We start from the raw sequence: 551,433 nt of genomic DNA on the forward strand, positions 1-551,433 counted from the left end.
CGACGCCGACGCCGGACGACCCCGCGGGTGGACGTCGGGCTTCGCAGAGGGAGCAGCCGCTGGGGTCTCTAGAGCGCGCCCCTGCCCCGACGCCGGGCGACCCCGCGGTAGACGTCGGGCGTCGCGGAGGGAGCAGCCGCTGAGGGAGCAATCGCCTTCGGGGTCTCTAGAGCGCGCCCCTGCCCTGACGCCGGACGACCCCGCAGTGGACGTCGGACGTTGCCGACGGAGCAGCCGCAGTGGCCCCTCAGGCCGGGCCCGCGCCCCCGCGCCTCAGGGCCGCCGGGGGAGGGACAGCGGCAGGTGACGGCCGCCGGGGCTATAAATAGGGGCGCGCGTCAGCCGCGGGCGGATCGGGCGGCGCGCTGGGCCGGAGGGCGCGCGGGGCCAGGCGGGCGGCGACGGTGGGGCAGCAGCATGGGCTCGCGGAGGGCCCCCAGCCGGGCCTGGGGCGCGGGCGGACGGGCCTGGGCCCGGGGCGACCGCGAGGACGACGGGCCCGTGTGGACTCCCAGCCCCACCAGCCGCAGTTACCTGCTGGGTGTGCGGCCGGAGACCAGGTGAGCGGCGCCCTGCGGGTCGGCGGGCGGTGCGGGAGGGGTAAGATGGGGGGCACTGAGGCCTCGGCAAGGCCCTGGGTGGGTCCCCGGCCCCTGGAGGCCTGAGCCTGGGAGCGGGGGGGCCGGGCCTCAGTGGCCTTCAGGTCCCCTCAGGCTCCTCACGGCCCCTCACAGCCCGTGGGCCTCAGGCCTCACGCTCCTCGAGGCTCCAGAGGAGAAAGGGCTTTTTGGGGGCGATTTCACAGGGGCCCCGAAGGCGATCTTACCACCCCCTGCCTGACTCCCGCCCGTGGCCCCCCGCGCCCCACACTGGCTGCTCGGGCCTCGGATTCCACAGTGAGAGATAAGGAAGCCCGAGCGCCTGAAATTCCTGGGGCTGGAGGGAGGGGAGCGGGGGCTCTTAGCTGGGGCGGGGGTCACCGGAAGGAAAGAAACCAAAGCCCGTGAGGTTCTTCCTATGGGCCCAGGGTTCTAGTCTCCCCGGGATCTTTGTGGGGGGGGGGGGGGGGCGCTAGTGAGGTGAGGGGGTGAGCTGGGATGCTGGTTGGCCCTGTCTGAAGATTGCCCTGCCCAGTTTTGGGGAGCGGGGTGCTAAGGGAGGGGCCGAACTGATGTGCCCTTGACTCCTTTCCGGGGAGTCTCAGAGGTGTGGGTGCTTTGTTTTAGGACCTGTGTGATCCCAGGTGTAGAGACACAGGCAGTGGGAGAAGCAGGCAGGCACTCGGAGGCACGCAGACACACAGGGACACGTGCATTGCCATGGAGATGACCCTTCCTGACCCCTCTGGGCAGCTCAGTGTCCCTCCCACTCCGGAGCATGTTTTCCAGAGGGAATTGTGGAGGTTGGCCCCAGAGCCTGGCTTCGTGGTCGTGCAGAAAACGGCCACTCGGGAGAAAGCTGCCTGGACACCTCTCTTTGTTCTCGGTTCCTGAAACAGCACCAAAATAGGCACCAAGGGCATTTAGGAAATAGTCCCAGGCACTTCCTCGTGAATTGGCTGAGTTCTGTTGACCTTGGAGTTGGAAAAGTTCAAATGTAACCGGAACCTGTTTCTGCATAAAACTCGTCGAATGGTATCACATGTCTGGGGCAGGGCTGAGGGCTTGTGTTAGTGACTGAGTCAGACTGGACACGGCCCCCGGCTGCCAGGAAAAAATGCCCCTTGCTCCTAACTCCCGGCTCTACGGAAAAACTGGCATTCCAGCCTGTGGGGAAGCCGACTGCCTTGTGGGAACCTCACACTTGTCTCACACTTGTCACAGTGACTTATCTGAGCTTTGCCTCCCATGTCTGGCCTGTGTCAATACCCGTGGAACAAGTAGGAGAGAGAAGCAGGGTCTTTCTTGGAGACAGCAGCACTGGAGGGAGGGGGAAAAGGGTGGTTTCAAAACCAGGCAGAATGGGGGGGCGGGGGCAGGGGTCTGGGTTGTTAGGGAAAAGGCTGGAGAGTGGACATCATGCTCACTATCCAGCTGCCCGGCCGAGCAGGAGTCTCCCAGTACACACCTCCCCTCCCCGCAACCCCTGGCCCTGGAGAGGTTTCTAGTCCATAGTCAGCCCAAGGGTATTTCTAATGTCCCCTGGGGTCAGAGATCCAACATATAAATAGTCCCGCCAAACTGTAGGCCCAGCCTCCTAGGGAGTCCAGCCTCTAGAACTTCAGCCCTATCGGCAGGTTAGGCTAGGGTAGGTTAAGAAACTTACAGTGGGATGGATGCAATTACAGCTACCTCATTTCTGAGGGACACTCAGAAGTCCCAGAAGTCCTCACCCCCTCATTTCTTGGAGGCCCTGGTCCAACCAAGTGAGCTCAGAGGAGCAGCAGAACCTATGATGTTTGCTACAGATGACTTTGTAACACCTGTTTTGCTTCGGTCAGGCAGGTTGTCTAGGGCTTTCAGGTCAGGACTTTCCAAGGGTCCTTTATGGCCCCAAATATCTGAAAGCCAGAAGGATGGGAGGCCTCCAGCTTCCATGGCCAGTCCTGGTTCTCTCCAGGCCCAATTCTATTTTTATGAAGAGACATTTCCTTCCTGAGCCCTGAGTTTCCATTCTTTAAAGTTAAAGTGACATTAAGAACTCTTTTAGGCCTTTCTGCCCCAATGCTTGACATCTCTGATTCGGACCCCTCAGAGCCAGTAAACGCGGAGTTCCCTGCCTGTGAGATCCCTGAGCATCAGCAGGGCATAGTCACATCTTCCACCTTCTGAAGACAGGGTGCCTCCATCGCCCGGGATTCCTCCTGATCTGGCTGACATCTATGGGTGGGCCCTAGAGAAAGCAGGACAGTGGGGTGAGGGAGCAGAAACTCCCAACCAGCCCTGGAGAGAGAACCGGGGAGGGTCACTCCCAGCTGAGTGCCTTGCCCACTTGCAGGTGGAAGCTGTGGAACCTGTCATTTTTCTCTGTAATTTAGATGATTCTCTCCCTCTACTTCTCAGGGAAGAAATCCAGACCCAACAAAGGAGAAATCTCTCGATTCTGAGGAGAAAGGCAAAGGAAGTTCATGGTCAGGAAATGATGGAGTTGGCCAGTGCCTTGGAACCATGGGAGATTCCTCCCACGCTGTCTCGAGAGGATTTTTAAAGCTCTGAGTAAAGACAGCTGCATTCTTGCTTTCTTCTTCCCATCTTTTCTGGAGTAGCAGTTCCTTCTGGGAGGCAGGACCTTTCCTGTTTGAAAGATGCACTTCCCTTCTTTCCTCCCCTCCTCTCCCCTTTTTCTGTTTCTTTATTCCATTCAACAGTTGTTGAATACCCACCGTATGCCTAGCACTGTGCTAGGGGCTGTAGAAACCACAAAAAGATCTGGGTTGAAGGCTGGATGGGCAGGATTTAGTTGAGCAGAAGGAAAGAAGAAGGGCTTTCCAAGCGTGGAGGACAAAAGTGAGGGCTAGGAGTCCAGTAATGGATGTGTCATGCCAGTTAGGAACAGGCCTGGTTACAGTAGAACCTGACTAAGTGTTGGAAATCAGAGAACCATGGTTGTAGTGGGGGTGTGAGCAGATCAGGGAGGGCCTTAAGTGCCCAGCCAAGGAGTAGAGACTCAATATAATATATGGTGGGGGGACTGTAGCTTTTTTTTTTTTTTCAGAGGAGGGGTGTGGTATGAGGGGTGAAGGAGAAGGGGGTTGAGGTGGTCATCAGATATAGAGCCATGAGGGTCTAGGTCAGAACACAATAGCTGGAGTAGAGAGAAAGGGAGAAAGAAGGGCCAAGAAGTGTTGATTGACTGAACCTGGTGGTTGAAGGGGAGAGAGGAGTCCAGAATGGCCTGGGTTAGAGCTCCTGAGTTTGGGTGAGTGCTGGTGGTATCCACAAACTCACTGGAGTGGAAGCCAGGTTTTTTGGATAGAGAGGATGAGTTTGGTATTTTGGTTAAAGAGATAGGCTGTCAGTAGAGCTTTCTTGTGGTGAAAGATGTACACCTCGAGTGCCATTGAGCAGACTGGGCTGCTGACAATGAAGGGAGAGCTATTCCCATGGTAGGGACGGCTGTAAGGAGTGAGTGTGGATGGGGTGGCCCCTGAGGTCTCCCCAAGAGCTGTGGGAGATGGTGGTCCTAGACTTCACTGGAGATATTTGTGTTAGGAAGGAGGAGGGAGAGGTAAAAGTTGGCTCATATCGAGTGGGCTGGATCTCCACTATGGGGCAGCCCTAGGTGGGTCCTCCTCACCAGCCAGTGGCCTACACAGCCCCTAGCTAGTGCCCACTCTCAGCTGCCCCGTGGCAGAGGGATGATCAAGGCTCTAGGCATAACGGCCCTTGTGCTGGTCTGACTGAACTGGGTGCCTCCTGGTTCCTGCTGAATTAACTGCTTTGTTTTTTTTTTCCTCATCACTGTCCCAGCTGATTTGCCTTGTGTGGCCTCTTTAACCGAACTTTAACACATTAATGGGTGTTCTCCAAGCCACCTGAATCCTTCCCAGCCTATTAGGGGATTTCTAGGAATGGGGGCTCTTTCCCCTCAAAAGGCTGAGGGTTGAAGCAGGAGCTGCCCCAAGCATGCTGTGCTGCGGGCGGAGAACCATGCCAGGCAGCTCTAAGCCTTTTCTTGGGGGCAGTGACTGAAGTGCCTGGGACACAACTTTCTCAAAGCGCAGCCCTAATGGGCTTCCTTTCTGCCTAACCGTTTCCCCGGACTCTGCTGCATTTAATGAGCTCTTGGTTTCAGATAGACTGGTGTCTGGTGGTGAGGCCACTTGCTAACCGGAACAGGCCAGCTAAGACAGCTGGTCCCTTTTAATAGAAAGGCCTCTGGGCCCTAGATGATGGCTGGTTAATACTTTGCAGACTGTCGATTTCGCCTCCTCCCCTCCTTGCTTTTGTGGCCTAATGATTCCATTTGCTGTTTTTGCTTAGCTTATCAAGCAGCCGGTTGTCTCTCCCCAGCTCTGGAAGGTAAATGCACTTTGCATTACATTTCTCTGACTGCCTTTTTTTCTTGGGTATGGACACTGAGGGGCCCTTGGGTGACTGCTTGTGCACTACTAACCAGGCTGCATGGAATGAGGGGAGGGGTGGAGGGTGGGTGGTGGAGGATGTGAGAGATACTCGCGTGAGCATGGGTTTCACAGGGGCCACACATGATGCTTGCATGGACCATTTGAAAGGGGCGCAGGGACCCAGAAGTAGGCATGGGTTCTGGGATGCCTGCACTAGATTTCTGTGCACTTGGGAGAGGCATCATGGAACCAGAACGGGGAGCCACTAGTCATGTGACCCACTTCTTCATCCTAGGTTTTCATGGTTTTTGTAACCACATATCTAGGTTTGACACTCTCCAAGGAGGTGTAGTTTTCCTCTAACCATGGCTATTGCCTTACATTTTTTTTTCTTCAGTCACTTAAGTCCTCCTGCCACCTCTCATTCTGAATTTCCCTTTCCGTTAGCTCCTCTATACCCCTGCAGACTCTGAACTCTGTGAGGTCAGGGGACACCATGTTAGTGTATTCCTGCATTAGCTTGTTCTCTGAATTGGCTGCAGAGCCAGGGCAGGGCCTGAGCAGGCCATAGATGGGGTTTGCCCACTGAATGACTGCCTTCTGAGCTGGGAACAGCTCTTTACCCCTGACTATTATAATCAGAGTTGGGAGCATTTCCTGCCTATTCCCACCACTTGGACCTTATCCCAGACTGGTAGATTTGGGGAGTTTGCTATAATTTCTTTAAACAGAGAAGGATTTCTAAGTAGCTAACTGGTCTCAATAGCTAATAATGTCTACAGAGGTGATTGGTACCTACCATGTAGGTTTCCTTTGATGGGGAGGACAGTGAGGAACCTGGTTCTGGATGGAAGAAAGGGTATTACAACTAGTTCAAAGTGGAGCATGGTCACTGCTGAAAGAGACCATCATGGAGTTCATTTAAAGCATGGTAAAATAACCACACCTAAGGTCAAAGTTAGGTTCCTTTGAACATTATGTAAACCACTGATTCTGGTTCTCTAGAACAGCAGTCGCCAACCGGTGGTCCACGGACCACTAGTTGTTCGTGAGGTCTGAAAGATTGGTGACTGCTGCTCTAGAGAACACATGATTAGGCTGTGATAACCGTATGAAGTCACAGAGTTGGAAGGACTTATAGGTATCAGGGTGGGAAAAGACCACTTCCAGGTGTGTGGACTTCCTGGCTTTCCAGGGGACTGGAAGCACACTGACTCCATCCCATGTCAGAGTGGTTACGAAGATGGGGACAGAAAGCATGTGACCTTCAGTGGAACATGACAGTGTCTGCAGTTATTGTCCCCTGACATGGATCCAGACCCACTCCCCTGGAGGGCCTCATCCAGGCATGCCCTTCAGCAGTTCCTAAGATTTTCCAATTTAAACATATTTTTTATAATACAGCTTAGGACATAGTGTGGAAAGTGTGGGGAGATGTGTTTTTTCCCCTTCACAAAAAGTAACAACACAAAATGACTACGTGTTGTTGAGTATCTAGCATGAGTGCTTGTCTCTGCACATTTTCTTGAAGCTTGATTTCCATGTTTTCTTTCTTACCCAATAGTTGAAATTATTTTCTTAGACTTGCTCAAGGAGCTTCATCCTAAGAGCCTAAGCTGAATATTACATCCAGGCTCATGTTCATGAGTAAGGTAGGATTCAAACTAAGTAGGGAGGACATAATTAGGAATGTTTGAGTTAGTTGCAAAATCATAGAAATATGATTGCTTTTGGCATGGCAGTTTCCTCTAGAAACTGTTGGTTGGGATTTAGTATTCCCCAGTCAGAAATTGCTGTTAGTACAAGAACAGCAAGAAATGTTTTCAGATGTTACATTTCCGGAGTGTCAGGGAGTTGATAGTCTAGGTCCTGATGGACCCTCTGTTTCTGAGTGGATTAAAGGGAAAGGAAAAGACACTTACTGGACAGAGGAGTTGTAAGTAAGAAGGTTGCAGGGAGTGTCTAACTGTGACCTCACTCAAGTGTTCCGTTATTGAGAGGTCAGGATCCCCTTTCTAGGTGGTCTTTGTGGGGGAGGACTCCTGTCCTCCCCAAAGGTCTGGGCATCTGGATTCCTGTAGAGATGCCATGGCTGCATCCATCAGTCTAGAAGTCTTACTTGATTTTTAGATACTCCTTTTGGGATGCATCCTTTCTCCTCAAACTCAAATCCAGAATGATCTCCACGGAAATGACAAATTGAATGTGAAAGGTATAGGGTTGTAGTTCTTGTTTGCTTGTTCCCACAGACTCTCACTCTGCCTGCTCCTGGTGGAGAGATCATGGGGAGACACGCACTGCCTGTGGGTGACCACCCCCTCCTCTGAGGCACAGAGAAAGGCAGCTTTGAATGATTTGTCTTTTTCATCACAGTGCTTACTGCTTCTCTTCACTTTACCCCTCACAGTCCTCCCTGCTGCTCATAATAGGGTGTGTGAATTTGGAGGGGGAGAAAGGCTGGGCACAGCTTGTGCACCATACAACCTGGCTATGTGGTTACGCTTCACGCCTAGGGACGCATTGAGTCTCTGCTGGCCCATGGAAAGGTCTGGCATGGGGGTTTGCTTCCTGTGCCCAGGAAGGAGAGGACTGTAAATGCTGAACAGTGTTGGTGAGTCTGTGCTGGACTCAGTGAGCCCACACATGCCTCTGAATGCTGGGAGTTGGACTGTCACAGGGAACTAAAAGTCCTGTTTGTAGTTTGGCAGTCCTGCTGGTTGGTCTTGGAGCTGCCAGCCATGTGTTCACTTGAGCATGTGGTCTCCAGGGATGGAGCAGGGGGCCATGGCTGGCTTCCCACGACAGGTCCATAGCTCTGTTTAGGGTCAGAATTCATTTAAGTCTCTCTTTCAATACCCCTAGGAACTTGGGTCTACACCAGTGGTCGGCAAACTGCGGCTCGCGAGCCACATGCAGCTCTTTTGGCCCCTTGAATGTGGCTCTTCCACAAAATATCACTGCCTGGGCGAGTCTATTTTGAAGAAGTGGCGTTAGAAGAAGTTTTTAAAAAAATTTGGCTCTCAAAAGAAATTTCAATCGTCGTACTGTTGATATTTGGCTCTGTTGACTAATGAGTTCGCCGACCACTGGTCTAGACCCCTGGCATTGGCTGGCTTATTCTTTGTCTGCTATGGGTCTGTGCTTGCAAATGCAGGCTTTTTTTTTTTTTCTTCCCTGAACCCAAGCTTTAGAATAGGCTCCTGAGCTCCTAGGACCTATGTATCCTTGAGAATTGGCCAGCTTTTCCCTCTCTGGCATGAGTGGAGGATCTGCTATGCTGAGGTCTCCCTCTCTGAGGCTGCGTCTATACATGCACGAGCTTCTATGGAGGCGAAAGGTGGAGGGTGAAGCAAGGCCCCTAATAAGGATGGGGTGGGACTCCAGGCGGGTGTCTGGCATGCTCAGGAGTCTGGCCTGTGGTCAGAAGGCTTCCTATTATAATGGGTCTGGGTCAGGATTCCCTTTAGCCCTTGGTACCATGGCTGTCCCCACCTGACTAAGAGGCCTAGGCTTCCTTGAAGAAAGACTTAGTTAAGTGCCGGCCATGGCCCCAGGATGACATATGGAAATGGTAAGATTTAAGCTGCCTTGGACAACACCAGGCTGTGGTGTATTGTGGGGAGGCTGCTCTGAATAGTTCTTTGCCTTTCCTAGGAGCACCTTCTGCTCCATCATTGCTCAGCTAACAGAGGAGACCCAGCCAGTATTCGAGACCACACTCAAGTCCCAAGCTGTGTCCAAGGACAGCGACGTCAGGTTCACCTGCATCATCACAGGTAATGAGGCCGTCCACAGGCAGAGTCCAAGGGGGCTGTGGGATGGACGTGGAGGGGGATTGGCCATATGCACACAATTATGTACGTTGACATTTGTTTTCTTAGTTTTCTCTCCAGTTTAATCACCCTATGTGGGCTGGGGTCCCTTTCACCTCCCATTCTGGAACCATATATACACTCTGCCCTTCTTCAAAACCCGTCTTTAGTAAAGGTTCCTCACCTTCAAGCATATACATACACGACTGATGAATCTTAGTTCTAAGGGAAGAGGCAATTCAGTTGAAAGAAGTTTTTGAAACCATCTCTCCCCCACATCCCTTTTTTACAGTTGAGTAGTTTGAAGCTTGCGAGTCCCAAGCCTAGAGACTAATGTACAATGATTCTGACTGTAGACCTTGGAGGCAGACTGTCTGGCTTGGAATGCTGGCTTTCCCCCTTTTCAGTTATGTGATACTGAGTAGGTTACATAACCTCTTAGTGCCTCATCTGCAAAGTGGGGAATGATAATAATATGAACTTCATAGTGTTATTATGAAACGAAATGCATCAATACCTGCAAAGCATTTGGAATAGTATCAGGCATACAGTAAGTACCATATAAGTGTTAGAATAGAAGGCCATTATTATTTGCATTTCACTGAGCTCCCTGGTAGAATCTGAAGCATCAGGTTGGTAAAATAGGAAGCAAAGTGATGTTCCCTAGAAGGGGAGGGTAGAGGAGTGAGAGTACTGGAAAGCTGGACCAGGCATTGCCCCTCCCTCAAACTTCTCAGCAGTCTCCCACTGTACCAACCTGATCCACTTCAGGTCCTGCAGGACTCACCAATAGATGCCTACCCCTCCCAGCTGTGCAGTCAGCAATTCAAGGGTTCTAGGTCAAGGTTCCCTCCACAAGCACATATTTTATTATTATTTAATTTTTAAATTTTTATTGTTGAAAGTATTACATATGTCCCTTTTTTTCGCCCATTGACCCCTTATAGCCTGTCCCCACTTCCTGCCCCAGGCCTGTATCCCCCTATTGTCTGTGTTCGTGGGTTATGCCCATATGCATACAAGTTCTTTGGCTGACCTTTTCCCACCAACCTTTGTCTTCCCTCTGAGATTCTATAGTCTGTTTTGGAATGGCAGTTTCCTCTAGAAACTGTTGGTTGGGATTTAGTATTCCCCAAAGTCAGAAATGGCTGTTAGTACAAGAACAGCAAGAAACGTTTTCAGATGTTATATTTCCTTCTATGTCTCTGGATCTATTTTGTTCAGCAGTTTATTTTGTTCATTAGGTTGCACATATGAGTGCGATCATGTGATACTTGTCTTTTTCTGACTGGCTTATTTCACTTACATAATACTCCCTAGGTTCCTCCATACTTTCTCAAAGGGTAAGAGAGCCTTCCTTTTTATAGGACAAGCACATGTTTTATATCAAGGGCATTGGTGGTTTCCAGCTGTGATATGTCCTGATTCTGGGGGACTTGTCTGCTCCAGCCAGTTCAACCACTTCTCTGGGATTGGGTTCCCCTGGGCAGTTCTCACCCTTACCCAGAACCCTCTGAGCTCCAGTTTGAGAACACTGTCTATTCCAGGGGACACAGAGATGTGCCTGCTTCCCTTACCTTTGTACAGCCTAACATATTTTGTAACGTTTATCTGTTTCATTCGTCATTGAATTCTTACAAAACCCAGTGAAGTAAGTGCTATTATTTTACACAGAAGGAAACTAGAATAGTTTAGGTGATTTGCTAGAGCCTACAAAGCTGGTAAGGAGGAGATACAGCTTTTGCTGCAGCTTCTGATGCTGTTGGCTTATGCCTGCTTCTCCTACCTTACTGTGGCACTAACTGTGGCACTAACTGTTAAATGTGGCTCTCTCACAACTCAGGCTTTTGCATATGATATTTTCCCTATACAAAAAATCCTTAATCCTTCTTTTTGAAGAAAATTAAATTTTATTTTACCAAAACAAAACTTAACACATGCACATTGTTTAATACTTCAAATTATACTAACAGGCATATTATCAAAATATAGTAGTAGTTCACCCCTCCCACCAAACTTACCTTCTTAGAAGCAACTGTTTTCAGCTTTTAGCTTCTTCTTCTGGTGTGCATACATTTCCATAAGACTAAGTAATATGTGAACACTGCTAACTTCTGAGTCTTCAAGTTTGTTTATTTTTTAAATAAATCTTTATTGTTCAGATTATTACAATTGTTCCTCTTTTTCCCCCCATGGCTCCCCTCCACCCGGTTCCCACCCCACCCTCTGCCCTTACCCCCCTACACTGTCCTCATCCATAGGGGTACGATTTTTGTCCAGTCTCTTCCCACACCCCCACAACCCCTTCCTCCCGAAAATTGTCAGTCTACTCCCTTTCTATGCACCTGATTCTATTATATTCACCAGTTTATTCTGTTCATCAGATTTTTTTATTCACTTGATTTTTAGCTTCACTTGTTGATAGATATGTATTTGTTCATAATTTTTATCTTTACCTTTTTTTTTCTTCTTCCTCTTCTTACAGAATACCCTTCAGCATTTCATATAATATTGGTTTGGCGGTGATGAACTCCTTTAGCTTTTTCTTATCTGTGAAGCTCTTTATCTGACCTTCAATTCTGAATGATAGCTTTACTGGGTAGAGTAATCTTGGTTGTAGGTTCTTGCTATTCATCACTTTGAATATTTCTTGCCACTCCCTTCTGGCCTGCATAGTTTCTGTTGAGAAATTAGCTGACATTCGTATGGGTACTCCCTTGTAGGTAACTAACTGTTTTTCTCTTGCTGCTTTTAACATTCTCTCTTTGTCTTTTGCTCTTGGCATTTTAATTATGATGTGTCTTGGTGTGGTCCTCTTTGGATTCCTTTTGTTTGGGGTTCTCTGTGCTTCCTGGACTTGTAAGTCTATTTCTTTCACCAGATAGGGAAAGTTTTCTGTCATTATTTCTTCAAATAGGTTTTCTATATCTTGCTCTCTCTCTTCTTCTGGCACTCCCATAATTCGGATGTTGGTATTCTTGAAGTTGTCCCAGAGGCTTCTTACACTATCTTCATATTTTTGGATTCTTTTTTCTTTTCCAGTTGGGTGTTTTTTGCTTCTTTGTATTTCAAATCTTTGACTTGATTCTTGTGATCCTCTAGTCTGCTGTTAGATCTCTGTATATTATTCTTTATTACAGTCAGTATATGCTTAATTTCTACTTGGTCCTTTTTAATATCCTTGAGGGTCTCACTAAATTTATTGGCAGTTTCTAGAAAATTCTTGAAAAACCTTATAACAGTGGTTTTGAACTCTATATTCAGTAGTTTACTTTCCTCCATTTCTGTCATTTGTGACCTGTTTCTTTGTCTCCGCATTTTGGCTGCTTCCCTGTGTTGATGGAGTGGCTTTGTGTGCTAGGTGTCCTATAGGGCCCAATGGCTCAGCCTCCCCAGTTACCTGAGGTGGACACTCTTGGTGCACCCCTTTGTGGGCTGGGTGTGCAGTCTTGTTGTAGTTAAGCCTTGATTGTTGTTGGCATCACTGGGAGGAATTGACCTCCAGGCCAATTGGCTGTGAGGATCAGTTGTGTCTACGATAGGAGAACATCTGTGCTGGAGACACCCTTATGGGGTAGTAGTACTTGCTTCAGTGGGGCTTTGGTGCTCACTGAGTCTGCCTCCTGAGTGTGTCCCTTATGAATCTGAGGAGTTGTAATCTGGATGGTCCCACTCTGACCACTGGGTACAATGGCTCTTGCATCTCCAAGGAGGTGCAAATTTAGCTCTGCCTGAGGCCACCCAGCAGTAGCTATGGAGAGATCTGCAGATTTCTCTTCTTTGTTTGGGGTTTGGAGGTGCCCAGACGAGGCCCAGCTGTGAAGCAATGCAAGCTGCTGTGGGGCCTTGGGCCTTCTTTGGATGTTCTGGGGCTCTCTGACCCAGCTGCAGTTTGTTAGGTAATTTTAGATCGCAAAGGGCCAGGCCATTCATATGCAAAAGCCTCTGCGCACAGCTGGAGTGGGGTTGTAAATTGGGTGGAGTGGGGGTCTCAGGGAATCAACAGGGCGGAGCAAACAGCAATGGCTGACCTTCAGCCCTGCCCTAAGAGGCCCCCGGGTCTTAGTGTTCCGCGGTAATTGCTGCAAGCACCTCTGAGAAAAAGCCGCCCTCATGTTCCAACCCGATGCCAGACAGTCCAGTTTCTCCCTGTATGAGTCTGGGTCCCCAGAGTCTCTCCCGGAACTGGAGTTCAGAGCAGTCGGGAGCTTGTGTCTCCCTCCCGATTGAAAAAGACAACAGCGTTCTCAGTTGCCAGCCCTTTCCGCGCATGTGCCTCCTCCGTACCTCTGCACTTTACTTCCACACCTCCTCTGAGTCTCAGTGTGCTTTTCTCTTCCCTTCTAGTTGTAGAATTTCCATTCAGCCAGTCTTCCTGTGGTTCTGGATGATGTCCGTCTTGTCTTTTAGTTGTAGTTTTGAAGTGGTTGTGTGAGGCAGCAAGTTCCAGTGTTTATTTATGCCGCCATCTTCATTTCCTCCCTGAGTCTTCAAGTTTAGATGCTATCTCATCTTCCTTTTATGGTAGATGGGGAATTAGCTCTCTTTACCATAATTTTCTCTGCTCCCCCTTATTTTCTCAATATAGTTATATCATAATTTTTGTTTAAATCAATATTTACTGTTTACCTTATTATGCCTATGCAATATTATTCATAATTGACATTGTAGTATGCTATGATTGTATTTCTTATTTTTCCTAAAGTTAGTACTTTCTTTAGTTTTTCACTTAATTAGTTTTTGGTACCTATTACTAATTTTTTTTTTTTACACTTTCTAATAGCCTTTAAAAATTGATTTTAGAGAGTGTAGAAGGGAGGGGGAGAGAGAGAGAGAGACAGACAGACATTGATGTGGATCGGTTGCCTCCCGCATGTGCCCCAACTGGGGATTGAACCCATAACCTAGGTATGTGTCCTGACTGGAAATTGAACCGGCAACTGTCCAGTGCGTGGGACAATGCTCCAACCAACTGAGCAACCCAGCGAGGCCCTAATAGCCTCCTTAATACAATTTTCTGCTAAGTCATTGCCCTCAGTACTCTGTCAGTTACTTCCTTGGAGACATCTCTCTTGCAGATCTCTATTCTTCTGTCTGAACTGGTGGCCTCTTAGGTCTGATCCACTGGTGGCCTATTAGGCCTGGTCCACAGCTCTTCTCCTGGGTCTTCCCTTTGCCTTTCTCCTGGGTTGACTCAGTTTCCTGGGTCTCACATCTTCCCTTTTTTTTTTGTTTATTGTATGGCTTTATTGAACAACATCCTTCAGTAGTTTCAGCAGGTCCTAAAGATGGTACAATAGCAGGAGGCATTGTGATGACCAGATCTCAACCTGTCTTTCCTGTGATTCATTCTGCACCAATATCATTTAGTTGCTTTCTGTGTCCAGTGCATGATTGACATCCTAGGATCTCACTTCACTGTCATCCTGTAGATTCCCTTTATTTCTCTCCTGTAATGGATTTCCTTTGTTTTGTATTCCAGGTTTTTCTTTCTTGATTTACATTTTTGTTTTGGTAGCTTCCTAGGAGGAGTATATGAGAAGTAGATGTCAGACAACTTATGTCTGAAAATGTCTTTTTAGTTACTTTACTCTCGATAGAGAGTTTGGCTGGGTATAGAAGTTGAAATTGAAAATAATTTCCCTTTAGAAATTTGACGAGATTGTTCCATTGCCTTCTTGCTCCTAAGTGTTGCTCTTTGGAGCAGGAGGAGAGTTTGCTTCCTAATTCTTTGCATGAGACCATTTCCCCACACACACACGTACCCCCCTATGGAAGCTTGTAAGAATGTTCTGCTATTTCATAATGATGTATCTTGATATGGGTCTCTTTTCATCCTGGGGCATGCTTGGGCACTTTCAACCTGGAAACTGAATGCCTTCAGTTCTGAGAAACTTGAGATTATTTTGATGTTGATTCTTCCTCCTGTCATGTGGACATCTGCTCCCAAGGACTCATTCTCTTCTTTTCTGGTCCTTTTTTCCCCTTTCTATCTGGTTATCTTTCTGCTCTACTTTCTGGGACATTTCCTCAGTTGTTAACTTTCAACTCTTCTAAAAACTTTTAATTTCTAAAATATCTTTGTAAATCCTTTTGTTGTTGTTTTGTTTTGTTAATCTTCACAGGAGGATATTTTTTCCATTGCTTTTTTAGAGAAAGTCGAAGGGAGGGAGGAAAGGAGAGAGAGAGAGAGAGAGAAACATCAGTATGAGAGAGACATATTGACTGGTTGTTTCCTGCATGGGCCCCAACTGGTGGCGGAGAGTGAACCCACAACTCAGGTACGTGCCCTTGACCGGGAATCGAACCCAAGACCCTTCAGTGCGCAGGCCATCATTCTAACCACTAACCATTTCAGCTGTCCAGGGCTTAAATCCTTTTCTATAGCATCCTGTTCTTTTCATGAATGTAATATCTTCTCTTTATTCTCTGAGACTACTAATGATACTTTTCTAAGAGTTTCCTTCTCCATGTATAGCTTGTGTTTCTTCCGGTTGGCTTTTTAAAAATTTATTTGGGTCCATAATCATCTACTTACAGGCTTTCCTTAGATATCTAGGAGATGACTGGGTGGTAATGATTAAGAGTGGGAGACTAAAAAGCTGATTGGAAGTTTTTAGCAAGTAGGAGGGGCCTGAAAACTTGGGTCTTCTCTGTAGGGTGATTTGGGGGCCACTGTTGGGAATTGCCACTGTGTCTTTAGTTCTTTCCTCTTGGACCAGCAAGATTCCTCAGTGTGTAGTCTCCAGTATCTTGTATAGAGGGTAAAGGTTTTATGGGAAACACACAGATGAAAGGGTTGAGTGGGCTTTCTGTATAAAGCATTTATTTTATATGTATGGTTATTACATTTTTTCCGTTTTCCACACAATAGTCATGCCCTCCGTGGCTTATCCTCAGGGCTAAGTTTTATCTTTCTAGTTATAAATCTCACCTTTGGCCGTGGTGGGGAAGGAGCTGTCACCCAGTGGTACAGAGTGGATAAAGGGACCCAGAGATCTGATTGTTTTTCAAATAACTTTTTACCTTTCCAGCTCCTCCTATAGCCCCAGTCTTAAAGGGACCTGTGGCCAGTTCTTATGCCCTTTGGGGGTTTTCTAGTGTAGGAAGTGTGGTTGTCAGTTTTCCTCATGCTGGGGTAGGGTCAGGCGGTCTTGGGTCTGCTAAGCAGTTTATCCTCATCCATCTGCTTTCCAACTTTCAGTGTTGTACCTATTGCTCTCCTTGACTGTTCTCCCTTACTTGTGGTTTTATATCTTTAAGAAAAAATCTCTTCAGTGTAGTCTTAGCGGTTTGGGGGAGAGAGTGAAAATAGATGGTCTGCTTATTTGGCCTTTTTACCTAAAAGCCTACTACTTCTTTGCCTGGCAAACTCCTTCTCATCTTTTAAGGCCCAGCTCAAATGGCTCATCTCCAGGGGGTCATCTTTAGTATTTGCATTTAGAGCTCTTGCTCTCTCCTCAGTGGCACAGTTTGTTTATACGTCTCTCTCTCCAACGAGACCGTGTGATCTGTGAGGTTAGAGCACACACCTGACACATTGTGCCTCTTGGGAGCAGGCACAAAAAAGGTGCTCAGTATATTTTTGCCCAGTGACCATGCTGTGAACAATATCCCTATCTTTTCCACTTTCCATGTTGCCTATACATTTATTTCAGCTGCAGCTTCGGTGCCTTGGCAACAGCACCTGCTGTGGAGGCCTCTGGCCACTTGAGAGGTGCCGGCCTCAGGGATGGCTTTCCCTTCTCCTTTGGTCCTTCTGTCCTTTGTAGCCATGGACTCTGAGAGCAACGTAGAGATCCCAACATGAGTCTGACTTACAGAATCTTAGGATGTTTTATTGGACACTTCCAATGTCATCAAGGGAGTAAGCTTTTCCCTGCTTCAAGCCCAACCCAAAGGGGCAAACTTGTCTCCCTTCAGTTGCCATGATACCCATGTCTCCTGAGACCGGCTAGGGTTTTCTGTGCAGGAGCCCCTACCGTGCTGAGATCTACACTATCAATAAGGTTGTAAGATTTCCAGGGTTCTGTATCTCTAACCTCCATACCCTTGTCCATTGTTGTATCTAACTCCCTCTTCCCCCTCTCACCTCCACACATACAAACTATCTCAGGTTACCTGGGTTTTATGCAGCAGATTAGGAAAGAATTCTCTATGATCACCATAGTAAAACTGTAAATAAGCCATTTCCAATTAGCAATGAGAAAAGAGAAAATATAGACTGTAGGAGAGGGGGAAGGGTAGTGCAGAAAGATCAGAGAACAAAAGAAACAGGGTTAGAAATGAGCTATCCAAGAGGGGAGATAGACGTGGGTAAAGGGGGGATACATGGTGATGGAAGGAAACTTGACTTGGGGTAGTGAATACACACTACAATATAGATGGTATGTTATAGAATTGTATATCTGAATCCTATATAATTTTATTAATCTCTGTCACCTCAATAAATTCAGTGAAAAATATTGGCTCTCCACATATTGGAAAGGTGGGTGGTGGTGGATGGGTGGATGGCTGAGATTGGTCTGTGTGTGAGACTGGCATGGTAATCCTGGCTCGTTTCCATGGAGACAGTAATCACAGTTGCCTCTCTTCCTCCACCCTGCTGGTAGCACTTTTTGTACTAGGCTGTGATGAGTCAGCCCCTGCCAGGAGCAGGTGATGCTTTCCTGGTGGGTCAGAACCTAGTCCAGGTGAGGGAGAGGCGGCTGTGCTGGTCCCATGTGGGCTGAGCTGTGAGGGATGCCCTTTGGAGGCTCAGAGAGGAAATGTTTAACCTGAGATTCTTCTCTGTCAGAGTTGACACGTAGGAGGATAGTGGACCTTGACTGGTCCTTCTGCCTCCTCTCTCCCCCAGGAGCCCCTCAAGCCAGAATGCTACTATCTTCCTTGAAGCTGTCTAGTCCATTGCTGTCTAGCATAGTGGCCTCCTTCCCCACTCTCCTCAATACTGTTGTAGATTCAGTGTTGGACTGTGTGTGAATGTGTGTGCGCATATGTTAGGGCAGGAGGAAGAGGAAATACTAGCGGCAGGCCAGATGGGTCAAGGGACTGAGCCTTTAGACAGAACCAAGTTCCTGAAGAAACCTTATTAGAGACATAAGTCTAAATAATGACTACTGGTGAAGAATGACTACTTAGAGCTGGATAAATTTGGGTAGGAGCCTTCATTTCATGGGCCTTGATTTTCTCTTCCTCAAATTGGGAATTAATAACATTCTTCACAGGATTTTTTTGAGGATTAGATGAGATAATACATGAAAAATGTTCAGATCAGTGCTTGACTCAAAGTAAGTCATCAGTAAATATTAGCAATTGTTTTCACAGGGTTGTCCTGAGGGCCAAATGAAACTCTGTACTTGAAAGCTCTTTGAAAACTTGAGATATACATTCATTATGACTCTTTTTAAAAAAATATTTTTATTGATTTTTTACAGAGAGGAAGGGAGAGGGATAAAGAGTTAGAAACATCGATCAGCTGCCTCCTGCACACCTCCCACTGGGGATGTGCCCGAAACCAAGGTACATGCCCTTGACCGGAATCAAACCTGGGACCTTTCATTCTGAAGGCCGATGCTCTATCCACTGAGCCAAACCGGATTTGGCCATTATGACTCTTGAATCTGAGCTTCTCCAAACTGGGAATGGTTGGGAGGAGTCTGCAAGTTCCAAGCTGGGTTCCAGACTCAGGTCTGCTGGCTGTGAAGCAGAGGTCACAGAGTGTGACAGGGAAAGGGAAGGCCACCGGCCCCAGTGCCACTCTGGGCACATACTTCGGCATGCACGTGTGTGCAGCAGGGAACGAAGGATCTCCTGCTTTTGTCTGTTTTAGAATACAGTTCATATTATACAGGGGACAAGACATGTTTTCTCCCCAATTAAAGTGGTTTCCAAAACTCATTGTTGCCATGGAGCCCTCAGCTGTCAGGTTGGTCCCACTTTGTGAAGAGGCACAGTGGGTGTCATGGGGGCTTTGGCCCCAGATGGAGGCTGTGGAGTTCAATCAGTGCCCACCTTCTTTCCCATCCCTGCCCCCTCCCTCCCGCCTGGCTGGACTCAGATGCCCTGACGCCGAGGCCCTACTGGTCAGGTCATGGGGCAGGGAGGCTCTGAGCCGGGCCCTTGTAGGGATGAGATCATCCCACAGGATGGTGAGGGCACCCATGCTGGTCCTGGCCATATGCATAGTGATGTAACCAGGGGCTTTAGCTCACAGTGGAAACATGGGGTTCACTTTACAGCCAGGGCTGCCCAGAGTTTGTTCCTGGCCGACCTGGCTGCAGCCTTGCCTCTCTTGTTCCCAGCTTCTGTGCACAGTTCCCAGGGTGCCCTGTGCTTCCACCACTCTGCTCCCCCCATCCCCCCCCCCCACTCTACTGCTGTGTTCCTTTGTCAGGCATGCCCTTCCTGTCACCTCTGATTTGTTTGTTCACTCATTCTCTTACTTACTCATATACTCAGTTATCCAGCAGGTTTTATGAAGTGACTGCTGTGTACCAGGCTCTGTCTTAGTTGGAGGGGATATACTAGTAGCAGTAAGGAAGATATGATTCCTGCCCACTTGGGGCAAAGTCAAGGAGGGGAGGCAGACAAGGAAATAGCCAATTACAGTGCTGTGAAGGGGAAGTGAAGAGGAGGTGGGATCCAGTGTGGGCGGCCCACATTTTCTGGTCTGCCCTTCAAAGCTAGTTCAAAAGCCACTCCTACCATAAAGCTGTTCCTGATTCCCCAGCCAGGAGTGCTTGCTCCCTTCTCTGCACCCTGAACACTTAGTGCATTGCTTCATTCATTCATCTATAAATATTTAATGAGCGATTCCATACCTGGCACTATTCTAGAAACTGGTGACACAACAGTGAATAACATAAGTCATGCGGCTGATATTTCCATGGGCACCCTGGAGAGGATGGACGTAAACTAACAAAGTCATAGTGTATAATATGTCAGGTAGCCATGCATTCTGTGAAGAAAGATTAAGCAGGGTAAGAGGATTAAGAAGGGCAGGGAGAGGCTTCTCTGAGGACAGACAAGGACTTGCTGTGAGGTGTTCACATGGTGTGTGAGAGGGAGCCTGCAGGATTGTGGGCTGGAGTGCATTGGGCAAGGCCAAATGGTAGGAGGTGAGGTCAGTGTGCTAATGGGCCCCAGATCAGGAGGCCTTAATTAAATAGGAGCTATTGGGGTGTTTTGAGCAGAGGAGCGTCATGGCCTGACTTTATTTATTTAATATATTTTTACTGACTTCAGAGAGAGAACAGGAGAGAGAGAGAGAGAGAGAGAGAGATAGAGAGAGAGAGAGAGAGAGAGAGAGAGAGAGAGAGAGAGAAGAAACATCAGTGATGAAAGAGAATTATTAATTGGCTGCCTCCTGCACTCTCCCTTCTGGGGATTGAACCTATAACCCCGGAATGTGCCCTTGACCGGAATCGAACCTGGGACCTTTCAGTGCACAGGCTGATGCTCTGTCCACTGAGCCAAACCATCTAGGGCCTGACTTTATTTAAAAAGGCTCCCTCTGGTTGCTGTGCTGAGAATGGATTGAAGAGACACAGAGTGGGAGTAGTGAGACCAGAGAGGAGGTTATTGCAGAAATTGAGGTGTGAGATGATATTGATTGACCAGATCGATGGTGAGAATGGCAAGAAGTGATCAATTCTGGTTATTCTGAAGGGAGGGCCCTTACGTTTGTCTGATGGAGTGGACATGAGAAAGGGGAGGAATAAAGGATTACCTCTAGGCTTTGGCCTGAGCCAAAGTAGAAGGGTAAAGTTGCCATTTACTGAGCTGTGTGGGAACTGGCTTGGGAGAGAGAATAGGAGCTTGGATATCAGGTGAGAAACAAGAACCAGGAGTTCAGGGGAGAGGTCTGGGCTACACATATAAATATGGGAGTCATGAGCATATAGATGGTTAAAGGCCACAGGATGGGATTAGATCCCCTAAATTACATGCAGAAAGAATGGAAAATGGTTCTGAGGCCTGAGCCCTAGAACATCTCACATTTATAGGCCTAGGTGGTGAGGATGAAAGAGATTAGGAAAATTGGCCAGTGAAGCAGGAGGAGCCCTCAGAAGGACCAAGTAAGGAGAAGGTTTCAGGAAGGGTGGGGGTGCGGGGTCAATGCTGATAGATTGGGTAGATAAGGCATAAGAATTAGCAGTGGATTTGGCACTGTTGGAGTCACAGGTGACCTGGACAAGAGCAATTCTGGTGCACTGGTGGGTACAAAAGCCAGATTGGAGGAGAGAACGGAAGATCATGTACAGACAAGTCTTAAGTTTTTTTGTTTTTTGTTTTTTCTGTAAAGGAGAGAACAGAGAAATGGGGGCAGGAGAAGAGGTTTGGGGTCAAATGAAGTTCTTTTTAAGAAGGGAGACAGTGCAGCAGGCTGTGTGCTGATGGCAATAATATAATAGAGAGGAAAAGTTTGGTGATACAGGAGAGAACAGAACAATTGTTGGAGAGATGTCCCTGATGAGACAAGAGGAGGTGGGATCCAGTGTGGGCAATTTACCCATAGACAGTAGGGAAGGGAGAGCAGGTGTGTAAGGACCTGTCTTGTCTTGTTTTGCTGTGCAATAGGTTCCCTGAGAGCAGATACCTCTCCGTCAAGCTTCTCTATCTTCATAACCCTCACTTGGCAGTCAGCACATAATATATATATTTGAGGGGGATGTACGTTAGGAGTCTGAGTTTTCTAATAAGTATTGCAAATCAATTGTAGTTAGCTGAATTCACTGGTAAGGCTAGCCAGGTTTTTTTATGAAATTGACTGGAGGGTGGCCATGCCCAAGCAAGGAATGGAGCCAATATTTGGAAGGATGTTGGGACTCTCTCTCTGGCTCCGAGCTCTTATTCTATCCTGCACATTGAATTCATTTTTCCATCTCGCTGCAGACCAGTTTTGTCTTCTCCTCAGTCCATGTGGCAGAGCATGGTTGTACCCCTTTGAAGTTGTATTTCCAGACAACAAGGGAAGACTGTCTCTTGGTCCTAACTCCCAAATCCTAGGTCAGTGATTTGGGTTAGATTAGCGGATTGGGTGTCTATCACTGGACCAGTCAGCTATGTGACTCTAATAGTTAGAATCTCTCCTTGTGGGTAGAGCTGGAAGTCCCCAGAGAGGAGGGGCTGGGAAGACACTTTAGCCAGCCTCACAGCAGTAGGGTAGGTAGGTGTGGATGGTTTGGTGGGTGGATAGGTGAACGGATGGATGTTTTAGCCATGGCATCAAATAATTGCTCAGGAACCTGGAATGCAAGAAGGAGGCTCTTGGCAATGGTGTTGGTGGTGAGGTGTTGGGGGAGATTTCTGAGGATAGAGCCGTCATTACAGTTGAGGATGTGAACAGGCCACTGAAGAAAGGAAGCTTATTACTACCAGCCAAGGCTTTCTAGAAACTTCTTCCTTCTCTTCTTACCAGGAAGCTAGGAAGTTTCTCCTCTGTATTTGCCTTCCAGATGCTGAAGAGGAGCAGTTTTCATCTTTGACAGGGCCTAGATTCTAAAAATAAGCTGAACCATATGATAGCCCTGTTCTGCCAGCAAGCCTGGGGCAAGTGTGCCAGTCCAGCCTCTTCAGGTGGTTTGGGGGAGCCATGACATCCTGTTCTCTCATCTCACTCTTTTGAAATTGGTCTTCCTGCAGCCCAATCTCCTGTTTCCTTCTTAGGATACCCCGAGCCAGAGGTGACCTGGTACAAGGATGACACAGAGCTGGACCGCTACTGTGGCTTGCCGAAATATGAGATCACGCATCAGGGCAAACGCCACACACTGCAGCTCTACAGGTAAGGGGGCAGGGCTTGCTCTGTCTCTGCTGAGGGTTCTGTGGCCCAGGCCTGCCCTCAGCAATAGAGGCAGCTGGATGAAGATGTCCAGGCAGGCTGTCAGCCTGGAGGCTGGGGTTATGTTGTTGAGTTGAACCACCTGGTGAACTGTGTCTGCCTGCCAGTGTCTGGAATCTCCTAAGGCCAGGGTGGGAGTGTTTGTGACAGCCAAAGAGCGGAGTGCAACAAGAGGAGGTCCTGACCCATGGAAACATTTTCCATGAGGTCTGTGGCCAAAAAAAGCTCCTGTGTCATCCTTCCCCAGGGGCTGTGTGGGTCACCTGCTTCTGAAGGGAACTCTCCTGTGCCCCAAGTCTAATCCCCCCTGGAACAGCATGATCTTGATCAGCTTCCATCCTCTTGCTGGCCTTAGTTTCCTCAACTGTACTGAAGAGTGATGGGCGCGGCACTCACAGTAGGACTTTTAGGGACTGGGGTAGCTTGCTCAGCTCTGAGAGGCTCTGGCTGTGGGGAGTGGGGGCCTCTCACATCCCAGAGGGAAGAGTTGGCATCTAATGCTCCTGCCTCCAGGTGTCAAGAAGAAGATGCTGCCATCTACCAGGCCTCTGCCCGGAACACCAAGGGCATCGTGTCCTGTTCGGGGGTTCTGGAGGTGGGCACCATGACCGAGTACAAGATCCACCAGCGCTGGTTCGCCAAGCTGAAGTGCAAGGCCGAGGCAAAGATGCGTGAGATTGAGCAGAGCTGGAAGCGCGGGAAGGAGGTGGTGGGAGAGGCCGATACTCTGCGCAAACTCAGCCCCGACCGCTTCCAGCGAAAGCGGCGGCTGAGTGGGGCTGAGATGCCAGTCCCCTCAGCCCCCACCAGGGAGGCTGAGGACAGGACCTCAGCAGCTTGGCAGGAGGGGGAGACTGAGCCTGGTCAGCACCCAGGTTTGAGCCTGATCAACAGTTTTGCCCCCGGAGAGGTGACCACCAATGGAGATGCTGTCCCTGAGAATGGGGAGGACGGGGATCATGGCCTCTTGACATACATCTGTGAGGCCATGGAGCTGGGGCCTCAGAGAGCCCCCCAAAAGGAGTCTGGGGCCAAGAAGAAAAAGAAAGATGAGGAACCTAAGCCAGGCCTGCGGAAGCCAGAGTTAGAGAAGGCAGCTCGAGGTCACCGTTCTGAAAACTGCGTCCCTAGTTCAGACAAGCCTGACGCCCGTGGAACACAGGGGCCCATGGACGCGGAGCAAATCCAGACCTGGTCCAGCGGCAGGGCTGCCCGGGGGCCCGGGTCCTCAGGAGTAGAAAGCACCAGAAAGCCAGCCTCTGCCATGGGCTCTCCAGACCAGGCCCAGAATGCCCCAGCCCCTGTCCCAGGCCCAGACCAGGAAGTATATTTCTCCCTGAAGGACATGTACCTGGAGAGCACGCAGGCAGTCAGGCCTCAGGGGGAAGAAGGGTATCACACACTAAGTGGCAGGGAATCTAGAGAGATGCCCTCAGGGAAGGTGCCCAGTGAGGCAAAAAGTGAGAAGGGGCCTCCTGCCCCTGGCCAGCCGGTACCTTCAGCCCCTCAGCCAACGAGGCCTTTCAACAGGAAGAGATTTGCCCCTCCGAAGCCCAAAGGAGAGCCCACCACCAACAGCAAGCCTGATTCTTCCCTGAATCAAGTTCCAGAACCCGGAGCCCAGAGCTTAGGAAAGACTCCACCTCAGGCTTCTGCCCAGGTGCCTACACCTCCTGCCCGGCGGAGACACAGCACAAGGGACAGCCCCTTGCAGGGGCAAGCAGGACGCAGGACTCCAGGAGAGGTAAGTGTGGGTGCTGGGTGCCTGGGGGTCGCTCTGGGAAGCTGACTTCATGGAAACTCTTGCTACAACAGCTCGGCAGCCAGTGAGCAGTGGGATATTTATAGAAGGGGTGGGGTGGGGTAGGGATGGAGTGCCAGCCTGGAGCAGGGGCCCTTGCCCCAGCCAGTCTCCAGATGCCAGGCATGTGGGCAACTCAGCCTGACTGTGACCCTCTCTGACAGTGTGGGAGTTCACAGCCAAGAGGCCTGTGCCCCAGAGGGAGGCGGAGGAAGACGATAGTTTTTGTTGAGGAAAAAGTCAGTGGAGAGTTTTCTGTGGGCTTTTCCTTAGACACCAGTTTCCTGGGGGAGACAGGAGCAGGAGTGTGCTGTAGTATGCAGTGGGGGTCTCAACCTGGATGCTCATTAGAAGATTTAAAAAATACCAGATGTCCAGGAAATTCTGGCTTAATGTGGGTTTTTATCTGTGTACAAATTTGACTGTCCTTAACATTGTGTGATCTTGGGCAAGTTGTAACATCATCATAATAACAAGACCTACTTCATAGGGCTGTTGCAAGAATTAGAGTGCTTAGCACAGGGCTTAGTACATATTAAGAACTAAGTCAATGGCAGGAGGTATAAGATAGTACTCTGGAGGAAGACAGAGGTAGACTGTGTTACCTGGGAACAGGAGTGTCGTCGTTTTCTGGGGATCAGGTAGCCAACAGAGAAAAGGTGATGTTTTGTGTGGAGATGGGCAGATGAATGACAGCATTAAGGCACTTGATGGGGGTGGGACAACAGTAAGGGGTTTAATGGGGGTGGGGAAAGAGGGTGGGAGGGCTGGGATTGAGAGGATGGACAGAAGGGAGTTTGTCCTGTGTGATCACTGCTTCATGTTTCAGGGGGCAGAGGGCAGGCGGTATTTCACAGGAGTTTAGGGAGACAGTGTTTTATAGTGGGGCAGAAAGAAGGCAGTATTTCTTATGAGTGGCAGGAAAAAAAGTGTTTCAAGAGTAGTGGTAGTGTGGATAAGAGATATGGGATACACTGATACTGAGAAATTATTGGTTGTTTATCTGAAATACAAATTTAACCTGGTGTCTTGTGTTTCTTCTTGCTAAATCTGGCAACCTTAAGTGGAAACAGCATTTTGGCGGGAACTAAGATAAGACTTGCTTGGGATTGAGGGAGCAGAGCCGGGGCCCCAGGAAACAGGAGGAGCATCTGGAAGCAGTGCTTACAGGGGTCGGGCAGAGGACAGACGGCTTCTTGGAACTGGGAGCTAATCACGTGAGGGACAAGCTGCTACAGCACCTCAGGGAGGGCAAGGGGAAAGGGATGCTGCATGGAAAGCAGCGAGGGGCTGTCTTTCCCATGGAGAGAACTTTTATGGGGGAAGGAGGGAGAGATCAGTTTCAAGGGTGAACAGGGGAAATGGTTTTGTTTCAGTGAATGCTGAGGTTAGTCTGTGTGGACAGTTGTTCAGAGGGCGCTGGAGTACAGTGAACCTCAAACCAGTCTGTTTAGAATCTGTTTATGACCCTCATGCTTGGTCTCAGGAGATTTTAGCAGCTGGTTTGGTGAGTTCTAATGGCCCAGGTGGGGCCGCCTCATGTACTTGACAGCCCACAGCCTGGACAGCAGGGTTTTCCTGTAGGGATGGCCCTCCTGGGGCCCTAGGGATTTCATTTGGGAAGTGACCAGGCTGGCATCCAGGTCTGGGAGTGAATCTGGCTCCTCCACCCACAGGGATGGGGAGCACCATAGCCAGGATCCTGGCAGGGTCCTCCTTGCCTCTCAAGGTGAGAGGAGAGGGCTCAGGCCATGTGGGCACGGGAGAGGCTGGCTGCAGTGGTTCTGCTGTTCCTGCAAAAAGTGTGTGTGGCTTTTAGTTTTTTACACTTAAAAAAAAAGTGAAAGATGCATTTAACATCTGTGTATATTTTGAAGCTGTTGCTTTTTAGTGGCTGAATTTGACTGGCTTTTCATATTTTCACAGTACCAAATCTTTTTAAAAAACACATTATTTTTTGGATTATGAAAGAAACACATGGTCATAGTAGAAAATATGGGGCGAAGCCTTAAAAATTCACCTATAATTCTACCATACAGACACATCTTGATATATCTACCAGTCTTTTTGCATATGTAGTTTATTAGTTTTTAAATTTAATTTGTGCAGTTATTCTGGGCATGGCACTCTACTTCTCATTATTTCATGAGCATTTTCTCATGGTTCCTAAAAATTAGTTGAAAAAACTTCATATTTAATGGTTGTATACAATGCCACAGTATGCATATTTTAACCATTTCCTCCATAGTGTTTATGGAGGAAATGGTTAAAATAGTGATGAATTATTTTTAACAAGGTCAAAAGCCTATTCAATACTTTCCTGGAAAACTAAAGTCAGATTTGCATTTTGGATGGTCTCTTAGTAAAACTTGCTAAATAATATATTTTTAAACAGTTTTATTGAAGTATGATTTATATACCATAGCATTTACCTCTTCAAAGTATATAATTCAGTGTATACAATTTAGAGTTGTGCCGCCATTGCCACAATCCAGTTTTAGAACATTTCCATCATTATAAAAAGATCCCTCTTCCTTTTTGCTGTTAATCCTTGTTCCCACTCCCAGACCCAGGCACCAATTTCTCTGCTTTCTGTCTCTATACCATTGGCATTTTGATTGGGATTGCGTTAAATATAAGAATTAATTTAGAAAAAATCTATATCTTAATATTTATCTTTCTCATTTGGGAGCATGGTATTTATTTCAATTATTCAAACCTTCTTATATCTTTTAAAGCTCTGTTGTCTACTTCGTATGGGTCCAGCATGTCTCCTGCGAGGGTTAAGTACTTTAAGGGTCTCTGCTTCTGGAATATGCTGCCACCGCTCCCTCCTACTGCAGTCTGCCTTGACTTCCTTTCCTGAAAATAAGGGTTCTCTCTGGCAACGCAAGTTAGGCTTCCATCTTGGATGTGGATGAGGAGCAGATGCCAGACAGAGGCCTCTGGAGTTGTTAAGACTGTCCAGAGACCCTCCCTCCAGCCCAGCCGTGCTGTTCAGACAGCTCTCTCTCTGGGCAGAAGGAGCCTTGCCTGCAGGTATTTGGTGAATGGGAACTGGCCATTAGTGTTCTCAAAGGCTGCTTTTTAGTGCTCTAGTGATACCTTCTCTGGGACTGCCTCAGTTCTCTGGAGCTGAGGTATAGCAGCGTGGGGACATCTTACCTCAGAGGGACAGTATAGCCTTGAGACCTGAGTGTTTCTTCTTTAAAAAAATATTATTCTTAGTTACAGTTGACATTCAATATTATTTTGTCCTAGTTTCAGGTATACAGCATAATGGTTAGACAATTACATAATTTATGAAGTGATCCCCCCAATAATTCAAGTACTCACCTAGCACCATATCCACCTGGCACCATACCAGTGTCTCTTTTTTATTTTAATTTTTTAAAATACATTTTATTGATTTTTTTTTTACTGAGAGGAAGGGAGAGGGATAGAGAGTTAGAAATATCGATGAGAGAGAAACCTAGATCAGCTTCCTCCTGCACACCCCTTACTGGGGATGTGCCCGCAACCGAGGTACAAGACCTTGACCGGAATCGAACCCAGGACCCTTCAGTCCACAGGTTGACGTTCTATCCACTGAGCCAAACCGGTTAGGGCTATTTTAATTTTTAAAAAATTGTTGATTTTTAGAGAGAGCGATAGAAACACTGATTGATTTATTATTCCACTTATTTATGCATTCATTGGTTGATTCTTGTATGTGCCCAGATCAGGGATCGAACCCACAACCTTGGCATATCAGGACAATGCTCTAAACAACTGAGCTACCCAGCCAGAGCTAGAGTGTCTCCTTTTAAAAAAAATATATATTTTTTTATTGATTTCAGAGAGGAAGGGAGAGAGAGAAAGAGATAGAAGCATTAATGATGAGAGAGAATCATCAATTGGCTGCCTCCTGCACACCTCTACTGGGGATGGAGCCTGCAACTCAGGCCGTGACTTCCTGGTTCATAGGTCAATACTCCATCACTGAGCCCCACCAGCCAGGCGAGAGTGTCTCTTGAAAAACCCTATTAAGTCCTGAGGATAATGATCCCAAAATGTGGACACTCCCCTCCCATAATAAGGGCTCTTTAGTTTTTAGAGAATACGTGAATATAAATATTTTCTGAGAGCATTGAATGGAGTGGAGGTTGAGGAGAGACATGATTCTTGCCTTAAGGAATTATCCAATCAAGGGGTCTAGACTTATACCAGATCTAAGTGCAGAGGATATGGGCAAAATGCTTGGTTTAATTATTTGATAACTTGGATAAGCAAATGGCAACACACATATTGGGGAAGAAGACCAGAATTCAAAGTACTACTGAACTAGCAATGCATGCTGTTTTTATTTTTATTTTTTAAATTGATTTTTAAGAGATAGAAGAAGGGAGAGGGGGAGAGAGAGAGAGAGAGAGAAACATCAATGTGAGAGCAAAACATCTATCAGCTGCCACCTGCATGCCCCCTTCCTGGGATTTAACCCTTTGCACTTGCTTGCTTTTTTCTCGATTCCTTTATTCTACTTGGGATTTAATTTTTTAAATACCCCAGATTTTACAAAGTGCGGCAGTAGAATAAAAAACTGGAGTTTCTTTTCATACAAACTTATTTATTTGGATTTTTTTATATTTCAAATTATTGATACATTCAAAGAGTAATTTTAATTTTGACATCCGAGTGCAAAAGGTTAAACCTGTAACTCGGGCATGTACCCTGCCTGGGAATCGAAACAGCAACCTTTCGGTGCATGGTATGATGCCCAACCAACTGAGCCACACTGGCCAGAGCAGTGCTTAACTTTTTTTTTTTTTAATCTAGTATTTCCTGGCCTGGTCTTAATGTAATTAAAAATTCAGAAGTAAGCACCAGTAGTCCGCGGGCCACCGGTTGGCGACCGCTGCTCCAAAGGTTTCCTTAAACCAGTGGTTGCCAACCTTTCGGACCTCCAGTTGGCGACGGCTGCTCTAGATCAGGCTTGAGGACTAGGAAAGGGATCTCCTGGTAGTGGTAGTAGTGGCAGCAGAGGCCATAGGTGTCTAAGTTTTAAGAGAGGCAGTATTTCCCCTCCTTCAGAGGAGCTCTGGTCTCAAGAGGGTGGGATGAACCCCTGTTTTTATTTTTGTTTGTTTTTACTCCTGGGTCTCTTCCTTGGCCCAGGAATCAGGCTCACGTAAGAAAGTATGTGACAGAGAGGGATAAATGAAGACCCTGTTATATGACCAGAAGGACCCAGAAAGTACAGGGGAGATCCTGGAGAGGGGGAAGTTTGGGAAAGTGACTTCATAAGCTGTTTCTAAAGTCCTGGACTTATTCCCAAGCTGTTCATGCATCGATCTGGTTCTGAACAGCATATCAAAAGTGTTGAGACTGGAACTAAGAGACCATCATTCAAATCCCAGACTGGCCACTGGATGGCACACAGAGAGGCCAGCACAGCAGAGGCTTTGAAAACAGAATTTGCATTGCAACCACAACCTCAGAGGCCGAAAGGAACTTGCATCCTGAACACAACCAAGTACATTTGCCATGGGTACATGGGGTAGGAAGTCACTAATTTTGCGGGGGTGGAGGGGTAGAACAGGAGTAGAGGAGTGAACTCATAAGTCTTCAGAGAAGAAAAAACTTGAATGAGGTCTTCAAGGAAGTGAAGAAGTCCTCCAGGTGAGCAAGGAAAAGGGTGAGAATGTCTAATAGAGGAAAAACCAAAGCGGTTATAAAATAGCACCAACTTACTATAGTTGGTACAGTAAGTTAGTGTTGGGTGGAGGGACCCAGGAGGTGAACTTGGAGAGATAGACCTGCTGGGACCCTTGCTGATGGAAAGGCCTCGATCATAGAAAGGTTCATTTACTTATTTATTTTCATTTTAATTTAATTTCATTGGGTATGTGTCATGCATGTGGTATAAAACTCAAAAGGTATGAAAGGTATTAGAGAATATTAAATCTTCCTTCCTTCCCTATCCCCACCACCCAGTTCCTCTTCCTGAAGTCACTCTCCATTACTGGTATCTTGAGCATCCGTCCAGAGCTGTTTTCTGTGCATTTACATATATGTGTGTGTGTGTGTGTCTGTGTATTTTCCACATAAAGGTGGTATATGATACTTTCTAGCTCATACCTTGCTTTAAAAAAATCTTTTTTTAATTGATTTCAGAGAGGAAGGAAGCGGGGGGAGAGAGAGAAACATTAATAAGAGAGAATCATTGATTGGCTGCCTCCTGCACACCCCCTACTGGGGATCAAGCCCACAACCCTGGCTTGTACCCTGACCAGGAATTGAACCGTGACCTCCTGGTTCATAGGTCGATGCTCAATCACTGAGCCATGCTGGCTGGGCTGAACCTTGCTTCTTTTTTATTTGTATGTTTATTTTATTTATTTGGAATGGGGTTGTACCATAATTCATTGGATCAGTCCTATGTTGATGGAATTTAGGTAATTTCTAATCTTTGGCTATTGTAAACTGCGCTGCAATGAATATTGGCAGTGGAGACAGAGGGAACAGACATTGAGAAACTGAGGAAGTGTCTTCAGTTGCACTTATGTACTGATCAGCTGGGGTGAGAGAAGTGAAGATAGCTTTAGCCAAAAGTTCTCTTTTCACGAGCCTTGTATGCAAAGTCAGAATTTTCTTTGTAAATTATAGATTTCATGTCCATATTAATATTTCCTAATCCTAGAATATCAGAAATTAAAAGAAGTTTCTAATACATTACTAATTTCTGTTTGTTGGCTCCAAGGTATTTTTGTCTGTTAATACCTTACTGATTATAAGAGAAGTTGGAGGAGTGTTTTTATTAAAATTCTTTGCTCAGTCAGACTTAATATTTGATGGCTCCTGATATTTACCAAACTCTTCTATTTTTCTCTACTCATATCATTCATTCAAAATTCTATATTCAGTAAAGTAACGGTAAATTTCCCAATTAATTTATATTTTCATTATATATTTAAAAAATAATTATATGATCTGTTTGCTTTGGTTTTTTTGTGTGTGTTTTTTCTGATACTTAGAAGTATTTGTATATAGTAATTTATAATTAAAATTTTGTTGTTGTTAATCCTCACCCAAGGATATTTTTTACATTAATTTTTTGTTAGTAGAAGGGATGGAGGGAGAAGGGTGGAGAGAGAGAGAGAGAGATAGAAAGAAATATCACTGTGAGAGAGACACATTGACTGGATGCCTCCTGCACACGCCCTGACTGGGTCCCAGGATCAAACCTACAACCCAGATACATGCCCTTGATGGGGAATCAAACCTACAACCCTTTGGTTCTTGGGATGATGCTATAACCATTGAGAACACTGGCCAAGGCTGTAATTTAAATTTTATATATATATCATTAATTAATTTATATTTTCTGTCAGTGTCTTTTTAAATTTTTTATAGTGGGCAAGGATAGTTTCCACTTCCTTCCCACCATTTTCCCCTTTTATTTTCCATCTCCTATTATTCTAAATTTTTATTTCTAAGTGATTTTCTTTGTATTAGTTAAATATCTTCTATTTCTATATTACCTGGCTTTTCAGCTTTGAGTCATGTCTTTGGTTCCTGGCTTGTATGTGTCAGACATTTACTCCACTCGTCACCTTCTTCCTCCTTCCCGCTTTGTGCTCGTTAAATAGTTTCTGTATTGTCAGGGCATAAAACAGTGACATTACGATCTGCCACGCCAAGCTCCTATGATTTTAGTCTTGGTTCTACAGTTATATATTGAATGCTTTTCGTCCGTTCTTTGGCTGTGGTTTCTCTAGTCACCTTTAGTTGACTGAAGTTTGTTCTCTAGAAGTTTCCTCAAGCAGGGCACCTGGGAACAATAGTCCTTAACTCCTTGTATGTTCAAAAATAATTTTCTTAGCTTAGCAGTTTTCAGGAGGGTTCTTCAGTAGTGTACTTTTAAAATTTTTATTTTTATTGATTTCAGAAAGGAAGGAAGAGAGAATCAATGATGAGAGAGAATCACTGATTGGCCACCTCCCACAGGTCCCCCACAGGGGACCAAGCCCACAACCCGGGCATGTGCCCTGACCAGGGATTGAACCATGACCTCCTGGTTCATAGGCCGATGTTCAACCACTGGGCCACACCGGCTGGGCCAGTAGTGTACTTTTGATGGTGTTTTTTGAGATCTGCTGCCACTTCCCTTTCCCTGTTTCCTTGGACACCTCCCTTATAGGCCTTCTGCTTGATTTCCGCCCAGCCCTCCAGGATCCTATAGCTCTTGTAGGTGGAGTTTGGGGGCTTATTACCCTAGGATGAGTCCTTTATGTACAGTAACTGTTCTGCTGCCATATTCTGAGACGTGCTGAACAGTGTCACTATTCACCTGCTGAGCTGTTCCACTGATTATCTCCTCCATACAGCTTTGGTTCCAGCTCAGCCCCCCGGGGTTGAATCTGTCTGCTTTTGACAACCCTGGCCCATTTTTTTTTTTAAGAAAGAGTTTTATTTGCCTCCAGTTTCATAACAGTAGAGTTTGTTTGTTTTCTTGTTTACTTTGTTGGTTTTGATGACATCCAGGAGGAAAGAGGCAGATTACTATCTTAGACTACTATGTTTATGTTTAAATAAGTCCTTTAATTAGAATTTAAATGGCTGGCATTATAGTGTAACAGCAAAGAACATAGGCTTTGGAGCTAGACACACCTGGCTCCTAAACGAAACTCTGCCACTTACTATCTGATAACGGACAAATCAGACCATCAGTGTTTTCATATCGAAAAGATTATCACAAAACTATCTCACATTGTTGTGAAGAGTGAGGTGATATGTATCCTCTCTTCGCCCATAATAATTCAATCCAGGGCAATGAGGGACCGAAGGATTGCTCAGAAGCCCTGAGGGACAGCTCCCCTCCAAATGCCAGGGGCGGGTGGGATACACACGAGCAGGGTCTTTCAGGAAAGGCAGGATTTCTTCAGGGAGAGGGGAGAAGGGCCAGGCTGGACCTGGATGCTGGGATTCCCTGGTCTAGATTCTGGGATCAGGTTGGGGTGGGCAGCTTTGGCACTTTGTCACATAGCCTTTGTCTCCACTGTGGGCCCCAGAAACCAGGTGGCAGGATTCCCATCAAGGCAGTTTGGATAAGGTCAGAGGAGGCTGGGATGCCAGATTTGAGATCCTGAGGCCATGAGTTGAGTTCTTGCTTTTGTCCATGTATTCTCAGGTCCCGGAGTCCCAGGCGACCATGGCTCCTACTGTATCGGCCAGCAGCAGCACTGGTATAGCCTCTGCTGGTGGCAGCACCCCCAGAAGTCAGGGCGTCATTGAGCCCATGGATACAGAAACTCAGGAGAGTAGAACATATGCTGACTGGAGACATGGAGGCATGAAGAATACAGAGGCGGATGGGAAGATGCAGGTGGACGGGAGGACACGGGCAGACAGGAAGACACAGATGGACATTGTGGCACAAGAAAGTGAGAGGACAGAGTCAGACAGGGGTGCCCAGAAGGATGTGGTAGTACAGGGAAGGACAGGGACACAGGTGGAAAGGACACAGGAAGACAGAAAGACACAGGCAGGTGAGAAGACACAGGTAGACAGGACACAGGAAGTCAGGGGGACACAGTCAGAGGGGAGTGTACCCATAGCCCTTAAAGTTCAGTCAGAGAAGTCAGTGACCAACCTCAGCCCAAGGTCCAGAGCCCCTGAACTCTCACTTCCAGAGGGTCCCAGTTCTCAGATTAGTGCATGTTTTGAGCAGAGCCCAGAAAGGTCCTCTGTCCCAGAAAAACCTGGCTTCATGCTCAGATCTGGGGAGGCAGCAGAAACGGCCTCTGGTAACCAAGAGGAAACGGTGCTGGGTTCCCTGTCAGGGGGCCTCAGGCTCCCAGCACAGCTGCTTCCTGAGGGTAGCTTGGAGCAGACGGGAGGAGGGAGATGTTGGGGGCCGGAGTGGTCAGGCCCAGTCAAGGACAAGCCAGAGGATAGCGTGTTCCAGTGCCCCAAGGAGGAGCAGCCGGGGGGAGTACTGTCTGTGGATCTGGGAGGCTCTCCTCCCGCAGGCCTGAGCCCAAACGTGCCTACTCTGCCTTCTCCTGCTGACACTGGCCTGACCGACAGCTCACAGCAGGGGCTGCCCAGCACCCCCACTTCTCAGCACAGGAGTGCAGCTGCCTTCTTGCCCTCTGGGGACCAGGCCTTGCTGAGTTCCGCACCCTCAGCGCACCTGGGGCCTGGGACCCCCACCCACAATCACCCACCAGAAACCATAGCAGCCAGCAATGAGGGAGCCTGCGCCAAGATGTCCGATGTGGGAGGGAGGCCCACAGGCACCCAGAGCTGTGACCCTGGCCTCATAGATTCCCTGAAGAATTACTTGCTTCTCCTGCTAAAGCTATCCAGCACAGAGACGAGTGGAGGGGGCACAAAGTCCCAGGAAGGAGCTGCCCCCAGGGGGTTGGCACCCTCCCCCACGCTGGCCCCCACTCTGGAAGTGGCTGGTCTGAGTCCGCAGACGTCACGGCGCATCCTGGAGCGTGTGGAAAATGACCATCTGGTGCAGAGTGCACAGACGCTACTGCTCAGCCCCTGTACCTCCCGCCGCATCACTGGCCTCCTGGACCGTGAGGTGCAGGCTGGCCAGCAGGCCCTGGCTGCTGCCCGGAGCCCTGGCTCCAGCCCCCTCACTGTGCCTGCCATCGTGGTAGGCGAGGAGGAGGGCCTTGGGCTGACCTCCGAAGAATCCAGTAAGGGGGAGGGGGAGCTTCCCCTTGAGAGCCCTGGTCTCCTGGGAACCTCTCAGGAGAGCGGTGTCGGGGGTCTGCTGGGGGAGGCAGGTGGGCAGGCACCCTCCAATCAGGAACCCCTCTCAGCAGAGAGCAGAGCCCAGGAACCCTCCCGAGAGGAGTTCCCACAGGAGGCGCCAACAGGGCTCCCTGCAGCCACCCCGGAGGAACTGGCTCTGGGGGCCCGGAGGAAGAGGTTTCTCCCGAAGGCCAGAGCAGCAGGGGACGGGGAGGCAGCCAAGCCCGAAGAGAGGGAGAGCCCCACGGTTTCCCCCCGGGGACCCCGAAAGGGCCTTGCACCTGGGTCCCCAGGGACTCTAGGGCGGGAGAAGCGCTCTCCTACCCAGGGCCGAAAGGCAGGCCTGCTGGAGGTGCCACGGCCAGAGGAGGAGCAGGCGGCAGCAGACCTGGGCTCCAGCCCCAAGCCCAGTGGGCCGGATGCAGAGCTGACCCTCGAGGAAGACAAGCAGGAAACCCCGGGCAAGCCGAGGAAAGCCAAGGACCTGCTCAAAGGTGAGCAACGGTGGGGACTGGGGCGTGGCTCCACAGAGAGGGCTGCCCAGCCGAGGACATTGCTGCAGCTGCTGGGGTGGCACGTGCCTGCTAGGGATACACAGAGACCGCCTAAAGATGTTCTTACGTCAGAATCCCACAGGTTCTGCAATCAGGAAGGCCTGCTTCTCTCCTCCTGGCTTTGCCACTTGGAGATGGTAATAGTAGCAGCTTTGTAACATTGCAAGGGGTTAAGTAAAATAGAATAAATCAAGTACTTAGCACAGAGATTGTCATCCAGGGCATCCTTCCTCTGTCATCATCATCACCATAATCCCCTCTTTCCAGACTTGTCCCATGAGTATAGAGTGGTAGGGGCAGGGTTCAACTGCAGGTTCCTAGAGTTAGGAGCCTGGAATGCAAATGGAAGTTCCTCTTTTTTTTTTTTAATCCTCACCCGAGGATATTTTTCCTCATTGCTTTTTAGAGTGAGTGGAAGGGAGGGAAAGAGGGAGGAAAAGAGAGAGTGAGAGACGGAGAGGGAGGCAGACATCGATATGAGAGAGAGGCACATCCATTGGTTGCCTCCCATACGAACCCCAACTGGGGCTGCAGAACCTGCAGCTCAGGTATGTGCCCTTGACCGGCCAACGCTCTCTCTACCGAGCTACGCTGGCCAGGGCCAGAAGTTTCTCTTTTGACTGCTGTCTGTATCCTCAGCTGGAAGGCTCTCCCTGGCTTGTGCAAAGGTTTTTATAGTGGGTTCTTTCTAGCTAGGATGTATGTTTTTGGGGTCAGGGAAGATGCTTCAGAGATACAGGTGGGGTGCAGCTGGGGGTTGTGAAGGAGTGGGCTTGTGTGGAGACTTGAATCCTGTTTTCTCTCAGCCTGTTCCAGCAGGGACACCCAGGGAAGCAGGGGCAGGGCCAGAGAGGACACAAGATGGAGGGGAGGAGCTCAGTCCTCTCCCCTGGTCCCCTGCTCCCAGCCCCACAGGTAATTCGAAAGATTCGAGTGGAGCAGTTTCCTGATGCCTCGGGGAGCCTGAAGCTCTGGTGCCAGTTTTTCAACATTCTTAGTGACTCAGTCCTGACATGGGCCAAGGATCTGCACCCAGTGGGCGAAGTGGGCAGGAGGTAAGCTGTCTGGAGGCTAGCTCCCCTGACTGGCTCCCTAATTATAGCAATCATAAAATCATAATGTTGGGCATTGTCCTCATTTAGGTCTGTCACTCACTTAACCCTCACAGTAACTGTACGAGGGAGATTCTAGCATTCTCATAGTAGAGAGGAGGAAAATAGAGGCTCAGAGGTATTGAGTCACTTGCGCAAAGTCACACAACTAGTGAGTGTCAGGACCGCACACCAGACCTGTGTGATCTTAACCACAGTGCCTTGCTGCCTGTCCCAGGGCTCCCAGCAGCCTGAGAGCTGGGTCTGAGGAGCCCCAGGACCTCCTTCTGGCCCTGGCTGTGCCGTGGTGATGGCTCTCACGGGAAGGGTCTCCACTCTCTGCAGTGCAGGGGACGAGGGGCCAGCGGCCTTGGCCATCGTGCAGGCGTCCCCCGTGGACTGTGGCATGTACCGATGCACCATCCACAATGAGCATGGCTCGGCCTCTACTGACTTCTGCCTCAGCCCCGAGGGTGAGTGTGCCCCTGGGTCTCTGCCTGGCCTCGCTCCCGAGGGAGGGCAGCAGTCATCTGCAGAGATGGTGCTCTCGCTGGGCAGACCAGTCTGAGGACAGCTGCTTTCTCTTCTTTCGCTCCACACAGTGTTGTCAGGATTCATCTCCAGAGAAGAAGGTGAAGGTACGGAGCCCCTTGTGGGAGTGGGTGGCCTTCATCCCTGCCCTGTCATCTGTAGGGGGCCCTTCTCCAAGGACTTGGAGTCTGTTCCAAATGCTATGTTTGCCTTCACAGACAGCTACTCTTTGCCTCCTAGTTCAGGAGATGCTTGAGGAGGAGAATGGAAGAGGATGGCTATTTCAGAAGATGGTGGGGGCAGAGGGGGGTAAGGGGGCCCATTCCACAAGGAGTTAATTCACCTTTGCCTTTGTCAGAGTGCTTGACGAAGGGCAGGACAGGCCTCCAGGACACATCTTACCCTGCCCAGCACCCTTCCCAGGATTCCTCACAGTGGTCTGTGCATTAGATTCACATGGGGAGCCTGCTGAAAATGCAATTTCTTAGGTCCCGCTGCAGATCTCCTGAATCACCATTTCTGGGGAAAGACCTAGGAAAATTGCATTTCCAGTCGGTGCCCTGGTGACTGTGATATACCCCAACATTCGATAAGCATTTTAAAGGTCCAAACGTGAGAGGAAGAGTCTGTGTTGCTCCTGCAGGAGACATGCTAAGGATTAGACTGTGAAGGGAGCTGGTGATGGAAAGATTCCTAGAGCTTCATTAGCCAATTAAAGCATTAATTCCTTCATTCATTCAATCAGTGGTTTTTGTTGAGTTATGAAATCAAATATAATATCAAATCTAACCTCACACCTAAGAACTCAGTACAGGCATACCTTCCTTTATTGTGCTCCAAAGATGTTGCATTTTTTACAATTTGAAGGCAAGACCCTTTACCAGCAAAAATATTATTACTCCCTTTATTGCGATACTTGCTTTATCGTGGTGGTCTAGAGTCAAACTTGCAGTATCTCTGAGGTATGCCTGTAGTAATTCTTTAATATCATCAAATATCCAATCCTATTTTCCTGGTTGTCTCACAAGTTTTGGGTTATTTGATTTAGAAACCACTCATTGCGTTAAGCTGACATATCTCATAAGTCCCTCTGATATATAAGTTCTTTAACTCTCATTTGTTTTTCCTCCTTGCTGTTTATTTATTTATTTAAATATTTTTATTGATTCCAGAGAGGAAAGGAGAGAGAGAAACAGCAATGATAAGAGAGAATCATTGATTGGCTGCCTCCTGCACACCCCGCACGGGATTGAGCTCACAACCCGGGTGATATGCCCTGACCAGGAATCGAACTGTGACCCCCTGGTTCATAGGTTGAAGCTCAACCACTGAGCCATGCCAGCCAGGCCCTCCTTGTTATTTATTTGTTGAAGTCACGTGCTGTGTAGAATTCTTACATTCTAGATGTTGTTGGTTATACAATCATTGAACATGTTCCCCCATCCATGTGCTTCTCTTGGTCAGAGTCGCATATAATTGTTTTGGCAAGGCCACTTCACACGTGCAGTGTGTTTTCTTTTGCATCTTATCGGGACTCACGGAACATCTGATTGTTTTACTTCTAGTAACGTTAAGATTGATAACTGGGTCCATTCAGGTGTTTTCTGTGTGATCCATCCCCTTTAAAAGTTAAAAAACTGTATCTGATACATCCATGTTGTTATCTAGGGGTTTTAATAGTCACTCATTATTGTCTAAATCCATTACTTCATTAGAGTTTGCAACATGGAGTTGGTGCCCTAGCATCCTCCAAAGGTCACCAAGGAGGCTTGTTTTGTGCAGGGGGAGAGGGTTCAGTTATAATTGTGAACATAGGGATTTTTGATATATTTGATATGTTTAATATATTGTAGAGATTATTCATTTTTGTTGGTAAGATTGTCTAATTTTGGCGAGTGGAAGCCCCTTCAGAAGGCTGGTTCCTCTGTCCTTTTGACAGACCTCCAGTTGTTTTATTAAAAAAAGAAAAAATATATATATATTATTTATACACACACACACACACACACACACATATGTTAAGGGTGATTTTCTTTTCCTTTTTTAAAAATATATTTTTATTGATTTCAGAGAGGAAGGGAGAGGGAGAGAGTGATAGAAATATCAATGATGAGAGAGAATCATTGATTGGCTGCCTCCTCCATACCCCCCACTGGGGATTGAGCCCACAACGTGGGCATGTGCCTTTGACCGGGAATCGAACCATGGCCTCCTGGTTCATAGGTCGATGCTCAACCACTGAGCCACGCTGGCTAGGCTCCAGTCATTTTCAATAGCTTCTTTCTTTTCTGGTCTGATAAGATGATTCAGGTCCATCCAGTAGACGTTCTGCCCCAGGCCTGGAATCAACCATTTCTTCAGGGAGCCCTGGTTCCTTTTAGTGGGAAATGGTATTTAGTGGTTACAGTCTGAGCACGAGGGGGGTACCCTGCTACTGGATTGGTCCTGCACACTTTTTGTTTGAGTCTAAGATGTTGCTTGAAATGGAATCAATTATTCATTTGGTCAAAACACCTAATTCTAAAACAAAGTAATTCTGGTTTTCTGTATTGACTAGAGACCCGATGCACGAAATTCGTGTATGAGTAGGCCTTCCTTCCCCTGGCTGCTGGCACTGGCTTCCCTCTGGCACCTGGGACCCGGGCTTCCCTCATAGCCCCGGCTTCCTCCGGAAGGACATCCGGTCTAATTAGCATATCACCCTTTTATTATTATAGATTGCCACTTCCACAGAAAACCCCTGCCTTCCATACCACTAACCACGTTCTTACTATGTGATGGGCACTCTTTAGCACTTACACGACAGGCATGTATCAGATATAGTTTCTGCCCTCAGGAACTCACAGTCTGGTAGGGGACCCACAGTGTACACCAGAGAGCAATAACGGACAGAGTGAGCACACCGGGTGGCGGGTGGGAGACCATTCCAGCCTTTTCCTGCCCTATAGACCCCACATCTAGGAGGCAGGAGCTTGTAGTTTTCCACGTTTTCCCTGTTTCCCTTCAGTTGGAGAAGAGATTGAAATGACTCCCATGGTGTTTGCTAAGGGTCTGGCTGACTCTGGCTGCTGGGGAGACAAGCTCTTTGGGCGCCTGGTGAGCGAGGATCTACGAGGGGGTGGACATAGGTACAGCCTTCGGAAGGCCTCCCAGGCCAAGGTCATCTACGGGCTGGAGCCTATCTTCGAGTCAGGCCGCACGTGTGTCATCAAGGTGTCCAGCCCGCTGGTGTTTGGGCCCAGCAGTGAGACGTCCCTCCTGGGCAGAAACTATGATGTCACCATTCAGGTACTGTGTCCCATTCCCACTGCCATCCTGCAGTCTCTCCCCTCCTCCCTTTTCCCAGCCCGGGTCCTGTTGGGAAGCCCAGTACAGAGGCAGAAGCCATCTCAGCCTCAACCTGTGAGGGTCCTGGGATGATCTTTGAAAGCCTGAGGCGTAGCTCAGGTTACATCTTTGGGGCCTTAGTTTTCAAACTGGATTTTTGCAGCAGAAACCTTTCCCACTGCCCCCAGATACATCTTACACAGAAGCCTTATATGAGAGAGAAGAAGGGAGTGCCTGGGTGGGTGGTCTGTGTTGTGCCCATTCAGCGGCCTCCTTGCTGTCACAGCGTGGCCCTGGGGCACTGGCACTTACCACCAGGGCCCCCTGGCATCCTCTGGCAGATGGCCTTCCCACGTGGAGCTGGGCATGAGAAGACAGGGAGCTTCCTTGCTGATCAGGATGGGTTCTCTGTAATCCACAGGGGTGCAAGATCCAGAACATGAGTCGGGAGTACTGCAAAATCTTCGCAGCTGAAGCCCGGGCTGCACCTGGCTTTGGGGAGGTGCCTGAGTAAGTGCACAAGGAGGGGGCGGGTAGTGATCTCACAGCCTCTCAGGGGCATCCTGAGATGGCCACGTGCAGATGAGCCCACAGCCAACCCTGTGCTCAGCTTGATGGTCCTACAAAATCTAGAAACAAACACCCCAGGATTCACTGCCTGCTTTAGGAAAGCCTCTGCTCTTGTCTTCCGTCTCCTCTTAGCCCCCTCAATTCCCTTTCCCGTCATCCAGTTTCTGCTAAGTGCAGAATTTGAACCCAGCAGGTTCTGGGCCTCTCTGAAGGTGGTAGGCACACTGGTCAGGCTTCTTCTGTGGTAGCCGGCAGAGTCGAGTGCGTTTGTAGGAGTCAGCTCTAAAAAGTAATTGTTTTCACTTTGACACCTGAACCCCTACTCTTGAATATTGGGGTCTAGCTGACATTGAGCCACAGTCTGGTTGAATCTTCTCTAGAGGGGTTCCTTTTTGTTTGCCACATGCTGCTCTCAGTTCCTGCCTTAAGCACAGAGTCCTCCTGTGGCCATAGCGTGGCCCAGTTCTACTCCCTCTGACCTCAGAGGATAGACAGGACTCTGAAGTCAGTGCCTCCATTTCCTTTCCTGCACTCAGGGCGGAGCTCTCCTCCCTTGTTGCCCTCCAGGCTCAGAGCTGGGACTTCTTTCTTGGAAGGGTCCTCCTTTTAGATCCAGTTGAGATGGAAGTGGGAGCTTTCTGCCACCCTACTTCTGCTCACTGCAGGGTGAAATTGTGTTTAGGATCATTCCACTGTATCTGATCTACCGGCCTGCAAACAATATCCCATACGCTACGCTGGAGGAGGACCTGGGCAAGCCCCTGGAGCCTTACTGTTCCCGGGAATGGGGCTGTGCTGCTGCACCAGCATCAGGCAGCTCGGAGGCCGTACAGAAATGCCAGGCCTTCCAGCACTGGCTGTACCTGTGGACGAATGGCAGCTTCCTGGTCACAGATCTGGCAGGTATGAGGGTGTGAAGGTCCGTGTGCACCTGTGTGAGAGCAGGCCCAGCGTCAGAGGAGGGTGCTTGTGTACTAGTCTACAACCCACTTTCTCCCTTTCCTTTGCTGTTGGCAATAAGCTTGTGACGTAAATTGGACAGGCACCATTTTGTATGCAAGCCTCATACATACCAGGGCCTCCTGTAGCCTAGTCTGTAATCACGGTTGTATTTAAAGGCATGCACTCCAAGCTCCACTTAAAATTTTAAAGGAATTGGTTTAAAAAACATTACATAGGATCTAATTCAAAACCTATAACCATCTTTTCAAAATCTCCCTTCCTCCTTTCCCTGCAGCTTTGCTCTGGACCTTCACTCTCCATACTACCCAAACTCTCCCACCCCAGCAGCGGAGCTTAACTGTCCCCCGCTTCCCTTTCCTCCTCCTCCATCCTCGTTAGCTTTTTTTTTTTTTTTTATGTAACCAACATAATCTATCTGGCTTCTTCCAGTTTCTCTCATTACTCAGATTCTTCTCCAGCAAAGGAAGGCCAGCAAGCATGAATCCTCCCTCCTTCCCTGACCATCCTCTCCAGGCCTACTCTCTTTACCCGACTGGGCAGGAAACAGGAAAAGATAAAACTCTCTCTACAGTGGTTGGAGAGGAATGCTGGGAATATCACACATTATTACATATAGCCCCTGGTGTAAATAAGTGCGGAAACTAAAGGCCAGAGAGAAAACTGGCTCAAATGTGCTTTTCAGTGAGGGTAAACTGTATAATAAATATTGTTTTTATAACTCCATATATTTAGGGGCAGGGAGGCTAGTAACACATTTAGCCATTGTCATTCACTGTATTTGTAAACTCAGAATTGATCCTTCCTTCTTTCCTTCCATCCATCCATCCATTTAACTTTACCAAGTATTGGAAAGGTAAAAGGTGAATTAGGAATGGTCATTGTCCTTAAGAAGCTGTGATCAGTATAACAATTTCTATAATGAGTAACATGATATAGTAGAAAGACTTGAGAGTTAAAGAAATAGATTTAAGTCTAGACCTCATTGTTTTCTAGCTGGGTCTATGTTTTACAGAGAAGAGAACTGAAGCTCAGACAAGTTTGGTCTTTAATCTCTCTGAGCTGCAGTTTCCTTTCTCTCTTTCGGAATAATAATATTGTCCCTGCCTGGCTCTAAGACTTGTTCTAATTAACTGAGACCATATTTGTGAAAGCCTTCTGCAAACTAAAATTCTGTGCAGGTGTAAGGGAGCATCATTATTGTAATGCAAAATGGAATGTGGTAAATGCTGAAAGAGACATCACAGAATTAATATTTATTGCATAACTGCTGTGTTTCAGACACTAAATTGGAGTCCTACATGCTCTGATTTCCCCAATACCCCTGCGAGATGGGCAGTATTACCCCATCTACATGGAGATAGTGAGTGACTTACCAAGTTCAAACAGCTCAAATGACAGAGCTGAAATGTAAATCCAGGTCCGTCTTGACTCTCAAGCCCACATTTATGCTGACTACGGTACTCAGCCTTGTTAGTGAGAGGCAGGTTTCAAGAAGAATACTGTCAGACTGTTTGAAAATGCTCAGTTACTGAATGAATGAATGAATGAATGAGACTTTGCTTGAGTCATTTAACTCCGAGCCTAGCTCCTCACCTGTAAAAATGGGAATGTTATTACTACTACTAATACGGAAATACCCAGTGAGATAGGCCAGTGGTGATGACCTACTGACAGGATGCCTAAAGATATGCCCTGAAACCTGGCAAGTTTCCATCTTGGAGACATGGGGGCCTAGAACCAGCCCTGGCTGCCATCAACTCAGCTCCCAACTTTCTTTTCAGGGGTTGACTGGAAGATGACTGATTTGCAGATTGCCACCAAGCTGCGAGGGTGAGTACTTCTCAAGGGTCTAACATGTCAAAGTTCTCCTGGTTCTTCATCCCTGACGTGCTAGGCCTATGGCCACATGGTCCTAGTTGCACCCGTGGCCATGTAGTAACACCCCAGGGGTTGCTGGTCCCCCCACATGCTGTGCCCCTGCCCCAGATCGGGACCAACAGCTAGTGACACCTACACACAGGGGCACCTGCAATTCTGCCCTCTGACTGTACCTGCTCCTCTTCCTTCTCACTCGAGAAAGCTCCACGACACAGATTAGCAAGGGCCCCTGAGCAGAGTGATGCCCTGGAGACTGCTCTAATTTATATTAAAAAGGCAGATCGTCTTCACACCAGTTCGTGTCCCACATGATGAAATCCATGTGCCAGGGCATAATGAGATCTCAGTTTAGAATTGAGGTTTTAGATCCTGCCACCTGAGGTAGTACCAGGTAGACTCCCCAGTACTACCTGGTAGGGCATATGTACCTTGGCCACAATACCCTGGCCATGGCCATCCCAAAGCCAGCCCCTCAAGGACCCTCCGTCTGGGTGGGACTCGCACTCAGCTCTTACTGTTTGGCTACAGATACCAAGGCCTCAAGGAGAGCTGTTTCCCTGCCCTGCTGGACCAGTTTGCTTCCTCCCACCAGTGCAACACCTTCTGTGAGATGCTGGGGCTGAAACCCCTCAAGGGCCCCGAGGCTGCCCACTCCCAAGCCAAGGCCAAAGGCTCCAAGAGTCCATCTGCCGGCAGGAAGGGCCCCCAACTGAGTCCTCAGCCCCAGAAGAAAGGCCTCCCCAGTCCCCAGGGCTCCCGGAAGAGCACCCCAAGCTCCAAAGCCACTTCTCAGGCCTCAGGGGCAGTCGCCACTCAGTTATTGGGACAGCCTCCCATCCAAGAGGGGGGCTCCAAGGCCCAGGGCACGCGGTAGCCCCTACAGGAGGCTGGGGGCCTCCGCCCAGCAGCAGACCAACAAGGAAGCAGCTTGAACCGATGGAGACTTTCCCAATACAGACAAAGCGGAGAAGGTGCACTGAGCAGGCACCACGTGGGGGCCTCTCTGCGCAGCCTCTCCTCAGTCCGCTCCGCATCAGACGGCTTTGGTGCCTGGCACACAGCCCAGTGGCCTCTCCTGGTGCCATGTCACCAGGGCTCCCAGGCCCCGCCTCCATGTTTCCCAGGGGCTGAGGCCCTCCTTGAAGTTTACACTGGCCACTGCTGGAGGCTCCCCGAGTCCTCTGCATGAGTTCTGCACCCTGACCCCTTGCCCCAGCCAGACCCTGCCATGCAGGCCAGCACTTACCCTCTGCCCTTTGCTTGACCCTGACCTCTCCCTGACCTCTCCCTGACCTCAGGGCTCTGGGCTGCCTCTGCTGTGTGACTCTCAGGGTGTCTTCTCTTTCAGACTACTTTGCCTCATTCATCCCAGCTTACCCTGCAACTAACCTGTTCCTGTGCCCCATTTTGGGCCTGTTCAGTCCTTATGCGGTGGTCTTTGGTGGCACGTGTTCTTGCTTTCTTCCCCCTTCACTCAGGCACTCACTTGCCTGCTTCCCATGCTTTCTTGCATCCCAGCCACCATCCCTGGCTTTGAGCACAGTTGCAGCCCGCTGCCTGCCCTTCACTGACTCTGCTTGTCCTCTTGCCTGATGGCTTTTCTAGCCTGACCTACCCCCCTACCCCTAGGACCCAGGTAATGAGCAGACCCTCTGGCCTCTGGTATACCCCAGTCTACGCCTCCCCTACTTTTCCCAGGCCCTCTGCCTGTGAGGTGAGAACTGGAACAAGGGTTGTGTCAGCAGCTGTGGCCAGAGGGAAAGTGTGGACTTTGAGGAACTTGTGCTCCATATTGAAGGAGATGTGAATTTCACATCCCCTCCTGGCAGGGGATGGAGAGCTGGGACTCCTCTCCACGGGGAAATGGCATGGGAGTTTTAGGAAGGATACAAACCATCCACCTGCTGTGAGGGCTGTCTCTGAGCCTGGGACTTAGGACCCCTATCCCCAACCATTAGCTCTTAATCCTGAAGCTCCAGCTCCGGGACCTCATTTATGGACTCCCAAGGAATTGCTGTGCTCAGCCCAGCACCCTGTGTCCTTCCTGAGCGCCTGTCCTGGAAACCCCCGATGGGGCGGGTCTGGAGCTAGCCTGCTCCCCTTGGAATGCAATAAAGGCAGCAACTGTGTTTCCTGCTCTCCCTCATCTGGTGTGGTTGTAGGTGTATGGGCTCAGGGTCCCCTCTCCCCAGGCAGGTTCTCCCTGGGCCGACTGGAAAAATGAACCCATGTTTTAGCTCTTGGGTTGACATTTAGTCTCAGCCTTCTGTGGCCACAGCTAGACAGTCCATGCTTCTTATACAAGTGGGCTCATGGCTTGTGCCCCTTAGCAGGGTGTCTATGAACTTGGGGCCAGATTGGAATTGCTCATTCATCTGGGAGAGGAACACGAAGAAGGAACCCAAGAGGGTAAAGCAGAGTTGGGGGCTCTGCGGAAACACCGCTGTCTGGCTTCTTCCACTGCAGCCAAACCAGCTCGGGACAGCCAGTGTCTGCCTCCCAGCCACTCACGGACCACTTCCTGCCTCCCAAGCAGCAGGAAGGCTTCTCATCCCCAACCTGTTCCCTTCCCTCTATGGTCTGGGATTTTCCTTGCCTGATGTCTGCCCTCTCCATGCTGATATTTCGGACTTCTCTATCTCCTCTTGTGACTTGCCCCACTTGCCCTATTGTGCCCCAACTCTCCCACCTGCCTATCCAGATTGCCCTGGTGAACTAGAGCTGGAATATTTTCCATTCATTCATTCATTCATTCATTCAGCAGACATATAGTGAGCACCTCCCTACTTTAAGCCAGACTCTGAATTAACAGTTGTTGGGGATCAAAGATGCATGATGTAGTCTCAAAAGAGACCCTTTCCATTAGGTTTCTTGGGCTTTTAACAACAGAAATGGACTTGCACCCACTTAAAGAAAAAAGGGTTCATGAGGAGAGTGTTGGGGTAGCTCACAGAGGAATAGCTGGACAATTAGCCTTGAGAAGGGAGGGGGGCCAGGTAGCTCCAGAGCTTGCCTCCCAGGAGCTATTGCTGTTGTCAGGTGGACACCATCCAGCCATTGGTCCCAGTGGGTCTCCCTCTAACGTTCACATTCCCAGCATGGGGCTCCTGGAATGGGAGGAGTGCAGTTTCCAGAAGAATGGTGCAGAGTGGGAGGGTGGAAAAGGCTTGGTGGGCGACGACAAATGATACCCCAACGCGCACACACTGTTCTTCCCATCTGATTGCGACTCTTCCACATACAACCAAACGCAAATTTCTGCCTGCTTAGGGAGACCATTCAGGGTTACATCCCATGACTGAATCCACAGGTAATGACCAGCTACCATTCTCCAAAGTCCAGTGTCACCAGTAATACTCCACCCGCTTTTATCACAGTCCCATTTTGAAATCTTGCAACCTGTGGATTAGCTGGTAAAATTAACCATTTTCAACCAAAATAATATAACCCAGCAAGAAAGTAAGTATGGGTAAAGGCTACCATCCATTTCTCTACCAGGTCATGGGAACTAGTGTGTGTGACTAGGGATTTTTGCCTGTCGGAGTGACCCAGGTCTTCAGCTCTGAAATCCAGCTCCTTAGTGGTCCCGCCGGGTCGCAGGCATTAACCACTGGATATGGCAGTACTAGGAAGGCTCTAGGAATCCCCATGTCCGTCTGTGCCCCTTTTCCATACCAGCAAGCATACTTTCCCTTAATAGAGTTAATCATACTAGCTACTACCACAACCTGTTGTGTGTTGCTCAGAGGTATAGAAGCCCAAAGTGGCCAGATACCTCAGCTTCCAATTCACTAAAATCATTACTGTGACTTTTTGAGGAGATACTTCCTTGGGGACTAAAACCTGTACACCAGCCTGGTCCCAAACCTCACATCTGAAAAAAGTATTGAGATGTAGTGATAACAGACCCCTCTCCTCTCAACTTCCTACCTAGCCTGTAGAAGAAATAGCATCATGAATTGGTTGCCAGTTCAGAGCTTATGCTATAAGCTGCAGGCCTGACCCAACCTTGCAAGGTATTGTTTCTCAGCTGGGGCTATAGCTGCGTTTTCAATAAACCATTTCATTATACTATCAAGCCAATTGCTTCTGGACTATGGGGATCCTGACAAGATGAGTAACTGCCATAGGCATCAACCCATTACTGTACTGTAGTTGTGTTGCAAAGTGCATTCTCTGGTGATGTTTACAGCATTTCATAATTCCCTGGATATTGGTGGTGGAAGAGGTGTGATGGGTAAGGAAAGCAAATCTAAACCCAGAAGGGTCCATAACAGGCAAAAATAAAAATAAAAAAATTCCTGCCCTCTTAAAGCCACTGCGTGTAGATTGAGGGGAGCTCACCAATAGTGCAGGAGGAGGCATTGTGGGAGATGGAGTGAGCAATCCATATACATGGCTGTCCAGTGCCTTCAGAGACCTATTCTGGAGTGCCCACCCTATGATGGGGTGCTGCTGGCCATGCCTCACTCTGGCTGGGTGGACCCCAGTTCACAGGGGTAGCCTAGCCACCTGGATGCTGTAGCCAAGCATTTAGGCTCTCCCAGAGGCAAACCAGAGGGCCATGTCTCAAAGAGGTGATGGTTTTTGGCCAGAGCACCACTCGGTTCCAAACCCTGGGTTCTCTGCTGTATTTTTCTAGTCAGTACTTGCCACAAGCTTCATAGAGCATTCTGCTCTGTCTCAGACTCTTAAGTGGCTCCCCAGCATGCTTCAGACAGACAGACAGACATACACCTCATACATCATGGAATCTGCCACTGGGGGCAGAACCCTTTCTACTAAAGGCTTTCCCAGCTCTAGGCCCAACCCAAAGCTGGTAGCCTTTCTAGGTCAATCAGTAAGCGGGTTGGAGCAAGATGCCCCAGAGTGACTTTTTTTTTTTTTTTACTAGAATTGGGTCTCAGTGGTAAAATATTCAAAGTACAATAATTTGTTCCACATTATGGAAGAATATTCTGACCTTGGCCCCCAGGAACTTATCAGGGGGGTAGGCCTTTGCATTTTAATCCGGTTCATCTCCCACCTCTGATTCACAAAAGCCTTACAAGGCATTTAGGGAAACTGGAGATGCTGTCAGTGTGATGGGACTTAGCGGTGATGGGGTCAAGGTCCCTGTGAGCCAGGTGGTGGCACAGTGCTAGACAGCTAAGACATTCTGTATGTCGAAGCCAGGACAGCAGCAGAGTACTGCTTCCCTGCCAGATGAAGATGGCATGCTTCTGATGTTCTCTGTTCAGAATAGAGAAAAAAAATGAATTCACTAGATCAGAGGATTTATACCAAATGCCAGGAGCTGGATGGATTTGCTTTAGCAAGAAGACCACTCTGAAACAACACCTGCAATTGGAGTCATCGCTTTGGAAAGTTGACAGCGGTCCAAAGACCTGGTGTCTTGCACTGGCCAAGCTGAACTGTGGTAGGAATGGAATCACTGTGACTTCACTCTCAAGACTTTGGTAGTAACACTACTGTTTACACTTTCCCCAGGAATATGGTATTACTTTTGTTTTTTTGTTTGTTTTGTTTTTAAAATATATTTTATTGATTTTTCACAGAGAGGAAGGGAGAGGGATAGAGAGCTAGAAACATCGATGAGAGAGAGACATCGACCAGCTGCCTCGTGCACACCCCGCACCGGGGGATGTGCCCACAACCAATGTACATGCCCTTGACCGGAATCGAACCCGGGACCTTCCAGTCCATAGACCGACGCTCTATCCACTGAGCCAAACCGGTTTCGGCTGGTATTACTTTTGATTTACCATTTTGCTAGAGAGGGCAAATTCTAATGGCTTGCACTTGTCCTACTATAGTCACTCTTACCCCACAAACCAGAGGGCCATTGTGAGGTTTATACCTATAATACTGGTACATCCATTTCAACTATACACTCGGCCCCTGGTTGGCTTTGGGATTTCACGATAGCATAAAATTTGATCTATGAATGATCCATTGATTGGCAGACTACATGCTTTTCTATTGTTCCCAGAAACTGGCCTTAGCTTGGAGCCAGTGTCCTATAGAGGACACCCCTCCCCCCAGGTTGGGGTGTTTACCCTTTCCGTCTATAGTCCCCAGATAAAGGCCCAAACAGATCCCTTTGGGAAGGCTGCAAGAAAGGTTTACACTATATACCTAAGTGCTAAAATAACGTTTCTCTTCAAAGATACTTGACTTCCTCTCCATTGAAGGTCTGGAAATTAAATAGAAGATTTTGACTCTACCTTGGCATCTTGAGAAAGACCTGTTTGCCCACTCAGAAGTCCTCAGTCATGGCAATAACTAGGTATTATCTTAGGGGATGCCTGGTCTTTTTCATTCCTGGGACCCAGTGATTGATTAGCCACAGCTAGAGCTCTGGTTTTCATGCCTGTGTGCCTTATGATGACTCCCTACTTTGTTCCTCCTCCCTGTCTCTGCTGCTGAGACCAGGGAGCTCATTTTCACAGCAGCTCCCGGGCCTGGAGAGGAAAGCCAGCAGAGACTCGCCAGTTAATTTCTCATGGCAAGGAGCGAGACCGGCGGGTCCTGCCAGAGGATAGTGAGAGGGTGGATGGACTGGATGCATGCCAAGGACCCAATAAAGCATTCTTGTCTCCTGAAATCTGTGAGTTCCTGCCTTTCTTGGGTTTTCGGTCTTTTCATTTAATTTTGCATGCATGGTCAACATTTGGTTCAGATTTGTATTATTTAACAACCCCCACCACCCAAAAAACTCTGGTAAGCAATATAGATTACTGACTGACTGAGCTTCTACTTTGAATGTAGAATCTCTGGTGAGTGAACATATAAACAAATATAAAATAGAACCTGCACCAAAATTATGTTCTGCTATCTTGGTCAAATAGCCTTAAAGAAGTTCCCATAAAGTTTTCCTTTATTTTCTGACAATGTATCTAGTTCGTAGTTTCTTCTGGGTGTAACTCTTCTTTTCCTGCTCTAATTTTGCCTCACATCCCTGGGCTATTTTGAGTGTGGGTTCTGGTTACTAGCAGATCAACAGTATAGCGTGGGGCAGGTCTCCATTTTGCAACTCATGCCGTAGGTACCCCGGAGCTGATCAAACTCAGGGAGGCTGTCTCATTGACTAACTTACAAGAAAATGGAAATTGTACACCCAAAACCCACCACCTTGCTAATTTTTTAAAATATATCTTATTGATTTTTTACAGAGAGGAAGGGAGAGGGATAGAGAGTTAGAACATTCATGAGAGAGAAACATCGATCAGCTGCCTCTTGCACACCCCCTACTGGGGATGTGCCCGCAACCAAGGTACATGCCCTTGACCGGAATCGAACCTGGGAACCTTCAGTCCCCAGGCCGACGCTCTATCCACTGAGCCAAACCGGCTTCGGCACCTTGCTAATTTTTAATGAGAAATTTTAACCATCCAGGAAGCTGACACTAGTGTTTACCTAACAAGTAAATTCTTCCCTTCTTCTTCTGAGAGGGAAAGTTTAAGGCAAGCCACATTATTCGAAAGTTGTTTGTTGAGCTTAGAACAAATCAGACAAACCTCAGTTCAAATCCAGCTTTACTAGCCCTGTGAACTTGAACTTGTTGCTTAACCTCTCTGAACTGAGATGCCTCTTTTTTATTTTATTTATTTTTAAAATAATTCTTTATTGAAAGTATTCAATATGTCCTCCCCTTTCCCCCACTGACCCCCTCTAGCCCTTCCCACCCCCCACCCCAGTCCTTCATTGCCCCATTGTCTGTGGCCATGGGCCGTGGAGATGCCTCTTTAAAAAAAAAAAAAAATTATATATATATATATATATATTTTTAATTGATTTCAGAGAGAAGAAGGGAGTGAGGGAGATAGAAACATCAATGATGAGAGAGAATCATTGATCGGCTGCCTCCTGCATGTCCCCTACTGGGCATCAAGTTCGCAATCCAGGCATGTGCCCTGACCAGGAATCGAACCGTGACCTCCTGGTTCTTGGGTCGATGCTCAACCTCTGAGCCAGGCCCTCATTTTAAAAATATAATTTCACTAATACAGATCTATCCTATGTTCTGTATGTTCTCAGACAAGTTGGAGTTGGAATTAGTATTCCTGTGTACATAATAGTGAACAAAACAGACATATGCTCCTCCTTCATGGAGCTTACAGTCCAGGTGAAACAAACACACCAATACTTGTAAAATGGCAAATATAGTATTAAGTGCTACAAAGAGGAAAAATGGGAGAGAATACCAGCAGAGGGTTGGACGTACATTAGACTGGGGCTCTTAGAAGCTAATCTAAGGGAGTGACACTTGAGCTGAGATCTGAAGGACGTTGATCAGAGGATAGAGGAAACCATCTGTGCAATCGTACAGGACAGAATGGAAGCTTGGGTGGGTGGTGTGTGGTAAACAAGAGGACTGTGGTATTGCAGTGGGAGGTTCAGTCAGAGAGGGGCAGGGCCAGGCTCAGTTTGCATTGAGCCCTAAAAGCGGGGATGCATCAGTTAGGATCAGCTACAAGTGGAAATAATAGAGAAGCCCTCACATGACAGTGATCTTAAGCAAGAGAAAGTTGTTTCTTCTGTAGAAGTCTGTAGGCAACAGGAGAGCTGGGCGTGATCCATTTGGGGTGGGCATAGCGGCTGTAGAATGTCGTTGGAACCAAGGCTCCTCTCTGCTCTCTCCCGTCAACTCCAGCAAGAGAAATGATTGACCCCAAGTGCAACGTCATGAGTAGAAGAACTATAATGATATAGTTGTCAAACATCAGACAACTAAATTGTTGTTTGTATAGAGTCAACAGATAATGTCTATAGATAAATAAAAATAGTATCTATATTTATATTTATCAGCTGTCCGTCCGTCCATCCATCTACCCTATCATCTATTCATCCATCTGTCTGTCTGTCTGTCTATCTATCTATCTATCTATCTATCTATCTATCTATCTATCTATCTATCATCTACTTACTTACAGAGCTTACTACCAGAAGTGAAAAACAAGAACAGCTTGTTTGTAGTTGTCTGGGGTGGGGGTTAAGGAGATGGGACTGGTCTCCAGCTTTCTCAGCTCTGGTACTCCTGAGACTGCCCCGTGATGAGCTTCCATTGCCGGTCATTCATTTGGATTTTTCTTGAAACAGAAAGTTCTCCAGAGAGACCCACCTCCTCTGGCTTCAGAGATTGGATTGTATGCTATTCAACCAGGCAAATTGGAGCTTCATTGTTAAATTGCAAAGGCAAATACAAGATTGATGGAACTCAGCTAGACAGGAGTGTCTGTCAGCAGGAGGTGGTGGTTATATGGATGGAGCTTGCCTGGGTAGGGGGCACCTACTGACACCCAAAGGTCCTGGAACCTAGGAGGCACTGTCCTCTGACCTCAAAACTGATGTGGTTCAGAGATGGCTCTTTCCTGTTACTTCCAAAGGGCTTCAAGGGACAGCAGCTACCAGACACTCAGCCTCAGGGGACACACCACACACGAGGATGACCCTGGCACTTGCAGCGCATACCTGGATGGTAGAGTTATAACAGGACATGATTATATGGATTCCTGGGCTGAGGAAATGGCCGTCAACTCCTGTGGCCACTTTTTAAATTGGTTTCAGAGAGAAAGGGAGAGGGAGAGAGAAACATCGATGATGAGAGGAAATCATTGCATGGCTGCCTCCTGCATGCCCCCTTCGGGGGATTGAGCCCACAACCCCAGGCTTGTGCCCTTGACCAGAATTGAACCTGGGACCCTTCAGTCCCCAGGCCGATGCTCTATCCACTGAGCCAAAACAGCTGGGGCTGGCCACTGGTTTTTGATTATTTGAATAGCACATCCAGGCCCAATATGGGACATGTCCCTGTGGATTAAAACTGACATTTCTTTTTTCTTTTTTTTTTCTTTTTGTGTGTGTGAGAAAGCTCAACAACCAGAGGCTGTTTTGCATTTAAGGATTTAACACTGGCTATACAAAAGGGACAGCATTTCAGTTAGAAATACTTCACCTGTTACCAAGTTCTTGCTGCTAATATAGCAACATTTAGCATCTTACTATTTTGACATTTAAAAATCAGCAGGCATAGTGCTATTCTTTTATCCTTTGGTTCCCAGTGACAATGCAATAATAAGGCCTGCGGTTTTCAGTTCCTCTTGAATGACATTTATTAGCAGAGAGAAACCTGATGCTTTAGCTGAAATTTGGCAGCCCAAGAAGTACACCAACTGCTCCAAAGCGCCCCATGTGCTGAAAACAATGCTTTCAGTTGACCTTCTGACCAGTAATCCAGTGGATAGGCCAAGTTTCATCGAGAGAGTATTGACTCATAAGTTTCCAACAGTGACAGCTCTGTTTATTTTCTCATTAGCAGCACACGTTCCTGCCACACAACAAAGGTTACTGGTGATGGTAACGAAAGTAGCTCTTGCTAGATCTTCTTTACTAACAGATCCTTGCTTCCCCTTATAAATCACATTGCCAATCATATTGCCAAAACTAGATGCCACAGCCCAGCCCGGCAGGCCAAATCTCCCACAGTCTCCTGCATATCTCAGCTTGTCAGCTGTCAGCTTGGGTGCTGTCACCTTTGGGTGCCGTTTCACGAGCCTCTTTAAAACGTTCACAGCCAGCCAATAAGCCGCATAAGCCCAGAAAGGTACCCCCTCCAAGGCTTGTCCCAGTGCCTCGTTTATAATCGTCTTTGGAGTGGACTGCTCAAACACTGACTCTGAGCCAGTGTCCACTAAGGCACCTTTGGGCATCGCTCAGGTTCTGAGGCATCAGCACAGTAAGCGCACTCTGCTGCTATCTGTTTAGGGCCTGCAGTATTACTGTGTATGCCAAGCAGCAGGCGAAGTGCAAGCATGGGGTGGACACATCAGGTGACAGTTGCCTACAGTCTACCTCAGCCTGTTCAACTTCTCAATAGTTGCTCCATTTATGATGCTGGCTCCCCCTTATACACCTCCATGGAGGACAGGTGGGGGACATGGTGACCAGTACCTACCTCACTAATTGTTATGAGGGTTAATTGAGATACTGCAGAAAAAAGCTCTTTTTAAAAAATATATATCTTTTATTGATTTTTTTTTTTTTAACAGAGAGAAAGGGAGAGGGATAGAGAGTTAGAAACATCGATGAGAGAGAAACATCCATCAGCTGCCTCCTGTACACTCCCTACTGGGGATGTGCCTGCAACCAAGGTACATGCCCTTGACCGGGAATTGAACCTGGGACCCTTCAGTCCACAGGCCAACACTCTATCCACCGAGCCAAATCAGGTAGGGCGAAAGCTCTTCTCACAGCCTGGCACATACCAAGCTCTCAGGCATGAAGCCGTCAGCTGGTGCCATAGTTGTCACCATCTTCTGGAACCACAGGCTCCATCTCAGGGCCCACTCACACACTGCTCTTCTCCAAGCGGGGAGACCCGGGGCTTGTCCCTTCGCTCAGATGAGGCGGCTAACCAGCATCTCTGCTTCATCCCTGGAAATGGTCTCATCCTGTGGGAAATAGCACTGCCTCCCGGCCCACACGCTAGGCAGTGTTTAGCTCCCGTGTTGGGTCATGTTCTCCACAAACCGCCACTGTCATGGAGCTGAAGGGAATTGGATACAACCTTTGGAATAGTGACACTTGCTTCTACAGGCATAGCGAAATGAAAGGAGTGGTTCAATGGAAAGGAGTGGTTCCGAATGAGTCATGGTGTATGATTGCCAGGTCCACACAGGAGGGACACTTGGCACTAGTGAGAGATGAGGCCAGGCCTTTCCGTCTTTGGCACTGTTACCAGTGGAATTCCACCTGCGTGGAGGGAGCCAAGATATGCCTGGAAAGTTTCAATGTCTAGATGTGACACTCAGAGGTGTCCGTTTTTATTCTTCCTAACAATTGTGTTTAATTTGTGATGCCTCACTTGTCAGCACCTTCCTTATGGATACTTCTGGCCTGTGGGTAGATTTATTTTACCAGCTCCTCCCAGGGAGGCCTGAAGTCCTCTTCATGCAAACTTTTGTAAAAAATTTCTGGCTTTGCTGTAAGGCTCAGTGGGTGCCACACCAGACCACTTCTCTGACAGGGAGAGAAGATGGAGCAATCAAAGAATTATTTTTGCCTGTATAAATAACCAGCTTGTCAGCTGGGACTCAGTGTCAGGCTCTAAGCCAACAAAGCAATGGAAATCCAAATTAATAGCCCTACAGCCCTTCCCAGAGGCTGGAGGAAAATGGTGCACCTCAGATGGAGGATATGGCCTAAAAGTCATAAATGATATATTTGAACCCGAAGGGATGATGTGCATTAAGAACTACTTTGGTTTGTAGAACATCCTAACCTGGATCCGACTGAAAATGAAACATCTCAATCTCTCGTTATATAAAAAGCTAATGAAATAGAGAAGAAAGAAGGATAGAAAGTGAAATAACAAAGGGAATATTCTTCACAAAATAGTAACCAGTTAAATATTTTGAAACAGTGATCTCCTACCTGCTTGGGGAAAACTCCCCCTGCCTGGTGGCCTTGAACCCTCTTGGATGTGGGACCAGGTGTCCTTATGTCACCAGTCCTTTCTTTTCCCTCCCTCCCTCCCTCCCTCCCTCCCTCCCTCCCTCCCTCCCTCCCTCCCTCCTCTTCCTTCCTTCCTTCCTTCCTTCCTTCCTTCCTTCCTTCCTTCCTTCCTTCCTTTTGGAATGGAGAGGGAGGAGAGAGAGAAACATCAATGATAAGAGAGACTCATTGATTGACTGCCTCCTGCATGCCCCACACTGGGGATTAAGCCCACATCTGGTCATATGCCCTGACCAGGAATCAAACCATGACCTCCTGGTTCATAGATCAACGTTCAACCACTGAGTCACGCTAGCTGGGCACCAGCCCTTTCTTGTTGGCTGAGATAGAGATGAGCCCCAGACCCATTCTTTCATTTTGTATTAGATAAGGGCCATTTGTGCCCATCTGTTCTCCGTGAACAGAGTCAAGGGGTGGACCATATCAGGGGACACTTGGATAGTCATGCCAAGCAGCCATGGCAGGGGTGTTCGACCTTTTGGGTATTGGAGAGAATGACAAGGTCATATTCCTGCAACTTTTTGTCCAGTGCTTGGACACATGAATCAATGCAATGAAAGAGACCTCACCTGTGAAGAGCCAAGACATGAGTGTGGGCAAGATTGTGAAAAGAAAATAGATTGTTGAACACCCTTTCCGATGATGGTTGCCTCTTACAGCCCTGAATGTTTCACTCACCACTTACAAACATATCCTCTTTATTGTATCAAAGCCTGGCAAGGAGAAGGGTTTCTTTCCCATGCCTTGGCCAAGAGTTCCCTGGAAACAGGAAGTGGCCCCAAAGAACTAAACCCAGAAACAGGTAAGTGGTTGCCTCTAAAGAGTGGGCCAGGCATGGGAGAGGTGGAGCAGCCTCTTCATTATAAATCCAAGTGCTATTTTGTTTTGATTGGAAAGGAAATATACACTGAGTGGCCAGGTTATGATGATCTCTGAACGCATCATAATCTGGCCACTCAGTGTATATCCTATAGAATAAAAGGCTAATATACAAATTGTCCCCTCGACCAGGAGTTGGACCACCAGGCAGGCAGGCCAACTGCCCATGTCCCCTCCCCCTGGCCAGTCTGGCCAGACCCCACCCATGCACGAATTCATGCACCGGGTCTCTAACACACACACACACACACACACACACACACACACACACACACACACACAGAGTGGCCAGATTATTATACGTTCAGAGATCATAATAATCTGGCCACTCAGTGTATATGTATATTTATTCCTTGTCTTCCTCTGCCTGGATCAGACCCAGGCCTCACTCTACCATCTGGTGGGTGGGGTAGGCCTCAGAGCTAAACATCTCAGGAACGGCCTCCTCAGGAAACAGGCCACGGGGGATCAAGTAATGCACTGAGTGCTGAGGTCACACAGCTGGATGGGGCAGAGCCAGGACCCCTGCGGTCCTCCAGCTCTTGGTCTTTCCCTGGTGGCCTCAACTCAACCCACCCAGCCTCCTGACTGCCCAGCCTGTGGCTTTCAGCCGAATACCACCTGAAAAGAGATCTGGTGCCTGACCTCAGTGGCTCAGTGGTTGAGCGTCGACCTATGAACCAGGAGGTCACAGTTCAATTCCTGGTCAGGACACATGCCAGGGTTGCGGCCTCAATCCCCAGTAGGGGGCATGCAGAAGGCAGCTGATCAATGATTCTCTCATCATTGATGTTTCTATCTCTCCCTCTCCCTTTCTCTCTGAAATCAATAAAAATATGTTTAAAAAATAAAGAGCATCTGGCTTCTGGGGGCCAGGGTCACTCCTGGTCACTCCTCCTTGCATGGGGGCAGCAGAGGAGAAGCACAGGGTCTCCTGGCCTGGAGGAGGAGAATATGCCAAGACATCTCTGAGATGGGACTGTGGCAGTGATGACACCTGCCGGCCTGAGGGTGCCTGGCTGTCTGCCAAACACCCACCAGAATTAGCTTACTTACTCCTCATGAATATTTAAGAGGCAGGTACGATTACCCACCCCCACTGTGTTACAGATGAGGAAACGGGCTGACTTGGAGAGACAGGAATGAATCCAGAGCTTTAACCTTTTGCACTCGGATGTCGAGATTAAAATTACTCTTTGAAGGTATCAATAATTTGAAATATAAAAAAAATCCAAATAAGTAAGTTTGTATGAAAAGAAACTCCAGTTTTTTATTCTACTGCCGCGCTTTGTAAAATCTGGGGTATTTAAAAAATTAAATCCCAAGTAGAATAAAGGAATCGAGAAAAAAGCCAGCGAGTGCAAAGGGTTAAGCTCCACGCTCAGGGTTTTATCTCATGACACACAGCCTAGTAAGTCCTTGCTTTGGAGATTAGGGCACATTAAAAGGTCAAGGTGCCTGGCCGGTGTGGCTAAGTGGTTGAGCATCAACCTATGAACCAGGAAATCATAGTTTGATTCCAGGCCAGGGCACATTTTTGGGTTGTGGGCTGGATCCCCAGTGTGGGATGTGCAGGAGGCAGTGGATCAATTATTCCCTCTCATCATTGATGTTTCTATCTCTCTCTCCCTCCCTCTTCCTCTCTAAAACCAATTAAAAAAATACTTTTAAGAAAGAGATCAAGGTCGTAAGCTGCAATATCGGGAATGCTTTGAAACAAGCTTGGCTGCTTCTGGATGTGTTGTGCTTCCAGGCTCTCGTCTGTCTGGACACCAAGAGAGGAGGGGAGAGGGCAGAGAGAAGGGAGGGAAGGGGGAGAGGTTAGAAGCAGGGAGAGGTTAGAAGGGGACCGAGGCAGAGAAACAGGTTCAGTCCCCTCTGCCTCGACTGTGACTTACTTGATGAGGCCCCACCGTGAGGGCAGCTCCGCCCACCCTCGCGGAGGCTGCACACAGAGGCAGGTGTCCCTCTCCGGACACACCAGATGACGTCACGGTCACTGAGTTTACAATTGCTGACCTGTAATACATAGTCAGCCAGATATTTCCCCAGCAAAATGCGTTTATTTGGAAACAACAAAGAATTGCAATTCAGGGCAGGGGGCCTAATAGCAAACCATTGGAAGTTCCGACAAAGGAGAGGAAATTCTTTTGTAGAAGAGGAATTCCGGAAAGCTAAGATAAACAGAGACCTCTTCCTGCTGGGCTGCAGGGACCAAGCGCCTTAGAGCTCTCCCTTCTGGCCTCCCAACTTCATTTTAAATGGGGTTTCTGTGTATTACTTTTTACAGAATCAGGCAGCACATTGCCCCCCCACCCCGTCCCCCCCACCCCACACACACACAGAGTGGGGAGGACAGAGTGTGGCTTTCTGCCCAGGAAAGCAAGTTTGCAAAAAAGCTGGTATAGTCTGAGCCCCTTTTGTAAAATGAATAACATTTCATAGTATTCACTTAAGAAAAAAGTCTGGACCAAAATGCCACAAACTCTGTGGTGATTCATCTCTGGAAGTTTCACATTAGAGGAATTTTTAACTTCCTTTGTTTTGTATATTTCTATAACGTTTAAATGTTTAACAGTGCTCATGTTTTGGTAATCAGAATGACAGACAAAAATTTTTTTTTCCTTTTTCTTTAAATATATATATAAATTGATTTCAGAGAGGAAGGGAGAGAGAGAAGGAGATAGAAACATCAATGATGACAGGGAATCACTGATCAGCTGCTTTCTGCATGCCCCACACTGGGCATGTGCCCTGACTAGGAATCGAACTGTGAACTCCTGGTTCATAGGTTGACGCTCAACCTCTGAGCCATGCCAGCCAGGCAACAAAAAGTTTTTAAAAAGAGGGGTACCCTGCCCTCCTTCCATCAATCTCCAGTTTTTTCCGAACAACCAGCACGTGCAGGAATTGCACTCTGCTACTAGGTAGTGTTCATGTGTCATAAAAGGTTTTGTCCTGAGTGTGTGTGTTTAATTATTAAAGAGATGTAAATCCTGTCAGATAAGTTTAATGATTAGATTGAGGATTGAAACACTAAAGGGTTTGTCCCTTGACTTTGCACATGGTTGCTTAGGTATCAAAGAGAAAAATGGAACAAAAGGGCAAATTGTGTGATTTTGTTTTGTGCGTAGGATGTTTAGACCTGAAACACTTTTACCATCTGTGACAGCTGCACTGCGTCCTTTCTCTTCAAGCTCAGGAAAACAGATTGCTGTTACAATTACTGATTGAGTGAGAAAGGGAGACTGGATAAGAGGTAAAATGAAAGGTAAGGTGCAGGGTCTGAGACACTGAGTAGCACTGAGGGCAGGGGGACAAGGAGGCCACAGGAGGGGCCGTGGGAAGGATGAGAATAATCAGGGTGGGCTTCCTGGAAGAGGTGGGAGTGTTTGGGAGCAGAAGAGAGTGGAGAGGAGGGCATCTCAGAGGAGGAAGACAAATTAAGTAAGAGGGCCGAATTCAGTGGGTCAGGCCTAGTGTGGGGCCCACTTGCCCTGTTCCCCATTTCCCTGAAAGAGGTTGGGGTCCCTGCCTTTGCTGTGACCAAGCTGGGTGGGAAGCCCAACCTACGCCAAATCTGAACTCTGCCCAGGAATTCCCACTAAAATGAGAACGCAGGCCAAAGTGCAAGCAGGTTGCACCCAGCCTGTCCTCACAGAAATCCACGCCGCCGCCTGTGCCTGAGCGTGGCTTGTTCACCACAAATAGGTGAGTAGGAAGAGGATCCTGCCTCCCCCTGTGCGGCTGTGTGTGTGTGTCTGTGTGTGTGTGTGTGTGTGTGTGTGTGTGTGTGTGTGTGTGTCTGTGTGTGCACGGGTAGGTGGGCTTCCCTCTGGGTGCATGTCCACAGCTGTTCCTGCTCTTGTGTGCACACCTCTGGGTCTGAGCTTCACCGGGCTGCTGTTTGGATAGTGTAGCTTGCCACCCAAGGGAAAGGAAAAGAGAGGGAACAGAAGTGGGGAGACATGGGGTCTCATACTTACAGGTGAGTTTAAGTCTATGAACTGAGCTTCAGTTAAAAAAAAAAAAAAAGGAAAGGAAGAAAGAGGACTATATTGGCTCTTGTCATTGAGAAGTCCAGGGGTAGGGCTGATTTCAGGGACAGTTGGGTACAGGGACCAGAATGAAGTCTTCAGGGCATTGTGTCTCCACCTTTCAGAGGTGGAACAGTACAATACAATGAAAATATCACTTAATGGCAATGGTGGGTGTTGTTGTTGTTGTTTTTAATAATGTATTTTTATTGATTTCAGAGAGGAAGGGAGAAGGAGAGGGGGAGAGAGAGAGGGAAATATCAATGATGAGAGAGAATCATTGACTGGCTGCTTCCTGCACGTCCCACATTGGGGATCGAGCCCGCAACCTGGGCATGTGCCCTGACCGGGAATCGAACCGTGACCTTCTGGTTCATAGGTCGACGCTCAACCACTGAGCCACGCAGTGGCAATGGTTTTAACGTATTGTGGGGAGCGTTGAAAGCTAGGGCCTCTCTTCACAAAAATACCTGTATCAAGTACACATACGTGTTACACAGAATTCCTTCCTCCTCCTCCCTGTGCAGTGGGCAGGCTTTCCCTGTTTCTGCCTGGCCTCGTGGGTTTCTGAGAAGTGAGCACAGGAAGGGATGCCTTCCGCTGTCCCTGGAGAGTCACGGCCATGCCCCCAGCCATGGTGAGGGTTGGGTTCTGGGATGGTAGGAGCTACGCTAGGTGTCTGGTCCCCCCTGCTAGCCCTCTCCCTTCCCATCCACCTTCCTTCCGCAGGCCCCTCCCTGGCCGCCCCCTTTCAGCTTTGGGCCTCACTCTGTTTTTCAGCTGGAAGGTCTGGCACATGGAGGACAACACACCCAGACCCAAAGAGTCCATCTCTCTCGCATCCGTGGCCAACGGTCTGGACAACATGGGGGCTGAGCTCTCGGAAAGCCTGGTCTGTCCCCTCCCCAGCCCCATCTTGGTCCCCTGGTGGGAAGGGCCTTTGTTCACCATCTTCCTCTCCTTCCCCCACCCCACCCACCCCAGTGTGCTGGCCTCCTCAGCGCAGAGCAGCCCCTTATTTCACTTCTTAAACACGTGTGTGCCCACCATGTGCCCGCAGGGCGTGCCCTAGTCTGAAAGGTCAGGAAGGTCTCAACAAGGAGGAGCCATCGGGCTGCGAGTTAAAGGATGAGAAGGAGAAAGCACGTGGGGGTCGGGGTGGCGTGGGGGTCGGGGTCCCTGAGGAAGTCTCAGCCTTTGAGGAGCTGGCAGGCTTGTCCTTGCTCTGGAACGGCCAGGTCAGGCCCCACCACCCAGAACTCTGGAGCCTAAAATGACACCCTCTTCCCCCCCACAAATCCCCTCCCCTTCACCACACGGCACAACCCAGGATGCACCTTTCACATTGTAATTTGCAAGAGTAACCCCCCTACATGTCAGATCCCAACTCCACAGACTGTGAGGCTATTGGTGTCCTGGGGCTTACGCGACCAGGTGGCCCTGCCTGGGACTCCCCACCAGCCACAGCTCAGGCACAGCTGAGTGTTCCTCCCTAGCACAGAGCCCAGCACACAGTAGGTGCTCAATGCATGCTCTGCAGAATTTAAGTTGCCCTCCGATTACTTCCTGTGCAAAAGCCCAGCCCCCACCCCGGCCCACTCCCGAGGTGCCTGTGGGCACACTCGGTGGCAGCCAGGGCCTCTCCCATCCTGGGCCCCAGCTCTAGTTCTCACTTGGGGTGGCAGAGACACTGTGGTCCTCTCTGCTGGCTTTAGGAGGAAGGCCAGACCCCGGGCAGCGACTTGAGCCCTGCAGAGGGCAGGAACAGTTCGAGCAAAGCCAGCCAGGAGCCCTTCTCAGCAGGGTAAGTGGTCTCCAGGAGGGGACGCGGGCTGGGTAGGGGAGGAAGCCACCACGGGGAGCAGGGGTGGGAGCGTGCTCCCTGCCAGGTAGAAAGGCGACTCCCTGTATCTTTGTTGAAGGAAGGAGAAAACACGATTTAGCCCATGAATGTGCTCTGCTGGCCTCTGCCTCAGAGGCAAGCCAGGCCCGAGGCTCCCAACCTGCTGTGAAGCCGCCAGAGTGAAATCCCATTGGGAACCCCAAAATGTGGTTTCACTTGGACGGGACCCCCAAACCAGACTGGCCCCCCCCTCTTAATTATTCAGTCTCTGGGCAACTTGGGGGACCTCGAGGCTTAGTTTGAAAAGCCCTGGCCTTGGCCAGCCCCCTCTTCTCACAGGGGGCAGCTGAAGCCCAGAGAAGGAAAGGGATGGGCCCAGGTCACACAGGCAGCAAGTAGGAGCCTAGAACTGGGCCTCCCAAATACCTAGGCCCGCTGGGGTCCTCACTGGCCAGTCCTGAGTTGAGGAGAACAGGAGGCGGGGGTTCCATCTGTCTGTCTTAGAGCAAGATTGGGGAAGATGCACTTAGGAGGTGGGAGATGGGACAGAGAGAGGGGAGAGAGGGTCCTTAAAGCAGCAGCTGTGCAGCCTGTGAGACCCCCGAGGCTATTCAGATTGCAGCCTCCACTGCAGGGATAGGCCAGTGACCAAATGACCAGGCAAGACCTGGCATTGCCCTGGGCCTGGAGGGCAGTGGGCCACAGCTGCTGGCATACAGTGGGCTGTTCCCATATCTCCGAGGGGAGCCGCTGACTCAGCGAGCAGTGTCCCGGGTCCCAAGGCAGTAAATGCAGAGATGGGAGCCTCTCCCCCCTGCTCCATGGGGCGGGAGGGAGGCGGCCGGAATGATCTGTGCATGCGGTTTGGTAGCTGTTTGCTGGAGAGTTCTTCCTGCTGGCAGGTAGCTCCCCTCCAGGCCTGCAGGCAGGGTTATCCCTGGGGTGGTGCCGAGTGCCTGAGCCTTTCCTCCCTGCGCTCTGGGCTGGGGTTGCTCTTCAGCGCTGTGGGATGTCAAGGCCCGGGCCTGGCTCACCCCATGTCACCCTTTTATTGGAGCGGCTTCCACCTGGAGGTGTTGAGGATCCCCATGGGGACGGGAGTCTGGGGGCCACTTGTGGAGCCTCTGGTCTTCTCCCCAGGAGGAGCCTGCAGGCCGCCCTGAGAGTGAGGCGCTTCTGCAGGGAGCACACACAGCTGTTTCGATGGATCTGCACAGGCCTGCTCAGTACCGGTGAGCCTGGGACCGACCCCCCCACCACCCCAATCCCCCCCCCGACCCCCCATGTCAGCCACCTCCACCCCAGCCACCCATGTCTCAGGGCAGGGTCGTTCACTTACCCAGTAATTCAACAGAGCTTTGCTGAGCGCCAGCTGGGACCAGCGCCCATGCCGGAAGCAGGGTCGGCAGAATTAAGGCAGACCAGACCTTGTTCCCAAGGCACTCTGATCAGTAAGGGAGAGGGCAACAACCATGTCCACGTAGCGCAGCGTGCCATCTGGGAGCACCAAGGAAGGATGGGGGTGATCAGGGAGGACTTCCAGGAGGAGGTGGCACCTGAGTCTCACAGGTCGAGCAGGAGTTGGCCAGGTGGAGGGGAAGGACCATAAGGAGTGAGAGGCACTCCAGGCAGAGGAACCCCAGGAGCAAAAGTGAAAGGGGACAGGGTGTGGATAGGGAGCTGATCAACAGTCTAGTGTGGCTAGAGGGTAATGTTCTGGACAAGGAGCCAGAGGGTGAGGCTGGACAGATGAGAAAGGGCTGATATTGTGTCGATGTAAGAACATCCAAACCTGTAGAGAGTTTTTATGATACTTTATTGGAGCCAAACAGAGGATAGGCCTGCAAGCAAGATCTCAACAGACTGAGACAAACACTTCTGAGACTAATCGTTTGCAGTTTCTTTTATGCATTTGAGATTAAGGAGGGAACGCAAGGACGATTACCTAAACGTGGGAGAAAGCCAAGTGCAGACCCTCCAACTAATACCCTCCAACTAGTCTGGTAGCTGAGCGGGTGGGGTAGAGCTTACACTGACAGTGCTTCATCCATCCCACATCTTTTATCCAATGGAAAGGCTACGCGTATCTTCTCATTCTTCAAGAGCCCTGGCTTTTGAAACTCAGAAGCCAGGGAGAGATATTTCCCCTCTGCTATCTACTCTCTTTTCTTTCTTTAAAAAAATTTTTTTTATTGATTTCATAGAGAAAGGGAGAGGAAGAGAAAGATAGAAACATCAATGATGAGAGAGAATCATTGATCGGCTGCATCCTGCACTGGGGATCAAATCCGCAACCCAGGCATGTGTCCTGACTGGGAATCAAACTGTGACCTCCTATTTCACAGGTCGACGCTCAACCACTGAACCACACCGGCCAGGCTCATATTCCTTTCTGGAGGCACAGCACAGACTGATTTAACTCCTCAAGGGGGAGGAGGGCAAAGGGGGAAAAGGAGATTCCAGGAAGAAAATGTCACTGATTAATACTTCAGAGTGGGATCCTTCCTGGAACACCTGACTTATTTACCTCTGTCCTCTGTGGAACCCAGTTAGCTCTGGAGCAGGGGTCCTCAAACTACGGCCCACGGGCCACATGCGGCCCGCCGAGGACATTTATCCGGCCCGCTGGGTGTTTTTGCCGCCACTGCCTGTCCTGCTTAGCAGCCGACTTAGCAGTGTGCGTAGGAATTTGTTCATAGTTTTTTTTTTTAACTATAGTCCGGCCCTCCAACGGTCTGAGGGACAGTGAACTGGCCCCCTGTTTAAAAAGTTTGAGGACCCCTGCCTTATACACACTCTATCAGTTAACTCAGTAACAACCCTCAACACAGGAGGGATGATTGGTTCTCACTTCCAGGTGAGGAACTGAGGCTCAGAGGGGTTGGGTGAAATTCCTGCCTTCCAAGTTCCAGATTGGGTAGTTGGAGCCAGAGGGCGGGGCTTCAGGGACCCGAAGGGACCCATGTCATCACTGACCCCCTTCTCGTACTTTCCCCTCCCACTCCCAGCGTTTGCGGCCTTCCTGCTGATTGCTTGCCTCCTGAATTTCCAGAGGGCCCTGGCCCTGTTTGTCCTCACCTGTGTGGTCCTGGCCTTCTTGGCCCACGGCCTGTTGAAGAGGCTGCTGGGACCAAAACTGCGGAGGTGTGCCACGCCTCTGAGGCATTCCCGCCTGAGCCTCTGGTTGAAGAGGTGAGTGAGCTCACAGCCCCCAGGTGGGGCGGGGTGAGAAGGAGTGGGGCACAGAGGCTGAGGGCCTCTGACTCAGCTCCTGGGGCACAGCCAGGGCTGGGTGAGCAGGGCCTCGGCCCATCCCACCGGCCAGTTCCTGTGCCATGGGGAGCGTGCTCCACCCTGCTTGCCTTTTGGAAGCCCCAGGGCAAGCGTGGCTGGGTGGCTTCAAAGGTGGCAGCAATCTTTGTGGAGATTTGCCAGTTCCTGGCTGGTTCTCTGCCCCAGTTACAACAGCTGACTGACAGCAGAGAACAGGACTCAACAGTTTCCTAAAGTGAGAGATCCCAGCTCATCCCGGCAGGGAGGGCCCATATCATTGCCTCCTATCAGATCACCGGGGACACGTGTGAGACATGTAGCTGCGGGGTGACCACCCTGGAGTCTGAATCAGCAGGCTGGGCTGGGGTCCAGGTGTCATTACTTTCAGGTAGCCCTCAGGGGATTTTGTTGTTGTTGTTGTTGTTGTTAATCCTCACCCAAAGATATTTTTTCCATTGATTTTCAGAAACTAGAAGGGAGAAAAGGAGGGAAAGGGAGAGGGCAACGGAAAGGGAAAGGGAGAGAAAGAGAAAGAAATATCGATGTAAGAGAGACACACTGATTGGTTGCCTCCCGCACACACCCCGACTGGGACCGGGGATCAAACCTACAACCCATGTAGGTGCCCTTGACTATGAATTGAACCTGAGACCCTTCAGTCCACAGGCCGATGCTCTAACTCATGAGCAACACCGTCCAGGGCAACAGGGAATTTTTTAAAAATTTTATTTTATTGATTTTTCACAGAGGAGAAGAGAGGGATAGAGAGTTAGAAACATCAATGAGAGAGACACATTGATCAGCTGCCTCCTGCACACCCGCTACTGGGGATGTGCCCGCAACCAAGGTACATGCCCTTGACCAGAATGGAACCTGGGACCCTTCAGTCCGCAGGCCGACGCTCTAACCACTGAGCCAAACTGGTTAGGGCAACAGGGAATTTTTTTTAAAGTATATTTTTATTGATTTCAGAGAGGAAGGGAGAGGGAGAGAGAGAGAAACATCAATGATGAGAGAGAATCCTTGTCCACCTGCCTCCTGCACGCCCTCTACTGGGGTTTGGGCTCGCAAGCCGGGCATGTGCCCTGACCAGGACTCAAACCCTGACCTCCTGGTTCATAGGTCAGCACTCAACCACTGAGCCATGCCGCCGGGCCTAACAACACATACAGAGTATATAATGGTGGGATCTGATTTCACTGTATTTAGTATTTAGTCCTCTCCCAACCCTGAGAAATGGGGAGCCTTTAGCCTCCTTTTCCCAGTGAGGAAATTAGACTCAGAGAGGCTAGGTGGTTTTCCTGAAGTCACACAGCTCTCTCTCCTCCCACCAGCCCTGAGTGTGCTTTCTGTGGAGCCCAGGTGGTCTACTGTGTGGGGTTGGGGAAGATGCTGAGGGTGATGTCTTTCTGCCTTTCCCCTGCAGGGGTCTAGCCCTCGCTGCTTTCCTGGGCCTGGTCCTGTGGCTGGCTCTGGACACCGCCCGGCGGCCTGAGCAGCTGGTGTCCTTTGCAGGAATCTGCGTGTTCATCGGCATCCTCTTTGCCTGCTCAAAGCATCACCACGCAGTGAGTGCTTAGTTGTCAGGCGTGAGTGGGGCTCAGCCCTTTCTCTCCCTCTGCCTCCTTGGTGATGCAACCACCCTAATATCAGGACCCCTCCTGGTTTCACAGTGTGGCTAACACCTCACCTTCCTCCCCACCCCCCCCCCCACCCCCCCCCGGCTCCAGCCAAGCTTCCCAGAGATCCTGATGCACACCTGGGTTTGGGGGTCACCACTAAGGAATCATTAAATGCTGAGAGGCATCCAGCTCCCTGCTGCTGGAGTGAGGGCTTTGACAGAGGGGGATTAGGGTAGCAGGGGCCCTGCCTATGGAGGAGGAATGGGGGGAGGGTCCAGGCAGACGGAGGTTACACTGAGACCAGACCCCAAGGCCACAACTCTGCCCACCCAGCGATGACCTGGGACCAAGTGCCATGGCATGCCCAAGGCTTACCTGGGTCCTCGGTTAGACCTGCCCACTTCTGCCTGCTGCCCCAGTCTCACTGCCGCCAAGGGTGTGGCCTATTATGAACTCCAGGGAGGATGTGACCACTAGCAATAGGTCCAACCTCTGGCTAGGTCCAGCCCTGTCCTGCAGGCAGGCCAAAGCCCCTCAGAGCAGCCCCTGGCCTCTGCTCTCACCCCACCCTGTCCCCAGTGGATCGCCCCCGGGGAGCTGAGCTCATCAGGTCCTTTCTGTATCGGCGGCAGGTGTCTTGGCGGGCCGTGTCCTGGGGTCTTGGGCTACAGTTTGTACTTGGCCTCCTTGTCATCAGAACAGAACCTGGATTTATTGCGTTCCAGTGGCTGGGCGACCAGATCCAGGTGTGTACATGGAGCCCGGCTTCCCAGGGCATCTTGGGTGCCAGGGGATGGAGGAGACGCCATTCTGTTGGGGGACAGTGGGAGGTGAGGCCTCAGAGAGGGAGTGGGACCAGGGTGGTTGTGTGTAGTGGGCCCCAGACCAAGCAGGCAGCTGGGGGCTAGCCTGTGCAGCTGGTACTTCCCTCCGTCCCGGTGCCCCCAGACAGACTCAGAGGCTGGGTCTGATTCGGGAGAAAGGCATGCGGTCCTCGGCAGTCATCAGTGATGTGGAATTTATAATGGGAGTGCTTAAAAAATTGCAAATGATTTACTTTGTGTATGTGTGTGTTTAAAGACAATGTTTAGTTTATTGAAGTTACACTTTTTAAATTTCATTTTTTATTGTAGTAAATACACATAACATAACAGTTACCAATTTAACCATTTTTATTTTTTAAATATGTTTTTATTTATTTCAGAAATTAAGGAAGAGGGAAAGAGAGATAGAAACATCAATGATGAGAGAGAATCATTGATTGGCTGCCTCCTGCATGCCTCCTACTGAGGATTGAGCCCGCACCTAGGCATGTGCCTTGACCGGAATCGAACCTGGGACTCTTCAGTCTGCAGGCTGACGCTCTATCCACTGACCAAACCGGCTAGGGCCCATTTTAGCCATTTTTAAATGTCATTGAGTTTATTCACATTGTTGTGCAATCATCATGACTTACTTTGTACAATGTGAATTACGGAGGACAAAAGGTTAATCCTGTACTCAGCCCTGACACACACATTTCCACGTGCCCTGGAGGAGAAAGCCCTGCGTGTCCGGGCTCTGGCTCCGTGTGGGTGTGGAGGGGAGGAGACAGAGCTGCTACTCCAGTCGTGTCCCCCATTTTATAGATGGGGACGCCGAGGCCTGGATAGGAGGAGTGACTTGTCCCTGCAGCCGCAATGCAAGTTCTGGACCTAAATCCGGTCTTCTGTGGAAGTGTGACCAGATTCAAACACCAAAGCCCCGAGCCTGGGACAGGGACAGATGGGGGCTGTGCCCTTGGTCAGGAGGGAGGGGGGAGCAGGCAGGCACGTGAGGCAGCCCTTGACAGCTGTCTCACCTCTCACTGTCTGGCTCCCTTCATTGTTTTGTTGTTGTTTTTTTTTCATATATTTTATTGATTTTTTACAGAGGGGAAGAGAGAAGGGGGAGGGAGAGGGAGAGAGAGCTAGAAACATCAATGAGAGAGAAACATCCATCAGCTGCCTCCTGCACACCTCCCTACTGGGGATGTGCCAGCAACCAAGGTACATGCCCTTGACCGGAACCGAACCTGGGACCCTTCCGTCCGCAGGCCGACGCTCTATCCACTGAGCCACACGGGTCAGGGCTCCCTTTGTTGTTGTTTTTTTATTATCTAAGTAACTCTCATCTCAGAACATTTCTTTAAAATTTATTGAGAGGGTGTATCTTCTGGAGAGAGTGTCCATGAACGTGGCTTTAACGACGCACACTGCCACGTGGTGCCCAGCCCCTACAAGGCCAAGGCCTGGGGGCCTAGTCCTTGGACCAACCTGCCCTGTTTCCTTGTTCCCTCCCTCCTTCATGGGCTCACTCTGGATGTCATTTTGTCTTGTTTTCTCCTTTCAGATCTTCCTGAGCTACACCGAGGCCGGCTCCAGCTTCGTGTTTGGGGAGGCTCTGGTCAAGGATGTCTTTGCCTTTCAGGTCAGCTGACTGTTGGCCCACAAGGCCTTTAGCAGCCTCTTCCAGGCACCTCCAGCCAGTGGGGAGCCCGAGCCAGCTGTGTGGGCCAGGCCTGGGCGGGGCTTCTAGAAGTTACTGAAGTTAAGCCTTTGGGTCCTGGGAGGGGCCCTGGCAGTGGGATGGCTTGGCTGAGCGGTTTGCTTTTAGTTCTGTTAGCTGCATCCTTCATCTCTTCTCCCTTTCTGGAAGAATGTGCACACACCTGCAACTTGCATCTCCCCGCTAAGCATCCTTCAGACCAGGAATTCATAGCCCGTCAGGCTACGAGGATGCTCAGCGATCTTGGGCCTCCCTTTATATTACAGGGGGTCACACCGAGAGGAGCGGTGACCTGGCCACAGAGGCCCAGCAAGTTAGGGCAGAGCCAGGCTGAGAGCTGGGTCCTTGGACTTGCAGTCACGTGATGTTTCCTCCTCATGCGCTAAGTAGAAGTCAGTGACGTCATGCCTCCCTTCCAAAGAGCATGTCTAATCGCAGCAGTAATACATTGAAATCATATTAATGGTTGCTAAAGATTTTGAGATTGGATGTTCTGTCAAGAGAGAAAAAACAAGGGAGGGAGGGAGGCTTATCATTAACCAGCCTCAGCATTTCCCTGTCAAACACTAATTGTTTCCTGGCCACTGCAAGGCCCTGCGCTGGGGACAGACTGTCAGTGGATTAGCCAGGGCTTTCTGAGCAAGGATGGGTCAGGCGAGGGAGGACGTCAGACAAATGCTCCTTGGCCACAGAATTCCCTCTCTCACAATATTTACGAGTCACAAATTTCCTTCCTCCCTGCATTATGCACATGCACACATAAGCACATACATGCACACATGCATACATGCACACATGTGCGCATGCGCGCACGCACACACACACTTGCCAGGCTTGGGACTTATCCTCAGTGTAGGAGTGGCTTTGTTGCTGAGTCGAATAGAAGACTCAGAAGCTTTCTTTTGGTTCTTTCCATGAATCATGTGGACCTAGTCCAAGGCCCTGGGCCCATGTCAGCCCGGGGAAGTCTTCTCTGGGCTCGTTTAGATTTTCGGAATCCAAGCTGCTCCCAGCTGGGCCACAGTCCAGCTCATCACTCCTCCAGGAAGTTGAGCCCCCGCGGGAGGCTCCTTCAGCCCCCACCGCCCCTGGCCTGGAGTCCAGCACAGTTGAGGTGGCAGCCTGGCGGGATCATTTTGATTAGTCATTCCACCTTGGCTCTATCTCCCTTCTGGTAACTTTCCACCCACATGATGGCCTCCCCGCAGGCTCCTGCATCCTTCCTGGGCCTGGCTGAGCTGGAGCACACGATTGCTCATCTCTTCACTAACACTCCGGCCTCTGGAACGTGCGCCCGCTTGCTAAGCTCAGCCGTGCTGCTCACACGGTCTTTCTGAGGAAGCCCTAGGGAGAAGGAAATGCTCTCACCTCCCAGGGGTTTCGGGGTGTCTGCCTGATGCAGCTGCTGCAACCCCCAATAGTCAACAGTGCCACATTTTTTTTTTGGGGGGGGGGGAAATGTATATATATATAATAAGTAAGACAAGGACAAAAAACACCCCAAATAAAATAAGGACTGAAAGGTACCATTGCCTTGCCTGACTGCTGTGGCTCAGTGGTTGAGCGTCAACCTAGGAACCAAGAAGTCATGGTTCAATCCCCTGTTAGGGCAGGTACCCAGGTTGTGGGGTCTGTCCCCAGGAGGGGGCATGCAAGAGGCAGCTGGTTGATGATGTTTCTCTCTTGTTGATGTTTCTGTCTCTCTATGCCTCTTCCTTCCTCTCTCTCTAAAATAAATTTTTAAAAGCATATTTTTTTTAAAAAGTACCATTGGATTTAGTAATTACCATTTTCAGGGGAGGGACTGGGACATAAATGGAGACCAAAGGAGGGAGTTGGGACATCTGAGCCAGGAGAGCTCTGTGAGAGTGTGGCATCTGCGGGGCCTCCGAAGCGGACTCGCACAGGCAGGGCCAGGCGGAGGCGTGGGTGGTGAGGTCAGCAGGAAGTCAGGAGGCACGTCCGGTTTACCTGCTTTTCTGTACGTTGGTGGTGCGGCAGCCATCAGTCGGAGGCATCTTCTCGCTTTGGGTCATTGTGGTGCCTGGTTGCCGGGGGCTGCAGTGCTTGGGCCTCGGGGCTGGGGGTGTACGGTTTGCTCAGCTCCCTCCAGGGAGGGGAAGCAGCAGGGCCCTGTCCAGATGGGTTCAGTCCTGCCTGTGGAATCTGCTTCCTGGTGAGGACAGGACATCTGCTCAGAGGTGTGGTTCTCAGAGGGCGGTGTCCAGATCCACAGCACCGGCAGTGTCTGCAGAGGCCCGCCTCGGACGGGGGTGAAGGGGGGGGGGGTCCTCAGAAATTGCATTTCTAATGAATTCTCAGGTGGTGCTGCTGGTCCGGGGACCACACTTTGAGAACCACTTGCCGAGTAACAGCAACAGCCTCATACAACGTAGAATCAACTCACTGGCCCCATCTATAATAGTACAAGCATAATTTGCTAAGTAGACCCTGAGTTGTGGGTGAACATTGGTTCCAGCGGGCACAGCCTGCTCTGAGGATCCACAAAGCGGTGGTCAGGACTTACTGGGGCAGCTACTCCCTGGGCTCAGGGTACCCGGGGAGGGGATGGGTGCTGCCCTCCAACAGAGAAACGCGGCCCCAGGGCTGGCAGAGAGCAGAGCTCCTCAGGGTCACGCAGGGTCTTGGCAGGGGGTACGCTGTTTCCTGGCAGGGGTGTGACCTTGGGCAGGTACCCAGCATCTCACAGCCTCAGTGTCCCCACTTGTGGAGTGAAGTTTCCTGGCTGGGGGGTCCTATTGGCCTCAGGGACCTTGTTTAGGATGAAATGTCCCACCTTAGAGAGATCAAGTCCATCTCTCTTCTCTCCCATGCACCTTCCCTCCCTAGACAGGCACCATTTAACCCAAAGCGCAGCCTCCCTCCCACCATCGATCCCCATCTCTGGTTGCTCCCCCGAGAAAGTCATTCTGCAGCTGGGTCCAGCGCCCGGGGCACCCTCCTTCCTGGCTCCAGCCTTCCCCGCAGCCCTGCCAACCTGCAGAGCGGTCGCCTCGCATGATAAATAGGACAGGCTGTCTAGACAGTACGTGATCCTCTGTGCGTTTTACTCCAAGGGTACAGCAGAGTGATGTCAGCGCCCCTCGTGCTGGGGGTGTGTCCAGCACCAGGCAGTCACGAGGCGTCACGGGACAGGGAAGGGTTTATCCAGACCGTGCCCCTGCTCCCTGTCAGGCGACATCCCCCACGGCAGTGACGTGGGTGACAGATGCCAAGTGGAGCAGGTCCAGATAAACCCCGCGGCCTCCTTGGGAAGGAGAGCAAAGGAAAACCCCTCTCCTCTCGTCTCGTCTCCCTGGGAGCTGCCCGGGGCAGGCTGTGTTCTCACAGGGCCATTCTGTCATCCCCGTGCATTTTGAACTAGAGCCTAATTCCGATTGCTCAAGATTCTCTCTTCTGGAAAACAACAACAAGCCTTCCTCCACCCCTCTCTACTCCAGCCCCTCTTCCTTCCCACATAGCAAGCTTCTCCACAGAGCTGTCACCCTTGCTGTTTCTACTTCTTCTTCTTTTTCTTTCTTTTTTTTTAATCCTCACCCGAGGATATTTTTCCATTGATTTTCAGAGAGAATGGAAGAGAGAGGGAAAGGCAGAGAGAAATATTGATGTGAGAGAAACACATCCAATTGGGCCAGGAAGGAGCCAGCAACTGAGGTACGTGCCCTTGCTCAGAATCGAACCCGGGACCCTTTAGTCTGCAGGCCGACGCTCTACCCACTGGGCCACACCAGCCGGAGCTGTTTCTACTTCTTCCTGTCCCGCTCTTCCGTGGTTCCCTGATGCCTGGCCTCTGTCCCCGCCCCTGGTCTGACACTCTCTCACCTAGGCACCAGGGACCACGGAATCGCTGTGCCGAGGGCCCATCTCAGTCCTTATTTTCCTAGAGTTCTCTGGTGCGCCTGGCACAGCTGACCGACCGTGCCTTCTGGAAAAGCTGTCCTTACCTCCTGGACTTCCTCCAACGTCTCTATTTCTTCTGTCTCCTCCATGCACCACACCCTGCCCTGTCACCCTTTCATGACGATGACCCCAGGGCCTGGCCTTAGTCCCATCTCTTCTCACTCAGGGCAGTTTCCTCTGAATCACATCTGCCCCAGGGCCCCACCTGTATTTCTGTGCTCAGACCTCTCCTGTCCTTTTATCCCACTTGGATGTTCTGTAGGCATCTCAAACCCAGCACTCAAACCTGAACTGATGAGCTTTCCCCAGACCTCTCCTCTGCCCATGCTCCCTCCCCTGAGAATGTCCACCCGGTACAGGAAATTGGAGGAGCAGCCCTGGCCGGTTTGACTCAGTGGGCAGAGCGTCGACCTGTAGACGAAAGGGTCTGGGTTCCATTCCGGTCAAGGGCATGTACCTCCGTTGCAGACTCCTCCCCCGCCCAGGCCCTGATCGGGCATGCACAGGAGGCAACCAATCCATGTGTGTGTCTCTCACACTGATGTTTCTCTCTGTCTCTCCCCGTCCCTTTCCCTCTCTCTGAAAAATCAGTGGAAAAATATCCTCGGGTGAGGATTAACAAAAAAAGAAAGAAAGGAAATGGGAGGAGCAGATGAGAAATTGGACATAGGTAAAGAAGCAAACAGAACGCCCACCGTCCCAGCACACAGAAGCTGCTCCTCCAACGTTCGGGTGAACTGGTGTTAATGCCCTCCCGATGGTGGTGATATTCCAACTCTCCCACTTACCATCTACACTAATAAAAGAGAAAGATGCAAATTGACCGTACCTCCGTGATGCCCACCAGCCAATCAGGAGTATGCAAATTAACCCAACAAAGATGGTGGGTTAATTTGCATACGCAGGCGCCAAGTTGCCTGGGTCCCGGGGGTGGACACCAAGCCCGCAGCCTCCCAGGACCATCACCGCCCCAGGAGGCAAGGGCGGCGGTGTCAAGCCACGCCCGCAGGCTCCCGGGACCATCACCGGCCCCGGGAGGCGAGGGCGGCCGCGCAGCTTGACAGCAGAGAGCAGGGCCTGCTTGGCCGTAGCCGCGGCGACCTGCAAGCAGGCAAGCGGGCCCGCAGGCAGCACCCAGCAAGGCCTGCTTGTCTGTCACCAAGGCAACCTAGGACATTCCCTGAGGGCTCCCGGATTGGAAAGGGTGCAGGTCGAGCTGAGGGACACACCCCACCCATGCACGAATTTCGTGCACTGGGCCTCTAGTTTAGCATAAGAAGGCTCCCATGTTGTGACCAACTCTGCCCGACTTATTCTTTTAAACCTGTTTGGAACAGATCACACATTCCAACAGAACAAAAGGGGATAGAGTAAAAAGTGGGTCTCCCTCCCACCTCTCCCCCACCCCGACCCCCCCCCCGCCCCCAAGTCACCCAGTTCCCTCTCCAAGGCAGCTGCCATCCCAGGCACTCGCAGATCCTTCTAGTGATATTGCATGCCCACACAGGAGCACACACAATGCCACCCACCCTTTTCTACACATATAAGAGCACCCTGTTCCACACCTTCCCTTTTTTTTTGTATTTAACGACTGTTCTTGGAAATCATTCCAGAGAGAGCTGCCTCGTTCTTGCTTCCCAACCTTAGTGCTCCACTGTGTGGCCGCACAGCAGGTTGTTCAACGCACCCTCCCCCGAGACACATCTGCATTGTTGCCTGTCCTGGCGATGGGAAATCAGCCTGCGGAGAGGCAGCCCTGGGGTGGGGCCCTGGCCGGGAGACGGGGCAATGGCGGGAGAGAAATTTCGAAGGAAGAATTGGTGAGGCTCGGAATGAGAGAAGAGAAGGGATAAGCTGTGTAACAGGGAGCAAGGTGATAGGAGGAAACGCTGGCTGCAGGTCCACGAGGAGTCTCATTCTGAGCCAGATGCGGGGCCCCTAACTCAGGCCCAAAGCACAGGAAGGAGGTTGAGGCCAGAGTCCTGGGCCAGGGAGTGAGCTCACAGCCAAGGACAGACAGTGTGCAAAGAGAGAGAAAGAGCACTAGCCGGTGTGGCTCAGTGGATAGAGCGTTGCCCTGCAGACCGAAGGGTCCCGGGTGTGATTCTGGTCAAGGGCATGTACCTCAGTTGCAGGCTCTTCCCGGCCCAGTCCCTGGTCCGGGCTCGTGCAGAAGGCAACCAATCGATGTGTTTCTCTCACATCAGTATTTCTCTCTGCCTTTCCCTCTCTTCCACTCTCTCTGAAAACCAATGGAAAAAATATCCTCAGGTGAGTATTTAAAAAAAAAGAGCGAGAGAAAGACATCTTATCCCCATTTTACAGGCCTCGTCTGTGGTGAGGGGAGGAAGAGGGATGACTGGGTAGATGGTCAATATTTAGAGGGGACAGACGTGCCTCTGGAGAGGCCACATCTACGATCCCACGCACTGAATTCAGAGCTTCTTCCCTGACCCTGTCAGGCCTTGAGTGGCAAGGCCTTGGATGGAGAGGCTGCCTGGTATCTCTGAGGCCCTGCCTGGCCCCTGCCACCTGCCTGCCTCTCACCCAGGCCTCCGCTCTTCCTGCAGGTTCTGCCCATCATTGTCTTCTTCAGCTGTGTCATGTCCATTCTCTACCACATGGGCCTCATGCAGTGGCTGATCCTGAAGGTGAGTCCCAATGCCGTGGCCTGGGCCAGAGACACTTGCCCCTGGGGCTCACACTCTCCCAGAAGGCCTTGCTCCCATGGCTCAAACCCTTCCCCAACCCCTTACCCTTTCTCAAATCTGCTGCTAACCAAACATCTTTTCACAGAGTCTGTTGTCATGATACTGGGCAGAAATGGCACTACCATCCAGGGTAATCTTTGTGGGAGGGAAGTTTGTAGAACTGAGGGTGCATTGAGAAGAAATGTTAGAGGAAAAAATAATTCATACCAAAAAATCTTGCGAGACTGGAGCAGGGGGCCACATGGGCCAGATTTAGCGGGTGTAAATGCCAAATCCTGTGCTTATTATCATAAAATCTGCCACACAAAACCAGGATGCAGGAGACAGCATTGCGCCGGGCAAAAGATTTTGAGTTTTTAGCTGATTGAGCTCAGAATAAACCCATACCATCAGGTGACTGCCGGGAATGCAGAAACAGCCTGAGGTTAAGAGTTCACAGAGTGTGGCATGAGGGAGGCAATGACGCCTCAATCTGGAGAATGGGTTTAACCAAGGGGCTATGACAAACTGAACCATCAGAGGGAGAGTGCAGGGCCGAACATACGCTCCACAGACTCGGGGGAGGAGGTAGGGATGACGGGCCTCGGAAAGAGAAGGCCAGGGTGGAGGAGGTTATGGATAGGATAGCTGTCTCCAAACGTGTAGGGAAGGGGCAGCCTAGGAGGAACCTACAGTGAGGAGAAATTCTAAGAAAACAGATTTCAATCTTGATTGAAAGGAAGAACTTTCTAATATAGCGATTCCAAAGCCTTTTTCACGAAACCCTGGTTCCATAGCAGCTTAATAAATGCTACTTGGTAAAGGGATCCCACAGTCAAGTGGTTTTTTTGATGCTAACAAATTTAAACAAGTCTTGTGCGGGACTTCTCAGAGCCTTTACTGACCTAATATGTAGTAGTTATCTCCAAGGTGTGTGTGTGTGTGTGTGTGTGTGTGTGTGTGTACAGTAATTCTCAAATATATTTGACCAAGGAATCCTTTTTTCATGGATAGTAAGTCCCCGTCCATGGAGGTTGGAAGGGGGAGATGAATGGACCTTTTGGAGGAAATGTGGGTGAGGAGGCTCCTGCGCGGGTTGGGAGTTGGAAGGAAGCCTCGTGAGGTAATTCCTGCCTCTGTCTGCCTCTGGGACTTGCTGATGCCAGCCCTGCTTGCTTCTAGATTGCCTGGCTGATGCAGGTCACCATGGGCACCACCGCCACGGAGACCCTGAGTGTGGCTGGAAACATCTTTGTGAGCCAGGTGGGTCCTGCAGCCTCCTGCCCTCATGCCCGTCTGCACCCTCCCCATGGAGACCAGCTGCCCTGGGTCCCTGGAGCTCTGATTTAGTCCATACAAGAGCCATTGAGCCTTTTCCCAGGGTCACCAAAGGCGGCTGCCCCAGGGATGCACATCTGGGTGATGCTAGGCAGGCTGGGATCTGGCACCTCCTACTGCTCTGGGCCTAGACTGCCTTCGTCAGCTTAGAGACTCACAAATCCTAGAGATGGAGTCGAACTTTCTCCTTTTGTACACGAGGAAACCGAGGCTCAAGGGTAGGAGTGACTGGCTAAGATCCAACAAGATAAGCCAGGACTTAGAATCCCTTTTTTTTTTAGTTCCTGACCGGGGTTCTTTCTACTACATCATTTGGTCTTTCTTTTCCCCTTCCTCTTTCTGAAAATGTATTTTTCATAGTAAGTGTGACTCTGAAGGCACTGTTAGTCCTGAGTCCCTTTCAGAAGGCCTGACCCTCCCGAGGGTGAGTCTCTGCAGACCATTCCAGGATCCAGGCCCATGTGTCACCAAAAGACATACTTGCCTTTCTTTCTGGCAACCCGCAGTCTTCATTAAAGGCTCAGTCCTGGCTGGCATGGCTCAGTGGTTTAAGCATCAACCTATGAACCAGGAGGTCACATTTCAATTCCCAGTCAGGGCACATGCCCAGGTTGTGGGCTCAATCCCCAGTGTGGGATGTGCAAGAGGCAGCCGATCAATGATTCTCTCTCATCATTGATGTTTCTCTCTCTCTCTCTCTCTCTCTCTCTCTCTCTCTCTCTCTCTCTCTCTCTCCCCCTCCTTCCCTCCCTCCCTCTCTCCCTTTCTCTCTGAAATCAATAAAAATATATTTTAAAAAAACACACAAAAAATTCAGGCCCAAGTTACATCTGCTCCTGGCCCATTGCATGAAAAGAGGTCATTCTTTGAACCTCTCTTATCCTCTATTTGCTCTTCTGAAAAATGGGCATGATGTCTTCTTTCTCAGAAGGTTGTGAGTAATAACTGTGAGGTGCTTGGACGTGGTAGTTGCTTGACACAGGAGCATTATCAGGCCAAGTGGCAGGGCCGGGGTCCTTGTACAGAGCCAGGCTGACGCTGATGTTCAGAGCGGTTCCGTCAAGTACAGACCACAGTCTTCACCCCACCTGCTGTCTCTTCCCCTGGGACCCCAGCACTCACTGGGAGCTGCCCACTCCGGTGGGGAGGGAACTCCCCAGGTACCTGTGCTGGCCCGGCCAGTTCTGTTGGTCTGACATCTTTTCTGCTTGCAGACTGAGGCTCCTCTGCTGATCCGGCCCTACTTGGAGGACATGACGCTCTCTGAAATCCACGTTGTCATGACCGGAGGGTACGCCACCATTGCCGGCTCCCTGCTGGGTGCCTACATCTCCTTTGGGGTATGAACACACTCCTGATGGGAGTGTCATTGGCTGTAAACCTTCCGGAGAACATCTGTCCGTCCGTTTTAAAAGACTTTCCTTTGATCCGCTTAGGAATACTGGGATACAGAAATATTTCCACAAGTGGTCAGATATGCAAAATTCCATTATTATTTGCAATAGAAGAACAAAACAAAACAAGAAACTGACCTAAATGTCAAGCAGGGAGGGGATGAGTTGGGTAAATTTATCCCCTAGAGCAGTGGTTCCCAACCTTTCTAATGTCTTGACCCTTTAATACAGTTCCTCATGTTGTGGTGACCCCCAACCATAAAATTATTTTCATTGCTACCTCATAACTATAATTTTGCTACTGTTAGGAATCGTAATGTAAATATCTGTGTTTTCCGATGGTCTTAGGAACTGTATTAAAGGGTCGCGGCATGAGAAAGGTTGAGAACCACTGTCCTAGAGTGAGTGGGCCGTGGTCTGCCTCTCACTGTCCCTGATGCTGTGTGTGTATGGGTCGGGGGATGTCAGAATGACATCCACTGTCCTCTTCTGTGGTCCCAAATTCCACCTCTCATCTCTGTCCTTGGAGGTGGCCGAGGGGTAGGCTTGAGGACAAGCCAGGCTGGGCTGCCCCTCAGCACTTTCTCCCTCAGGACATGGGGCTGCACTAGTCAGCTCAGCTCCACACCCCACAGAGCTGCCTGGGCAGAGAGGCGGCTCTGTGACTTCAAGAAGTTCTCTTGTCTTTGTCTTCCGGCCTGGCACCCTCCCATCTAGAATTTTCGAGGTCACCTGCTTCACACTGAGGCTTAGGAAAGGCGCATCGGAGCTGGGGCACCCCCCCCACCACCACCACCCACTCCACCTCCAATTGATTTAGGAAGGTGTTTGATATTTAAAAACTGGAAACTCAAAACTGTTCCCGAAGTTTTTTTCACGGTGGTGTATGAGGGGAGGGAATGCCATAATATTTTCAGGACTTAGGGCCTTTGACTGTCTTAACCTGGTTCTAGGTCTCACAGCCAGTTTAAAAAAAAAAAATCCTCTTCTTTCTGCTGTATGAGTTGGCTGCTGTTACTTCAGACTAAAATCCTGGAAGAATTCTGTCCCTTTTCCACAACCTGCCTTACAACTCATCCTGCTCTCTTTCCCCTTCTCGGGCAGAAGTCCAGGGCAGCCCCAGGCAGTAGGGGCCTGGGTGCCCACTTCCCTGTAGCTCTACAGAATGTGCAGAGGCTGCCAGGACCCGCCAATGACCAGGGTCTTCATTCACAGCCTATATCTGGCAGCCCCCAGGCTGCCACCGCCCAGCTGGCCCAGGTGAAAAGCACCTACTAGAGAAGTCTGGTATCAGAGAAGCTCTCTTCTGCCCCCACCTGGCTCTTGGCCGCCACTGCAGCAGCCTCGGACCTTCTCCCACAGCCCTGCCTACTACCCACCCGAAAACCCTCTCCTTTCACTCCCTCCTCAAGGCCCTTCCTCACTGTATCCTTGCTCTGCCCTCAGCCTCTGAGTTACGGGAAGATCCCTCTTGTTCTCTCCTCCTTTCTCATTGTTGCTCAGCTTCTGGCTCCCTTTGCCCTGCACCCTCCTATCGCTAATATCTGGTCATTTCTAGACCCGCGTTGTCCAATCCAGTAGCCATGAAGCCACCCATGGCTGGCTGTGGAGCACTTGAAGTGGGGCTGGTCTGAAATGAGATCTGCTATGAGACTCAGAATGGAAAAAGTCCATATGTCTTTTTTTTTAAAATATATTTTATTGATTTTTTACAGAGAGGAAGAGAGAGGGATAGAGAGTTAGAAACATCAATGAGAGAGAAACATCGATCAGCTGCCTCCTGCACAACCCCTACTGGGGATGTGCCCGCAACCAAGGAACATGCCCTTGACCGGAATCGAACCTGGGACCCTTGAGTCAACAGGCCGACGCTCTATCCACTGAGCCAAACCGGTTTTGGCAAAAAGTCCATATGTCTTATTAATAAGTTTAATATTGATGACATGGGTGGAAAGATAACCTTTGGGATAGATTGGGTTAAATAAAATGCATTATTAAAATTAATTTTACCTTTTCTTCTTAATTGGCTACTAGAAACTTTAAAATCAAAGATGTGGTTCTCATTGTATTTGCCTTGGACAATGCTGATCTCGACCTTCTCTCTGGTCTGAGACCCCGGGGTCACGTGACTGAATTCTGTCACGGTGGCCTGCACGTGCATCTCCCTCTTCCCAAAAGCTCTAAAGCAGGTACCCGCTGTCTTCGCGAATCCTGGAAAGGGGTCCCTCTACCCACCCCCTCTGGTTCAGGAGCCACCGTGAGAGGAGATTAGATGTGCGCCCGGAGCTGTGGACACGGCCAGGCAGGGTGACACTGAGGAGCGGGCAGTGCCACTGATGCTCCTTAGTCACTTGTGCAAGAGGGGGGCCCCTGGCACAGGTCAGCGGGGTCCTGAGTGAGGCCAACTGAACATCCACTACTTAGTTTCCACATCTGTAGAATGGGTGGCATTACTGCCCACCGCACAGTAGCTGAAGAATTAAATGCAATGACGGACAGAAAGCGCTTTGCATGGTATTAAAGACGTGGTAGTTACTTCTCTGACATATTAGCATCAGAAATCCCTCCTCCTGAAACAGGCCCGTTTCATGCTCTGGAGTTGTCTGGATGTATTTTCTTTCTCAGTAAAGATTTTTCTTTAAAAAAAATAAATTTTTTTTTTATTGATTCCAGAGAGGAAGGGAGAGGGAGAGAGAGATAGAAACATCAATGATGAGAGAGAATCATTTATTGGCTGCCTCCCGCACACCCCCCTACTGAGGGTCAAGCCTGCAACCCGGACATGTGCCCTTGGCCGGAATCAAACCCGGGACCCTTCAGTCCCCCGGCTGATGCTCTAGCCACTGAGCCAGGGCCTCAGTAAAGATCTTTTTGAAAATTCAAGTGGAGAACTCATGCCCTGTATCCTTCTCTAACCTGGGCCTTGGGGGGCTGAAACAGAAGGCATTTCTGACCGGGTATCTGGGATGTCATGGCCCTGAGGAGCAGCTGGCCTGGGACGGGGGCGGGGGGGGGGGAGGAGTATGGGCTGACCCAGTGGCCCAGGGAGCCCGGCCTGTGCAGGACCCACCCCCTTTTCAAGATGAGCAGGACATGTCCAGCTGGGGCATTTGAGGCTGTGGCCATGACTGCCTCACAGCATTGTGGCTTAAATTTACCTCCCCTCCTTCTTGTCCTTTTTATTTAAAATGTAAGCACTGCAGCCCTAGCCGGTTTGGCTCAGCAGATAGAGCATCGCCTGCCGACTTAAGGGTCCCAGGTTCGATTCCGGTTAAGGGCACGTACCTCGGTTGCAGGTTCTGGTGTTAGGCAACCAACGGATGTGTCTCTTTCATGTCCATGTTTCCCTCTCTCTGTCTCTCCCCCTTCCTTCCACTCTCTAAAAAAAAAAAATAATAATAATAAAATGAAATACAATTTAAGAACTGCAGTTGACTTACTATAAAATTTAAAAAGAAGAAGTCTATTTTACTTTTCTGTTTATAAAAGCAATATATATCCTTGTGAACATTTCAAAAGACGCAAAAAAAAGCAGAAAGAAAATCACCCTTGACTTTCCAGGGACGGACGAAAACTGGTTGACATTGTGGTGTGTTTCGTTTCATGCACAGCTTCGGAGTTTACTTTCCCCCATCATTGTGGTTGTGCTCTCTATGCCATTTTGTGGTCATTTCCCCTGTGATTGTGAGGCTTCGGTAACCATTGTTTTCTCTGGCAGCTTGACAATGCTTGGCCACGCCCCACTGTTCTGCGTTTGGCTTGCCTCTAATTTCCCCATTTGGTAAATAACACAGCGGAAGAGAACAGGGAAGCAGAGGGGTTGGGGCCACCGTGAGGAGAGAGATCCCGGAAGGGACATTCCTGGGGCTCAGGTGGCTCTGCCATCTTGCTGGGAAGGGTTTCTAAGCATGGCTCCAGGAGACAGCAGGACCCAGGGCCAAAGGGTGGCTGTGGTGGGAGGTAGATTTCCTGAGAAGAGCTCTCCAACCCAGGAGTGGGTGTGATGGGCTGCCTTGAAGAGGTGAGTATTCAAGAAGTGATCTTGCTTTAGCCAGTTTGGCTCAGTGGGTAGAGCATTGGCCTGCAGACTGAAGGGTCCCAGGTTCAATTCTGGTCAAAAGCACATGCCCCGGTTTGGACCTCAATCCCCAGTAGGGGACATGCAGGAGGCAGCCGATCAATGATTCTATCTCATCATTGATGTTTTCTATGAATCTCTCCCTCTCCCTTCCTCTCTGAAATCAATAAAAATATATTAAGATCTTATATAGGAAGGACATTCCTACAGTCCGAGGTTGAATTAGGTCACCTCTTAGATCCATTTCAACTCTCAAGTTCTGTGAACTTTGTCTGAAACCATCACAAACCCCTCCACCAGTGGCCAACGAGCCCTTGTATTAATGGTCAAAGGGAGACAGCCCAGAAGAGAAGGATGAACTTCGAACTTGGAGCCAAAAGACATGGTGGGTTCTAATTCTTCTTCTTCCTCTATATTGGGCAAGTCAGACTTAATTCTTTGGGGACTCAGTTTCCTTCTCCGTAAAATGAGGTAACACTACAGTTTTCCCCTTGAACAGCATGAGTTTGAACTGTCTGGACCCACTTTTACAGGGATATTATTCAATAAGTACTGTATTTTCCCTTTTTTGTGATTTTCTTTTCTCTATTGTAAGGATACAACATGCAAAATATGTATTCATTGACTGGTATTGGTAAGGCTTCTGGTCAACAGCGAGTTATTAGTAGTAACCCACCCATCGTTTGGCAATAACTCACTTTAATTCTAAATTGTAAATACCGTGTTTTCTGGCGTATAAGACCCCCAACTTTTGAGAAGATTTTCCTGGGTTAAAAGGTCGTCTTATACGCCGGAACATACGGTAGTTTACTTTTGGAGGAGCCAAAGGTTATGTGCAGATTTTTGACCATGTTGGTGTTCGGTGTCCCTGACCGCTGCTTTCTCGAGGGCCAGCTGTCCTCATCCGCCTGACTGACAGACGCACTGGGGGAATAGGAGCTCTGTTCTACAGCCGGGGACCCGCTGCACACAAAGGGAATTACAATTGACAACGGTGGCAGCAGTTCTGACAATGATGACACCCCAGTGGGGCTGAGTGCCATGGCCCCTGCTGCCCTGGCTGCACCGCTCGGCCCCCACGCCCCCCCCCGCCGTAACCCCTTCTCACTCTCGCAGATCGACGCCGCCTCTTTGATTGCCGCCTCTGTGATGGCCGCCCCTTGCGCGCTGGCCCTCTCCAAGCTGGTCTACCCGGAGGTGGAGGAGTCCAAGTTCAGGAGCGAGGAAGGAGTGAAGCTGAGCTCCGGGTGAGCACAGCAGGACTCGTGCTGGTGGGGTGGGGGGGACAGGAGCAGAGGCAGGGCGCAGCAGGGGGTCCCCTGTTCTCTGCCCTTCCACCAAGCCCAGGCTCACCTCCGGCCTTAAACTGCCCTCTTTGTGGCTTCACTTAGAAAAACAGGAACTCCAGTTCTTGCATCTTAATCTCCATCTTGGACCAGCAGGAAACAATGGGCTGGTCAAGGCCTGGGAGAGTGGCCTGGGTCTTGTGTGGTGAGGAGGGTCTTGCCACCTTCTCCACAAACCTTGAGCTCTGACCACCAGTGTGTCTGTCATAGATCCACTTGTTGAACGCTGTCCCGGATCTCACTCACCTCCTAACATCTCTTCATCATGGTCTTAACAGCCCCCGAGTAACATCTATCCTTTAAAAATGTTGAAAAGCGTCCTAGCCAGTTTGGCACAGTGGATAGAACGTCGGCCTGCAGACTGAAGGGTCCTGGGTTCTATTCCAGTCAAGGGCACATGCCCGGGTTGTGGACTCGATCCCCAGTAGGGGGCCTGCAGGAAGCAGCCAATCAATGATTCTTAGCATTAATGTTTCTATCTCTCTCTTCCTTTCTGAAATCAATAAAAATGTATTTTAAAAAATAAAAATAAAAAAATAAAAATAGCCCTAGCTGGTTTTGCTCAGTGGATAGAGCATCAGCCTGCAAACTAAAGTCTCCCAGGTTCGATTCCAGTCAAGGGCACATGCCAGGGTTGCGGGTTCGATCCTCAGTAAGGGGTGTGCAGGAGGCAGCCGATCGGTGATTCTCTCTCATCATTGATGTTTATATCTCTCTCTCCCTCTCCCTTCTTCTCTGAAATCAATAAAAATATTTTTTAAAAAGAAATAAAAATCTTGAAAAGATATCACTTTTGACAAATGTGCTTGGGGCTACAGTACCCAGCCCCAACCTCACAACCCCCTGAAGGTCCAGAGCAGAGCTGCCCTCTAGAAATATGATTTAAAATTTTCTAGTCGCAGTCTTTAAAAAAGTAAAAAGAAGAAGGAAATTTTAATAAAATACTTTATTCACCCAATATATCCAAAATATTATCTTCTCAACCTTTTTTAAAAAATATATATTTTATTGATTTTTTACAGAGAGGAAGGGAGAGGGAGAGAGAGTTAGAAACATCGATGAGAGAGAAACATCCATCAGCTGCCTCCTGCACACCCCCCACTGGGGATGTGCCCGCAACCAAGGTACATGCCCTTGGCAGGAATCGAACCCAGGACCCTTGAGTCCACAGGCCGACGCTCTATCCACTGAGCCACACCAGCCAGGGCTCAACATTTTTATAAAATGACTTGTTCTTATATTGATTTTTTTGGTACTAAACCTCTGAAAACCTAGTGTGTGGTTTCTACTTACAACATACCTCCGTTCTGAGCAGTCTCCTTTCGAGTGATCTGAAGCCACATGTGGCTCGTGGCTCCTGCCGTGGGCAGCTCTGCCCTGGAAGTCTGGGTCTCGCCCCGGTGCTGGGACCAGCCCTTCTCTCTGGGTGTCAAAGGGAAAACGAGGACCTTCGGCTCTGAACTCCATTGTCCAGGGTTCTTCTCTGACCCCATGGGATGAGAGGCCCTGCTGTTTGTGGGGACAGGGCAGTAAGATGGCTCTTGATCCCAACAACAGAGATGCTCAGAACCTCTTAGAAGCCGCCAGCAACGGGGCCGCCATCTCCGTGAAGGTCGTTGCCAACATCGCAGCCAACCTGATCGCCTTCCTGGCCGTGCTGGCCTTCATCAACGCTGCCTTCTCCTGGCTGGGGGACATGGTGGACATCCAGGGGCTCAGCTTCCAGGTACAGCTCCGGCCGGCCCGCACGGCCTGTGGCGGGGGGAGGGGGAACAGTCCCGGGCAGTGGGTGGTGGTGGACAGCCAGCAGAGCCCAGGCCAGCCCGGGTCCCAGCAGCTCCCCTGGCCTTGTATCTCACTCAGCTCATCTGCTCCTACGTCCTGCGGCCCGTGGCTTTCTTGATGGGCGTGGCCTGGGAGGACTGCCCGGTGGTGGCCGAGCTCCTGGGGATCAAGCTGTTTCTGAACGAGTTCGTGGCCTATCAGGAGCTCTCCCAGTACAAGCAGCGCCGCCTCGCTGGGGCTGAGGAGTGGATCGGCGCCAAGAAGCAGTGGATCTCCGTGAGTGTCCGGTCCCCTCCCTGAGGCAGGAGCATGGCCCAGCGGCTCTTCCTGCTCCCTGGGCCCTGCGTTCCACCTCCCCCAGCCTACTGCCCCGGGCCCAAGATTACTCTGGGCTTCACGGCCATCCCCTTGGGACCTCCGGAGGCTGAGGTGCGGGAAGGAGCCTGTTGGAGATGTGGGAGATCTGGCTGTAGATGGGCTACCATCCCGTGTGGCCGTGGGCCAGCCGCTGCTCCTTGCCTCTCTAGAAAAACTGCTGTAACACCTGCTCTATCTACCCCGGAGGAATAGGTGTGAGCCTCCAGGGAGCCCCGGGGGCGAAGTAGGGAGACCTCACCACGACAGTCACTGTCAGTGCATTGCATTCAGTTCAGGGGTTGGCTCTTTCTGTTAAAATTTATTTGAAAAACTATAAAAGCTATAAAATGGGTAAAAGAATTCAGGCTCTATGTAAAAGAATTCAGGCTCTATGTGACATCATCAGGAATGAAAAAGTTACCAATCTCACCATCCTAAAATAAGAGCTGTTGTTGTATACATTTTCTTCTATTCTTTTAAAGAGAATTTGTATAGTTTTCATTTTAGTATTCAAACTCTATTGTAGCCAGCTTTTCTCACCTACTATTATGACATAAGCATCATTTTAAAAGTATATATATATATTTATATATTTGTATTGATTTCAGAGAAGAAGGGAGAGAGATAGAGAGAGAGATAGAAACATCAATGATGAGAGAGAATCATTGATTGGCTGCCTCCTGCACGCCCCCTACTGGGGATTGAGACTACAGCCTGGGCATGTGCCCTGACCGGGAATCGAACCATGACCTCCTGGTTCATAGGTTGACACTCAACCACTGAGCCACACCGACTGGGCTAAGCTTCATTTTTAAAAAAATATTTTTTTTATTCATTTCAGAGAGGAAAGGAGAGGGAGAGATAGAAACATCAATGATGAGAGAGAATCATTGATCGGCTGCCTCCTGCACACCCCCCACTAGTGATCTAGCCTGCAACCTGGGCACGTGCCCTTGACTGGGACTGAGCCAGGGACCCTTCAGTTCACAGGTTGACGCTCTATCCACTGAGCCAAACCAGCTAGGGCTAAGCTTCATTTTTGATGTCTCTATCCTCACACATTGCATGTATCAAAAATGATATTGATTTATCATCAATTCAGGTTAATTCCGTTATTCGGCGAGTATGCACGATGCAGAAGGGGATAGGTTTGTTTACAGAACTTTTCCCTGCTCTCGGATCATTTCCTCGGGAGCTTTCCCAGATGTGGGCTGACTCAGTCACAGGGCGAGTCCTCCTGTGGTTGCCGCCAGTAACTTTCCCCAAGGGCTGTAGCAACTGCAGTCACCCCCAGCTGTGCCTGTGAGCAGTGACTTCACCACACACTGAACAGCACTGAGCAGCCTCTTAAAAAAAGAAGTTCTGCTAGCAGCTAGTTGAATGGGCAAATAATAGCGCATTGTGTTCGTTTATGTTTCTTGGGTAACTAGGAACTTTTAACATGAAATAGTCTTTTTGTCTTTTAATTGTAAAGGAATGTACTCATTTTTTTTTTAAAAAAAAGTTTATATGGAGTAAAAAGCACAGATCCCTCCTCACTCCTCATCCTCAGCTCCTCTCTCAGTCTCTTCTCTAGAGATAGTGGATGGTACAGGACCATTTTTTAAAATCCTTACCCGAGGATATGTTTATTGATTTTTATAGAGTGAAAGGGAGGGAGAGAAACATCGATGTGAGAGAGAAACATCGATCTGTTAGCCTCCCTATACTCCCCCTGACCAGGGATCGAACCTGCAACCTAGGTATGTACCCTGATCGGGAATCGAACCCACAACCTTTTGGTGTATGGGACGATGCTCCAACCAACTAAGCCACCCAGCCAGAGCAGGGTCATTTTTTTAATGAACTTCATTACTTCAGCAAGTATTTGTTGAGACTTCTGAGGTGCCATGCATTCTGTGAGGTACCAGGCATAGAAAGGGAATTAGATCCTGGTGTCATGGAACTTACATCTAGTGAAGGACACAGGTAAAACAAAAGAAAGCAAAGGAATAAAAAATAAAATGACTACAATTCGTGGTTTTATGAAGGAGACACCAGGAGGAAATGGGGGAGGGGGGAGGTCTTTATTGGCTGGGCTGGTAGGAAAGGACTCTCTGCAGTATGGCATTTAGACCAAGACTTGGAGGGAGGAGAAGGGGCCAGGAGAAGCTGGGCAGAGCATTCCAGGCAAAGAGGTATGTGCAAAGGCCCTGAGGTTGAAAAGCACTTGTTTAGAGAACTGAGAGGAGAGAGTGCAGGTAGAGAAGGTGGTAATCATAAAAGACAGTGGCACAGGCCAAGGAGCTGTAGGATATTACTGAAGATTTGACATTTTACATTTTGAGATTACTTGGGCTGCTATATGGAGGGTGACTATAGGTGAGCAAGCAGGATTCAGGAGTCTTAATATTTATTTTTTTTAAGTCTGTTTTTTAAAATATATATATATATATGAATATATTTATTGATTTCAGAGAGGAAGGGAGAGGGAGAGGGAGTTAGAAACATCAATGATGAAAGAAAATCATTGATCAGCTGCCTCCTGCACACCCCCTACTGGGGATTGAGCCTGCAACCTGGGCATGTGCCCTTGATCAGAATTGAACCCGGGACCCTTCAGTCTGCAGGCCGACACTCTATTCACTGAGTCAATCAACTAGAGCTATATTTTTATATCAATTTTAATAAACTCTTTATTGCATAAAGACATTAAACGTTTTCTGTTACATTGTCTACATATATTTTTCTGGTCTTTTATTTTTCCCTTTATTTATATTCAGTTATTTTTCTTTTACCACACATTTTACACCAAATCTTTTCCTTTGGGATTTCTTCTAGTATTTCTAAACTTAGACAGTTATCTCCATTCCAGAAATCTGCTAAGTGTTACATTTCTGGAACATTATGGTGGTGTTAAAAGCATGAGCTTTGAAGGCAGAACTGAGTTCAAAATCTGACACAGCCGCATTCTTGCTGTGTGAACTTCCTCAGTTACCTAACCACGCTGAGCCTCAGCTTTCCCCTCTCCAAAATGAGAGTGACAACACTACATGGTAACTATAATAATTATCCTATATTTTGTATTATTTGCTGTTTAAAATACCAATATTTATCTGCTTCAATGATCTAGAATTGATTTTTTTTTAGTTCATTTAAAAATTTATTTTCAAATATGAATATATATATTTATTGATTTCAGAGAGGACACACAATATTATATTAGTTTTAGATGTACAGCATAGTGATTAGACATTTATATGCCTTACAAAGTGATCACCTGATAAGTCTAGTACCCCCTTGGCATCATATGTAGCTATTACAATATTATGGACTACATTCCTTATACTATATTTTACATCTTTGTGACTATTTTATTTATTTTTTATGATTCTTTTTTTAAATTTTTTTTATTTTTTATTGTTTGAAGTATTACAAATAGTAGTACATATGTCTCCTTTTTTTCCCCATTGACCTCCCCCTGGCCTCCCCTGCCCCCCAGTACATGCCCTCACCTGCGCCCCCCCTCCCCGAATTGATTTTTTTTTTTATATGATATGAAGTATGGGTCTAAGCCCCCCCACCCCCCTCCTCTCAAACTGTTGCATTTTGGCTCAAAACACCTCTTTCCAGAAAATGAGGTAACTGTGCAGAGCAAAAGAGAAGAAGAATTACTTTGCTTCAACTTGTACTGTGTGCCTGGTATTTCCCATACACGGTACGATCCTTGCAATAGCCCTTCCAGGCCGGTGCTGTCTTCCCCGCGTTCCAGGTGGAGAAACAAAAACGTAAAGAGGCTATTGACTTGCTCAACCTGATCGTACCTGGGGACAGGCCTGGAACCCAAGCTGGTTGGCTTCCATGTCCCTCACTCTCTACACTAGGCCGCAGTCCCTCCACCCTCAGAGCTCTCCGCGGAGAGTCCACAGGAGACAGGAGTGCAGGACTGTAGAGTGTTGGGAAGGGGCCAGTCACCCAGGTGCCCCCTGGGTGCAGAGCGTGGTAGGACTGAGCCAGCCTGAATCACACCCAGAAGGGCTGGGGATTAAGCTAAGCAGAGCGAAGGGCGCCTGAGGTGGTGCAGCTTGACCTGACTTAGAGGTGGATGTGCAAGGCCTGGCAGGGGGCAGCACCAGAGTATTCCCAAGGTCAAAGACACAGAGCAGCCCAGCAGGTGTGGCTCCGTGGTTGAGCATCCACCTATGAACTAGGAGGTCGAGGTTCCATTCCTGGTAGGGGCACATGCCAGGGTTATGGGCTTGATCCCCAGTGTAGGGTGTGCAGGAGGCAGCCGATCAATGATTCTCTCTCACCATTGATGTTTCTATCTCTCCGTCTCCCTTCCTCTTTGAAATCAATAAATTTAAAAAAACAAAACAAAAAAAAACAGCCCTAACCGGTTTGGCTCAGTGGATAGAGCGTCAGCCTGCAGACTGAAAGGTCCCAGGTTTGATTCCGGTCAAGGGCATGTACCTTGGTTACGGGCACATCCCCAGTGGGGGGTGTGCAGGAGGCAGCTGATCGATGTTTCTCTCTCATCGATGTTTCTAACTCTCTATCCCTCTTCCTTCCTCTCTGTAAAAATTCAATAAAATGTATTTTTTTAAAAAAAACACAAAACACACAGAGCAAGTGGGTGATGTGAAGGCCAGGGAGCCGGGTGGTGTAGGGTGCTCCCGTCCCGGCTGAGGGAGCCCCTCCTCACTCATCCTCTGTAATTCCAGGTCCGAGCAGAAATCCTCACGACATACGCCCTCTGTGGATTTGCCAACCTCAGCTCCATTGGCATCATGCTGGGAGGCCTGAGTGAGTCTTGCGGGGGCATCCTGGGCATCCTGGACTGTCGGGGACCTGGGCTCTAGTCCCGGCTATGAAACAGCTTCCTGGGGACCTGTAGGCCTCAGCTCCCCGCTTTGTCTACGCCGAGGCCTGAGCGAGATGGCCATGGAGGTTCCTCCCAGCCCGGGAATTCCATGATTTCTTGGCTTCTGGGAGCGGCCCGCCCAGGCCGAGCCTGGCTCTGGGGTCTGGGGAGGGACCGGAAGCACAGTGCTGATCTCTCCCGAGACCCTGGCTTGCCATTTCCCGCTCCCAGTGGACCAGCAGGCCCAGCTCTCGGCTCTCTGCAGAAACCACTTCCACTCTTGGCCGCAGTCCCCCTGCCTGGGCTTGTAACCTCCCCATTTCACAGAGGAGGACACCGATTCGTGGAGAAGTGAAGTGATGGCCTAAGTCACACAGCTAGCCAATGGCTAGGCCCGTATTTAATCCCAGGTCCGCCTGACTCCAGACCCAGGTTCTTTTCCTGCATCCGCCTCTGGTGATGTGGGTGGAGAGGTGTGGGGTGCTACCTCATGGCCCAAGTCAGGCCAAGGACTCCCAAACTCAGCCAGGGTCAGGAGGACAGTGGCCACCCCCTGCCCACCGAGAAGAGGAAGGAGAGTCAGCAGCTGCAGCCCGCGGTGCAGAGCGCACACAGAGAGGCCCACGGCGTCCTGGCCCTGAGCACTCCTGTCCCCTCGCAGCCTCCATGGCCCCCCAACGGAAGAGCGACTTCTCCCAGATTGTGCTGCGGGCGCTCTGCACAGGGGCCTGTGTGTCCCTGGTGAACGCCTGTGTGGCAGGTGAGCCCCTGCCTGGCAGAGCCCCGATTTCTCGCTGGGCTGGGCTCTGGGGCTCTGGACTCTTCGGAAGTCCCCGGGGGTGGGAAGTGAGGGGAGAGACCCTGCTCACCATCTGCCTTCCCTGCATAGGGATCCTCTACGTGCCCTGGGGGGCCGAGGTCAACTGTACGAGCCTCCTGAACACGACCCTCAGCAGCAGCAGCTTTGAGGTGTACCAGTGCTGCCGCGAGGCCTTCCAGAGGTGAGGGCCAGGGGATGCGCGGGCACCTGGGCAAGGGATAGAAAGGTCATGGCCGTGGTTGATGTGGCCAGGGCAGGAGGAAGTGGGGCTTGAGAACCAAACTTGGGGAGGAAAGATGGACCAGAGACGTGGAGCAACTTTCCCAGGGTTGCACAGCCTTTAGGGGCCAGCAGTCAGTCCTGGAGGTCAGACTGCAGCCTTTGCTTTCTTTCAGCACCAGCCCGGAGTTCAGCCCAGAGGCCCTGGACAACTGCTGTCGATTTTACAACCACACGATCTGTGCATAGCGGGGCAGCATGCCTCTGTGCCTTCCGGCGGCTGTTCTTCCCCAGAAGGCAGCGGACCCCACCTCTCCCTCTCCAGGCCTGTCCTCAGGGACCCCACTGGGAGGGAGCGGTGGCGTGAGTGGGCGGAGGCTGAGAGGGTGTGTAAGTGAATGATGCCCCTCACTCCTCATTTCCCGCCTCCCAAGTGTGAATTCCCAGGATCACATCAGCCTCCTCTGTTCTCCCCTCCACATCCAACAGCACCCTGGTCTTTTAGTCCCCTTCCCACCATGGGCCTCTCCCATGCTCCCTTTCCTTCTCTTATGGCCCCTCGTCCCTGGCTTCTAGGCCCCCTCCTTCCCTCTTCTCTGGCACTTGGGGCTTACTGTGGCTTACCCCTGCCCATGGCTTCTCCTGGAGGCCCCTTCCCCTACTTCCAGAGACTCCCCACTGCCTTCCTGCATTGCACTTCCCAAACTGGGGTCCCGTGGAACACTCCCACAAGGTGTCCAGAGCTTCCATGGTCCACTACATTTGGGAAACACTAGGTTAAATAAAGTTAGATAGGTTTGGGATGGGTTTATTTTTTCTTTCTTTCTTTAAAAAAAACCCAAACACTTTTATTTATTACTATTATTATTATTATTATTATTTTAATCCTCACCTGAGGATATTTTTTTCCATTGATTTCTAGAGAGAGTGGAAGGAAGAGAGGAGGTGGGGGCGGAGAGAGAGAGAAAGAGAGAGAGAGAGAGAGAGAGAGAGAGAGAGAGAGAAGAGAGAAACATTGATGTGAGAGAGAGACATCGATTGGTTGCCTCCTGCACACACCCCTACTGGGGCTGGGGAACCTGCAACTGAGGTACAGATACGTGCCCTTGACTGTGAATCGAACCCGGAACTCTTTCATTCATGAGGGGCCGATGCGCTAACCACTGAGAAAACTGATCAGGGCCTTTTTTTTTTTTTTTTTAACTCCAGACATGTCAGAGCTTGTTGTGGATGTGATAGAAGACATTTTCCAAATTTATTTAACTGTAAGAATCTTTTTGATGGAAAAAAACACTTCTTAGTGGAGGATTCCATGGAACACAATTTGGGAAATATTGATTAATGTGCAAATTACCTAAGTGTACTACTCACAAATGTTTACATAGCACCATGTGCCAGGTCCTGCTCTCAGGGCTTCATACATTCTAAGGCAATCTTTACAACAACCCTGGGAAGGCAGGGACTATTATTACCCCCAGGTGAGGCCCAGAGAGGTTAAGTAACTTGCCCCAAGTGGCACAGCTGGGAAAGGAAGAGGTAGGATTTGAACCCAGGCCACCCCATTCCACAAGCTATGACGTTTAATGCCTTTGCTGGGCTGCTAGGAATCAAGGAACTCTATTGTATACTTGCCCTCACCTTCTTTTTTTAAAATATATTTTTATTGATTTCAGAGAGGAAGGGAGAGGGAGAGAGAGATAGAAACATCAATGATGAGAGAGAATCACTGAGTAGCTGCCTCCTGCATGCCCCCTACTAGGGATCGAGCCCACAACCTAGGCATGTGCCCTTGGATGGAATCGAACCTGGGACCCTTCAGTCCACAGGCCGACGCTCTATCCACTGAGCCAAACCAGCTAGGGCTGCCCTCACCTTTTTACCCCGCCTTTTCTCTCCACTCTGCCCCTCTGACCAGGCTTCTGACGTGTTTCCCCTGCCCTGAGCTGTTATCTCTGGAGTCCCGTCATGCACCTGTCCCCTCCTTCTCCCCTTTGTCTCTGCTGCTCCATCCCAATTCTCAGTTCCCCCGTGGCTGTGGCCGCAGTGACCTCCGATGTACCTGTCCCAGTGATCGCTGAGCCCTGTTTCCTCACCTCTCTGTCAGGTTGGGCTCCCCAGTGGTGGCCAGTGCTGGCCTGGGGCAGAGGGCGTATGGAGCCTGGTCAGCACTCACCTGCTTCCTCAGTGTCAGTGTTTTCTGGACAACACTGGCTTGGCTCCTTGCAAGCCCCACAGGCTAGCTTGGGGCCCCTGACCTTACAGTCTAAGTGCTTCCGCTTAGCTCTGTATAGTGGAGTCTAGGCCTGCTTCTTTCTCATACCCCATGGCCAGATCCTTGCCTTGCTCTCTGCAGTCCCCCACTTTGCCCCTATCCTTCCCCAACTCCCCTCAGGCCGTCACAGGTCATCCTGCGGGTGTGGGTTGCACAGCTGTCTCCCAGCATTGGACCCTGGTCCCTCTCCCGCATGACTGTGGGGTCATGAGCTGCCCTCCTTCCCTGGACTCCCTGCTCACTCAGCACATGGCTGGTGTCATTCCCAGAAGACTGTAAGCCGCGGGAAGACCGGGCTCAGGACCCAGGACCCAGGACCTCTCACAGTACCCAGCCCAGTGCTGGGCCCAGGAAATGTGCTGGGTAAATGCTCGTGGAATTGAATCGCACCTTCTCTCAGAGCCATCAGCGTATGCACCACCGTAGGAGACGGAGTGTAATGTGGTGTTACAGGGGGTCGAATTGTGTCCCCCCCCCCAAAAAAAAATATGTCCAAGTCCTAACCTCGGTACCTGTGAACGTGAACTCATTTGGAAATAGTTTCTTCCAGGTGCAGTTAAGCTAAGTATTGCAGGATGAGATTATCCTGAGTGCGGGGTGAGCCCTAAATCCAACGATTTAGAAGAGAAGGGAGAGGGCGATTTGAGACAGGCACCGAGACGTGCACTGAAGGCCATGAAGACATGGGAGCCGAGACCGGAGTCATCAGCTCTGAGGCACAGCTCCACGTGGGACGCCAGGGGCCGCCAGAAGCTGGAGGAGATGTGGGAGGATTCAGATGGAGACGCCCTACACGTTTTGGACTTGCGGCCTCCAGAACTGTGAGAGAATACATCCTGATTGTTTTAAGCCACCACGTTCGTGGCCATTTGTTCTGGCGGCCCTGGGAAACTTAGACGGGTATTTTGAATGGGATCCTGAAATGGAAAAAATTGACCTCAGTGGAAAACTGATGGAATCCAAATAAAGTCTGGCATTTAGTTAATATCGTATTAATATTGGTTTGTTAGTGGTGAGAGTATACCAGAGTCATGTAGGATATGAACAGCAGGGGAAACTGGGTGTGGGCTATATAGAAACTGGATTATTTGCGCAGCCTATTGTAAATGTAAAAGTATTCTCAAATTTAAAAGTTAATTTTAGCCCTAACCAGTTTGGCTCAGTGGATAGAGCGTCGACCTGCAGACTCAAGGGTCCCAAGTTCGATTCCGGTCAAGGGCATGTACCTTGGTTGCGGGCACATCCCCAGTAGGGGGTGTGCAGGAGGCAGCTGATCGATATTTCTCTCTCATCGATGTTTCTAACTCTCTATCCCTCTCTCTTCCTCTCTGTAATAAAATCAATAAAATATATTTAAAAAAATAAAAGTTAATTTTAAAACTGCATGGGGAAGATCTGCATTGACACGGGTGGAGTGTAACTTGCCATTCAGCCAGTGGGTGGTTCTGACCCAGACTCCGTGTGTCTCAGCAGCCAACCTGCCAAGGCCTATGAGTTGCCCCGTGGGCTCCGTCTACTCCCTTCTCACCGCTTCTTCCCATGGCCTTGCCCTCACCTCTCCTGTCCCCTCACTTCATTTTTTTGTTTTTTTAATCCTCATCCAAGGATATTTCTCCATTGATTTTTAGAGAGAGTGGAAGGGAGAGGGAAAGACAGAGAGAAACATCGATGTGAGGGAATCACATCGATTGGTTGCCTCCTGCACGTGCCATGACCAGGACCCGGGCTGGGGAGGAGTCTGCAACCGAGGTACATGCCCTTGACCAGAATCGAACCCGGGACCCTTTGGTCAGCAGGCCGACGCTCTATCCACTGAGCAAACCATCCCCTCACTTTCATTCAAGTGGACGCCTTCAGCTGAATAGGAATTAGTCCTGACCTCTTTACAACCCCATGAAGAACATCATCTGCATGGAATTATTTTTTGACTCCGAATGAGTTTGGACAGGACCATCATTTTGACGGTGTCTGCCCTCCCAACTTTTCTGAGAATTTTTACCCCCACAGCATGGACGTCTCTGTCACCAGGCTCTTATGTTTGAATCACGAGACTCCACCCCCATGACCACCACTGATGGAACCAGGACTGACGCCTGACTCAGAGGAAGCCAAATCCAAAGTCTTGCCAATGGCCTTCCAGATTCTTGGGAAAGAATATGAACTAACAAACCCCGGAATCAGAGCTGAGAGCTGAGTCACCACAGGGGGGCTGGCCTGGAGCTGACCTCATCCCCCTCCGCCCGCAGCCAAGTTTGCTCGGGTTTTCCTTGGGTCCCGTGAGAGCTGACCTCTCTCCGGAAATCCCACCTCACCTGAGCTGCCGTGAGAAGGTCACTCTTACTTTGTAACCGAAAGGACACTGGCTAGGAGAGCCACTCTGTTAAACTCCCCATCCCGCTTGGGGTCAGGGGGTTGTGGTCACTCACCATTTGCTTGAATACCATCAAAACAAGACTCTCACTTTGCCACGCAACCCGTTTCGTATTGGACAGCTCCACTTCTTTTTTTTTTTTTTTTTTTTTTTTTTTTAAATTTCTTTATTGATTAAGGTGTCACATATTTGTCCTCATCCCCCCATTCCCATCCCACCCCTCTCCCCACGCATGCCCCAATCCCCTGTTGAACTCAACCATTGGATAGGCTTATATGCATGCATACAGGTCCTTTGGTTGAACTCTCCCCCTCCCCCCACCCTCCCCCTACCCTCTTCTATCCTCCCTCTGAGGCCCGATAGTCCGATCGATGCCTCCTTGCTTCTGGTTCTGTTGTTGTTCCTCAGTCTATGTTGTTCATCATTTCCTCTAGATGAACGAGATCATATGTCACTAGATATATACTAATAAGAACTGAATGTGAGACGAGCAATAATATTTATGCTGACAGGCAAATGAATCAATCTGTAGCGAGCTTCCCCCTGGACCAACAGTTCTTTTGAGACCCAATTTCGATGTCCAGTAGTTCCTTATGTGTACATGTCAGCACTGACCCCTCAGCTCTGGATGGTGGACAAATGGTGGTAACGGAGGTCCGACTCCCTCTGGTTTGGTCTCGGCCAAACCCAGGGGCACGGCGTCACCCGGACTAAGGGGCACGTGGCCTCACCCATACCCAAGGGGCGCGTGGTCTCACCCGGGCCTGGGACCTAGCCTCACCCGGATGGATCCAGGGGCGCACGGCCTCACCCGGACCCAGGATCTGGCTTCACCGTACCCAGGGACGCTTGGCCTCTCCCAGACCCAGGGGCACGTGGCCTCACCCGGGCTTAGTTGCACAAGGCCTCACCTGGATCCAGGGACACATGGTCTCTCCCGGACCCAGGGACGCTTGGCCTCTCCCCGACCCAGGGCCACTTGGGCTCACCCGGGCCTAGGTGCACGAGGCCTCACCCGGATCCAGGGACGCATGGTCTCACCCGGACCCAGGGACGCTTGGCCTCTCCCCGACCCAGGGCCACTTGGGCTCACCCGGGCCTAGGTGCACGAGGCCTCACCCGGATCCAGGGACACACGGTCTCACCCAGACCCAGGAACGTTTGGCCACTCCCAGACCCAGGGCCACTTGGGCTCACCCGGGCCTAGGTGCACGAGGCCTCACCCAGATCCAGGGACACATGGTCTCACCCGGACCCAGGGACGCTTAGCCTCTCCCAGACCCAGGGGCACGTGGCCTCACCCGGGCCTAGGTGCACGAGGCCTCATCCGGATCCAGGGACACATGGTCTCACCCGGACCCAGGGACGCTTGGCCTCTCCCAGACCCAGGGCCACTTGGGCTCACCCGGGCCTAGGTGCACGAGGCCTCACCCGGATCCAGGGACGCATGGTCTCACCCGGACCCAGGGACGCTTGGCCTCTCCCTGACCCAGGGCCACTTGGGCTCACCCGGGCCTAGGTGCACGAGGCCTCACCCGGATCCAGGGACACACGGTCTCACCCAGACCCAGGAATGTTTGGCCACTCCCAGACCCAGGGCCACTTGGGCTCACCCGGGCCTAGGTGCACGAGGCCTCACCCAGATCCAGGGACACATGGTCTCACCCGGACCCAGGGACGCTTAGCCTCTCCCAGACCCAGGGGCACGTGGCCTCACCCGGGCCTAGGTGCACGAGGCCTCATCCGGATCCAGGGACACATGGTCTCACCCGGACCCAGGGACGCTTGGCCTCTCCCAGACCCAGGGCCACTTGGCTCACCAGGGCCCAGGTGCACGAGGCCTCATCCGGATCCAGGGACACATGGTCTCACCCGGACCCAGGGACGCTTAGCCTCTCCCAGACCCAGGGGCACGTGGCCTCACCCGGGCCTAGGTGCACGAGGCCTCACCCAGATCCAGGGACACATGGTCTCACCCGCACCCAGGGACGCTTAGCCTCTCCCAGACCCAGGGGCACGTGGCCTCACCCGGGCCTAGGTGCACGAGGCCTCATCCGGATCCAGGGACACATGGTCTCACCCGGACCCAGGGACGCTTGGCCTCTCCCAGACCCAGGGCCACTTGGGCTCACCCGGGCCTAGGTGCACGAGGCCTCACCCGGATCCAGGGACGCATGGTCTCACCCGGACCCAGGGACGCTTGGCCTCTCCCCGACCCAGGGCCACTTGGGCTCACCCGGGCCTAGGTGCACGAGGCCTCACCCGGATCCAGGGACACACGGTCTCACCCAGACCCAGGAACGTTTGGCCACTCCCAGACCCAGGGCCACTTGGGCTCACCCGGGCCTAGGTGCACGAGGCCTCACCCAGATCCAGGGACACATGGTCTCACCCGGACCCAGGGGCGCTTGGCCTCCCCCAGACCCAGGGCCACTTGGGCTCACCCGGGCCTAGGTGCACGAGGCCTCATCCGGATCCAGGGACACATGGTCTCACCCGGACCCAGGGACGCTTGGCCTCTCCCAGACCCAGGGCCACTTGGCTCACCCGGGCCTAGGTGCACGAGGCCTCATCCGGATCCAGGGACGCATGGTCTCACCCAGACCCAGGGACGCTTGGCCTCTCCCAGACCCAGGGCCACTTGGGCTCACCCGGGCCTAGGTGCACGAGGCCTCACCCGGATCCAGGGACACATGGTCTCACCCGGACCCAGGGATGCTTGGCCTCTCCCAGACCCAGGGCCACTTGGGCTCACCCGGGCCTAGGTGCACAAGGCCTCACCCGGATCCAGGGACACACGGTCTCACCCGGACCCAGGGACGCTTGGCCTCTCCCAGACCCAGGGCCACTTGGGCTCACCCGGGCCTAGGTGCACGAGGCCTCATCCGGATCCAGGGACACATGGTCTCACCCGGACCCAGGGACGCTTGGCCTCTCCCAGACCCAGGGCCACTTGGGCTCACCCGGGCCTAGGTGCACAAGGCCTCACCCGGATCCAGGGACACATGGTCTCACCCGGACCCAGGGACGCTTGGCCTCTCCCAGACCCAGGGCCACTTGGGCTCACCCGGGCCTAGGTGCACGAGGCCTCATCCGGATCCAGGGACGCATGGTCTCGCCCGGACCCAGGGATGCTTGGCCTCTCCCAGACCCAGGGCCACTTGGGCTCACCCGGGCCTAGGTGCACAAGGCCTCACCCGGATCCAGGGACACACGGTCTCACCCGGACCCAGGGACGCTTGGCCTCTCCCAGACCCAGGGCCACTTGGGCTCACCCGGGCCTAGGTGCACGAGGCCTCACCCGGATCCAGGGACACATGGTCTCACCCGGACCCAGGGACGCTTGGCCTCTCCCAGACCCAGGGCCACTTGGGCTCACCCAGGCCTAGGTGCACAAGGCCTCACCCGGATCCAGGGACACATGGTCTCACCCGGACCCAGGGACGCTTGGCCTCTCCCAGACCCAGGGCCACTTGGCCTCATCCGGATCCAGGGACACATGGTCTCGCCCGGACCCAGGGACGCTTGGCCTCTCCCAGACCCAGGGCCACTTGGGCTCACCCGGGCCTAGGTGCACGCGGCCTCACCCGGATCCAGGGACACATGGTCTCGCCTGGACCCAGGGGTGTGTGGGCTCTCCCAGACCCAGGGGCGCTTGGCCTCACCCGGACCCGGAGTCCGGCCTCACCTGGACCCAGGGGCATGTGGCCTCACCTAGACCCAGGGACTTGAGGCCTCACTTATACCCAGAGGCATGTGACCACACCCGAGCCCAGAGGCGCGCAACCCCGCCCGCACCCGGGTCTCAGCGGGGCCCCGTCTTCCCGATCCCAATTCCTGCCGGTCAATCCCCCCTCAGCAATTCCCCTGGCCATCCTTCCAGAGCTCCAGTATGGCTGCTGCAGAACTTGTCGGGCGGTGGCTCGGCGAAGTTTCGGTGCACCCGGTGCATGGCGGTGGGCCAGTCTGGCGTCGCTGCGTCGGCCCTTGGGTCTGCATTGGTGGCCGGTCGCCGAGCATGCGCACCTGGCCGCTTCCGGGGCGTTGAGATTCTTGACGGACTCAGAGGTCAGCAAGCGCGGAGTCTCCCACCCCATGTCTCATAGGGGTTCGTCTGTCCGTGCTTGGCTGCCAGTGGAGCCGTCCCCTCAGCCGGAGACCGCCGGGGGAACTGCGCCGAGCACGTTCCAGGCCGCTGTTGTATCGCCTGAGCCATAGTTCTTTTGTGTCGCCTGAGCCGTAGTTCTTAAAGTGTGGTCTTTGGGTCACCGGCATCAGCATCATCCCACATACCCCTCTTTTATTCTAGTTGTAGAGCATCTACTCAGCCAGCCCTATGGTGGTCTTGGATGGTGTCTGCTCTGCTCTCTTGTCGTAGTCTCAAAGTTGTTGTGGTAGGCAACAATCAGGCTTCCGCCCTATGCCTCCATCTTTGTCCTCCTTTGTATAGTTAAGTCTTGATTGTTGTTGGTGTCACTGGGGGGGCTCTCTTTGTCTATAAAGGAAGAGTTGCTGTGCAGGAGACACGTTTATGGGCCGGGTCTTGGTGCAGCAAAGCTTTGGCGCTCACTGAATATTCCCGTTGAATGTGTCCCTTATGCACGTGGTTGAAATCTGGTGTCATCTCCCACAGACCACTAGATGCCCTTGTTTCTGGGTCTCCAATGGGGTGTAGCTCAGCTACTGCCTTAGGCACTCAGCAAGGATTACAGCAAAAACTGTAGTTTCTTCCTCCTGTCTGAGTGGCCCTGGAGCAGTCCGACTAGAACAGCAGATCATCTGGTCCGCTGCCAGAGGGCAGGCCACCCACATGCATAAGCCGTTGCTTGGGGCGCAGGTGTGCCTGCAAGACTTGCGGGGCAGGTCTTCAAAACGTGCGGGGCGGGTCCCAGGGTGGGGCGGGGTCTCAGGGCGCCCACAGGCCATGGTGCGGCGAGCCGAGATGGCTGTGAGTCTGGTCCTTCTGCCTTCCACGTATCTAAGTCCCCTCGTTCCGCACTCCAGCGCAGCAAACACTGATTGCTGGGCGCACCTCCGCAAGAGTCCCGCCTCTCCCCGCAGGCATCTGGGTCTCCCGGGGTTCGCCAGAAGCTGGGTTTCAGGGTGATGGAGAGCCAATCTCCCCTAGGTTTGGAACAAGAGCCCCTCTCCCCCGCCACCAGCCAGACCCACGCACCTCCACACCTCATCCCCTCCGATTTCGCTGGGTGCGAGGCAACAGAACAGCCCCTAACCTCCGCCGCCATCTTTTTCAAACTTCTCAATCCGTACCTCTTAATCCCTTCATTTCAGTCAACTCTACTGAAGTCTAGCGCCGCCGGGAGGTGCACGGAAAGGGCTCCCGGGCCTCCGTCCAGTGCGCGGTGCGCGCGTCCCGCGGAACCAGGCGCGCGAGGGCCGCGCGGCTGGGACGGGCGCTGGGCGGCTGCCGAGCTCCAGGCACCACCATCGCCGCGTTCCGGACGTCGCCGCCGCGGCGTCCCCCCAATTTATACTTCTTAATCCCTTGAATTCAGTCAACTCTACTGAAGTCTAGCGCCGCCGGGAGGTGCACGGAGAGGGCGCCCGGGCCTCCGTCCGGTGTGCGGGGCGCGCGGCCCGCGGCACCAGGCGCGCGGGGGGCTGCGCGGCGGGGGACGGGTGCTGGGAGGCCGCCGGGCTCCGGGCGCCGCCGCTGCGGCGGCGTCCCCAGCGTCCCGGGCCGGGCGGCCTGCGGGGGCGGCGGAGTTGCAAAAGTCGGACAGCTCCACTTCTTAGATGGTTCTTTTTGATTTTGCATCAAGAAGTGTTCCTTTTCATCCCAGTTTTGCCATTCTGGGCCCTTCAGAACAAGTCCCATCTTTGTGTGTCTATCTTTTTTTTTTTTTTTTTTTAAATATATTTTATTGATTTTTTTTTTTTTTTACAGAAAGGAAGGGAGAGGGACAGAGAGCTAGAAACATCGATGGGAGAGAAACATCGACCAGCTGCCTCCTGCACACCCCCTACCGGGGATGTGCCTGCAACCAAGGTACATGCCCTTGACCGGAATCGAACCTGGGACCCTTCAGTCCGCAGACCGACGCTCTATTCATTGAGCCAAACCGGTTTCGGCATTGTGTGTCTATCTTTATTGTTTTATTTTTTATTTATCAAAGTAATACTTGCTTAGAGTTTTTAAAAAGTCAAATCTTACAGAAACCACCCTAGCTGGTTTGGCTCAATGGATAGAACATCTGCCTGCAGACTGAAGGGTTCCGGGTTTGATTCCGGTCAAGGGCACATGCCTGGGTTGTGAGCTCGATCCCAAGTAGAGGGCGTGCAGGAGGCAGCCAATCAATGGTTCTCTCTCATCATTGATGTTTCTCTCTCTCTCTCTCCCTCTCCCTTCCTCTCTGAAATCAATAAAAATATATTTTAGCCCTAGCTGATTTGGTTCAGTGGATAGAGCTTCGGCCTGCGGACTGAAGGGTCCCAGGTTCGATTCCGGTCAAGGGCACATGCCTGGGTTGTGGGTTTGATCCCCAGTAGGGGGCATGCAGGAGGCAGCCAAGCAATGATTCTCTCTCATCGTTGATGTTTCTATCTCTCTCTTTCTCTCTGAAATCAATAAAAATATATATATATACTTTTTTAAGAAAAAACTCTTAGAGAAACCTTGCCAGGTGTTCTAATCCCCTTCCCACATGACAGCCCTTCCAAGGTTTGACGATGGTGACCATCAGCTTCTCTCTGAGCGGGGAACCCTCAGTTCTTGCCTCGTTTCTCACACATTCCACAGTAATTCCAAATTTTGCCCCAGATCTGATTCTCAGTTGTTCTGCACTCAGCCAGAACACAGGGAGGTGAATATGATCTCATGTGTGTAAACCGAGATGTTGTGATGAGACTAAAGGTTGAATATAGCCACGGGAGGGTATTTGAAAGAGGCAGACCAACGAGGAAGGAGGCGTGTTAAGAAGCTGCATGCCGGGGGCAGGCTGACGCTACCGGGCTCGAGAGGCTGTTTGCAGAGTGAGCTGAAGATGAATACCAGAGGACTTGGAGCTCAGCTAAAGGACAGTATTCCAGTTACTGAGCCATCAGCAAGCGGACCTTTGGAAAGTCATGATCTTCGAAAAGGTTTTTCTTGTGTGAAAAATGAACTTTTGCCCAGTCATCCTCTTGAATTATCAGAAAACAATGTCCAGCTCAGCCAAGATAAAATGAATTTTTCCACACTGAGAAACATCCGGGGTCTATTTGCTCCACTAAAATTGCAAATGGAATTCAAGGCAGTGCAACAGGCTCAGCGTCTTCCATTTCTTCCAAGCTCACACCTTTCACTGGATATTTTGAGGGGTGATGATGAGACTGTTGGGTTTGAAGATATTCTTTTTTTAAAAATATATTTTATTGATTTTTTACAGAGAGGAAGGGAGAGGGATAGAGAGTTAGAAACATCGATGAGAGAGAAACATCGACCAGCCGCCTCCTGCACACCCCGCACCGGGGATGTGCCCGCAACCAATGTACATGCCCTTAACCGGAATTGAACCTGGGACCTTTCAGTCCGCAGACCGACGCTCTATCCACTGAGCCACACCGGTCCCGGCTGAAGATATTCTTCATGACCCATCACAAAGTGAACTAATGGGAGAACCACACTTGATGGTGGAATATAAACGTGGTTTACTGTAACGCACTGAGCTGACCATGGAAATGGAGGGGCTACATCTTGTTTATAGTCGTCTTTTTGCTATAATTTTATGTATACAACATTAAAAGTACTGACACATGAGAAAAAAAAAAGAAGAAGCTGCATGCCTGCTTCAGGAGGCCTCAGAGCTGAGGGCTTGCATGTTAAGGGTGAACCATGAGGAAGAATTGTCACTGAGGGAGAGAATGAGAGAAAGTCCTGGCCCGGATCACAAAGGCGATCAGAGGTAGGATATGGCCTGAGACGGGTGGGTGGCACCTTACCTTTTGGGACCTGTGCTCGGACTCCTGCTTACCCACCATCCAGAGCACAAGTGCCTAACTTGCCTGAGAGGTGCTTCCCATTCTCAGAGGTGAAGGGGATTTCTGCTTTGGACCCAGGCCAGACAGAGATGTGGGACGGCGGAGTGGAGTAATCACGCCAACAGAGGCTGTGCCTGGGGGTGACGGGGCGGCCGGCACAGCCAGGCACTTGTTCTGCGCTTGCGGACAAAGGCATTCAGGAAGGAGACTCTGAGGGTAAGTCAGCTCCTGAGAGGAACTCTGGTTCTGATGTGGCAAAATATCCTAAGGAGGAAAGGAAAGCACAGGTGACAGAAGAAATCAACATGCTGTAAATGAGCATAGGAACCTGGTTTACAAGCTCAGAATTTTAAAATAACAGGCACTGCCCTAGCTGGTTTGGCTCAGTGGCTGCAAGTGTTGGCTTGTGGATTGAAGGGTCCCGGGTTCGATTCTGGTCAAGGGCACATGTCCGGATTGCGGGCTCGATCCCCAGTAGGGGACTTGCAGGAGGTAGCCAATCAATGATTCTCTCTCATCATTAATGTTTCTATCTCTCCCTCTCCCTTCCTCTCTGAAATCAATCAAAATATATTTTAAAAAAATAAAATAACGGGCATCAAAGTCTGGCCAAAGGACACATGATCCAGCATAGGGAAGATAACTGGTTGTCCTGCAAAAGTCATTCTCCCTTTTCCCCTTTTAGAAATAACTGATCGTATAGAATAGATGGGCCACTGGCCACCTAGCATAAAGACTACACTTCCCAGCCTGCCTTGCAGCTAGATGTGTCCATGTGACTAAGGTCTAGTCAATGGAGTGTGAGCAGAAATCAAGTAAACAGGCTCTGGATCTTGCCTTGAATGAAGGTGTCGGCAAACTTTTTCTTTTTTAAAACAAATATTTTTATTGATTATTTTACAGAGAGGAAGGGAGAGAGATAGAAACATCGATGAGAGAGAAACATCGATCAGCTGCCTCCTGCACACCCCCTACTGGGGATGTGCCCACAACCAAGGTACATGCCCTTGACCGAAATAGAACCTGGGACCTTTCAGTCCACAGGCTGACGCTCTATCCACTGAGCCAAACCAGTTTCAGCGGCAAACTTTTTCTTAAAGGGCCAGGAAGTAAATATTTTAGGTTTTTGTTAGCCATATTATGTTATCTCTGTTGCAACTACTCAACTTACACAATGCTTAAGCAAATGAGCGTGGCTATGCTCCAATAAAACCGAGTTTATGAAAACAGGTGTCCGGCCCACAGGCTGCAGTCAGGCAGAGGGGCTCACCCTCCATGTCCCAGGTCCATTTCACAGTTCTGCTCGGTGCCAGTTGGAATACAAACGAGAAGGGGAGCCCACTTGGACCATGAAGACAAAGGTAACGCCCTGGGGATGGGGCAGCCATGGGTTAGAAGGAGCAAGGCTGCCAGGATAGGGCAGACCTCGTGTGAGGGAGGGACAATGTCGATCTTGTTTATGACCCTACTTGGGATCTCTGGGGCACACCCAGAGAAAGCAAAACAGACAGTCTTGACCCCTTCCCTGTGGGGTTCCGGATGAACACATGGGAAATGAGGTGTTATTAACCAGGGGCCCATCACCTGGTTCCCTGGCATCCCTGCGACTCTCTGGGCCACTCCCAAAATGTGACAGAGTCCACATCTAAAATATACCCGCCCGCTGGCCACCAAGACCTGAGAGAGGAGAGTCCTGATACACATGTGAAGAGACAATCTGAAAAAATAATTATATTATTTTAAATCTTAGAACACACATACTTATGTGACTAGGGAGTTAAGTTTCTTCTATGTGAATAGGGGGTTAAGTTTTTCCTAAGTTTCTTTTTCAAGGCCTGGGCGAAGTGGTTAAGGAGGTGACTCAGCTGTGAATCCAGCAAGCAGATCTAGTAAGCAGGGTCAGACTGACCCACCAGGAGTCAAAACATCATCCCATCAACATCATCTCATCGCCTGATGGCTGAGGACAACAGCTGCTGTCTGCGGACCCCCAGGGCTGCATGTAGCACCCCGGCCCCTTCCCCTTCATAGTCCTGGCCCCCACACCTTGCTGCAAGACAGGATTTGATGCTTGTAAGCGCCCTGTCTTCCTGGTTGGCTGGCCTTCTCAATAAGATTCGTTATTGGACACAGCGACAGGCAGCCGGAGCCCAACGGTGTGTGTGTGGGGGTGGGGGGGGGGGGGGGGAGTGAGGTTTCCCGGTAACAACAGGAGAACACCAGAGAGAGCAAGAAAGAAGGGTCCTATCCTATCAGCTCCATGCCTCAAGCTCACAGGAGCAGGAAATAGAAAAGAGGCTGATCTGCTATGCATAACCTGTTATGGTGGCCCCGCCCACAATGTGCACTCAAACCAATCAGATCCTCCTGAGCAGGAAGGTGGCACTAGAAGGACACTTCCCACTCCTCAACCAGCAACTGCCATCCGCCAAGCCTTGCATGCATAATGCATAACCCATGGACACAGGCAATAGGGTGGTGAGGGCGAGGGGCGGGGAGGGGGAGGGACTGGCTAGAGGGGGTCAATGGGGGGGCGGGGGGGGGGAAGGGACATATGTAAAATCTAATACTTTAAACAATAAATAATTATTTTAAAAAATAAATAAAGCCCTAACTGGTTTGTCTCAGTGGATAGAGCATCGGCCTATGGACCAAGAGGTCATGGGTTCAATTCTGATCAAGGGCACATCCCTCGGTTGCAGGCTCCTCCCTGGTCCAGGCCCTGGTCAGGGTGCGTGCAGGAGGCATCCAATCGATGTGTTTCTCTCACATGGATGTTTCTCTCTGTCTCTCCCTCTCTCTTCCACTGTCTCTAAAATCAATGGAAAAATATCCTCGGGTGAGGATTCAAAAAATAACCTATTTAAAAAGAAAAATGTTTAAAATAAATAAATAAGATAAAAAGTTTAAATAAAAAAATAAAATAAAATAAAATAAAATAAAAGACGGGTGCACATCAAGAGGCCATTGTGTGTCCCCATCCTCTGGCCTGGGCGGGCTTGTGACCACTTTGACCCATTGAGTCTGGTGGGAATGATGCCGTGTGCCTTTTGAGGCTGAGTCACACAATGCCATGGACTCGGTTGCTAAAACAACAAGGCCAAGATCAAGGTGCTAGCTGACTCAGTGTCTGTGAGGGCACTCCTCCGTGTTTTCAGCGAGACACCTCACGTGGCAGGGAGAGAGTGAGCTCTAATCTCTCTTCTATTTTTTTTCTTTTTTTATGTTTTTATTGATTCCAGGGAGAAGAAGGGAGAGGGAGATAAAAACATCTCGGCTGCCTCCTGCACGCCCCCTACTAGGGATTGAGCTGGCAACCCAGGCATGTGCCCTGACCAGGAATAGAACCCGTGACCAGGAAAGGTCAAGCTGGTGCATGGGATGATGCTCAACCACTGAGCCACACCAGCTGGGCCTAGTCTCTCTTCTTATAAGGGTACTAATTCCATCGTGGGGGCTTCACCTCATGACCTCATCCAAACCCAACTACCTTCCAAAGGACCCACCTCCAAACATCCTCTCATTGGAGGTTAGGATTTCGACACGTGGATTTTAAGGAGACTCGTGCACTCAGTCCACCGCCCTGGGCTTAAAAGGCCAGACAGCTGTGGCCATGTTCACTGGCATGCCCACCCTTGGCACCCTGACCTGCAATGCACAAGATCTCACCACCCCGGGGCTGCCACGTTGTGAAGAAACCTAAGCCCCACGGACGTTCACAGGTAGGCGCTGGGTCCACCGTCCCGGCTGAGACCAGCCTCCAAGGCATCCGCCGAAATGCCAGGTGTGAGGGAAGCAGCTTGCAGATGGCTCCAGCCCCGGCCATGCCAGTCTCCCCGGCTGAGGCCTCCGACATCACGGGACAGAGACGCCATCCCACCGGTACCCCATCCCATCTGGTGGTTTGATGCAACTGGGTTTGGAATGGATTATTACACAGGATCCGATACCTGGAACAGTTCCAGAGTAGACACCAAAAACGTCGGGTCATGGAGCGCTTGGGAGAAGAGAGAGATGAGACTGAAGATTGTCTTGTATCAATAAAGTAGCAAAAGTAGTGATTCTTTTTTTAAAAAAAAATATTTTATTAATTTTTTACAGAGAGGAAGGGAGAGGGAGAGAGAGTTAGAAACATCGATGAGAAACATCGATCAGCTGCCTCCTGCACGCCCCCTACTGGGGATGTGCCCGCAACCAAGGTACAGACCCCTTGACCAGAATCGAACCTGGGACCTTTCAGTCCGAAGGCCGATGCTCTATCCACTGAGCCAAACTGGTTAGGGCAAAGTAGTGATTCTTTTTAATATATATATATATATATATATATATATATATATATATTGATATATATATATTTATACACACACATACACACACACATATAAATATATATATTCACATACATATATATATATATATTTGTATTGATTTCAGGAATGAAGGGAGAGGGAGAGAGAGAAACATCAATGATGAGAGAGAATCATTGATCAGCTGCCTCCTGCACAACCCACACTGGGGATCGAGCCTGAAACCTGGGCATGTGCCCTTGACCGGAATAGAACCTGGGACCCTTCAGTCCGCAGGCCCACAAAACGTAGTGATTCCCCCCAGCAGGGAAGCTATTGCAAAAAGCACACACCGCGTCGGGCTGCAATCTCTCTTCCTCCACCAGGTGGGGTGGATGCACTGGCCACCGTCTCTGCGCAGCTCCCCGCAGCCGGTGGGAGCGGGATCCTGGTGGCTCAGGACTGTGGATGACCTCCCCCAGCTGGATCCCGGCTCCACTTGGCTCCGAGGCTGCAGAGGGCAGAGCCCCAAGAGGTCAGAGGAGGCCACAGCCTTGAAGGAAGGTAGGACCTGAAAAGGAAATTCGGACAGGGTTCTGCATCCCCACTGGGTGCCCCATGATGGGGGCCCCTTGAGGGAGAAGGAGGGCCGGGTGGGTCTTGGAGAGCAGCAAGGAGGAAGGAGAGACCTCTACTCCAGAGGCAAAGGGGTGGAGAGGAATGAGGCAGGAAGCGTGGGAAGGTCCCAGGCCCTGCGCCCAGGCAGTGTCCAGGAGGGGATAAGGCTGTGGGTGGAGTGGCTGCCAGGTATACCCAGGCGGGGTGGGTCCCAGACACAGAGCTCTCACCCCTCCCCCACAACCCCCAGCAGGAAGGAAAGGTCAAGCGGAGTGAAAAGCCTACATGTTGTATGACTTCCAAAGAGCGTCCTTAGGGGAGGCTCCAGGCCCTTCTTCTGAACTAAAGCCCTTGTTTGCCTGAGACTCCCCTGGTTTATTTTAGTATTTTTTTTTTTTAAATATATTTTTATTGACTTCAGAAAGGAAGTGAGAAGGAGAGAGAGACAGAAACATCAATGATGAGAATCACCGATCGGCTGCCTCCTGCACACCCCTTACTGGGGATCGAACCCGCAACCCTGGCATGTGCCCTTGACCGGAATCGAACCCGGGACCCTTCAGTCTGCAGGCCGACGCTCTATCCACTGAGCCAAACCAGCTAGGGCTATTTTTATTTTTTCGATTACAATTGGCGTTCAATAGTATATTAGTTTCCGGCGTACAGCTCCGTGGTTAGACACTTATTAAGCTGCGAGGGATGCAGTTTGAAAGCCCCTGCTTCTTAAAGGAACCGTGACAGCCTGACCCGCTGTCCTACTCTGATCCTCCCCTTCCCTGCTGTTTAGCCACTTCTCACCCTCTCACCTACGGACTGCACAGGATCCAGCCAGACAGAGACAGGCTAATGAACAGAGAGGCCACAAAGAAAAAGTTTAAATCTTAGGAAAAGTTGCAGCCCTCGCCGGTGTGGCTCAGTGGATAGAGCATCAGCCTGCGGACTGAAGGGTCCCGGGTTCAGTTCCGGTCAAGGGCACGTGCCCGGGTTGCAGTCTCGATCCCCAGTAGGGGGCGTGCAGGAGGCAGCAGATCAATGATTCCCTCTCATCCTTGATGTTTCCATCTCTCTTTCCTTCTTCCTTCCTCTCTGAAATAAAAAATACATATTGTTTTAAAAGTTGCATAAGCCTAAGCCCTCGGGAGAGAGCTAGCACCAGCCGGTGTCGCAGGCAGCAGACCTGGGGGACTTGCTGCCACAGGCCCCACTCCAGGGGCCACTGCGGGAAGGAAACCTACTCCCGGGGGTGTTGCATCAGGCCCCGCTGGCCTTGTTTCTAACAACGCATTGCTGTTCCTGGAAATACTGGCCTCAGCCACACCTGTGCCACCCAGGAACTGCCTGGGTTTGTGAGTTGGGCTGAGGGTGGGTTGTCAGGCCGGGGCTGAGGGCCCAAGGCAGGTTTCTGTACAGCAAACATGTCAAGCTCACAGGCTAACTCGGGCCCAATAAATAAGGTTGAAGTGTACGTGGGCCGCAAGAAAACAAAAGCTTCCATTTTCATAGAAACGTAGGTTTATTTCGGTAGAGACATGCTGAATGCAAAGGGCTGAGATAAATGAGTCATCGTTAACATAAAGTCATAGAACATTTTGCCGAAACCGGTTTGGCTCAGTGGATAGAGCGTCGGCCTGCGGACTGAAGGGTCCCAGGTTCGATTCCGGTCAAGGGCATGTACCTTGGTTGCGGGCACATCCCCAGTGGGAAGTGTGCAGGAGGCAGCGGATCGATGTTTCTCTCTCATCGATGTTTCTGACTCTCTGTCCCTCTCCCTTCCTCTCTGTAAAAAATCAATAAAACATATTTTAAAAAATCATAGAACATTTTGATAAAATTAATTTTTTAACATTAACTTACCAGACACTGAATCACTGCACAAATTAATAAGCGTAACGCAAATAAACCTATTTTTCTTGTTGTCCAAAAGCGAAATATTTCCTGTTGCGCACACCAAACAAGTCAGTCCAAGACGAATGACATGGCCATCGGCCGCTAAAATATTCGCTGCTGGTGTTAGTGGAGAGAAATGGTGCGCCTGTGCATAAGGCGTGTAAGGGAAATGAATGCAACAGGATTATAATAATCAGTCATTAGTGAACATTATAGTTTGTTATTAATAATTATGTATAACAGGATATTGTAAAAATTAAGTTACAAAATTTGTATTAAAATGTTTCTTACAGCCCTAGCCGGTTTGGCTCAGTGGATAGAGCATCGGCCTGCAGACTGAAGGGTCCCAGGTTCAATTCTGGCCAAGGGCACATGCCTGGGTTGCTGGCTCGATCCCCAGTGTGGGGTGTGCAGGAGGCAGCCGATCCATGATTCTCTGTCATCATTGATGTTTCTATCTGTCTATTCCTTTCCTTTCCTCTCTGAAATCAATAAAAATAGTTTTTAAAACTAAAAAAAAAAAACACACATTTCTTACATACCGTTACATTGGCTGGGCCGCAAAAAATATTCCTTGTGGGCTGCATGCGGCCCGCGGGCTGCGAGTTTGACATGCTTGGTGTACAGACACAGTTTCCCTCTGGCCCCTATTGGGTGGTTTGGAGGTGGCAGCAGAGGCCTGTACAGGAATATCAGGGCCAAGGCACTCAGGGCAAATGGCATAGAATAGGGTGTTGTTTTTTTTTCTAATATGTATTTTATTGATTTCAGAGAGGGAGAATGAGATTGAGAGATAGAAACCTCAATGATGAGAATCATTGATCGGCTGCCTCCTGCCCACCCCACACTGGGGGAATCAAGCCTGCAACCTGGGCATGTGCCCCAAACAGGAATTGAACCGTGACCTTCTGAGTCATAGGTCGATGCTCAACCACTGAGCCACGCTGGCCGGGCCTAGAATAGGGGGTTTCTGAAGGACACACAGGTAAGCAGAACTGGGCCGGCTCTCCCAGGCCAACCCTCAAAGAGAGGGCTTTGTTGTATCTCGTCTCAGCCACTTCCTGTTCCATAGCATGGAGGAATAATAAAGCTGACTTCACAGGTGCTGTGAGGGTGGGGTGCATACACTCAGTCCGACGCCTCCTTTGGTGCGTCCGACCTGGTGGTTCTGGCCCAGGTTTGCTCATGAGGTTGCGGTCCAGCTGCCGGTCAAGGCTGCAGTCCTTTGAAGGCCTGGTGGGGGCTGGAGGATTCACTTGCAGGATGGCACACTCACAGGCTGGGGGCAGGAGGCCTCAGCGCCTCTGACATGGCCTATGTGAGTGTCTTCCCCACATGGCAGCTGCTTCCCCCAGAGTGAGGGATCCCGGGAGAGAGCCAGGTGGAAGCCATGGTGACTGTTATGATTAGCCTCGAAGTCACACACGGTCATTTCTGCAGTTTCCTCATAATTATACAGACCAGCCCTATTTTTTTTTCTTTTTAAAAAAAATATATTTTATTGATTTTTTACAGAGAGGAAGGGAGAGGGACAGAGAGCTAGAAACATCAATGAGAGAGAAACATCGATCAGCTGCCTCCTGCACACACCCCACTGGGGACGTGCCCGCAACCAAGGTACATGCCCCCGACCGGAATCGAACCCGGGACCCCTCAGTCCGCAGGCCGAAGCTCTATCCACCGAGCCAAACCGGTTTCGACCAGCCCTATTTTTAAAATATATATATATATTTGACTTCAGAGAGGAAGGGAGAGGGAGAGAGAGAGAGAAACATCAGTGATGAGAGAGAATCATTGATCGGCTGACTCCCGCAGGTCCCCTACTGGGGATCGGGCCCACAACCCGGGCATGTGCCTTTGACTGGAATCAAACCTGGGACCCTTCAGTCCACAGGCTGACACCCTATCCACTGAGCCAAACTGGCTAGGGCCAGGCCACCCTTATTGATGGAGAGACTACACCAGGGCATGAGTACCGGGAGGTGGGGATCATTGGGGCCATCTTCAAGGCTGGCACCAAAATGACTTCATTGAGCTGTGAACCAATCCTGCCACACCTGTCACCTGACTTACATAATAACTAGTAGCCCTGCGCACGAATCAGTGCACCAGTAGCTCTCTGCGGGGCCTGGCTGCTCCGCGCCCACTGCCCAGAGGCTCTCCGTGGCCAGGCGCAGAACATCCCGTCCCCCCCGCCCCCCGCGTGGGACTGAGTGGACTGGGTGCCGCCATCTTGTGGCTATGGGCACCACCATCTTTGTGGCGGAGTGATGGTTAATTTGCATATTGCCCTTTTATTAGATAGGACTAGAGGCCCGGTGCACAAAATTCGTGCATGGAGGGGGGTTGTCCCTCAGCCCAGCCTGTACCCTCTCCAATCTGGGACATCCCTCTCACAATCCAGGACTGCTGGCTCCCAACTGCTTGCCTGCCTGCCTTCCTGATTGCCCCTAACCGCTTCTGCCTGCCAGCCTGATCACCCCCTAACCACTCCGCTGCCAGCATGTTTGCCCCCAACTTCCCTCCTCTGCCGGCCTGGTTACCCCTAACTGCCCTCTCCTGCAGGGTTGATCACCTCCAACTGCCCTTCTTTGCAGGCCTGGTCCTTCTCAACTGCCCTCCCCTTGCAGGCCGGGTGCCTCCCAACTGCCCTCTCCTGCTGGCCATCTTGTGGTGGCCATCTTGTGTCCACATGGGGGTAGGATCTTTGACCACATGGGGGCAGCTATATTGTTTGTTGCAGTGATGATCAATCTGCATAGTACTCTTTTATTAGATAGGATAGAGGCCTGGTACAGGGGTGGGGGCCAGCTGGTTTGCCCTGAAGGGTGTCCCTGATCAGGGTGGGGTTCCCTTGGGGCGGGGGTGGCCTGAGCGAGGGGCCTGTGGTGGTTTGTAGGCGGGCCACGCCCCCTGGCAACGCAAGCGGAGGCCCTGGTATCTGGAATTTATTTTCCTTCTACAATTGAAACTTTGTAGCCTGGAGCAGAGCCAAGCCTGGGGCTCCCTCCAAGGCCCGCAATCATTTGTGTTGGGGTTATAATTGAAACTTTGTTGCCTTAAACGGGTGGGCCCAGCCAGGGTGTGCGGAAAGCTTTGCTTCCCCTGTTGCCGGCGGCAACCCTGGCCTGCTCTCTTAAGCTCGATTCTTCCGCCATTTGTTTGAATTTGTTTACCTTCTATAATTGAAACTTTGTAGCTTGAGTGGAGGCTTAGGTCTGCAACGGCTGGCAGAAAGCTTGGCTTCCTCTGTTACCTAGGAAACCTTGCTGTCTGTGGCTGTAGCCATCTTGGTTTGGGTTAATTTGCATACTCGCTCTGATTGGATGGTGGGCGTGGCTTGTGGGTGTGTCGGAGGTATGGTCAATTTGCATATTTGTCTATTATTAGATAGGATTGTGTTACCTATTGCTATTGTGTTGTTTGTAGTTCAAAGCATCCTTAACTCTTCCCCCAAGTTCCTTTTTAAAAAATATATATATATGTATATGTGTATGTGTGTGTATGTGTGTGTGTGTATGTATATATTGATTTCAGAGAGGAAGGGAGAGGGAGAATGAGATAGAAACATCAGTGATGAGAGAGAATCATTGATCAGCTGCCTCCTGCATGCCCCCTACCGGGGATCGAGCCCACAACCCAGGCATGTGCCCTTGACCAGGACCCTTGAGTCCACAGGTCAACACTCTGTCCACTGAGCCAAACCAGCTAGGGCCCAAGTTCCTTTTTGGCTTAAGGTAGGCAGGGTTGATTCTCTGACTGACAACTGGGACCCTTGGCTGATACGCAGAGTAGGCCTCGGCTGTCGGCCTTGTTCAGGGAAGAGGGGAGGGTGGGCTCTTGGGCTGTCACTCTGAGCCCCACGGGTCTGACCTGGCCTTCCAGGATCCGAGAGCAAGCCCCAGGAGAGGAGAGAGAGCCCGGCGTCAGCAGGCCTAAGGAGTCCTGGCGAGTTAAAAATAAAAACAGAGGAAGAGAAAGGCTTGCTGTAACGACAAGACTGGCTCTGTCTGTGTCTCCAGCGAGCTCTGTGGCCGACTCTCCGCGGAGGAACTGAATCCTTCTTCTTCTTCCTCTCCTGACTAGACTTCCTGCTGAGCTTTGGGATTGGACTCTTTCCAGCAGAAATTCCCAGGCTCCGACCCTTGGATGGCCAGCAACCAGGACAATCTCTGAAATTTCCACCGGGGCCCGGGACCACACTGAATTGACAGGAGGCTGTTCTCCTCCCGAAGGTAGGCCAGCCCGGCCAGGATGGCTCTGGGGCTGAGCATCCACTTATGAACCAGCAGGTCACAGTTGGACTCCCGGTCAGGGCACATGCCCGTGTTGTGGACTCGGTCCCCAGTGTGGGGTGTGCAAGAGGCAGACAACCAATGATTCTCTCTCGCCATCGATTTTCTCTCTCTCTATCCCTCTCCCTTCCTCTCTGAAATCAATAAAAATATTATTTTTTTAAAAAAAGGTAGGCCAGGAAGCCCAGACTCACTGAGCTCTGCTGCCTTCATGTGGGCACTGGCGGCCTCTCACATTTCAGAAGGACGAGGAGCCTTTGGAACTCACCCCTTCTGATCGTCTGGCTCAGCTGTAGCTGGGAGCACGGCAGCCGGGTGCCCACAGGAGCGGGCACAGCCCCAAGCCCAGCATGCTAATTATGTGCTAGGGAAGAGCCCTGCCCCCCCCACCCCCAGACTTCTGTATTCTGCTGGGCCCCAAGGGCACACGTGCAGAGGGGCTGGCTGCAGGGTGGGACGTGGTCGAGGGTCACCTTCGTCCAATCCCGGACTCCCCTTCAACCCGGAGAGGTGTAGGTAAGTGCAGTGGTCGGCACACTCATTCGTCCACAGAGCCAAACATCAACAGGACAACGATTGAAATTTCTTTTGAGGGCCAAATTTTTTTTTTTAATTTTTAAAAAAATATATTTCTATTTATTTTTTACAGAGAGGAGGGAGAGGGATAGAGAGCTAGAAACATTGATGAGAGAGAAACATCGACCAGCTGCCTCCCGCACACCCCCCACTGGGGATGTGCCCGCAACCAAGGTACATGCCCTTGACCGGAATCGAACCCGGGACCCTTCAGCTCGCAGGCCGACGCTCTATCCACTGAGCCAAACCGGTTAGGGCTCATCATTGATATTTCTATCTCTCTCTCCCTCTCCCTTCTCTCTGAAATCAATAAAAATATCTTTAAAAAAAAAAAACAAACAAAAAAACAACACCACTCATTAACTCTGGGCTGGTTCAGGTGCCCATCTCTCAATCCATGTCTGTGGCCAGGGAAGGGGCACAGGCCAAACAGGGAAGGGGTACAGTTCCGCCCAGATCATCTGAGCTGATGCGAGGGGTGTCTGTGGTGCCCCAGAGGGAGGGCGGGCGTGGTTATCAGAAGGATGAGCGGGTGCTGGGCATGACAAAGAGCCGTGGCGCATGTTTTAGGTCAGGACCCAAGGGCCTGGTGCTCACCCCCTTGGGTCCAAGATGAAGTCATTTCCTACCGACACTCTGGGCGCTCCTTGGACGTCACGGCACTCATCAGCCTGCAATTATACGCCTCTCCCGCCCCACATTCTGAGCTCCAGGGGCTAATTTGGTCATCAGCAGGGCCCAGCCCGGCGCCTACACAAACTCGACACTCAACAGAGTCTGACGTGAAGGGATGACTCGGGGGCCCTGGTTAGGACCTGGCCTCGCCTGCTACCCTGACGTCCCCAGCTGCACAGCCACTGAGGTCAGAATTTACCCGCCTCCCCCTCCTTCCTTGAACGTCTTCTTCCCCTGCAAGCAGGCTTGGGGACACTTACACAGGACACACTCCCCAGAGAAGACAATGAGAACAAGAACGGAAATCTTCCCAGGGGCGGCCTGCGGCCCAGAATGTTGGGCAGAGATGACGTGATGAATGAGGGGAGGTGAGGGGGGGTGGGGGTGGACGGGTGGGGGGAAACGGAGCAAGATTTTGGATTAAGGGCTTTAAGAGGAGTGATTCATGACCACTGCGGCCTGCATTTCAAAAGCCCTGCATGCTTTAGGTAAGCAGGGTGCCACTTTGCAGTTGGCACCACATTGGTCCTGGGGATGGAGCAGCCCTCCGTGGCGGCGCTGGGGTGTATCATGTTTCGCTTGCTGCTTCTCAAGCCCCAGTGGAGTTTGGCTCCTTGGTTTCCCGTATGTAACTCATTATCGCCAAAGCCTCTTTTTTCATGTGAAAGCTTCTTTTCATTTATTTCGGACGAAAGCTCTTTCTAACAATTTTCTTCGGGGCCTTCACAACAATGCTCCGAGATAGGTGAGCTGTCACCCCTATTTGACAAAGGGGACTGGCCCCAGGTCATAGAGTCAGGACCCAAACCCAGGCCTCCCTGACTCTGTATGTAACTCGTCATTGCCAACGCTTATTTGCACAGGTGAGATGAGTTGGGCTTTGCTGTGAGATAGGGCACCGTTTGCGACCTGGTTCTGCCTTCTGTGTGATGTCGGGCAAGTTGCTTAACCTCTCTGAGCCTCCACTTCCTCTCCAGTCAAGTGGGGATAATAGTGCCAACCTCACAGGGCTTTAGGAGTCAGAAGGGGATGTTTCTGTGTAGCGGGAGTTCCACGTTTCACCTAAACTTTGGAAGGAGTCGGAAGAGACGAGTGCGTTGTGGGGGGGAGGAGCGTGGGGAAGCCGCAGGGCTGTGTACTCTCTCGGTTCTGCCCAGCGGTGGGCGTGAGTCGGAGTCCGCAGGAGAAAGTCTATGTACAGAGGCTGGAAGGATTCCTTGCCCAGATATTAACCGTGTAAGACATAGGGTACAAACAGCGTGGCTTCAGGGCCTGGAGCGTGTGTGTGTGTGTGTGTGTGTGTGGTGTGTGTGTGTGTGTGTGTGTGGTGAAGGATGTGTAGGGCTAGCATGTCAAACTCAAAGGCTAACAGGGGCCCAATAAACAAGGTTTAAGTGTATGTGGGCCGCCAAAAAAAAAAAGCTTCCATTTTCATAGAAACGTGCGTTTATTTTCGATAGAAAAACATGCTGCATACAAAGGGCTGAAATAAATGAGTCATCATTAACATAAAATAATAGGACATTTTAATAAAAATTAATATTTTTTTCTTGAACATTAACTTACCAGACACTGAATAACTGCACAAATGAATAAGCGTAACGCCCATAAACCTATTTTTCTTGTTCTCTGAAAGCAAAGTGTTTCCTGTTGCTCACACGAAACGAGTCAGTCCAAGACTAATGACATGCCATTAGTCAGTCGGCTGCTAAAATATTCGCTGCTGGTATTAGTGGAGAGAAATGGTGCACCTGTGTGTAAGGTGTGTAAGGGAAATGAATGCAGCATGATTATAGTAATCAGTCATTAGGGAATGTTGTAGTTTGTTATTAATAACTAGGGGCCCAGTGCACGAATTTGTGCACCTTGAAAGGAACTGTGGGCCGAGAGGCTGTGGTAGGCACAGGGGCGGGTCTCGGCCCATCCTCCATGCCCCTGCCCAGCCCCCGGTTCCCAGTCTGCTGGCAGCCCTGCTCCTGCCACCGCCTCCACCGCTCCCACATGCTGACGGCACCAGCCCCACTCGCACCCGCTGACCGTGTGGAGTGATTGGGGCCGGCGCCAACAGTGGGTGCAAGCAGTGGGTGCAAGCAGCGGCTGCTGCCCCGATCGCCCCTCAGGAGTAGGAGGAGGTGGAGAAGCCCCCAGGGGAGATCAGGGCTGGCAGCTGCCCCTCGCACCTGCTGATGGCGCTGAGTGATTGGGACCCGGGCCAGGCACCAGCAGCGGGTACGAGCAGTGGGCCGGCGCTGGCAGTGGGTGTGAGCACCGGGCGGGACTGCGTTGCACAGGAGCAAAGAATTTTCATTAACCACCAGAGGCTCACCCCGATGACAGCAACCAGTGCCCAGCCTTGGTCTGGCGCCCCCGCTCACCTGCTCCACCATCCCACCACAACCAACGACCGCCACGTTCCTCACACACACCCTGGTGGTCAGCGCACATCATAGCGAGCAATTGTTCGGTTGTTCCAGTTGTTCTGCCGTTCTGTCTATTTGCATATTAGCCTTTTATTACATAGGATTATGTATAACAGGATATTGTCAAAATTAAGTTACAAAATTTTTATTAAAACGTTTCTTACATACTGTCATATTGGCTGGGCTGCAAAAATATTCGTTGTGGGCTGCATGCGGCCCATGGGCTGCGAGTTTGACATGCTTGCTGTAAAACATAGGGTACAAACAGCATGGCTTCAGGGCCTGGAGACAATGTAAGATGTCATGTGTGTGCATTTGTGTGTGTGTGTGTGTGGGTGTGTGATGAAGGATGTGTAGGGTGAACAACCAGCGTGGTTTGCCTGGGACTGAAGACTTTCAGGATTAAAACCAGGGGAGTCTGGCCCTAACTGGTTTGGCTCAGTGGATAGAGCATCGGCCTTCGGACTCAAGGGTCCCAGGTTCGATTCCGGTCAAGGGCATGGACCTTGGTTGCGGGCACATCCCCAGTAGGGAGTGTGCAGGAGGCAGCTGATCGATGTTTCTCTCTCATCGATGTTTCTAACTCTCTATCCCTCTCCCTTCCTCTCTGTAAAAAATCAATAAAATATGTTTTAAAACAAAACAAAAAAAACCCCAGGAGAGTCTGGGGCAAACAGAGACACGGTTGGCCACCCTGTAAGTGTGTCTTTTCCCACTTGGGCCTGGAGCCCAGAGGAACCCCTGTACCCTGAGGACGCCAGGGCCCCAGCTTTCACGGCCCCAGGAGTCAGTGCCAGGAGCCCAGCAACAGGGCCACGGCGGGTGACCTCACTTCCCCACCTCACACCCACCTTCAGACACTCCCACAAGTAACGGGGTGACGCTTTGCAGGAGGCTGAGGGCTTGTCTTGGCAGAGGGGGGGAAGAGTCAGCCGAGTGTGGGTTATGGCTGCCACGGAGATCCCAGGCGAGGCCTGGGGAGACTTGGCTTCCATACAAGGGCCCACCCAGCGCCTGGCACTTAGTGTCACTGGATTTTCTAACTGGTCCTGGGTAGTCCACAGCGCTACTTTTTTTTTTTTTTTTTTAACTTTGAATCTGAACACTTTAAAGAAATATTGCATCTTAATAACTTGGGAGTTGATTTAAAGCGTCTTGGACACAATGCTATGTTATCTGCTAAGAATTATACATTTTATCTCCGATATCCATTCAGAACCTCTAGATCAGTGGTTCCCAACATGGGGCACATGCCCCTTAGGGGGGCAATTTGATGTTTAAGGGGGTCAATTTGAGAATGAGTTATTAACAGTGAATTTTTTTGCATGTCTTATGGTTCTAGGGGCCTCATATACAGCCTATAAAAATATATTGTGACATAGTTATGCATTTCAGTTCTCTATTATGTTTTGAAACTTGATGTGCTACTTTTTCATATCACTTCATATTCTTTTTTTTTTTAAACAATTTCTTAGTGATTTCTTCCTCAGTCTTTCAACTGTCCTTTCGTTCTTTTATTTTTCATGGATGCCATGTTCTTTGGAAGCTTGTTTAGACCAAGACCAAGTTCATGGCCTTTTAGGCTTCCTCCACGTGAATAGGAGTCCACTTTTTGAATAATAAGAATTATATGTCATGGGGGGCGGGGCAGGGGTATCAGGATGTTAGAGATGCTTAGGTGGGGTGTGGCCAAAAAAAGGTTGGGAACCACTGCTCTAGACAATGCTGGACTAGCAGGGACGGGGCTGCCCTCCATCTTACCTCTGATCCCGTTAGTTATGCTCCGTCAAGTGCTCCTCGGTCGTGGGGACCTCCTTAGAAGTGGCCCTGCTACGCCGAAACCGGTTTGGCTCAGTGGATAGAGCGTCGGCCTGCGGACTGAAGGGTCCCAGGTTCGATTCCGGTCAAGGGCATGTGCATTGGTTGCGGGCACATCCCCGGTAGGGGGTGTGCAAGAGGCAGCTGGTCGATGTTTCTCTCTCATCGATGTTTCTAGCTCTCTGTCCCTCTCCTTTCCTCTCTGTAAAAAATCAATAAAATATATTAAAAAAAGAAAAAAAGAAGAAGTGGCCCTGCTTGGTCCCAGGTCTGGGTTGTGTTCTAGTGCCCTCCGATTACATTTCTAGGAAGCTCTTAGCTGGAAACAAACATGCTTCCTTGTATTAAAGAAGCTCCCTTCTATTTTTTTAAAAAAATATTTCTTGTTTGTTTTCTATTTCGTTTTCATTCTTTTTTAAAAATATATATTTTATTTTATTTTTTTTACAGAGAGGAAGGGAGAGGAACAGAGAGCTAGAAACATCGATGAGAGAGAAACATTGATCAGCTGCCTCCTGCACACGCCCCACTGGGGATGTGCCCGCAACCAAGGTCCATGCCCTTGACCGGAATCGAACCTGGGACCCTTCAGTCCGCAGGTTAACACTCTATCCACTGAGCCAAACCCACTAGGGCTCTTTTTTTTTTTTTTTTAAGATTTATTTATTTATTTTTTTATTGATTTCAGAGAGGAAGGGAGAGGGAGAGAGAGATAGAAACATCAGTGATGAGAGAGAATCATTGATTGCTGCCTCCTGCATGCCCCACACTGGGGATCAAGCCGGCATGTTGGGTATATGCCCTGACTGGGACTCGAACCCCGACCTCCTGGTTCATAGATCAACACTCAACCACTGAGCCATGCCGGCTGGGCGAAGCACCCTTCTATTTCTAAAAGAGTCTTTATAAGGGATGGGTGTTGGGTTTTATTAAAGCCCTGCACCAACCCTGGTTTGAAAACACCTCAGTGTCTTCATCTGCAAAATGGGGGCAGGGGTGGAGGAATGGAGGATCACAGTACCCCACTTCAGGGACTGTGATGGGGACCAAGTGAGCTCACACACATGAAGTTTGTGGCTGAGAGACCCCAACAGTCAGGCTGGCCGGTGTCATCGCTGCCACCCCCAGAGCCGTCTTGACACACTGCTGTCGTCCTCCAGACTAGGAGACCCCCGTGTTGCTCCCTGTTCTCCCTGCTCAAGGAGGGGTGACCGGCAGTGACCCTGGCCCCCCCAGACGCCGGGTGCTCTTTTCTGGTGGAGCCACAGGCTGAGCGGTCCGGAGGGCAGATGGGTTGCAATGAGGCCCAAGGGAAGGGCCAAGAGGTGGAGGGCCTGGGGTCCTGGCCCTGCCCCATCCAGCGGGGTGATCTCAGCGGGGAAGGGGAGGAGCCTGAGGTTACAGGAGTTAATACGGTGGTTTTGAGGAAGGGAGTCCACATGGGGTTGTCAATCCCAGGCTCTCAGGGGTCCTCAAACTTTTTAAACAGGGGGCCAGGTTCACTGTCCCTCAGACCGTGGGAGGTCCGGACTATAGTTTAAAAAAAACTATGGCTCTAGCCAGTTTGGCTCAGTGGATAGAGCGTCAGCCTGTGGACTGAGGGGTCCCGGGTTCGATTCCAGTCAAGGGCACATGCCTGGGTTGCGGGCTTGATCCCCAGTAGGGGGCGTGCAGGAGGCAGCCGATCGATGATCCTCTCTCATCATTGATGTTTCTGTCTCTCTCCCTCTCTCTTCCTCTCTGAAATCAATAAAAACGTTAAAAAAAAAAAACAAACTATGAACAAATTCCTGTGCACACTGCACATATCTTACTTTGAAGTAAAAAAACAAAACGGCAAAAACACCCGAATGTGGCCCACGGGCCGTAGTTTGAGACGCCTGCGTCTAGGTGAACCACAAGTACCAAGGTCTGGAGTCAAAGAGAAACGCAGGGCACACCTGAATTCTGGTCCCGGTCACAGGGGCTTGCTTACTCCGCCGCCGTTCTGGCCTCTAGGGGGCGCTGCTCTCTCCTTACAGTTCTGGCCTAAGGGGATCACCCAGTCCCTCGGTATCTGAGAAAGATGGGGACATTCAAACACACTTCACTAAAGGCTCGTGAGCACCAAGAGAAATAAATTTGATAAGGAGGTCCAGTCCTGGCCGGTGTGGCTCAGTGGATAGGGCATCAGCCTGCGGACTGAAGGGTCCCGGGTTCGATTCCGGTCAAGGGCACATGCCCAGCTTGCGGGCGAAATCCCTAACCCTCCCCCTTCCTCTCTGAAATCAATTAAAAAATATATATTTTAAAAAATGTTGATCCCTAGCCAGTTTGGCTCAGTGGATAGAGCGTCAGCCTGCGGACTGAAGGGTCCCAGGTTCAATTCCGATCAAGGGCACATGCCCAGGTTGCAGGAGAAATCCCCAGTAGGGGGCGTGCAGGAGGCAGCTGATCAATGATTCTCTCTCATTGATGTGTTTCTCTCTCTCCCTCTTCCTTTCTCTCTGAAAGCAATACAAATATATATATATATATATATATATATATTAAGTATATTTTATTGATTTTTTACAGAGAGGAAGGGAGAGGGATAGAAAGCTAGAAACATCGATGGGAGAGAAACATAGACCAGCTGCCTCCTGCACACCCCCTACCGGGGATGTGCCCGAAACCAATGTACATGCCCTTGACCGGAATCGAACCTGGGACCTTTCAGTCCGCAGGCCGACGCTCTATCCACTGAGCCAAACCGGTTTCGGCCAAATATATTTTTTTAAATGTTGAAAGACTAATAAGTTTGCAAGCAGCAGACTTATCCCTTTTCTAAAAATTAAAAACTGGAAAAAAAAGAAAAAGATAAGGAGGCCCATGAATATGGAGATGATCAACAGAGGCTTTGCAACTGGGGCTGGTTCGATCCCCCTCATCCAGGGGCAGAGGGGGTGGGGTGCCCAGGGAGTTTGTCTCAGCCCCCCAGCCAGGCTCTCTATGCTTTCATTTCCTCGAATCCCTCCTGGAGCAGGGGTGGGGAAGGGGGAGGTAGGGGGAGTACAGACCTTTAGACAAAGCAATTCAACTTTTAGGAGTCTACCCTATAAAAAAAGGTATATATTTTTTATAGGGTAGACTCCTAAAAGTTGAATTTTTACGAGTCCTGTTTGTGATATTGCAATAGTTGTATGTGTGTGTGTGTGTGCGTGCGTGCGTGTGTGTGTGTGTGTGTGTGTGTGTGTGTGTGATATGTTTAACATAGAAATAGGTCTGGAAGCATATGGTTTACCTCCACAGAAGGAAGGGAGTGGGGGAGGAAGAGAAACTTTCCTGTGCTTCTGCTCACTTTATATGTTTCTGCTTAGTTTTTTTTTTTTTTTTTTTTTTTACTATTTCCAGCACATATTCATGTGTAAATTATAGAATGTGTAATTTAAAAACAACACATCTGCCCTAGCCAGTTTGACTCAGTGGATAGAGCATCGGCCTGCGGACCAAAGGGCCCCAGGTTCGATTCTAATCAAGGGCATGTACCTCGGTTGCAGGCTCCTCCCTGGCCCAGGCCCTGGTTGGGGCTCGTTCAGGAGGCAACCCATTGATGTGTTTCTCTCACATTGGTGTTTCTCTCTGTCTTTCCCTCTCTTTTCCACTCTCTCTAAAAATCAATGGAGAAATATCCTCAGGTGAGGATTTAAAATAAATAAAGCCAAAACCGGTTTGGCTCAGTGGATAGAGCGTCGGCCTGTGGACTGAAGGGTCCCAGGTTCGATTCCGGTCGGGGGCATGTACCTTGGTTGCGGGCACATCCCAGGTAGGGGGTGTGCAGGAGGCAGTTGGTCGATGTTTCTCTCTCATGGATGTTTCTGGCTTTCTATCCCTCTCCCTTCCTCTCTGTAAAAAAATCAATAAAATATATTTAAAAAATAAAAATAAAAAATAAAATAAATAAATAAATAGACATCTTACAAAGTTTTGAATGAACAGGATGAAGTCTAATTCCAGGCATTGGCAGGGTAATGGATCCTCATGGCAGTTTCCCGTCCCCGGCGGTCTTTAGCCATCTGGGGGCGGGTCTGGGGGAAGCGATGTGGAATGGACCCAGGAGAAGGTGGTGAGCTAAGGGGCTGGGGCGCAGCAGTTATTCCAGGCATGTGACACCCATTCGCCCAGTTAATCCCTGTGAGGTAGACATCACTAATCCCAGATTTACAAGGAGAAAGCTGCTCAGAGAGAAGGCGACCGGAGGGCTGGGTTTCAGACCTCAGGAGGCAGGGGCTCTCCCCCTTTCGGCTGCTTCCAGCTACGTCCACGGGGAGGAGTAGGAAACGGAGGGCCAGGGGCGCCGTCTTTGAATGCTAACCCTTAGGTGGAGAAGGAAGTGAAGCCAGGAGGGAGAACAGTTGTTGAAAGGACTGGCTTAGCCCTAGCCGGTGTGGCTCAGTGGATAGAGCATCGGCCTACAGACTGAAGGTCCCCAGTTTCAACTCCGGTTGAGGGCACATGCCCGGGTTGTGGGCTCGATCCCCAGCAGGGGGCGTGCAGGAGGCAGCCGATCAATGATTCTCATCATTGATGTTTCTATCTCTTTCCCTCTCCCTTCCTCTCTGAAATCCATAAAAATATACAGGGGGGCGGGGGGTGGGCGGGTGGGTAGGACCGGCTTAGGCGGAAGAGGTGTAGAATCCGACAAGGTTTTGATTTTAGATGAACAAAGCTGTGTGGTACCATGCATTTTCATGTAGACTGTGGCAGTGGGGGGGGGGGGGGGGGGGGAGAGGGGCTGGGCACAGGCTGGCTTCTGTTCCTTTGTTTCGCTCCTTTAGCGCCACTGATCTCATGACTAAGTCCTAGGAGTAAGAACTGCAGCCAACATTCAACTGTGACTCTGAGCCATGGGGGGGTCAAGCCGATGAGTTTGGGGGGTCCCCACAACCAAGGGGAATGGACTGGAGGAGTGGAGGTACGTTCTGCGTGCCACAGAGCTTCGAGGTGCCCACATGGCTGGCATAAAGGGGGTTCCCCTCCTCCAGCAGGACTGGCACCATTGAGTTCCTGAGATACCTCCAAGTGATGGGATTCTGCTGGGGGGGGGGGGGGCGGGGGGGGCGGGGCTGAGAGTCCTGGTGAGCTGGTGGGTCGCATATGGGTTACTTTAATCAGTGTTTTCTCTCTCTCTCTCTCTCTCTCTCTCTCTCTCTCTCTCTCATATATATACACACACATATATATTTACTGATTTCAGAGAGGAAGGGAGAGGGAGAGAGATAGAAACATCAACGATGAGAGAGAATCATGGATCGGCTGCCTCCTGCACGCCCCCTACTGGGGATCAAGCCCACAATGTGGCATGTGCCCCCGACCGGGAATCAAATAGTGACCTCCTGGTTCATAGGTGGACGCTCGACCACTGAACCACGCCGGCCAAGGCCAATGTGAACTCTTTTGTGTCCCCTGTCGCTGAGGCCTGGGGACTGGTTTCACACGGTAGAGAAGTATTCAGGGACCTCAAAGTGCAGGTTACGGCCAGGCCAGGGAAGCGGAGGGGGTGGAGTGGAGTTGATGTCAAGGGGTTGAAGCTGAGACGGGGGGGCCTGTGACTTCTGGAGTGTCCCAGGCTGGGCTCCTGAGTGTGGAAAAGTGTGCGTGTGAGGGGTGGCTCTCTGTGACTCCAGAAGCTGGCAGGTGACGTCTATCTTTCCTGTCTGCTCCTGTGTCCTTCTCAGCCTAAGTCCAGGGCCCCAAATGGCCCATTTCAATGGGGAAGAGTAGGGAACTGGGTGCCAGGGGCGCAGTCTTTGATTGCTAACCCCTGGACTTCCAAATCAGGAAATGCTGCTATCCAGCAGTTCTCTGGGAACAGAGAGGGTAACTGACCAGCTTGGGATGGCACAGGGCGGCCCAGAAGGACAGTGAGGTGGGGGCGGGGAAAAGCATCCTCACCGCCCACAGGAGCACAGGGCTCAAGGATTTCCACGGGGAGCCAGGGCGCCTGCCAGGGGAGGGCGCAGAGGTTGCGGCAGCCTGGAGCCCCAGGGGAGGCAAGGTCAGTGGAAATCATCAAGGCCAGACTTGTCGGGAAGGCGGGGAGGGGAGGACAGAGGGCGCACGCTCCACCGAAGTGCACGCTGGTGGTTCAAAGCGTTTTCTTCATGAATTCCTCTTTATTTTTATTTTATTTTTTTAATCCTCAGCCAAGGATATTTTTTCATTGGTTTTTAGAGAGAGTGTGACACAGAGATATATGGATGTGTTGATTGGTTGCCTCCTGCAGGAGCCCTGACCAGGGCCCGGGGCTGGGGAGGAGCCTGCAATCAAGGTGCATGCCCTTGACCAGAATCGAACCCGGGACCCTTTGGCCCGGCAGGCGGAGGTTCTATCCACTGAGCCAAACCAGCTAGGGCAATTCCTCTTTATTTAAGAGTCCAGATTCTGCCGGGGAAAATTACCTTCTAAAACCTGCCCAGAACAAAGGTAGAAGACACTCTACAATGTAGGTGGCATAAGGGGTGATAAGTAAAAACCTCCTCCGGAATTTTTTCCAGACCTCTTCCTGGATCGGCTGCTCCTTTGATAAGGCCCAGAGGCATAACCATGACTATTGTTCAAAGTGCTTAATTAAACCTGATCGTGGAGTCACGGCGCTGGTGGTTTCCGGCTGCTAGTAATGAACTTGAACGGCACAGGCTGCCCTTGGGATCCTGGGCCTCCCCTGCTGAGCCACTGTCGGGGGAACCCCTGCTGTTGGGGAACCGCCGGGTGCACACCTCGCACCTCAGCTGGAAGACTGAGGCTCGAGGGGCCCTGGGCTGCGGATCTTCGGGGTCCCCGGAGCCTGAGCCACCACCAGAGACCCAGCCCCGGAGCTGCAGCAGGGACGCTAGCCCTGAGTTAGGAAAAGCGAGGACTGCAGGGGTGGGGGGGGGGGGGAGTGGGGAGGGGGGGGGGGGGGGCAGGGGCCAGCCCCTGCGGGGGTCTTTGTGGACCCGCAGTCACAGGGAGGGCAGGGGCAGGGGTGGGTCCGAGGTGGGCCGCTCTGGGGAGCCACGCCCTGGACACTCAGGGTTGCAGCCCTCCGGGCACAGGTTCAGGGACTCGCTCAAGGTCACACAGCAAGTTGCTCGAGGGGTGCATGAGGGTCCAGTCTGGGGTCCTCACAGGTCTCTCCCTGCTCAGCAGAGGCCTGGCTCTGCTCCCACTAGCAGGAAGCCCTTGGAGTCTCCAGCGCCTGGAGCGACCAGTCCTCTGGTTAAAATGCGAGGAGGAGGGAGTGGGATAGGGGTGGGGGTGGGGGGAGGAGGGGGGACTGGCCTGCCGCTAGCGTAGGTTCTAAGCAGCGGAGCCTCCCCGTGGCAGGGGCAGCCTGGCATGGTGCTCCGTGCGGCACCCTCATGGCCCTCTCATCGCCCCCCCTCCCCCTTTCCAAACGGGGATCCTTCCAGGGCCTCTCTGACTCAGAGGCAGTGGCCTGATTGAGGTCATGCAGCTGCGAGGGTGCAGAGCTGGGATCTGAACCCCTGCCGGTGTGTGTGTGCCAGACTCCAAACACCCGAGTTTTGCGCGAGGCAAGGTGTATGGATGGAGGAGGCGCCCAGAATCAGGGGAGCCCCGGGAGTCCCTGCGATCCACCTGCGAGCGCGGACGGGGCTCAGGCTGCTTTCAGATCCCGGCCAGGGGCGGCCGGGAGGGGCGGCTTGGCACAACTCTCAAAGCAACAGGATGGAGTCAGAGGGACGGACGACGTCTCCCGGTGGCCACCAGGGCTTCGGCGGCTCGAGGTCACCGCCCTCGGCGCCGCTGATGTCCTTGGGCGAGTCCCTTCCCTGCTCCCCGCGGCGCCCGCGCCCGCCCCCGCCCCCTGGGGCCGCGCATGCGCAGTGCGGCGCGCGGGAGGCGGCGGCGGCGGCGGCGACCCAGGTGCGGTGCCCAGACGCCGGCCCCGGAGGCTGCCGCTCGGCGCTGGGCGTGGCGCTGCCTCCCAACCCGCGGAGCCCGCGCCGGAGCCCGCAGCTCCCGGGGGTGGCGGGCATCGTCGTTTCTGCGGTTCTCGACGGCGCGGCCCGGGCCGCCTGGATCCGCGCTCCCTGCCTCTCAGCGGGCGGCCGCCCGACGGGCTCCCTCCCCTCAGCCCCGGCCCTCAGGGCGGGCGCGGCGCGGCGCGGCGGCCGGGCGGCCCGGCGGTCGGAGCAGCCGAGGTGTCGGGCGCCGCGGGACTCCCGGGCGGGGAGAGAACGCGAATCTCCTCCCCGGAATTTCCCGGAAGCGCGGCCGGCGAGGGGGCGATGTGAGGGCGGCCGGGCGCCCGGGGAGGGCATGTTCGGCGGGGCGTCCGCGGCGCCCCCGCCCCAGCGCCCTCTCCGCGCCGCCGCCGCCGCCGCCGCCCCGTGATAAATAAAAGCGGCGGCCGCGCTTCCTGACGTGAGACCCGCGCTCCCGCCGTCCGCCCGCCCGCTCGCCCGCCCGCCCGCGCGCCCAGGCGGCGATGACACGGCGCTGGCGGGGCCCGCGAGGCGCCGGGCGGGCCGTTTGCTGACCGTTTGCTGACCGGAGAGCGGCCGCCGCCAGCGTGTCCGCCGCGCCCCGCCAGCATGGGCTGCGCCCCGAGCATCCACATTTCCGAGACCCAGACCGTGTACCCGGGAGCCCGGGACGCCGAGGCCGCGCCGGGCCCCGCGGCGCCGCTGTCCCCGCCGGGCGGGCCGGGCGCCCTGCTCCGTCCGGAGCCCGAAGCCTTGGCCGCGACCAGCGGCGCCCTCCCCGCGGAGCCCCCCCAGCCTCGCGACTCGAAGGTAAGGGCGCCGGGCGGGCGGGCGGGCGGGCGGGAGCGAGCGCTCCCTCCGGGCCGGGCCGGGCGGGGCCGGCTCTGGGTGACGGACGGGCGCCCGCAGCCCGTCCTGCCGGGTCGGCGACCCGGTCCCGGGCCCCAAGGAAGGGTGTTGTGGGGTGAGGACGCGTCCGAGCCGTGGCGGAGGTTTTTGGGGAGACACCAGACGCCCCGACCCCGGGGTCCTCTGGGAACTTCTCGAAGGCGCTTGAGGCCGTTCCCTTCCCCCCCGAGCGGGTCGGGGAGCCCCCGGAGCCTGGTCGGAGCGAACTTGGTTCTCGGGGGAGGGAAGGGAAGGGAGGGGAAGGGGGCGCCGCGCCCTGCACCCGCCGTCCTGCTGGGCGCCCCGCGCGCTGCTGTTGGTCCTCTGCGTGGGGACCCCTTGCCCCTGGGACCCCAACCTCTTTGCTTCGCTGCGCGTGCATTGGAGGTTCCCGTCTCTCAGCATACATACATGTGTGTAAAGTGCACGGAATTACAAAATCCGACCAGGAACGCCGTTTTTGACACATCAGAGCAAAGTTCATTTTCTTAAGCGATCTGACTGGTGGGACACATTGGTGACTTTTTTTTTTTTTTCTTTTTTTTTTTTTTAATTGCATGTCTTCTCCAACGTGCATTGCCTTGGCTATGTTTTGTCGAAGTTTCTGGGCCTTCATCTTTGCTAAGTTTTTTTTTTTTTAAAGAATGATCTTATTTTAAAAAAGAAATAAAAAAAAATAAATAAAGTTCAGTAGGGCACGCAGCAGCAGTTTTTCCAGGGCTCCGACTTGAACTGTCACAGCTGGGATGTGTGCGTGGTTGATGTTTTACTAAACGAGGGAGGACCCATGGGCGCGCGTGGCCACAGGTGGTCGAGAGCATCCCTCTCCCCGCAGCTGCTCGAGTCATTTGCAAACTTAAACCTGCTTTTCTTTTTATAACTGAGAACTGCGAGACCTCCTGAGCGGGAGAGCTACAGTTCCGTTCGCGTTGTGTCTTTTTTTTTTTTTTATATATATATATATTTTATTGATTTTTTACAGAGAGGAAGGGAGAGGGATAGAGAATTAGAAACACCCATCAGCTGCCTCCTGCACACACCCCTCCCCCCACTGGGGATGTGCCCGCAACCAAGGTACATGCCCTTGACCGGAATCGAACCTGGGACCCTTCAGTCCGCAGGCCGATGCTCTATCCACTGAGTCAAACCGGTTAGGGCCGCTTTGTGTCTTAAGTTTGTATCAGTAGTCATGATACTTTTTTTTTTTTTTTCCTATAACATAGGTGGAAGTGATTTTCCCCACCCCCTCCCGTACATCACGTGAGAACTCACCTTTTTCTCATTATCAGAAGGTGCGCACTCTTTCGGCAGGTTCTTCAAAGACACACACCAGCAGTGGTTTTAATTTAGACTGTTGACCTAAGCTGCTCTGAATATCCGCATAATGTTTATACATTAAGCCTACCTAACTGGCTTTCTTCTTCTTCTTTTTATTTTTTATTTATTTATTTTTTTAAAATATATTTTATTGATTTTTTACAGAGAGGAAGGGAAAGGGAGAGGGAGAGAGAGTTAGAAACATCGATGAGAGAGAAACATCCATCAGCTGCCTCCTGCACACCCCCCTACTGGGGATGTGTCCGCAACCAAGGTACATGCCCTTTACCGGAATCGAACCTGGGACCCTTGAGTTCCCAGGCCGACGCTCTATCCACTGAGCCAAACCGGCTAAGGCTTCTTCTTCTTTTTAAAGCATTACACAAGTGAAGTTGAATCTGGAAACTTTTAACAGCTTTCAAGTGTTTTGGGCCCGAGTCTAATATTGGTTTATCTTGCATTAACTAATATTAAGCTTTTAGGTCATTACAGTAGCCTTTTTAGAAAGAGGCCTTTTTGTGGTGGTGTGGATGTCTTTAAATTCGCCTGGTGTCTTATAAGCATCTCCAGTGCAGCAACTTACTCATCTGTTATACAGTTTCCTGAGTTTCCAAGAATCTTAAATTTTCTGTCCTATTGTCAGACCATTGTCTTGATTTGGGTCCCACAAAAGTACCCATGACAGTGCTTAATCCAGCGGCATGCATATAGTAGGTGCTAAATAAATGGTGACCGAGTTTGTATGTGGTTTTTTTTTTTTTATTGGTAACTGAAGGATGAAACATTTTCAGTCACTGGAATTCGATTCCGTAAAACCTCCAACATAGGCTTTAAGACTATATTATATTATTATACCCAGAGGAGGGGTCAGATGATAAGTAACAACATCACAACCACAGAAATACTAGTCTCATGCTTGTGACTCACGAACTGTACGTGTTGATACCACATCTCAGATACAGGTATTTATAATTAGACATTTCCGGTAATAGGGCAGAGGTAAATATTGGCCTTTTTTTGTTCAGTATTGTTTCTGTAAGGGAATATATTAAATACACTCTGGAAATATAAAAATGCATGCTTAGAGAAGATAAGCTGCCAGCAATTTAGCAAAATCATTATTTTACAATTAATTTGAATTTTTTTTAATTCACATATCAAGATCCAATTTCTGTTCATTAAAATTTTTTCTTCTTAAAAATACAGTAAGTCAGCATATTGTTGAGTGATTTTCAGTAAGAAATTCATTGGGGGAAGTTTCTCTATTCCTGTAGCCGTTCATCAGCATGCTTGGGAGAGTGATAATTAATTGCATTTTCAGATGAATTATTAAGCAGTGTATCCCCTATATTCTAGTGTATCCCACATGTGTTCCCTGAAACAAGTTGTGTACTCTTAATAAGTATTAAATAAAAAAATGGTTCGTGGTCAAATAAGTTTGGGAAATACTGGCTCAGACTACGTTCTGCAGAATTCTTGCATGCAGGATTTGTCATAAAACTGAATTTTCAAAAACACACTGTGAATCCCCAAATCATTTAGAGCATGCAACATTCCCCAAACTTGTTTGGATTATGGTGCCCTTCTGTTGAGATGTATCTTAGGCCGTGTATTAGGACACGAGTATTCAAAGTACAAGGAATATGCTTAACAGTAAAGCTCAATAAACATCATATGCTCCTTAATGATTCCAAAGGTACTTTAGGATCTTGTAATACGCTAGGCTGGGTCATCTTTATGAACTTTATTTAAATATAACTAAAAATACTCTGTGACTGTTGATTCATTTCGGGAGTTACAGTCTATGTGGTTACAGATGATGAATGCTGTGTTCATTTTTGTTTTGTTTTTGATTGGGGTGAGCATTAACTGTAACAGTTCAATGTTTTCTTTGTCAGTCTTTGGATTTCCTGCTTCCCCTTTCCTTAGCTAGGACTTGAGTTGCCCTTAAAGGAGCTGAGTGTGGGGCAGGAGTGACCCTATGCTCACCCTCCCTCCCTTTTAGCAAACACCCAAAGCACTGCCCGTGATTGATACCCCTTCCCCCTCTGTCACTAGTCAGCTGTGTGGGTGGCAGTCATGTCTGTTTCGTTCACTGCTGTACCCCAAACCTCTGACAGGTCTTCACAACCATTTGCTGAAGTGTGCACCAGGCTGTAGAAGTGGAAAACCCACCCAGCCCATAAAAAAGGAGAAATAGAAACCAGCGTTAACCAGAGTGGAGGCTGTAGAACCTGGATTTGATTCTGAGGAAATCTCTGGTTATTTGTACCCAGGGAACACTCTGTTTTCACCTTGGTGAGCAGAGTGGATTTCCCTATAAAGATTTAAGGGTTAGTGTAGCTGGATGAACAGGACACAACAGGTGACAGATAATAGCATAGCCACACACTAACCCAGGGTCACTGCCTCCCGCATTTGGAATCCTCTCAGGTGGATTTCTGTTTGGGCCGTGTCGAGTCTTTACTTCTGCCATTCTCTTTTCCTCACCCTCTATTCTCTCTCTCTTTTTCCCCACCAGCTTGCCCATCTTCCTCCCTGCCAGCCCCACCTTCCTCCACCAAGCTGGCCAAACTAACCATCTTAGTCAACCAACGTTGAGTAGTTTCTCAGTGCTTCTTGGCTATGGAATAAAATGTATTTCCTGCTCTTAATATACCAAGTGGATTAATCAAATCTTTATATTTCCCTAAACTAAAGCAGATGTCTCTCTTTGTGTGACCTGACTGATTTCCCCCCCACTAGAGGTCATGGATCCTTGGTAGATTATATGGCAGTATAGAAAGTTTCCCTCTGAAAATATAATTGAGAAAAGAGACACCGTTCTGTTTCTGAAATAAGTGACTGTAATTTATCTCTGGAGCTCATGGGCTGTGAGTTCTCTCATTATTGTGCACTTACACCTTTCGGTATGCAGAATCTTATTTTTTTGCCAGGCCTAGTTACAGAGATTTGGCTTTTTATATTTTCTTCAATACCTATTCTATGTATACAAAAATCTGCATTTGTACTACATATTATTTTAGTGCTTGATATTACCACCATAATTTTAACTGGTTTTTAAGATAGATGTTACAAATGTCACAACTCTTTTTTTATTTTTTATATTTTATTGATTTTTTTTTTACAGAGAGGAAGGGAGAGGGATAGAGAGCTAGAAACATCGATGAGAGAGAAACATCAATCAGCTGCCTCCTGCATACTCCCCCACTGGGGATGTGCCCGCAACCAAGGTACATGCCCTTGACCAGAATCGAACCTGGGACCTTTCAGTCGGCAGGCCGATGCTCTATCCACTGAGCCAAACCGGTTAGGGCCGAATGTCACAACTCTTATCAGCTCAGATCTGCCCTGGGCTGGCCTTGCCCCTCTCCTTGCTGAAGGGGGGACCACAGGCCCCTTCAGCACAAGTGTTCCCTATAAAGTAGCTTGTGACACTGGTTTTCCGTTGGATGGCTTGCCCATTTGGCTTGGGTTCTTCAATAGAGAAGGTTCCTGATGAGGCCACAGGGTGAGGCAGACATCTCAGAATAACCTAACATGCCTTAAAGGACCAAATATTTTTTTTAAACTTAAAAAAAAAAAAATCAAAGAACAGAGAGAGAGAGGTTGCTTAGGACTTGAGTAATCCCCTGGTCTTTTCCAAGGTCAGTGACTTCAGCCTGGTTTCTCAATGCACTAAGACAGTGGAGGCATTGGACTCCGAGGTTCTTCGAGTGCAGACTCTTCATATTAATAATACCCACCATTTCTGGGATGCCTTCTCTGTTGGAGGCGCTGGGCTGGATGCCTTACAGATATTGCCTCATTTAATCCTCGCCGCCGTCCTGTGAGGTGGCTGCTACCACTTCCCTTTTGCAGACCGACAGCTGATGTTGGAAGCTCGCCCAAGGCCATAGCCTTCGGCTGAGATTCAAATCCATTGATCTCTCACCCCCCGGGGTTGCTGCTCTCTTTAACTACCTGTCTCCACTACATCTCCCATTCTCTGGCTGGCTGTGAGGCTACAGATGTCAAAGGTCACCTGGGTTTTAAGCAGGTGTCCTCAGTCTACGTTGTGGGGATTTTGTTAAGTCTTGACTTCCGGGGGAACTTGGTTCCAGCCCTACATTAGGTTCCCATGTTTGTGGAAGTCGAAGCTGTATTCAGCCGTGTGCCAGTAGAGAGAAAAAGATAGAAACATCGATCGTCTGCCTCCTGCATGCTCCCCACCAGGTATCCAGTCCGAAACCCGGAAATGTGCCCCAACCAGGAATTGAACTGGTGACCTCTTGGTGCATGGGTCGACACTCAGCCACGGAGCCACAGCAGCTGGGCTGTGTTGTATGTCTTTTTAACAAAAAGCCAATCTACCCTAAGCCAGTGATTAATCTGGGGTGGATAGTAAAGTTTGGCCTCTAAAATTTTGGCCATATTAGGGTTGAGCATTCTTCCTGGCTGCCCGCCGCCTTCTCTCTCTCTGTTCTGCTCTGGTGAGAAGTGTGGTTGAAGATGTTGTCAGAGAGCCGCTTGGACACGTTTTTCTTGGTTTCTTTTGACACGTTTTACAAACAGTTTCTCAGCTGCAGGCATCATTTGCAGCTTGCTCATCCCCACAGGCAGGAAGGATGTCATAAATCTCCCCCGACTTTGAGGGTGGCCCTGAAGAGCCCAGGGAGCGGGTGCTCGCCCGTGCTTGTGTTCTGTGCGGCTGGAGTAAGCCTTCTGTGCGTTAGCTCCCTGCTCCTTAGTGTCTCTGTGTCTCCCTTTCATGGCCGCTGAGGAGTGCAGCAGCCACTTCAGTTTTTCTCACTCTGCTCCTGGGACAGCCCAAAGGGCTGGGGCCACGTGGGTGTCCACTTTGTCTTCAAACGTTTGGAGTGGATGGCAGCTCCCCACAGAGATGTGTTTGTAAGGATACAGGTGAAGGAAGAGCCAGAGACAAAGGCCCAGGTCCACCAGGTGTTGGTTGTGGGATGTTTGCCCAGTTCTGACCCTCCGTTTTCTCGAGCATAAAATGGGACTAGAATACCTGGGTCTTGGCGAGGGTCCCTGAGAATAACCTGTGTGAAAGTGCATTGTAAACCCCGAGGCACTGTCACATGTAAGGATGGGTCCTTTCTTTCAGTTATCTTTCTCAAAGGCAAACTTGGCTCAGGTACATTTGCTTAATTTTAAAAAATTTTAAATTATTTATTGTTTAAAGTATATTTGCTTATTTTTTAAAAAGCAGATCTCTTCCTTTTTAAAATATATTTTTGTTGTGTGACTAAGTTGGCCGGTTCAATTCCCAGTCCAGGCACATGCCTAGATTGCAGGCTTGATATCTGGTAGGGGGTGTGCAGGAGGCAGCAGATCCATCTTGGGCTCTCACATCGATGTTTCTCTCTCTCTCTCTCTCTCTCTCTCTCTCCCTCCCTCTCTCGCCCTCCCGCCCTGCCTTCCCCACCCTCTGGAAATCAATAAAATGTGTTTTGTCTTTTCCCTAATATTTTATTGTGAAAAATTTCAAACATACAGCAAAGTTTAATTACCTAGCTACCACCTGAATTCTGCAGCTAACAATTTCCTATATTTGCTTTATCACATCTCTCCATTCCTTAGTCCACCCAGCAGTCTGTTTTATTTTTGGATGCATTTTAAAGTAAATTCACACATCAATATACTTAACCCCGAAACACTTTATTATGCATATCGCTTAGAGTTCAAATTTTGTTTCTCTTTTTTTTTGACAAAGGTATACATCTGTTTAATTCAAATTGGTCAAGATAATACAATATTACCATTATTCCAGAAAGTTCTCTGTGCGTCTCCCCCATTCCTACTCCCACCCAGTGGCAAACACTGTTCTGATTTTTTCCATTATAAATTTCATTTGCCTATTCTAGGCTTCACATAAGTAGAATATTCAAGTATGTATTTGGTGTAAGGCTTCTTTCACTCAGCGTAGTGTTTTTGAGATTCATCTATGTTGCATGAATCAGTAGGCTTTTTTTTTTTTTCTTGCTTAGTAGTCTTTTGTATGAGTAGGTCACATTTCACTTATCCATTCTCTTATTGATGGACACTAGGGCTATTTCTATTTCTGTGCACTATCCTATATAATAAAAAGCTAATATGCAAATTGGCCGAACAGCAGAACGACAGGTCGCTATGATGCGCACTGACCACCAGGGGGCAGACAGTGCAGGAGCTTCCTTCTGGTGGTCAGTGTGCCAGAAGCCCGGCTCACGGCTGGCGAGTGAGCAGCAGTGGCGGGAGCCTCTCCTGCCTCCGCAGCAGCACTAAGGGTGTCCGACTGCTGGCTGCTGGTTTAGGCCTGCTCCTTGTGGGTATCGGGCCTAAGCCATCAGTCAGACATCCCCTGAGGGCTCCCAGACAGTGAGAGGATGCAGGCCGGGCTGAGGGGACCCCCCACCCCCCCCCAAGTGCATGAATTTCATGCACTGGGCCTCTAGTTAAGAATAAAGCTGCTATGAATATTCTTATATGTATTATTTTGTGGACATATGCTTTCATTTCCCTTGGGTAAGTACCAAGAAGTGGAATTGCTGGGTATAGGATATCTACCTGTTTAGTGTTTTAAGAAATTGCTTGAACTTTTTCCAAGATGGTTGTACAATTTCATACTCCTGCCAACGATGTCTAATAAAAGTTCTGTTGCTCTACATTCTTGCCCCCATTTGGTGTTATCAGTCTTTTAATTTTAGCCATTCTGGTGGGTGTGTGATGGTATCTCATGGTTTTGATTTCCATTTCCTTAATGGCTAATAATTTTGAGTACTTTTTATGTGCTTATTGATCTTTTATATAACTTCCTTTTGAAATTTTAATTTTAACACTTTTTTTTATTAAAAGGAAATATAAGTATTGTCATGACCTCTGGGAACGGAAGGACTTATTAAAACAAGTTACACAAACTATTTACCAGAAATAAAAGGGTTCATAAATTCTTTAGAATAAAGAACTTCTCATCAAAAGAGAGTGAAAATGAAGGAAAGCCATAGGCAGGAAGAAGAAATTTGCAGCACATAATACCAATAAAATATGAGAATCCAGAATATCATAGAACTCCTAAAAGTCAATAGGAAAAAGACAGCCCATTTGAAAAATAGGCAAAGACTTGAACAGGCATGTCGTTAAAGAGGAAGCCAGATGGCTAATAAATGTATGCAAAGCTGTTCATCCTCACTGGGGAAATCCAAATGAAAACCACAGTGAGGTAACACTTCACACCCACCAAACTGGCAGACATTGAAAAGCCTGACAGTGTTTTGAGGAACTCTTCAGCCCTGTCGGTAGCCGTGTCAGTCAGTGCTACCACTTGGGGAAACCACTGTCATTGTCAAGTCGAGTTGAGCATATGACCTAGCAGTGTCACTCCTAGGAGCTCTTACACCAATGAACTGGAAACATGTCCAAGAATGTTCATAGCAGCATTCCTTTTATTTATTTATTTATTTATTTATTTTTAAAAATTTATTGATTTCAGAGAAGGGAGAGGGAGAGGGAGAGAAACATCAATGATGAGAGAGAATCTTTGATTGGCATGTACTACCAGACACTGAGCCTGCAGCCTAGGCAGGTGCTCTGACCGGAATTGAACCGTGACCTCCTGGTCCATAGGTTGGCACTCAACCACTGAGCCACACGGACTGGGCAACAGCATTGGTTTTAATAAGCAAACTTTTAAAATATACGTTTTTATTGATTTCAGAGAGAGGAAGGGAGGGGGAGAGAGAGAGACAGAAACATCAGTGATGAGAGAAAATCATCCATCAGCTGCCTCCCCTCTTCCCCCACCGGGGATCAAGCCCATAACCCGAGCATGTACCCCAATTGGGAACTGAACCTCAGCGCCCCAAGCCACATTGGCTGGGCAAGCAAACTTTTTGATTAAACCCAAATGTCCATCAACCACGTAAATAAGTTGTGATGTGCTTAAACAGTGGGCTGACTAGTTTACAGCTTTGCAAATGAATGGATTGTAGCCACAGGTATCAACACAGATCAATTTCAAAAACTTAATATGGAGAGAAGTTATATAAGAATTTATGAAGCATAATTCCTTTTATTTAAATTTTTAAAATCTTTTTTTATCTTTATTGTTTTTGTTTTGTTTTTCTTTTATTTAAATTTTAATAGCTAAACTATATTATGTGGGGTTATGTATATAATATACACATAGATATAAAGCTATAAAGAAAAAAATTACTACAAAATTCAGTTAGGTAAAGAAACTCTATGTCAGGGACTAACATGATGAGCAGGTCAATTTGAGTGCCTAGTCTAGAGGGTACAGGAGGGATACCAGGCCCTGCCTAGACTCCTCTCTGGGAGGTGTGGCAGGTCTCCGCCCTGGAAGTGATGGTAGTGCCACTGGCATGGATGGTGCTCAGAGAACAGCCAGGAGCTTAGTCTGGATTGGTCGGAAGGTATAGAGACAGGAAGGGAGGGAGGACTTGGACCTGGGCCACGAAGGCTGGGGGGACCTGGATAGGTAGACCAGTCACTGGTGTGAGGGTGGAGGGGTGGCTTGCTTTGCAGACTGGGCGGGGCTGACCAGGAATAGGATGGAGGGCCTGGAAGCCCGGTTGAGGCGTTTGAAGTCCATCCTGTAAACCTTAGAGAACTCCCCGAGGCGCTTTCACTCTCATCAGGGTGAACATATTGTATGAAGACTGAGTTTCAGGGGAAATGGCAGCGCTTGGAGTGAGGAAGAGCTCAAGGTGGACCTTACTGTAGGCCCAAGGTGTGGCCAGGCACAGCTGATGTCGTGGGGTGGCGTGGGCAGGGAGGGAATGAGGGAAGGAAAGCTGGCAGGCTAGAGGCAGACTGGGTTTGGGGAGTGAGGGATGAGGTCACTGGAGGGCGACTAGGAGGTTGGGTTTTACCAGCAGAGAAGGACTGATAGATAGCCTGCCACAATTTGTGCAGTGCTTTATGGTTTACCAAGCGCTATTTTTATACAGCATCTCATTTGATGTTCCCCAAACTCCTGTGACGTAGGAAGGAGGGATTTTATTTTCCCTCTTGAAGACCTAAAGAGGCAGAAATGTAAGGAGATCAAATGACTTACCCCAGTTTGTGGTGACGGCTTCCAGAAACAGGTTCACTGTAATAGCACAGGGCAGAAGCCAGAGGAGAGAGGTTAGGGAGCTCTTTAAAAAGCCTTTCTGGTCTCTTGGTTCTGGAATCATTTTATAAGAGTAAACTTTGATTTTCCCCTTATTAAGACAGTAATGTTCATTGTGGAAAACTTGAAAAATACAGAAAGGAACCAGGATTACTTCAGTTGCACAATTAAGTTGCATAGTCGGGAGAGAGCGTCCCATAAAATGGTGGTATGCTTCCTCCCTCCATGTAGATGATCCTATGTAATAAAAGCGTAGTATGCAAATTGTCCCCTAGACCGGGAGTTGTCTGGGAGTTCGACCAGGGGGCGGGGCTGGCCGGGGGAAGGGAGGGAGGCCCTGGGCGGGGGTGGCGGTGGCAGCAGGCGGCTGGGGGAAGGGAGGAAGTACCTGGCTGGCAGCCAGTAGCGGCTAGGGTCCCTACCAGTGCATGAATTCCGTGCACTGGGCCTCTAGTTTTAAATAACTGTAATTCAGAATGACTTTAAAAATTGTTTTGTTCTTTAGTTCTAGGAAACACTTAGCTGTTATTTCCTCAAATGTTCCCTTTCCATTTCCTCATTTTCTTTCTTTTGCAGCTCCCTCCAAATGATAGGGTTTTTTGTTTGTTTGTTTGTTTGTTTAATATATTTTTATTTATTTCAGAGAGGAAGGTAGAGGGAGAGATAGAAACATCAATGATGAGGAGAATCATTGATCAGCTGCCTCCTGCACCCCCCCGCACTGGGGATCAGGCCTGCAACCCAGGCATGTGCCCTTGAGCGGAATCAAACCCGGGACCCTTCAGTATTCAGGCCAACGCTCTATCCACTGAGCCAAACCGGCTAGGGCCAAATGATAGGGTTTTGACACATCTGGGTCTGCCCTCCATGTCTCTGCACTGTTCTCTTCCCATCTCTGCATCACAATGTGGGAGGATTTTTTAGTCCGCTCTTCCAGCTACTGACTCATTCCTCAAGGTCTGCACAGCCCTCGAGCCCATTGAGTTTTAAAATGGGCTCGAGGGCTGGGCAGTTTTTGTGTTCAAGATTTATGGTTCTCTTTATAACTTACACTAAAGGCCCGTTGCACAAAATTCATGCATGGGGGGATTGTCCCTCAGCCCAGCCTGCACCCTCTCCAATCTGGGACCCCTCGAGGGCAGTCGGACATCCTTCTCACAATCTAGGACTGCTGGCTCCCAACCACTCACCTGCCTGCCAGCCCGATTGCCCCTAACTGCCCTCCCCTGCAGGCCTGTTCACCCCTAACTGCCCTCCCCTGCAGGCCTGGTCGCCCCAACTGCCCTCCCCTGCAGGCCTAGTCCCCCCTCAACTGCTCTCCCCTGCAGGCCATCTTGTGGTGGCCATCTTTGACCACATGTGGGTGGCTATCTTGTGTGTTGGAGTGATGGTCAGTTTGCATATTACCTATTTATTATATAGGATTATTATATAGCATTTTTTTTTGGTTGTAGCATACTACTACCTTATCTATTTGAGGATATAAATTATACACACTTGGAAGTCCTATTCTGATTGCTGTTTATTGAAAACATTTTTTGTGAAATAAGAAATGCAGTTAGAAAAATGTACAGTCTTAAAGTGGGCAGCTTGATAAGATTTTACACATGTATGATGCGTGTAACTGCCACCCAGATCGAGATAAAACATGGCTAGCACTCCAAAAGTTTGCCTCATGACTGTTCACTATTTTCCAGTATTTTTAACATTTTTTTATTAAAAATCTCAAATATACAGCATTCCCGGAAGAATTTTACATTAGCATTTTACTGTACTTGCTTTATCATCCATCTATCTATCTAATCCTGTCTAGCCACCTCCTTTTTCTTTTATGCATATTAAAGTAATTATAATCATCAGTACACCTCCCCTTCAGTATTATAGCATGAATGTCATTAATTAAGGTTCATTATTTAGATTTTTTCTTTTGTAATTTACGGACAATAAAATGCACAAATATTTGTTGTACATTTGCTGAGTCTTGACAAATCCATACATTTGCCTGTGGAATCAAAACCTCTCTCAAGTTATAGAACATTGTCATCAGCCAGAAAGTTCCCTTGTGCCCCTTCCCAGGCAGTTTCTCCCCACCATCCCTGCAACTATCCTCCTAATTATTTTCAAAAATGCAAAACAAGCCTGGCTGGCATGGCTCTGTGGTTGAGCGTTGACCTATGAACCAGGAGGACACAGATCGATTCCTGGTCAGGGCACATGCCCAGGTTGTGGGCTCGATCCCCGGTGGGGGCGTGCAGGAGGCAGCCAATTGATGATTTTCTCTCATCATTGATGTTTCTCTCTCCTCCCTTCCTCTCTGAAAGCAATAAAAATATATATATATATTTTTTTAAAAAAAACAAGAGAATGACTTAATAAGCAATGATATATGAAATCAAATTGTATATTATCACCACATAAAATATGTGCATATGAAAAAAACATGAAGGTAATACACATCAAAAATGATAACAGTTGTACATTTGTGTTAATTTTTTTCCCATTGTAGATTAGCTTTGTTTGTTTGTTCTAGAACTTCATATAAGTAGACTTGTATACTATGTACAGTACTTTTGTTTAATTTTTTAAAAAATATATTTTATTGATTTTTTACAGAGAGGAAGGGAGAGGGATAGAGAATTAGAAACATCGATGAGAGAGAAACATCGATCAGCTGCCTTCTGCACACCCCCTACTGGGGATGTGCCCGCAACCAAGGTACATGCCCTTGACCGGAATCGAACCTGGGACCTTTCAGTCCACAGGCCGATGCTCTATCCACTGAGCCAAACCGGTTAGGCTACAGTACTCTTTTTATGTAACAATTCTTTCACTCAGCATTATGTGTTTTGAGATTTATCTGTTTGATATATCAGTAGTTCGTAGTATTCTATTAACTTTTGAAAGCTCATGGTAGATACTGTTAAAATGCCCCCCCCCCCGCCCCCCCGTTTTAGTGGCCTCGTAGTCTCCCTTCTCCGTCACAGAGAGCTCCTGTTTGGTAAGTTCTGTGATAGGGAGGGCACTCGTTCTTTATTGGATCAGTGAAGTATTCCTTCATTCATTCAGCACACATTCACTTAGTGCTCACTGAGGGCCAGGAGCTGCACGTGGCTTTTGTAAGTAACGTGGAGATGTAAGGTTAGCCTACTTGCCCTGGCCGGTGTGGCTCACTGGATAGAGCGTCGGCCTGTGGACTGAAGAGTCCTCGGTTCAATTCCAGTCAAGGGCACGTACCTGGGTTGCAGGTTCCCTGGCCCTGGTCAGGGCACGTGCAGGAGGCAGCCAATCGATGTGTTTCTCTCACATCGATGTTTCTCTCTGTCTCTCCCTCTTCCTTCCATTCTCTCTCAAAATCAGTGGGAAAAATATCCTCGGCTGAGGATTAACAACAAAAAGATGAGCCTTCTTTTTGGATGATGCTCTCATTGGAGAGAAGACTTGTCTCTAATTGCCCTGTCCCCCGATTGTCCAGGGCCTGTTCAGAAATCGGAACATACCGGTGACTGTGGTACAAAGAGGGCAGGGGAATTGGAGTCAGAAGGCTTGGGTTCGAAATCTGGCTTTGGTGCTTGTTTAACTGTGAGCTGGGCAAATCACTCGTCTGGGGGCCCCAGTTCCTTGGCTGTAAGATGAGCATGTACAGGAGTAGGTGCGGGAAGAGCCCAGAGAAGGGTCAGACTCCCTTGTTTTCCTGTGGTTATTAATCAGAATTGTTTTCTCACCGCCGGGGCCTTAGAGAAGGAAGCGCTGTTCAGTAATCCGTTCAGAGCGGCTAAATATACCGATAATGGAAAAATAAACAGGGTGTACTGCTTTGCTGGCCTGTAAACCAGAAGGCAGTTACCGAGCCAAAGCTGTGTTTGTCTTGAGAGGCCAAGACTATTTCTGCCGCGTCGGTCAGCCCCGGATCCCACAGTGACGGGTCACCGCGTGGTTTTGGTGTAGGCTCGGTTGTTCTAGGGCTGGCTCTGCCACAGGGAGAGTTCGGTTACCGTGCTGCTTCTGCCGGCTGGAGGCGGTCTGCTGGTCAGGGCTGCTGTGGCCTGAACTCGCGCTCCCAGGGTGCAGGCCCTGGCCCGCTGGAGCAGCATGCGGTCCCACACCAGGCTCCTTCCCACCAGGTTGCTTTGGGGAGTGAGCAGTGTCTAAACCAGGCGTCCCCAAACTACGGCCCGCGGGCCACATGCGGCCCGCCGAGGACACTTATCCGGCCCGCCGGGTGTTTTCGCCGTTTTGTTTTTTTACTTCAAAATAAGATATGTGCAGTGTGCATAGGAATTTGTTCATAGTTTTTTGTTTTTTTTAAACTATAGTCCGGCCCTCCAACGGTCTGAGGGACAGTGAGCTGGCCCCCTGTTTAAAAAGTTTGAGGACCCCTGGTCTAAATGATGGCGTGAGGGCTTTGCCCCTGTCCTCAGGGTTCTTAGCCTTTGCTAAGAACAGCCAGATTGCTAAAGTGATCTACCTCGTTATTATTTCTCCCTCGTGAGGACATTTTTTGGAATTCTAGCCCACCTAAGCTATTCTTTTGAAGAACATATGTTTAGACCTAATTAAAAAAAATAAAAAAATATATATATTTATTGATTTCAGGGAGAAAGGGAGAGGGAGAGAGAGAGAGAAAAACATCAATGATGAGAGAGAATCTGTGATTGGCTGCCTCCTGCACACCCCCCACTGGGGATCGAGCCCACAACCCGAGCAGTGCTCCAACCGAGAATTAAACCATGACCTCCTGGTCCATAGGTCGATACTCAACCACCGAGCCAGGCCAGGCCTCATATTTTAGTTCCTAGACAATCAGACCCCGTATACAGGAGGTCCAGATTTGCTGCTCTAGAAGCAGAGTTTCAAAGAGGGGGAGCAGAGTGATCAGATGTCAATCCAGCTGTGCCATTTCCTGCTCAAAATCCCGACTCCTTCCCTTGACCTTCAGCGCCCAGGCTGATGTGGCTCCTGGCCCTCCCCAGCTGTCGCCCATGCCTTACACACCGAACGCCTCCAGTGCCCGCACGTCAGGGCCTTGATGCCCTCTGGACTTTGGGCAATTTCCTCACAAGCGCTCTGCTGAGAATGTCTCCCCAGCGGAATCAGCAGAATTAGAAAAAGAACCCGGGTGAAGGCGGAGCTCTGAGAAGGAAGTAGGTAACTGCTGGAGGAAGTATTTTATGTGTGGAACGAATGCCCTCGGTTTTTTGTGTTTGTGGAATTCATTCCATTAAAAAACAGATTAAGATAGGATGCAGGGTTCAAACTGTCAAGGTCATGCCTGCTCCCAGGATAGAGAGGTCCCTGTGGCTGCTCTGGGACAGTGCTGACCCTCGGGGCTGTTCACTGTGGCCCTGAGGCCCCGGTTGAAGGACTTCCTTCCTCCCGCGGAGCATGGATACCCTCGGGACCAGAGGAGCCAGCTGTGGCTGGTACAGCTTTCTCCTCGCTGAGCGCCTGGAGGGAGTCTGACTGCGGAGAGAGGTCACCCAGTACCAACGGAAGGGCTTCTGGGTTTGGTGGTGCCCCGCTGAGTGCCGGGTTGTGTGGGACAAGCAGGCTTTCCTGTGATCCCCTGGACACCTCTGTTCATCTGGCTTGTTACACTGAAACCCACAAAAACATGGTCACTAACCTAGAAATCCAAGATCGCTGTAACAAACAAATGACCAGGTGTTGGATGCTTACCACACACCAGGCACTGTTCTAAGCTACTTCCATGTATTACTGACTCAGTGGTCGGCGAACCCCGGCTCTCGAGCCACATGCGGCTCTTTGGCCCCTTGAGTGTGGCTCTTCCACAAAATACCACGTGCGGGCGCGCACGTACAGTGCGATTGAAACTTCGTGGCCCATGCGCAGAAGTCGGTTTTCGGCTCTCCAAAGAAATTTCAGTCGTTGTCCTGTTGATATTTGGCTCTGTTGACTAATGAGTTTGCCGACCACTGTACTAACTGAACCCTTAAGAAAACCCAGTGGGCTTGGTATTACCTTAGTGGCTCACCTTCAGCAATGAGAAGACTGAGCCAGCGGGAGGTGAATTTGCCCAAGGTGTCCTAGCCAGCAGCCTGGTTTCTGAGTCCGCACTAGATTTTGCTATTTCTGTCGTTTTTCATTTTACTTTTTGAGATTCATGAGATGCCATGAATGGTTTTGTTTGTTTTGAGACAGTTCTCCTGATTATATTGGTCTGGATGCTTTTGACTGCAGGTGACAGCATCCTAATCTAGCTGAGGCCAGAAGGGAGAGCTGTGGGCCACTCCAGCCTGCCGTACGTAACCAGCCCCAGGGAAGGACCGGGGCACGCCAGCCTCTGGGACAGAGGAGACCAGCACTCTTTCTCCATCTTCCCCTCTCACTTGCTGTCATCTCCCATTTTCTTGGGCTGATTTTTTTTCTGCTCAGCAGGAAGCTGTGCCCAACAACAGCTCCCCTTTCCCACCTGCATCAGTGGGGAATCTCTTCCTTTCATTCCCGCGTGGAAGTCCTGGGAAGGACCAAGACGGCCTGGCTTAGGACACCTGCTCGCCCCCTCGGCCAGTGGTGGCGTCTGTGATGGGGGGAGTTGGATGGGGAGGAGCAGCTCTCAGAGGAAGGGAAGGTGCTGGTCACAGAACAACCCATGCTCCTGCCCTGGGGTTCAGCCCAAGCCCCTAGACCTGTGGTCGGCAAACTGCGGCTCGAGAGCCACATGTGGCTCTTTGGCCCCTTGAGTGTGGCTCTTCCACAAAATACCATGGCCTGGGCGAGTCTATGTTGAAGAAGTGGCGTTAGAAGAAGGTTAAGTTAAAAAAATTAGGCTCTCCAAAGAAATTTCAATCGTTGTCCTCTTGATATTTGGCTCTGTTGACTAATGAGTTTGCCGACCACTGCCCTAGATGCTTTTCATCTTAAGAATTTATACCACTTTTATGTGTAATGAGGGTTGTTCTTAATTCTGATTGTGAGACAGTTTGTGTTCTGCGTTATCAGAGAAACTTTCCACTTGTTCTGTTTGCTAAGAGAAGAACATTTCAACAAGTTTTGACATAGAAAGGGCTTCCCAGTTGACCCTCCCCTGTGTATTCTGCTTAAGGATATTTAATGACTCCGTATTGCGCATTACTTCTCTTTTCATCCGTTGCTTTCAGGGTTATTACTTGTTTTCAATTCTGTTTTTGCATTCCAGTGGTAAGATCATCGCAGCCTGTGTTTTGGGGTTTCTTTTCGTCAGCTGGCTGTATCTTGAGCTAGCCACCCAACCTTGTGGGCCTTCATCTCTTCACCTGGTAGGATAGGCCGACTGTCGTACCACACGCCAAGGTACATGGAAGTCGCAGCCGTGATAAACGTTTCTCAGTCCTGTCCCATTTGAAGGGGTGTTCCCGATTAGTGGAGGACTCCCCTCGAGGTGGCGATGCCCGGACGGAGGCTCCTTCCATCTGTGGCTGCCAAGGTCACCAAGCACGTCTGCACAGACAAGGAGGGGTAAGAGCGCGAAGGGTCGTGGGGCAGAGGTCCTTAGGGGCCAGCCCTGGACGTGGTCCGTGTCCGTTTGTTCCGTTGGTCACTTGGCCACCCCTAGTTTCACTGAAGCCTGGGAGATGGCATCTGGGTGTGTGTGTGCCCGGGAGAAGGGGAACTGGGCTTGGCCAGCCAGCCTGGTCTGCCCCACCTCTTTGGTGACTATTTTAACTCTTCCCCTTTTCCCCTCGCGCTTGCGCAGCATTTGTGGAGGTTGGTCCCTGACATTGTCTTAGTAACAGATACATAGCCCAGGCCTGAGCCAGGCGTGAAATTCCCCTGGTCCCAGTTCCTAGTCCTGTTGAATCTCGCCTGAAGCTCACAAGATCTCACTCTGGGCTTTGCATCTACATGAGTCAATAAACCCACCTTATGGCATAGTAATTTGAGGGACAAAAATTTTAAAATACATTTTTATTGATTTCAGAGGGGAAGGGAGAGGGAGAGAAACATCAATGATGAGAGAGAATCATTGATCTGCTGCCTCCTGCACGCCCCGCACTGGGGAGCAAGCCTGCAACCCAAACATGTGCCTTTGACCAGAATCGAACCTGGGACCCTTCAGTCCACAGGCCGACGCTCTACCCACTGCGCCAAACCGGCTAGGGCTTGAGGTCAAATTTTTAAAATTTGCAACCAAAAGCATCCTGATTGATACAGCTTCTGAAATGGAAGAGGAGCAGGGAGAGAGGAAGGGTAGAGTCTGGATCTCAGAGTCCTGCACATCTGTGATGCTTCTTCGGGTACTCGAACCCCCACGCAGGGTCTGAGTGGATGTGACCCTAGTTTGACTTCCAGTTTCCCAGAATTCCAGCTGGGATAACGCTCTTCTGCCCTTAGACAATGGTTTGTCTTTGGGTTGAGTGATAGTTTCATTGAAGAATAAATAACGGCATTTTATTTGTCTTCCACCAAGATGAACGGGACATAGTTCATATGCTTTCTTTTCTCACATGTTGTTTTAGCAGCTTCTCTAAAGTTTGCCTTTACATCGGGGAAGTGTTTGGAGTAAATAGACACACTGCAGAATGCATTTGGTTTATACTTGGGGGTTCTCTCTCTTTATGTAGGAATTCTGTATTTCTTGATTTGGAATGTTCCAAGCCCTTTGGTAACTTGAACAGTTTGTCAGATTTGTTGATTTTGTAGCACCTCCATCTGGAAAAAAATGCCGGCGCAGTTAGTGGCCCAGGGAGGTGTCAGAAGCCAGGTGATCTTTCCTGTGTTGTGACACTGAGATGCAGGTTAATTATGTCTCTCTGAGTATAGTCTGAGTCTATTTGCAGAATTCCATCCTCAGTCTGCTGAGACCTATAACGGCCTGTCTGGCTCCCTGTCGCTGCCTTTCTCCTGACACCTTGGCCCCACCAACCCCCCTCCTAAGTGTGTTACGCCCCCCCCCCCCCCATTCAGTTGGACTTGATTCTAGTTCCACGCTCTGGGACTCAGTCCTGTTTCTAATGATGGGGCCTTGTTGGTGTGCACACAGCCTCATCTTAAATTCTTACACCCTCTCCTGGCTACCTGCCAGCGCCTTGGTTTCCCCTTTTCCTGACTCCGGAAACCCTGCCCCCTGACACGGGTTTCCTCCCACTGCTGATGAGTCTGCCTGAATCCTTTCCTACCACCTCCGCCCCTCCCGACCCCACTCCTCCTGCCCTTGCTTGCCGAACCATCTGCCTTTTGCTAAATGTCCCTAAAGCAGGGCTGGAGCATGGTTTGCTGGGGACGCGGTGGGGAGCCCTCTCTCCAGTGTCTGATGGCCAGGCACGCGCTCCGCCTTAGAGAGCCCGTGGGGCTGCGCAGCCTTCTCCTCCCAGGCCAGCCTGTTTGTCCGCTGGGCTCCTGTTCCGTAATGGGCACCTGGGAGAGGCAGGCTCGGAGTGTGAGTCCTGCTGAGAGGAAAAGGAAGGAAGTGTTCTTCACCCAACTTCTGCCTCCTTTTCCTCATTCGTCCTGGGGGTGCGTGTGGTTGTGGGTAATGCTTTGTTGTTTAGGGCAGGGAGAAGGGTGGGAGAGTCGCAGAGTAATTTTCACTGTGTGACTAGGGAGGAAGTCTAAAAGCCAACCTGGAGACCATTCCAGCTCTCGTCTCTCTACCTTCTCATTTAACACTATTGATGTAAAAACCAGGCCTTTTTTTCTTTGCTTTTTTAAAATATAATTTGATTGATTTCAGGGAGGAAGGGACAGGGAGAGAGAGATAGAAACATCCATGATGAGAGAGAATCATTGATCAGCTGCCTCCTGCACACCCCCCACTGGGGATTGAGCCGCAACCAGGGCTTGTGCCCTTGATTGGAATCGAGCCTGAGACCCTTCAGTCTGCAGGCCAGTGCTCTATCTACTGAGCCAAACCGGCTAGGGCAGGCCTTTTTTCTTTTTTTCTAATTTTTTTTTTTAATATATATATATTTTATTGAATTTTTACAGAGAAGAAGGGAGAGAGACAGAGAGCTAGAAACATCGATGAGAGAGAAACACCGACCAGCTGCCCCCTGCACACCCCCCACTGGGGATGTACCCGCAACCAAGGCACACGCCCTTGACCGGAATCGAGCCTGGGACCCTTCAGTCTGCAGGCCGATGCTCTATCTACTGAGCCAAACCGGCTAGGGCAGGCCTTTTTTCTTTTGAAAGTGACTGTTAGAAAGTCATTTTTGGCTGCAGGTGATAGAGAATGTTTTATAATCAGGCCAACAAAAAACTATACCTGTACGTTTGTTTTCTATGACCTAGGAATAAGGATGTTACAGATCTCTTTTTGTAATGGAATTTGTTGTCCTAAGAGCTTACCCATTGTAAAATTTAGGCATTTTGAGTGACAGATGATAAAATTCATCTAAAGGGAGTATATTCGTGGGTTTCAGGGTGGAGAAGGATCCTTAGCCATTGTTTTTACATGGCCAGTTTTCATCAAAAGTTTAGATTTTCTCCAGACAGTGGTGGGTTATCTTGTCTGTTATTACAAAAACCAGCCAAACAAAAAACAGATGTCATATGCTGTTGGTAGGAATGTAAATTAGTAACGTTATTTTGGAAAACTGTTTGGCAGTATCTGCTAAAGTTGAACATATGCATATTTTGTCTCCCACCAATTCTGCTCCTTGGATAGATACCCAGTAGAGGTGTGTACATGTTTGCCACAGTCACATTCTGGAATGTTCATAGCAGCATTATTCATAAGAGTGAAAAACTACAATTCCAAAGTCCACTCAAAGGAGAATAAGTTGTGATAAAAGTATACAATGAAATGCTCTGGAAATAGCAGTGGAAATGAAAGAACTATTGTTATATGCCACAGCATGGGTGAATCTCACAAGTAAAGTGCTGAATGAAAGAAGCCAGACAAAAACGATCCCATACTCCTACATGATTTGATCTACGCCAAGTTCAGGCCGAGGTGTGGTGCTGGGAGCTATGATGGCCTGGCCTTTTGGAAAGAACACGAGGGCTTCTGAGTCTGGGAAGGCTGTTTCTTGACCCGGATGGTAGTCAGACGGGTGAGTTTACTTTGTGCAGTTCACCAAGCTACACACTTAGGATTTATATACTTTTTTTCTGTATGTGAACTTCCAATAAAAATGTGTGTTAGAAACCTCAGCATGTATCATGCTTGAGCCAGGATTTTCATGAATGTCCTCCTGGTCTCTGGACGTGGCATGTGCCTTTCCCTGGGTCTAAAATGTCTTTACTTCTCAGTTCCTACTCATGCTGTGGGTCTCCCCTGAGAAACTTGCCCCACACATGCAGGGTCCAGTTTCCTCTTATGTGCTCTGTCAGCACCATGTCCTGGAGCCCAGCACGGATTTTACATGTCTGCGTGTGCATTTGATGGCCTGTCCATACATCTGATACGTGTACGGTCCAGGAGAGGGGCTGGGTCTTCCTTTGCCAGCCATGTGTCTATACCTCCTGGTATTTGCCAAATGAATGGACCGGGTGGGCGGACTTCACAGGGAGCAGCCTTCTCTCTCCGCCCTTCTTCAGCTTCCAGTTCAGGGAAGCGTGAGCTTGCAGGGGTCCTGAGGTGGAAGCCTCCGTGAAGATGATGGAACATTTTGGAGAATATACATAGTGACTTGAATAGCCTTAAGTTTAATAGCCTTAAGGTGTGACCTTAGGAAAACTTCCCAGCTGGAAGAGCGAGGCAGTGTTAGTTAATCGGTCAGTGTCCCTTAACCTAGTACTGTGTTCTGTGCCCACTAGTTATGTTCTTGAGAACAAACAGTTTATATGGGACTTAATTTGTTCTGCCTTTTCTCATGACAATTCTAAGGTCAAGCCTATTTTAAGCCTGAGAAATATGCCCTGGAAGTTAGCTCCAGAGTCCCTACTTCCTTTTTCTTTCCTAAACCCCCTCTCCCCTCCCCACGAAACTCTTCTCGGAAATAGCTCTGAAAGAAATGTATATATATTCTAAATTCACTTTCTCTGCACTTCCGTCGTTCTTTTTCACCTAGATACGGGAAAATGGCATGTTCTCATTTGCCATTCTAACCTGACAGAATCAAGTGGAAAGTGGTCAGGAGCCATAGCTGGTTTGGCTCAGTGGATAGAGCATTGGCCTGTGAACTGAAGGGTCCTGGGTTTGATTCCCAGTCAGGGCACATGCCTGGGGTTGTGGACTCGATCCCCAGTAGGGGGCGTGCAGGAGGTAGCCAGTCAATTATTCTCTCTCATCATTGATGTTTCTATCTCTCTACCTCTCCCATCCTCTCTGAAACCAATAAAATATATATTTAAAAAAAGAGTGGTCAGGAGATGGGCTTTGGAGCCAGACAGTGTGGTTCGAGCCCTAGCCCTTGACCTTTGGCAAGTCACATAACCTCTGTGGGCCCAAGCTTTTTATTTGTAAAACTTAGAGGCCTGGTGCATGACATTTGTGCACTGGGGGTGGGTGGGGGGTGTCCCTCAGCCCAGCCTGTGCCCTCTCGCAGTCTGGGACCCCGTCAGGGGGATGTCCGCCTGCCGGCTTAGGATTGGGCCTAAGCTGGCAGTCAGACATCCCTCTCACAGTCCGGGCTCTTGCAGTCCAGGACCCCTCACTCCTTACCACCTGCCTGCAGCGGAGGCAGGAGCGGCTCCCGCCACCTCTGCTGAGCTTGCCAGCCGTGAGCCGGCTGAGCGGCGCACCCCCTGTGGGAGCACACTGACCACCAGGGGGCAGCTCCTGCGTTGAGCGTCTGCCCCCCTGGTGGCCAGTGCGCGTCATAGCGACCGGCTGTTCCACCATTCGGTCAATTTGCATATTAGCTTTTATTATATAGGATGGGTGTAGTTGTTAATTGGATTAAATTGTAAATCTAAACAACTTGTTCAGTGCCTAAAAATTATAAACACTCAATGACTATGGATATAGTAATTATCTATAACAGAAGGTTCAATTTTGTTATTAGAAAAATAATGGCTTTAATATATAGTATTTATTATACTCTAAAAAGTATTTAGGGCTTTCTTTTTAAGGATATATTTGGAAGTTAATTTTGGTGACTTAAACGATTATACAATACCCAGTTATACAATTTACCCATGGGAACAAGGAAGGAAATAGAGCATCATTATATTGGTTTGTATAACCCTTCACCTCCCCCCGTTAACTTGGAAACAGCAGAGTGGTGGAGAATTTTGGAGAATCTGAAACCATTTCCTGAAGAACAGCCCCATCCAGAGTTGCACAGAAATCTGGGATGTGAACTGGAGCTTTGAGCTCCTGTCATTTTGCCTTCCTTCAATTTCTGGTTGCTTAGCATTCACGGTGACGCTAAATGACACTGCATTTGTTGGTGGGAAAGGGGAAGCAGAGAATTGTTTCGTAAGAGATGGAAGATGGTATTGACACACAGAATTTACAGATTTAGACCTTAGCAACTTTGGTCCTGAAGGGCTAGATGGAGAAATGATAAGGTCAGAAGGGCTTCGAGATGTGGGGGAAAGAACAGTTTCTGTATCCTCCCTCTACCACTGTGTAACTTGAGCCAGTTGGTAATTTCTCTGAGCATCAACTTTCTCATTTGCAAAATAGGAATAAATACATTCTACCTTATAGATTTTTAAATAGGATTAGCTGAGATATCATATAATAACTTTTTCCTAAGAGACAGTGAGATATACATAAGAGTGAGTTTTTATTAGCTCTTCCTTCCTCTCCATCATTTTAACCTCTTGTCTGTTCTGACAGAAATAAATGAATTCTATTTAACAGATTCTCTAATTAGTTGGCTTATTACTTTGAAATGTTTTATTGTGGAGAATTTAAAATATGCACAGAAGTAGAGAGCACAGTGTTACATTTGTTGCAGAACAAATTACCCCCAAGTTCTGTGGGTCAGGAATTAGAGAACTTGGTAGTTCTGGTCCACAGTCTCTTGCAGCCAGGTGTTAGCTGGGGCCGCAGTCCCCCGAAGGCTTCCCTGGACCACAGGGTTTGCTTCCAAGGTGGTTCCCTCACCTGGCTGGTCAAGTGAGTGCTGGATGCCTTGGGGCGGGGCTCAGTTCCTTGCCATGTGCACTGTCTTCAAGTATCCTCATGACGTGGGTGCTGGCTTCCCCCAGAGCCATCCGGTAGGCCACGACAGAAGCTACAGGGTTGATCCAGTCTGGAACTTGTGTACGGTCAGTCCCACCATATCCTATTGGTCACATAGGTCAGTCCTGACTCAGTGAAGAAGAAGACCACACAGATCTTGTGGTGACCATCACATCTTTAATTCATTCAAAGTGGCAAATGGTAATATTCCAATTCTGTCACTCCTTTTTCATTTGGATATTATCTCCAGTGCAATGTTAAAAAGTAGAGATGATAGTATTAAATTAAAAAAATTTTTAATTGATTTTTGAGAGAGATGAAGGGGAAGAGAGTGAGAGAGAGAGAGCAATATCGATTTGTTGTTTCTGCATTCATTACTTGATTCTTGTATGTGTCCTGACTGGGGATGGAACCCACAACCTTGGCGTATTGAAATGACGCTCTAACCAACTGAGCTACCTGGCCAGCGTGAGAAGATAGTGTTTTGTTTTTATTATAAAACGAGGCCCGGTGCATGAAATTTGTGCACGGGTAGGGCCCCTAGGCCTGGCCAGCGATCAGTACCGATTGGGGCCTTCCTTCCAGATGCTGATCGGGGGCCTTCTTTCATTCTGCGCCGCTCGCTGGTGGTCAGTGCACGTCATAGCGAGTGATCGAACTCCCTGTCTCAGTCGAACTCCTGAAGGGACGCTTTGCATATTAGCCTTATGTATATTGATAGCATCGTATTTCTAACTCTGGCAGGAAAGTTGTAGTTTTTCCCCATCAAGATTTAGCAGACTTTTACATTCACTGAAACAGTGGTTGCCAACTGGTGGTCCATGAGGTCTGAAAGGTTGGCGACCGCTGCACTGAAAGAAACAGTGGAAGGAAATTACGTAGAGAAAGTGTGTTTTGTTTTTTTTGCTATTTTTTTTTTTTCATAGTATGAGTGAGATATACTCAATATTTGGTAGTAAATGTGATTATACTACTCCCAACTCTATAGTATATTTTTCTCATTTTCTCAGTAGTCGATGAAATTAGTTATTTTTGACTACTTGCCAAGGAAAAGAATATATTTTAGTGATAAATATATTGGAGGACTGTTACTATGTATGTAATTCTGATTTTGAAAGTAATTGCATAGGAAAATAAGATGAAAGGAGGTTTAAAAATGAGCCCCCAGAGACTTCACCGTCTTGTCACTGCCTTCTCAACACCTAATCTCAGGGTTCGCTGTGGTGGGGACAGAAGATACTGGAAGGCTCGAACGCCATCAATGAAACACTTCAGAGACACATGTCACTTCCACCCAGTCTAGTCAATGGCTTAACTGCAGGGGGTGGGAAGGGTAGTCATCCTGTGCCAAGAAAGAAAGGGCAGGTATAGGTGGGGAAACATTAAAAGTCCTTGCCGCTGCCCGGCCGGCATGGCTTAGTGATTGAGCATCAACCTATGAACCAGGAGGTCACGGTTCGATTCCCGGTCAGGGCCATGCCCGGGTTGCGGGCTCACTGTCCAGTGTGGGGCGTGCAGGAGGCAGCTGATCAATGATTCTCTCTCATCATTGATGTTTCTCTCTTCTCCCTCCTCCCCCCCCCTTCATTTCTGAAATCAATTAAAAAAAACACAAAAAAGAGCTCTTATGTCAGGGAAATTTGTGATGGGTGATATTAAGAGATCATTTTTAAATTTTATTAGTTATAATGGAATTGTGGTTGGGGAGAAAAGTCTGCACACACACACACACACACACACACACACTAGTATTTAGGGGTGAAAAATGTCAATTTGCTTTGGAACACTAGAGCAAAAAAAGGGATGAATGTAGCAAGTATGTTAGAATTATAATAATTATTGAATCTGGGTGATGGGCATATGGAGATTCTTTATACTTTTCTCTATTTTGTGTATGTTTGAAAATGTTCATAATAAAGATTTTGAAGGGCCTTGGGCCTTTGAAGTCCTTTTGGCGGCGATTCTCCTCTTAGCCCCCGTGTCCTGGCACTCTGAAAGTGCCGCGGTGATCCACACCACGGATGGAGCCACCCTTTCCGCTAGGAACGAGTCCAAGAAGGAGGCTCATTATTGCCCCTTATTTAAATGTCTATGGGCATTTGCAGATAACGCATATTCTCTCACAGGTACAAGGTTCTGAGTATATCAGTTAAATCAAGCTTATTAGCCTTCCAGATCCCGCGTCTGTGTTTGTTTGGAGGGGCCTAGTCTGCCAAAGCAGGAAAGAGGCATTTTCAAGTCTGCAACCACAGCGTTGGTTTGGGACGATTTCTCTTTGTGCCTCCCACAATTCTGGGCTTTAAAAGAAAAGGAAAACTCTTTTTATGTTTAAAATATATTTTATTGATTTTTTTTTTTACAGAGAGGAAGGGAGAGGGATAGAGAGTAAGAAACATCGATGAGAGAGAAACATCGATGAGCTGCCTCCTGCACACTCCCTACTGGGTACATGCCCTTGACCGGACTTGAACCTGGGACCCTTCGGTCTGCAGGCCGATGCTCTCTCCACTGAGCCAAACCGGTCAGGGTGGAAAACTCTTTTAAAATGTTGAAATAATTTCAGACTTACAGAAAAGTTGAAAAAAGTATAGTACAACGAATTCCTGCATACTATTTATACAAATTGCCCCAAATCGCAACATCTTACTGTGTGCTTTTATCATTTATTCTCCATCCATATTGTTGTTTTTGAGACCATTTGAAAGTCAGTTGCAGACATGATGCCCCTTTACCCTTAAATACTTCAGTGCGTATTTCCTAAAAACTGAAAATTTCTATAATCAACACAATGATCAAAGTCATGAAATCCATATTGCTACAGTACTGTTATCTAAGCCATAGACCTTATTCAAACATAACCAGTTATCCCACTAATTTCCTTTATAACAAAAGAAAAAATTATTTTCTAATCTAGGATCCAATCCAAGATCACCCACGTCGTCATGTACATTAGTCTTCGATGTGAGGAATCCCTGGGTGTTTGTCTTTTGGGATCTAGGCATTTTTGAAGAGTAGAGGCCTGTTATTTTTTGTAGAATTGTCCTTATTTTAGGTTTATCTGCTGTTTTCTCATGATAGGTCCCGGCTGTGCATTCTGGGCAGGAATGCCACAGAAGCGACGTCGTGTCCTTCTCGGTGCATCAGATCAGAGGCCCATTGTCTCTGCCATCACTGGTGCTGGGATCCCCTGGTTAGGCTGGTGTCTGCTGGTTCCCTCGCTGGTGTTCCCTTTGAAATCAGTGACCGTCTTAGGGGCAGTCACTGGTACTTTGAGACGTGTATCTATCCCTTTCCTCATTAAACTTTCACCAATTAGTTTTATCATCCATTGATGACTTGTGCCTGAAACAGTTATTACCATGATGGTTACCAAGTGGCGAGTTTTCAATGCTGGGTAGCATGTGTTTTTTGTTTAAATTTAAAAAAAATAATAAGAATGTATTTGAGCCAAATCGATGACCTATGTCAGGAAGCAAGATCTCAAATGCTCCCTTGGGTAGCATGTTTTGACAGTTTGTTGTTCAGCTACTCATACAGCAGCTCTGTGGAAAAGAACAGCTAGATCTCAGCGTTGGTCAGGACACATGGTGCTTTGCAATTGTCCTTCGAGAGAACTTGGTTCGGTCCAGTTCTCACCCCTGCTGCATGGTTTGGGTACCACGTTGCTCTGCCTCTCTGCTGCCCTTTTAGCTCTAGCACCAATCCACAGTCTCGGCAGCCGTGTCTGGATATTGGGAGTGGTTTTGTGTGATGTCTGTGACTCAGATGGTATCATATCAACTAGCATCAACCAGCTGAGGCTGCCTTTTCCAGAAAGGCCCATGGCAGGGTAGCATGTCATGGATTTATATGTAATGGGTCAGAGGAAGCTTTGTCCTATATAAGCATGTTGACATGCTAAAGGGAAAGAGAGAAGGAGTTAGTGATTAGGACATAGGGAGCTATTGTTGGGATCCTTGAAGAGGTGGGCCTAGGAGGTGGGATTACCTGATTACCTGGGGGCAAGAGGAAGGACGATTCTTTAGGAAGACTGAAGGAAGGAAGTGAGCATGGGAATGAACACTGTTGTTTTTGTAGATTAGGAGTAGGTACAAATTTTAAGGAGTTATTGCCTGTTTGTCTCCTTTTTCATTACGAAATAGTGAGCTCATAATCTTGAGAGTAAGGAGTTCAATCCCAGGAGGGAGTGGGTACAGATCTTGAGGACATCACTGAATAGGGAAGGGTATAGGGAGTGGTCAGCAAACTCATTAGTCAACAGAGCCAAATATCAACAGCACAACGATGGAAATTTCTTTGGAGAGCCAAATTTTTTAAACTTAAACTTCTACTAACACCACTTCTTTAAAATAGACTCGCCCAGGCCGTGGTGTTTTGTGGAAGAGCCACACTCAAGGGGCCAAAGAGCCGCAAGTGGCTCATGAGCCACAGTTTGCCGACCACGGGTCTAGGGAGTAAGAGCTGTCAGAGCTCATTGAAAGAGTCCCAGCCGGGGGTGGAGAGCAGGAGTGTTTGGTGACCTCAGTCTACAGGGCCCTGTGGTTTTCTCCAGCAGGACCCAGGGGCCCAGGTGTAGAAACAAGGAAGTGGACAGTTGCATTGATTTGCCACATATTGTATTGGAAAGACAAGGAAGGGGAAGTGGGAAGCAGAAGGTGGGACGAGAGGGTGGAACTTCGGAGAGGTGGTTCAAGTAGTGGATCACGTGGTCTGTGCAGGATGGGAGAGGTGGTGAGTTGGGCAAAAGTAGAAGAAGGAAAGGGTTGGAAGTGGGAGGATTGTAGGGGAAGGAATAAGAGTTCCTGAGAGCTGGCAGGATAGAGAGGTGGATGTTGGAGTTCAGTATTTCCAGTGTGAGGCAGTCCTGGCTCATGGGTTGGAGTGAAGTAGGGTGGAGGTGAAGGTCACGGCATTGTAATAGAACTCGTTGAAGGTGCTGATGGGTTATTTACATGGACGTTGACACCCCAGATTGGTGGCAGGACCTTGGTGGACGTTGGTGGAGAGGGGATGACTGTGATCCAAATGTTCAGGGAGGTGCTAGAGTATTCCGGGAAAGAGGGAGAGTTGAGCAGGAATGAAGCATGGTAGTAGAATGCCGTGGCCAACCCCAAAGGAAGGTGGCATTTTGTCTGCCAAGGGATCGGGATGGCTGGATCTCGAGGTGTGCTGGCTCTCCACAAGCCTCCATCGAGGCCTTGAAGCTCATGGAGAGAAGCATTTGCTCAGGTTTCCAAACAAAGGTTGGTCTTGGGTCTCTTTTTGTATTACCGTATTTTCCGGCGTATAAGACGACTTTTTAACCCAGGAAAATCTTCTATAGCCCAGTCGTCTTATACGCCGGAAAATGCGGTATTTCTTTCTGTAGTTAGTCCCCTTCTTTCCGTAGTTAGTCCCCTTCTTTCCCTGCTACCTCCTGCTTTCCTTCAGCACTCAGGTCTGAGCTCACTTCTTTCAAGACTCTTTCTTGAAGCCTCTGGTTTGTGCTCACCTGTAACTTAACAGGTAGCTCCCATGTCATCATTGTCTGCTCGTTGCTCTCCTCCAGACCTGACTTCCTTGGTCACGGGAGGGACTGCGTGTTTGCTTCCGCGACACTGTCTGACACGCATTGTGTCGAACTGTATGAAATTGCCACTTAGGAAACCACACAAGGCTCTTTCTTAGCATGGCCTCAGCCATGTTCCATGAGAGTTGTTTTTCTTTCTTTTTTAAAAAAATTATTTCTTTTATTGATTTCAGAGAGGAAGGGAGAGGGGAGAGAGAGAGAGAAACATCAATGATGAGAGAGAATCACTGATTGGCTGCCTCCTGCATGCCCCCTACTAGGGATTGAACCTGCAATCTGGGCATGTGCTCTTGGCTGGAATCGAACCCAGGACCCTTCAGTCTGCAGGCCGATGCTCTGTCCACTGAGCCAAACCAGCCAGGGCCGGAGTTGTTTCTTGAGAGCCAACTAATTTCTATGTGTGCCACAGTCCATCTGTTCACCCTGCTTAGCTTTTGTTTTTTGTTTTGTTAGCTTCCTTTTTGCTTTTCTCTACACATGATAGAAGAGGTAAAAAGAAAATCGTTTGTATTCCGTCTTTGTCAATCGCCCCAAATTTTCCAGCCTGTTTGTCCATGCATTTCATTCTCCCATTGGTTATTACTGGTCCCCACATGCCTGGCAAAAATCGGGACTCACTCTAGTTTCTCTGCTTCTCGTATGTCTCGTGTGGTGCTTGTCAGCTTGAATGTGTGCAGGGGCCTGCTGCTGGCAGTCCCTCCTTACCAATTGCCCCAGACACAGTTTTGCAGAAACCAATGACCTGATTGCACTACACATCAAAGAATGCGTGAGCAACATTAAATCCCGATTAAAAACAAAAACCCCTCAGGTTTATCTGATGTAATAGTAGAACATTTTCATTGATAAGGCAAGGGAAGTCATGCTGTGACTAAATTAAGTTGAGGTCTTTTTTAGTGGTTTCCAGTTCTCTGTTCTGGTTGGTCTTTCGAGGGGCCTTCCCTTGAGCCAGTACCCTGAGATGACTAACTCTTAGGAGGAGTACTTGCTTAAAGATCTTTCCTTCCTGCCTGGCCTGTGTTGCTCAGTGGTTGAGCATCAACTCATGAACCAAGAGGTCACTGGTTTGATTCCCAGTCAGGGCACATGCCCAGGTTGCAGGCTCCATCCCTGGTGGGGTTATGCAGGAGGCAGCTGATAGATGATGTTAGTCTTTTTGTTGTTTCTCTCTCACTAGCCCTGTCCCTTCCTCTCTCTCTAAACCAATAAAACATTTTTTTTTAAAAAAAATGTTTGCCGAAACCGGTTTGGCTCAGTGGATAGAGCCTCAGCCTGTGGACTGAAAGGTCCCGGGTTTGGTTCCGGTCAAGGGCATGTACCTAGGTTGCGGGCACATCCCCCCAGTGGGGGGTGTGCAGGAGGCAGCTGATCGATGTTTCTCTCTCATCGATGTTTCTTTCCCTCTCCCTTCCTCTCTGTAAAAAATCAATAAAATATATTAAAACAACAACAACAATAAACTTACCAAGTTTTTTTTAAAAAAAATGTTCCCTTCCTATGGGGGCTTACCCCAGTGTTCCTGTTCGAGGCTGTCCTTTCTGAGAGTCCTATCCTAGTCATGAGTTTCCTGTTTTTTTTTCCCCCTCAGGGTTAGTACTATAACATTAGCATAACTAGTGACTTTAAAATAAAGAAACCAAAACCCAATTAACCAATTAAGTTAAGTTTCTGACCCCCAGGCCTGCTGGGAACTCTCCATCCACCAGAAATGCTTCTTCACTCCCGCTCCCCCCCCCCCCTTTTTTTTTTTTAAAGAATCTGCTAATCCTTAACAGATTGATCTGAGTTTTATATTTAGATGAAAGTTATCCATTAACAGAGAAGTTTGAAACTGTTGACAGGGCTGGCAACATTGAAGGATAGAAGTTAACAGGCAACCTTCAGACCGAATCCCGTGGGGCCTGGGCATCTTACAGATGTGTTTTGGCAAATAGTTACTCAGGGACGTTGGACCACCCTTAGGAAGCCGGGATACCACGGGACTCGGGCCAGAACGGCGTGACCCACCTTTGCACTTCAGAGTTTGGCCCCAGTGAGTCGAAGCCTTTTACTCCACTTCACCCATCCCATCCGTTGCCAGTTACAAAAATGTCAGCCTGGGTATGCGCAGACTCGGGGGGACCGTAACTTCGCAGGGTTGAGTGCCAGGCTCCAGGTATTGAATCCGTGTCCTCTGAACCGGCGGTTGTCAGACTGCCACGCCTGGGTCATGACATCAGTTTGGCAGGTTATGCCCAGCACCGTCGTCCCAGTTACTGCTGTGTGCCAACCCTCCGTGCACTGAGCACCAGCCTTTTTATGATGCTCATGGATTCTGCACAGGAATTTGGGCAGGGCTAGAAGGGCGTGGCTTGTCTCTGTTCCTGGATGCCGGGCACTCGTGCATGCGGCAGGAAGTGACCTGAATGGCTGTGACTTAGAATTGTTTGGCGGCTCCTTCACTCACGTGTCTGGTCCTTGGGCCGGGGTGCCTTGAGGCTGATGGGCTGGGCTGGATTGTTGACCAGGGTGCCTCTCTCTGTTTGGGCATCTCACAGTGTGGTGCCTGGGTCCAAGGGAGAGGGTCCTAAAGGAAGTGTCTGGAGAGCAAGGTTCTCCATTGGTTGAAGCAGACAGGAGTCCTTCAGAACCTTTGCAGCTGCCTTAAAAGCTATAGGTGACTTTTATTTTATTATTTTATTTTTTTAATTACTTTATTGATTAAGGTATCACATATTTGTCATCAACCACCCCCCCTTCCCTATCCCGAACCCCCCCCCCCCCCACGCATGCCCCCACCCCCCTGTTGTCCGTGATCACTGGTTAGGCTCATATGCAAGCACACAAGTCCTTTGGTTGATCTATCTCCCTTGTCCCCACCCTCCCCTACCTTCCCTCTGAGGTCTGACAGTCTGATCGATGCTGTTCTTTTTTTTAAAAAAATATTTTATTGATTTTTCACAGAGAGGAAGGAAGAGGGATAGAGAGCTAGAAACATCGATGAGAGAGAGACATCGACCAGCTGCCTCCTGCACACCCCCCACCGGGGGATGTGCCCGCAACCAATATACATGCCCTTGACTGGAATCGAACCTGGGACCTTCTAGTCCGCAGACCGACGCTCCATCCACTGAGCCAAACCGGCTTCGGCTCGATGCTGTTCTTGTTCTTCAGTCTATGTTGTTCATCTTTTCCCCTAGATGAGTGAGCTCATGTGATACTAGGAACACACTTATAGGAACCGAAAATGAGACAAGCAATAATGGTTATGCTGAGAGGCAAATGAATCAGTCTGTAGTGAGTTTCTTTCTGGGCCAACAGTTCTTTTGAGTCCCGATTTCTATGTCCAACAGTTGTTTATGTGTTCATAACAGCAGTGATATTTCAGTTCTGGATGGTGGACAAATGGTGTATAGGTGACTTTTAAATGAGATTGGATATACTAGTAAAATAGCAGAGTACCTTGTATGTAGTGAGAATAAGTACTATGAAACGTGTGTTTCAGTTATGTGTGTCTGTATATTCTGGTTCATGATCTAACATTTTTCTTGCTGTGTATTACAGGTGTTTGTTGTTGTTGTTGTTGTTAAACTCTACCTAACTGTAGTAACCTCTGATTTGGTTTATGAACAACAAATTTTGTGGGTAAGGACTGTCGGCCCTTTCTCAGTTAATAGGTTACTGTGATGTGGTTCTTAGTCACTTTGAAAGATGAGATCCCAAGGAATTGATTGTCATTTGCCCGTAAGGACAAAAGAATGGTCTCCCCTTTTGCATCTGTTGTCATCACCTACCAGAACTTCAAGGCCCCATCGGAGAGTCTCTGCACTTTCAAATGAGCTGTGGTCTGGACTAGCAGCCAGACTTCCCGGAAAAAAAATTAAAAAAAAATTATTTATTATCCTCATCCCAGGATATTTTTCCATTGATTTTGAGAGAGTGGAAGGAAGAGGGAAAGAGAGAGAAACATCGATGTGAGAGAAACACATCAATAGGTTGCCTCCTGCACACGCCCTGACCAGGGCCCAGGCCAGGGAGGAGCCTGCAACCAAGGTACGTGCCCTTGACCAGAATCTAACCTGTGACCCTTTGGTCCACAGGCCAGCGCTCTATCCACTGAGCCAAACCTGCTAGGGCCTTCCCAAAAATTTTGATCTAATATTTATCAATCTGTTTTCTAAAAGAGTAGCAAGCAGCCCTAGTTAGTTTGACTCATTGGATAGAGCATTGGCCTGCGGACTGAAGGGTCCCGGGTTTGAGTCTGGTGAAGGGCACATGCCTGGGTTGTGGGCTCGATCCCCAGTAGGGGGCATGCTGGAGGCAGCCGATCAATGATTCTCTCTCATCATTGATGTTTCTATCTCCCTCTCCCTCTCCCTTCCTTTCTGAAACCAATAAAAATATACTTTAAAAAAATAAAAGTGTAGCAAGCAAATATGAAAGGAGCAGGGCATACTGCTCTTTGCAGATGAATATACTTAAGGATCAGGCTGAATAACCAATCCATATGGAGTGACAGCCCCCTGTCTGAGGAAGGTGGTGTCTTAGGAGAGGTGTCCCACCATCCGTGTTGAAAATGGAGTTAATTGCTGAGACTGGGCTCTGCTAAAGCAATCTGCGTTTGCTCCGTCCTCTGTAGTTGCTTCTACCCTTTCAAGGAAACGTGCAAAGATGACTGAGCAATGGTATTTATTCACTGTCACCTTATAAAATGACTACATTTTTACTCAAATAGCTTACAAAATTTGCATGATTTTAAAATGTGAAATGATATATGTTCACTCCAGGCAATTAGAAAGTACAGATAAGCAAACATAAAATAAAGATCATCTGTTATTTTACCACTTAGAGAAAATGGTTGATTTTATTGTTGTTGAATATTTCCTGTGGATATATATATACTTAAAAAACAAACAAACGATCGTCTCTTGCAGTTTGTTATTCTGAAATCTGCTTTTAAAACTTATTTCACATTCTATGTCAATTAATGTACTTCTATCATTGCAAACACATCATAGTATTACATTGCATACAGATTGTATTTAACTACTTGCTTGGGGACAACATTGGACTATTATAAACAACTAGAGGCCTGGTGCACGAAATTCATGCATTGGGGGGGGGTGTCCCTCAGCCCGGCCTGTACCCTCTCCAATCCTGGACCCCTCAGGGGATGTCTGACTGCCCCTCGAAATCCGGGACTGCTGGCTCCTAATCACTTGCCTGCCTGCCTGCTTGATTAACCCCTAATCTCTCTGCCTGCCTGCTTGATCGCCCCTAACTGCTCCCCTGCTGGCCTGATCACTCCTAACCGCCTCTGCCTTGTCCCACACCCAGGACCCAGGATTCCGTCTCCGGCTGGTTGCAGGCACCTGGGACCTGGGCTTCACTCCCTCTGACCAGCTGCAGGCACCCAGGACCTGGGCCGGCTTCACCCGGGCTGGCTGCAGCCGCAGGGGACCGTGGGTGGGTGGCTTTACCTGGGCCGCAGCTGCAGGTGCCCAGGACCGCGGGGCGTGCGGCTTGTCCCTCTCCCGGGCCGCAGGCACAGGCGCTGCTGCTGCACCTGGGACCGTGGGGCGGACAGCTTGTTCCTCTCCCGGGCAGCAGCATCAGCTGCTGGCGCCTGGGACCACGGGGCGGGCGACATGTACCTCCTGGGTCGCAGCCTGGCTGGTCCCCATTCCTCTCTCGCAAGCTCATTTGTGCCTGGCTGGTCCCCATTCCTCTCTCCCCAGTGTTGAGTATCTGAGGGCGTGATGACCATTTGCATATTATCTCTTTATTATATAGATGTTGTAGGGAACATCCATATAATTACATAATTAAATATTTTTCCCTTCACCATATTTATTCTTAAAGTTTTTCTAAGTCTTTTTAAAAATATGCAAAATATGCACCTGTATAAAATATCATTATTTTTCTTCAGGAGATGTATGTCTAACTTGAACTACTAAATCAAAGAGCTTGAATGTTTTAAAATCTTGATGTACATACTGCTAAATTGTTCTTTACAAATGTACCAGTTTATACCCCTACTGAAAGTATTATCTAATCCTAGTATTTGACGATTTGATAGGAAAAACAGTCATACCTTGCTTGCTTAATTTTGGGATTTATTTGGGTTAAAACTTCCTCTTGGCCATTTTTGCCTCTCAAGATCTGCCTGCCCTTCAAGGCACATCTCAAACGCCACCTCCTAGCGGGCCCCTCCTTTTCACCAGCCAGAAAGGTGAAGTTGCCCCTCCTGCCCTGTCTTGTCCTTTCCAATTAGTTGTTGCTAGTTTACTAGCTGCTGGTGTTTGTCATCCGTTGTGACCTGGTTTTTGTACCTGGTTACCTGACTGCAGCCCTTGAGACCTGCCAATGAACTGGGTTCTCTGTCACCTGCCCCTGCCCCCTCTCTGCAGCCTCATCTATGGAACTTTCCATCTCAACCCCACTTAGCCGTCTACTGTCTCTGAGCATCCTGGGTGGACATAATATTGGCACATAATATTTTCTCTTTCTAGAATGCTCCTTTCCCCCTTCTAACCTGACAGAGCCCTACATTTCCTTCAAGATTTACCTTTTTGTAGGCATCACTCTTCTGAAAACTTTGCTGATTTCCCTCATCCCCGCCCCCCCTTGCAGAGTTAATCAGTCACTTCTCAGTCACGCTCTGTACAAGCATTTGTTGTTAAACATTCACAAAGTGTTGTAATTATTTGTTAATATTTCTCTATCCTTCGATATTTAGTTTCCAGAGGATAGAATTCATATTTTTATTTCTATAACTTCAGCACTCATTATAGGTTTAGTGCATTTAAAAGTGCTCTACAAATACTTGTTGAAATTAATGAACAAATGACAATTTCACATCCAAACCTGCTGATTGAACAGCTACTTTATATCCTCCTTACAATAGGAAATCTATATGTTAAAAGATTATTTACACTAATAAAAGAGAAACATGCAAATTGACTATCACTCCGCTATGCCCACCAGCCAATCAGAGCAAGTATGCAAATTAACCCAACTAAGATGGCGGCCGCCACGGAGCTGGAGCGAGCAGGAGGCTTGGGTTGCCCCTGGCGATGGAGGAAGTCAAGCTTCCCACCTGCCCTGGCCTGCCCTGGCCTCCACTCAAGGCTACCAAGTTTCAATTATAGAAGATAAATAAATCCCAGACACCTGCTTCCAGCTGGCCCTGGCCTATGGTTGCTGGGGGGCGTGGCCGGCCTGCAAACCACCATATGCCCCTTGCCCAGGCTGCCCCATGCCCCAAGGGAACCCCCACCCTGATCTGGGACACCCTTCAGGGCAAACCAGCCAGCCCCTCCCCGTGCACCAGGCCTCTATCCTATCTAATAAAAGAGTAATTTGCAAATTGACCATCACTCCAACACACAAGATGGCTGCCCTCAGGTGGTCAAAGATGGCTGCCCCCATGTAGACACAAGATGGCCACCACAAGATGGCCATCAAGGGAGGGCAGTTGGGAGGGACCAGGCCTGCAAGGGAGGGCAGTTGGGGGCGATCAAGCCTATAGGGGAGGGCAGTTAGGGGTGACCAGGCCGGCAAAGGAGGGAAGTTGAGGGCGACCAGGCCTGCAGGGAAGGGCAGTTGCGGGTGGGGGGGGGGACCCAGGCCTGCAGGGGAGAGCAGTTAGGGGCAATGAGGTTGGCAGGGGAGGGCAGTTAGAGGTGACTGGGTCGGCAGGGGAGGGCAGTTGGGGGAAACCAGGCCTGCAGGGGAGGGCAGTTATGGGCAATCAGGCTGGCAGGGGAGCAGTTAGGCATCAATCAGGCTGGCAGGGGAGTGGTTAGGGGGTGATCAGGCTGGCAGACAGAAGTGGTTAGGGGCAATCAGGAAGGCAGGCAGGCGAGCAGTTGGGAGCCTGCAGTCCTAGATTGTGAGAGGGATGTCCGACCGCCCATTTAGGATCGGGCCTAAACGGGCGGTCCGACATCCCTCGAGGGGTCCCAGATTGGAGAGCGTGCAGGCTGGGCTGAGGGACACCCCCGCCTCCCGTGCACGAGTTTTGTGCACTGGGCCTCTAGTAAATTTTAAAAAACATAAGATATTGTTATGTTCCTTAAACCAGAATCTGAAAGCCCCATTTCATTTCATTCTCTTTTTATTTTTTATTTCTTTACTTTTTTCTTTTTCTTTTATTTTTTCCCCATCACCATGTACTCCCACCTATACCCTCCCCCCAGCAGTCACCACACTGTGGTCCATGTCCATGAGCTCTTTTTTTGCTCAATCCCTCAGCTCCCCCTCCCACCCTGCTGTCAGCCTGCTCTCTATGAGTCTGTCTCTGTTTTGCTTGTTAGTTCACTTTGTTCCTTAGATTCCATAAATTTTACCCTTTGCAACAGCATGGATGGACCTGGAGAACGTTATGCTAGTCAGAGAAAGACAAGTACTATATGATTTCACTTATACATTTCTTTTTAAAAACATTTTTTATTTTTCAATGACAGTTGACAACAATATTATGTTCGTTTTAGCTGTACAACATAGTGTGATTAGACATTTATATAACTTACAAGGTGATCATCCCAATGTCTGGTACCCATGTGGCACCATTCATAGTTATTACAATATTATTGACTATACTAGAGGCCCAGTGCACTAAATTCGTGCACTGATAGGGTCCCTAGCGGCTGGCGGTGGCCAGCTGGGTACTCCCTCCCTTCCCCTGGCCAGCCCCACCCCCTGGTTGAACTCCCGGAAGAGCTCCCGGTCGAGGGGACAATTTGCATAGTACGCTTTTATTATATAGGATTCCCTATGCTGTACTTTACCTCCCCTTGACTATTTTTTTATAATTGCCAATTTGTACTTCTTAATCCCTTCACCTTTTTTACCCAGCCCTACAATCCCCCCTTCCATCTGGCAACCATCAATTTGTTCTCTGTATCTATGAGTTTGTTTTTGTTTATTCATTTATTTTTGTTTTTTTTTTAAGATCCCACATGTAAGTAAAATCATATGGTATTTGTCTTTCTCTGTCTGACTTATTTCACTTAGCATAACACCTCTAGGTCCATCCATGTTGTCAAAAATGGCAAGATTTCATTCTTTTTTTTTTTTTCTTTTAAAATATATTTTATTGATTTTTTTACAGAGAGGAAGAGAGAGGGATAGAGAGTCAGAAACATCAATGATAGAGAAACATCCATCAGCTGCCTCCTGCACACCCCCCACTGGGGATGTGCACACAACCAAGGTACATGCCCTTGACCGGAATCGAACCTGGGACCTTTAGGTCCGCAGGCCGATGCTCTATCCACTGAGCCAAACCGGTTTCGGCAAGATTTCATTCTTTTTATGGCTGAGTCATATTCCATGGTTGTGTGTGTGTGTGTGTGTGTGTGTGTGTGTGTGTGTGTGTATATATATATATATATATATATATATATATATATATATATGTACTATATCTTCCTTATCCATTTGTCCATCGATGGACACTAGGGTTGCTTTCATACCTTGGTTATTGTAAATAATGTTTCAGTGAACACAGGGGTGCATATATCTTTTCAACTTAGTGTTTTGGATTTTTTAAAAATAAATACCTTGAAGTAGAATTGCTGGGTCGTATGGTAGTTCTGTTTTTAATTTTTTGAGGAACCTCCATACCGTTTTTCATATTGGCTGCACCAATTTACATTCCCACTGACAGTGCATGAGGGTTCCCTTTTCTCCACATCCTTGCCAATACTTGTTATTTGTCGATTTATTGATGATAGCCATTGGTATTTTGATAGGGATTGCATTGACTCTGTAGATTGCTTTAGGTAGTATGGCCATTTAAACAGCGTTAATTCTTCTACACATGTGCCTGGTATATGTTTCCATTTAGTTGTATCTTCTTCAGTGTCCAAATACAGGTCCTTAACCTTCTTGGTTAAGTTTATTCCTAGGTATTTTATTCTTTTTGATGCAATTGTTTTCTTAATTTCTCTTTCTGATAGTTCATTATTGGAGTATAAAAATGCAACCAATTTCTGCATATTAATTTTATATCCTGCTAGTTCATTTATTATAATAGTTTTTTGTGTGGAATCTTTAGGGTTCTTTCTATATAGTATATGCCATCTGCAAATAATGACAGTTTTGCTTCTTCCTTTCTAGTTTGGATGTCTTTTATTTCTTTTTGTTTCTGATTGCTGTGGCTAGGACTTCCAATAATATCTATAATAATAAAAGTGTAATATGCAAATCTACTGAATGGCCGGACAGCGGAACACCCGAACGACCTTCTGGACGAATCCAGGGCTGCAAGGCCGACCCAGGCAGCCGGGGTTGTGAAGGCCTCCTCTTGCACGAATTCATGCATTGGTCCCTAGTGTTCAACAAAAGTGGTGAAAGTGGACCTCATTGTCTTGTTCCTGATCTTGAGGAAAACACTGTTGAGTGTGATGTTAGCTGTGGGTTTGTCACAGGTCGCCTTTATTATGTTGAGGTGTAGTCCCTCTATTTCCTACTTTGCTGAGAGGTTTTTCTTTTTGTTTTGTTCTTACCATCAATGGATGCTGAATCTTGTCAAATGGCTTTTCTGTATCTGTTGAGAGCATACGATTTTTATCCTTCATTTTGTTTATGTGGTGTATCATGTTAATTGATTTGAGGATATTGAACTGACCTTGCATTCCAGGAATACATCCTACTTGGTTATGGTGTATGATCTTTTTAATGTATTGCTGAGTTTGGTTTACTAATATTTTGTGGAGGATTTTTGCATTTATGTTCATCAGGGCTATTGGCCTGTAATTTTCCTCTTGTTGTACCATTCCGTTTCTTATTTGGCACCCTAGGCTGAGGCCCAGAGTGGAAGTGATTTACCTCAGGCCACCTAATGCTGAGAGGCAGGCCTGGGGCTATACTTCTGCCTTTGTCTCTCACATGCCTTGTCTTCCAGTTTCTGTAACACCACCTTGCCAGGTAGTTTTGAGCGGGTGGCAGAGTAATTAGCGTCATCCATGTGATTGTCAAAGACTCTGCTCTGTTCTCTTCGCCTGTGTGCTTCTGCTCACAGGGACCATTGTCTGCCTCTTTGCTACCCAAGTCCTACCTGCCTTTCCAGACCCAGCCGGATTCCTGCCCTTCCTGCCTTCTTTGGTCAAAGCCACTGACCCCTCTTCTGTGTTCCCATTGCTGTGTAGCTCGTGAGGCGATATGTGCAGTGACAAGGATGGGCCTTGAGAGTCATACAGCCCTGGGTCCAAGTCACCCCCCCACACACACACACACACACTTACTAGCTGTGTGACTGACAAGTAGATTAACCTTACCGAGTTTCTGTTTTCAGCTATAATTAGGAAGAAGAGTAGCAGTTTCTACTTTGTATGGTTGATGTAAGAATTAAGTTAGATACTCCTGGGTACAGAGTAAATAGCCATGTGTTACACGCTGTTGTTGGCGATGGCTTGCTTACTGTGAATAAATCACCGGCGGCTGACTGCTGGCCTTCTCCAGGTCCAGTTCTTCTCGTGCCTGATGGCCTGTTGCTGAATCCGAGGCTACCCAGTTTTGCAAGGAGCATATCCTAACTTAGAGTTCACTCACCTTCAACATACTTGTCGGAATGTTTTTGTGGATAACACTTGCCTAAAGCCATTGAACCCTGGCACGTGCCACTCTGCCATCTGCAGTTTTGCTCATTTGTGTGGGGGATGTTTTGCTGAAAAAAAAAATTGTTGTCTCTGTGGTCTGCTGAGAGAAGGAACAGAATGTATTCTCTCGACTTCACTGCCACAACCAGCTTTGAGGCTCAGTGCTTGTATAGCTCTAAGTCTCTATTAATTAAGGAAGTGGATTAGAAAAGACAGTTTAATGAAACTCAGATTGCAGGCAATGGTGCACATTCCCTCGTTGGGCTCCGTCGTACGAGCTCAGCTCAGGTTGTAAAGGCAGCAGTCTGTACTCCTCCTGACCGCCCTCCTGATGAAGAACCTGTGGAGATTGTCTGTCCTCGGTGTAAGACTTGGATAATTTGGTTGTTTGGATTTTCTCTGTCTTGTAAATGAAAAGCCAGCAAAACACAGGGTATTTATTATACAAGGAACAAAGGTCGTGGGAACAGTAACTTTAAAAAAAGAAGCCTTAGTTACCTAGCTTTTAAAGACCCAGGTCTGCGTGTTGTATTTCTAAAAGCTGGTGGAATAAACCCTCATTTTCTCTGATTTACAAGGAAACTAAAATGTGGAAAATTTGATCTTTCAAGGGCATGACTTCTGGTTTATGGGATTGTTTATTTTAAAAATTAAACATTCTAGTGTCTCATGATACTCTAGGTAAAAGGAAGTTCTCATGAATATTGTGTAGCTATTAAAATTATAATTTAGATCTTTTTTTTTTTTCTTCTTCAAGAAAATACCCAGTTTTAAGTTAAAAAAAAGGCCTGGGAAAAGGCTGATTTATATGCATCAGAATATGTGCTCATGTGTTAAACTGGGATTACTTTAAGGTTAATGAGATTTCAGGTAACAGCATTTTACTTTTTCCTCTTGCACCCTTTCTGTACTGCCTGGTCTTTGGAATGATCATGTATTACTTTATATTCAAGGAGATTATAAAGTGGTTTTCTTTTTGGAGGAAAAAGAAGTAGAATTTAAGATGTGAACATGGTAAAGTCAGCCTTTCTCCATCCTGCCCTGGAAAATTATCCCGAGCACCTAGATCAGTGATGGCAACCTTTTGAGCTTGGTGTGTCAGACTTCGCCAAAAAACTGAGCATAACTCGGGTAGTGTGTCACTTTGAGGAAAAAACATTATTTCGCAAATGTTTCATCCTCAGGAGCAGCAAATGTTTCATCCTCGGCATGCGGCCGCGTATCATCAGAAATGGCTACGTGTGTCAGTGCTGACACGCGTGTCATAGGTTCGCCATCACTGACCTAGGAGAAGAAGAAACAGAAATGCAAACTTTATATTTGAAGAAATTAGATGTCTGAAACCCAAGCCAGGTTGAACTAGGAGTATGAGAGGAAGTGGATAGAAGTCACTTGCAGCTGCAGATCTCGGGGGAAAAAACAACAGAAAAAACAATAAGCAAATCACATTTTCCAAGGTGAGAGATACACCCTGGGGTTTTCTTTGAAATAGTGGCCATGAGTACATGAGCTGGGGGCAGAGCTGCACAGGGTCCAGCTGGACCCCAAGATGCAGAGGAGCTGGACTGAGGGAGGACTTGTGCAGTGACATTTGCAGGGAGCATCTGACCTGAGGTGGCAGGAGGGCGGGACACTCTCCAAAGCCTCATTTATTATCCAGTCCTTGCTTTCATGGAAGTAGTGAACGTATGTAACAGACAGTAGCACACACGGGATTCCAGTTTAAGTGACACCTCGCAGTTTCTAATACTAGCTCCCCAAATCTTCAACTCAATTATTTGAGGTTGAAAATTTACGGCACCAGCCCTGGCTGGATTGGCTCAGTGGATAGAGTGTCAGCCTGCGGACTGAAGGGCCCCAGGTTCGATTCCGGTCAAGGGCACAAGCCTAAGTTGTGGCCTCGATCCCCAGTGTGGGGTGTGCAGGAGGCAGCCAGTCAGTGATTGTCTCTCATCATTGATGTTTCTCTCTCTCTCTCCCTCTCCCTTCCTCTCTGAAATCAATAAAAATATGTTTGAAAAAGAAAATGTATGGCACCAAAAACAGGCCAGTCGGGCACTTTGTGGGTGCTGCTTTTAGTCACAGGTATTGCATTCCTTTCCTTCCTCCAGCTTCCCCGCTGTTTTTTCATTCTACATTCATTCAGACTGCAGCTCTTGACATCTGAGCGGTGGATGGAGATCCTTTCTTGGAGGTCCCTATAAGTAAAAGGGGGTGCAAACAGAAGATACCCCAGCCATTAAAGGACAGAGTCTGCACCTCAAGCGGCAGAGCCACCACCTGCCTGAAAGCCTATTGGGCTTGAAGCTGAATGGACCACCTCCCCTCCCACTAAGCAATCGCTGGTGCCAGAGAGCAGAGCTGTGAGCACAGCTTGGCTTTGGCAGGTGCTGGATCTAGAGGGAATGTGGACATGGGGTCCTTCTTAAAGGGTTCCCGCCTAGATGTTAGCCTACCAGGCAGAGGGGACCCCAGCACAAAGGCTGAGTGTCTATACCAGGGTAGAAAATGAGGGAAGACTGGAAAAAACCTGGAAGAGAGGCACTGCCCACCTGAAGGGAGTTGCAGTGGGAGGGACACAGCTGGAGAGTCTCCAGAGAAACGACAAAAATGCTTTAAAAATCCATCAGGCCCCAACAGTGAGAGATTGTCTAGTAGCACCTCCCTGGTCCTGTCCTCTGCCCCTGCCTCAGACTCAGCAGCCAGCAGGGGAGGGAGGGAGGGAGGGAGGAGGAGAGAAGCCGCCCCACCCCCTGCCCCAAAGGCGTGCTGCCCTGCCATTGGCCCTGCTGCTGGAGAGAGAGGACTTCTCTTCCAATGAAAGCTGAAGTGCTGATAAGGTATCTTTTTAAAGTAAATTCTTTTTGAAAGTTAATGCAGTTAATATATAAATCATTAGTGTACAACTTTATGATTTTTTCTCAATGTAACCAGCACACAGATTAAGAAATAGAACATTGCAGCCCGGCTGGCCTGGCTCAGTGGTTGGGCATCGACCTATGAACCAGGAGGTCATGGCTCGATTCCTGGTCACAGTACATGCCTGGGTTGTGTGCTTGATCCCCAGTGGGGAGCGTGCAGGAGGCTCTCTCATCATTGATGTTTCTAGCTCTCTCTCCCTCTCCCTTCCTCTCTGAAATAAATCTATCTATACTAATAATAGCCTATGTGGCGTCACGCCCTTATGTCATCACAAGATGGCCGTCACAAGATGGCCACGCGCACAGCGGAGGCAGGGCCCGGTGGCTGCTCCGCGCGGTGAGGCCTGGGGGTCCCGCGACTCTGCACTGCATGGAGGAGGCGGGTCCCGGTGGAGGAGGTGGGTCACAGCAGGGGAGGGCAGTTGTGGGCGATCAGGCCTTCAGGGGAGCAGTTAGGCATCAATCAGGCCAGCAGGGGAGCCATTTAGGGGGCGATCAGGCAGGCAGGCAGAAGCGGTTAGGGGTAGTCAGGCAGGCAGGCAGGTGAGCAGTTAGGAGCCAGCGGTCCCGGATTGTGAGAGGGGTGTCTGACTGCCGGTTTAGGCCTGTGGGATTGGGCCTAAATCAGCAGTTGGACATCCCCCAAGGGGTCCCAGATTGGAGAAGGTGCAGGCAGGGCTGAGGGACACCCCCCTCCCCCGTGCATGAATTTTGTGCACTGGGTCTCTAGTATATATATAAAACCTAAGTGACCGTGACGGCCGGACAACTGGCTGGTAGCTATGATGTGCACTGACCACCAGGGGGGCAGATGCTCAACACAGGAGCTGACCCCCTGGTGGTCAGTGTACACCCACAGCCAACCTCTCACGGCTGGCCAACCTCCCATGGTCCTTCCCCCTGGCCGGCTGGCCCCGATCGGGGACTGGGCAAGATGGGCTGATTGCCAACCAGGCCGAGTGACCCCACCCGTGCACAAATTCGTGCAACAGGCCTCTAGTAAAAATATATTTTAAAAAATAATAAATAGAACATTCCAGGACCCTATTTGGCCTTGAATTTTCTCTCAGTCACTCCATCCCTACAAAATATATTATAGATTAGTTTTGGCAGATTTGAACTTTATATAAATGAAGTGGATTCATCACTTTTAATTACTTAATTGAGGTTGCACTTGTGACTTAATGAGTGTACTGGGTCCAGTGGTATCCTCCCAAACTTAATATCCACTGGACCCTCAGATCGTTGACCATATTTGGAAATAGAGTGTTTGCAGATGTAAATAGTTAGATAACGTCACACAGGGTTAGAGCGCACCCTAAATCCAATGACTGTTGTCTACCTGTTCTCTTGCCCTTTTTTTTTAATCCTCACCCGAGTATGTGTTGTTTTTTTGAAACTGATTTTTAGAAAGGAAGGGAGAGGGAGCGAGAGAAACATTGATGTGAGATACATCAATCAGTTGTCTCCCATATGCACCCCAACTAGGGATTGAGCCCACAACCTAGGTACGTACGTAACAGATTCCCTGACTGGGACTCGAACCCCGTGGCCTTTTGGTGTGCAGGACGATGCTCCAGCCAACTGAGCCATCCGGCCAGGACAGTGTTGCTCTCTTGAGAAGGCTTGGTGTGCTGGAAATCTGGGTGCCTGCCCAAGTCTTCCAGCTCTCTGTTTACTGAGGGCTTTGGGGAAAATCAACATGTAGTAAGTGAAACCAGCCACTTGAATGGTCTGCTTTATTTCATTCTCTGAGGGTAATTATAACTTTGTGTTTTTGATTTATTCCTTATCACTGCCATATATGTTTGATACCTTCTCTATTTCTAAGTCCTCTTTTTGTTAGGAAAAATTTTGTACACTATTAAATCAGCATGAAAAATTTGAGTTTCATTTTGCTTGATAGGTAAAAATATTTGAAGTGTATATAGATGTACATTCAAAATTTATTGTTAATGTACAAAATATTTTTGCTTTTGTTGTGGTTTCACACTCTTTGTGGTTTGTTGTGTTTTTTTTTTTACAAAATCACAAGATGGTATCCTAACTTTTTTTATATGAAAATTGTGCCTTTGATTGAAGTAGAAGGTTTACTTCCTGTTTTGTGCATCATGCTTCATATCAGATTCAGTTATGTTGCTCAAAACCAGTGCTGTTTTTCACTTATTATAATTTAAATGGGAAATAATTTTTTCAAAGGAGGCACATTCTAAAATATCTAAACAAAACATGGTTGAAAATAGCAATTGATATGAGGAGCCATTATGCACAAAGTAACAACAGATGATAATCTGATCACACAGAATATTGTTTGAATACTAGTATTTGGTTAATTGAGGATATACTCAACTGTAACTAAATTAAAAATTGCATCATTTCTTTGGAGACCTTTGAGAATGAGATAGAATATCCATTCACTGGAAAGATTTCACAGTGAAATGAGAAAAAGAGCAGAATGATGTGTAATAAAAACCAGTCAGGAAACCTAGCCCATCTTCATTCTACTCTAACGATTTGGATTATCCCTTTTTCTTAGCTATTTCCTTTAGGAAGATATATTATCAAAACGTGAAGCAGTGTTGGGGATGTCAGTTACTCGGTAATGGGTTCATTCGGCCTTTACCAAACACTGGACTTTTTGGGGTGCCAGTTTTATGCAAGTGAATAGAACTCAGAAGCTCATTTTGGTCGGGCAAACAGAATATGATTCTACTGAGATGCAGAGAAACCAGGGCCCATGGGGGACACCTGGGCGTGACACCTCCTCCAGGTGGAGGTTGGGTAGAGCTTAGCCTCTCTTGAGTCTTGAAAGATGAGGAGGAGTTAGGAAGAACGCAGGAGTGTGCCACGCTGAGGGAGCCACGTGGCCACAGCACAGTGGTGAGAGACGGGGTGTCAGGAGTTCTGAGTGGTGGGGACAGTTGGAGCCTTGAATGCAATCTCAGAGAGTCCAGGCCTTATCTGGGGCAGTGTGGAGCCCCTGAATAGACTGTATTTATAGATCATCTATTTTGCTGCTTTTGAAAGTTAACATTCTGATATTTTTGTGCATCAGATTAATAATTTCATGCACCGGTAGACAGTTTATCTGTTGAATTCAGGTAGTAACGGCAGAAGGCAGACTAAATTAACTTTTGTCTTATTCAGACAGTGAGTACAGGGAATGCTTAAGTGTAATAGATGTGAAATGAGCAAAAAATATTTTTAAATATTTTGTGTTCAGTATTTTTGTACATCCTGTAGAAAAATCTGCCATTCACTACATATTTTGAGGCACTTGTTAAATTGGGGGTATGAATTCCATTTTAGGACTGTGTGGATGTATTCTCATGATTAATTATTACTGAAGTAAAGAGGAAATGATATCAGCAGATGTGCGGAGCTTTTATTCACACTGAATACACCATTCACTTAGACAAAAAGATCATTTCTCAATTCAAATCGGAATATTCTAATTTAAGTTGTGTCATAATCTCTATGGAAACAAAGCGTTCCACTGTGTAGTCGTTGCATAAGTAACTCTTTTCCCCCCATACACACAAGGAAGAGGCAGATGCTTCTTTTTCCATGTTTTTCTCAAAACTCTCTTACAATAGAGGAGACTCTAGCTGGTGACATTTGTTTTGTCAAATTTGAAATATCTGTTCAGATTTCCTGCTTAAAACTTTCTTATAAAATTGTTAAAACTTAGAGATCGTTGATGAGTGAGTTCCCTTTCTTTTCCTAGCTGAATCTTGATGCAGAGGATTATTATCCTTCTAAGTCCTTAGATATTGGCGTCATCTGCTTGTGCAAGGCTGTCTCCAGCTGGGTGGTCGATTTCTTCTTACTGATCTTCAATCATTCTTTATATACTAGAGGCCTGGTGCATGAAATTCGTGCACTCGGGGGGTTTCCTTAGCCTGGCCTGTGCCCTCTAGCAGTCCGGGAGCCCTTGGGGGATGTCCAGCTGCCGGCTTAGGGGGAGTGGGCCTAAGCTGTCAGTTGGATATCCTTAGCGCTGCCGTGGAGGTGAGAGAGGCTCCCGCCACCACCACTGCGCTTGCCAGCCGTGAGCCCTGCTCAGGGCTTCTGGCTGAGCGGTGCTCCCCCTGTGGGAGTGCACTGACCACCAGGGGGAGAATGTCTGCCTGCTGGCTTAGGCCTGATCCCCGGCAGTCAGACATCCGTCTCTCAGTCCAGGGCTCTTGCAGTCCAGGACCCCTCCCTCCTTACCACCCACCTGCAGCTCCCTGTGGGAGCGCACTGACACCAGGGGGCAGCTCCTGCATTGAGCGTCTGCCCCCTGGTGGTCAGTACACGTGATGCGACCCGTCATTCTGCCGTTGGGTCGATTTGCATATTAGCCTTTTATTATATAGGATTATCTGAGTCCTTTGTTGGTTATATGTTCTGCAAATACCTTCTCCCTTTCAGTGGCTTACCTTTTCATTTCCTGACTCTAGGGCCTTTGGCCAAGAGACGTTGAGGAACCTTAAATGCATGTTACTTACGAAGTGAAAGAAGCCAATCTGAAAAGGCTCATACTTGTATGATTCCAACTATATGTCATTCTGGAAAAGGCAAAACGATGGCGATTGTAGAAGGAACAGTGGTTGCCAAGGTGGGGGCTGGGGAGAGGTGAATCCCAAAGGAATTTTAGGGCAGTGAAAAAATACTCTGTGATATTTTAATGACAAATACATCTCATTCATTATACATCTGTCCAGGCCCACAGAATGTACATGCCAAGAGTGAGTCCTAATGTAAAATATGGATTTGAAGTGATTCTGATGTGTCAGTATAGGTTCATCTTTGGTAAAAAAAAAAGTCCCATTCTGGTGAGTGAGATTGATGATGGGGGGGAGCTATGCATGTGCGGGGACAGGAGGTGTAAGGGAAATCTCCGTGCCTCCCTCTCGATTTTATTATAAGCCTCAAACTGTTCCTTAAATACCGTATTTTCTGGCGTATAAGACAACTGGGCGTATAGAAGATTTTCCTGGGTTAAAAAGTCGTCTTATATGCTGGAAAATACGGTAGCTCATTTAGCCCGGCCAGTGTGGCTCAGCAGTTGAGCATTGACCCAGGATCCAAGAGGCCACCCCGTTCAATTCCCAGTCAGGTCACATGCCTGGGTTTTGAGCTCAATCCCCAGTAGGGGGCATTCAGGAGGCAGCTGACTGATGATGTTTCTCTCTCATCTCATCGATGTTCCTCTCTCTCTAACCCTCTCCCTTCCTCTCTCTCTAAAAATCAATAAAAACATACTTTTAAAAATAGCTCATTTAATCCAGACACCATTTTTTTGCCCAACACTGTGGCTAGGGGAAAAGGGTCTGGGTGATTTTACCCTGGCATGCGACTCAGTTTTGTTGTTCAGTTAGAGTAACATACAAAAGGCTCATCGTAAATATTTGCTGTTTAAATTGCCTGAAGAGAAAATCAGGAACAGGCGAGGCGAGAGGAAGAGAGACGAGGACAGTAGGCATGGATATGCAGCGCTTCCCCTGCTCGGGGAAGGACGGGGCAGGGTTAGAAGCTTTGCCTCCGAGTAGATCTTAGTGCCATCTTGTGGGTGGATCTGGGAACAGACCCACACCAGCTTCTATTAGGATGCCATGCAAAGCCCCAAACTTCTACGCAATAGTGATATCAAACTGCAAGTCACATGTCAGCACTCTCGTCTGATTGGGTTGTGTCCTTCCATCAGCAAGTCCTAATCACTCTGCCTCCAGGGACCCTGCCAGCCCAGCTGCGGCCCTCTGCCCCTGGGACTTCCCTGGAAGCCTCCTTACTGGTATCCTCGCCTCTGTTCTCTCCTCCCACTGTCCGTGCTCCACCGGAGCCAAAGGGATCTTTAAAACAGATAAAAGTTAGGTCATGCCACTTCCTTGTATAAAACTCTTTAGTGGCTTTTCATGAAAATGGAATGAAACTCAAGTTCCTTGTCCTGGTATCGAAAGCTCTGCATGTATGGCTCCTGCCGAGCCACCCCCTCACTCCTGCCCTCTTGCTCTTCCTGTCTCCCCTTCCCCCCCCCCCGTCCCCCCACCATAGGTCCACTGTTCCGTTCCCTCTGCCTGGAGCTCCTTCCTTTGTGGCTGGCTCCTCCTTGTCATTCAGACCTCTCCTCCTCCATTGCTGCTTCAGAGGGGCCTTCCTTGACTTGATTCTTGACTCTGTCACATCTCTCCTTGTTGTCTGTCTTGTTCTCTGTTGACTGCTCAGTGCCTAAAAAGCCATCCTACCTAATAATAGACAAATACGCAAATTGACTGCACCTTCGCTACGCCCAGACCACGCCCACCAGCCAAGCCACGCCCACCAGCCAATCAGGATGAGCATGCAAATTACCCCAACCAAGATGGCGGCTAATTTGCATATCAAGACAGCGTAGAAAGAAGCCAAGAGCTGCAGAAGGGAGCAAAGCTGTGGAGAAGCAAGCAAGCCAGGGGGAGGAGAAGGGAGGAGCGGAGGCGGGGCCGGGGGAGAAGGGAGAAAAGCAGGCGGGCTGGCGGAGAAGGCGGGGCGGGGGAGAAGAGAGGAGAGCAGGCGGGGCAGGGTAGAGTGCAGCAGGAAACCCTATTGCAGGATTTTTCCTGCAATGGGAACGCTAGTCTATAATAATAAAAGCATAATATGCTAATTAGACCGGATAGCCGGACAACCTTCCGGACATCCTTCCGAACAACCTTCTGGACGAAGCCGGGGCTGCGAAGGCTTACTCTTGCACGAATTTCGTGCATCGGGCCTCTAGTTTAACATAATGTGGCTGCGCAACAAAGATTTGTTGAAGGGATGAATGCTGCTTTCCGGGTTCTTGGGCTTATTTCAGCTAGACACAGGTTAGGGTCGGGTGGTTTTGGGTCTTTCTCAATGGAGCATGAAAAGACCACGGGAATTGCCCTGGCCTGTTTCGCTCAGAGGATAGAGCATCAGCCTGTGGACTGAAGGGTCCCAGGTTCGATTCCGGTCGGGGGCACGTGCTTGGGTTGTGGGCTCAATCCCCAGTAGGGGGCATGCAGGAGGCAGCTGATCAATGATTCTCATCATTGATGTTTCTATCTCTCTCTTTCTCTTCCTCTCTGAAATCAATAAAATAAAAATAAAAGACCACGGGAATTAAATTGTAGTGAATGGTGTTCTGTCCCCACCATTGCCCCTATTCAGCTGTTTAACCACACCGCTCTCAGCTGCAGTTTCTTCACCAGTGGAATGGAGTTAATGAGTTCACCTTACTCATAGGGTAAGGACTAAGCGGGATTTAAATGTGATTGGAAGCACACAACCTCTTTCTCCATTAAAACTGAGCCACACTGTCATTGTTACTCACAGCCAGGGTTCGACACTCGTTCTTTGCACTCCCGGTACCTAGCTCTGTGCTTGCTTATAACATAGCAGTGGGTGGTACACACACACACACACACACACACGTGGCTGGATTAATTTTGACTTTTCCCTGCTAAGAACTGGTGTCCCCTGATTCTTATCCAGGCTGTGTCCCTTTGATCAAATGACCACTCTTTGTTGAGAGAGAGAGAGAGAGAAAGAAACATGATTCTCTTGTGGTCAGATTCCTTCCTTCATGTTCCCTTATGAAGTATACTCTGAATATGAAAATATTCTGAGAACTGGAAGTTCTATAATATGTACACGTATATGTAAAAGCTGGTATGAATATGATTTCTAGATGGATTCAAAAAGAGTAACTGTTGTGTAAACACTCGTTCAATAATATCTTTTCAATGCTTGCCGGCGCCGGGCTGTTTTGGGTATTGGAAATAGAACAATGAATAAAGCAGGTAAATCCCTGTCTTCATAGAACTTCCATTCTAGTGGGAGAGACAGACAATAAAGAAGATAAATAATAAAATTCGTAGCGTGGTAAATGGTGACTGAGAGCTACAGAGAATAAAACAAAGCAGGCAAAGGAATAGGGAGGGTCAGGGTGTCGGAACTTTAGACAGGTTGGAATGATTTCTTTCCTCTCCCACCCCTACCATGATCAGGATTCGTAACCTAGTAACCTTGCCTTCTAGAGTCGCATCTAAATGATAGGTCAGTTAGGCAAAAGGGGAAAAAAAAAAAAAAGCAAAAAGCTGATGTGTTTCATCAAAACTTCTAATTTAGTTCATGTTTCTGATAGCCATATTCAAAGAAATTACTTCAAAAAATATTAAAAATACAAATGGACATCATCCTTATCTGATATTCCTAATTTTACAATCCTTTTTATAACTGAATCTTAAATACATGAATATTTAAAAATCCAAAAGACTAAACGCAACAACTTGTATAATTTACCTGCATCAGCCTATGAACATACTGTTTGTTTCTATGTTACCTAAAAATATCAGCTGCTTTTGAAGCTGAAAGATTAAATCCGAGCTACATTACTGAATGTAACTGGAAAATGATTTTCCCTTCTAAGTGTTAGTGTAAAAAGTAAATATTATTAAGAGCTGACTAGGCCAGTTTGACACTGATGTTCATACACAGAGAAAGGGCAAACAGGAGGATTCCAGGAGTTCTGATCCCCAATCCAGAGCCGCTGGGAGGTTGTCTATTCTTCGAGGGCCCACGGCTGACGTCCGCTCCCTGAGTAATGTCATCACATTTCCTGGTGGTGATTTTGGGGGGGCGGCCGGGGTAAGCAGTTGTTGGACTTGACTGGGCCGCTGCTCCACAGGGGACCTGAGAGCCGGATATACCCCCTAGACAGGACGTAAGGACAGAATGCAGCCTCATTGAGTAAATCAAGTGTTCAGTGGTAAATGAGAATCGCCAAAACAGTAACGTCTTAAAAAGATATTGCTGCCCTAACCGGTGTGGCTCGGTGGATAGAGCGTCGGCCTGCGGACTCAAGGGTCCCAGGTTCGATTCCGGTCAAGGGACATGTACCTTGGTTGCGGGCACATCCCCGGTGGGGGGTGTGCAGGAGGCAGCTGATCGATGTTTCTCTCTCATTGATGTTTCTAACTCTCTATCCCTCCCCCTTCCTCTCTGTAAAAAAATGAGTAAAATATATTTAAAAAAAAAAAAAAGATATTGCTACACTTACACTGAGGCAACATCCATCCTCCCTAAAGAATTAATCCGTAGCTTCTGTTGTTTCTTACCCTGGATGCAGGGGTGAGTCGCTGACGTCAGTCGAGACAGAGAGCTGTGCTGTGCTTGGCCTGTGCCAGCTGTCACTTCACCACTTTCCGTGTAGCATGTACAGTTGTTTCCCGGGGAGCGGGGGGGGAGCTGTGGCCCCGAGCCAGCCACGCTTTCGTCTGGGCCCTCAGCTTGTGACCAACACTGTATACGCACATACATGTATTTTTTTAAAATCATACTAGTCATTAGCATTTGACATTTTCATTAATTATTGCCTTTAGCTTTATTTTTTTTCTTCCTGTTTGCCTTAATTTTGTCCTGTTGACTTTCTCCAACGGAGACTCGAAAGCTTACTTCCTTAACTCTTGTTTCATGACAAGCCACACACAGTGAGGAAAAGAAAAGCCGGGACCCCCTCATTCACGCCCCCTCCTTGCGCTCCACCTTCCCTGGGTGCTAAGGAGACCCCTGGATTCCTCTGTGTAATAATTACTCACTCTCTGTCATTTTTCTCCGGAGCCTGTGTTTCCATCCCAGCTGTAGCTCTGATGGAGACGGAAGGTGTCAGCAGATCTTTTTCTTACAGGTCTCAGCATCGCAGGTGCAGTTTGGCCCCATGAGGTTTCATGCAGACCAACTCCAGGTAATTCTAAGCCACGCCGTTTCCTCATGTTGATTTTTTTTAAAAAAGGCGGGAGGGAGAGGGCCTCAAGTTATACATTGAAATTAATTGTCTTCTGTGTTAGATAACATTATCAGTACTAGAGTTATCTGAGAGCATACGTTTCTTAGAAATGCACATTGAACTATTCATAGATGAAGAAATGTCTGCAGCCTACTTTAAAACGTTCAGCAGTAAAATAAAGAATGTGTATAATTGGGCGCATGTGTACTGGGGGCGTGGGGAGGGGGAGTGAGTAAAGGTGGCAAATTTTAATTTTTTTTCTTATTTCAGAGAGGAAGGGGGGAGGAGAGAGAGAGAAGAACATCAGTGATGAGGGAGAATCATTCATTGGCTGCCTCCTGCATGCCCCCGACTGGGGATGAAGTTTGGAACCCAGGCATGTGCCCTGACTGGGAATCGAACTGTGACCTCCTGGTTCATAGGTCGATGCTCAACCACTGAGCCACACTGGCTGGGCAAAAGGCGGCAAAATTTTAACAACTGCTGAAACTAGAAGAAGTGTATACTAGCGTTCATTATCGTTCACAACTTTTCTGTAGGTTTGAAATTTTCTAATATAAAAACGTAAAAGCATGTCCTTCCCTGTGTTTCTGAATAGCTGTTATCAGAGAAAAATACCTGGAAATTATTTAATCCAAAATATTAGACAAAAATAACCAATTGAAATTTAGCCCCCAAGTTTGTTGGTGTTTCCCGCACACAAACCCATGTTCACTGTTCCATGTTTTTTGAAATGTGGGACAAGGCCAGCGGAGATATGCTCTCTCGGTTCTTTGCAGTTGGGGTGTTTGCACACATGGTCAGCCTAGAGGAACTAGTACGCCTTGGGGCACAGGGTTTCTCTCCGCTCTGCAGCCTCGTTCTCACAGGCTGCCCTGCCTCTCCCTGACCACCCTGGCTCCCAGGAGTCAGTCTGGGTGTAAAGGGGCTGCTGTTTGTGCTGCTGAACCACATCTATGGGGGGTGGGGGTGCCCTGGCTGGATAGGGGGAGCAGCAGATCCAGGCCTCACCTCACCCAGGCCAGGCCTGGGGACAGCCAGCGGCATCCCGGGCACAGATCCTGCCTCTTAGACCTGGTGCTATTCCTGTGTCACTCCACTGACAGGTTTTGAACTATAACATTTCCATCTGCTTTAAATTTTCTCTCTTATAATCAAAATAATTTTTTTCAACTTGGAGGAATTACATTGAGTCAGAACATTTAAATACATCATATAAATATTAAGTGTTCTAGGAGTTTGACTGAAATATTAGCATTTCCCATCTAAGGACTGCCTAGTTAACTTACTGTTAGCTAAAACAAATATTTGTGTGGTTTAATTGGTTTAATTTCAAAATGAAGTGTTTGGTCAATCCTTCGTTGCATTCTGCCAGAGGTTTACTAGCAAAAGAAGGAAGTATGTGTTCCATGCCCTGCGGCTTCCAGATAGAATAGCCCAGGTTTCCAGGAGCCGGGACCCGGCCCCTGAGTTACATGTTCACATCTGTGTGCTTGCCCTAAAACACATGGGAGTTTTCTGTGGCTTGTGAAGAAATGATATTCCAACCTCTTTTTTTTTTTTTTAAGTGTTTATGCTTTTTTGATTCAGGTACTGTTAGTGTTTATCAAAGAAGATAGCCAGTGTAAAGGATTCCGAAAGGCGTGTGAAAAAGCGGGGTTTAAGTGTACGGTGGCCCAGGAGGTCCAGGCCGTCCTGACCTGTTTCCTGGCTGCACATCACGACATCATCATCATCGACCACAGGAACCCCCAACAGCTGGATGCACCGGCGCTGTGCAGGTGAGCCCGAGACTCAGGCCTGCGTGCTGAGTGGCCCAGGCGCCTGTGACAGTAATGCCACCCAGAAACACATGGAGTTAATTCAGTGTCCTTTAAGTTGCTTTCATGCATGTAAATAAACAAGTCGTTAGATTACCATAGCATTACGTCTAGGACTGATCTTTATTGTCTGGTCTTTGCCTCTGGCTTTATCTTTGCTTTGTTAAAAACGGTAAGAAAGTATGAATCCTAACCATTAAGTGTTAGGATGAAACCCAATATGTAACTAACCACAACTGTCACCCGCATATCACCGCAACAAGTTATTATAACTTTGCATACGTTTGACAATTGTCCTCTAGTGTTAGGTGACAGTTGAATGTGCCTTGTTTAAAATACTTGCAGAATATCAGTAGCATGAGAGAATTCTGGGTAGCAAACAAATATAAGAAAAGTACTTTTTTAAAAAAATGTTTTTATTGATTTCAGAGAGGAAGGGAGAGGGATAGAGAGAGAGAAACATCAGTGATGAGAGAGAATCAAGGATCGGCTGCCTCCTGCACGCCCCCTACTGGGGATGGAGCCCACATCCTGGGCATGTGCCCTTGAGCGGAATCGAACCCAGGACCTTTCAGTCCGCAGGCTGACACTATCCACTGAGCAACACCGGCCAGGGCAGGAAAGTACTTTTTAAAGAAAATTATTTGCTGCTGATGGAAGTGAGGCAAAGGGAAACATCCATTTTTACTTAATAGAAAACTTTATTTGGAGGAAGATAAATCATAATTTTAATGTAACATTTTATAATATTAATTTTATGGACATTTAAATCTACACTTTTAGGAAGTAGAAAAGATTTAAACTAAATATAACAAGGCTTCACATTTTATTAAGAGGTTGTTTGCAGAATCATGGTGATTTTCATGCACTTATTTCCTTGGTGGTGGGACCCCAACTTTTGGGCAGTCAGACTGGGCGACTCTCACAGGTGTGACCCACCTCTGGTCTTGATCTGGCACCTGTGTCCCGTTTCTGTCTGGTTGACAACTGCCCATGTCCCCTCCCCCTGACCGTTTCTGTCTGGCTGACTGCAGTAAGCTGTCGTCACTGTAGCCAGGTTTGTCTGACGTGCCATCTGGCTGTCACCTGGCACCTCCATGAGGGATTGTGCGGAGGGAGGTCCCAGTCCTGTGCTCAGCTCCTGCCCTCACCAGCTCCTGGCCTTCTCAGGGATATGTTTCTCAACGGCAAAGTCGGAACACGTGGCTTCCCAGGTCATGTGTCTCCTCCATTAGAAGGCTGTCACCCAGGAAGGGCAGAGCCTGTCTGAGGCCCATGTGCTTGGTCGTCCTGGTGGGGCGCTGCGAGGCAGAGGCAGCACCTCAGGAGGCCACGAGCCCGATAGCAGAGGGGGGAGTGCGACACCCGGGGAAACGGCTTCTTTCCCCATCGTGTCCGGGCCCAGGCCTCGCCTCAGGTACGTCTGGGTGATGGAAACCACGCCCTGCTAGGTCCTCCTTGTGGTAAAAGGAAGGTGAGGTTATAGTGATGCTGCGCTTCTTTATTGTGGTACAACACACAGGACACAGAACATGCTCTACCTTCTAAGGGAGGAAATTGTACAATTGTTACACATTTTGGGAATATTCTAAAAAATTGGGTTAATTCATCCAGCACATTTTTCTTGCTATATAGATTAAAATTTTAAAATAAGGAATGTGAACTGGGTTCTTACTCTGTGGTTTCCTAAGTCAGTTTCATCATGATCCTGGCCCTTACCTGGCTTATTTCCAGCCTCTCCCTCCTGATCCGCTCGCTCGCTCGCTCTCTCCTCGCTGACTTACACAACGCCCGAGAGCTTAGCCCTGGCAGAGCCCTGCCCTTCCCGTCAGCCTCCGTTTGGGGTACTAATCACACGGCCCGTGGAAGGCCTTTCACCAGTGGCTGACTTGTCTAAATGCCTAGCATTCACCTGTGTCTCTTCGTTGGGGATGCTTATAACTTCTTACACTTTATCAGTTGTCTTGTGGAAGGCCAAATATTCCGTCTGCTGTACTTCCAAATCTACCAGTCGAGGAGCCCTATCTTCATGTCTCCTCAGTTCTGGGCTCTGCATTTGGTATTAGAGCCACATAGGTGAAGAAGATGTGGGTCTTGCCTCTGAGGAGCGGAGGCCATAGTTGGCAGGACAAGTGAGTGATGTCAGTACAGGCACATACACCGAGTGGCCAGATGATTATGATCTCTGAACGCATAATGATCTGCCCACTCAGTGTACATCCTATATAATAAAAGGCTAATATGCAAATTGTCCACTCGACCAGCAGGCAGGCCGGCCAACCGCCCATGTCCCCTCCCCCTGGCCAGGCTGGCCGGACCCCACCCATGCACGAATTCATGCACCCGGCCTATACACACACACACACACACACACACACACACTCATATTGAGTGGCCAGATTATTATGCGTTCAGAGATCATAGTAATCTGGCCACTCGGAGTATGTGCCCAAAGAGGATGCACATACCAAGTGCTGCAGAGCCCGTGTCAGGGCGGCTTCACATAGGACATTTGGGCTGAGTCCTGATGGACGAGCAGGAGATTGGAAGAGAGGTGCGGGGGTGGGGGGACATTCCAGGTAGAGGGAGCAGCATTCGTAGGGACAGGCAGGGTGTGTAGGCTCCTCGACTCCAGTGGGTTGGATGGCTGCTGGGCCAGGCAGGGATGGGACGGGGCTCAGGGTGGGGCTGCAGGCATGAGCCGGTCATGTGGGCTTTGTGGGCTGAGCCCAAGGCCTTGGACTTCACCCCTCGGCAGCTGAGACCCTGGCGTGTTCTGTGCAGGTGAGTGGCAAGAGCAGAATGGAAGGTCCCTCTGGCCGCCCTCTGGAGGGGCAGAGGCAGGTCAGCCAGTTGTGCGCTGTCACAGGCCACCTTTTGCGGTGCCTGTTACCGGCGCCTTCTCCCGGCTTCCTGTCCGAAAACCCAGGAGGCAGGACTGGCCCCGCAATTAAAGAACCAAAGTGAAGATGGCAGATAAGTCAGAAGCTGGGGAGCAGAAAGGGCCAAAGCAGCCAAGAAGGTGGGTCCAGAGTGAGGGGAGCCTTTGCTCCCCCTCGTCCTCTCCCCGCAACATCCATTGTTCCACCAGAGCTTCTAAGTGCTTTTAGTTTTTAAAGAATTGTTTTAAATTCATTTTAAAATTTCTTTTTTTTAATAGGTCTATTCGAGCGTCAAAAGTTTCGGAAAACACAGTTATTATTGGTGTAGTACGCAGGTAAGCTTTCTTTTTCTTTTTTTTACTTGGAAATTTGTGTGTTAACATCATGCTTGCTCTTAACAGAGGCCTGAATAACAGCTTGCAGGCTGTCCTACATGACCCTTCTAGTTTGGCCCTTTCTTTTTTATTTTTTCTTATTTTCTTCTGCTTTGCCAGTTAACATCATAGGAGAGTTTCTACTCTCATGCTTGGGTTTGTGATTTTGGACTGCCTTTCACTTTAGAAATAGGCACAGCACTAGAGAATTCCACGTTTCCCAGGGCTATCTTCCTAGGGCACCTAACTCCAAATATATATATGAAGATTTAGAATTATACATAAATGGAAGAAATCTTACATTTCATCCTTAAGTTGAAAGTAAGGAAAGGATAAAAATATGTGAGAAGGGCAGTATTCAAATAAATGTTACTTAGCTTACATATTTTTATAGATAGGAGAAATGTTGCTGTGCCCTTTAAACTATTTTTTTCTGAGCCTTGTTGGGGGGAGAAGGGCTTTTAAAATTATTTATTTATTGGCTTATAACATTGTATACATTTCAGGTGTGCAGCATCTAAAATTCGACATTTGTATATACCACCTCTTGCTCATCGCCAAACTCTAGTTTCCTTCCATCACCCTTTATCTGTTTTACCTTTCCTACGTGATCAAAAGAAAAATAAGCAGGCAGTAGAATAAAATAGGAAAGAATTTAGTTTAAATTAAAATGTTTACATATCAAATACTAGTAGATAATGTGGTTACTCCTGTATTCTGGCTGTTAGTATAACTTTCTATATTTCAGCTATTAATATATACAGCCAAAAAGCTACATATGAAACTAAAACAGAAAACTATTTTTAATTGTATATTTTGATTTGTATATTACTCTGATTTATCTAAAAGTACCCATTATAGGACAGTTACAGTGTTACGTGCATCAGTGCATAAAGAGGTGAGCTGTCATTGGTAAGAATCGTCTCTAACCATTTGCTCTGTCCTTTTGAAGGCGGGATGGAGAAGAGTCTGTGATGCCCCTCATTAGTGCTGGCTTTACGAGGGTATGTACCCCCTTCTTCATTATGCAAGTGTGGTTCAACGTGAGGGAGTATTTTATCTTAGTTCAGAGCGAGCAACTGGATTAGTTTGAAGAGAAAAATGTGTTGTCCTTGTGCTGTGTTCCATTTTGGTTTAAATTTATAACCTGGTAATTATTAATTCTACAATACCTAGCTTTCTTAATCTGTCAAAGGTATGCCTGTTGCCATGGCTGTGTGTCTCTGTGGTTTAGCATGTCGGCCCGTGCACAGAAAGATGGTGGATTCAATTCCTGGTCAAAGGCACATACCTGGGTTGTAGGCTCAACGTCAATCCCAGCCCCGGCCCTGATTGGGACACACGTGGGAGGCAACCAGTTGATGGGTCTCTCTCACATCGATGTTTCTCTTTCTCTCTGCCTTCCCTTCCTCCCCCTCCCCCCCTTTCATTCCCTCCCTTCCACTCTCTGTCTAAAAATCAATGGAAAAAATACCCTCAGGTGAGGATTAAAAAAACACACACAAAAAAACACACCTATGCCTGGTAAAGTCATCTTTAATGGCATACTCATTAAAAGTTATACCAGCCTGGCTGGTGTGGCTCAGTGGTTGAGCATCGACCTAGGAACCAGGAGGTCATGGTTCGATTCCCGGTCCAGGGCACATGCCCTGGTTGTGGGTTCGATCCCCGGTGTGGGGTGTGCAGGAGGCAGTCAATCAATGATTCTCTCTCCCTTCCTCTCTGAAATCAATAAAAAAAAAATAGTTATACCACAGGAGTGTTGATATAATGCCTTAAAGTCAGTTCAAGGATTCTGGAAATAAGGCAACCCAAACACATCTCCCTTCTCTCTACCCCCCAGATCCAGTCTACTGGTTTCTCCTGAGCCAAAAGGCTGGAGGCGTTGGTCCGTTGGTTGCCTTGGGAATCGGGTGGAGAGAACCAGATTTGTAGCCCAAATTTATATCAGTGAAGTAGAGGTAGTCAAGAAACCTCAAATGATGAATTGCGTTTCAAGGCTTGTGGGTGATAGTCCCCCCAGGTCCCTGCAGGAGCCGTAAGATCCTCCCCAGAGGCAGACTCTGTGCTCCGAGGATCTCACCAGCAATGGTTGGAGGGCAGCAGGCAGCACTCAGTCACAGCTCAGCGCCCACAAGAGGAAAGGCACTGCGAGGGAGCACTTGTGGGGAGGCGCAGACACACCCTCACGCTCCTCAGATACGAGGGTTATCAGATGTGACTTTAAAGCAATTACACTTACTATATGTAAAGAAATAAAAGCTTGGAAATACCTGCAGGGGGTAGGAAGCTATAAAAAGGGACATAGCAGGTTCTGAGCAGGCATGGAATTTGGAGAAACGAGCACATAATAAATGAAAATCTTAAAACTTAGTAAGTCAGAAAAAATTCAACATGTAGCACAGAGATAGGCTAATAGCATATGAGTGAGAGCCTGAGAAATGTGGAGCTAGAGACACAGGCTTAACCAGTACAGAAGGACAGGATGGAGAATGGGTAGAGGTCATGTTTGAAGAGCATTTTCCAGGGTGGACAAAAGACTAGTCCACAGACTCAAAAATTCCAACAAATCCAAAATAGAGTCAATAAAAAGGATGCATCATAGTGAAAAAGCAAGTAAAATAGAAGAGCTTAAAATCAACCAGAGAAAACAGATTAAAAAGAATGACAGACTAACAGCTAGCTTCTTAGCAGCGATAAATGAAAAATAGCACACAGTGAAATCATATTTTCAGTGTGATAAAATAATTGCCAACCGGGAATGTTATACCTGGCACAAATACCTTTCAGAAAAGAGGTTGAAGTATAGACTTTGAGAAACAGGAAACATTAGAGAGTTTGTAACTAGAAAATCCTCACAAGCACATTCTAAAGGCTGTACCTCGGGCAGAGGGAAGGTGAATACCAGGAGGAAGGCCAGAAATGCAAGAAGGGATGGCAAGCAAGAAAATGGTGAACGTGGGGTGAACATAGCACACATTCCCTGTGTGACACAGTAATGACAATGTCTAGAGATTACACCTAGGAGAGGTGCAAGCCGAGAAACACACCCCAGCCGGGCTGCTGGGCTGTTTCCCTCAGAGCCCAATCTGGGGAAAATAAGAGCAAGGACTCCAGCCACACAGCAGATGAACTAGAACAGGAACTTGAAGATGAGGGAGGATGCAGTGGTGAGGAGACGTGGTGAGTGATGGGCCTGCCATGGGTACATGCTCTGTTTCTTCTCTGCATATGTACCAACACAGATGTGCATATGTGTTATATGTAATTATAGGACACTAGAGGCCCAGTACACAAATTTGTGCACAGGTGGGGTCCCTCTGGGTGGCCTGCAGGGATCAGGCCAAAACCCACAGTCCAAGGCCGCCTGCAACTCCTGCCTGCAGCTCCTACCTGCCGCTCCCACTCATCCCAGCCCCACTGTGCCTGCCGCAGGCTTGCACCCAAACAGTCTCAATCAGGAGAGGCTCGCACTGCCGCAGCGCTCGCCAGCCCTGAGCCCTGTGTCTGGCGCCCTCCCAAGGGGAATGGCCTGTGGGATCGGGCTGAAACCGGCTCTCCGACATCCCCCGAGGGGTCCCAGATTGCGAGAGTGTGCAGGCCAGACTGAGGGACCCCACTGGCTGGGGAGAGACCGTGGGAGGCCTCCGTGGCGTGCCCAGCCCATCTAGCTCAGTCCCCGATCTGCCGTACCCCAGCAGCAAGCTAACCTACTGGTCAGAGCATCTGCCCCCCTGGTGGTCAGTGCATGTCATAGTGACTGGTCAATCTGTCTGCCTCCTGGTGGTCAGTGCACGTTATAGCGAGTGGTTGAGCAGCTTTACCATATCATTAGCATATTACGCTTTGATTGGTTGTTCAGTTGTTCTGCTGTTTGGTTGATTTGCATATTACCCTTTTATTATAAAGGACTAGAGGCCCGGTGCACAAAATTTGTGCACGGGTAGGGTCCTTAGGCCTGGCCAGTGATCAGGGCCAATCTGTGGGGTGACCGGCGGGGTGATGGGGGGAGGGGCCCACTGGCACCCGCCTTGGCTGGCCTGTGGGCTGAGGGCAGCTCCTGCATTGAGTGTCTGCCCCTTGGTGGTCAGTGTGCGTCATAGCGACCGGTTGTTCTGCCATTCGGTCAATTTGCATATTAGGCTTTTATTATATAGGATTATACATAAACAAAATATATCTGTGTATAAAATTAGACCTAAGTGAAAAAATACAGACTGACATAAATAATACTCTTCTAACAGAAGGGACATACCAGAAGAGAGGTTTTAATAACAGCTCAATATTTAAATCCTGGACTATCTTAGCCAAGCCTAGGTGTCTCCAGAGTTGTGGGAGGAGGTGGAGATGTAAGTATTCTCATGGCCTTTATCAGGCAGACATGGAATGTGGGTGGGCACGAGCGTGTTCTGACATTTCGTCTTTGTGGGAAAGGTGCAGACCACAGCATTGCTCTGGGGAGCTACTTTGTAATTGGTATCTTGTTTTCAAGTAATAGTAATGAAGTCTCTGTCTGCTTTTGAGATCAATGAAAAGTAAGGCAACCATTAACAGAACAGAAACGTTTAATAAACCTTCCAAGCTAACAAGAGGACATATGGCCCTAGCTGGTTTGGCTCAGTGGATAGAGTGTCCACCTGCAGACTGAAGGGTCCCAGGTTCAGTTCTGGTCAAGGAAACATGCCTGGGTTGTAGGCTCGATCCCCAGTGGGGGGTGTGCAGGAGACAGCTGATCATGACTCCTTCTCATCACTGATGTTTCTGTCTCTCCCTCCCCTTCCTCTCTGAAATCAATTAACCCTTTGCACTCGCTTGCTTTTTTCTCGATCCCTTTATTCTACTCGGGATTTAATTTTTTAAATACCCCAGATTTTACAAAGCGCGGCAGTAGAATAAAAAACTGGAGTTTCTTTTCATACAAACTTATTTATTTGGATTTTTTTTATATTTCAAATTATTGATACATTCAAAGAGTAATTTTAATCTCGACATCCGAGTGCAAAAGGTTAAAATATATATATATTTTTAAAAGAGTACACATGGAATTTACAGCAACTTGATTAAACTGGCAGACACAGGAAGGGAAAACCACGGTGTGAAATCAGTCATAAACACAAAGTGAGATGGGGGTAAAATCATGTGCATGTGAAGGGGCTGACTTATCATTAAAAGATAGGGAGGGCCCTGGCTGGTGTGGCTCAGTGGATAGAGCGTTGGCCTGCGGACTGAAGGGTCCCGGGTTCTATTCCAGTCAAGGGCACATGCCTGGGTTATGGGCTTGATCCCCAGTGTGGGGCGTGCAGGAGGCAGCCGATCAATGATTCTCTCTCATCATTGATGTTTCTCTCTCTCTCTCCCTCTCCCTTCCTCTCTGAAATCAATAAAAAATATATATTAAAAAGCCCTAACTGGTTTGGCTCAGTGGATAGAGCTTCGGCCTGTGGACTGAAGGGTCCCAGGTTCGATTCCGGTCAGGGGCATGTACCTTGGTTGCGGGCACATCCCCAGTGGGGGATGTGTAGGAGGCAGCTGATCAGTGATTCTCTCTCATCATTGATGTTTCTATCTCTCTCTCCCTCTCCCTTCCTCTCTGTAAAAAATCAATAAAAAAGATTAAAAATATATATATATATATTAAAAAAAGATAGGGAGGGAAATCAGGGACTGCTGGCCACGAACATGTAGGTCCTCATTCATGCCTGCAGGCCAACACAGCCCTTCTCACCGCGGAAATCAGAGCGAGGTGACAGGCCTACCAGCCCGTCTCCCGAGAGGGAAGAGAGTGCTGGGCCTGCTGCTCACTCATCAGTCAGCCCTGACCACAGAGCACCGAGGGTCCTGCCCGCCTGCACAGGTGCCGCTGCTCACCGCAGGGAGGAGAGATCCCGGGGCGCGTTGCTTGTGCCCCTGCCCACACCAAGTCAGGGCGTGGGAGGCTTGAGGTGCACTGGGGTCCCCAGCCGTCCCAGGCCTTGGCTGGCCTACCTCCCAGGAGGTGAGATCTTGTGCCATGGAGACAGGTGTGCTTACATACAAGGCAACAGATGGCCTCCTGTGCACATAGCCTGGGTTTTCACTGGGTAAGAAGATGCACGCTGTTCTACCCCAGAGGTGGGTGTCCAGGTGAGAGTGAGCACGTGTGAACCACAGCCTCCTGCTCCCTCTGCTCTGGAGGGTGATGGTTTGTTGGCTTAGCTGGGCCACGGTGGGAGGTCAGTGAAGGTTACCTGAGGGGTTACCTCGTGAAATCCAGGTGCAGAGAGAGGCATGCATTTTTTGGGCATATTATTGGTGTGTGTAACTTTAAGGAGGACAACATACTTCTCAAGTGAATATGCTCTGGAAGTTTATGTAGGACTTTGGTAAATTTCTTTCTACAGATTCTAGCCTCTGCGAGTGACATGTACACGACCCACATCCTCTAGTTTCAGTTACCAGATTGGGAAGCCTGGTGGAAAGAATTACTTGACGGGTAGACACAGTAACCGCAGGGCGCACAGTTTAGCCACAACCCCTTCTGTTGCAGAGGTACGTGGAGAACCCCAGCCTCCTGGCCTGTTACGCGGAGCTGCTCCAGCTGGAGTTCGGAGAGGTGCGGTCACAGCTGAAACTCAGGTACTCCTGCCTCTGCGAGGTCCCCGCTCCACACAGGCCAGTCGCCAGGGAGCACCTGGCGGGGATGGCTCCCTTTTGGGGGTAACTGACCTCCTGCAAGATGGCCTGGGGTGATGGAGTGGCTCCTGTCCACATACAGACGTTCGGAGTCTGCCTGGGTGTCTCAGTCAGTGGTCATGTTAGTAACTGGAGACTCAGATGTAAAGATGGGGCTGCAGCCCGGCCAGCACGGCTCCGTGGTGGAGCATCGACCTATGAACCAGGGGGTCACCGGTTCGATTCCCGGTCAGGACACATGCCTGGGTGTGGGCTCAATCCCCAGGGTGGGACGTGCAGGAGGCAGCCGATAGATGATTCTCTCTCATCACTGATGTTTCTCTCTCTCTCCCTCCCTCTCCCCTCCTCTCTGAAATCAATAAAAATATGTATTTTTTTAAAAATGGAAACACAGGGTAAAAAAAAGAGAAAGGACATGGTCAGGCAGTTCACAGGGGATGTATGTTAATGGCCAGTAAACACGAAAAGGTGTTCAGCTTCACTAGTACTAAAGCAAATGAAAGTTATATACCGTGTCTTATTTACCATCTCTGTAGAAATTTAAAGAGTGATAAAACCAGTAGGGCTTCTCACAGATCCATCTTCTCTAAACTTGTTGCAACCAGAGGTGGGAACTTCTGCCTCTTTTTTTTTTGTTGTTAATCCTCACCTGAGTATTTTTTTTTTTTTTTTAAAGAGAGTGGAAGGTAGGGAGAAGGAGGAGGAGGAGAGAGAGAAACATCAATGTAAGAGAGACACATCGATTGGTTGCCTCCTGCACACGCCCCACCCGGGGCCGGGGGTGAGCCTGCAGCTGAGACACGTGCCCGTGACTGGGAATCAAACCCGGGACCCTTCAGTCGCGGCCGGATGCTCTGACCACCTCACACACTGGCCAGGGCCGCCCTCCCTTCTTTTTTGAATTAGCATTCGTTACCTTTATAATCAATCAAAAGACACCTTTAAATAAGTTAATGTAACACCGCAAGATTGAATCGGATTCTGTAGTGTTTGCATTAACCCACCTTTCCCTCTCCACGAAGGGCTTGTAAGTCAGTGTTCACCGCACTGGAGAAAAGCCAGGACGCCATTAAGATCACAAGTGAGGACAACTACATACAGGTTTGTCCTCGGGAGGCTGTCCCGGGTCTCGGGGGGGCTTGTTCTCGTTTTTAGAACTGAAACCCTCCAGGAAGATTTTCTTTTTCTTTTTGAAGTTCAAGAGACCAGTTTTCCCATAGAGGATGATCAGAACAAAATCTGCAAGAGATGTAATTTAAAATAAGCGCCCTGTAGGTACGAAGAGGTCTCCTAGTTACTGTGTGTTTAAGGAGAGCCTTTTGTCCGGGAGGGTTGTTACTGGGGTTGGGGGGCGGGGGGTGGGGGGAGGAAGGACGCTGAAAAGGGAAATGGCTCTGACCATCAGGCCTGCGAGTTCTCACCTTCCTCACGGCCTTTGATGGTAGTTTACACTGACAGAAATTTCCGAGAAACTACTCAGAATAGCCGAGTAATTTCCGAACAACTTGTCCATTATTAGCAAAGTGGGTTTCTGTCAGTGACGGGAGACACTTGTAGATGACAGGGGAGGGAGCTGTGCCAGAGAATGTCCCTTTTGTCTGAGAACAGCCCCCCTCTGGTGTAGCTCTGAGCACCCCAGGCTCTGTAACCCAACTTGTGACTTTCTCGCTAAAGAGCTGATGATGCCGACATTCAGGAACGTTCAGGAATCGGCGCCCTCAGAGGCAGCACGGGCCAGCGGGCGAGGGCGCGGGCTTGGTGTCAGACCTCACCCCTTCCTAGCTGAGCGTCTGACTTACTCTGTCTGAATCCGCTCTTTCATCTGTACGAATGAGAGAAATATTAATACAGACAGCAGCCTCCCTCTTGTAAGGGTGCTGAGGACTAAATGAGTTAATGTGTGTGAAATGCTTGCTATAGGCCTTGGAAATAGGCCTTAACAGTATGATGATTTTGTCATCGTCCTCACATTATTATTACTAGTGGCCCGGTGCACGAATTTCGTGCACGGGGGTGTGGGGAGGGTGTCCGTCAGCCTGGCTTGCACTCTTTCTAATCTGGGACCCCTTGGGGGATGTCCGACTGCCGGTTTAGGCCTGATCCCACTGGCAGTTGGACATCCCTCTCACAATCTGGGACTGCTGGCTCCTAACCGCTCACCTGCCTGCCGGCCTTCTCACCCCCAACTGCCCCCCCTTGCCAGCCTGATCGCCCCCAACTGTCCCCCTCCCACCGGCCTGCTCGCCCCCCAACTGCCCTCCCCTCCTGACCTGATCGCCCCTAACTGCCTCTGCCTTGGCCTCGCCACCATGGCTTTGTCCAGAAGGACATCCAGAAGGTCTCCTGGTCTAATTAGCATATTACCCTTTTATTAGTATAGATTATTATTATTATTAGCACATGTACAGCTTTCCCCATACATGTCTTCTAAGCCCTTTGGAAATTCAAGCATAAAGCCTTGTATTTGCAAACCCTCCCCAGTTCACAGCCTGCTTCCCAAGTACATAGTTCATTCGCCCCACCGGAGCGGGGAGGTGTTTCCTTCCCATTAAACAGATGCGCAGTGGGCGACGTGGAGCCCAAGGGACTGTGGGAATGGAGCCTGCTGCTTCCCATCCCAGTCTGGTGCTCTATCCCAGTTCCTAACCCCAGCAGCCCTTTGCAGCAGCCCCTGGGCTGTCTCCACGGGGACCTGCCAACTGCCTGCAGCCTCAGGAGAACATGGGAGAGGCCCAGCAGTGACCCTCCAGGGCCCTTCGGGGGTTGTGTTCTCTCGGCTTCAGGCCCGCGCTGAGCTCAGGCTCCTGCGCCTCAGGGGAAAGTGTCCGCATTCATTGTACTCTTTTCAGAATTTCTTTTAATTCACTTGATGCTTTCTTTTTTTTGTCTCCCCCTCCCTCCATCCCCCCTCCCCAGTATGTAAATCCAGCATTTGAAACAACAATGGGCTATGAGTCGGGTGAATTAATAGGGAAGGAGTTAGCAAAAATACCTGTACATGAAAAAAAGGCTGACTTGTTCACTACTATAAACTCATGCATGAAGATGGGCAAGGTAAGTAAGAGGTTAGTACCTTTTTGACTTTCCTATCACTCGTCGGGGCGGAAGGAGACGGCGCGGCCACTGAGCATTGCGTGTGCCCGGTGCCCTGCCTGCTCTTCGCAGCAGGCGGGAGGGGTGGGGTTCTGCCTGTGGGTCCCGGTTTGCAGGTGAGGACACAGGCCATGGAAGTAGAGAGTACGATTCGCTGGCGATCAGAGTCACTCTGACTGACACTTACGGGCATGGTTTTCATCTTTATAACACGCTGATCTTTCTAATAATTGACCTAAGTGGTGACATGGGCACATGGTTCTGGGTAAAGGATTGCAAGGTGACACGCTCTCAGAACACACCTGAGCCCAGCAGTCCTCTGAGCCGCGTTCGTTCTCTCAGCATTTTCAAAATGCCTGCTGTGTGGTCCTGGCTGGTGTGGCTCAGTGACTAGAGCGTCAGCCTGTGGACTGAAGCGTCTCGGGTTGGATTCCCGGTCAGGGCACATGCCCAGGTTGCGGGCTCGATCCCCAGTAGGGGGTGTGCAGGAGGCAGCCAATCAATGATTCTCTCTTGTCATTGATGTTTCTATATCTCTCCCTCTCCTTTCCTCTCTGAAATCAATAAAAATATTTTTAAAAATAAAATGCCTGCTATATGCCAGGCACTCTGCTCCATTCTGATATAGAGAAACTAAACAAAACACAAAGTCCTGCCTCTGAGAACCCCTATTCCAGGGTGCAAAACAGATGGGTAAGAGGAAGCATGACTCAGTCGCGTGAGAAGTCGCGTCATCGTGGTGCTGAAGGCAGACGAGAAAGGCCGGCTCAGTCTGCAGGATTGTTTCTCTGAACAGGAGCTTCAGACACGTTACTGCGTTTCAGAGAGAGAGAAGGGGGAGGCTCCTGCTGCCCATGGTCCCGCTTCAGTTGTTTCTGTTGGACTCACTCGCTTTTGGAAGTTGGGTGGGGACTATTAATATGATTATTGAAAAAATGGAGAAACCCGTGACCTGCCTTTCTGCTCACCCGGAGGCCCGTGCTCTCCTGTCGCAGGAAATAGTCTGCCGTCGGGGCAGGAGGGCCGTGCCACGCTTAAACCCCGCGTGTGTGTCCCTTCGCTTTGCCACAGCTCTGAGCACGCAGGCTGCCTGCAGGGAGAACGGACACACCGGCCTGTGCAGACCCGGGGTCGGCCTCAGGGAAATGAAAGTGGGCGCTGCTCCATCTCACTGTACCTTCTGCTCCCGGTCAAGGAGGTGGTTCCTTAACCAGAGAGATGAAGTCTGAGGCGGGGGCGGGGACCCTCGGGGGCCAGGCACACCGCCTCGCCTCGGTGAGAGCCGCTCCGTCCCTGGGGGCACGGCCCCACCTTCAGTCAGTCCACCAACTCCTGAGTGGTCAGTCTTTAAAAAAAAAAAAAATTACTGATTTCAGAGAGGAAGGGAGAGATGGAAACATCAGTGATGAGAGAATCACTGATCAGCTGCCCCTGGCGCCCCCTATGGGGACGGAGCCGGTGACTGCCAGGTTCGTAGGTGGACGCTCACCGCTGAGCCGCCGGCCGGACACTGATCAGTCGGGTTGGGCCTGTCACTCCCTCGGGGTGTAGGTTCACATCGCCTGGCCGGGGGCCGGGACTCTGCCTCTCACCTCGGCCTCCCTTTCCCAGGCAGGAAACAGCCCCCCCCCCCACCCCCCGTGTTCTTCCTGCTTACCAGGCACAGACACTGCTGCCCTGGGGTAGGACGTGGGGATGGTGGTTGGATTCCCGCGGCGATGGGCACTGAGGAGGGGCTGTCCGTAGAGGAGAAGCCGAGCCGGTGCGGTGGGTGCTCGCGCTGAGGCCGGAGGGAGGTGCTGCCTTCGTTGGCGCCAGGCCGCCCGCAGAGAAGAGCGAGGGTCTGGGCGGGAGACCTGAGCCTGCACGGCTACCCTCCCCGGGGTCCCCTTCTGCCCGCTCAGCTCCGGACCGTCAGGGAGGCTGTGGCACCCTGGGAGTCGTCCTGCAGCGGGTTTAGGACTTTTATAGTTCGGAGCCCTTGGTGACTCCTAGAGAATTGAGAACCCTTTAGGCGGTGACAAACCTAGCCCCCCCCCCCCCCCCCCCCCCCGGCTTCTCTGCACCACCCGCCCTCCCGCTGCAGCCCGGCCCGCACACGCCTGCCCTCACTCCTGCCCTCACCCCGCAGTTCCCTCGGGAAAGAATCCCTGTTTTGTCTGATCTGAGAGCTCGACTAACACAATTGCAGCCCTGGCTTGAAGCTCTCACCGATCTGTTCCGCCTGAGCCCAGACCTGGCTGTTACCCCATCATCTCCCCCAGCTCCCCCCCAAATGCAGAGGGTCCAAAACCCTCCCACAACCCTGAGGGCGGTGGCAGCCCACCATGCCAGTGCCAGAGTGTTCCTTCTCTCTCTAGTCCTTATTCTTCCCCTGTCCAGTGCAGGGCCAGAGGCCCCTCTCCCCCTCCTCCTCCCCCTCCCCCTCGTGGCAGGTGGGGGTGCTCTCCGCTGGGGAGCCAGCAGGCAGCCACTGAAAACAGGGCCGCGTAGACTGGTGGCCGGGCTTGTGTCAGCAACCGGGAGGAGGTGGATGGGAGGTAGAGAAAGAATTTGCAGAGGATCCCAGTTGTGTTTGGGGTGGGCGGTTCCTGTGCTCGTTACTGTAGCCGTGGTGATGACCGGGGCCGCAGAGGAGGATGCTGGGGGATGTGCACAGGGTCTCACGATGCTGCATTGCACTTACAGGAGTGGCAAGGCGTCTACTGCTCCAAAAACGGAGATAACGTTCAACAGAATGTGAAGATCATACCTGTCGTTGGACAGGGAGGGTAAGTGGCATGAACACGTGCTCCAATCAGCACGCTGTGTTTGGCTGATGGCAAAGTGTGCTGTGAGTGCTTGGTAAGGTAAGGGCTGCCTGCAGGGATGGGAGAGAAAGACGTGGGACAGGTCAGGTGACACCCCAGGGCTGCAGCCGGACTCCAGCTGGCGACTCGGAGCCCCCGGATTCCAGGCCCCCACATTCCGGGCCCCCAGGTTCCAGGCCCCCAGGTTCCGGGCCCCCAGGTTCCGGGCCCCCAGGTTCCGGGCCCCCAGGTTCCGGGCCCCCACATTCCGGGCCCCCACGTTCCGGGCCCCCACATTCCGGGCCCCCACGTTCCGGGCCCCCACGTTCTGGGCCCCCAGGTTCTGAGCCCACAGGTTCCGGGCCCCCACGTTCCGGGCCCCCACGTTCCGGGCCCCCACATTCCGGGCCCCCACATTCCGGGCCCCCACGTTCCGGGCCCCCACGTTCCGGGCCCCCACGTTCCGGGCCCCCACGTTCCGGGCCCCCAGGTTCCGGGCCCCCACGTTCCGGGCCCCCAGGTTCTGGGCCCTCTTGCTTGTGCTGCACAGACACGGGCCCAACGCATCGGAGTCAGAACGTGAGATCAGCTTACTGAGCCGTGACAAGCACTGGCTGAAAGAGTTGTGTCTGATCTAATCGCCTGTGGTGTCCCTGCACAGACCGAGCAGATTACACCAGAATAATTCCAACACCACCCCTCATGGAAACTCATCAAACAGATGTGACCGCAGGTCGGAAGGCAGTGTCTGTCTGTCTGTCAGGAGCCTAAAAGGCTCCTCTGGTTGGTCTCCGAATCTAGCTTAAGTAAGAGGACCGATGGGAAAGATGAGCACGTTCTAGAACACCCAGCCACAAATGTGCCCCCGTTAGCAGAGGTGATGGCCAAGGCAGTGGCAAGGAAGATGCTTATATAAAGGCAGGATCACACCTCGTGTGTGACCCGCTCACGGGTGACGAGGAAGAAGGAAGGGGAGGCGGTGTGGCAGTGGCCCCTGGCCTCCCTCCGCGCCCGCCTCACACTTCATCTCCTCCGCCACGCCCTGACGTGGGTCCTGACCGTGGCCACTTTCCAGATGGGGAAACTGAGGCCCAGCGGTGAGACCTCCGCCCTGACCGCGCGGCTCATGTGCGTGGTCGCCAGGCTCCGCTGCGGCTGGCGATGCCTCGGGGAGACAGTTCTGATGCTTTGCCTTTGTCCTCTCCACGTTTTGGTGTGATAAGTGTATACGGACGCGATTATCCAGGGGGACAGAAAAATGGAAGGAACAGGCCGTAGGGAGAGCCGGCGGCTTCCGTGAGGAGCCCCGGGTGCTTTGCCCTCTGCTCCCAGGGAGCCGAGGCCCCGGGGCCTCTGGCCGTTTCCCCGAGTGACGGGGTCGGATGGCTCAGGGGACCCGGAAGCCCTTCAGCATGTGGGATCGTGAGCATGAAACACGCGAGGTGACCGCCGGCTCCCGCTGGGTTAGCATGCAGCTCATTTTAAAGAGGCGTTTTTAATTGTATGTTACGGCGACTTGGAAGGACTGTGTTGTTTTTATTTATTTTATTTTATTTTTTTATTTTTGTGGATTGTGTTGTTTTTACCGAAGAGTCCACTTCCTTGCTGCAGGCACCGAAGGGCGTTTGTGGAGACGCGGTCCGTGGGGGGACCACAGGGCGCTTTTCTCAGAGCAGGTTGTGTATGTGGACGAGAGACGCTCTTTTCATAACGAGAACTAGCGACGCCCGTGAGCATAGAGCGCGGAGAAATGACCCTTTTTTCTACTTGCAGGAAAATTAGACACTATGTGTCCATTATCCGAGTGAGCAACGGCAACAGTAAGGTGTGTGCGGGCCCTCGGGGCGGGCGGGGCGGCTGCCGGCGGGGCCCCTCCGCACGCAGGCCGCGGCACTCACGGCTTCTCCGCTTCACTTCCAGGCTGAGAAAATCACGGAATCGGTTCAGTCTGACACGCCCACAGGTAGGCGCCCCTGCTCTCCTCCCTCTGGCCGGCTTGCCCGCTGCCCGGCGGGTCTGTTTCCGGCCCAGGCCCAGGTCCGGAGCCCCTGAGGGCGTTCCGACAGGCGTCCTGCGGGGGGAGCACTGGCCACCTCACGTGCATTGAGTTCAGTGTGGAGGCCTCTTGGGTGACGTGTGGGTTGTTGGCTGCTCTGTGCTCTAGGACGCAGGTCTCCAGCGGGGACAGCTTTGTCTCCGACAGGAGGCGCCGGGCCCCTCAGACCCGCCTCCCGGTGTCCGCTCGCCCAGCCGGGTGATGCCGGGAAAGGCAGAGTCCGGTGCTGAGGGGCGCACAGGGAGTGATCAGAGATGACGGGGCGGGCGAGACGGGGCGGGGCCGTGGCGCCTCAGGAGAGGGGCGTCCAGGCAGGGACAGTGGGTTTGAAGAAGAGGCGGTGGAGCCCTGCCCGGCAGCTCCGTTGGTTTGAGCGTCGTCCTGATGCACCAAGGATGTGGGTTGCATCCCCATTGGGGGCTCATCCAAGAATCAGCCAGTGAGTCGTCAATAAGTGAACAACAAATGGGTGTTTCCTTTTCTTCTTCTCTCCCTCCCTCTCCCTCTCTCTCTCTCTCTCCTCTCTCCCTCTCTTTCAAAATCAATTTTAAAAAAAATTTTAAGAAGAGTGTGTGGAAGGAAAAGTATTCCAGGAATAAGACAGGCACAGAAGACGGAAAGTCTAGTGTGTTCTGGAAAGAGCACGGGTTCAAGGGAACCGGTATGGAGGGTCAGTGTGCGGAGAGGAACTGGGGTCACGCAGGATCCCCGGGTGCTACATAGGAAGGAGGGTTTCCCCTGCAGGCAGTGCAGCCTGAGCCTGCGGGAGCCGGGATAGCCTGCCGTCCGAGCTCTTAGGGCAGGAGTGTGACAGACGAGGTGCGAGGAGGGACCAGACAAATGCCAGCTTCGCCGTAGCAGCCAGTGTGGCAGGAGGAGGACGGAGGCCGGGTGGGAAGGTGGTGGGGACCAGAGCGAGGAGAGCGAGGAAGCGCAGTCGGGAGGCCTGGATGGTGAGGGGCGACGGGCTGGGAAGGTGAGGCGAAGGCATGGCTCCTTGGGTTTGTGTGTGCTCGTCGGCTCGTTCACCGTACAGAGTCTGTTGAGTGCCTGCCGGGCGCCGGGCCCTTGTGTCCGTGCCGCAGAGAGGGGCTGGGGTGTAAGTTTTGCTGCCCACAAAGCGTCCGCAGGTGGCTGGGATGTGGGCCTGGTGAGACTGAGCAGGGATGGTGGAGGGGTGGAGGTGGAGGGGCCCCAGGAGGAGCTGGAGGGAACGGCGGGGAAGCTGAGTCGGGGCTGGGTGGCACAGAGAAGGGGAGGGGAGTGCAGAGCCAGAGGGGGTGCAGGCTCAGGAGGGGGCAGAGGCAGCCTGAGGGGCTGGAGGAGTGGAAGCTGCCCGAGGCCCCGCGTGGCCATGACCCTCGCACTGCAGGTCAGGGAGCGCCTTTCCTTGGATGTCTATATAAACCTAGGCCCGTGGTCGGCACACTCATTAGTCCACAGAGCCAAGTATCAACAGCACAACGATCGAAATTTCTTTGGAGAGCCACATTTTTAAAATTTCTTCTAATGCCACTTCTTCAACATAGACTGGCCCAGGCTCTGGAGCGAAGCGCTCATTGGCGGCTTCCTGATGGGGAATGAGGCAAAGGCTCCACCCCTCCAGTGGGAGGTACAGGAAACCCACAGGTCCCAGCATGGTCCCCTTTAACTGCCCGTGTTGTTTCCACACGACACGGTCGCACCAAAGACACTCCGTGTGACGAGTGTCTGGTCCCGGCCCTGACGTGAACGCCTCATGGCGATGGTGGGAATGGTGCCTGGAACAGACAGAGGTCGGTCAGAGGACAGGAAGAGCCTTGTGGAGGGAGAGTCCCTTTGAAATGCCCAGTAGAAACTGAAGCCTGCTTCGTCGCCCCCACAGCCCGTCCTCGGTGCACATGCCTCCTGCTTGTAGCTGTGACCACCACATGCTGCTCCGTCGGCCGGTTCCTTTTCTTCTCGGCTCGCACCTCTCCCCCCCCCCCCCCCCCGGGGCTCCTGCCCTTCAGAATCCTTGCTGTAGCCCTGAGTTCCCGGCCTGTGACCCCTCTAGACTGCCCAGTGCCTGGCTTAGGGCCTGACCGCGGTGCCCAGGAGTGTGTGGAGTGGGCAGATGGAGAAGGATGAAGGAAGGACCCAGGTCACAGCCCAGCTTCAGAGGAGCTGCGGGAGGACACGGGCCTGTGGTTGGGAGGAGGAGCGATGGACGGAGGGCAGGGAGGGCAGTGCTCTGTCCGCGGCAGAGGCAGCAGATGTCACGGCTGCTCCTGGGAGGAGGGGAGCCGCCGGCCCAGCCTCGCGTGGTCCGGGCCGGTGAGGGGAAGGGCAGGCGGATGCACGCCTGGCCCATCCTGGCTGCCAGCAAGTTGCTGTGTCTTGGGGGCCTGGAGGGGTTGGAGGGAGGGAGCCGGGCCGGCAGAGGCTGTATCCAGTGGTGCTCACCTGTGCACAGGACGAGCAGGCGTTGGGACGGCAGACCTGTGTCTGTTATGTGCTGGGTGGTGCTGCCACCTGGGAAGGAGAAAGGAAGACTCCTGCGCTTACTCATTCCCCTGGGGACCAGGCAGACCGGAAGCTGGCGGTTACCGGCAGTGTTTGGGGGGGCGGGGGGGGGGGCGCGTTAGGGGAAGGTTTCCCAGAGGTCACACCTGGACTGCATCCTCAAAGGAGGCTGGCAGTTAACCAGGTGGGAAGGGGGCCTGGGAGAGGCCCGCTCCCCTGGAGGAACGCGGTCTGTGCCAAGATGCGGGGCGGGGGGGGGGAGACCAGCACCTCACAGGGGCCGTGATGGCCAACAGAGGGGTCCAAGGATCACGGCCCTGGGCGCCACACGGGAGCTTAAATCTTATCCTGAAAACCGCGATGAGCCGTTGGGAGGTTCTGGTTATTTAGGAGGATTGCTGGGCTGCCTTTACAGGGGGTGGAAGACCGTGAAGGCAGCTGTCGTCATAATCGAGAGGATCGGGCGCGGCTGCGGCCTAGGGCGGCAGGTTAAAGGGGTGTTTAGGAGATGGAACCCACAGACTTACCCGAGCAGCAGCGACCGTGGGGAGGAGGGAGGAGTCCTGGGTGCTGCTCAGTGGCGTGGCCGGGGACAGAGCGGGCTGGGAGAAGAGACTGCGTTCCTTGGCGGTGCCTGCGGGTGAAGTGCGTGGCGTGGCCAGGAGGAGGAGGCCCGGAGCTCAGGGCAGGACAGCGACAGGAGAGAGTTGCAGCGAAGGAAGGAGGGCTCCGAAGGAGACTGTGTCTTCCAGGAGAGACACAGGGACGGCTGGTTCGGGGAGAGGGACAGGAGCAGAGTGGGAGCCGGAAGGCAGGGAGGAGGACTGTGCAGGCAGAGTTTCCGGAAAGGGGTCGGGTGTGTGTGGGACCGCAGGCTGTCGGGTCAGCTGCACTTGTGTCCTTCAGCTGCAGCAGCGCAGAGGCCGGCAGGGAGCGGACAGCAGTGAAGCTGTGTCTGAGCGGGGAGCCAGGGGCCGGCCTGCAGGGCCTGCTCGAGGGAACCTCCCCACAGGCAACCCCCCCCCGCCCCCCCTCCTCCTCTGTGACCTGGGGGCCGGCTGAGGGCTGGAGGGGCTCAGCGCCACCCATGGGGAGCAGGTGCAGAGGGGCAGGAAGGCTGCCGGCCTGTCATCCATTGGTGCGGGGTCGGGGGAGGGGCCAGGCAGCCCCCCTGGAGCCCAGCAGAGTCGGTGCTGTTCGCAGAAAGGGGGGGGGGAGATGACAGAGCCCAACCCAGTGCCCCCTCGGGAGAGGCACGCCCCTCCCGGACGTCAGACCTGGTGTCACAGAAACCATTGCGTGCAGGGTGTTCCCCTCCGTCTGTAGCAGCGTGAGGAGTTCCCAGTTCACATCCACTTTCCATCGAGCGGGACCTTTGTTACGGACCCGGAGCCTGGGAAGCACGTCTGTGTCTGTGATGTCCATGGGGCTTCCTGACGCCCGGACCCCCCGCTCCCTCCCCCCGCGTCAGTCTCCCTGTGCACCGTGCGGGCCCAATTCCTAAATTGTGTTTCAATGGTAACTGGTCATTCCACCCCCTGATGAGGCGATTTATGGCTTGTTCCCACAGATAGCCAATCAGGTAAACACAAAGACAAGAGGAAAAGCTCCCTGGACGTCAGGAGTGTCGCCTCGCGAGCAAGCGAAGGTAGGTCCCCAGGACCCGGAGCCGGTGCCACCTGGTGCACCTCCCCTCCTCATCCCCCGGCCGCTGCCCCCCCTCACCCCCCCCAGCGACCTGTCACTCCCCTCCCCTCCTCATCCCCCGGCCGCTGCCCCCCCTCACCCCCCCAGCGACCTGTCACTCCCCTCCCCTCCCCTCCTCATCCCCTGGCCGCTGACCCCTCCCCCCAGCGACCTGTCACTCCCCTCCTCATCCCCCGGCCACTGCTCCCACCCCCACCCCAGCGACCTGTCTTGGGCTCCATGCTGAGCCTTTTGAGGGAGTCAGGGAATGAAGAAAAGGGACAGTTTACTGTCTGTTGTACCGTTGAGTTCCTAAAGCGTCACAGCAGGTCCTGGAAAGGGTCACTGCCTGTGGGGGGGGTGCCGGTTCTCCCCGGGCCGCGGGGGTTTCCTCCCACAGCAAAGCACGCTGGGGAAGTGTGCCCGAAGGCCCCTGTCCCAGTGGGTGTGGGTGAGGCGGAGAGGTCCTGCCGGGCCTTTGACCCTGAACTGGAATAATCGGGTTAGGAGGAATGACCTCACTTGTTTTCATTGACCTTTCTTAACCATGTGTATCACCATGCTTATTTCAGTGTCTAATGTTAGAAGTGTTTGGGTTTCTATTTAGAAGTTTGGTGATGTTTTTGTGACCAGAAATATGTTGCAGGATCCAAGTCTTGTTTATGTCAGTTAGCCGAGGGTAAAACTGTTTCCATTTTTGCTGAAATAGAGGTTTCGGGGACCCTTTCCCCCCTCCCTACGTGGGAGTCCATTCTGTGGGACTCTTTCCCTCTCCCCACGTGGGAGTCTGTACTTGTTCTTCAATAAATCTCCACCTTTGCTATACAAAAAAAAAAAAAGAAGTAAGAACCTATTGATGGTTTTAGGTGAGCACCTACTGTGCGTCACTGTGGGCAGGAGTTTGCCATAAGCTTCCCTTCTGGTGGGGAGGTGAGCTGTATTTTGGCAAGTGAGAGGCTTATTCTGCAAATGTTATTAAGTTCTAATTGGAATATAATTTTTAAAGATTATGTAGATACGTGGCCTGAATGACCTAGTAGTTTATTTATTATTTATTTTGTTAATCCTTACCCGGGGGTATTTCTTTCATTGATTTTTAGAGAGTGGAAGGGTGAGGGAGAGACAGGTTTATTACACAGTCCAGATATGGGGCCGCTACTGGATATATGTATCAAAAGTAGATTTTCTGTGGTTTGCCTTTTTACTCTTTTAATGAACAGAGGTTCGTAATTTTAATTTTAATCCAGTTCACTTTATCTGTGCATCTTCCATAGCTAGTGCTTTCCGTGTCCTGTTTAAGGACTCTTCCTCTGTTCCAAGGTCATGAAATGTTCTCCCGTGTTTCCTTCTAGAAGCCTTTGTTCACTTGAGGTCTGTGATCCATTGCAAGTTAATTTTTTATCAGGAGAGAGTAGAGACCAAGGATGAATTTTACTCCAACATGGAAACCCCGTTGGCCCAGCACTGCACTGGAGAACAACAATACACGTCTTGTAGCAGCGCCATCGAAATCAGGGCCCGTGACTCAGGTCAGGCCCTGGTTGTTCCGTCTGTGCTTGGAGCAGCGCCAGCGATTCCCGCAGCCTCCCGGGAAGTCCTGACGCCTGAGAGTGTGCGCTTCCTCGCGGCTCCTGGCCGTTACTGTGGGCTCTGTGCATTTCTGTCTGACAGACAGAATCAGCTTGTTCGTTTACACACACACCATCTCCTGAGTTTTATCTTGGAGTCTCTTGAATCTATAGATCAATTTGGGGGAAACGGAAATCTTAGTAATATTGAGTCTTGCAGACCATGAAATGCTGTGTCTCTCTATGTAGCTTGTCTGTATTTTCTCTCGGTAATATTTTGCATTTTCAGTGTATAGATTTTGAAATCTTCCATTAGATTTATTCCTAAACCAGAGGCCCAGTGCATGACATTCATGCACAGGTAGGGTCCCTAGTGACTGCCGGCGGGGCCTGCCTTCATTCTGAGCCGCCCCTGGTGGTCAGCACACGTGAGAGTGAGCGATCGAACTCCCAGTCCTCAGGACGAGGGGACACTTAGCATGTTAGGCTTTTGTATGTATAGAAGATACTGGAGTTCCTTGATGCTGTCACGTGGTGTGTTTTTACCTCAATTTCCGATTGACTGTTGCTAGCACACAGAATCACAGTGGACCCTGTACTGACCTCCTTCCGAGTAACCTTGACGCTTGCTCAGCGATGGTTGAGGCCTGCAGGTGCTGGGGACTTTGTGCACACACCGTCACAACCATCTGTGCATTTCTCTCCCCGGCTTCATTGCATTTACTCTGTGGTATGGCTTCTGTGAGCATATGTCACGATCACATTTTTAAATGAGAACAAGCCCTTTTATGACATCGCGATAAAATAGTGGTTCTTGGTTTTGGTGTAATGGCCACGTTGGGAAAGTCGGCACCTATGCTGGCCACCAAGTTTAGACTGAGCTTTGTTGGTCGCCAGCATTTAAAGCATTTGGGACCCTGGGGGTGGTTCGTCCCGCGATGCTGCTCCTGGGGCCTCCGCTTGGTCCCGGGAAGCCGCCTCAGGCCGGGGAACACTGTGACCCTCTAAGGCCTGACAGTGGGGCTTTCGGGGGGACACAGAACTCTGTGATACTCGTCTTCCTGCCTGCGTACTGCCCAGGCTCCCCCAGCTCAGCCTCCCCCAAAGGAGCCACATCTGGCAGGACCAACAGCAAAATAAACGGGGGCCTCGGAGCTGCCCAATTAGCCTGGATGAAGCAGGACAGTGGGAAACAGCAAAGGTTTCGGTTGACGGGGAGCTGTGTGTTGGCTCCGGCGCGTGTGGCACAGAGAGCCCGTGTGGCATTGTCTCCCAGGGCCTCTGGCTCCCGGTAGCAGCAAGCCGAGCAGGCATGAGGCCTCGTTATCATAAACACAGAACGAGGCTTGTGGCTTGGCGTGCGGATCGTTTCCTGTTTCTCTCTGACATCAGACGCTCAGTTGGGCCAAGTGCATCCTAGTGCCTGGAACTGAGGGAAGCAGAGCTGGCTCGTTAGGATGGGAAGGAAGCTCAGCGACCGGGTAGTTCTGCTCCTACCCCCTCACCATGCAGCTGGGCACACGGAGGCCTTGGGGAGGGAGGGGGAGGACATGGAGCCCTGGCTCAAGACCGGTGCCCGAGGCTGTGCTGGCCATAATCTCTGCCCGTGGGATCTCCCCGCAGTGGCCAGCCAGAGACGACACTCCTCCATGGCCCGGATCCACTCCATGACCATCGAGGCGCCCATCACCAAGGTGAGGAGTTGCTGGCCCGTCTCCACTGAGCAGGATGCGGTAACAGCGCCCTCCCGGCCATGGAGCCCTTCCTCCGGAGAGAGGACGGGCGGCGGGACAGCTGGCTGGTCTGGGTTGGCCCTGAGCACCAGGCAGCCTGATCTGGCTGCCCTCCCGTGTGTGAAGGCTGTGACCCTCGTGCCTTTTCTTGCCATGCTGTAGGTGATCAACATCATCAACGCCGCCCAGGAGAACAGTTCCGTGCCTGTGACGGAAGCCTTAGACCGCGTCCTGGAAATCCTGAGATCCACTGAGCTGTATTCACCGCAGTTTGGGGCGAAGGACGAGGATCCTCACGCCAACGACCTCATTGGGGGCCTGATATCTGTGAGTGCGCGGGCCGGGCTGTGGCTGGAGCCGCTGCTCCTGTTTGCCGCCCCCCCCCTCCCCCGTTGTCTGGTCGTGGGCTGCTGCACGGGGCTCGCTGCACGCCATGTCACAGCCTCGCCCCCCTGCCGCCTCCGCAGAGGAGGGCAGACAGTCTGCCGAGCCAGGGCTCCATTTTTGCTTAAAGGTCCTACGAGCAATTTACTTAAATAAAACCTAATTGTTTGAAAGGTTTTGAAAACGGGGCAGAAAAAAGGAAAAAAGCTCGATGCTGCATAGAAACAGAGAGAGGCCCCAGGGACGGGCCCAGTTTCCCTGACGTCCTGCACAGTCTGGTGGCTTCCCGGGGAGAACGGCCTCGTGCCGTGGGCTCATGAGGGTCCCACGTGCCCTTCCGGCCCGGCCCGGATAGCGGTCTCACACGGAAGAACAGCTGTGTGGACAGCAGATCAGTCCATCACTATCTGTCATCCTGGTGTTGGTCAGAAATAAAACTTCAGTTCCTGCTTTCTGAAGTCACTCGACATCTTAAACATTGGGCTTTAGGCAGGTCCTGGTACCCGCCCACAGCCCCATCTTTATGACAACAGGACTGCGGAGAGATGGCGAGGTTCCCTGTGATGGGAATGTGTGTTGAGACTAATGTCTAACAGGGTCTGGCCTGTTGACAGAGGCCCCCCTGCCTGTGGGGCGGGGGACAGTGACACAGGACGGGGTGGGAGAGAGGCCCGCAGGATAGGAGGGGGGCTGCTATAGGGTCTGGGAGCAGCTCTCCCCCAGCTCTGCGGGGCGGAGTCGGGTGCTTAGAGGGCCAGGAAGATTCTAGCTTTTTCCAGAGGACACGGACGCCTGGTGTCCATTCGGGTGAGGAGGATGGGGACGGGAAAATGGTGGGGAAGAGGGGGGTTGTCCCTAAGAAACCGAACCGTCGGGAGTGCCAGCAGGAACGCCGGGTCTTGGGGTCTCCCAAGCTGCCTAGTGCCAGGCGATGGGAGGGACGGCCCTGGGGGTGCGTGAGGGGGAATCTGCCCTGCTGCCCTCTGGGAACAGCTGTCTGGGGGCGTCAAGAAGTAAAGAACAGCTGTGACCTCTCTCTCGTTTCCTTGATTTTTACAGGATGGTTTTCGAAGACTATCTGGGAACGAGTATTCTCTCTCAACAAAAAGTGAGTTTTCCTTATTATCCACATTACAGTCAAGCTTAAATGATGAAAGTTAGTTTTCCCGATGGCTTTCCTCCTCTGTAAGGCGTTTCTCGGTTTGTCCTAAAAGCCCTGAAACGGCCCTGACCCCGCACTGCGCCCTCAGGAGTGGCCGCGCGTAGAGCCCGCTAACACCGCGCTCCCAACCGCCTCTCCCCAGACCTGCAAGTCCCGAGCGGCTTATTCCCCCCCGCGTCCCTTCACGACGTCCCGCCGCGGATAGCTCGGGCCATGGAGAACGAGGACGACTGGGACTTTAATATTTTTGAACTGGAGGCTGCCACTCAGAAAAGGTGAGCCCACTTGGCGCTCAGCGAACAGCTCGATGCCAAGGGCCGGAGCGGAGACAGCCCCGAGGGGTGGGTTTGCACAGAGCTGGTCCCTGGTCCTGGGGCGGCGGCTCAGGAAGGAGTAGCCGGGCAGCGGGCGCCCAATCACCAGGGCCAGGCCTCCGCGAGGGGTCCGTGGGAAGCCGGGGACGAGGGCCTGGTCACGACCCCTGAGGAGACAGCAGACTCTCGGAAGCATGAGATTGAGCAAGTGGCTGACTTCTCCAAACAGCAGGCGCTTTTCCTGTAAAATACGGGAATTGATTTCTCCTGTAGGTAGTGATATGTTGGGATCGCAGCAAAGAGCCCCACTCAGAGCCCAGAACCAAAAATGACAAATATGCCAACACTCGTTTGAGAAGAGCTGGCCCCAGGCCTCGGTGGCTGTGTTGGCGACAGGCATGGCGGCGGGGCGTGACGGCAGTCGGGGGAGGTGCTGCCGTTACCTCTGCACCTGCTGGGAAAGGCCTGTCCACCAAGCGGGCTGGCTTGGCACGCGGGAGGGGTGTCACGGAGCCGGTGCTGGCCAGGCCGCCCTTCAGGTGGAGGGCAGGGCAGTCAGGGGAGGGGCGCTCCCCTGGGATCACCAGGAGACAGCCGTCGGGTCGCACCCCAATCAGGGGGAACCGTCCCCACGGCAGCCCTGCCTGCCTTTGCTCGTGTTCACCGTGAGGCAGCCGCGGGGACAGTCTCCTTCCACGTCCCCAACGTGGCAAAGACCGTGGAAAAGAAAACCCACGGCAGACAGATCTTCGAGCTCCTGGTTGACGCTCTAGTGACCAGGCTTTCACGTGAATCGGGCTAAGGCAGGTCAGCTCGGGTCCTGCCAGCCGATCGCCTCTGGGCACGGCCTCAGCCGAGCCAAATTTCTTGACCTTTGAACCAAAGCCAGGTCACGGATTGGCTGCTTGCTTACCTTCTAAGGGGAACCTCCTCTTATATAGTCCACCTTCCGATTGTCGAGCCCATCAGAGGGCGATGACTGTCTGGCTCTTGTGGGGTCGTTGGGAACTGTTACATGTTCAGGCAGGATACCCAGCCAGTGGCACAGGCACAAAGGAGGAGGTCAGGTTCAAGGCGGCACCCGTGGGCTTGGCTGCAAACACGCTGGCTTTGAGGAGCCGAGTGCAGCAGGCGTCTGAGCCCCCGCCCAGCCGTGCCGGCTCCCGGGAGGCAGGGCCCGCTGCCTCGCCCTCCGACGTCTGACGCGGGTTTGCTGTTTGGGGTCTAGCATGTTGCTTTCCTGCTGTGACTTTCTCCTTACAGGCCTTTGATTTTTCTTGGTCTCAAAATCTTCGCTCGCTTCGGGGTCTGTGAATTCTTGAAGTGCTCGGAGACGACGCTGCGGCTGTGGCTGCAGACTATCGAGGCCCATTACCACTCCGCCAACCCCTACCACAACTCCACCCACGCCGCCGACGTGCTCCATGCCACTGCCTACTTCCTCTGCCAGGAAAGGGTCAAGGTGCGCGGTGTGCTGTCTGCCTGGGCTGGAGGGCTGGGTGTGCTGTCTGTTCCATGCAGTGTGGCTGCTCAGGAGTGACCCCCGGGAAGGCTGCGGCCACAGGGGCCCGCGCCGTGGCACTGGGCAGTCATGGTGTCCATTCTGGACGTGACCCAGCCGTTCCCAGACGTCTGAGGGCGGGGTTGGTCCCAGGGAGAAAGGCAGCAAGGACAGGAGGGGCTGTGACTCACGCCTCTCTGCTGAAGACACCTGCGTTTGGGCAAGTCCTTAACTTGTGTGAGTGACAGTCCAGTAACGTTCCCTAAAAAACATGCCCACATACAACTTTCACAGCGGCGACAGGGAAACGGGGTTTGCTCAACAAGACGCTTTTCTCAGAAACCTGGCTCCCCTTACCCTGAAGTGGGAGGGCCGGAGAGAACCTACGGAGCCCTCGCTCGGTGCCGGGCGGTTCCTAAAAGGTCTCTCGCTTTCAGCAAACGTTAGACTCCGTGGACGAGGCCGCCGCCCTCATCGCAGCCGCCGTCCACGACCTGGACCACCCGGGGAGGACCAACCCGTTCCTGTGCAACGCGGGCAGCGCGCTGGCCGTGCTGTACAACGACTGCGCCGTGCTGGAGAGCCACCACGCGGCCCTGGCCTTCCAGCTGACCACCAGGGACGACAAGAGCAACATCTTCAAGAACATGGAGAGGTGAGGACAACGAGGAAGGGTGTTGGTCCCTCTCTCTCTCTCTCTCTCTCTCTCTCTCTCTCTCTCTCCCTCCCCACACACCATACACTGCTCACCCGTTGGGAGTGCACGGTGGTCTTTATTCAGAGGAGCGAGCCCTGACCGCCATCACTTTTAGGACCTTTTCTTCCTCCTCTCAAAGTATCAAACTCGGCCTGGCCCGTCTGGCTCAGTGCACAGAGCGTCGGCCTGTGGACGAAGGGTCCTGGGTTTGAGTCCGGTCAAGGGCACGTGCCTCAGTTGTAGGCTCCTCCTCGGGCCGGGCCTGATCAGGGCTCGTGCAGGAGGCAACCAATCGATGTGTTTCTCTCACATTCACCCTAATTCACTCATTCCCTCTCCCTCATTCACCCTAAAGTCAATGAAAAAATACCGAGTGAGGATTAAAATAAATAAATGAAAATGTCAAACTCATTAGCAGTCACTCCTCACTCACCTAGCCCTCCAGCCCAGGGCCACCACGGACCAGTGCCGTCTCCACAGATTGGCCAGTTCCAGACAATTAGTGAACGGAAGCATCCTCGCTGCGTGGGCTGTGTGACTGGCCTCCTCCACTCAGCACAGCTCCTTTGCATCCTGACACTTGACCAGGAAGGGGAATGCTGATGTCTGGAGCCTTCAGGCATTCCGAGCGCCTGTCACCGGCTGGGACACTCCCTCTGCCCAGCAAGTGTCTCCCGGGCTCGGTCCACACGTTCCTTCCCTGGCCCCTCACACTCATCACTCAGTCCCAAGTCCCTTTTGCAGCGCTTACCACATTTTTCATTATTTGTCTAATGTCTGATTCGATTCTTTTTAAAAGTTTTTTATTGATTGACTAGATTGAAAATTCATGCACTCGGGGGCGGGGGGAGGGGCCTCAGCCCGGCCTGCACCCTCTCGCAGTCCAAGAACCTTTGCTCCTTACCGCCCGCCTGCTCGCTGCTCCTTAGCGCTGCCTCGGAGGCAGGCTGAGTGGTGCTCCCCGTGGGAACGCACTGACCACTAAGGGGCAGCTCGTGTGTTGAGCATCTGCCCCCTGGTGGTCAGTGCGCATCATAGCGACTGGTTGTTGGGCCTTTCAGTCAATTTGCATATTACCCTTTTATTATACAGGATAAGATAGGATTTTAGAGAAACGTCGATTTGTTGTTCCACTTACTGATGCCCTCATTGGTTGATTTTTTGTATGTGCCCTGACGGGGGATCGAACCTGCGCCTTGGCGTATGGGATGACGCTCTAACCAGCTGAGCTCCCAGCAGGGCCGAGCGGATTCCTAAGCCCCATAAGAGCATGGGGCCTTGTGTTCACCACTGGCCCCCTGGTGTCTAGTGACAGGGACTGGACAGCAGAGGGAAGAAGGAAAACGTATTCTGTCATGAGAAATACAGGGGTGGGCAAAAGTAAGTTTATTCTTGTATGTCTACTTGTTAATTATTGTATTATTTCCCATATGAACAACTGTACTTAAAGTACGTATGCATTTGGAGTTTGGAGAAAAGCTTTAATGCGGGATTTTATAAAAAAGAGACTCCTAATTGTACTCAATCCCTTTTGCCACGTCCTAGCGTTTCAGAGTGGATTTAAAGTAGGTTTTATTCAGAGTTACCTGTGTGTGGATGTGTACGGATCAGTCACCGTGGAAAAGTACACAAGGCCCTGATCACTGACCGTTTCCGGGGGAAGGAACAGAGGGACGGAGAAAAGGGCAGAATGCAGGTTTCATTTCACATTCTCTGCACCTTCTGAGGTTTTAATTATATGGTTTGCGTCCTCAGAATATAGAAATCTGAAAGTACTCAGAAGCCAGTGCTGGGAAGAGGCGTTGAGCACTCCCTGGACGTGCTCAGCCGTCAGGGCTGAGTTTCTGGGCACGGAAGCCGTTGGGTCCTTGTGTGGGGCAATTCTTCATAACCACAGGCTCCGGGTTCACAGACCAGGCTCTGCTCACCCCGCCACGTCCTTTCTTTATTCTGAGCACCGGGTGCCTGACAGGGATGATGACGGCATGGACGCTGCATCTGGAAGGTCTTGCCTTAAGCTTCTAACTTCTGTTGGGGTTTCCCTTGCTAATGATCAGGGTGCTCTCCTGTAACTTGCCCATTCTTCTAAAGTGCGCCTCCCAGGCACGTCAGGACTTTAGCCCCAGGGGACACATGTGCCGGGTCACAGACCGGTTTCAGGAGTCCCTGCCTGTCTGGTCTGGGTGTGCGATCTGCAGCGGCCTCTCGTTTGTCGTCCGAAACAGGAATGACTACCGGACGCTGCGCCAGGCCATCATCGACATGGTCTTGGCCACGGAGATGACAAAGCACTTTGAGCACGTCAACAAGTTTGTCAACAGCGTCATCAAGCCCTTGGCAGAGCTGGAGGAGAGCGAGGTGAGGGGACCGGCGGCCAGGGGACCTGTGCGGGGATCCTCCCCGCGTTGTTGGCTCCTCGAGTTCATTCTGTCAATCCTCACGATGGATCTAGGAGAGATTTTACAAAAAGCCCCGATTCTTTCCTAGATCCTCTTCCTCCGAGGCCCCCATATGCCCACCACCTCGCTCTATGCACTGAAGCCCTTGCTGCCACCGCCCAGCCTTTCCCAGCGCGGCCAGCCCCCGCCAGCACCACGGCCTGTGAGGCTAGGACCCCAGGGAGTCTGACCTCTGTGTGCCTTTAGAGGGGGACACTCATGTTTATGTTCCATAGGGAGTCACTCATGTTTATGGGGAGTCGGACCTCTGTGTACCTTCATGGGGTACACTGCATGTTTATGTACTATAGGGAGTCATTCATGTTATTGGGAGTCTGACCTCTGTGTGCCTTTTAGGGGGACACTCCATGTTTATGTTCTATAGGGAGTCACTCATGTTGATTGGTAGCCTGACCTCTGAGTACCTTTCGAGGGGGACACTCCATGTTTATGTTCTATAGGGAGTCATTCATGTTTATTGGGAGTCTGACCTCTTTGTACCTACGAGGGGGACAGTCCATTTTTATGTTCTATAGGGAGTCATTCATGCTGATTGGTAGCCTGACCTCTGAGTTCCTTTCACGGGGGACACTCCATGTTTAGGTTCTATAGGGAGTCTGACCTCTGTGTGCCTTTAGTGGGGGACACTCCATGTTTAGGTTCTATAGTCATTCATGTTAGTGGGAGTCTGACCTCTGTGTACCTTTCGTGGGGGACACTCCATGTTTAGGTTCTATAGGGAGTCACTCATGTTTATGGGGAGTCTGACCTCTGAGTACCTTTCGTGGGGGACACTCCATGTTTAGGTTCTATAGGGAGTCTGACCTCTGTGTGCCTTTCGAGGGGACACTCCATGTTTAGGTTTTATAGGGAGTCACTCATGTTATTGGGAGTCTGATCTCTGTGTACCATTCGAAGGGGACACTCCATGTTTAGGTTCTATAGGGAGTCACACATGTTTATGGGGAGTCTGACTTCTGAGTACCTTTCGCAGGGGACACTCCATGTTTATGTTCTATAGGGAGTCACTCATGTTTATGGGAGTCTGACCTCTGAGTACCTTTCGTGGGGGACACTCCATGTTTAGGTTCTATAGGGAGTCTGACCTCTGAGTACCTTTCAAGGGGACACTCCATGTTTAGGTTCTATATGGATTCATACATGTTAATGGGGAATCTGACCTCTGTGTACCTTTCGAGGGGACACTCCATGTTTAGGTTCTATAGGGAGTTATTCATGTTTGTGGGGAGTCTGACCTCTGTGTACCTTTCGTGGGGGACACTCCATGTTTAGGTTCTATAGGGAGTCACTCATGTTTATGGGGAGTCTGACCTCTGTGTACCATTCGAGGGGGACACTCCATTTTTAGGTTCTATAGGGAGTCACTCATGTTATTGGGAGTCTGACCTCTGTGTACCAATCGAGGAGGACACTCCATGTTTAGGTTCTATAGGGAGTCACTCATGTTTATGGGGAGTCTGACCTCTGAGTACCTTTTAGGGGGACACTCCATGTTTATGTTCTATAGAGAGTCATTCATGTTATTGGGAGTCTGACCTCTGTGTGCTATCGAGGGGGACACTCCATGTTTAGGTTCTATAGGGAGTCACTCATGTTTATGGGGAGTCTGACCTCTGTGTACCATTCGAGGGGGACACTCCATTTTTAGGTTCTATAGGGAGTCACTCATGTTATTGGGAGTCTGACCTCTGTGTACCAATCGAGGAGGACACTCCATGTTTAGGTTCTATAGGGAGTCACTCATGTTTATGGGGAGTCTGACCTCTGAGTACCTTTTAGGGGGACACTCCATGTTTATGTTCTATAGAGAGTCATTCATGTTATTGGGAGTCTGACCTCTGTGTGCTATCAAGGGGGACACTCCATGTTTAGGTTCTATAGGGAGTCTGACCTCTGTGTGCCTTTCGTGTGGGACACTCCATGTTTATGTTCTATAGAGAGTCATTTATGTTATTGGGAGTCTCACCTCTGTGTACCTTTCGAGGGGGACACTCCTTGTTTAGCTTCTATAAGGAGTCACTCATGTTTATGGGGAGTCTGACCTCTGAGTACCGTTCGAGGTGGACACTCCATGTTTAGGTTCTATAGGGAGTCATTCATGTTATTGGGAGTCTGACCTCTGACTACCTTTCGCGGTGGACACTCCATGTTTAAGTTCTATAGGGAGTCACTCATGTTTATGGGGAATCTGACCTCTGTGTACCTTTCGAGGGGACACTCCATGTTTAGGTTCCATAGGGAGTTATTCATGTTTATGGGGAGTCTGACCTCTGTGTACCTTTCGTGGGGGACACTCCATGTTTAGGTTCTATAGGGAGTCACTCATGTTTATGGGGAGTCTGACCTCTGTGTACCATTCGAGGGGGACACTCCATGTTTAGGTTCTATAGGGAGTCACTCATGTTATTGGGAGTCTGACCTCTGTGTACCAATCGAGGGGGACACTCCATGTTTAGGTTCTATAGGGAGTCACTCATGTTTATGGGGAGTCTGACCTCTGAGTACCTTTTAGGGGGACACTCCATGTTTATGTTCTATAGAGAGTCATTCATGTTATTGGGAGTCTGACCTCTGTGTGCTATCAAGGGGGACACTCCATGTTTAGGTTCTATAGGGAGTCTGACCTCTGTGTGCCTTTCGTGTGGGACACTCCATGTTTATGTTCTATAGAGAGTCATTTATGTTATTGGGAGTCTCACCTCTGTGTACCTTTCGAGGGGGACACTCCTTGTTTAGCTTCTATAAGGAGTCACTCATGTTTATGGGGAGTCTGACCTCTGAGTACCGTTCGAGGTGGACACTCCATGTTTAGGTTCTATAGGGAGTCACTCATGTTTATGGGGAATCTGACCTCTGTGTACCGTTCGAGGGGACACTCCATGTTTAGGTTCTATAGGGAGTCACTCTTGTTTATGGGGAGTCTGACCTCTGAGTACCTTTCTTGGGGACACTCCATGTTTAGGTTCTATAGGGAGTCACTCATGTTTATGGGGAGTCTGACCTCTGTGTACCATTCGAGGGGGACACTCCATGTTTAGGTTCTATAGGGAGTCTGACCTCTGTGTGCCTTTCGAGGGGACACTCCATGTTTAGGTTCTATAGAGAGTCACTCATGTTTATGGGGAGTCTGACCTCTGAGGACCTTTCGTAGGGGACACTCCATGTTTATGTTCTACAGAGAGTTACTCATGTTTAGGGGAGTCTGACCTCTGTGTACCATTCGAGGGGGACACTCCATGTTTAGGTTCTATAGGGAGTCACTCATGTTTATGGGGAGTCTGACCTCTGAGTACCTTTCGAAGGGGACACTCCATGTTTATGTTGTATAGAGAGTTACTCATGTTTATGGGGAGTCTGACCTCTGAGTACCTTTTAGGGGGACACTCCATGTTTATGTTCTATAGGGAGTTACTCATGTTTATGGGGAGTCTGACCTCTGAGTACCTTTTAGGGGGACACTCCATGTTTATGTTCTATAGAGAGTCATTCATGTTATTGGGAGTCTGACCTCTGTGTACCTTTCGAGGGGACACTCCATGTTTAGGTTCTATAGGGAGTACTCATGTTATTTGGAGTCTGACCTCTGTGTACCATTCGAGGGGACACTCCATGTTTAGGTTCTATAGGGAGTACTCATGTTATTTGGAGTCTGACCTCTGTGTACCATTCGAGGGGACACTCCATGTTTAGGTTCTATAGGGAGTCATTCATGTTATTGGGAGTCTGACCTCTGTGTACCTTTCGAGGGGACACTCCTTGTTTAGCTTCTATAAGGAGTCACTCATGTTTATGGGGAGTCTGACCTCTGTGTACCTTTCGAGGGGGACACTCCATGTTTAGGTTCTATAAGGAGTCACTCATGTTTATGGGGAGTCTGACCTCTGTGTGCCTTTCGAGGGGACACTCCATGTTTAGGTTCTATAGGGAGTCACTCATGTTTAGGGGAGTCTGACCTCTGTGTACCTTTCGCGGGAACACTCCATGTTTAGGTTCTATAGGGAGTCACTCATGTTTATGGGGAGTCTGACCTCTGAGTACCTTTCGAGGGGGACACTCCATGTTTAGGTTCTATAGGGAGTCTGACCTCTGTGTACCTTTCGAGGGGGACACTCCATGTTTAGGTTCTATAGGGAGTCACTCATGTTTATTGGGAGTCTGACCTCTGTGTACCTTTCGAGGGGGACACTCCATGTTTAGGTTCTATAGGGAGTCAATCATGTTATTGGGAGTCTGACCTCTGTGTACCTTTTGTGGGGGACACTCCATGTTTAGGTTCTATAGGGAGTCTGACCTCTGTGTGCCTTTCGAGGGGACACTCCATGTTTAGGTTCTATAGGGAGTCACTCATGTTTATGGGGAGTCTGACCTCTGAGTACCTTTCGTGGGGGACACTCCATGTTTAGGTTCTATAGGGAGTCTGACCTCTGTGTGCCTTTCGAGGGGACACTCCATGTTTAGGTTCTATAGGGAGTCTGACCTCTGTGTGCCTTTCGAGGGGACACTCCATGTTTAGGTTCTATAGGGAGTCACTCATGTTTATGGGGAGTCTGACCTCTGAGTACCTTTCGTGGGGGACACTCCATGTTTAGGTTCTATAGGGAGTCTGACCTCTGTGTGCCTTTCGAGGGGACACTCCATGTTTAGGTTCTATAGGGAGTCACTCATGTTTATGGGGAAGTCTGACCTCTGTGTACCATTCGAGGGGACACTCCATGTTTAGGTTCTATAGGGAGTCATTCATGTTATTGGGAGTCTGACCTCTGACTACCTTTCGCGGTGGACACTCCATGTTTAGGTTCTATAGGGAGTCACTCATGTTTATGGGGAGTGTGACCTCTGAGTACCTTTCGAGAGGGACACTCCATGTTTAGGTTCTATAGGGAGTCACTCATGTTTATGGGGAGTCTGACCTCTGTGTACCTTTCGTGGGGGACACTCCATGTTTAGGTTCTATAGGGAGTCACTCATGTTTATGGGGAGTCAGACCTCTGAGTACCTTTCGAGGGGACACTCCATGTTTAGGTTCTATAGGGAGTCACTCATGTTTATGGGGAGTCTGACCTCTGAGTACCTTTTAGGGGGACACTCCATGTTTATGTTCTATAGAGAGTCATTCATGTTATTGGGAGTCTGACCTCTGTGTGCCTTCGAGGGGGACACTCCATGTTTAGGTTCTATAGGGAGTCACTCATGTTATTGGGAGTCTGACCTCTGTGTACCATTCGAGGGGGACACTCCATGTTTAGGTTCTATAGGGAGTCACTCATGTTTATGGGGAGTCTGACTTCTGAGTACCTTTCGCAGGGGACACTCCATGTTTATGTTCTATAGAGAGTTACTCATGTTTCGGGGAGTCTGACCTCTGTGTACCATTCGAGGGGGACACTCCATGTTTAGGTTCTATAGGGCGTCACTCATGTTATTGGGAGTCTGACCTCTGTGTACCTTTTGTGGGGGACACTCCATGTTTAGGTTCTATAGAGAGTCACTCATGTTTATGGGGAGTGTGACCTCTGAGTACCTTTCGAGGGGACACTCCATGTTTAGGTTCTATAGGGAGACTGACCTCTGTGTGCCTTTTAGGGGACACTCCATGTTTAGGTTCTATAGGGAGTCACTCATGTTTATGGGGAGTCTGACCTCTGAGTACCGTTCGAGGTGGACACTCCATGTTTAGGTTCTATAGGGAGTCACTCATGTTTATGGGGAATCTGACCTCTGTGTACCGTTCGAGGGGACACTCCATGTTTAGGTTCTATAGGGAGTCACTCTTGTTTATGGGGAGTCTGACCTCTGAGTACCTTTCTTGGGGACACTCCATGTTTAGGTTCTATAGGGAGTCACTCATGTTTATGGGGAGTCTGACCTCTGTGTACCATTCGAGGGGGACACTCCATGTTTAGGTTCTATAGGGAGTCTGACCTCTGTGTGCCTTTCGAGGGGACACTCCATGTTTAGGTTCTATAGAGAGTCACTCATGTTTATGGGGAGTCTGACCTCTGAGGACCTTTCGTAGGGGACACTCCATGTTTAGGTTCTATAGAGAGTTACTCATGTTTATGGGGAGTCTGACCTCTGTGTACCATTCGAGGGGGACACTCCATGTTTAGGTTCTATAGGGAGTCACTCATGTTTATGGGGAGTCTGACTTCTGAGTACCTTTCGAAGGGGACACTCCATGTTTATGTTGTATAGAGAGTTACTCATGTTTATGGGGAGTCTGACCTCTGAGTACCTTTTAGGGGGACACTCCATGTTTATGTTCTATAGGGAGTTACTCATGTTTATGGGGAGTCTGACCTCTGAGTACCTTTTAGGGGGACACTCCATGTTTATGTTCTATAGAGAGTCATTCATGTTATTGGGAGTCTGACCTCTGAGTACCTTTTAGGGGGACACTCCATGTTTATGTTCTATAGAGAGTCATTCATGTTATTGGGAGTCTGACCTCTGTGTACCATTCGAGGGGGACACTCCATGTTTAGGTTCTATAGGGAGTCACTCATGTTTATGGGGAGTCTGACCTCTGTGTACCTTTCGAGGGGGACACTCCATGTTTAGGTTCTATAGGGAGTCACTCATGTTTATGGGGAGTCTGACCTCTGAGTACCTTTCGCAGGGGACACTCCATGTTTATGTTCTATAGAGAGTCATTCATGTTATTGGGAGTCTGACCTCTGTGTACCTTTCGAGGGGGACACTCCTTGTTTAGCTTCTATAAGGAGTCACTCATGTTTATGGGGAGTCTGACCTCTGTGTACCTTTCGAGGGGGACACTCCATGTTTAGGTTCTATAGGGCGTCACTCATGTTATTGGGAGTCTGACCTCTGTGTACCTTTCGTGGGGGACACTCCATGTTTAGGTTCTATAGAGAGTCACTCATGTTTATGGGGAGTGTGACCTCTGAGTACCTTTCGAGGGGACACTCCATGTTTAGGTTCTATAGGGAGTCACTCATGTTTATGGGGAGTCTGACCTCTGAGTACCTTTCGTGGGGGACACTCCATGTTTAGGTTCTATAGGGACTCTGACCTCTGTGTGCCTTTCGAGGGGACACTCCATGTTTAGGTTCTATAGGGAGTCACTCATGTTTAGGGGAGTCTGACCTCTGTGTACCTTTCGCGGTGGACACTCCATGTTTAGGTTCTATAGGGAGTCACTCATGTTTATGGGGAGTCTGACCTCTGAGTACCTTTTAGGGGGACACTCCATGTTTATGTTCTATAGAGAGTCATTCATGTTATTGGGAGTCTGACCTCTGTGTACCTTTCGAGGGGGACACTCTATGTTTAGGTTCTATAGGGCGTCACTCATGTTATTGGGAGTCTGACCTCTGTGTACCTTTTGTGGGGGACACTCCATGTTTAGGTTCTATAGAGAGTCACTCATGTTTATGGGGAGTCTGACCTCTGAGTACCTTTCGAGGGGACACTCCATGTTTAGGTTCTATAGGGAGTCACTCATGTTTATGGGGAGTCTGACCTCTGAGTACCTTTCGTGGGGGACACTCCATGTTTAGGTTCTATAGGGAGTCTGACCTCTGTGTGCCTTTCGAGGGGACACTCCATGTTTAGGTTCTATAGGGAGTCACTCATGTTTAGGGGAGTCTGACCTCTGTGTACCTTTCGCGGTGGACACTCCATGTTTAAGTTCTATAGGGAGTCACTCATGTTTATGGGGAGTCTGACCTCTGAGTACCTTTCGTGGGGGACACTCCATGTTTAGGTTCTATAGGGAGTCTGACCTCTGTGTGCCTTTCGAGGGGACACTCCATGTTTAGGTTCTATAGGGAGTCACTCATGTTTATGGGGAAGTCTGACCTCTGTGTACCATTCGAGGGGGACACTCCATGTTTAGGTTCTATAGGGAGTCATTCATGTTATTGGGAGTCTGACCTCCGAGTACCTTTCGCGGGGGACACTCCATGTTTTGGTTCTATAGGGAGTCACTCATGTTTATGGGGAGTCAGACCTCTGAGTACCTTTCGAGGGGACACTCCATGTTTAGGTTCTATAGAGAGTCATTTATGTTATTGGGAGTCTCACCTCTGTGTACCTTTCGAGGGGACACTCCATGTTTAGGTTCTATAGGGAGTCACTCATGTTTATGGGGAATCTGACCTCTGTGTACCGTTCGAGGGGACACTCCATGTTTAGGTTCTATAGGGAGTCACTCTTGTTTATGGGGAGTCTGACCTCTGAGTACCTTTCGTGAGGGACACTCCATGTTTAGGTTCTATAGGGAGTCTGACCTCTGAGTACCTTTCTTGGGGACACTCCATGTTTAGGGTCTATAGGGAGTCACTCATGTTTATGGGGAGTCTGACCTCTGTGTACCATTCGAGGGGACACTCCATGTTTAGGTTCTATGGGGAGTCACTCATGTTATTGGCAGTCTGACCTCTGTGTACCATTCGAGTGGGACACTCCATGTTTAGGTTCTATAGGGAGTCACTCATGTTTATGGGGAGTCTGACCTCTGAGTACCTTTTAGGGGGACACTCCATGTTTATGTTCTATAGAGAGTCATTCATGTTATTGGGAGTCTGACCTCTGTGTGCCTTCGAGGGGGACACTCCATGTTTAGGTTCTATAGGGAGTCACTCATGTTATGGGGAGTCTGACCTCTGTGTACCATTCGAGGGGGACACTCCATGTTTAGGTTCTATAGGGAGTCACTCATGTTTATGGGGAGTCTGACCTCTGAGTACCTTTCGCAGGGGACACTCCATGTTTATGTTCTATAGAGAGTTACTCATGTTTCGGGGAGTCTGACCTCTGTGTACCATTCGAGGGGGACACTCCATGTTTAGGTTCTATAGGGCGTCACTCATGTTATTGGGAGTCTGACCTCTGTGTACCTTTTGTGGGGGACACTCCATGTTTAGGTTCTATAGAGAGTCACTCATGTTTATGGGGAGTGTGACCTCTGAGTACCTTTCGAGGGGACACTCCATGTTTAGGTTCTATAGGGAGACTGACCTCTGTGTGCCTTTTAGGGGACACTCCATGTTTAGGTTCTATAGGGAGTCACTCATGTTTATGGGGAGTCTGACCTCTGAGTACCGTTCGAGGTGGACACTCCATGTTTAGGTTCTATAGGGAGTCACTCATGTTTATGGGGAGTCTGACCTCTGTGTACCTTTCGAGGGGGACACTCCATGTTTAGGTTCTATAGGGAGTCACTCATGTTTATGGGGAGTCTGACCTCTGAGTACCTTTCTTGGGGACACTCCATGTTTAGGTTCTATAGGGAGTCACTCATGTTTATGGGGAGTCTGACCTCTGTGTACCATTCGAGGGGGACACTCCATGTTTAGGTTCTATAGGGAGTCTGACCTCTGTGTGCCTTTCGAGGGGACACTCCATGTTTAGGTTCTATAGAGAGTCACTCATGTTTATGGGGAGTCTGACCTCTGAGGACCTTTCGTAGGGGACACTCCATGTTTATGTTCTATAGAGAGTTACTCATGTTTAGGGGAGTCTGACCTCTGTGTACCATTCGAGGGGGACACTCCATGTTTAGGTTCTATAGGGAGTCACTCATGTTTATGGGGAGTCTGACCTCTGAGTACCTTTCGAGGGGACACTCCATGTTTATGTTGTATAGAGAGTTACTCATGTTTATGGGGAGTCTGACCTCTGAGTACCTTTTAGGGGGACACTCCATGTTTATGTTCTATAGGGAGTCACTCATGTTTATGGGGAGTCTGACCTCTGAGTACCTTTTAGGGGGACACTCCATGTTTAGGTTCTATAGTGAGTCATTCATGTTATTGGGAGCCTGACCTCTGAGTACCTTTTAGGGGGACACTCCATGTTTATGTTCTATAGAGAGTCATTCATGTTATTGGGAGTCTGACCTCTGTGTACCTTTCGAGGGGGACACTCCATGTTTAGGTTCTATAGGGAGTCACTCATGTTTATGGGAAGTCTGACCTCTGTGTATCATTCGAGGGGGACACTCCATGTTTAGGTTCTATAGGGCGTCACTCATGTTTATGGGGAGTCTGACCTCTGTGTACCTTTCGTGGGGGACACTCCATGTTTATGTTCTATAGAGAGTCATTCATGTTATTGGGAGTCTGACCTCTGTGTACCTTTCGAGGGGGACACTCCTTGTTTAGCTTCTATAGGGAGTCACTCATGTTAATGGAGAGTCTGACCTCTGTGTACCTTTCGAGGGGGACACTCCATGTTTAGGTTCTATAGGGCGTCACTCATGTTATTGGGAGTCTGACCTCTGTGTACCTTTTGTGGGGGACAGTCCATGTTTAGGTTCTATAGAGAGTCACTCATGTTTATGGGGAGTGTGACCTCTGAGTACCTTTCGAGGGGACACTCCATGTTTAGGTTCTATAGGGAGTCACTCATGTTTATGGGGAGTCTGACCTCTGAGTACCTTTCGTGGGGGACACTCCATGTTTAGGTTCTATAGGGACTCTGACCTCTGTGTGCCTTTCGAGGGGACACTCCATGTTTAGGTTCTATAGGGAGTCACTCATGTTTATGGGGAGTCTGACCTCTGTGTACCTTTCGCGGGGGACACTCCATGTTTAGGTTCTATAGGGAGTCACTCATGTTTATGGGGAGTCTGACCTCTGAGTACCTTTTAGGGGGACACTCCATGTTTATGTTCTATAGAGAGTCATTCATGTTATTGGGAGTCTGACCGCTGTGTACCTTTCGAGGGGGACACTCTATGTTTAGGTTCTATAGGGCGTCACTCATGTTATGGGGAGTCTGACCTCTGTGTACCTTTTGTGGGGGACACTCCATGTTTAGGTTCTATAGAGAGTCACTCATGTTTATGGGGAGTGTGACCTCTGAGTACCTTTCGAGGGGACACTCCATGTTTAGGTTCTATAGGGAGTCACTCATGTTTATGGGGAGTCTGACCTCTGAGTACCTTTCGTGGGGGACACTCCATGTTTAGGTTCTATAGGGAGTCTGACCTCTGTGTGCCTTTCGTGTGGGACACTCCATGTTTATGTTCTATAGAGAGTCATTTATGTTATAGGGAGTCTCACCTCTGTGTACCTTTCGAGGGGGACACTCCTTGTTTAGCTTCTATAAGGAGTCACTCATGTTTATGGGGAGTCTGACCTCTGTGTACCGTTCGAGGGGGACACTCCATGTTTAGGTTCTATAGGGAGTCACTCATGTTTATGGGGAATCTGACCTCTGTGTACCGTTCGAGGGGACACTCCATGTTTAGGTTCTATAGGGAGTCACTCTTGTTTATGGGGAGTCTGACCTCTGAGTACCTTTCTTGGGGACACTCCATGTTTAGGTTCTATAGGGAGTCACTCATGTTTATGGGGAGTCTGACCTCTGTGTACCATTCGAGGGGGACACTCCATGTTTAGGTTCTATAGGGAGTCTGACCTCTGTGTGCCTTTCGAGGGGACATTCCATGTTTAGGTTCTATAGAGAGTCACTCATGTTTATGGGGAGTCTGACCTCTGAGGACCTTTCGTAGGGGACACTCCATGTTTATGTTCTACAGAGAGTTACTCATGTTTAGGGGAGTCTGACCTCTGTGTACCATTCGAGGGGGACACTCCATGTTTAGGTTCTATAGGGAGTCACTCATGTTTATGGGGAGTCTGACTTCTGAGTACCTTTCGAAGGGGACACTCCATGTTTATGTTGTATAGAGAGTTACTCATGTTTATGGGGAGTCTGACCTCTGAGTACCTTTTAGGGGGACACTCCATGTTTATGTTCTATAGGGAGTTACTCATGTTTATGGGGAGTCTGACCTCTGAGTACCTTTTAGGGGGACACTCCATGTTTATGTTCTATAGAGAGTCATTCATGTTATTGGGAGTCTGACCTCTGTGTACCTTTCGAGGGGACACTCCATGTTTAGGTTCTATAGGGAGTACTCATGTTATTTGGAGTCTGACCTCTGTGTACCATTCGAGGGGACACTCCATGTTTAGGTTCTATAGGGAGTACTCATGTTATTTGGAGTCTGACCTCTGTGTACCATTCGAGGGGACACTCCATGTTTAGGTTCTATAGGGAGTCATTCATGTTATTGGGAGTCTGACCTCTGTGTACCTTTCGAGGGGACACTCCTTGTTTAGGTTCTATAAGGAGTCACTCATGTTTATGGGGAGTCTGACCTCTGTGTACCTTTCGAGGGGGACACTCCTTGTTTAGCTTCTATAAGGAGTCACTCATGTTTATGGGGAGTCTGACCTCTGTGTACCTTTCGAGGGGACACTCCATGTTTAGGTTCTATAGGGAGTCACTCATGTTTAGGGGAGTCTGACCTCTGTGTACCTTTCGCGGTGGACACTCCATGTTTAAGTTCTATAGGGAGTCACTCAATTTTATGGGGAGTCTGACCTCTGAGTACCTTTCGTGGGGGACACTCCATGTTTAGGTTCTATAGGGAGTCTGACCTCTGTGTGCCTTTCGAGGGGACACTCCATGTTTAGGTTCTATAGGGAGTCACTCATGTTTATGGGGAGTCTGACCTCTGTGTACCTTTCGAGGGGGACACTCCATGTTTAGGTTCTATAGGGAGTCAATCATGTTATTGGGAGTCTGACCTCTGTGTACCTTTTGTGGGGGACACTCCATGTTTAGGTTCTATAGGGAGTCTGACCTCTGTGTGCCTTTCGAGGGGACACTCCATGTTTAGGTTCTATAGGGAGTCACTCATGTTTATTGGGAGTCTGACCTCTGTGTACCTTTCGTGGGGGACACTCCATGTTTAGGTTCTATAGGGAGTCTGACCTCTGTGTGCCTTTCGAGGGGACACTCCATGTTTAGGTTCTATAGGGAGTCTGACCTCTGTGTGCCTTTCGAGGGGACACTCCATGTTTAGGTTCTATAGGGAGTCACTCATGTTTATGGGGAGTCTGACCTCTGAGTACCTTTCGTGGGGGACACTCCATGTTTAGGTTCTATAGGGAGTCTGACCTCTGTGTGCCTTTCGAGGGGACACTCCATGTTTAGGTTCTATAGGGAGTCACTCATGTTTATGGGGAAGTCTGACCTCTGTGTACCATTCGAGGTGGACACTCCATGTTTAGGTTCTATAGGGAGTCATTCATGTTATTGGGAGTCTGACCTCTGACTACCTTTCGCGGTGGACACTCCATGTTTAGGTTCTATAGGGAGTCACTCATGTTTATGGGGAGTGTGACCTCTGAGTACCTTTCGAGAGGGACACTCCATGTTTAGGTTCTATAGGGAGTCACTCATGTTTATGGGGAGTCTGACCTCTGTGTACCTTTCGTGGGGGACACTCCATGTTTAGGTTCTATAGGGAGTCACTCATGTTTATGGGGAGTCAGACCTCTGAGTACCTTTCGAGGGGACACTCCATGTTTAGGTTCTATAGGGAGTCACTCATGTTTATGGGGAGTCTGACCTCTGAGTACCTTTTAGGGGGACACTCCATGTTTATGTTCTATAGAGAGTCATTCATGTTATTGGGAGTCTGACCTCTGTGTGCCTTCGAGGGGGACACTCCATGTTTAGGTTCTATAGGGAGTCACTCATGTTATTGGGAGTCTGACCTCTGTGTACCATTCGAGGGGGACACTCCATGTTTAGGTTCTATAGGGAGTCACTCATGTTTATGGGGAGTCTGACTTCTGAGTACCTTTCGCTGGGGACACTCCATGTTTATGTTCTATAGAGAGTTACTCATGTTTCGGGGAGTCTGACCTCTGTGTACCATTCGAGGGGGACACTCCATGTTTAGGTTCTATAGGGAGTCACTCATGTTATTGGGAGTCTGACCTCTGTGTACCTTTTGTGGGGGACACTCCATGTTTAGGTTCTATAGAGAGTCACTCATGTTTATGGGGAGTCTGACCTCTGTGTACCTTTCGAGGGGACACTCCATGTTTAGGTTCTATAGGGAGTCTGACCTCTGTGTGCCTTTCGTGGGGGACACTCCATGTTTAGGTTCTATAGGGAGTCACTCATGTTTATGGGGAGTCTGACCTCTGTGTACCGTTCGAGGGGACACTCCATGTTTAGGTTCTATAGGGAGTCACTCCTGTTTATGGGGAGTCTGACCTCTTTGTACCTTTCGAGGGGACACTCCATGTTTAGGTTCTATAAGGAGTCACTCATGTTTATGGGGAGTCTGACCTCTGATTAACTTTCGAGGGGACACTCCATTTTTAGGTTCTATAGGGAGTCACTCATGTTTACGGGGAGTCTGACCTCTGAGTACCTTTTGAGGGGGACACTCCATGTTTAGGTTCTATAGGGAGTCACTCATGTTTATGGGGAGTCTGACCTCTGTGTACCTTTCGAGGGGGACACTCCATGTTTGGGTTGTATAGTGTGTCACTCCTGTTTATGGGGAGTCTGACCTCTGAGTACCTTTCGAGGGGACACTCCATGTTTAGGTTCTATAGGGAGTCTGACCTCTGAGTACCTTTCGAGGGGACACTCCATGTTTAGGTTCTATAGGGAGTCACTCATGTTTATGGGGAGTCTGACCTCTGTGTACCTTTCGTGGGGGACACTCCATGTTTAGGTTCTATAGGGAGTCACTCATGTTTATGGGGAGTCAGACCTCTGTGTACCTTTCGAGGGGACACTCCATGTTTAGGTTCTATAGGGAGTTACTCATGTTTATGGGGAGTCTGACCTCTGAGTACCTTTTAGGGGGACACTCCATGTTTAGGTTCTATAGAGAGTCATTCATGTTATTGGGAGTCTGACCTCTGAGTACCTTTTAGGGGGACACTCCATGTTTATGTTCTATAGAGAGTCATTTATGTTATTGGGAGTCTCACCTCTGAGTACCTTTCGAGGGGACACTCCATGTTTAGGTTCTATAGGGAGTCACTCATGTTTATGGGGAGTCTGACCTCTGTGTACCGTTCGAGGGGACACTCCATGTTTAGGTTCTATAGGGAGTCACTCATGTTTACCGGGAGTCTGACCTCTGAGTACCTTTCGTGAGGGACACTCCATGTTTAGGTTCTATAGGGAGTCTGACCTCTGAGTACCTTTCTTGGGGACACTCCATGTTTAGGTTCTATAGGGAGTCACTCATGTTTATGGGGAGTCTGACCTCTGTGTACCTTTCGAGGGGACACTCCATGTTTAGGTTCTATGGGGAGTCACTCATGTTATTGGCAGTCTGACCTCTGTGTACCATTCGAGTGGACACTCCATGTTTAGGTTCTATAGGGAGTACTCATGTTATTTGGAGTCTGACCTCTGTGTACCATTCGAGGGGACACTCCATGTTTAGGTTCTATAGGGAGTCATTCATGTTATTGGGAGTCTGACCTCTGTGTACCTTTCGAGGGGGACACTCCTTGTTTAGGTTCTATAGGGAGTCACTCATGTTTATGGGGAGTCTGACCTCTGTGTACCTTTTGTGGGGGACACTCCATGTTTAGGTTCTATAGAGAGTCACTCATGTTTATGGGGAGTGTGACCTCTGAGTACCTTTCGAGGGGACACTCCATGTTTAGGTTCTATAGGGAGTCACTCATGTTTTTTTTTTTTTATTCTTTTATTATTTTTTACAGAGAGGAAGAGACAGGGATAGAGAGTTAGAAACATCGATGAGAGAGAAACTCGACCAGCTGCCTCTTGCATCCCCTACTGGGGATGTGCCCGCAACCAAGGTACATGCCCTTGTACCGGAATCGAACCTGGGACACTTGAGTCCGCATGCCGACGCTCTATCCACTGAGCCAAACCGGTTTCGGGAGTCACTCTTGTTTATTGGGAGTCTGACCTCTGTGTACCTTTCGAAGGGGACACTCCATGTTTAGGTTCTATAGGGAGTCACTCATGTTTATGGGAGTCTGACCTCTGAGTACCTTTCTGGGGGACACTCCATGTTTAGGTTCTATAGGGAGTCTGACCTCTGTGTGCCTTTCGAGGGGACACTCCATGTTTAGGTTCTATAGGGAGTCACTCATGTTTATGGGGAGTCTGACCTCTGTGTACCTTTCGAGGGGACACTCCATGTTTAAGTTCTATAGGGAGTCACTCATGTTTATGGGGAGTCTGACCTCTGAGTACCTTTCGTGGGGGACACTCCATGTTTAGGTTCTATAGGGAGTCTGACCTCTGTGTGCCTTTCGTGGGGGACACTCCATGTTTAGGTTCTATAGGGAGTCACTCATGTTTATGGGGAGTCAGACCTCTGAGTACCTTTCGAGGGGACACTCCATGTTTAGGTTCTATAGGGAGTCTGACCTCTGAGTACCTTTTAGTGGGACACTCCATGTTTATGTTCTATAGAGAGTCATTCATGTTATTGGGAGTCTGACCTCTGTGTACCTTTCGAGGGGGACACTCCATGTTTAGGTTCTATAGGGAGTCTGACCTCTGTGTGCCTTTCGTGTGGGACACTCCATGTTTATGTTCTATAGAGAGTCATTTATGTTATTGGGAGTCTCACCTCTGTGTACCTTTCGAGGGGGACACTCCTTGTTTAGCTTCTATAAGGAGTCACTCATGTTTATGGGGAGTCTGACCTCTGAGTACCTTTCGAGGGGACACTCCATGTTTAGGTTCTATAGGGAGTCACTCATGTTTATGGGGAATCTGACCTCTGTGTACCGTTCGTGGGGACACTCCATGTTTAGGTTCTATAGGGAGTCACTCTTGTTTATGGGGAGTCTGACCTCTGAGTACCTTTCGTGAGGGACACTCCATGTTTAGGTTCTATAGGGAGTCTGACCTCTGAGTACCTTTCTTGGGGACACTCCATGTTTAGGTTCTATAGGGAGTCACTCATGTTTATGGGGAGTCTGACCTCTGTGTACCATTCGAGGGGGACACTCCATGTTTAGGTTCTATAGGGAGTCACTCATGTTATTGGGAGTCTGACCTCTGAGGACCTTTCGAAGGGGACACTCCATGTTTATGTTCTATAGAGAGTTACTCATGTTTATGGGGAGTCTGACCTCTGTGTACCATTCGAGGGGGACACTCCATGTTTAGGTTCTATAGGGAGTCACTCATGTTTATGGGGAGTCTGACCTCTGAGGACCTTTCGCAGGGGACACTCCATGTTTATGTTGTATAGAGAGTTACTCATGTTTATGGGGAGTCTGACCTCTGAGTACCTTTTAGGGGGACACTCCATGTTTATGTTCTATAGAGAGTCATTCATGTTATTGGGAGTCTGACCTCTGAGTACCTTTTAGGGGGACACTCCATGTTTATGTTCTATAGAGAGTCATTCATGTTATTGGGAGTCTGACCTCTGTGTGCCTTCGAGAGGGACACTCCATGTTTAGGTTCTATAGGGAGTCACTCATGTTATTGGGAGTCTGACCTCTGTGTACCATTCGAGGGGGACACTCCATGTTTAGGTTCTATAGGGAGTCACTCATGTTTATGGGGAGCCTGACCTCTGAGTACCTTTCACAGGGGACACTCCATATTTAGGTTCTATATGGAGTCACTCATGTTTATGGGGAGTCTGACCTCTGAGTACCTTTCGAGGGGACACTCCATGTTTAGGTTCTATAGGGAGTCACTCATGTTTATGGGGAGTCTGACCTCTGAGTACCTTTCGTGGGGGACACTCCATGTTTAGGTTCTATAGGGAGTCTGACCTCTGTGTACCTTTCGAGGGGACACTCCATGTTTAGGTTCTATAGGGAGTCACTCATGTTTACGGGGAGTCTGACCTCTGTGTACCTTTCAAGGGGGACACTCCATGTTTAGGTTCTATATGGAGTCACTCATGTTTGTGGGGAGTCTGACGTCTGAGTACCTTTCGTGGGAGACACTCCATGTTTAGGTTCTATAGGGAGTCAATCATGTTATGCGGATTCTGACCTCTGAGTACCTTTCGAGGGGACACTCCATGTTTAGGTTCTATAGGGCGTCACTCATGTTATTGGGAGTCTGACCTCTGTGTACCTTTTGTGGGGGACACTCCATGTTTAGGTTCTATAGAGAGTCACTCATGTTTATGGGGAGTCTGACCTCTGAGTACCTTTCGAGGGGACACTCCATGTTTAGGTTCTATAGGGAGTCTGACCTCTGTGTGCCTTTCGTGGGGGACACTCCATGTTTAGGTTCTATAGGGAGTCACTCATGTTTATGGGGAGTCTGACCTCTGTGTACCTTTCGAGGGGACACTCCATGTTTAGGTTCTATAGGGAGTCACTCATGTTTATGGGGAGTCTGACCTCTGAGTACCTTTCGTGGGGACACTCCATGTTTAGGTTCTATAGGGAGTCACTCATGTTTATGGGGAGTCTGACCTCTGAGTACCTTTTAGGGGGACACTCCATGTTTATGTTCTATAGAGAGTCATTCATGTTATTGGGAGTCTGACCTCTGAGTACCTTTTAGGGGGACACTCCATGTTTATGTTCTATAGAGAGTCATTTATGTTATTGGGAGTCTCACCTCTGTGTACCTTTCGAGGGGGACACTCCTTGTTTAGCTTCTATAAGGAGTCACTCATGGTTATGGGGAGTCTGACCTCTGTGTACCTTTCGAGGGGGACACTCCATGTTTAGGTTCTATAGGGAGTCTGACCTCTGTGTGCCTTTCGAGGGGACACTCCATGTTTAGGTTCTATAGGGAGTCACTCATGTTTATGGGGAGTCTGACCTCTGTGTACCATTCGAGGGGGACACTCCATGTTTAGGTTCTATAGGGAGTCACTCATGTTTATGGGGAGTCTGACCTCTGTGTACCTTTCGTGGGGGACACTCCATGTTTAGGTTCTATAGGGAGTCTGACCTCTGAGTACCTTTCGAGGGGACACTCCATGTTTAGGTTCTATAGGGAGTTACTCATGTTTATGGTGAGTCTGACCTCTGAGTACCTTTCGAGGGGACACTCCATGTTTAGGTTCTATAGGGAGTCACTCATGTTTATGGGGAGTCTGACCTCTGATTAACTTTCGAGGGGACACTCCATGTTTAGGTTCTATGGGGAGTCACTCATGTTTATGGGGAGTCTGACCTCTGAGTACCATTTAGGGGGACACTCCATGTTTATGTTCTATAGAGAGTCATTCATGTTATTGGGAGTCTGACCTCTGTGTGCTATCAAGGGGGACACTCCATGTTTAGGTTCTATAGGGAGTCTGACCTCTGTGTACCTTTCGAGGGGACACTCCATGTTTAGGTTCTATAGGGAGTCACTCATGTTTAGGGGAGTCTGACCTCTGTGTACCTTTCGTGGGGGACACTCCATGTTTAGGTTCTATAGGGAGTCACTCATGTTTATGGGGAATCTGACCTCTGAGTACCTTTCGAGGGGACACTCCATGTTTAGGTTCTATAAGGAGTCACTCATGTTTATGGGGAGTCTGACCTCTGTGTACCTTTCGAGGGGACACTCCATGTTTACGTTCTATAGGGAGTCACTCATGTTTATGGGGAGTCTGACCTCTGTGTACCTTTCGTGAGGGACCATCCATGTTTAGGTTCTATAGGGAGTCTGACCTCTGTGTGCCTTTCGTGGGGACACTCCATGTTTAGGTTCTATAGGGAGTCACTCATGTTTATGGGCAGTCTGACCTCTGTGTACCTTTCGAGGGGGACACTCCATGTTTAGGTTCTATAGGGAGTCATTCATGTTATTGGGAGTCTGACCTCTGTGTACCTTTCGAGGGGGACACTCCTTGTTTAGCTTCTATAAGGAGTCACTCATGTTTATGGGGAGTCTGACCTCTGTGTACCTTTCGAGGGGGACACTCCATGTTTAGGTTCTATAGGGCGTCACTCATGTTATTGGGAGTCTGACCTCTGTGTACCTTTTGTGGGGGACAGTCCATGTTTAGGTTCTATAGAGAGTCACTCATGTTTATGGGGAGTCTGACCTCTGAGTACCTTTCGAGGGGACACTCCATGTTTAGGTTCTATAGGGAGTCACTCATGTTTATGGGGAGTCTGACCTCTGAGTACCTTTCGTGGGGGACACTCCATGTTTAGGTTCTATAGGGACTCTGACCTCTGTGTACCTTTCGAGGGGACACTCCATGTTTAGGTTCTATAGGGAGTCACTCATGTTTATTGGGAGTCTGACCTCTGTGTACCTTTCGAGGGGGACACTCCATGTTTAGGTTCTATAGGGAGTCACTCATGTTTATGGGGAGTCTGACCTCTGAGTACCTTTCAAGGGGACACTCCATGTTTAGGTTCTATAGGGAGTCTGACCTCTGTGTGCCTTTCGTGGGGACACTCCATGTTTAGGTTCTATAGGGAGTCACTCATGTTTATGGGGAGTCTGACCTCTGTGTACCTTTCGTGGGGGACACTCCATGTTTAGGTTCTATAGGGAGTCACTCATGTTTATGGGGAATCTGACCTCTGAGTAACTTTCGAGGGGACACTCCAAGTTTAGGTTCTATAGGGAGTCACTCATGTTTATGGGGAGTCTGACCTCTGAGTACCTTTCGCAGGGGACACTCCATGTTTATGTTCTATAGAGAGTTACTCATGTTTAGGGGAGTCTGACCTCTGTGTACCATTCGAGGGGGACACTCCATGTTTAGGTTCTATAGGGAGTCATTCATGTTATTGGGAGTCTGACCTCTGTGTACCTTTCGAGGGGACACTCCATGTTTAGGTTCTATGGGGAGTCACTCATGTTATTGGCAGTCTGACCTCTGTGTACCATTCGAGGGGGACACTCCATGTTTAGGTTCTATAGGGAGTCATTCATGTTATTGGGAGTCTGACCTCTGTGTACCTTTCGAGGGGGACACTCCTTGTTTAGCTTCTATAGGGAGTCACTCATGTTTATGGGGAGTCTGACCTCTGTGTACCTTTCGAGGGGGACACTCCATGTTTAGGTTCTATAGGGCGTCACTCATGTTATTGGGAGTCTGACCTCTGAGTACCTTTCGCAGGGGACACTCCATGTTTATGTTCTATAGAGAGTCATTCATGTTATTGGGAGTCTGACCTCTGTGTACCATTCGAGGGGGACACTCCATGTTTAGGTTCTATGGGGAGTCACTCATGTTATTGGCAGTCTGACCTCTGTGTACCATTCGAGGGGGACACTCCATGTTTAGGTTCTATAGGGAGTCTGACCTCTGTGTGCCTTTCGAGGGGACACTCCATGTTTAGGTTCTATGGGGAGTCATTCATGTTATTGGGAGTCTGACCTCTGTGTACCATTCGAGGGGGACACTCCATGTTTAGGTTCTATAGGGAGTCTGACCTCTGTGTGCCTTTCGAGGGGACACTCCATGTTTAGGTTCTATAGGGAGTCACTCATGTTATTGGGGAGTCTGACCTCTGTGTACCTTTCGCGGTGGACACTCCATGTTTAGGTTCTATAGGGAGTCTGACCTCTGAGTACCTTTCGTGGGGGACACTCCATGTTTAGGTTCTATAGGGAGTCTGACCTCTGTGTGCCTTTCGAGGGGACACTCCATGTTTAGGTTCTATAGGGAGTCACTCATGTTTATGGGGAGTCTGACCTCTGAGTACCTTTCGTGGGGGACACTCCATGTTTATGTTCTATAGAGAGTCATTCATGTTATTGGGAGTCTGACCTCTGTGTGCCTTTCGAGGGGGACACTCCATGTTTAGGTTCTATAGGGAGTCTGACCTCTGTGTGCCTTTCGTGTGGGACACTCCATGTTTATGTTCTATAGAGAGTCATTTATGTTATTGGGAGTCTCACCTCTGTGTACCTTTCGAGGGGGACACTCCTTGTTTAGCTTCTATAAGGAGTCACTCATGTTTATGGGGAGTCTGACCTCTGAGTACCTTTCGAGGGGACACTCCATGTTTAGGTTCTATAGGGAGTCACTCATGTTATTTGGAGTCTGACCTCTGAGGACCTTTCGTAGGGGACACTCCATGTTTATGTTCTACAGAGAGTTACTCATGTTTAGGGGAGTCTGACCTCTGTGTACCATTCGAGGGGGACACTCCATGTTTAGGTTCTATAGGGAGTCACTCATGTTTATGGGGAGTCTGACTTCTGAGTACCTTTCGCAGGGGACACTCCATGTTTATGTTGTATAGAGAGTTACTCATGTTTATGGGGAGTCTGACCTCTGAGTACCTTTCGTGGGGGACACTCCATGTTTAGGTTCTATAGGGAGTCTGACCTCTGTGTACCTTTCGAGGGGACACTCCATGTTTAGGTTCTATAGGGAGTCACTCATGTTTATGGGGAGTCTGACCTCTGAGTACCTTTCAAGGGGACACTCCATGTTTAGGTTCTATAGGGAGTCTGACCTCTGTGTGCCTTTCGTGGGGGACACTCCATGTTTAGGTTCTATAGGGAGTCACTCATGTTTATGGGGAGTCTGACCTCTGAGTACCTTTCTTTGGGGATACTCCATGTTTAGGTTCTATAGAGAGTTACTCATGTTTATGGGGAGTCTGACCTCTGAGTACCTTTCGTGGGGGACACTCCATGTTTAGGTTCTATAGGGAGTCTGACCTCTGTGTGCCTTTCGAGGGGACACTCCATGTTTAGGTTCTATAGGGAGTCACTCATGTTATTGGGGAGTCTGACCTCTGTGTACCATTCGAGGGGGACACTCCATGTTTAGGTTCTATAGGGAGTCTGACCTCTGTGTGCCTTTCGAGGGGACACTCCATGTTTAGGTTCTATGGGGAGTCACTCATGTTATTGGCAGTCTGACCTCTGTGTACCATTCGAGGGGGACACTCCATGTTTAGGTTCTATAGGGAGTCATTCATGTTATTGGGAGTCTGACCTCTGTGTACCTTTTGAGGGGGACACTCCTTGTTTAGCTTCTATAAGGAGTCACTCATGTTTATGGGGAGTCTGACCTCTGTGTACCTTTCGAGGGGGACACTCCATGTTTAGGTTCTATAGGGAGTCACTCATGTTTATGGGGAGTCTGACCTCTGAGTACCTTTCGTGGGGGACACTCCATGTTTAGGTTCTATAGGGAGTCTGACCTCTGTGTGCCTTTCGAGGGGACACTCCATGTTTAGGTTCTATAGGGAGTCACTCATGTTTATGGGGAGTCTGACCTCTGAGTACCTTTTAGGGGGACACTCCATGTTTATGTTCTATAGAGAGTCATTCATGTTATTGGGAGTCTGACCTCTGTGTGCTATCAAGGGGGACACTCCATGTTTAGGTTCTATAGGGAGTCTGACCTCTGTGTGCCTTTCGTGTGGGACACTCCATGTTTATGTTCTATAGAGAGTCATTTATGTTATTGGGAGTCTGACCTCTGTGTACCTTTCGAGGGGAACACTCCATGTTTAGGTTCTATAGGGCGTCACTCATGTTATTGGGAGTCTGACCTCTGTGTACCTTTTGTGGGGGACACTCCATGTTTAGGTTCTATAGAGAGTCACTCATGTTTATGGGGAGTGTGACCTCTGAGTACCTTTCGAGGGGACACTCCATGTTTAGGTTCTATAGGGAGTCACTCATGTTATTGGGAGTCTGACCTCTGTGTACCATTCGAGGGGACACTCCATGTTTAGGTTCTATAGGGAGTCACTCATGTTATTGGGAGTCTGACCTCTGTGTACCATTCGAGGGGGACACTCCATGTTTAGGTTCTATAGGGCGTCACTCATGTTATTGGGAGTCTGACCTCTGTGTACCTTTTGTGGGGGACACTCCATGTTTAGGTTCTATAGAGAGTCACTCATGTTTATGGGAAGTCTGACCTCTGAGTACCTTTCGAGGGGACACTCCATGTTTATGATCTATAGGGAGTCACTCATGTTAATGGAGAGTCTGTCCTCTGAGTACCTTTCGTGGGGGACACTCCTTGTTTATGATCTATAGGGAGTCACTCATGTTAATGGGGAGTCTGACCTCTGAGGACCTTTCGTGGGGGACACTCCATGTTTATGTTCTATAGAGAGTCATTCATATTATTGGGAGTCAGACCTCTGTGTACCTTAAACATGAATGACTATAGAAAATAAACATAGAGTGTCCCCCATGAAAGGTACTCAGAGGTCAGACTACCAATAATCATGAGTGACTCCCTATAGAACATAATCATGGAGTGTCCCCCTCGAAGGTACACAGAGGTCAGACTCTCAATAACATGAATGACTCCCTATAGAACATAAACATGGAGTGTCTCCCACGAAAGGTACATGGAGGTCAGACTCCCCATAAACATGAGTTACTCCCTGTAGAACCTGAACATGGAGTGTCCCCCACGAAAGGTACACAGAGGTCAGACTCCCCATAAACAGGAGTAACTCTCTATAGAACAAAAACATGGAGTGTCCCCCTCGAAAGGTACACAGAGGTCAGACTCCCAATAACATGAGTGACTCCCTATAGAACCTAAACATGGAGTGTCCCCCTCGAAAGGCACACAGAGGTCAGACTCCCAATAACATGAATGACTCTCTATAGAACATAAACATGGAGTGTCCTCTACGAAAGGTACACAGAGGTCAGACTCCCCATAAACATGAGTGACTCCCTATAGAATCTAAACATGGAGTGTCCCCTCGAAAGGTACACAGAGGTCAGACTCCCCATAAACATGAGTGACTCCCTATAGAACCTAAACATGGAGTGTCCCCTCGAAAGGTACACAGAGGTCAGACTCCCCATAAACAGGAGTGACTTCCTATAGAACGTAAACATGGAGTGTCCCCCTCGAAAGGTACACAGAGGTCAGACTCCCCATAAACATGTGTGACTCCCTATAGAACCTAAACATGGAGTGTCCCCCTCGAAAGGTACACAGAGGTCAGACTCTCAATAAACATGAGTGACTCCCTATAGAACATAAACATGGAGTGTCCCCTCGAAAGGTACACAGAGGTGAGACTCCCCATAAACAGGAGTGACTCACTATAGAACATTAACATGGAGTGTCCCCCTCGAAAGGTACACAGAGGTCAGACTCCCCATAAACAGGAGTGACTCCCTATAGAAACTAAACATGGAGTGTCCCCTCGAAAGGTACACAGAGGTGAGACTCCCGATAAACATGAGTGACTCACTATAGAACCTAAACATGGAGTGTCCCCTCGAAAGGTACACAGAGGTCAGACTCCCCATAAACATGAGTGACTCCCTATAGAACCTAAACATGGAGTGTCCCCTCGAAAGGTACACAGAGGTCAGACTCCCCATAAACATGAGTGACTCCCTATAGAACCTAAACATGGAGTGTCCCCCACGAAAGGCACACAGAGGTCAGACTCCCCTAAACATGAATGACTCCCTATAGAACCTAAACATGGAGTGTCCCCTCGAAAGGCACACAGAGGTCAGACTCCCTATAGAACCTAAACATGGAGTGTCCCCTCGAAAGGTAAACAGAGGTGAGAATCCCCATAAACATGAGTGACTCCCTATAGAACCTAAACATGGAGTGTCCCCTCGAAAGGTACACAGAGGTCAGACTCCCCATAAACAGGAGTGACTCCCTATAGAACCTAAACATGGAGTGTCCCCTCGAAAGGTACACAGAGGTCAGACTCCCCATAAACAGGAGTGACTCCCTATAGAACCTAAACATGGAGTGTCCCCTCGAATGGTACACAGAGGTCAGACTCCCCATAAACAGGAGTGACTCACTATAGAACCTAAACATGGAGTGTCCCCTCGAAAGGTACACAGAGGTCAGACTCCCCATAAACAGGAGTGACTCCCTATAGAACCTAAACATGGAGTGTCCCCTCGAAAGGTACACAGAGGTCAGACTCCCCATAAACAGGAGTGACTCCCTATAGAACATTAACATGGAGTGTCCCCCTCGAAAGGTACACAGAGGTGAGACTCCCCATAAACAGGAGTGACTCACTATAGAACATTAACATGGAGTGTCCCCTCGAAAGGTACACAGAGGTCAGACTCCCCATAAACATGAGTGACTCCCTATAGAACCTAATCATGGAGTGTCCCCTCGAAAGGTACACAGAGGTCAGAATCCCCATAAACATGAGTGACTCCCTATAGAACTTAAACATGGAGTGTCCCCTCGAAAGGTACACAGAGGTGAGACTCCCCATAAACATGAGTGACTCCCTATAGAACCTAAACATGGAGTGTCCCCTCGAAAGGTACACAGAGGTCAGACTCCCCATAAACAGGAGTGACTCCCTATAGAACCTAAACATGGAGTGTCCCCTCGAAAGGTACACAGAGGTCAGACTCCCCATAAACAGGAGTGACTCCCTATAGAACCTAAACATGGAGTGTCCCCCTCGAATGGTACACAGAGGTCAGACTCCCCATAAACAGGAGTGACTCCCTATAGAACCTAAACATGGAGTGTCCCCTCGAAAGGTACACAGAGGTCAGACTCCCCATAAACAGGAGTGACTCCCTATAGAACCTAAACATGGAGTGTCCCCTCGAAAGGTACACAGAGGTCAGACTCCCCATAAACAGGAGTGACTCCCTATAGAACATTAACATGGAGTGTCCCCCTCGAAAGGTACACAGAGGTCAGACTCCCCATAAACATGAGTGACTCCCTATAGAACCTAAACATGGAGTGTCCCCTCGAAAGGTACACAGAGGTCAGACTCCCCATAAACAGGAGTGACTCCCTATAGAACCTAAACATTGAGTGTCCCCCATGAAAGGTACACAGAGGTCAGGCTCCCCATAAACATGAGTGACTCCGTATAGAACCTAAACATGGAGTGTCCCCCTCGAAGCCGTCTGCGCTCCTGTCTCTCAGGCTTATTCCCCTTCTCACGTCCTGTTGAGGATTCGGCTCCCTTCCCTGGTCTCCCTGTCAGCCCGCCTTTGACTCTCCCCTTTCCAAGGATGCAGACGCCCCTCCCGGCCCCCAGGACAGAGGTGGTTGTGGCCCGTACCGGGTCCTGTTCTGCTCCCTGCCCGCCACAGAGAGAAACCTCACACAGTGCCTCGTGCTCGCAGTGGAGCCAGGCCAGGGAGGCAGGGCACGGCCCCGGGGCCACTGTGATCGCTCTGAATGTCAATGTTCTAGGAGAGTGATGCAGACCCTGACGCCATACACACGATGCTCAGGGCTCCAGAGAACCGGACTCTCATCAAGCGGATGATGATCAAGTGCGCTGATGTGTCCAACCCCTGCCGGCCCTTGGAGCAGTGCATCGAGTGGGCTGCACGCATCTCGGAGGAGTATTTTTCTCAGGTCAGACACTGCCCCTTACGTGCCTCCGTTTCCACTTCCCTGTGGTGGGAGCCGTACCTGTGGGGGTGGCAGGAGATTCGCTCTCACCAGTCACAGCCTCTCAGTTCTGAGAGCACAGGTTCCACCCCATTCGCTCCGCCACTGACCTGTCTCAGCACCGAGGAGCCCGTCCCGTGTGACAGCCCTTCCCGCTCTCGCTGACGGCGTGGGGTGCATCGCGGTAACTGTGCGGAGGACGGTCCTGGACAAGGTCACAGGTCGTCAGGACCGACCTTAACCGGTGCGAAGGGCCACGGCCACTTCTCACAGACGTCCTGCGGTCGGGTGGATCCAGCCTGGCCCTGCACGGGGGAAGTATTTTCGGGATGTAACGATGTAAAGCATAGATACATTCCATCAGTTCAGTGCAGGAGGGAGCAGAGAGGACCAATGGAACGAAAAAGTCCAAATACTGAGTCCTCAGTCCTACACCCTCTCCAGGTTAAACACCCTCTTTTTTAGGAATAACACGAAATTCCTTAATGTGACCACTGTTCCAACATGCAACAGCCAAAACCACATGGCCGTGCCAGTCCCCTGTATTTTTCTGTCCCTCTTGATTTTCTGTTCCTGCTGATCCTCAGGCACCTCTCTCTCCCTCCTGTCAGTGTACGGGGATCTCGCCTCACCCAGTAGCCACTGTCTCCTGCATCCGCCCAGTCAATCCCGAGCAGCACTGGCGGCAGGAGGCAGGGAGGGGCTTGTAGATGGAATCTGCCTCACTCTCCGCTCACCCACAGCAGCGCCCAGCCCTGCCAGCTCCGTGCCTGCTAAGCGCCCTGTCAAGTGCGCCATGTTTACCTGGCAGAGGTGCAGTTAGCACAGGCCGGTAGCGTAGGGGCGGGAGCTGTGTCACGAGGCCTGCGTGCATGCGCTCTGTGATGTCCTAACGACACGTGACTGCACATAAAGCGCTTCACCCCCGAGCTGATGTTCGCTCTGTTTTACTGCACGTATCTCAGCGTGTGCAGATCTTCCCAAATAAGATGACGTGGCCGGAGACGAGAACAGCCCCAGCCCCCAGCCCCCGTGCTGTGAGGGGCTGTCTCACTTACCCCTGCGTCCTGTGCTGGGGGCAGGGGGGCAGCTAGTGGGCGCAGGTGCCATCGGAATCTGAACTGAGGAGCTTCGGCAAGAGGCTTCCAGGGGCGAGGATGTGGGTGGGTGTCCTGAGGCCCTCCTGGCCCAGAGCAGGCCCCACTCGGGAACAACTGGCGGCAGGTGCTCCCAGTCGGCTTCTCAGCACTCGCTCTGGGCGTGGAGCCGGCACTGAGACTTGTAATTCTGTATTTTCTGCTCTGCAGACCGAGGAGGAAAAGAAGCTGGACTTACCTGTGATGATGCCAGCTTTTGACCGCAACACCTGCAGCATCCCCAAGTCCCAGATCTCCTTCATCGACTACTTCGTCACAGACATGTACGATGCCTGGGACGGTAAGAATCTAGAGGCCTTGTCCTAGATGTCGTACCTGCTGTGTTCTGTATGTGACTCCAGGCTATGCTTGGGGGCTTAGACCTTCCAGAAAGACTGAGCTGAACAAGCTATCGCCGGGCCCTGAGGGCCAGGGCATTGTGTGCACACCCCCGTTAACTGCCCCTCCAAGGGGGTGTTATACCCGCCCGTTTCAGAGACTTGAACTGGGGCCACACAGCGAGTAGCAGAGAAACTAGGATTCACAGCCACGAACCCGGACTCCACACCCCACGGTGTTCCTGGAGCCGTTTGCCCCCAGCCGGGGGTCCCTGACAGAGGCACACCCTTTCCCGCAAAGAGGACCCACTAAGACCCCCTGGGAACCTGCTCTGCCGCCACAGCACTGCTCTGAGAGGCAGGGCTGCAGGGCAGGCAGATGTGGGCTGCAGTGCCAGGGGCGGGAGCACCAGCGGGAGAGGTACTCACGGCCTGCTGTCTCCTGGCAACACCACAGGGTGGGGGGCTCTCGCTGCTTTGTCCTGACACCCCAGCCCCAGGTACGGATTAGGGTAACTAAGCAGAGGTGCTCCCTGTTTCACTGATCAGAGTGGTCAGCTGAGCAAGTCCTGAAGGAGCTGCTGGCCTGAGTGCAGGACTTGCCTTTAGTAACCTGGGCTCCTGGCGTTCTGCAGATGCCAGGCCTACCCCCTTCTTCCGAGTGCTCTCTCCGTAGAAAGCCCAAACCTCTAAGCTGAGGCTGTGAGAAGACCTCACATTCCCCTCTATTTCTTCAGACTTTGTAGACCTACAGGAGTTACTGCAGCATCTGGACAACAACTTTAAATACTGGAAGGGACTCGACGAAAGGAAGCTGCGGGGCCTCCGACCACCTCTGGAATCAAAATAGTATGTGAACCCTCTTCCTTGTATTTTTAAAATATACTTATTGATTTCAGAGAAGAAGGGGGATGGAGAGAGAGATGGAAACATCAATGATAAGAGAATATCATTGATCAGCTGCCTCCTGCACTGGAGATGGAGCCCACAACCCAGACATATGCCCTAACTGGGAATCGAACCCATGACCTCATGGTTCATAGGTCGATGCTCAACCACTGGGCCTCGCAGTCTTATACAGAATAAGAAAAGGAGGCAGTTGGGTAGTCAGTGAGAGCCACACTTTGTAGCCAACATTGACCTCAGACTCACTGTGGGTTTTTAGCTTGCTGGGCAGAGGGTTCCTTTACCGCTATCACGTTCACCCACCCCCTACCCCTTCGCCACCTCGATCCTCACCACTCTCATCAGCAAAGTGCGGATGCAGGTGGAGGAGGTCAGGTACTGACGGTGGGGATGAAAAGGGGTGTAGGTGGTAAAGTTGGTTCAGGTCAAGATGAAGGGGGTGAAAATGGTGAATCTCAAGGTGCTGAAAGACATTGTGAAGGTCAAGTTGAAAGCAGCAAAGGTAAAGGAGATGAAGGGGTCAAATGTCAAGATTGCAGTAGTGAGGGAGGTGAGTGATGAAGGTCAAGGTGAAAATGGAAAAGTTCGACTGAGGATGAAAGTGAGGGAGTAAAGGTGGAGAAATTCAGAATGAGGGTAAGATGGTGGACGTGGTGCAGGTCGAGGTGAAGGAAGGAGGTGGTACTGGTGAAGGCAGAGGCGGCAGCAGTGAAAGAGGTGGGGGAAGTGCTGCAGGTCAACTCAGAGGCAGCGAATCTCAAGGGGCAGGTGGCGAAGGCGAACTGCAATAGTGAAGGAGGTGGCTGAAGGTCGATGTGAAGATGTAGGTGGTAAAAATGGCAAGGAGAAGGGGGTAAGGTTAAGTTCAAAGTGAGGGCAAAGGTGGTGAAAGTCAAGTGCAACAAAGGTTGCCATGGAGAAGGAAGAGTGTTAAGGTGGTGTCAAGAGGAAGGGTGCCAAAACCGGTTTGGCTCAGTGGATAGAGCGTCGGCCTGTGGACTCAAGGGTCCCGGGTTCGATTCCGGTCAAGGCATGTACCTTGGTTGCGGGCACATCCCCAGTAGGGGGTGTGCAAGAGGCAGCTGATCGATGTTTCTCTCTCATCGATGTTTCTGGCTCTCTATCCCTCTCTCTTCCTCTCTATAAAAAATCAATAAAATATAAAAAAAAAAAAGAGGAAGGGTGCAGCAGTGAAGGAGTTGAGTGAAAGGGAAGGTGGAGGTGAAGGCAGTGAAGATCACGTAGCAGGTGGAAAAGATAAAAGGTGTGAATGTGAAGTTCAAAGTGAGGGTGAAGGTGGTGAAAATAGTAAAATTTGGTGGAAGGTGAAGGTATAGGTGGCAAAGGTAGGTTGCATCAGGGAAGGAGTTGGGTGAAGGTGGTGCTACTCAGGATGAAAGGTGAATGTGGTGAAGTTCAAAGTGAGGGTGAAGGTGTAGATGGTGACATGGTAAGGAAGGTGGTGATGGGGCAGGTGGTGAAAGAATGTGGTCAGGTTGATCTGCAAAGATGAAGGCGGTAAATGTGAAAGTGAAGGTGAAGGGGGTGAAAGGTGAAACTCGGGTTAACAGTGGTGTGGTAGGGGGTGAAGGTCAGGGGAATGGTGAAGTTCAAAGTGAGGGTGAGGATGGTGAAGGTTACGCAAGTGAGGAAGGTGAGGGAATGTTGTTTCTGTTGAGGTGGGTGAAGGTAAAAGATGTGTTGAAGGTGAGGAAGTCAAAGTGAGTGTGTAGGTGGTGAAAGTGGTAAAGTTGGGTAAGGTGATGGGTGAAAGTCCAGTGAAGGTGGTGAATGCTGCATCAGTGAAGGTAAAGCAGTTAATTTCAAATTGAGATGAAGGTAGTGAAGGAGGTGACAGGGGTGCAGGTCAAGGTGAATATAGCCCTGGTGAGGGTGAAGGTGTTGACATTGAAGGTGAAATTCAAAGCGAGAGTGAAGATGGTGAAGGGGCAGAGATGAAGGTGGGGACAGGTCAAGGTGGTGCACGTGATGTTCAAGGTTGAGGTGGGTGAAGATGGTCCAGGTGAAGGTGGTGAAGGAGGTGGTGAAGGTGGTGGGTAGTGAAGGAGGAGGGTGAAGTAGGTGAAGGTGAAGATATTGAAGGTCAAGGTGAAAGCTGTGAAGGAAGGAAGACCTCTCCCACTTACTGTGAAATCCTGATGTGGCAAACAGTTCCTCACGGGGGCAGCCCTGGGACACCTTACGGCACTCCAGCCTTCCCCACACCATGGAGGGCACAGCCACTCCCTGCGGAATGCACTGATGGTTACTTCAACCACCAAGTTTGAGGGGGATTACTAATATCAATTACTAAAGTGTTTGTTACAACTTCAATATTTTCTGAGTTTAAAAATACTTCAAAGCCAACTTTAAATGGTATGACCAAATTTACATGATTCTTATTCATTAAATATATTATACTTATTTTCATAACAAATTAATCCTCACATGCTTACTGATTGAGAGAGAGAGAGACATCTGTTGGTTGCCTTCCACCCCAACACGGAATCAGACCTGCAACCTTTTGGTGTTGGGATGATGCTCCACCGTGCCACACCCACCAGGGCCCTATAGAGGTATTTGTACGTGTGAAATTTTTATCCGATTGACGCTAATCAGGAAACCCTGCTTCTACAGGAGAAGGCTCCTTCTGTATGGAAACTGGACCTCTAAAACTGCTCTACTCGCCTGATGTACTTTGCTAGTGATTCTACAAATTAAAAGAAATTAAGACTGAACACTTTTTTCATAAAATTCTATTAATGACTTTTCCAGAAGTTTGCCTTATTTTGTAGAGTTTATACCAAATATTGTCATAGAAACATAGCAAACAGAATATTTACTAAATTGACTTTTTTAAACCAATCTGTTTTTATCTTCCATGGTAATTTTAAATTCTAGATATTTATAAAGGTTCTGTATCTTCACACTTTCAATAAATGTAGTACCAGAAAAAATGATGACATATCAAAGTACTTATTTCATTTTAAACTTACACTGCTTTTTTTCCAAGATAAAAATGAAATTAAACTATTTGTAAGAATTCATGTGTCACCTCTTCTTTGGTGTTTTATAAGACTGACAATATTTCATGTTTTTTGCCCTCTGAATGAAGACTCCTTTATTGACAGAAAAGATTAATAGTTTAGTGACTACTTCACCTTCACAAAAGGTCATGAATATGTTGAAAAATCCTCAGAACTACCTTTAATTCACCACATGGATACCAAGCACCCCGAAGCGATGACAGGGCCCACCCCACGGGGGTCTCTCTCATGGAAAGAAAGACCCCTTTTTCCTGTTGGTAATTGTAGGCTGAGGTGGGGAGGTCAGAGAGCAGTCCAGCACTGTCTGGAATCCGCAGCACGTATGTGAAGAGAGGAAAGAAGCAACAGAAACCTGAAGGTAAGCCAACGTAATTTACAGAACAACAGGGAGATTTCAAAAAGGACCAAATAGACATTCTAGATATGAAGAACATCATCACTGAAACAAACACACCTCTACAGACTTAACAGAAGACGAGATTTTACTAAACACAGAGCCAGTGAGTCAGAAGGCTAAGGTATTCAGCAGGGAGAGATTAAAAATAGAAAGACATGTTTCAAAAGGGGAGAATACATATGGACATGCACCACCCAAAGGGAACCTAAGAGGCCTTCAGGGTTTGACAGACATAACTGCTCAGATTTAAAGGGACCAATAAAATAAATCCACGTGACACACTGAGTTCAGAACAGAACCTGAAAGCTGTGAGAAAAGACCTTGTTCGTTGTACCAACAAGGAATTAGTGTTAGACTGCCTCAGACGTCTCATCTGCAGAAGACAAAGGAGTAACATGTTCAAAATCCTGAAGGAGACGGTCAGCCTAGAATTATATACCTAACTGAGCTAGCACTCAGAGAGAAGGTAAAATAAACGTAATTCCAGCCATGTACACACAGCTCCTCACACACACACCCTGTGGGGAGAAATGCCAAAGGTGTATAAAGTGAATCCAGGAAGAGCTTGGTTGTAGAAACCAGTGGTAAATGAAGAGATGGGTAAGCACAAGAGCAAAGCTAAAAGCACACTGAGTGGCCAGATTATGATGATCTCTGAACACACAATAATCTGGCCACTCAGTGTACTTCTCTTGAGTACCTCATTTATTTGATATCAAAGAAACTATAAATCGTGCACCTGATCAGTTCTCCCCTTTGCACCGGCTGATAGAAAGCTCAGGGCAAACAGGTGGTTGATCTCCAGCAAAAGTTTAGAATACTTTTGGTACCCATTTGAGATACAAATACACTGAGTGGACAGATTATTATGCGTTCAGAAATCATAATAATCTGACGACTCAGCGTATATTGAGTGGGGAAAATCACAGTGATGCATCATCGGGAGTAGGAGGAGCTAAAGGTTCAGCTTATCCTAAAGAGTTTTGTGTATTATAGATTAGACCTTCAATATGATTACTTACAAGGGAAATTGTCAAAGGAACAAAAATAGATGGAATTTAAGCCATTGGCGAGGAGGTGGAGAAAACCCTCATGCACCACAGACGGAACTGTAAATGGGTCCAGCCACCAAGGAAAACCATGTGGAGGCTCTTCAGAAATTACAAATATAATAACCTGCATACGAGCCTAACCAATGGTTAAGGTCAACAGGGGGTGGGGGCATCCGTGGGGAGGGGTGTGGGATGGGAATGGGGGGATGAGGACAAATATGTGACACCTTAATCAATAAAGAAAAAAAAAAGAAGTGAAGGGGTTAAGAAGTACAGATTGGTAGTTATAAAATAGTCACAAGGTATTGTGATAACTATGCATGATGGCAGTTCGGTACTGGAAATATCGAAGGGATTGTAAAGTATATAATTGTCTAACCACTATACTGTACATCTGAAACCAATATAAAATAATATTGAAAGTAAACTGCAATTGAAAAAAAATATATATATATATAAAATAACCGTATGTCCCAGCATTTCCACTTCTGGGTTATTTATATCAAGAAATTCAAAACACTAATTTGAAAAGACATGTACTCCTATGTTCACTGCAGCAGCATTTACAACATGGATGCAACCTAAGTGTGCACTGATGGATGGATGGGTAAGAATGATGCGGTGTGTATATGTATACATGAGAGAACACTACTCGGCCATAAGAAGGAACAAAGCTGCCATTTGCAACAACATGGGTGGACCCAGAGGGTATTACACTCGGTGAAAGAAATCACACAGAGAAAGAGGAATATCAGAATTTCACTTACATGTGGAATCTAAAAAATAAACTCACAGGTGCAGTTAGAGAACTAACTGATGGCTGCCAGATGGGCTGAGGGTGGGGGACTAACTGAAAGGGGGGGGATTAAAACACAAACTGGCAGGGAATACAATCAATAGCCTGGCCAGTTTGCTCAGTGGGTAGAGCATCACCCCATGGACTGAAGGGCCGTGGGGCTTGATGCCCAGTCGAGGGCACATACTTGGGTTGCCGGTTCCCCAGCCCCAGTAAGGGCACGTGGGGGAAGCAACCAATCGATGTTTCTCTCTCTCATTGTTTTCTTCTCCCCCCTTCTTCCTCCACTCTGTCTATAAATCAATGGGAAAAATACCCTCCAACAGGATTAAAAATAACAATACTGGAATAACTATGGGTGGTGTCAGGTGGGTACTAGACTTCCTAGGGGATGGGATCACATCGAAAGGTATAAAAATATTTAATCACTATGATGTACACCTGAAAGTAATACAATACTTAATGTCAACAGTAATTGAAATTTTTTTTTTAAATTTTGTCATGTAGGGTTAAGCTTTGGAGGACCACAAACCACTGTTATATATGATTTTCTCCCTTCCTCCAGACAGATGGTACCTGATTGCCTAGGGCCATGGTCGGCAAACTGCGGCTCGCAGGCCACATGCAGCTCTAGGGCCCCTTGAGTGTGGCTCTTCCACAAAATACCAAAGCCTGGGCGAGTCTATGTTGAAGAAGTGGCGTTAGAAGAAGTTTAAGTTTAAAAATTCGGCTCTCAAAAGAAATTTCAATCGTTGTGCTGTTGATATGTGGCTCTGTGGACTAATGAGTTTGCCGACCACTGGCCTAGGGCTACTGTTATGTTATAAATCAGCGAGCTGCATAGGGGACACCTTAGCCTAATGTGGGGTCTTGATTATGCCGGCAGACTCAGAGGAATATTGCTTCCAGAGTCTGAGCCAAAACAATATGGAGGAGGTTTTCTTTTTATACTTTCCTAGCTTCTTTGTCTCCCAAATATGGGATTTCCGGACCTTCGTAGGCTTTGTAAAAAAAGTCTCGTGCTGGGATGAGGGCAGTGCGCTTAGAAGCTATCTTGCAGGAAACTTGTGGCCTTGAGCACAATACGATTCAGATAACTAGGAGGCACCTGGCATGGGAGGAACCAAGGCCAGACTCTTATGTTAGCAGAGATTGGAGCAAGCGTACTTACCGAAGCCAGAGATAGCGGAATTAATGAACAGAACAAGGGACCATCTGTATTCAGTGGAAAACTTCTAAATAGCGATTTTAACAAGATGGGGTGCCTAAAGTTCACTACAAAATAGGGAATGACAGCTACTGGACACAGGATTGTATTCGGGAGTGGGGGCGAGGGGACAAAAATGCCCTAAAACTACATTGGTGATAAATGCACAACCCTATGAACATACTGAAAAAATAATGAGTTGTAAATTCTAAACGGGTGAACTGTATGTTGTGTGAAGTTGTTAAAAAGAAAAGAACAAAGACAAAAAACAATGAAATTGTGGCCTTAGGGTATGGCAACTAGTAGACAGTTTCCAAACGCGGCCCGTGACCCTGCCTCCTGGAATTCACCAGGGGCTGAACCGAGAACATGGCAACATGGTGAAGTGTCACATCCCAGAAGTGGCGACCAAAGGCAGGGGCTCATTTCCTAGGGCTGCATGACAAGTTACCACACACTGGGGACTGAACACGAACCTATTTCCTCATGACTCTGGGGCCAGGAACTGAAGTTAAAGTGTCAACAGGGTCATGCCTTGTAGCCTCTGAGGGAGAACCGTCCCATGCCTCTCCCCCAGCTCGCGGCCACTGCCAGCAATCCTCCCTCCCTCCCCTCGTGGGACCGTGATGACACGTCTCCTCCCACCGTGGCTGCATCTGTGTGTGTCTGACCTCTCTTCTCAGGGGGCCACGAGTCATTCAGGGCTCGCTCTGCTCTGAATCTGATGATTTCATTTCACAATCCCTAACTAGTTACACCTGAAAGACCCTGTTAACACACAGTTCACGTGCTGGGGTTCGGGGATCTGAACTGTGGGGGACACTATTCAACCCATTACAGATCATGGTATCTATCTCGCTCACACTCTATTGTTCCTATTTGCTTCCTCGGATGAAGCAAGCTGCCATAATGTGAGCTGTGCCCTGGAGACGCCCACGTGGCATGGAAGTGAGGTAGCCCCAGGCCACGGCCGCTGTGGACCCGAATCCTGTGATCAGCACCCACACGGGTGTGGTCACAGACGAGACCACAGCTCAGTAGGCACCTTGATTTCAGCCTTAGAAACCCGGAGGCAGACTCCTACCCACAGACACTGAGAGACAGTGGGCGTTGTTTTAGCCAGTAAATTTACGGTAATTTGTTACATAGTGACAAATAACTAATACATGTACCACACATCAGAGCTAAAAAGAGTGAAGTAGACCTACAGATGTCAACTGGCTAGACTAAACTAAGGAAAAAAGGGAAAAGACCCATATAAACAAAATCAGAAATGAGAGAGAAGTCACCACATCACAGTTATACAAAGGATCGTACTAGGATATTATGAAGGACTATATGCCACCAAATTCAGTAAGTTCCTAGAATTGCCCTGACTGGTTTGGCTCAATGGATAGAGCATCGGCCTGTGGACTGAAGGGTCCCAGGTTCGTTTCTGGTCAAGGGCATGTACCTTGGTTGCAGGCACATCCCCAGTAGGAGGTGTGCAGGAGGCAGCTGGTCAATGTTTCTCTCTCATCTATATTTCTATCTCTCTCCCTTCCTCTCTGTAAAAAAATCAATAAAATATATTTTTTTAAAAAGTTCCTAGAATTATATAACCTTCCTGGTCTAAATCATGAAGAATTGGAATATCTAAATAGACCGATCAGTAGTGAGGAAATTGAAACAACCATTAAAAACCTTCCAAAAAATAAAAGTCCAGGACCAGATGGCTTCACCGTGAATTCTACCAAACGTTCAAGGAAGATTTAAAACCTATCCTTCTCAAACTCTTCCAAAAAACTGAAGAAGAGACAATACTTACTAACACATTCCATGAGGCCAACAAAACCGTGATACCAAAACTTGACAAAGATATCACAAAGAAAGAAAGTACAGACCAATATCTCTGAAGAATACAAATGCAAAAATCCTAAACAAAGTACTAGCAAAATCAAATACAACAGTACATCAAAAAAATAAAAATAAAAAATACATCACAATCAAGGGGGGTTCATTCCAGGAGCACAAGGATGGTTCATCATATGCAAATCAATTAATGTAACACACCACAGTAACAAAAGAATAAAAATCTTATGATCTTATCAATAGATGCAGAAAAAACATCTAAGATACCACAGCCATTTACGATTAAAACACTCAATAAAATAGGAATAGAAGGAAAGTACCTCAACATAATAAAGGCCATATATGATAAACCCTCAGCTAATATCATACTCAATGGTGAAACACTGAAAGCTTTTCCTCTAAGATCAGGAACAAGATAAGGATGTCCACTCTTATCACTCTTATTCAACACTAGAGGCCCGGTGCACGAAATTCGTGCATGGGGGTGTGTGTCCCTCAGCCGAGCCTGCACCCTCTCCAATCTGGGACCCCTTGAGGGATGTCTAACTGCCCATTTAGGCCCGATCCCTAAACGGGCAGATGGACATCCCTCTCACAATCCAGAACTGCTGGCTCCCAACCGCTAGCTTACCTCTGCCTGATTGCCCCTAACCGCTTCTGTCTGCCAGCCTGATCACCCCTAACCACTCCCCTTCCAGCTTGATCGACACCTAACTGCTCCCCAGCCGGCCCAATTGCCCTTAACTGCCCTCCCCTGCAGGCCTGGGTTCCCCCCAACTGCCCTCCCTTGCTGGCCTGGTCACCCCTAACTGCCCACAACTGCCCTCCCCTGCAGGCCATCTTGGGCGGCCATATTGTGTCTTAGAGTGACAGTCAATTTGCACATTACTCTTTTGTTAGACAGGAGGATAGTGCTGGAAGTCCTAGCCAGAGCAATAAGGTAAGAAAAAGAAATAAAAGGCATCCAAATAGGGAAGGAAGAAGTAAAAGTATCATTTTTGGGGGATTATATGATTCTGTATATAGAAAACCCTAAAGACTCCACCAAAAAAACTATTAGAAACAAATACAGTAAAGTTGCAGGATACAAAATCAATGTGCAAAAATCCATTGCCTTCCTGTATACTAACAATGAAACCTCAGAAAAAGATATGAAAAAAACAACACAATTCCTTTTGCAATTGCAACCAAAAGAATAAAATACCTAGAAATATAAAAGAACATGAAAGACCTATATACTGAAAATTACAAATCATTATGAAAAGAGATTGAAAAAGATGCAACAATATGGAAAAATACCCCATGTTCATGGATTGGAAGACTCAACATAGTCAAAATGGCCATATTACCCAAAACTATACAGTAGAACCTTGTTCCCTGAACTTAACTCTTTCCGGAAGGCTGTTCGAGAAGTGATTTGCTTGAAAACTGAATCATTTTCTCCCATTAAATATAATGTAAATTGAATTAATCCCTTCCAAACCCCCAAATGATTCCCTGTTTTAACATTTCTTATATACAGTACACATCTAATGTACTGTCTATAAATAAACACTTCTTTTCTTAAATTTATTAAACCATCTGTACTAACCTTAAAGGAAATTTTCATCTATCACTGTCTCAGAAATGCTATCACCAGCTAACTGCTTTTTTATTTATCCAATCAACAACAAGTTTTTCTAACTATTTAGTTGCCTATGATTGTTGTTTTGTGAACATCTTCACACCCTTAGCAACATCAGCACTCTGCATGACCTCTTTATGTTTTAAAATTGTGCTAATCATCTATTTCTATTTTGCCAGCAACAACCAAGACATTTTTTTCTGTGAACAACTTGGTTGAGAACTGAATTGTTTGAGATAGGAGATATTCGAGAAATGAGGTTTGACTGTATACAGATTTAATGCAACCCCTGTCAAAATACCAGTCATTTTAAAAAGAAATAGAACAAGAAATCATCAGATTTGTATGGAACTACAAAAGACTCCAGATAGCCAAATCGATCCTGAGAAAAAAGAACAAAGCTGGAGGTATCACGCTACCTTGACTTCAAATTATACTACAGAGCCACGATAATCAAAACAGCATGGCATTGGCAGAGAAACAGACACACAGATCAATGGAACAGAACCGAGTGACCAGCTATAAAACCACCTGTTTATGGACAGATAATTTTAACAAGGAGCCAGAAACACACAATGGCATAAAGAAAGTATCTATAATAATAAAAGCGTAATAGGCAAACTGACTGAACAGCTGAACAGTGGAACGACTATCCGGACAACCTTCCGGACCACCTTCCGGATGAAGCCGGGGCTGCGAGCGCCTACTATTGCACGAATTTCGTGCATCAGGCCTCTAGTCTTCAATAAATGATGCTGGGAAAACTGGAAAGCCACATGCAAACATATGAAACTGTATTGCATTTTGTTCCCATGTGCAAAAATTAATTCAAAATGGATCAAAGACCTAAAATAATACCTGAAACAGTAAGTTACATAGAAGAAAATATAGGTATGAAACTTATGGACCATGATCGTAGAAAACACTTTATGAACTTGACTCCAAATGCAAGGGAAATAAAGACAAAAAAAAAAAAATGAATAGGACTACATCAAACTAAAAAGCTTCTGTACAGCAAAAGAAATTGACAACAAAACTAAGAGGCAGCCAACAAGATGAGAGATATTTGCAAACAGTAGCTCTGACAAACGTTTAATTTCCAAAATATATAAAGAACTCATAAAACTCAATACCGAACAAACAACCCAATCAAAAAGTGGGCAGAGGACTTGAAGATACACCTCTCCCAAGAAGACATACGAACAGCCAATAGATATATGAAAAGATGTTCCATCTCACTGGCAATCAGGGAAATGTAAATCAAAACTACAATAAGGTACCACTTCACACCCGCTAGAGTGGCCATGAGCAGCAAGACAAGCAACAAGTGTGGGAGAGGTTGTGGGGGAAGGGAGCCCTCACCCACTGCCGGTGGGAATGTGCACGGGTACAGCCACTATGGAAAGCAGTGTCTCACATAAAGTTTCTCTCTCTCCCTCCCCCTCTATCTTTCCCCCTTCCTCTCTAAATATCAATGGAAAAATATCCTTGGATGAGGATTTTTAAAAAATCCAACCTGGGCAGGGGGCTCAGTGGTTGAGAGTTGACCTATGAACCAGGAGGTCACAGTTCAATTCCCGGTCAGGGCACATGCCCGGGTTGCAGGCTCAATCCCCAGGTAGGGGGCATGCAGGAGGCAGCCTATCAATGATTCTCATCATTGATGTTTCTATCTCTCTCTCCCTCCTCCCTTCCTTTCTGAAATCAATAAAAATAGATTTTAAAAATCCAGTGTTCATATATACTAACAATGAAATATAAATATCCAAAAACAAAATAAAGAAAACATTCCCTTTACAATTGGAACAGAAAGGATAAAATACCTAGGAATAAACCTAACATAGGATGTGAAAGACCTGTACATGGAAATTATAACACATGAAGGAATTTGAAGAAGACACAAAGAAACAGAAAGATATTCTATGTTCATGGATGGGAAGAATCAACATAGTCAAAATGGCCATACTACTCAGAGCAATCCATAGAGTCAATGCAATCCCTATCAAAATACCAATGACATTTTTCAAAGAAATAGAACAAAAAAATACTCAACTTGTATGAAACCACAGAAGATCCCAAATAGCCAGAGCAATCATGAGGGGAAAAGAGCAAAACCAGAGGTATCCTACTCCATGGCTTCAAATTATACTACAAAGCTACAGTCATCAAAACAGTAAGGTATTGGCAGAACTACAGACACACAGACCAATGAAATGGAATTGAGAGCCCAGAAATATAACCACATATATATGGCAACTAATTTTTGACAAAAGAGCTAAAAACATACCAGGGAGAAATAAAGCCTCTTCAATAAACAGCTTTAAGAAAATTGGAAAGCCACGTGCAAAAGTATGAAACCAGACTGCCATCTGACACCGTACATAAAAATTAACTCAAAAAGGATTAAAGACTTGAATAGAAGACCTAAGACCAAAAAAAAAAAAAAATACATAGAAGAAAACATAAGTACTAGGTTTTTGTGAACTTGATTCCAAAGATAAGGGAAGTAAAAGCAAAAATGAATTGAATGGGACTACATCAAACAAAACAAACAAACTGCTGCCCAGCATAAGAAATCATCAACAAATCAAAAAGACAACCAACTGAACAGCAGATATTTTGAAAGCTATACCTCCAATAAGGGGATAATATCCAAATATATAAATAACTCATAAAACTCAACAACAACATCCAATTTAAAAAATGGACAGAGGACCTGAATAGACACTGTTCCCAAGAAGACATTCAAATGGCCAACAGATATGAAAAGATGGTTAACTTCAGTAGCTAGAAGGGAAAGGCAAATCAAAATCACAATAAAATGGTTATTATCAATAAGACAAGAAGTAACAAGTGTTGGAGAAGATTTGGAGACAAAGGAACCCTCTTGCACTGCTGGTGGGAATGGAAGTTCGTGCAACCATTCTGGAAAACAGCAGGGAGGTTCCTCAAACGTTTAACAACAGAGTTATATGACCCAGCAACCCCTCTTCTGGGTATCGACCCGAAAACCTGAAAAACGTCCATAAAGATGTCTGCATCCCCATGTTCACTGCAACATGGTCCATGGTAGCCGAAGTAAAAACAGAACAAGATCAGTTCAATAACAACAAAATAAACCGGCTGTCTAGAAGTCTTTTCTTTCTTTAATCTTCTCCAGAGGATTTGTTTTTATTGATTTTCAGAAAGCAAGGAAGGGAGAAAGAGAAACATCGATCGGTTGCCTCTCACACATGCCCTGACCTGGGATCAAACCAGCAACCTTTTGATACACAGGACGATGCTCCAACCAACCGTGTGACCGGGTGTAGGAAACAGGCCTCTGTGATCCATCTCCGCACAAACTAATGGGAACACTTGCTGACTTTCCCCGGCAAACAGAATGTAAGGAGGAGGGAAGAGGATCCAGCATCATGGTGGAAACCCCGAGGTGCCGGCCTCAACTAGACACGGGGAGGTGGAAGCAACTAGAAAAGGCCTCAGCCCATTTTTTTTAAATGGCCCGATGGGAGACAATAAGACCTAGGCAACGTATGAGGAAACAGGTGACCTCATAGTACTCAGCCAATGAGGAACCAGAGAAGAGACTGAATAAAATAGGCTGTGTTCTGTGAAAAGATCACTTTTTACCAACCTTTATTTATCTAAACTGAGAAAAAAGGAGAGAAGATGGAATAACTAAAATCAGAAATAAAAGTGAGGGCATTACCACTAAACAGGAATAAAAAGGATTCTATGCCAAAAATTGGATAACGTAGGTGAAGTGGACAAATTCCTAGAAACTAATTACCTAAGTTGACTAAAGAAGGAGCAAAAAATCCCACTAGACCTTTAACATGTAAAAATACTGCCTCAGTATCAAAAGCATCCCAATAAAGAAAATTCTAGGACCACAATGGATTCATTAGTAAATTCTACCAGACATTTAAAAAAAAACTATTAAGCCATATTAAGATATCACAAAAACAATTAGAAGTCAATATCCTCTATGAATATACTAGAGGCCTGGTGCATGAATTCGTGCACCAGTGGGGTCCCTCGGCCTGGCCTGCGGGATCGGGCTGAAACCGGCTCTCCGACATCCCCCGAGGGGTCCCGGATTGCAAGAGGGCACAGGCCAGGCCAAGGGACCCCACTGGTGCACAATCGGGGCCAGGGAGGGACGCAGGAAACTGGCTAGCCAGGGAGGGACCATGGGAGGGCTCCAGGGCGTGTCCTGCCCATCTCGCTCAGTCCCCATGGGCCGGACCCCAGCAGCAAGCTCACCTACCAGTTGGAGCGTCTTCCCCCTGGTGGTCAGTGCACATCATATCAAGCAGTTGAGTGGCCTTAGCATATCATTAGCATATTATGCTTTGATTGGTTGAACAGCCAACCGAATAACCAGACACTTAGCATTTTAGGGTGTTTTTTTTAAAAATTTCTTTATTGATTAAGGTGTCACATATTTGTCCTCATCCCCCCATTCCCATCCCACCCCCCTCCCCCCGCATGCCCCAACCCCCTGTTGAACTTAACCGTTGGTTAGGCTCATATGCATGCACACAAGTCCTTTGGTTGAACTCCCCCCCCCCCCCCACCCTCCCTTATCCTCCCTCTGAGGCCCGCTAGTCCGATCGATGCCTCCTTGTTTCTGGTTCTGTTCTTGTTCATCAGTCTATGTTGTTCATCATTTCCCCTAGATGAGCGAGATCATATGTCACTAGATATATACTTATAAGAACTGAATGTGAGACGAGCAATAATAGTTATGCTGACAGGCAAATGAATCAGTCTGTAGTGAGTTTCTTTCTGGACCAACAGTTCTTTTGAGAGCCAATTTCAATGTCCACCAGTTCCTTATGTGTACATGTCAGCACTGACCCCTCAGCTCTGGATGGTGGACAAATGGTGGTAACGGAGGTCCGACTCCCTCTGGTTTGGTCTCGGCCGGACCCAGGGGCACGGCTTCACCCGGACTAAGGGGCACGTGGCCTCACCCAGACCCAAGGGGCGCGTGGCCTCACCCGGGCCCGGGACCCAGCCTCACCCGGGCCCGGGACCCAGCCTCACCCGGATGGATCCAGGGGCACACGGCCTCACCCGGACCCAGGATCCGGCTTCACCCGTACCTAGGGGCGCAAGGCCTCACCCGGACCCAGGGGCACATGGCCTCACCCGGGCCCAGGGACCCAGCCACACCCGGGTCCAGGGGCGCGTGGCCTCACCCGGATCCAGGGGCTCGTGGCCTCACCCGGACCCAGGGGCGCGTGGCCTCTCCCAGACCCAGGGGCACGTGGCCTCACCCGGACCTAGGTGCGCGAGGCCTCACCCGGATCCAGGGACACATGGCCTCACCTGGACCCAGGGGCGCGTGGCCTCTCCCAGACCCAGGGGCGCGTGGCCTCACCCGGGCCTAAGTGCGCGAGGCCTCACCTGGATCCAGGGACACATGGCCTCACCCGGACCCGGGGGTGCGTGGCCTCTCCCAGACCCAGGGACACATGGCCTCACCTGGACCCAGGGGCGCGTGGCCTCTCCCAGACCCAGGGGCGCGTGGCCTCACCCAGACCTAGGTGCGCGAGGCCTCACCTGGATCCAGGGACACATGGCCTCACCCGGACCCGGGGGCGCGTGGCCTCTCCCAGACCCAGGGGCACGTGGCCTCACCAGGACCTAGGTGCACGAGGCCTCACCTGGATCCAGGGACACATGGCCTCACCCGGACCCGGGGGCGCGTGGCCTCTCCCAGACCCAGGGGCGTGTGGCCTCACCCGGACCTAGGCGCGCGTGGCCTCACCCGGATCCAGGGACACATGGCCTCACCCGGACCCGGGGGCGTGTGGCCTCTCCCAGACCCAGGGGCACGTGGCCTCACCAGGACCTAGGTGCACGAGGCCTCACCCGGATCCAGGACACATGGCCTCACCCGTTAGGGTTTTATTATATAGGATATGCAAAGATCCTCAACAAAACATATGCAAACCAAATCCATCAGCACATTAAAATGAATATACACCAAAAATACCGAGGAATAAATTTAAACAAGGGGGTAATAGACTTGTACTTGGGAAATTAAGAGCCACTGAAGACATTAAAGAATATACAAATAAATGGAAGCATATACCGTGCTCATGGATAGGAAAAATTAACATTGTTAAAATGTCCACACTACTCAAAGCAACCTATAGTCAGTGCAATCCTATCAAAATACCAAGGGTAATTTTCACAAAACTAGGACAAATAATCCATGTGTGTGTGTGTGTGTGTGTGTGTGTATGTATATATATATATATCTGCAAAAGACCCCAAATAGCCACAGCAATCTTGAGAAAGAAAAGAAAAACAGAGTTGGTGGTATCATACTACCTGATACCAAACTATACCACAAGGTTATAGTAATCAAAACGACATGGGACTAACATAACAATTGACACAGAGATCAATGGAATGAAGAGTCAGAAATAAACCCACAGTCAGAAATAAACCCACATCTACATGTTCAGTTAATTAATATAAGAAAAAAATGGCAAGTATATACAATATGGATAAGAACAGACTATTCAAGAAATAGTGTTGGAAAAAGTGGTCAGACACACGCAAAAAAAAAAAAAAAAGAAACTAGACCATTTGCTTACACCACATATAAAAATTCACTCAAAATTTATTAAAGACTTAAATGTAACACTGAAACCATAAAACTCTAGAGAAAACATAGGTAGTAAGCTCTTTGACATCCCTCTTAGTAATATTTTTTTCTAATAATCTCCACGGGGAACAAACAAAAATAAACAAATGGGACTACATCAATCTAAAAAATTTTGCAGAGCGCTAGCCAGTCTGGCTCAGTGGATAGAGTGTCAGCATGTGGACTGAAGGGTCCCAGGTTTGATTCCAGTCAAGGGCATATGCCTGGGTTGTGTGCTTGATCCCCAGTAGGGGGCTCCCGGACTGCAAGAGGGCGCAGGCTGGGCTGAAGGACCTCCCCCGCCCACCACCACGAGTGCACAAATCTCGTGCACCGGGCCTCTGGTTATTTATAACAGCCAAGAGACGGGGGCAACCCCAGATATGTAAATGGAATATTACTTGACTATAAAAAAGAATGAAATCTTACCATATTATCTCTCATTTGCGACAACATGGATGAACCAGAGAGATGATATGCTAAGTGAAATAAGCCATACAGTGAAAGACAAATACCATATGATTTCACTTACATGTGGTATCTAAAGAGCAAAATAAGTGAACCACCAGCTCCTCCCTCAGGTAGGGCTCAGGGCCAGGCAAAGGGGGGCACGGGAGAGCCCAGAGAAAGCACAGGGTCCACTGGCGGGAAGAAGTGAAGGAGGTTAAGGGGGATGCTGGCAAATGCCCAGCTCCATGCCAGCTCCCTCCTGAGCGGGGGAGGAGCCGCAGGACAGGGCGGTGGGGTTAGACAAGCCGCCCTAAGGAGTGAATTTGAGTCCTTGTTCTGTGACACTGGGTGGCAGTAGAGCCTGGGCTCAGGGAGGGAACACAATCATCATTGATGTTTCTCTCTCTCCCTCTCCCTTCCTCTCTGAAATAAATAAGTAAATATATATATATATATATACACACACACACACACACACACACACACACACACACACACATATATTAAAAAGCAATACACAGAATGGCAGAAAATATTTGCAAATCATAGCTGATAAAGAATTGATATCCAGAATATACACAAAACTCCTATAATTCAACAGCAAAAATACAAACAACCCAATTCAAACATGAGCAAAGAATTTGAACAGATATGTCCCTAAAGAAGATATACAAGGGCCAGTAAATGAACTAAAAGATTCTTAACATCATTAATTATCAAGGTAAAGCAAATCAAAGCCATGAGATACCACTTCACAACCATAAAGACAGTGATTATTTAAAAAACAAAATAACTGTTGACAATTATGTGGAAAAATTGGAACCCTTGTGCATTGCTGATAGAAATATAAAGTAGTACAGCTGCTATGGAAAATGGTATGGCATGTACTCAAAAAATTAAACACAGAACTAACAGATTACAACAACAACAACAACAAAACACCCATCATCAGCCGAAACCGTTTTGGCTCAGTGGATAGAGCATCAGCCTGCTGAATGAAAGGTCCCAGGTTCGATTCCGGTCAAGGGCATGTGCCTTGGTTGCGGGCACATCCCCAGTGGGGGGTGTGCAGGAGGCAGCTGATGGATGTTTCTCTCTCATCGATGTTTCTAACTCTCTATCTCTCTCCCTTCCTCTCTGTAAAAAATCAATAAAATATATTAAAACAAAACAAAACATCATCAGTTCTATGAATTTTGGTAAAACCTGTAAGAGCGAGTGAAATTCATTGTTAACAGTACTGTTCAATAACTGACAGATTTAGGTGTTTTCCTTTTTAAAAAATATATATTTTTATTGATTTCAGAGAGGAAGGGAGAGGGAGAGAGAGAAACATCAATGATGAGCGAAAACCACCGACTGGCTGCCTCCTGCACGACCCCCACCAGGGATCTGCCACAACCCGGGCATGTGCCCTTGACTAGAATTGAACCCAGGACCCTTCAGTCCACAGGCCGGAGCTCTATCCACTGAGCCAAACCAGCTAAGGCAGATTTAGGTGTTTTCTACAGAACAGCTACTGGGGAATCACATAATAAACTAGAGGCCCGGTGCTCAACATTCATGCACTGGGGGGAAGGGAGAGGGCATGGGGCCCTCAGCCTGGCCTGTGCCCTCTCGCACTGCAGGACCCCTTGGGGGATGTCCTACTGACAGCTCAGCCCTGCTCCCCAGGGAAAGCAGGCCTTACCCAGCAGTCAGACATCCCCCAGGGGGTCCCTAGCACTGCTGAGGCGGGAGAGGCTCCCGCTACCGCCGCTGCGCTGCTGCGATCGCCAGCCATCAGCCTGGCTTCTGGCTGAGCGGCGCTCCCCCTGTGGGAGCGCACTGACCACCAGGGGGCAGCTCCTGTGTTGAGCGTCTGCCCCCTGGTGGTCAGTGCGTATCATAGCGACCAGTCGTTCTGCCATTCGGTCGATTTGCATATTACCCTTTTATTACATAGGGTAGCATAGGTTTTAAATACCTTACACTTTTGCAAGGTTTTAAACCTCTCCAAATAAGCTCTTTCCTGCTCTACACATATTTTTTCAACCATCATCTGTAACATTAGTTCTGCCAATCCCCACTTAAGGTTATACTAAATTAGTGATTTCACAAAAATATTCTCACCTGTAGTGGTTCTATGCAGACTGTTCAGAGGCCAATTCTTCAATCTTCCAATTGAGCCCACAAAATGATCAAGTGCCAAGGAAAACTATTCAAAATGGTTTGCCCTGTTTTTAATTAACTATCGATATTGTTTTCAAGATTCTCAACTCTTCAAGCAACCATTCTCATCCAAAGACTAGTTGCCTTAAATAAGTTTATCTTCTCTGGGCATTTTTTTTTTCCCCCAGAGAAATTAACTCAACAATGGAAAACAGCTTTCCGTGTTTAGGGAATGAATGAGCTACTCAGACCTTAAAACATTCAAAGCCCACTTTTTTTTTTTTGTCATGTCGCTATGCCCCAATAATTTTTAAAAAATAAAAAAATCATTCAAAAGACTTTCTAAAAATTGTTTATTGACTCCCAGAGAGGGAGAGAGAGGAGGGAAAGAGGGAGGAAGAAAATTAACTCTAAATTGGTTACCTCCGGGGGGTACCCTGACCTGGCATCTAAAACCTGGGCATGTGCCCTGACCAGGAACCAAAGCTGGAAGCTTCCAGTACAAGCGACAATGAATGCTCCAACCGAGCCAGGGCTTGCAACCCTTTTTTGAAAATTAAGCTTTTTTTATTGAACTTTTTTTTTTCCTATTTACATTATTGATTTATTCATGGGAATGTAGTTATTTAAATCTCCAAACTTCTTCAGTTTAAAAATATATTTTTATTGATTTCAAAGAGGAAGGGGGAGAGAGATAGAAACAGCAATGATGAGAGAGAATCATGGATGGGCTGCCTCCTGCACGCGCCCCCCCCCCCCGCCCCCCCACTGGGGATCAAGCCCACAACCCGGGCATGTGCCTTTGAGCAGAATCGAACCCGGGACCCTTCAGTCCGCAGGCCGACGCTCTATCCACTGAGCCACACCAGCCAGGGCGGCATGTGCCTTTTTTTAACCCGAACAAAACAATCACTGTTAACGGAGCAAGATGAATATTTCTTACGAGGATAGCTGGTCCCCAATATTCTATTTCTGCCCCTATCAGCATTCCCTATGTCCCCTCTTCCCCCGCACTGACCCCTTTTAGTCCACTCCAGCTCCCCCCACACACTTTTTTAAAAAATATATATATTTTATTGATTTTTTTACAGAGAGGAAGGGAGAGGGATAGAGAGCCAGAAACATCGATGAGAGAGAAACATTGATCAGGTGCCTCCTGCACAACCCCCTACCGGGGATGTGCCTGCAACCAAGGTACATGCCCTTGACCGGAACCGAACCCGGGACCCTTCAGTCTGCAGGCCGACGCTCTATCCACTGAGCCACACCGGCTTCGGCGCCCCCAACACACTTTTTAAAAGCAACTTCCAGAGCCCGGGAGACAGGTGCAAACACTATTGATTGAGCTGTAGAGGTGTAAGTGCAAGTTAATGCAAAATGCTAAGACCCGAGCCCTGGCAGCGGCTGGATGCGCCCGCCCCGCAGGCAGCAGCGGAGCGACCCGGAGGCCCCGCGAAGCTTCCCGCCCGGACGCCGCTGCGGTGGACTCGCCCGCGTCCACGGGCCGCCGTCCTCCCGCGGGGGCCGTGGCTTCCAGGCGGCCTCAAACTACGGCCCGCGGGCCACCTGCGGGTGTTTTTGCCCTTTTTTTGTGTTTTTTTTTTACTTCAAAATAAGATATGTGCAGTGCGCACAGGAATGTGTTCATAGTTTTTTTTTAAACTATCGTCCGGCCCTCCCACGGTCTGGGGGACAGGGAACCGGCCCCCCGTTTACACAGTGTGAGGACCCCTGGTTTAAAGAGTATTTTTATTGATTTCAGAGACTTTTACTGATTTCAGAAACGCGACAACCACCCGCAGCTGGAGGCCGCCGCGGGCAGCCCAGCAGCCGGAGAGAACAGGAGCTTTCCTCGCCTTCCTCACTGGAGGGGGGTCCCCCCGCCCCAAAAGCCAACGGGGAAAAGCGGCCTCCGGTGCGGCAGGAAGCCCCTTCAGTGTCCGCCCATTTGTAAACTCACTTCGGCATCCCTTCACTCGGCCCTGACTCCTCGGAACGTTTTCCTCAGTCCCCTCGTTGTTTTTATTTTTTTTTATTTTTAATGTTTAATGTGTCCATTTTCTAGCTGACGGCGAGGCATTCCACTTTGAGGAGGAACAAATAACCGAAGACGGAAAAAAACACACAAACAACTGACCTGAGGCGCTGTCCCCTCTGCGGAGCGGAGTCCCCGGCGCCGGCGGAGGGCCCTCCGGCCCGTCTTAGGCCGAGAGCCCCGGGAAGGGGTCCCCGGGGCCCGAGTCCCCTGGGGGGGCCACCCGGGGGGGGGGCCGGCGGCGAGGGCGAAGCGGGCCCTCGGGCGGCGCCCGGCTTCTCCCACCGGCGCGGCGCGCACGCCCACACCTGCGCCGGCCCCGCCCACTCGCCGCACGTGCGCGAGGCCGGCCCTCGGGGGCGGGGCTGCGTCGGCCTCCGGCCCCACCGGAAGTTATAGTGAGCGCGACGGGGTCTCCAGGTGAGGCCCGAGGCCCGTGGGCTCCTCTACAGGCGCCGGAACGGCACCTGCTCGCGGCGCGGGGCCGGCGCGGTCCCTGCCCGCCCCTCCCCGGCCCTCAGGTGCTGGGGCGCCGGCCGGTGTGACCACACTGCCGCCTGGTGGGGAGCGTGGCGAACAGCCTCGCAGTTTCGGGGTCGATCTGGTTAACCTGGCTCTCCTTGGTCATCTGCACCAAAAGGCCACCCTTTCCTCACCACGGACACCAAAAACCTAAGGCGGAGTGGGTAGGTTTTTCTTAAAAAACAAACAAAAAAACCCTTTGGTGACCTTTCCAAACAATTTTAAAATCTCCATTGGTATTACAGATGGCCCCCCCCTTTTCCCCCATTCCCGCCTCCCTACCCCCCCCCACCCCCTAGGCCTTCACGGAGGATGTGTTGACAATACCAGACCCCACACCAAAAAATGGAAACAAGTTGGCTGTAAACAAGAGGCTCTTCCTTACAATACTAATAAAGGGAGTAAATGGAGTGAATGCTAACAGCCGTGAGCAAAAAATTGACGATTTTATTTACTTACCCTCAAAACCTCCTAAATTACCAAGGGAAACGGAACTTGGATAGATACGCCAACACAACTGCTCAGAGCCATCACTACAAGTGGGACAAGGCGGCAGTCTGCCTCAGTAGATGCCCCAAGAACACAGCACCCCGTCTGTAATACCACAGAAGGCTAGTCCATCGAACTGCGAGGAACATCAGAGCCAAACGGAAGGACAGTCCACAAAATCAGCCAGTACTTTTCAAAAATGTCAGTCATTAAAGACACAGAAAGGAGGCTAAAGGAATATGGAATTACTGAATCGATGTCCTATTTCCTGGTTTTGATCATTCTGTGGGGACATGCCCAGGTTGCAGTCTCCATCCCCGTAAGAGGCATGCAAGAGGCAGCCAGCTGATGTTTCTATCATCATTGATGTTTCTATCTTTTCCTCATTCTCTGAAATCAAAAGGGCACCTGTCGTCCTAGCCGGCCGGTTTGGCTCAGTGGGTAGAGTGTGGACTGAAGAGTCCCAAGTTTGATTCTGGTCAAGGGCACATGCCCAGGTTGCGGGCTTGGTCCCCAGTGGGGGGGGGGGGGGGGGGGTGCAGGAGGCAGCCGATCAGTCTCTCTCACCATTGATGTTTCTAGCTCTCCGTCTGTGAAATCAATAAAAAGGGGGCACCTGTCTATGCATATACACATTCTCCCGAACCCCTGAGAATCAGAAAAAACAAGTACACATACAGAGAATATAAAGCAATTGGGGCAAATTGTAAACAACCGCAAGATCTAGGCAGAACATTTTGAAGCTCCTTCGTACTGTTCTTGCAGTTTTCCCCCCCGCCCCAAGTTTGAAATTACAAGGTATTTTTAGAATGTCTGCTGCACCTGTCTCACAGAAGCAGGTGTACAGTGGATCCATGTGGGATCCATTGAGCTCCGCCACTTCTGTGCAGAGACCCACACACATGCCCAGCATCCACACCCCCAGATCAGCCTCAGCAGTAAAAAGACAAGTGTGCAGAACAGCTCCTTCCCCACTACTCAAGAGGGACGCCCAGCCCAGTGCTCTCCCCACTCCCCATGCACACAGTTGGACCCACAGCCTCAGCAGATCCACCTACCCAGAGGGCAGAGCCACCTACCCCCAGGACGCACCGCCTACCCCCAGTGGGCTCCCCCTTTCTTGATAAGGAACTCCTGCCCTTTGCTCCACCAGCACCCAAACCCACAAACACGGGCAAGGTTGTCTGTCCATGGTTTATTGATAATATTACAGCACAGCAAAAGATTCAAACGGCTCCACGCGGTGTTTTGAAATTCATCCCAACTGTAGGCTGAGTGACCTGCAGGTTGGACAGACTGCCAAAGTCCTGGAACAACAAAACGGGTTCAGTGAGATCTGTGGTCATGGCTCCAGGACCACCGCCGAGCCTCGCTTCTCAGCCTCTACCAGCTTGCAGCGGGACCTCGAAGAAACCCAACAAAGGGCCTTCTCCTCCCCACCCCAGAATGACCTCCAGGACCCTGCACTCCAACAGGAAGCTGCTAGGAAGCTGTCCCGGGCGCTGTCGGAGGCTTAGCAGCACCCCTGCCCTCTGTCCACTCGGATTGCCCAGCTGTGACAATGAAAAAATGTGTCCAGCCCGGCCGGCATGGCCCAGTGGTTGAGCGTTGACCTATGAACCAGGTCAGGGCACATGCCCAGGTTGTGGGCTCGATCCCCAGTGGTGGGCGATGCCATGTGGGGCGTGCAGGAGGCAGCCGATCAATGATGCTCTCATCATTGATGTTTCTATTGCCCTCATTCTCCCTTCAATGAAACTATATTAATAATAAAAAAAAAAAAAGTGTGTCCAGACATTACCAAATGCCCTGGGGTAGAAGTGGAGGTATCATTTCTCTAGGCATACACAGAGCCACTTCCTTTCCAGGACCAGCCTGGGGCAGGCTGCCTTACAAATGGCAGGCCCTAGGCCAGTGATGGGCAACCTTTTGAGCTTGGTGTGTCAAACTTTGCCAAAAAACTGAGCATAACTCGGGTAGTGTGTCACTCTGAGGAAAAAACTAACTCCAAGACTCTAGTCGCAAATGTTTCATCCTCAGGAGCAGCAAATGTTTCATCCTCGGCATGCGGCCGCGTGTCATCAGAAATGGCTACGCATGTCAGTGCTGACACGCGTGTCATAGGTTCGCCATCACTGCCCTAGGCAATCAACAGCTAAGTAAAAAGTCCTAAGATAAGCCACAGAAGAGACACTTGCCACCGGTACTGAAGACAGCTAAGCTCTCTAAGTGGTGCCCTGTAATTAGCATCTGGAAATGAGACCACAGCTCACTCAAGTGGTCAGCATACAGACAAAGAAGGAATAAAGTTGGGGGTGGGGAGTCCAATGGGGGGACAAAAGGCGATGTAACACTTTCGACAATAAAGATAAAAAAAAATTTTTTTTTTTAAAAAGGAAGAAATGAAGTCCCTGAGGGAAAGCCCACATAATGAATGTTTCTCTCTCATTGACGTTTCTAACTCTCTATCCCTCTCTGTGAAAAATCGATAAAATATATTTTAAAAAACACACAAAAAAACCCAGCTGGATGGAAAGAAAGAAAATGATGTATGGAAAACAGAGAACACCTGGAATTATTAGACAGTAGGATGCTACCGGAAACCCTACTTCAGGAGTTGAGCACATGCTTACTTACCAAGAGCTTCAGCATTTCCTTAGTGTCAGGATCAACTTCAATGATCTCCTGATCCAGGGCCGAGACCTAGAGGAGCAGGAGCCCCGTCAAATACCTACCAGTGAGTTCTCTTTCACCTCCCCTGCCCTTTCCCCAAAATTCTTAAAACAAAAACGAGGGGCACTTGCCAAGGAGACAGGATCCCACTAGGTGAGCACTCAGCGGAAGGATCACAGGCCCCAAAGATCACTTCTGGGGTTACCTTTGTGTGTGCCCTTCGTCATTCTTACTGGTATTCAGGAAACCTTAAGACTATGTTCACGTCTTGGGAATACTTGTGCTAAGGCAAGTCATCGAACCAGAAGCCCCGGCAAGGCAGGCAAACACGACGAAAGGGACTCTCAGGTGAAAACCAGGATGGACTTAAATGGCCCCAACAGCCCTGGTCCGTTTGGCTCAGTGGATAGAGCTTCAGCCTGCGGACGGAAGGGTCCAGGGTTCCATTCCTGGTCAAGGGCACATGCCCGGGGTTGTGGACTCGATCCCCAGGAGGGGGTGTGCAGGAGGCAGCAATCAATGATTCTCTCTCACCCTCTCTCTTCCTCTCTGAAATAAATTTTAAAATTTACCAGAAAAAAAAAAAAAGGCCCCAACAGGGCAGAACAGAGACTAACACCCAGGCAGGCAGGTAGCAGGCCCCTGCAGCTGGGTGAGGGTTTACGGATCAAGGACCTCCTCCTCAAGCTCAGCTAAGGTCCCTATAGAAGCCAGGCGGCACCTGCTTCTCGTGTCAGCAGGAGCCCGAGCCCGGGCCCGGAGCAAGACGCGGAGAGCTCACCTCGGGCACATAGTTGTCTCTCCTCTCCCTCTCCTCCTCCTGCAGCTTGATGGAGATGCCTCTCACGGGGCCCCTCTGGATCCGCTTCATCAGGTGCGTGACATAGCTGCAGCACAAGCGCCCAGAAACACACTTGAGAACGCCCGTGCGCCCCGATCCGGATACACGAGCAGCTTCCTCCGTGAGGAGAGAGGGGACCCCCGTCCTAGGAGCCAGGACTCCTCCGAAAGCGACACACACAGCGCCCGCCCGCCTGCCTGCCTGCCTGTCACGCCCTCTTATCAAATTCTGCAAATGCATCAAATCCTCCCCCTCCAACTCCCGGGACCCCTCCCCAGCCTTCATTTCCTCTCCTCCTCCCAAATGCACTGCAATTAATAGTCAGTCTCCCGGGGAGGCCTGCCCGCGGCCAGGTGTCACCGCCGGGTCTGACACCAACACGACCCAGTCCCGACCGGGACGCCCTGCAAACGCTCCCCCGCCGCGAGCGCCCTTCTCCGGGGTGTCGTGGGGGGGGGGGGAGGGAGCTCGCGCGGGCGGAAATCCCCAGGACACGGTCCCCCTCCCCCTGTCCCCGAGCCGGGGACGGCAGACCCGGGACAGACCCAGGCCCCGGCGGCTCCCCTCACCCCGCGATCTTGTTTCGGAGCTTCTTGCTGGGGATAATGGCGATCTCCTCGCACACGCGCTTGTTGGTGTGGAAGTCGTTGCCCAGGCGCGTGTAGTACTTCTCGATGATGACCCGGGCCGCCTTCTTCACGGTCTTGGTGCGAACGCGGCCCTGCGGGACGGGGGAGAGACGGGGTCACCGCGAGCCGGACCCCCTCCGGGAAGGAGCGCGGCGTCGCGCGCCGGCCGCCGGGGGCCGCGGGCTGGGGCCGCGCCCGGGAGGGAGGGCAGGGGCAGCGGGCGCAGCTGGGGCGCGGGGACCGACGCGGGAGCCAGCGGCCCGCGGAGGCCCCGGCCTGGCGGGGCTAGAAGCCGCAGAAAGACGTGGATGGAGGCCGATTGCGGGAGAGAACAGCTTCAGCCCTAGAGAACCTACCATGTTGGCGGGTCCCTGGTGAAAGAGGAAACAGGAAGCACCAGAGAGGCCTATAAGGCGCCGGCTAGACAGCCGCTTCCGCCCTCCCTGGACGCGGAGCCAGCGCGGGAGGCCGGGCGCCCCCTGGCGGCGCGGGGCGGGAGCGCAGGCGGCAGCCGCCGGCGGGCGCGTCTCCGGTTTCCCAGGCCAGGCCCGCCCCGCCCCGCCCCGCCCCGCCCTGGGCCCGCTTCTCCAGCCCCCAGGTTCTGGGACCAGGTCGCCTATTTGCTGTGCTCCAGGCCAGGGCGAGGGAGGCGGAGTCCTTGGGAAGCCATTCGGGGGCGTGGAAAGGTGAGGAGGGAAGGAGGGCACCCTGCCCAGAACCCCCAACCTGGTCCACGGGTCAGCGATTTGCCCGGCCAGCCTGGTGGGGGCCCGGTACACCTGGGACAGCTTCTCTCATTTTTCCCCAGCCTTTGCTCAAACGTCCTTAGGTGAGGGGCTTTCCCTCCAACTTACATGGCATCACGATCCTCTTAAAACTGCGCTCATGTTTTTTATATATAAAAACTTTTTTTAATATATATTTTATTGATTTTTTACAGAGAGAAGGGAGAGGGATAGAGAGTTAGAAACATCGAGAAACATCGACCAGCTGCCTGCTGCACACTCCCCACTGGGGATGTGCCCGCAACCAAGGTACATGCCCTTGACCAGAATCGAACCCGGGACCCTTCAGTCCGCAGGCCGACGCTCTATCCACTGAGCCACACCGGTTTTGGCTGCGCTCATGTTTCTTACTCCTTGTCACAGTGATGTCCGAGTCTTCTCCATCAGGGGGGTGAGCTCCTTGGCGGCAAGGGCCCTTTGGTGTAGCTACTCCCCGTGCCCGGAACGGTGCCCAGCATAAAGCAAGCTCTCAGATAGGTAAGCCAAGGGGCCCAGCTCACCTGCAATGCTCCCGACCACTGAGGCTCCTTCTCCAACGACCACCGTCTTCAGGCTGTTTCTGCCATACCCATCCTAAAACCAGGCCCTCTAACCGGCCAGCGCAGGCCGCCCTGGCGACCTCATGAGCCTAGGGCCCAAGAACAGGAATCTGCTGCAACGTGTTTATTTAAAAAAAACACAAAACGACACCACAGCTTACGTCACACATCTGTAGGAGAGTGGAGGGAGTACCCTGCCCCCTCCCTCCAACTCTGTTAAAGGGAAACCTAGCCACCTCCTCCCCGCCCACAACTGACTCAAGGTAAGGCTGGGCTGGCCAGGTTGGATGAGTTAAGGGGCACAGCACTGTGCCTCATTCCTCAACTCCTCTCTACCCATCACCTCAGTCAGTCCAGTCACTCTGAATGGAAGGCTGTAGGGCGGGAAGCCCCTCTCTGTGGAGGAGCATAAAGCCTGGCCGGCATGGCTCAGTGGCTGGCGCGTTGACCTATGAGCACGCCCCGGTTGCGGGCTTGATCCCCAGTGGAGGGTGTGCAGCAGGCATCGGATCAGTGACTCTCTCTCATCCTTGATGTTTCCATCTCCCTCTCCCGCCCCCTTCCTCTCGGAAATCGATATACATGTGGGCAGGGGAGAGGCAGACTCCCTCCGAGAGTTGCAGGAACTTATTTTACCAGCAAACTTCAAACCAAGCCGCCGCCATCCAGGCCTCAAGTGGAAGGTGAAGGCTCCCCTTGGCTGAGGGACTCCCCACCCCACGAGCGGGCTCTTGCACCTGCCACAGGAGGGATGCTTCTTCGGAGGGTACAGGGTTCCTGCGCCTCAAACTAAAAGGCCACCTTCCAAAGGACCAGCCCGGCAGAGGGGCCCGGCACAGTCTACCTGGCGAAACCAGCAGACCCTCTCCAATCCGGGGGCCTGCGAGGACAGGGGCTGGGGACGGCTCTCCGACAGGAAGACACAGGCTGACACAGGCTCAAGGCAAAGTGAGACGAAAAGCTGCCGAGCAGCTGTGCGCCCAGGTCCTCCAAGCTGGGCCTGTGGCTGAGAGAGGAGGGGCCCCTAGCTTGTCACACTTGGCCCAGCGGTACCCACCTGCCAGAGGGGCACCTCCACGGTGCACTTGACCACGGAAGTGACCAAGAGTACTTACAGGGGCAGGGGCAGGCCCCCCACATGGTCCCACCATCCACCTGGGCTGGAAACTCATCACCGAAAATCGGAGGAAAGTTTTTTTTGTGGGTTTTTTTTTTTCATTTCAGAGCAGAAGGGAGAGGGAAAGGGAGAGAGATATAGAAACATCAACGATGAGAGAGAATCAATGATTGGCCACTCTGCACACACACACACCCACACCCCCACTGGGGATCAAGCCCACAGCCCAGGCATGTGCCCTTGACCAGAATTGATCCCGGGAACCCTTCAGTCCGCAGGCTGACACTCTATCCACTGAGCCAAATCGGCCAGGGCAGAAATGTGAGTTTTTAACTCCGAAATCTTGTTACCCCACTGCCCCCAAGCCCCCACCCCTCAGCCGCCGAGACAAGAGACAAGAACAGGAGTCTGCTGCAACGTGTTTATTATGTGCCAAAAAGAAACAACACCACAGCTTACTCCACACATCTGTAGGAGAGTGCAGTCTTGCCTGCATATACTACAATGAGGTAGAGACTTCACACACAGCTTCACAAAACCCACAGAGTAGCTGGGATATGCGACAATGCAAGGTCAGCTCAGCGGGGAAGGGGGGTGGGGGGGAGGGGGGCGACACTGGTTCTTTGGCACACAGCTTCCCAAAGAGGGGCAAGTCGATTTTTTTTTTTTTTTAAAAGAAAGAAAAAGTCAAGTTTTCAAACCTCAGTAGCATGACCATCCACTACCACGGTTGCTCCATACATTTCTCAAATCAAAGACACAAGGAAGGACACTTGTCCCCTCTGAGAGAAAGGGCCCCTGTGAGCCTCCTTCTGCCCCCACCAGAAACAGCCCTTATTAGCTCAGTTACAAAAGAAAGAAGTCCTGTGACTCTGTGATTAAAAACTTCTATCAACCCTCCCCCCCACAAATAAGTGCAACTTAAGAAGGTGCAATAAACCGTTTAAACCTACATACAGCAGCTGCTCAAACACCTTTTACCGGGTCCAGTTTGCAATTCAAAAACATTTTTTTTTTCTTGGTTGCAATTTTTTTTTTCCCCTCTTCATTCGCAACTGTGAGAAACAGTGACCAGCAGTTCCCCAGACACAAATTTGCTATAATGTTAAGAGCTGCCAGAAAGAAAAAAAAAAACAACTCTTGTTCCAAATGACTAAAAAACTATTTTAAGGAGTGTAAAAACGAACCGGTAAAAACCCTTGAGCATAAAATATGAAATATGATTTTGGTTTAAATGAAGAGCAAAGTCTCCTTGTTGTTTACAGTAAAAAACACCAGCTGAACACTCAGTTTATGCCGTTCAGGTGGGGGTTAAATAAATGGAAAGGCACTGTATGGCAACTGCAAGAATGAAACCGAGACCTGCGCATCAGTATTGCAAGGAATGTAAAAAAAAAAAGCGCTTTTAATAAATAAACCTAGATGTAGGCACTGTGTCAATGCCTTCTGGACATGTAATTCTTTTTTTGCTTTTCATTGGCAAAATGAGGAACTAAAATCTGGGAAAACTACAGTCACTTGGAGGGTGAGCCAGAGGGTCCTCGCCCTGGCCCAGCCCCTGAAAACAAACTGGACAAAACTCATTGTGCGTTAATTAGTGCAGAAACAAAGACAGACTCAGCAAGTGCAAAGGTGACGACGATCTTCCCTTGTCCTCAGGAAGCCGGCTCCCTGGTCGCCAGGTGCCCAGGTGGGGCAGGCCACGGCCTGACCTGCCAGCCACGGGCGCTGCCGGCCCCCAGGCAAGGCCGGCTCCTCTAGCTGGAATCTCGGTTCTTCTTGTTCCGCATCAGGGGGCTGTGGTGGCGCAGGCCCTCCGTGCTGTGCCGCAGGTGCCAGCAGGTCCGGCAGAAGTACTTGAAGCACACCTGCGCGGAGAAGGGGAGACAGGGCGCTCGGTGTCAGCCGCAGGCTTCGCGTGCGAGGGAGTGGGGAGACCTGGGGCCTCCGTGGTGCTAGAAGAGAGGGTCTCGGGGGAACCTGGAACCCCTAACAGGCCTGATCGACCCGGGAAACCTGCTACGTTCCTGCAGCTGCCCTGACTTCATCCAACATTCAGGGCTCCCACTGTGTACAGCTTCCCTCACCCCTCACCGCTGCAGCAGCTCCCAAGCCCCGCCCTTCTCTCGCCTGCAGGCTGCTACTGTGCAGGGACAGCTGAAGACAGTGCTCCAGGTCCCAGTGTAAAGGACATGCCTTCTTCAGCCAAGTGAGGGCAGGTGACAGCACCTGGGGCTCTGTCCCACCTCCTGCTCTGAGCTGTGTAACCTCTGACAAACCACTGACCTCTGAGCAATTACCCGATAATGGAGGGGCCTCCCCCGCTCGCCAAAACCTGTGATGGAGGCTGACCAGAGAGGTGCTCGTCCTCAGATCCAAGGCACTGCACCCTCATCTGGGGGCCCAGTTTAACCACCGTCTACCAGGGGCTCCGGACCTGAGCGACCACTGCAAACACCAGAGTGGACGCACTGCCAGGCCCCAGGCTCCCGTCAACACGTCACAGAGCAGCTGCACGGCCCACCTGGCCACGTGGCAGAAACAGGGAGTCTCGGGTCCCCCCCCCCCAGACCTGCTGAGTCACAGTCTGCATTTAAACAAGGCCCTCAAACGACGTGCACACACATTCAAGTGTGAGAAGCATTTCTGCTGAAAAACACCGCCACCCAGAAACGGTCAACGAGAAGCTGCTGTGCTGCTGTCTGCCTGAGGCTGACAACTGGGGTACAAACCAGGGATGGACATCAAAGCAGTCCAGGGGGCCCTGAGTGGGGGAATAGCAGCCTCGGAGGCCTGAGAATCGGAACAACACTGCCTGGCTCACAGGTCCCGCTGACCAGGCCCACCCAGGTTCCCGTCACCCTCAGAGCCCACCGATGATCAGCAGCAGCCACGTGTCTGCCAACATCGCGTACAAGGAGAAGGCCCGGGCGTCACCCCTCAACTGGAGAGCTTTCCCAAGAGTTTTGGGTCAAACCATCCCAGTGTGCCCCTGGCCTGACCACCAGACCTCCGCTGTGCTCAGACAACCACAAGGTGCCCGAGAACCCCAACACTCGGTGTGACGAACCCGGCGTGGCCGTTTTTAATTAAGGGGGATTTCCTAGACACCTCCCGGGCACAGGGACTCACCTGATCTCGACAGAAGAAAGGGCCAGGCTGAGAATTGCAGAAATGACACAGAGTATCTTCTAGGTAGGGGTCGATCTGAACCTGCCCAAAGCGAGACGGGAGAAGGAAGTGGCTCTACCGCCAGGCGGCCAGTACCTGGGAGGGAGGTGGGGCTCTCCACGTGATGGGGCTCTCCGCGTGATGGGGCTCTCCGCGGGAATGCAGGGCACTTCGAGGGTTAAAGGGGCGGAGAGTGTGGAGGCCCCAGGGGACAGATGAGCTCACCACGCAGGGCCAGGCTGGCAGCCTCTGCAGTCTGGGTGACCACACACATTCCTGCCTGGTCCCCCAGCACACTGCGCCCCCAGTCTCCCACCCAGTAACAGGGAAGTGTTCAGAGGACACAGATCAGGAGAAAGTCAGGCAATGCCACCCAATAGCCCAGCCAGGGAAGGCGCCCCGCAGGCTGGGAAGGCTCAGCAGCCACAGCCCCATCTCCTGAGTCACCACGACCAGGCTTCCCCCAGACCTGAACCCCGTGAGTCCCTGGGGCACACCCGTCTCAGCTGCCCCGGTGGGAACCGCCTGGAGGAAGGGACAGGTCAGCCCCTCACCTTCTTGGTGAACTTGGTGGTTTTGATCTCCACAAAAGCAGCACTGATGGCTTTCAGGTAACTGCGTTGATTACTGAAGGTCACGCGACCAGAGCCTGTGGTAGGAACAGCAGAACAAACCCCTTCTAACGGGTGGGAACGCCCAGCCCTCAGGCTGTGGAGGCCAGAGAACCGTTTGGTCTGGCCCTGCCCAGGCACTGAGGGTGAGTTAACTGTCTGACCAAAGATAGCAGGCTAATGTTTAAGCTGATAATTTTTATGGCCCGAGAATGATGTTCTAGCCAAATTCTCCCAAATGTCACTTGCCAACACTCAGGAAACCCTGTTTCTAGACCAGTGATGTCCAATAGAAATGTACTGTGAGCGACTTATGTAATTTTAAGTTTTCTAGTAGCCACGTTTAAGTGGGGGGTAGGGAGGAAGTCGTGGGATTAACTCTAATATATTTTATTTAACCCAATACATACAAAACCTTGTCGTTCTGACGTGTGGCACTAGCCGCACTTCCAGCGGCCCAGCAGCCGCATTCAGTGGGTGGCTACCGACTCAGAGGGCTGGTTACAGGCCACAAAGGCCCCAGCCACACAGGAACACGGGCCTGGGGAGGGAAGAGCCCTCCGGTGCGGGCAGGGGCACAGGGGAGACTACAGGGCTCAGAGCGAAGCCAAGATTCAGCTAGAGCCCCTCTCTGAAGGTGGGCCCAGCAGCCACACCCTCGTCCGAGTTCCCTGAGACCTGGACGGGAGCCAGGAGAGCCTCGTCCTGCCAAGGGCCCCCTCCGCCGCCCCGCAGAAGGCCGCTCTCTCTGGGGTGCGGCACGACGGCACCAGTGCACACGGCTCCCCCCGACCAGGTGTGTGGGGGGTGGGTCAGCCACGATCCGATCACGAAGTTCAGGCTCTGCTCCACCTCCAACCGCCCCCGAGATTCCAGTGCAGCGTCTGGAAGTGACCTGCCTGCTCAGAGGGGCTGACCAGGACCCAGTGGCTGGGCCCAGACTGCCCGGGGCTGGGGTCACCCACCGTTCTCCCTCAGCCTGACTGGGCTCTGCCCCTGCACAGGACCCCTTAATAAAGGAAGCCAGGCAAGTTCAGGAAAGAACTGGCCTCTTAGTGAAACGGGACCTGTTGTCTGTCCCACACGGTTTGGCTCTGAGCTTCCCACCCAAGTTCCTGTCCCACTTTCACCTCCTAGGCCCCTGCCTCTGTGTGCTCCCCACTCACGGGAGGTGGGGGAGGGTGGGGGCAGACGGTGGCTCAGCTGGAAAAAGACGCTCTGCTGCCGGGATGCGTCCATCTGCAGCCCTGGGTCAGGCCTCCCGCTCGCTCCCACGGGAAGTATCACCATCTTGGGCGGCCCCCCGGGGGCCGCACGCTCCCCCACACGGAAGTGGGACACTCACCAATGGGATACTTGTACGTATCGGTGTCGATCCCGGCGTACACCACTCCTCCAAACAGGTCGTTCAGGATGGCGGCCAGGGCCTCGGCGTTGAGCATCCCGTGCAGGGCGCCCACGAACACCGTCCGGCGGAGGTCCAGTCTATGAGACGGGTTCCGCAAAAAGTTGCTGTCGGCCAAGACCCAGGGGATCACTTGTACCTGGAAGAGCACGCCAAGGTGTGTCACGCTGGCCGGGATCCAGGCCGGCTCCTGCGGGGAGAGGCACGCTGCCCCGGCACACAGGCCTCCCTCTCCCAGCCCAGCCAGCGCTGGCTGTCACTGAGTCCATGTGTCCAAATGCAGCCCCTCATCCTGGGGAGCAAGCGAAGCAGTAGCAAACCGTCACCTGTGTGGGTCCGACAGAGGGCCGTGGACTCTGAGGCGCAGAGAGCACGGCCAGAGTCCCAGGAGCCTAAGGGTTTGCAGGGAGACTTAAGGCAGGAGCTGGAGGCAGAGGCCGGGGCGCTTAAGGTACGCGGTGGCCACTGGCCCGGGTGCCAGCGCCGGGGGCGTGACCAAGGCAGGCAGGGGTCCCTCACGGAAGCTCACAGAGCAGACCAGCACCAGGGCAGGAGCGGACCACGTCTCTGCCTCGGACACGACCTGGCAGAGCAGGCAGAGATCCACAGTGAAGTGCAGACTCTAGTGTTCGGGAAGATGAGTGTGTAAAGACCTAACAGGCTGTCTCAAAGCAGGAAGAGATGAGGTGGAAACCAGCAAAAGGCAGAAGCGAAGGCGGTTCGGAGGACGGAGAGGCAGCCCTGCAGGGGCCAGGGGCCAGGGCACCGGGAGCACCGGCATGGGCCGCCAAGCCCGAAGACCCGCCAACAGAGCCTGGGCCCGGGCGTGTGGGACGACCAGGAGGAACCTGGCCAGGGTCCAGGCCTGGAAGGCCCTGGAAGAGAGGGCCTGGCAGAAGTTACCCAGGGCCCATTTCACGAGGAGATGCAAAAGCCCACTCTGCTTTGTCCCCTCCCACGGGAGGTGCCACCATCTTGGTCCACATGCCAAGCTTTTTCTTACACTGAACAGACCGTTGAGGACCACAGGACATTCCCGAAGGCAGGCCCCAGGGAGGCGGGCCCAGCAGGCAGGAGCCTGGAGAGTGAGTCTGAAGGTAAGAGCAGAGCCCAAAGGTGAATAATGTATCTGATCCGGAAAGAAGAGAGGAGGGAGTCAGGTGCTGACCACACGGTGGTGGGAAGGGACCTGAAGGAAGTAGAAGAGGCAGAGCGACAGGGCAGCCTACGGTCAGCACACCAAGACAGAGGTAAGTCACTGCAGGGCAATGAGGGAAGAAGGGACAGGACGGAAGCGGCAGGGCACGGAGGGGGCTGAGGGGCCTGGGCACGGCTGGAAAAGCAGGACAGGCAGAGGAGCATGCTCACCACGTCCTAGGATACAACAAGGGGTCACTGCATGGGCCTCAGTGGAGAGAACGGAGAGGAGGGGGGAGCTCTGGGTCACTGAGGGCAGCCAGAGGATGAACCTGCCCTGTGACTAAGACAAAACATGACTGGACACCAGGAAACAGCTATAAAACAAAGAGCCAGCTTCGTGAAATGCCTTATTTTTTCTTTAGAATATATACATACTAGAGGCTCGGTGCATGAAATTTGTGCACGGGAGGGGGGGGAGGTTGTGTCCCTCAGCCCAGCCTGCACCCTCTCCAGTCTGGGACCCCTCGAGGGATGTCTGGCTGCCCATTTAGGGCAGCTGGACATCCCTCTCACAATCCAGGACTGCTGGCTCCCAACCACTCGCCTGCCTGCCTTCCTGATTGCCCCTAACTGCCCTCCCCTGCAGGCCTGGTCACCCCTAACTGCCCTCCCCTGCAGGCCTGGGTCCCCCACAACTGCCCTTCCCTGCAGGCCTGGTCGCCCCCAACTTCCCTCCTCTGCTGGCCTGGTCACCCCTAACTGCCCTCCCCTGCAGGCTTGATCGCCCCCAACTGTCCTCCCTTGCAGGCCTGGTCCCTCCCAACTGCCCTCCCCTGCTGGCCATCTTGTGGCAGCCATCTTGTGTCCACATGGGGGCAGCCATCTTTGACCACATGGGGGCAGCTATCTTGTGTGTTGGAGTGACAGTCAATTTGCATATTACTCTTTATTAGATAGGATGTTAAGTGTGTGTGTGTATGTATGTATGTCTACACTAATAAAAGAGAAAGATGCAAATTGACTGTATCTTTGCGATACCCACCAGCCAATCAGGAGTATGCAAATTAACCCAACAAAGATGGCGAGTTAATTTGCATACACAGGCGCCCAGTGGACGGGGGCGGGACGCTTGCATTGCCGCCAGGGCAACGACGCAGGCATTTCAAACTGCCCCAGCCGCTCAGGGCTCTGGGCAGCGTGGGAAGGCGGAAAGGCGGCTCCGGGCCGGAGCAGAGACTGTGCCGGCAGCCAGGATAAGGAAGGCCCATTCTGCACGAATCTTCGTGCATCAGGCATCTAGTATATATATATACACACACACACATACATACCGAGTGGCCAGACTATTATGATCTGGCCACTCTGTGTATGTGTATCTCAAATGGGAACCAAAAGTATTCTAGACTTTTGCTGGAGATCAGCCACCTATTTGCCCTGAGCTTTCTATCAGCCAGTGCAAAGGGGAAAACTGATCAGGTGCACGATTTATAGTATCTTTGATATCAAATAAATGAGGTGCTCAAGAGAAGTACACTGAGTGGCCAGATTATTTTGCGTTCAGAGATCATCATAATCTGGCCACTCTGAGTGAGAGTGTGTGTGTGACCAGAATCGAACCTGGGATCTTTCAGTCCGCAGGCCGACACTCTATCCACTGAGCTAAAGCAGGTAGGGCACGTGCCTTATTTTAATTCTGATGAGACCACCTCAATAAAATAGACATTTCCCCACTTACCCTACAGATTTTACTTTCTAGAGCAGTTTTAGGTTCACAGCAAAGCTAAGCTAAAGGAGAGTTCCCTCACACGCCTGCGCCCCCAACCCCGCCAGCTCAGCCCCCCGCACAGGGTGCATTTGGTAGTCAGGGAACCTCTGTGGCCACGTCACTGCCACCCAAGCCAGAGTTCACATTAGGGTTCACTCTTAGTGTTGGATGCTATGGGTTTGACACATGTGTAAGGACGTGTATTAACCTTTATAGGATCACACAGAGGTGTTTCACCGCCTTAAAGACCCTCCGTGCCACCTGTTCATCCGTCCCCTCCCCAGGACCCTGGCGACTGCGCCTCTTCTTGCTAACACAGGCATTTCAATCCCCCATTTGACAGGGGAGGAAACGACGTTTCAGAGATGCTAAACATCTAGTCCAATGTCACAGCAGGGACGTGTTCTGGAACCAGAATTTTAAAAAACAGCAGCACTGGTCCCTCAGCTCAGCAACCCCCTTTGAGATGTGTGAGGGCATGATGGGCCCTCGTGACCTCAGGGCGTTTTGAGCTCGGGAACCAGTGCTGTTTTCAGAATCTGTTTCTCAAACACCACCCGCTTGCTGGAACCGCGTGGGGAGCTCCCCCACACTGACGCCGAGAGTCTGAGAAGGGCCCGGACACGCAGTGAGGTCCAGGTAGGGAATCTGGGCTAGAGAGCCCTGATGCGGAGGGCACGCAGGCCGATACAGAAAGGGGGTGAGGAGAGAGGTCACCCGTGGGGGGAACCACACGCTAGCAAAGGGCGGGAGAGAAGCAGGGACCCCGGTGGGTGTGGGCCGCAGACTTACCCACCACGGGCCAGAAGGTGGTGGGAGTCAGTTTGACCTCCATGGGCAGGAGACACACGTACCACAAAGACCCAAAGGTCACTTTCTTCTTCTTTTTTTTTTTTTTAATGAAATTGAGAGTATTTTGCTGTATTTGCTCTGAGGCAAGAGGAGCGTCTTGCCTCGGTCATGTCCTCCCAGCCCAGGGAAACCGGCCTCTTAGGCCAGCGGCCGGACCCGAGAGGACGCAGTGCTCACTCACCTCCTTGCAGCGCATCCTTCGGCTGGACATCTTGAAGTAGTATTCGCTCAGGCCGTCGGGGCTCAGCGGGTCGTGCGAGCAAGCCTGCAGCAAGGCCCGCACGGACTTCTCCAGTTCGAAGACCAGGTACACGTACCCTATTCCCAACGAAAGAGAGAGGGCTTTAGCAACCCCCGGCCCCTCCTCAGCCTCGGTTCTGCAGCTCTTGGTTCCAGAGAGGTGGCCTCGTGCGTACGACACAATCGTGTCCTGCTCCTGGGAAGTCTTGTTGAAGGAGCCCCTGCTCTGCCCGAGCCCAGGCCCAGGGGAGGTGGCGGGGACCTCCCCACCCGAGCTGGGGGAGGTCGGCAAGGCAGGACGGGGCCTGTCATACAACATAGCCCTTAACCCGACCGGAGCACGTTCCTGGCCGGGAGAAGGCGGGGGGAGCAGTGGCAAGTCTGCAGCCGACCTCCTGGGTGGGGGCGCTGCTCTAGAAGCCTAGTTACCACTGGCCCAGTTCCCAGGGACATTGCCAGGGGAGACAGGGAGGGTGAAAATAGCACCTGCCTCCTTTCTACCGGGAAGGGATCTCATTTCAGACCAGTGAGGGATCGGAGGCTCGGGCCTCATTCCTGCCAACTCCAAAGGGAGCTCAGAATGAGGTCAGCGACAACGGAACGGGGCAGGGGGGCAGGTAATAGGGGGGCCTTGCGAATGCCTTGCTCTGAGAGGGAAGCGGCGGGGTCCAGGTGGGGGAGGGCACAGGAAGTGTCACACGGGGGTTTCAGAGGCAGCTCCCACTGCAGATCAGTTTGGACAGACGGACCGTTAGCTCAGAAGAACAGAGGGGTGGTGCTAGTTGGGGAGCAGTGCTGACGGTGGAAAGCTGTGCGCTCCAGGTGCCTACACCACGGTACCAGCATGCAGCAGTGACATCCCAGCATCCCTCAGTGCAATTATGTGCCAGGGGGGAAAGAAAAAGCTCCTACCATGTCTGTATTACCTTTAGGCCTATTACCTTTGGGAGGACACCGGGGGTGCTTGCCATCTTTACCAGGCCACTCCACACTCAGAGAGCCAAAAACACGGAAGGTGTTAATCAATCCAGCTGCGAAGAGATAGAAGAGAGTGGCGGGCTGAGGCACACCCTTCCCAGGGGGCCCGGCTCTCCCAGGCTCATCCAGCGCCACAAACAACTCTGAGAGGACCCTGGTCTCAGGGGCAGGCGCAAGTACCAACAAGAGCACGACGGGAGTGGATGAAGTGCCCCTCCCCAGGGCTCCTGCAGCGCCCTGAGCTCAGAGGTCAGCCCGGCCTCCAGCCCCAGCGCCATGCTCCTGAAGCGGGCGGTCTGGAGGCGGCTCACCTTCCGTAATGTCCCAAGGAACACCTCCTAGGAACACTTTGCAGCAGTAGACAGGGTTCTTATAGTTCCGTGGAGGAAGCTGACCGCTCCAGGTACAGGTAGCTTCATTCATAGCTTCGGTGGAAGGGAAAGAGAAACGGGGGTCAGAGAATCTCTGCCCTCCCCTGGGGTGAAGGTGTCCAGGAAGAGCTGGACAGGCCCCAGGTGCAGCCAGGCCTGTGTCAAGGAAACCAAGCCTCCTGTCCACTCGGGCGATGACATGACATGAAGTCATTCCCTAAAAGGCCCAGGCCCAATAGCCGGGAGAAGGCGGGAAAACTTACACCTCACCATGTCAGCCCAGCTCTGGTCACGAATTCCGTCTCCACGAAAACTGAGGGATGTGTAGGTAAAAATGGTCACAACCCAAGCTGTTTCAAACATGTAACTGGTAACTTAACCACAAAGCAGTTTTGTGTAGTCATGGCTTACAATGCTAATTAAAATAAAATTACTTGAATGTAAACAGAACCATTTTGTGTACGAGATCCCCAAGGCTGACTGGCCCACATGGGCCTCATCCCCACACGTTCACACAGGAAACATCTGCCTCTCCTTTCCCTGCCTTTGCTCTGAACTCATCCATCACAGGAGTTCGGACCCTGCCCATAAAACCCCCCACTAGCAGCCCAACAAGACCAGAGTCCCAGCTGTTCCCAAGCCAGAACCAGGCCCCCCCACTCACAGCTATCTGTGTGACGCCCCAACAAACATCAGGCCTTCCTTAGATAATGGACCCCCGGCCCCCCAGCATCCAAGGTATGTCAGTGACAAGCCTGTCCCAACCCACTGTGATGTGTCTGACTCCGACTCAAAACTCCTTGGCTGCCCTTCTGTTCGGCCCTACATTTTCTGGAGGCTCAGTTCTTGGTCACCAATTCGGCCTCCTAGCGGCCTTTAATGCTGTCCCCACTCGGCCTGTGCTGTTCCAGATCGGGGAGTGACCTCGTGGGCATGGCCAGGCCTTGCCCACTGCACTCCCCGCCACAGAACCGGGACAGAGAGCCAAGGAAACCAAGCCTCCTGTCCACTCGGGCGATGACATGACATGGAGCCATTCCCTAAAGGCCCAGGTCCAACATGCCAGCAGGAAACCGGCAACCATCAGCAATGGTCAGTGCGTAACAGAACTCGATATAACGGCCATGTCCAAACACATGGTAACGTCCCTTCACAGGAAACAGCGGCACTGGAGAAAGTGCAAAGCTGGGCGGCCGAGGCCACAAAGTGGACAGGGCAGCGGCACTATCAGGAGAATGAGATCAGGTCCAGGTCTGTGAGCAGAAAGTCAGACACAGACGCCTCTGGAAACACAGGGAAGGGAGACACTGAACGCCGGTCCAGTCATCAGCTCAGCACCTCCGAACCGGGGTCGGTGGGCGCCTGACGCCTCGGTAAACACTGACTGTGTGACCTCTGAGTACGGGCGGAAGATGACAAACAGATGCAGTGCGTATTTCAGCTCAGGGAGCCGAGGTCTGTGGGAGACCAGGACACCTGGGGACACCCCTTACCTTAGAGGCTGCCCACCCCAGTGTCCCCAAGTTTACCCATCGGAAAGCCTCGGGGAAGAAAGCTCGGCCAGTCTCCAGGGAAACACACAGCTGAGAGGGCTCCAACGCTCACCACACGGCCCCGCACACAGGTCACCGCTCCCTCCTGTCCGCCAGCCTGGAAGAATCCCTGACTGTCCCCCGCAGCACTTACTCCAGAGGACAGACGGTGCTCTGCAGATCCAGGGACTTCGCCGCACAGCCCAGTCCTCTTCCAGTCAGGTCCCCTGTCGGGCCCAGGCCTGCCCACGGCCACACTCACCTGCCGCCTGCCGGTGCAGCCGGGCCTCTCTCTCTATGCTGAAGAGGTCTTTGGGGGCTTCCAGGTCCCAGGAAGGCCACACGGAAGCTCCTGGCCATCTCTTCGACGCACTGGTTGGGGAGGGAGTGGCAGCGGCGAGAGCAGCTTGCTCTTGGTCCATCTGGGACCCAATCCCCATCTTTAAGGAATCTCTGGGGCCACCCCCTGTCAGAGACAGGAAGGGCAGAGGGGAGGAGATGCGAAGGCTTGACTGGGGGAGGAAAAGGGAGACAGGTTTTCAGAGGACGGTCTAGTTTTAAGGGGAAACACTGCACTGCAGAAATTATGAAAAATACCATTAAGCATTGGGTCTGCTCTCTTCCAGACTTTCTCCCTAAGCATTTTCTTAAAATATATTTTATTGATTTTTTTACGGGGAGGAAGGGAAAGAGATAGTTAGAAACATCGATGAGAGAGAAACATCGATCAGCTGCCTCCTGCACACCTCCTCCTGGGGATGTGCCCGCAACCAAGGTACATGCCCTTGACCGGAATCGAACCTGGGACCCTTCAGTCCACAGGCCGACTCTATATCCACTGAGCCACACGGGTTAGTTCCCTAAGCATTTTTAAGATGAGTTGACCTACCCTAATTTAAACAAATTCTTTTATCCCCAAGTCAACATTTTTTTTTTTCATTTTGCCAATCTTTGTAAACATTTTTAATTAATTTACGTTCTTCTATTTAGGGGACAAGCTACATTTCCCTGACCTATTGCCCCACTGATGAACATCCAAATACTCTCGCAGTTTTCAGGGCTATAAATAAGTGCTTTAAGATATAGCTTCCTATCTTGTGTTTTCTTTGGTCAGATTCCTAGGTCTAGAATCAACATGCTTTCTATTTGGGGGGGGGGGGAGGGGGTTCTATCAGAAATATGTAAGAACGCGGGGTTTACTCTAAGCTTGTGCCAAAGCTTTAAATTCTACTGGTTTCAGTGGGTAAAATAATATCACATTATCGTAAAAACAAACTAAATAATCACTCAACAGAATATGTTCTAAAAGTTCAAAATACTGCCTCTATTCCCTCTACTGTGAGGAGTGAAGTATCTGGGGACGTTCTATTTTTCTTTAAATGTTTTTATTGACTTTTAGAGAGAGAGAAGGGAGAGGGAGAGATAGAAACACTGATGAGAGAGAATCATCCTCCTGCATGTCCCCTACCTACTGGGGATCGAGCCCAAAACTCGGGCACGTGCCCTGGTCGGGAATTAAAACAGGGACCTTCTGGTTCATGGCTCGACGCTCAACCACTGAGCCACAGGGGCCAGGCCTGAGGAAATTCTTTCAACAAAACCCACAAGATTAAAGCTTTATGAGGCAAATTTCCAAGACTGAGCCCCCACCTAAAGGCCGTAACTAGGAGCACGCCATCTCCCCCCTTTACAGGAGGAGACGGCGGCCCAGGGTAGCCGAGCCCACCGGGAGCGGGGACCCCTCTGGGAGCAGCCTGAGCCAGGGCGAGGGGAGCAGGAGTGCCAGCTCATGCTCCAGGTGAGCCGACAGACCACCAGGTGGGTGCTAACGGCCGGGCTATCAATGGGAAACTGTACCCACAACCAGGGTGACCAGTCCTGGGTGTGGAAGGGAAGAGGAAGGGACCCAGAGCAGAGGCCGGATGAGGAGGCTGCTGAGGCTGCACGGCACGGTGCTCCTCCCCTAACCCGCCGCCGGCTCCACGCGGCCTGGGCGCCCTGAGGAGCCTGGGGGCCACGTGAACACGGGGCAGCACCTCACAGGTGCGCAGTGGCCTCCGACGGAGAGGAGAGCCGGCATGGGGCAGGAAAGGCTTTCGGAGCCGGGGCAGTCAGGTCTAGGTTAAAACCCTGGCCCTGCCCACGACAGGCACCCCCGGGCGGTGCGGCGGGTCTGGCTCCAGACCACTGCGAGAAAGCCAGTCACCACCGCTTTGGCTGGCGGAGGGTCTTGCCTTTGTCAACAACGGCAACACCTGGGTAGCACAGTAAAACAGAGCATCCCCGTAATTTAAAAATCCCCACTTAAGAATTTTGAGGTATCATACATAAAGGCACACAAACGATACTGTGTGAAGGCTAAAGAAAACCCCGTGTAGGCCAGGAATCAGCACTCGGCAGGACTCCCATGTCTGCCGGTGAAGTAACTGCGACCCAACGGCTCTTGGAGTAACTCATAAAAAGTGTCCTGGGCTCAGGTCCTGAAATGCATCGCCCAGTGGTGGGTGTACAAGGCATCCCCTATTCTGTCGAGGACGAAAAGCTCTGTACGTGCCCACAATGGCCTCCACACCTCCCAGCATCCTAGTAGGCACGTGCCCCCTGCCAAGCACGCTGGCCCTCCCACCCCGCGCCCCAACAAGCGACATACAATCAAGTCTGAGAAATGATCTGATCCGGAGCTCAAGCCACTGGTGTCTGAGTCCGAGGGGCTGCAGGAGCGGGAGTCCAAGATGGGCCTCGTGTCCACGCGGGAGCCTCTGACCGAGGGTGCTGGGAACTTGTCCACGTCACATCCAAGGGGGTCCAGTGGCAAGAAGCTCAAGGGGGGCTTCCCCAGGACACTGCCCAGTGGGTTGTGGAGCATGCTCAGTACTAGGAAGGAAAAATAAAGGAAGTCCTGTGACTTCTTAGTTTTCTTCCCAGGCAACAGCCCTCCCTTCTCCTCCCACAGCCACGCAACAGGACACGCTGAGGCACAACCACCGAAAGCACGACAGAACCACAGTTCGCGTGTCCCGAGCAGACACACATCCAGTGCCGACACTGGCCTCCCAGGGCCGGTAAGGGGCAGTCCCAGGACAGCTCTGTGAAGCCCGGGGGTCCTGCTGTCTCAAAGGAACAAAACTCCAGCTCTTGCCCGACTGGCTTGGCTCAGTGGTTGAGCGTCAGCCTATGAACTAGGTGGTCACGGTTCGATTCCAGTCAGGTCACATGCCCGGGTTGTGGGTTTGATCCCCAGTAGGGGGCCTGCAGGAGGCAGCTGATTGATGATTCTCTCTCATCATTGATGTTTCTGTCTCCCTCTCCCTTCCTCTCTGAAAGCAATAAAAAATATATTTTAAAAAGACTAACAACAACAAAGCTCCAGCAATCTGACACCTAGGCTTAGGGGTCAGTGCCAGCATTTGGGGAACTCTGTGCCACTGGGGACCCTGGTCATAGCTATTTTTTTAAAATATATTTTTATTGATTTCAGAGAGGAAGTTTAGAGAGGTAGGGAGAAGGATAGAAAAATAGAAACATAAATGATGAGAGAGTATCACTAATTGGCTGCTATCTGCACGCCCCACACCAGGGATCGAGCTCACAGTCTGGTCGTGTGCCCTGATCGGGAATGAACTGTGACCTCCTGGTTGATAGGTCAATGCTCAACCACTGAGCCACGCTGGCTGAGCCATACCTGCTATTAGTGTCTGAGCCATACCTGCTATTAGTGCACATGCCCACGTAGCCTCAGGAGACCCCTTCAGCGCACACCATGCTCCTCCTTACTGCCTGGTGACCTGCTCACAGAATCGCACCCCGACACCACACAGCCGGAGAGAGAACCCGGGCCACGCCCCGAGGCCTAGGACAGTGTGAGCAGGCCTCTCCCCCGAGCGCTTCTGAGCAAGGGGCTAGCACATGAGGGCTCTCTGTGCTGCACCCCGAATGTCTGGCGTTTGGGATGGAAGCAGAATGACGTTCTGGTCAAGCCCGCTCTGGCTGAGACACACCTGGGCGCAGCCCTAGGTCGGCCCTCCTCCGTGTGGCCATGTGCTCTGGGAGGCTCTGCACGTCTCCACTCATCACGCATCTTGGGGGGATGCCAACCCCTTCATGACACTGTCAGGAAAGCGTTCAGCACACAGGCAATGCGTACATGTGAATCGTCAGGAGAGCGACGCAGAGCCCAGGAAAGACAAGGGAGCACCCACCGGAGACCGAGGAGGCGGAGGGCAGTGGTTCGCCCCAGAAGAGGCGGCAGCGGGAGGGAGCACCCAGAATCCTCAAGGGAAGCCCAGCACAGAAGCCGCACGACAACCCCCAGCAACAGCCCAAAGGGCGCGGGCGCCGTCAGTCTGGGCCACGGCTGTGTGTTCACCCAAGGTTTTAAAAAGAGTGTGTTTGGCCCAGCCAGTGTGGCTCAGCCGCTGAGCACTGACCCACGAACCAAGAGGTCGCCAGTTCAATTCCCGGTCAGGGCACGTGCCTGGGTTGGGGGCTCGATCCCCAGTAGGGTGTAGGCAAGAGGCAAACCATCGATAATGTTTCTCTCTCATTGATGTTTCTATCTCTCTATCCCTCTCCCTTCTCTCTAAAAATCAATAAAAACGTATTTTAAGAAAATAAGAGTGTGTTTGAAAGAATCCAAAAGCAACAGGGGTGCCACTGCGGACCACTTCGCTCGTGTATCCATCTGTGTTCGCTACCGTGTTGGTACATCTGTGCTACCAGGCACAATTCCAAGTGACCTGCAAGTTTTTGTTTTTTATTTTTTGCAATGTCCACCAAGAAATCGTGAGGCTTTGTCCGATTCCTGTGTGAAAGCTAGGAAGGGTCTCTACCACACCCTCTCCCCTGATAAGCCTGTCTGAACAGAAAAGGGCAGGGCAGGCCCCGCCGGCCACCTATGAACTCGACGCCTGAAGTGCTCACCTCCACGGCCAGTCACCTGCGCTCCTCAGGACCAGGTTCAGCCACGCGCCTACCGTTCGCTGCTCGCCCAGAACGTGCCAGACACCACGAGGAAGGAGCACGTCGGGTAAATAACCTCCACGGAACCCTAAGAAGTGGGCATTGTTACCCCGTCTTAACAAAAGGAAGCCAACACAAAGGGCAGCGTTTGTGTCAGTAACAGCCAGCGCATGAGCGTGGGACCGGCTTCCCTCCGACTCCAGGCTGTCATTTCTGGAACGCACCTCCACTGGCAACTTTTTAAAAAAATGCCCAGAACTTACATCTTGTCTTCATGGTCCCGACACCTCTCTTTTGTTCAAATTCCTTTACGACCACCAACTACAGACAAGCTATCTCACCTACCAGAGGTCAGTGCCCTGGGACCTATGTCATCTGGGTCTGAAAGCTTCTCCAGGGCCTGGCCACTGCAGGAACCTATTAACAGTGCATCTCGGGCCCCACTCCAGACCTTCTGGGTCAGACCCGGCATCTTAACAGGGTCCCCAGAGGTGTGTGTGCACATTAAGGCTGAGCAGCGCTGATCTAGACAAACCTGCAGTGTGCTACGCTGAGGTTCTCATCAGTTCCCTTTGCCACACCCAAAAACCTTTAGCACTGAATTCTTCCCCTTGACTTAGGACTGCGGGTTATTTAAATACGGCTCTCACAGCCCAATGCCAACGAATGCCCAAGAGAGAAGAGAAACCAACGTGGCTGCGTGGGGCATTTCCCAAGGAGTGTGAGCTCTGGAAACTCTGGGCAGGGTTTGGGTAGAGCAGAGAGGAAGAGACGTAGTCAACCCAGGAATAAGGAAAGAAGATAAGAAAGAGTGGCATAAACCGTAATAATGATTTCAGGAAAGTGAGGGCCAGAACAAGCTGAACTTTGTAAAACACATGCAAGGCAAGCAAAGACGTTTGTAAGCTCACAGGGAGCAAAATCCAAGGGAGCAACCAAGTCACTAACCATACGAGATGCCAATTAAAACGACAATGAGGTACCATCTCACACCTGTCAGAATGGCTGCCATCAACAAATCAACAAACGACAAGGGCTGGGAGGATGTGGAGGAAAAGGAACCCTCGTGCACTGCTGCTGGGAATGCAGGCTGGTGCAGCCATTATGAAAAACAGTACGGCATTTCCTCAAATTAAAAAATGAAACCCCCATTTGACTCAGTGATCCCACCTCTAGGAATATATCCTAAGAAATCGGAAAACACCAACCAGAAAGGATATGCACCCTGATGTTCATCAGAGTGCAGTGTGTGATAGCTCAGATTTGGCCACAGCCCCAGTGCCCATCAGCAGATGAGTGGATAAAAAAGCTGTGGCGCATCGACACAATGGAACACTACGCAGCAGTACAAAAGGAACTCTGACCGTTTGCAACAGCATGGCGTGACCTAGAGAGTACCATGCTAAGCGAAATAAGCCAGTCAGAGAAAAGACAAGTATCACATGATCTCACTCATACGTGGAATCTAAGTAACAAAACAAACTGATGACTAAAATAGATCCAGAGACACAGAAGCATGTAACAGACTGACGAATTTCAGAGGAAAAGCAAGGGTGTGTGTGTGTTAGAGGGGGGGCGGGGGAGTGGACGGGGAGAGATTAACCATGGAACGTACACACATACTGGAGGCCCTGGTGTATGAATTCGTGCATGGGTGGAGTCCCTTGGGGTGGCCTGCAGGGATCAGGCCTCAGCTTGCACCTGCAGCCCCGCCTGGCACCCTGCTATGGCCTGGCGCCGCCCCCTCACCTGCTCCACCATCCCATCTGTGGGGCGATCGATCGGGGGCCGGGCCCCCACCTTGCTCCTTCAGCGCCTGGGAGCTGGGTGGCAGCCCTCCCCCCTCACACCCGCCTTGGCCTGGTGCCACCCGCTCACCTGCGCCACCATCCCACCACGGTCCCGCTCCCCTCAGGGCCCATCTGGGCGGGCAGTGCCTCCACTGCCACCTGCTGCCAGCGACGCCTCGCCAACGCCCGCCACGTTCCACGACACCCCGTGGTGGTCAGCGCATATCATAGCAAGCGAACTCCCGGTCCCTCTCCTGGTCGAATGACCGCCCGAGGGGACAATTTGCATATGCGGCTTTTATTACATAGGAGGATATGCATAGCCCAGGACACAGACAATAGTGTGGTGAAGGCTGGGGAGGGGCCGGTGCGTGGTGGAGGAGGTCAATGGGAAAATACATACACACACAAAAAAAACACAAAAGGGACATCTGTAATACTTTCAACAATAAAGATTTTTAAAAAACACCAACCAACAAGGGAGCAAACACTGAGGGAGCTAGGGGCAGACACCTGTACAGAGGTGCTGTGAAGGACACGGCTGGGCCGCCGGACAAAATCGGCTACGAACAGCAGTTTAATGAGGGTATTGTATCAATTTTACATTGGCTGCAGTCGATAACTGTTTTGTTAGGTTCTTAATGGTTCAGAACTTACACATAGAGACACAGAGAGAGAATGTGCGAGGGATACAGCAAAGGAGGTAAACGTAAACAATAAATTTGAAATTATTTCCAAAGGTTTTTTAAGTGACAGGAAGGAAAACTAATCGGTTCCCATTTGACTTCCTTTGCCTTTCTGGAGGCAACTGATCTAGCCAGAGCGTGAGTGAGAGGGACTAGAATCCCCTCTACCTAGAAGAAGAAATAATCTCCTTTTTAAAAACCTCTTAAATGTGTTTGCACAGAAAGCTGCAGGCACATGGGATGAAGTTCTGCCTTTTCGGTAGCCCACACCCACCCCCGGGGGAACACGGGGAAGGGTGTGAGCTGGGTGTGTCTAGAGGGACTGTCCCAATGCTGAACGGGGACACACCTTTCAATCTGGGTGACCCAATTTAAGGACACAATGCTGACTTAGCTGCAACTCAGAATCGGGGGGGGAAACCTCAGTTTATCCCTACCCAGCCCCTCACCCAAACAGACAGAAGTACAATTACTTGCCACCTCAAATTTGTGACAGTACTTACTTCAAAGAGGACTGAATACTATTTATAGATCTGGGCTGCAGGGTCACTTCCCGGCCCAATCCTCTTCACGATCTATGGCCAAGAGCCCCACTGAACACGCCACCCCACACACAGGGAAACGGGAAAGGGCTTGGGCTGAGGGCCTAGACAGGGGCAGTGCCACTTGGCAAACAGGTAAGATTGGAGTGCCCCCGAATTAACACCCCTGGTTCCCGTCAGCACCTCGTGGATCAGTTTCTGCAAATGTTAAACTGGACAGACCAAGGACACAGCAGCAGTGTGACCGGAAGACACAGGGAAGACAAGAAAACCTAGTATCAAGGTGCCCGGAGTTTCTCAGGGAGTTTGACGTTTCCTTCAACCCACAGAAGCAGCCAAGTTTCGGGAAACGGTCACCCGGGGTCAAAGGCCTCCGAGTGACCTCACTGTCCCCTACAGGCCACCACCACACAGGGCTGGCCAGGTGGGTCTCTGAGGATCTCCAGGTCAAAGGAAGGGGAAGCAGCAGAGACGGTGGGCCCCAGGGAGGGGCCTTATATAAGAGAGGGCATCGCCTTATCCCAGCTCAGCCAAGAACCCTGCCTCCCTGTGAGTGAGCAGCACCCACTTCCTCCCGCTGGGAGTCAAGGGGAGGAGGATGCAGCTGGGGGGACCATCCGACGGGGACTCTCATTAAGCCACGTCTACACTGCAGGCCAGCGACCACATCCAACTCCACTCCCCGGCACAGGGCACAGAGCTGCGTCACGGCCAGAGGCCAGGCATGGACCTTGATGGCTTAAGGGGGTGGGGGCTGTGGGAGAGAAGGCCCTCCGTCCCCCTCTGCACGGCTCCTGTCCCTGGTGGCCAAGGACACAGTGGATCCACATCTCCCGAAAGTGACTCGGGAACAGCGTGCTCTTCCTGGGGCAGGCACCCGTCCCCACGCACATGCTGGCAGGAAGCGGCGCCAGCCACAGACGGAGTCACGGGAGGCGAGGGCCTGGCAGAAGGTCCCAGCTCATTAATGCTACCTCAGAGGGTACAGGAGACCACATCAGCAGTCATATTTTTAGACCGATTGTTAACTTTCGCCCTTCTATGCCAGCTCCTGTGGGTTTCACCGCTGAGTCACGGCTGGAATTCTCTGAAGCCTTGCCCAAGAGGACAAAGGCACTCGAGCCTGGTGGCGGCGAGAGCCTCGCCCCGGACGGAGGCCTGCGTGGAAGACACCGAGCAAGAGCTCAGCCTGGGAGGTGAGGCCCAGACACGGTCAGGTGCCGTCACGTAACGGGAAAAGTCACGGGAGAAACGCGGGCGGGGGCTAGTACTCCTGCCCTGAGATAGAAGGCCTCGTACCTGGAACCCTCCCTCCTCCTCCCAGCCTTTGGTTCTAGGCTGTTTGTCCAACATCACCCTGAAGGCACAGGTCGGAATGGGAGCGTGGCACCCAGTCCAGACCCTGGTCTTCAACTCTTCACCCACCCAACTCCGGGCGAGCTGAGTCTACCTCCCGCCTGGCTCCCAGGTCCAGGTACCCGGCATTGCCTTCCCCGACCTCGATCCCTGGAGTAGTTTCACTGACATTGACTGTCCTTGCAGCCACCCACCTCACCTAGGAGGGACCCACTGTCACACGGCTTCCCAGGAGCCCCTCCCCTCCCCACGGACCACCTGTCCATCCAGCTGATCAACACACACGTAGGAGGCAAGAGATGGGAGAGACCTTGTAGTGCAAAACTGCAGTGTCAGGCCTGCTACTCATCACTCAGTAAATACTTAACAAGGAGCCATGACCGGGCACCGTGCTACGTGCTGGGAATGCAGCTGTGGAGGCCTGGGTGGCCCGGGCAGACTGCAGGGGACCTTGGACCCGGATGTCCATGCCACACACAGGAGGAACCCAGCCCCATTTTGGACGCTGCCTGAGAGGCTGTTTGGAAGTACAGCAGCAGCAGAAGCGAAGCGCAGAGGCCGTCCCTCCCAGCCCAGGCCATCAGCCTGTACACCCGTGGGGAGCAGCTCAGCAGAGCACCCTGGTCAGCAGCCGGGCAGAGGCCAGAGTGTGCACAGGCCTGTCCCCCAGGGACCTCCACAGGGAGGGGAAGAAGCCGGACAGGCCCTTGGCATTGCCGCCTGGGCACCTGGTCTGCCAGGCTTCTGCACAGGCATCACTATGAGCCCCGGTTTCCCAGGTAGATGCTCAGTCACCGCACCGCCTGCAGAGCTGCGCCACATGCGGGAGTCACCTGGGGAAGGCAGGAAGACGATCCATCGGGTAGCACAGTGATGAGCTGAGGCCTGCCTGTCGCCTGTCCTGGCCTCCAGGGACCTCGGCAAGGCCACACATTGCCTCTGGCTCAGGAGCCCCCGAGCTGTCCACGGAGATACCCTAACCTGAGTGCTCTTGCCCAGCATGCGAGGGTTCTGCACGTGGGAACGCAGGTGTAGAAGGGCACCACAGAGCCTGGCTGAATTCTGGCAGCTGCCGCTTTTGGCCCTTGGCGATGCCTGTGGGCCCACATCCTCGTCTTTCCAACAGGACCGGCATCAGTCCCCATTTCCCAGGGCTGCGAGGCATTGAAGTCAGGCGATGCACTCAGTGCAGGAAGCAGGCGATAATGCTGGCTGGTCATTAGCTCCTGTATCCCCATCCCAGGACGCTGAGTGTGGCTTTCACAGGGCAGCACCGTCTAGAAGGAAGGGACCCCCCCCCCCAAGCGCCACATGCCCAACAGCAGTGGCCTTGAAGGCACAACCCTGAAAAGCAGACTCACTCCAGGGTCTTGCTGTGGGCCTGCGGGGCCAGCGACACCCACGCGGCCGAAGGCCCCACCCTAGAGAAAGGCCCGGGTCCCCATGTCAGGCTAACCCCCACTGGAAGGTGTCCCAGTGCAAAACCCCACCGCAGCACCCACCGAGCTGCAAGTGGCACCCTGTCTCATCTGTCTTCCTGTAACGGTCACGGGGATTTTTACCCACTGAGGTTACCGCCAGTGCCTGACACAGTGCCTGGCACACAGCAAGTGCTCCACGTCGGTTGAATGAACTGAGCCAAGATTTCCCAGTCGAGAGCCCTGCCACCTCCAACCCGGCTGCCCTCACGTGTGACGCTCCAGCTCCTGGGGCCACACACCACCCCGCACGGCCGAGGAGGAAGCCTGTGCGGAGAGAGCAGGGGGCCAGGCCGTCTGCGAGGACAGCTCCAGACTGTCCAGCGCCCCCGGAAGAAGCGGAGCTGCTGGCCTTCAGGCGGAGGCCTGTGGGCGCTGGAGTGGGCTGCGTGTTCCCGCACTGCTGGCAAGGGCGCCGCTGCAGCTGGCGGGGGGAGGGCCGCCTCCCACGGCAGGAGGCGGCACCCGCGTGTGGGCTTCCCAGGAGGCCGGGAACACAGAAAGAGACGACATGGCCATCCCCACAGCTCCACAACGCAAGGACAACACGGGGACCAGGGACGGGTGTGTCTCCGCCGTCAGGGAGAAAGGCAGGGGGCACGCAAACCCTGCTTATAGCCAGACCGCACCCCTAGACCCCGCCTCCTCCCCGTCCCTGTGAATGCAAGGGCCACACTGTAGTCCCTCCCTGATGCACAAAATCATGTATGTTTATCACTGGAGTGCGTGTGGTGCAAGGAGGAGAAGTAAACCCATCCCCAGTTCAGAGGCAGCGGCAGCACGGGCCGCTGGGGGTGGGAAAGCTGGGAGTGAAGGCTGGACCCAAGCTACTTTTTATTAAATAGTGGACACACGCTATCATGTCAGCTTCAGGTGGACAACGCAGTGATTCGACGTTCACATGCCTTACGACATACACCTTCTCTACCTTAGTAAGTCCGGTACCCATCTGCCTCCATGCAGTTATGACAATAACACTGACAATCTTCCCCGGGCTGCACATTACATCCCTGCGACTTATTCATTTTAAAACTGGAAGTTTGCACCTCTTATTCCCCGTCACCTGGTTCACCCATGTCCCAGCCCCCGCCCCTGCAGTCATCAGTGTGCTCCCTGTACCTCTGAGTCTGGTTCTGTCTTGTGTTTTAGAATCCACACAGAAGAGGGATCATACAGTATATCTGTCTTTCTCTGTCTGACTTACTTCACTGAGCATAATTCTCTCAGAGTCCATCCATGTGGCTGCAGATGGCAGGATTTCACTCTTTTTTTTTTTAAATATATATTGCTGAGTAATAACCCAAGCTATTTTTTACAGCCCAATTTCACAGTCACTTTCAGGCGGAGCTCTCCCGGCCCGCGATGGCCCTCCTTCACGTGTGTGCGCTGTGGTTACATCTCAGGAGGACCCTGGTAGTGAAGACAAACCGGAGCCCAGGAAGGGCCACACCCCAACCCGACTCAGTGAAAGTCAGAGCCCTGGTCAGACGCCAACCACCGCAGACAGGTGGCCACTTCCTGGGAGCGCTTCTATCTTTTGCCCAGACACAGGGGGGCAGAGCACAAGGTCAGCTTTGCGGGCCACCCAGGCTGGCTTCAGAGCACCACCCAAAAGCCGCCGCCCCGGCCTCCACGCCGAGATCTGCAAGCACAGAGCCAAACGGTGACAGCACACTTCCTTCACCAGCCTTTCTGGAAAACCCGAGCCAGCGGAAGGCCAGCACTTCAAGAAATTCCACCTTGACCCAGAGGCAGCCACTTAAGGCAAAGCTCTTCCCCACCCACAACCAAATTAAAAACAAGAAATAAAAACCCAATCCCCAATCCAATGGGCTTTTGCTGAAGTGAGTGGGCATTGTAATGCCAGCAGATGCAACAGCACCAGGCCCTGCACAGTGTACCGGGAAGAGAGCTGCACCAAACAGGGTGGAGGCCCGAGAAATCCACAAGACAGTACCTGCTGCCATGGCGGCCAGTGTCGGAGCGGGGGAGGCAGGAGGCTGGCAGCTCAGTGACTCCCTGGGCACCGACAGCAAATGGCTGCCCCCCTCCACCCCTGTAAAGTAGCTGCTGCCAGTATTCTTGTTATTGAGGCATCGTTCACATAAAGCCAAATACGTAGATGTTAAGTATACATGCAGCATTTCTTAAGTTCACATTTCTTCCTGACTACTCCAAGACTTGCATCTGGCCAGCCCTCCCCCTTGTACCACTAGAGGGAAATAAATGGGCAACGGCAAGGTCTGAGCAGAAGCTGTTCCAAGGGTGGCCAAGAAGCCCCTTCATTCTGTCCCCAGTGACCCCCTCATAGTGACAGGGGGTCCTAAAGGGGAGTGGCTCTTCCTTTATCCACTTGGTTACCCTTAACACAAAGAGCCTCCATAGCTGGGTTACTCCACCCTGCTTACCCTGCCGACCCCCTTCCGGGATCAATGCTCTTAAGCTATGCGAAGCCAACTCCAATATCCTAGGATCACCCAGCCTCCCTTGCCGTGACTCAGGGGACCACCCACCCTACAGAGCGCTCCCTGCTCCTCAAAGGCACTGAGACACAGAACCGGACCTCCAGTCATCAGCCTGAAGTCCCCTCCCCCGCCCAAAAATGTTTTGCTTCATCATCTCTAAGACAGGCCTGGCACCAGGGGGTCTGTCTGGGTCTTCTCTGCATGAGGCTGACACCTTGGGGACCCTTCTCAGGGCCACCCAGGTGCAGACTAACAACTCCGGGGAGTCTGTCAGGCTAAGTGAGGAGCCGTGCCTGCCTTTACGAGCAACCATCTGTCCTGCACACTCACAGCCAGCATTTCCATCTCTTGCAGAACAGCTCCATGTTGTGCGTGTGTGGTGGGGGATGCAGAGGGGGATGAACAACTGTTGCTGCGGGCATCTCCGCTCGCCACCCATGCACCCCCTCCCCCGGCCGACTCATTCCTGGCACTCACCGGAGTGTGTGCTGCTCTGGGCTGAGGAATCTGCGTCCTGGGTGCTCCAGATTCGGTCCCAGCCTGTGAGACTGAGGGACTGCAGGCCCAGGGACAAGTCATTTGCATCTGGGAGGCCCCGGGGAGAATCTTGCGCAGAGGTGGGGAAAAGCATCCTGCTTGTGACTGCGTCTTCAGAGTCCGGGAAGTCTGCTTCGGACAGGAGGACAGCAAAACCCCAGAGTTAAGGGCTGTTTGCCCCAGGATTATCGCCAATAAATGTTAATAACAACAGTTTCCCCGAGCTTAAGGACCAGACATCCACACAGGCTGGATGCTGCAGCTGCTGCCTCTGCACTTTTGGGGGCGTCAGAGCAAGAGCAGTGGCCATACAGCCCCCTCCCCACACACACACCCCTATCCCGTCTGCATTACAGGCTGGGCCAGCATGTGACCAGGCTGCTGATGCTTCCCGCTGCCAGTGACATCAGCCGGCTGAGCGTGCAATAGAGAACGGCACCATCCCTCACAGAACGGGGAGGAGCGGGAGGGGACGACAGGGAGGAGACTTGCCTCCCAGGGAAAAGACAGCACAACAGCTACTTGCAACAGCCGGGTGTGGTGCCGTGCCGGTAAGTCAGGGTCTCCAGCGATGGTGGCCAGTGGCCCTCGGGCAGGACTGAGAGGTCCTCACCGCCGAAGCTGCGACTGCTGGCTTGTGTAGCGCTGCCCTCCGGCCCCTCCCGTTTCTTCCCTCTGCTCTCCACCCCTAAACCCAAAAACACTCTAGTCCTGGACTCCCTCCAGCTGCTTGCTCAAGCCCTGGTTTTGCAGCTGAATGCAAAGCTCCGAGATCCTGCTGGCAAAAATCTGTGTGCTGCAAGTGGCCCCGGGCAGCACCCTGACACAGCAGGGCTGCCCCTGAGGAAGGGGAACCTTCAGAGAAACACTGCACACGTGCACCCAGCACCACCACCTGGTGCTCCAGGCGTGTCTACAGCAGCCGGTCACAGAGAAGAGGGTCAGTGTGGGCAGAGGGAGGGGGAGTTACTGGGCTGTTGGAGTTATGGCCCACAGCCCACAGCCCACAGCCTACGGCCCACAGCCCAGTAAGATCTGCCCTAAGATAATCCGGTCCCGGGTCCCCTCACCCCAAAAGGGTGGGCATTGTCATGAGCACGTATATCTGGCCCAGTGCCTCCCTCACTCCCCTAACTGTAGGTCTACGAAGACTAAACACTCCCGTGTCTGACACACCGGAACACGAGAAACAGGCTCAGAAGTGGTCTAATGCCCCACAATGCCCGGTTCGGCACCTCGCATCACCCGCTCTGCCCTTCCAGGGGCCTCAGAGCCATCTGCCAGCTGTGAGCATTACTGAGGCCGCCAGCTGCCTGCGTCCCCTCTCATCAGGGTGCTGCTAGGACCAAGGCCCTACTCCCGTGACCACTCACAGCTCCAGCAACAGAGGCTGGCTCTGCCCAGAGCTTCTGGATCCTCCGCCACCTGGTCCTCGCCAACATCCTCTCGGCATCAGTCTTTTTCCAACGTGACCCTCAGAAAGGAGGGAGACAGGCAGGCTGCACACCCCCAGCCCAGGCTGTGCCCCCACGTGACACAAGTAACCGGACGTGGCAGGCCAACCTGGGACCACGCGCCTGCCTGCCTGCCGGTGACAGGGTCCGAGTGGGCAGAGAGGCACAGTGCTGTCAGCCACAGGAACGCTGGCCAGCGCCTCCCGGAGTCGGGCCGGCTGTGTCCACAGGCACCAGCCTCAGCCTACAGGGGAATGGCCAGTCTGTGCGAGGGACTCCTCCCTTGGAGGATTTTTTTACAGCTTTGCTGCTGTGTCATCCATCCCGCTATTCCTGCCTGGCTCCCTGTCTGTGCTGTCAAGGCCTTGGTCCAGCACCGCAGAGGCTGGTGCTGCCCCCACCCAACCCGCTCTGCTCTCCACGGCCACTCTTCCCCCAAGCTAAGGATACACTTTTTAAAATAATCTACGTGTGTTAATTACAAGATATAACGCTTTCTTTAAAAACATCCACATTTAAGAACCCACTCCTCCCTAAACCAGTATCTGTCTAGTCCCGCCCTTCCGCCCCAATGTGAAGGCATCTTTGTCCAGAAGCCACTGGTCCCCGCTCTTCCTACAACCAGGGCTTCAGTGCACAGGGTGAACCCACACCCCAGGTGGAGAGTCTAACCAGTGACTATTCTCTCGCAGCCCAAAGCCTAGGTGGCGGAGCCCCAGTTCCGGGTCACCGGGAGCCTGTTGTAAATACAGACCCTCAGGCCCCGCCCGAGACCTGTGGAATTTATCCGTGTTCCAACAGTTCCAACGTGGAATGTGCGCACAGGAAGTTAGAGCATTACTGACCTATACAGCCCACGCCAGCTTCCCACCCAACCGGGAGCCCCAGGCCGCAGCGGCAGGCCTGCTGAAGGATGCTGGGACGAATGGCCACACTCACGCACCCAGGAGCTTGTGGGTCTAAGTTCACACCCCTCTGCCTTCGCTGCGGCACCCCCACCGCAGACGCCACCTTCATCTCGTCCTTCTCCCTCGCCCTGCTTCTTCCACACAAAGGACTCCTTCACTACGTCCTAACATCAAGAGGCCCGGGAAAACAAACTCTCTTTCTAAGTCTGGCCGACCCTGCTTTGCTCCCAGGTCAGCGCTGTGTGAGCTCAGTCAAGTCACTTAGCCTCTCTGAGCATCTTCGTATCTGCAAAGCAGCAACAGCAGCCACCTTTCAGGTATTTCGTGAGGACTGCACAAAGCACTCGGTATACAGGGGCTGGCACAAATATTTTCATCAGTATCTTACTTTCAGTAGGGTGACCACATAATTTACCACTCGAACCAAGACACTTCTGAGAGAGAAGGGGGGCAAACTCATGGCAGGACAGCAGATTACACAGACAGTCCTGGGTGAAAAGCAGGCTTGATCGCTCTGCGGCCATTTGTGGCCCGAAATATTTTACTCAAAAACCTCCTTTCTAATGCCCTGCTGATCCCCTTTCCAAACTTACCCGTTCTGCTCCCCTGGGACAGAGTGTGAGGAGTAAGCTGTCAGCACAGGCTAACAGGCAGTGCGGTCAAAGGTCTGAAAGCAAAAGGCTGATTTTACTGAGCAGAAGCCTGGCTTTGCCTCTTAAACTCACATCTGATGCTGGGCGGGAACTTAGCCCTTTTTCCTGGAGAATACTCGTTATCATCTTTTGCCAAGTGCCAACTAGACATGCAAAGCTATCTTCAATAACCGGCACGAGAGGCATGGTGATTCTCAGTCTAAGGCAATCCATCTGAACAATGTCTCACCTTGAATGCCATCTCCTGTAAGGCTCTTTTATTAATACCTGCACGAAGTTTGTGATTTAAGTTCTTAATTTGGTGAGCTGGGGACTCTGGCTCCAGGGCTCAGAGTGGCATTGCCTCTACCCTGACCTTCTGTGTCCTCAGCATAAGACCCTGTCTGCCCCTTGATGACCCCTGCTGCTAGCACACTCAGCACACACTTGCTCAGGGACCCCTGCAACCATCATTCTTGAGCATCTGACAAGGAGGGGAAGTTAGACAAGAGAACAGTGCCTTTAGGCCCCACCTGTGAAACCACGAGGACAGACTCCATTGTAAAAGGCAGGTGGTAACCGCAAGAAGTCAGGAGGAGCCGGGAGAACGGAGGAGATGTGTCACGAGCTGGTCGTAGGGAACAAGAGATCCAGTTTTGAGGAGGTAACAGAGGAGACGTGGTAAGTCAGGTGTGTCTGGGCCAGCCAAGCTGGGAAGAGCCGAGGCTGGAATATCAAACGGATGCCGGGGCAGGCAGCGAGGAAGCTCTGTAAACTCTTGGCCAGGAGATAATGTGGTGGAGGCCCACGGTGAAGCAGAGATCAGAGCAGGGAGGCCAGGGATGAGAGGAAGAGGCACAGCTGGGGGTGGTGGGGAGCTGCCCCTTATAACTGGGTGAAAGTTGTGTGTGTTGATGGACAATGTTGATTAAAAAAAAAAAACACAGAAAAATGCAGCTACTGTGTGAGAGTAGTGGGCTCTAATATATTTTCCTTTAGTTCCTGCACAAACATTATAACAATACAAAATAAAACGTGTCCTCCACTTTTTTACCTTTTTATATTTTAAACACACGCACTGTTGTAGTTTGTACAGCAAACACACTTGAGCTCTTTTACAAAATCTCAACCTCACCCCAAATTCCAGTCCCTGGAAACAGCAGAGAGAGGACGCATGGGCCATGCGTTCCCATTAGATTCGTTCCCATGACTGACTTTACAATCAGCTCCGACAAAGTTCTAACAGGTCCATAAAGTAGCATCTCTAAGACTATTTCTAAAAAGACTGTTTAAAAGACCCCTTTCCCCTTCTCCCCCACCCCCCCAAAAAAAATCAAGAAGACCCAAAGGATGATTTTGAAAACCCATTTGGCAACTGAAAGAGCAAACACACAGGAAGCCGGACACCAGCCCAGGTCTTCCAGCTGCTGTGTGCACTGCGGCCCTTGATGCCAGGGAGCCTGCATGTTTCTCAAACTATAATGGGCATTCGGATGACATGGGAATCTCTTTAAAACACTGACTCTCATTCAGTGGATCTAGGTCAGGCCCCAGATTTTGCATTTCTAACAAATGCCTGAGTGAGGTCGACGCTATTGGTCTGCTGACCACACTTCGGTCAGCAGGAGTTTGAAATGGTTTTTCTACCCCAGGTTCTCTCTTCCAGGTGATTCATCCCATTCTCACCCAACCTCTTTCTTCACCATATTCATTCTCCTCAACCAGGCCCTTTCCAGGGTTCCCTGTGGCCCCTCCGATGAAAGCCCTGGCTCACCTATCAACTGTCTCTCACACGACTCACCGAAAGGAAGGCTGTTCTCCAGAGCTCACATCCCAGAACAACCTCTTGTTTGTCTGTGTGCCCATACGTGCAACAGGGATTCAGAGGAGCAAAAAGGACAGCTGCCTTACCATTTTAACTGCACGTTCAAAATCACATTACAGGTTAAGGTATAAGAGAACATTAAGTTACTTTTGTATTGTACTTCCCACCATAGAAATATGACTGTTGGGTTATTTTAGTGTGACTACTTCCAATAATCTCCAAATGAGTACTGTCAATTATTTCAAAGTGATTTCTATAATGTTTCTTACAATAAATATTACAAATGTTTAGGTTTGACAGTGTCATATACCATGTTCATATATTGGAAGATTCAATATTGTTAAAAAGCAAATTCCCACCAAATTGATCTACACAGTCAATGCAACCCTAGGAAGATACCTGTCTTCGAGCAAGTCAGGGGGGAAAGCTTTAACAGATGGTATAGAACAGCCTATGGGAGAAAAACGAACCTTGACTCCCTACCTCGCACCATATACAAACAGTATTTTCACACGGATCAGGGAGACCTGCGAGTGAAAGCTAAAACTGTAAAGCTTCTCTAGGAAAACAGAGTGTCTTTGTGACTTGGGTGCGGTGACTCAGCAAGCAGCAATCACAAGGAGGAACTGTGATAAACTGGACTTGCCAAAATTAAAGACTTCTGCTCATCAAGACGCCATTAAGAAGATAATGAGGCAAGCTACCAAATGGGAGGAGGTATCGGTGACCATATCCGACTAATGGCTAATTTCCACAATTCATAGGAAGTCTTCACAAAAGTAAGAGAAAAGAACAATTTTAAAAGGGCACAACCTCTTGCAAAGGCATTTCACCAAGATGTATAAATAGCCAATAAGCCCCTGAAAAAGTGCTCAGCCTCATTCCTCATCAAAGAAATGCAAATTAAACCACAATGAGAACCGATAACACACCCACCAGATGCCCCGTTAGAAACACGGCTGGGTGCTGTGAACGAGAACTTCACACAGAGGTTTGGGAAAATGAAGTCACTTTTTTTTTTTCTTTCCCCTGACAAAAAGCAAGCCTGATGGAACTAACTGGCTTGACAATAAGAACGAACTTCATTAAATTAGATTGTATGGTTGACATTACCACAAGCAGATTAAGTTAAAAATCTATAGACCCAGGGTTTTGACACAACAAACGTAAAGCAAGTAACAGGATAAAGAGCACTTTTAAGATATTGTACTGGCAAAGGAGTGTGTTTAAGTTAACAGTACTTCAACTTTCTCAATTCTTCAGGTACACTGAGCTCAACGAGGTCTCAAAGTGAAAGAATAACAGACATAGTTAGCAGTCACCTGAAATTTTCACAAAGCATTCTTGGTACACTTCCAAAAAAACTGAGAAATTCGTGACGGCTGACTTAGGTGACAAATCTTTTCACAGATCGGACGGTTTCTAGTTCCTCCTCCTCAACAAATATGAGAAAGTGGAACTATAAGCATGTAAATGACTAAAAATAAGGAGGACCGATTTTTTCCTTTTGCACAAAACTCAGAGTTCAACCAATTGAGCGATACTGTTCTAGCAACGCCTGAACGTCCCGTGTGCTTATTTATGTGAACAAGTTTACTCAGAGCCCCGATCTATAAACAAATAATAGGAATATATCTGGTGCTTAAAAGTCTGAGTCATTCCAGCAATAAGTGAGTCATCTAATATTACATGAGTTTTTTTAAATGCTTCATTTATCTCATTATGAAGCATTTCCAATAAAGAATGATTAAAGAATAAAATTGTATCAAAATCTATTGCATTTAGATTGTTTTAATCAATTGTCCTAGCAATCAACAGCCACAATCCAGATCATGTACAGCCTCTAGTCACAGGAAATCATTTAAAATTTCAGAGTTAGCCCTAGCTGGTTTGGCTCAGTGGACAGAGAGTTGGCCTGAGGACTAAGGGTCCCGGGTTTGATTCCCGGTCAGGGCACATGCCTGGGTTGCAGGCTCAATTCCCAGTAGGGGACGTGCAGGAGGCAGCCGATGAATGACTCTCTCTCATCATTGATGTTTCTCTCTCTCTCCCCCTTTCTCTCTCTGAAATCAATAAAAAATATATTAATTTTTTTCAGATATATGTGCTATTTTTGTTGCAGAAAAGAATAACATGATCAACAGAGATTCCATAAAATATTACATTAGGATAAAATTCTGCAGGAGAAGCAGACTGGAAATATGAGTAAAACAAAGACAAGGAGTAATGAGAAAATTCCCACTGTTAAAAAACTAGTTCACACATTTTAAAATAGATGATAGGTACCAATCTCTACAATTTCTGATTCCACTGGATACATTTTCACTTATGATGAAAATTCGATTATCAGGTTAAAGTGCCAGAGTACTTTATGTTTTTTGAAGTATCATGGTAAAATATACATAACGTTTTACCATTTTTCAGTGTACAATTCTGAGCCGTTAAGTACATGCACATTTTTGTGCGTCTGTCACCACTACCCAGTGCCAGAACTTTCTCATCTCAGCTTGAAGCTCTGTGCCCATGAAACACAAACTTTCCACTGCCTCCAATAATCACTTTCTGTCTCTATAAATTCAATTATTCCAGGTACTTCACAGAAGTGGAGTCCTATCTAATAAAAGAGTAATATGCAAATTGACTGTCACTTCAACACACAAGATGGCTGCCCCCATGTGGACACAAGATAGCCACCACAAGATGGCCAGCAGGGGAGGGCAGTTGGGAGGGACCAGGCCTGCAAAGGGAGGGCAGTTGGGGGCGATCAAGCCTGCAGGGGAGGGCAGCTGGGGGGGGACCAGGCCTGCACAGGGGAGTGCAGTTAGGCATCAATCAGGCTGGCAGGGTAGTGGTGAGGGGGTGATCAGGCTGGCAGGCAGAAGCAGTTAGGGGCAATCAGGAAGGAAGGCAGGCAGGCGAGCAGTTGGGATCCAGCAGTCCTGGATTGTGAGAGGGATGTCCCAGATTGGAGAGGGTGCAGGTTGGGCTGAGGGACACACCCGCCCATGCATGAATTTCGTGCACCGGGCCTCTAATCATACAATATTTGTCCTTTGTGACTGGCTTACTTCATTTAGCATTAATGTCTTCAAGGTTCATCCAAGTTGTGGTTCAAAATTTCCTAGCCTTTTGAGGCTAAATAATATTCTACTATATGGATGGACCGCGTTTTGTTTATCCATCTGTCCACCTTTTGGCTATCATGAATAGCACAGTTATGAACATCAGTGTTCAAATGTGTCTTCACATCCTTGCACTCAATTCTTTTCATATGAACCTAGAAGTGGAATTGCTGGATCATAATACTAATTCTATGTTTAATTTTTTTTTAGGAACACCATGCTGTTTACCACGTGGTTGCACCACTTACAGTACACAAAGCCCAAGTATTCCAATTTCTCCACACCCTCGCTAACATTTGCTATATTGGTGGGTTTTGGGAGGTCAACAACCATCCCAATGGGTATGAATTGGTATCTCACTGTGGGGTACACTGTTTTTATCAAAACAAGATGCATACAAACGTTTGAAGATGCTGCTGCCTACTTTATGAATCCCCAAGATCATGCTTTTAAAAATCTGCCCCCCGCCCCCCACAGCCACCAGGTTTTTGGTGAACTGTTTCTTCCTATGCCATCCAAGTGGACCTAAAGGCAAATGCCATTTTCTTGCAGGGTTCTGCCTGTGATCACTATAAAGGTCCATAGATCTGACCCAACCCAGGCCATAATAACCCATGGCTAGGACTACAGAGACCCATCCAGCTATGTGCACAATGCAAGCCAAGCTAATTGGGAGCCCTTCCTTGAGATTTTTCCAATTGTATCTAGTGGAGGAAGATCCATTTCCTGACTTTATGGCGCCAGGGGATGTGAGCATTGCCCCTTTCTCAGATGATAGGAAATTGTGTAAAAGACAAACAGGAAACTCACTCAGAGAGAGGCAGCAAAGAGGCAGTCTTAACAAAACTGGAGGCTACCGGATTCGCCTCCCGAATTTAATTTTTCAGGGATTTTTTCTTACCCTGTGACCTATATACCAAAAGCCTTCCGACACATCCCACATTTTGCTAAAGTTAGCTCTAATTAGGTGTGTGATCATTTGCAAGTAAGAGTGTTGTGTGTAATTCAGGTCCCTGGTCTCCTGCCTCTCTCTTCTGTTCTGGGGCACTTGCTCAGCCCAGGTCTACACTCACAACATCCCACCTCAGACTTAAAAAAATAATAATTTCATAAAATTATTAATGGATCCTTTCTCTTTTCTCCACTTAGGCCCCCATGGAGCGTTGTACTAAATCCATCCCATCCTACTAGCAGTTCATTTTTTTGTTTTCATTTTTTTATTAAGGAATTATATGTGTACATATCTTACCATTGCCCCCCCTCCCATACATGCCCTCACCCCGCAGTTTTGTGTCCAGCAGTTCATTTTTTAATACCAGCTCCTCCCCACTCCTACTACGCCCACCCCCTGCTTATTTAGCAGAATGTCCACTTCACATCCCAGTGTTTCCAAGATTCCACTGCCATGAGCATATACCATGTATACCAGCAGAGAGCAAACAGACCAAGTCCAGCTCCACCTAACCTACGGCTCCCAGGATGGGAGTTTCTGAAGCAGAATGTCTTGAAGACTCCAGTCCTGGAATATAGCATGCTGTCCAAGTGGTGTCCCCAAATCCTTTCCTGTATAATAAAAGCCTAATATGCTAAGTGTCCCATCGGCCATTCAACCAATCAAAGCGTAATCCTATCTAATAAAAGAGTAATATGCAAATTGACCATCACTCCAATGCACAAGATGGCTGCCCCAAAGTAATCAAAGATGGCTGCCCCCATGTGGACACAAGATGGCCACCGCAAGATGGCTAACAGGGGAGGGCAGTTGTGGGCAATCAGGCCAGCAGGGGAGGGCAGTTGGGAGAAACCAGGCCTGCAGGAGAGGGCAGTTGGGGGGGAACCAGGCCTGCAGGGGAGGACAGTTGGGGGGAAGCAGGCCTGCAGGGGAGGGAAGTTGGGGGTGACCAGACTGGCAAGGGAGGGCAGTTAGGGGTTACTGGGCCAGCAGGGGAGAGCAGTTGGAGGGCAACCAGGCCTGCAGAGGAGGACAGTTAGGGGTGACCAGGCTGGCAGGGGAGGGCAGTTAGGGGTGACCAGGTGGGCAGGGGAGCATTTAGGCATTGATCAAGCTGGCAGGGGAGTGGTTAGGGGATGATCAGGCTGGCAGACAGAGCAGTTAGGGGCAATCAGGCAGGCAGGCGAGCAGTTGGGAGCCAGCAGTCCTGGATCGGAGAGGGTGAAGGCTGGGCTGAGGGACACCCTCCCCTCCCCATGCACGAATTTCGTGCACCGGGCCTCTAGTATGCTAATGATATGCTAAGGCCGTTCAACTGCTCACTATCACGTGCACTGACCACCAGGGAGCAGGCAGTCAACTGGTAGGTTAGCTTGCTGCTGGGGTCCTGCTGATCCGAACTGAGCGAGAGGTCCAGACACGCCCTGGAGCCCTCCTGCAGTCCCTTCCCGGCTGGCCAACCTCTCGTGTCCCTCCCCAGCCCTGATCGTGCACCGGTGGGGTCCTTCGGCCTGGCCTGTGCCCTCTCACAATCTGGGACCCCTCGGGGGATGTTGGAGAGCCGGTTTCAACCCAATCCCACAGGCCAGGCTAAGGGACCCCACTGGTGCATGAATTCATGCATCGGGCCTCTAATTTTTAAGTAAAATTAGTATAATCCAAACACAATGAAATGTTGCTTTACCTGATACTACAGTGTTCAAATGTCAGGTGTGCAGACATGACAGCAAATTCAAGACCCCTGACAATGCCAAATCACAGTAGAGCCACAGAATATAAAACTTGGGGATTTTAAAAAGCAATTTTTTTTCAAGTACTACAGAAGGGAGTAAATTAGAACATTATTCCTGGAAGGTAATCTCACAAGTGCACGAAAAGCATTAAAGATAAATCAACAAATAGTAAGTGCTGGTGAGGATGTGGGGAAAAGGGAACCCTAGTACACTGCAGCTGGGAATGCAGACTGGTGCAGCCACTGTGGAAAACAGCACAGTTTCTTAAAAAAATTAAAAAACGGAACTGTGATCCCACTTCTGGGAACATATACTAGGAATCCCGAACACCAGTAAGAAAGAATACTAGTATATGCACCCCTATGTTCACAGCAGCATTGTTTACAATAGCTAAGATCTGGAAACATCCAAGTGCCCATCAGTAGATGAGTGGATAAAAAAGCTGTAGTCCATTTACACAATGGAATACTATGCAGCTGTGAAAAAGAAGGGATCTCTTTGACACAGCATGGATGGACCTGGAGAGTATTATGCTAAGCGATAGGCCAGTTATAGAAAGACAAATATCACATGATCTCACTTATATGTGGAATCTAATGAACAAAATAAACCAACGAACAAAATAAGGTCCAGAGGCATAAAGGCATGGATGCATGGAACAGACTGATCTCAGAGAGGAAGGGGATGGAGAAGACAGGAAGAGATTAACCAAAGAACATATATGGACATATGCATAACCCATGCATACATACAATGGTGTGGAGAAGGGCTGGGGTGGGACGAGGGCTGGGAGGCAAAGAGGGGAAACAAGGGGCATCGGTAATACTGTCAACAATTAAAAAAAAAGATACTTAAATTTTTTTAAATTGACTTTAGCGAGACAGAGGGAGAGGGAGAAAGATCGATTTGTTGTTCCACCCATTTATGCATTCATTGGTTAATTCTTCTATGTGCCATGACTGGGGATCAAACCTGCAACTTTGGTGTATTGAGATAACGCTCTAACCAACTAGCTACCCGGTGAGGGCAAAATAGTTATTTGATGAAACAGTTTTACTTTTAGGGGCTTGTACTATCCTATCTAATAAAAGAGTAATATGCAAATTGACCATCACTCCAAAACACAAGATGGCTGCCTGCATGTGGTCAAAGATGGCTGCCCCCATGTGGACACAAGATAGCTGCCACAAGATGGCCAGCAGGGGAGGGCAGTTGGGAGGGACCAGGCCAGCAAGGGAGGGCAGTTGGGGGCAATCAAGCCTGCAGGGGAGGGCAATTAGGGGTGACAAGGCTGGCAGAGGAGGAAAGTTGGGGGCGACCGGGCCTGCAGGGAAGGGCAGTTGGGGTGAACCCAGGCCTGCAGGGGAGGGCAGTTAGGGGTGACCAGGCCTGCAGGGGAGGGCAGTTAGGGGCAAACAGGCTGGCAAGGAAGCAGTTAGGCATCAATCAGGCTGGCAGGGAAGTGGTTAGGGGATCAGGCTGGCAGGCAGAAGTGGTTAGGGGCAACCAGGAAGGCAGGTAGGCGAGCAGTTGGGAGCCAGGAGTCCTGGATTGTGAGAGGGATGTCCGGGCCTAAACAGACAGTCGGACATCCCTCGAGGGATCCCAGATTGGAGAGGGTGCAGGCTGGGCTGAGGGACACACCCCTCCCCTGCACAAATTTCATGCACCGGGCCTCTAGTGTCCAAATAATCACAGATGCAGGCAAGAGTTTTAACTTCAGGTACTTCTCCTATTTAATAGACACCTATTTAAGCAACCTATCTCCAACAGTGTGGAATTATTAACTTTTTGTACCATGAACTATTTGGCAGTCTGCTATAGCCCATGGATACCTTTTAAGAATAATGCTGCTAGCTATGTAAAATAGTGACAATTTTGAAGTAGTGATGAGCAAACAACATTTCAAAATATATGTGCAATGACTATTAAAGGAATCAGATTCAAAATGTTTGATCATCATAATGATGATGATTATTGCCAAAGGATTAGGTCAGGCTAATATTGAGACTTATTGCCTACATTTATAATAGAAAGAAATGCTACATTTCAGTTCAGCATTGGTGAAAAAAAATCTAAGTTCCTACCTGCCCAAGTTACCCGACTCCCTGAATTCTACCCAGGGACCCAGGTTAAAAATCCTATAATGCGTCCGTCTGTCTGTCTGTCTATCTATCTATCTATCTATCTATCTATCTATCTATCATCTATCTAAAAGCCTAATATGCAAAGTGTCCCCTAGAGAGTTCGACCAACCATGAGTTTGATCTCTTGCTATGATGTGCACTTACCACCAGGGGGCGGCATGGAACAAAAGAAGGCCCCAGCAGGCATCTGGCAGCAGGGGAAGGGAGGCCCTGGCAGGCAGCAGGCAGCCATTAAGGACCCAACACATGCACGAATTTCGTGCACTGGGCCTCTAGTCTATACAGTAAAATGCTATGTAGCCTTGAAAAATACAGAAAATGAATGACAGAAAGAGAAAAGATAAAGGGGCAAATTATTACACAGTATGTTCAGAAAGCTTTCACTTTAATAAATACAGATAAGAAAAATACTGAAGAGAGATAATAAAATGTCAAGAGTAGTGGGGTTAGGTATAATTTTTTCCTTCTAACTTGTTTTCTTCAGAAATTTTTTACAAGGAACATATTGTAACAAGAAAAAAAAAATACAAAATTTAACATCCCCTAAATGAATTTGAAAATTTTTTCCTAATTTTTACAAAGAAAGATTTTATACTGCAAGATTTTAACTTTGACATTGGTTCACTAACGATATAAAATTAGGTTGTGCTTCTATTTTAATACAGTAAACCACAGAATAGAAGGGAACCTGGAGTCCACTTAGTTCAAGCCCCTCATTTCAGAGCGGAAACACCCTTCCTAGTATTGATTCCAGAAGCGTTAGGCCTTGCTGGACCTCTGCACAGTGCCCTCTCCCCCAGCAAGTGTGCTCGTTTCTTCTTCAGTCAAAAAGACGTAAAACACCCACATTCAGAAACTGGATGCACACACTCAAGTGGGAGTAATCCTACCTGTGGTTGAGGCATCAAGCCTTAAGCTCTCAGTGGCAAAGCCCTGACATTCCAGCAGGTGGGGATGGTACCACACAGCCCAGGGCTGTTAGAAATCGCACATCACAGTCCAGGGCAGCGTCAGCAGAAGGACCAGAGAAGAGTCTTCCTGGGCTGCTCCCCCTCCCACCCTCTGCAGCTCTTCCAGTCCAAGTGCTGCTCTGCCCTCCTCTCCAGGTGATCTCTCTGTAGGTGGCTAGGACGGTAAAGAGCATCAGGTCTGCAGACCTGGCCAGAGTGAGGGACAGACACAGAGAGGGGGGCACGTTTCAGCTGGTGCCTGCTCTCCTCCACTCCACATCCAGTCCTCTGCCCTACAGCGGGCCCTGAAGACCAGAGCAAGCCCAAGCTCCCCACCAGGTGCACATTCTCCACCGGCTCCCTCCCCTTCGCGCCCGACAGGCGGCTAGAGGTGCCTGGCTCCAGCTGTCCACCAATGCTTCAGGAGGGCTGACTGGTGACCCTTCTCTCATCTTTCAACCCCCACTCCTCCCTCATCTGTGCAAAGTCTAAGTCCTATAATAAGCCCCTTAGTCCATAATACTCATCGTGGTTCTAATTCCTGATCAAACCCTGACTGAGAGTCTCGTGACAGAACATCATATGGCATCCCCACAACATCCCACAGGAAACACAGTAGCCAAGAGTTTCTCTTAGAAAGCTGAGGACATGCCCAACTGGTGTGGCTCAATGAACCAGGAGGTCACCATCTGATTTCCAGCCAGAGCATGTGCCCAGGCTATGGGCTTATTCCCAGTAGGGGGCGTGCAGGAGGCAGCCAATCAATGCTTCTCTCATCATTGATGTTTCTATCTTTCTCTCTGAAATATATAGAGGGAGGGAGGGCGGGCTGAGGACACGAGCAAACCTGGACTGGCTGCCAGGCTGAAGAGCCCAAGACCAACAAAAGGGGAGTGATGCCACTCACTGGCCTGCCAGGCTGTATGTACCGCAGCCTTCGTTCTTGGAAACACCCTCCGTCTGCACAAACACTGCTCTCAGAGGACAGTCCTCCGCTTGGTGTGACAGAGGGGGCGGGGATCACTCCAAATGCTACACGCCGCCCCCCCCCCCCCATCTTCGTGTACAGACTGGAATAAGGCCGAGGGAGTATCTGTGGGAGCGGGCACAGCTCTGGGGCCTCTTGGTAAACCATCAGAAAGTATATTGACCCCAACTGCTGGGGACTCTCAGTGTACCACAGGTCACTGAACATCTCTTCATTTTCAGCTTTGGACCCTAGTGGCCAATCCTGAAGCACTGGGGGGAAAAATCGACTCAACATCCAGTTACGCTGGAAGAACTTTTTCTTCAAAGCCCATTTCAAAGGCTGCTTCATCCTAAAAAGTGTTTCCTGGTTCCCTCGCAGGTACCATCTCCCCTCCTCTGCCCCTGGCACAGCACTTCCCAGTGATGCCCTGTCACCACGCTCACCGTGCACCGCACAGTGGGGTATTGGGTCGCAGCTGGCACACAGACAGCCTTACCAGTCACAGACCACAAACATTCGTTCAAATGAAAAACAAAGGGTACATAACACCTGCCACGTGAGGAGCACCTACACGAAGCAAGCTGTGCAATTAAAGTGAAATGCGACCGATGCACCTTTATGTCCACCACCCAGCCCTTTTCCGTGCACATACACATACTGAAGGGAGGACCGTCTTGTACTCTGTCATTTCACCTTCAGATACTGCAATTGCCTTTCTGTATTAGCCTGCAGTCTTCTGCAAGTATCCTGTTTAGATACTGCAGAACGTTCTCGCGTATGCTCACTTAACCTTCAGTTGTTGCCATTATTTTCCCTAGTCCTAATGCTGTCAAACTCAGAATTATACAAACTTAAGATTGTTTATTTTCTTAGGTAACACAATTACTTTAGAATAGTTTATTGATTATTTATTTTTTTAGAGGAAGAGGGAGACAGAGAAACGCTAATGTGGGAGTGCAGCATCGAGTTGCTGACTCCTGCACTCCCCTCCCCGCCCACTGGGGACCAGGCCATAACCTGGGCATGTGCCCCAGACGAGGAATAGAAAGAGCAACCTCCCAGGGCACAGGATGATGCCCAGCCAGCCAAGCCATATCTGCCATGGGTTTCCTTCCCCATTAGCCACAGGCTGGTTTTCCTGCAGGCCTGGCCCGTCAGGAGCTCTGCGGGGGAAACCTGGGGAAGCCGACCTCTGTGCTGGGCCAGGCAGTCTCTGAGCTGACATCTCCAGTGGGGATGGGGAGAGAGCTGACCACACGTGGGGGCAAAGGGTGTGTGAAGGGCTCGGAACACCAGCTACTTGACCACAGCTTTTCCTACAATTCCTTGAGGTCCCTTGAAACTGAAGTCCTGCTTCCTCATCTGAGCCCCAGGAGAACCCGTGAGGCAGGATGCGCAGGTACCCTTCTGTCCCACGGCTGGAAAAACGGCCTACTTTATCTCACCGCCCAAGGTCTACCTTAGAACCCAGGTTTCTCTACTTTTTCAAGATCTTCTTCCCACTGTACCCCTTTGGACGTGCCCTGAGAAGGATCTGAAGAGGCCACAAAGTACACACATCTTGTCGTCTGACGAGCCGCTGACCTGGGCAGAGTGCAATGGCAACACCTTCACCAGAGCCTGGCACCTAACAGGTGAGGTCATAGGGCTCCCTGGCCAATTGAGGACATACACTCCTCACACTCCCCTCTCACTAGCCATGGGCCCTTTCCCTTACACCAAGCATGTCCATCTTGCGGCCCACAATGGATTATTTTTTTGCAGCTCAGCCAATATAACAGTATGTAAGAAACGTCTTAATAAATTTCATAACTTTTTACAATATCCTGTTATACATAATCGTTAATAATGAACTACAATGTTCACTAATGACTGATTACTACAAACGTGTTGCATTCATTTCCCTTACACGCCTTACACGCAGGCGCACCATTTCTCTCCACTAACACTAGCAGCGAATATCTTAGCAGCCGATCGCCATGTCATTAGTCTTGGACTGACTTGTTTGGTGTGCGCAACAGGAAATATTTTGCTTTCGGAGAACAAGAAAAATAGGCTTATGTGAGTTATGCTTATTCATTTGTGCAGTTATTCATTGTCTGGTAAGTTAATGTTCGAGAAAAAATATTAATTTTTATTAGAACAGTGATGAGCAATCTTTTGAGCTTGGTGTGTCAAACTTCGCCAAAAAACTGAGCATAACTCGGGTAGTGTGTCACTTTGAGGAAAAAACATTATTTCGCAAATGTTTCATCCTCAGGAGCAGCAAATGTTTCATCCTCGGCATGCGGCCACCTCAGCGGCCACATGTCATCAGAAATGGCTACACGTGTCAGTGCTGACACGCGTGTCATAGGTTCGCCATCACTGTATTAGAATGTTCTATTATTTTATGTTAACGATGACTCATTTATTTCAGCCCTTTGTATTTAGCATGTCTCTATCGAAATAAACCTACGTTTCTATGAAAATTGAAGCTTTTGTTTTTTTGTGGCCCACATAAACTTAAGCCTTATTTGGCCCGTGTTAGCCTTTGAGTTTGACATGCTTGCCTTAGACCGTTCAACAACCTAGCATTAGCTGAAAAATACTTTGCTATAAACTACAAGTTTCCAGCATATGTGAAGTAACCCAGTGAGAATTAAGCCATTGTTGATTGTCATTCTTACTGGAATAGAATTCATACAATTTTCTCAAAGGAGAAAAACAGAACATGTATATAGAACCAAGCAGATTCTCTGAATTCTTAACTCAGCATAAGTTAAAGGGGAATGAGGTTTAGCTCATGACTTATTCCAATTAACAGAAAATAGACCATATCTGTACTTTTTTGGAAGTTAGAAAAGACAGAACCCTCCAGTCCCCAGTGACATTCTCTCAACTGCCCTCTAGTATAATTTAATAGAAACAAATTCTGCAATTACCACAAGTCGGCCTCCTCCCTAATAAACGTCTCCCTCAAACATTTACTAGTAGCTACTCTATGTTCACATACTCCTGCATCTCCCTGGGAATTATTTCCAAGGCCAAGTTAAAAAATAAATAAAACACTTATAACTAAACATCAGCAATCACGCGTCCTTGAAAAACCCTGTTGTTGCCACATTTCCCTCCCAAGGTCCACTTAAAAATTAAAAATGTACACGTTCACATAAATCGAAAAAACATTCCACCAATGTTCTTAGAACATGCTGCACCTCCCACACAAAAATATTATGAAGCACGATTGGCACATCCAAGCCTCCCTGGGAAGTGTCCTCCTCAGGAGATGCAGAACTGCTCTGTGGAGTCATCCTAAATACAGTAATCATAAGAACTCATTTGTGTTGACTTGCACTCATATTCAAAAGCAACTAAAATATGCAAGAGCTGTGCCATCCAGTACAGTAGCCACTGGTTACATGTGGCTGCTGACCACTCCAAATGCATGTAGTTCACACTGAGCTGTGCTGTAAGTGCACAACATACACTGGATTTAGAAGTCTTAATATTAACAAAAGAAACAATATTTCATTAATGGCTTTATATTGATTATATGCTATCAAAAATTTTTGTATAGCCCTAACTGGTTTGGCTCAGTGAATAGAGCGTTGGCCTGTACACTGAAGGGTCCCAGGTTCGATTTGGTCAAGGGCATGTATCTTGGTTGCGGGCGCATCCCCAGTGGGAGGTGTGCAGGAGGAAGCTGATCAATGTTTCTCTCTCATCGATGTTTCTAACTCTCTATCCCTCTCCCTTCCTCTCTGTAAAAAATCAATAAAATATATTTAAAGAAATTTTTTTTGTATATGTTGAATCAGAAAAAAATATTAATTTCACCCTTTGAACATTTTTAATTAAAATTATTTTTAATTTTGTATTGATTTTAAGAGAAAGGAAGGGAGAAGGGGAGATAGAAACATCCTATCTAATAAAGTGGGAATATGCAAATTGACCACCACACCATCACAAAGATGGCAGCGCCCACAGCATGGACAGAGTTTCCATAACACAAGATGGCTGCATCCACAGTAATGAGCCTTAAGGAGCAATGAGCAGGGACCTGAGGCTGTGGCACTGGGCTGGGGCAGGGGACCTGAGCCTGCACCGCCCCCCACCCCCGCGTCAGGCCAGGGGACCTCAGGCCACGTCCCCTGCCCAGCAGGGTTTGACGGGGGACCTCAGGCTGCACCCCCCACCCTGGCGCTGGGCCAAGGGACCTCAGGCCGTGCCCCCAGCCCGGCAGGGCTTGACGGGGAACCTCAAGGCACACTCCCTACCCGGGCTGGGGGACCTCAGGCCATGCCCCCCCCGCCCTGGTGCCGGGGCAGGGGACCTGAAGGTGGGCTGGGGGACCTGAGGCTGCGCCCCCCCTCTCGTTGGGGCTTGACGAGGGTGGGGCTAGCCGGGTCTAGATCTTGCCCAATGGAGGTGGGGCTGGCTGGGTCTGGGTCTCGCGAGATTTTGAGGTGCCATGGGTGTGCAGAGACTTGACTCTGGGTCCCGAGGCATGCCCCAGACTCTGACAGGAGGAAGATTTTCATACACATTTTACTAATTTTCTTTCATCTCTGACACTTCTATTACAGAGAAAGGGCAAATAGTAATATTAAAATATTTCCTCTAATTAATCCCTTTTATGTGCACGAATTTTGTGCACCAGATCACTAGTCAATGATGAGAGAGAATCATTGATTGGCTTCCTCCAGCATGTCCCCTCCTGGGGATTGAACCCCCAACCTAGACATGTGCCCTGACCTGGAATTGAGCCATGACCTCTTGGTTCATGGGTTGACGCTTAACCATTGAACCACACCAGCTCGGCACCTTTTTAAAAATGGGATACCAGAAAATCTATAATCACTTGTGATATGCATTGTAATTCTCTATGTAAATAGTCCTGTCACTTCTGACCTATCCTTTCTTACCCAACCTTCTTGAGCATCATAAAACAGATTTCTATATTGTAATCAAAGGCAGTCTGTGCTCAGAGGGGGACCCACAAAGGAAACTAAAGGAGGGGCAAGTGTTGGTGGAGATTCAAGGCCATTCTTCACAGGCTTCGCAAGGAGGTTGCCTAGAAACAGCGCCGCACACAGGCCCAGAGCATCCGGTTTTCAAACCCAACTCACATGGCAAATGATCATGAACTTCTTGATTGGTGGGTGTAGTGCAGACTCCACTGAAATTCAGAGAATTATCCAATAGGGCATTTATCTTCTGAAAGATACTGGCATTGCTGCATGTGGAGAGGGCCTGGGCTTCCTGGTGGTCGCAGCAATCTTTTATACTTCCTGCTCCCTCCTCCTGGACACAGAACAAAGACATTCAGGTTCACGCTCCTTTAGGACAAATAGAGACTCTCACCCCCTTTCCCTCAACCCCACAGCAGGAGTTAAAGTAATAAGGATTTGGCCCTGGCTGGTGTTCCCAGTGGTTAGAGCATCAGCCCATGCACCAGAGGGGCGCAGATTTGCTTCCTGGTCCAGGGCACATACCTGGGTTGCAGGTTTGCTCCCCAGGAGCGTGCAGGAGGCAACCAGGCGATGTGAGATCTCACATCAATGTCTGTCTTTCTGTCTGTCTCCCTCCCTCCCTTCCACTCTCTCTGGAAAGCAATGGGGGGGAAATTCTCTGGTGATGATTAATGAAAAAATAATAAAAGGAGGGTTCATGTTTCCTGCTTATATATTAAAACTAGAGGCCCAGTGCACGAAATTTGTGCATGGGGGTGGGGGGATCCCTCAGCCCAGCCTGCACTCTCTCCAATCTGGGACCCTTCGAGGGATGTCCAACTGCCGTTTAGGCCCGATCCTATCGGGATCAGGCCTAAATGGGCAGTTGGACATCCCTCTCACAATCCAGGACTGCTGGCTCCCAACTGCTCGCCTGCCTGCCTTCCTGATTGCCCCTAATCGCTTCTGCCTGCCAGCCTGATCACCCCCTAACCACTCTCCTGCCAGCCTGATTGATGCCTAACTGCTCCCCTGCCAGCCTGATTGCCCTTAACTGCCCTCCCCTGCCAGCCTGGTCACCCCTAACTGCCCTCCCCTGAAGGCCTGGTCACCCCTAACTGCCCTCACCTTCAGGCATGGTCACCCCTAACTGCCCTCCACTGCAGGTCTGGTCCCCTCCAACTGCCCTCCCCTGAAGGCCTGGTCACCCCTAACTGCCCTCCCCTGCAGGCCTGGTCACCCCTAACTGCCCTCCCCTGCAGGCTTGATCGCTTCCCAAATGCCCACCCTTACAGGCCTGGTCCCCCACAACTGCTCTCCCCTCCTGGCCTGATTGCCCACAACTGCCCTCCCTTGCAGGCCTGGTCCCTCCCAGCTGCCCTCCCCTGCTGGCCATCTTGTGGCGGCCATCTTGTGTCCACATGGGGGCAGCCATCTTTGACCACATGGGGCAGCCATCTTGTGTGTTGGAGTGATGATCAATTTGCATATTACTTTTTTATTAGATAGGATACTTAGGGAGTGTTTACTGTGAGCAAGGTGCCCTGAGAAACTGCCTCAAGAGCCTTCTACAGTGATGGGATTTACCTGGGCAAGGCAGCAGTGAGGGGAGTTTAAGAACCAGACAGATCTGGTTCAGAGCCTGGGGTATGTCTATACAGTAGTATATTATTTCCCAATAAAAGGGAATGAAGTATTGATACAAGTTACTACATTGATAAACCTTGAAAATATTAGGCTAAGTGAAAGAAGCTAGTCACAAAGGACCATATATTATATAAGCCCATTTATACAAAACATCCAGAATAAATAGCAAGTCTAAAGCAGATTAGTTGCCTTCAACTAGGGGGGGGGGGGGAGATATTAGGAGGTGGTGGCTAATGGGTATGAGGTTTCTTTCTGAGATGATGAAAATACCTCATTGGATTATGACTGCAAAACTCTGTAAACATACTAAATATCATTGAATTGCACACTGAAATGTGAGCTTTATGGTTATGTAACTTATATCTCAATACATTTGTTTAAAAAGTATGGTTCCGGCCATTTTTTGGCAGTTAACCCCTGTGCCTCAGTTTCCCCATTTGTGAAATGGAAAGAGTACTACCAATCTTCAACCACAGAAGTTTCCAAACTGTACAAGGGCCCTCTTAATATAAAAAAATTTAACCTAATTTTTATTTACAACAACAGGTCCTGGCCACACTTACAGGAAGGTCAATGACAACTGTATGTGAATGTTAGAAGGGGACAATGAGCAACCCCATGAAAGATGGAGGCAGGAGAGCCAGGGAGGGAAGTGCCCCCATTGTCTGGGGAAAGATGCAGACCTGGAGGCCTCTGGGAAAAACTTCCCCAGGAAGAAGGGAAGGTCTGAGACTCTTACTATCTGAAGCAGTCTTTACAAACCTAATTAGGAGTATGCCTGTCCAACTGTGCCCCATTCCCAATCCTGTTAGGTACATACACCACAACCTCCAAACTCAAAGCAAATGACATCCGAACGACTCCCTCCCTCCCGCCCCTCCTCTCATGTACACAAATGAGAGATGCAGAGGACACTGAAATTAGAATAAAGGTAAATGGAGTATTCCATTTACACCCAAACTAGAAGCCTGGTGCATGAAATTCGTGCACTGGTAGGGTCCCTAGGCCTGGCCAGCGATCAGGGCTGATCCGGCCTTCCTTCCCCGGCAGCTGGCAGCTGGCCGGGGCCTTCCTTCTTTCAGCGCCATCCCCTGGTGGTCAGCGCATGTCATATCAAGCGATCAAACTCCCGGTCTCCCGGTCGAACTCCCGAGGGGACACTTTGCATATTAGCCTTTTATATATATATATGGCATAATCACATCAGTAAGTACCCAACTGTTCGCCTTGAGTAACCAATTTGGGAGGAGAGGGGGGAGGGAAAAAAAAGACCAAAGCCAGCAATGTCAGATGGGAACAGACCTACAACCTCCCTTATGTGTACAACAGGAATAAAAGCAGTAACACCATCTCCTCGGGATTTTGTGAATCAATAACAGAACATGCTAGGCACAGTACCTGGTACATGATTATGTGCTGAACAAATGGAAGTTGGCTATCAGGAGTGTCATTATTATGACACCAAGGGGTCAGAGGCCACCGGAGGGACCCTTGAAGAAAAGAATCTATTGGCTCATAAAGGAGAAAAAGGCACTAAAGACCCTGGCCAACTATTCCTTTGTAGACCCCAAGTCCTAATGTCTAATGTTGCTGGTCCACTGATTTTAAAAGTTTAATTCAAAGACTAGAAACATAATAGAAATCAGACTGGCTAAAACCTGAACCTACTACAGATTTCAGGGATCTTTTTAAACTCTCCAGTTAAATGAATTTAGTTTTCATTTTCAAAATACACTCATCTATCCACCCCTCTACTTACAGGCCCACTACTTTGTATATTCTGTCTGACTTTGATCACTTTATAGGTCTGAGTTCATATCCATGTTTCCCCCCAAGGACATGTTTTTTCCCCCATGGTTATCCTACTACTGCCTTATAGCTTTCTCTGGGATTTCTGGCATATCCTATCCTATATAATAAAAGCCTAATATGCAAATTTCCCCTTGGGGGGTCTTTCCACCAAGAGTTCAACCGCTCACTATGACGTGCGCTGACCACCAGGGGGTGGCACAGGCAGGATGGTGGAGCAGGTGAGGGGGTGGGGCTGCAAGGTAGGTTATCAAGCGGGGCTGCAAGGTTGGGGGCATAAGCTGGGGCCTGATCTCTGCAGGCCACCCCAAGGGACCTCACCTGGGCACGAATGGGGCCTCTAGTATTGCCATAAAGTGAGACCATTTGCAGCGTGTGTGTTGTTTTTTTTTTTTTTAACTTTTATTTGGTCTTTCACTATGGACAGGAAAGTAGGCTTTAAGACAAAGACAAGAGAAGGCAAACCTTAGTGCTATTGTGAATCATAGATCAACAGGAAGAAATAATCAATCAGCAATGCTAGAAAAGTAAAATAACCATTTCTTTTTTTTTTTTATTGAGGTATTATATGTGTACATATCTTACCATTACCCCCCCACCCCACACCCATACATGCCCTCACCCCCCCCGAGTTTTGCATCCATTGTTTATGCTTATATGCATGCATACAAGTCCTTCGTTTGATTAAAATAACCATTCTTATAGTTACTGGCTAAAAATGGCCTCAAGGTAAAACTAGGTGTAAATGTCAGAAAGAATGGTTCATGAGGAATCTCTGCTCATACAAGCTATTATTTTAGCAGGTATCAATTTTCCTCTTTTCAAGCAGATTAACAGTTGACACTCCCATCATGAAACAGTGGTTTCCTCTGGTAATAAATCTTGAAGGAGAAGGGAAGTGAGGGGAGACTACCATCTGAAAAAAAGCGCCCCCTTTTTCCACAGGGGAAGAATTCTCCCCAACACTGTGACTTACTGTTTTGTACAACAGAAAAAACACAGGCTTTGAAGTACATATACTAAGTTCACCACTTAGGTATCTTCTCTGAGCCCTGGATGCCTTAGGTATAGGATGGAGTACCACCCAGAGAAATATATAAAGCACCTGCATATGCTAATAACATGTTAGTGACAGATGTTCCCTGATTCCACACAGTTGATTAAGTCACTGTTACTCAGAAGCATGCTTTCAAGGTATTCACGGTTGTCAGCTTCATCAAGAAGCCTATGTTCAGAATATAACAGACGGTTGGGTTTTTGGTTTTTGTATTTGTGAAACACTCAGAAGGTTTAGCATTAAGAGGTTTTCTTAAACCCAGGCAAGGAAAGCAGTAGGAGCCCTAGTTCCGGTTTGGCTCAGGGGACAGAGCATTGGCCTGACTGACTGAAGGGTCCCAGTTTCCATTCCGGTCAAGGGCACATGCCCCAACTGCGGGCTAGATCTTCACAGGGGGCATGCAGGAGGCAGCCAATCAATGATTCTCTCTCATCACTGATGTTTCTCTCTCTCCCCCCCCCTTCCTCTCTGAAATCAATAAAAATATATTAAAAAAAAAAAAAGAAAAGCAGTAGGATGGTGGAGCTGGCGTAACCTCCTGAGCAGCTAAATTCAGCCTCTTCCAATTCCAAAACCCAAGGGAAGTTTGTGTTTCATCTTAAACTCCTGAGTTTCATCAAGCAACACCTCATAGTCATTCCGGTAAGGTGGGGGATGGGCAGGAGGAGGGAAGGTAGGAAAAGGCCCTCTCATCCACAGCTTACCACTCAGCGTGGGGGATACAGCCATCCGTTCAGACCCCAGGACCCAGTCAGAGGGGCTGTCTGGGAGCTGAGGACCACCAGCATGGCAAAGCCCCGCCCAGAGTGGTGGGTGTGAACAGACAAGCTCAAGTGGGACCTCTAGTGTTAAAAACAACAACAACCACCACCACTCAGACACAGTTCTTTCCCCAAAGAGGTCACCAGAGCATAGTTGGAAAAAACAGTAGACTAATTGGGTGGAGGGGATAGAATCAGGTCAGCCCCAGGAGACGAAGCCACTGGTTCTGCTTTCAGACCTGGTGGGTTTAATAAGCCTCAGATACACATATTATTCAGGAGGCCAATCAGAACCAGGGGTCCTGAGAACAATCAGAGCTAAAGAGCTCCACCTAAAACTTGATCAGGGAGAGAGCGCGCTGGTGCTATATGGGAACACACAGGCCCTCTGTGTGAGAGGACAAGAATGAGCCAACAGAAGGAACCACAGGGAATGTGGCATTCAGGGGGAGGAGGAAGCCTGTACGTGCCAGGGCAAGAAAAGATCTATCAGACACAAGTGGGGGGAAAGGAAGCCAGAGTCTTATGAACCAAGTGGGAATTTTAAGTAAAATGAAATAATCAAGAGACCAACATAAAGGAGGTCAAGGTGCACGAATTCTAGAAATTCTGGAAATGAAGAGACCTGGGTTCCAAATCTGGGTCTATCATGCACTCACTGCATACACTTTCATTCTAAGCCTATCTCCTTGTCCGTGAAAATAAAGAGTCAGACGTTACAATCTGGGCTTGGTGTCAGCTCCAAGTTATACCTGGGAGACAGGTCTCTATAACACCTTTCGAACTTCCAAAATTACAGGTTAAAAAAAAAAAAGTCTCAGGAGAAAGGGCAAACTCGGGAGACAGATGGTGTCAGAACCAGAAGCCAGGAGCACAAAAGCAGAATGAGGAGAGCACAGGTGTTTATTAAGAGATTAAGTGTTCTATCAAAACACACACACACACAACAACAATAAAAACAACAACAACAAAAACCCCACACACACACACACACACACATACACACACACACACATACACACACACACACCCGCCTTTACCAAGGGAGACCTCTCGCCAAGGTGCTAAGCCTGTCAGGATGGCACCTGTATCCAAGAATAAAGAAACCTCAACGCTATTCTAGTCAAGTTACTCAGAATCAACAGCTACAGGCAACCGTGACCCATTTTAGCACACAAATCAATCTGTAGACCTGCCCTCTGGGGAGTCTCCAATTACCTCAAGGAAAGTCATCACAAAACGGGCCTCAAAACATCAAAACGGTGTTAACTCACTATAACCTAAAAGGGTGCTCCAACCACACAGGAATACAAAACAAAACAAAACAAAACAAAACAAAAAACAAAGTAGAATTCAGAGGTTATCCATGCATGCCTAAGTGCTCCGTACAACTGAAAGCAAAGCCCATTTCATCAGGGATGCCCCCGTCTGGGCCTGTCATTTTAAAACACATTATAGCCTAACCGGTTTAGCTCAGTGGACAGAGCGTCGGCCTGCGGACTGAAAGGTCCCAGGTTCGATTCCCGTCAAGGGCATGTACCTTGGTTGCAGGCACATCCCCATTAGGTGTGCAGGAGGCAGCTGATCTATGTTTCTCTCTCATCGATGTTTCTAACTCTCTGTCCCTCTCCCTTCCTCTCTGTAAAAACTCAATAAAATATACTTAAAAAAACCAAAACACATTATATATTAAGGAAGCAAGATAATCCTTACTAGGAGCCTTTTAAAATCCGAGAAGAAAAACTCACTGGAAATTATGTCTATAATGTGAGTTTAACAGTGAAATTTGGATACTGACTTTTTATGGGAAGTCGGGTAATTTTCCTATGAACTAACCACAGATTTCATGTACCTTTTAGTTCATTATTTTCAGCCAGTTTATTATAACAACTGAGAAATGCCTTACTGGGGGGTCCTATGGAACCTGCAAACTTTCCGCATTTAGAATCCGTGCTTACAGAAGATGACAAGTTCTCACGACCGGGTGAGAACTAACAACAGACTCAGCAATGGCAGAAAAGGAAACGAAGGGCATTTCCAAGGCTACACTGTGAGGGGCAAAAGGGAGGGAAAAGCAAAAGGCTTAATAAAACCTGAAAGGGTTCATCAGCGAGTCCTGGTTTTAACTCAGAAAGAAGCAAAAATTATTTATGTAATCTCCTCCACTCCAACCTCAAGGTCCAACCCCTCTCTTACCCCTCACTCCCTAACACACTCTCCCCGCCCCCCTACCCTTGGGGGCTTGCTAGCAAGTTCTCCCCAGAGTCAGGGCAGCTTAGATTCTGGCTAGGAAACGATTTGCAGAACAGGATGGATGGGATTAGCACGGCCCTTCCATCAGGGAGAAAATAATTTGCGACTTGATCCCATGGTTCTTTCACTGCCTCCACCACTAGCTACTGAAGACAACAGCCTAAACATTCACCTACAGGTCTGGCACACATTCCTGTCCCAAACTTCCATCCAGAACTACAAATTCGCTAATTAACTTGCCTTTTAAACAAATACGTAATTTTAGAAACCAGTCATGTGGCTGAGGGACCTAGAGGCAATGAGTGAGAAAGTCTGCACAGATAGTACCTACAGTGGTCAGCAAACTGCGGCTCGAGAGCCACGGTTTGCCGACCACTGACCTAGCACATAAAGCATTAAAATACCAGCAGAGAGCTCCTGTAACCAACACCCTTCCCCTCCACCCTCAAATTCCCAAACACTGAACTCATAGCTGGGGGGGGGGGGGGGGGGGAGGGGTGGCCTGTAAAGGTTGCTTGAGAAGCAGCTGGGGACAGGTTACATTTTAAAGTTCCATCTTTCCCAAAACTTCCCTGACCGCAGGTAAAAAAAAAAAACAAAAAAAAACCCAAAAAACCTCTCGTTTGTATGAGTCTGCATTCTCAGAGAAATCGCTTTGGCAAAGGCTCTGAATATGCTCTTTACTGCTTTATGCTTTAACTCCTTTGGGAATAAGATACAGAAATAAAGGTATACATCCCTGTACATGTGCAAGTGTGACTGTGTACACTGCTGGGATACTAAATTTTGCCCGGAATGACGGTCCAGATCCTCATTTCTGGCACAAGGCTTTTTGATGCCCTGGGAGCTCACCCCAGACTTTATTGGGACGCTGCTAAAAACCCTTATTAATTCTTCCTGGAAATCTAAGAAACAGGATTAGGGGAATTTTAGCTAAGGCAGAAGAGCTGAGATTTAATAAGCCCCATTCTACCTTTATGGGTCATAAATCATCAATTATATAATTTCAAATTTGCCTTGTCTCAGAAGAAAAAAAGTTGCTGAAACTGTTCTGAAAAAGGCAAGTCTCTGGTGCCGAGGCCTGGGAGGGTCACCCCCACAGTGGGAGGAGTCCAGCCCTCTGGCTCTCAGACACGCCGTGGAATGATGGACACAGCACATTCCTCCTGCCGTCCACACTGCCACCCTAATGCTCAGAAGACCCACCCTGCCTCCCGCCACCAGTCCCTCCAATGCAGCGGGTTCCCTGTGACCAGCCCAGTCACTGCCCACCGCCCCTGACCCCTCTGACTACCAGAGCACAGTGTCCTACGCTGAGCAATGGCACCAGAAAGACCTAGGTTTACCCCCCAGGTGGCCAGTCTTGAGAGACGTGTTACCTCCAGTCCATACAACGCTTACACTTTTTTTAAAATTTTTTTTTTTTTATTGAGGAATGGAAAGAGAGAGGGAGAAACATCAATGATGAGAGAGAACCATTGATCGGCTGCCTCCTGCATGCCTCCTACTGGAGATCAAGCCCACAACCTGGGCACATGCCCTTGACTGGAATCGAACCTGGGACCCTTCAGTCCGCAGGCTGACGTTCTATCCACTGAGCCACACCGGCTAGGGCTACACTTATTTTTTTTAATTGCCTCATTGAGATTGAGAGAAAGAGAGAGAGGGAGGGAGGGTGGGTTGGGAGCTTAACTAGGAAAAAAGCCCAATTTCCATAAACTCTGGGCCACACTTCTGCAGGGCAACACCCCAACACCCGTTCCTGGCTGCTCCCTTCAGCGGGGCCACTCTTCCTTCCTCCCCCTCTGGTCCTTGGAAGTCACCTCAGGCCCCTGAAGGGATGGGGTTTGCAAGCCATTTCAAGGATGCAAAGCAAAAATAAACAGCTAGAGAGCATTCGCCGGTCTGCAAGCTTGGTGTTGAGCCTGGAGGTCTTACCACCTTGAACCCCTTCCTCCGAGCCCCGCGGACACTGGGGCGGTGGGGGGGGGGGTGCCTCGGTGAAGGGGACCAGAGAACGGACCCACGTCAAGCGCTCCAGCATCCCGTCCGCCACACCAGCAGGCCCTGGCTTGCCCTTCCAGACGTGGGGGGGCCTGGCCCAGGGCGATGGTCACAGGACAATGCCAGCGAGGGGGTGGGGGGGGGTGGAGGATGGACTTACACACGGGGGGCTGTCAACGTCCGAATCCTAGTTCTGCCAGGCGGGCGTGCACAGCCAGGCCGCCCGGGTGGCCAGCGACACCACCGCGACCAGAACAAAGCCGAGGGGCTCTGGCAAGAAAGCTCCTTGAGGCCGGAGACACCGGGGAGCCGGAGACACCGGGGAGCCTGGCCCCCCGCGGGCCTCCCCACAGAGCGGAGCTCCCGGAACAGAATTCCCTTCCACGGACCCCGATAAAAACTAGCCGACCAGGACCCACCACCACCACCACCACCACCACCACCACCACCACCACGCCGACGCTTCCACGGTTCTGTTCTGCCTGTTTGGATCGGTAGCCAGGGAGACGAAGGAGGCAGTTGCCAAAGAAATGAGGAGGCACCCCGGGGGGGGGGGGACCCTGGCTGCCGGGTGGGGTGTGGTGGGGTGGGGGGGGGGCGGCGGCAGGGCTGCTGGTTCCAGGGTCCCCGGTGGGTGCTGCAGACTTCCTTCCCAAGTCCCCCACCCCCACCCCCTCCACAGGGCACCGTGCGAAGGGGCAAGGCCTGCAAGGTGCATCCGTGCAGGAGAGCCTTTCCCGGGGGGCCCCTCGGGCAGCGCCCGGCCCCTCACAAGGAGGCGGCCTTGCCCGAGCCCTCTGGGAACGCGGCGAGCAGGTCGGGGTCAGCGTGACCGTGGGGGACACCCACGCGCAGGAGAAGCCAGACAGGGATGCCACCGGGGACAACCCAACCTTCGGAACTTCCCCGGGTCTGAGGCCCCGGGCCCCCCACCCCCACCCCGGGAATCACGGTGGGTGCAGCCTCCCTCACCAGCCTGCGGGTCAGGCTGGCAGCCCCTATGTCTCTTACAGCGGCTCCGCCACACCCATGGCCACGGCCGGTCCTCATGGACCCGCCCCCCGAACTGGCCCCCGCCACCCCCCACCAGGCTGGGCCCCGGGGCTGAGGAGGAGGATGGAGCCGCGGCCACGTGCACGCCTCTCGGCTGGCCGGCGCCATGCCCGCGCCTCCGCCGCCGCCGCCGCCTCCTCAGCCCGGGTGTCCCCACGTCCCCGGGACCCACCTCGAGCCGCAGGTTCCACAGCGCGAAGCTTGAGCCGCACGTGCCCGGCTCCCACCCCGCGAGACACACCTGGCGAGCGCGGCGCCGGGGCCACTCAAACGTGTGAAGCCACGTGACCTCCCGGGCTCGGGAAGCGCGCGCAGCACGAGGAGCCAATCCTTCCGCCTTAAAGGAGCCGCCGCTGCTGCCGTCGGGTGCCTGTCGCCAGCGGCTCCGCCCCACCCAGGCCCAGCTTGCCCCAGCCCCGCCGCCTTCTGGGCACGACGGAGACTAGCGGGGCGGGGGCGCTGCGAGGCGCGTGAGTTCCAGCGCCGCCGGTGGCTTCGGGACTCCCGTGCGACGGCTAAGGGGAGGAAACAGCGTCCGGGGACGGGACTTCCTTCCGTGAGCTCGGCTCCCGTCTGGACGGACACTTCAGGCCACTGGGCGTCTGCACCGCAGCGCCGAGGCCCCGCTGGCCCCCCCTAGAGGGCCGCGGCGCCTTTAAAGCCAGAGGCCCTGAGTCACGAGGCGACGCCCTGACCCCCGCCCCCTCCGCCGCCACTCACCCCCGCAACGCAGAGGCCCTCCGCCCTGCGGACACGTGACCCGCACCCCGCGGGGGATCCAGCGCACCGCGACAGGGACCGGGACCGGGGAGGGGGCCCCCCGCGGGCCGGGCGAGGCTGCGCACGGACCGTTAGTTGCGGCTGCCCGAACGCAGCCCCGCCCCGCCCCGCCCCGCCCCGGCGGACGGACGGCGGCAGCTCTTACCAGCGGGGACGCCATGGGGCTGGTGCGTTCCTGCGGACCCGGCGGACCGGCTGCGGGCCCGGGGCGGCGAGGAACGCGCAGGCACGTGCGCTCGACTATTGCAGCAAGCCGCGAACAGCGCCGCGCCCGTACCCGCTTATAAAGCCTCGCGGAGCCGCCCGCCCCCGCGGGATGCGGAACACCTGTGCCCGGACCCTCCGACCCCGCCCGCCCGCCTGCCCGCTCCGCCCCCTCCAGGGCTCCGCCGCCCACCAGATGGGCGCCCAGCGCGGGCGGCCACAGCCACACGCACCCCCTCCGAGGCCAAAGGCCCGGACCTGAGGGCGCCGCTCACCTAGCGACCCTGGTCCAGTCGCTCATCTCGCCGGGCTTTTGACCCTTTTGCAACGGGGGGCGCGATGGACAAGCCCCGCGACGCTGCAGCGACGCCTTTTGGGCCCGTCAAGCCTGGAATGTCCAGGGTCCACGTGGCGCTCCTTCCAGGACCCCTTTGGGGGCGAGGCCAACCCGGCGCATCCCCGCCGGAGTCTGCGCCTCCTCGGTTCCCGCGGGCGCACCCCGCGCTGGGCCGGCGGATCCGCGCCGGCACCGGGCGCGGCGGCTGGGCTTCAGGAAACTTCCAAAGACTCCGGGGACCCCCGGGGGCCGCGCTTCCCTGGGGAAACCGCTTCCGACCTGCCAGACTGCGGCCGGCCGGGGGAGGTTCACGGAGGAGGTACAGGGCGGGGTCCGCGGGGGGGTGGGGGGGAGAGGGCCGGGGGCGGGTTTACCGGGGGGGGGGGCGTTCCAGGCGGGGACCCCGGGCAAAGGCGGAGAAGGGGGCTGCCCCGGCTGCTCCCTCTGACCACCGCGGAGGATAACGCGCTGTGCTGATGCCGCTGGAGGGAAGCCTGGGCTCCGAGTGAGAAGGAAGGGCCTGTAGGTTTGCAGACAGCGGGGAGCTACCGGGAACTGTAAACGGGAGGATGGCTGTATCAAGTTCTTTGCAGATGATATTGGAGACTTAGTAGAGGTTGAACAGCCAACGGGGAGGAACAAGGGACCGGCATGAGGAGGAAAGGGGCCAGCGTCTGTTGAGCGTTTACTGAGTGTTTTGCATGTGTTACCTCCTCATCATCCTATCTAATAATCCTGTCTAATAAAGAGGGGATATGCTAATAGACCATCACTCTGTCCCAAAGATGGCTGCACCCACAGCTGAGGCCAAATGCCCATGAGGAGCCTTAACAGCAATCAGCAGGGACCTGAGGCTGCACCCCCCCCCCCTGCCTGGCTGGGCTTGACAAGGGACCTCAGGCCATGCCCCCCACCCAGCCAGGCTTGACAGGGGACCTCAAGGTGCACCCCCAGTGCTGGGCCTGGGGAACTCAGGCCACGCCCCCCCCAGCAGGGCTTGATGGGGGACCTCAGGCCATGCCCCCCAATCCTGGTGCCGGGCCAGAGGACCCGAGGCTACGCCCCCTTCCTGGCGGGGCTTGACAAGGGTGGGACTGGCCAGGTCTGGATCTAGCCCCATGGGGGGGGGGGGGGTTCTGGGTCTCACACAATTTTGAGGCACATGTGGGTGGGCAGGGACTTGACTCTGGGTCGTGTGGTGCGCCCCAGACTCTGACAGGAGGAAGGTTTTCATATACGTTTTACTAATTTTCTTTCATCTCTGACACTTCTATTATAGAGAAAGGGCAATTAGCAATATTAAATTATTTCCTCTAATTAACCCCCTTTTAATGTGCACAAATTTCGTGCACCAGGCCACTAGTAATAGAATAATTAGTTGGCCTTTCCTGAGCATCTACTATGTGCTTGGCACAATTCTAAGTGTTTTATCTCTGTTAACCCATTTTGCAGATGAGGAAACTAAGGCTTAAAGAAGTTAAGTAACTAGCCCAGACTCCTGGCTAGAAGTAGAAGAGTGAGGTTTCTGGCTTCAGAGACTGAAGTCTTAACCACATCAGACAAAACTCACAGCAACTTTGTACTGCCTGACCCCAGGGCTCACTAGACAGTGAAGGAAGTTGTGGCTGAGTTCACATACAGTCATGGCCTCGTGTGTGTGTGTGTGTGTGTGTGTGTGTGTGTGTGTGAGTCCTTGCTCCCCACTCATATTGGCCAGGCCCACAGGGTGTACAGGAACAACCGTACCTCTGACCAGAAGGGCAGGCTGTGCAGAGTGGCAGAGGTGCAGATATTAAGTAACGTGGTCAGGTCCCCACAGCTGGTCACTGGCAGAAGCAGCAGGAACAAACAGGCAGCATTATCCATTCTCCCAGTCAACAAACAGCCTTTGAGCCCAGCTATGCCTGGCACCGTCTCTGCAGTCAAGGCCAGCGCTACAATACAGGTTTGAAGTGTAACTAATTGGCTGGAGTGTTAAAGGCACGGACTGGGGGACAGGGGGAGACCCTGCAGTCTTCTCTATGCTCAGGTGTTCAGGGCTGCCACAGCAGGCAGAGAGCGGAAAGAAGGGAGGCTGCTGGGAGAAATAATTTTCCTGGTTGAAAAAGATCAGAAAAGGGGCATTCACTTAGGAACTCAAGACCACAAGGTAAGGTGAGCTCACAGTGTTTGCTCAATCTCTGCCAAGCTGTGTGCGGAAGAAAACACGTTCATTGGTGTGTGTGTGTGTGTGTGTGTGTGTGTGTGCGTGTGTGTGTGTGTGTGTGTCCTTTTTTTAGGTGGGATGAAAGAAAGCGGGTCAGCCCTACCTTTCATCCTACACAAATGTAAATTCAAAGTGCATTGAAGAAATAAAATATATAAAGCATTACTTGGACATTTTTTAGAAGAGAATAATAGGAGTTTTTTTTTTTCTTCTTTCAGAGTGTGGATGGATTTTGTACATATGGAACAATAAGAAAAGGATATAAATGAAAATCGATACATTGGAGCACATTGGAATTTACAAATCTGGTTTGTCAAAAGATACTTAAAACTTTAAAAGACAAGCCATAGACGGGAAAATGGTATTTGCAATTTGTGACCTACAAGGTCTAGTTTCCAGAATATGTAAAAATTTCTACAATGAGGAAAAAAAAGACAATCCCATAGGAAAATGGGCAAAAGATGGGGACAAGCAACAGACAGGAGTAGAAACACAAATCGCCAACAACCATATCGTTGGTGCCTACCCTCACCACTCACCAGGAAATGCCAGTGAAACCTCGATAGGATCCAGTTCACCCATCTCAGACAAAATAAAATCTCACTTCCGGTCACTGCCAGGGAAGGTGTGGACTGCTTTGGCCACTTGGGTTTTTGCTTTCATTTTCTACATTTTTTTTTAGAAAATTCTTTATTGTTTAAAGTATTACATATGTCTCCTTTTCCCCCCATTGACCTCTCCCCTCCTGCTCCCACCCCCCAGCACATGCCCTCACCCCCTACTGTCTGTGTCCATGGGTTTTGCTTATATGCGTGCATACAAGTCCTTGGGTTGATCTCTTACCCCTCCCCCCCCCCACTCCCGCCCCTGCCTTCCCTCTGAGGTTTGACGGTCTGTTCGATGCTTCTGTGTCTCTGGATCTATTTTTGTTCATCAGTTTATGTTGTTCATTATATTCCACAAATGAGTGAGATCATGTGATATTTATCTTTCTCTGACTGGCTTATTTCGCTTAGCATAATGCTCTCCATCCATGCTGTTGCAAATGGTAAGAGTTCCTTCTTTTTTTACCGCAGCGTAGTATTCCATTGTGTAGATGTACCACAGTTTTTTAATCCACTCATCTGCTGATGGGCACTTAGGCTGTTTCCAAATCTTAGCTATGGTGAATTGTGCTGCTATGAACGTAGGGGTGCATATATTTTTTCAGATTGGTGTTTCTGGTTTCTTGGGATATACTCCTAGAAGTGGGATTACTGGGTCAAATGGGAGTTCCACTTTTAATTTTTTAAAGGAAATCCATACTGTTTTCCACAGTGGCTGCACCAGTCTGCATTCCCACCAGCAGTGCACGAGGGTTCCTTTTTCTCCACATCCTCGCCAGCACTTGTCATTTGTTGATCATTTTCTACGTTTTTTTTTTAAGTTGAGGGGTAACATACATTCAATGGAGTGCACAAGTCTTAAGTGTACAGCTTAATTTTTTTACCTACCCACCTACCTACCCAGGTAACCACCACCCATGGGGTCCCATCGTGCCTCTTCCCACCTTACACCCTCTGCCTGAGGTAACTATTCTTACTGCTCTCCTCAGGTTCATTCTGCCTGGTCTAGAACTTCATATAAGCACTTGGTTTCTCTCATTCAACGTGTTATCTGTGAGATTCACCCATGTTCTCACACATAGCAGTAAAATCCTTTTTTATTGCTAAGTAGTATTCCATCACATGGACATACCATCATTTGTTTCTCCGTTTTTTCTTTTGATTGGCCTTTGAATTGTTTCCAGTTGGGATATCCTATCTAATACAGAGGGAATATGCTAATTGACTATCACTCCATCACAAAGATGGCTGCACCCACAGCTGAGGCCAAGTTCCCAGAAGGAGCCTTAATGAGCAATCAGCAGGGACCTGAGGCTATGCCCTCCCCTGCCCCCGTGGGGCTTGACAGAGAATCTCAGGCCATGTCCCCCACCTGGTGGGGCTTGACGGAGGACCTCAAGGAATGCCCCCCGCCCCGGTCTGGGCTTGGGGACCTCAAGCCACACACCCCGTCCTGGCGCTGGGCCAGGGGACCTGAGGCTATGCCCCCTGCCCAGCAGAGCTTGACAAGGGTGGGACTGGCCAGGTCTGGATCTAGCCCAATGGCGGGGGGGCGCCAGATCTGGGTCTCACACAATTTTGAGGTGCATGTGGGTGGGCGGGGTCTTGACTCTGGGTCCCGTGGTGAGCCCCAGACTGACAGGAGGAAGGTTTTCATATACATTTTACTAATTTTCTTTCATCTCTGATACTTCTATTATAGAGAAAGGGGAAATAGCAATATTAAGTTATTTCCTGCCAAAACCGGTTTGGCTCAGTGGATAGAGCGTCGGCCTGCGGACTCAAGGGTCCCAGGTTCAATTCCGGTCAAGGGCATGTACCTTGGTTGCGGGCACATCCCCAGTAGGGGGTGTGCAAGACGCAGCTGATCAATGTTTCTCTCTCATCGATGTTCCTAACTCTCTATCCCTCTCTCTTCCTCTCTGTAAAAAAATCAATAAAATATATATTTTTTAAAAAGTTATTTCGTCTAATTAATCCCCTTTTAATGTGCACGGATTTCATGCACCGGGCCACTAGTTATGAATAAAAGTTGCTGTGAACATTCTTTTCTTTTTTTAAATATATTTTATTGATTTTTTACAGAGAGGAAGAGAGAGGGATAGAAAGTTAGAAACATCGATGAGAGAGAAACATCGATCAGCTGCCTCCAGCACACCTCCTACTGGGGATGTGCCCGCAACCAAGGTACATGCCCTTGACCGGAATCGAACCTGGGACCCTTGAGTCCGCAGGCTGATGCTCTATCCACTGAGCCAAACCGGTTTTGGCATGCTGTGAACATTCTTGATGTTCAGATCACAGCTACTCTGGTGAGCAATTGGGCGATGTTGTCAAGTTGCAGATGTGTATACTTTATGACCCAGCAACTCCACCCCTGTAACAACACATTATAGACACTTCCACACGTTAAAAGCGGCGAGAGCAACAACGCCAATGGCTATGTTATTCATAACTGCAGAAATACAAAAAACTAACCTGAAATGCCCACCAACAGGGGAGTGAGTCAGTAAATTGTGGTCTGGTCATACAGTGGAACACTATATATAAGTAAACGTCAATGACATAAAGCTAATTGTATCAAGGTGATGGCTCAGAAGTAATATTGTGTGAAGAGAGCAGGATCTAGGTGCACAATGCCACTTATATACAACTTTAAAACATATGGTACAGGCCCTAGCCGGTTTGGCTTAGTGGATAGAGCATCGGCCTGCAGACTGAAGGGTCCCGAGTTCAAATCCGATCCAGGGCACGTACCTCGGTTGCAGGCTCCTCCCCAGCCCAAGCTCTAGTCAGGGCTCATGCAGGAGGCAACCAATCGATGTGTTTCTCTCATGTCAATGTTTCTCTCTTTCCCTTTCCCTTCCACTCTCTCTAAAAAATCAATGGAAAAATATCCTCAGGTGAGGATCTGAAAAAATAATAAAACATATAAAACACGCAGTACACTATCATTGGCTGGGAACACATCTGCTTGCATGTAATAAAAGTACAAGAAAATGCATGGCGTTGATAAACAGAAAATTGAGAATAGTGATTCCCTTCAGGCGGGGATGGCAGACCTGAAGGCATAAGTGCTTTGCTACTTCAGCCAGGTGACCAGTACACAGGTTGGTTGGTATTTTCTTTTAATTTTTTTAAAATATATTTTATTGATTTTTCACAGAGAGGAAGGGAGAGGGATAGAGAGCTAGAAACATCGATGAGAGAGAAACAACGACCAGCTGCCTCCTGCACACCCCCTACCAGGGATGTGCCCGCAACCAAGGTACATGCCCTTGGCCGGAATCGAACCCGGGACCTTTCAGTCCATAGACCGACGCTCTATCCACTGAGCCAAACCGGTTTCGGCGGTATTTTCTTTTTAAGCTTGACATGTATCATCAGGGCCGTTCACTCAGGCGGAATCCTGGGGTGGAAGATTTGAAAGGAGCTAAAAATTGGAAGGTCCTTGGCACGAGGACAGGAAGTGACCAGTGAGACGTTCAGAGGGCTCGGGAGGTGTGGGCACCCCCGGCACTGCTCACCCTGCTCAGCATTGCCCCAGGCCCAGCTGTGAAGCCTCAGAGACACCAAAGCACAGTCTGCACTGAAGGGCCGTAAGGACGGGGTTCCCCGTGGTCAGGACCAAACAGTGGGGCCCAAGTGCTTACTCTTGGTAGACAGGTCAGCGGGATGGGGCAGGGAAAGCCGAGAGGGCCAGACCAGCACCATCAAGTGGGTGATGCGGGCAGGTGTGCACCATGTTACCCCATTCTCCATACCTCCTCCTGGGCGTCACCCTTCCAGGCACTGTTTGCTGTCCTCCTCTTGACCCTGGAAGACGAACTGACCAGGCCCTGTCACCACAATTCCCAGCACAGGAAGTGCTGAAGGAGGAAGGAGGGGCCGGAGGCAGGCCTTCACAGTAGAAAAGGGGTGACCCAGATGTGGCAGGGAGTCAGGGAGGGCATTGGCAGTGAGGACCCTGGCTGTCCAGGGGCCAGGCCCTCTGGTGGGTTAGAAAGTTCCTCTTTCCCTTTCCTTGTCCAATCGGCCTAGGAAAGTCCAGTTACACACCCAACCTCCACCCCTCCGGTCTGCAGGCTGCGCCTTGAGGTGACCCTCAAAGTGCCCGGTGCAAGGTGCTGACTAGCACAGGGGCAGGATGGGAGTTCAGCTGTGGGCACAGCTAACCCACCCCTGGGGTCCTCCTAGCTTCCTAGGTGTCCCTAATGGATCTGTTCCAGAACCATTGCAGCGAGCCAGTTGCTATAGAAACTGGAGCCGTTTCTCTTACCCATTTGCCAAGGCACCGCCAGGAAGCTGTCCTGGGCGGGGCCCCGTTCCCAGCCTCTCACCATCCTCGGACCTGTTGAGGCCTATGGTCAGGCTCAGACCTCCTGGGTCCACGTTAATGCTCTACCCCACCTTGCTGGGGCACTTTCTGCCTCTGCCAGTCCCTGGGTGGCCATGACTTCTATCCCCTCCCCTAAGCCCTCCCTGGGCTATTGTGTTTCTTAGAAAATCGCCCCCACTTTCCTTCTCCTGCACAGAGAGAGAAAGGGAGTCCACCATTCAGGTGCCCCAGACGGTGGATCAGTTCCACCCGCAGTGACTCTGGTCCTTCTCTCCCTGTCCCCGCCCCAGGCTCTCAGAGGCAATGGCTCCAGCTGCTCCCTGGTGCCACAGAGCCCAGCAGGTCCCTGGAGCCAGAGGCAGGGGTGTGCCCCGGCACTGCCTTCACACCTGCTTCACCATCGGTGGTGTGATCCCACTTTTACGTGGCAGGGGAGTCAGGGAAGACATTGGCAGAGCTTGGGCTGGGGAGGAGCCTGCATCCGAGGGACGTGCCCTGGATCGGATTTGAACCCGGGACCCTTCAAGTCTGCAGGCCGATGCTCTATCCACTGAGCCAAACCGGCTAGGGCCTGTACCATATGTTTTAAAATTGTATATAAGTGGCATTGTATACAAGTGTGCACCTAGATCCTGCTCTCTTCACACAATATTACTTCTGAGCCATCACCTCGATACAATTAGCTTTATGTCATTGACGTTTACTTATATATAGTGTTCCACTGTATGACCAGACCACAATTTACTGACTCACTCCCCTGTTGGTGGGCATTTCAGGTTAGTTTACTGTATTTCTGCAGTTATGAATAACATAGCCATTGGCGTTGTTACTCTCGCCGCTTTTAACGTGTGTGAGAGTGTCGATAACGTGTTATCCCAGGGGTGGAGTTGCTGGGTCCTGAAGTATACACATCCGCAACTCGACAATGTCGCCCAATTGCTCACCAGAGTAGCTGTGAGCTGAACATCAAGAATGTTCACAGCAGCTTTTATTCCAAAATAATATCCCAACCGGAAACAATTCAGAGGCCAATCAACACGTTTCCCGGGCAGGAGTGTTCCGGGGGAAAGATGGGGAAGCAGGTGAGACAGCAGTGACAGGGCTGTGGCCAAAGAACTAGGGACCTGGCCATGGAGGGTCTGATGGAGGCCCCACATCTCCAACCTGTAACTGGGCATGTTCCTTGTAACCCGGCCCACCAAGATGCCCTGGGACGAAGGCATTCCAGGATCCAAACCCAGTTGGGTAACGCTGAGCTCTAACCCCTCCCGGGTGGGCGGGGTGTCACCATGCGCATTAGCACAGTAAAGGCTCGGAGAAGGCCTGTGGGAAATAAACTTGCTTTAATCCATGATTCCTAAATGTATGTGATCAGACGTTCTTTTTAAAAGAACATATGCTAGCCCTAGCTGGTTTGGCTCAGTGGATAGAGCACCGACCTGCGGAGTGAAGGGTCCTGGGTTCGATGCCGGTCAAGGGCACGTACCTCGTACCTCGGTTGCAGGCTCTTCCCCGGCCCCTGATCTGGCCGGGCTCATGCAAAGGCAGCCAATCGATGTGTTCCTCTCACGTTGATATTTCTGTCTTTCCCTCTTCCTTCCACGTTCTACAAATCAATGGAAAAATACCCTCAGGTGAGGACTAAAAATTTTTTTTTAATAAATAAAAGAACATGTGCTAACGGAACACCTCTTGTACCTTTTGGGAACGCTGCTCACGCGGCCTCTTTACTCACCGGGAAAGGTATCAGCAGGGCCCAGATCCTCACTGCCACCCCCGGAAGCCTGTCCCAGGTGGAGGGCTCTGAATGCTCCCTACTCGGTGTCTGTGGGGCAACAGCGTTGACGGCTGGGACCTGTGAGAAGTCCTGGACCTCGGGCCCCACCCCTACCCCCACCTCCTGCTCTGAGTCTGTCCATCCCTAGGGGAGCGGACAGTGTGAGCAGCTGTCCCACACCTGCTGTTCCTCCTCCTCCACAATGGCTAGCTGATCACCGCCCCGCCAGGTGGGGGCTCTGGGCCCTGTCGCCACATGTAGTTGGCCTGTTTTGAATTTCGCACCTGGTTGGAAAACTCCCCACATCATGAATTCTCCTTCCCAAGGACCCATGAGGGGACCCAGGGGGCCAGCCGTGGAAGAGGCCTCGCTGTTAGAGGCTCAGAGGAAGGACCACGTGGCCTTTCGTCCCTGCTCACATGTCTCTTCCACAGAGATGCCTGGGGGCTCCGAGACCGTCCGCTCGGGGGCTCCAACCAGAGTCACCCCTGAGTCAGTCCAGCCTCCCTGGTGGTCAGTCACGAGGGTCTAACGCAGTGGTTCTCAACCTTCCTAATGCCGCGGCCCTTTAATACGGTTCCTCATGTTGTGGTGACCCCCACCCATAAAATTATTTCCGTTGCTACTTCCTAACTGTAATTTTGCTACTGTTATGCATCGTAATGTAAATATCTGTGTTTTCCGATGGTCTTAGGCGACCCCTGTGAAAGGGGTCGCGGCCCACAGGTTGAGAACCGCTGCTGTAGAGCCTAAGACCATCGGAAAACACAGATATTTACATTACGATGCATAACAGTAGCAAAATTACAGTTAGGAAGTAGCAACGGAAATAATTTTATGGGTGGGGGTCACCACAACATGAGGAACCGTATTAAAGGGTCGCGGCATTAGGAAGGTTGAGAACCACTGGTCTGACGGAACCCTTAGCCACTCTGCCCCAGCCCCTTAGAACCCAGGAGAAAGGAAAGGTGAGCTGGCCTCTAGGGAGAAGACCTTTATTGAGAATTTGCTCCATAAATAACTACAGAAAGCGGGGTGGGGGGAGCTCTGGGTGCTGTCTGACATAAGGAATCTTATCTGAAATGGAGCGGGAGGGAGAAAGAGAGAGAGAAAGAGAGAGAGAGAGAGAGAGAGAGAGAGAGAGAGGAAGGAGGGTGCTAACAGCCCAGGTGTCATGAGGGAGAAACAAGTGGCAGAGAAGCAGGAGCACTGGGGGTCACTGGGTCAGAGCTTGCACCACATCCTTCACCAGCATGGTGCCGATCACCATCTTCTCGCTGTTGACTGTCAGCTGGGCAGGGCCAGGGGGCCGCGCGTCCAGGGTCAGCAGGACCAGGCTCCCGCTGGTCAGTGTCCTCCCTGCAAACCTGAGGGGGAGGGAGGGAGGGAGGGGCTCAGCCCCTGCTGTAGGGGGCCCTCCTTCAAACCAGGCCCAACAGCCCATCTCCTCCTCAGGGAGGGGCCCAGTACCTGTACTCATCAGACGTCCCACAAGGGACACGACCCAGGTTGGCCGTGGCGGTCACTTTCTGCACCACCGTGTGGTCACTCCGGCAGCTGTCCGGCAGCGTGAGCTTCTCTGTGATCTCGTTCATGCCCGTCAGCTTTCCTGGGGGCGGAGGTCACGATGAGGGCAGAGGCGGTGATGGGCTCACCTGGGTCTGCCCACGGAGCTTCCTCACCAAGTTCTCAGCCTGGGCAGGCCTGAATCCCTCACAGCCTTGGGGAGGGGGGCGTCCCTCTTGGGCCTTGCCCTTCCTCGGGAAACCTGAGGGGTCTCCCCCGCCCACCCAGGGCTCTGTCCATGTTACTGACCGAAGACTCGGTGGCCACTTAGAGGTTTCCTGCACCCGAGACCCCACACCCAACCAAGTTCAAATCCCTCCCGGCTCCTGCGGCTGAGTCCTCACAGAGAGCACTGGTGGCTGCCGCCCTCCTGGCCAAGGCCTGGTCCTCACCGGGCCGGCCAGAGCCCGGGCAGTCTCACAGGTGGACCCCAACTTCACCTGGGGCAGCAGCTCCGGACCTGGCCAGGCGCTCACAGCACCCGGGAACGTCTCACTCAACATGGCTGACCTCTCCGGTCCGCTCACACGCTCTCAGGCAGCCCTAGGAGCCCCTTGTCCGCCCTCCCGCCCACCTCCTCTGCAGCCTCTCTCCTCCCTCTGAGATGCTCCATCCCCTCCATGCCTGGCCGGTGGTATTTTCTTGCCCCTGTACCTTAAGCCTCTCCGTGTCCCAGTCTCCTTGCTCCTAAGAAGTCCTCTCCAGAAATCAAATGCTCATCATGTTAAGGCTGTGTCTCCCATTCAGGGCCCACGTCCTCTATAGAGGACTCCCTTTCCTCAGTGGGTCTCCTTCAACCCACTGCGACTGGCCCCGCCCCCTTCTGATTGCCCCGCCCCCCTTTGACAGGCACCACCCCCTTTGACAGGCCCCGCCCCCTTTGACCGCCCCGCCCCCTTTCTCAATGACCTGCTCTCCCCAAGGCTCCTATCTGCTGGCTCTGAAGGTCTGAAGCATCTCCCCAGGGCGATCTCACTCACATTCACAGCTTCAGTTCCCCCTTCTGTGCTCGGGACTCCAGCCCGGAAGTGCTTCGTGGGCACAGACCTACATTTCCAGCTGCACACTCAACGCCTCCCCCTGAATTTCCCAAATGCATTGCAAAACCAGCTTAGCCAGAGCTAACCTTGCTCTTCCCTCACCCCTCGCCCAAACCCATTCTTTCTACCAGATCAGGGGTTTGGCAAGTTACAGCGGGCAGGCCAGATCCAGCTCCCCACAGGGCCCACAAAGCCTGAAATGTTGGCTTTATGGCGCACTGCAGAAAAAGCCAAAGCGTGCCGACCCCTGGTCTGGGTGAAGGGCACTGCCATTCTCCCTCCCATCCAAGCCCAGAATTCTAGAACAGCTTCTATGCCTCCCTCGGGGAAATGCCGGTGGCTTCCCTCTTCCGGGGCCACCCACCGCAGCCCCCACGCCCTTTGTCACGGCTCCAATCCTGCTCCTCACCGTCTCTGGGCCCATCTGTTGCAACAGCCTCATAAAATGGTCAGAATTTGGCCCCAGGTCACACACCACGTGAGTGCAGGTTCGGAACCTAAACCAGGGCTTCTCCCACCTCAGTCCCGGCGAGAACGCTGCCAGCTTCCTCGGCCGGAAGCAGAGGTCTGAACCCGGCCCGCCCTCACCCAGACAGACACCTTCCCTGACGCCTCCACCGCCCGGAAAACCGAATCCAAGGCCCTCTTCTCTAGCGATGGGGCTGGACCCTCCAGCCTCTGCAGGCCCGTCCAGCTCTGAAAGTCTAGGGCTGACACCCTTCAGCACCGGAAGTTCGAGGCTTCCGGAAACGAGGCGAAACCTGCCTTCGGCTTCGTTCTCACCACTCCCCTGTGCTGCGTCCTCGGAGGGCGACCCTTCCCGGAAACTTGCACCGACACGCACCCGCGATGCTCCCCCAGCTGGAGTGCTGGCCTCGAGTTCCGGGCCTGGCCAAGTGCCCACTCTCTCCACAGCCTCGCTGAAGTGACCCGGCCCCTGCAGAGCCGCCGTGGAGCACCCGCGGCGCGGCCCCCCCTCTGATGAGCTGAGGACCCCCCCTTCCCCCCCCCCGCCCCCTCCGCCTGGCTGTGAGCTGGAGCTGAGCTGTGGATGGCTCTGAGCCCCGCCCCGTCCGCCCATGGCGCACTCACCCTGTTCCTTCTTAAACTCATTCTCACTCATGAACACCGGGGCCATCAGCTCCCCAACAGGCGGCTGAATGGAGACGTAGAACTGTCGCACTTGGGTGCTGGGTGGGGGGAGAAAAAAGGGGGGGGGGCAGTGAGGCCCATCTCTCCCCTCGCCTCCCACTTTGGGGGCAGCAGGGCTTGGGGGCAGCAGGAGAGAGAGGTGAGACCGAGGGCACTGGGACGCTTCCAGACCCTCCACATCATGACGTACCCCCGGCTGCCACCACCTCCAGCTCCGCTCCACTGTGACCCCACCTCTCCCCGACCCACCCTCACCCTCACCCCCACCACGAGGTGGATACGCACCACAGCTGGAAGTTGGCCGCCTGGGTGGAGTCACAGAAATTAATGCCCATGACAGCAGTGGCAGACTCTCCGGGTGCCAGGGACTCTGCAGGGGGTGAGGCGGGAGGGGGAGAGGGAGAGACACCGTCACCAGACAGGTCTGCACCCCAGACCCATTCTCCCTCCTCTGCCAGAGCCGGCCACTCGCAGCTGCCCGCCCTGGGGAGACTGTTCCTGGTTTTCTCCTGAAACCTAAACACCCCCCTGCCCCCCCCCCCACACACACACTCATCCACTGAAGTCAGTCTTTTTGTTTGTTTTGTTAATCCTCACCTGAGCATATTTTTCCATTGATTTTTAAGGAGAGCAGAAAAGAAAGGGAAAAACAGAGAGAAACACATCGATTGGTTGCCTCCTGCATGCACCCCAACCAGGGCCCGGGCCGGGGAGGAGCCTGCAACCAAGGTACCTGCCCTTGACTGGAATCGAACCTGGGACCCTTCAGTCCACAGGCCGATGCTCTATCCGCTGAGCCACACCAGCTAGGGCTGAAGTTAGTCTTGAAGTAACCGAGCCCAAGCACCCTCTGCCCTGATCAGGACCCGCTCACTTCCTAGTCTGTCTTGCCCACTGGGCATGGATCGTGCTAGATGCCCGCCCTCTCTGTGCCCCCAGGGCCTGGCCCCTGGCCCGGCAGGGAGAGGGCATCAGCAGCTGCAGAGAGTGACTGCCCGGGAGCCGCACCGATTTCTGGGAACTCCTGGATACTGATGCCCGCAGGCAGTTTGGGGGTGCCCACATGCAGGCCCTTGATGGGGGTGTCGGAGCTGTTGGAGAAGTGGATGTGCAGAGACACCATGTGGGGGTCGCCGGAGAAGGGCTGGCGGCTGAAGGTGTAGTCGACAGCCAGGCCCTCGCCCGCCACACGGTGCAGCAGCTCCTGCCGCCCCACGCCCGACACCGGGCTCAGCAGCTGGACGGGAGGGAGAAGGGGATGGGAGTGAGCAAGCAGCAGCCTGCCCAGCCCTGTCCCCACCGAGGGTCACAGCCACAAGGGCTCGGCGCGTTCCCTTCCATCACCCCACACACAGATCCACACCCCAGGGCGCAGCACAGAACTGCGGGTCCCATCCCACTCACCGAGGGCACCAGCGGGGAGTCCGTGAGGGTCAGGCCCTCCAGGTCTGCGGCCAGACTGCTGGACACGACCGAGGGGGGAGACACAGGCTGGGCACTGGGAGGGGTGACTGTGGATAGATGAGGAAGACTATGGGGGGAGAGGGAAAGTGGAACTGGCCCGAATTGAGCAGACGGTTCAGCACCATGGACAGCGGGGCAGGTGGCAGCCTGATGGCTCTAACCACTCTCCACCCCAGCCCCACACCTAGTGCCCTCTCAGGCCTGAAGATGTATCTTTTTAATATATATATATATATTAATATTTATTTCAGAGAGGAAGGGAGAAGGAGAGAGAGAGATAGAAACATCAATGATGAAAGAGAATCACTGATCGGCTGCCTCCTGCACGCCCCCCACTGGGATCAAGCCCGCAACCCAGGCATGTGCCCTGACCAGGAATCAAACCGTGACCTCCTGGTTCATAGGTGGATGCTCAACCACTGAGCCACACTGGCCACGCTGTCTGCTCCCCCCACGCCCAAGCCCTGAGGACCCTAACTCAGAGCTCCCTCAGACCTTCCTAAGTCCCACCCCCAGGCCTCCTTCCCCATGACCTCTACCCCCAAACTCACAGTCCTCGAGATCCAGCAGGGAGACCTCCTTGGCTGCAGGGGTGCTTTTGCTGCTGGGAGGCTGCAAGAGAACATGGGGTGTGGGCATGGGAGGGAGTGCCTGGGTACAGGACACGTTGAGTGTTCCAGAAGGTGGGAGGGCCCTGTCCCTGAGCCCACCCCTCTCGACCCCAGACTCTCACCGTCTTCTTCCTCCAAGACGCAGGCTCTGCCTGCTCCTCCTCGCTCTCCGACGACACCTCGGACTCTGAGGAGCTACTGCTGGAATCGCTGCCCTCATCTGAGGACGAGCCTTCTCCTTGTCCCTCCATCCCCTTCTTCCTCTTCTTCCTCTTGCTCTTCTCACCTTCCTCTTCACTCTGTTCACTGCAGGATGGGGGTGGGGGCAGATAGTACTCAGGCCCAGCCTGGGCTCCCACTCCTTGCCTCCCAGAAGAGTGGGAAAGCCCTGAAAAGTGGGGGTGAGGTGGGGAGCCTGGGCCAGTGGGTCCTTTGCCAGCCAATGCCCAATTGCTTCTCCATGCTGAATCCTTGAGACCTCCTGCAGCTCCTGAGAGCAGTCTCGCAGGAGCTGGCCAGGGGTCTGCGGGAGCTGGCCGGGGGTCTGCGGGAGCAGGCTGGGGGGCTGCGGGAGCTGCCCGGGGGTCTGCGGGAGCTGGCCGGGGGTCTGTAGGCCCCACCAGCTCACCAGGCTCAGGGACTGACTCTTAGGAGACCGGCCTGGGCTGTGTGGTTAGCCCTTCTTTTCCAGGGGAGACCCCAAGCCCCACCCTTCTCTTACCTCTCGCTGCTCCTCCCCTTCTCCTCATCCTCGTCCTGGTCTTCATTGTCAGACTCACTGCTGGACTCCCCAGAGCCACTCTCGCTGCTGCTCTTGCTGTCCGGCTCGCTCTCGGACTCAGGGTCTGCGGAGGAACCATCTCAGGGACCCCTCCACCCCCCAGAGCAGGCCTCCCAGTCCCCAGCAGGTGCCCTGGGCTCGCAGCTTCAGACTCAGCTCTGACACTGCAACCCTCCCCTGACCTGCCCCTGGTTCCAGGTGCCACCTAGACCAGTAGGGACACAGCTGGACCCGCATGGACAGAGACCTGCACACACACATCCGGACCTGCAATCCCTCAGGTGAGTAAACACATAGGCAGGTGCACATCCCCTTGGATACACAACCGGGTCTCACACACACACACACACACACACACACACACACACGGGCCTCAGACAGCACACGTGTGGGCAGCAGCACAGAGCCCAGCTCTCAATCTCCTCACCACTGTCTGCGGACTCCGTGGGGCCCGACTCGCCCTCAGAGTCCGAGTAGAAGGGTTTCTCCTTCTCCTTCCTCTTCTCCCGATTTGAGCTCTTGGTCCATTCAGGTACCTGGAGATGGGGGGCGGGTAAGAGAGTTATTAAATGGTGGTTGGGGAGGGGGAATCAAAGCACAGAGCCTCCTTATCCTTCACCCCCACCTCTTCCGGGGCCCTGGTCCTGTCCCAGGAGGAGCTAGTGAGGGGCAGCTGCTCGCAGAGGGGGCACTGGCAAACCAAGGAGGGGACAGAGAGGGGGGAAGGCTCGGGGCCAGCACGCAGGGGAAGGGGAGAGGAAGCACTGCAGGCCGAGCAGAGGGCACACAGCACACGGGTGTGGGGACCTCAGTGTATTCGCCCAGCAGGCCCACGTGGGTCTCAATAAGGGAGAGATCTTCTTCCTGTGTGTGGGGAGGGTGTCAGGAGGGCGTGGCCAGCACCTGAGACACCAGGCTCCCTGCCGTCTGTCCCTCCACCTGCGCGACTCAACCCCCACCCCCGCTGACCTCCACGTTGCGCACGGAGGGGTCCGGGGCTTCCTCGGGCCAGTCTGGGAGCTCCTGGTAGCCTGTGGCCTTGGCATTGAGCAGGTGGGACAGTGAGCCCAGCTGGAAGTGGTCCCGGTCTGGGGACAGGGTGAGAGGTCAGCCTGTGAGTTGTTTCCTAGGGGCTGGTGTTGATCCTGGATGGGGCGGGGAGCAGGGAGGGGGTGCCCTAGCTGGGTAGATGAAAAGGTGGTTGTGCCCCTTAATCGCTCTTCCACCCTGACCTTCAGGCCCACGTGCTGGAGGGAAGGTGGTCTGGCCCGACCAGAGCAGGCTGAGGGGTGGAGGCAGGTGGGGGCAGAGGAGGGTGCTGGCCCACGGGTGCTGCTGGCCTGTCTGCTCAGGTCTGGCCCTGGGTGGTGGGAATGTGGTGTCCCCTCTCTTCCGGGGCAGTGGGGGCTGGCTCAGCATCGCCAGGTCCCACGAGGAGGCCCCGTGGGGGTGAGCATAGCGACCAGGAACGAGAGGCTGGCCTGGCTGGGTCAGGGCCCGGAGGGGTGAGAGCCCCGTGGGAGCAGGAGGGAGTCAGGGCCAGAGGAGGGCAGCACAGAGACTTGTGAGTGGGGATGGTGTTGAGAGGAGAAAGGGACAGTTCCCCTTCTCCCAGGAGATTTTCAAATCTGCCCCTTCCCTCGGATGGGGGTCCCCACTTCAGCTCCCACCTTTGAAGGACGACTCGAGGACGGGGGCCGGTTTGGGCGCCAGGAAGAGCTTCTTGGCGTGGCGGCTGAGGGCCCCGCCCTGCTCGGAAGGCACGATGAGCTGCCGGGTGAAGCGTGCGCGGTCACGGATGTCATAGTTCTGGTCGTACTTGGCCAGACTCAGCACGTACTGGGTCAGCAGCTTGGTCTTGGGGGCAAGAGAGGGTCAGCACCAGTCAGGGAGTGGGGGACACGGGAGGTCCCAGACCAGGCTCTGACCGGCACCTCTGCACGCTGCTGCCCTCCCTCTTGGACCGCGGCCTCCCCCTCCCTCCACCCCAGTCCTTCCCACAGGCTGTGTTCCCTCACCTCCCTGACTCTTGACCCCAACTCTTTTTTCTTTAATCCTCACCCGAGGATATTTTTCCATGATTTTTGGAGAGAGTGGAAGAGACAGGGAAAGATAGAGAGAAACATCGATGTGAGAGAAACACATCGATTAGTTGCCTCCTGCACGCGCCCCGACCAGGGCCCGGGCCGGGGAGGAGCCTGCAACCGAGGTACGTGCCATTGACTGGAATTAAACCCAGAACCCTTCAGTCCACAGGCCGACGCTCTGTCCACTGAGCCACACTGCCTAGGGCCTGACCCCAACTTTGACAGCTGCCTTTTGGGCCTTGGACTCCATTGGTCCTCAGAGTTGTGGTCCCAAGTTTGTGGTCTCCACGGCCACAGCCCTCCCCTGAAAGGCTCTACTGAGAGCAGAGCCAACCGCAGAGCCAGTGCCGTGGGCTTGCTGGAGTCACAGAAGTCCCGGCAGTGCACACGGCAGTGAGGCAGCTGTACCCCAGACCCCAACCTCTCCATTTCTGCCCGATCCCCGCCTAGTCTACCTGTCTTTTTTTTTTTTTTAATATATTTTTATTGACTTCAGAGAGGAAGGAAGAGGGAGAGATAGAAATATCAATGATGAGAATCATGGATCGGCTGCCTCCTGCACCCCCTACACTGGGGATAGAGCCCAGAACCCGGGCATGTGCCCTTGACCGGAATCGAATCCGGGACCCTTCAGTCCGCAGGCGAACGTTCTATCCACTGAGCCACACCGGCCAGGGCTAGTCTAACTGTCTTTACAAAGGACAGTGGTAGCCACCGTTTATGGAGTGCCTCCTAGCATTAAGCACTCAGCACCACCCCAGGACGGCGCTCTGTGCCAGGCACAGCAGGCACGCGGGAAATGTCCTTGGAATCAATCCGTCGGCAAAGGCACACGTGGCGAACGCATGTGGCCAGCGGGACAACCTGGGGATAGGCATGTGGACACCCAGGCTTGGGAAACAGGCCGACATCAACGTCCGGGGGCTCAGCACTCGGCTCAGTCCTGAGCCTGTCGGTTCCAACCGGTGTGGCTCCCCGCCCACAGGACCTCACCTTGTCACAGGTTCCTCCCACGGCTCCTTGCTCCCCTCTGAACAAGGAGGCACGCATATTGCTCACGGACTGAAGGCTCCCCATGGTGCTCCCTCTACCTTCTCCTCTCCAAGCTTCTGCTGCCACCATCCTGACACCCACAGGCCCAGGGCCCCACTGCTTCCGCCCGTGACTGCTGTCCCTTCCAGCTCCTGGTGAGTCCCAGGCCCGAGGGCCCCGCCTCCCTAGCCTGAGTTCCTGGGGCCCAGTGTAGCTACCGTGGGTCAGAGGAACCCCTGAAGAGGCACAGAGCCACCACCCAAAGACTGCCACGGGCTGCCGGAGAGGCCGCCTTCAGACCTGCCAGGCCCCGGGCTCCCCGGAGGAAGCGTGCACACTGGGGAACCCTGGCCACCAGGGCAGAGCAGCCACCTGCCTGAACTCTCTTCAGAAAGGGGCCTTGGCCCCGGCCGGTGTGGCTCAGTGCATAGAGCAGGCGTCCTCAAACTACGGCCCCGCGGGCCACATGCGGGTGTTTTTGCCGTTTTTGTTTTTTTACTTCAAAATAAGATATGTGCCATGTGCATAGGAATGTGTTCATAGTTTTTTTTTAAACTAGAGTCCGGCCCTCCAACGGTCTGAGGGACAGGGAACTGGCCCCCTGTTTAAAAAGTTCGAGGACCCCTGGCATAGAGAGTCGGCCTGGGGACTAAAGGGTCCCGGGTTTGATTCTGGTCAAGGCATGGACCTCAGTTGCAGGCTCCTCCCCGGCCCGGACCCTGGTGAGGGCGCGTGCAGGAGGCAACCAATCGATGTGTTTCTCTCACATGGATGTTTCTCTCTGTCTTTCCCTCTCTCTTCCACTGTCTCTAAAAAATCAATGGAAAAATATCCTGGGGTGAGGATAAACAAAAAAAAAAAAAAGGGGGGGGGGGCCGGCCTGGAGTTCATGCCCACCTGGTGAGGGCACACAGAGTACTGCGTGGCGGGTTCTGGGGACCCTGTTGAGGGGCACCTCTCGATCTGTACCTGCTTGGAGTTGGTCAGGTAGAGCTTGGCTGCCAGGTTGATGACCTGCAGCTTGACAATGTCCTCCTCGGCTGTGAAGGACTTGGCCATTTTCCTGAGGACGTCGGGTGCGATCTTGGGGACGTGCTCACAGTACTCGCCGATGAGCCACAGGATGCTGGCGCGGGCCATGGGCACCTGGGGCGGGGGGAGGGGCGTTAGGACCTCGGTAAACATGGCACGTGGCCTGCCAGGGTAATGGCGGTCCTCCCATCTGCACCGGCCGCTGTATGCTGGGCTCCTCCAGAAACGGGAGTGGGGGCAGCGGGAGAGGTATTAGAAGGTGGGCAGCCTGACCGGTGGAGCTCAGTGGCTGAGCATCGACCTATGAATGGGGAGGCTGCGGTTCAATTCCCGGTCAAGGGCACATGCCTGGGTTGTGGCTCGATCCCCAGTGTGGGGCGTGCAGGAGACAGCCAATCAATGACTCTTTCATCATTGTTGTTTCTATCTCCCTCTCCCTTCTCTGAAATCAATAAAATTATATTTTTTAAAAAGGTGGGCGTCTCCTGGGCAGCATAGCCCTTCTTCCCTGGGGTTTCACTGGCTTCTTTTCTTTTTAAAACATATTTTTATTGATTTCAGAGAGGAAGGGAGAGGGGGAGAGAGAGGTAGAAACATCAATGATGAGTGAGAATCATGGATCGGCTGCCTCCTATACGCCCCACACTGGGGATCGAGCCGGCAAGCCAGGCATGTGCCCTGACCGGGAATCGAACCTGGGACCCTTCAGTCCGCAGGCCGATGCTCTATCCACTGAACCACACCGGCTGGGCTCACTGGCTTCTTCAAGCCCTAATGTCAGTCGAGGTTTTAAAGACTGATTTCCTGGATCCGCTCTGTCCTCAATGCTTTGCTCCATGCCACTCTTCCTGAATCTCCAGGAACACCTGGTTTCAAAGTTTCAACTTGCCAGGAAAACACAGGACTTGTCAACCAGCCACCGCTGGCGAGAGCGTTGGAGAAAACACGAAAGGGGCGCTCGGTGAGGGATCCCCAAAGGGAAGGCGAATCTTGGGCAACAAGGTCAGGGTCACATGGCCCCATCTTTCCCCTCCTTCCACCTGAAGACCTATTAGAGCCTGTGCGGGAGGATTTGGAGGTTGATTTTGTTAATTATAGGGTCTTAGGGTCAGGGAAGGGCCCAGGGGTGGGTGGGGAGGGGAGGGGAGGTGGCATCCCTGCCGCCCACACCTGGATGTTGTCGGTGAGCTTCGCCAGGTGCTTGATGATCTCCCCGTGCTGTGCTGGCTGCATCTGCAGCAGCTTCTTAATGACGACCACCGACTCTGCGACCACCAGCTCTGCGGGATGGGAGAGAGTGTGGGCCCCAGATAGCCAGATGGCCACGTGCAGGTGAACAGACCCTGCAGTGCCCCAGACCCTGGCTCTCTTCCCCACCCCCTGCACTCCTCCAGTGGCCCTGGAGAGACGCAGGGACACCTGGACACCCCCTGAGGCAGACAGACCGATGGACACACCTTGTGCCTGGACAGACAGGTGGATACCCACTGGCCGTCGGACATGCAGGCAGACACCCACTGCTCATAAAGCCGGACCCTCAGACAAGCACTGACCATCACGGTTGGACAGCAGCTGCACCAGGCCGTTGAGGCAGGTGTCGCGGACTCGGCCTATGTTCGTGGCACAGCGTCCAATGGCCTGGATCGTGGCTGCCACAAAGTCCTTGTCCATGCTGCGGATGTAGGTCTGCGGGACATCGCAACGGGGTGACCCCTCAGTGACCCCGCAGGCTTGCGGGGGGACTGTCACGCCTCATTCAATGACTCATCACGCCAGAGACTAAATTCTGGGAGAGGAAGCGGCACCCTCACCCGCTGCCCAGTGATTCCCTGGCCCAAGGCCAGCAGGCGGCATTGGGAGAGGACCTAAGATAACCGTTTCTCCACTCTGGACCCTTAAGAGTGGCCCGCTCTCCGCTCTCCGGGACCTCTGGCTGGGACCGGCCCCAGCCCGTACCTGGAATTCCCGCAGGACCGTAGGGATGTTGGTCTCGTTGGCCAGGTTGGTCAGCACTTCCAGCTGCAGGAAGGCAGAGAGTGGGCGCCCTGTGCTTTCACACCTGGTCATTCCAGACACATTGCACACACCAGCAAACACTCCTCGGGGAGCCCCCAGCACCCTGAGGCTGACCAGGGAACTGACCGGTCAGAAGCCTGTCCGCACTGCGGGAGGACCTTTTCGCCTCTGAAATGGATTCCCTGACAGCTGCACTTACAGCCTGATCATGTCACCTCTCCCGCTCCATTGAAAACGTAAAGCCTGCCCTAGCCGGTGTGGCTCAGTGGATAAAGCGTCGGCCTGGGGACCAAAGGGTCCCGGGTTTGAGTCTGGTCAAGGGCTCATACTTCAGTTGCAGGCTCCTCCCCGGCCCGGGCCCTGGTCAGGGTGTGTGCAGGAGGCAACCAACTGATGTGTTTCTCTCACATCGGTGTTTCTGTCTGTCTTTCCCTCTCTCTTCCACTCTCTCTAAAAATCAATGGAAAAATATCCTCAGGTGAGGATTGACATAATAATATTAATAAAGAAAACATAAAGCCCTGGCTGGTTTGGCTCAGTGGATGGAGCGTCGGCCAGCGGACTGAGGGGTCCTGGGTTCGGTTCCGGTCAGGGGCATGTGCCTTGGTTGAGGGCATATGCCTGGGTTGTGTGCAGGAGGCGGCTGATCAGTGTTTCTAGCTCTCTATCCCTCTCCCTTCCTCTCTGTGGAAAATCAATAAAATATATTTTAAAAAATAAAGAAAACATAAAGCCTCCTACTGCTTTTAGGATAAAGACTAACATCTTCTCTTGGTCTGGAAGTCCCTGATCTCCCACCACTCCCCCTTGCCTTCCATGCCCCCGTCACAAAGGCCCGTTGTCGGACTCCTGCCTGCCTCAGGGCCTTTGCATGTGCTGTCTCCACAATGTGGCTGGAGTGCTTCCAGTTCCTGTCCCTGCCTTTACTTAGGTAATTCGTGTTCCTTTCTCAGGCCTGAGTTCAAGCCTCCTTCTGACACCAGACTATACATCAGGTCCTCCTATTTATGCTCTTACAGTTCCCTGTACTGTTCTGTCATGCTGCGTTTGACAAAGGGATTTTTACGTTTGTTTTAGGATTAGCTGCTAAATGCCTCCTCCTCACCCCAATTAGACTGTAGGCTCCACCAGAGCAGGATGCCTGATTACCAGTAGTTTGCTTTCTCTGAACTGTTTAAATTACTCCGTGAGGTAGCAGAGCAGGAACGGGATGGGGTACAGGCTCCTGTGGGTATATATGTGCATGGAAGCCCAAGGGGGTGGGAGTGTGGGGGTGATAACACCGTGGGTGGGAGACGGAGGGCTGCACTGAGAAAGCATGAATTTTCAAGTCAGCAGAACTGACCTTGGGGTGGTTACCTCCTCCCCTCGGGCCCACATTTTAATAAAAAGGAGAAAACCTACACTTCCTGAGGTTGTTGTAAAAACTGGTGGGTACAGAACAGGTCTAGGCAAAGGTCAGTTCCCTTCCCCATCCCCCGGCCCTCATTAGCCTGGCTTCCTGAGCAAACACTTCTGGCTGGGAGGCCACGGGCTCAGCCCCAGACATAGGCAGGCGCCCAGGTGGCCACTGTGGATACCTGAGTGGGTCTATGGGGACGGGGGACACGGCCAGAGAGGCCACAACCACTTCTGTATGTCACTCACCTTCAGGATCTTGATCTGGGTGGGGTCGGTGGACCTGATGTAGAAGCTCTTCAGGTAGGGCTCGAACATACCCTGTCAAGGGAGAGGCAGCCAGGGAGTCCCCCCACAGCCTCTCTTCCAGGGCAACCCTCCTCCTGGCCCGGGGCCCAGTGACCTCCCTGCCATATCACTGTCCCCCACTCCTCAATTTCCCCCTCCTCCCTCTAGATCTGACGGGCCTTTCTTCATGGGCTTTCCTTCCCAAGGGGCCCCAGGATCCTGCATTTGGGGTCTCCCCTCCCCCACGCTGCACTGCCAAAGCTCTTTCCCAGCCTGCTTTTCCCCCGAGGCCCTAGCGCCATGAGCTCATGGTGCCATGGAAGCCACCCCCTGGACGGGGAGGGCAGACCTTGGTCACTTGCTCACCCGGCGCTTGATGGACATGGTGGCCACGTTCTGGAGCACCACGTACTGCACCTCACTGCAGAGGAGGGTCAGAGGTTATGTGGGCCCCTCGCTGGGGCAGGGAGCAGCCGTGGAGGTAAGGAAAGTGGACCAAGTAGGAAGGAGGAGGGGACCGGTGTGGCCAGGGCACCAGCAGGAGGAGATGGGCCAGTGTGGGCAGGCAGGGGGCATGATGGGCTCATGGTCCAGAAGTGGGAGGGCCCAGGGCGGGGGTGGGCGGGGCCAGGGGTGGGCGGGGCCAGGGTTGGATGTGAGGGGGACAAGGACGGGGGAGTGTGGGCGGGGCCAGGGGAGTGGGCGGAGCCAGGGCCGGTGTGGGCGGGGCGGGCCGCACCTGTGACTGCGCAGCAGGCGCACCAGCGCCTTGGCGATGACGCCCACCTCGGCCTTGGGCGCCAGGTGGAAGTAGAGCTGGGCCACGGCCATGACCACCGCGGCGCTGCGGCTCTGCAGCAGCGGCTTCGTGTTGCGCAGCAGCAGCCGGTGGTCGGGGTCCATCACATAGGGCTTCCGGGCGGGCAGCGCCGTGGCGGCCGCCTCCTCTGACCCTGCACCCTTGGCCTCGTCCTCCTCCGAGCCATAGAAGGCTTTCTCGGGGTTCTCCTCCAGCAGGGATTCCTGTAGGGGGACGGGGGGGGGGGGAAAGGGGGGGCCGGGCAGCGGGCGCCTGCTCTTGGCGACCCTCCTGCCCGCGCCGGGGGCGGGGGGGGGGGGCGGGTACTCACGTTCTGCGTGGGGCTCAGGAACTGCGTGCGCGCGTAGCGGGTGAGCATGCTGATGATGACCACCTGGCCCCACTCCTCCACGTCGATGAGCAGGTTGCAGAGCTTCCGGTAGTTCTTGTGGATCAGGTCAATGCGCTCCGGGCACACCTCCTCAAAGGCCATCACCACGCTACCCGCCACCAGCTGGGGAGCAGACAGAGGCCAGAGGGTCGTGGGGAGGGAGGGCCAAAGGGCCTCTGTCAGGCACCTTCCCACCCCCCGGCCTGGGCACCCCTAGACGCACCGTGGTCTTGTCGGCCAGGAGCTTCTCAATGACCTCGATCAGCTGGTCCTTCTGGTCAGAATCCAAACTGCGGGAGAAGCTGTTGAGAGGGACCTGCCCCGCCCTTCTCCATCCTTCCCAGCGTCCGCCCGGGCTGTGCTCACCTCCCTCACCCCAACCCTGTTCATGGGGAGGTGTGAGCGTGCTCCGCCGTCCTCCATCTCTGTCAGTTCCCAACACGGGGCCTGCAACCTGGGCATATGCCCTTGACCTGAATGGAAGCTGGGACCCTTCAGTCCACAGGCAGACTGAGCCAAACGGGCTTGGGCCCAAAACTGTCTTAAACCACCTGAAGAATAAAAAAAGGAGGGCATGCCTGACCGGCGAGGCTCAGTGGTTCAGCGTGGGCCTATGAACCAGGAGGTCACAGTTCGATCCCCGTGGGGGCACATGCATCCCCAGTGTGGGGCGTGCAGGAGGCAGCCGAGCAATGATTCTCTCTTATCACTGATGTTTCTATTTCCCCTTCTCCCTTCCTCTCTGAAATCAATAAAAATACATTTTTAAAAAGCAAAGCAGCATGCAAGACCCGGGACAGGACAGGAGTGGGCTGGGGACGTGGGGACCCCTCCCCCAGGAGGGGGAGCAGGGCTGGGGCACACCTGTAGAGTTTAGGGATGGCGTGGGCAGCCGTTTTCCGCACGTAGGGCGACATGTCCGAGGCAGCTTCCTTGATGGCCAGCATCATGATGGGCACTATGATGGGCACGCGGATGCTGGAGAGGACGCGGAGGGCGCTGGCGCGGATCAGCTGGTTGGGGTCCTGAGGGCAAGAGGGGGAGGCAGAGCCGTGAGAGGCCACCCCCGAGGAATGCGCTGTCCCTGGCTACCCCCAGCTCTGGCTTCCTTGCCCCGTTCTGACCCTGGAGGATGTGCCGATGTTGGGTACCCGGGGGTGGGGGGGGCTGGGGGCACTGCTTGAAGGCATGGACTCTTGGCCCTGGCTGCACAAATCTGACATGTAAGCGGGTGTGGCACTGGGCTGCTTCAGTCTCAGGAAGAGTGGAGAACTCTCAGAGCACCTAACGTTCCTAAACAGCCCCTGTTCCTTAGTTCCCTTGTGTTCATGCAGAGGCCACTCCCAGCAAATGCAAGCTGGTCTCCCTTCTAAGAGTCCGTCCTTCCACGCCTCTCCCCAACGAACCTCTCCCAAGCCGTTCTTCTTCCTCTTTTCCAACAGTGTTTTTTTTTCTTTCTTTTAAAATATATTTTTATTGATTTTAGAGAGGAACGGAGAGGGAGACAGGGGTAGAAACATCAATGATGAGAGAGAATCATGGATCGGCTGCCTCCTGCACACCCTCCCTAGTGGGGATCAAGCCCGCAACCCAGGCATGTGCCCTGACCAGGAATGGAACCATGGCCTCCTGGTTTATAGGTTGACGCTCAACCACTGAGCCACGCCGCCCGGGCGTCTTCTCCCACAGTGTTTAAAAGAGAAGAGAGTGGGGGCCCCTTCTCATTGCTCCTATAGCTTCCTGTACACTGAGGAGGACCTGGACAGTGTACTGCAGTCATGGGCTGCAGCAGAAGCAGCTGCAAGTGATGGTTCATCTTGGAGGGGGATGGACAATGGCAGGGGTGCTGGACAGACGCTACCCGGATTTTCTAAAATGAAGAAAGAGAAGATCCACAACATTACTGAAAAAAAATGATGGCAATGTCAAAATTCTGGAATTAATTTTTAAACAGAAGGCTTAAAGGCACTTGTTTAAAAAAGCAGGAGGGTAGCCTGGCTGGTGTGGCTCAGGGGTTGAGTGTGAACCCATGAACCAAGAGGCCACCAGTTTGATTCCCAGTCAGGGAACATGCCTGGGTTGTGGGCTAGATCCCCAGTGGGGCATGCAGGAGGCAGCTGATCAATGTTTCTTGTCGATGTTTCTATCTCTTTATCCTTCTCCCTTTCTCTCTCTCTAAAAAAATCAATAAAAACCATACATTTTTTTAAAAAGTTACTTACTTTCAAAAAATAAATAAAAAGCAGAAATGTGCATTCTAGCCAGTTTGGCTCAGTGGATAGAGCATCAGCCTGCAGACTGAAAGGACCCGGATTTGATTCTGGTCCAGGGTACATACCTCGGTTGCAGGCTGATCTCTGGTGCCCTGACTAAGGCTGCATGTGGGAGGCAATCAATTGATGTGTCTCTCACATCGATGTTTCTCTCTGTGTCTCTCCCCTTCCCTCCCACTCTCTCTAAAAATCCATGGAAAAGTGTCTTCAGGTGAGGCTTAACAAAAATCTATATATATAAAAGCCTAATATGCAAAGTATCCCCTTGGGAGTTCTACCAACCGGGAGTTTGATCGCTCGCTATGATGTGTGCTGACCACCAGGGGATGGCGCAGAACGAAGGAAGGCCCCGGCCAGCAGCCGGCATACGCTAGGGACCCTACCCATGCACAAATTTCATGCACTGGGCCTCTAGTAAATACATAAATAAAAATAAATAAAAAGCAGGAGGAATATGTACCGTATTTTCCGGCGTATAAGACGACTTTTTAACCCAGGAAAATCTTATATGCCCAGTCGTCTTATACGCCGGAAAATACGGTAAATATCTATGCAGCTTTGAGCACAAGTCACTTCACCTCTAAGATGGAAATACCGTATTTTCCGGCATATAAGATGACTTTTTAACCCAGGAAAATCTTATATGCCCAGTCATCTTATATGCCGGAAAATAGGTATTTTCTTTTTCTTTGTTTTGTTTTGTTTTTTTGCTTGAGAAAGAGCTCAGTTTATTGGAAATGGAGTGCTGTGCATCGGGCTCCTACACATGGTGCTCAGGAAGGTACACAGGGCACAGAATGTGTTGCTAATGAAGAGCAACTGGAACGGGCTCCTCTGGGCAACTTCCCACCACCTCCCTCCCCAGGGTCGGCACTCCTGACCCTTTCCTTGAAGGCAACTGTGGTTCACTAGAGATAGAGCCCCTCAGGGGTGCCTTCTTGTTTTTTATACAGAACATTTTCTTCCGGTTTTTTGAAGTCTTCATTTTTTGCTTTCATTCTACTTTCCCTCAAGGCTTCTGTGCAGAATGCCTTGATGTCAGCACCAGAGAGGTCATCCTTAGCCATGAGCAAGTCGCCCAGTGTCACGTCATCAGCCAGGTACACGCACCAGGTACACGTAGCCAGCATCCTTCTGCTTGTGTGGACCTGGAAGATGAGCTGCTTGGTCTTTTCATCCGGAGGGGGGGACTCGATCTTCCTGCCAGTGCGGCCTGGTCTGACTAGTGCTGGATCCAGAGTTTCTGTTCCGTTTGTGGCCGTGATGACTTTTACGTTTCCCCTTGAATCAAATCCACCCAACTGGTTCAACAGTTCCAACACTGGTCACTGAATTTCTCTCTCACCTCCGGAGTTTGAGTCACATCTTTTTGTCCCAATGGCACTAATTTCATCAGTAAACACGATGGATGGTGCATTTCTTCAGCAACTCGAAACAATTCCCGAGCGAGTTGGGGGCCATCACCTAGGTTCCTCTGAATAAATTCAGAGCCAACCACTCTCAAGAAAGTGCCTGAGGTTTGGTTTGCTACTGCTTTAGCCAATAAGGTTTTACCTGTGCCAGGTGAACCATAGGGAATGACCCTCTTACGGGGCTTTATACTCCCATCTCTTCATAATACTCAGGATGAGTGAGAGGAAGTTCCACAGATTCCTTAATTTCCTGGATTTGGTTGGCCAACACCCCCCCCGGCCCCCGTCTTGGCAGAGGTCTCCTGTGGGGCCTCTTCTACCTTCACCACCATGATCAAGGGGTCCGTGTCATCCATCAGCATCCCTATCACGGCATGCACCTTGTGGTTGGGCAGGACAGAGCAGCCTAGTTCCAGCAGGTCCTTGTCCACCAAGGAAAGAATGCGGATATACTGTTCTGAGCCCACAGATGTAGACACGATGGCGTGATTGTCATCAAAGATCTCTTCTAAGGTCCCCACCGACATTGGGGTCCCCCTCAGACCATCCACCTTTGATCTTTCCTCCTCTTGCTTTTCTTCTAAGGGCTTCATTTGTTCCTGATTTCTAATGAATTCTTCCTCCATGAGAAGATAGTCTTTAATTCTCTCTAATTTCAATCATTTGAACTGGCACTGAGTGTGAGGTGTCACCAGTGGCAGTTTGCTGGCAGCATCTGGTCCCTTTGTTTTCTTCTTCTTTTCCCCACTCTGGTTGGTACGGGAGGTTTGTATTTTTTTTTTCTTGTCCTTGTCATCCTTCTTGCCACCTCCAGGGCCATAACCACCACTCTGACTTCGACCCATCTTGCCAGTAATGTGTATTTTCTTAGAGTAAAATCATATCACATTCACTACTAAAACCTATTTTCCTTTTAAAAAAAAAACAAAACACATTTTATCTGGGAATGATTATGGATTCACAGGAAGTTACCCCAAATCCCCAGTTAGGTTGCGTATGGGAGGCAACCGATTGATGTTTTTCTCTCACATCAATGCTTCTCTCTCTCTCTCTTCCCTTCCCTCTCTAAAATCAATAAAAACACATTTAAAAAAATAAAATAAACAGTGTGGGGGAGTCAGCCTCCGCTCCAGTATAAAGGACTTGACTCCTCCCATGTCCATTCTCGGGTGATTTCCTTTCCCAGCTGCCCCAGAGAGCGTTCCACCACAAGAGAAGGGATCCGGGTCTTCAAAGGAGCTGCTTTGCACGCACTGGGCATCGGAGACAAGGCTAAACAGAACAAGGAATCTGTTCCAGCTCGAGGGGAATAGCTGGCTGTGCTGACCTTCCAGGAAATAGGTCCCGTGTCATGTCCTCTGCGCTCCCCGTGGAGTCCACCTCCATGTCTGAGGCAGCTCTCCTGCAAGGCCACCTTCACTGCTGTCCTCTCAGTGCGGCTCCTGTGTTCCCAGTAAACCTTTTGTTCCTCCCCTACCCAGCTCCAGGTGAAAAGATTCCAAAGTCACTGTTCTCTACAGACTCCTGGGCCAGTGAGCCTGTGGTGACGAGGCTCTGACACCCAGAGGTGAGGACCCAGGTGGGCAGCTCCCCTCCCCTTAAGGAGCTTGACCTGTCTGCCGGGCTGTGGGCCCCAACTCCTTTACACCAATGGGGGGAGGGCCAGCAGGATCCACTGTCAGGGGTCCAGGGGTTCATATCTGAGGCTGCCATTAACACAGACTTCTCAGGAGAGAAGAGATGTTACCTTTCCTCTGACTCTGACGCTCCCAACCTTGGGCAGGTAGGAAAGGGCCCCAGAGCTCAGGCCCACCCCCGGGGCCCACTCCTCCAACACAGCACCACCGAGGCCCCGCCTCAAGGTAGCACACCAAGGCACTGACCTTGAGGCCACGCTGGAAGGTGGAGATGGACAGCAGGGCCAGGTCTTGCTGCTCCTCGGCGTAACGCACCAGGTACACGTAGACCAGCTTCTTCACCTGGGGAGAGCGGGTTTTCCAGCAGGGACTGGCGCCCCCACCCCCTGGATGTCCTCACCCCAGCTGGCTGCGGTCCTCAGGGGCAGATCCCTCCAGTGGGGAAGAGCATCCCTGGTGTGCCCACCCACCTTCTCTCTGGCCCACATCTAGTTCAGGGGCATGTGGGCAGGACCAGGGACATTTCTGAGCAGGGCAGGCCCCCGGGGGCTGGAGGGCCCACTTCCTCACCCCTGACCAGCAGGAGACCCCTCGCTGGGGAGTGCTCACCTCTATGTTCTTACAGGCCACATTCTTCACCACAGCGGGAAACAGGTCTGAGGCATTCTTTCCCCGGGCGATCATCTGCACGGGGAGGTTAAAGTCAGGAGGAGGAGGAGGAGGAGGAGAAGGAGAAGGAGGAGGAGAAGGAGGAGGAGGAAAAGGAGGAGGAGGAGGAGGAGGAGGAGGAGGAGGAGGAGGAGAAGGAAAAGGAGGAGGAGGAGGAGGAAGAAGAGGAGGAGGAAAAGGAGGAGGAGGAGGAGGAGAAGGAGGAAGGAGGAGGAGGAGGAGGAGGGAGAAAGAAAAGGAGGGAGGAGGAGGAGGAGGAGGAGGAGGAAAAAGGAGGAGGAGGAGAAGGAGGAGGAGAAGGAAAAGGAGGAGGAGGAAGGAAAGGAAAGGAGGGAGGAAAGGAGAGGAGGAGGAGGAGGAGGAAGAGGAAGAGGAGGAAAAGGAGGAAGGAAGGAGGAGGAGAGGAGGAGGAGGACGGAGAAGGAGGAGAGGAGGAAGAGAAGGAAGAGGAGGAGGAAAAGGAGGAGGAGGAGGAGGAGGAAGAAGAGGAGGAGGAGGAGGAGGAGGAAGAGGAGGAGGAGGAGGAGGAGGGAGGAGGCCAGATGGTCCACAAAGGGGACATGCTCTTTGACCCCAGGCCCCTTCCCCAAGGAAGGCCCCTCTTTTCCCCCCTTCCCCGCCACCCTTACCGCCACAATCCTCTTCATGGCCTCCAGCTTGAGGGAATCCTTGTTGCTGTCCAGCATCTCCTTCAGGTCATCGTGCCTGGTGGGAGGCACAGGGAGTCAGCTGAGGGCACAGGGTGGGGGTGGGGCTATTAATCTGGAGGATCCGGGCAGAAAGAAGGGGTGTGGGTGGGGCTGGCTCAGGCAGGACCCCATCGGAGGGGGACAGGAAAACATGTGGGTCAGACAGTGATATGGGTTGAACTGTGTCCCACTCAAAAAAGAGATGTTGAGCCCTAGCTGGCTTGGCTCAGTGGATAGAGTGTCAGTCAACCTGTGGACCAAAGGGTCCCGGGTTCAATTCTGTCAGGGGCATGTACCTCGGTTCCAGGTTCTTCCCTGTCCTGGGCCCTGGTCGGGCTCATGCAGGAGGCAACCAATCAGTGTGTTTCTCTCACATGGATATTTCTCTCTGTCTTTCCCTCTCTCTTCCATTCTCCCTAAAAATCAATGGAAAAATATCCTCGAGAGAGGATTAACAACAACAACAACAAAAATAGACATGTTGAAGTCCTAATTCCTGAGCCCCAGAAGGTGACTTTATTTGCCGTTTTAATTAGTAGTTAGGATGAGGTCACACTGGAGTAGGGTGGGACCAGTGTTCTTATAATAAGACTAGAGGCCCAGTGCATGAAATTCGTGCATGGGGTGGGGGTCCCCTCAGCCCAGTCTGCACCCTCTCCAATCCGGGACCCCTCAGGGGATGTCCCACTGCCAGTTTAGGCCCGATCCCCAGGATTGGGCCTAAACCGGCAGTCGGACATCCCTCTCACAATCTGGGACCGCTGGCTCACCTGCCTGCCTGCCTGATCGCCCCTAACTGCCCCCCCCCCTGCCAGCCTGGGTGCCCCAACTGCCCTCCCCCGCTGGCCTGGTCACCCCTAACTGTCCCCACTGCTGGCCTGGTCACCCCTTACTGCGCCCCCCCACTGGCCTGGTCACCCCATGCAGCCTGCTGTTCAGTCATGTGATCGTTCACACTAACCCCCCACGCAGCCTACTGTTTGGTCATCCGTCTGGTTGTTTCGGTGGTGACGGCCCCTGGATTTTTATATATTAGGATGGCCCAGGTGGGGGAGGAGCCTGCAACTGAGGTACATGCCCTTGACCAGAATCGAACCCAGGACCCTTCAGTCAGCATGCTGATTCTCTATCCACTGGGCTTTATTAACATTCTTAACTTCAAAAAGAAGCAACAAGAACTTATTCATTCAATTCATTCATTCATTCATTCATTCGTTCATTCACCACTCAACAAATACTTTGTTGCTAGGCTGCCCTGTGAGTATAGAGACTGAAACCTGGGACTCTGATCCATAGTCCGACGCTCTAGCCACTGAGGCAAATCGGCTAGGGCCTATTTGAGATTCTTTTTTTTTTCATGTATCGGGCGTAATGTCACAGGAAAGTCATAGTATCCTGCCACCTGTGAAGAATAAGCCCAAGTTGCTGTTGGATGTGTTATTCACAGAGGAGCCATTCTTCAGGGCCTATTTGAGATTCTTGATGATACATTAAGGCTCCTAAGTTCAGCTACATCAGCCTCAGGGGTCCTGGGCCCTCATGAGGAGCCAGGTGGGTGTCCTTGCCTGTCACCCCGAGGTAGGTGCCATCCCTGGGAGCAGGGAGCTTGGAGGCTTCTTTAAACTCTGGGTGTTCTCTAGAGCAGAGCTCCTCACACCCAGGTGTCCTCGCCACACCCACAGATGCCACAGGCACTTGTCAGATGCACCCCCCCCTCCAGGCCTGTGCTGGGGCGCCCACACCACTCCCACCCACCCAGCTTGCTGCGTACACTCCAGGCCCTGGGCCACGGAGAACTGAAGAGGGGGAGGGGGGGGAAAGGAACCACTGGGTGTAGGCAGGACTGTCAGATGCCACTAACACAGACAGACCGCCTGGGGCCCCTCGTCCTCGCTCTCACCAGCGAATGTTCCCCAGAGGGAGGGGACGGGAGAAGCACAGCACCGAGGCCCTGAAACCTTACTCTCCGAGGTCAGATCCCCTTACATCACTCACTGACCTGACCCCTAGTCTGGCCTGAGGGACTCTCTGGGGTGAAACAAGCATCTGAGGCCAGTCATGCTTCCCCCCCCCCCCCCCCCCACCCACACGTTCCAATTCACAAGCCGGGAAAGGCTGGCTAAACTCTAACCGGGCTTTATCCTGTCCCTAAACCTCACCTACAGCCCATTCCAACCAGGGCCTGGGGCGGGGGGGGGGTGGGGGTGGGGGGGGAGGAGAAAGTCAGTATGAGACCTCAACCCTCCATCATTTTACTATCCTCCTCCCCTCAGAGTTCTGGGGATTTACGCTCCTGGTCACTTCCTCATATTCAGTCCCCATACTGGGCCCCACCTGTCCCACCTGGACCCTAAATGCCAGCCCAGTCCTCCTCCCTCTGAGCAGGTGGGACTAGCGGAGTCCGGCCTGAGTGGCAGCTGCCCATCCCTGGCATTCCCCGGGCACCTAGGTGTGCTCCCTGGGGTTCCCCTGTACCGTAGTGGCTGGCTCTGACTCTGGCCTTGGCCGGGCTCTGGGCTCGGTCCTTCCAGGGACGCTTCTGGGGTTGTGTCTTCCTCTGGGGCCTGTAGCCACCGAAGCTCCTCGGGCTGCAGGGCCTGGTACCAGGGTGCGGGCCCGCCCTCCGGGGCCAGCACGGGACTGGCAGCCTCCTGGTCAGCCCCGCTGGCCCCTCGGGCCCCCGTCCTGGCCACGGCTGCCGGGAGCTGCAGGAATCGCTGCATCGGGACCAGATCCTGCTCTGGGACGGGATGAGCTGACCAGGGAGGTGGGGACGCCTGTCACTGTACCAGACGGCCCGCCCCCGAAACTCAGAAACCGGACACTGGCGGGGAGAGAGGCTCTGGTTTCCTCTTTGCAGCTCAGAGACAAGGACTGAGGAGGGGAGGAGACTGGCCAGCCTCAATCTCTGAGCAGGAGGCCAGAGGTCGGGGGAGCTGGTTCAGAGGGAGGTTGAGGGGTGCCCTCCTCACCTCCACTCACACCCCAGTGGGACCTCTGCCCCCCAGAACTGCTCTTCAGAAACCTTGCACACCCTTCTTACTCTGACCCAACTTTTGTTGTTGTTGTTAATCCTCACTCGAGGATATTTTTCCATTGATTTTTAGAGAGAGCAGAAAGGAGGGGAGGAGATAGAGAGAAACATCAATGTGAGAGAGAGACATCGATTGGTTGCCTCCTGCATGCGCCCCCACCAGGGCTGGGGATCAAGCCTGCAACCGAGGTACATGCCCTTGACCAGAATCAAATTCGGACCTTTCAGTCTGCAGGCCAACGCTCTATGGACTGAGCCAAACCGGCCAGGGCTTCTTGCCTCTTCTTATCTCACCTCCTGCCCTACCTGGCCGAGGCCTCCCAGGTCATCCCTCCACCTGCTCACTCATACCCTTGCCCTCTGGTCTTCACTATCTCTACCCTGCCAGGAGTGGTTGGCTTTATTCACTGTATTTCAAATTCCGTTAACCTTCCTCAAGTTCCCATGCTCACCTTTGCCTTCGATAAAACCCCTCACAGCTCCCAACATCTAGCTCTCCTCCCCCCTCCCCCTGCCCCCCCACCCCGCCAGGAAGAGCTGGTCCGCCTTGAAACCAGGCCATTCCTCCCACTCAGCTCTAGAAACACGTCCTCCCTCCCCCCGCCCCCCGCCATCACCTAAGGATTTGTGCCTCCTGCCATTCCCTTCAGCCTCTCCCACTCTACTGGCCCTTTCCCATCTGCAGTTAAACTTGCTCGAGGCGCTCTCATCCTAATAAACAAACAAAAATAAAACAGACTATGGAAAACAGTATGGAGTTTACTCAAAAAAATTAAAAATGGAACTTCCGTTTGACCCAGCGATCCCACTTCTGGGATATATATCCTAAAAACCCCAAATCACCAGTCAGAGAGAATATATGCACCCCTATGTTCATAGCAGCGTTATGTACAATAGCTAAGATTTGGAAACAGCCCAGGGCTCATCAGTAGATCAATAGATAAAAAAGCTGTGGGACGTTTACACTGTGGAATACTATGCAGCTGTAAAAAAGAGGGCTCTCTTACCCTTTGGGACAGCATGGATGGACCTAGAAAACATTATGCTAAGTGAAATAAGCCAAACTGAGAAAGCCAAATATCACATGATCTCACTTATTTGTGGAATCTAATGAACGCAACGAACTGACCAACAGATCTTCAGCTCTTACAGGTGTACCGGTTAATAATGTGGATTTTTTTCAATATATGGAGTTACACATATGTTGATATATATGCGATTTGAGATGTATGTCAATACAACAAAATTGACAGCAAGTTTCAAAACTTCGTATGTCAAATTTTCTGAAGGTGTTAACATCATAGATATTTTTATGCCTAAAAATGTCAAATTTCATGCAAAAAAAAAGAGCATTTGCAGGAAGCTTTAATTCATTACTTTATTTTGAAAAAAAGTGCTGCTAAAAGTTATCGTATACTTCGGGAAGCTTATGGTGAACATGCTCCATCTCAAGATACTTGTGAACGCTGGTTTAAACGCTTTAAAAGTGATTATTTTTATGTGGAAGCCAAAGAACGTCCAGGTCAACTGAAAAAGTTTGAAGACCTACAATTACAAGCATTATTGGATGAATATGCGTGTCAAACTCAAAAACAACTTGCAGAGAGATTAACCGTTGCTCCGCAAACCATTTCCAATCATTTACAAGCAATGGGAAAGATTTTAAAGGAAGGAAAATGGTGCCACATCAACTGATTTCCAAAGACAAATGGAAAACCGAAAAGTCATCAATAAAATGTTGCTTCAATGGCACGAAAGAAAGTCTTTTTTGCATCAAATTGTGACTGGCGATGACAAGTGGATTTATTTTGAGAATCCCAAACACACAAAATCATGGGTTGATCCAGGTCAACCATCAACATCGACTGCAAGGCCAAATCACTTCGGAAAGAAGACACTGTTCTGCGTTTGGTGGGATCAGGAAGGTGTGGTGTATTATGAGCTTCTAAAACCAGGGGAAACTGTTAATACTGATCGCTACCGACAACAAATAATCCATTTGAACCACGCTTTGATCGTGAAACGACCAGAATGGGCCAGAAGACACGGCAAAGTAATTTTTCTTCATGATGACACACCATCACACACTTAAAACCAGTTAAAGACACGTTAAAAGATCTTTCCTGGGAAGTATTAACCCACCCCCTGTATTCACCAGACCTCGCTCCTTCAGATTACCACTTGTTCCGATCGATGGCACATGCACTTTCTGAGCAGCACTTCAAAACATACGAAGAAGTGGAAAATTGGGTCTCTGAATGGTTTGCCTCAAAACAAGAAAAGTTCTATTGGGACGGTATCCACAAATTACCTGAAAGATGGGGGAAATGTGTAGCTAGCGATGGAGATTACTTTGAATAAAGCACTTTTGATGTTTCTCTTGAAATTGTCGTGTCTTCTTGGATTAGAAAATCGGCATTATTAACCGGTATACCTGTAAGAGCTGAAGCAGGGAGGCATGGAACAAACTGACATGCCTCGATGTGGGGTTGGGGGGATGAGAAGAGATAAACCAAAGAACATATATACTTATATACGTAGCCTCTGGACAGGGGTAATAGGGTAGGGAAGACCTGGAGGGGTGGGTAGAGGCTGGGAGGAGGGAGAAAAGGGGAGGGGGGAATAGGAGACATCTGTAATATTATCAACAATAAAAAATACATTAAAAAATAAAGGACAAACTTCCCTGAACCTGTGTTCTCCTTCAGAAACTCTTTCCCTCCTTCCCCTTTCCACTGAAACTTCTTTTTAAAAAAAAACATTTTTATTGATTTCAGAGAGGAAGGGAGGAGAGAGATAGAAACATCAATGATGAGAGAGAATCACTGATCGGCTGCCTCCTGCATGCCCCCTACTGGGGATTGAGCCCACAACCCAGGCATGTGCCCTGACCAGGAATCAAACCGTAACTTCCTGGTTCACAGTTCAATGCTCAACCACTGAGCCATGCCGGCCACACCATTCAAACTTCTTGAAAGCAAAGTTCCCGTTCACTGTGTTTTATTCATTCAGCTGCTATTCACTTATCTATCACTTTAATCTGGCTGTAGATGCCGATTAGAATTTAGGACTGAGGGGTCATGATGTCTGCAGCTTACGTGATTCAGCTAAAAACAAGTATGACTAGGTGGCTGGACAAAGCGAATATGGCCCAATGTCAACAATGGTTGAATCGAGGTGAAGGGTGTACACATTATTGCATGACTCATTCAACTTATCGGTAGGTTTAAAATGTTCATAACAGGATGTTGGGGGAGGGAAGAGAGGAACGATCTAGCTCTTCCTCTGACTTTGCCAGAACTGGTCTCCCAGGGCAGGAGGTGGGGAATGAAGCAAGGAGGGGTTGACCTGCTCTTTGTCAAACCAAGGGTCACAAATTCCTTTCCTTGTCTGACTTGACCTCAATGGGCACTGACCATACTGGTCACTTCCTTCTTCTTGAACCCATGTTTTATTTTCCTCCTACCTTTTTTTAAAAATATATATTTTATTGATTTTTTTTACAGAGAGGAAGGGAGAGGGATAGAGAGTTAGAAACATCGATGAGAGAGAAACATCGATCAACTGCCTCCTGCACACCCCCTACTGGGGATGTGCCCGCAACCAAGGTACATGCCCTTGACTGGAATCGAACCTGGGACTCTTCAGTCCCCAGGCTGATGCTCTATCCACTGAGCCAAACCGGTTAGGGCCTTCCTACCTTTTTAAAAAATATATATTTTCATTGTCTTCAGAGAGGAAGGGAAAGGGAGAGAGAGATAGAGACATCAATGATGAGAGAGAACCATTGATCGGCTGCCTCCTGCACTTCCCACACTGGGGATCGAGCCTGCAACCTGGGCATGTGCCCTGACAGGGAATCCCACAGTGACCTCCTGGTTCCTAGGTTGACACTCAACCACTGAGCCACGCCAGCTGGGACCTCCTGCTTTTTGGTTTACTTTCTGTTATCTTGAAACACTGCCCTGCTCTCTGGTCACTCCCAATATCGGTGCCCTAGTTGAACTCATATGCCCTCCCAGGGTTAATCTTCACTTCCTTCTGTGGCCTTAACACAACACACACACACACACACACACACACACACACACACACCTCCTGGAATTCAAATCCTAATATCCAGCTACCAACTCGACTGGAATGTCTTGAGTTTGTAACGTCAGCATGTCCAAAACTGGGCTCAACACTGCTTATAACATCCTTATTTCCAACCACACTGAATAGCACCACCATCTATCTGGCTGCAGGCACTAGTAACCCGAGTATCATCCCTTATCTTCTCCCAGCCCCTTTCTCTCACCTCTTTCCAAATTAATCATCAGGTCCTGGCTTCTGCCTCCTCAAGAACCCTCAAATCCTCCTCTGTCCCTCCCCTATACCAGGCCATCACATATCCTCCTCCCTACTCCAGCACCACCCCCCCTCCCCCACCACACACACACACACACACACACACACACACACACACACACACCTCCTGGAATTCAAATCCTAATATCCAGCTACCAACTCGACTGGAATGTCTTGAGTTTGTAACGTCAGCATGTCCAAAACTGGGCTCAACACTGCTTATAACATCCTTATTTCCAACCACACTGAATAGCACCACCATCTATCTGGCTGCAGGCACTAGTAACCCGAGTATCATCCCTTATCTTCTCCCAGCCCCTTTCTCTCACCTCTTTCCAAATTAATCATCAGGTCCTGGCTTCTGCCTCCTCAAGAACCCTCAAATCCTCTGTCCCTCCCCTATACCAGGCCATCACATATCCTCCTCCCTACTTCAGCACCACCCCCTCCCCCACCACACACACACCCCCACACACACACACACACACACACACACTTATCTCTGGACCAATCCAGCACACCCTTCAATCTCTTCTCCACAGTCCAGCCTGGGATCCTTCTAAAATGCAAATCTGATATCAGTATCGCCCCCCCCCCAAAAAAAAACAAAAAAAACCTTGGCATCTCCCCACCCTCTTTTCTGGTCACTACAATGGTATGCATGGTGGTTTGTATGGGGATTCTGGCCCCACTGTACCTGCACCTACAAAACCTGTGACCTGACTCTCCTTCACCTCCCCACCTTTCGATAAGCTCTTAGGTTGGCCTGTCGCATCCCTCACTCTCCACCCTCCAGGCCAGGGACAAGCTCCTCGGGCCCTCCCCACGGCCCGCACTACACTGAAAACCCTCTGTGCTCCCCTCTAGAGCAACTCGAGGGCCAGGATCGGGTCACGTTCACGGCCGTATTCACAGTGACTAGGACAAGACTCCACACAGTGGGCCCTTATATATGCTTGCTACAGAATTTACGAATAAATGAAGGAAGTAATAAGGTGGGGAGGGGCAGAGGGAAGTTAAGGTGGGGCTGAACTACAGGAGCAGTGCACCAGGTAAGAGATGAGGATGAGAACCTGGGGCTGAGAATGAGGGAAAATGGATTTGTAGGAGGAGCCAGGCCTGGAGGCCCCGAGTCTATACCCCATCGGCTTTCCTCGCCACCTCTGACCCCTCCAGAGTTCTTTTGGAATCAGCCTGCCTTGTGGGAAAAAGGTAGAGAACCTGTAATCCACAAAGCAGAGAAACCCCTGGGGCGGGAGGTCGGCCCAGGAACAGAGGGGGCTGGCCCATCCCCCCACGGCCTCCAACCATGTCACGGGGCCCCAGGTGCGCCCCTGGATGGGGAGCCGGTGTGGGGACTGGGGCGCAGCAGACAGGAGCTGCGGGTTCAGTCGCGTCGCCAGGGTGGGGCCTGGTGCACGGTCGCTGTCCATGGTGCCGGCGCGTCTGCGAGGCCAGGCGCAGGCGCGGACCCGGGAGGCCCCAGCCCCTGCCCACCCTCCGGTCGGTTCCCTCACCGCTTGTAATCGGAGGAGAAGATGCCGCCGCTGGCCGGGTCGTGGCCGTACTCGGGCTCCCCGGGGCCCGCGGAGCCACCCTTGTCCTCATTGTAGGCGGGGGCCACCGACATGGGGTGGCTGGGGCGCGCGGCAGCAGAGAAGGGGGGCGCAGCGGGCGGGCGGGTGGGCGGGCGAGGTCTGTGGCCGTGGCGCGGGGTGCTGTACCCTGCAGGGTGCTGAGGCGCGGGGTGCTGTACCCTGCAGGGTGCTGAGGCGCGGGGTGCTGTACGCTGCAGAGGCCCAGTCACGGAGGCGCAGGGAGTGAGCGATTTATCATCAATCAGGGCCCTGGCGGAGGTTCTTAAAGGCACCGGTGCCCAGCCGCGGGAGGCGTGTCCACGGAGGGTCCGCCCCGCCCCGCCGCTTCGCAAATCCCTCCCTCCCAAGAGGATGGCGCGCGCCCTGAGGGGATGCCTCTCCAGGTCTGCCAGAGGGTTCAGGCTGCTGAACTGAGGCGGCGACTACGTTCTGGGGGTGCAGGCCGCCTTCGCCTGCCCTCTCCCCACCTGGGGACCGGCCTCCAGGGGCTGTGCTGATCACCTACTCAGCGGAAGGAGAGGGGGGCTGAAGAGAAGGCTGTGCCTGAAGGCTGGGGGGGGTGGGGGGGTTAGACCACGGCACCAGAGACTGACCACAGAGACCAAAGACGCCAGGGAAAGAGATGAGGACAAAATAGAGGGGCGGTGAACCCAGATTTCACATTTGGAAAATAGTTTAATGACCATTTCTTGAAGCCTCTGAAGGGCCTGAGGTCAGCCTAGTCCGGAGGCAACTCCGTGTCCAGACACCGAGGAGGGAAGGGAAAGAGAAGCGGCTGGGACAGGGCCTGGTGCAAGCAGATGAAGCCTCCAGCTCAGCTCCCAAGGTTCCAGGCGCCCCAAGGACAGACAACCTGGATCTAGAAGGAAAGGGATGGGATCTGGCTGGGCCTGAGTTTGAGGCACCGGGGTGGCTAGGGGGGTAGCTGGGGTCTCTTGGCTGGGCTTGGGGGAGGAGTTTAGAAGAGCTCCAAACAAGCCTCCAAAGAACATGGCACCCATGAAAGAGAAAAATAAAAGAACGAAAGGACAGAGGAAGAAATCACTAAGAAATTGTGTTTTTTTTTAAAAAAGATAATATGAAGTGATATGAAAAAATAGCAAATACAGTTTCAAAACATAGAAGAGAACTGAAATGCATAAATATGTCACAATATATATTTATAGACTGTATATGAGGCCCCTAGAACCATAAGAAATGCAAAAAAATTCACTGTTAATAACTCATTCTCGAATTGCCCCCCTTAAAAATTAAATTGCCTCCCTGTGGGGCGTGTGCCCCACGTTGGGACCCACTGACCTATAGGCTAGGATGCCTATGTCTCCAAGACCAGAACTGGGGAGCCTGGTGGAAATGGGCGGGGCCCAGGCAGGCGGAGCAGGGCTCCACAGGAAGGTTCCCCGATCGCGGTGGGTTTGACCAGGACCCGGGCAGTGCCTGGAATGAGAGGCTGGGAGGCTGGGGGAGAGATACGGCCCCGGTCTCTGAGCTGTGGGCAGGCCTAGTTTGCTTCTGGGGGATTTGATTCTGTCAGAGGAAAGCTGGCCTTGAGGCCAGTGAGGCCAGTGGGCTGCGCGGGTGCAAGGGTGTGAATTTTGCAGCAACACCGTGGTGAGCTGCAGTTGTTAACAGGCTCTGGAGGCGGGTGAGGCCCTGAGTGGGTAGCTCACCAAGCTAATGGGACTTGGATCCGTTTGCAGGGTGTCCAGGCTGGGCCCCAGGTCGAGCAAAGTGCACTCAGCTGCTTAGTGCACGCAGGTAGAGAGACGGGTCCACGTCCATGGCTTGGTGCAGGCGGCACTCGAGTGCCCTGCGGTCCATGCCACTGCGCCTGCGCAGCACATGCCACAGCGGGTCGGAGCGCAGCAGCGGGCGCTGCCCCTGCTTGGAAACAATGCCTTCGCAGGAGCCCAGGGGCAGGTGCGGCCCGTGCCCACCAGGAGTTTTGCCTGCGGGAATGGCCGGGTGGGTACGGATCACAGCCCGGCTTAGATCATGTGACCCCCGTCCCGAGATCATGCACCCCCATTTCCCAGGACCCGGAGGTGGCTGCCTAAGCGCCTCCTTTCAGAAACCTGCGGCCCCAGCTCGGACCACAGTCTCCCTTCCCCTGTGGCTCCCCCACTGGTGGAGCGGGACGCGGATGGGCAGTCTTCTTTGCAGACCAGGCCCCTGCTTCAGCCGGAAACTCTTACCCTCGAAGTGGATGCTCTCTCCGTGGCCGCAGTGCACACCCACGTGGGCCCCGCACCAGCGTCCCGTGGGGGAAATCAGCCTGAACAGGAAGAGGTCTCCAGGCTCCGGCTCCCTGCCCTCCAATTCCAAGGTCTGGAACTGCTGACCCAGGAAAGCCTCCGAGAGGAAGAATTTAATGGTGCCGACTGCTCTAGTCACGGCCTAGAGGGACCGAGGAGAGGGACCAGGAGTTTGCACGGGCCACCTCCTCCCACTAGGCATCTGGTTAGATGATCTGCCCAGGGTTCAGGGAGTCCTGGCTCGGGGATAGGCCCAGGGTGAATGTCCTCACTCCCCCACACCTGCCTTCTGTGCCGGACATGACGGATAAATCCTGCCTCGAGCCACCCCTGAGAACCCCTCAGTTTCCAGCAATTGGGACCTCCTCTTCAGCCAAGTCTTCCTCTCATCTCCAATTCCAGCTACCCCATTATCTTCCCCTCCTCTGTTCCCGGACCCCCCTCCCCAACCATCTCCCATCTTGCTATTCCCTGGAGGAGACACCACAGACAGCGTCAGCTGATACCTGGGGTGACAGATGTCCTGAAGGAACAGAAACCACAGAGAGATCTGCCCACCGGATAGGCACGCCTCCCAAGGGTGAGTGGGAAAGACCCCTCCAACCAATCTCAACAGAAAACATCTAGTGAGCAGTTCTCATTTTATCCTTAATATAATCCCTTTGATGAGTACAGTAGCCCATTTTCAGGATAAGGAAACAGGCTCAGAGGTTGCCAGGAAGTACTCAGTATGTGTCTTATGCCCTTTATACTAAACACCAGTCACCTCTTACCTTCTCTTCCTCTATAGGAAGTGAGAACGCATTTAGATCGAATTTCCCCTGTCTTTACTGAGGGCTTCTGGGACTTGCTGGGAGGGCCTCACTCCCTGGGCTGGGCCAGACCTTAGGTCTCAGCCTGGGCGAGGGTGACAGAAGGGCCAGTTGGGCATGAGCTCAGGCAGAGGAGCTGAGAGAAGGCAGTGACCCGCCAGCCCTACATCTCTGGGTGTCTTCGTCGGAAGGGAGTAGGTTGACTTGGGTGGGAAGGACCCACACAGAAATGAGGAGCAGGGCCGCCCACGTGCACAATGCAGAGTGCCAACCGCTACGTTCCTCCCATCCCTGACGCCCTCGTTCCCGCTGGCCCCAGTCCACAGGATCCTCCACTTATTACTGGGTGCGTCTCATTTTCCCACACGGAGCTGTGGGAGATCAGGTGACCAACTCCTCCCAGGTGGCCTTGGGACTTTCCAGGTTTTAAAGTAGCAAGTCCCACATCCTGGGAACCCAGGGAAACCTGGACGGTAGCTCAGCCGAGGCTCAGGTTTCCTGGCGTCCATCTCCCTTGACCTCAGGAGACCACACACAGGGAGGACCTAGTCTGTGCAGGCCTGTGGCCATGCTCTTCTGCACGCCACCTTGGTTCCTGCTTCCCTGGCCCCCCTCCCCCCGCCCCGTGCCCACGGGGTGAAGCAGCAGTCAGAGCTGTGGGAGAGGGTGAACTGTCCTGGCACCTGTGGGGGCAGCGGGCACCCTACCTGGGCAGAGGACAAGCTGAGGGCATCTGGTCCACTTTCCCGGGAGGAGAAGCTCATCTAAGGAGGAAAAAAAACAACAGCTGTCACATCTGGCTGCGCTGGAGTGAGGTCCAGGCTGCGCCCCTCCTGCCTCTCCCCTCAGGCTGGGACTTCTGCGTGGCTGTGCGTGTGATACACCCATGAGTCTGTGCTGCAATATTGAACACAGGACTGGTAGACCCTAGTCCTGGCTAAGCCACTTTTTTACATAAGACATCTTGTTCCCTCTGGGCCTCAGCTTCCTCATCTGTGCGCTGGGGCTAATAAGCCTAAAGGCTGGGCACCAATGAGAGCGCTTTGTGAGCTGGACAAGGGGAAACGGGCCAGGTTGGTTTATCTGTGGTTTGCTCCTGAGTGCGCAGAGTTGGGCATCAGGGGAGGGTGTGGGGAGAGAAGGCATCTTCTCGGCTCAGAGGAGAACAATGGGCCCTCAGAGGCTGGCTGCCTCCCTGTGACCCCTGCCCCTGAATCTCAGGGAATCACCCAGCTGGAAAGGCCCTGGCTCTCCCGCTGCTAGTTTCCCGGGTGGGGGGAAGGGGGAGGTACTCCGGCCAGCAGCAGCCAGGCCCCTGGACTCAGTCAGGGTCCGGGGGAGAAGATGCCCATTCAGATAGTGGATCTAGGTCCGATGTGTTGCTCCATCCATAACGATGACACTGCGCTACAACCATTTAACCCTAACAACGTCACGAAAGGTACTGTTGCTGTCATTCCCGCTTTCCACATGGGGAAACTGAGGCTAGCAGAGGCTGCCAATGTTACAAGCTAGTAAGTGGAGGCACCAGGATTCGGGTCCAGACAGCCTGGCTCCAGTGCCCATGATCCTGACCTAACCGCTGTCCAGTACCGCCTCTCCCCGCTGCCAGCCAATGAGTGCTGCCCTCCCCCAGACCCCACCACCGGGAGGCACTGACCCCTGTGCCCTTCCCGCCCTGGGGAAACCTCTCCCCTTGGCTTTGAGCGACAGGAAAAGGAGCAAGGCCGGGAGCTACGAGCAAGAACCCAGGGAGAGACATCCCCACCTCCGGGCACCAGACTGAGGATGCTGCCCACCCTACCAGGGCCCCTTGCCAGAGGCCCGAGTTCTTTCTCCTCGCCCCGATGCCTTCAGAACAGAGTGGTTGGGTAGCCCTGAGACTGGGGGGCGGGGGTGGCAGGCAGTCTCCGGGATCCAGGACCCTCTCCTTCCCCCATGGAGCTCTGCAGGACCTCAACCTGGGTCCCTAACACAGGTCTTGTGGGGCTTTCTTGGCAGCCCCGGGCTCTGTGCCTGTGCTCTGACCCCAATTTCCAGCCCCTCCCGTCCCATTTCAGTCTCATCCCCGGACAAAGGGTTCCTCTGTGAGAGGCAAGGTTTTGGGGTCAGTGCTCCCTGCCCGGCCGGCCACCTTCAGTTAGAACAAGGGCTGGGGCAGCCCTAGCTGGTGTTGCTCAGTGGATAGAACATCGGCCTGCGGACTGAAGGGTCCCGAGTTCGATTCTGGTCAAGGGCACATGCCTGGGTTGTAGGCTCAATACCCAGTGAGGGCGTACAGGAGGCAGCCGATCAATGTTTCTCTCTCTCTCTCTCTCTCTCTGAAATCAATAAAATATATTAAATAACTAAATGAATAAGTAAGAAAAAGGGCTGGGGCCGAGCAGGCCCTTCCCATGAGCCCCCAGCACACTCTGGGCGGCCTTTCCTTCCCTTACAAAGCCTCTGGTCAGAGCGGTCCCATCTGCAGCCCAGCCCGAGCCCAAGCAAGCTCACCTTGCAGCAGCCTCGCTCCACACTTTGCTAGGTGCTCTCCTTCTGTGGCCAGAGCAGGGAGGACGAGCGGTCCCGTCCGCCCCTTAGGCAGATAAGGGAGCCAAGCAGGACGCCCGGAGGGCCTGTTCTGAGTATCAAAGGCTAGGCCAGTCTGGTGGCAGCCAGTTACCGGGAGGCTAGGGTTTGGAGTGGGTAACTGGTACCTCACCCACCCTCCGCTCCCTCCTCCTGGTGTTCAGCTCCTGCCCCGTGCTTGCTTGTGCCTGCCCTGCCCCTTGTGCCTGCTCTCTGAAGGGGTCCTTCTCACCTCACTGGCCTCCTCAGGGGACTCAACTGCCACACCCACCATATACCACATCATACAATGTAGTTCTCTCTATATATAATATAGTTCTCATCATATAACTGAATTCTCTATTCCGCCTTAATAGAGCAAATAATTCTAAATTTAAATTTTTTCAGACTATAGAAAAAAATAACTCCTTAATTTAAGGGATCTAGTATAATTTCAAATACGCATGTCTGATTAACACAGCTCCAAAAAACCCTACACATCAAGCTCACTCATAAAAGATACATTGTATGTCAGAATGGCTATCATCAACAAACGACAAGTGCTGGCGAGGATGTGGAGAAAAAGGAACCCTCGTGAACTGCTGGTGGGAATGCAGACTGGTGCAGCCACTATGGAAGACAGTATGGAGTTTCCTCAAAAAATTAAAAATGGAACCATTTGACCCAGTGATCCCACTTCTAGGAATATATCCCAAGAACTCAGAAACACCAATCAGAAAGGGTATGTGCACCCTCTGTTCATAGCAGCACAATTCACAATAGCTAAGATTTGGAAACAGCCTAAGTGCCCATCAGCAGATGAGTGGATTAAAAAACTGTGGTACAGCTACACAATGGAATGCTATGCTGCTGTAAAAAAGAAGGAACTCTTACCACTCGCAATAGCATTGATGGACACGGAGAGCGATATGCTAAGCGGAATAAGCCAGTTGGAGAAAAGTAAATATCACATGATCTCACTTATTTGTGGAATATAATGAACATAAACTGATGAACAAAAATATATCCAGAGACAGAGAAGCTTCAAATAGACCGTCCAACCTCAGAGGGAAGGCAGGGGTAAGAGATCAACCAAAGGACTTGTATGCACACTTGTGTGTGGGGGTAAGAGATCAACCAAAGGACTTGTATGCATGCATATAAGCATAACCAATAGACACAAACACCAGGGGGGGTGAGGGCATGTGCTGGGAGGTGGGAGTGGCCGGGGAGAGGTCAATGGGGGGAAAAAGAGACATATGTAATAATTAATAAGGAGTAAAAAGATACATTCCAAATAAAATGCCAATAAATGGTACCCAAAAGTGTATCAAAAGAATAATAATACTTTGACCAAACAGAGTTGTTTGGAGATGCTATCAGTATTTTAAAAGACACCATATCGCCCGGCTGGAATGGGTCAGTGGCTGAGCATCAACCTATGAACCAAGAGGCCACAGTTCAATTCCCAGTCAGGGCACATGCCTGGGTTGCGGGCTTGATCTCCAGTGTGGGGAGTGTAGGAGGCAGCTGATCCATGATCCTCTCTCATCATTGATGCTTCTATCTCCCTCTCCCTCTCCCTTCCTCTCTGAAATCAATAAAAATATATTTTAAAAAAATAGCCGAAACCGGTTTGGCTCAATGGATAGAGCATCGGCCTGCGGACTGCAAGGTCCCAGGTTCGATTCCGGTCAAGGGCATGTACCTTGGTTGCGGGCACATCCCCAGTAGGGGGTGTGCAAGAGGCAGCTGATCGATGTTTCTCTCTCATCGATGTTTCTAACTTTCTATCCCTCTCCCTTCAAAAAAAAAAAAAAATATAAATATATATATATATATTTTAAAAAAAATAAAAGGCACCATATCAAAATGTTTATTATTTGGTGATAAAGTGCTATCTTTAAAACACTGGATTTTCCCATTCTGGAACAGAAAGCTACATTTACTTGAGTTTTCAAAACCTTTCAATAATATTTCCTATTTCCCATAAAAGTATTGTACATCTTTTGTTCAGTATATACATTTCTGCCTTTTAACAAGTTGCTGTTTATCTATTCCCATTTTGCTAAGTGTTTTATTTTAAATGAGATATTGAATTTTTTCAGGAAACACCCTATCAGTTGAGATGACCATATAGTTTAAAATCTCTTAACTGCTAATACAATGATTTACATCAACAGATTTTCTAATGTTCTATCTTTGCTGGGATCAACACTTTCTTGTTCCAGATGGAATGCAGGATTAACTTGTTAATATTTTATTTTAGAGCTTTGTATCTATGTGCTTTGTGTCTAGTTTTTTCTTGGGCTATTTTTGTTAGATTTTAGCAGTAAGGGGATGTTAATGTTATAAAATAAGTTGAACAACACTCCCCTCCACCCCAATGCTATATATAGCACAACTTCCATCACAGAAAAATTGACAAGTCAAAATAATGTGGCTTGATAGCCGCGTCCTAGGAATAAGGGACAGCATGAGCAGGCACTATAGGGTTGAAGAGTAACACTAAGTAGGTTTGGCTTAAGCTGCTAATTAACCTTCAAAGTACAACTCCACTGCCCAAATACTGATTTACTCCTCACTTTATTTTTTAAATAATATTTTTATTGATTTCAGAGAGGAAGGGAGAGGGAGAAATAGAAACATCAAAGATGAGAGAATCATGGATCGGCTGCCTCCTGCACGCCTCCTACTGGGGATCGAGCCCGCAACCCGGGCATGAGCCCTTGACCGGAATCAAACTTGGGACCTTTCAGTCTGCAGGCTGACACCCTATCCACTGAACTAAACCAGCTAGGGCTACTCCTCGTTTTACATAGAGAATAAGATCTTTCTTATTTATCTTATTTTACATCTCAACCTGGGCTTCCTTGTCTGTGACGTTCCTTTGCCTGGAATGCTGTGATAGCACACCCAAATCCTACCCACCTATCAAGGAAAGAGCCCAAATGTCCACAAAAACTTCTCAGATCCAATCGAGCTACGTCTGAATTCACTTGCACTACAACAACCATTTATTGTCGACTGTTGTCTTGCCTACTTAAGCTCTTGACACCTGTACTGGGCTGGGCAGTGTCACCCCAAAAACTCATGTCCTCCTCGAACCTCGGAATGTGACTTCACCTTGGAAATAGGGTCACCGCAGATGTACTTAGTGAAGGCAGGTCATACTGGAGTAGAGTGGGCCCTCGACCCGAGAGGACGGGTGTCCTTTCAGGAGAAGAGACACAGGGAGGGAGGGGCACAGAGTGAAGAGGCCCGAGTGAAGTGGTTGCAAGGTCAAGAACGCCAAGGATTGCTGGGCACCACCAGAAACTAGCAGGAGGCAAAGACAGGATTTACCCGGTTGCAGGGGAAGCGGGATCCTGCCAACACCTTCTTTTCGGATTTCTAGCCTCTGGACCTGTGAGAGAACAAATATCTGTTGTTTAGGCCACCGGGCTTGTGACACTGCCTTAGGAAACTAAAACAAGGACTATGATGATTTCTAATTGGTCTGCCTGGCCCCACAATAGAGTGCAGGGCTACGTAGGTGCTATGTGAAACCAGACAACCGATGGGTCCGGGCTGCCTGTCACTACGTGAGCCAATGAAGCAGAGACGGGGTTGCATCAAATACGAGTGTTTATTCCAATGTTGCTGGCAGTATGGGAGAGCAGCAGATCATCCACAAAAATCTGCTCTGCCTCTCCCTGTAAGCCAGCTGCTTCTATGGGGGAGAAGAACAGAGATTATACGGGAAAGTAGGCACGGTATAAACATGAGAGGTTACAAGTCATGTGGGCCTGGGGGTGGGGGTCGCAGAGGGCAGGTGCCTGTGGGCCCCCGGGGACCAGATTACAGGCAATAGGGACTGGGGATTGTAATGAGCAGGTGCCTCTAGGACTAGATTGTTTCAGCCCGAGGTTATACATCTTTCTATAACAACAGGCAGTTCTTGGGACGGGAGGATGGACTGCATTCCCATGTCAGCTCCCCTGTAACGGGGCGTGCCAATCCCAGCCAGATTAGACTGTGCTTTCTTTAATCAGAACAGAATCATCACGGTGAACAGGGCATGATTAATGTTTATTTTATTTTTTATATCTAACTAGAGGCCTGGTGCATGAAATTTGTGCACTGGAGGGTTGGGGGAGGGGCGTGGTCCCTCAGCCCTGCGCCCTCCCCCAGTCAGTCAGACGTCCTTAGGGCTGCTGTGGAGGCGGGAGAGGGCTCCTGCCCCAGCTCCCCGCCTCCACCCCACACTCACCAGCCAGCGAGCCCCGCTTCTGGCTGAGCCGTGCTTCCCCTGTGGGAGCGCACTGACCACCAGGGGCAGCTCCTGCATCTGTTGAGCATCTGCCCCCTGTTGGTCAGTGTGCATCATAGCCACCAGTCATTCCCTTCTGCCGATTTGCATATTAGCCTTTTATTACGTAGGAAGGAGGATAGCTAGTCCCCAATATTGTATTTCTGCCCCCCAACATATGTAGCCCCTCCCTTGGCAAAGGGACAAGTGAGCCACCAGCAGAAACACCTGGCGCTTAGAGGCGCCTGCTGACACAATGCACAGGCAATGGCCAGTCAGTAAGGGATGGACATTCTTTTTTTTTTTTTTTTTAATCCTCACCCGAAAATATTCCTTCCATTAATTCTGAGAGAGTGGAAGGGGGGTGGGGGGGGAGGAAGAGAGAGAGAGAAAGAAACATCCACGTTGAGACACATCTCATTGGTTGCCTCCCACACGCGCCCCAACCAGGGTATGCATCCTGCAACCCAGGCAAGTGCCCTTGACCGGGCATCCAACCCGCGACCCCTCGGTGCGGTGCGCGGGCCGGCGGCGTTCTTACCACTGAGCGCACCGGCCAGTGGTGGGCATTCTCACAGCAGCAGCACGTGGGGCGACACGACACACAAAACACAGAGAAACTAAACGCACGGGGGTAGGCGGAGCTCAGCCAGACACGGGCCGCCGAGGGGAGGCAGCCCCGAGAGGCTGAGGGCGTTCGGAGGCGACGGAGTCTCCAAGCCGCTCTGCCGCGCCCCGCGGAAGGGCTCCCGGCCCTCTCCCCACGCCTCGCACCCCGCGACATGACCTCCTGTCCGGCTGTCCCTCTGTCCGAACCCCAGGAGGGGCGGGTGACACTGGCGGGCCGCGGAAACAGCGCCTCCCGCCTCATCCCTTCGGAGTCCGCGCGCCCGCGTCGCGTCCTCTACGTCATCACGCTGTTGCGGGGGGCGGGACTTCCGCCCCACGCCCCGGAAGTCGGGGAGGACTCTTTTCCGGGGTAAAGAAACTGGACTTGGGGTGGAGGTCAGGTACCGGAGGGCTGTCTACGTCTGTCGCGTAGAGTCAGGCCGCTCTCTGGCCACTCGGCGGGGCGGGTTTCAGGGGGTGCGGCGGGGACCCCGAGTTTAGGGGAGGGTTTGGCGACCCCAGCGAGCGTCCTAACTCATCCTAACGCATTGTGCTCAGCTGTCTCGCCCTCTTTTGGAAAAACGAGCGGGTAGCGGTGGTGGGGAGAGACGTGGAAGGGAGAAGTACACAAAGTTTAATTTTAAAAATTCAGTTGGTGAGCTTCATGTCGGGGACACCCTGTGTCGCGTAAGGGAGGTAACGGGAGGGCCCGCCGGGACCCAGATAGTCTGACTCTGTGACCTCTCGAGGCATCGGCATCTGTTGCATTAATTTGGACAAGGAAGAGGAGGTCCATTCCAGGTGCCTGGGGAGTCTGTGGCTGGTTTCTAAACTGTACGTTGTCCATAAGACGGTGTCCGGTATCTTATACCTTGTCCTTAGCTCTAACCTTACTTTTGGAGAGTGCTTCTCTTGTGTGTGTGTGTTTTATTTATTTTTTAAAAAATATATTTTATTGATTTTTTACAGAGAGGAAGAGAGAGGGATAGAGAGTTAGAAACATCGATGAGAGAGAAACATCGATCAGCCGCCTCTTGCAACCACGGTACATGCCCTTGACGGGAATCGAACCTGGGACCCTTCAGTCCGCAGGCTGAGGCTCTATCCACTGAGCCAAACCGGTTTCAGCAGTGTGTGTGTGTGTGTGTGTGTGTGTGTGTGTGTGTGTGTGTGTGTGTTGTGTGTTTTGTTTAAATCTCACGGTCCCTCTCCCCTTAACTGGATGGGATATGAAAGGAAGTCCGAGGGTAGGAACCTTTCTCAGTGGCAGGGTGGTAGGACAGGTTTACCAAGAAGTAATGTATATGCTCAGTAAATCCGTTCCAAAAAACTAAGTTCCTGCTTTGTTAGAAAGCACTCTGGGGGTGCCCAGCTGGCATGGCTCGTTGACCTAATGAACTAGGAGGTCACGGTTCGATTCCTAGTCAGGGCACATGCCCGGGTTGCAGGCTCCATCCCTAGTGTGGGGCCTGCAGGAAGCAGCTGATCCATGATTCTCTATCATCATTGATGTTTCTATCTCTCTCCCTCTCCTTTCCTCGCTGAAATAAATATAAATATATATATATATATACATATTTAAAGCACACTGGGGTCTAGCTGGTTTTGCTCAATGGATAGAGCGTCAGCCTGTGGACTGAAGGGTCCCTGGTTCAGTTCCAGTCAAGGGCACATGCCTGGGTTGCGGGGCTCGATCCCCAGTAGGGGGCGTGCAAGAGGCAGCCAATCAATGATTGTCTCTCATCATTGTTTCTAGCTCTCTCTCCCTCTCCATTCCTCTCTGAAATCAATTTATATATACATACACACATATATACACATATATATATTTATTTTTTTTTTAAAGCACACTGGGGAAACCTCAAATTTGTTTGGTGGATGCATTGTATTTCCCAGTGGATGCATTATATTCTTGCCTCCGATCCAGTCTGTTTGAATCTAACAGCATCTCCTACACTCCTTTCAAAGGAGAGACTCACATGTAGGCTTAGGAATGAGCATGAGGGGCAGCAAGATTAGAGTCCAAGTTCATACTACAAAGAAAAGATGCCGCCTGGCTGGAATTTTCTTTCCAAATCCTAAATTCTTTATCTTGCATTTAGATTCATTAACCATTGATTGCAGCGAAGCAGGCATATATAAGAGTTCAGGTCTCTTAAATAAGCTTGAAAAGGATAGATGGCCATTCCATTAAAATCTTGACATGCTAGGACAGTGTTTTAAAAGCTGGACTTGGTCGTGTTCTTCTGGAGACTAAGAAAACAGAGTCCTTGAAGTCAAGCTGACTCAGCTTTTAGCCTCCTAAATTAAAAGGTAGATGGAACAGGTCTTGTTTGCAAAGTAAATTCGAGACCTACTGATCTACCAACAGCGATTATGCACTTTCCATGGATAGACACCCACATGCCCATGCAGTTTCTCTGCTTCAGAAATATTTTATTGGATGTGTACAAGTGATTACATGTCATTTGAACCTGCAGGAAGTCACTATTAGCATACACTTTTCCAAATAAAAGGTAATTTAATTATACCAGAAACCAATGTCATTTTATGTGCCAAGTCTAACTAACTTTCCAATCCCAGGTCATAAGGGTGCCTTACATTCTGAACCACTAAGCCCATGTTAGTTTATTACCAAGATTCTGTGCATTCCCCCCCCCCCCCCATATATTCTTTCCCTTTTGTTGATGGAAGCCAAAGCTTATGTTAATAACTACTCAGGAGTTATAAAGTGATAGAGGTAAAGCCAAAAAAAGAACAGATTTTGATGTCTTTTGTTTTAACTACCCAGTGTCAGGAATTGTGGCTAGTGGTCTGGCTTTTTTTTTTTTTAATCTTTTTTTTTTTTTTTTTAACAGGTTGCAGGTGAACATGGCCTTGAGGTAAATCCTGCCCCTTGTTGAAGTCTAGTTTCAGCAGATTATTTCTGGCTAACGTGGAATTGGAATATTTTATAAGAAACTCAAGTTTTATTTGCTTCTGTCCTAGACTTAATTTTTCTTCTTGTAGAAGATGAGAACCAGTTTAAACAGAAATTCTTTATGGTAAATAATTATGATGCTTAAATTAAATGGATTTTAAATGTCAAAGCCACTTGTAGATGGTTTTATTCTTGGTCAAATAAAAAGTTACTAAATTCTAGGTGTCAAGGTTTTATCCATTTTAACCATGTTCACATTGTTTGTGAAGTACACCATAAAGCCGACAAGAACCCTGAATTCAACCCAACCTTATCTGTGATATCCTTCTTCTTACTCCATAGTTTCTGTTGCAGTAGCTGAGAACATTTTTCAGTATACACATAATCTATATATATATATACTAGAGGCCTGGTGCACAAAATTTGTGCCCGGGGGGGGGGGGGGGCGGGCTGGTCCCTCAGCTCAGCCTACACCCTCTCCAATCTAGAACCCCTCAAGGGATGTCCGAATGCCCGTTTAAGCCCGATCTAGGATCATCCCTCTCACAATCCAGGACTGCTGGCTCCCAACTGCTCGCCTGCCTGCCTTCCTGATTGCCCTTGACCTGCCAGCCAGCCTGATCACCCCTTAACCACTCCCCTGCCAGCCTGATTAATGCCTAACTGCTCCCCTGGCCGCCTGATTGCCCATAACTGCCCTCCCCTGCAGGCCTGGTCTCCCCTAACTGCCCTCTCCTGAAAGCCTAGTCACCCCTAACTGCCCTTCCCCCCCAACTGCCCTCCCTCGCAGGTTTGGTCCCTCCCAACTGTCCTTCCCTGCTGGCTTGATCGCCCCCAACTGCCCTCCCTTGCAGGCCTGGTCCCTCCCCTGCTGGCCATCTTGTGTCCACATGAGGGCAGCCATCTTGTGTGTTAGAGTGATGGTCAATCTGCATATTACTCTTTTATTAGATAGGATATATTAGTAAAAGACTAAGCGACTGGCCAACCGGCCAGTAGGTATGACGCGCACTGACCACCAGGGGGCAGACGCTGAACGCAGGAGCTGCTGAGTGACAGCAACTTTGCAGAGTGCCCTCTTGCACTCCAGGACCCCTCGGGGGATGTCGGAGAGCTGGTTTCGCCCAAACCCCGCAGGTCAGGCTGAGGGACCCCACCTGCTAGAGGGACCCCGCTCACTCCTCAGAAGCCCTTTCAGCCGTGGCCCAGCCCCAGGTACAGCTGGCCAGGGAGGGACCACAGACCACGGGAGGTTGGCTCCAGGGTGTGTCTGACCTGTCTTGCCCCACCCCACTGGCCACCTTCTAATTAATTTCCTTTCAATGTGCACGAATCCATGCACCGGGCCACTAGTTGTAATTGTTGACAGCTTGAAGCATCTCTGTGCTTATATGGGCTGTACCTTCCATGTTTTAAGGTAGTGATCCACCTTGGCAGGGCAGGTGTGTGTGTGTGTGTGTGTGTATGTGTGTGTGTGTGTAAAGGTGAATTGTTAATTCAGGAATCTGAGCTGCTGTTTATAACAAGAGGCAGAGTTGAGACAGATGAGAGGTGTTCACTGTGTCCGACTCTGAGCGAGCTGGAAAATACGAATGTCTTAGAGTGAGAGATTTTTAAGTTAACACAAAATCTTAAGTAATGAGGTGAGGGACTGTCGTTCAGAGAGGCATCCATGGGGCACTAAATTGCTTCTGAGAATTGCTTCACAAAAAGAAGCATCTACTCTGCATCTTGACTCATAAGCTTGAAAATGCTGTGTGTGCAGCCCTAACCGGTTTGGCTCAGTGGATAGAGCGTCGGCCTAACGACTGAAGGGTCCCAGGTTCGATTCCGGTCAAGGGCATGTACCTTGGTTGCGGGCACATCCCCAGTAGGGGGTGTGCAGGAGGCAGCTGATCGATGTTTCTCTCACATCGATGTTTCTAACTCTTTATCCCTCTCCCTTCCTCTCTGTAAAAAATCAATAAAATATTAAAAAAGAAAAAAAAAAGAAAATGCTGCGTGTGCAAAGCTTTCAGTAGCAACCAGAGAACCAGGAATGCAGCCAGTGGGGCCGGGCACGGAGGTCAGAGAGCGGCATGAGAGCAGCGAGGCAGGATGCCCCAGAGCCGCTGGCTGGGGACCACTGCTGCCATCAGGCTCAGCTGTGCCCGCTGGTGGGCTGAAGTTCTCTTATAAGAAACTGTGCATTTGCTATATGCCACACGCGGCTAGGCGCTCTCACATTTGTCACGAAACCTCCCAATCCTATGAGACAAGCATGTATTCTTTTTCTTTGTTTAAAAGGAAACATGCGCCGAAACCGGTTTGGCTCAATGGATAGAGCGTCGGCCTGCGGACTGAAAGGTCCCAGGTTCGATTCTGGTCAAGGGCATGTACATTGGCTGCGGGCACATCCCTGGTAGGGGGTGTGCAGAAGGCAGCTGATCGATGATTCTCTCTCATCGATGTTTCTAGCTCTCTCTCCCTTCCTCTCTGTAAAAAATCAATAAAATATATTTTAAAAAAATAAATAAAAGTATAAAAGGAAACATGCTCCGGAAGAATAAGTGACTTTTCTAGGGCTATAAGGCAAAGGAGCTACAAAGTAGCAGTCACCCCTAGGTCTTCATTTCAAATCTGGTTCTCTCTACATTAAGGGGCACTCCCGGAGTTAGTTACAACTACTCTGTTTTTTACAGGGATGCACAAATTGGTGAAGCTGACAACTAAAGGTGATCTATTCTCCCACCCCCATAACACCGTGAAAGGACCACATTCATGGGCAGGCGTCTGTGACACGAGGAGGTGGGTAGTGCAAGTGGTGTTCCATTTCCCCCAGTCTTGCCATCAAGCCACAGGTGCCCTGTTCCTTCACGCTGCCTCCCGTCCAGGTTCTCCGTCTGCAGGGCCTTTGTTACATTCTTTTTTTTAAAATTATTTTTATTGATTTTTCACAGAGAGGAAGGGAAAGAGAGCTAGAAACATCGATGAGAGACATCGACCAGCTGCCTCCTGCACACCCCCCACCGGGGGACATGCCCGCAACCAATGTACATGCCCTTTGACCGGAATCGAACCCGAGACCTTCCAGTCCGCAGACCAACGCTCTATCCACTGAGCCAAACCAGTCTTGGCCCTTTGTTACATTCTTAAAGAGCCCCACTGTGCCTCATATAGAGAACACAGGGGTGGAAGCGCAGTGATGGCACGAAGAAAATACTCGTTTATTCAACAGGTACTTGGTATGCACCCCTCTGTGTTAGCCCTTCGGGACTGAGTGATGAACAAGACACACCGTTCCTGCCTTCCTGGGATCAGGCACAGAGGTCATTTCATGATTAGAAGGGGTTAAGTGCTATGAAGGAGGAACAGGGTGTTATAAAGAATGTAAGTTTGGCCGAAACCGTTGTGGCTCAGTGGATAGAGCGTCGGCCTGCGGACTCAAGGGTCCCAGGTTCGATTCCGGTCAAGGGCATGTACCTTGGTTGTGGGCACATCCCCAGTTGGGGGTGTGCAGGAGGCAGCTGATCGATGTTTCTCTCTCATGGATGTTTCTAACTCTCTATCCCTCTCCCTTCCTCTCTGTAAAAAATCAATAAAATATATTAAAAAAAAAAAAAGAATGTAAGTTTGCCTGGCTGGCATGGCTCAGTGATTGAGTGTTGACCTATGAACCAGGAGGTCACAGTTTGATTCCCGGTCAGGGCACATGCCTGGGTTTCGGGCTCGATCCCCAGTAGGGGTCATACAGGAGGCAGCTCTCATCATTGATGATTCTCTCTCATCATTGATGTTTTTCTATCCTTTTCCTTTCCTCTCTGAAATCAATAAAGATATATATTAAAAAAATAAATAGCCCTGGCTGGTCTGGCTCAATGGACAGAGTGACGGCCTGCAAACCGAAGAGTCCTGAGTTCGATTCTGGTCAAGGGTACATGCCCGGTTGCGGGCTCAATACCCAGTAGGGGGCGTGCAGGAGGCAGCCAATCAATGATTCTCTCATCATTGATGTTTCCATCTCTCCCTCTCCCTCTCTGAAATCAATAAAAAAAAAATTTAAACATTAAAATAAATAAATAGTGTAGTTTAGAGAAACTGCATCACAGCGCTGCTAACTACTGGGAAAACAGGAGAGGACACACGGCTTCCAGTTCTCTGTGGACACCTGCCTTCTCAGGTCTGTTCTTGGCTGGCTAATGCAATGTCACGAGTGAGCAGGGGATGCTGCAGCCACTGACACTCCTGCCTCTCTCCTCCAACCCCCAAGCTCTGTAGGCCTTGGAGACTCAGATACTTTGCATGAACGCAAACAGACCAACACAAGCTGACAAGCTAAAGAACTGCTGAGTTTATTTAGTCTGAGCCCTCACTTTACAGCCAGGCCTGGTCATGACTAACAGCATCACACAGGTCACAGGACAAAACCCAGAGCAGGGAGGCGCGTGCCAGCACACCAGGCTGCCAGGTAACACCACGAGTCCAAGCTGTGCTGGGTGCCTGGTGCTTGAGTGCTGAGGCGGGAGTGGCTGAGGGAGGGTGGGTACAGAAGACAGACAGGGAGCGGAGTACCAGCACGGTCTAGTGGAAAGTGACGTGCTTTGGCACTGAAATGCCATTGTGTATCTTTAGACACCCAGGCTTTTCCAGAGAAAAACAGGGGTGCACAAACTGGTGAAGCTGACAACTAAATGTGTACAGATGCTGAGCAATGTCCACGTTGAAAAATGATAATTTTGAATTCTCATAGTCTAACAGAATGCCAATCTTCTTTGGGGAAACTGTGATTCTTATGTCTGGAGTCATCTTGTTGTGCAGAAATTCATACTTATGCCTAAAATACATAGAACGAATTTTCAGAAATCCTGTAGATGGGCTGTTTTCAGAACATTTTATGTAGCTTTATTTAAATACTCCTACGATTGTGTTTTGTTTCTTTATGAAAGACTACCCAAGTAACAAGCCATTTCTACAACTATTCTCTCTATATCTCTTTTCTAAAATTTGTCCTAAGTCACATATATTTTAAACTCTGTTTATGAGCAACCTCTTAACCTAAGAAACTTACATACAGTATTATAAGCTCACACTGCACCCAAATCTGTACAGACAGAGCACATGTTTTAAAATGCTGGGTTTTGAGGTTCAAAATCCTTTGTAATAAGATTAGAAACAGATCTCACTCATCTAGGGGAAATAATGAACAACATAGACTGATGAACAAGAACAGACCCAGAAACAAGGAGGCACGGATCAGACTGTCGGGCCTCGGGGGGAGGGTAGGGAAGGGTGGGGATAAAGGGAGAGATCAACCAAAGGACTTGTGTGCAGACATATGAGCCCAACCAGCGGTTAAGGACAACAGGGGGGTGGGGGCATGTGTGGGGAGGGGGGTGGGATGGAAATGGGGGGACGAGGACAAATATGTGATACCTTAATCAATAAAGAATTAAAAAAAAATAATAATAATGTGCTACCAAAAAAAAAAAAAAAGATTAGAAACAGGGAGTGCCGTGGCCTTTGGTACCCCTCTGTGCACAAGTGCTCTAAGGCACCCAATTCTGAAACTCAAACTGAGGGCATCCGGGGGCCCGTCACCGGTCAGTGTGACACGGCTCCAGCTGTGTCCTGTGGGCTTTGAAACCGGCTGAAACCAAGTCCAGCCACAGGAGCCCCCTAACCCGGCCACCCGCAGACCTCTGAAGAGCCGTGTGCCAACATGCCGGTGCACGCGGCCGGGAGGAACACCCAGAATACAACCCAGACGTGTCCGAGGGCTGAAGCGTGTCTAAGGCTGTTTTATACCTCGCACCGCAGGCCTCACTCCGGGTGTGGAAACCTCTCCCTCTATTCGTCCCAAAGCCAATGCCGGTCTGTGCTACAGGGTGTCCGACTGTGCTTTACCTTGGGGACGCCCACGTGTGCCTCATGCACCAGGACAGGCAGTTGGCTCCCAGGTCTTCCTGCTTAGGGACGTCTTCAAAGGCCACACCCACCGTGTAGTCGGACCGCTCGTCCACCTCCACCTCCCAGTAGTGGCGCCCTCGGACCGGAATCAGGTTTCCCAGGACCGCGACGCACCTGCGCGTAGACCAGCGATGGGCAACCTTGTGAGCTTGGTGTGTCAAACTTCACCAAAAAAACTGAGCATAACTCGGGTAGTGTGTCACTTTAGGAAAAAACATTATTTCGCAGATGTTTCATCCTCAGGAGCAGCAAATGTTTCATCCTCGGCATGCGGCCGCGTGTCATCAGAAATGGCTACGCATGTCAGTGCTGACACGCATGTCATAGGTTCGCCATCACTGGTTTAGAAAGTGGAAATATATGTGATTTGAGGTGACCCCGGCCTGGCTGGGCAGGTGAGTGACATGACCGTCGGGCCAGCCAGCAGCTGGTCTATACGAGTGGAGGCGGTGCGAGCACCTCACCCGTAAAGCGGACACCCTGAGCTCTCCAGGCTCGCCTGACTGATGCTAGAGGTGGTTTCCTTCTCCCCCGGCCTGACAGCGTGACCCTCGTGCCAGGGCTTGGTGGGTTGCCTCCTCCAGGTCCCGCAGCCCAGGGCAGGGCCTCAGAGGCCACGACAGGTCCCTGCTGCCCCCACCAGCCTCTCCTCACCACCGGGCCTCTAGCCCCTATTTCTGGGATCTCTTTCCCCCTTCAAAGCTGCATCTGTCTTCATCCAGTTTTCCTGAATAACAGCGTAGATTAGGGAGGTTCACAGGACGCTCTAGTGCGCGGCGGAAACGGGACCTACCTGGTAAAGCGGGCGCTGCTGGGGGGCGGCTCCCTGGTGGGGGTCTTCCTCTCGCTCCGGACAGCTGTCAGCCCGTCTTCAGAAATGGCCAGCCAGGGATGGCAGGTCTGCTCGTTCAGGCGGAAGTAGCTGCCTGTAGGGGAGCAAACCCAGGTGGGTATCAGCAGCCAGTCACTCCTTTCTCTCCGCTTAGCTTCCTGAGTGTTACCTCCGCCTGGACCTCACGTGATCACCCTTGTGCCAATGGGGATGGCAGAGGTGCCTCGTTAGTGCAGTAGGCAGTGTGCCAGGCTCATAATGGGGATGGCAGTGCCCAGGTATTGGGCGGTGACTCAGCTAAGCACTTTGCACGTCTTCTTTTCATTCGATTCTCATAATTACCCTTGGAAACAGGTGCTATTACTCCCATTTGTAGATATGAAAACTGAGGCAAAGGTGGCTAAGAAATCAGCTGGCAGATGCTGGCACTCAAGGTTGACCCCCGGGCCCTCGGATTCCGGAGGATGCTGCGTGTGGACAGGTTCTCTCACCCACAGGGAGACAGGAATTGGGGGCACTTTTAATGATCAGTTGGACAAAGGTCAGCAAAATTCAACATCCAACTTTCAAATACAACAGTGGGGTTCCCTATAGCCACCCCCAAGTCAGAGTGAAAACGAAGCTCATCAAGAAGGGGTACAGAATAGCCCTAACCGGTTTGGCTCAGTGGATAGAGCGTTGGCCTGCGGACTGAAGGGTCCCGGGTTCGATTCCGGTCAAGGGCATGTACCTTGGTTGCGGGCACATCCCCAGTAGGGGGGTGTGCAGGAGGCAGCTGATCGATGTTTCTCTCTCATCGATGTTTCTAACTCTCTATCCCTCTCCCACCCTCTCTGTAAAAAATCAATAAAATATGTTTAAAAAAAATAAAGAAGGGGTACAGAATAGATTTCATAAAAAATTATGTAGTAAACACATCCATTATTTAGGAACACCCAGTACATCTGCCGTGCCTGCGCTGCGGTGGCTCTGGGGGCCCAGCTCCGCACGGGGCACTGGCCGGTGGCTCTTCCCACCCCTCCCAGAGCCAGTCCAGCTCCTTCTCCATCACCGTCTCAGCAGAATTCCTCCCTTAACTTCTCATCCTATGACCTCGCGTCGTCTCACACCCCAGTTCAAGCATCGCCATAAAGCTGTCCAGTTACTTTCACAATTCGATGATGCTGGAAAGTCACCTGCCATCTGAGCTGACCACGAGCAGCAGGCAGACGCCCTCCCGGCAGCTGACATGCACGTGGCCTCCCAGCCTGCTCCCTAGCCTCAAAAAGCACCAGTGTGCCCTAGCCGGTTTGGCTCAGTGGATAGAGCGTCGGCCTGCGGACTGAAGGGTCCCAGGTTCGATTCCGGTCAAGGGCCATGTACCTTGGTTGCGGGCACATCCCCAGTGGGGGGTGTGCAGGAGGCAGCTGATTGATGTTTCTCTCTCATCGATGTTTCTAACTCTCTCTCCCTCTCCCTTCCTCTCTGTAAAAAATTAAATAATAAAAAAAATATATATATATATAAAAGCACCAGTGTTTTTTGCTGATTCCTGTTCTTTCGAATTTTTCACAAACATATTCTTAAAAAAATTATTTGAACACACTAATTCAGAGGCAACTTTATGATCAGAGCTGGCTGTACCTTGCACTCTGCTCTCTTTTACTGAAATAGCCAGAGTTTGACATTTCAAAACACGAACTCCGAGCCGGAAATCCCAAGGGCCCACCAAGCAGGGAGGCCCCAGCACAAGAGAAATGAGAACACGGGGCCCTGAGCCGGCACTGACACCTGTCACCTCCGGCGGCCACTCAACTTGTCTTCCCGTCCATGGAAGGCCTCTAAGTGGGGACTGATCGCAGACCTCTCCTCCTGGCCCTGAAGAGGAGGACAAAATGACACGGGGTCCCTCAGTGACAGATCCCGGTGGAGGGAACACTGACTCCTGAGCCCCGGCTCCCTGCTTCTGCTTCTCACGGGCACATGACCAACCGGCTGAGCTGGACCTGCTCGGGGAGGGATGGCAGGAGGGCAAAGCTCAGCACCCAGAGCCACGGCAGTGAGGGACAGGCGGCGCACAGAATGTTTCTAATGCTGTCCCTGCTGACTCAAGACTTGGACATGAGACGTGACAATTCGACGACATGATGATGGCAAGTGAGAAGGGGGAGGAGCTGGACTGGGGGATGTGGGCACCCACCAGGGCCAGAGAGGGCCTGGCAGGAGGTGGATGGCCAGGTTTCAGTGGGCCGGAGGGTGGGGAGATGCTTGGGCGGATGGCAGGAATGGGGAGATGAACCACAGCGAAGGGTTCCTCCTGGAATTTCATACAGACCCGCCCCGGGGGGTGTTCAGAGGCTGTGAGACAGGAGGTGTCCGGGCCACCCAGGTCCAGGGTGACAAGGCTCGAGTCCACCTGAGGAGCGTGGGGGAAACCTGGAGTTCTTTTTTTTTTAAAATATATTTTATTGATTTTTTACAGAGAGGAAGGGAGAGGGACAGAGAGTTAGAAACATCGATCAGCTGCCTCCTGCACACCCCCCACTGGGGATGTGCCCACAACCAAGGTACATGCCCTTGACTGGAATCGAACCTGGGACCTTTCAGTCCGCAGGCCGATGGCTCTATCCACTGAGCCAAACCGGTTTTGGCAACCTGGAGTTCTAATGCTTGCTCTGGCAAAAACTGCCGTGTGACTCAGGCCTCAGTCTCCCCACCTGCCAAGTGAGGCCGAGGGGCTCTGACCCGCTCTGCGCCCCTCCCAGCCTGGCTTGCCACGTGTTCCCGTCTGTGAGCCTGTGTTTATTTTCCCGTGAAGTCTCAGCAGCACTGGGTCTGCCCCGTGGCCGCTGTGGGTCCCAGAAGTGTGGCGGGGGGCACAGACCTGTGGTGTGCACTGTGGCCGGCTCGCTTCTTGCGCTGGGGCCCCCCACGTTGAGGGCGCGCACGTAGATCGTGTAGCTCTGCCGGGGCTGCAGCTGCACCAGGGACTCGCAGGTGGGGATGCCCACCACAGACCTGGGCAAGGAAGCAGAGCCGCATCACCGCGAGCCCACACACTGGGCCCCTCTTTCTTTTTTTCTTAGTCTCCGTAGAGACGGTCAAAAATTGCCAGGGCCGACTCTATTTCAAGCCGTCGTGGCGGGGTATGTGGAAAAGGTTTCAATTAGCAATAACCGTGCCTTGGATAAACCTCATCGGCTACGATACTGCCACGGCGCAAAGCTCAAGCCCCCCTTTCAAACCAGGGAATCCCCGGTTCCCACACAGCCTCCCACCACGGACATCACGTTCTCTGTACACTGCACTCCAACCTGAGTCTGCCTCATGCCGTCCTCCTCTCCCCTTTCCACCCCGCAAGGTGGGTTTTAGCTCCACCTCACACCGAGCCACGCGGCTCCTGGGCGGCCTCCCGGGAGCGTCCTCGCATCCACGGTTCTCAGACCCCAGTCCCTCCCCGCCCTCAGGTCTCGCTTTAAACATCTGCTGGATCCTGAGGCGTCTCCCACCTTCACCCCCATTCCTGTTTCACTCCATTCCTTTCTCATCAGAGACCATTTTATGCATTTGTTTTGTTTCTTGTCTGCTTTCTCCCTAGCTCCTTAAGGGCAGGGCCTGGCACCACCGGGGCCCTTACACTTGTTGAATGAATGAATGGTAGACCTTTGGGCTACCGAAGCAAACCTGAGGTTCAACTACTTATTCACTCATCGTGCACTCATCGTGCACCTTCAGTAAAGCATTCCTGCTACTTCTCACCAACACGAAGCACATCCTGAGGGTCACCGATTCTGACCTCCTCTGCAGCCTCCACACACTGCCTGGGCTGTGCCCCCGTGTCAGGGGTGAGGCCTCTCGCGCCCAGCAAATGCCCCTCGGGACTCACTCAGTCACGCCCGCGGCTCCCGGCGTCTCCACCTGGGTCAGCTCCACCGTGTACGAGTCCACGGGATTCAGGTTCCCAGACTCCCAGCAAATCAGCGCAGCCTCCTCACAGCTCCTCACCTCTTTGCTCTTTATAACGGGGGGAGAGGGTGCTAAACGCCAAGGAAAAGGAGAGGTGAGCCGCCGTGCTGTTCACACCCAGCCGCCTGGTCCAGAGCACGAACAGCCTCACAACCACACTTTCCACGAGACAGTCAGGACAATGACATGCAGGGCTGTGTGTACCTGCAAACTCCGATGCTGAGACCTCCCCAGCGTGATGGCATGTGGAGTCTTGGGGGGGGGGGGGTGGTCATGAGGTTGGAGGGGGTTATTATAGAAGAGAACAAACGAGGTCCTTTGCCCCTTTCCTCACGGAGGACACAGCTGCCTATGGGCCCGGACGGGACCTCCCAGCCCCAGAGTGAGGTCAGGGTCTGTGGTTTCTAAGCCGCCGGCCTGTAGTTCCGTTACAGCAGCCGGGACAGACAGACACCAGGGATCCCTCTGGGTGGACCTGGAGTGGAGGAGGGCTGCGAGGTTCAGCCGGCCCTGGGACTTCGAGGAGCAGTGCTTTCTGACCCTTTGAGACCAACTACGAGGAAATGTCCCTGCCGTATCGGGCGTGCGGATTTGGTGTATGAGGTGAAAGGGGAAAAATACACAGCTACTCCGGTCCATCCAAAAGAAAGCAAGATCCCGCCGCACCAAGGAAGCCGTGACCCGGGTGCCTCGAGGAACAGGGGCTCCGTACCTGTCATGTACACTGCACGCTCGCTGGCGGGGCTGAGACCAGCCCTGTTCTGAGCTGTGACCCGAAACTCATACTGGGTATTTGGCGCAAGGTTTGCCACTGAGCAGTATGTCTCTTTGACGGTCACTGTAGACTCTGGAAAGAAAAGGGAAAAAAAGAATCCAACCCTAAAACAGGCCCAGTGATTCCTATTCATTGTGCCCTCCCTCATCACTGCTTAAACCCACTCTTACTTTTCTCAAGAATGCCCCTCCTGTCCCGTCCCTGGGCAGAACCCTCCTCACCTTCAGCACTCGGACCCTCCCCTGCATGGCCTGGCGCAACGACCAGAGCTCTGGGCAGGAGCCTGCGGACCCGATTCTCATCCTGGTGCCACGGTAATTCACGCTGTCTCCATGGACAGCTCATTTCTCTCTGGGTCTCAGTTTCTTTATCCACAAAATGGACATCTCCGAGTCCCTCTCCCACATTCTCACTCTGCCCCCATGTACGCAGGGCAGTCCCTGCCAGGCTGGCCGATCCGATTCCTTCGGATGCTTAGCTGGGCCTCCTCTGTTGCCTGACCCTCTCCGCTCAGCAGGACATGGCTTGTCTATTATGGGGGGAGGATGCAAGGGAGGCAGCTACCCAACCCTCCGCTCACATCAGTCTGTTCCATTTCCCTGGGAAGAGGCTGGCTCAAGAGTTGCCCACAGCCCTAGCTGGATAGGGCATCGGCCTGCGGACTGAAGGGTCCCAGGTTCAATTCTGGTCAAGGGCACACGCCCCAGTTGTAAGCTCGATCCCTAGTAGATTCTCTCTCATCATTGATGTTTCTATCTCTCTTTCCTTCTCCCTTCCTTTCTGAAATTAATAAAAATATTTTTTAAAAAAAGAGCTGCACACAGTAGAGATCATTCCAGGAGCTGGCTCAACCTGGAACGGGGGTCTGCAGTTTCTCCCACACAGGGCTGCTCCGAGGACAGCCAGCCGCCCTCACAGGCCAGGCCCTGCCAGGACCCGCCAGCCCAGCTGGGCCTCCCCCAGCAGGGGCGTCTCATCTGCACACAGTGTAGCCAGAGCCTTGTCCCAGGACAATGCTGACCGCACCGTGCAGATGCACTCCAGACACCTCAGCCTGGCCTGTGGTCTCCCCAGTCAGGCCCCGACTTGCCTTTAGAGCCCCTTCTACCTGCTCACCTGCCGGCATCACATCCTCTGGGTAGTTCCCAGATGGCGACCGCTCCAAGGACTGGGTGAGCAGAGCCATCCCCTCCCCTCCCCCGACTGCCAGGAAGGCAGGGCCAGGCCTCCGAGGGGCCTCTGACTGCTCCCGGCAGAGCCTCACCTGCTTGGTCCTTCCCAGGCGAGCCGTCCCGCACTGGCCGGTAGGACAGCTGGTAGCTCTCCACGGTGTCATCAGAGTACAAGCTCCAGCAGACGCGGACCGAGGAGCCCGTGGCTGAGTTGGGGGCCTGCGGGTTTATCACCGGGGCAGAAGGAGCTAGCAAAGGAGAAGGGAGGAAAAGGAACAGTGAGGAGGGGGCTTACGTAGATGGGATGGGGCGGCCCCTTTCACAGGACCACTGACCCCCCAGTGCACCCATGAGCTCAGGAAATGGACGAGGGAGCCTGCAGGCCACAGCCGGCGTGTCCCCTCCTGCCTGGACAAACCTGCATAAGCCAGGGGAGGAGGGGTCGTGACAGGGACTCAGGCTGGCGTATGGTTTGCGAGTCCTGCCCTACGTATGGTCCTCTGCCCCTTCCATACCACCCGGAGGGGCAGGACAGCAGGACTCAGCACTGCTGCCCCAGTGAGTGTAAGAATGGCCCCCGAGATTCATGACTGAGGACCTGAATTCTGGTTTATGGTGGCAGAAAAACCTAGAAACATCCAACAACCAACAGCTGACAAGTGAAGAAACACGGTTTTAAAAATGATGTCGCAGAAAAATGTATCACTTATCACTGAGAGAGACTATGCACCGTAATTATTTTGCTAAGAAAAGCAGATTACAAAGCAGAATGACTCCATTTTTATCTTTAAAAAATCTGTGGCCGAAACTGGTTTGGCTCAGTGGATAGAGCGTCGGCCTGCGGACTGGGGGGTCCCGGGTTCGATTCCGGTCAAGGGCATGTACCTTGGTTGCGGGCACATCCCCAGTGGGGGGTGTACAGGAGGCAGCTGGTCGATGTTTCTCTCTCATCGATGTTTCTAGCTCTCTATCCCTCTCCCTTCCTCTCTGTAAAAAAACAATAAAATATATTTTTTAAAAAAATCTGTGTAAAAAACACACCTAAAAGGAGATATATAATATTGTTCACAAGGTTGCTGGTGTTGGTAAGGAGGGAAGATGAGCCACCAAAAAAGCCGAGTTCTAGTATTAGTCTCAGAAGTGATTACAAGTAATAGTAAGAGAGCACCATGTGACATGCTGTACATGCAGTACCTCATTTAATTCTCACCCTGTCCCCACGAGACATCATCACGCCCATTTTACAGATGCGGAAACCAAGGCTCAGAGTGGTTAGGTAAGTTGTCTAGGGTTACACAGCTAGGAAGTGGCAAGCTTGGGATTCTTGCCCACTCCATAGGATTCCAAAGCTCACCTCGTAGCCTCTAGGCTGGTTACGGAAATAAAGTTCAGGCTCCTTGTTTGGTGAAGGTGTCGATGAAGTGGGGCAAGCTATGAATGGAAACTACTTCGAGGCTTCCCGAGCCAGGGGCTGGCACCCCGGAGAGTGAGGGCGGGCACTTACCTGGGGAGGTCAGCCCCTGTTCTCATCCTTACAAGCCATGAAGACAGAAACATGAAGCTGGGGCAGGGGGGTTGGGGGGGTGGGGGGAAATACTTTTCTAAATCTTGGTGTTATTTCTAGCCATCCACGTTTCTACCTCGGCGCTCAGGGAAACCGGATGTGCTGTGACGCCCCGCCTGGGGGCGACGGGCACCTGGGATGGTGTTGATGGAGCCCAGCAGCTGCTCCACGTCAGAGAAGTCCAAGGTCTGGTCCTCCAGGGCAGGCTGTGCGGAGATTTCCACGTCCGTTTTTGTTTCCAGGAATTTCCTGAGTCTGTTGGTGTTAAAAGACACGCTAATGAGAGGGGAGCGGCATCCTCCTCCGGGTCTCTTCAGTGTGCTGGGCCACGAGTAGCACACGGAGAGGGTTTGCTGCTCTGATGGCTGACCTAGCAGGTCACCAACGGGGATGGGTGGGTCTGGTCTGCGCCTGAGGGCAAAGGAGAGGGGAGACATGCACTAAGCCCCGGATGCACGCCCTCTGAAGACCCCTCCGGTGCTGACCTGGGAGCCCCCTCCCCACACCACCCCAGGCCCCAGATGTACACACGCCCTGGGGATTCCTCTCCACAGGCCACATGCCCTCAGCTTGCCCGCCGTGCGTGGGGCTCTGGGTCTTCTTTACACCTGCTTCCTGGCAGCCACAGGCTTTGAGTGCCAGGGGCAGAATCGAAACCAGATCTGTCTTTTGCCTGTACTCATGCTATTAACTCTTAACACTATTAAGCTTTACCGTTCATGTCGTTTTTAAGACACTGCCTCATTGAACTCCCACAAAACAACCTGTATAAGGAAGGTGGGTCCTAGAGTGGTCGGACACCCCAGGTCACGGGGGAGCAGGAGTGAACGCCTGTCTGACTCTATGATGAGTGTGCTTTCTGCAGCGCACGGTCTGGGTCCTGACACAGCTGGGGACACTCTCTGGATCTCGGCTCCTCCCAGGGGTTTGCTGGCTGGGCCTCACCACACACTCCCTTTCCAGCCCTGAGATTCTGAGATTCGGTACCAGCGGGTCCTTGTCACCCCACACCGTTGTTCTGAAGCCAGTGCTATTATTTAATCTTAGGGGTTCACACAAAAGCTGAGACTGGGAGCATACAAACAAGGCACAGAAGAAAAAAATACACATGAGAACAAAAGCATTACCTGTCAGCCATAGCCACAGCATCCTGAAAAGGAGGAGAAAAGAAGACAATATAAATATATTAAAAAACCTGGAAATTAGCCCTGGCCAGTTTGGCTCATTGGATAGAGCGTCAGCCTGTGGACTGAAGGGTCCCAGGTTCGATTCCTGGTCAAGGGCATGTACCTTGGTTGCGGGCACATCCCCAGTGGGGGGTATGCAGGAGGCAGCTGATCGATGTTTCTCTCTCATCGATGTTTCTAACTCTCTATCCCTCTCACTTCCTCTCTGAAATCAATAAAGATATATTTAAAAAAAACAAAACAAAACACACACACACCTGGAAATTAGTAAAAAGAAAAAAACCAGTCACATCCCACGCTCTAACAGTCGCTCTAACGCAGCCTGTGTAGTTTCTTCCACACGACCTTTTCACGTTAACGTTACGCAAGCCCTTTCCATGCTATGAATGGTCTCTGGACCATTGATTTGAAGACTTCATACCGGTTCACTGAATGGGAACTGCATCATTGATCTCACCGTTCTACTGCTGGACATTCTGGTTGTCTCCAATTTCTCTCCATCGTAAATAGCAGTGGGAAGGACTGCCTCACGTGTCTCTCTCCCCACCTTCTGGATTATGTCTCGAGATGCAGGGGATTGTGGGGCGAGGGACCGCTGGTTCAGGTCTGAGCACTGAGGGCTCTAGAGGTGCCTTCCAACCAGCTTTCCAGCTGGTCACAGGGCCCTCGCCCCAAGCATGGCCGGAGGGAGGCGCTGCTGGGCTTTGAGGGACCACGATGGGCTCGGTCAGCGTGGAGGCCACTTCTGACCAACAGGAAGCTCCAGAGGCCAAAGGCCCCTCCCCCACATCCTGGACACAACTGTCCCAGATTCCTGTGGGGCCGTGCGAAGAAAGGGGACCAACTCTGACTGAGAGGAAATTCCCACAGCCCAGCTGCATGAGGGCGTGGCATCAGATTTAGATTTCAAGGAAATTAAGAAAGGGATTTTTTTTTTTTTTTTGGGCACGTCTGAGTTCATGAGTTAAGATTTATTTATAACTAGAGGCCCGGTGCACAAAATTCGTGCACAGGGTGTGTGTCCCTCAGCCCAGCCTGCACCCTCTCCAATATGGGACCCCTCGAGGGATGTCCGAATGCCCTACTGGGATTGGGCCTAAACAGGCATTCGGACATCCCTCTCACATCCAAGACTGCTGGCTCCCAACTGCTCACCTGCCTGCCTTCCTGATTGCCCCTAACCGCTTCTGCCTGCCAGCCTGATCACCCCCTAACCACTCCCCTGCCAGCCTGATTGATGCCTAACTGCTCCCCTGCCAGCCTGTTTGTCCCTAACTGCCCTCCCCTAGAGGTCTGGTCCCCCCAACTGCTGACCCTGCAGGCCTGGGTCCCTCCCAACTGCCCTTCCCTGCAGGCCTGGTCACCCCCAACTTCCCTCCTCTGCCGGCTTGGTCACCCCTAACTACCCTCCCCTGCTGGCCTGATCGCCCACAACTGCCCTCCCTTGCAGGCCTGGTCCCTCCCAACTGCCCTCCCCTGCTGCCATCTTGTGGTGGCCATCTTGTGTCCACATGGGGGCAGCCATCTTTGACCACATAGGGCAGCCATCTTGTGTTGGAGTGATGGTCAATTTGCATATTACTCTTTTATTAGATAGGATTGCTGCACTTGTGACCGGGACACTGGAGGTGACTTTTTTATTATTTTGTTTAGTTTTGTTAATCCTTACCTGAGGATATTTTTCCATTGATTTTTTTAAATGTTAAACTTTAATTAACAAATATGAATAATGCTGTACACATAGATCTGGGGGCTTAGTAGCTTCATAACATTTTTTGTTTGTTTATCCTCACCTGAGGATATTTTTCCATTGATCATTTAGAGAGAGTGGGCGAGAGGGAAAGACAGAGAGAAACATCGATGTGAGAGAAACACATCGATTGGTTGCCTCCTGCATGCCCCCAACCAGGGCCCGGGCCGGGGAGGAGCCTGCAACCAAGGTACGTGCCCTTGACCGGAATCGTACCTGGTCTGCAGGCTGACACTCTACCCACTGAGCCAAGCCAGCTAGGGCTGGAGGTGACTTTTTAGAACCTGACAGCCTTCTTCCCAGAGCTCCAAAAGATGGCCAGGACACTCAGAGCACTGTTCTGGCTCAGCCCAAGGAAGAGGAGGTGGGGGACAGATCTCTAGGCAGCCAGGTCAGAGGAACAGGGGCCCTGGTGTCACCTGAGCAATGGTGGAGGGGAAGGGGTCAGCTGCGGGTGAGCCCCCCTGGCCCCTCGCGGGTGACAACCCCCTGCCATGAACGGCCAGAACAATCACACGGGTGCTGCCCTAAACGTGGATTCCAACACCTCCAGCAGAGAGGGGACCATCGAACCTACTCCCGCCGTAACGGTCATGTCGGCGCATCATTTCATCCCGCTTCCCGACTGACCTTGATGAAGTCGACCTTCTCTTCATGACAGATCTCCTCTACTGTTTCCATCAGTTCCTTACAGGTGTCCAGGTTCTCTCCGCAGCTGACCAGCTGTCCATACAAGGCTTCCAGCTTCTCTTTCTTTTTCTCCCCTAGAGCTTGTATTTTTTCTTCGTATTTCTGAGCAAGTGTTTCCAAGATCTCGTTGTAGTGGGACTCAAAGTTCTGTTCTTGTCTTCCAAAATTCTCCTGCAGCACAGTGGACCTCAGTCATCATTTCGGTGCATGAGGTGTGCCAGCCCGTCATTTGGGGCATAAACACGTATCTACCCAGAGATGTTTTCGTCCCATCCCGCCATCTTCTCTCTTGCCAGGATGCTGGGGTGCATGCAGGGGGAGCTGGGACCAGGAGTCTCTAGCTAGAACCCCAGGGATAGTCCTAACAAAAACACTGCTTTCCCTACTGCAGCATTTTGCCATCCTCCTCCTCCTCACTCTCAAACCACCCACGCTTTCCCCACCTCCCATCACCATGACAACCAACCAAGGCCATTGATCATCAGTGCTGAGTCAGCCTGCCACTGGAACCTGGGACCTCAACAAGGAGATGTTTGCCTTGGGACATTCCCACCTGAGCTCTCGACATCTCATGACCCTCACCTCCACTCTCTGGTGCTTGGATTATATTGGATCTTCCTATCAATCAAGAGAAGGATGAAGGGCAAGGGCAATAAGGGTTGTGGCCAGATGGTGCTGACTAACAGATGAGGAAAGGCAAGAAGGCGAGGGAGCGTCATGACAGTATTTATCCTGGAGCACAATGGGGTGAGAAATACTGATCAGAGCACACCAACCCCTCGTCCCCAGGAGAGATGTGCGGCTTCTGACTGATGCCATCCTCATCAGATAACGGGACACTTCCAAAGAAGAGGATCACTCATTCAGGGGTTGTTTATTGGGCCCCTACTATGTGTAGAAGACTTGCTCCGAGTGGCAGGAGAGAGGGAAAAGCAGCAGAGCCTCCCCGGTGCTGAATGTAAAGGGAAGAGCTGAGTCCTTGGAGGTGCAGATACACTGATCTGAGAGTGAGCTGGCCGTTCAGAGTGCAGGGAGTTTTGTCCCTCCTCCTGGACTCTTACCCTTCCCACCACCACCCTGTGCTTATAAGGGGAAGGACTTGCCCCTTCTCTGTACCTTCCCTAGGGTGTTAGTGCAATAGCTCTCCTCCCTTTTAAGATTAGGGGTGAAGGGGGTCTAACTTCAAAGAGATGGACCTGGGGCTTAGTTAACTCATACAAGGTTCTCCTGTTGGTTCCGTCTGAGGTGCCTTAACGAAGTCGAGCATCCACATGAAGGGAGGGGAGAAGGGAAGCCCCGGGTCCTCAGTCCTGGTCTACTCATCAGGATGGCACCCCAGATGGTACCCATACTACGTACCTACAGGCACACCCAGGGCTCCGAGTGAGTGTTTGGGGACAGACACGGAAACTTACTGATCTTAGGAGAAATGGGTAACAGCGGAGAAAAGGAACACTAATCAATGACAGGATGGGGGTCTGCAAAACCCTGTCACAGCGGGCCCATGCACGAGTCCCGCCTTGTAGTCCAAGTGGAGCTAGAAAGAGGCAGGAGTCACAGCCTCCCCACCGAGCGCTTCTAATTCTGCAGGGGTGCTGCCAGGCCATCGCCTCCATGAGGCGTATGCCCAGGCTGCTGCGGGAAGGCAGGGGGAAGGGCAAAAGGGACACCACACGCTCTCAGGATACGCATTCTCTACCTCATACCGGACACCACTCCTGCCCAGATGGTGCTGGACGAAGCAGCGTGGGTCTGATGGGCTCGGCCGCGTGCGCTTACCTCCACCGTGATGAAAACCTCCTCGAGGTGACTGGCAAAGTTCTCCATCTCGATAATCTGCTTTTCCAGCCTGTACATGTTTCTGTGGATTTCATCCTATCAAAACAGAGGATCGCAAGACGTTAATGCTACACCCTTCCTCTCCCCGTGGGCAGAAGGCACCTGAGGTTTACTCCCTGCCTGATTACTTGAGCAGATGCAGTGCCGAGAGAAGGAAGAACCCGCGAGAGCCGCTTACCTTGGCGCTTTCCAGTGCTTTACTGAGTGGGGTCACCTCGTGCCCTTGGTGTTCATCCAGAACCTTCTCCAGCGCTCTTATTGGAGTTTTGCACGTGACGCAGAAGACGTCAGGAGCTTCCTCCTCGTCCTCCTCCTCTGGGATGACGTAGCACTCGTACTCCTCGCTGGCCCGGCCGTGTGTGTACCGGTAGGCCTCCCGCAGGTCCTGGCACTGGCCCTCGGAGCCCCAGCCTCCGAAGCCCAGGTCTTCAGCCTCCGCTGCCTCTCCACTAAGTCTCCAGTCTCTCTGCTCCACGGCTGGTTCTCTCCCCGCCACCATGTAAGCAGGATATTCCGAAACCTCTATCCTGGGCATGTTTTCGTGAACAAACTCGTCCCCTAGTTCATCATCATCTTCGAGTCCATATAAATGGACAAGTTCATCCACTTCCTCTTCGAGGTCTCTTGGAGACGTACCTCTTGCTGCCCCTCTCGGCTCACTGGTCATTGCAGCTTGGATGACGTCTCACCCGACGGTGTTCTCCTGGGAAGATCTAGGGTCTGTCTCCAGAGTCATACGAACCGATGGGATCCGAGCGGAAGCTCCTGGGGCAGAAGACCTGTCCCGTTCTGGCCCCTCCCCGGCTTCCTCCACCGTTGCCCTGGCAACCCTGGGCAGCACCTCTGCACGACAAGGATCCTTCCTGGACCGGGAGTAGTGGATACCCTGGGTTCCTGGAACACAGCAAGAGGGAAAACACTCGTTTCTGAGAAGATCAGCGCAGGAGGTGGTCATTAGATTGGGCTCATCTCATTCCCAATTTGTAAAAATCATCTCAACAGCTCAGTTGTGGATTTACTTTGAGCCATCTGGAGGACTTTTGAATAATGTACATGCTGTAAGAGTGTGCACGAGCAAACATGTTTGAAGACCATTGATCCATGCACACAGAGAGAATGACCCTTTTTGTTTAGAGAAGCAGGCTTTTTCCCCTTTAACTGAATGTCACAAACAGGTATAGCTGATGTGCAGACGTTGGCCTAAATTCCCATCCACCACATTTGCTGTACGATGGTAACTAACCCGCACCAATATTGTATCAACAACGTATTCCTACATAAAACTAGGAATTATGTGAGCTGCTTATCTTATTCCCTAATATTTTTTAAAAGTTGACTTTACTGAAAAATAACTTACATGCCATCAAATTTACCTGTTTTAAGTGCACAGTTCAGTATCTTTTAGTAAATACCCCCAAGTTATGCAACCATTATCACAATCCAGCTCCTATGGCCTCCTTTTAAAATATTGTGGTAAACCCAATGGTTTAAAAACAAACAAACTAGCCCTAACCGGTTTGGCTCAGTGGATAGAGCGTCGGCCTGCGGACTCAAGGGTCCCAGGTTCGATTCCGGTCAAGGGCATGTACCTTAGTTGCGGGCACATCCCCAGTGGGGGGTGTGCAGGAGGTAGCTGAATCGATGTTTCTCTCTCATCGATGTTTCTAACTCCCTCTCCCTCTCCTTTCCTCTCTGTAAAAAATCAATAAAATATATTTAAAAACCAAAAAAACAAACTAATATTATTAAACCACTCCAACATGACACAGATGAAATAGGTTTCGGAGGAAAATAACAAAAGCAAAAATAATTTTTAAGATACAGTTTAGCACTTTCTCCCCCTAGCCGTAACTTTCATGTCCAAATAGCTTCTTAGCTAAATATTCAGAAAAAGGAAAAAAGGGAGGAAAAGGAACATTAATAATAAAATGGCATTTTACAAACGGCGATACTGAGGCTTAGAGAAATGAAGTAATAAATCACAGTCTACAATGAATATATTGGCTAGATAGCTTCTACTCTATGTCATAAGCTACAGTTAAAAATAAAAAGACTTTTGCAAGTCTTCTGTGGAAGGTGTGTCCCTCTGCTTTAATTAGAAAAGTCCCCCCAAAAATGTTTTGTTTTTTTACTTTTTATGGGTCATGGGTGCCTCTGAGAATCCACTGAAAGCTGTGAATTCTCTCCCCAGAAGTAAGCCAATCAGGGCACAAACAGTTTTGCTATCTTTTTAGCTCAGCCATGTAGCCTGGAGCAATTCCCGAACCACAGTTACAGAAACCTGCTTCAGAGTGTCGGCTGCACTGTGACACAAAATGGTTCAAATCAGCTTTCCAGGCGCAGTCCGAGCCCACATCTTCCCAGGGGAGGAGGGGGCATGCATAACCGTGAGACATGATGACGGTGCTTTTTTTCAGTAGTTGAACCAGAGCGTGGAATTGCGCTCTGTCAGCATGTACACGCGGGGTTCCAAAGTGTTCTAGCAAGCGGACCCCTGCACTAAAAATACCCCAAGACACCTGGCAAGAATCCCCAGCATCAGGGCTTCACGGCCCGTCCCCACCCCACGCTCAGTGGAGGCGGATCCCTGAAGGCACAAGAAGGCACAGAAAGCATTCACCCCCTCATTGCAGTTTACACGTCTGCAATACCCAACACTCTCTCTTCCCACAGAAAAGGAAATACACTGCATTCACATTGTGGCCTTAAATTAGTGGGTTGCAATAATACGATTGGCATGAGAATTATCACCATCCCAAAACTTGCCTGGTAATTTAAGGGTCCATGAACTCTTCATTTAACGCTGAGGCCGTGGGTAACTGCGGTTCGGCAGGGTTTCCCTCCCGGTGACCTCTGCGTGCCCGTGGGCCGCCCCGGCCTGTTACACCGGGGTTCTGCGAGGGGGCAGCGAAGGCGACAGAAGCACCAGCTGGCTCCGGCTGCAAATAGCAACCGGCCCGCTCTGAGTGAAGGCCCAAATATAGACCTTCCCAGGCTGTCCTGCCACTTCTGCTCAAGTGTCACCAAGAGAGGTCACATGATGACCTGAGGTACTTCTTACTGTGGGGACTGGAGTCCTGGGGTTCCACCAAGGGACTCAGGTGGCTGTTCGTGTGCAGAGGGCTGGGGCAGGAGGGCGGCCGCAGCCACGCAGAGGACTGCCGAGACCCTCATGCTTTGCACCGTCCACCTGGGCTGAGGGTCTTTTTCCAACGTGTTCTGAACAAGCACAACTCGAAAGGCCATCAAACGCAACTTAATTTTTCCTCCCACTATTCCTTTAACATCTAGTCAGGGTGTGATCTGTTCCCCACTCTGGATAAAAATCCAGCAGACTCATGATTTTCTGCTCCCTCTTAGGTCACACACCATCCGGGGGGGGCGGGGGAAGGCCTAGTCTCCATTCAATAGTTAAATGTACAATTCAATACATTGATCAGTCACACTGAGCTCGGCCGGTGTGGCTCAGTGAGGTCGACCTAGGAACCAAGAAGTCATGGTTCGATTCCCGGTCAGGGCACATGCCTGGGTTACGGGCTCCATCCCCAGTAGGGAGCGTGCAGGAGGCAGCCGATCCATGATTCTCTGTCATCATTGATGTTTCTCTCTCTCTCTCTCTCCCTCTCCCTCCTCTCTGAAATCAATAAAAAAATAAATATATTTTGCCGAAACCGGTTTGGCTCAGTGGCTAGAGCGTCGGCCTGCGGACTGAAGGGTCCCAGGTTCAATTCCGGTCAAGGGCATGAACCTTGGTTGCGGGCACATACCCAGTAGGGGGTGTGCAGGAGGCAGCTGATCGATGTTTCTCTCTCATCGATGTTTCTAACTCTCTATCTCTCTCCCTTCCTCTGTGTAAAAAAATCAATAAAATATATATTTAAAATAAATAAAATATATTTTTAAAAATCACAAGAGTTTAGCCAGCATCGAAATCTCCCTCCCCCAGGTGGCGTCTCTAGCTGTAAGTCTGCCCTGGGAAAGGAGGGATGGGGTGGCCTCTTCTCCCACACCTCCTCGCTGAGCTGCTGGTGTGGAGGGCAGGGCAGAGGTGCTCAGGTGATCAGACAGCTCCTATTTGAGCAGGTGCAGCCGCAGGCTCTGTGGGGCTGGCAGATGCTTAGAGCTCTCAATCTTTCCCTTTCCCTCGGAGCAGCTGTACTTCTCTGGAGTTTCCCACCATGGACCCCTTCCCCCTGAAGCTCCCACAACCAGGCTGAGAAACCCTCCGTACCAGGAGGTCCCTGGCGGTCCTCCCCCAGTCACCTCCCCCTCAATTGAGAGGTCCGCTCACCCATGCAGCTGGTTCTCTTAGGCAGGACCGAGGTGACTCCTTGCTGGCTCTGGCTTCCCGCCGGCCCACGTCTGGATCTTGGGAAGTAGGGCCCCATCCTTGGTCCCGGCAAACTCTGGGAAGCAGATGTCCCGGTGCAGCCACCTCCCCGGGTTCTGCCACGGAAGCGGCCAATCCTCCAGCCTCCGGCCGCCACTGGCCCACCTGCAGGAAAGACAGTGAGCTCTCTGAAGGGGCCCTTTGAGGTCAAGGGTGGGACTGAGCTTAGGGGTCAAGGGTGGGACTTCCGCCCAGCTGGTGTGGCTCAGTGGTTGAGCAGCGACCTATGAACCAGGAGGTCACAGTTCCATTCCGGGCTTGATCCCCAGTAGGGGGCAGTGCAGGAGGCAGCTGATTAATGATTCGCTCTCATCACTGATGTTTCTATCTCTCGCTCCCTCTCCTTTCCTCTCTGAAATCAATAAAAAATATATATTTTTTAAAAAGAGTGGGACTTCCAACTCTCCCCCCAGCCCAGTAACAGTTCTTTTTCTTTTTTTAAATATATTTTATTGACCTTTCACAGAGAGGAAGGGAGAGGGATAGAGAGTTAGAAACATCGATGAGAGAGTAACATCGACCCGCTGCCTCCGGCACACCCCCTACTGGGGATGTGCCCGAAACCAAGGTACATGCCCTTGACCGGAATCGAACCTGGGACCCTTCAGTCCGCAGGCCGATGCTCTATCCACTGAGCCAAACCGGTTAGGGCACAGTAACAGCTCTTTTCAGAGAGACTGCTCCACCAGTCTCTTGACTCTTGATCCTGTTTTCGACTGACTGAGAGCATGAATCAGGTTCTGGACCGTTTCCTTTCAAAGTCTGCAAATGGTGATTTGATCTCAGAATTTTACACCTACTACTTTTTGGGACCTTAATAAAAAATCTCACTTAAACAATACCATTACTGCAGGGTATCTATCATATAAGAATTTAGAAGCAAAATAAAATATCAAAAGCAAAGAAAAAATTTAAATTAAAACTGTGCAAAGCTGTCTGTACAAGAATGTTCATTACAGAACTGTCTATTGGCAGAAAATTCTAAATAAATCTGTTTATTATGGGGAATTCATTAAATAAATCACATTAGTCAATTCAATGTTGACAAGTATTAAGAATAACAATGTAGATGCCAGTTTTTAAAATATATTTTTTTATTCATTTCAGAGAGGAAGGGAGAGGAGAGAGAGATGGAAACATCAGTGATGAGAGAGAATCATTGATTGACTGCCTCTTGCATGCCCCCACTGGGGATCGAGCCCGCAACCCGGGCATGTGCCCTGAGTGGGACTCAAATTGTGACCTCCAAGTTCATAGGTCAACGCTTAACCACGCCGGCCAGGCAGATACCAATTTTTTTTAATGTGGAAAACGCCCACAGTATGTTTGTAAGTAGAAAAAGAGTATGCAAAATATAATTACAGTGTAATCATGAATATAGTAAGCATGTATAAATTCATACACATATAAAATGAGGTTTATTTCTTTTGAACTATTTTGCTTTTTTATAGCTTTGATAGTGTCTATTTCATAGTAAATATTTGTACCTTGTGTTAAGTTTTTAAAGTCTTTTTAAATTGCAAAATAACATGGTATTTGGCTTATAAAAAAGTAAATACTGCCCTAACTGGTTTGGCTCAGTGGATAGAGCGTCGGCCTGCGGACTGAAAGGTCCCAGGTTCGATTCCGGTCAAGGGCATGTACCTTGGTTGCGGGCACATCCCCAGTAGGAGGTGTGTAGGAGGCAGCTGATCGATGTTTCTCTCTCATCGATAGAGAGTTTCTAACTCTCTATCCCTCTCTTTCCACTCTCTAAAAACTCAGTAAAAAATATATATATTAAAAAAAAAAAGAATCATACAGTGAGTATAAACTAGTCCGTCCTGGTAACAACAATTATTAGGCTTGGTATTTTCCCAAATTATTTTTCTAAGAATTTACAAACTTATCCCCCTCTCACACACACACAAAGTAGAACTTTTATAATTAGAAAGTCGGCTAGTTTAGCCGAAACCGGTTTGGCTCAGTGGATAGAGCATCGGCCTGCGGACTCAAGGGTCCCAGGTTCGATTCCGGTCAGGGCATGTACCTTGGTTGCAGGCACATCCCCAGTGGGGGGTGTGCAGGAGGCAGCTGATCGATGTTTCTCTCTCATCAATGTTTCTAACTCTCTATCCCTCTCTCCTCCTCTCTGTAAAAAATCAATAAAATATATACTAAAAAAAAAAGAAAGTCGGCTAGTTTCATTTTGAAAAAGCCAATGAAGAGTCCTAGCTCGTTTGGTTCAGTGGATAGAGGGTCAGCCTGCGGACTGAAAGGTCCTGGATTAGATTCCAGTCAAGGGCACGTGCCCGGGTTGTGGGCTCGATCCCCAGTAGGGGACATGCAGGAGGCAGCTGATCCATGATTCTCTCTCATCATGGATGTTTCTATCTCTTTCTCCCTCTCCATTCCTCTCTGAAATAAAAAAAAAAAAAGTGGAAGGTTATCTTTTTATTTATTTATTAAATATATTTTTATTTATTTCAGAGAGGAAAGGAGAGGGATGGAGGAAGAGAAGGGGGGAGAGGAGAGAGAGAGAGACACATCAATGAGAGACATTGATCAGCTGCCTCCTGCACGCCCCACACTGGGGGATCCAGCCCACAACCCGGGCATGTACCCTGACCTGGAATCAAACCGGGACCTCCTGGTTCATAGGTCGATCGATGCTCAACCACTGAGCCAAGCTGGCTGGGCAAGGTTATCTTTTTAGATGCCCCCTCTGCCCCACCCCAAAACAGGTACACAGCACACCCTCCCTACCTAATAGCCCAGTGGTCGGCAAACTGCGGCTCGCGAGCCACAGGCGGCTCTTTGGCCCCCTTGAGTGTGGCTCTTCCACAAAATACCACGGCCTGGGCGAGTCTATTTTGAAGAAGTGGCATTAGAAGAAGTTTAAGTTTAAAAAATGTGGCTCTCCAAAGAAATTTCAATCGTTGTACTGTTGATATTTGGCTCTGTGGACTAATGAGTTTGCCGACCACTGTAATAGCCTGTTGAATTGATAAACAATAAACCTGTGGCTCGCATCCAGGGGTTGGCGCTCAATAAATAACTCACGTTTAATTTAACGCTTGGTCTCTCCAGGAAGTCTGCAACCTTTCTTGAGAGCAGGAACCATCAATTCACTGAAACCCCGACGCAAAAAAAGACGGGCCCAGCCGGGGCCCGGTTTCCAAAGGTTCACAGTGACTCGCTCACATTTGACAGATTCCTTTCCCATGACGTCAGTGTGTACAAAGGTGGGGAAGGTGAGGCCAGCCGGGAATTCCCCGGCTCCGGACGAGGTTGCGTCACAGACGGACTCCCAGAGCCTGGCCTTCTCATTGGCTGTCGCGGGCCCGCCCACTGGAGAACCGGCCAATCCCGGACGCCGCTGGAAGCCTCCCAGCCGCACACAGCCATTCAGAAGCAGCGCAGGAGGCGCGGCGGTGGGCGCGCTGACGCGATGACGGCCCAGCGGAAAATGTCGCTGCGCGGACGGTCCTGTCGAGGGGCTGAGAGGCGGCCGGGCCGCTGACCGTCGGGCCCATGGAGGACGAGCAGCCCGACAGCCTGGAGGGATGGGTTCCGGTCCGCGAGGACCTGTTCGCCGAGCCCGAGCGGCACCAGCTGCGCTTCCTCGTGGCCTGGAACGACGCGGAGGGCAAGTTCGCGGTGACCTGTCACGACCGCACGGCGCAGCGGCAGCGGCGGCGCGAGGGGAGCCGGCCGGGGTCTCCGCCCAGCTGGGCCGGCCTGCTCTCGGCCGCCGGGCTCCGCGGCGCGCACCAGCAGCTGGCGGCGCTGTGGCCGCCGCTGGAGTGCTGCTTCCCGCCGCTGCCCCCGGAGCTGGAGGCGGGCGGCGGCGGCGCCTGGGGCCTGTGGACGCTCGTGTGGCCGGCGCGCCCGGGCCCCGGCGAGGCGGCGCTGCAGGAGCTGTGCGCGCGGCTGGAGCGCTACCTGGGCCTGGCGGCCGAGGGCTGCGGCGGCGCGGCCGTGCGTGACGCGCTACTTCCGGCCGACGGCGGCGCGCCCGACTGCGAGAGCCCGCGCGCCTTCCGGGAGCGCGCCCTGCGCGCGCGGCTGGCGGAGGCGGGCGCGCGGCTGCAGCAGGTACGCCGGCGCGCTCCCCTCCCCTTCCCCGTTAGTGTCCCTGGGCCATCACAGGGCGAAAAGGGGGACAGGGGGTGTCTTCCAAGGGACCCGGACTGCGGAGGAGCAAGTTCATGGTCCGATGGGGAGAACGGGGCGCGGGGTCACAGGTGCAGGTCACCTGCCGGGAGCAGCCAGGGGGGGTCTGCGGGGCGCGCTGGAGATCCCGAGAGAGGACGCGTGAAGTTAAATGGGAGCGCAGTTTATTTTCTGCCCAGTGTGGGGAGAAACGCTCTGCAGATAGGAAAGCCCACACTCTGCTGGGGGCTTGGTGGCACTATTTTTAAAAAAATATATTTTTATTGATTTCAGAGAGGAAGGGAGAGGGAGATAGAAACATCCATGATGAGAGACATCCATCCGCTGCCTCCTGCTCGCCCTCTACTGGGGATCGAGCCTGGCACCGGGCATGTGCCCTGGACCTGAATGGAACCGGGGACCCTTTTAGTTCGCAGGCCCGTCGCTCTAGCCACTGAGCCACACCAGCTAGGGCTTGGTGGCACTTTTAACCGGAAGAGCCGAGAGAGTTCTGTGCACCAGAGAGGTAGTTGGAGGCACCTCTGTAATTGCAGCATCACAAAACCTTTATCCTCAGAAAAGTGGTGTGAAGAAACATCATCCACCATCTACACCCCAGAGATCACCACTTAATATCTGCTGAGTCTTTCGGGTCCTCTTTTTCTCTGAGTATTTTGTTCGCAGTTAAGATAAAATTGTGGACTCTGCTTTCCCCCTGATCGATTGAAGTTTAGAAAGTTAAGGTGCCTTTACTTTTGTTTGTTTGGTCTGACCTCATACTGTCCATACTTGAGCTTTACCTGCTTTTTGCCTTCCAGATTCTTCAAGGCCATGAAAGAGCCAACACCATGGTGGCATTAATGGAAGTTTATGGAGAAGAAGATGAAGCATACCAGGAATTCGTTACCGTGGCAACCATGTTCTTCCAGTATTTACTGAAGCCATTTAGAGATATGCGAGAAGTTGCAACTTCATGTAAGCGTGATATTTTGGTATGTTTTCTTTATGTTTTTACTTTATATGATTTACTATTTGTCACATATTATTTCTTTTTTTAAAATATATTTTATTGATTTTTACAGACAGGAAGGGAGAGGGATAGAAAGTTAGAAACATCGATGAGAGAGAAACATCGATCAGCTGCCTCCTGCACACCCCCTACTGGGGATGTGCCCGCAACCAAGGTACATGCCCTTGACCTGGAATCAAACCTGGGACCCTTCAGTCTGCAGGCCGACGCTCTATCCACTGAGTCAAACCAGCTAGAGCAATTTGTCACATATTATTTCTTTAGTGACATTTAAGATTCCATCTGTGTTGGCTTATTAGGTTCACCCTTATGTTTATTTTTTTCAAATATATTTTTATTGATTTCAGAGAGGAAGGGAGAGGGAGAGAGAGAGAGACACATCAATGATGAGAGAGAATCATTGATTCGCTGCCTCCTGCACACCCCCTACTGGGGATCGAGCCCACAACCTGGTCATGTGCCCTTGACCAGAATTGAGCCCAGGACCCTTCAGTCCACAGGCCAATGCTCTCTCCACTGAGCCAAATCATGTAGGGCAACCCTTATGTTTAGATAATATTGTAGAGATATTATTTTTAAAAGTGATGTAAAAATGAAGAACATTTTGCATGGGGCATCTTCTTAACACATTCAGATTTCTGCAGACTTTCAAGGGTTAAACACATTCTTTGCTGATAACTTCTTTTTGATATGATGCTTACTTAGCTTATTTTCCTCCTCTAAGGACACGTGCACATTTCTGAGAAACAAGATGAAACTTTAAGCAGCAGGCCCTGGCTTGTAATTCAGTAATTTAATTTAGTAGATGCTGTCATCACTCTTGCTTCGTTGAGCCCTGTGACCCTAGTTAGAAGAGTGTCATTTCCATCCAGTGTTACAAACTAATCTGAGCCCAGGGCTTCCGTAGCGCTCGCTCCTTGGGTCTCACCCCACCGGAAACAAAAGACATCAGAGTGATCACCCGGTCTCTGTCCCCTGCCCTGGGCCATCCTCCCACACCTGCGACCTCCGCCAGGCTGCTGTACTGTACACATGACATCATCTTTAATGAAACACATGCCACTCCAACCTGTTCTGTTCCTTATTTCAAAAGTATTATTTGGATAATCTTTACTTCCTACATATATTTTTTTTCTTTCTTTAAATAGCAGCTTTATTGAGATGTAATCCATCTATTTGAAGTACACAGTTCGGTGGGTTTTGGTATTTTCAGAGCTGTGCAGCCATCACCACCGTCTAATTCCAGGACGTTTTCATCACCCCAAAAGGAAACTCTGCCCGTTAGCAGTCACTCCCCATTTTCCTCCAACTCTGGGCAACCACCAGATTGCTTTCTGCCTCTGCGGATTTCCCTCTTCTGGACTTTTCACCTTCTGTGGCTCATGCAGTATGTGATCCTTGGGGTCTGGCTCCATTCCTGTAGCATAATGCTTTCAAGGTCCATCCATGTTGGAGTATGTGTCTGAACTTCATTTCTTTGTATTGCCACATAATATTCACTATAAGGAAACACAACTGATCTATTTAACAGTTGATGGGCTTTTGGGTTTCCACTTTGGGGCTATTGTAAATAACGCCGTTATGAACATTTGTGTACAAGTTTCTATGTAGATATGTGTTTTCATTTCTCTTGCCTAGGAATTCTGGGGTCATGTGGTAACTCTGTGCTTAACCTTTGAAACCAGCTGCCAGACTGTTTACCAAAACCAGGGCCCCATTTTACATTCCCAACAGCAGTAAATGAGGTTTCCAATCTGTCCACGTCATTGCCAATACTTGGTATTATGTCATTTTTATTATAGCCATCTCAGTGGATCTGTAGGGGTAGATCATTGTAGTTTTGACTTACATTTCTCTGATGGCTCACCTGAGTATATTTCTTACATTACTACCTTTGCAGAAGAATTGGATGCCGTATGACAGAGTACATGCCATAATCATGAATGTACAGATTTTACTATCATTTGGGTTATTTTTAAAAATATATATTTTTATTGATTTCAAAGAGGAAGGGAGAGGGAGAGAGAGATAGAAACATCAGTGATGAGAGAGAATCATTGATTAGCTGCCTCCTGCATGCTCCACACTGGGGATTGAGCCCGCAACCCAGGCACGTGACCTGACCAGGAATCGAAGCGTGACTTCCTGGTTCAAGGGTCAGTGACGCTCAACCACTGAGCCACGCCAGCCGGGCTCTGTTGGGTTATTGTATTATTTTTTTTCCCTTTAGGAAAGAATCATCCTATTGAAAACCTTCATGTTCCTAAAAGAAACCATAGCAACAGCTAACACTTGAGTGCTGTGTACCAGGCCCATGTTGAGTGCTTAACACAGATCTCATTTAAACTGTGTATTATTATTAACAGAGAAACATAACTTGACTGCATTCCTCTCTAGAAAAAGTTACTCTTGTAATGCAAAGTAAAAGTAGGGTTGTTTTTTCCCCCTTAATGCCCCAGAGAATCCCTTTGACTTCCAGCCACCTTAGAGCCTTATTCATTCTCAATAAGGACTTGCTGAATTCATGAAATTTTATTGACTGAGTAGTAGCAATAAATGTAGTTGAAAGAATCCATGCGACCAGTTTCCTTTCACTTTCCCAAAGTCCGTACATTGCTATTCTTTCTTACTTGTGCGATGTTCCGTTCTTTCTATAGAAATCCTTGGAGGAGGACGATCTGGGTCCTAAAAGGATAGTGGCTCTGCAGAAGGAAGCCCAGGAGTGGGCCAGACAGGCTGACGAAGCGATAGTCTCTATTCAGGACATCACGGTGAATTATTTTAAAGAAACAGTAAAAGCACTAGCAGGTAATCACTTAAGATGCTACACTAACATCTATGCAGTTTTCATTTTATTCAAAACAAAACAAAACATCCGAGTGTCTCTTTAGTACCAGGCACTAGGTCCTGGGGGTTCAGTGTAAGGCTGCGCGGACACAGACACCCACCAGCGTGCCGAGGGAGATAAATCTCAGCTGCACGTTCCTCCACACGCGTGGGGAAATGGCAGGGGCAGCGAGCCCGTGGAGAAGATTAATAGGGGGCTCTGAGCTGAGAGGAAACTTAGACTCCACCAGAGTGGGCAGCAGGGGCCTTAGAGACGTGGCAGTGGCCCTGGTGCCTGAAGGGCAAATGGGACTTGAGAACACAGCAGGGTGAGGGAAGCGTTCCAGGCAGAAGGAATAGCACTGACAAAGGCCCTCGGGGTGAGGGAGCCGGGCAAGCGTGCGGACCTTTGAGAAGGCCGCGGGGCTGGAACAGAGTGCGGAGAACGTGGGGGGAGAGTGTGCGGGCGAGACCGCGGGGGCAAGACGGCAGGATGAGACCCTGCCAGCCCTATGGGCTGGGTAAGGGATGTTTGTCTTTTACCTTAAATCATTGTTGATGGTAGTTCCAAAGAGGAAAAAACATTGTCTGTCAACCAGTTTGTTAAATCATAGTATATTCATACAATAGAATATCACACGGCTACTAAGCATGATTCTCTGTTCTATGAATGGCAAGAGTTCCACGATACAGTAAGTGAAATAAGATATACAGGGTGGGGCAAAGGTAGATTTACAGTTGTGAATACGTGAAACAAGTTTATCCTTGTGTTACTTGTTAATTATTATATATATTTTTTGCTTTATTTGAATAAGTTTTTATATATATATATATATTTTATTGATTTTTTACAGAGAGGAAGGGAGAGGGATAGAGAGCCAGAAAAATTGATGAGAGAGAAACATCGATCAGCTACCTCCTACACCTCCCCCCCAACGGGGATGTGCCCGCAACCAAGGTACATGCCCTTGACCGGAATCAAACCCAGGACCCTTGAGTCCGCAGGCCGATGCTTTATCCACTGAGCTAAACCGGCCAGGGCAATAAGTTTTTTTTTATTGATTTCAGGGAGAGGGAGAGAGAGAGAGGTAGAAACATCAATGATGAGAGAGAATCATGGATCGGCTGCCTCCTGCACACCCCCTACTGGGGATCGAGCTGCAACCAGGTATGTGCCCTGGCCGGGAATTGAACCATGACCTCCTGGTTCATAGGTCAATGCTCACCACTGAGCAACACCAGCCAGGCTATTATTTTCTATATGAACAACTGTAAAACTACTCTCACCCTACCCTGTGGGGTTTTCTTGGTCAAACTATCTCTACAACCTTGTCTGTCTAGTCTAGAGGTATATGCACCAAAATGTAAGAAGCAATTACAAGAAGGTGAGATTCATGATTATTTGCCTTGTTCTAAAAAACAATCAGATATCTGAAATTTTATACCAAGGACCATGTATTATCTGTGTGATAAAAAAAAAGTCATTAAAATAAACTTTCTTTTAAAAAAGGATGTTTTGCAGGTAATATGGGAGGGAATAAAGAATTAGCTCAGGGTAAAATTTTCACTTGGTAGTGAGCTGTAATTACATTTTATTTTATTCGTTATAATCTGACAGGGATGCAGAAACAAATGGAACAGGATGAGAAGAGGTTTGGCCAGGCTGCCTGGGCCACAGCCACTCCCAGGCTAGAAAGACTCAAGCTCATGTTAGCCCGGGAGACGCTGCAGCTCATGAGAGCCCAAGAGCTGTGTTTAGATCACAAAAGAGCGGAGATTCAGGGGAAGGTAAGACGCATAAAGGTGACTTTGTTTTAGAAACAGACTTTTATTGTTTTAAAAAACATATTTTTACTAGAGGCCCGGTGTACGATATTTGTGCACCGGGGGTGGGGGGTTCCCCAGCCCAGCCTGTGCCCTCTTGCAGTCCGTGAACCCTCGCTCCTTACTGCCCGCCTGCTTGCTGCCCCTTAGCGCTGCCGCAGAGGCAGGAGAGGCTCCTGCCACCGCTGTGCTCGCCAGCTGTGAGCCCGGCTTCTGGCTGAGGGGCACTCCCCCTGTGGGAGCCCACTGACCACCGGGGGCAGCTCCTGCATTGAGCGTCTGCCCCTTGGTGGTCAGTGTGTGTCATAGCGACCAGGTGTTCTGCTGATCAGTCAGTTTGCATATTAGGGTTTTATTATATACTAGTGGCCCAGTGCATGAAATTTGTGCATGGGGGGGGGGGGTCCCTTCAGCCCAGCCTGCACCCTCTCCAATCTGGGACCCCTCGGGGGATGTCCAACTACCAGTTTAAATCGGCAGTCTGACATCCCTCTCACAATCCGCGACTGCTGGCTCCCAACTGCTCACCTTCCTGCCAGCCTGATCACCCCCTAACCACTCCCTGCCAGCCTGATTGATGCCTAACTGATCCCCTGCTGGCCCAGTTGCCCCCAACTACCCTCCCCTGCCAACCTGGTCACCCCTAACTGCCCCCCCCCCCCTTGCTGGCCTGATCGCCCACAACTATAGTCCCCTGCCAGCCATCTTGTGGTGGCCATCTTTGACCACATGGGGGGCGGCCATCTTGTGCAAGGGCATGAGGGTCAATTTGCATATTACCTCTTTATTATATAGGTTGATGATTGATTTCAGAGAGGAAGGGAGAGGGAGAGAGAAATAGAAACATCAATGATGAGAGAGAATCATGGATCAGCTGCCTCCTGCATGACCCCTACTGGGGATCGAGCCCACAACCAGGGCATGTGCCCTGATCAGAATTGAACCCAGGACCGTTCAGTCCGCAGGTCAACGCTCTGTCCACAGAACTGAACCAGCTAGGGCGAGACTTTAATTTTAGATATCCCCTTTCCTTCCGGCCAGTGTGAAAGAGCTTCCTTTCGTATTCCAGCACCATCTTTTGGTTGATGAGAATTTCAGAACTAGGGAAAGACGGCCATAAAGTTTCCCTTGGCTCAAGATGGCTTTGAAATGTTATGTTGTAAGATTCACTTGATGATACCATTGAGCTCAGCACTGAAGTAGGTGATATACTTTAAAATTAACATAACATTATTTTCAGCGCGACTTTAGAGTAGTCAGAGGTGCTTCATTCCAGGATCCTAGTCACTTAAGTTTCTTCCCGCGATGTTATGATGTTAAAGCAGAACACACTGTGAAGACCTCACTGCCATTTATTTTTCTCAAAACCTGAATGTTGCATATGTTTCAAGGATGAGATGCAGTATTGGCAAAAATGTTTAATGGGGCTTTTTTGTTCCATGAAATGAAATGGAGGAGTGTTTCTTCTCAATTTGCTTTTTCATATTTGGTACTGAGCCAGGAATAGAAAATAGCTCCAATGCCTCTGCAGTTTGCTTTCAGTATACTAAATACTTTATCTTGCTCTTATTCTTTTTTCATGTAAACAAGATGGAAGACCTTCCAGAACAAGAAAAAAATATAAACGTTGTAGACGAACTAGAAATAAAATATCATGAAGTTCAATTAGAACTATATGAGATTCAATTTGAGATATTAAAATATGAAGAAATACTACTTATTACACAGTTGGACTCTATTAAAAGACTTATAAAAGGTAAAACTTATACTTAAAATATATATATTAAAATGTTTAAATTACACATTCAAGGAAATACAGACCATGTTATCAGTTACTTCTTGTAAATTGTATAAAATGCCTGCTGAAATTTCCTAGTTTCCCTTCAGCATTTTTATTATTCAAATAGTAAATAATATAGTCATTGTTAAACATACAGCAAAACAAAGAAAGGAAAACTATTATTACTCCAGTTCCATCAGCTAGAGATACTTAGTGGTAACAATTTGTTGACTAGCTTGGTAGCCTGATGTATATAAATATCAGTTTTTAAACTATAACTATATATCCTGTTCAGTATTCTCTTTTTCCTTTAACACATAATAATCGTCATTTCATTTCAGTAGGTAATAAAAATGTTCAAAAATTTTAATGGCTGCATAGTATTCCATTATATGGATATACCAACTGTGATGTTCAGTTTTTCACTGTTGTGAACAGCAGTGTAGTGAAGAACCGTCCTATAAACATGTGTTTGCGTTTGTGTGTGTGTATAGGACAGGTTATTTCCTTGGAATAAATTTCTAAAGATGAAATCACTGGATCAAGGACAATGCAGAATTTACATTTGACAAATATGTGTTAAAACAACACAACAATCATTTGATATATATTTTTCCTCACCTCTGTTATTTTCTAATTTCTAAATTTCATACTACATAATGGTCCTCTAGATAGGTTGTACAAAATGACACTCCCATCAGCAGATTATGAAAATACCTGTTTCCCCATACTTTCACCATTCGTTTAAATTCTTGCCTAATTGATAGAAAAAAATGGCATGTTCTAATTTTTAAAAAATATATATTTATTGATTGATTTCAGAGAGGAGGGGAGAGGGAGAGAGAGATAGAAACATTAATGATAAGAGAGAATCATTGATCGGCTGCTTCCTGCATGCCCCCTACTGGGGATCAAGCCCACAACCCAGGCATGTGCCCTGACCAGGGATGGAACCGTGACCTCCTGGTTCATAGGTCGATGCTCAACCACTGAGCCATGCCGGCCGGGCATTCTAATTTTCATTTATTCCAGTTACAAGTGTCATTCAATGCAATTTTGTATGTTAACTGGTTATTTATATATTTTTTTATAAAGTGCCTGTTCATAGTCTTTGCTAGTTTTTCTTTGTGTTTCCTTTACATATTAAGGCTATTACTCTTATTATTTGTCATATGTTGCAAATACTCCCTGTTGTTTGCTTTTTCTTGCCTTGCAGAAATATTTAATTTTTTATGAAGTCCCATCTATTTATCTTTCTGCTTTTGGAGTCACGCCTGGCAAATAAATCTATGGTTTCTGCCTTTGGTAGTATGCCTGGCAAAGTCCTCCTCATCTTGAAATTGTGTCAACATTTTACTTATTTTTTTTTCCTTATAGTATTTTTATGAATTTTAAAGGGACACTTAGCTCTTTAATCCAGATGAAATTCATTTTGATGTGGGGTAGGAATCTAATGTTTCCCCCCAAGTTGTTAGCAGTCCCAATCACTGATTTTGAAACCATTTTCCCCTACTGCTTTGACTTGCTGCCTGTCTCATCTAGAATCGTTAACATTTATTTTGACCTATTTATAAATGAATTTCCTTCATTGGTTTGTGAGTGGCTCTGGTGCTGGCTCCAGACTTCCTGTTGTATCTTGGAGGTCCATTTCAGTGCCTGATCAAGCACATCCCTCCCTCGTTACTCTGCTGTTCCACACGTTTTCTGACTGTTCTCCTTTATTCTTCCAGATGAACTTTAGACTCATTTTCACAAGTTCAAAACAAAAAGCAAAACACTCGGAATTTTTATTGGGATTGTGCTTAAAATTAGAGATTAATTTGGGGAGAATTGTCGTCCTTGCAATTTTGAATCTTCCCATCCAAGAACATGGTATGTCTCTCCATTTACTTAAGTCTTCTTCTCCCTAAAGTGCCTCCAAGTTTTCTAATTTTTTTGCATACAGATCCTGAACATTTAATTTAATCCTAGGTATTTTAAAAAAACTTTATAATAGTTTCAGGTTCTAAGCATTTTACACATTTAGGAAAAATTTATTTTAAAAAAAGTTGATCTGGAAGGATGCATGCCAAATTGTTAGTGTTTTCCTCTGGGAGGCTGGGATTCCAAAGGTTTGGGAAAGGAAGAAGAAAATTATACTTTTTATTTTATGTACTTCTGTAGGGTTTGATTTTGTTAACAGCATGCATATATTATTTAAAAATCAACATGTAATCAAGATTGTATATCATTAAGGCTCCTCAATAATATACTGCTGGTAGAATGTAAGGTGCCTTTCTGGAGGGCAATTTGACGATAGTTATCAAGAATCTTAAATATTCATCTGCCAAGGAATTAATAAATGGACACAAAGATCTCTATTCAGAGATGTTCATCACAGTGAAATTGCCAACAATGGAACATTCTAACAACAGAGACTGTTTAAATTAGAGAATACTGTGTTGCCATTAAAATTATATTTCCATCACGTGGAAAATGTTCTTTTAGAACTGTTTATTGATATGTGTAGTGGTGTGTGTGTGTGTGTGTGTGTGTGTGTGTGTGTGTGTGTCTTTCTCCCTGGGTGGTGGGATTACATGTGATCTTTACTTCCCTTACATTTAAGAGATTTTATGCATACCGTATTTTCCGGTGTATAAGACGACTTTTTAACCCAGGAAAATCTTCTCAAAAGTCGGGGGTCTTATATGCCGGAAAATACGGTAGGTTAGAAAAATCTCTGACAATGTATATCAGATTGCTTAAAACCCAAATACCGTATTTTCCGGCGTATAAGACCCCCGACTTTTGAGATTTTCCTGGGTTAAAAAGTTGTCTTATATGCCGGAAAGTACAGTAATTTTTTTATAATAAAACATGTCTTTAACAAACCATTAAATATGTTTTTTTAGATAAACAGGATGAAGTTGTCTATTATGACCCATGTGAAAGTCCAGAGGAACTGAGAGTCATTGATCCCGTGAAGGGGCTGCAGGACCATAAGAATTTGGAGCTGCAAGAGCTCAGCCGGCAGTGCCGGCAGCTGGAGTGTAAGCGGGGCCGGATCTGCGCCAGGAGAGCCCATCTCAGGAACAGAAAGGTGGGCGCCGGGCGGCCTGCTTCCTTTCCCAGGCATCTCTCTGTCATGAAAGATAAAGCGATGGGGAATAAGGCTTTTACCTGATTTGTGTGTGTGTTGATAACGGATACCAGTAGCTGCAATTCCAATATATTTCTGAGTTTTTCTTAAAATGATTTTTTGTTTCTTTGGGGATTTAAGCATTGATCATAATCTCTAGATTTTTAATTCATTCAGCAGCTATTTGTTGAGTGCCTATTACATACACGGGTATTTTTTTAAATCACAATAAGTAAAAACTTCTAATCAACTACAGTGAATTCTAAAATTTAGTGTAAATTGTTGATTATAAAATCAGAGATAATATTTTGCTCATTTCAATCCTTATATTCAGTGATTTTTTTCTTAATTTTAAAAAACTCCATCCTATATAATAAAAGGCTAATATGCAAATCGATCGAACGGCGGAATGACTGGTCGCTCTGACATGCACTGACCACCAGGGGGCAGACGCTCAATGCAGGAGCTGCCCCATGATGGTCAGTGTGCTCCCACAGGGGGAGCGCTGCTCAGCCAGAAGCTAGGCTCACGGCTGGCGAGCGCAGCAGCAGTGGCAGGAGCCTCTCCCACCTCCGTGGCAGCGCTAAAGATGTCCAACTGATGGCTTAGGCCCGCTCCCCAAAGGCTCCTGGACTGTGAGAGGGCGCAGGCTGGGCTGAGGGACACCCCCGAGTGCACGAATCTCGTGCACCAAGCCTCTAGCGATTGTATAAAAAGGTAACATGCCAAGAATGGCTAAACATCATTGAAATGTAGTTTTTAAGAAGACTTTTCAGGTATTTGTAGGTTGCATATGCTTATGTAGGTATGTTTGGAAGTATAATTGCTATTTGTAAAACATGATGGGGAAATGTGCTTTAAACAGCAGCATTGAAACAGATTCTTAGGGCACATCCCATTTAAGAATGGGGGGCCCTTGCATATTCCCTCCTTCCCCCTTAGTTGGAGAATTCCCTTTTTCATCTCTTAAAGCACTAAATCTGTGGCCCTTCTGATCGGACACAACTGATTCCTGCGAGCGCCATCAGCTCCTGTCACAGGGCGGAGGAGGCAGCAATATCATTGAGCCTCTCCAGAAACTCCTACTCACGAATGAATGCCTTACATGGCAGCCCAAATGCAATGCTTTTTTCTTTTAACCTTTTATGCTACATCCCACGGCAATAGTAAAAACCACGTATGTGATTTGTATTCTCCCACCAGGATCAGTGCAAAGAAAACCATCGGCTCCGATTGCAACAGGCTGAAGAAAGTATCAGATATTTCCATCAGCACCATAGTATTCAGGTGGTGAGTAGCGAAAGAAAAATATTTTAGATTTGCATAATGTGCCTCACTCGCTTAACTGGACCTGCAGCTGCTGCCTCAATCCGGGGGCGGGTGTAGCCCAGGCCTGCAGACACGGGGGTGGTTGGAGGGGAGGTGATAATGTCGGGTTATGGCCCCTTTCTCTCTCAGGACTTTTATTTTGAGGAATTTACAAATACATACTTGTTTAAATACAGAAAAGAGACAAGATGAAAGAGCAGGAGCAAAAGAAAAAAGAATGGATAAGCCAAGAACGCCAGAAGACACTGCAACGATTGAGAGCATTTAAAGAGGTAAGTTTCAGAAATAATCGCCTTGCCTACGTCTTCTGGAGAAATAATTCAAGATCACCCGTCCTCGGAGCAAAGTATGAAGCGCGAACAGATAGATCATTTGGAACACAAGAGTGCTCCCCAAATGCCATTATTTTTAGTGTATAGATAAGAGCCGACAATATTAGAATATCGAGATGTTTTGACATTGCCACATGCTCTCCCCTCCTGGTGTTTGTTGATCAGCAGGGAAAACTGAAGAAGTTAAATGACCCTCAACTTTAGCTGGCTTTTCCTCATTTGCAATAAAGAATTTTCTAAAAATGCAATCAAGGAAACTTTGTGACGTGAGTATAGTTAAGTGCTCTATGACAAGTGAATAGGGCCCTAGCTGTTTGCTCAGTGGTTAGAGCACCGGCCCTTGGACTGAAGGGTCACAGGTTCGATTCCGGTCAAGGCACGTACCTCGGTTGCAGGCTTGATCCCTGGCCCCAGTTGGGGTCCATGGGGGAGACAACCAATTTTGACGCATCTCTCTCACATCAATGTTTCTCTCTCTCTCAAATCAATAAACATATCCTCAGGTGAGGATTTTTAAAAAGTGAATAGGTTTTTTAAATAAGTAAGTAGTTACTTATTTAAAAATAACATTAAACTGGTTGAATATAAAACATAAACCTGTTCTTATCACACATCCCTGCATGCACCATCATAATAAAGACTCAAGTTTACTGTTGACCCCAAAGAAAAACCAGCCCAGTCCAGACAAGCCTCTGGAATGAGGTACTAAAGGTGTGCTGTGTGGTCCCAACGAGGGAAAAACCATGACAGACACTCTGACCATTACCGAGTGCCTCTCGTCCCAGGCACTTCATTCTCCTTTAATTGTTGAAACGACCTTGTAAGAGACTCCCGTCCCCTTTACAGATGAGTGAGTGGTTCTAGGACGTAGCTCCAGGTTGTACAGAGCGGTGTCTCTAACCCCTGAGCCACAGCAGGGACTCCCAACCTGGGCAGCACATCCGAAGCACCTGGGCGCTTCTAAAAAGTACGAATGCCCAGACCCACCTCCAGAGATTCCATTCCAGACGGGGGCCTGGGCGTGAATGGAGGCAGGAAGAAGGCACGGAAGGAGAGAGCCAATGGCTGGGGAGTAACTGGTGGTGAGCTGTCAGCACAGGGTGGTTAGAGGAGTGGGATTAGTTCGGAGGAGGGGACTCGAGGGACGCCAGCCAGCTCCTTAGCCCTGGACCAGTCAGATCAGTGATCAGAGAGGGTGCGGAGGTGGGAGGTTGGACAGATGGGAGGTGGGAGAATCAGGCCACCTAAGCGCTCAGCAAGCTGGAACAAGGAGGTAAAAAAAAAATCTAACCAGTTGACCTCCAATTGGTTTAAGTTTTAGGTTTTTTGGTCCAAAAATAAACCTGTACAGGGTGTGGTGGGAAGGCGTGTGTGTGTGTGTGTGACTCAGTGGAGGGGAGAGAACCCTGAGAACTGAGTTGCTTTCAGTTTCGTGTGAATCACTTGGGATGAAGCTGCAGAAAAACTCACGCGTTCAGGAAGAACAGTAGCGTCCTTTGTGGACGGAACGCTGTGTGTACCAAGAAGTGCCACAAGCGAAGGGGACGAAGCCTGGGCACATTGGCAGTGAAGCGGGGACAAGACGACCCGGGAACTCATGTGACAGGTGGTACTTGTGCAGCCCAGACACGTTGTTTTTAAATCTCTCAAAGGGCTGTGGGGAGACAAGGATTTCATTTGTTCTGGGTGAGCCCTCAGGGAGGCAGAGTGCCCCGCAATCTCTGACAGAGACCAGCACCGCCCTGGTGCACGGAGGGAACGCTCAGGTGGTTGGGGGAGCCCTGACCTTGGGGGATGGTTGGACGACCCCTGGAGTCTGGCCAGTTTCTGGGACTCTGTTCTACTCGCCTGCTCTCTCATCGAAAACTGCAGGGGGGGTGGGGATGGCCACATCAGTGCGGTGGGGGGCTTGTGGCCACTGCTTTGCTGTTTGTTTTGAAACGCTGTAGAACAACGTGGGAGAGACAAATACTCTGAGTTTATCATGAATTGCGATTTTGTGTGTGTGTTAAGTTTACACGTAAATATCAGTGTTATAAATTTGGTGTGTGTGTTTTTTTAAATACATTTTTATTGATTTCAGAGAGGAAGGGAAAGGGGGAGAAACATCAATGATGAGAGAGAATCATTGATTGGCTGCCTCCTGCACGCCCCCTACTAGGGATCGAGCCCACAACCTGGACATGTGCCCTTGACCAGAATCGAACCCGGGACCCTTCAGTCCGCAGGCCGACACTCTATCCACTGAGCCGAACCAGCTCGGGATGTTTTTGTTTAAGTTTACAATAGTAGTATCCTATTGTATACGTCCTAGTTCATTGTAATGGCCTATAGGATTAATATCCTATGTTTTATTGGCTGATGGGTGTCTTCATTAGGGACCTACACCCTCCAGATTAGTTCTTTGTAAGGTTAGGTTTTTCTTTATCAAATGAACACCTGAGGGGCCAGAACTTTTAAATTTCACATTTTTAAATTGCAAAATTTACTCTAAGCCTAAATATTAGAGAAAAGAAACATCCATAATTCCTGTTATAACTATCATTTTGAGGTCCACTCTACTGGTGTTTTTCATAGATGTGTTTTTTGTATGGTTATAAATTTAATAGTGCGTCATCTGTATTTTTCCAGGCTGTTTCACAGACTTTGTACTGTTTATGATTTTTTTTTTTGTGACTGCCTAATATTTTAAATTAATTCACCATAATTTTTTCAGCTAACTTCCTATGGTTCAAATTTAGTTTCTGATTTTTCAAACTAAAAATATTATGAATATTCTTATATGTATCCTCCCATATCTATTTTATTACAGAGAAAGCATCATATGAAAGTATATAAATGCTTATTCCTTTTTTAAAAAATTTAAAAATTGATTTCAAAGAGGAAGGGAGAGGGAGAGAGAAACATCAGTGATGAGAGAGAATCACTGATCGGCTGCCTCCTGCACGCCCCACACTGGGGATCAAGCCCACAACCCGGGCCTGTGCCCTGACTGGGAATTGAACTGTGACCCGCTGGTTCATAGGTCGATGCTAAACCACTGAGCCCCGCTGGCCGGGCAAATGCTTATTCTTTAATAGACTTAGTGGTTGCACAAGTGGGAAGGAGCCGCTTTGTGAACTAGAACAATCCGTGCCCAGGAACTCTTCGTGTTCATTGTGTAGAGCCGTGGTCGGCAAACTGCGGCTCGCGAGCCACATGCGGCTCTTTGGCCCCTGAGTGTGGCTCTTTCACAAAAGACCACGGCCTGGGCGAGTCTATTTTGAAGAAGTGGCATTAGAAGAAGTTTAAGTTTAAAAATTGTGGCTCTCCAAAGAAATTTCAATCGTTGTCCTGTTGATATTTGGCTCTGGTGACTAATGAGTTTGCCGACCACTGGTGTAGAGAGAGTCCCGGCATTTTGATGGTTTGCATCTGCGGCAAGTTTCTCACCACAGTTTTCCCTTTCAGAGATGCCCCGGTCGGCCTGCACCGAAAACCCCTCGCCCAGAACCCGAGGCTCCAAACCTGCCAGGTGGACTGCCCCAGCCGACCTCCTCCCCGGCCTCTCAGGGGAAGGCGCTAGTCCACCCGTCCTCCAGGAAAACCAGAAGTGCTCCCTCCTACGAAGTTAGCAACGTGAAACCCCCCAAGTGCCGAGACTGCCCTGGAAATGTCCCCGTCCAGATGGCTGTTCCAGCTGGAGACCAAACCCAGTCCAAACCCAGTGAGGAGCTGCCGCCGCCCCCGCCGCCCCCCCCGCCTCCCCCTCCTCCCCCGCCTCCCCCTCCGCCTCCACCTGCACCTCCGCTCCCTGCTTCCTCCTTTTCTTCTCAATCTGCGGATCATCATCGGAATTCACACCTCAGGACTTCAGCACAAGGTGACCAGCCACTTCCTCTCGTGTGTGACTCGCCTGCGGAAAGGCTGCGTGACTCCTCAGGCCACGTTAAATGCCCAGGTAATCCTCCAGAATCCTGTGCCTGCTCCCAGGGGCTGGCTGAGCAGTTGAGCATTCTAGCTTTAGCAGCCATCGTCTTCAGGTCAAATTCTTTTCCAGAATTCTCTGCGATCTTGAAATAGTCCAGTACTTGCCGCCTTCAATGTTACCTTTTTTTGGGGAAAATTAGCATAGCCTCAATCAGTTTGATAAACGCTACCTCATCTGGAACAAACCACCTCTATACATTTAATGGTCACATGACTTGGGATCTCTGAGGCGATTTCCGGTTTCTTAAAACTTCAGTGTGTGTCTGATTTCTGCTGCTTGTCCATTATTCATGTTGCTTTGAATCACACTTACTGTTGCCCCTCAGAAGCCTTTACAGAATTGACTGTGGCATCTTTTTTTTTTAAAAATATATCTCTATTGATTTCAGAGGGGAAGAGAGAGGGATAGAGATAGAAACAGCAATGATGAGAGAGAACCATTGGTTGGCTGCCTCCTGCACGCCCCCTAGTGGGGATCCAGCCCACAACCCGGGCACGTGCCCTTGGCCGGAATCGAACCTGGGACCCTTCAGTCCGCAGGCCGACACTCTATCCACTGAGCCAAACTGGCCAGGGCTGACTGTGGCATCTTAAGCAGCAGATTGGTTGGGAATATTAGTCAGAATACGGAAGACTCGTCTTGTGGACTAACCAGGAGACTGAGAAAACTTCCTGCGGGAAATCTTTCTCAAATGAAGTGGGACAGATACACGAGGGCTATAGTGCTAACTCGTAATCCTAATTAAGGTTTAGACATTGACTACTGAGGACCCTGGCTTAAATCGGCCCAGACTCTAGCCTAATGCCCTGTGTGTGTGTGTGTGTGTGTGTGTGTGTGTGTGAGAGAGAGAGAGAGAGAGAGAGAGAGAGAGAGAGAGATCCTAGCAAAATGCTGTGTACATTTGTTTTCAAGACTAAGCTTTGAGCCTCTCCACTTAGACCAGGCGTCCTCAAACTACGGCCCGCGGGCCACATGCGGGTGTTTTTGCCGTTTTGTTTTTTTACTTCAAAATAAGATATGTGCAGTGTGCATAGGAATGTGTTCATAGTTTTTTTTAAACTATAGTCCGGCCCTCCCCCGGTCTGAGGGACAGTGAACTGGCCCCCTGTTTAAAAAGTTTGAGGACCCCTGACCTAGAACATGCACAGGTACTGTGAGAGGTGATGCGAATGGTAGAAATATCAGAGTTTCAAACTGTGGTTCTGGATAATTGAGTATCTTTGTTATTCTGAGTTCAAGGTGTCACTGTACCTAGAACCAGGTACAAATGAGAAAGTCCACGCTATCAGGTCCTACCGTGGGGTTTGCAACAACATCGTTTATTTACTTTCATGTTTACCTTTTTAAGGCCACCAAAAAGTTTGGTTGCCTCCCCCCAAAAAAAAGTTGGGGGAGAGAGGTATTATTTATTTTTTTTAATATATTTTTTATTGATTTCAGAGAGGGAGAGAGAGAGAGAGAAACAACAATGATGAGAGCGAATCATTGATCAGCTGCCTCCTGCACGCTCCCTACCTAGGCATGTGCCCCGACTGGGAACTGAAGCGTGACCTCCTGTCCTGATTCATAGGTCATTGCTCAACCACTGAGCCACACCAGCAACGTCGTTTAAATGGGGAGGGACAGCATGGAGTCCGGCCGTGGGCGCCTCATTCCAGCCTGGGTGCCAGGCACCCAGTGTGGGGAAGCCCTGTGCACCTCCCACACTGCCTCCTTCCACGGGGAAGAGGAAGGAAGTGCCCTTGACTGGTTGGTTGCCTCCTGTATAAGCCCCAACCAGGGCCCGGGCCGGGGAGAAACCTGCAACCGAGATACGTGCCCTTGACCGGACTCGAACCCGGGACCCTTTGGTCCGCAGGCTGGTGCGCTATCCACTGAGCCACACCGGCCAGGGCGAAATAGTATTCTTTTTAGCCATCACTTGGCCTCAGTCCGGAACTAGAAACGACTCTTCATCTTGAAGCCTTCCAGGAAGAGCCCTGGCGGTGCCCCCAGGCGGCCCCTCTCCCCAGCAGGTGGTCAGGGATGTCCCCAGCCCAGGGTCTCAGGGCGCCAGAGTCAAAAAAAGCTCCTACTCCCCACAGCTCTGGAGCTCTGATCTAATTTGTATTTTGACAGCATTTCACACCCTCGAGAATAGAGCGTGTAAGTTACCTCGGGGTGACGTGGGTGGATTAAAGACGCTGCAGGGGGAGACGGGCCAGGGCCGCCCCCGCCGGGCTCATTGAGGTGCTGATTGAAGTTTTACCTCCAGCCTTTTCTTGTGTGGAAACCTACAGCTTCATTGTCACACCGACTCGTTAGTCATCACTGACGAACAACCAGAACTGAAGCGAGAGAAACACAGCGGGGTTCGTTTTTTTAAATAGATTTCTCTCCGAGTGGGAAGGGGAACGGAGGGGGTGGAGGTTCAGAAGTATCTGAATCACGCCCATGGGATCAGGTGATTTACCCCCAGCATCCGAAACGCCTCAGGATCACACGCCGGCGTGTCAGCCTCCGTTCTAACCAAAGGTGTGCACGAGGGTGCTGTTAGTCGCCAGTGGTGCCCACGATAAAGGATCCGCGATCGAACTATCCTGGATTCACGCAGGGAGAGCACTTCTGTTTAAGGGAAGGACGATCGGATCGTCCGTATAAGTCATGGCGTTAACTGTGTGTGACTTGACACCTTTGACACAGAAATGCCCCGGCCCCTCGGGGGAGAGAAGGACTTCTCGACGTCACTCGCTCTGTGTGCTCAGTTTCAGGGTCCATGGACGAGGTGCTGGCTGACCTGAGGCGCGGCAGGACCCCGCTCCACAAGGTGGAAGTGCCCGCGCGGGCCCCTCCCTGCACCTCCCTCAACGAGCACATCCTGGCGGCCATAAGGCAGGGCGTCACACTGAAGAAAGTTCACCCCGACCTTGGCCCGAGCCCCAGCAGGAAGCCGGCCAGCGACCTGGAGAGGAGCATCAAGGCTGCGCTCCAGAGAATCCAGAGAGTGTCTGCCGACTCGGAGGAGGAGGAGGAGGACGAGGGGGACGAGGGGGAGGAGGGGGAGGAGGACAGCCCTGGAGAGTGGGACCACTAGCTCTTCTCCAGGCCGAGGGCGGAGTGAAGCCAGGGGGCCAGGCCTGCTGCTGACAAGCACGTGATCAGGGTAGCGTGACACGGGACACGAGACCTGCAGGGCCGGGGCCGAGCGGCAGCTGCTGCTTCGTGTTGTGGCTTTTAGAACCAGGGAGGGGAGAGGCGGTGGCCGCACACACCAGGCCGTAGTCGGGATCTGAGAACCCATAGTGAGTATTGCTGGCGTAGGAGAATAGTAGGATTTTTCACCGTGGATGTTCTAGATCATTCCCTCATTTGAAAACCGTTTACACGATGACGGCATGTGGTGAGCAGCACTAATAGACTACTGACCGAGTCCTGTGCGCGTGTGGAGTGCTTTCCTCAGATTTAAAGGTTGAATGTGAACATTATTTTAGCAATAATCAATAAATTGCTTATATTTAGGAAATATTTTAAATGAAATGTATTTTATGTATCAAGCACTCTATAAACTCATAATAAAGGACTATTTATAATGTATCATGTCACTCATGGAAAACGGCTCGCATGGCTCAGTAGTTGAGCATCGACCTATGAACCAGGAGGTCAGGGCACATGCCCGGTTGTGGGCTCGATCCCCAGTGTGGGGCGTGCAGGAGGCAGCCCATCTGTGATTCTCTCATCATTGATGTTTCTCTCTCCTTCTCCTTTGCTCTCTCAAATCAGTACAAATAATATATTTTTTAAAAATGAAAACAGGAAATCTTAACATATGAGAAGCACAGCCTTCCCTGTGTGTGTGGTGGGGTGGTGGTGGTAAAGTTTTCAATAAGATTTCAGTTAAACATTTAAGTAAATACTAAGTGTGGGGGGGGAGGGGAGTGTTGTTCCCTCAAAACTGCAAACTCATGCTGGAACCCGTCTCCCTGCTTTGTGTTAAACTTAGGAAGGGGGAGGGACAATACAGGCAGACCAGCATCTCTCCAGCTGCCTGAAAGGTCCCACTAACCTCGCTCTCCCACGTTGCCATGGCGATCCTGCGTTTCCACGGGGCCTCAGTTCCAAATCCCAGAGGCAGGGTGGGTGGTTGTGCCCCGGGCCTCCGTCCTCACCACAGACAGGCCCACCTGAGCCCCAAAGTATTTCTCTGGAAAGAATGGGGTATTTTTAAAAAATGGCAAAATCAGAACTCGGTTGGACTTTTGCTGTAAACTCAGTATTCTGAGACACCCGGGAGCTCATTCGGGCATGAGGAATTCCCAGGTTTTGCTTCCCCAGCTCGGCCAAAGATGAGCAGCCTCGCCGAAACCGGTGTGGCTCAGTGGTTAGAGCGTCGGCCTGCGGACTGAAGGGTCCCAGGTTCGATTCCGGTCAAGGGCATATACCTTGGTTGCGGGCACATCCCCAGTAGGGGGTGTGCAGGAGGCAGCTGATCGATGTTTCTCTCTCATCGATGTTTCTAACTCTCTATCCCTCTCCCTTCCTCTCTGTAAAATATCAATAAAATATATATTTTTTAAAAAAACAACAAAGATGAGCAGCCTCAAAAAAGGGCCCTTTTCAAAAGTTCTCCCGATTAAACCTCCGGACCCCATGTGTCGGGAACCAGAGCCAAGGAGAGGGGACAGCCGGTCACCTGTTGTCTAGCTCTAGGCCCCTCCACCCACCCTCCACGTGCTGCCCATCAACCTCCACCCCTCCGGTCTTGGGGCCCCTCCCCGCCTCAGGGTTTTTGCTCCAGCAACACCACGCCGGCTGCTGCCTGCCCCAAAGGCCCTGCTGACTCGAGTCCCCAGGATGCCCTCTGCCTGCAGGTCCCAGCAAATCCACACGGTCCTTCAGTCCGAACCCCATGGTTTCCGCTGTCCCAAGTCTCCCCCGACCCCTCTTTCTCCTCCACGACCACCTTGTCCTGGACTCCGGTTACGCTGCCTCCCCACCCCCAGCCCTGGCTACAGGGGCAGCCGTCATGGCCAGTTTTACCCCCTGGGTCTGCCCCTGGGAGAGCCCGTCCATGGCTGGCAGCATCGCGTCGATCGTCCTGGGATACACAACAAGGAGCGGGGCCGTCGGGAGTCACGCGTTCGCTCGTTCTCTCTCCAGAAGGTGAACGAGGGAGCGAAGCAGGTGGTCAACCGTGTCGTTCAGGGAATTTATACAACGAAGGCTCTCCAGTTTTCAGTGTGTCAGCTCATGTGAGGGGTGTGTGGGTTTTCTATTGCTACCACCGCAAAACCATCGGCTCCAAACCACACCAGTTTAGCATCCTACCTTTCTAGAGGCCCGAGGTCCGCATGGGTCTCACGGGGCTGCTATCGACGGGTCGGCAGAGCTGCGTTCCTTTCGAAGGCTCTAGGGGGGGACGCCGTTTTCTTGCCTTTCCCAGTCTGCAGAGGCCGCCTGCTTTCCTTGGCTTGTGGCCCCTTCCTCTGTCTTCAAAGCCAGCATCTCTCAGACTCTCCTTCCATCGTGTCTCTTTGTGACCCCCGCCGGGAAAGGTTCTCAGCCTTTAAGGACTTGCGCCATTAGACCGGGCCCTCACGCACAGGCAGGATACCCACCCGTCTGAGGGGCGTAACCGTCACCTCAGGCAAGGGCCCTTCTGCCAGGTGAGGCAACAGATCCCGAGGTTTCAGGGATGAGGGGGGGTCTGGGCACCTTTGAGGGGCCATCATCCTGTCTAGCAGGAGGAGACTGTTACGCTGCAAAGGTCTGAATCCAGGAGCTTTTTTCAGAGGTGGTGGGCTGGCAACCCAGACAGCCTGGAAACCGCAGCCCTGCAGACCATCCTCACAGCCCTGGCCGGTGTGGCTCAGTGGATAGAGCGTCGGCCTGAGGACCAAAGGGTCCCGGGCTCGATTCCGGGTCAAGGGCACGTACCTCGGTTGCAGGTTCCCGGCCTTGGTCGGGGTGCGTGCAGGAGGCAACCAATCAATGTCTCTCTCTCACATCGATGTTTCTCTCTCTCTCCCTCTCCCTTCCACTCTCTCTAAAAATCCATGGAGAAATATCCTCAGGTGAGGATTAACAAAAGAGCCGTGAGTGTGAACTGAGCTACGTAAGAAGCGTGAGAGAAGTCCCCTGGGCCTAACAAGAGGGATGAGGTTGGAGCGGGGCAAGGCTGTCGGGCAGTGGGGGAGGCGGGAGCTGGGCGAGCAGAGAACTGAGGCAGCCGGGCCAGGGCGGGTCTGGGAGGCGCCTGGTGTGGCCTCATGGGGGGACCCGGGGCTGATGGATGGAGACCCGGGGCTACAACCTGATCCGTTCCAAGCTTTGGGAACAGGCCTCTGTCGCTTTTCATAAGAGGAACCGGAAGATGGAGGAGATGCTGAGTGAGAGGACCAGGAAGAGGGAGGGGTGGTGGAGAGAAGAGAATGTGGTGCCCGGAGTGAGAAGCACGGGGCCTGTGGGACTCACTGTCAAATCGCCCTCCACTGGAACCTCTGCTGTCCACCAGGGGATGGCTGGAGAGAGGGCGGGACCCCCGCATGGAGAACGCTGCGGCTCAGGAGCATCTGAGGGGTTCGTTACTACGGAGCAGCAGGGGGAGGGGAAGAGCAGGGGGCAGGCAGGTGGAGGGGAAGAGCAGGGGGCAGGCAGGTGGAGGGGAAGAGCAGGGGGCAGGCAGGTGGGGGGGGAAGAGCAGGGGGCAGGCAGGTGGAGGGGAAGAGCAGGGGGCAGGCAGGTGGGGGGGAAGAGCAGGGGGCAGGCAGGTGGAGGGGAAGAGCAGGGGCAGGCAGGTGGGGGGGAAGAGCAGGGGGCAGGCAGGGGGAGGGGAATAGCAGAGGGCAGGCAGGGGGAGGGGAAGAGCAGGGGGCAGGCAGGGGGAGGGGAAGAGCAGGGGGCAGGCAGGGGGAGGGGAAGAGCAGGGGGCAGGCAGGGGGAGGGGAAGAGCAGGGGCAGGCAGGTGGAGGGGAATAGCAGAGGGCAGGCAGGGGGAGGGGAAGAGCAGGGGGCAGGCAGGGGGAGGGGAAGAGCAGGGGGCAGGCAGGGGGAGGGGAAGAGCAGGGGGCAGGCAGGGGGAGGGGAAGAGCAGGGGGCAGGCAGGTGGTGGGGAATAGCAGGGGGCAGGCAGGTGGAGGGGATAGCAGGGGGCAGGCAGGTGGAGGGGATAGCAGGGGGCAGGCAGGTGGGGGGGGATAGCAGGGGGCAGGCAGGTGGAGGGGATAGCAGGGGGCAGGCAGGTGGGGGGAAGAGCAGGGGGCAGGCAGGTGGAGGGGAAAAGCAGGGGATAGGCAGGTGGTGGGGAAGAGCAGGGGGCAGGCAGGGGGAGGGGAAGAGCAGGGGGCAGGCAGGTGGAGGGGAAGAGCAGGGGGCAGGCAGGTGGTGGGGAAGAGCAGGGGGCAGGCAGGTGGTGGGGAAGAGCAGGGGGCAGGCAGGTGGGGGGGAAGAGCAGGGGCAGGCAGGTGGGGGGGAAGAGCAGGGGGCAGGCAGGTGGTGGGGATAGCAGGGGGCAGGCAGGGGGAGGGGAAGAGCAGGGGGCAGGCAGGGGGAGGGGAAGAGCAGGGGGCAGGCAGGTGGAGGGGAAGAGCAGGGGGCAGGCAGGGGGAGGGGAAGAGCAGGGGGCAGGCAGGGGGAGGGGAAGAGCAGGGGGCAGGCAGGGGGAGGGGAAGAGCAGGGGGCAGGCAGGTGGAGGGGAAGAGCAGGGGGCAGGCAGGGGGAGGGGAAGAGCAGGGGGCAGGCAGGGGGAGGGGAAGAGCAGGGGGCAGGCAGGGGGAGGGGAAGAGCAGGGGCAGGCAGGTGGGGGGGAAGAGCAGGGGGCAGGCAGGTGGTGGGGATAGCAGGGGGCAGGCAGGGGGAGGGGAAGAGCAGGGGGCAGGCAGGGGGAGGGGAAGAGCAGGGGGCAGGCAGGGGGAGGGGAAGAGCAGGGGCAGGCAGGGGGAGGGGAAGAGCAGGGGCAGGCAGGTGGGGGGGAAGAGCAGGGGGCAGGCAGGTGGAGGGGAATAGCAGAGGGCAGGCAGGTGGAGGGGAAGAGCAGGGGGCAGGCAGGTGGAGGGGAAGAGCAGGGGGCAGGCAGGTGGAGGGGAAGAGCAGGGGGCAGGCAGGTGGGGGGGAAGAGCAGGGGGCAGGCAGGCAGGTGGAGGGGAAGAGCAGGGGGCAGGCAGGTGGAGGGGAAGAGCAGGGGGCAGGCAGGTGGAGGGGAATAGCAGAGGGCAGGCAGGTGGAGGGGAAGAGCAGGGGGCAGGCAGGTGGAGGGGAAGAGCAGGGGGCAGGCAGGGGGAGGGGAAGAGCAGGGGGCAGGCAGGGGGGGGGGAAGAGCAGGGGGCAGGCAGGGGGAGGGGAAGAGCAGGGGGCAGGCAGGTGGAGGGGAAGAGCAGGGGGCAGGCAGGTGGAGGGGAAGAGCAGGGGGCAGGCAGGTGGAGGGGAAGAGCAGGGGGCAGGCAGGGGGAGGGGAAGAGCAGGGGGCAGGCAGGTGGAGGGAAAGAGTAGGGGGCAGGCAGGTGGGGGGGAAGAGCAGGGGGCAGGCAGGGGGAGGGGAAGAGCAGGGGGCAGGCAGGTGGAGGGAAAGAGTAGGGGGCAGGCAGGTGGGGGGGAAGAGCAGGGGGCAGGCAGGTGGGGGAAGAGCAGGGGGCAGGCAGGCAGGTGGGGGGGAAGAGCAGGGGGCAGGCAGGGGGAGGGGAAGAGCAGGGGGCAGGCAGGGGGAGGGGAAGAGCAGGGGCAGGCAGGTGGAGGGGAATAGCAGAGGGCAGGCAGGTGGAGGGGAATAGCAGGGGGCAGGCAGGGGGAGGGGAAGAGCAGGGGGCAGGCAGGGGGAGGGGAAGAGCAGGGGGCAGGCAGGGGGAGGGGAAGAGCAGGGGCAGGCAGGTGGGGGGGAAGAGCAGGGGGCAGGCAGGTGGAGGGGAATAGCAGAGGGCAGGCAGGTGGAGGGGAATAGCAGGGGGCAGGCAGGGGGAGGGGAAGAGCAGGGGGCAGGCAGGTGGTGGGGATAGCAGGGGGCAGGCAGGGGGAGGGGAAGAGCAGGGGGCAGGCAAGGGGAGGGGAAGAGCAGGGGGCAGGCAGGGGGAGGGGAAGAGCAGGGGGCAGGCAGGGGGAGGGGAAGAGCAGGGGCAGGCAGGTGGGGGGGAAGAGCAGGGGGCAGGCAGGTGGAGGGGAATAGCAGGGGGCAGGCAGGTGGAAGGGAATAGCAGGGGGCAGGCAGGGGGAGGGGAAGAGCAGGGGGCAGGCAGGTGGGGGGGAAGAGCAGGGGGCAGGCAGGTGGGGGGGGATAGCAGGGGGCAGGCAGGGGGAGGGGAAGAGCAGGGGGCAGGCAGGTGGGGGGGAAGAGCAGGGGGCAGGCAGGTGGGGGGGATAGCAGGGGGCAGGCAGGGGGAGGGGAAGAGCAGGGGGCAGGCAGGTGGAGGGGAATAGCAGGGGGCAGGCAGGTGGGGGGGAAGAGCAGGGGGCAGGCAGGGGGAGGGGAAGAGCAGGGGGCAGGCAGGGGGAGGGGAAGAGCAGGGGGCAGGCAGGGGGAGGGGAAGAGCAGGGGGCAGGCAGGGGGAGGGGAAGAGCAGGGGGCAGGCAGGTGGGGGGGAATAGCAGAGGGCAGGCAGGTGGGGGGGAAGAGCAGGGGGCAGGCAGGTGGAGGGGAAGAGCAGGGGGCAGGCAGGTGGGGGGGAAGAGCAGGGGGCAGGCAGGTGGGGGGGAATAGCAGAGGGCAGGCAGGTGGGGGGGAAGAGCAGGGGGCAGGCAGGTGGAGGGGAAGAGCAGGGGGCAGGCAGGTGGAGGGGAAGAGCAGGGGGCAGGCAGGTGGGGGGGAAGAGCAGGGGGCAGGCAGGTGGGGGGGAAGAGCAGGGGGCAGGCAGGTGGGGGGGAATAGCAGAGGGCAGGCAGGTGGGGGGGAAGAGCAGGGGGCAGGCAGGTGGAGGGGAAGAGCAGGGGGCAGGCAGGTGGGGGGGAAGAGCAGGGGGCAGGCAGGTGGGGGGGAAGAGCAGGGGGCAGGCAGGTGGAGGGGAAGAGCAGGGGGCAGGCAGGGGGAGGGGAATAGCAGGGCCGGGGCAGGAGCCGTCTCAGCAGACACGGGCCCTCCCCCGACACCTTGGGAATATATACGCTGCCCAGAACCTTTGAGGACACACATCTGGGGGAAAGGGGGTCCCAGAACTGGCTGAGACCCGCTTCCATGAGCCTGGTAGAATGGGGGCTCAAAATAGACATGAACTTGAGTGACGGGAACATAGAGACGCCCGTGTTCCCGTCACTCCCGAGCTGTGGGAGGGTTCACGCCGCCTACACGGGTTTGGGAGAAGCTGGTCCCCTGCCCAGCGCAGCCTCGGCCACGAGCATCCTCTGTTCAAAGCAGCTCTGGAAAGCTCTTTGCTGGTGGCCCGGGCATCAGAGATTAGCTTTTCCCTCGAGAGCCAGGAACGCAGGCACACGCTCTCCGCAAAGTGCCTCTTGGGTGGAGAAAAGTTTTGGTGTCGTCCCCAAGGGGGCAGAATGCGAGCGCTGAGGGCAGGTGTCCCCTCAGCTTCCCTGAGCAACGCGCAGCCCCAGAGCAGGATGGGAATGTACACACTCCAAACCCCAGAGCACATGGGCCTCCGCCCACTCTGAGGCCCCGAGAACATCCACCTGCCCCTTGGGAGACTCAGCTTTCAAAATATCTGCTCAAGACACAAAGGCTTCTGCCCGGCCAGCGTGGCTCAGTGGTTGAGCTTCAACCTATGAACCAGGAGGTCACAGTTCGATTCCTGGTCACAGCACATGCCCGGGTTGTGGGCTCGATCCCCAGTGTGGGGCGTGCAGGAGGCAGCTGATCAATGATTCTCTCTCGTCATTGATGTTTCCATCTCTCTCTCTCTCTCTCTCTCCTTTCTTCTCTGAAATCAATAAAAATATATATTTTTTTAAAAAGACACAAAGGCTTCTGAAAGATCGTTGTTGACTTTTTAAGAGACACGAACATTTTACCGAACTACGTATTTCGACAAAAACAACTGTTACAACAAAAGCAGGTAAAATTCACAAAGGTATACGAGTCTTTAAAAGAAAGTATTTTCCCCCTTAAATATGAAAAGAGAATTTGCCAAATAACAACATCCTGAAACACAGGAAGTGAACACGGTAGAAACCAGAGAAACAGACAGAAATGCAATAGCAGTGGGGACGAACATACTTTCCTTAGTCTTCAAGGACGCAAGGAAGTGAAAAGTAAAGGTCCATAACATCATAATTAATAAGATCAAATTAACACATAGAGTTTGAATTTTGTTCCCTTCAGAGACTATACCTTCTTTTGCAGTTTCCTGGGAATATTTATTAAAATAAACAATTTATTAGATCCTAAGAAAACATAAATAAACTCTAAAAGGCAGAAATTGTACAGGCCACACCTTCTTTGACAGCAAGGCAGTAAAACTAGACATTTATAGCAAATGTTAAAAACAACAACAATTACCGAACTCATCTGGAAATGAAAACGTGTAATTCCAAATAACTCTTCAGTAAAATATAGAATCTCAAATTATTTATAACACTGTACCTATAAATCTCAGGGACATGTGTAAAGAAGAAAAGCCATAGCCATAACTGCAGCTGTCATTACACAAGAAAAAGGTAAAATGAGAAGGTAAAAAAAATAATAATAATAAAGAAGTTAATAAGAACAAAAACAAAAATCACAAAATGCTAAGACAGTCCATTAAGGTGTAAGAACCTGAGCTGGTTCTTTGAAAAGACCAATAAAACAGACTAATTCTGGGAAAACGCACTGAAATAAGGGAAATCATGACACCCGGCATGAGAAACGAGAATAGGAACTACAACAACTTCATGCTGGCAAATCTGGAAACCTTAAGAGAATCGTTACTTAGGACATTAAAATGGCCAAAAACATACAGAATAGGAAGAACACTTAAAGAGACCAATGAGCATGGAAAACATGGTCAAAGGTTTTTTCCTAAAAAGGCACTAGACTTGGACAACTTTATACATGTTATAAAATCTTCAAGGAGCAAAAAATTCTAAATATTATTTATTATTTAAACTGTTCCAGGGCATAGAAAAAAGAGAGTTTCCCAAGTTTTGTTTTTTTTTAAAGATGTTAACATAAACCTAACATCATACCTGACAGAGACAGCAGAAAAAAAATTATATAATTATCCATCTGAATATATGAAAAATTCCAAAGTAATATAAGCAAACCAAATCCAGAATATTTTTATTTTAAAGCTCTTATTTATATTATACAAGTAATATACGAATATTGTAGAAAAATCGGAAAATACAGATAAGAACACAAAAATCTATCATAACCAACCCATCCTAAATAACCACTGTTAACATTGAATGGAGATGTACATTAAAAGGATAATATGCCATGACTGAATCAGGTTTTCTAAAAATGCAGAGAGGGTTTACCATTAGCAAATCTATTAAAATAATTCATCTTAAGTCATGATAAAGAATAACCACTTGCCCAGCCGGTGTGGCTCAGTGGTTGAGTGTTGACCTATGAACCACGAGGTCAGTTCGAATTCCCGGTCAGGGCACATGCCCAGGTTTCGGGCTCAATCGGTCGATGATTCTCTCTCATCAATGATGTTTCTATCTCTCTTTCCCTCTCCCTTCCTCTCTGAAATCAATAAAAATATATGTAAAAAAAATAACCACTTGATCATCTTGATAGATTGTGAGGGGAAAGGCATTAATAGAATTCTAAAATCATCACTGAAATTACTTTCAGCACACTAAAAAAAAGAAGGGTATAGCTTTCAATATATGAATTCAAATATTAAGAATATCTACATTAAGCAAATTTATACTTTTGGAGAAACACTAGAGGTAATCTCACCAAGTAAAAAAACACACACACATATAAAGAAGAGTGTATGATACCAGCCCAATTATGTATGTTATTTCATGTTCTAAAAGTGCTGGTCAATGAGATAAGAAAGTGAAACAAGATTATTAAAAGCATGGAAGTAATATTACCACTACCCAGAACTACCAATCTACCTATATAAGGCAAAAGAATAACAACAACAACACAACAAAACTATTAGCACAAAAGAGTATTCAGTAATTGGCTAATTACAAAATAAACATATACCATGGACACAGACAATGGGGCCTGGGGCGGGGGGTGGGCTGGAGGGGCTTAGTGGGGGGGAAGGAGACCTATGTAATACTTTCAACAATAAAGAATTATTTTAAACACACACACACACACACACACAACAAAACAAACATAACCAATTACCACGCTACATACACTGGCGGGCTACCACACACCGCTCTGGGCAGAGCTGGGGAGGATGAGGTAGATCGCTTCTGTGCCAACACGGAAATGCCCACGATCCATTGCCAAGGAAACGCACACGAGGCAGAAGGGTCCTTGTATCAGGGAGTCGAAGTGACAAAACATGTTTTAGGGGGAAAAAAGTGAACCCTAGCCAGTTGCTCAGTGGTTAGAGCATCGGCCCTCAGACTGAAGGGTCATGGGTTCAATTCCGGTCACAGGCGTGTACCTTGATTGTGGGCTCGATCCCCAGCCCTGGTTGGGGCACGTGTGGGAGGCAACCAGTCGATGTGTCTCTCTCACATCAATGTTCCTCTCTCTCTGTCTCTCTCCCTCCCTTCCATTCTCTGAAAAATCAATGGAAAGAATATCCTTGGGTGAGGATTAACAAAACAAAACGAAGTGAGGAGTATGTATCAATTGTTGATAGTTTATCTGGGGGCAAAGGGATTTTAATCATGGGGGGGGCTTTCAATTTCTGCCTTGTGCTTTTTCATAATGTTTGCATCTGCACAACTTTCATTTAATATTTTAAATCAGAAAATCAATGGATTTACTTTTCATTTTAAAAAAGTGGTATGCCCTTACACGAACAACAAGCAGTTGGAGAGATCATTTACAATAGTAACCCCACCTACCAAAATTACCTAGAGCAGGAAAGATACACTGAGGAACATAACGCTTTATAAATTTACTGAAAGGTTAAAATATTATAGCCAAAACCGGTTTGGCTCAGTGGATAGAGCGTCGGCCTGCGGACTCAAGGGTCCCGGGTTCGATTCCGGTCAAGGGCATGTACCTTGGTTACAGGCACATCCCCAGTAGGGGGGGTGCAAGAGGCAGCTGATCAATGTTTCTCTCTCATCGATGTTTCTAGCTCTCTATCCCTCTCTCTTCCTCTCTGTAAAAAATCAATAAAATATATATTTTAAAAAAAAAATATTATAAAAACATTAATTCTCTCTATAGTAACCTCTACATCTTATACGATCCAATTTCCAATTCTAAACATTATAAAAGAATCCCAAATTTCTTTCAGAAATATTGACATACAAAAACTACGGGGAAATTTTTGAAAAAGTGTAGTTAATTGGGACAGGTAGTCTAAATCCGTGAAGATCAGTGTGGTACCAGGGCCAGAATGCGCATAGGCCACAACAGAAGCACGGGTAAGGCTACGTAAGAACTGGGCATACAGCCCTGGCCCGCTTGGCTCAGTGGATAGAGCGTCGGCCTGCGGACTGAAGGGTCCCAGGTTCGATTCCGGTCAAGGGCACGTGCCTGGGTTGCTGGCTCCATCCCCAGTGGGGGGCGTGCAGGAGGCAGCCGATCAATGATTCTCTCTCATCATTGATGTTTCTATCTCTCTCTCCTCTCCCTTCCTCTCTGAAATCAATAAAGAAATATATTTATTAAAAAAAAAAAAAAAGAACTGGGCATACAGTAAAAATGGGATTTCATATCAGAAGAGAAAGGATAAATCTCCCATAAAAACATGTTGGGGCAATTTGGAATATAAATTCCAGAAGACTCACAGATTTAATTGTTTAAAAAAATAGCCCGGTTGGTATGGCTCAGTGGTTGAACATCGACCCATGAACCAAGAGGTCACGGTTCGATTCCCGGTCAGGGCACATGCCTGGGTTGCGGGCTCAATTCCCAGGAGGGGGCGTGCAGGAGGCAGCTGATCGATGATTTTCTCTCATCATTGATGCTTCTCTCTCTCTCCCTCTCCCTTCCTCTCTCTGAAATCAATAAAAACGTTTTTAACAATAACAGTACAAGAATAAAACACTGGGGAATATTTATACAATCTTGGAATTAGAATAGGAAAGTTCTTCATAGCATGATGGCAAAGGTAGAAACGATAAAGGAAAGGATAGATTTGCCTAAAAAGTGTTTTCCATGTCTGAACATTTAAAAAAGCCATACATATTAACTTTTTTTTTTTTTTACTGTATTCATGGAGGGGAAAAAAATCCTCTTAGAAATCAATGAGATAGTTAAAAACCTTATAAGAAAATTAGCCAGAGGAGAGGAATAGTTAAACGATAAAAGAATATCATCCAATAAATATTTTTGCTAGTGAGAGTCTCATTTTAATAAAGAAAATGCAAATGAAACTAGCCTCCCAGCCCCATGGTAACACCAGTGTTAAAGAGGGAGCAAGTTCTCACACATTGCTGGCAGGAGTATAATTTGGTATCCTCTTTCTGGAAGGCAGTTTGAGGCAATATCTATTAAAAACCGAAAAAATGGCCCAGCCGGTGTGGCTCAGTGGTTGAGCTTCAACTATGAACCAGGAGGTCACTGTTCGATTCCTGGTCGGGGCACATGCCCGGGGTTGTGGGCTCGATCCCCAGCAGGGGGCGTGCAGGAGGCAGCTGATTCACGGTTCTCTCTTATCATAGATGTTTCTGTCTCTCTCCCTCTCCCTTCCTCTCTGAAATCGATAAAAATATATTTTTTTAAATTGTAAAAATGTGCACACCTTTTTATCGTTAGCCGGGATAGGGTATGCTGTGCTGCAGGAACAAATTAACCCTGAGATCCCAGTGGTGTCACATTGAAGGTTATTTTCACTCAGTCACACTGCACGTCCATGCAGGTGGGCGGGCGGGGGGGGGGGGTGTCACGGAGGCTGAAGTGGGGGCTGCAGTCACCGTCGCTCAGGGACTCAGGCTGACAGAGCCCGGGAGCAGAGACTGGAGAGCTGCCCGTGGCATCTCACCGTCGCGGCCTTCAGGTTCCGCCTGGCGCTCTGCTCAGGTTTCCCGGCCGGAATTGGTCGCGGGACCCCGAGGGACCAAGGGGCTGCAGAGTGGGGTGCCCTGGGTGCCCAGGAAGGAAAGGAGGCGGCATCGAGCGCTCGTACCGCCCACCACACCTTGAGGCAGCAAGTCCAGCTTGAGGAAATTATCCCCATAAAATTCTGAAATGCCCACAACGACGTCGGGAAAGAGGCTTCATCGCATCCTTGCCTACCACAGTGAGAAATTTGCCCTGACCGGTGTGGCTCAGTGGATAGAGCGTCGGCCTGCGGACTGAAGGGTCCCAGGTTCGATTCCGGTCAAGGGCATGGACCTTGGTTGCGGGCACATCCCCAGTAGGGGGTGTGCAGGAGGCAGCTGATCGATGCTTCTCTATCATCAATGTTTCTGACTCTCTATCCCTCTCCCTTCCTCTCTGTAAAAAATCAATAAAATATATATATTTTTAAAAACAGTGAGAAACTGGAGAGAACGTAGGTACCCACGTACAACCTACATAGGTGTTAAAAACAATGGAATTACATGTTGACTGATATAGAAATACAGTCACAGGTAGTGCTAAGAGGACAAAAAGCAAGTGATGAGACAGTGTGTATGATTGCATTTGATGAAATAGTGTAATAAAAGAAATAGAAAGGCATAGAAAAAAGTCTGAAAAGACATATACCAAAATGTTAACAGTGGTTATAATCAGATGGTATAAAACATGTGACTTTTTTTCTTTTCGCTCATCTGTAGTTTCTTTAAAAAAAAAAAAGTATATATTATTTATGTACCAAAAAGGCATTAAAAAAAGGGGGAAAACCTGGTACTCTTGGGAAAGTCTACTTGTCCACCTCATACTACTTATTAAATTCTCACATTTGCTGCAGGAAGTGGCTAATTGCCTGCCACGTCGTCAGACGTCGCTACAACAAATGATCTAAAGTCGGGAGTTTATGGTGAAAAGCGGTTCCACAGGGTAAAAACAGTGACGCATTCCCCGCAGCTGCAGAGCGCCAGACCTGTCAATCATGGGCCAACATGTCCCCCAGTCGGACTCCGCCGCGGCTTCTCTGGGCTCCGGCCAGGTGCACAGCGGTCTGTGTGGCCTGGGGACCACGCGTCACGGGCTCTGCATCGTCAAAGAGAGTGGGCGCTGTACGATTCCACGGGAAACACAGACCCACAGACGCGGCTCGTCAGTGGGGTCCACCACGGACCACATCACCGCCAGGGTGAGTGAAGTCTCCTCTTAGCTGTACATGTTTTTCATTGAAAATAGTGTTTCTTCTATTTGCCCTTGCTGCTCCTCCCCCCAACACACACACACACCACACACACACACACACACACACACACACTCCTAAATCCACTAGCCCAGTGGTCGGCAAACTCATCAGTCCACAGAGCCAAATATCAACAGGACAACGATTGAAATTTCTTTTGAGAGCCACATTTTTTAAACTTAAACTATGTAGGTAGGCCCATTGTTATTAACTTAATTAGGGTACTCCTCATTTTGTGGAAGAGCCACACTCAAGGGGCCAAAGAGCCGCATGTGGCTCGCGAGCCGCAGTTTGCCGACCACGGCCCTAGCCCGTTTCATCCAGCTGTCAGATTCGTCTCCTTCTTGCGTTTAAAGAGGAACCAGAAGCCCCATATCCTTGAGTCAGGCGTGCGGAGAGGACCGGTGAGTCACACACATTTCCATACAGGACTGCCTCCCCACGCCGTCCGTCACCTCCCCTCCCCCACCCCCAGGATAGATGACATTTCTCTGGGAGAAACGATGTAAAACCAGAAATTACGATCCGTTTAAACCGTGCATATCATTTAAAAATCTATGCGGACATGGATTTGCAAGTTTCTAGTTTAAACTGTCAGCGCTTCAAACTCCAGGGACGTTTCATGGGAACAAGAGAATGGTAACTTCCAGAGGCACAGACGGCGCCAACAGCCCGCTTTCAGCGAACAGCAGAGAGCGGGAGGGGCTCCCTCGAGGCCGGGCCGAGTCACATCCCCTGAGCGTGCACCTGGCCATGACCTTCTGAGAGGTCGCCCTGTGAGCCCTGGCACGCCCGCAGGCTGGCTCTAGAGGGCAGGCTTTTCTACAAAATTCACTCTATCTATCTATCTATCTATCTATCTATCTATCTATCTATCTATTATTTATTCCTAACCTGAGGATATTTTTCCATTGATTTTTAGAGAGAGTGGAAGAGAGAGGGAAAGGCAGAGAGAAACATGGATGTGAGAGAAACACATCGACTGGTTGCCTCCTGCACGAGCCCTGACCAGGGCCCGGGCTGGGTAGGAACCTTCAAGCGAGGTACGTGCCCTGGACCAGAATCGAACCCGGGACCCTTTGGTCCGCAGGCCGATGCTCTATCCACTGAGCAACACCGGCCAGGGCCAAAAAGCACTTTCTAAATGGGCTGCTGGGGTGCTGGTGGGCAGCACATTACTATTCTGTTCCACCCCTGACTTGGTGTTTCACGTCAAATGACTGCACACCAGTCACGGCTCAGCAAACCGCCCCCTAAAGGCCGTGCTGTGACCTGCCCCCGCCTGGAGCGGTCCGCGAGGAGGCTGCAGGCCAGCTGCCCGCTGTGGACAGTCCCCCTGGGGTGGGCAGGCCCTGTTCGCCCTGCTCTCCCCACTGCGCGGCTCCTCCCTGCACAGAGGGGGCTCCTGCCTGGGAAGGAGGGGGGCAGTGCACGGCAACCCCCCAGCCAAGATTCAGCTTACCGCTCTGTGGTCTCAGCGCCTCCCGGGCGTCTTGGACGAACCACGGCCTTCACTAAAGCCATCAGCCAAGAACTCAGAGGGAGTCTGCCCCAGGTCTGGCCTCTCAGAGCGCGTGCTACTAACACCCCCCGGGAGAGATCTCTGCAAAACCAGAACCCTTCCCTTCTGATTCTCTCACGGGTACACTGCCACTGGCCGTGGACGTATGCTAAAGAGTGTATCTGCAGTGTGTGCTCTTACCAGAATACAAGAGAATTGTTTTTGCCCTGGCCGGTTTGGCTCAGTGGATAGAGCATCGGCCTGTGGTCCCGGGTTCGATTCCGGTCAAGGGCACGTACCTCGCTTGCAGGCTCCTCCCCGACCTGGGCCCTGGTCAGGGCACATGCAGGAGGCAACCCATCGAAGTGTTTCTCTCACATCGAAGTTTCCGTCTCTCCCTCTCTCTTCCACTCTCTATAAATCAACGGGAAAATATCCTCGGGTGAGGATTGAAAAAAGAGAAAGAGAATTGTTTTTCTTGGCCTCAAGGAGGACCACAGGGAGGACAGCGTAGGGCTCATGGAAGGGCACACGGCCAAGGTCAGGAGACCGGGACGCGGAGCCCACGCGCTCTTACTCCCTGCTGACCTGGGCACGCCGCCTGCTGACTCGGCCTCCTGTCTACGCAACAGGGGCACTGATCTCCGCTCAGGCCGCCCCCGCTGAGCCTGAAGCGACAGCATGCAGGTGAGTATGGCAGCGAGGTACCTGCCACACGAGTGTCACGTCTCGGGGGCACTGGCTCTCTGTCACGTGGAGGCCTGACCACCTGCCCCACCCTGTCTCTCGGGGGGAGGTGGGGTGTTCCATCCCTGGACACTAAGAGGGGCTCGTCTCCACTCCCACTCTCAGCGTGGCAATGCACCCCGTTGGGCCTTTCCTGGAACGCTCCTGGGTGACAGGTCTGTCCTGCCCGCACCTGGCTTCCGACAGTGACCCCTGAGGACCTGAGTGTGAGGCTGGGGACGGGCGTCCTGATAAACGAGGATGCGTGAGCGGGCTCCCGGGAAAACCGGGTGAATTCAGGGTTGTTTCCACGCACTACCCTGAGCCACCCGCACGGGGCCACAGGCGGAGCCGCCGCTCGGGGTCTGAGCTCCTCGCTGCCACCTACAGGGCGCTCACCATGCCCTTCAGGGACTGTGAGCGGGGACCTCGGGACGCAGCTGCCACCGTGGTAACAGCTCCGCCGCCTCCGGTGTTTGCTACGGTCACCGCTAAGGAGCTGACAGGTGCCTTTAGCAACTCTCCTTCCTGTGACTGCGCCGCCCGAGCGTGCTGTCAGCCGAGACGGCTCCTCTGGATTAACAGACCCTGACAGAGGATGGCGGCATCAGAAGACCCACGTGGAGCCCTGGCTGGTGTGGCTCAGTGGATAGAGCGCTGGCCTGTGGACCAAAGGGTCCCGGGTTCGATTCTGGTCAAGGGCATGGACCTCGGTTACGGGCTCCTCCCCAAGCTGGGCCCTTGTCAGGCCGCGTGCAGGAGGCAACCCATCGATGTGTCTCTCTCACATCGATGTTTCTCTGACTCTCCCTCTCCCTTCCACTCTCTCTAAAATCAATGGAAAAATATCCTCGGGTGCGGATTAACAACACAAAGAAGACCCACGTAGAGGTTTTAAACCCTGGAGCCTGCTGCTCCTGGGCAGCCATGTGCCCAGTCTGCGGCCAGGTGGGCTGACCTGCCTGAGAAGAATCTCTGTACCCACTGCCGGCCACAGGCCCAGCCCAGGCCCAGCCTGCAGCCTAGTCTCCAGCTCAGCCAGCGAGGAGCTGCCCAAGATGTCCTGAGCCTCCTGGGGCTCCGGGGTGGGGCGGGCCAGCTGCGCCCTGCATGTCCTGTGCGCTGTGTGCCAGCCTGCGGGGCCTCTGCTGAAGCCGTGCTCCAGGCCACCAGCCCTCCCTCCTCCTCCCATCTCCCTCCTCCCCTATGCACAGGGCTCAGCTCCATGGAGGGCGCCCAGGTCATGTCTTCGGGTACCTGCCCTCCCTCAGGCTGTGTTACCATTTACCCAAACGCAGCAGGGAGAGATCCTACCCACGTGGGAAGACCTTTCCAGAAGGGGAAGTTCTCTCAGTGGCTCCCGAAGCAGGTAAAGGAGCACGCAGGCTCCCTGAGAAAGGCCCACGGCCAGGGATTCAGCCATCGTGCCAGCACGGCGGGCCCTGCCAGCGAAGGATGACCACGGCATGCCGGGCCCACTGAGAGGAGGTCGGTGGCGCCAGCCCCTCCCTCACAGGATCTGAGAGCGCGGAGGCAGACTGAGCCTCCTCTCCTCCCTGGGCTGGTGCGACTTCTTCCTTAACTGCCCAAACCCAACACAGGATCCCACCCCGGGTCCCAGCGGGCAGCCCAACCCCAGGGACAACCCGTGGTCCTGGAATCCCAGCTCCAGGCCCCACGACCAGAGAGTGGGGGGGGGGAGGGCGGTCCCAGGGTCAGAGACCAGGGCAGAGGGCCATGGATGGGTGCCTGGGGCGGGAGGGCTCCGACCAGCTCCTGCTGCCTCCACGGCCACCCTCCCCGCCACAGGGCCACGGAGCCAAGCCACGGGCTTGACCACACAAGTGCATTCACGTCTGATGCTGACCCAGGGCGCCAGGATGCTGGCTGTCGGCAGGGACCCTGCTGGGGCTGGATTGAAACACTAAACCCTGTGCATGTGTTTAATTGAACAAGTATTTATTAAGCACCTACTGTGTGCCAGGCACTGTGCGAGGCGCCCTCCCTGCGTGCTGTCCCCACGGCACAGCGATCTGCTCAGAAAATGAAACCAAGGAAAGGAGCGTGGTCGCAGCCTCACAACTGGGGCGGGATGAGGGGGCAGAGGGGGCAGGGGTCCCCGGGCCAGAAAGACACCTCCCCAAGCCTGTTTCCTTTCTCCGGAAAGTAGCTGCTCTAAAGCATCTGGACAGCTACCGGGAGGGAGCTTTTACCTCCACGGCCACACTGGGGCGCCTGGGGGGGGGACATCCAGAGACCCCGAATGCCGTTCAAAAAAAAAAAGAGGAGGTGTAAAGGATACTCACATTTGGATTAGAAAACTCATTTCAGCTCACGTGGCTGCAACAACCCTTAAGAAAGATAGAAACATCCCTGCCCTGACTGCGTAAACGGTAAGGTAGACCTAGTCTGGATTCCTGAGTCAGAATCTTCCAGCGGCCCCGACCTCGAAAGGCCAGAGAAGCGAGAGGAGACTGCGGTCCCGGAGGCAGCGCGTGGGCGGTGCGGCGGTCTGGACCCGCGCCCCGCTGCGCCTGCGTGGACAGAAGCAACACCGGCAGCCGGACGGACGGACGGACGGACGGACGTCCTCGTCCCGGCCGCTCGCACACACCTGTGGCTCCCGCGGGGGGCCGGGCGCCCTAGTTGTCGGTGCCCAGCTTGGAGAGGCCGCGGCGGAAGTCGTGCAGGTCGTCGATCTTCCCGTCCAGCACCTCCAAGAAGTTCTTCAACTCCACCTTTAGGTGGCGCTGTCGGTACTTGCTCTCCTCAATGTCCATCTTCAGCGAACGCACTTTGTCCTCCAAGTTTTGATTGTCTTTCTCCGCTGCCTGAAGCAAAAGCAAAGGAGAAGGGTCTGGGGAACAGTGTGTGTGTGTGTGTGGGGGGGGGGATCCGCGGAGACCTGCTACGGCTGCACCCCAGACCTGTCAGTTCCTCAGCACGCAGACCAGGGGCATCTCAGCGTGCCCTGCTTTCCTGCCTGTCCCCTGGCAGAGGTGCGGACAGACAGTGTGTGACTGACAGGGGGCCTGAAAAATGACGTTCCTACACAGAATGCAGAACTCGGGCGCCTGCCCAGGGAGCCCAGAGCTAACCGACCCTTTCACCAGGGAGAGGCATTTCCAGCCCCAGGCCCAGACGGTCAGCAGATGCCCACTCAGCTCCATTCTGATCACCTAACGCTAACCAGTTGCTAATGCTGGGGCTGCCCACCTGAATATAGGGCTCCTGAAGTGAGGAGAGCCTGAAGGTGGAGGAGGTTAAAACCCTCCTTTTGTGATCAGAAATCTGAGGCCAGCCTGGCCAGTGTGGCTCAGTGGTTGAGCACTGACCTATGAACCTGGCAGTCATGGTTTGATTCCTGGTCAGGGCACATGCCCGGGTTGCGGGCTCGATCCCCAGTGTGGGGCATGCAGAAGGCAACAGATAAATGATTCTCTCACATCATTGATGTTTCTATCTCTCTCTCTTTCTCCCTTCCTCTCTGAAATAAATTAAATTTTTAAAAAAATCTGAGGCCAGTGAAGGGGGGGTGTCTACGCCAAGATAGTGTGCAAGGTCACGGCTGGGGAGTGGAGAGGGGGGACAGCACCCAGGTCTTACGCTCTTAGCCCTTCCTCTGCCCCCAGTCCTCACCCCTCTGTGGTTCCGCAGGGGCTTCTGTGGACGGGAAACAGGCACCGGCACTATGACTGTGGCACAGGACCCCTTTGTTAGGTGGAAAAGCCACAAGACAAACCTGCTGAGCCTTCTTGGGGACGGGGGGCAGGGAGGGGGGGTCCCTCAGGGAAGAGTCACATGACGAGTGCCTTCTCATCTGAGCCTCTCGCCCTTACCTCTAACTTCTCAGAGACGTATTCACACTCTGACATGAGCTGAGGTATGATTTCACTCTGTTTTCGGAGATCTTTCAACTCCTATGAGAGAAAGAAATGCGAAAAAGAATGTGAAATCAAGTCAGATAAAAGGCATTCTTGAACACCCCCCCCCCACCTTCGGCCCCTCCCAACTGGACATCTAGGAACGGAAGCGGCTTTTGGAACCCGTACTGTTTGCACAGATGATAAAGGTGGTAACGTTAACACTGAACCCTTCAGATATTCTAAGGGCCGAGGGCAGTACACGCACAATTGCACGAAGTCGGTACACCACCACGGCGGACAGGTCTTCTTATGCCTCCTGCTTTGTCGGTGGGGAAACTGAGGCTGAGAACAGTTTGGCAGCCTGCCCGTGGCCTCCAGCCTCTGTGTACTTAGCGGTCCTGCCCCCCAGAAAACGAATGGCTACGACTGCTGGCTCTCACTGCACTCATTGGACAGCAGACTTCAACGTCTGATGACAGATTGTCTAAAAAAGTTCCCGAGTGTCTGGTACACAGTTCCACTCCCTCTTGGATCGGAGCGGCTGACCACACAGCTCACGCAGCGAGGAGGCCGTAGTATTTGCGCCCTGACGTGACTCCTGGCTCTGACTCTGTGCCGATGTCCAGGCAGCTGCCAGGGCCGTCACATGCCCAGTCGCCTGCTGTGCCCTTGGGGAGAGCTCGCCCGCAGGCCCAGAGGACGCCGAGGGGCCGTCCGAGCGGTGACTCACCGTCTCCTTCTCTCGGAGCTCGGATTCCAGCTCCTCGATCCTCCGCTTCAGCTGCGTGTTCTTCTCCTTCTCTCTGTTTATCTCGCTGCACTGTTCTTCCAGCTCGTCAATCTGGGGGAAACAGCACACGTGAGGCAGGGGTGCCGGTTTACTTTGGTCATTAAACAAAAGAGCGACACAGCTCTGTTTATGCTTCCTTTCCTTTTTAAAAAAAAAATATATTTTATTGATTTTTTACAGAGAGGAAGGGAGAGGGATAGAGAGTTAGAAACATCGATGAGAGAGAAACATCGATCAGCTGCCTCCTGCACACTCCCCACTGGATAGGTGCCTACAACCAAGGTACATGCCCTTGACCGGAATCGAACCTGGGACCCTCCAGTCCGCAGGCCGACGCTCTATCCACTGAGCCAAACCAGCTAGGGCTGCTTCCTTTCTTTTTAAAAAAATCTTGATTGTTGAGATTATTACAGATGTCCCTCTTCCCCCCCACCCCCCACAAAATAGAATCTTTCTTTTCTTTCCTGTTAATCCTCACCCGAGGATATTTTTCCATTGATTTTTCAGAGAGGGAAAGACAGAAACATTGATTGGTTGCCTTCTGTACGTGTCCCGGCCAGGGCCCAGGTCGGGCAGGAGCCTGCAACCAAGGTTTGTGTCCCTGACCGGAATTGAACCCAGGACCCTTTGGTCCGCAGGCCGACGGTCTATCCACTGAGCCAAACCGGCTAGGCCTATGCTTTCTTTTAAAATAAACCTAACTAACCCACTTGTGTTTCTCAGAGGCTACACTCGAACTCCATGTGGCTCCCGGAGGGGCTGCCGGTCCCTTTGGGCAGGAGGTGCCTCACTCACCACCAGCAGCGCCGACTGAGTCACACAACCCGGCCTTAGGATGCCCCGGGCTCCTGGCTGCTCTCAGGGCCACAGGACAGGAACTGCAGGTTTGCTTTAAGGATTTGTCATGAACAGGGGCCAGATGTCCCATGGATCTACCTGCTTCTCCCCAGAATGGTTTTACATCTTTTTTTTTTATTATCAGCATAGAAATTTATTCAATTTCAAGTGATTTTACATCATTTTAATCACGTCCTAAATTATTCCGTTTCATGGGTTTAAGCCAGCGGGGCAGACACCAGAGCCCTGTGGGGCAGGGGCCACCAAGTGGGATGTGATGACATTTCAAATGTTTTAAATCAGGACAACCTTTCCCTCGTGGTGCACACGGGAGCCTGGCCTGCAGGCCTCTTTCTGGAGGGGGGGGGGGGGGCGGTGCATCCCCAGGGTGCACCTTTCTCTCCCTCCCCAGCCTGCTCTCTCAGAAGAACAACAGCCAAGGCCAAGGCCAGAGTGTGTGTGCAGAGTGAACGGCAAGAGTGGGACCCACGTGTAACACCAAAGCACCATGCGGATGGGGTCCCCGCGAGCAGCGGCAGCAGTCCCAGCGGGGCATGCGCTGTGAGGACTCTGCCCAGAGGCGGGTGCGCACCCCAGCCAAGGGGCTGCTGGAGACGCCTCCCACCGGGGAAGCTGATGCTCCTCTCAGCGAGCACTTCCTCCGCCCGCCCTGCCCTTGGGCTCGGATACTCAGGCGCAGAGAGAAGCTGGGCTCTTTGCTTGGAAAAAGAAAGAGAGGGCAATCGATCAGCCAGCCTGGGAAGGGGACGTGCAGAGTCAGCGCCTGGCCCGGTGCCCCTCGCTGTCAGCACTGTGGGCACTGAAATGAAAAAGCGACACGAGGCAGTGCCATCTGTACCTCAGATGGTCCTCCCGTGGCTCCCCTCAGGTCAGGGGGGCCAGGGAGAGTGAATGCCAATGTCATATGCTGTGTCCCCCTGTCGTGTCCACAGCCTGTAAACGTGCTGACCATTAAAACATGGTCAGCCCGGGCCGGCGTGGCTCAGTGGTTGAGCGTTGACCTATGAACCAGGAGGTCAAGGTTCGATTCCCGGTCAAGGGCACATGCCCGGGTTGCGGGCTTGATCCCCAGTGGGGGGCGTGCAGGAGGCAACTGATCAATGATTCTCTCATCATTTCTGTTTCCATCTCTCTCTCCCTCTCCCTTCCCCTCTGAAATCAATAAAAATACCTTTATAAAAAATAAGGTAATAAATCATTATTGGAATAGAGGGAGGTTCAAAGGGGGAGGCAGCAAGTCTTCCTGCTGGGGAGAAGGAGCCCAGGACGCCCCTCCCGCCGCCCCTCCCGCTGGCTGTGCCCCCCAGGTCCCCAGAGCCCACCTTGTGCCGCAGCCGGTCATTCTCGTCGCGGCAGATGGAGAACTGCCGCTTCCACTGCTCCACGCTGGTGGCGGACTCCTGCAGCGCCGTGGTCAGCCGCGCATTGCTCTCCCGCAGGGTCTGCAGCTCGATCTCCCATTTCTTCACATTGGCGGCGCTGCAAGGCAGAGGCCGGGAGATGACCGGGAGGGCGGGTGCTGACCGTCCCCCTGCCCCCACCCGAGGGCTGGCTGGAGGAACAAGTGCCAGAGGGACTGGCCTGTCTTGTGTGGACCCATCACCTTGCTGGGCTGTTTTCTTAAAGAATCCCTTTAGAACCCTGGCCAGTGTGGCCCAGTGGATAGAGCGTCGGCCTGTGGCCCAAAGGGTCCCGGGTTTGATTCCGGTCAAGGGCATGTACCTCGGATGCAGGCTCCTTCCCAGCCAGGCCCTGGTCGGGGCTCGTGCAGGAGGCAACCAATCGATGTGTTTCTCTCTCACTGATGTTTCTCTCTATCTTTCCCTCTCTCTTCCACTCTCTCAAAAATCAATGGATTAAAATAATAATAATAATTTTTTAAAAAGAAACAAAAAATCAATGGAAAAATATCCTTAGGTAGCCGAAACCGGTTTGGCTCAGTGGATAGAGTGTCGGTCTGCGGACTGAAAGGTCCCAGGTTCGATTCCGGCCAAGGGCATGTACCTTGGTTGCGGGCACATCCCTGGTAGGGGGTGTGCAGGAGGCAGCTGGTCGATGTTTCTCTCTTATCGATGTTTCTAGCTCTCTATCCCTCTCCCTTCTCTCTGTAAAAAATCAATAAAATATGTTTTGAAAAAAAAAGAAAAATATCCTCAGGTGAGGATTAAAAAAAAAAAAAGAATCACTTTAGAAATGAACAGAATTCTTAGAGGATTCAAGTTCACAGAGTCAGATCCCGTCCCTCCTAGCCCCAGCTGACCCCTAACACAGAAGGAGAGCCGCTTCGTCCCTGAAATGAGCCTCAAGGTCAGAAGTTCTGAAGTGCTGGGCCGCCGGGGCCTCAGAGAACCTCATGAAAGCTCCTGGACCCTTCGGACAAGTTCCTGACACCCATCTTGGAGCCAACACACACACACACACACACACACACACACACACACACACAAAACACACACCAAACACAGACACACACACACAAACACACACACACACATACACACACACACATACACACACCCCAGATTTAACAAGTAAATAGGAGATAATGGTCCCACTGTCACGGGTACCTCCTCGGAGCCTTTGAAGCAGGCGGGGCAGCACAGTAGGCCCAGGAAATCATTAGGCTTGGCCCTGCAGGCGGGACTCAAAATTCAATAAATCCAGGAGCTTTTTTCATAGCAACAGAAACTTACCTGAAGTGAATTATATGAAGCGAATGAGGTTATAAATCTCCCAATGGCCCTTGGCAGAAAAAGGGTCCCCCAGATCTGCATCGAAAGGAATCCAGATTTGAGAGCCGAGGGCAAGGAGACCATGACCGGGACTCCCCTGAGGGCAGAACTGGGGTTCTAAACACAGGTCTGAGGGACCCCTCTACGGTACCACATAAACCCTGAGTTTATCTTTTTGTTGTTATTGTTAATCCTCACCCGAGGATATTTTTCCCATTGATTTTTAGGGAGCGTGGAAGAGAGAGGGAGAGACAGAGAGAAACATGGATGTGAGAGAAACACATCGATCGGTTGCCTCCTGCACGAGCCCCGATCAGGGCCCAGGCAGGGGAGGAGCCTGTTACCAAGTACGTGCCTTTGACCAGAATTGAACCCGGGACCCTTTGGTCCGCAGGCTGATGCTCTATCCACTGAGCCGAACTGGCCAGGCCCAAGTTGACCTTTGACCCTGTGCTTTCGGTGAGGAAAGTTTAGAAAACAAACGGGAGTCGGGCTCCCCTCAGAGGCTGCTTGGTTTGCAGGCTCCCTAGCTTCCCTGCTCGGAGCCCAGGAATCTGCGGTCTGAACATCTCGGGTGAACTTGCACCTCGAGTTGTCAGAGTCCGGGTTCCTGCTTAGCACCGCCTGGCTGACGGGATTTCTGCGTCTAACAGCTTTTTAAACAGTAAATGCAGCTGCATCCGGATAATCTGCATTATCTTCCATCCCACAGCCTCAAGGAGCCGGGGCTGTGGTAGGAAAATACACACTTCCAGTTCAAACCATACGGACGGAAAAAAATAGAAAGCATTATTATCTGATTAATTCCAGGGCTGATGATGGAGAACTTAAGCTGATTTGGGGAAATGGCTTCCCCTCATTCCTATAATCCACTTCTCCACTAAACTGGAATTTCAAAACATTGATTTTTCGGGCTAAAATGTTTTCATTCAGGCAGCGTACTGCGACTTAAACAACCAAGAATAGGCCCTGCCGGCGTGGCTCAGTGGTTGAGCACTGACCTAGGAACCAAGGAGGTCCCGGTTCAATTCCCAGTCAGGGCACATGCCTGGGTTGCGGGCTCGATCCCCAGCAGGGGGCATGATTCTCAATGATTCTCTCTCATCGTTGATTGTGTGTGTCTCTCTCTCCGTCTCCCTTCCTCTCTGAAATCAATAAAAATATATTTTAAAACAAAATAATCACATAACCAAGAAGAGTCCTGATAGCTGTCTGATGAGAAAAAAAAAAGAGTCTGGTCATAGTTCTTTTCATCTGTCCTTTGAAACCCTGACAAAGCCCACAATCCAAAACCGGGGGCTGGGTCTAAGGGTCACGGTTGCCTGGACCCACAGGCGTTAAGCTCTGAGAAGAGGCCGGGCCAGCTGATTAGAGAGCTGGGTGTCAACAGACGCGGTCAGCGTGTGTGATGTTGTCAGTGAGGCAGAGAGCAGCCACAGGCTCGGCCAGGAGGTGAGACTGGCCCCTCCCCACTGGCTGAGCCCCACCCAGCGGGAGCCTCCAGAGAACCAGCATCTGGACTTGAAAGCCCCTTACCTCTGCGTCAGCGCGATCTTCAGCTTGTTGTTCTCAGACTTGAGGTGGGTGTCCGCGGGGCCCGCGTGAGATGCCTTTTCATCGTCTGTCCCGTTGACACTGGATGCCTGAGCAGAGAAGATGGGGTTTCACACCCAGACTCCTGGCCAAAGCGAATTACCTCACACATTACCGCGGGTCCGAGACACTGTTTCTGAGGGTGGCAACCACTCATCTGACCCACTCGCAGCAGCAACGAATAAGTCAGGGACGATCAAAAACCAAGGACAAGGCCCAGGAGGGTCCACAGTGAGCTGAGAGTCTGTGCACTTCACGGACCAGCGAGCATCTGGGGCCGCTACTCAGGGCCATTTTAGTCATCCTCTCCAGATAAGCCTAACACACCTAGATACCTGGTCTCCTTAAATAACACCGACAGAAGCCACAAATCAAAAGAGGAGGAACGATTTATAACGAGGAAAGAGAAAAACCGTTACAAGCTGAGACAACTTAAGCATCCTGGGGCTGTGAGAGGAAGATCCACACTCATTAAAACAACAGGGACCAGCTCTGGCTGTCTGTGGTCTCCATGACTATTTAGCGTGTTATGAATATTCTGAGATGTTTTCTGTGATAAGTCATCCCACATGGTGGTGAAATCTCATCTGCTCTTGGATAAGATCTCAGCAAGATCTTATTTAGCTTCCAATATGCATAATGGCAAAGGAAGGAACCATGAAGGGAAGGATGTATAAATCTGACTAACTTTACATTCCTACCTTGCAAAAAAAATGCCATAAACAAAATTAAAATGCAAATAAAAACGTGGGGAGCCTGGCTAGCGTGGCTCAGTGGTTGAGCGTCAACCTATGGACCTGGACCAGGGGGTCAAGGTTCGATTCCCAGTCAGGGCACATGCCCGGTTGAGGGCTCGATCCCCAGTGGGGGGCGTGCAAGAGGCAGCCAATCAATGATTCATATCATTGATGTTTCTATCTCTTTCTCCCTTTCTCTCTGAAAACAATAAAAATATATTAAAACAAAACCTTGGGGAAATATCTGCTGCTAAATGTTTGCAGATACTAAAAGCAAAATGTTAATACCGTTAAGCCTCGGGTGTCAGTCTTGACAGGTGCCCAGGCCTCCTGGTTTCCCCCCGACCAGCTGTCTCTGACATCTATCCTTCCCCTTTACCCTGTAGCTGCCCTGCCAGGCCATCCTCCACCCCACAGCCTCCTTGCGACCCTCTGTGGCACCCTGACTTCCTTACCACCCACAGGTAACCCTCATGGAAATTCCAGATCAACAGTCATAAAACACCTCCAATGTCTGCCAACTACTCAGTAATAAATAATCTATAATAATAAAAGCGTAATATGCTAGTTAGACCGGACAGCTGAATGACCTTCCGGACATCATTCTGGATGTCCTTCTGGATGAAGCCCCGGCAGCGGGGGCTGAGGAAGAGGTGGTTAGGGGCGATCAGGCAGGCAGGAGAGTGGTAAGGGGTGATCGATCAGGCATACAGGTGAGTGGTTAGGGGCGATGAGGCAGGCAGGCAGAGTGGTTAGGGGTGATCAGGAAGGCAGGCAGGCGAGCAGTTAAGAGCCAGCAGTCCCGGACTGCGAGAGGGTGCAGGCCAGGCTGAGGGACCCACCCACCGTGCACGAATTTTGTGCACTGGCCTCTAGTTAAATTAGCAATAAACTATCTGCTCGTGAAGAATTCCAGGTCTTTTCCAGGATCTGCAAGTGCATGGCTGTCCCTCCCACAGTGCACCTCACTCCCAGCCCCACTGTGCCCTGGCCGTCTTGCTGTTACACCTGCTTAAATCCCAAACCCAAATCCTTGCTCCTGATGTTGCCTTTCCCTGTCTCCCTACAGACAACCTTGTCATTGGATCAAGCCTTCCGTCCACCACGACATACACCAATCTAGACATCAGGAATGCAGGCATTTTTATTTCAGGTCACAACAGGTCCCTCTTTTTTTTTTGTTGTTGTTAGTCCTCACCTGAGGACATTTTTCTGTTGATTTCCAGAGAGAGAGAGTACAGGACAGGTAGACACAGAGACGGAGAAACATCAATGTAAGAGAGACACATCGATTGGTTGCCTCCTACATGCACCCCAACCAGGGCTGGTGATCTAACCTGCAAACCAATGTATATGCCCTTGACCGGAACCAAACCCAGGACCCTTCAGTCCGAGGACCGACTTTCTATCCATTGAGCCAAACCGGCTAGGGCAACAGGTCCTTCTTAGTCAACCATCACACTGTCGAGTAAAGAGACTACTCGGCAAAGCCACATCTCCTTGGCTAAACCAGAGCTGTTGGAATGCCACCTCCCACCTGACTTTTATTACAACAGGGAGACAGAGCTGAGGGCTCGCGGGCATCCATCAAGCACAAGTACCTGCCCTTGTCACTGGACAACCTTCATGCAGCCCCACCTCCCACCGGGAGGGAAGCAGCTGCCCTGTCACTGGTCCTGAAACACAGTGACCAGAGAACACCTCTCGGGGGCCAGGGACATGCGTTACCCTCATCTCAACCACCATTTCCTATCAAAATACATTACCACAGGCCAGGCCGGCGTGGCTCCGTGGTTGAGTATCGACTATGAACAGGAGTTCACAGTTCGATTCCCGATCAGGGCATGTGCTTGGGTTGCGGGCTCGATCCCCAGTAGGGGGGCGTGTGCAGGAGGCACCCGATTAATGATTCTCTCTTATCATTGATGTTTCCATCTCTCTTCCTCTCTCCTCCTCTCTGAAATCAATAAAAATATGTATTTTTTAAAAATGCAACACCACATCCTGAAAATTTCAGGAGTCTCACAAACACATGTCCCATCCACTCAGTGTGAACAGGTGAATAGTCAAAAAACCTTCAAAATGCCCTGAGGCTGCACGTGTATAACCCACAGACACAGACGATAGTGTGGTGAAGGCCTGGGGTGGGGAGGGGACGAGAAGGGGTCCACGGGGAAGCAGAGGGGACATATGTAATACTTCCAACAATAAAGATTTTTTAAAAAGTAAGGAACTCTATAGGGGGGAAGAATGCCCTGCTGCTAAATTCCGTTTCTGATCAAAGTGACAAGGAACAGAGTCTCGACCCCAGCTTTACCGTATTTTCCGGCGTATAAGACGACTGGGCATATAGAAGATTTTCCTGGGTTAAGAAGTTGTCTTATACGCCGGAAAATACGGTACTTTATGGACAAATTACTCACTTGGGAATGGTTACTTGACGTCTCGATTTTCTCCTGCGACTTGTCTCTGGCGAGTCTGGCAGCTTCTTTCACCTCCTGGAATTTCTCTGCAAACTGAACACGAAGAACAGTTGTGAAGGTTTTTCATGGCTGATAGTCAGCACGCAGCTTTATTAGTCTGCATCCCTTTTAGGCCAAAAAATCCTGTACCAATCCTGAAGAAGGATTTCACTTGAGATAAGAAAGAAATGGATATAAGGAACGCTTCTTCCAATAAACACTACTGGCCAAAGTCTGATCCGGATCAATTCCTCAGCTGCTGAAGCTAGTGAGATGATGGAGGACTGAAACAAACACCCCTGGTTAACAGTAACTCATACAAAGACAAGAAAAGACACTTAGTTGTACCACAGAAGGAATCTGTGGAAAACTACATCATGTCTAAGGAAAGATCCAAGAACTCTTACAAGTCAATGCAATTAAAAAGAAAATAAAAAAAGTTAGGGAGAAGACACTGTTCTAGATTTTATTTTATTTTTTTATTTTAAATATATATTTTATTGATTTTTTACAGAGAGGAAGGGAGAGGGATAGAGAGCTAGAAACATCGATGAGAGAGAAACATCAATCAGCTGCCTCCTGCACACCCCCTACTGGGGATGTGCCCGCAACCAAGGTACATGTCCTTGACCAGAATCGAACCTGGGACCCTTGAGTCCGCAGACCGACGCTCTATCCACTGAGCCAAACCAGTTAGGGCTGTTCTAGATTTTAAAAGCATAAGATATAAAATACTTGCCGGAACCGGTTTGGCTCAGTGGATAGAGCGTCGGTCTGCGGACTGAAAGGTCCCAGGTTCGATTCCGGTCAGGGGCATGTACCTTGGTTGCGGGCACATGCCCGGTAGGGGGTGTGCAAGAGGCAGCTGGTCGATGTTTCTCTCTCATCGATGTTTCTACCTCTCTGTGCCTCTCCTTTCCTCTCTGTAAAAAATCAATAAAATATATTTATTTAAAAAAAGATATAAAATACCAAAATGCCAAATTGCAAAATGCACACATACTCTATGACTGAACCCTGTTTTGAATGAACCACCTATAAACAACAGGAGTGAAATGTGACCGTGGACTGGATGAGACCACAAAGAAGAATTGCTATTAATTTTATTACAAGTGTTGCCCTGCCTGGCTCAGTAGACGAACATCGACCCAGGAACCAAGAGGTCACTGGTTTGATTCTCGGTCAGGGCCATTGATCCCCAGTAGGGGGCATGCAGGAGGCAGCAGATTGATGATGTTTCTCATCGATGTTTCTATCTCTCTATCCCTCTTCCTTTCTCTCTAAAAATCAATACAAATGTTACCAAAAAAAGTGTTGCCCTGGCCGGTTTTCTCAGTGGTTTGAGCATCAGCCCACAGACCAAAGGGTTACAGGTTCGATTCCTGGTCAAGGGCACATACCTTGGTTGCAGGTTCCTTAACCCTGGTAGGGGCGTATGTGGGAGGCAACCAATTGATGTGTCTCTCTCACATCGATGTTTCTCTCACTCTCCCCCTCTTCCCTCCCTCTAGAAATCAGTGGGAGAAATATCCTTGGGTAAAGATTTTTTTTTTAAGTGCTAATGGTGTTATGGTTATGTTGAAAAATGTCATTTTTTAAGAAATAAATTCTGAAATTTTTAGGCGTCAAGTGCTTTCTTTGATGTCTGTAATTTAACGTACTTCAGCTCCAATAAAACAGATCAAGAAATGTGGCAAATGTCAACAACGAGGTGATGTGCACACGGGTGCTTATTATACCACACCTCTCTCAAAGTTTAAAAAAAAAAGCCTTAATATTTTCATAATAAATAAAAAAATTCTTAAAATCCCAGAACAATCACACCAATCATGACCTACAGTCACTGACAAGGCAAGTGATTTTAATTAGCAAGTACATTGTTGGAGCAGAGAACATTCGGTGACAGGCAGTGCCGGCGGGACAAAGCACGAGAGCGGAAAGTGGTTGCTGAGAAACGAAACAGCGAACCAGTCCCAAGTGGCTTTGGCTAGGAACTCACACACGTCTGAGCACAGACTTCCCTCTGAGCCCGTGCACACGGCCGACAGCCGTGGTCTGGTTGGGGAGCCCTTGCCAGACGGTGAATGCTGGTACACCTAGCACCCTGGTCCCAGCAGAAAAGGTCAGCCTTGCTGCTCTGGCCCATGTGGCCCCTGCAGGCCCATCGGTAAAAGCCATAGCCTCCCGGCCGGTGTGGCTCAGTGGTAGAGTGTCAACCCATGAACCAGGAGGTCACGATTTGATGCGTGGGTTGTGGGTTCGATCCCCAGTAGGGGTTGTGCAGGAGGCAGCTGATCAATGATTTTCTCTCATCATTGATGTTTGTAGCCCTCTCTCCCTCTCTCTCTGTTATCAGTGAAAACATATTTTTAAAAATTCAATTAAAAACAAACAAACACAAAGCCACAGCCATGGGGCTTCATATCCCAAAAGTGACATCTTTTGATGACCTAATAATGTAAAGTTTTTCAATATAAAAGGAAAAAGGGAAATCAGAAGGGAAACCAGTGCCTGGGGGACATATCATAGCTAGGCTAGTACAACAGGAAAGGGGCCATTATCTTCAGTAAAGAAAGAGTTCGTGCAAATTAAAAAATAATACGTTTTTATTAATTTTAGAGAGGAAGGGAGAAGGACATAGAGAGGGAAACATCAATGAGAGAGACACAGCCATCAGCTGCCTCCTGCACACACCACACTAGGGATCGAGCCTGCAACTCGGGCATGTGCCCTGAATGGAATCGAACTGGGGACCTCTTGGCCCCTGGGTCCATGCTCAACCACGGAGCCACACCCGTCGGGCTGTGCAAATTTTTTTTTTAATGTATTTTATTGATTTTTTTTTTTACAGAGAGGGAGAGAGAGGGACAGAGAGCCAGAAACATCGATGATAGAGAAACATCGACCAGCTGCCTCCTGCACATCCCCCACCGGGGATGTGCCCGCACCAAGGCACATGCCCTTGACCGGAATCGAACCCGGGACTTTCAGTCCGCAGGCCGATGCTCTATTTTTTTTAATAAGAGAGAGTTTATTTAGGAAGTCACAGAAGCAGGAGGGCCCTTGGAGCTGAGGGGAGAGAGAGGTAATGCTCCTGAGGAAGGAGCAGGGACGGAAAGGCGAGGGGTTCTCCAAAGGGGGAGAGCACTGAGTTTGTGCAAACGGAAAAGGAAATTATGAAAACCCCGACAGAGAAATGTCAAGACTCACAAATAAAAAACACAATAAAGCAAGCAACTCACAGAAGAATGGCTCCGCCTCACCAAAGATGCAAATCAGAATAATGAGGTGCCATGCTTTGCCTGCTCAGTCACCAGACACTAACACACAATCCTAACGCCCCGGTGCCGGCAGGACACCTCCGGGAGCGCTGGGTATTGGTGCGGCCCCCGGAGAAGCAATTTGGAGAAATGTATCACGAGCGGAAAAAAAATATTCATGCCCACTGACTTGTGATAACACTTCTGGGAAACTGCTCCATGAAAATAATTGAGAATATGAAAAAAAAAAAAAAGGCCTTCGATAGATTAAGATCCCAGATTCCTCTGTAATAATGAAATCTGGAAGCAATCCAGACGCCCGGGGAGCATGCTCCGCCCCCCCACCCCCACCCCCTCGCTCCCCCACCAGCTCCCACTGCGAGAGCAGAAGCACTTGTCACGGAGAGAGGAGCCAGGTGGCTGTCCTTTGCTAAAACATCCCTCCCTCCAAGTCTTCAGGTTTATAATACCCCCCCCATTGTAAAAAAGCACATGTGCTTATAAATTTAGAAAGCAGTTTTAAAAAATTTTAAACCTATACTCCCACCAGCCAGAGATAAACACTAACCACATATTTTTCTATCTGTCTATATACATCTGTTACACATATTTTCATATATATTTTTTTATTAATATTAGAGAGGAAGGGAGAAGAAGACAAGGATAGAAATATCCATGACGAGAGAGAATCATGGATCAGCTGCCTCCTGCACGCCCCACACTGGGGATGGAGCCTGCAACCCGGGCATGTGCCCTGACTGGGAATCGAACCGCGACTTCCTGGTTCATAGGTCGACCTTCAGCCCCTGAGCCACACCCACTGGGCCCACGTATTTCTTTTCTAAAATGAAGTTATAATGTATCTCACTTTATAGCTATTTTTGAAATTACTAAGATGACATTAATATCTCTATGTAATTACATGATCTTCTATTAGATCATCTGAATTGCTGTACAATATTACCTCGAAGGACATACTGGCATTATCTAACTGCTGGACATTTAGGTTGGTTTGGTTTTTGTTTGTTTTTACTGTTATAAACGATGCTGCAAGGAAAATCCTTATAGCTAAATCTCTGTACTCAGTTACAATTATTTCCTGAAAATAGATTCCTGTAAATAAAACCCATTAATCAAAGGCTAGTCTAACCACAATGGTGTCTGAAAGATAGGCCAAATTCTCATTCTTTACTTATTAGGACCATTTTCTGCAGCGGTAATGTGATAACTTTCATCAGAATGAAAATCATCATCATTACCATCACAGAAAACTAAAGACATTTATTTTATTTCATTTCTGGCTTTTCTGGTCTTGGCAATTGAAGACACTGTGGCAGACAATACCTAGCTGCTCAGTCAAAGGCCATTTCTATTTTTCCTTTAGCTTAACAGAATCTCAAATTTGTCCGGAGCAAGAAATTTCCTAGGTCAGTGGTCGGCAAACTCATTAGTCAACAGAGTCAAATATCAACAGGACAACGATGGAAATTTCTTTTGAGAGCCAAATTTTTTACACTTAAACTTCTTCTAACGCCACTTCTTCAAAATAGACTCGCCCAGGCCGTGGTATTTTGTGGAAGAGCCACACTCAAGGGGCCCAAAGAGCCGCATGTGGCTCGAGAGCTGCAGTTTGCCGACCACTGTCCTAGGTGATAAAGAATGAGATCTGGCCCTAGCCGGCTTGGCTCAGTGAATAGAGAGTTGACCTCCTAACTGGAGGGTCCCAAGGTTCGATTCTGGTCAAAGGCACATGCCTGGGTGTGGGCTCAATCCTCAGTAGGGGGCATGAACGAGGCAGCTGATCAATGATTCTCTCTCATCATTGATGTTTCTATCTCTCTCTCCCTCTCCCTTCCTCTCTGAAATCAATAAAAAATATACATATTTTTTAAATGAGAACTGGTCTAAGCCAATCATGGCAACCCAATTCCGTATCCCGCTCCCCGCCCCCCCGCCTGCCCCTTTTTCTGGGGGAGTGGAAGGATGGCCTAGGGACCCAAGACTGACACTGAGACCCAAGAAGGAGTCTGCCCAGGGCGTTTACAGGGAGGCTGTGTGGACCACCCCCTGCCTCCGCCCTCCTGCCACGAACGCAGATGTGATGGTCAGAGCTGCAGAGGCCATCTTATCACCGGAGGCAAAGGCCAATGAAAGACAAAACACACACACACACAGAGCCCTCGGACCCAACATGGCGGAGCCTGGCAGCGTGTGCCTCGGCTCCTCTTTCGTACGAGAATAGCCCTGTCTGCTTCAGCACTGAGAATGGGTTCTGATCTGTGCAGCCAAAGCACTCTACCTAAAACATGAAAGGATGAATACCCCCCATGACAAGGAAATGGCCCTTAAATGAGGAGACAGAATGGTATGAGACAGGGCAATGTTCTCACGGTGACAGTGAGTTAACCAAGTGAACGTGAGGGTACCAATGTGAATTACAGGTGACATAACCGAAATGGGTCAAAACTCAATGCCAGTGTGTGTGTCAACCACGGGGCCCCAGCACCCCCACCCGGCACCACCCCCATCACAGCTGTGTGTTCCGTTCTCTCTGCCAGGAATGAGATGGAACGGAACCTAGAAGGTGACATCTCAAGGTCAGGTGCCAGAAAGAACCTAAACTTTTTTTTTTTAATCCTCACCTGAGGATGTTTTCCCATTGGTTTTTTTTTTTTTTTTTAATTTATTTTATTGATTTTCCACAGAGAGGAAGAGAGAGGGATAGAGAGCTAGAAACATCGATGAGAGAGAAACATCAACCAGCTGCCTCCTGCACACCCCCCACTGGGGATGTGCCCGCAACCAATGTACATGCCCTTGACCGGAATCGAACCTGGGACCTTTCAGTCCGCAGACTGACGCTCTATCCACTGAGCCAAACCGGTTTTGGCTTCCCATTGGTTTTTAGAGAGCGTGGAAGACAGAGGGAAAGACAGAGAGAAACATCGATGTGAGAGAAACACATTGATTGGTTGCCTCCTGCACGCGCCCCGACCAGGGCCCGGGCCTGGGGAGGAGCCTGCAACCCAGGTACGTGCCCTTGACCAGAGTCGAATCTAGGACCCTTCGGTCCGCGGGCCAGTGCTCTATCCACTGAGCCACACTGGCTAGGGCAAAACCTAAACTTGCTCATTCTTTACACTTGGTTCTCCTCCCATAAGCACTTGCCTTTGTCAGAACAGGCACGTGCCCCTCCAGCGATCCTCAGCCGGCTGAGCTCGCACGTCCCCTCCGGCGGGTGGGCAGGCGAGGCCCAGTCTACCTCCGGGAATCCATAGCGTCTATTATTTTTGGAAAGCCTATCTAAAGAGCAAGAGAGTGTTCCCATGATGCTCGCTGGTTACGGTGCACAGCGGTCCTTATATGGAAGCAGTAGAGATCAAGGTACCTATTTTCTTTCTGGGGGTGGAGGGAGGAGTGTGCATGCAGCGTGCTTAAATGAGAACCTCCACGCGGGTGTCCCTTTATCCAGCCTAGTTATGGCGTTTGATTACCAAGTTCCCTTCCCGGTCTGTGGGTGGCGGCTCTGTGGGGTCAGACATATCTGGCCACAGCTGTCCCCTCAGCAACACGCCTTCGGAACCCTTGAGCCCAAGCTCCTCTTTGCCAGCTAATTGCCACTTGCAAGCGTGCCGGCTCACTTCCTGGTGATTTACCAGCGAGTGGTGAATCGTTCCCTTCGAAGAGAAGGGGGGGTGGGGGTGGCTGATGTGAAACATTCTGAACAAAGGAGACCTCCGAGTGCCCGTGTGGTAAGTCTTTGCCACAACGGCAGGCACAGTCACAGAGCCGGGGCTCCAGGAACGGCTCAGGAAGAGGCCTCCTCCGTGAGGACAGGACGCTGTCTCCTGTCGGGGGAAATCACAGGCGGCCACGCGTGGAAACGGCACAGCCGGGGTCTCTCCAGGGCGCAGAGGCACAGAACACGGAGCTTTAACAACTTGTGCTGATTTCTGTTTTGAGTTCTTCCTTCTTCTGAGTCTTTTCTTTTTTCTTTTTTTAATTTTTTAAAAAATATATTTCATTGATTTTCTTGCAGAGAGGAAGGGAGAGGGAGAGATAGTTAGAAACATCCATCAGCTGCCTCCTGCACACCTCCTACTGGGAATGTGCCCGCAACCAAGGTACATGCCGCTGACCGGAATCGAACCTGGGACCCTTCAGTCCACAAGCTGATGCTCTATCCACTGAGCCAAACCGGTTTCGGCTCTTCTGAGTCTTTTCATTGAAACTTTCCCCCTTTATCCTTCCCACTTTGGTTCCTCCAAAGATTGAAGAAATGGCCCCAAGCAGCTGGGGGTGCTCTCAGACCATCCTGGGTGTCTGTGAGCTCAGGCCCTGGGCGGGACCAGGGTGTGTGACCCGAGGCGGCCCAGCCAGTGCCCTCTGACGGGGCCTCCGCATCTCACCCTTCCCCAGTGATCTGAGGCTTCCGCCCAATGAGCTGGGGTGTGAGGCATGTGTGGGAGGGGGCCACCTGGCAGGGGCGGGATTGTCCCCCCTCTTACCCCCAACAGGCACTAATTCAGGGTGGAAAGGCGGGAAATCCTCATAGCCCACGTCAGCCAGAAGTTCTGGTGTCATTCTTGCAAGCAACCAGCATCATTTACACCATGGAATACTGTGCAGCAGTAAAACAGAAGGATCTCTCACCCTCTGAGACAGCATGGAGGGACCTGGAGAGCATCATGCTAAGTGAAATAAGCCAGTCAGAGAAAGACAAGTATCACATGATCGCACTCAGATGTGGAATCTAAGTAACAAAACAAACTGATGAAGGGAGTGGATCCAGAGACATGGAAGCATGGGACAGAGGGCGGAATCTCAGAGGGAAGGCGGGGGAGGGTGGTGGGTGGAAGGTAATCAACCAAAGACCTTGTATGCATAGATGTATGGCCCGTGGCCACAGACAATAGGGTGGTGAGGGCCTGGGGTGGGGGGGCTGGGGCGGGCTGGAGCGGGTCGATGGGGGGGAAAAGGAGACATAAGTAATACTTTCAACAATAAAGATTAAAATAAAAAAGAAATCAGCATCATGCTTGATTCCACTTTATGCAAATTCTCCCTGATGCTCTTCATTTCAGAAAACAGCATCCCTCTCCTCCCCGAGGCCTGGACTTGAAACTCTCCTTGGGTTTCGTCAGCTACTCTGACCTTCTTCCAGCAAGTTCCCAGGTCACACACACCAGCCAGTCTCGCTGTCAACCAACATATCCTTAGTAACTCCAGGGGGCTCTCCCACCACCCTGAAAGGGAACCTGCTTTCCTAAAACCAGCTTTCGGCTCCTCTCACCGCCGGGGTTCGGCCCTTTGGTCCCCGAGTCTGTGACCAGCCACCATGTGCGCCTCGAAACCTCTCTGACCATCGGGAGTGTGTCCTAGGCCCTTGGAGAAGCGAACCAAGGCATGAACCCTCTCCCTAAAAAAAACACATTGTGTGACATCTTAAACAGTGGGGACTCTAGGTTAAGAACTGCTATTAGGCCTAGCTGGTTTGGCTCAGTGGATAGAGCATCGGCCTTCGGACTGAAGGGTCCCAGGTTCGATTCCGGTCAAGGGCATGTACCTTGGTTACAGGCACATCCCCAGTAGGGGGTGTGCAGAAGGCAGCTGATCGATGTTTCTCTCTCATCGATGTTTCTAATTCTCTATCTCTCTCCCTTCCTCTCTGTACAAAATCAATAAAATATATTTTAAAAAGAAAAAAAAAAAAAAGAACTGCTATTAACCCTGGCTGGTTTGGCTCAGTGGATAGAGCGTCGGCCTGTAGACTGAAGCGTCCCAGTTCGATTCTGGTCAAGGGCACGTACCTCGGTTGCAGGCTCCTTCCTGGCCCGGGCCCTGGTCGGATCTCGTGCAGGAGGCAACCCATCGATGTGTTTCTCTCACATCAATGTTTCTCTCTGTCTCTCCCTCTCCCTTCCACTCTCTCTAAATATCAATGGAAAAATATCCTCGGGTGAAGATTAACAAAAAAACAAAACAAAAACAAACAAACAAACAAAAAGAACTGCTATTAGGTGTCACCTCACTCTCTCTCTCCGACTAGAGCTCCAACTAGAGGGTCAGGGCTGCTGCTGACACGGCCCAGGGAGCAGGGCGGACACGTGGGCGGACGGCAGGCCGGCCAGGCCGCCTCCTGGTGCTGTGAGCTCGGGCTCCGAAGCAGCGTGTGTCGGACATGCTTTCCTTTCCCAAGTGACATCTCCATTTCAAGGAACCTGGCATGTCTAAAAGGTCACCTCGTCTGGCAGAGCTGCAGGCAGAGGCGTCCTGCTCACCACGGGGCCCTGCCGGCTGGCCCTGCCACGCACGGGCTGGGAGGGGGTTGGGAAAAGGGCCACGTTACCTTCGTCAGCTGCTGCTCCGACGAAAACCCCAAACCAAACACCGTGTTGGCTCTGCTGTCGGCCCACTGCCCGAACTTCTGCGACGTTTTGGTGAAAGTCATGTTGGGTGTGATTGTGCTGTTTATGATCACCTGCAGGAAGACAGCCGGAGTCAGACATCACAGTGACTCTGTCTGTGCGGGTGAAGCCAGGACCTGGCGCATAACGCAGGCCCCCCACCCTCCCCGACCCGGACATCCCTCCCGACTTCTCGCGCTTCTGGCACCTTCCACGCTGAATCAGGGACGCAGCCAGGATGAGGGGCAACGCCAGAGACTTAAAAACAGACTCTCAGCCTAAAATAAGAACTTACAAGTTAGCAGTGGGAGAAAGTCTCTCCTAAGTATCGTTTCCAAAATTGCTCTTTATTTGCCCAAAGCTGCCAGGCACGCAACTGCCCTTGACGGCCAGCCAGGTCACATTTGGCCGAAGAACGTCATGTCGTACCTTTCTAAGCACCTGGCATCCCAGTGTCCAGCTCGAACAACTTAGTTTCTGTAAGCACCTGCGCCTTGCTGCTTCGCAACAGGAAGGAAAGGATACACCCCAAGTGGGATGATGTGTGGAGGGTTGATTTACAAGGAGACTACATATGCAGGCGTGAGCTGGGCGTGGGGAGAGGGAGGGACAGTGGAGGGATCTGCTGCTGACCATCACCCCTCCTTGGCCTAAAAGGATGAGGGAATGAAGAGGCTGTAGGATGTGGCCTGGCCGGTGTGACTCAGTGGTTGAGCGTTGACCTATGAACCAGGAGGTCATGGTTTGATTCTCGGTCAGGGCACATGCCCGGGTTACAGGCTCCATCCCCAGTGGGGGGCGTGCAGGAAGCAGCCGATGAATGATTCTCTCTCATCATTGATGTTTCTCTCTCTCTCTCCCTCTCCCTTCCTCTCTGAAATCAATAAAAATATATTTTAAAAAATCATATCCAGCCCTAGCTTGTTTGGCTCAGTGGATAGAGCATCGGCCTGCAGACTGAAGGGTCCCGGGTTCGATTCCAGTCAAGGGCACATGCCCGGGTTTCGGGCTCCATCCCCAGTAGGGGATGTGCAGGAAGCAGCCGATCAATGATTCTCTCTCATCACTGATGTTTCTATCTCTCTCTCCCCTCATCACTGATGTTTCTATTTCTCTCCCCCTCTCCCATCCTCTCTGAAATCAATAATATATATGTTTTTTGTTTGTTTTTTTGTTTTTTAAAGAGGCTATAGGACGCGGAAGGAGAGTGTCATGGAGAGCAGGCTGCCATGGAAAGAGAGGTGACCTTCTGTTGAAGACACACCAGCAAAGCAAACACCTCGACCCCATGCCTCTGATCTCCTGCCATCGGCCAAACCCAAGCAGAAGCCAGAGGCCCCGCAGGTCAGCGTCTCCGGCCGAACAGGGCAGAGATGCATCAGGAGGGCTGGGAGGAGGACTTGGCAGCACACGGTGATCATTCATTCATTGGCACAGCTCCCTGCCCTCACCGCATGCCAGGCATGCCGCCAGCTCAGACACAAAGATGAATGAGGCCCAATTCCTGCTCTTCACCTTGCAGGTGGCCAGGAAGAGGGTAGAGACGGGAATCCAAATACTCACCAAAGAACTGATGTGTTATAAAGGATCAATAATCGCCTCCCTCTGACAGAAATCCTTGGAAGCCCTAAGACTCTAAGAAACACTCAAGAAAAACGCCCTTGGAGATCAGGGGTTCTTGGACGCCCCCTAAGCAGCATAATCACTGTGTATAAAACGAGGGCTAAGCCTCCCTCAGTCCCCAGGTCCCACCTCCTCACCCCCATCCCCAGGGTGTCCCTCCCACCCACACACCTGCATGGGGCCCTCACCACCGGGGCAGACCGAGGCCTCTCGCTCGGGGAACACACATGTTGTGGCGGGAGTGCCTCTGCCAGCTCATTCCCTACTGACAGGCCTGCTCCCAGGGGCAGGGGGAGGCTTGGTCCTGGGTCAGCACGGCTACCTCCCATTCTGTCACCAGCATCAAGGAGCCCAGGTATTTCCCAAACACAGCCTACAGGATCGCACGTGCTGGAGGTCAGCTAAGGAGGCGAAGGAAGCCCGCTCCTCCCAGCGGCTGCTCCTGCAATCCCCCAGGCGGGGCCTGCAGGCTTGGCAAAGCCCTGGCTCTCGGACAGCTCACCAAAGGCTCTGGGGCTTTTGGAACTTCCTAGGTCCGTGGGGGAGGCGGAAGGAGAGGAGGGGGAGGGGAGGGGGAGGAGAGCCATCATTTTCTTCAACGCGATCCTTTCCATTCAGCAACCTCAGGCCCTTCGCTACCATTAGTGAGCCTGCTGCTGGCTGCCCTCCCAGGAAACCCAGCGCGCTGACCTTCTCAAAGCAGCCGGCTGACAGCGGGAGCGGCCACGCGGCCAAAACGGTCAACCAGACGCTTCTCCCTTCACTTCCCCTCACGGCCTGGGCTACACGTGGCTCAGGCACCGAGGCAAGGCCTCCTGCAAAGCTGGACAGACAGCTCCTCAGGATCCGCTGCTTCTGGGCACGAACCTCTCCTGTCCTCCGTCACTGCTCGCACCTGGAGGCCGGCTCAGTGCTCCAGGGCAGCTTTGAGACTCTGCCTCATTTCTGACTTCCCCTCCTCAGCAGGAATGAGGCGGGGAGAGAAAGTGGGCACCGAGAAAGGGCCTTTGTCTGCTCTGGGTCTGCGGGGGTGAGAGCGACATCCTGGGAGCGGGGGTGAGGAGATGGGGCCTGGGGCCCGAGGGAGGCTTGGTTCGGGGAAGGTGCATGGACCCCCTCCTGTTACACTGGAGAGGACAAGGATGGAAGTCATAAGCTCAATGTCACCAGGAATGTGGAAACTGTATCACCATTTTTGCTGTTGTTAATCCTCGCCCAAGGATATTTATCCATTGATTTTTAGAGAGAGAAGGGAGAGGGAGAGACAGAGAGAAACATCGATGTGAGAGAGACCAGGGCCGGGGAACCTGCAACCGAGGTACGTGCCCTTGACCGGAATCGAACCCGGGGCCTTTCAGTCCTTGAGCCAGTGCTCTATCCACTGAGCCAAACCGGCTCGGGTGAAACTACATTGCCATTACATTCAAAGTACGTCTGCTGATACGAAGGAAGGGTCGGGCGGGGATGTGGGGCAACAGGAGCTCACAGAATGGCAAAGCCACTGTGGCTTCCTGGGATGACGTTAAAAAGGCCATTCCCGCCACAGGGCCATCCCCGTCCTCGGGGTACACCTGAGGGGAAGCTCCGTGTGGGTAAAGCAGGGGAGACGGGCACGGCTGTTCACAGCAGCAGTGTTTTGCAAAAAGCATGCCCACCTCCAGCAGAACGGCCCAGCTGGGACGCCTCCCTGCAGTGAAGTACTGCCCAGCGGTGAACATGAGCCAAGGCGGCAGGCACCAACGTGGCTCAATCACACAAATTTAACATGAAGTAAAAGAATAAAGAGGAAGTCACAAAAGCAGATGTACAGTATAGGTCTCCAGGACAATTCTATTCACATAAAAGCCTAAAACACCCAAAACTAAATAATATGTTACAGAGCACAAGGATCCACCAACTGGTAGAGCCCTCTGGCCAAGTGCACCTGCGGCCTGCTTTTGTAAATAAAGTTTTATTGGCACACAAGACACAGCCACTCGTTTACACACCGGTCTGTGGCTGTGCTTCTTGCTACAGGAGAAAGCTGAATGGCTGCCACAGACTATATGGCTCATTAAAAAGTTACTACTAGCCCTAGCTGGCTTGGCTTCTATCATTCTCTCCCTTCCTCTCTGAAATCAATAAAAATATATTTAAAAAACAAAATGGGCCCTAACTGGTTTGGCTCAGTGGATAGAGCGTCGGCCTGCGGACTGAAGGGTCCGGGTTCGATTCCGGTCAGGGGCATGTACCTTGGTTGTGGGCACATCCCCGGTGGGGGGTGTGCAGGAGGCAGCTGATCGATGTTTCTGACTCTCTATCCCTCTCTCTTCCTCTCTGTAAAAAAATCAATAAAATATATTTAAAAAACAACAACAACAACAACAAAAAAAAAATGGGAAACAGGTCCCCCCAATTCCACTTCATGGGAAGTCTTTCCCAAGCCCAGGGAGGTGGGAGTCGGAAGAAGTTGGATGTTTCCCACCGGAGGCTGGAGCCTGTGGCAGCAGTTAGAAGCCACGCTGCCTGCCTCCAAAGCAGGTGCTATCAGGTGCTTCTGTTCACCGCCGTCAGGGAAGGAAAGAAACCAAAGTGCGCTGAGAACCTACTGTGTGCTGAGAACCTCCCATGTGCTTGCTCCCTGAACAGAGGGTGCCCGTTTTTATCCACAAGAGGACACTGTAGTGATGGGGGGGGCCTGGCTGTTTTTGAAAGCGGTTTCGCATTTCCAAAAGAAAATACCAAGCAAGTCAGATTTCAGGGGCACAGAGCTCCCCAACAGTCCCCGTCAGGCTGGCTGCCCAGCAGGTGCTGCTGAACCTTGTAGAACGGGTGACCTCGAAGGTCTCTCCCAATATAGGTTCCTGTGATCCTATAAATAACAGAGCCACGGGCAGTAGCGCCGTCCAGAGCTCCCGAGAGAGCCCTGCTCCAGGCAAGTCCTGTGCACGGGCGCGGCCGCTGCTCCCAAGGATGCGATAAGGAACCCGGCCTGTGAGAGTGCCAGCAGCACCGTGAAACCAAGGGCGGACGGCTCCGATACCACATGCCGTGGAATGGAGTCCTTCAACACGGAGCTGGTGGTTCTGCCCCAAACCGCCATGGATCACACGGCTGGTGGTGCTGCCACGCCTCGGATCAGAGCTCCGGGAAGCTGGGCCTGCCAGGCGCACGCACGGGGCTCCCAGCTGCCCATGCGCAGGGCCGGCCTGGGTGACAGTCGGAAGCTCCGATCCTGGTTCCCTCTAGGCCAGGGGTTCTCAACCTTCCTAATGCCGCGACCCTTTAATACAGTTCCTCATGTTGTGGTGACCCCCAACCATAAAATTATTTTCGTTGCCACTTCATAACTGTAATTTTGCTACTGTTAATGAATCGCAATGTAGCCGAAACCGGTTTGGCTCAGTGGATAGAGCGTCGGCCTGCGGACTGAGGGGTCCCAGGTTCGATTCCGGTCAAGGGCATGTACGTTGGTTGCGGGCACATCCCCAGTGGGGGGTGTGCAGGAGGCAGCTGATCGATGATTCTCTCTCGTTGATGTTTCTAACTCTCTATCCCTCTCCCTTCCTCTCTGTAAAAAATCAATAAAATATATTTTTTTAAAAATGAATCGTAATGTAAATATCTGTGTTTTCTGATGGTCTTGGGCTCTACAGCAGCGACCCACAGGTTGAGAACCGCTAGCAGGGTCGCCTAAGACCATCGGAAAACACAGATATTTACATTACGATTCATTAGCAGTAGCAAAATTACAGTTATGAAGTAGCAACGAAAATAATTTTATGGTTGGGGGTCACCACAACATGAGGAACTGTATTAAAGGGTCGCGGCATTAGGGAGGTTGAGAACCACGGCTCTAGGCAGTGACCCTACCCCTGCCCACTGCCCTCCCGGGGACACGGCACAGCTAGCGCAGGCCTGGAGAGCAGGAGGCCAGCTTGACCTCGTCACCTGCTAACTCCCCCACCCACCCTGGCGTTGCCCACACGAGCTGGGGGCCGGGACTCCAAAGACAAGCCAGCCTGCTCCCCGGTCCTCAGAGGGCATCTCATGCACAGAAGGGGATCCGTGCAAGCTGTGCAGTCGGGCCCTGCTGGGCGGGGCATCCCCGGGTGCCTGCCTCGTGGAGTCTTCGCAGCAGCTGGGACTAACACGTGCACTAATGTCTCTGAGGAGCTGCAGCATCTCAGCGTTTCAGGAAGACGAACAACGGGTCTGAGCACAGATTCGTCCCATGATGAGCCGCGCCAAGTGCTCTCTGGGGGAGGAGAGACCTTCACGCATCCTTCCCCAAGTAAACACGGCGGCGCAGGGTTGGACCGAGCGAGGAGCCTGCCGTACCCTGTGTGGAGCGACAGCTGCTGGAGCTGCTGGCTGCCCCTCCTCCCGGCCCGGCCTGTGCGCTGCGCGCTACCTGTGGCTGACTCAGCAGCTCAGTGTGCTGTGACCTTTGCTCACAGCGACCTCCAAGTCCCTTCCACACCAGCCACTTTCACCTGGATGGTGGGGCAGCTTCCCTGCCGGCCTCCTACCTTGGGAGGGCAGCTGGCCCAGCAGCAGCGGGCAGAGGCGCCGGGACCTGGGCCCCAGACCTGCCCAAGGCAGAGGTGCAGCCCGAGGGTCAGGGCACGGCCCCAAAGGCTAACAGTATCTGTCACCTCAGTTCAGAGCAACATTTGGGATCCAAGGCCTAAAACAAAGTGTGTTGTCCCGATGTGGCACTGGGGTGGAGTGGGGAGTGGCCAAGGGCAGCAGACAAGATTCCTGTCAATGCATCACTGGGGATACTGCCCCCTATTCCTGTCCCAAGGAAGGAAGGAGGTCCGTCTGGCTTCCACAGGCAGGGCGGAGGCTGGGGCTGGGGGGTTGGGGGAGGGGAGGCCGTAGATATAGACAGTAACAGCTGCTACCACCCTGCGGGGTCACCATCCTGGGTTCCCCTCCACTCCCCATACCCTGGCGGAGCTTTCGGCCGCTGCAGGCACAGGGTCCGATCTAGGCCTAGGCTGCTGGTTTTATATAAAGGTCTAGCGGGCTGAGGTGGCGTTGGGACCACTGTCCAGTGCTCTGCTCCAGTCCTCGGGGCAGGACCCTTGCTCCCCATCCTTGGCCCCAAGTGGCAGCCACAGTGATTAAATGACTAAGGCCCATCCGTCCCCACCATCCCACACTCCCCTGGGCCTTTGCTCCCACATAAAATATCCCCTTTTGCAGAATGCGGCCCTGTCATGGGTCTTGTGCCTGGAACTCTGGGTGGGATCCGGGAAGGGCAGGCGGCCGGTGCCATAGGAGGGGTGGTCTGAGAGCCGCGGGCTCCCTCTCTGAATTCCCATGGGCGGGGCCCATGGCCTGGGTTTCCAATGCCCACTTTTTAGGTGACTCTGTGACTTGACGGATCCCCCATACTGAGTCTAAATTAGCCCCACTCTGCGGCGAGGGGTCAGCCCAACCTCCTGCACCCCTTTGATTTCTCACAGCTGACGCGTCTGGCCGGGGCCCAGCACGCTGTCACAGCCTTCAGAACCTGCAGAGCCGCGCGGTGCCGTGCTGACACTCTGACAAATTACTAAAAGCCCAGCTAATAGGACTGAAGCACTTCCTCTAAGAAAGTAGCTTTATCTGTATTTAAGCCCCATCTATCCTTGGATAACTCAACTGACAACAGAGCAAACCGCTCTGAAGGATGGCGGATGAAATGTCAGAATCAATAGATAAAAGAAAGCAGGGGAGTCTGACTCACCGCCCCTATCGGGACATCCTGGCGGAGGCCGGAGATTCCAGCTCAAAAGCCCAGAGCGGGACGTGGTGACACAATACAACTGTGGTTATCACCATCTCTCCCAGAAGAAAAAATGGAAAGGCACCTTTCAGATACTCAATCCTCAAACACAAGTGCTGCCTGCCACGTGCCAGGCATTGCACGCATCCTGCACGCTCACCAGAACCCAGCCGAGTGTTGCCGTCCTGCTTGCTTAGACGGGAACACCAGTGCCTCCACCTCCGTGGACATGCTGGCCAGACCAGCTGTTTCTACCTGACGCGTGGCCTGCACGACGCGGTGCCAGGATGCTCCCCTGCCAGCCAGGGACGCCTGCTGCGACCTGAAGGACCTGGGCACAGGCAGCAGCCTGCCAGGCCCGGGCATGGCCTCTCCTTGACCTCAGAGCTGTAAAGTGAGGACTCCAGGCCTCCTTCCTGCCAAGGAGGAAGGGTTGTGGCAACTGGAAGGACGAGACAGTATCACGGGCCAAGCTGCCTTAATCTAAGCCGCCTTTATCTAAGCGGAGGCTCAGAGAACACAGGCTGAGAAGGGATAATTTTGCCTTAAAACCGGAGCCTCGTTGAGAGATCAGCCCAGCCAGTGTGGCTCAGTGGTTGAGTGTCAACCCATGAACCAGGAGGTCACAGTTCGATTCCTGGTCAGGGCATATGCCCGGGGTGTGGGCTCGATCTCCAGTGGGGGGCGTGCAGGAGGCAGCCCATCAGTGATTCTCTCTCATAATTGATGTTTCTATTTCCTTCTCCCTCTCCCTTCCTCTCTGTAAAAAAATCAATAAAAATATATATATTTTAAAATATATTTTATTGATTTTTTTACATATATTTTGATTGATTTTTTACAGAGAGGAAGGGGAGAGGGATAGAGAGTTAGAAACATCAATGAGAGAGAAACGTTGATCAGCTGCCTCCTGCACACCCCCTACTGGGGCTTGTGCCTGCAACCAAGGTTTTGTTTTGTTTTGTTTTGTTTTGTTAATCCTCACCTGAGGATATTTTCCCATTGATTTGAGAAAGAGTGGAAGGGAATGGGGAGAGACAGAGAGAAACATGGATGTGCGAGACACATCGATTGGTTGCCTCCTGCACGCACCTGCGCCCGGGGCCAGAGCAGGGGATCGAGCCTGCAACCGAGGTGCGTGCCCTTCAGCCCACCGGCTCGACCCGCTATCCACTGAGCCAAACCAGCCCGGGCTAGACTCTTCCTTTTCCTTTCTTTCTTCCAACCTCCTTCTTTTCTTTTTTTAGTCCAAGTGACTGAGAAATGGAGATGAGGGGGATTCAGCTTCAGATACATTTCGTTTCAGGCGACAGCTGATAATCCATGTGAGAATGTCCAGCAGGATGAAGACAGATTATAAAGCATCAAGACATTTTTTTCTTTTGCAAATTTGGTGATACTTCTATTGCTATCCCTCTTTTATTCTGCTTCCATATAATGTGGCAAAAATATCAACGTAGAGAGCAGAATAATGAAAGTAACCAGGAAAAAATGTATTTCAAGAACTATTCCTAATCACTTATTAAAATCAACTCCTATGCCTAAGAACATCAAAACAAGACCAGATATGATACCCAGTGCTGGCAAGGGTGCAATAAACTGGCATTCTCAGACATGCTGGGAGAAAGGCCTCTTTGGGGAGCAAGTTGGCACCATCCATCAAGAGCTATAACGTGTTGAATAGACATTTCTCCAAAGGACATACAAATGGCCAAGAGACACATGAAAAAATGTTCCAAGTCACTAATCATCAGAGAAATGCAAATTAAAACCACAATGAGATATCACCTCACACCTGTCAGAATGGCTATCACCAACCAATCAACAAACAACAAGTGCTGGCGAGGATGTGGAGAAAAGGGAACCCTCGTGCACTGCTGGTGGGAATGCAGACTGATGCAGCCACTGTGGAGAACAGTATGGAGTTTTCCTCAAAAAATTAAAAGTGAAACTGCAGTTTGACCCAGCGATCCCACTTCTGGGAATATATCCTAAAAACCCCAAAACACCAATCAGAAAGAATATATGCATCCCTATGTTCACAGCAGCGTTATTTACAATAGCTAAGATTTGGAAACAGTCCAAGTGCCCATCAGTAGATGAATGGATAAAAAAAGCTGTGGGACATTTACACTATGGAATACTATGCAGCTGTAAAAAAACAGGGCTCTCTTACCCTTTGGGACAGCATGGAGGGACCTGGAAAATATTATACTAAGTGAAATAAACCAAACTGAGAAAGACAAATATCGCATGATCTCATTCATTTGTGGAATCTAATGAACAAAATGAACTGACCAACAAAGTAAGATCCGAAGCAGAGAGGCATGGAACAGACTGACATGTGGGGTTGGGGGACGAGAAGAGATAATCCAAAGAACTTATATACCTACTAGAGGCCCAATGCATGAAGATTCCTGCAAGAATGGGCCTTCCTTCCCCTGGCTGCCGGCACCGCCTTCGCTCCGGCCAGAGCCGCCTTTTTGCTCCAGCCCGGAGCTGACTTTCCGCCTTCCCACACTGCCCAGAGGCCCAGAGCAGCTGGAGCAGGGCAGAACGCCCCATCCCAGCCACTGGGCACCTGCGTATGCAAATTAACCCACCATCTCTGTTGGGTTAATTTGCATACCTACTCCTGATTGGCTGGTGGGCGTTGCGAAGGTATGGTCAATTCGCATCTTACTCTTTTATTAGTGTAGATATGTATAGCCCATGGACACAGGAAATAAAGACCTGGGGGTGGGTGGGTAAGGTCTGGGAGGAGGGAGGAAAGTGGGGAGGAAATGGGAGATATCTGTAATACTATAAACAATAAAAAATATATTTATAAAAAGAACTATAAAGTGTTAATATATTATTACCAGGAATCTGTCCTAAGGAAATGTCCAAAAGAAAGCAATAGGTCTGTTCGATGATCAAATGAGGTCATTGGTTGCATGAAGAAGCTCATTATCTATAGTAGTAAAAAACTGGAAGCCACTTGTATATCTAACCATAAAGGGAGAACTTAAGGACATTATAGAGCGTTGGTGGAATGATTACACAGACATCGAAATGCGAGTTATAAAGACAATGTGGTAACAGGGAAATATTTTTTCTTCATTTGCCATCATTTTCGATGAAAAAATAAAAGCAGGATATAGTGATTATAAGACACGATCACAATAACACCTGGGGGAAGGTGGCAGGATTTGGGGTGCATCCTTGTCCCTCTACTTTCCAAATCCATCCCCTGGCTTTAGACGAAACATACATGACTGTGCATGTGAACATCAGCCGGAGGGGTGGTACCTTGGCTCCATCCACACTGATGATCCGGTAGCTGTTCCTGATGACATCGTAGAAGTAGGAGACGGTGACAGCCTGCTTGCTCGCAGGCACCCAGTTCTTCTTGGTGTTGGGGTCAATCTGGAAGACGTGCGCTCGTGTGGTGAATATGGGCTGTTCTCTGCAAGACGAGAGATGGGCGCGTGAATTGACGGCGCGTGACTTTCTGTATAATTTATTATTTATAAGCTACCTACTATTCCCAAAGATTTTAATAGCTTATAAGGAAAGATACATATGCATGAGGACAATTAAAATAAGCAAAGGGAAGCGAGGGGAGAGACACCAGAGAAGTAGTTACGGAAACCTAACACCCTGAGGCTGGGGGGCACCTGGCCTAATAATCAATTTGCTTAAAATGCAACTCCTTGTCCAGTGAGAGTTTGTGCACCCTGTCAACTGTCCTATTTTTTTTTTCTGACATCCTGTTGGCATTTTTAGGAATTTGCAACAAATTTATTGTGGGAGATTCTGCAATAATGTTAGGATTTTGCTAACCATTTGTAACCTCATAGTCTATTTCTGCTAAGTACTTCTCAAATCCAAAGCATTTTATGAATGATGCATTCATTCATAATTGTCCGAGCCTTAAAGTTTTATGTTTCCAACTTATGAACCCTTTGAGTTTTATGTAAAATTCATCAAATCTTGCCGAAACCGGTTTGGCTCAGTGGATAGAGCGTCAGCATGCCGACTGAAGGATCCCGGGTTCGATTCCGGTCAAGGGCATGTACCTTGGTTGCGGGCGCGACCCCAGTGAGGGGTGTGCAGGAGGCAGCTGATCGATGTTTCTCTCTCATCGATGTTTCTAGCTCTCTATCCCTCTCCCTTCCTCTCTGTAAAAAAATCAATAAAATATATTTTTAAAAAATTCATCAAATCTCTCTGGCTAATCCTGCCTCTACTTTGCTGCTTTTTCATTCCACACACCTGTAACTTCTTCATGTGATTATTAACTGTTAGCACATTATCTATTTTTCTGTTGAGTGGAGAATTAGTTAGATCTTGACAATGCGCATGAAGAGATAAGGCAGACGTATAAAATTTTTAACCGATTTCACTGTTTCATGTTTTAAATTTCTATTTACAAAGTAACAAAATGAAACAGACTCACTACAAAATACTTATCTTTGAAAAAAGGATCTTCAGGCAAACTGGCTCAAAAATCCTTTTAAGTGTTCAAAATAAGATAAAATAGGGGATGGGGGGAGGGAAGTGCGGGGAATTGCCAGCAGAATGTAAAAACCGCCCCATCGTTCATTAAAATGCTAGAGTTAATAAGTACTCATTAGAGGTAAAAAATTAAATCAAATGGTAACTTAGACAAATTAATTTTTTAAATCCTTACAATGTCAAAAGCGACGACATAAAAGGACACCCAAAGGGAGACAAAAAAATCCAAAGGAGAAGTGAAGAGTTCTGGTCTCTAGATGGAGTGGCTTTAGGCAAAGCAGTCTTTGAACCCGTGGTGACGATAGGAGGCTCGTTACTGGGAAGAAAGCTCTTTCTAAGGAAACTCTTTCCCAGGAAAGCAAGGCACCCTCTGAGCATCCCGCAAGGGGTCCTGACCACCACCAGGAATATGGGCAGCAACCTCCAACCGCGGGTGCAGGGAAACCAGACCCCGCTGGCATGACCATCTCTCTCCGTGCCCCCTCCACGCAGCTGCTTCGAGAGGCCTGCTTTCCAGAGCGCGGGGACCAGCATTCCTCGCCCCTGGTCTTTCCTTCTAGGTCCTGGGAGCAGGAGACGTGCCTCTGGGAATGTGGACTACCAGGACGTCTCTCTTCTCTCAACAGCGACCGAGTTCACCCACCCACTCAACCCTAAACCGACACCCCCCAGCGCTGTGAAAACAAAAGGAATATTCTCGCTGCAGCTGCCGCATGTGCTGTCCAAAGCAGCCTGGGGGGCGCGCGTGCGCATGAGCACGGCTCTCCCAACCAGGCCCGTGTGGGCCAGCTGACATCTGGAGGCCCAGCTGTGCCGAGGAGGCGTATTTTGCTGATCGTCTAAGTTCCCCACCACAGAGGAAAACACGTGATCACGCGGGATTCTTCGGCAGGCACATGTGAGAGGAGGGAGCAATGGGATGGGCAGCAATAGAGCAGAGGTTTTTAAAGGACTGAATTGTGCTCAAACCCTGCCTCCCTTGTGCGGGGCACTAACAAGTTGGGCAGAGTCCCTCCCCCTCCCCCGCCCCCCGAAAGATGGGGCTTCCAGACCTTCCCTCGTGCCCTCCACACCTAGGGAGAGAGATCGGGTCTGGGTTTCAGCACCTTAGACCTCCGCCGGCAATTAGCTGGGGCACTTCACCTACAAATACAAGTGTCCCGGCCCCAGCCTCGCCCCCAGGAACCTGGCTCTCCAGGGCCGGGAGGGGGCTGGGTAGCTTATTCTTCACAAGAGTTCCAGGAGGCTTTTATCCTCAAAGAAGCTGGGGAGACCCTCGCATTAGGCAGTACCAGAAGATCTAGAAAATAATGGAAGAAGTGACCGATACAGCCAGCATCTCCTCCAGAATGACACGCTGACGGTGAATGGCACAGAGTAACTCTAGAATGTCCTCCCGCAGCCCCCGGGGGACAACAGGGGGACCAATGACAGGATCTTTGGGTGCAAAGGACAGGGGAGGGGGCAGGGGAGGCAGAGGTGCTCGGGTCAGGAAAGAGGGCAGCTGGCGGGGAGGGGGCAAGCAGTGACCTTCCTCAAACAGTCCCTGTCCCTGAAGCCCACAGGAGCCAGGAAGCGAAGAAAGCAAAGCAGAGAGCGACAGAGGAGAAGGGACAGGGAGACAGGAAGAGGTGACAGGGCTTTCTGATCAGGGACAAGCAAATGCAGCAAGTTGTCTGCTCGGCATGATTCTGGCCGAGGTGAGCATGCAGACAAGGAGGGCTCATCTCACCCTACCTGGTGTGGCTCAGTGGAGAGACAGAGCGTCGACCTGTGGACTGAAGGGTCCCGGGTTCGATTCCAGTCAAGGGCACATGCCCGGGGTTGTGGGCTCCATCCCCAGTAAGGGACATGCAGGAGGCAGCCGATCAATGATGCTCTCTCATCATTGATGCTTCTATCTCTCTCTCCCTCTCCCTTCCTCTCTGAAATCAATAAAAATAGATTTAAAAAATTAAAAAAAGAAGGGCCCATCTCCAAATCTGCCTGCTCGGCTCTGGGGAGGAACTGACGCCGTGACAGGTTGCCCTCCGGACCCCAACCAGAAACGCCATTTCTTGGGAGGGCACAGCTGGCCGCGTGCTCGGTGGCCGCAGGCCTGGTCACTGTGGCCAGGCCTCTGCGGGGAGAGTGGCTGCTGCCGTGGGGAGAGAGGCACCGAGACCTGGGAGGGGGGCCCCATCATCCACGGAGGGCACCATGGCCGTACCCCGCAGTCCTCAGCACCTGCACAGCCAGCCTGGCAGCAGCTCTGTGCCCAGGAAACTACCCATAGGACTGGGATTTCCACACGCATGACCAAGTCTGAAGCCACCGGGATGTTCTATTTTAGTCTTTTAAAATTCAAAAAACCGGATGGTGTTTAAAGAAAAGGCCCAAAATACACAATGATAAAAAGAAAAGCCAGCAGCTAATATTTGCTGACTACGTAGCATCGTGCCGGGCTTTGCAGGTGATCTCTCACTCAGGATCACAGTGATCCTGCGGGGAGGGTGCCGTACAGGTGAGGAGAGGCCAGGACCTGCCTTGGGTTACGCAGGTAGATTGGTAGATCGGGGATTTTAAAGGCAGTGCAAGTAGCATGGACAGCATCCCTCTTCATCATTATGCTGTTCCCTCTCCCTAAATTAAGGGTCTGTACCTGGCAGCTTCTTTTTTTGTTTGTTTTAATATATTTTTATTGATTTCAGACAGGAAGGGAGAGGGAGAGAGAGAGAGAAACATCAATGATGAGAGGGAATCATTGATCGACTGCCTCCTGCAGGCCCCTACTGAGGATCGAGCCTGCAACCCGGGCACGTGCCCTTGGCCGGAATCGAACCTAGGACCCTTCAGTCTACAGGCGGACGCTCTATCCACTGAGCCACACCGGTTAGGGCCTGGCAGCTTCTGACATGTCTCGCAATGATCCCGCCTCCTGGTACTCACCTCATGTACCCCCCTCCCTCTGAGCAGGGGTGGGACCTGTGATTTGCTTTGAACCAAAAGAACATGTCAAAGGAGATGGGATGTCCCTTGTACAAGCAAGTTACGTAGGACTGTGACTTCTGTCTTGCTAGCAAAGTCTCTCCATGGAGTCCGTCTTGCTGGTGTTGATGAAGCCCGCTGCCATGGTGGGGAGGCCCACATGGCAGGAACGGAGGGTGGCCTCCAGACAACAGCCAGGGTTTGTCCTAGCCAGTTTGGCTCAGTGGATAGAGCCTCAGCCTGCAGACTGGAGGTTCCTGGGTTCAATTCCAGTCAAGGGCATGTACCGCGGTTGCAAGCAGCTGGTTGGGGTACATACAGGAGGCAACCAATCGACGTGTCTCTCTCACATCGGTGTTTCTCTCTGTCTCTTCCTCTTCCTTCCACTCTCTCTAAAAATCAATGGAAAAAAATGTCCTCGGGTGAGGATTAAAAAAATAAAAATGAAATAAAACCACTCGAGGACTGGAATTGTGCCAGCAACCTCTTGGAAGCTTAGCAGTGGATCTCTCCACAGCTGAGCCTTCAGCTGAGACCCCAGCCCTGGATAGCAACCTGATGACGCCTTCTAAGCGACTCCAAAGCCGAGGACCCAGCTAAGCCAGGACTGGACGCCTGGCCTGCAGAAATGGGCTTTATCTGAAGCTGCTAAATTTGTGGCAGCTCATTACACAGCAACAGATGACTAAGACATTGACCTTCATAGAAGTTAATAATACACCAAGCAGGTTATATACATTCTCACGTAATCCTCCAACAGGGCTGTGAGTGGGTGGCATCATCCACATAGAAAACTAGGGTCGCAATGACTCCAGGCAACCTGCACACACCTCTCCATCTTCCTGGGCAAAATCAGAGCATGCCACAAAACTCGCCACAAAATTCCAAAAAGCAGGCCCCAACTCTGACGGGGCATCCTGCCTCACCTGAGAAAGTAAAAGAGACGGAACTAGGACACAGAAGTCAGCTCCCGTAAGTGTGCAAACCAGTATAAATAGAAAAATCCAAGAGAAGCAGAACTTTCCCATCCAGGAGGCCACCTTCCTGCCCAGCAGGGAAAAGCTGAAGAGAGTGCGTGTCAGAGAACAGAGACCACCTTCGTACCCAATTTATCCTCCTCTCTTTGGTGTTCGAGGCTCAGGGCGTCTGTTTCAAATAGACTCCCATTCCCCCTTCGGCGCTTTAAATAGAAGGCAGATGTTTCCGGATGGCGAAGTGTTTTTAGGCAGACAATGTAACCGACTGTTCCTAGTCTTTTTAGAGCTGAATAAACACCAATTGCTGCTCACTGAACACATTTTGGAACCTGACAGTAATTGTCCTCAAGAATAATTAGACACTCTGTGCAAAACATGTATGTTTGGAATATGAAAACCACTCAGCAGAGGGACCAACTCTGGCTGAGACCGAATTCTGGCTCCATGTGAAATGATTCTTCAAAGAACTGGCATGACCGCTTTTTCAGAAAAATAATGTGTTGATTTCTAATAACCCCTCACTTGCGCTGCTCAGCTCCTGACTTTTTCTGCTATGCACCTCTAAAACCTCACAATTCTTACTATCCCTACTTCTCCTTGACTTGAATTAAATCATTCATAGATTTCACAGCCATTTAAACAGTGCTTCCAGGTCTCCTGGGATGCCCTCCTGCGTGGATCTGCCTTGAGTCTTGAACACCTCCAACTCCCACCGTCATTCGCACAGCACCCAGCGGAAGGGCTTCCCCAGCCCCGATGGGTGAGGCACTGCCCACCTTGCTGCCCAGGCTTAGGTGCCTCTATTTCCAGCTCCAGGTGCATCAGGATGACCCACAGGCCCCTGACCACCTGGTCCTGCCCCCTCGCCAGATGGGCTCTGCTGCTTCCCTGCTAGCACTTCCACAGCACCTGTGTTTTCACATGACCACGCACATGCCCTTCACTGGGCCTGGGACATCCTTCCCCCTTGGTTGGTCCGAGAGGTCCTATTAGCCGTTCAAGTCCCGCCATCCCATCTTGAGAAACCTAATCTGTGGTCTGAGGACACAGGTCCTGAACTGAGCCCCCTGTCACAAGGCACCAAAAGCATGGGCTCACCTGGCTGATCCACCCTCTCTCTAGATCAGTGGTTCCCAACCTTTCTCTGGCCACGCCCCACCTCAGCATCTCTAACATCCTGATGCCCCCTTCCCCGTGACCTATAATTCTCATTATTCAAAAAGTGAGCTCCTATTCACGTGGAGGAAGCCTCAAAGGCCATGAACGTGGTCTAAACAAGCTTCCAAAGAACATGGCACTCATGAAAGAGAAAAATAAAAGAACGAAAGGACAGTGCAAGTACTGAGGAAGAAATTACTAAGAAATTGTTAAAAAATAATAATACTATGAAATGATAGGAAAAAAATAGCAAATACAGTTTCAAAACATATAATAGAGAACTGAAATGCATAAATATGTCACAATATATATTTATGTACTGGATATGAGGCCCCTTGAACCATAAGAAATGCAAAAAATTTACTGTTAATAACTCATTCTCGAATCGCCTCCCTTAAACATCAAATTGCCCCCCTGGGGGGGGGGTGCCCCACGTTGGGAACCACTGGGCTAGCTCAGCGGTCACCAACCGGTGGTCCGTGGACCACTGGTGGTCCGTGAGGTGCGAAAGGTTGGAAACCACTGGTCTAGATGGTCAGCAGGCCCCTGTGCTGGAAGGGTCAAATCCCCAAATCCTAGGACAGAGAGCTGGAGAAAAAGGAGATATGAACACCAGGTTCTTCTAGCACATTCTTCTGTGCAAAAAATCTAACTCATAAGCATATTGTGGTTCTACATTCATACAAAAGCCCGTAAGAAAGTTACTGTTGGTTGTATGTAGCATCACACATCTAGAACAGCCAAGAAAATCAAGTGAAAAAAAGTGAATATAAATAATAAAATTCAGTAACATTGCCAGGTGTAAAATTACTAATAAAAAATAAAATTGATAGCCTTCCTATATATGCAAACAACCAGATAGAGGGAAAAAAATGGTTTTTTAAAGATCCCATTTACAATGGTAACTAAAAAGATACAATTTATAGGAATCTATTTAAGAATTATGTAAGCCTTGGCGGGTGTTGCTCAGCGGTTAGAGCGTTGTCCTGTGCACCGAAGGGTTGCAGGTTTGATTCTTGGTCAGGGCACATACCTAGGTTTCGGGTTTGATCCCCAGTGGGGGCACATGCGTGAGGCAACCGATCCATGTATGTATGCATGTGTGTGTGTGTGTGTGTGTGTGTGTATCCCTCTCCCTCCCTTCTTCTCTCTCTAGAATTAATGAAAAACATATTCTCGGTTGAGGATAAAAAAAGAATTATGCAAGATCTGTATTAAAAAATAAATATAATTTCTCATGCATGCAAAAGGAAACTTTAGTAAATAAGACATATCCTGTTTTTAGTTTTTATTTTTAATATGTTTTTATTGATTTCAGAGAGGAAGGGAGAGGGAGAGAGAGATTGAAACATCAATGATGACAGAGAATCATTGATCGGCTTCCCCCTGCATGCCCCCTACTAGGAATCGAACCCACAACCTGGGCATGTGCCCTGACCAGGCATCGAACCATGACCTCCTGGTTCATAGGTTGCCACTCAACCACTGAGCCACACCGGCCTGGCAACAGGATTATTTTTAGAACTAGACATGGGAGAAACTTGCTATGAGAAGATAGCCAAGAAAATTCTGAAAATGAAGAGCAAGGGCAGGGTTTGGCCGTATCAGATACTGATACATATTATAATAAAGTTGCAGCAAACAAAACAGGAAAGTATTAGCAAATGAACAGACAGATTAATATTACAGAACAGAGTGCAGGAATGGAAGTTCAAGGAATTAAGTATGTGATACAGGCAGCACCGCCCATCAGTGGCGACACAGAAATCATCCCACAAACCCTATTGCAGCCGTGGGTTGGCCACGCCCTGGAGTTGGCCACGCCCCAGGGTTAGCCACGCCCCAGGGTTAGCCACGCCCCAGGGTTAGCCACGCCCAGGGGACACCTGCACCTGCTGGACCTGAGCCGGAAGTCTGTCTCCCTGCCAGGTCGGAAGGCCTCCAAGTGGGTCACAACAGACCCATTCTGTTAAAGTTACCGTCACCTCCCCAAACTGCCCAGCTGAATAAACCTGACAGGTGAGAGGTCTCATATGAGTTACATTTGTCACAAATCCTCCTACTCCGCAGACTGGGGATTCCCTTTCTGGGTCACATTTACATCAGGGAATGGCTGCTGATGGGCTTCCTCAATGACACTGCTTCGATCCCGGAGGGCTGGCAGTTCCCAGGCGCCTTCAGCACACACTCTCCTGCGGGTCTCCTGTGATGTGGGTTTTACTGGGTTCCGGGACTGGTTCCCAGGCCGAGGGCTGCCCCAGAGGGGCCGTCAGCCCCATTCCCGTGCGCTTCGGAAAAGCGTGTGGACTTCCTGAAAGGGCTGGTAGGTCCGGAGCAGTGGGTGAGGATCCCGACAGTCAGGATGGGGAGAGGCAGGTTCAGAAAAGCAAAGCCAGACCCTGGCTGGTTTGGCTCAGTGGATAGAGCGTCGGGCCTGCACACTGAGGAGCCCCGGGTTCGATTCTGGTCAAGGGCACATGCCCGGGTTGTGGGCTCGATCCCTAGTAGGGGGCCTGCAGGAGGCAGCTGATCAATGATTCTCTGTTATCATTGATGTTTCTATCTCTCTCTCCCTCTCCCTTACACTCTGAAATCAATAAAAATATATTTATTTTTTTTAAAAAAATTTTAAAAAAAGCAAAGCCAGGATGGAAGACAAACATCTGCATGGGACGAAGTGGGGAGCGTCTCTGAAAATGAAGGATCGGTAAACAGACTCCGGGAGGACGAGGCCAAGGACAGGCTCAAGGGAGAAAATAAAACAAAACTCAGCAGCAACACGGCCATGCCATCTCACGTTCAAATGGCACCCCTCCATCCTTGCACAGAAACCCTTTCCTCTGCCCCCCAACACACCCCAGCCCAGAGCCCAGCCAATGCGCAGGGTGGAGGTGGCTCTGCAGGTGCAAGAGGTGCATGTACTCAGGGACCATCGAGAGCCCCATGTAGCTACAGGGGGGACCCAGCAAGAGGTGAGGCCCAAGGGTGGGGCAAACTGGATAGCCTTGGACTCTGTTCTCTCTCTCTCTCTTTTTTTTTTTTAAATCGTATAAGTTACATCTTCACCTGACAATATTTTTCCATTGATTTTTAGAGAGAATGGGAGAGAGAGAGAAAAAACAGAGAGAAATATCGATGGGAGAGAAACACATCGATTGGTTGCCTCTTGCAGGAGCCCTGACCAGGGCCTGGGCCAGGGAGGAGCCTGCAACCGAGTGGGTGAGGATCCAGTCTAATTCCGAATGCTCTTGACTAGAATCGAACCCAGAACCTTTCAGTCTGCAGGCGACACTCTGTCCACTGAGCCAAACCGGCTGGGGCTAGCCATGGGCTCTGAATGCCATGCTAAGGAAATCAGTCTTTGTCTTGGAACTGTGCGCCATGGAACGTTCATGTCAAAGCTATTTTCTCTTCCGTATACAGTATATTCATGTGTATATAATGTTAAAAGCACTTGGACAGCTGTTCTCAAGATTGTGTGATATCGCCTTTAAGAAACTGTATTCTCTACCCAAGGCTGCAGGAGATCACGTGGGAGCTGGGTGATGCACTAACATCTGTCATTTGAACCACACACAGGGCTGTGACCTGCCCTTACAAACTAGCCATGGCATCAACAGGCACCTTCTGGCCACAACGTTTCATCTATGGAAGGTATCTTGTCTTAGGATGTCAACATATATTCGTGATTTTATCCCACATATGGTATATTGAACATGTATGTACACGACAAAAACTAATTCTCTCTGCCCTAGTCGGTTTGGCTCACTGGATAGAGCGTCACCCAGTGGATTGAAGGGTCCCGGGTTCAATTCTGGTCAAGGGCACAAGCCCAGGTTGTGGGCTCGGTCCCCGGTGGGGGGGGGGGGCGCGTGCAGGAGGCAGCTGATCAATGATTCTTTCTCATAGTGGATGTTTCTGTATCTCTCTCCCTCTCTCTTGCTCTCTGAAATGGATGAAAATAAATGTAAAGGAACAAAATGAATTCTATCTGACTCTAAGGTGAAAAAGGAAGCCTTAAACAAAGACGTAGCTTTATGATTTGCACGCTGTGAACTCCACGAGCCAAGAAGCAGAATCCATCCAAGTGATGTTTTCTAAAAATCAGGTGGCGAGCTGCCCGAGTCTTAACGATTAATGATTCCTGGAACAGCCGGATTCAGGAGAGCACAGAAGGTTGCCGGAGGAGCAGCTTCTGTTCTTCCTTTGGCTGTAGCACATCTACGCGCAGAGATTTTCCTACGAATGGCAGGAAAACACAATCCAGAAGACCTGATGTCGTACCTGATGTGAGGACATGACTTGGCAACATTATGCCTAATGTTATGCAGATACGATTTCCTTAAAGAACTGGAACAATCATGTTCTCAGTTTTAAATGTGGAGGGCTTTTGTATCATTTATCTGTAGTGAAATACCATTAGATGTCTGGCCATGTATGTGTTTTGTTCTCAATAAACTAAAAATAAATTTCTCTGATGTTTTACGCTGCTCCAATTCAAAAGCATTCCAACATAAATGTGAACTATTGTGCAGCAATGAATTCTTATGTCTTTTCCTGGGAGGCCACATCTTGCTATCCACTTTAACTAAGAATATGTTTTATCTTATGATCTGTTGACCTCCCACTAATATCTTAAAATGGGTAAAGTGTGCCATGGGAAGTAAATTCAGGAAGTGCCCATTTTTGAACAAAGGAGCAACGCAGAGGAACAACTAGCGTTCGTACTGAGGATCACTGAAGGGGGAAGACTGGAGGCTAATAAAAAATCACTACGCACACGTCCAGGCGCGGGAAGATGAGAGTGTGGCCAAGAGCAGTGGGGCCAGAAAGAAGGAAATGGGTTTGTAAGATTTCAAATGTGCCATCAGGAGGACTTGTTAAAGCATCAGATGTGGGATTAACACCAAAATAAAAAATATAAAACTGCTCTACATCAAAATAAAATAAAATAAAAACACTTTTGTGTTGCAATTGGTACCATCAAAGAAATTGAAAAGATAACCTACCGAACTGGAGAAAATATTTGCAAATCATACATCTAATAAGGAATGTGCTTTCAGGACATATAAAGAACTCTTAGCCCTAGCTGGTTTGGCTCAGTAGATAGAGCATTGGTCTGGACTGAAGGGTCCCAGGTTCGATTTCAGTCAAGGGCACGTGCCCGGGTTTTGGGCTCGATCCCCAGTGGGGAGCATGCACAAGGCAGCCAATCAATGGTTCTCTTTCACCCTCTCCTTTCCTCTCTGAAATAATTTTTTTTAAAAAAGAACTCTTAGAATTCAATAACCAAAGGACAAATAACCCAGTTAAAATGCAAATAATCTGAACAGACTACCCCCAAAGAGATACAAATGGCCAATAAGCACACGAAGAGATGCTCAACATTATTAACCATCAAGAAATTGCAAACCTGAGCTACAATGAGATACTACTTCACACCCACTAGCAGAGCGATAACGAAAAAGACAGACAACAAGTGCTGTCGAAAATGTAGACAAACTGGAACCTCATTCGCCGAGGGTGGGGGTGCAGAGTGGTGCAGCTGCTTTGGGGAAACAGCCCAGCAGTTCCTCAAACAGCGGTCCGGGCCTGGTCTCCTCTGCGGTGTTTCTGTCATCCCTCCCCTCCTTTTTTTTTTTTAATATATTTTTATTGAGTTCAGAGAGGAAGGGAGAAGGAGAGAGATAGAAACATCAATGATGAGAATCACTGATCAGCTGCCTTCTGCATGCCCCCTACTGGGGATCGAGCCCGCAACTCAGGCATATGCCCTTGACCAGAATCGAACCTGCGACCCTTCAGTCCACAGGCCGAGGCTCCATCCACTGAGCCAAGCCGGCTAGGGCCCTCCCCTTCTTTCTATCACCCATAAATTTGTTGCAATCTTTCAGCGGCTGGTACTTCCCTCCCATTCACTTTGCTGTCACAGGATTATACTTTTAATAATCTCTCTATTATCACTTCAATGGCTTCTGGGCGGAAAGGTATAAATAAGTACATATGCTGAATCGTCCACCTTAAACTCTAAGTTAATCTCATTAATTTGTCAGTTATAACTTGCATGTACTTAAAGGATAACAGTCCGACTGGCGTGGCTCAGTTGTTGAGCATTGACCTATGAACCAGGAGGTCATGGTTCAATTTCTGGTCAGGGCACATGCCCAGGTTGCAGGCTCAATTCCCAGTGGGGGGGCATGCAGGAGGCAGCCGATCAATGATTCTCTCTCGTCATTGATGTTTCTATCTCTCTCTTCCTCTTTGAAATCAATAAAAAATATATTTTAAAAAAAAGAAAACAGACATTCTATCCTAAGCCCCTTGTCCATGGACTTCTATTGGAGGGATGGGGCAGTGTGGGGTGAGGGGAGGGAGGGGGTTCCATCCAGCTTGTCACCACCTGCCCACCCCCGACATGCAGACCTCCCTTCTCTGAGCTCCACTGCTCATGACACAGATCTGCCGGGACAAGCTAAGGAACTGGCCAACGGCATGTGGGTTTCCGCTTTCCAGGACTTTTTTTAAACAGCACAGCACTGCGTGGCCTTCCCTGTAATGCCAGAACACATCAATCGAGAGAATGTCCAACTTTAAACCGAGGGCATCTTTTACAGGTTCCAGTGGCCCAAGAGAACCTCTTTACTCAAAAGCAAAGCCTGCATGACACATCTCTGCTTTACAAAGGCTTGAGTTTAAAAATACACACGGGCATTTGCAAGAGCGCAAAAATAGTAGCACAGCCCCACGGAGCCCTGCGCTCCAGGTGTGCGCTCACTCAGAGGGAGCCGAGCGAGGCCGCGTTCAGTCCAAAGCAAGCCCTGGTGGACCTCCAGCCAGCGGCACACGAGTGAAGGGCGCCTTTTTGGTGCTCTGTTCCCTCGTACTACACCCTCCCGACCGCATCCCATTCAAACCAACCACAGGCGCCCACCCTGTCCAGCTATTCATACACGGGCTGTGCAGGCAGCCTCCAGAGACGAAATCCGGGTCCTCACCCAGCCTTGTCTCCACCTGATTCTGTGGCCTCCTCCCCATCAATCCCTCACCTACCCGACAGGCTTAACCCAACCTGCCTCCTGCTAAGCTGAGCCTCCCCCAGAATGCCTATCGCTGACCTCCACTCCTGACTCGGGCCCCCCTCCCGCCCCTGGTCAGAATCCTACATCCTTCAAGGCAAAGTGCAAATGGGTCACCTTTTCCATCAGAGGCACCAGCCCCAGCACCAGACCGAGTTCTCTGCCTGGAGCCCGGCTCCTTTTGTGGCCGTCACACACTCTGCCTTGGCTTTGGGCAGCTCTAGGTGTGTTGTAACCCCAAACTGGGCCATACGCCCCGCCTGGGCAGAGGTAAGGCCTTCAAGCCCCTGCAGCACTTGATAGAGGAAGCACTGGAAGTTGTGGCCAGAAGCTTTGTGGAAACCCGAGTCGCAGAGGGCCCAGAGGGACCAGCTGCCGGCGACGGGGCCCTGCATAACCCCACAGGGCGAACAAGCAGATGTCACTGACAGCAGGGAAAGCCCCCTCTCCAGCAGGACTGCGAGGTGATGCCTTCCTCCCACGCTGAGATATATCGACCCGCTCAGCTCCAGGCTGCACCAGCTTTTGGCCTCCCCACCAGCAACCTCCTCCCTCTACCCCAGTGTGCCGGACACATGACCTCTCCCATGTGCCCTGCCTGGCCTGGGAGAAGCTAGAAAGCACCAACCAGAATGAGCTCAAGGGTGTCCAGGACATTCTATCAGGTGCCATGGAGAGCCTGGCACCCAGAAAATGTGTCTCAACCAAGGGCTGGGGGAGAGGGCTGCACAGAGAGGGAACGACAGGGACCGGGAGCACCCCCCGCCCCCCATAAAGGCGCTTCATACTTCTCTGGGTTTGGAAGGGAAGTGTGTAGAGTACTGGTGGGTCTTCAGCAGCCAGAAATAAGTGACTAGGGGGAGAATGCCGAGTTTCCCCATCACGCTGTGAAGTGCTCCGGCCCCTGCATGGGTAGCAGGTTCTGATGGATCAGATGGGGGGCCGCAGTACTGGCTCTGCTCTAGTTCCTTCTCCCTTTTGGAAAAGCCCTGATGGCTGACGTTTAGCGGACAGAACAAGTTAGCCGCCAAGTGTCAGACAGCTGGCCCCAGAACAGCCCGTGCCGGGTCCGTGTTCCAAGGACACATCGCCCGGCTCCTCCGAAGGGCCAGATGGCTCGTGTGTAGACTTCTCCCCACTTGGTGTTTACTTCTGGTGCTCGGCTTCTGCCTTCCCTCCTCCATTCATGGTGTCCATGCGTGTTTACATCTTCAGAGCAATTCATGGTCCTCTACTAAGAGATCTACTAAGAGATCTACTAAGAGATCTATCTGGTGTGAGATGTGTGTGTGTGTGTGTGTGTGTGTGTGTGTGTGTGTGTGTGTGTTAACCCGCACTCTCCCATTGATTGATTTTTAGGGAGAGTGGGAGAGAGAAGGAAAGACAGAGGGAAACATCAATATGAGAGAAACACATCAATGGGTTGCCTTCTGCACGCACCCCGACCAGGGCCCAGGCCAGGGAGGAGTCTGCAACCGAGGTACGTGCCCTTGACTGGCATCAAACCCAGGACCTTTCGGTCCGCAGGCTGACGCTCTATCCACTGAGCCAAACCGACTAGGGCGATCTACCTGGTCTTTAAGCTGGAAATGCCTTTCCATGGTCATAGGCAATGCTGAGATCCTCAGCACCAGCCTCAGCATCCCTGGGACGAGGTATTTCCTGGCGGTCCCGGCATGTATTAAGTGTGAGCTGCCATCAGGCCGAGCACTGGCACACAGATCTCACCCGATTGTCCCAACAACCTTGAGAAATCAGAGTCTGTGTCTGTCTTCATTTCAGGGAGGGAAACAGAAAAGCGGGAAGAGATGAAGTCAGTTGCCCAAGGCCACACAGAGCTATTCAGTGCGAGTCACCCCTGAGCTGCTCAGCAGGTCAATGGGCAGAGAGGTTCATTCTTGCCCATCCCTAACCAAGGCTATCATCCCGGTCATTTATCCTTAACTCCAACCCACCTATAATCTCCATTTCATGCGTCCCACTCTCTGTAATTGGCGCACACACACCCCACCGGCCCAGCCCATGCGCCCCATCACCTTTACCTGCCTCTGCCTCCCACGGCCCTTTTTGTCTACTAACCTGCCAGAAAATGTACCTGTTTGTTACTTTTACTTATTTTTACTGATTGTGTGTCTCATTGCAATGTAAGCTTCGTGAAGGCAGGGAGGGACTCATGGGTCTCGTTCACTGATGACCCCAACACCATGGACAGCGCCTCGCACACACTACTCAACAAATGCCTGAAAGGATTATTTTTATAATTAATCAATATCCTTTTTTTTAATAATTAATATCCCTTTTCCCTCCTATATTGTAAGCTCTACTTGGACAGAGGCCAGATCCATCGTCGTCACCCTGGAAGCACTCAATGAAAATTAACTTAATTGACTGAACGAAGGAGCTCGGCTAGGATGTGAGGAGGACGTGGCGGGGCTAATTTGCTGCTCGCAGGGCAGCTTGGATGCAGCTCTGGTGCCACTGGCTGCCACCTGAACACAGGTGACCTAAATAAATGGGGTGATTCTGATCAGCACGAGCAGAAAACACCAGAAGCCCGTGGACAGAGGTCTGAGCACATACGGTGTAGTTTCTGCCTCCGCCATGCAAATATTTGGTCCCAGGAATGTGGGGAAACTGCTTTGACCTGTTGCGGTGACAACCTGAGAATGTGCCTTCTGAAAACAGGCTGCCCGGAAGACCCTCCGCTATAAACATCTTCCTGCAAAACCCACGGAGCTCGATCCTATCTAGGTCTCAGATCACATTTTCAGCCTGCCTTCCTCTTCAAGCTGCACTCAGGATCCCCTGGTTGCGTTAGCTATTCGTGGGTAAGAGGTCTGCTCTAGGAAAAAGAAGACATAAACTAAACGCATTTTATAAGATGCAGAGAGAGAATCAAATCTCACAATATCAGACGCAAGCTGACCTCTCCCCTGGGATGGAGGACCGTGAATAAAGTGCATCTGACTGGGGAACCTGTCCGGAAACCACTCCACTAAAGCACCTTCTTGCTCGTGTTCCCATCCGGCGGGTCCTTCCATGACAGCCAAAGCAGCTGCAGCATTTGGAAAAAAATAACAACATAGCCGCGGCTGGTTTGGCTCAGCGCTGGCCTGCGGACCAAAGGGCCCCGGGTTCGATTCCGGGCCAGGGTACAGACCTCGGTTGCAGGCTCCTCCCCAGCCCGGGCCCTGGTTCAGGGCATGTGCAGGAGGCAACCAATAATGCGTTTCTCTCGCATCGATGTTTCTGTCTCTCCCTCTCTCTTCTATTCTCTCTAAAAATCAATGGAAAAACATCCTCAGATGAGGATTAAAAACAACAACAACAACACAACACTCTGTGTATCTTTGAGACAAACAACATAGGCAACCATCTATAGCGCGAACCACTGACGAGTATGGGAACCCGTGGCAAATGCGTGTGGGAAAATTCTGATTTGTGGCCAAAAAGAGGGTGAGCAACCTGAGTTCTGGAGAACTTACAGCCCTCTTGTGTCCACATTAATGTCGATACAACTAATCTGACAACTAGTAAGACCTAGCCTAACAGGTTTATTTATTTGAGATTCAGATTCCTATTAAGTGATGGGAATAATGTCTTAATAGATGTGATCACAACATGCAATTCAATAGGACTGAAGACTGAAGTCGTTCTGAGAACCTCAACTGAAATCTGAGAAAGAGGACCAGGGAGGAACTGGGAGACAGAGGGTGAGAAAGGGAAGACGAAGGAATGGCTGAGGGATTCCTGGTGAGAAATCTGTAGAAAACTCAAGAGAGCTGTCTGAATGGCCAGGCGATCACATCGGCGCAAATCCCTGCCTTTAGCCCCTGCCCTCTGAAAGGCAGGCTAACAGAACTTCCTTGAGGCTCATCTCTGCTTTTCTTTTAAACCTGACGTTGCACTTTTGAAACCAAGGCTGTTTTTGTCACGGAATCGTAAAAGTCTTGCAGAGTGTGAACCTCGGAGCCAGACAACACATATAACCACCAGCCCCGCTCTGTGTTCTGGCTGTGTGACCTGAATATCAGGTCACTTAACCTCTCTGAACGCGTTTCTTCATCCATATAACATGAAGCTTAAATGATGATAATGCACAGCAATAGTCAATAAATAGTATTCCCTTCCCCCTGGCAGAACTCAGTCATCTGCAGGAACCAAGTCGGACTCCACAATGGCCATCTGGCTTGACCCTGTGTCTGTCCAGCGTACCGCTCTGTCATGCAACCACAGAAGGGCAGACACCAGGAAGTAATGGGCCAGATCTGCGATGCCACCATCGCTCCCACGGGAGGGGCTTCTCTTCCCTGCACAGACTACAAATGCCCACCAAGGACATACAGAAACCAGTGCCAATGCTATAGTGGTTGGGGGGATACACACTTGGTCTGAGGCCACCGTCACCTCATGTGGCAGCGAAGGGACAAGTAAGACCAACTAAGAATTCCTGGGGTTACAAACATGATGAACGCAGCCTCTCGGGGGGGGGGGGGGGGGGGAGACCTGCAGGGCCCCTTCATCCTCTTTTGTGACATTTCCAAGGTTGTGCCAATTTCACCAAGCGGCTGGAAGGCAGATGTGTGTGTGAAGCTGCATCAATTTCTCGACATGGACAACCTCTCCGGGCACGTGCCCAAGCTCTCCCCTGGAGAGGGAGGCTCTGGGCTCCAGTGTGAGCGGCCTGGCCAGCACTCCATTCTCAGTGAACGCCACTTAATTATTTAAGGAATGGGGCATTGTTTCTTTTGCAGGCCAAGCGTTCAGAATATTTAAAATGCACGGGAGAAGCCAAGGAGCGGCTTTTTTTAGCTTCCTCCCTCGAAGCAAGTGGTATAGCTTTCAATCAAGCGGTGGGATTCCAATTCCAGTTTTCCAGAATATTCCATCCTTAGGGAGGCATGCCTGCTTTAAAAGAAAAAAAAAAAAAAAAAAAAAAAACAGAGAAGCAGCGAGTGGGAGAGACAGGAAGCTCTGCAAAAGCCAGGCTGGATGAAGTACCAGCGCTGTCCCATGGGAGTCACTTTTAAATTTAGCGAATCTCTCTGGTTCTGTTGGTGTCAAAGGAAGGTGGGAGCCCAACAACCACTTGGGAACACGCTGGGTGTGGGGCGTACGGGGCCCCCTCCCTCCCAGAGATGAAGCTGTGCTCACGCCAGGTCTGCGAGCCCACTTCGGTGCGACTCTCACCCAGCTCTGCGTCAGCAAAAGGACCCCCCGTCTAGTGGGGCGACAGAGGGCATGGGGTGTGGGAGGAGCTGAGCACACCGAAGGCAGCGCCATAAGGAACCTTGTTCCCACACCACAGAGGGTCGGCTGGGGCCCCCGGGAGGGGCGGGCCGGTCCCGGAGATGGTATTTTAATATGCTGTGTCCAGAAAGGCCAGGCTCCCCGGGGCCTCTGCACCCCAGAGCTGCACACCTGAGCCCCTGCAGGGGCTTCCTCGCTCCCGGCCTGAGGACCAGAAAACCCTGGTATATCACGCAAAGCTGCTTACTCCTCAGAACAAGAAGGTTTGGACCAAGTTTTGCATCAAAAGCATCACAGGCCACCTCCTCTGTCACCTGCCCCGTGCGTACCGCACCTGTGACAGCTGCTCTCAGGCTCCCCAGATGCACACAGAGCCAAGCCCAGGCTCCCCCTCCCTCCCACTGATCTGAGTTCCACCAGGGGAGGTCACTCAGAGCAAAGCTGCACCCCTCTTCCCATGACAGCTGGTGATCCACATGGAAACAGCTCCCTCCTCCCCTTCACCCTCACCGCTTGGCCAAGTTCTCTCTTCTCTAAGCTAAAATGCCCAAATCGCCCAGCTGGTGTGGCTCAGTGGTTGCACATCGACCTATGAACCAGGAGGTCACAGTTCGATTCCTGGTCAGGGCACATGCCTGGGTTGCTGGCTCGATCCCCAGTGTGGTGCGTGCAGGAGGCAGCCGATCCATGATTCTCTCTCATCATGGATGTTTCCATCTCTCTCTTTCTCTCTCCCTTCCTCTCTGAAATCATTAAAAAAATATATATATTTTAAAAATAAAATGCCCCAATCCAATAAACAAGTGGTTCTAATCTCTTTGGGGTCAGGGACCCTTTGAAAGTCTGATAAAACCTATGGACAGCCTCCCCAGAGATGCACATATGTATGTACAGTTCTCCGGGCATCTGCGGGGAGAGGTGTTCAGACCCCTGCCCTGGGTCCAGAGGCCCCCCCTCAAGAACCCTTCCTTCAAATCCTCCTCACAGAACACCACCCAGGCCCCCCCCACTCTGCTCTCCCTCCTCCAATTATTCTCCCACTAATCGAAATCTGGATCAACCCTGGTGCCAGAACCAAATACAACATTCTAGATGCACAGGAAAGCAGGCCCAGCACCTCCTTTATTTTTAAAAACATATTTTTATTGATTTCAGAGAGGAAGGGAGAGGGAGAGAGAGAGAGAAACATCAGTGATGAGAGAATCATTGATCAGCTACCTCCTGCACGCCTCCCACTGGGGATCGAGCCCACAATCTGGGCATGTGCCCTTGACCAGAACTGAACCCGGGACCCTTCAGTCCGCAGGCCAACGCTCTATCCACTGAACCAAACCAGCTAGGGCCCATCAGCTCCTTTACTACAGCCATTTCATACTCCGACCAAGGTCTTCAAAGTTATGGCCAGGGTTTGGGACAACCATCACCAGGCTGACTCACCATCAGCTTAAAATCCCCGAGTCCTTCCCATGCTCAGAAAGACATGGCTCACTCCCCACCCCAATAAGGAGCACACCCCACCCCTTACCTCAGGGAGAGACCACACCCTCCTAGTCACCCAACCCCACACAGGCTCTTGGGACCTCCTGCTCTGTTCATTCAAACCTGACAGAGTCCTTCCCTGCAAACCCTCCATGGGCTCACTGAAGTCTCGAACTCAGCAGGCTGCATCTGCCCAACCAGAATATTCCCTTCACGCTGATGCCTTAACCCAGGGGTCGGCAAACTCATGAGTCAACAGAGCCAAATATCAACAGGACGACGATTGAAATTTCTTTGGAGAGCCACATTTTTTAAACTTAAACTTCTTCTAACGCCACTTCTTCAACACAGACTCGCCCAGGCCGTGGTATTTTGTGGAAGAGCCACACTCAAGGGGCCAAAGAGCCGCATGTGGCTCGCGAGCCGCAGTTTGCCGACCACGGCACTTAACCGAAACCTGGCGGGTCCCTGAGGACAGGCGGGTTCCCTGCCGCACACACAGCTGGCTTGCTCCTCCCCCCCCCCCCCCAGAAGCAGAACCCAAGGGGTCAGGGTGACAGGTGTCCTTCTGCCTCCCCCGCCCCCACAGGTGGCTTTCTTCATGCCCCTGGAGCAAACCAGCGCCATGGCTGGAACTCATCCTCTGCCACCACACCCGCCATTCCCGTCACCGGCCTCCCACCCAGCCTCCGAGCCGTTTCCTGCCATTGGTGGGGGCTTCGGCTCCAGGCCCAGCTTCTTCCTCTGCCCAGCTCCTGCCGCTGTCACCATCCAACACCCTGGCCACAGTCCCGTCATCTCCTCCACAAAAATGCCTCCATCCCCACGTCCCTCCGTGAGCTTCTGCCGCAGCCTTCCCAGGACCCTCCTCTCCAGGAGTGCACCGCCCCGGAGCGGGCATTTCCAACGCCCCGCTTCCTGCCCACACCGCCCGCTGCTTAGGCATCCCCACCTCAGAGACCCCCACCCGCTGACTGCCTGCTCTCCACCACCCCCCTCCTGGCTCCCCTCTCCCCTGGATGGCCAAACCCGCCCGCCCCGTGGCCTATCGCAGCCGCATGAGAATACCCTGCCACCCCAGGCTGGTGCGTCTTGCCATCTGCCTCCTCATGCCCACACCCAAGCCACTGGGCAACGTCACCAAACTGGGTGGACGAGTTTCCCTTTAAATTCATGTTCTCTGACCTCAAACTGTCACTCCGCCACAGTTCACAAGCCTGGGTTTCTCCAGCAGGCGTGCCCCCGCCTCCCAGACCATTCCACACCTTCTCCTCCTCCTCAGACTCCCCACGCCCCGGCCTCCACCCGCGCCCTCAGGGGTGGCCTGCCTCAGACTTCATGGAGCAAACAGGAGCCCTGGCTGGAACTCAGGCATCTTCCGCCACACCCAGCCTGCTCGCATCTGCCTCCTCCGTGGCCTCCTTTTCTCTCCAGAAGAGGGTGCCTCCCTCTCGCCCTCCGCCCTCCGCCCTCCGAGGGCCAGTTCTTCCTCTGGTGCCGGAACTGCACCTGTCCCCTCCCAAGGCCTTGGCTCCTCTGTGGTCCCCTTCTCCGGGGCAGCATTCCCATGAGCACCCACATGGCTGGAGTTCTGTCTTCAATGCATCCTCCCTCTACCTGCAGCCTCCCATGTGAGTGTCCTGTTTCTCTGCTTCCTTAACAGTCAACTTCTTGAAAAAGTGGTCCAGCCCTGGCTGGTGTGGCTCAGTGGATAGAGCACTGACCTGCGGACTGAAGGGTCCCGGGTTCGATTTCGGTCAAGGGCACATGCCTGAGTTGCGGGCTCGATCCCCAGTAGGGGGCGTGTAGGAGGCAGCCGATCAATGATTCTCTCATCATTGATTTCTCTCTCTCTCTCTCTCCCTCCCTCTCCCTTCCTCTCTGAAATCAATTAAAAAATATATATATATTTTTTTAAAAAAAAGAAAGAAAAAGTGGTCCGCATCCCCACAAACCCCCTTCCCAGCCTCCCATTCATCTTCCAACCCACCTGGCTCCTGGCTCCACCTCACCACTGAGCTGGCTCAGGTCAGGGCCCCCAGCATCCGCCATGCTGCCTGGTCCCGGGCCACGTCTCAGCGGTGCCCAACACCAATGCCAAGCCCGCCTCGTTGCGACACTTCTCCATCCACCGCCTTGATGCCACTGCCCACTTTCCTCCTCCTTCCCGAGCCGCGCCTCCTCCCACTTCGCTGGCTGCTCCTCCGGATGCCACCGAGCAGTGGGTGCTGCAGGCTCCTGAGCCGGCTCCTGCCCTGCCGGCCCCTCCCGATCACGGCCTCGCCCAGGCCACCTGCAGTCTGACCTCTGCTGGCCCCAGAGGCATGGAGTCCACTGCCTTCTCCCCAGCTCCACTCACCACCTGCAGCCTCCCATGTGGATGCCCGAGCTTGACTCCCCGACCCCGCTCCAAATCCTCCCTCCCGGCTTCCCCACGCCTACCAGATGCTTAACCCGAAAACCGAAGAGGTCCTCCTTCTGTCCTCCCTCTCCCTCACCCCTTACCCCACATGCAATCCCTCTGACGGTCCCAGCGAACCCATCTCCAAACCACTGGTGGGACCTGCCCACTTCTCTCCCTCTCCTCCTCAGCCTTCTCGCCCGGCCAGGGTCCTCCATCCCTGAAACCAGGAACCCTGTCACTGGTCTCCTCACTTCACTTCTTTTTTTTTTTTTAATCCTCACCCAAGGATATTCTCCCATTGATTTTTAGAGAGAGGGAAAAAGAGAGAGAAATATCGATGTGAGAGAAACACACCAATTGGTTGTCTCCTGCACGCGCCCTGACCAGGGCCTGAGCCGGGGAGGAGCCTGTAACTGAGGTATACACGCGCTTGACCGGAATCGAACCCAGGACCCTGTAGGCTCTATCCACTGAGCCAAACTGGCTAGGGCCATAGCAGGCTTCTTACCCCAGAAGACGGGTTCATCGCAGCCTACCTCACTGCATCTCAAATAAAAGCCGTGCCACAGCCGACGTCATCCCCCCCCCTTCTCTCTAGCCCCACACTGAGCTCTCTCTCCTCACCTGTGGCCATACGGCCACGCAGATATGATTTCCATTTCTGGAACATTCCGGGCAGCTTCTTCTTCCCACTCTAGGTCGTGGCACCTGCTCCTCCCTCCACCTAGCAGGCTCTGTTCCTGTTCTTCGGTTTCAATGTCACCTCTTCGGAGAGGCATCTGAACCAGACATCCTAACGCTGGTCTCAGCCTGTGCTTCTCTCCCTCATAGCCCTGAGCACACCTTCATTTACAGGCGTCTTTGGGGGATGGGGGGGGGGGGGGCGGCAGAGACAGGTGGTGGAGGAGGAGAAGGAGGAAGGGGAGAAGGAGGAGGGGGAGGAGAGGAGGGGGAGGAGAGGAGGGGAAGGGGAGGGGAAGAGAGGAGGGGAAGGGGGAGAAGGGGGAGGGGAGGAGAGGGGGAAGGGGAGAAGGGGGAAGGGGGAGAAGGGAGATGGAGAGGAGGGGAAGGGGAGGGGAAGGGAGGAGGGGAAGGGGGAGAAGGGAGAGGGGAGGGGAGGGGAGGGGAGGGGAAGGGGAAGGGAGAAGGGGGAGAGGAGGGGGAGGAGAGGGGAGGGGGAGGGGAAGGAGGAGGGAGAGGAGGAGGAGGGGGAGAAGGGGAGGGAGGGGGAGGAGAGGAGGAGGAGGGGGAGGAAGAGGGGGAGGAGGAGGAGAGTTTCTCTCACTGGAGTGTCAATTGCATGGGAAGAGGGACCATATCTGATTTACTCGCCATTGGTTACATGTGGAAATGGTAATATTTTGGATATGTTGGGTTAAAAGACATGAAAACTCATTTCATCTTGTTTCTTTCACTTCCTTAATGTGGACATGACTAGAACATGTAAAATCACATCAATGGTGCTCATACTTCCCTGGGCCTGCACTGGTCTGGTTAGTGAGGGTGGGGAAGATGCAGATTAGGATACTGCGTGGACCTCACATTGCATTATAATTAAATGTTTTATGGGATAAACAGAATAAAGGGGCCTCGGCCAAGTATTGAGGGTGCACAGAAGACAGGTAGATCAGGCCAGGTGACAGCAGGCTTGAAATGCAAACCGATGAGGATGGAGTCATGAATCACTGCCTCTTCGATCGATGCCTAGCAAGTAATTTACATCAACTACACGACAGGCGCACAGATCTGCAGGCTAACTCTGGGATGGGAGAGGGAGAGGGCCACCGTTTCTTGAATGAATGAGCCAATGAACACACAGGTAATCAAACGAAGGCTTCCCTGACCGGCAAAACAAATCCCTAGCCGGATGCCCACAGCGGGGAGGGGCCTTTGTTTTTTTGTCCACGCTTGCCCCTCCCCGTGAAAGCAACTGGTTGGCAGGCTGGTCTTGTTGGCATGTGTGGGTCAGCTCTCCTGACCTCCCCTGTCCTCTGGCCCGGGACGGTCCTCCACCAGCCCTACCTGAGGCTGAGCGACATGAGGCAAGGCTTCAGAGGGCAAACCTCATATTGTCTGGGCTGGCGTGGCAGGCACTCCTCAGGCCTGTGAGTGAGCAGCTGCGGACTGGGGTGGGGGGGGGGTGCCTGAGGGGATGAGAGATGAGGGGTGGACTGTCTCTAACCTCGAATACCCGAATATACCTGCCAACCCACCACCCAAGGCAGAAACCATGATGGTGGAGGTGGTGGTGGTGGTAAACTTAGCCACCGCTCTCCGAGTACTTACGTGGCAGGCACTGTACTAAATGTTGACACACGCTTTCTCATTCAATCCATCACTGAGCAGATAAAGTTTACACAGATGACTTGTCCAAGCTCACACAGCCAGCCCAGGGGCCGGAGTCTCACCTGCCTGTGCTTCCCCATCCTCCCCGCCCCCAGACAAGTGCCTCCACGACAATGAACTCACAACTTGGCGAGACAGTCAGCTCTACCTGCAGTCTGCACGGAGGAGTTAGAGAACTCTGCCTCGTAGCCACCTCCACTGTTCCTTTTCCGGCCCTTTGGAGCCTCAATTCCTTTTCCCCCTGAGGGCCTTCTCCGTCACCCCTTCCCCCAAGACAACAGAAGCCAAGGCAACTTTGCTTTCCTCCATGTAGCCCAACAACTCCAATTAAAAGCGTTTCCAATTAAAGATCCCAAAAGGGATCCAATGCCCAGCAGCAGGGTCTGCAATATTCCTCACTAATTGGATCCCTGGGGACGTCCCCGCACCCCCACCCCATGACCCACAGATGAAACTCCCCTGAGAGCTGCAGGAGAACAAAGGGCAGCCCCTCAGGGGTGATCGGGACCGGGATTTCCCCGGCTCCAGGCAGAGAGAAAGGGCCCTGCCCAAGCCCCTCCTGGGCTGGGAGGCACCTCTATACGGAGGGTTTCTTTCCTTCTCTCTTTTCTTTTCTTTTTTTTTTTTTTGTTTTCTTTGGGTATGGTGTTGTGGTCAACTCATGTGAGCTCTCCACCTTTTATTTTTTAAAGAACAGTTTACTGATTTTTAGACAAAGAGTAAGGTAAAGGGAGGGAGGGAGAGAGAGAGGTGAGCATGGATCAGCTGCCTTCTGCATGCCCCCTACTGGGGATCAAGACTGCAACCAGGCATGTGCCCTGGCAGGGAATCAAACCAGCAGCCTTTGTGGTGCACAGAACAACTGAGCCACTCTGGCCAGGGCACTGAGGGTTTCCTTTTTTTTTTTTTAATATATTTTATTGATTTTTTACAGAGAGGAAGGGAGAGGAATAGAGAGCTAGAAACATCGATGAGAGAGAAACATCAACCAGCTGCCTCCTGCACACCCCTCACAGGGGATGTGCCCGCAACCAATGTACATGCCCTTGACCGGAATCGAACCTGGGACCTTTCAGTCTGCAGGTCGATGCTCTATCCACTGAGCCAAACCGGTTTCGGCTGAGGGTTTCCTGAAGCATGGCTCTCACGTTAACTGTCTTGGCTAGTGGTAATGCCTTATCCTAAGCTGTTCTGCATGGGGGGACACCATGGTCCCCAGTTCCTCAGAAGAAGAAGAATCAGACTACCAACCAGGCTTGTGAATAAAATGTTTTTTTAAAAAATATCTCTAGTTGTTGACAAACTTCCAAATGTGTTCCCCACAAGCATATTTTTATTTTAACAAGCTAATTTGAAATAGAATTTAAATAAATTCTACCAGAATGAGACCACGTGACTAACAGCACCCGATGGCAGAACTACTGGAGACGGTCGTGCATTTAGCAGAGACTGACAACCTGACGCGCCCCCCACACAAAGCGCACCCCACCAGGAGATTGGTTCCTGATGCCCGTGCGCTCCTCCCAACCTATAAATATGACTTGGGGGCAGCCTGCATGCAACACCTAGGTGTGTAGACACATAGCAAGCCATGCTTAGAGACCAGGGTATCAAAACCAATGCAAGCCCGGCCAGCATGGCTCAGTGGTTGAGCATCGACCTATGAACCAGGAGGTCACAGTCTGATTCCTGGTCAGGGCACATGCCTGGGTTGTGGGCTCCATCCCCAGTGTGGGGCGTGCAGGAAGCAGCCGATCCATGATTCTCTCTCATCATTGATGTTCCAATCTCTCTTTCCCTCTCCCTTCCTCTCTGAAATCAATAAAAATATATTTTAAAAAAAAGAAAAAGAAAACCAATGCAAATTACAAGTTTTGTGCCTGACTGCCTTCTCATGCTTCTTTTTCCTCACTTTATTTTCATTGGGGAAAAAACCAAAGTCTAACTTTCAAGATCTATGAGGTCAGGACTTGCTACCCCTGAGATTTCGAACACTCTGTAAATGCTGTTTCTCTCCGGTCAATCTGGTTTGGGACCGCTGTGAACTTCACTGTGGCAAAGGCGAAGGAAGTTTTTCTTTTCAGATGGAAAAGGAGATCCTATCCCGACCCCATGTACCAACGGGTAGTCTTTTTCCCAAAGGTTTTGTGTTGGCAAAGGTGATAGATCACAGGATTTATCTAGGTTTTGTGCTTTAAAAAAAAAAAAAAAAATTTGGCTTACAACTGAAGCAGGGACTTTAATGTCCTTCCTGTACGTATGTCCCTGCCCATCCTCACGCCCAGGGGATCCTGTGAGGGAGGAGGTGTGATGCCCATCAGACAAAGGGTTTTTGAAGCGGAAGAGGCGCCCAGGTGGGGCCCGGGGGCTTTCTGCTGGCAAAGCATCTTCCTGCCTTGATATTTCCAAGCAGAAACGATCCGAGCAGCTGGGCCCTGGTCCACCAACCACCCTTAGCAACGACGGTGAATCCTCACGTTCGCACGAAGATGCACTAAGGAACGGTGACTCACCCCAAATTCCAGTGCCACCACGCACGCCCAGTGTTCACTGTGATCTCGGTCTCCTCCACTGTTTCTCTTTCACTCATTCATTTAAAGCCAACCACTGCTGTAAGCGATTGTCAAAATGTCTTCTTTTGTTTTTTTAAAAATATACCCTGCCTTCTTCTAGAAAGGATTTAAGCGGGTCTACAAAGACGTATAAAATCAAGCAAAATGACAAATTGGAAGTAGGTGTGGATTTAAATGATGATGTATATTTATAGTTATTGGCATGGAAAAATGTCCACTCGAGGTATCTTAAGTTAAAAACTTATGTTATAAAACAGATGTATGAGCCCTGACCGGTTTGGCTCAGTGGATAGAGCGTTGGCCTGTGGACTGAAGGGTCCCAGGTTCGATTCCGGTCAAGGGCATGTACCTTGGTTGCGGGCACATCCCCAGTAGGGTGTGTGCAAGAGGCAGCTGATCAATGTTTCTCTCTCATCGATGTTTCTAACTCTCTATCCCTCTTCCTTCCTCTCTGTAAAAAATCAATAAAATATATTTAAAAAAAACACACAGATGTATGATACGATGCAATTTTGTTAAAAAAAACACACACACATTTGCTCTATGTAGACATGCATATCTCTAAACACACAGACATTCTCTACACGGGATAGACAGACCAATGATTGATGACAGAGGTTATCCCTGCGACATGGGATGACAAGTAATTTTCACTTCCTTCTTCATGCTGTTATGTTTTAGTATGAACATGTAATATTTTTACAATTAGAAGCAAAGCTATTTTCATTTCGTTAAAAAAAAAAAAGTGGGGGGATAGGTGAGAAAGAGTGAAGGCAAACAGGGGAGGGCCGTAAAACTGAGCAAGGGAATGGATAAATCTGCTAAAGGTACATTTGACTGTAAGTTCCCAGGAGCCATTACAGAACAGAGAACTGATAATTTACACAAAATCACTGAGTGCATTTGACACAAACAAACCATCCCTGTGCTCTGGGCCCTCCTTCAGGGGACTGTGGTGCCCTGGGCTCCAACCTAAAACCCTCAAAGCCAGGAGCTTCCGGGCTGTTTCTAACAAGGATGATGGCTCTCCCCAAAGTAAGAGACAATCTGCAGAGAGTATCCATTCATTCCTACACTCATTCATTCAATCACTACCTAGTGCCACCCCCTTCCCAGTCCTGTGTATTTCTCCAGCTCTGACATAAGGGAGCTGGCTGTCTAATGAGGGTGATCCTAAATGCTAACAGCCTGCTCAGCTCCTCCTCATAATGTACTGATCCCCAAAGAGCCGGGCACCCCCTCTGACACCCTACGGATTATAACACTCCGTTTAAACTCACACATAGAGCTGGTGTTTGCATCTGTGGCTTATCTCCCCTGATAAACTATAAACCCCACCAGGGAAGGAACTAGCTAGTAGGTCTGCTCACCCTGAATCTCTAACAGACTCTCCAATTTCGTTACAGATGAAGAGACTGAATGACCTTTAGAAAGTGAAGTCTAGCCGAAACGGGTTTAGCTCAGTGGATAGAGCGTCAGCCTGAGGACTGAAGGGTCCCGGGTTCGATTCCGGTCAAGGGTATGTACCTTGGTTGCGGGCACATCCCCAGTGGGGGGTATGCAGGAGGCAGCTGATCGATGTTTCTAAAAAATATATTTTATTGATTTTTTTTTATTTTTTTTTTATTGATTTTTCACAGAGAGAAAGGGAGAGGGATAGAGAGATAGAAACATCGATGAGAGAGATACATCGACCAGCTGCCTCCTGCACACCCCCCACCGGGGATGTGCCCGCAACCAATGTACATGCCCTTGACCGGAATCGAACCTGGGACCCTTCAGTCCGCAGACCGACGCTCTATCCACTGAGCCAAATCGGTTTCGGCTATTTTATTGATTTTTTACAGAGAGGAAGAGAGAGGGATAGAGAGTTAGAAACATCGATGAGAGAGAAACATTGATCAGCTGCCTCCTGCACACCCCCAACTGGGGATGTGCCCGCAACCAAGGTACATGCCCCTGACGGGAATCGAACCTGGGACCTTTCAGTCCGCAGGCCGACGCTCTATCCACTGAGCCAAACCGGTTTCGGCTCATCGATGTTTCTAACTTTCTATCCCTCTCCCTTCCTCTCTGTAAAAAAATCAATAAAATATATTTTAAAAAAAAGAAAGTGAAGTCTAACAAACCCACAACGAGACCAAGAGTAGACCAGCTCCCTCCGTATATCTGAGAGACTGTATCTATTTCAGTCAACACAAACACCAAACAAAAGGCCATAATTTGTAGGAAATGCACAGTTGGGTGTGATTCAGGAGGGACGGGAAACTGAAGGAGTGGGGATGGACATCAAAAGACAGTACACCGGTATAGGTTACTGAGAGAGGGCCCCCGGTGTTAGATAACCAAGATTGTGGCCTCCGTACACTGCAATGTAATCTTGGCTGAAGAAAATAAATGAGTGTAAACTGAAGCCAAACAGAAATACAGTAGATCTTGTTTGTAAACACGGACAAAAATCCACCAAAAGTCACACCAGCAGACAAGCCAGCTTTCCTGCCAGCCTTTCGCGGGCAGATAAAAGGACAATTTACAACCCCAATCCTCGGCCTGAACACTAACCCCACCACAATAAAAGCTAAATGGCTTGCTTTAGCATTAAAAGAAAACGGCACCCAAATGTGATTTCTTTCTCTCTTGGCCCTTGCCACTCTCAATTAAGCCAGCTATATAAAAGGGAATCCAAAAATTATCACAACTTCCAGGCCAGCTTCCAAGCGAGGCTGCCCAGCATATGCAAGCATTAACTCAATCAAAAAAAGATTTATTGCGGGCCTGTTCGGTGTCAGACACTGCTGCGTGCTGGAATACACTGAAGAAAAAGGTAAGACTTCATCCTTGCCGGATGCTATTGGGGAAGAGATTATACGGAAGTAAACAAAGCCCAGATGACTGCCGTGTGCCGTGGAAACAAAGGTGTGTGTGTGAGCGAGGCATGGGGGTGGTCAGGGAAGTGTGTAGCACATTGGAGAGTCTGTTGGAGGTCCAGGATTTTGATCCAGGATGTCGAAATCTGAAGGAAGAGAAGAAGGTATTTGCGGAGCCAGGGCAAGAGCAGAAGGAACAGCAAGTTCAAAGACCCTGAGGCGGGGCAGGAAAAGCCAAGGACAGCAGAGGGCAGTGAGGGTGGGGGGGAGGGGCTGGAAAAGGCGGAGATGAGGCCCCCGCCTTGAGGAAAGGTGTATTAGGAAGAGAGTGATGTGATCTGTGGTTTTAAAAGCCAGTCACTTGGGGTCTAGTGTGGAAAATGAACTGGAAGGTACCCCAGAGTGGAAGCTGGAGAGCATGCTAGGAAGTTAGTCCAGGAAGGAGGCAGCAGTGGCCAAGAACAGAGTGGGAGCTATGATGATGGGGAGCGGTGAATGCACTCCAATATACCCTGGGCATCATCATTCAGAGGCCGGGACTCACTGACAGCCTGGATGTGGGGCTGCGGGGAGGGGGGTAAGGGAGAGAAGAATCCAGGATGACTCTTAGCAAGTGAATGGATGGGGAAGATGGAGGAAGGAGAGAACTGAAAGGAACCAAGATCTTCAAGCATGGTCAAGAGGAGAAGCCCATAGGAAACACGGACTCATCAGCGTGTAGGTGACAGTGACAGCCATGGCGGGGGCGGATGACATGACCGAGGCAGAGAGTGCTGACAGCAGAAAGGAGCCGGGACCAGCAACACTATCATGCAGAGGTCAGGCAGAGGAACAACCAGCAGGGAGCCTAAAAGGAATCATCAGGAAGGAAGGCAAGAGGAAACCGGAGAGTAGTCGGGGCGCCTCAGTGGTTGGGCATCCACCCATGAAGAGGAGAGTGGTGGCAAGAAGCTGGGAGGGGAGGTGCTTCGAGGAGGAGGGAGTGGCCATTGTGAGGAAGGCAGCCGGGAGGTAGAGTAAGACAAGGACAGAGCCTGGCAACCTGCAGGTCATCAGGGACCCTGGCCGCTTCAGTGGCGAGGTGGGAGCGGAAGCCAGACTGCAGAGTGTGAGGGGTGAGCCAACGGTGGGCGAAGAAAACGAATGGAGACAGTGGGTTTGGACATGTTTTTTATTTTTTAAAAAAATATTTTTTAATTCATTTCAGAGAGGAAGGGAGAGGGAGAGAGAGACAGAAACGTCAATGATAAGAGAGAATCACTGATCGGCTGCCTCCTGCACGCCCCGCACTGGGGACCGAGCCCACAACCCAGGCATGTGCCCTGACCGGGAGTCGAACCCTGACCTCCTGGTTCATAGGTCGACGCTCAACCACTGAGCCACACCGGCCGGGCTGGACATATCTTTTGAGATGTTTTCAGGTGAAAGGGATCAAGGAAGTGGAACTGAAGCAGGAGGAAGATATTAATAAGAGCAGCTAAAACTGTGCCACCCCATATGGCAGCCGCTAGCCACCTGTGGTTGTTTAAATGTAAATTAAAATAAAAAATGCAGGTCCTCGGCCACTCCAGCCACATTTCCAGTGCCCAACAGCCACGTGTGGCTGGTGGCAGCCACACGGGACCTCACAGACACAGGGCATTTCCCATGAGCACAGAAAGTCCTACTGGACAGCACTGAATTGAAGCACGTTGTATACTGATGGGAAAGATCCTGGAGAGAGGGAGGTGGAGGAAGATGGAGAAATGTCTCCTGAGGAGGTGAGAGGGGATGGGATGGCCAGTCCCCCGGGAGGGGTGGGGTTCTGGTAGGCAGGACCAGAGGAGGGACTGGCCATCCATTTGGCCAAGCAGGTGAGAAGGAAAACGCAGGGCCGCTACACCGGACACTGTAGGCGTGGTGGGGAGGGGAGGCTGTCCGTGGTCGTCACTGAAAAAGGAGGCTACATGTGTGCGTGGGGAAGAGAGGGGGGTCTGGGGAGGGAAGAAGGTCTGAAAAAGCTGCCTGGGGGAGTGAGAACACAGACTTACCGGGGAAACCACACACAACGCGACACATTTCACAGAAGAGCAGCAGGACACAGGGACGCTGAATGGGGAAAAGCATCTTAGGTGGGGAGAGGTAAGCTCAGTTTTTTTTTTTTTTTCCTTAAATCCTGGTCGTGTCGACAAGGACAGCCACAGCAAGGCTGCAGGACCACAGCAAAGTTGCCTGCTGGCTGCCCTTCCCCGGTTCTTCCTCCTCCATCCCACTCAACTCTCAGGAAGAATGACATTGGTTCTATTTTCAGTGAACACAGTTCCCTCCACCCGCCTCTGTCTAAACTGCTTATCCAGCCCTAGCTCCATCTCAATTTACAGCCATGGCTTGCTTGTGCATTCCCATAAATTATACAAGTGGACATATTAAAAATGGCAGAATTAGGCAGGAGTTCCAAACAGCCCTTACCTATAAGAAGTGAGTAACAGACATTCATGGATGACAGTAACACTACACGAAAGACGTATCCCGCATTTGAACAAAACCCCCAAGCTATTCCTCCCTGTTTCTCCACAACAAAAATTATTCTCTAACATTTTCTTTATGAGTAAACGTTTTCATTTCCACAGAACTATTTGATCTCAACCAGTTGGAGTTTTAATATTTGTTTTTGATCACGTAAGTGTGCTGGATCGGTTTTGCATTGGCTGAGGGAGTGGGGGAGGGACAGGGAGTTAAAATTACCAGATCCCTTTATCTCCCATCTTGAGATCTACATTTGCCAACTCCTTCCCATGCATTTTTTTTTTTTTAAGTATGAAATCTGAGAGCTGCAAAGGTTCCCACTGCTCAAAGAACAGCCCTTTCACAGTCTGTCGTGGGGTCACTGGGAATGTGACAGTCTGCTTCCCAGCCAGGGGGCCCCTGGTTAAATCCCCCCGTTTCTGTACGGGTGACACCTCTTGAATCTGCACCAATGTCTGAGGCACATCTCCCGGCCCCTCTCTGTTCCCCCGTCTGCTCATGATGGTCCGGAGCCCCCATACTTCCCTTCCTTGAAATTCCTCCTGGTCTGCCTCTGGTTCCTTCAAGCACGGTTCAGACCCCACAGATAGAGTTCACTAGGTAAAAGGGCTCCAGAAACTTTTCTGGAGCCAGGCACATAACGCCCACTGACCCATGGGAACTGGGTCCAGCCTATCCCATACAGGAAAGCAAGATCTCTAGCCCCACAGAGCACAAGTCTTTGGGTCATGATAAGGACGCTAAGCTCAGCAGCAGGGGACACGGAGATGAAGGAACTCTGGTTCACTTGCAACCCCATCCCCCACTGTCAGGCTGTGGCTTCCCTCTGCCCCCACACAGGGTCCCTCTGCCAACGCTCATCAGCTGACCAACCGGTGGGGAAGGTACCAAACCACTTCAGGCCTCAGTTTCCTCATCTGTGAAATGGGCACAATAGCCATTCCCTGAATACTGAGGATCCCCCATCCTCCATGTAAGGAGTTTAACTGTTATTAGCACAGTGGCTCCCTGACTCACAGCGCCTACTGCTCTGAGAGACGCCTGGAGCAATCAATCCTGCTTTTTAAATTACTTTATAGACTCAGAAGCATTAGTCACTTCGACAGAGTATTTCAACTTCTCTCCTGAGCATCTTGGTGGTTTCCAAGACTGAAGCCTCACCTAGCTCCTCACCGCCTGCCATCATCCGCAGCCATCTCCAACAGACTCAAAGTCCACCCTCCCTCTGCCGGGGGGCTCTTATTATTTCCTTTCCAGGAAAACTTGGATTTCCATTTTGTTTCTAATAAACCCAACAGCGGAGAAGGATAAACTGCTTCCCACACTCACAGACACAGGCCCTGGAGTTGACCGCGCCCGGGAGCGGGGGGACCGCCGCATGGCCGAGGCAGCAGAGCCGGCCGGGCGCCGATCCCTGCGCGGTGCCCCGGCGGCTTGGAGAGATGGGCCACGGGCCCGGGGCGGAGGGCGCGGGGTCGGTGGCGCGCGAGCTCCAGGCTCCCGGCGGACGCGCTGGAGGCCCGCAGCCCCCCAGCGCGGCGGGCTCACTCACCCCATCTCCGGCGCTCTCCCGCGGCTGCTCCGACGGGGCCTCTGGCACTCGCTGTCTGCCCGCCTGGCAGCTGCTCCCCGCGCAGCACATGCGGTAGCCCGTGCGCGCCCGGCTCAGCCCCGGCGCCGCTCCATTCCGCGGGCTGCGCTGCTACTGCCGCCACCGCCAGGCGGGCAGGCGGGCGGGGGCTGAGCCACCAGGGGCAGGGCAGCCGCGTTCGGGCGGTGCCCGCCCCGCCCCGCTCCTTACGTAACCTCGTGGCCCCCAGGCCCCGCGCTCGGCCCAGGGGCGGGGGGTGCCAGTGCACCGTAGCAACCGGCCTCCCTGGCAGACCCCTCCCCTTGGCGATTTTGCATCCGTGCGCCCCTGCTGTGCGCCCCCCAGGAGCTCCGCGCAGTGCTGCCAGGGGGCACCCTGCCCGAGTCCCAGTCGAATGGAGGGGGCTCTGTAGCTCCCCTTAGTTTGCAGGTGAGGACACCGAGGTCCCAGGAAGGGGAGCGATTTGCCCAAGGTCACACGATCAGGTCAGAGCTGGGGTCTTCGGAATCTGAGACGGGCACAGCCATGCCCCTCAAAGCCCACCTCACCTTGCAGACCACTGCCAGGCTGGGTGCCTCCGGGGGCCGGCGGAAGCCAGCTTGGCAGGAAGGACCCTAACCTGCGGCAGGTGTTCGAGGCTCTTCCCTGAGAAGCGATGGTGGGTGGGCGCCTAACGAGAGGGCAATTCGTCGCTTTTAAGAGAGACTTGACCAGGCTTGTCCTTCTTCTCAGAGCAAGGAAAACTGAGATGACAAAAGTGGAACCTGAATCGGGGCAGCACTGGGACCAACCCAACCGCGTCCCCCCTCTGGCCCTTCCACAGGAGCACCTGCTGAGAGCTCACCGCCTGCCCACGAGCCTGGCATCTCAGGGCAGTAAGTCAAGGAACAAGCACACAGAGCAGGGCCACCCTGACCCACTCTGGCCTATCCTGGGACCACAACTCAACCTGCTAACCCTCCCCCCAGTTTTTTTTGGGGGGAAGGCACTGACAATTGCTCAGTAATTTTCACAACTACAAATCCCATCACGTCACACTTAAAACCCTTCAGTGGCTTCTTTCCCACTGTTCCTGGGATGCAGACCAGGATACTCAACATGCACACAAGGCCCTACCCATCGCATCTTCAGAGCCCTCCCCAGCCTTCTTGCCTCTCAGTTTCCCCCTTGCTTTCCGCACGCCAGCCAACTGGCCCGCCTCCTTTCAGCCCCAGGACCTTTGCACATGCTATGCTAGAAGTCCAGGAAGATTTTCTCCAATACCCTTGCCGAGTCCATTCCTACCCATTCTTTAGATCTGTTAATTTGCCACTTCCCTGTGAAACCCCAGGCAAGACTGCAAACGCCTGTATTTTTTTTCTTTATTGCATGTACTGTGATATTTATACAATCATTAGTTTAATATGTCTCCCAAGCAAACTCTATGAAGCCACATCTTTTTGCGCGTATTGTCTCTCCAGTGCCTAGAACTATGCCTGAAAGTCTTCCATAAATATTGGGTTTTGTTTTTGTTTTAATATATTTTATTGATTTTTTACAGAGAGGAAGGGAGAGGGAGAGTTAGAAACATCGATGAGAGAGAAACATCGATCAGCTGCCTCCTGCACACCCCCTACTGGGGATGTGCCCGCAACCAAGGTACATGCCCTTGACCGGAATTGAACCTGGGACCCTTGAGTCCGCAGGCCGACGCTCTAGCCACTGAGCCAAACCGGTTTCGGCCATAAATATTTGTTGAATGAATGGATTAGCCAATAGGCCAGGCCACAAACATACACAACTGGCTATTGTCCGTAAGCTCACGTTTAGAGCCAGGGAGGGATAAGCACTTGGTCCTGGAGGAAACTTATGGATCACAAGCTGAATCCCAAAGACCAGGGGGGGGCGGGGGGGGGCGGTTCCTGGCAGTGACAAAGGGGAATAAGTGGCAGGAGCCAGCTCCGCTGGTGTGGGGGTCCCAGAAGACTGATTCGGGGTATAGTGGGGCCAAGAAGTGTACAAATTCTGAACAGGAGTTTCCTTTGCTCGACTGATGGGAAGGGCACACCCACACTGCCTTGGGAGGATGCGCTGATGCGAGCAGGTGGGGCTGGTGAATCACGGGGCTGCTTCACACCGTCAGCGGAAAGCAGGGCAACGCGGGAGGTGGGAGCCCATGGGAGGGGAAATACTCCGTGGTTAAGTGGCTGTCACTCTGGGTAAAGGCTCTCGCGACAGAATGAGGAGACGAAAGGGTTCATCAGGCAGAGTTTGGAAATGGTTGTCCCTCCTGTCCCTGTGGGGAGCGGCCTCCAGGCCTCTCCTTCCACCCCCACCCCAGGCCCAGGGGCATTCCCAGGCACCAGAGCCTCGTCTGAGCTTCGGGGTTAGTACTGCATCATCCTGAAATCTTTCTTAGAGAGGGGCCGCTCATTTCCTCATCAGTGCCTCCCCCTCCATCGAAGCCAGCACAGCCAGCCTTTTCCTGTGGAAAATCTCCCATCAACATGGTCTCCATGGCCCCAGTTGTCAAGGGAGATGATGGTGAAGTGACTTCTCTCAAGAGGCCTGAAGTGAAGGGAGAGAGAGACTCCGCGCTGGCTGAAGGTTGAGGCGAGGCCAAGGAGAGTCTTTTTAGGCCAAGACTGAGTGGCCTTTTAGGCGGAGCAAGAGGATCCGGCGAGGGGACAAGAATGAAAAAGTAGTCCCGGGGAAAGCGGAGGAGTAAGCCTTAGAGCCGGGAGGTGGGCTGAGGGAACGTGCCTGCTGGGCCACTTTTCCTAAAGGGGGCGAGGACCCCTGCTGAGCATGCATGAGAGAGAGAGAGGCGGCGGGTTGGAAGCTAAATCGGAAACAGCAGCCGTGGGAAAACGAACACTGTTGTTGGGATAGATCCAGTGCTGGGAACGAGAAGAGCAGAGATGCTCCCCAAAGTCTGGGCGGCCAGGCCTTGACCAGCACCAGCTCAGGCAGCAGGGATCCCTGCTGTTCCGTGTGGGCAGCGGGGGCTTCCAGAATCCACTCGCCAGGCACTGCCCATTGGTCTGGAGCACATTCTGCACTCGAACTGGGCAGATCAGGTCACCATGGTGGCTCCCCAGGGCGCTCTACACGCCTGAGAAATGAAGGAAACGGGGCCGCTGTACGTGTGCCCTTGCTCGGTGCTGCCCACCAACCCTCGCGGGGATCCCGGGCAGAAAAGCACTGTGCGCCCTCTGTGCCCAAGAGGGTAATTCCATGTCTCTGCTTCTCATCTCTCCAACGTTAGCTCCTAGAAATGGCTGACTTCTGTCTGGGGCAGGGAAAATACCAGAGAGCCTAGAGCAGTGGTCGGCAAACTCATCAGTCCACAGAGCCAAATAGCAACAGGACAACGATTGAAATTTCTTTGGAGAGCCACATTTTTTAAACTTAAACTTCTTCTAACGCCACTTCTTCAAAATAGACTCGCCCAGGCCGTGGTATTTTGTGGAAGAGCCATACTCAAGGGGCCAAAGAGCCGCATGTGGCTCGCGAGCCGCAGTTTGCCGACCACGGGCCTAGAGTACCTTGTAATGCCAGAAAGTAAGGCAGTGCTCAAAAAAACACACAGCCCTTGCTGGTGTGGCTCAATGGATAGAGCGTTGGCCTGCAGACCCAAGGGTCCGGGTTTGATTCCGGTCAAGGGCACGTACTATTGTTGCAGGCTCCACCCCAGCCCGGGCCCTGGTTGGGGTGCATGCAGGAGGCGGCCAATCAATGTGTTTCTCTTACATTGATATTTCTCTCTGTCTTTCCCTCTCTCTTCCACTCTCTCTAAAAATCAATGGAAAAATATCCTCGGGTAAGGATTAACCAAACACACACACACACACACACACACACACACACGAAAGGATGAGGGTATGTCAAAGGGACACAGGAACCAATTGAAAGAGCTCTCAATGGCCAAAGCTGGAACATGTGAGCGACACCATAAATAACACTGTAAGCAGGATAATGCAAAATATAAAATAAATGTACAGAAGTCCACACTGATATAAATTACTAAATAACTGGAGACAAGACAAATCTTCCCTAGAGAATAATTCCAAATAGTATGTGTAGATTGTCCTGCCTCCGGTGGAATTTAACACCCCCACACCCTTATCCCCTGAGAATAGGCTGGTCTTAGTGTCTTGGTGATTGGCTTCTAAAGAACAGCGTACGGGACAAGAAAAAGAATAACTTTACAGTGAAGAAAGCTGGCAGACCCCCCTCCCTCCCTTGACCAAGTGATCGAGGTCAGCAACACCAAAGATAAACCACGTTGATATCACGCACCTTCTGATAGGATGTGATGGGATGTGTACTTCATCTGCGTGATATTTTTCCCCTAAACCCATAACCCTAGTCTAATCAAGAGAAACACACCAGACAAATCCACACTGAGGAGCATTCTACAAAATTCCTGACCAGTCCTCCACCAAGCTGTCAAGGTCACGAAAAACAAGGAAAGCCTAGGAAACTGTCACAGGCCAGAGGAGAACAAGGGGATGTGATGATGAAATACACATCAGAGCCCTAGCTGGTCTGGCTCAGTGGATAGAGCATCGGCCTGTGGACTGAAAGGTCCCAGGTTCGATTCCGGTCAAGGGCACATGCCCGGGGTTGCGGGCTCAATCCCCAGTAGGGAGCATGCAGGAGGCAGCCAATCAATGATTCTCTCTCACCATTGATGTTTCTATCTCTCTCTCTCCTTCTCCCTTCCTCTCTGAAATCAATAAAAATATACATTTAAAAAAAAGTGAGAGAGAAGAAGAGAAAGAATAACACTGATCGGTTGTCTCCCGTACACACCCCGACCAGGGATAGAACCCTCAACGTAGGCATGTGCCCCGGCTGGGAATTGAACCTGCAACCTTTTGGTATATGGGACGATGCTCCCACCAGCTGAGCCACACAGACCAGGGCTGTGCTTCTCCATTTTATAACTGCAACCCACATTAAGAAATATATTTTACACTGCAAACCAGTACATGCTTCCACTTTATCTACAGTTATATCTACATAAAATGGAAACAAAGTTATATATATAAGTGAAAGTTTTACAAAACAATTCTTATCCTCTCGCCTGCAAAGCATTCTGACATTTTTCATTCTGTTCTATTTTTAAAAGCTGTGCTGCTCACAACCCACTAAATTGATTTCAAAACCTATAATCTGTATTTTTTCTTTCAACAGCAAAATGAGGCTCACCATGTACACATATAATGTTATTATTAGTGTGTTCAGATTTCTGATACTGCTGGTCCAGAGACTTTGAACATTTTTTTCTTTTGACCATAAGAGTTCAGTTCTTTGAGCTGCATATGAAACAAATGTCTTACGAAAGCCTTTAAAGGGATAACTATCTGGTATTATGCAGCTATTAGGTTAGGGTTTTGAAGACCATATAGCAACAGAAAAAATAGGATTTCAAACAAATATTGATCACCTACTACGCATCTGGTACTGTGCTGGGCACTAGGGATAAAGTGCTCGGCAAAATAAACACAGTTTTTTGGGGGTAAAATATATTAATCAAATAATCACACAAATGTAGAAAGTCTGATCTGTGTGCATAAAGGAGTCCTAATTTAGGCTGAGAGGGGTGGTGAGTAATGGCCTCTTTGAACAGGCATCTAAAGAGAGGCCTGAAGAACAAAGAAGCATTAGCCGGGCACAGCGTGGAGAGAAAAGGTCCCAGACAGGGGGAACAGGCCTGAGATGGCACCGAACCGGGCAGTTTTGAGCTATGGAAGGAGGCTCAAGGGGTGAGAATGCTGTGAGCCTAGCAAGGCATGGGATGAGGTGGGAGGCGTACTCAGGACCCTGAGGCCAGGTGAAGGATTTGTGATTTATCCAAAGGCACGGGCAGGCTGGGGGATACCAGGATCTGGCTTACTTTTTTTAAAGATCACTGTGGCTCCTAGAAGGAGACAAGAGTAAAATCATGCAGGGTTAAGAGGCTCCAGCTGGAGCCCAGACCAAAGATAAGGGTAGGGATGGAGGGAAGTGGATTACAGATTAGAGATATATACTGGAGGCAGACTCAGCAGGTCTTGGTGACAGATGGGACGTGGATTATGATAGAAAGTTATATCATGATATAAAGAAAAAGTATTATGTATGATGTATTTGCTATAAAGGCAATAATTCTATGTGATACCTGTGCTGTGAGTATAATTATGTAAAAACTACTAGCATGTATGGACAAGGCCTGGAAGTATAGGAAATGAAAACTTTGATTTGCTGGAACAAGCAGAAGGAATATGGGATAGAAAACGCAATATAGGACAAAAGCACAAACACTGAAGCCAGAACTGGGCTACATCCCAGCTATGCCACTATCTCTGTGACACCAGGCAAGCCCTTTTAACCTCGGTAAGCCTCCTTTCTCTAATCTGTAAAATGGGGATCCCACACTGGACTGTTAGAAATATTAAGTGAGATAATACATGTAAAGTGCTTAGCTCTGTGCCTGGTGCGGTACATTCCCCAAACTGTAAGTATTACTACAATTGCTGGCTATAATGGTGGAACTGGGGTGAAACTTCTACTCTTTATGGTGACTGAATTAAGACTGGTATAATGGTATTTATATAGTCAACGTTTTAAAATGTAGTAGTGTTGGTTTGAATATTCTGAAACTGTATGGAACCAGCGCGTGTGTAGTGATCGGGGCCAAAAGTGGTACAGTGAGGCCAAGAAATGTAACACTTTGCTCACCTGTGTCCAAAGCTCTCCTCAGCTTCAGGGCACCTGAGGGTCAAAGAAGACAATGGGCGGTCCCTTTAAGGTGACACCAGATCAGTAAGGGATCGCCAGCCCCTTCTGTTTCCAATCCAGCCAAGGCCCTGCTCTTAAAGAGACAGACTATGAATAGTCACCTCTGGTCCCTACCATCAAGGGCTTCCCTAAGTCTGTCTGTCCCAGACGCCTCCGGGGATTCTGAGCCTTCATCCGTCCATTCAGCGGGAACGGAGCACCTATTCTGAGCCAGTCTGTGACCTCAAACAACCTAATAATCAAAATGTAATGTCACCAGTGCATGAGATAGAGACACTTAGAAGAACATTCCATGAGATACTGACTCTGCCGGGGGAAGGTTTCAAAAACAGGCTATCCCAGCAGGACCAGGAAGGACATAAGGGAGAGAATTTCAATTCTGGCAAATACAGCAGACCAGGACTTGCTAAGGCATTAAAGGGCTTGACTCATATGGGGAATGACAGGGAACATCCATGTGGTTGGCTCAACAGTGTGCGGTGGGAAGTGGCCAGGCATGAACGGTAAGCTGGGACCTGGAGCGCATGCACGGAGTTTGGGCCTGATTCTGAGGGCACAGAGAGCGGGTGAGCACAGAAGAGAGAGGGAAAGAGAGCGCATTCCCAAGCAGGAGGATCCTGCGTGATGACTTGGAGAGCTGCAGAGCCGGCCCAGTTCCGAGAACCCAGGGCAGGGAGAGTGAAAATACACGCTCTAACTCTGTCACCCTCCACCTGGAGATGACAATCACCCAGTCTTGACAAAATGCCGGTGCCAGGGCCCCACCTCCAGAGAGAATGACTTCACTGGACTGGGTGGTACCCAGGCATCGATAATACTCCACACTCCCCAGGTGGTTCCAATGTGCAGCTGAGGGTGAGAATCACTGCTCTGAGCCCCACAGGCCTAGACAGAAGCAGATGTGCGCCCCAGAGCCCCAGGGTTTGGGAACTAGTAGGAACAAAAAGGAACACACTCTAGCTCGCTGGCTGGGCATTCTTGAGACTGAGCTCCAGAGGAGAAGTAAGAAACCCCAGGACTTGCCCTGACCGGTGTGGCTCAGTGGATAGAGCGTCAGCCTGAGGACTGAAGGGTCCCAGGTTCGATTCCGGTCAAGGGCATGTACCTTGGTTGCGGGCACGTCCCCAGTAGGGGGTGTGCAGGAGGCAGCTGAACGATGTTTCTCTCTCATCAATGTTTCTAACTCTCTATCCCTCTCCCTTCCTTTCTGTAAAAAATCAATAAAATATAAATTAAAAAAAAAAAAAAAGAAACCCCAGGACTTTGTGGGGCCAAGGAGGTGCAGTACCTCCTACGAGCACAGGGCAGGAGTTCACTCTAAGGCCTGCAGGCCCCCTCAGAGAGGAATTAGCGTTACATGGACCCGCTGCCTCCGACTGGCAGCAGCAGCAGAACCCATCGGCGCCTGCCTGTATTTCTGGAGTAGCTGGGATGGGGCAGATCGATCACGTGAGGAGAGACTCCAGAGCCATGTCTGAGGCAGACTCATCAAGACTGAGGATGAGCCCTGGCCGGTGTGGCTCAGTGAGTAGAGAGTCGGCCTGCGGACTGGAGGGTCCTGGGTTCTATCCCGGTCACGGGCTTGATCCCCAGTGTGGGGCGTGCAGGAGGCATCCGAGTAATAATTCTCTCTAATCACTGATGTCTCTCTCTCTCTCTCCCCTTCCTCTCTGAAATCAATAAAAATATAGTAAAAAAAAAAAAAAAAAAAAAGGCTGAGGATGAGTTAGAAAGTGGTGAAGTCCCGTGTGGCACTGAGGCTCCCAACCCGAGACGCTGACCAGGTGGTGACGCCTCTTAAGGATATATGGAATCCCGAGGGAGAGAGGAGCAGCAGCAAATCAGAGGAGAGGTGATGAGTGTGCACGCTGGACCTGTTAGATGCAGGAGTGTGAGGACAAACGAGAGGAGAGGTCCAGTAGGCAGTTGCATATGGCAGGCAGAGAGCTTAGGAGACTTGGGAGCCATCAGCCAGACAGCATCTGAGCCCGGGATGCGCATGTGGAAGGAGCAGAGGTGGGCTGAGGAAGGCAGAGACGGACTCACCGGGGAAGCAAAGGGAGTCTGTGAGGGTGAAAGAGTGGTCGTTAGCCCCCAGGGGGCCATCCAGCTCTAGCTGTGAATCAACCCCCTTTTGGCTAGTTTAGCTGACTCATACATCTTCTACTTCTTCTTCTTTTTTTTGTTTTTTTTTTGTTAATCCTCACCTGAGGATATTTTTCCATTGATCTTTTAGAGAGAATGGAAGAGAGAGGGAGAGAGAGAGAAACATCAATGTGAGAGAAACACATCGATTGGTTGCCTCCTGCACGCACCCCAATCAGGGCCCATGCCAGGGAGGAGCCCGCAACCAAGGTACGTGCCCTTGATTGGAATCAAACCCGGGACCCTTTGGTCCGCAGGCTGATGCTCTATCCACTGAGCCAAACCAGCTAGGGCCATACATCTTGTTAAAAAGAGGAAATAACGCTTCACCAGAAAATTAAGAGCAAACCAAAAACAAACAAAAAGCAAATCACACAAAAGAGAAACAAGTGGGTTTTCAATTCATTTCATTGGGGCAAATATTTACTGAACGCCTACTACGTGCCAGACTGGCCCCAGATGGCTCTGCTGGCATGGTTAGCTCATCAGTCACACAGCCCCACTCCTACTCTCTTCCCCAGCCCCATCTGGGAGGCCACAGTGGCTCTGGTTCCCAGCATCTTTGCCTCCAATAAAGCTCAGCTTATACACCAGTTGTTCTGAGTGAAGTCCCCCCTGCAAATCTGGGGTCCTCCTGGCAGGTAACTCCTTCCCTGAAAGCCACCTGTCTCTCACATCAGCTGCCCAGCGGGTTCGGGGCTGTCTGCTGCACAAAGCCCTTGCCTCTGCTGCTCCAAGACCCACCTCCAGGTCCCTCTCAGCTCCTGCAGAGGTAGAGCAGAGATGCCCGACCCGGCAGCGGGCCCACCTTTTCTGGCCATTTCTAACCATCTCCAACAGCTCGTTCCTCAGTGGCCTCCAGCACCTGCCTTCTGTAACTTCAAAGTTACAATACCAGAAAATCACTTTGAATCAAGACAATATTTCTCTACTCACTCAAAGCAAGAGGCCTCACCATCACCACCGACCCGGGGAAACTTCCCCTGTCACCGGTTGCTTTGCGATCCCTCATCTGCATTCCCCCAGCAAACACTTGCTACCCAGTGTTAGTGTGAGGACTGCCTCTCTATTTATTTTTATTTTTTAAATACACTTTATTGATTTTTTACAGAGAGGAAGGGAGAGGGATAGAGAGTTAGAAACATTGATGAGAGAGAAACATCGATCAGCTGCCTCCTACACACCCCCCACTGGGGATGTGCCTGCAACTAAGGTACATGCCCTTGACCGGAATCGAACCTGGAACCCTTCAGTCCGAAGGCCGACACTCTATCCACTGAGCCAAACCGGTCAGGGGAAGGGGCTGACTCTCTAGAAGACTCTTTCCCTTAGGAAATTTGCTTTCTATTGCCTATGATCTATTGTTCTCTTCACAGGTGCCATCTCTTTCATTTGCATAACTTTCCAAACTACCAATTCTTTTTTTAATCCTCACCCGAGATATTTTTCCATTGATTTTTTTAGAGTGGAAGAAAGAGGGAAAGACAGAGAGAAATATCAATGTGAGAGAAGCAAATCGTTTGGTTGCCTCCTGCACGAGCCCCGACCAAGGCCAGGGCTGGGGAGGAGCCTACAACAGAGGTACGTGCCCTTGACCGGAATCAAACCCGGGACCCTTCGGTCTGAAGGCCGAAAGGAAGGAAGGAAGGAAGGAAGGAAGGAAGGAAGGAAGGAAGGAAGGAGGGAGGGAGGGAAGGAAGGAAGGAAAATTGGGGGAAAGTGAACTAGAGTGTTCCATCAACAAGGTGGACCGCCCTAACTGGTTTGGCTCAGTGGACAGAGCATCGGCCTGCAGACACAAGGGTCCCAAGTTCGATTCCGGTCAAGGGCATGTACCTTGGTTGCGGGCACATCCCCAACAGTGGGAGGTGTGCAGGAGGCAGCTGATCAATGTTTCTCTCTCATCCATGTTTCTAACTCTCTCTCCCTCTCCCTTCCACTCTGTAAAAAATCAATAAAAATATATTTTAAAAAAAAACAAACAAGGTGGACCAACCCAGCCACCCAGGGCCGCGCAGGTAAAGGCTGCAGCCAGCCTTACGTGACGCTCCCGGGAGCCGGTCAGACCCCTGGGCGGCCTTCCCAAACACAAGCCTCGGGGGGGCCTGCTGTCCCTGCACACGTGGCCCTTCCCTCTCCAACCTCCCCCGCGCGGGGCTATATACAGCCTCTTCCTCCGCCCTTTACTGCCCAAGGCCTCGGGTGATCCCAAGTTCTGGCAGCCCTGGCCCCTGGTTTGGCTGCCCGCGGCCGAGGGATGACAATGAGATGTGGTCCTGATTTAGAACCCACGAGCCAGGTGTTCCTGGCCCAGGTATTAATTAGGCAATGACTCCAGACGGCTGGTGACATCACTTTCTACCTTTGGACCCAGCCGGGTCATTGTGTGGAGGTACGCTGGGAAGCGTCCACGCACCAAAGCTGAGGTCAGTGTTTACGGAGGGAGACACTGGATACCGACTCTGCCCTGGGAGCTGAAATTTCACCTTGGGGCCCTGCTGATACCAGCCAGCCCCACAGAGCCTGGAGGCTCCTCCGCGTTCGGATTGCTCCCGTGGGTCCCCACGCCTTCATCCAGCCCAACTATAACACGACTGCCCCCACCCCACAACCACCCCAGCGGACAATGGGTCAGAGGGGGTTACAGCCAAACAGGCTAGACAGTCAGTGTCTTCCTTTTTCTTATTTTTTTAAAATACATACTCACTCTCAGCTCCAGCACTGGGACAGCGGCTTACGGGGGATACAGGTACCGTATTTTCCAGCATATAAGACCCCCGACTTTTGAGAAGATTTTCCTGGTTTAAAAAGTCGTCTTATACGCCGGAAAATATGGTATATTTTTATTCATTTCAGAGAGGAAGGGAGAGGGAGAGAGAGAGAGAGAAACATCCATAACGAGAGAGAACCATGGATCGGCTGCCTCCTGCACACCCCACACTGGGGATGGAGCCCGCAGACTGCGACCCAGGCATGTGCCCTGACCGGGAACCGAACCCTGATCTCCTGGTTCGTAGGTCGACTCTCAACCACTGAGCCATGCCGGTCAGGCCAGTGCCTTCCTTTTAATAAAGCCAGTAAGTTTCTGTTTTAATTAAAATGCAATTTCTGAAACAGCTCCAGAGAGTTTACGTACAGCAGTGTTCCCATGGGATGACAACAGGTGTTAGGCAGCAGGGAAGGTTCCCACACCCCTTAGGGCCAAACAAAACGAGACAGGTTTCTTTTTTTCTTTTTTTTAATATATTTTATTGATTTTTCACAGAGAGGAAGGGAGAGGGATAGAGAGCTAAAACATCGATGAGAGAGAAACATCGATCAGCTGCCTCCTGCACACCTCCTACTGGGGATGTGCCCGCAACCAAGGTACATGCCCTTGACCGGAATCGAACCTGGGACCCTTGAGTCCGCAGACCGACGCTCTATCCCCTGAGCCAAACCGGTTAGGGCGAGACAGGTTTCTTTACTACTTTTTACAGACCCTCTAATATATCAGGGCAGACTTAAGAAACTCCAGTAAGTGAATTCGATTTACTCCGTTTTCTAAATTAAATGAATTTATTGGCAATGACACCTTGAGTAGTTTTCCAGAGGATACATTCTGGGGAATGCTGAAATAAAGGGTGCTCTTACCCAACCCAGCTTACACATGAGGAAGAAGTAGCTGAGGCCTGGCCAGTGTGGCTCAGTTGGTTAAGCGCCGTCCTGGGCACCGAAAAGGTGGCTGGTCTGATTCCCAGTCAGGGCACAAACCCAGGTTTCAGGCTCGATCCCCAGTAGGGAGCAGATCCATCTCTCTCTCACATCAATGTTTCTCTCTCTCTCCTTCTCTCTTCCTCTCTCTCTAAAATCATTAAAAACATTTTTATTATTTTGTTGTTGTTGTTAATCCTCACCCGAGAATATTTTTCCACTGATTTTTAGAGACAGTGGAAGAGAGAGGGAAAGACAGAGAGAAACATCGATGTGAGGCAAACACTTCGATGGGTTGCCTCCTGCACGCGCCCAGACCAGAGCCGGGGCCAGGGAGGAGCCTGCAACCCAAGTACATGCCCTTGACCGGAATCGAACCCGGGACCCTTTGGTCCGCAGGCCCATGCTCTATCCACTGAGCCAAACTGGCTAGGGCAAAAAACATTTTTTAAAATAAAGAAATAAGTAGTTGCCACTTTGCTTGCTCTCAGGTGAATATCGCCTCCCCACTATTCTCTGTAACCACAAAGATCACTTCCTAGGGTTAAACAGTAGAACACAGCAGTGAGCAGGCTGTCTGGATTCTTACCTGAGCTCCCCCACTTATTAACCTTAGGGATATTCTCTACCTTCCCTGTGCCTCAAATTTCCCCATAGTAAAATGGGTAACACTGGTACCTCTTCTTTTTTTCTTTTTTTTAATATATTTTATTGATTTTTTTACAGAGAGGAAGGGAGAGGGATAGAGAGTTAGAAACATCGATGAGAGAGAAACATCGATCAGCTGCCTCCTGCACACTCCCTACTGGGGATGTGCCCGCAACCAAGGTACATGCCCTTGACCGGAATCGAACCTGGGACCCTTGAGTCTGCAGGCCAATGCTCTATCCACTGAGCCAAACCGGTTAGGGCTGGTACCTCTTCTTGAAGGCTAAAATGAGGATTAGATAAAGGTACACATTGAGCCCTAGCTGGTTGGGCTTAATGGGTAGAGTGTCAGCCTGCGGACCAAAGGGTCCTGGGTTCAATTCCAGTCAAGGGCACGTACCTCGGTTACAGGCTCCTCCCCAGCCCAGGCCCTGGTCAGGGCACGTGCAGGAGGCAACCAACCGATGTGTTTGTCTCACATCGATGTTTCTGTTTTTCCCTCTCTCTCCCACTGTCTCTAAAAATCAATGGAAAAATATCCTTGGGTGAGGATGAACAACAAAAGAAAAACAGAAAAAGGTACACATGGAGGCATTATGTACTGTAAAGCAGTCCAGCCCCTGTCCTCCAGCCCACTTCTAGGCTCAGATAAACTAGTGGTCACTTTAGAGGGCACAGCACACTTGGCATTGAGAGGACAGCAGGGTTGGGGGGGTGACAAAAGGAGTAAGAATAAACTGATGAGAGCCATTGTGCTAAAGCTCAGAACATCTGGGAGGCAATGTGGAGGCCCAGGCCTGGGCGATGGGCCTGGGATGAGGGGAGGGCTCACTGAAATGTAGACAAAAAGGAAAATGAAATAATCAAGCCAGCCTGTGACAGGTTTTATAAAGATACTAGAGGCCTGGTGCACAAAATTCGTGCACAGGTAAGGTCCTTAGGCCTGGCCAGTGATCAGGACCCATCAGGGCGTTCTGGCTGCCATCTGGGGCCTTCCTTCATTCTGTGCCACCTCCTGGTGGTCAGCACACATCATAGCAAGTAATTGAACTCCCAGTCTCCCAGCTGAACTCCCAAGGAGGCACTTTACATATTAGCCTTTTATATATAGAGATTCCTGAGTCAATGACTGCATAATAAACACGAAAAAAGAGGGGACAGTGGAGGAGAGAAAGAGAAGAGTGAAACCTCACAATTTCTTTCAGACAATGTTAGCTGTAACCATGCTGTTTAGCAGTGAAGTATCTCCCATCACTCCCTGACTCTCTGACACTCGTCAGGACAAGGTGGAAAAGTTATATTTACTAAGAAGTCTCCAGAGGGAGGAGGAGGGCCATCCAGAACTGTGTAAACAGAGTTGGAGAAGAGTTTAAAAAAAAAAAACTAATAATGCCCTAGCTGGTTTGGCTCAATGGATAGAGCATCGGCCTGGGACTGAAGGCTCCCAGGTTCAATTCCAGTCAAGGGCACATGCCCAGGTTGCGAGCTCCATCCCCAGTTGGGGGCATGCAGGAGGCAGCCAATCAATGATTCTCTCTCTTCTTTGATGTTTCTATTTCTCTCACCCTCTCCCTTCCTCTCTGAAATCAAAAAACTAATAATGCCCTAGCTGGTCCTTAGGCCTGGCCAGTGATCAGGACCTAATAAATATATTTTTTTAAAAACCACACGAACAAACCTAGTAACCAAGAGTGTGAAGGGAGAGGCACTTGCTGGTGAGTTCCAGTGCTAAATTAGGGCCTCTCACATTCAGTCATCTCACTGGCATTTCAGGACTGCATCTTCTGCCACACAGCAAGGTGGGCCGTGACAGGCAAAGGATTTCCTCAGAAACAATTTAGAAGACATGTGAGTAGGAATGGAACTTTAACCTTTTGCACTCGGAGGTCGAGTGTGACTCGACATGGTTAGCATTAGAATAAAGGAGTCGAGAAAAAAGCAAGCAAGTGCAAAGGGTTAATAGCATCTTTTTATTATTATTATTATTATTATTATTATTATTATTATTATTGATTTCAGAGAGAAAGGGAGAGAGAGAGAGAGAAACATCAATGATGAGAGAGAATCATGGATTGGCTGCCTTCTGCACGCCCCACCCTGGGAATCGAGCCCACAACCCCAGCATGTGCCCTGACCGGGAATCGAACCATGACCTCCTGGTTCACAGTTCGATGCTCAACCCCTGAGCCACGCCGGCTGGGCAGTGTGATCTCTTTAAAACCACAAAGCAACAAGTTAACTCTCCAAGGGATATTATTATGGTAAAACTCACATAACATAAAATCCACCATTTTAACCATTTTAAAGTGTACATGGCAGTCAATTATATCGCAACAGAAAAACAACTACAGCATTCAGTTCAGTGGCACTTTGTACATTTACAATGTTGTACAGCCATCACCACTATCCAGTTCCAGAATATTTTTATCACCCCGAAAGGAAACCCCACACCCAACTAAGCCGTCACTCTCCATTCCTTCTTCCTCCTAGCCCCTGGCTACCACTACTCTGCTTTCTGTCTCTACAGGTTTACCTATTCTGGGTATTTCAAATAAATTCAACATATATTTTTAAATTTTATTTATTTTTTATCACTAAAAATTTCTACAGGGTTTAAAATTCAAAAGGCATCAAAGGGTGTTTAGTGCAAAAGCGTCCCTCCCACCTCTCTTCCCCGGCACATGGTTCCCTTCCCCGGCACACGGTTCCCTTCCCAGAGGCATATGGTTTCTCACACATCCTTCCGGCGATAAAAACTTCCTTTCTCCCCTCTTTACCCAAATGGGAGTATTCTCTGCACACTGCTTAGCAGTTGGCCTTTTTTTTTCACTTAACATCTTGGGTTTGTTCTATGACAGAACAAAAAGAGCCCCCCTTTTATGGCTGCATAGTATTCCACTGTTTCAGACACTGTGGTAAGGGCTTTGGGGTTACAGAAATGAATAAAATATAGGCCTTTACCCAGGCAGCTCAGAATCTAAGAAGTACTACCTTCTTTGACAAGTGGGAGTGTGAGGGGGAGACAGACTAGTGGCTTTGGCTTCGAGGCTGATCATAATGCCGGCTCTCTTTATGGCCAGGCACTTGGAAGGGAAAGAGACATCTAAACTGAAGGGTCTTGGGAAATCTTTGGGGCTTAGCCAGGTGTCACTGGCAAAAGTCAGAGCAAATTGCTGCTCTCTTCCACCTTCCCCTCTACAAAATAACTGATCATGTCATGTGTCTCCGCTCTTACTTCTTTCCTGGTTATTAAAGAAAGGGATTCTCACTGGGGGAAGTTTGGACAGTGCGCAGAGAAGCAGAAATTATCCATAGCTGTTCGCAAGCATTTTCAATGGCTGCTTAAAACTGCATCGCATTGATACACGACAACTTACTAAATCATCTCTCCATTCACTTTCGCATTTTCGGAATCAAACTCACAACCGATCTCATTTTCAGGAGACAAGGAACCATCTGTGTGCAGAGAGTCTAAGTGAGACAGGTGAGACAGTTGGAACCAGACGTGTATATTTGAAAATCACCTCTATCAAACTGTAACGGTATTGCGGAATAACCTTAGGGAGGGTGCAGGGATAGAAAGGGAAGAATAATCGCTGACAGCTAAGACTACGGCCTTCCCAACAATTGCTAGATAATAAATCCTCTCTAATAAAATGGTAATATGCAAATTAACCATCACTCAGCTACATAAGCCACGCCCACCAGCCAAGCCACGCCCACCAGCCAATCAGGGCGAGTATGCAAATTAACCTCATCCAAGATGGCTACAGCCACAGAAAGCAAGGTTTCCCAGGTAACAGAGGAAGCCAAGCTTTCCAATAGCCGTTGCAGGCCTAAGCCTCCACTCAAGCTACAAAGTTTCAATTATAGAAGGTAAACAAATTCAAACAAATGGCGGCAGAATGGAGCTTGAGAGAGCAGGCCAGGGTTGCCGGCGGCAACAGGGGAAGCAAAGCTTTCCGCACACCCTGGCCGGGCTCACCCGCTTAAGGCTACAAAGTTTCAATTATAGAAGGTAAATTAACTGCCACAGAAATGGCTGCCGCCCCGGAGGGAGCAGCAGGCTTGGCTATGCTCCAGGCTACAAAGTTTCAATTGTAGAAGGAAAATAAATTCCAGATACCAGGGCGTCCTCCTGGGTTGCCAGGGGGCGTGGCCAGCCTGCAAACCACCACAGGCCCCTCGCTCAGGCCACCCCACGCCCCAAGGGTACCCCACCCTGATCCGGGACACCCTTCAGGGGCAAACCAGCTGGCCCCCACCCCTGTACCAGGCCTCTATCCTATCTAATAAAAGAGTAATATGCAGATTGATCATCACTGCAACACACAATATAGCTGCCCCCATGTGGTCAAAGATCCTGCCCCCATGTGGACACAAGATGGCCACTACAAGATGGCCAGCAGGAGAGGGCAGTTGGGAGGCACCCAGCCTTCAAGGGAGGGCAGTTGTGAGGGACCAGGCCTGCAAGGGAGGGCAATTGGAGGTGATCAATCCTGCAAGAGAGGGCAGTTAGGGGTGACCAGGCTGGCAGAGGAGGGAAGTTGGGGGCAAACAGGCTGGCAGGGGAGCAGTTAAGCATCAACCAGGCTGGCAGCGGAGTGGTTAGGGGGTGATCAGGCTGGCAGGCAGAAGCGGTTAGGGGCAATCAGAAAGGCAGGCAGGCAAGCAGTTGGGAGCCAGCAGTCCTGGATTGTGAGAGGGATGTCCGACTGCCCGTTTAGGCCCGATCCCACCAGGATCGGGCCTAAACGGGCAGTCAGACATCCCTCCAGGAGTGCAAGATTGGAGAGGGTACAGGCTGGGCTGAGGGACAACCCCCCGCCGTGCACGAATTTCGTGCACCGGGCTTCTAGTATAAAAATAAAACCCTACCAATCAAACAGAGGAACATTCGTTTCAATAGAACAGGACCTCTGTATTCTCGGTAACTACACAGAAGGTGCAACGAGTGTGTTTTGAATGGAACTGAACAGGCCGCAGGAGGAGAGGTGAGCTGGGACGTCTGGTGGGGATATCCGGAGGAGGATTCACACACAGATCAGATCGGGGTCTACACCCAGTCAGGCCGAACGCCGTAACTGAGGAGCAAAGGCTCCGGCACACGGGTGGTAGGTGGTGGAAGCTATGCCCACAGATACAGTTCACACGAAGAGCCCAAAGAATTCGAGAGGTCCAGGGTAGAGTGCTGGGCACACTGAGAACAGTGAGAAGTGTCATGGCAGCCAAGAGTCTGCAGCCAGGCCTTTGAACCTCAGACCAGAAACACGGCCTGGGGACCTTCAGGAGTGTCTAGACCAGCAGGGTTGTTTTTTTTTTGTTTGTTTTTTTCATTTTAAAACATATTTTTTATTGTTGATGGTATTAAAGATATCTCCCATTCCCATCCCCCTTTCCTTCCCGCCTCCCAACCCCTACCCTCACCCCCAGGTCTTCACTACCCTACTGCCTGTGTCCATGGGCTAGGCACATCTATATATATAAAAGCCTAAGCGACCGTTACGACCTAATGACGAACAACCAGCCAATAGCTACGATGTGCACCCAGACCTTGCTGCTGGGGCCCTGGCAGCCCTGAATCTGGTCCACCCGCACCCCGGACCCAGACAGGAGGGAGGAGGGAGCCCAATTCCTCACAGAATCAGCCGTTGGTTAGCTTGCTGCTGAGCCAACCTCCCGTGGTCCCTCCCCCCGACCAGCTACCCCCCACCCCCCATCAGCTCCAATCGCTGACCAGGGCAAGGGACCCCACCCGTGCATGAATTCGTGCACCGGGCCTCTAGTAAGTATATAAGTTCTCTGGTTTCTCTCTTCTCGTCCCCCCAATCCCACATCGAGGTATGTCTATCTGTCCATGCCTCCTCAACAGGGGATTTGAGGAGAAACAAGAGAAGGGGAGGCGTGTTTGGGGCCTGAGAAGCAGTCCCTATTATCAAGAACCTTGTCACCAGGATCTGACAAATGGACAGGACTCTTCCTTCACTAACAATGTAATTTTCCCTGAAAACGGACCTAATCATGCCCCTCACACTACCATCAAGGCTAAATTGGACTCCAGTGACTCATAAGTCTTTTCATGTCTTCTGTTCCGATCCTCGCTTCCCATACAATTCGGTAAATGACAGAGCTGTTTGTTGTGCCTTGTACTGAAGAATCTATTTTAGGGAAGGGCAGTGGACAGTCATAGCTGTTTGTGCTATTATTACCTGTGGCATAGTGTGGTCCTTCACAGCGTTCATTTCAAATATAAAGGAAAAGAGAAAACACAAAACAAAGTAGAGTGATACCTTGCTAGGTAACTAGCCTCTGAGATGACTTTTCTTTATAAATTATGAAGCAGCTGTGTGCGTGTGTGTGTGTGTGTGTGTGTTGGGGGTCAAACAAGTGGCCACTTCATAAATCTTGCCATGCAGTGTTTGCATGGATCCTGTGAGTTACAAACAACATCTGAGCCCAGCCAGCATGCCTCTGTGATTGAGGGTCGACCTATGAACCAGGAGGTCACAGATAGATTCCCAGTTAGGGCACATGCCTGGGCTGCAGGCTCAATCCCCAGTATGGGGCGTGCAGGAGGCACTTAATCAATGACTCTCATCACTGATGCTTCTCTCTTTTTCTCCTTCTCCATTCTTCTCTGGAAACAATAAAAATATATTTAAAACAAAACAAAAACAACAACATTTGACTACGCTAACCTGTGGGGTGAAACATCTCCAGTTCCTGTTTGACCAAAGATCTCATCCCTGGCAAAATTCAATTCAGTTTAGCCAGTATTTCTCAGGCACCAACTCTGCTCAAGGGATGCAGAGGTAGAAAGCCACAGTCCATGACCCCTGTAGCATCTGGATACCCAGGCACCAGAAAAGAGACAGCTGGATCATTGATGAGAAAGGAAGCTGTATTTTTTTGTTGTAGATTAATATACTGGCCTCTGGCTCACCTGATTACAGACCCAATCCTTACTAATGAGCAGCTCTTGATTTCTGAAAGTTTTCATAGAGGCATGGGCTCTGGGTCATGACATGGGTGCAGACAATTGAAATCATTTTGGTGAGGTAAAGGAAGCTCATGCCCCAACTTGCTACTGGCCACTAGGGCACCGATCTTGTTTCTAACACTGGTGACTCCTGTCTTTCCTCTCAAGAATTCTGTACCAACTGAGGGAGGAGGGGGGTGGAGGTGGAGAGAGACAGACAGACACACACAGAGATGAACAGAGGCTGTTGGGAAGGCAGAGCCACTAACGGCATCATTCTTACACTTTGACAACCTTTTCAAATACATTTGAGTAACTGTCGTACTGAGGGCTCCTGGCCTGGAGGGCTGGCCAGTCTTACCCTGACATTTTTCTTTCTTTCCTTTTATTTTTATTTTTTTGTTAATCATAACCTGAGGGCATTTTTTCATTGATTTTTAGAGTGGAAGAGAGAAGGAAAGACAGAAACATCGATGTGAGAGAAAGACACCAATTGGTTGCCTCCTGCACAAGCCCCGAACAGGGCCCTGGCTGGGGAGGAGCCTGCAACCTGGGCATGTGCCCTTGACCAGAATCGAACCTGGGATCCTTTGGTCCACAGGCCGACGCTCTATCCACTGAGCCAAACTGGCTAGGCGTGACATTTTTCTTTAGAGGCAACAACTCTTACTATGAAGAATTTATTTCAAAATGCAAATAGATGTTAAAGGATTAATGCGAGCAAGAAACTATGGCTCTTGCTATCAATCTCTGACTCTGTTAATGTCAGTCTAGTTCTGAACCAGCACCTCCAAACCCTCTCTCTACTGTGGAAGAAGAGAATGGATGCAGGGATGGGAAAACGAGCTGTTTCTGCCTCAGCCATTATTAATATTACTAGAGGCCCAATGCATGAAATTTGTACACGGTGGGGGGGGGGCGGTCCCCTCAGCCCGGCCTGCACCCTCTCACCCTCTCAATTCGGGGACCCCTTGGGGGATGTCTGACTGCTGGTTTAGGCCAGATTGGGCCTAAACCGGCAGTCGGACATCCCTCTTGCAATCCTGGACCCCTTGCTCCTAACCGCCTGCCTGCTCACTTCTTACCACTTGCCTGCTAGTTCCTAACCGCCCACCTGCTCACTCCTTACCACTTAGCTCGCTGCTCCTTAGCACTGCCATGGAGGCAGAAGAGGCTCCTGCCACGTCCGCTGTGCTGGCCAGCCGTGAGCCCAGCTTCTGGCTGACTGGTGCTCCAGCTGTGGGAGCACACTGACCACCAGGGGGCAGCTCCTACATTGAGCGTCTGCCCCCTGATGGTCAGCGTGCATCATAGCGACTGGTCGTCCTGGTTGTTCTGCCATACCTGTCGCTGGGCTTTTATACATATAGATGACTGCCATCTCTCCACGGGGCACATCAGGAGGCAGGCTACTCAACGTTAGATATTTAGACACTAAGATTTTCATTATTAACTCTTCCCCTTAACATTTTCTAGGCCAAAATCTCTCCCTCTGTGCTCTGTGGCCAGTTACCCTGCGGTTTCACTGAAGTTCTTGCCATATATTCAAGCTGATCCAGACTTCCTTCCTTCCTTCCTTCCTTCCTTCCTTCCTTCTTCCCTCCTTCCCTTCCTTCTTTCCTTCCTTTCTTCCCCTGTCATATAATTTACATACATAAAGTCCATCCACTGTAAGTGTACAATTCACTACTTTTAGCAAATTTATGGGGCTGTGCAACCATCACCACAGTCCAGTTACCGACTATTTCCACTATCCCCCAAACCCCTCATGCTCACTTGTAGTCAATCCCTCTCCCACTCCAAACCCCAGGCAATCACTGATCTGTTCCGTGTCTATTAAAGCTTCTCGTTTGCACAAAAATTTGGCTGTAATCATCCATAAACTCTTACACCTCTACCTGAAGGTGGGGTGGTCCACTGGGTAAGAATACACTTTGCATTCTTCAATTTTTACAACAGAATGCAATGTTTTGTGTCCATAGTAGGCCATGACCAGGCCTGTCTGTGGAAAGCACCAGTGGACACAAATGGAAAATTCTTAGGTCTTGTGTAGGTACAGGAAAAGGGAGGGTTCTCCAAGTTCTGGAACATACAACTGGAATTTCAGGGCCCAGGAGGTGGCTGTCAGGCCCAGGTGATGTGGCCTTGTCCTGAGTAGCAGAATGATGGCTTCTATGGGGTTACAAGTTGTTCCTGGGTGATAAGCAGTAAAGCCACAGTCCTTTGGGCCTGGTGGCCCTCTCACTTTGTGTGGGCTCTCAAGAGGCACCAGACTTTGGGTACACGTCCCTGAGATACGTAAGAGGCAGGGATTGCGGGGCCTCCCTGCCTGACTTCCTCCCGTTCCAGGAATAAACCAAAGTAAACATAATTAAGAACGGAGTCTGAGAAGTCACTTGAAGCCTGACAGACTCCAAGTTCTGGCTGGAGTTGTGTCTAACGTGGAAGCCAATGGATCTTGCTTCAATGCCACAGGGTATCTGCATTCTAGTTTCTCGCCACAGAGGGCGCTCTTGACCGGCCTGCCATGGGGATCTATTTCTCACAATTACGTGGTTCGGGAGGTTCTTTCGTGTCCCTTCTAGAGGAGGAAAGCTGAGTTCAGATCTCATTTCTCCTGCTTCCTTGTGTAACCTTGGGGAATTTGCCTGTCACCTCCAAGCTTTGTATGTAAAAGAGACATAATGCCTGCGCCTGGCATGTAGTAAATGCTCAGTGAACAGCAGGGGTCGGGGCATTCACATACTGACACGCTGTTTTCACAGGACTATTGAAAAATGGTGGTATCAGAACGTCTCCCTATCCGAGTCGGCCAAGTTAGAGTGCTTTACTTTGGTCTGAAACCCAGTGAAGAAGAGGGGGAACTAATATTTGTTAATCCTTATCATCACGATCTAGGAGGTAGAAAGTAATAATCATTATAATCTCATTTTAGAAGTGATGAAAATGAGCTTCTATCTTGGCGAAAGTCCCTCAGGTTAGTCGGCATCTAAAGCCAATGCCCACCCTAGCCGGTGTGGCTCAGTGGATAGGGCATTGGCCTGTAGACTGAAGGGTCCCAGGTTCGATTCTGGCCAAGGGCACATGCCCAGGTTGTGGGCTCGATCCCCAGTAGGGGGTGTGCAGGAGGCAGCTGATCAACGACTCTCTCTCATCATTGATGTTTCTAACTCTCTTTCTCTCCCTTCCTCTCTGAAATCAATAAAAATATATTTTTTAAAAAACAAAGCCAATGCCCTTCTCACCTAAAAATGCTGAAGATCTCTGCAGAGCAAAGCTCCCCACCTGTGGGAGGAAGCAGACTCTGACCTGCCACGGAGGAAAAGAGAGACAGCCCTCCCCAGTGTCTAACGGATATGCTGAAATCCTAAGCGACGGGCATTTCCCCAAGTGCGCTAGTACCACAACCCATTCCAAACGCGAGAGCTGATATTACCCAGGGGCCCCTGAGGGCCTTGGGAGAGAAGAGCAGGAAAGAGCTGTGAGCTGGCCTAAGGGAAACGGAGCAGCCATGGAGTCTTGCTCTGAAGATTATTCAGCAGAAAAATGGCCAGTCTCCATCCTCTATACCCAAAACCCAGGTTTCTCACAGGGTCTTACTTCTGGCAATCCAGTGTGCGTGCGTGCATGTGTGTGTGTGGGGAGTGGTGTGGTGTGTGGGGGGTGGGTATGTGTGGGGGGGGGGTGTGGTGGTGTGGGTGTGGGGAGGTGGGGGGGGGTGGAGGTGTGTGTGGGGTATGTGTGTATATGGGTGTGTGTGTGTGTGTGTGTGTGGGATGGGGGTGTAGGAGGGTATATGGGGGTGTGTGTGTAGGGGTGTGGGGGGGTGAAGATGTGTGTGGGGGTGGGTGTATGGGGTGTGTGTGTATGTTTGTGTGGGATGGGGGTGTGGGAGGGTGTATGGGGGTGTGTGTGTGGGGGGGTGGGGGGGTGAAGATGTGTGTGGGGGTGGGTGTATGGGGTGTGTGTGTGTGTTTGTGTGTGTGTGGGTGTGGGGGGGAGGGGGTGTAGGGTGTGTGTGTATGTGTGTGTGTGTGTGTGTGTTGATGGGAGGGGGGTGTGGGAAGGTGTATGGGGTGTGTGTGGGGGGGGTGTGGAGGTGTGTGTGGGTGTGTGTGTGTGGGTGTGTGTTCGTGTGGGTGTGGGGTGTGTATGTGTGTGTGGGGGGGATGGGGGCGTGTGGGGGTGTGGGGGTGAGTGTGGGGAGGTGTAGGTGTGTGTGTGTGTGAGTGGGTGTGGGAGGGTGTGGGGGGAGGGGGTGGGTGTGTGGGGTATAGGTGTGAGTGGGGTGTGTATGTGTGTGGGGGTGTGGGGGTGAGTGTGGGGGGTGTGAGGGCGAGGGGGTGTGGGGGAGTGGGGTATAGGTGTGAGTGGGTGTGTGTGTGTGTGTGTTTGTGTGGGTGTGGGGGGGAGGGAGTGGGGGAGGTGGGAGGGTGGGTTGTGTGGGGGGGGAAGGGGGTGTGGGGGGGGTGGGGGTGAGTGGGGGAGGGGGTATAGGTGTGAGTGGGGGTGTGTGTGCCCGCCTGTTGAGATTCACCACCTTCAGTAATTTTCTCCTGGTTAATGCACTTGGCTCTGGTTTTCCTCCTCACTCTGAAGTCTCTGTAGTTAGGCTGGAAGTACCTTTTCCCACACTCCACTGATTACCATGCACTATTTTACATAACGCACATGCTACATCATCACTATCTTCTGCTTGACTCTTCCAAGTAGATTTTAAAATCTGTGTTCCTTGTTTATTTGTTTTTAATTCTCTTTACTCCACCAACATTAAGCCTAGGAATATACTGGATATTGATAAATACTTGTGGAGTGAAAAAATAAGTAAGGTCACAAATCCTAATAGAGTGTGTAGATTAGGGTTTTCTCTCGAATTCTGTGTGAACAGAAATAAAATATAAATTACTACATTCTGTGTTTAGCTGACAAAAAAAAATGAGCAAATGAAAGTGAAAGGCTAATGGGAAAAACAGTAATTTTCGCTGCAGAGAAGTAGTGTGTTTTCAGCTCATTTCTAGCCAGTTTAGTCATGGGGGGCTGTCAGACACCTTTCTGAGAAGCTCTCAGGGCGCATGTGCCATCGCAGGGAACATATGGGAGCCGCCGGCGGGTGCAGAGGGGGTGCCCGAGATAACTTGGATACACTCACTGCCAATGTGTCCGATCCCACTGGAGGATTCACCCTCCTCTGACTCACTTTCTTAAATGTTTACCTTTATCGCTGCCAACTGTGAGAGTCGGTGTTTCAACTGCTCTGATCATCTACTGAGAGAAAACGTCTAGGTTACGTCACGATTCCTGGAACCTCAAAGCATACGGTTTTGGAGTTGGAAGACAGGGACATCGGCAAGTCTGAGTCCTTCGTTCATATGTTCACAGACGCTGCGGCGCTGCCTGGGGCGTGTTAGCCCCAGGAACATATGAAGAGGCAGGGACATCACACGCGGTCCCTGGACTCCTGGCACTGACATCCCAGCCGGGACGATGAACATGAAAACAGACAGATTCAATCAAGTGGCGCCGGGATAAAGGGGTGTCCAGGGAACACAGACGCTGTGCACAGGAGGGGAGCTGCGTGTACACGGTTGAGTGTTTACTGAGTGGGAAAAGATTAGTCAAATACAAAACTGGAGAGGAAGGTAGGAGGCAGATCAATAACCATTTACTGAACGCCAGCTATGCATCACGTTGCCAGACTCAAGGCTAACTGCCTGAGGTAAAAGACACAGCCTTATTCTTAAGGACTTTATCATTTAGCTGGATGCAAACAAATTACAATACATTGCGATGAACATGTGACTATATATGTTAAAGATATAAAGGGAAAAAAGGGGGGGGTAGATATAAAGGAAAAAATATTCAACCCTAGCCAGTTTGGCTCAGTGGATAGAGCGTCAGCCTGTGGACTGAAGGGTCCTGGGTTCAATTCCGTTCAAGGGCACGTGCCGTGTCTGCAGGCTCCTCCCCAGTCCGGGCCCTGGCCAGGGCACGTGGAGGAGGCAACCAATCAATGTGTTTCTCTCACATCGATGTTTCTCTCTGTCTTCCCCCTCTCTCTTCCACTCTCTCTAAAAATCAATGGAAAAATATCATCGGGTGAGGATGAAAAATAAATAAATAAATAAAAACAAAAGGAAAACCTATTCCGTTCTAATTGGAGGTGGGGACAAAGAGGGGGGTGCATTATGGAAGGCCGCCTGAAGATGACGCGATAGGCGAAGATTTACCAAGTGGCCCCGAGTGGGGAGGACACTGCAAGCAGAAGGAACTGCATGTGCACAGCACAACAGGGACTCTCCCAGGAGCCTGGAACTCTGGGATATGGCTGTGCATTTCATTAGGGGGAGTGGCAGGAGATGAGTCTGAACATATAGGACAGAACTGAATCTTAGCAGGCTGCGATTCTATACTGAGGAGTTTAGAGTGTATCCTAGAAGTAATTAGGAAGGTAGATATATCAAGGGATAAATGTCATCAAGTTTGTGTTTTATTTATTTTTTTAAAATATATTTCTTTATTGATTTCAGAGAGGAAGAGAGAAGGAGAGATAGAAACATCAATGATGAGAGAGAATCATTGACTGGCTGCCTCCTGCATGCCCCCCACTGGGGATCGAGCCCACAACCCAGGCATGTGCCCTTGACGCTCTATCCACTGAGCCAAACCAGCTAGGGCTTATAATAATTTAATAAAAACACTCAACTAGCAGGACAGAGAGGGTCTGCAGGGGAGCAAAGCTGGCTACAGGGACCAGTTGGAGCCCATGGTCTACAGGAGAAGAGATAAGAGTCAGAACTAAGAGTGGTGGAAGGAAATGAGAGGCGTGGACTCAGAAGGAATGGTCAGGAGCTGAAGTCCACAGGACCTGGGGAGGGACTGGGTGTGTGGGATGAGAGAGAGGAGGACCGAGTCCAGGATGGCTGCCAGGTTTCTGGGGTGGGTAACGAGAAGGAAGCATTCTTCGAAAATGTAGAGAGAGATGGATGATGAACAGGTTCAGGAAGAAAGGAGCTAGAGAGGCCTCTGTAGGACATCCGCATAGAAATTTCTAGGAGACAGGAATACTTATGAGTCTGGAGCTCGGATATCATGGATGGCTGGAGTCATCAGCACAGAGCTGGAAGCCATAAAAGAGACTGAGTCTATATAGGTAACATAAGGAGAGTGTAGATGGGGCCATGGGGACACCAAAGTTTAGGAATGAGGAGTTGGGGAGAGAGAGAGAGAAGAGAGAGAGAGAGAGAGAGAGAGAGAGGAAATAGTAACCCAGGGCAGAGGAGAATCATGAATTAAATAAACTGAAGATATTAAGTAAACTGAAGATTTGAGACAAACCATCCTTGAATTTGGCCCTCGTTCAACTCCGCCCTAGTGAACTTTGCCACAGTGGTTTCAGTGGCCTGTCTGGGGGCAAGAGCAAGGCTGCACTGGACAGGAAGGGGGAGGGGACCCCGTGGTACTGCAGGTGTAGAGTGCTCTTTGTAAGAGACTCCCCATGCGGAGAAAGGAGATCCGAGGTATTTGGAGGAGGACGCGGGATTGAGGGCAGGGTATCGGTTTTGTTTTGAGACTGAAGAAACTTGAGCAAACTTACATGGTGGGGGTGGGGGTGGGGGTGGGGGTGGGAGGAGCCAGTAAAGAGGGAGAGTTGAAAACAGAGAAGAGGAGAAGGAATAACTGCAGGACTGATGCCCAGAATAGTGAGTGCACAGGCCAAAGACACACAGCAGCAAATTCAAAGACAAAAGGTGAAAGGGGTCAGAAAGAGGTCAGACTGTAGGGATGGGATTGGGAAACCAAGGGAATTGATGCCAAAGCCTCAATTTTATCTGTGAAATAGGAAACTAAGTGAAAAAAGAAGGCCCAGAGGGGTGGATGGTGACTTGCATATCTGTTGGTTTGCAAATTGGCTCCTGCACAGTGAGGGGAAGGAAAGATGAAAAAAGAGGCAGACCATACCATATTGCGGTGTGTTTTTTTTAAATATATTTTTATTGATTTCAGAGAGGAAGGGAGGGGGAGAGATAGAAACATCAATAATGAGAGAGAATCATTGATCGGCTGCCTCCTGCACGCCCCACACAGGGGATTGAGCCCACAACTTGAGCATGTGCCCCTGACCGGAATCAAACCCGGGACCCTTCAGTCTGCAACGGACACTCTATCCACTGAGCCAAACCGGCTAGGGCAGGGGTGGTTTTAGTAAGCAAGGTAACTTACATACGAGGCTTGTCACGGGCAACTGCAAGATGAGTAGATCTCTGCACCACCCACCAGAATCTTCCAAGTTTATACAGAGGCCTTAACTGGGTTCCGTCCAGATGGTCTCAACAACAGCTCCCTCTCTCACAGCTGTGTCCTTGAAAATGGCTCTGGCTGTGGGGACGGTGGTCAGAACACATGCTCCCAGGACAGGGGAAGAGATGAGGAGCCTCAGACTGCGAGGGTCCAGCTCGCGGGTCAACCGCTGGTCACATCCTCTCAATGATCTCGTCCAACAACAGCCCACAGGGAGTAAGTCCAGTGTCCTGACTCCTTGCCTGTGCACTTTCTATTCCCTGTTACACTCACTTATGTCGAAGAAGATACCTTGCATCGCTTGAATACCTTTTTCTAAATGGGGCTTTTTGTACCTTTCCTTTAAAAGTCTACTAGGCAAAAGGGACATATGTAACACTTTCAACAATAAAGAATTACTATTTTTTAAATAACTAAGTAGATAATAAAAATAAAGATTACTAGGCAAGGCTGACTTTACACTTTACACACATGTAGAACAGGCCGCCTGTCACAATAAACCCGCCAAGACCCTGGACTGAGACCCAGAAGACTTTTCCCTCTAGAATGGGGACGACAGCAGAAGCTCACTCTCAGATCAGGATTCTGACTCAGTCATGCCACTTGAGTGCTTAGAGAATGCTTTTTTTTTTTTTTTTTTTTTTTTTAAATATATCCTATTGATTTTTCACAGAGAGGAAGGAAGAGGGACAGAGAGCCAGAAACATCGATGAGAGAGAAACACCGACCAGCCGCCTCCTGCACACCCCCCACCAGGGATGCGCCCGCAACCAAGGTACATGCCCTCGACCGGAACCGAACCCGGGACCCTCCAGTCCGCAGACCGACGCTCCATCCACTGAGCCAAACCGGTCTCGGCTAGAGAATGCTTTTTAACACGCAAACTGTGATGATCGCTTCAGTGAAAAAGATTCTGGAAAATTACTGGGAAGGAGATATGATGGCAGTATGGGAGAAGGAGTGGTTGAGAGTAAATTCTAGACAAGTCTCTTGGCCTCTCTGTCCATGTCCAAGGTCCCTTCTGACTGTCACATATTTGATGAAGAGGTGGGTAGGATCAAGGTACTGAAGTAGATTACTACAGCCAGCCCTTGGAGCAGACAAAGTGGCCACAAAAAGTGAAGGAAGGACATAAATATTAGTACCATTATTTGCTTTGGGTGGGCCCCGCCAAATGCAATAGAAATCGGCAGATATTGTGTAACTCAAGTCCAAATCACTTCTCCTTAGAAAACATAGTTTGTGCCGTTATTTATGTAACAAACATTAGGAAAAAGGAGGGGAAAATACCTTCAGACCACAATCACAGATTTTAAAATAGGAAAAGACTCTTTAAGCCCAATTCACAGCTTTCTCTTCCCCAATACTCAGGCAGCAAAGAAACTAGTAACTAGCCCTGGCTTGCTTCCTGCTCTCTCTTTAAAAAAGTCCCTGACACAAAGAACTCCTTATGTGGGAGGAGGACACGGAGCTGGAGAACTAGATTAAAATCTTGTAGAATCTGTTCAAAACAATTCCATGTAACGAGAGCCACAGGAGTACAGATGTGAATCCAAACCAATGCCTCCGAGCCCTAGCCCGTTTGGCTCAGTGAATAGAGCGTTAGCCTGCTGACCAAAGGGTCCCAGGTTCGATTCCGGTCAAGGGCATGTACCTTGGTTGCAGGCTCCTCCCCAGCCCGGGCCCTGGGAGAGGCTCACGCAGGAGGCAACCAATCAATGTCTCTCTCACATCGATGTGTCTCTCTGTCTTTCCCTCTCTCTTCCATTCTCCCTAAAAATCAATGGGGGAAAAAATATCCTCGGGCCAGGATTCATTAAACCAATGCCTCATATAACCTGAAATATTTTCTCAGAGACTAAACATTTATGTAAGATATAAGAACTCTATCAGGAGCTAGGGATCAGCCATGTGACCTGGGTCCTACCGATGAGATGTACCTTCAAGAGGATTTTTCAGAGATGAGCAATGTGAGGAGACAGGTACCTTGTGGAGTTCACTTCCTGGTGGAGACGCTGCCGGGACAGAGCCCCTGCCTTCCGGGGGTCCACACCCACCGTGCAGTTGGAGATCCTGGGCTGTGCAGCAGCAGTAAAGTCGCTTAACGTGGCTAAAGA

The 551,433-nt window shown here is 50.7% G+C and overlaps 10 protein-coding genes, 3 long non-coding RNA genes, 2 other non-coding genes and 2 pseudogenes across 19 annotated transcripts; 7 read left to right on the forward strand and 10 right to left on the reverse strand.

The window, feature by feature from the left end:
• The first annotated feature begins 402 nt into the window (after positions 1-402).
• Positions 403-45,409, forward strand: ALPK3 (alpha kinase 3). Its single transcript, XM_054713193.1, has 13 exons — positions 403-560; positions 8,660-8,781; positions 22,489-22,606; positions 23,177-24,407; positions 33,634-35,710; positions 36,678-36,825; positions 37,207-37,334; positions 37,464-37,499; positions 40,400-40,680; positions 41,141-41,229; positions 41,972-42,192; positions 44,034-44,082; positions 44,659-45,409. Exons 1-13 carry the CDS (start codon positions 418-420, stop codon positions 45,002-45,004), a joined length of 4,989 nt encoding a protein of 1,662 aa, XP_054569168.1. The 5' UTR covers positions 403-417; the 3' UTR covers positions 45,005-45,409.
• Positions 45,410-54,270: 8,861 nt separating this feature from the next.
• Positions 54,271-54,861, reverse strand: LOC103302998 (pantothenate kinase 3-like; annotated as a pseudogene).
• Positions 54,862-62,358: 7,497 nt separating this feature from the next.
• On the forward strand, positions 62,359-93,866 carry SLC28A1 (solute carrier family 28 member 1). 2 transcript variants are annotated; one of them, XM_054713205.1, is made up of 17 exons: positions 62,359-62,454; positions 63,278-63,366; positions 64,546-64,637; positions 66,414-66,597; positions 68,105-68,246; positions 68,933-69,046; positions 70,671-70,748; positions 77,318-77,398; positions 78,620-78,700; positions 79,990-80,115; positions 85,364-85,494; positions 87,151-87,319; positions 87,457-87,654; positions 92,439-92,520; positions 93,240-93,338; positions 93,468-93,579; positions 93,794-93,866. In XM_054713205.1, the coding sequence occupies exons 1-17, from the start codon at positions 62,359-62,361 to the stop codon at positions 93,864-93,866; spliced, it is 1,947 nt and encodes a 648-aa protein (XP_054569180.1). The 2 variants fall into 2 exon arrangements, with proteins under 2 accessions (XP_054569180.1, XP_054569181.1); XM_054713206.1 differs by lacking the exons at positions 85,364-85,494; positions 87,151-87,319; positions 87,457-87,654.
• Positions 93,867-96,564: 2,698 nt separating this feature from the next.
• Positions 96,565-106,023, forward strand: LOC129148325 (proteasome maturation protein-like). Its single transcript, XM_054713177.1, has 3 exons — positions 96,565-96,710; positions 105,219-105,602; positions 105,835-106,023. The coding sequence occupies exons 1-3, from the start codon at positions 96,565-96,567 to the stop codon at positions 105,917-105,919; spliced, it is 615 nt and encodes a 204-aa protein (XP_054569152.1). The 3' UTR covers positions 105,920-106,023.
• Positions 106,024-130,710: 24,687 nt separating this feature from the next.
• On the forward strand, positions 130,711-252,097 carry PDE8A (phosphodiesterase 8A). Its single transcript, XM_054713200.1, has 23 exons — positions 130,711-131,574; positions 185,850-185,906; positions 187,539-187,729; positions 190,929-190,985; positions 191,977-192,028; positions 197,551-197,639; positions 198,719-198,797; positions 200,613-200,750; positions 203,478-203,560; positions 205,352-205,403; positions 205,499-205,541; positions 209,689-209,766; positions 212,996-213,066; positions 213,268-213,432; positions 214,549-214,597; positions 214,794-214,926; positions 216,229-216,427; positions 216,904-217,121; positions 219,389-219,521; positions 246,507-246,674; positions 248,018-248,147; positions 248,922-249,033; positions 251,728-252,097. Coding segments are annotated over exons 1-23 (2,499 nt in total). The 5' UTR covers positions 130,711-131,373; the 3' UTR covers positions 251,729-252,097.
• LOC114229292 (uncharacterized) lies at positions 219,520-270,596 on the reverse strand. Of its 2 annotated transcripts, none has more exons than XR_008555389.1 (4): positions 270,470-270,596; positions 247,769-248,011; positions 246,821-247,015; positions 219,520-219,611 (listed from the first exon to the last, which is right to left on the reverse strand). It is a non-coding gene; the product is annotated as an uncharacterized LOC114229292 (long non-coding RNA). The 2 variants fall into 2 exon arrangements; XR_008555390.1 differs by lacking the exon at positions 270,470-270,596 and adding an exon at positions 251,238-251,324.
• Positions 270,597-272,558: 1,962 nt separating this feature from the next.
• RPS17 (ribosomal protein S17) lies at positions 272,559-275,972 on the reverse strand. The gene is made up of 5 exons (XM_054713233.1): positions 275,878-275,972; positions 275,462-275,613; positions 274,833-274,938; positions 274,016-274,081; positions 272,559-272,685 (listed from the first exon to the last, which is right to left on the reverse strand). The coding sequence occupies exons 1-5, from the start codon at positions 275,878-275,880 to the stop codon at positions 272,605-272,607; spliced, it is 408 nt and encodes a 135-aa protein (XP_054569208.1). The 5' UTR covers positions 275,881-275,972; the 3' UTR covers positions 272,559-272,604.
• A 2,397-nt stretch (positions 275,973-278,369) lies between these two features.
• On the reverse strand, positions 278,370-335,013 carry CPEB1 (cytoplasmic polyadenylation element binding protein 1). The gene is made up of 12 exons (XM_054713207.1): positions 334,977-335,013; positions 323,645-323,819; positions 303,781-303,972; positions 292,678-292,901; positions 290,290-290,539; positions 288,436-288,549; positions 288,088-288,177; positions 287,088-287,224; positions 283,090-283,288; positions 281,688-281,782; positions 281,095-281,175; positions 278,370-279,830 (listed from the first exon to the last, which is right to left on the reverse strand). The coding sequence occupies exons 1-12, from the start codon at positions 334,989-334,991 to the stop codon at positions 279,720-279,722; spliced, it is 1,683 nt and encodes a 560-aa protein (XP_054569182.1). The 5' UTR covers positions 334,992-335,013; the 3' UTR covers positions 278,370-279,719.
• Positions 335,014-345,401: 10,388 nt separating this feature from the next.
• Positions 345,402-375,650, reverse strand: AP3B2 (adaptor related protein complex 3 subunit beta 2). 2 transcript variants are annotated; one of them, XM_054713197.1, is made up of 27 exons: positions 375,538-375,650; positions 366,577-366,652; positions 365,888-365,962; positions 365,525-365,620; positions 360,821-360,981; positions 360,180-360,246; positions 359,897-360,079; positions 359,506-359,789; positions 359,133-359,187; positions 358,728-358,799; positions 357,021-357,083; positions 356,618-356,750; positions 356,235-356,344; positions 355,002-355,178; positions 352,584-352,770; positions 351,883-352,001; positions 351,721-351,777; positions 351,341-351,449; positions 350,854-350,977; positions 350,255-350,438; positions 350,073-350,133; positions 349,462-349,568; positions 349,066-349,294; positions 348,343-348,427; positions 347,998-348,095; positions 345,770-345,908; positions 345,402-345,666 (listed from the first exon to the last, which is right to left on the reverse strand). In XM_054713197.1, exons 1-27 carry the CDS (start codon positions 375,648-375,650, stop codon positions 345,516-345,518), a joined length of 3,315 nt encoding a protein of 1,104 aa, XP_054569172.1. In that variant the 3' UTR covers positions 345,402-345,515. The 2 variants fall into 2 exon arrangements, with proteins under 2 accessions (XP_054569172.1, XP_054569171.1); XM_054713196.1 differs by lacking the exons at positions 351,721-351,777; positions 375,538-375,650 and adding an exon at positions 369,112-369,359.
• On the reverse strand, positions 363,119-364,601 carry LOC103303557 (26S proteasome regulatory subunit 4-like; annotated as a pseudogene).
• Positions 375,651-379,396: 3,746 nt separating the features above from the next.
• Positions 379,397-386,401, reverse strand: LOC103303563 (uncharacterized). Its single transcript, XR_008555394.1, has 3 exons — positions 386,314-386,401; positions 384,581-384,641; positions 379,397-379,449 (listed from the first exon to the last, which is right to left on the reverse strand). It is a non-coding gene; the product is annotated as an uncharacterized LOC103303563 (long non-coding RNA).
• Positions 386,402-386,499: 98 nt separating this feature from the next.
• Positions 386,500-389,274, forward strand: LOC129148332 (uncharacterized). Of its 2 annotated transcripts, XR_008555388.1 has the most exons (3): positions 386,500-386,531; positions 386,788-386,969; positions 388,994-389,274. It is a non-coding gene; the product is annotated as an uncharacterized LOC129148332 (long non-coding RNA). The 2 variants fall into 2 exon arrangements; XR_008555387.1 differs by lacking the exon at positions 386,500-386,531 and having other exon boundaries at positions 386,543-386,969.
• On the forward strand, positions 388,382-388,508 carry LOC129148416 (small Cajal body-specific RNA 15). Its single transcript, XR_008555440.1, has one exon. It is a non-coding gene; the product is annotated as a small Cajal body-specific RNA 15 (non-coding RNA).
• Positions 389,275-393,370: 4,096 nt separating the features above from the next.
• On the reverse strand, positions 393,371-416,534 carry FSD2 (fibronectin type III and SPRY domain containing 2). The gene is made up of 14 exons (XM_054713203.1): positions 416,188-416,534; positions 413,047-413,250; positions 408,934-409,649; positions 408,696-408,791; positions 406,857-407,087; positions 404,417-404,439; positions 403,423-403,544; positions 401,818-401,973; positions 400,491-400,625; positions 399,699-399,849; positions 398,697-398,830; positions 395,795-395,927; positions 394,939-395,115; positions 393,371-393,868 (listed from the first exon to the last, which is right to left on the reverse strand). The coding sequence occupies exons 3-14, from the start codon at positions 409,420-409,422 to the stop codon at positions 393,616-393,618; spliced, it is 2,100 nt and encodes a 699-aa protein (XP_054569178.1). The 5' UTR covers positions 409,423-409,649; positions 413,047-413,250; positions 416,188-416,534; the 3' UTR covers positions 393,371-393,615.
• Positions 398,899-399,039, reverse strand: LOC114229295 (U4 spliceosomal RNA). The gene has a single exon (XR_003615384.2). It is a non-coding gene; the product is annotated as a U4 spliceosomal RNA (small nuclear RNA).
• A 124-nt stretch (positions 416,535-416,658) lies between the features above and the next one.
• On the forward strand, positions 416,659-437,055 carry WHAMM (WASP homolog associated with actin, golgi membranes and microtubules). The gene is made up of 10 exons (XM_054713201.1): positions 416,659-417,222; positions 418,098-418,271; positions 420,967-421,117; positions 422,754-422,923; positions 424,550-424,715; positions 427,631-427,818; positions 429,061-429,147; positions 429,363-429,458; positions 432,969-433,458; positions 436,233-437,055. The coding sequence occupies exons 1-10, from the start codon at positions 416,659-416,661 to the stop codon at positions 436,559-436,561; spliced, it is 2,415 nt and encodes an 804-aa protein (XP_054569176.1). The 3' UTR covers positions 436,562-437,055.
• A 17,898-nt stretch (positions 437,056-454,953) lies between these two features.
• On the reverse strand, positions 454,954-520,885 carry HOMER2 (homer scaffold protein 2). Its single transcript, XM_054713218.1, is given in 10 exon segments — positions 454,954-455,837; positions 456,846-456,926; positions 457,603-457,713; positions 459,843-459,999; positions 462,789-462,895; positions 466,006-466,098; positions 475,654-475,785; positions 486,384-486,540; positions 520,747-520,763; positions 520,765-520,885. Coding segments are annotated over 10 exon segments (1,116 nt in total). The 5' UTR covers positions 520,837-520,885; the 3' UTR covers positions 454,954-455,648.
• Between the last annotated feature and the right edge of the window lie 30,548 nt (positions 520,886-551,433).

This window comes from Eptesicus fuscus, chromosome 25, assembly GCF_027574615.1.
Source record: "Eptesicus fuscus isolate TK198812 chromosome 25, DD_ASM_mEF_20220401, whole genome shotgun sequence".
Classification (NCBI taxonomy): domain Eukaryota; kingdom Metazoa; phylum Chordata; class Mammalia; order Chiroptera; family Vespertilionidae; genus Eptesicus; species Eptesicus fuscus.

What these genes read in the sequence shown, in the direction of transcription:
- CPEB1 (XM_054713207.1), bottom strand. An exon ending in AGTTCATGATCATTTGCCAT is followed by an intron (nt 303,973 to 323,644) that starts GTGAGTTGGGTT and finishes TCCTGTCCGAAG; the next exon opens with CAGACTTCCCGGACTCTGAA. An exon ending in CCAGAGCAGCACACACTCCG is followed by an intron (nt 292,902 to 303,780) that starts GTGAGTGCCAGG and finishes TTTCCTTCCTAG; the next exon opens with TACTGAGCATGCTCCACAAC.
- FSD2 (XM_054713203.1), bottom strand. Translation starts at nt 409,422, where the DNA reads ATGACCAGTGAGCCGAGAGGGGCAGCAAGAGGTACGTCTCCAAGAGAC. An exon ending in AGGTTTTCATCACGGTGGAG is followed by an intron (nt 407,088 to 408,695) that starts GTAAGCGCACGC and finishes ACTGTGCTGCAG; the next exon opens with GAGAATTTTGGAAGACAAGA. An exon ending in CTCCATCAACACCATCCCAG is followed by an intron (nt 401,974 to 403,422) that starts GTGCCCGTCGCC and finishes CTCCTTTGCTAG; the next exon opens with CTCCTTCTGCCCCGGTGATA.
- LOC129148325 (XM_054713177.1), top strand. Translation starts at nt 96,565, where the DNA reads ATGAAGACATGGGAGCCGAGACCGGAGTCATCAGCTCTGAGGCACAGC. An exon ending in GACTTGCGGCCTCCAGAACT is followed by an intron (nt 96,711 to 105,218) that starts GTGAGAGAATAC and finishes TGCCGGGGGCAG; the next exon opens with GCTGACGCTACCGGGCTCGA. An exon ending in GATGATGAGACTGTTGGGTT is followed by an intron (nt 105,603 to 105,834) that starts TGAAGATATTCT and finishes ACCGGTCCCGGC; the next exon opens with TGAAGATATTCTTCATGACC.
- PDE8A (XM_054713200.1), top strand. Translation starts at nt 131,374, where the DNA reads ATGGGCTGCGCCCCGAGCATCCACATTTCCGAGACCCAGACCGTGTAC. An exon ending in CCCAGCCTCGCGACTCGAAG is followed by an intron (nt 131,575 to 185,849) that starts GTAAGGGCGCCG and finishes TTTTTCTTACAG; the next exon opens with GTCTCAGCATCGCAGGTGCA. An exon ending in CGGTCACAGCTGAAACTCAG is followed by an intron (nt 197,640 to 198,718) that starts GTACTCCTGCCT and finishes CTCTCCACGAAG; the next exon opens with GGCTTGTAAGTCAGTGTTCA.
- WHAMM (XM_054713201.1), top strand. Translation starts at nt 416,659, where the DNA reads ATGGAGGACGAGCAGCCCGACAGCCTGGAGGGATGGGTTCCGGTCCGC. An exon ending in TATTAAAAGACTTATAAAAG is followed by an intron (nt 424,716 to 427,630) that starts GTAAAACTTATA and finishes ATGTTTTTTTAG; the next exon opens with ATAAACAGGATGAAGTTGTC. An exon ending in GATTGAGAGCATTTAAAGAG is followed by an intron (nt 429,459 to 432,968) that starts GTAAGTTTCAGA and finishes TTTCCCTTTCAG; the next exon opens with AGATGCCCCGGTCGGCCTGC.
- ALPK3 (XM_054713193.1), top strand. Translation starts at nt 418, where the DNA reads ATGGGCTCGCGGAGGGCCCCCAGCCGGGCCTGGGGCGCGGGCGGACGG. An exon ending in AGCCAAGGACCTGCTCAAAG is followed by an intron (nt 35,711 to 36,677) that starts GTGAGCAACGGT and finishes CCCTGCTCCCAG; the next exon opens with CCCCACAGGTAATTCGAAAG. An exon ending in CTCCAGAGAAGAAGGTGAAG is followed by an intron (nt 37,500 to 40,399) that starts GTACGGAGCCCC and finishes GTTTCCCTTCAG; the next exon opens with TTGGAGAAGAGATTGAAATG.
- AP3B2 (XM_054713196.1), bottom strand. Translation starts at nt 369,359, where the DNA reads ATGCAGCGATTCCTGCAGCTCCCGGCAGCCGTGGCCAGGACGGGGGCC. An exon ending in CCATGTCCATCAAGCGCCGG is followed by an intron (nt 358,800 to 359,132) that starts GTGAGCAAGTGA and finishes CTCCCTTGACAG; the next exon opens with GGTATGTTCGAGCCCTACCT. An exon ending in GCTGCTGTCCAACCGTGATG is followed by an intron (nt 356,345 to 356,617) that starts GTCAGTGCTTGT and finishes CCCATCCCGCAG; the next exon opens with AGCTGGTGGTCGCAGAGTCG.
- SLC28A1 (XM_054713205.1), top strand. Translation starts at nt 62,359, where the DNA reads ATGGAGGACAACACACCCAGACCCAAAGAGTCCATCTCTCTCGCATCC. An exon ending in GAAACATCTTTGTGAGCCAG is followed by an intron (nt 78,701 to 79,989) that starts GTGGGTCCTGCA and finishes TTCTGCTTGCAG; the next exon opens with ACTGAGGCTCCTCTGCTGAT. An exon ending in TGCCGCGAGGCCTTCCAGAG is followed by an intron (nt 93,580 to 93,793) that starts GTGAGGGCCAGG and finishes GCTTTCTTTCAG; the next exon opens with CACCAGCCCGGAGTTCAGCC.
- RPS17 (XM_054713233.1), bottom strand. An exon ending in GAGACAACTATGTGCCCGAG is followed by an intron (nt 274,082 to 274,832) that starts GTGAGCTCTCCG and finishes CTGCTCCTCTAG; the next exon opens with GTCTCGGCCCTGGATCAGGA. An exon ending in AGGAAATGCTGAAGCTCTTG is followed by an intron (nt 272,686 to 274,015) that starts GTAAGTAAGCAT and finishes TTGTTGTTCCAG; the next exon opens with GACTTTGGCAGTCTGTCCAA.